Source organism: Pristiophorus japonicus, chromosome 1, assembly GCF_044704955.1.
Source record: "Pristiophorus japonicus isolate sPriJap1 chromosome 1, sPriJap1.hap1, whole genome shotgun sequence".
NCBI lineage: Eukaryota > Metazoa > Chordata > Chondrichthyes > Pristiophoridae > Pristiophorus > Pristiophorus japonicus.
Window position 1 is genome coordinate 271,127,421 of NC_091977.1, and position 576,716 is coordinate 271,704,136.

The window sequence follows — 576,716 nt, forward strand, 5'->3', positions numbered from 1 at the left end:
TCAATAATCAATTAAAAAATGCAGGAGCATTTCTCAAGGCAGTAACACATGGCGAAGATCAGACATTCTTGAATAACATAAGAATTAGGAGCAGGAGTAGGCCATTCGGCCCCTTGAGCCTGCTCTGTCATGGCTGATCTTCTCCCGCACTATCCTGCACTATCCCCACATCCCTTGATTCTCGTAATATCCACAAATCTATCGATCTCTGTCTTGAATACACTCAAAGACTGAGCCTCCACAGCACTTTGGGACAGAGAATTCCAAAGATTCCCCACCCTCTGACTGAAGAAGTTTCTACTCATCTCAGTCCTAAATGGCCGACTCCTCATTCTGGGACTAGACTCCCCAGCCAGAGGAAACAGTCACCCTGCATCTACCCTGTCAAGCCCTGTAAGAATTTTATGTTTCAATGAGATCACCTCTCATTCTTCTAAACTCTAGAGAATATTGGCCTAGTCTACTCAATCTCTCCTCATAGAACAATCCGCCCATCCCAGGAATCAGGCTGGTGAATCTTCATTGCATTCCCTCAATGGCAAATATAGGAGACCAAAACTGTACACAATACTCCAGGTGCGGTCTCACTAGGGCCCTATATAATTGCAGTAAGATGTCTTTACTATTATACTCAAACCCTCTTGTAAGGATCATTAGATCTACCACACACACACACACACAAATACATAGCCATAATCCAGCATTACCTTATACTCAACATTACTCAATTAATCCTTGAGGACTTTGATCATATAATTTGACAACAAAATGGACTTCTGGGTTGGACAATGGAGGTGAAAGATCCAGAATCACTTAAGAAACAATGGTTTGCAGTGATGGTGGAATGTAGTCAAGGGAGTCAAGGGTCATGGGGAGCGGGCGGGGAAGTGGAGTTGAGGCCAAGATTAGATCAGCCATGATCTTGAATGGCGGAGCAGGCTCGAGGGGCAAAATAACCTACTCCTGCTCCTATTTCTTATGTTCTTATATTATGTAGCTTCTTTTTGGATGGATAAACGAAGATGGATCTATAAATCTTGGGAACTACATTGTTCTCCATAAAATTCAAATCCTGCTAACACACTACTTTACCAACAAGAAAAATAAATGTATTGGAAAGGTAAGAACGTGTAACAAAAGAACTCTGCAATAATCCATGTGCTGAGCGGAGGGAGGCAGGTCCAAGTACGATGTGCCTGACACCTGTACAATGGGAAAGATGTGTTCCAGTGCCCCCTGTGCTGAATGTCCAGTTCCACAGGACAAGATGTTTGCAGCATTCTTCAGCCCATACCAAGAGTTGCCAACTCTGGCTGAACATATTCCTGGAGGTTTGATCATGTGACTCCAAGGCACATGACACTCAATTGCTGCAGTAATTACAAATGTTATTACACCCATCATATATAGGTTCCCTCTAATGTTTCTGGGGGTGCATGGTCCCTTTATGTGGCCCATTCAAATCTTCACACAAGCACGGTTTCTTGCATTGAAAAGCCAGTGTGATATGTTCTTACATGCACTCGAGGCCCATACTTGAGAGAAGGTCACTCTGTGACCAGTTACCTTTATTACCAAGATCTCAAGTGATGAAGGTCGGTGGAGCTTCCCCTTTTATACCTGAAAGTCCAGGTTAGGAGTGTCTCCCACAAGTTCGCCCCCTTGTGGTGAATGTTCTCAAGGTGTACAACTTAGGTCAGCTTATACTTGGGTTACAATGATAGTTGAATACATGACATCACCTCCCCACCAAAGTCTTATTGGGATCACAGGTTAAGTCTCTCTGGTGGTTTACGCTCCCTTGTAGAGCGCCTGAGTTGGGGCTCCAGTTGTTCGGCGCTGGCCTGAGTGTCTGCTGTTTGCGGTGCCTCAGGCCTATCCGGACTGCCCACAGTGACTGGGCTCTCCTCCACTTGGTTCCGGTATTTGGTCACCTGTGGTGGAGTAAATTCTACGTCGTGTTCTTCCTCTGCTTCTTCTATGGGGTTGCTGAACCTCCTTTTAGTTTGATCCACGTGTTTGCTACAGATTTGTCCATTGCTATGTTTAACTACCAAAACCCTATTCCCGTCTTTGGCAAGCTATTTGGGCCCTGCAGCGTAATTAAGGACAAAAACAGGGTGATTCACATCAATACATCGCGCCCTCGCATTCCTGTCATGGTTGTCACATTGTGACTGACGCCTGCTCTCAACGATTTCTTTCATAGTAGGGTGTATAAGGGATAATCTGGTTTTGAGCGTCCTTTTCATTAGCAGCTCTGCAGGTGGAACCCCTGTGAGCGAGTGTGGTCAGGATCTATTGGTCAACAGGAGGCGTGATAAGCGGCTTTGCAGGGAACCCCCTTGGATTCTGAGCATCCCCTGTTTGATTATCTGCACTGCTCGTTCCGCCTGGCCATTTGAGGCCGGCTTGAATAGTGCCGTTCTGACATGGTTGATTCCATTGCCTGCCGTAAAGTCCTGGAATTCAGTGCTTGTGAAGCACGGGCCATTGTCGCTGACCAAGACATCCGGTAGACCATGGGCGGTGAACATTGCCTGTAGACTTTCTACCGTGGCAGAGGATGTGCTTGAATTTAAAATGGCACACTCAATCCATTTGGAGTAGGCGTCTACTACAACCAAAAACATTTTTCCATGAAAGTACCTGCGTAGTCCACATGGATGTGTGACCATGGCTTCGCGGGCCAGGGGCTAAGGGGGGCTTCCCTGGGTGCATTGCCGAGCTGAACACACGTGTTGCACCTGCGAACACAAAGTTCCAGGTCTGCATCGATCCCTGGCCACCAAACGTGTGACCTGGCAATTGCCTTCATCATGACAATGCCTGGCTGCTCATTGTGAAGTTCTCTGATAAACACCTCTCTGCCCATCTGGGGCATGACTACTCGGTTCCCCACAGTAGGCAATTGGCCTGAATCGAGAGTTCATCCTTGAAACAATTTAAATTCCTCAGGGCATGCCCCGTACGTGGCTGCCCAGTCCCCATTCAGGACACATTTCTTAACTGAAGACAGTAGCGGGTCTTTATTTGTCCAGACTTTAATCTGACGGGCTGTCACAGGTGTGCCTTCGCTTTCGAAAGCTTCAACAGCCATGACTATCTCAGCATCATGCTCAGTTGCCCCCTCAGTGGTGGCTAGTGGGAGCCTGCTGAGCGCATCGCGCAATTTTCAGTGCCCGGTCTGTGCCGAATTGTGTTGTCATAGGCAACTAACGTAAGTGACCACCTCTGTATGCGGGCCGACGCTTTCGCATTTATAGCCTTGTTGTTGGCCAAAAGAGACATAGGGGTTTGTGATCTGTCTCCAGCTCAAATTTCCTGCCAAACAAGGACTGGTGCATTTTTTTTACTGCATATACAGATGCTAGCACTTCCTTTTCTACCATCCCTTAGCCCCTTTCTGCCTGGGACAGTCTTCTGGAGGCATAAGCTACTGGCTGTAACTGACCATTGGCATTCACATGCTGCAACACACACCCGAACCCATAGGACGACGCATCGCACGTTAACACAAGTTTCTTACAAGGAATCGCAGGATAGCGCAGATGAATACGTGGCTTGAGCAGTGGTGCAGCAGGGAGGGATTCAAATTCCTGGGGCATTGGAACTGGTTCTGGGGGAGGTGGGACCAGTACAAACCGGACGGTCTGCACCTGGGCAGGATCGGAACCAATGTCCTAGGGGGATTGTTTGCTAGTGCTGTTGGGGAGGAGTTAAACTAATATGGCAGGGGGATGGGAACCAATGCTGGGAGACAGAGGGAAACAAAAAGGAGACAAAAGCAAAAGACAGAAAGGAGATGAGGAAAAGTGGAGGGCAGAGAAACCCAAGGCAAAGAACAAAAAGGGCCACTGTACAGCAAAATTCTAAAGGGGCAAAGGGTGTTAAAAAAACAAGCCTGAAGGCTTTGTGTCTTAATGCAAGGAGTATCCGTAATAAAGTGGATGAATTAGCTGTGCAAATAGATGTTAACAAATATGATGTGATTGGGATTACAGAGACGTGGCTCCAGGATGATCAGGGCTGGGAACTCAACATCCAGGGGTATTCAACATTTAGGAAGGATAGAATAAAAGGAAAAGGAGGTGGGGTAGCATTGCTGGTTAAAGAGGAGATTAAGGCAATAGTTAGGAAGGACATTAGCTTGGATGATGTGGAATCTCTATGGTTGGAGCTGCAGAACACCAAAGGGCAAAAAACGTTAGTGGGAGTTGTGCACAGACCTCCAAACAGTAGTAGTGATGTTGGGGAGGGCATCAAACAGGAAATTAGGGGTGCATGCAATAAAGGTGCAACAGTTATAATGGGTGACTTTAATATGCACATAGATTGGGCTAACCAAACTGGAAGCAATACGGTGGAGAAGGATTTCCTGGAGTGCTTAAGGGATGGTTTTCTAGACCAATATGTCGAGGAACCAACTAGGGGGGAGGCCATCTTAGACTGGGTGTTGTGTAATGAGAGAGGATTAATTAGCAATCTCGTTGTGCAAGGCCCCTTGTGGAAGAGTGACCATAATATGGTGGAATTCTGCATTAGGATGGAGAATGAAACAGTTAATTCAGAGACCATGGTCCAGAACTTAAAGAAGGGTAACTTTGAAGGTATGAGGCGTGAATTGGCTAGGAAAGATTGCCGAATGATACTCAAGGGGTTGACTGTGGATGGGCAATGGCAGACATTTAGAGACCGCATGGATGAACTACAACAATTGTACATTCCTGTCTGGCGTAAAAATAAAAAAGGGAAGGTGGCTCAACCGTGGCTATCAAGGGAAATCAGGGATAGTATTAAGGCCAAGGAAGTGGCATACAAATTGGCCAGAAATAGCAGCGAACCTGGGGACTGGGAGAAATTTAGAACTCAGCAGAGGAGGACAAAGGGTTTGATTAGGGCAGGGGAAATGGAATACGAGAAGAAGCTTGCAGGGAACATTAAGTCGGATTGCAAAAGTTTCGATAGATATGCAAAGAGAAAAAGGTTAGTAAAGACAAACGTAGGTCCCCTGCAGTCAGAATCAGGGGAAGTCATAACGGGGAACAAAGAAATGGCGGACCAATTGAACAAGTACTTTGGTTCGGTATTCATGAAGGAGGACACAAACAACCTTCCGATATAAAAGGGGTCAGAGGGTTTAGTAAAGAGGAGGAACTGAGGAAAATCCTTATTAGTCAGGAAATTGTGTTGGGAAATTGATGGGATTGAAGGCCGATAAATCCCCAGGGCCTGATGGACTGCATCCCAGAGTACTTAAGGAGGTGGCCTTGGAAATAGCGGATGCATTGACAGTCATTTTCCAACATTCCATTGACTCTGGATCAGTTCCTATCGAGTGGAGGGTAACCAATGTAACCCCACTTTTTTAAAAAGGAGGGAGAGAGAAAACAGGGAATTATAGACCGGTCAGCCTGACATCGGTCATGGGTAAAATGATGGAATCAATTATTAAGGATGTCATAGCAACGCATTTGGAAAGAGGTGACATGATAGGTCCAAGTCAGCATGGATTTGTGAAAGGGAAATCATGCTTGACAAATCTTCTGGAATTTTTTGAGGATGTTTCCAGTAGAATGGACAAGGGAGAACCAGTTGATGTGGTATATTTGGACTTTCAGAAGGCTTTCGACAAGGTCCCACACAAGAGATTAATGTGCAAAGTTAAAGCACATGGGATTGGGGGTAGTGTGCTGACATGGATTGAGAACTGGTTGTCAGACAGGAAGCAAAGAGTAGGAGTAAATGGGTACTTTTCAGAATGGCAGGCAGTGACTAGTGGGGTACCGCAAGGTTCTGTGCTGGGGCCCCAGCTGTTTACACTGTACATTAATGATTTAGACGAGGGAATTAAATGTAGTATCTCCAAATTTGCAGATGACACCAAGTTGGGTGGCAGTGTGAGCTGCGAGAAGAATGCTATGAGGCTGCAGCGTGACTTGGATAGGTTAGGTGAGTGGGCAAATGCATGGCAGATGAAGTATAATGTGGATAAATGTGAGGTTATCCACTTTGGTGGTAAAAACAGAGAGACAGACTATTATCTGAATAGTGACAGATTAGGAAAAGGAGAGGTGCAACGAGACCTGGGTGTCATGGTACATCAGTCATTGAAGGTTGGCATGCAGGTACAGCAGGCGGTTAAGAAAGCAAATGGCATGTTGGCCTTCATAGCGAGGGGATTTGAGTACAGGGGCAGAGAGGTGTTGCTACAGTTGTACAGGGCCTTGGTGAGGCCACACCTGGAGTATTGTGTACAATTTTGGTCTCCTAACTTGAGGAAGGACATTCTTGCTATTGAGGGAGTGCAGCGAAGGTTCACCAGACTAATTCCCAGGATGGCGGGACTGACCTATCAAGAAAGACTGGATCAACTGGGCTTGTATTCACTGGAGTTCAGAAGAATGAGAGGGGACCTCATAGAAACATTTAAAATTCTGAAGGGTTCAGACAGGTTAGATGCAGGAAGAATGTTCCCAATGTTGAGGAAGTCCAGAATCAGGGGTCACAGTCTAAGGATAAGGGGTAAGCCATTTAGGACCGAGATGAGGAGAAACTTCTTCACCCAGAGAGTGGTGCACCTGTGGAATTCTCTACCACAGAAAGTTGTTGAGGCCAATTCACTAAATATATTCAAAAAGGAGTTCGATGAAGTCCTTACTACTAGGGGGATCAAGGGGTATGGCGAGAAAGCAGGAATGGGGTCCTGAAGTTGCATGTTCAGCCATGAACTCATTGAATGGTGGTGCAGGCTGACCGACCCATCCGTCTTGAGCACCAGCACGATCGGGCTCGCCCAGTCACTGAATTCAACTGGCGAGATGATGCATTCCCTCAGCAGCTGGTCCAATTCGCATTCTGTCTTTTCCCGCATCACGTACGGCACCGCTCTGGCCTTGTGGTGTACTGGCCTGGCATCCGGGTTTATGTGGATCACTACCTTGGCCCCCATGAAAGTGCCGATGTCGGGTTGAAATAATGAGTCAAATTTGTCCAGGACCTGTGAGCATGATACTCGCTCCACAGAAGAAATTGCATTGACATCGCCCCATTTCCAGTTCATGACAGCAAGCCAACTCCTCCCCAGTAGTGCGGGACCGTCCCCTGGGACAATCCAGAATGGCAACCAGTTCTCCGAATCTTTGTGGGTCACGACTACCGTGGCGCTGCCTAGCACCGGAATGATCTCCTTTGTATATGTCTGTAGCTGTGCGTCAATCAGCAATAATTTTCGCCTCCTGGCCTTGGACACCCACAACCTTTTGAACTGTTTGATACTCATCAGGGACTGGCTGGCCCCCGTGTCGAGCTCCATTAATACTGGGATGCCATTGAGGAGCACTTTCATCATTATCAGTGGCGTTGGAGAGGCGGGAGATCGCTGAAGCAGGCCTATAAAAGGCCCAACTCGGCGGCAGTTTGGGGAATGCGTTGGAGAGGCGTGCTTGTGCAGTTGCAGCGGGGTGAGAAGGCAAAAAAGTAGAAAGAAATCGAAAGGGGACGTCACAGCCAAGGGGGTAAGTGATTGGCTGGTGATTGGTAAGTAGCTTTTCTTTTTCTTTTCTATTTCAGTAAGTAACCTTTAGCCTTGTCGTTGTCAAATTAAGTTAACCTAGGGGTTAAGTCATGGCAGGAGAGCTCGGACACGCGTTATGCTCCTCCTGTACCATGTGGGATATCAGGGACGCCTCCAGTGTCCTTGACGACTACGTGTGCGGGAAGTGTTTCCGCCTCCAGCTCCTGACGAACTGCGTTGCGGCCCTGGAGCTGCGGGTGGATTCACTCTGGAGCATGCACGATGCTGAGAATGATGTGAATAGCACATTTAGTGAGTTGGTCTTCCCGCAGGTAAAGGGTCCATAGCTAGATAGGGAATGGAAGACCAACAGGAAGAGCAGTGCAAGGAAGGTAGTGCAGGGATCCCCTGCGGTCATCCCCCTGCAAAACAGATCCATCGCTTTGAGTCCAGTTGGGGGGTATGACTCATCAGGGGAGAGCAGCAGCAGCCAGGTTCATGGCACCGTGGCTGGCTCTGCTGCACAGGAGGACAGGAAAAAGAGTGGGAGAGCGATAGTGATAGGGGATTCGATTGTAAGGGGAATAGATAGGCGTTTCTGTGACCGCTACCGAGACTCCAGGATGGTATGTTGCCTCCCTGGTGCAAGAACATAAGAACATAAGAACATAAGAATTAGGAATAGGAGTAGGCCATCTAGCCCCTCGAGCCTGCTCCGCCATTCAATAAGATCATGGCTGATCTGGCCGTGGACTCAGCCCTCTCCCCGTAACCCTTAATTCCCTTATTGGTTAAAAATCTATCGATCTGTGACTTGAATACATTCAATGAGCTAACCTCAACTACTTCTTTGGGCAGAGAATTCCACAGATTCACAACCCTTCTTAACTCAGTTTTAAATTGGCTCCCCCGTATTTTGAGGCTGTGCCCCCTAGTTCTAGCCTCCCCGACCAGTGGAAACAACCTCTCTGCCTCTATCTTGTCCATCCCTTTCATGATTTTAAATGTTTCCATAAGATCACCCCTCATCCTTCTGAACTCCAACGAGTAAAGACCCAGTCTACTCAATCTATCATCATAAGCTAACTCCCTCATCTCCGGAATCAGCCGAGTGAATTGTCTCTGTACCCCCTCCAAAGCCAGTATATCCTTCCTTAAGTAAGGTGACCAAAACTGCACGCAGTACTCCAGGTGCGGCCTTATATACCCTCGATACAGTTGCAGCAGGAACTCCCTGCTTTTGTATTCCATCCCTCTCGCAATGAAGGCCAACATTCCATTCGCCTTCCTGATTACCTGCTGCACCTGCAAACTAACTTTTTGGGATTCATGCACAAGAACCCCCAGGTCCCTCTGCATCTCAACATGTTGTAATTTCTCCCCATTCAAATAATATTCCCTTTTACTGTTTTTTTTCCCCAAGGTGGATGACCTCACACTTTCCGACATTGTATTCCATCTGCCAAACCTTCGCCCATTCGCTTCACCTCTCCAAATCTCTTTGCAGCCTCTCGGTGTCCTCTACACAACCCCCTTTCCCACTAATCTTAGTGTCATCTGCAAATTTTGTTACACTACACTCTGTCCCCTCTTCCAGGTCATCCATGTATATTGTAAACAGTTGTGGTCCCAGCACCGATCCCTGTGGCACACCACTAACCACCGATTTCCAACCCGAAAAGGACCCATTTATCCCGACTCTCTGCTTTCTGTTCGCCAGCCAATTCTCTATCCATGCTAATACATTCCCTCTGACTCCGCGTAACTCTATCTTCTTCAGTAACCTTTTGTGTGGCATCTTATCGAATGCCTTTTGGAAATCTAAATACACCACATCCATCGGTACACCTCTATCCACCATGCTCGTTATATCCTCAAAGAATTCTGGTAAGTTAGTTAAACATGATTTCCCCTTCATGAATCCATGCTGCGTCTGCTTGATTGCACTTTTCCTATCTAGATGTCCCGCTATTTCTTCCTTAATGATAGCTTCAAGCATTTTCCCCACTACAGATGTTAAACTAACCGGCCTATAGTTAGCTGCCTTTTGTCTGCCTCCTTTTTTAAACAGAGGCGTTACATTAGCTGCTTTCCAATCCGCTGGTACCTCCCCAGAGTCCAGAGAATTTTGGTAGATTATAACGAATGCATCTGCTATAACTTCCGCCATCTCTTTTAATACCCTGGGATGCATTTCATCAGGACCAGGGGACTTGTCTACCTTGAGTCCCATTAGCCTGTCCAGCACTACCCCCTGAGTGATAGTGATTGTCTCAAGGTCCTCCCTTCCCACATTCCCGTGACCAGCAATTTTTTGCATGGTTTTTGTGTCTTCCACTGTGAAGCAAAATAATTGTTTAAGGTCTCAGCCATTTCCACATTTCCCATTATTAAATCCCCCTTCTCATCTTCTAAGGGAGCAACATTTACTTTAGTCAAGGATCAAGGATGTCTCGGAGCGGGTGCAGGACATTCTGAAAAGGGAGGGTGAACAGCCAGTTGTCGTGGTACACATAGGTACCAACGATATAGGTAAAAAACGGGATGAGGTCCTACGAAATGAATTGAAGGAGCTAGGAGTTAAATTAAAATGTAGGACCTCAAAAGTAGTAATCTCAGGATTGCTACCAGTGCCACGTGCTAGTCAGAGTAGGAATCGCAGAATAGCTCCAATGAATACGTGGCTTGAGGAGTGGTGCAGAAGGGAGGGATTCAAATTCCTGGGACATTGGAACCGGTTCTGGGGGAGGTGGGACCAGTACAAACTGGACGGTCTGCACCTGGGCAGGGCCAGAACCAACTTCCTAGGGGGTGTGTTTGCTAGTGCTGTTTGGGAGGAGTTAAATTAATATGGCAGGGGGATGGGAACCTATGCAGGGAGACAGAGGGGAATAAAATGGAGATGGAAGCAAAAAATAGAAAGGAGAAGAGTAAAAGTGGAGGGCAGAGAAACCCAAGGCAAAAAACAAAAAGGGCCACTTTACAGCAGAATTTTAAAGCATCAAAGTGTGTTAAAAAGACAAGCCTGAAGGCTCTGTGCCTCAATGCGAGGAGTATTTGGAATAAGGTGAACGAATTAACTGCGCAGATAGCAGTTAACGGGTATGATGTGATTGGCATCACGGAGACATGGCTCCAGGGTGACCAACGCTGGGAGCTCAACATCCAGGGGTATTCAACATTTAGGAAGGATAGACAGAGAGGAAAAGGAGACGGGGTGACGTTGCTGGTTAAAGAGGAAATTAATGCAATTGTAAGGAAAAGTCATTGGTTTGGATGATGTGGAATCAGTCTGGGTGGAGCTGCGGAATACCAAAGGGCAGAAAATGCTGGTGGGAGTTGTGTATAGGCGACCAAATAGTAGTAGAGAGGTTGGGGACAGCATCAAACAAGAAATAAGGGATGTGTGCAATAAAGGTACAGCAGTTATCATGAGCGACTTTAATTTACATAGATTGGGCTAACCAAACTGGCAGCAATGCAGTGGAGGAGGATTTCCTGGAATGTATTAGAGATGATTTTCTTGACCAATATGTCAAGGAACCAACGAGAGAGCTGGCCATCCTAGACTGGGTGATGTGTAACGAGAAGGGACTAATTAGCAATCTTGTTGTGCGAGGCCCCTTGGGGAAGAGTGACCATAATATGGTAGAATTCTTTATTAAGATGGAGAGTGACACAGTTAATTCAGAAACTAGGGTGCTAAACTTAAGGAAAGCTAACTTTGACGGCATGAGGCGTGAATTGGCTAGAATAGACTGGCAAATGTTACTTAAAGGGTTGACGGTGGATAGGCAATGGCAAACATTTATAGATCACATGGATCAACATCAACAGTTGTATATCCCTGTCTGGAGTAAAAATAAAACAGGGAAGGTGGCTCAACCGTGGCTAACAAGGGAAATTAAGGATCGTGTTAGATCCAAGGAAGAGGCATATAAATTGGCTAGAAAAAGCAGCAAACCTGAGAACTGGGAGAAATTTAGAATTCAACAGAGGAGGACAAAGGTTTTAATTAGGAGGGGGAAAATAGAGTACGAGAGGAAGCTTGCCGGGAACATAAAAATTGGCTGCAAAAGCTTCTATAGATATGTGAAGAGAAAAAGATTAGTGAAGACGAACGTAGGTCCCTTGCAGTCGGACTCAGGTGAATTAATAATGGGGAACAAAGAAATGGCAGACCAATTGAACAAATACTTTGGTTCTGTCTTCACGAAGGAAGACACAAATGACCTTCCAGATGTACTGAGGGACAGTGGGTCTAGTGAGAAGGAGGAACTGACGGATATCCTTATTAGGCGGGAAATTGTGTTGGGGAAATTGATGGGATTGAAGGCCGATAAATCCCCAGGGCCTGATTGTCTGCATCCCAGAGTACTTAAGGAGGTGGCCCTAGAAATAGTGGATGAATTGGTGATCATTTTCCAGCAGTCTATCGACTCTGGATCAGTTCCTATGGACTGGGGTGTAGCAAATGTAACACCACTTTTTAAAAAAGGAGGGAGAGAGAAAACGGGTAATTATAGACCAGTTAGTCTGACATCAGTAGTGGGGAAAATGTTGGAGTCAATTATTAAGGATGAAATAGCAACGCATTTGGAGAGCAGTGACAGGATCAGTCCAAGTCAGCATGGATTTGTGAAAGGGAAATCATGCTTGACAAATCTTCTGGAATTTTTTGAGGATGTAACTAGCAGAGTGGACAAGGGAGAACCAGTGGATGTGGTGAATTTGGACTTTCAAAAGGCATTTGACAAGGTCCGACATAAAAGATTGGTGTTCAAAATCAAAGCACATGATATTGGGGGTAATGTACTGGCGTGGATAGAGAATTGGTTGGCAGACAGGAAGCAGAGTCGGGATAAACGGGTCCTTTTCGGAATGGGAGGCAGTGACTAGTGGAGTGCCACAGGGCTCAGTACTGGGACCCCAGCTCTTTGCATTATACATTAATGATTTGGATGAAGGAATTGAGTGTAATATCTCCAAGTTTGCAGATGACACTAAACTGGGTGGTGGTGTGAGCTGTGAGGAGGATGCTAAGAGGCTGCAGGGTGATTTTGACAGGTTGGGTGAGTGGGAAAATGCATGGCAGATGCAGTATAATGTGGATAAATGTGAGGTTGCCCACTTTGGTGGCAGAAACACGAGGGCAGAGTATTATCTGAATGGTGGCAGATTAGGAAAAGGGGAGGTGCAACGAGACCTGGGTGTCATGGTTCATCAGTCATTGAAAGTTGGTATGCAGGTACAGCAGGTGGTGAAGAAGGCAAATGGCATGTTGGCCTTCATAGCCAGGGGATTTGAGTATAGGAGCAGGGAGGTCTTACTGCAATTGTACAGGGCCTTGGTGAGGCCTCAGCTGAAATATTGTGTTCAGTTTTGGTCTCCTAATCTGAGGAAGGATGTTCTTGCTATTGAGGAAGTGCAGCAAAGGTTCACCAGACTGATTCCAGGGATGGCTGGACTGACATATGAGGAGAGACTGGATCAACTGGGCCTTTATACACTGGAGTTTAGAAGGATGAGAGGGGATCTCATAGAAACATATAAGATTCTGACGGGACGGGACAGGTTAGATGCGGGAAGAATGTTCCCCATGTTGGGGAAGTCCAGAACCAGGGGACACAGTCTTAGAATAAGGAGTAGGCCATTTAGGACTGAGATGAGGAGGAACTTCTTCACTCAGAGAGTACCTGTGGAATTCCCTACCGCAGAGAGTCGTTGGTGCCAGTTCATTGGACATATTCAAGAGGGAGTTAGATATGTTAAGACGGATTCTTTTTCCCTCAATCTGTTTCAGCGAATACACTGACACGCGAACACCTCTTGCCTTTTCTGTAAAAGACCCTTATTGAAGATTCTCCGGCCGGGTCTTGTCAAGACAAAGGAACACTCTCAATCAGAGCCTGTTTACCTTCCCCTGGACAAGTTCCTTTTCAGCGTGAAAAGCACAGTAGATATACATTTTCAAAACAGAACACATTTGATTAGCACTTGGTCTATCCAATCCCTTTCTGCCTCCCCCCCTCCCCCCGAGTACGTCCAATGGCAGGCAAGAAAGTCTCCCAATTAGGGCTGGTGTCAGATAGGTTAGTTTTTGCTTTGCTACACTGTCTTTCCTTATCAGTAAAGAACCCAATTAGTTTCTCTTCCTCCTTATCAGTAGAAGCTATTACTTTTCCCTTCCTATCTAGAATTGCTTTCTTTCTTTGTGCTGTCTTGGGCTTTCTCATGACCCGTGTCTAACCTCAACTTCAACTCTTGGTAACCCCTTTTTTTTCTGTTGATTCTGCAGTTGTCTGCATCTTGACCATTTCTTTAGTTATTTTCCCATGATTCCCTATCTCCATCCTTTTGCCACCTTCTTTAGCCATCTACCACTTTCGCAACCCTTTTACACATTCTCATTTCCCCCCTTTTATTATTCCATGCTAACCCTGGTGCTTATTCCAGGAGTATCGCATTCAGCCGCTCGCACTCTCTTTCCTGATCCTCCTTGTTGTCTGTGAGTCCGCCTCGAGCCTCTTCGCAAGGTCTTATCAATGTCTGTTTAGGTTCTCACACCGTATCCTGTCGGAATATTATTGAATTGATAACTTCTGGAGCCTTGGTACAAGGCCGAAGAGAGGCCTTTTCCCTCCTTATGGGCCAGTGCAGGAACCAGCACTTTAACCCTTGTCCCACTGGTACCCCTAATGCCAAATTTTTCTCTTGCATTTCCCCCCTTTTGGCCCTTGGCTATATGCCAAGCTGGCCATATTTCCCAATAACTATCTCCCTGTAGGCAAGTTCCAGATAGGTTCGTTCACCTGGGTGGCCATCTCCCAAGCTTCGGGACCTGCTGAAACCTTCCCACAGAGTTATATAAGGTAAGTCCTTCCTGTAGGACTGCTTAAATTTTCATCCCTTATGGCCTTAATCATAGTGCGTGCCCTGACTTATCGTTTGGCCTGTTTAATTCGTGCACATGTTAATCCCATCATGACCATCGGAACCAGACCCTGTATTACTACAAGTACATGTGATATTATTCTTATCCATGGGTGAATTTGAATATTAAGTCCAATGTCCCACAGCTTTCAGTACCAGGGCTGATCAGCCAGCATTGCGTTAGTGTCTCTCTGTAAGTTGTCTATTTCTTCCATCAGCCGGTCATACTGTCGTCTTTGATTCTGGATTCCTTGCACCAAACGTAATTGTTCCTCGTTTAGTTCCGGAATCTGTTTGCCTTGCGGTTCCCATACCGCCTCTTCGTACCCTTCTCGGAGGGTATCCGTGATTGTTCCGTCGATGATTTCCGTTGTCTCGGGATGTATATGATATCCGTCTATGTCTATTTCTCCCTTGGGTCTGAAGCAGAAGTTAGGAGTAATGAGGACACACGGGGTGACTCCTCCCCTGGTCTTAATGGTTAAGTTGGCTGCCCCCGTGCTCACGCATCACTCTCCGTTCCCTTGCGGGGTAGCGATGGTCTCAAGATCGTGTTCGAGAGGAGTGATACTCAGCATGCATCCGTTTGTTTGGTGGAATCTGCAATCATCATTCGTCATTCGTGGCATACCTTGACATAAAACCACTTGGTTAATTTTATAGCAGTCAGTTATATCAATGCCTTTGGTACTATTGTTAATTTTAATCACCCGTCTGGCAGGCTGATGGTAACGTAACCGAGTTTGGTTTCTCACTTCACCAATATTATCGATCTGATATAAGGGGTCTCCCTTTGTTACATCATACTGTGGTATGGACAACATAAATCCGATCATATTCACCCGCCCAGTAATACATCTGAATTTCGGCACTCATGCGTGACTATTCCTTCGTACCTCGCATGTGTTATTCATTTTTTTTTTATCTAGAGTCCAATTGTTAAGTATGCTGTTCGGAATCCAATCTGGTATGTCTCCATTCTGGAGTTGCTCCAAATTATGTTGTACCTCACTTAATATCCAGGCCCCATACGCGGAGCAAACTATCTCAGCCTGTAATCGTTTACTTATATCTTTCCCCATTCCGTGGATCAATTTTATTGTCTTGGCATTTCGGCAATGTATGGGCCACTTGTAACAGTTCCCCTTCCGCGCCATCTGCCAACCGCGCTTGTAGGGCTTGGTTATCCAAGTCCCTCCCCACTAAACCACTCAAGACTACGCCATTAAGTTGTTAACCCAGTCGTATATTGCCTACAGGCCTATGGAATTCATCGTCATAACCCCTGCCGCATAACCCATGCCAAGTGTTTCCAGTATTCCCCTTTTTTTTCGACCTTGCCTTGTTCCATTTCTGACATTAAATCTCAGGGTAGTGGGTTCCGGGCCTTCGAGGATCCGTTGTGCCAGGTTCTGGTATAGACTTATAGTTTCATTCCCACAGAAGCTAGGAAAAATGATATCCATTAGGTTTAGGATAAGTAGTCGCTGACGCACCCCAAATTATATCCTTTCTTTAGATTCTTTTATTACTAGCCCCCCTTTTTAGGTTGTATTCCTTCTTGTTTGCGCTGCGCATGATCAATACCGGCTTCTCTGTGTTATAACCGTGTCACGCTTCAGGACATACACCTTATATTCCAGAGACCTCCCTTGGTCTTTATTTTATCCCACTGGCCAGTTTCCCTAAACATCCTGGGGTCCCACCCCCCTTTTTGCTCCGTTCTCTTCCCACCCTTCTGTTCTTGCGGGGTGGATTTGGCTGCTTGTTTTGCAGCTTCATCCGCCCAGGCATGAGCTTCTAGAACTGAAATTCCATCCAGTTGGATTTCTGCGCCCTTCCCTTTTTGGTCCTAAGAACTTGCTCCTGTCTTCGGAATATACTGGCGCCCATGGCATCGGCAGCCTGCTGCATTACAACCTTACATAATACACTATACATAGCCATGCGTTAAAATAAGTTCTGTCCTTGCTCCAGTCCTTGGCTGCTGGGTTGCATATTTCGGCAGTCAAATTAAACAAAGCTAGTTCATGTAGTTGTGTCTTTCCTGCGTGTGCTATATCTCTCGTAGTCCATCTGTATTATCCAGTGCCTGCGTGGGCCTCAAGGTCCCCAGTATCCTGAGTCTCCAGAGTCGAAGTAGCCGCTGCGGTCCCATCTCGGTGAGTGTTTTATCCGCAAATTTTAAACAGATAGCCTGGTCGTCACCAGGTGTTAGGTTCTGGTCTACTCATCTTTTATCCATGCATGTTGCGGTCACTCTATGAAATCGGAGGTAAAGTTAGGTTGGGTTTGTAGACTACACCTACCCACCATGGGGTACATTTGCTCTATTGCCTTAGGTGATGGTGCTATGGCTGCGCACTGCACTATCCGTCTGGCCCCGTTTTTAAAAAAAATCTCTTCCAGCTTATTTATCTTAGCTTTTAACTCTTGAATTTGTTTTGTTTGAGTATCTGTCTTTTATTTGTATCAGGCGAGTATTATTACATAGGCTAGTTCTGTTTTTATTTTTATTCTGACTATCGCACCATTTCCTCTGTTAGGTGAGTCTTTTTTTTATTCTATTAAGAAATCCAAATTAATAATGTCCAGTATAAAACAGCTGTCAATGGAAAGGGTTAATTCCTTTACAGGTTTGTAAGAAAGCCTGATGTCATTACGTGACTTCACGTAATCATCCGAAAAATTATTTTTGCCTTCAAAACTTGCTTAGAAATTAGGAATCCGTTAAAAAAAGCAGAAATCATTAGTAAAGCCGTCATAATAAAAGTCTTCTCATCAGGGAAGACGGCATTTTAGAGTAAACTCCAAGATTTTCTTAACTTCTAATTGCCAAAGATTTCTTTTGATTGATTTAAAATGAGACCACACATTTTTAATAGCTATTTTGTTTACTGAAATCCAATTTTCACACACGCTGTGTACATTCTAACATTTCGTTTTATTTTACGGTCCCATTCACTGGGCAAATCTTGTGTTTTATTTCTCTCTTGGCACAAAATCTAAACATCCGTGCCAGTTCCATTTTCTATAAGAATTTTAAAATTCAGTAAGATTCTCTAATTCCCAGTTTTTTTTTTCTCTAATTCCCAGTTTTTTTTTCTGTGCTGAGTTCGCATAGCTTAGATCTTTTCTCCTCGTTATTTTCAAAACTCTCCTGCTTGTTTAGACTGTTCGGGATTTTTCTTGATAAACAACGTCCAATTTGGAAATCTTTCAAACTGGAGTGAAACTTTCTCATAATTTAAAATCATTATCACTCTACAGTGTCTTTTACCTCTTCCAATTTTTTTTCCTTTTCCTAATTAAACCAATATCTTTTTCACAGCAAACATCAACTAGTATTTAGTAAGTTATGTCTTTTTCCATCACAAACACATTTTTTTCAGCAGTTATTTATTGCGTTACATCTTTTTTTTCAGATCTCCTTTCTTCAAATTAGGTTTTGTATTTTACACGGAGGGCTCGTGACTCCATAAATTAATTTAAAATCATTTGTTTACTTTCAAAGTGGCGTCTTTATCTTTTTCTTTTCTCCATAACTTGAATGGAGTCCAGCAATTAGGCTTTGAGGGTTGCTTTTCGTTATCTCAAAATGCTCCAGTTTCAAAGTCGTTAAAATGTCTCTTCTAAACTGCTGAAGCTTGCTGTTTTTAACATTTTTCAAAAGTCCCTTTTACACCTTCGCGGATAGCTCGCCACTCGCCCAGAAGTTTGACCTGATCCTTGAAGATATTTCTAGATTGTTTCCAAACCTTTTAGTTTTATATCTCCTTTTTTCTTTAAGAGATCAGATTTAATTTAATAATTTTTTTTTTGAATCCACCTCAGTATTTTGCTGTGCCTTCTCTGAATATCTCAAAATCCCAATTCAAACTTTGTAATTTCAATCTTTATTTAAAATCTTTTTTTTTGAGCTCGAAGTTTTTTTTAAAAAAAGGCATTCTTTATCTCATTCCGAGACTAAATTTATGTCTTTCAACCCAATGTAATCAATCATTGCATGGTTTCTTTCGACAAGTAAGTGAGAGTGTCAAATAAATTCTTTTTTTTTCAACCATATATTTTTTATCTTTTACTCAACAAACCTATCCTTTGTGCATTTCCTAGCTCCGTAACTTATCATCCGAATAAATCCACACCTGCGTTTCTAACTTAAAATGTCTTAAAACTTCCCACATACAGGACAACACTACAAAGGGTTGAAAAAACTTTCACTCTGTTTGGAGAAGTGGGTGGAGCTAAAATAAGCAAACAGCTGCTTCACTCCTCCAAACAGGCTTTTTAAAAAAAACATGAAAATTCATTCCGCAGTCAAAAAATCACACAAGTACTCTCATTCAAAAACAGACATTCACAAAAGTCTCTCTTCATTCAACAAAGCTTATTAATTAAATTTTTTCTTTGGCTGGCTCTATTTTTGGATCCATGATTGCCCAATTTTATCCTTACACAATTCCTTTTATCCTTATACAATTCCTCGCGTCGCCCCGCGGTTTAGTTCTACACAATTTCCCTTTTCTTCTGCGTCGCCCCGCGGTTTTCCTATTCACGTCGCCGCGCGATTTCCCTTTTCTTCCACGTTGCCGCGCGATTGTCTATTTCCCTATCCACCGCGTCGCTGCGTGGTTCGCGTCGCCGCGCGATTTAAGTCCAATCAGCACCTAGACGGACTAAGTGATATACAAAGTCGACGTCGTACCTGACTTGGACACTTATTTCCTAAGTTAAAAGGTATTCGCCAGATTGACCTGGATCTCGTTCAGACGCTACCTGAGAACCAGCGAGTGGCCAAACTTTCCTCAGACTTTTGGAACTGAAGGAAACTGAAGTGGTATTTTAAAGGGTACTCACTCCAGTGGCCACTTTCCTCCCGTCTCGTCCAAGGCTAGTCTGGCTCTTAATTCGCAAGCTTTCGGCAGCCGTCCGTTGAGATCCCACTTCTGACACCAAATGTTAATGCGGATTCTTTTTCCCTCAATCTGTTTCAGCGAATACACTGACACACGAACACCTCTTGCCTTTTCTGTAAAAGACCTTTATTGAAGATTCTCCGGCCGGGACTTGTCAAGACAAAGGAACACTCTCAATCAGAGCCTGTTTACCTTCCCCTGGACAAGTTCCTTTTCAGCGTGAAAAGCACAGTAGATATACATTTTCAAAACAGAACACATTTGATTAGCACTTGGTCTATCCAATCCCTTTCTGCCTCCCCCCACCCTCCCCGAGTACGTCCAATGGCAGGCAAGAAAGTCTCCCAATTAGGGCTGGTGTCAGGTAGGTTAGTTATAGCTTTGCTACACTGTCTTCCCTTATCAGTAAAGAACCCAATTAGTTTCTCTTCCTCCTCATCAGTAGAAGCTATTACTTTTCCCTTCCTATCTAGAATTGCTTTCTTTCTTTGTGCTGCCTTGGGCTTTCTCATGACCCGTGTCTAACCTCAACTTCAACTCTTGGTAACCCCTTTTTTTTCTGTTGATTCTGCAGTTGTCTGCATCTTGACCATTTCTTTATCTATTTTCCCATGATTCCCTATCTCCATCCTTTTGCCACCTTCTTTAGCCATCTACCACTTTCGCAACTCTTTTACACATTCTCAGATATAGCCCTTACGGCTAAAGGGATCAAGGGGTATGGAGAGAAAGTGGGAAAGGGGTACTGAGGTGAATGATCAACCATGATCATCTTGAATGGTGGTGCAGGCTCGAAGGGCTGAATGGCCTACTCCTGCACCTATTTTCTATGTTTTTATGTCCTGGTATATGAACTGTATATGTGCTCCACATGAACACGCTGAACTTCAGCTTCCAGCGATTTCCCTCAGTATTCATTTGGCCTCGTAGGGCTCACATCGGGCCCGTCCTCCTCGTACATCAACCTGGCTGCAGGCTTCCTGCTCATAAGCGCCAAGTGACTGCTGATGTTGCAGTTTCTGCAGGTATATTGCAAGCTCTGGCTGGGTGTTTGCCTCCACACCTCCAGCATGAGCTGGAGGCCCCATTGTTGGAAACAAAAGGTCCATTACCAGTCGATCATCTCTGACTGTCTCTTAAGCGCACCATTAACAGGTGTTGATCGCCCCATTACTGGCCGCATTGTCCATTGCGATGGCATGAATCGCCGTTCAGCTAGCCATTGTCTCTGTTGAATTCCCTCTTTGGGTTCGACTAGATGCTGGGGCATGTCCGATTGCCCTTGTCTGCGTAGAGAACTGTGTGCCGCGTTAACAATGTTGACTCCCTGGTCGTTTGCCGCATTTGAGCCAAGATTTTTGTCATACATCATTCTGGTCTCTTCCTCCCCTGAGATAAATGTCTGGGCTATCAGAGCCGCCGCTTCCAAAGTCAAGTCTTTGGTCTCAATCAGTTTCCTGAAAACCCCAGCCCAATGCCCTCATTAAAAAAGCCTCCCAGCATTTCCGCTCTGCATGCATCTGGGAACTTATATAGGCTCACCAGTCGCCGGAGATGTGCCACAAAGTCTGGAACGCTTTGCTCTTCTCACCGCCGGTGTGTGTAAAACCGGTATCTTGCCATATGCATGCTGCTCACCGGTTTAAGGTGTTTCCCGATTAACTTATTGAGCTCTTCGAACGTCTTGTCCGCCGGCTTCTCTGGCGCTAGAAGGTCCTTCTTCAGGGAGTACGTTCTGGATCCACAAACCGTCAGGAGATGAGCCCTGCATTTGTCGGCTGAATCCTGTCCCAACCATTCCTTAGTGACAAAACTTTGATGTAGTCTCTCAATAAAGTCGTCCCAATCATCACCAACACAGTACCTCTCTTCTGTGCTGCTAGTGGCCATGCTCGCGTGGTTTAAATCTCAGTTTCTTGTCGCCAATGATATGTCCTTACTATACAGTATAAATGCACACGAGGCCCATACTTGAGAGAAGGTTGTCACTAGTTACCTTTATTACCAAGACCTCAAGTGATGAAGGTGGGTGGAGCTTCCCCTTTTATTCCTGCAAGTCCAGGTTAGGAGTGTCTCCCACAAGATCGTCCCTTGTGGTCAATGTTCTCAAGGTGTACAACTTAGGTCAGCTTATACATGGGTTACAATAATAGTTGAATACATGACATGGTGAGTGGCCTGTGTGGGACCTCCATACTGCCATTTGACCCCGCAGCTTAGTGGGAACCTTAGTTGGGGCCCCTGTCGTTGACAGCCTTTACTCGCAGTTTCTTTCTTCTTAAACATGTACTTAAGTTGGCTTCTTGCTACTTTTAGGAACACTGGGGAATTTTTTTACATGTGCGTGAAAGTCAGTGCAAGACATACGATAGTTCAATTGTACCTTTAACTCTGCTTTCACAAACACAACGTCAGGTTGGACATGTACGCTGATGATATCCAACTCAAAGTCATCAACGCCTCTCTCGAACCCTCCACTGCCTCTGATTTGTCACACTGCTTTTCCAACATCCAGTGTTGGATGAGCAGAAATGTCATCCAATTAAATATTGGGAAGACCGAAACCACTGTCTTCGGTCTCCGTCACAAACTCTGTTTCCTAGCCACCGACTTCATCCCTCTCCTTAGCATCTGTCTGAGGCTAAACCACACTGTTCGCAATCTTGGTGACCTATTTCACCCTGAAATGAGCTTCCGACCCCATATCCTCTTCATTACCAAGACTGCCTACCACTGTACCATCCATCTGTAGTTGTGGTGCATGGTTGTAGTCGAGGTAAACCAGGGCTGGGAAATTATTTGGACTGGAGGGCCACTTGACAAGTTTTGGTGAGCTGTTGAGGGCCGCCCACCAATCACGCAATCCTGCGCAGGCCGCTTCCCAGTTCCTGCGGTGCAAGAGATACTGTGCATGTGCAGCTGCATAGCTGCCAGCCACGTGCAAAAAAATGAGAGGGAACATTGCACAAACATAAACACTGCATAAATATCAATTCAGATAGTAGTCAGATGCTATTTTACATACACAGCATGTATTCAATACTGCTTAGAAACATAGAAACATAGAAAATAGGTGCAGGAGCAGGCCATTCAGCCCTTCTAGCCTGCACCGCCATTCAATGAGTTCATGGCTGAACATGAAACTTCAGTACCCCCTTCCTGCTTTCTCGCCATAACCCTTGATCCCCCGAGTAGTAAGGACTTCATCTAACTCCCTTTTGAATATATTTAGTGAATTGGCCTCAACTACTTTCTGTGGTAGAGAATTCCACAGGTTCACCACTCTCTGGGTGAAGAAGTTTCTCCTCATCTCGGTCCTAAATGGCTTACCCCTTATCATATATGAATCAAAGATAAAAGTTGAAAATGTTGGTATCTTGTGGTCTCTGTAAATCAGTGCTGTGAAATAGAACTCTACTCTCTTTGGAGCCTGTGTCAGCATCAATTTCCCACCTCAGTCATCCTTATATTAGCAAAGATTACTAATGCCTTCCCAATTGGTGCCAGATGAAAACTCCCCTGCTGTCGTACTCTGGACACTGGGAGAGGAAAGATGCAGCACCGGTCACTTTCTTCGGTAAAAGAGTCGTGGAGATGAGCAGCCATGACTCCACTCTGAATTGGATAGAGCATATTCGAGTACGTAGTGCATTCTGGGCATGGATGTCTGCCATTGGGGCCCAGAATTACAGAACGGATCCTTTCAAGATCGGGCCAGGGAGAATTGCTTTTGCGAATTATTAATTTGAATTAAGTATTACTATGTTTTTATCGGCTGCAGTTCGGTTCTGTCTCTGACCTATGAGAAGTGAACATGGATAGACGAATGTGAAGCTCGAGCTCCGGCTCACGTTCTATTTCTGTCCCATCCAGTGGGCCGGATAGAATGACCTGGCGGGCTGGATATGGCCTGCGGGCCGTATTTTACCCACCACTGTGGTAAACGGTTGTTTTTCGGACTGGAGGAGGGTATACCATGGTGTTCTCCAGGGATAGTACTTTTCGATGAATAGTAATGAATTGGATGTGGGTGTACAGGGCACAATTTCAAAATTTGCAGATGGCACAAAACTTGGAAGTATAGTGAACAGTGAGCAGGACAGTGATAGACTTCAGGAAAACCATAGACAGGCTGGTGGAATGGGTGGACACATGGCAGATGAATTTAACGCAGAAAAGTGTGAAGTGATGCATTTTGGTAGAATAAGGAGAGGACATATAAACTAAATGGTACAATCCTAAAGGGGGTGCATGAACAGAGAGACCGAGGGGTATGTGTGCATAAATCATTGAAGGTGGCAGGGCAGGTTGTGAAAATAGTTAAAAAGGCATATGGGATCCTGGGCTTCATAAATAGAGGTATAGAGTACAAAAGTGTGGAAATTATGATGAACCTGTATAAAATACTGTTTGGCCTCAACTGGAGTATTGTGTCCGATTCTGGGCACTGCACTTTAGGAAGGATGTGAAGACCTTAGAGAGGGGGCAGAAAAGATTTACAAGAATGATTCCAGGGATGAGGGACTTAAGAATCGTAAGGCGACGTAAGAAAAAACTTTTTTATGCAGCGAGTGGTTAAGATCGGGAATGCACTTGCCGAGGGTGGTGGAGGAAGACTCAATTTTATCTTTCAGAAGGGAGTTGGATAAGTATCTGAAGTATTTAAGTTGTAGGACTACTGGGAAAGGGCAGGGAAGTGGGACTAGCTGAGAGTTGGCACGGGCTCGACGGGCCGAATGGCCTTCTTCCGTGCTGTAATCATTCTATGATTCTATGATTCCATCTCCACCCCTGCCTCAGCCCAACTGCTGCTGCAACTTTCATCGATGCCGTTTTTTACCTCTGGGCTCAACTATTCTTATGGTCTCCTAGCCGGCCTCCCATCTTCCACCCTGAGTAAACTTGAGCTCATCCAAGACTATGGTGACCGTGTCCTAACTCGCACTAAGTCCTGCTTACCCATCATCCCCTGTGCTTGCTGACCTCATTGGCTCCCATCCGGCAATACCTTGATTTCAAATTTCTCCTCCTCAATTTCCAATCCCTCCATGGCCTCATCCCTCCCTATCTCTGTAACCTCCTCCAGCCCCTACAACCTCCGCCCCCCCCCGAGATCTCTGTGCTCCTCCAATTCTGGCCTCTTATGCATCCCGATTTCCTTCTCTCCACCATTGGTGGTCGTGCTTTCAGCTGCTTAGGACCTAAGCTCTGCAATTCCCTCCCTAAACCTCTCTGCCTCCTTGGGTTGGGCTCGTTCCTTAAAACTTATCTCTTTGACCAAGCTTTTGGCCACCTGGTCTAATACCTCCTTAAATAGCTCGATGCCAAATTCTGTTTGATAATGCTCCTGTGAAGCGCTTTGAGACATTTTACTGTGTTAAAGGCGCTATATAAATGCAAGTTGTTATTGTAATTTAGCTAACCTACTTTAGCCAATATCAGCTGTGGCTCAGTGGGTATCACACTCGCCTCTGAGTCAGCAGGTTGTGGATTGAGCACATAAATCTCGGCTGACACTCCAGTGGAGTGCTGCATGTCGGAGGTGCCGTCTTTCAGATGAGACGTTAAACCGAGGCTCCGTCTGCCCTCTCAGGTGAATGTGAAAGATCCCATGAAAGTATTTGAATATGAGCAGCGGAGTTATCTCCAGTGCCCTGGCCAATATGTATCCCTCCATCAACATAACAAAAACAGATTATCTGGTCATTATCACATTGTTGTTTGTGGGAGCTTGCTGTGCGCAAATTGGCTGCTGCATTTGCAACACTGACTACACTTCAAACAGTACTTCATTGGCTGTAAAGCGCTTTAAGACGTCCCGTGGTAGTGAAAGTCGCTATATAAATGCAAGTCTATCTTTTCTTTCTTAACACTTCATGCAATCTCTGCATCTTGTACCTGTATATGCCTTTTATCTCCCTCATCTCTCCATTTCACTTATGGACCAGATCTTGCTGGTCTGGGGCATCTTGCAGCGACCGTCATTAGTTAGACATTTTCCTACAACCTGCAGCTCAAAATCTCTGTTGAGGCTGGGGGTCTATTGAAAATTTCATAACTGAGATTGATTAATTTTTGTTAGGCAATGGTATATGGAGTTAGAATACAGATCAGACATGAATTTAATGAATGGCGGAACAGGCTTGAGGGGCTGAATTCTGTTCCTATGTTTCTTAACCAATGAGATTTAAGGATATAAATTGCTTTTCTACTCATCTTAAGACTAATTACTCAAACATTAACTGTGGACATAAATGCTAAATTCAGGCACTAATCCTTAGAATTATCAGGAGCATCTTGTTTCCAAGAGTTTTCTATATCCAAACTCCTGGCTGTACATTATTGGGCTTTGAATCTTTTTTGAGTGTCTGACTCCCTGAATTTGTCTGTCTAAAATGACAGTCTCCAACGTATTGCTGAATTGCCAAGATTCATTGAGAACCCTAAAAAATTATACCTTAAAACTGCCAACTTGTACATTCGTACAGGTGCTAATAGTGTGCAGAGAGACTGAACTGCGCAGACACAAAAGCTGACTTTAGCAAAACAGTAATGCCAACTCTCACGATTTAATCACAAGTCAGGTGATTTTTAATGAAAATTCACTCCAGATCGTGATCTCACGATTCACCTCAGACAACTCGTGATTTAAAACTTAGTCTGCAGTATTGTTGAGAGGCTGAGCAAACAGAAGCTGTGCACGACTGGCTTGGCGGGGACTGCGTTTGCCGCAATGCCCAGTGCTGCACAGTACAACATCCTGCTGACTGGGGAAGGGGAGTGTAATGCCTGTAAGCTTGTAATGTTTGTAGCTCCACACTGTGGATGTGGACGTATTGTGTACTGCAATTGCACAGTTAATAATTTACAGAACCAGGTAGATCTCCGGAGACTTCCGAGAGAGCTGCCTGCCATGTTGGAAGCTGTGTGTGCTTGTGCTCTGTGAATATATCACATTTGGCGACGAGGATGGGATTTTTTTCGGATGATTTAAAGCCTAAATTTTGTTGGTGAAGGATTCAGCCAGCCGACAGAGAGACTTTGGAAGTTTCTGTCTTTGGAAAAAAGCTACAAAATCCGAGGTAAAATACAGCACACAGTGTGAACAGCTAGAGATTAAAATGGCAGGTATAATCGGACATTTGGGTGAATATAACATGATCGGGAACATTTTAAAACGTATGTGGAACGGCAAGAAATGTATTTCACTGCAAATAACATAATCGAAGTTCCAGACAATGCAGTCCAGAACCGGGCTGTGTTGGAATGTAAGAAAGCGATCTTCTTATCGTTGGCGGGTCCGGCATTATACGAAACCCTTGTAAATCTGCTTGTGCCTGACGAGCCAAAGGACACAACGCCTAAAGAGATTTTAACGAAGCTGGAGCAGCACTATAACCCCAACTGTTAGAAATTGCTGAAAGCTATCATTTCGGAATTTGGAACCAAAAGACTGATTAAAGTATCAGTGATTACATCGCAGCATTAAAAAAGCTATCGATGCACTATAATTTTGGAAACTTTCAAAACCGAGCATTATGGGATCGTTTTGTTTGTGGGGTGAAAAATAATGCGATCAGAAGGAAGTTATTGACGACGGATGACTTGACATTTGAGATTGCTTGTCAGAGAGCGAGGTCGATGAGCATGGCCGAACAATATCCCCGAGAATTAAATAATGATTACGGTCATCAGTCAACCGAGGTAAATCACCTGCAGGTTCAAAGTAAAAGACGGTGGGGGCCCAAAGTCTCAGAAACTAGAAATTCTAATAGAGCATCGAAGTCATGCTGGAACTGAAGATCAGCGGCCCCCCCTTCAGAGTAGAAATGACCCACGTATCCATGTGACAACGGTGTTAGGGGGCCGGCAGTGCGATTATATTGGTGGATACGGGGGCATCAGTCTCTATTACAGACCTCCCTTTACCCACCACTCGACATACGATGTCAGTAATGGGGGTGGGAGGATCGAGCACGACTGCCAGGTTGAGCAAGGTCATTTTACTAGAGGTGGCCGGAATTCTATTACCGGCCCAATTTTATGTAATGCCCAACAATGAGGGCACGAAATTAGGAATAGATCTATTGGACCAATTGGGGGCACTGGTCCTAGAGAAAATAAAATCGTCTGGTTAAAGGCTAATGGTCAGAAAGCCAATATCTTCGGAGAGCAAAGTAATTTTGATGGGCACGCCAGAGTAGGAAGTACCCAATTATTAACACGGGGCTGGATCGATGGGGACCTATTTGCTAGAACATCGGTGGGGATTAGGCAACATCCAAACAAGACTGTGGACTGGTGAAGTGTGAACCCGTGGTGATCTCGGGACCTGAACACACTCCCCACCGTCAATATCCAATTAAACCAGAGGCTATGCAGGCCGTAAAACAAATTGTCAGGGATTTACTTGAGAGCGGTATAATAAGAGGTAGAGGGGACGACCAACTCCTCAGTATGGCCCGTGAGGAAACCGGGCAGATCATATGGGGTGACGATTGACTATACAGCACTTAACAAGGTGACCCCTCGCTCACACCCCATTGTGGCTAGTCCGGCCACCATATTTAACGGATTGAAACCTGAACACCGTGCTGGATATAGTCAATGGATTTTGGTCCATACCACTGGCAAAGAGGGCCACTGGCAAAGGAGTCCTAGGATAAATTTGCCTTCACAGTAGGGAACCACCAATATAGCTGGACACGTGTCCCACAACAGCCTGCCGATATTTCACCAGACTATGAGTCGAACCATAGAGAAGGTGGACCTGACAACTTACAGAAATACTGTACTACAGTATGTAGATGACCTGCTGATTGCCTCAGAGGACGAAAGAGGTCACACTGGAGCACTCAGAGATTTTAGAAGCCTTACAAGAATCGGGAGTTAAGGTAAACCCCAAGAAGGCACAGATTGGACAGACCACGATCCAATACCTGGGGCACGAAATATCCCAGGGGACTCTGGCAATGTCCAACAATAGGAAAGAGGCCATTAGGATCATGCCTAGACCCAAAACAGTCCAAGGAGTACGCAAAGTACTGGGACTTTCTAACTACTGTAGAAATTTCATACCCAATTTTGCAGCGATTGCGGAACAAATACAAAGGTTGGTAAAAGGGAGTAAACTGGCCCTAGAAACCATAGTGGGGTCCTGAACAAGAGGTGGCATATGGAAACCTGAAGGAAGCCTTAATGTCCGCGCTGTGACTGGGACTCCCGAATATGGACCTCCTTTCCATATATACTGTGAGAATCAAGAAGTCTTTTATGGCGCCATGGCGACACAGATACATGGGGACAGAATGAGACCCGTAGCTTACTATCCAACTCAACAATCGCCAGTAGCCGCGGGCTGTCCAGATGCATGGCCGCACTGGACTGCGCCACATAGGCGGTTAAGATCAGTGAACCCGTTGTTATGACTGGTGAAATTGTCTTACACACACAACACACTGATGGAAATGTTGAACATGGGAAAGCTCAGGGCAGTCTCCAATGTCTGCCGAGCCAAATGGGAGGCAGTATTACTACCCCACGATGAGTCAGTAAAGATAGTCAGGGATACTGGGGAGAACCCAGCAGAAGAAATCCTGTCTGGGGGAGAGCCCCACTAGAATGGGAAGACTCCTCAGGGAACTTGAGCGAGGTAGCCTTCGAGAATCTGGATCTAACGTTGTATGTAGACGGATCTCGACGGTACATAAATGGACACCCCGCACGGGATGGGCAGTAGTAGACCAACATTTGCAAGTGTTAACACAAGGAGCACTGAACCGAGGGCTCGGCTCAAGTAACAGAACTGACTGTGCTGACCGAAGCCCTGTTGTTAGCCAAAGGAAAAACAGTAAATTTATACACAGATAATAGATATGCCTTTGGGGTAATACATGACTACATGGGCGCCTGGGAAAGACGAGGGTTCGGTACCTCCGGCGGTGAGGCTATCAAACATGATGGATGTTGTTAGCAAACCCGCCAAGGGGGCGGTGGTAATTAAGGTGAAAGCCCACCAATGGGTGGTGGACGAGATTCAAAGAGGCAATGAAGCTGCAGATAACGCTGCCCGGGAGGCGGCCACATCCGCAGAAATAAAAATAGAATCAGTCTGCAGTGTCACTACAGAAAACATAAATATAGTCAAATTACACATAGATATGAACTATGGAGAGAAAGCAGAATGGTAAAAGAGGGGAGGAGCGCCTAGCCCGGACTCCGTATGGAGAAAGGATGGAAAGGTGTTAGCCCCCTCTTGCATAAGTAAGATACTCATGGAACTACACCATGGCATTAACCATGCCGGGCATGATGCCATGATAACAAATACCTCCCGAGATTGGTGGTGGCCAAGAATAGGACGCGGCAATGCTAAGTATTGCCAGTAATGTATTACGGGGAAGGCCGTAAAAATAAAAATGGCCCATCAGCCACATGCATGGGGACCGTGGGAGAATATACAAATTGATTTTACAGGGCCACTGCCAAACTCTCGAGGAAGAAAATACTGTCTAGTGATAATAGATTTGTTTACATGGTGGGTGGAAGCATTTGCTACCCGAAACTGCACGGCAACAAGTATAGCAAGAATACATGCAGAAGAGGTAATTCCCCAGTGGGGAATACCAACTCAAATTGACTCTGATCAAGGAACCCACTTCACAAGGCAGGTAGTAAAGTTATTGTGCACCACATTAGATATCAAACAGAAATTTCACATCCCTTATCACCCCTAGAGTTCGGGGATGGTGGAATGGATGAACCACACTATAATGACAGCCCTGGCCAAGGCCATCCAAGAGACTGGACAGGTCTGGCCTGAACTGTTACCTGCCATATTAATGAGGCTGAGAACAACGGGTCTAACCCCATACAAACTCATGACAGGTTGGGCCATGAGACTACCTGAGGGAGTAATTATAGGGGGAGTGGACTTGGGTCCATTAAGGGACTACATTCGTAGATATGTAATGGAACTGAGCAAACAGTTAAAAGGCATGAGACAGGAACTCAGGGAACAGCAGGCAGGTAGGGACCAGGATTTAGAATTACCGGCAGATGTACCACAGGTAGGAGAAAAGATAATGGTAAAAGGTTTACCGGGCCGAATGAGATTTGCCCCGCAATGGTCCAGCCCATATGAGGTACTAATGAGCGGCGACACATGCACGTGTGTAAATATGAAGGGCATTAGTCGCTGGAAACATTGGTCCCAGTTGAAAAGCTACACTGACATGTAGTGGATAGCCCAAGGGTGTCCACCCCTTTTTACAGGATGGCCTGGCAAATGATGATACTGTTATGGATGATCCAAACAACGGATCAAAACCACGAGGAAGACCCAAGGGATCCCGAATTCAGACAAAAAATTGTGGGGGATGGAATCCACATATTGGGATTTTTTGGTCAGAAGGAAGTCCGGTGGGCTTTGGTCTGCTGCCAAATGGCGCCATCCGAAGATGCAAGGGGGTCCAACCGAAGATGTTAGGAATCTCTGTGATATCCCACGGAAAGGCATGTATATCCTGTAACCTTGCTAGTGTCTCTATATGGACACCCCTTCGCGATCGTAACTATTATCGCGACCATTATTACGACCATGAGGACTTTGCGGAATCTTATGCAAAGAAGATGGAAGAATACTATGATATAGATTCATATGTTAGAAATCATAAGCCTGATAGCATTACGGTATGCATCAGGGCAGAACAAACATTCCGACCCAGGTATTAAAATTGCGTTTATAAAGACAGGTCATGTCCCTCACCAATAATATGGATGAGATGGGCAGGCGTGTGGCCACTAACGACAGCACCGCCCACCTCGCCTACCCCACCGAAACCGTTGGAATGCCCGATCCTTACAACAGGACCCCCTAGTGGGATAGTCCTGTGAACAGAGAGAGTCCAACTGTTTGATAATGTAAACCATGAGCTACTCCCTGTGATTGTAAACCTAACCAACCTAGGCCTACCAGAGAGATGTGAAACCAACGTGAGGGCACTGTATACCCGAATGTTAAAGACAGTACTCGAAGAAGCCAGGGATGCCTCAGGGGCCTCCTGCTTCAGGGGACACGCGGATTTTCACCGCCAAAAAGCGGGGATTGATTAACGATATACAAACCGGGGTAAACACTGGAACTTCATTGGTAAACACCCTAGACATACAAACCATGCATGAAAGGTCCGAGAGCCTAAGGGAAACCATATGAATCCTGTTCCAAAAACACACCCAATATACACAGACAGCAGTTGGACTGGGCGAACAGACAGTCGCAGTGTTACTAAAAGGGATCACGGTGATGGAAGGTCATGCGGCCACCATCAACCGCCTGATTGACCGAGAGTATGACGACGCAAGTAATGGGGTGAAGCAGGATACATGTCACGCTTATGGAAGTTGGACAATAAGACAGATCTTTCATAACCTGGAACAAATCCAGGAAGAAAGAGTCCCAGACTGGATCAACAGTACCCTCCTCTTCCACGGGTTGTCGTAGGGTAGGTAGCCTGCCTATTTGCCCAAACCCGGTAGGACAAGGTAGCAAAGATGGGTGCGGGTTCAACCAGATGGTTGGATGTGTACTGGAAATAAGTCCAGTGGATGCCGAACCCACACACTGTCTACCGCGGTCGGGGCGAATATTGTGTGGTCACAAACCAGCGTACCTACGGGTTAGCGGGTTAGAATGCAGGCAGCGGAAGGTGCGACAAAAGCAAGGCTAAAGCTATAGTTCAGGAGCAGGTGAAGTTACACAAAGATGATGTTATTTAGAGCCTGGACCTCTCTAACCCTGTAGCAACCGCTGCATAAAGGGGGCGGGACGTACAAGGCAACATAGCATGTGGAGTGGGAATTGTCTCCTTGGGCAAGTAGCCAAGGGCCAAAAGAGGGGACTGAAGGGGGGATTTTTAGAATCCCACCTTAGCATAGAAAATAGGTCAGCACAAATCGGTCACACAAGCTGAGACAGCAGCAAAACAATGATAGGAAAGTGTTATGTATGTAATCCTTGGCAACCTGTATCACACCACCACCAGAGGGTCTACCTGTTGGAGTCCCAAGGGATCCCAGCATCCCTTGGGAGCACTGTATAGAAGCAGACCTCCCACGCTGTACCAGCACACTGAAGTCCAATTAAAGGAGCTGAGGTCACACTCATTACATACAGTACTCAGTTTCATCCTTTATTATGAGAATAATAATTGGCGACGAGGTAACGAACAACCGCGCGAAAATGCCAAGAACTGTTGGTATCCTGGAGAAGTTCTCAGAAGGGGATGATTGGGAGGCCTTCATGGAGAGACTCGACCAATACTTCATGGCCGACGAGCTGGAAGGGGACAAGGACGTTGCCAAACGAAGGGCGATCCTCCTCACCGTCTGTGAGGCAACAACCTATAGCCTCATGAAGAATCTTCTAGCTCCGGTGAAACCAACAACCAAATCCTGTGAAGAATTTTGTACGCTGGTCCGGATCACCTAAATCCGTACGAAAGCGGTTTGATGGCGAGGTATCGGTTCTACACGTGTCAACGGTCGGAGGGCCAGGAAGTGGCGAGCTACTTCGCCGAACTAAGGCGTCTTGCAGGACATTGCGAATTCAATGGATTCCTTGAACAAATGCTCAGAGACTTTTTGTGCTTGGCATTGGCCATGAGGTAATCCTTCGCAAACTATTGACTATTGAAACACCGAATCTGAGCAAAGCCATAACGATAGCCCAGGCATTTATGTCCACCAGCGATAACACCAGACAAATTTCGCACCATAAAGAGGTTTTGGCCAGTACTGTGCACAAAGTAACGTCGTTTTCAAGCAGGAATATACATGACAGAACGTACACGCCGGCTGCTGCACGACCTCAGATGACACAGAGTCTGCCATCAATCGTTAATGCGAGGCAGTTAACACCTTGTTGGCGTTGTGGAGGTGATCATCGGGCCCATCAATGTCACATCAAACACTATGCATGCAACGGCTGCAAAACAATGGGACACCTCCAGCGAATGTGCAGGCGAGCTGTAAACCCTGCAAACCACCACATTGCAGAGGAAGATCGATCAATGATGGATCAGGCTGAACTAGAGACTCGAACCGAGGAGGCGGAAGTGTACGGGGTACACACCTTCACCACAAAATGTCCACTGATTATGTTAAAAGTTGAACTGAACGGAATTCCAGTATCCATGGAACTGGACACGGGTGCGAGTCAGTCTATAATGAGCTGTGGTGCAACAAGGCACACAGGCCCAAGCTCCCCCCCATTCACACCAACCAAAGAGCTGATCCCTGTAATTGGCAGCGCAGAAGTAAAAGTCTCCTATGATGGAGCAGTGCACGAACTCCCACTATGGATCGTGCCAGGGGATGGCCCCACACTGTTCGGCAGAAGCTGGCTGGGAAAAATCCGCTGGAACTGAGATGGCATCCGAACGCTTTCGTCCATCGACGACGCCTCATGTGCCCAGGTTCTGAGCAGATTCCCATTGTTGATCGAGCTGGGCATTGGAAGTTTCTCGGGGGTGAAAGTGCAGATGCACTTGGTTCCCGGTACATGACCCATCCACCACAAGGCATGGGCGGTACTGTATATGATGCAAGAGAAAGTGGAAATTGAGCTGGACAGGCTGCAGCGAGAAGGCATCATCGCGCCGGTGGAATTCAACGAGTGGGCCAGTCCAATTGTCCCGGTACTCAAAGGTGACGGCACGGTCAGAATTTTTGGGGACTATAAAGTAACGATTAACAGGACCAGTACCCACTACCCAAGGCCTATTTGCGACCCTGGCTGGAGGAAAGACATTCACCAAGTTGGACCTGACCTCAGCCTACATGACGCAGGAGCTGGAGGAATCATTAGCATGCACAAAGGTCTGTTCATCTATAACAGATGCCCGTTTGGGATTCGTTCAGCTGCGGCAATTTTCCAACGGAACATGGAGAGCCTGCTAAAGTCGGTTCCACGCACCGTAGTTTTCCAGGACGACATATTGGTCACAGGTTGGGACACCATCGAACACTTGAAGAATCTGGAAGAGGTTCTAAGTCGGCTAGATCGCATGTGACTCAGGTTGAAATGCTCCGAGTGTTTTCCTGGTGCCAGAGATCGAGTTCTTGGGAAGAAGAATCACAGCAGACGGCACCAGACCCACCGACGCCAAGATGGAGGCCATCAAGAACATGCCGAGACCACAGAACATGACGGAGCTGCGGTCGTTCCTGGGACTCCTCAACTATTTCGGTAATTTCCTACCCGGGTTAAGCACCTTGCTAGAACACCTACATGTGCTGCTGCTCAAGGGTACGGGGGAATTCACAAGAGGCTGCCTTTGAGAGAGCCAGAAATCTGTTATGTTCAAACAAATTGCTTGTTCTGTATAACCCATGTAAACGATTAGTGCTAGCTTGCGATGCATCGTCATACGGGGTCGGGTGTGTGTTACAACAGGCTAACGAATCAGGGATTTTGCAACCGGTTGCTTATGCGTCCAGGAGTCTGTCCAAGACAAAAGGGCCTACAGCATGATTGAAAAAGAAGCTCTGGCGTGCGTTTACGGAGTGAAAAAAATGCACCAGTATTTGGTCTCAAGTTTGAGCTAGAAACTGACCATAAGCCGCTCATATCGCTATTCTCAGAGAGCAAAGGGATTAACACCAATGCCTCTGCCCGCATCCAAAGATGGGTGCTCACACTGTCGGCATACAACTATGTAATCCGCCACAGACCGGGCACAGAGAACTGCGCTGCTGCTCTCAGTCGGCTACCATTGCCCACCACCGGGGTGGAAATGGCACAGCCTGCAGACTTGCTCTTGGTAATGGATGCACTCGAAAACAAATCAGCCAGGATCCTTTACTGTTCCTGGTAAAAAACTGTGTCCTCCATGGGGGCTGGTCCAGCGTCCCATCGGAGATGCAGGAAGAGATGAAGCTGTTCCACAGGCGCAAAGACGAAATGTTCTTACAGGCGGACTGTCTCTTGTGGGGTAAGCATGTGGTGAAGAAGGCAAATGGCATGCTGGCCTTCATAGCTCGGGGGTTTGAGTAACGGAGCAGGGAGGTCTTACTGCAATTGTACAGGGCCTTGGTGAAGCTTCACCTGGAATATTGTGTTCAGTTTTGGTCTCCTAATCTGAGGAAGGACATTCTTGCTATTGGGGGAGTGCAGCGAAGGTTCACCAGACTGATTCCAGGGATGGCTGGACTGACATATGAGGAGAGACTGGATCAACTGGGCCTTTATACACTGGAGTTTAGAAGGATGAGAGGGGATCTCATAGAAACATATAAGATTCTGACGGGACGTGACAAGTTAGATGCAGGAAGAATGTTCCCGATGTTGGGGAAGTCCAGATCCAGGGGACACAGTCTTAGGATAAGGAGTAGGCCATTTAGGACTGAGATGAGGAGGAACTTCTTCACTCAGAGAGTTGTTAACCTGTGGAATTCCCTGCCGCAGAGAGTCGTTGATGCCAGTTCATTGGATATATTTAAGAGGGAGTTAGATATGGCCCTTACGGCTAAAGGGATCAAGGGGTATGGAGAGAAAGCAGGAAAGGGATACTGAGGTGAATGATCAGCCATGATCATATTGAATGGTGGTGCAGGCTCGAAGGGCCGAATGGCCTACTCCTGCACCTATGTTTCTATGTTTCTATATTTCTTGCCCAAGAAAGGCAGAGAAACGTTAATACGTGACTTACACAGCACCCACCCAGGCATTGTAATGATGAAAGCCATAGCCAGTTCCCATGTGTGGTGGCCCGGCATCGACTCAGATTGAGAGTCCTGCGTGTGCCAGTGCAACACTTGCTCTCAACTGAGCAATGCACCCAGAGAGGCACAGCTAAGTTTGTGGTCGTGGCCCTCCAAACCGGCCCCATTTCTAGCCAAAATGTTCTTGGTTGTTGTGGATGCTTATTCAAAATGGATTGAATGTGTAATAATATCTGTAAGCACGTCCACCGCCACCATCGAAAGCCCACTAGCCATGTTTGCCACCCACGGCCTGCCTGATGTCCTTGTTAGCGACAATGGGCCGTGTTTCACCAGTGCTGAATTCAAGGAATTCATGATCCGCAATGGGATCAAGCATTTCACATCCAACGGCCAGGCAGAACGGGCAGTTCAGACCATCAAGCAAAGCTTGAAATGCGTGTCGGAAGGCTCCCTGCAGACCCGACTGTCCCGAGTCTTGCTCAGCTACCGCACCAGACCCGACTCACTCACCAGGGTTCCCCCAGCCGAACTGCTCATGAAAAGGGCACCCAAAACAAGGCTCTCTCTTGTGTACCCTGATCTCCATGATCACGTCGAGGCAGGCGGCATCAACAAAGCATGTACCATGATCGTGCAAACTTGTCACGCGATATTGAGGTCAATGACCATATGTTTGTACTCAATTATGGACATGGTCCCAAATGGCTTGCTGGCACGGTCATAGTCAAAGAAGGGAGTAGGGTGTTTCAGGTCAAATTGGCCAATGGACTAACTTGCAGAAAGCATTTGGACCAAACCAAACTGCGATTCACAGATAGCCACGAACAACCTGAAGAGGACACCACCAACTTCGGCACATACAGTGGCAACCGACATCATGGTTGACCATGAAGCTGAACTCACCATCCCCAACAGCCCGGCAAGGCCAGCTGCCCAGCAGCCCAGTGAAGAACCAACCAAGTCACCCACATCTGCATTTGTACCGAGATGATCGAGAAGGGAGTGAAAAGCCCCAGATTGTCTCACCCTGTAAATAAGTGTACTATTGACTTTACGAGGAAGTGATGTTATGTATGTAACCCTTGGCAACCTGTATCACACCGCGTACTGTAGCTCGATGACAGAGTTTGGAGTGGTCTTGGACCTGGCCTGGAGTCAGCGAAGGTTGAACAGGTTCCCGCTAGTTCTGTGGTTTAGTGCCACTCCAGCGGGGAGCTTGTCGACTGTGAGGTGGAGTATAGCAGCGAGGAATATTGAGAAGAGGGTTGCATGATGACGCAGCCCTGCTTGACCCCGGTCCGGATGTGAATTGGGTCTGTAATGGATCCGTTGGTAAGGATCATGGCCTGCATGTCGTCGTTGAGCAGGCGGAGGATGGTGACGTACTTTTGGGGGCATCTGAAATGGAGGAGGACGTTCCATAGGCCCTCGCGGTTGACAGTGTCAAAGAAGGCCTATGGAACGTCGAAGAAGGCCATGTATAAGGGCTGGTGCTATTCCCTGCATTTTTCCTGCAGCTGTTGCGCTGCAAAAATCATGTCCATTGTGCCTCGGAGGCGATGAAATCCGCACTGCAGCTCTGGAAGGAGCTCCTCGGCCACAGGGAGAAGACGGTTGAGGAGGACTCTAGCTACGACTTTCCCAGTGGTTGATAGCAGGGAGATTCCTCTGTAGTTGCCGCAGTCAGACTTGTCCCCTTTTTTAAAGATGGTCACGATCATTGTAAGATCTCCCGCATGCGCTTCTCCCTCCAAATGAGACAGATGAGGTCGTGTATTCGCACCAGTAGTGCGCCTCCGCCATACTTCAGTGCCTCAGCAGGGATTCCATCTGCTCTCGTAGCCTTGTTGCACACAGAGGCTGAACTCCAGGACATAGTCAACGTATTTACCGAGGCATATGAAAGCATGGGCCTTACACTAAGCATTAGTAAGACAAAGGTCCTCCACCAGCCTGCCCTCGCCGCACAACACTGCCCCCCAGACATCAAGATCGATGGCGTGGCCCTGGACAACGTGGACCACTTCCACTATCTCGGGAGCCTCCTAACAACAAGAGCAGGCATTGATGATGAGATCCAACACTGCCTCCAGTGCGCCAGTGCAGCCTTCGGCCGCCTGAGGAAAAGTGTGTTTGAAGGCCAGTCACTCAAAACTGTCACCAAGCTCATGGTCTACAGAGCTGAAGTATTACCCACCCTCCTGTATGGCTCAGAGACATGGACCATGTATAGTAGACACCTCAAAATACCACTAGTGATGTCTCTGCAAGATCCTGTAAATTCCCTGGGAGGACAGACGCACAGACATTAGCCTCATCCAGGCCAACATCCCCAGCATTGAAGCACTGACCACACTTGATCAGCTCTGCTGGGCAGGCCACGTAATTCGCATGCCAGACACGAGACTCCCAAAGCAAGCGTTCTACTCGGAACTCCTTCACAGCAAACAAGCCAAATGTGGGCAGAGAAAATGTTACAAGGACACCCTCAAAGCCTCCCGGATAAAGTGCGACATCCCCACTGACACCTGTTAGTCCCTGGCTATAGACCGCTCTAAGTGGAGAAAGTGCAGTCGGGAGGGCACTGAGCTCTTCGAGTCTTGTTGCTGAGAGCATGCAGAAATCAAGCGCAAGCAGCGGAAGGAGCGTGCGACAAACCAGGCTCTCTGCCCACCCTTTCCCTCAACGACTATCTGTCCCACCTGTGACAGAGACTGTGGTTCTCGTATTGGACTGTACAGCCACCTAAGAACTCATGCTAGGAGTGGAAGCAAGTCTTCCTCGATTCCGAGGGACTGCCTATGATGATGATGATGTATCACACCACCACTAGAGGGCCTACCTGTTGGAGTCCCAGGGGATCCCAGCATCCCTTGGGAGCACTGTATACAAGCAGGTCTCCCACGCTGTATCAGCACTCTGAAGTCCAATTAAAGGAGCTAAGGTCACACTTACTCATTACATACAGTACTCAGTTTCATCCTTTATTATGAGCATAATAGAAAGTAGCTAGTAAATACAGGATGTAGCCCAGCTGCTAGAAAGTGTAAACTAGGCTACCTGAGTATTGTTAGACTAGCAGACAGTGATGGCAACCGCAGGTCAAGATGAACATACAAGAAATACAGACCACGGAGCTAAGACGACTTCGTTAGCCCGCTAGTTAGGTGCAACTTGGAAATGTCAAATACGTGCAGTGAAAACCCTTTTCAAATGTCATACGCTTATTGATGCAATTGTGGTGTAAGCCAGATGGCAATGTCCTGACCACAGAGGTCAATAAGTGTGCCAACGAATTTGTGTTCGAAGAGAGAGTCTTGGAACCTGAGTAAGAACTCAGTATCTCTCTCTCCCCTCGAGGTAATTAAATAAACGACCCTTTAACTGTTCACAGACTTCTTGTAGTATATTTATTATTACACCACATCACGGCCCCACTGGTCTACAGCAACGCCGAGCAGGAGGGGAAGCTCGGGGGCCAGAATCCGGAGGGTGAATCAGCAGAGTAGTCCTGCTCAGAGACAGGTAGACGTCAACCTGGACTTGGTGGCAATGTTCAGGGCGAACACACAGATGGGTGCATTGGGGAAGATCGCCAAGAGCATAGACGCACTTGCTGTGAGGGTTGCGGAGGCCATTCATACATTGTCCGTGCATCTGAAGACTCCAGCGCGCCCATCCTTGCCCACTCACAGAGGCAGGTGGCCTCCAGCAGCGACAGTGGCGTGCCAGAGTGTCTGGTGTGTGCCATTGATAACGTCGTATTAGTGATCGCATCAAATGCACAAACTACGCTCCAGCTTGGCAATAGAGAATAGTGTTAGTGTAGTGTGCGGGTGCGAGAGAATAGTGTTAGCGTCGTGTGTGGTTGTGGAAAGAGAATGGTGTTAGTGTAGTGTGTGGGTGGGGGTAGAGAATGGTGTTAGTATATTGTGTAGGTGTGGGTAGAGTATGGTGTTAGTGGAGTGTGTGGGAGTGCAAGAATGGTGTTAGTGTAGTGTGTGGGTGTGGCTATAGAATGGTGTTAGTGTAATGTGTGGGTGTGGATAGAGAACGGTGTTAGTGTAGTGTGTGGGTGTGAGAGAATGGTGTTAGTGTAGTGTGTGGGTGTGGCTAGAGAATGGTGTTAGTGTAGTGTGTGGGAGTGCGAGAATGATGTTAGTGTATTGTGTGGGTGTGGATAGAGAATGGTGTTAGTGTAGTGTGTGGGTGTGGATAGAGAATGGTGTTGTGTTAGTTTATTGTGTGGGTAGAGAATAATGTTAGTGTATTGTGTGGGTAGAATGATCAGGATATCCAAGAGTTAATAGATTGCAAGCACAGGGCATTTCTGAGCCTTAAACAAAAACCCAACGCGGGAGCAGCAAAGCAGCATTACAGATGGCTCAAGGCTGAGGTTCAACAGAAAACCCGGGACAGGTGGTGGATGGAGAAAGCACAGGAGATACAGCAGCTGGCCGACAACCATGATGTGCGAGGATTCTTCATCGCAGTCAAGGCCTCCTACGGTCCAAACACCCAAGGCACCACCCCACTGCTGGCCAAGAATGGGGAAATATTCATCAAGGAGCACTTCGAAGATCTCCTCAAGCGAGACTATGCCTTTGACTTGAGTGTTCTTGACTCCTCCCGCAGCATGTTACCCTCCACCACCTCAGTGAGACCCCAATGCTGCACGAGGTAGAAAAAGCCATAAGACAGCTCAAAAACAACAAGGCTACGGGTGCGGATGGAATCCCTGCTGAGGCATTGAAGTATGGCGGAGAAGCACTGCTGGCACGAATACATGACCTCATCTCCCTCATCTGGAGAGAGGAGAGATGCAGTAATCGTGACCATCTTTAAAAAAGGGGACAAGTCCGACTGTGGCAACTACAGAGGAATCTCCCTGCTATCAGCCACTGGGAAAGTCATCGCTAGAGTCCTCCTTAACCGTCTTCTTCTCGTGGCCGAGAAGCTCCTCCCGGAGTTTAGTGCGGATTTCGTCCCCTATGGGGCACAACGGACATAATTTTTGCAGTGCAACAGCTACAGGAAAAATGCAGGGAACAGCACCAGCCCTTATACATGGCCGCCTTCGACCTTACAAAGGCTTTTGATGCTGTCAACCGCGAGGATCTATGGAGCGTCCTCCTCCTTCTCGGATGCCCCCAAAAGTTCGTCAACATCCTTTGCCTGCTCCACGATGACATGCAGGCCTTACCAACGGATCCAGCACAGACCCAATCCACGTCCGGACCGGGGTCAAACAAGGCTGCGTCATCGCCCCAACCCTCGTCTCAACCTTTCTCGTCGCCATGCTCCACCTCACAGTCAACAAGCTCCCCGCTGGAGTGGAACCAGTGGGAACCTGTTCAACCTGCGCCATCTCTAGGCCAGATCCAAGACCACCCCAACCTCTGTCGTCGAGCAACAGTACGCGGATGACGCCTGCATCTGTGCACATACAGAGGCTGAACTCCAGGACATAGTCAACTTATTTACTGAGGCGTACGAAAGCATGTGCCTTACTCTAAACATCCGTAAGAGGTCCTCCACGAGCCTGTCCTCACCGCACAGCACTGCCCCCCAGTCATCAAGGTCCGCGGCACGGTCCTGGACAATGTGGACCACTTCCCATATCTCAGGAGCCTGCTATCAACAAGAGCAGGCATCGACGACGAGACCAACACCGCCTCCAGTGCGCCAGTGCAGCCTTCGGCCGCCTGAGGAAGAGAGTGTTTGAAGATCAGGCCCTCAAAACTGCCACCAAGCTCATGGTCTACAGGGCTGTAGTAATACCCGCCCTCCTGTATGGCTCATAGACATGCACCATGTACAGTAGACACCTCAAGTCGCTGGAGAAATATCACCAATGTTGTCTCTGCAAGATCCTACAAATCCCCTGGGAGGACAGTCCTCACTCAGGCTAACATTCCCAACATTGAAGCACTGATCACATTCGATCAGCTTCTCTGGGCAGGCCACATAGTTCGCATGCCAGACATGAGACTCCCAAAGCAAGTGCTCTACTCGTAACTCCTTTACAGCAAACGAGCGAAAGGTGGGCAGAGGAAACGTTAAAAGGGTACCCTCAAAGCCTCCCTGATAAAGTGCAACATCCCCACTGACACCTGGGAGTCCCTGGCCCAAGACCGCCCTAAGTGGAGGAAGTGCATCCGAGAGAGCGCTGAGCACCTCGAGTCTCAACGCCGAGAGCATGCAGAAATCAAGCGCAGGCAGCGGAAAGAGCGTGCGTCAAACCTGTCCCACCCACCCCTTCCCTCAACGAATATCTGTCCCACCGGTGACAGAGTCTGTGACTCTCGTATTGGACTGTTCAGCCACCAAACAACTCACTTCAGGAGTGGAAGCAAGTCTTCCTCGATTCCGAGGGACTGCCTATTATGATGATGATAATGATAGAGAATGATGTTAGCGTAGTGTGTGGATGTGGGAGAACGATGTTAGTGCAGTGTGTGGGTGTGAGAGAATGGGTTTGGTGTAATGTGTGGGTGTGAGAGAATGGGTTTAATATAGTGTGTGGGTGTGAGAGAATGGGTTTAGTGTAGCGTGTGGGTGTGAGAGAATGGGTTTAGTATAGTGTGTGGGTGTGAGAGAATGGGTTTGGTGTAGCATATGGGTGTGAGAGAATGGGTTTAGTGTAGCGTGTGGGTGTGAGAGAATGGGTTTAATATAGTGTGTGGGTGTGAGAGAATGGGTTTAGTATAGTGTGTGGGTGTGAGAGAATGGGTTTGGTGTAATGTGTGGGTGTGAGAGAATGGGTTTGGTGTAGTGTGTGGGTGTGAGAGAATGGGTTTAGTGTAGTGTGTGGGTGCGAGTGAATGGGTTTGGTGTAGCGTGTGGGTGTGAGAGAATGGGTTTAGTATAGTGTGTGGGTGTGAGAGAATGGTGTTAATGTAGTGTGTGGGTGTGAATAGAAAATGGTGTTAGTGTAGTGTTTGGCTGCGAATAGAGAATGGTGTTAGTGTTGTGTGTGGGTGTGGATAGAGAGTGGTGTTAGTGTTAGTGAAGTGTGTGGGTGCGAGAGAATGGGTTTAGTGTAGTGTGTGGGTGCGAGAGGATGGGTTTGGTGTAGTGTGTGGGTGTGAGAGAATGGGTTTGGTGTAATGTGTGGGTGTGAGAGAATGGGTTTGGTGTAGTGTGTGGGTGTGAGAGAATGGGTTTAGTGTAGTGTGTGGGTGTGAGAGAATGGGTTTAGTGTAGTGTGTGGGTGTGAGAGAATGGGTTTGGTGTAATGTGTGGGTGTGAGAGAATGGGTTTGGTGTAGTGTGTGGGTGTGAGAGAATGAGTTTGGTGTAGCGTGTGGGTGTGAGAGAATGGGTTTAGTATAGTGTGTGGGTATGAGAGAATGGGTTTAGTGTAGTGTGTGGGTGTGAGAGAATGGGTTTAGTGTAGCGTGTGGGTGTGAGAGAATGGGTTTAATATAGTGTGTGGGTGTGAGAGAATGGGTTTGGTGTAGCATATGGGTGTGAGAGAATGGGTTTGGTGTAATGTGTGGGTGTGAGAGAATGGGTTTGGTGTAGTGTGTGGGTGTGAGAGAATGGGTTTAGTGTAGTGTGTGGGTGTGAGAGAATGGGTTTGGTGTAGCATATGGGTGTGAGAGAATGAGTTTGGTGTAATGTGTGGGTGTGAGAGAATGGGTTTGGTGTAGTGTGTGGGTGTGAGAGAATGAGTTTGGTGTAGCGTGTGGGTGTGAGAGAATGGGTTTAGTATAGTGTGTGGGTGTGAGAGAATGGGTTTAATATAGTGTGTGGGTGTGAGAGAATGGGTTTAGTGTAGCGTGTGGGTGTGAGAGAATGGGTTTAATATAGTGTGTGGGTGTGAGAGAATGGGTTTGGTGTAGCGTGTGGGTGTGAGAGAATGGGTTTAATATAGTGTGTGGGTGTGAGAGAATGGGTTTAGTGTAGCGTGTGGGTGTGAGAGAATGGGTTTAATATAGTGTGTGGGTGTGAGAGAATGGGTTTGGTGTAGCGTGTGGGTGTGAGAGAATGGGTTTAGTGTAGCATATGGGTGTGAGAGAATGGGTTTAGTATAGTGTGTGGGTGTGAGAGAATGGGTTTGGTGTAATGTGTGGGTGTGAGAGAATGGGTTTAGTGTAGTGTGTGGGTGCGAGAGAATGGGTTTGGTGTAGCGTGTGGGTGTGAGAGAATGGGTTTGGTGTAGTGTGTGGGTGCGAGAGAATGGGTTTGGTGTAGCGTGTGGGTGTGAGAGAATGGGTTTACTATAGTGTGTGGGTGTGAGAGAATGGTGTTAATGTAGTGTGTGGGTGTGGATAGAGAATGGTGTTAGTGTAGTGTGTGGGTGTGGATAGAGAATGGTGTTAGTGTAGTGTCTGTAAGTATCGGCGTAAACATTGACACAGACTTCAACATTTTGGACTTTTAAGTTTTGGACATTGCTTTTTCATATTTCAGAAGTGCGGACTGCATGACTGGGACAGGCCCAGACATGTTCCATAGGATTACACATCAGCTGGGTGGGGATAGTCTGGATGGCTGAAAGCAAATGGAGGACCCTTTTGTCATGTAATAGAACCTATCAGTGAGAGATCAGGTAAACTGATCAGTGCTCAAGCCATCGAAATGACTGAGAGCCCCAGAGCGCGGGAACTTCAGGACAAAGGAAGCTTTTTGGCCACGCAGACTTGTTGGAGCCTTTAGCCCCAGGAAGAGCCCGATAACAAAGGCACAGGCTGAAGATGTGATTCATTGTTCTTTAGTTGGACTGCCTCAGGCAAAGGAATGGATTTTGGCGCGAGGTTTCAGCAAGCAATTTTCAGGTATAAGAGTAGGCAGTTTGCTGCCATCTCTTTCTCTTTCCTCTTCTACGCTTGCTTGCTTCATTCAATGCATTCAAGGATGGAGAGAAGAAACCATCATCTTCAAGCAAAGAAAGCCTCACTATTTCGATTGGGAAGCTGATCTTGAGACTGGACTTGAAAACCACAGATTGGTACAGAACCAGAAGATACGCCTCATTGGGAGAAGCATCGAGTAAGCCAAAGGGGTAACTGGTGAGCATTATCCCAGCCCACACATCCTTTAGACCACCGGAGAGTGTGAAGGGGTGTTGTGCGTCCCAATCAAGGCTTAGGGTTTTGTGGGGCGGTTCTGCGCAGATCATAGGCGTACGCACAGTCTGTTGGACAGCTTTGGTGGTGCCCTATTGAGCCAAGCAGGGGTGTTTTAGTCATGGGTACTTCGCGATCGGGGCCTGTTCAGATGAGCCAGTGTTGTGTGTTGTACTGTGTTTGTTTTACTGGAAACAGGTGTGTGCTTTAACTTGAAAGCATTGTGATGGTTGAGACAGAAAGATCTGTCTATAACTGAGCACTCTGTTCATTACTATAATTCCCGGGGTCTAGAACTGTTGTAAGGGGGGTGATTTAAAACCACCAAGGGCAAAACCACTTCCATTTGTGGGTGTGAGAGAATGGTGTTAGTGTAGTGTGTGGACGTGGAAAGAGAATGGTGTGTGTTATGTCTGTAATGTACCTATGAATGACTCCACGAGGCAATGTGTTGTACTCAAACTGTAGTGACCTTGGTCCTTTATTGGTAACTCCAGAGTGAGGCACAAGCATGGTGGGCAGCCTTTTATACTGGGCCCTGCACACCTATGCAGCCAACTCTCAGGTCTCCCACCGCAGTGTCCTCTGGTTGCCAGCCTCTGCCACAGAGGTAGGAAACCCCGGTCTCTACCAGTTGCACCCTCTAATGGTGCCAGCATAGTATATACACAGTGTAAACTTTATTGACAGTACATCAGGTAACAAGTCTCCATCTTATGCAACTATACAGTGACTATACAATCTATATCTATAGTCTGCATATATAACAGTGTTAGTGTAGTGTGTGGGTGTGAGAGAATGTTGTTAGTGTAGTGTGTGGTATGGATGGAGAATGGTGTTACCATTCTCTCACTTCCACACACCACACTAAAACCACTCTCTATCCACACCTACACACTACACTAACACCATTCTCACACCCACACACTACACTAGTATTAGTATAGTATTAGGCAGTCCCTCGTATCGAGGATGACCTACCTCCACACCAAAAAGGGATGAGTTTACAGGTGTTTCAATGAGGGACCTAACAATGGATCCTGAACTACATACCGAAGGGTGGAAGATGCCTGTGCATTGCACACCAGCCACTACACGGGCTTGACAGAGCTTGGTCTTGATCCAATGGCGAGGGTTAACCAAGTCGACTGGAGACCAAGCTCTGCTGCACGGACCTAGTGCGCACGCATGTTTTTACTATCCACAGATCGCAGTGTGGGCTGGCCCGTGCTGCTCCTGGGCCCTCGCCTCTCCTGGGCCCCGATCACGACGCTCACTGCTCCTCCGCTCCGATCAAAAATGGAGCAGCAGAAACAGGACATCAATTAGTCTCCTCTTATCTTGGAGACAGCAAATATCAACTGTTATTTGAAATATGAAAATATTAAACTCCTGCCTAGTTGAAGGATTATTAACATCAACAGAAACAAACGGCAACTAACAGAATGAACACAGTTCATTAGGATGTGAATAACAGCAGCAATAACAGCAGAATCCAAACCCTGCAGTCACTTGTGAATTCACTGGTGTCTCAGCAGGGTGGATGACCGAGTGAATCTCTTCCCAGACTCCAAGCAGGTGAACGGTCTCTCCCCAGTGTGAACTCGCTGGTGTGTCAGCAGGTTGGACACTAACACCATTCTCTATCCACATCCACACACTACACACATTTGCTGGAGTTCTTTGAGGATGCAACGAGCAGGCTGGATAAAGGGGATCCAGTGGATCTGGTGTATTTGGATTTCCAGAAGGCATTCAATAAGGTGCCACATAAAAGGATACTGCACAAGATAAAAGATCAGGGGTTGACGGTAATGTATTAGCATAGATAGAGGATTGGCTAACTAACAGAAAACAGAGAGTTGGGATAAATGGGTCATTTTCCGGTTGGCAACAGTGATTAGTGGGGTGTCACAGGGATCGGTACTGGGTCCTCAACTATTTACAATCTATGTTAATGACTTGGATGAAGGGACCAAGTGTAATGTAGCCAAGTTTGTCGATGATACAAAGATGGGTGGAAAAGCAAATTGTGAGGAGGGATATAGAAGGCTAAGTGAGTGGGCAAAAATTTGGCAGATGGAGTATAATGTGGGAAAATGTGAGGTTATCCATTTTGGCAGAAATAATAGAAAAGTAAATTATAATTTAAATGGAGAAAAATTGCAAAGTGCTGCAGTACAGAGAGACCTGGGGTCCTTGTGCATGAAACACAAAAAGTTAGTTTGCAGGTACAGCAAGTAATCAGGAAGGCAAATGGAATGTTGGCCTTTATTGCAAAGGGGATAGAGTATAAAAGCAGAGAAGTCTTGTTACAACTATACAGGGTATTGGTGAGGCCACACCTGGAGTACTGCATACAGTTTTGGTCTCCGTACTTAGGGAAGGATATACTTGCATTGGAAGCTGTTCAGAGAAGGTTCTCAAAGTTGATCCCGGAGATGAGGGGATTGACTTCTGAAGATAGGTTGAGGAGGTTGGTCTATACTCATTCGAGTTCAGAAGAATGAGAGGTGATCTTATTGAAACTTATAAGATATCGACAAGGTGGATGCAGAGAGGATATTTCCACTCAGGGGAAACTAAAACTAGAGGATATAGTCTTAGAATAAGGGGCCGCCCATTTAAAACTGAGATGAGGAGACATTTCTTCTCTGAGGGTTGTAAATCTATGGAATTCTCTGCTCCAGAGAGCTGTGGAGGCTGGGTCATTGAATATATTTAAGGCGGAGATAGACAGATTTTTGAGCGATGAGAGTAAAGGGTTATGGGGAGTGGGCAGAGAAGTGGAGCTGAGTCCATGATCAGATCAGCCATGATCCTATTGAATGGCAGAGCAGGCTTGAGGGGCCAAATGGCCTACTCCTGCTCTTATTTATGTTCTTATGTTCTTCCTTATTCTGACATCCTCCACCAGGACCTCCTGGAGGCATCAGAAAATGTACAGGCAGCCCTCAACTCATTACGGTGCAGGTAATTCTCCCCACAAAGTTACAGAGAAATCTGGAATCAGCGAATGCAATCTCGCTGTAGGAGGTGCATTCCTGCTTTAAATAGGCCTCGGGAGGCCTGACTCAAATAGCGCTCAGTAAACGGGTGGGGGGCTCGATTCCCAATACAATTGGGTAGGCAGTCTGTCAATCATATTCAAATTAGGCACAGTGTGTGAAAGCTGCTTGGGCCTCACACTGAAAACATGATGGAGGCATCATGTTCACCCACCAATTCTCTCTCCGAGTTAAAATCAAAGCTCCACCCCCCCCACCCCATACTGAGCCAAGCACCCTACCCGGCACGAAGGGATACGGGAGAGATCTCAAATCAGAAGGCAAGCATTACAGAATGATAGAATGAGAAAGGTGGAAAAGCCCAAAACACGTGAAGTAAGTGTTACAATGCTGAATTAACCACCCTGACAATGACATGATTGTGTTATTGCTGCTTTCGTATTAATGCTTTATATATGGTGCTCACAGGCCGGGGGCCGCTCAGCCTGCTGGGCTAGGTCGCCATGCTACTCCTTCTGCTTCCTGGCCTGATCCAATGGTGCTCCTATTTATGTTCTTATGTTCTTCCTTACCCTGACATCCTCCACCAGGACCGGCCTGCGAGCACCATCGGAGCAGGCCGGGGAGCGGAAGGAGCAGCGTGGAGGCATACCAATTCGGGAAGCAGCATGTGCTGGAGCAGGAGAGCAACGGCAGCGAAGAGGAACGTCACCAAGGTCCAGGTTGGTGATTGGAGCGTGGGCAGGTACAGCAGGAGCGGCGAGGTCGGGGCGAAGAAGCGGCGAGAGATTGTAGAGGGATGTGATCGGGGCCCAGGAGAGGCGTTAGTTCGGGACCCAGAAGAAGCGAGGGCCCAGGGGCAGCACGGGCCAGCCCACACTGTGATATGTGAGCGCACTAGGTCCGTGTAGCAGAGCTGATCTCCAGTCGTCTTGGTTAATCCTTGCTACTGGACCAAGACCTAGCTCTGTCAAGCCCGTGTGGTGGCTGGTGTGCAACAGTCATCACACATTTAAAAAATCCACACACACGCATCTTCCACCCTTCAAGATTTAGTTCGGGACCTGGAATTTTAGGTCCTTCATTGAAAAACCTGTAAACTTTTTGACGTGGAAGCAAGTCATCCTCGATTCGAGGAATTGCCTATGATGATGATGCTGCTTTATATATGGTCAACATAAAGGAAACATTTCAGTGAATCACATTCAATCAATTAAACCAAAGGCAATAATTTTACTAGGGCAGAGCTTTCCAATTTAAAATGGTCCTTTTTTCATTGCATTACTAAATACACAACATTGCGATATGATTCACATCAAACTGCCCAAGTGAATGTCATTGTTCTTGTTCACATAATGTCATTCATCAGGTTAAATGTTACAGAGGGTCTTCTATGTTTCCAACAACATGGGTAGTTCCCTGGTTATTTCTCACCATGCTGAGCACATATTTCAGCTGACATCGCACCACAATGGGCAACCTTCGTTCATCATCATCATCATCGTCATCGTCATCATAGGCAGTCCTTCGAAATCGAGGAAGACTTGCTTCCACTCCAAAAGTGAGTTCTCAGGTGACTGAACAGTCCAAAACAGGAATTACAGTCTCTGTCACAGGTGGGACAGACAGTGGTTGGAGGAAAGGGTGGGTGGGGAGTCTGGTTTGCTGCACGCTCCTTCCACTGCCTGCGCTTGTTTTCTGCATACTCTCGGTGACGAGACTCTTGATGCTCAGCGCCCTCCTAGATGCTCTTCCTCCACTTAGGGCGGTCTTGGGCCAGGGACTCCCAGGTGTTGGTGGGGATGTTGCACTTTATTAAGGAGGCTTTGAGGGTGTCCTTGAAATGTTTCCTCTGCCCACTTGGGGCTTGCCTGCCGCATAGAAGTGCCGAGTAGAGTGCTTGATTTGGGAGTCTTATGGTTAATGTGACACGCCTAACGGAGCTGATGGAGTGTGGTCAGTGCTTTGATGCTGGGGATGTTGCCCTGATCGAGAACACTGACGTTGGTGCGTCTGTCCTCCCAGGAGATCTGCAGGATCTTGCAGAGGCATCGTTGGTGGTATTTCTCCAGTGATTTGAGGTGTCTACTGTATATGGTCCACGTCTCTGACTCATACAGGAGGGCAGGTATCACGACAGCCCTGTAGACCATAAGCTTGGTGCCAGATCTGAGGGCCTGATCTTCGAACACTCTCTTCCTCAGGCGGCCGAAGGCTGCACTGACGCACTGGAGGCGGTGTTGAACCTCGTCGTCGATGCTTGCCTTGCTGATAATAGGCTCCCGAGGTATGGAAAGTGGTCCACGTTGTCCAGGGCCGTGCCGTGGATCTTGATGATTGGGGGGGCCCCTGCTGTGTGGCGGGGTCAGGTTGGTGGAGGACCTTTGTCTTATGAATGTTTAGTGTAAGGCCTATGCTTTAGTATGCCTCGGTGAAGATGTTGATGATGACTTGGAATTCAGCCTCTGAATGTGCTCAGACGCAAGCGTCGTCCGCGTACTGTAGCTCGATGACAGAGGTTGGGATGATCATGGATCTGGCCTGGAGGCGATGAAGGTTGAACAGGTTCCCACTGGTTCTATAGTTTAGTTCCACTCCAGCGGGGAGCTTGTTGAGCGTGAGGTGGAGCATTGCAGCGAGGAAGATCGAGAAGAGGGTTGATGGTGGGTGGAGAAAGCACAGGAGATTCACAGCTGGCTGACAGGCATGATGTGTGAGGATTCTTCACTGCAGTCAAGTGCACCATTGGCCCAAGCACTCAAGGCCCCACCCCACTGCTGGCAAAAACAGGGAAACACTCATCAAGGACACCGAGGCTGATCTGATCATGGTATGAGTGTCCTCAACTCCATCCCGCAGCATGCTACCTGCCATCATCTCAGCAAAAACCCAGCCCTGCATGAGGTAGAAATGATCATCCATCAACTCAAGAACAACAAGGGAGCAGATGGAATCCTCACTGAGACACTAAAGTATGGCGGAGAGGCACTATTGGCACGAATGCATGACCTCCTCTCTCATCTGGAAGGAGGAGAGCATGCCGCGGGAGATCTCAAGAGATGCAGTAATCGTGACTATCTTTAAAGAAGGGAACAAGTCCGACTCCGGCTACTACAGAGGAATCTCCCTGTTATCAGCCACTGGGAAAGTCATCGCTAGAATCCTCCTCAACCGTTTAGAGCTTGTTCTGTTGGTTTTGAGACACAATGACAGTGTAATAGAAGAAAGGAGAGTAGCAGCTGTGCCCAGGTTGTCCCACTGGGTGCAGAAAGGGCCAGGAAGGAGGTCCTTTGTCCCAGCAACAGGAAAAGAACCTGCAACAATAACAAGGAAAGTCATTCTGAGGACATGGATCCAGTGCAGGATATGTTTCAATGACCGAACTCAGGTGAAAGGTAAGCAAAGCCTCAGATTCACTTAAATCCTGCAGTGCACCCACCCCACCCCCCCCTCCCCCAGCGCCTCACTGTTCTTGTCAATTCATATCTCTCCATTCACATCACTCCTCAAACCCCCTTCACTTTCAGCAGCATCCATTGTTCTGTTTCAGCTGTAGTCAGTTGTGGCTCAGTGGATAACACACTCGCCTCTGAGTTGGGGTTCAAGTCCTACTCCAAGGACTTGAAAATAAAAAAAATAAACTTGCATTTATATAGTGCCTTTCATGACCACCGGATGTCTCAAAGTGCTTTACAGCCAATGAAGTACTTTTGGAGTGTAGTCACTGTTGAAATGTGGATTTTTGAGCACAAAAATCTAGGCTGACCCTCCAGTTCAGTGCTGAGGGAGTGCTGCACTGTCAGAGGTGCCGTCTTTTGGATGAGATGTTAAACTGAGGCCCCGTCTCCTCTGTCAAGTGGACGTAAAAGATCCCATGGCACTATTGCGAAGAAGAGCAGAGTAGTTATCCACAATGTCATGGCTAATGTTTATCCCTCAATCAACATAACAAAAACAGTTATCTGGTCATTATCACATTGGTGTTTGTGGGAGTTTGCTGTGCACAAATTGGCTGTCGTGTTTCCCATGTTATAACAGTGACTACACTCCAAAAGTACTTCATTGGCTGTAAAGCGCTTTGAAATGACCGGTGGTCGTGAAAGGCGCTAAATAAATGTAAGTCTTTCTTTCAATACACATCCTCGTGTTCCCTTCCTCCATCCACCACTGTCAGTCGCCTCAATCCTCGTGTAATTTGATACTACCTCAATCAGCTCCCCCGATTCTCAGCAGACCTCCTCAAATGGTACTGTCAACATGTTCCTCAACTGCATGGCAGTGCACTCGAGATGCATATGCTTGAAAATCCCCCTCACCGAATGCAATGCATCCATCAGATGCACACCTGCCTTAGAGCCACTCATTGGTCTGTTATGCCACCTTTGCAGGAGAAAAAAGCACAGAATGCCAGGGAGCAAGCGGGGACCAGAAGTGGCTCCCCCACATATCGTGGAACCTAACTCAGCAGAAGAGGGGACATTGGAGATAAACGGCATCTCTGCCTCCCTCAGTACCGGAGATGGTGAGATTGACAGTGTTGCAGCAGGGTGACGGGATTAATCTCTCAGACTCACATCTCCTACACCACAAAGTCATCTTGAGTTGACTTCAGCACTTAATAAAATGTGATCACCTTTAACATTTGTACAGTGCCAGGTCTAAATTGTACACATCTCTTCCCTCCTCCAGAGCCACCATGCAAAGAACACAAGCCCCTTCCTGGAGTTGACAAGGATTCTCCAGAGGAGCTCATTTCTGCTGTGGGTGCAGTGTCACAGGACACGTGTGGCAGACACCAGCACAGATACGGGCAACTCAGTGGGTCCTCTCAGAGAGGTAGGAGGGATCTCACCGGATAAATCTCAAAGCACCAGTGAGCACGAGCAGAGAGTGATGGTGGGGACAGCTGCACAGAGTCTGTATTGGAGGACACAGTCATCCCCAAGCTTTGCTCAGCTGGATAGAGAAGTGGAACCCAGGGGGCCAACAATGAAAAGGAGCATGATAGAGGGTCACAGCGACTGTGCAAAGTACTGGCAGTCCTGTCAGGCACAGTCTCAACAATGGAGGATGGAAGAGTCCAGTACAAACATTTGTGGCGTGATGTTGCAGGCCCCTGCAAAGATGCAATAGAGAGTTTGTCCTCCTTTCTGGAACTTGAATCATGGGGCACTAATAGGTCACTGCAAACTCTGAACGGCAACATGTCTACCTCACACTCAACAAGCTCCCCGCTGGAGTGGAACTAAACTATAGAACGAGTTCAACCTTCGTCGCCTCCAGGCCAGCTACAGTCGTCGAGCTACAGTACGCGGACGACGCTTGCGTCTGAGCACATTCAGAGGCTGAACTCCAATTCATAGTCAACATCTTCACTGAAGTGTATGAAAGCATGGGCCTTACACTAAACATCCATAAGACAAAGGTCCTCCACCAACCTGACCCCGCCACACAGCAGGGGCCCCCCCAGTCATCAAGATCCACGGCGCGGCCCTGGACAACGTGGACCACTTTCCGTACCTCGGGAGCCTATTATCAGCAAGGTAAACATTGACGACGAGGTTCAACACTGCGTCCAGTGCGCCAGTGCAGCCTTCGGCTGCCTGAGGAAGAGAGTGTTCGAAGATTAGGCCCTCAGATCGGGCTGTAGTGATACCTGCCCTCCTGTATGGCTCAGAAACGTGGACCATGTACAGTAGACACCTCAAATCACTGGAGAAATACCACCAATGATGCCTCCGCAAGATCCTGCAAATCCCCTGGGAGGACAGACACACCAACGTCAGTGTTCTCGATCAGGCCAACATCCCCAGCATCGAAACACTGACCACACTCCACCAGCTCCATTGGGTGGGTCACATTATCCACAAGACTCCCAAATCAAGCGCTCTACTTGGAACTCCTATGTGGCAGGCGAGCCGAAGGTGGGCAGAGGAAACGTTTCAAGCACATCTTCAAAGCCTCCTTGATAAAGTGCAACAACCCCACTGACACCTAGGGGTCCCTGGCCCAAGACCACCCTAAGTGGAGGAAGAGCATCCATCAGGGCACTGAGCATCTCGAGTCTCATCACCGAGAGCATGGAGAAAGCAAGTGGAAGGAGCGTGCGGCAAACCAGACTCTCCACCCACCTTTTCCTTCAACGACTGTCTGTCCCACCTGTAATAGAGACTGTAATTTCCGTATTGGACTGTACAGTCACCTAAGAACTCACTTTTAGAGTGGAAGTAAGTCCTCCTCGATTTCGAGGGACTGCCTATGATGACCGTCTTACACAGGACAACAGAGCAATTAGATCCACCACTGTAAAAGAGGCAATGTGGGCATGAACGGCGGCTTAGGGCTGTGTTTTGCGGGTTTGACAGTTTAACTCACTCCCCGAGCCCCTCCAGCCTGACAGGAGGGTAAGGTTAATATCAAGGCCATTGTTTCTTGAAAGTACTCAAACATGGAATGTAATCATTCTGAAGTGACTGTAAATTCTCATTCTGTCGATCTCCGCAAAACCAAGAAGTGTTACCCACGGGGCACTGCTACAACAGCACTTTTTAAAGTATTATTCACAACGCACAATTCCTATTGGAAGAGTCAATTGAAGTGGACAGAGGAATCACGTGCTATCTTAAAATAAGAGAGGAATAATGCTCCCATTGATTTACCACTAAAGTCCTCTTTCCTGGAACACAGGAAATAATGGCACAGATATTCCGGCCTCCCGGGTCTTTACTGAGTGTGTACGAACCCGGGAAGCATTCCAAAAGCCGGGTTTCAGCACACAATGCGCATGCACTGAAAACTGGCTTTCCCGAGCTTGACAGATCTTCTGTATCTGCAAAGGCAAGATTACAGTATTTACCCATATCTTGCCCAGCAAATGTCCTCAAAACTCGTGCGCCTGAAAAAAGCAGGTGCATAGCCTATGTTTACAGGTGTAAGCGTCTTAAAAAATACTTAAAACATAAAAAATAAAATTAAAAATACACATTTTATTTTTAAAAACCCTGCCCACTACATTAAATGTATTTTAAACCATAATTAAAAAAAGTTTTAAAAACTCTGAAATTTTTTTTTCTCTGAGATAGTTATTAACATAGAAACATAGAAAATAGGTGCAGGAGTAGAGCCATTCGGCCCTTCGAGCCTGCACCACCATTCAATAACATCATGGCTGATCATTCACCTCAATACCCCTTTCCTGCTTTCTCTCCATACCCCTCGATCCCTTTAGCCGTAAGGGCCATATCTAACTCCCTCTTGAATATATCCAATGAACTGGCATCAACAACTCTCTGCGGCAGGGAATTCCACAGGTTAACAACTCTCTGAGTGAAGAAGTTTCTCCTCATCTCAGTTCTAAATGGCTTACCCCTTATCCTTAGACTATGTCCCCTGGTTCTGGACTTCCCCAACATCGGGAACATTCTTCCTGCTTCTAACCTGTCCAGTCCCGTCAGAATTTTATATGTTTCTGAGATCCCCTCCCATCCTTCTAAACTCCAGTGAATACAGGCCCAGTCGATCCAGTCTCTCCTCATACGTCAGTCCTGCCATCCCAGGAATCAGTCTGGTGAACCTTCGCTGCACTCCCTCAATAGCAAGAATGTCCTTCCTAAGGTTTAGAGACCAAAACTGAACACAATATTCCAGGTGAGGCCTCACTAAGGCTCTGAACAACTGCAGTAAGACCTCCCTACTCCTATACTCAAACCCTCTAGCTATGAAGGCCAACATACCATTTGCCTTCTTCACTGCCTGCTGGACCTGCATGCCAACTTTCAATGACAGATGTACCATGACACCCAGGTCTCGTTGCATCTCCCAATTCACCCTGCAGCCTCTTAGCGTCCTCCTCACAACTCACACCACCACCCAGCTTAGTGTCATCTGCAAACTTGGAGATATTACACTCAATTCCTTCACCTAAATCATTAATGTATATTGTAAAGAGCTGAGACCTGCGGCACCCCACTAGTCACTGCCTGCCATTCTGAAAAGGACCCGTTTATCCCGACTCTCTGCTTCCCGTCTGCCAACCAGTTCTCTATCCACGTCAGTACATTACCCCCAATACCATGTGCTTTAATTTTGCACACCAATCTCTTGTGTGGAACCTCGTCAAAAGCCTTTTGAAAGTCCAAATACACCACATCCACTGGTTCTCCCTTGCCAATCTACCAATTACATCCTCAAAAAATTCTAGAAGATTTGTCAAGCAGGATTTCCCTTTCATAAATCCATGCTGACTTGGACCGATCCTGTCACTGCTTTCCAAATGTGCTGCTATTTCATCTTTAATAATTGATTCCACCATTTTCCCCACTACTGATGTCAGGCTAACCAGTCTATAATTACCTATTTTCTCTCTCCCTCCTTTCTTAAAAAGTGGTGTTACATTAGCTACCCTCCAGTCCATAGGAACTGATCCAGAGTCGATAGACTGTTGGAAAATGATCACCAATGCATCCACTATTTCTCGGGCTATTTCCTTAAGTACTCTGGGATGCAGACTATCTGGCCCCGGGGATTTATCGGCCTTCAATCCCATCAATTTCCCTAACATAATTTCCTGCCTAATAATGATTTTCTTCATTTCTCCCTTCTCACTAGACCCTCGGTCCCCTAGTATTTCCGGAAGGTTATTTGTGTCTGCCTTCATGAAGACAGAACCAAAGTATTTGTTTAACTGGTCTGCCATTTCTTTGTTCCCCATTATAAATTCACCTGTATCTGACTGCAAGGGACCTACGTTTGTTTTCACTAATCTTTTCCTCTTCACATATCTATAGAAGCTTTTGCAGTCAGTTATGTTCCCAGCAAGCTTCCTCTCATACTCTATTTTCCCCCTCCTAATTAAACCCTTTGTCCTGCTCTGCTATATTATAAAATTCTCCCAGTCCTCAGGTTTGCTGCTTTTTCTGGCCAATTTATATGCCTCTTCCTTGGATTTAACACTATCCTTAATTTCCCTTGTTAGCCACGTTTCAGTCACCTTCCCCGTTTTATTTTTACTCCAGACAGGGATGTACAATTGTTGAAGTTCATCCATGTGATCTTTGAATGTTTGCCATTGCCTATCTACAGTCAACCCTTTAAGTATCACTCGCCAGTCTATTCTAGCTAATTCACGTCTCATACCATCGAAGTTACCTTTCCTTAACTTCAGGACCCTAGTCTCTGAATTAACTGTGTCACTCTCCATCTTAATAAAGAATTCTACCATATTATGGTCACTGTTCCCCAAGGGGCCTCGCACAACAAGATTGCTAATTAGTCCTTTCTCATTACACATCACCCAATCTAGGATGGCCAGCCCTCTAGTTGGTTCCTCGACATATTGGTCTAGAAAACCATTCCTAATACACTCCAGGAAATCCTCCTCCACCACATTGCTACCAGTTTGGTTAGCCCAATCAATATGTAGATTAAAGTCGCCCATGATAACTGCTGTACCTTTATTGCATGCATCCCTAATTTCTTGTTTGATGCTGTTCCAAACCTCATTGTTTGGTGGTCTGTACACAACTCCCACTAGCATTTTCTGCCCTTTTGTATTCTGTAGCTCCACCCATACTGATTCCACATCATCCAAGCTAGTGTCCTTTCTTACTATTGCATTAATTTCCTCTTTAACCAGCAACACCACCCCACCTGCTTTTCCTTTCTGTCTATCCTTCCTGAATGTTAAATACCCTTGGATGTTGAGTTCCCAGCCTTGGTCACCCTGGAGCCATGTCTCCGTGATGCCAATTACATCAGATCTGTTAACTGCTATCTGCGCAGTTAATTCGTCCACCTTTTTACGAATACTCCTCGCATTGAGGCACAGAGCCTTCAGGCTTGTCTTTTTAACACACTTTGCTCCTTTAGAATTTTGCTGTAATGTGGCCCTTTTTGCTTTTTGCCCTGGGCTTCTCTGCCCTCCACTTTTACTTTTCTTCTTTCTTTCTTTTGCTTATGCCCCCATTCTACTTCCCTCTGTCTCCCTGAATAGGTTCCCATCCCCCTGCCATATTAGTTTCACCCCTCCCCAACAGCACTAGCAAACACTCCCCGTAGGACATTGGTTCTGGTCTTGCGCAGGTGCAGACCGTCCGGTTTGTACTGGTCCCACCTCCCCCAGAATCGGTTCCCATGTCCCAGGAGTTTGAATCCCTCCCTTCTGCACCACTCCTCAAGCCACGTATTCATCTGAGCTATCCTGCGATTCCTACTCTGACTAGCACGTGGCACTGGTAGCAATCCTGAGATTACTACTTTTGAGGTTCTACTTTTTAATTTAGCTCCTAGCTCCCTAAATTCGTCTTGTAGGACCTCATCCCATTTTTTCCGATATCGTTGGTACATATATGCACCAAGACAACTGGCTGTTCTCCCTCCCTTTTCAAAATGTCCTCCACCCTCTCCGAGACACCCTTGACCCTTGCACTAAGGAGGCAACATTCCATCCTGGCGTCTCGGTTGCAGCCGCAGAAACGTCTACCTATTCCCATTACAATAGAATCCCCTAGCACTGTAGCCCTCCCACTCTTTTTCCTGCTCTCCTGTGCAGCAGAGCCAACCACAGCACCATGAACTTGGCTGCTGCTGCTCTCCCCTGATGAGTCATCCCCCTCAACAGTACCCAAAGCAGTGTATCTGTTTTGCAGGGGGATGACTGCAGGGAACTCTGCACTACCTTCCTTCCACTGCTCTTCCTGTTGGTCACCTGTTGTGTATATGTAAAGCATGTACTCCCATGTTCCACCACCAGGGAGCTCATCCCCTGAAATCCCAAGGGATCCCAGCATCCCTTGGGAGCACTGTATATAAGCCAGCCCCGAAGGCCTGTTCCTCACTCTGGAGTGTCTTCTTAAAAACTGAGGTCACTGTTACTTTAACCTCCCTGTGTGCAGCCTCATCTGTGTTAGGAACACAATAACTGGTGACAAAAATACGAATCCAACGCAAAGATGCAGCAAACTGTGGGCTTACTGGAGAAGTTCTCAGATGGTGAGGACTGGGAAGCCTATGTCGAACGGCTAGACCAGTACTTTGTAGCCAATGAGCTGGACGGAGAAGGAAGCGCTGCAAAAAGGAGAGCGGTCCTCCTCACAATCTGCAGGGCACCAACATACAGCCTCATGAAGAATCTTCTGGCTCTGGTGATACCCACAGATAAGTCGTATGAGGAGCTGTGTACACTGGTTCGGGAGGGCGTGCTGATGGCGAGGTATCGGTTCAACATGTGCCAGCGATCTGAAGGTCTGGAAGTGGCGAGCTGCGTCACTGAGCTAAGGTGACTTGCAGGACAATGTGAGTTTGATGGCTACCTGGAGCAAATGCTCAGAGACTTTTTTATGCTGGGCATTGGCCACGAGAAATCCTACCAAAACTTTTGACTGTAGAGACACCGACACGCAGTAAGGCCATTGCGATAGCACAGGCGTTTATGTCCACCAGTGATAACATCAAACAAATCTCTCCGCACACAAGTGCTAGCAATGTTAATAAATTAACTGGAACTGTGTTCGCGAGCAGAAATGTACAGGGCAGAACCCACGAGTCTGCAACTGCCAGCAGGCCTCAGGTGACCCAGATGACTAAGAGTCCCCAACAAAGGATGAATGCAAGGCAATTCACACCTTGTTGGCGTTGTGGAGGCTTCCATTCAGCCTATTCATGCCACTTCAAAGGGTATGTTTGCAAGAGCTGTGGAACAATGGGGCACCTCCAACGAGCTTGCAAACAACCTGCAAGCTCTGCAAAACCTACTAACCACCACATGGCAGAGGAAGATCGGTCCATGGTGGATCAAAGCAATTTCGAGCCTCAGAGAGAGGAGGCAGATGCTGAAGTACATGGGGTGCACACATTTTCGACAAAATGTCCACCTATAATGCTAAACATAAAATTGAATGGGTTACCCGTAGCCATGGAACTGGACACTGGCGCTAGCCAATCCATCATGAGTAAAAAGATGTTTGAAAAACTGTGGTGCAACAAGGCATTCGGAGCAGCCCTGAGCTCCATCCACACGAAACTGAGAACGTACACTAAAGAGCTTATCACTGTTCTGGGCAGCGCCATGGTCAAGGTCACCTATGAGGGCACGTGCACGAACTGCCACTCTGGATTGTCCCGGGCGATGGCCCCACATTGCTTGGAAGGAGCTGGCTGGGCAAAATCCGCTGGAACTGGGATGACATCCATGCACTATCACATGTCGATGAGGCCTCATGTACCCAGGTTTTGAACAAATTTCCTTCCATTTTTGAGCCAGGTATTGGAAACTTTTCCGGGGCGAAGGTGCATTTCCACTTGGTCCCAGAGGCATGACCCATTCACCACAAGGCATGAGCGGTACCTCACATGATGAGGGAGAAAATGGAAATCGAGCTGGACAGGCTGCAACGCGAGGGCATCATCTCCCCAGTGGAATTCAGCGAGTGGGCCAGCCCGATTGTTCCAGTACTCAAAAGTGATGGCACGGTCAGGATTTGCGGAGATTATAAAGTAACTATTAATAGTTTCTCGCTCCAGGACCAATACCCGTTACCTAAGGCAGACAACCTATTTGTGACACTGGCAGGAGGCAAGACGTTCACCAAGCTCGACCTGACTTCGGCCTACATGACGCAGGAGCTGGAGGAGTCTTCGAAGGGCCTCACCTGCATCAACACGCACAAGGTGCCCGTTTGGAATTCGGTCAGCTGCAGCGATCTTCCAGAGAAACATGGAGAGCCTACTCAAGTCGGTACCACATACGGTGGTCTTTCAGAATGACATATTGGTCACAGGTCGGGACACCGCCGAGCACCTACAAAACCTGGGGCAGGTCCTCCAGCGACTGGATCACGGTAGGGCTGCGGCTGAAGAGGTCGAAATGCATCTTCATGGCAACACAAGTGGAGTTTTTGGGGAGAAAGATCGCGGCGGACGGCAATCGGCCCACAAAGCCAAGACAGAGGTTATCAGGAACGCGCCCAGGCCACAGAACCTCACGGAGCTGCGGTCATTCCTGGGACTCCTCAATTATTTTGGTAACTTCCTACCGGGATTCAGCACCCTTTTAGAGCCCCAACATGTGCTATTGTGCAAAGGTGAGAACTGGGTATGGGGAAAAAAAACCAAGTAATTGCTTTTAAGAAAGCCAGAAACATTTTATGCTCCAACAAGCTGCTTATATTGTATAACCCATGTAAAAGACTTGTGCTAGTATGTGACACGTCGTCGTACGGAGTCGGGTGTGTATTACAACAAGCTAACGTTGCGGGGAAGTTGCAACTTGTCGCCTATGCTTCTAGGAGCTTGTCTAAGGCCGAGGGGGCCGACAGCATGATTGAGAAAGAGGCATTAGCGTGTGTGTTCGGGGTAAAGAAGATGCATCAGTGCCTGTGGCCTCAAATTTGAGCTGGAAACTGATCACAAGGCCCTCACATCCCTGTTAGCTGAAAACAAGGGGATAAATACAAATGCCTCAGCCCGCATACAAAGGTGGGCACTCGTGCTATCAGCGTATAACTACACCATCTGCCACAGGCCAGGCACCGAGAACTGTGCGGATGCTCTCAGTCGGCTACCATTGCCCACCACGGGGGTGGAAATGGCGCAGCCCGCAGACTTGTTGATGGTGGCACAGTCCGCAGACTTGTTGATGGTCATGGAAGCGTTTGAAAATGATAAATCACCTGTCACAGCCCGCCAGATTAGGACTTGGACCAGCCAAGATCCTCTGCTGTCCCTAGTAAAAAACTGTGTACTGCATGGGAGCTGGGCCAGCATCCACGCTGAAATGCAAGAGCCAATCAAGCCGTTCCAGCGGCGAAAGGATGAGCTGTCCATTCAGGCAGACTGCCTGTTGTGGGGTAACCGCGTAGTGCTACCACAAAATGGCAGGGAGACGTTCATCTCGGATCTCCAAAGCAAACACCCGGGTATAGTAATGATGAAAGTGATAATCAGATCCCACGTGTGGTGGCTCGGTATCAACTCTGACTTAGAGTCCTGTGTACAGCAATGCAGTGTGCGTGCTCAGTTGAGCAACACGCCCAGAGAGGCACCACTACGTTTGTGGCCCTGGCCCTCCAGACCATGGTCGAGGATCCATGTCGACTGTGTGGGCCCGTTTCTCGGTAAAATGTTCCTGGTGGTGGTGGTGGATGCTTTTTCAAAATGGATTGAATGTGAAATAATGTCGGGAAGCACCACCACCGCCACAATTGAAAGCCTGATGGCCATGTTTGCCACCCACGGCCTGCCTGACATACTGGTCAATGACAACGGGACATGTTTCACCAGTGCCGAATTTTAAGAATTCATGACCCGCAATGGGATCAAACATGTCCCCTCAGCCCCGTTTAAACCAGCCTCCAATGAGCAGGCAGAGCGGGCAGTACAAACAATCAAACAGAACCTTAAACGAGTCACAGAAGGCTCACTCCAAGCCCGCCTGTCCCGAGTACTGCTCAGCTACCGCACGAGACCCCACTCGCTCACAGGGGTGCCCCCGGCTGAGCTACTCATGAAAAGGACACTTAAAACCAGACTCTCGCTGGTTCACCCCAACCTGCATGATCAGGTAGAGAGCAGGTGGCAGCAACAAAATGTAAATGATGGTCGCGCCACTGTGTCATGGGAAATTGATCTGAATGACCCTGTGTATGTGCTAAACTATGGACATGGTCCCAAGTGGATCGCGGGCACGGTGATAGCGAAAGAAGGGAATAGGGTGTTTGTCGTCAAACAAGACAAAGGACAAATTTTCAGAAAGCACCTGGACCAAACGAGGCTGCGGTTCACAGACTGCCCTGAAAAACCCACAGCAGACACAACCTTTTTCGAGCCCACAACACACACTCAACGGATCAACAACACCACGCCGGGCCAGGAAATCAAACCCATCACGCCTAACAACCCAGCAAGGCCAGGCTCACCTCGCAGCCCTGCACGGCCAACAACACGCCAGCCCAGCGAGGGCATAGCTAACACACCAGAACAGACATTTGTACCGAGGTGGTCCACCAGGGAAAGAAATGCTCCCGACCGCCTCACCTTGTAAATAGTTTTCACTTTGACTTTTGCGGGGGAGTGATGTTGTGTATCTGTAAAGCATGCACTCCCATGTTTCGCCACCAGGGAGCTCATTCCCTGAAGTCCCAAGGGATCCCAACATCCCTTGGGAGCACTGTATATAAGGCCTGTTCCTCACTCTAGAGTGTCTTATTAAAGACTGAGGTCATTGTGACTTTAACCTCCCTGTGTGCAGCCTCATCTGTGTTCGGAACACAATATCACCCATCCCCTATCTGCATGTATAATCTCTACCTGTGGTCTGACCAACTCACTAAACATGCTATTCACGATATCCTCAGCATCGCGGATGCTCCAGAGTAAATCCACCCGCAGCTCCAGTGCCGCAATGCGGTCTGTCAGGTGCTGCAGGCGGATGCACTTCCTGCACATGCAGTCATCAGGGACACTGGGAGCGTCCGTGACTTCCCACATAGTACAGGAGGAGCATAACATGTGTCTGAGCTCTCCTGCCATGACTTAACCCTTAGATTAACTGAATTTGGCAACAACAATGCTGAAGATTACCTCGTGATAAAGGAAAAGAAAAACTGCTCACCAATTACCAGCCAATCACTTACCCCCTTGGCTGTGACATCACCTTTTGATTTCTTTCTACTTCTTTGATGCCTTCTCTCCCTGCTGCAGCTGCGTCGGCTAGCCTTTATAGGCCTCTCGACGCTCCCCGGACTCTCGCTGCTCGCACTCCCGCCTCGCCGACACTGCTGGGCCTTTATAGGCTGCTCCGACGTCCCCGGACTCCCACTGCTCACACTCCCACCTCCTCAACGACTGCTGGGCCTTTATAGGCCGCTCCGATGTCCCCGGACTCCCGCTGCTCACACTCCCACCTCCTCAACGACTGCTGGGCCTTTATAGGCTGCTCCGACGTCCCCGGACTCCCACTGCTCACACTCCCACCTCCTCAACGACTGCTGGGCCTTTATAGGCCGCTCCAACGTGGTTGACTCTCAACTGCCCGCTGGCATGGCCTAGCAAGCCACACCACCACCTTCCCAAGGGCAATTAGGGATGGGCAATAAATGCTGGTCTTGCCAGCGATGCCCACATCCCGTGATTGAAAAAAAAGGATGTTAATTTTAATTAGTGAGGTGTGTTTTTTATTTTTTATTTCGTGTTGTTGTGTTTGTTTTTTTTCTCAATTAGTAGCAATGAGAACTCGTAGATACAGAGTTCCCATTGCTATTAATTGAGAATACTTTACCTGATTGATTGAGCAGTCACATGCGACTGCACCTTCTGCTTGGGAACCTTGAGACGGGAGCGTGCTTTGCAGCGCCGGAAGAGAAAGCTTCCCCACCAGACTCCCACGCTCTTCTGGGACCACCAGGTACTTTCGGAAAAATTCTCCGGTCGGAGGCGTTCATCCAAAAGAAGCCTCCGACTGGAATTTCAGGGCCAATATCTACCTTATTTCATCAATGTATAATGAGCCAAACTTGTGCTTAGGTACTTTTGTTTGTTCTCGGCTAACCATGTGATTTAATATATTATTATGCTCAAACTCTTCAGCAGTTTAGCTGAGAACTGGTGATATTTAGCTTGTTAGCAAAATTAAAGCCCATGTGATTAAAGGGACAGCATGGATAAAACATAGGCTAAGAGTCAGAAAGCAGAGAGTAGTGGTGAACACTTGTTTCTCAGACTGGAGTGAGGTATACAGTGGTGTCCCCCAGGACCACTGCTCTTTTTGATGTATATTAATAACCTGGATTTGTGTCTCCAGGGCATAATTTCAAAGTTTGCAGATGACACACAACTTGGAAATGTAGTAAATAATAAGGATAGCAACAGACTTCAAGAGGACATAGACTGGTGAAATGGGCAGACACATGGTAGATAAAATTTAATGTAGAGAAGTGTGAAGTGATGTATTTGGGCAGGAAGAATGAGGAGTGGCATTAAGAACTCCTTTTTTTTCAATCACGGGATGTGGGCGTCACTGGCAATTCCCATTCCCAATTGCCCTTGGGAAGGTGGTGGTGTGGCTTGCTAGGCCATGTCAGTGGGCAGTTAAGAGTCAACCACATTGCTGTGGGTCTGCAGTCACATATAGGCCAGGCTGGGTAAGGACAGCAGATTTCCTTCCCTAAAGGACATCAGTGAACCAGTTGGATTTTTACAACAAGTTTCATGGTCATTATTACTGATACTAGCTGTTTATTCTGGATTTATTTATTTAATTAACTGATTTTAAATTTTCCAGCTGCCATGGTGTGATTTGAACTCATATCTCCGCATCATTAATCCCGGCCTCTGAATAACTAGGCCAATAACATAACCACTAGACTACCATACCTTAAATGGTACAATTTTAAAGGGGTGCAGGAACAGAGAGACCTGGGGACATATGTACACAAATCTTTGAAGATGGCAGGTCAAGTTGAGAAGGCTGTTACAAAAGTATATGGGATCCTTGGCTTTATTACTAGAGGCATAGGGTTAGAAGTTGCTCTCCTCAGCACCACTCAGTAGCGCCATTAAGTGGTGCTAAAACGGCAGCCTTTCGGCAGCTGGTGGCAGGTCCCGCGGTGGTGCCCGTTTTCGTGCTTATTTATGCGCCAGGCTGGAAAAAAATGGCAGCATGGTAACATCAATAGGCGTGCTACGCCAACTTAACTTCATCAATGCGAACTTTGACCCTTCAGCACTGATGTGCAAGCAGGCTGCCAGTCAGCACCTCTTAAAGGGACACATACATTTTTCAGGTAAGTGTGTATGTTAGCTTTTGGAGTGCTTTTTTTATTGAAGTAGTGGCTTGGTGCAATAGATGTTAAGTGTTTTTTAAGTGTGTAGGGAATACTGCTGGACTTGCAAAGGCTCAGATGGTAAATGAGCGCCTTTAAGATGATGCTGCTAATACTCAGCAGTTGAGGCAACATCCGTGGAGAGAAAAACAGAGCTCACGTCTCAGGTCGACATGCTGCTGAGTATTTCCAGTATTTTATGCTGTCACTAGAGAATTACATCATCCACTCACAGAGAGAGGAGGAAGATGCAGAAGAGGAGGAAGCAGAAGGAAGGATGCAACCCAGATAGCTCCTTTCTGGCCGGGATATCTGGGATGGAATCATCCACCTGTGGTACCAGTAACCCCAATTTCCCTTTGAACATTAGTCCCACACCTCACCTTCCCTCTGTTACTGATCATCACAGCGTCCTCTTGGCCACGATGCTGAAATAAAAGCCACCACAAAGCAACCATTTTAATCCAACTTTATACATTTATCCATTCAATCTGACATCAAAAAATCAACTCATCACCCATATGCATTCCCTCAATGACTGTCTCGTGTGTGCCTTTGCCTAACCTACTGATGTCATGCAGTGCCACCCCAATGCCTGTAGCATGACTGGTGACTTTCAGTGAGGGTCAGTGCAAATGGCCTTGCTGGTTGACCTTGAGGAGCTGGTGGCTGGGAGTGTCAAATCAAGATTCTTCTTCTTCTTCACTCTACTCTCCCTCTTCTGCATTTCTTGGGTGTGTGAAATGAGGAAGGCAAAGGATGGAGTTGTGCTGACGGCTGGGCGGAAAAGTTAGAAGTGCATGGGAGAAGAAGGATTATGTATGAGGATACCAGCATAAGAAAATAAGAAATAGGAGCAGGAGTAGGTCCTTTGGCCCCTCGAGCCTGCTCCGCCATTCAATATCATGGCTGATTATTGTGACCATCTTCAAAAAAGGGGCCTGCGGTAACTACAGAGGAATCTTCCTGCTGTCGGCCACTGGGAAAGTCATCGCAAGAATCCTCCTCAACCGTCTTCTCCCAATGGCTGAAGAGCTCCTCCCAGAGTCCACTAAAAGGTACAACGTACATGATTTTCACAACTACAAGAGAAATTCAGGGAACAGCACCAACCCTTGTATATGGCATTCTTTGACCTCACAAAGGCCTTTGACACCTTCAACCGTGAAGGATTATGGAGCATCCTCCTCCGTTTCGGCTGCCTTCAAAAATTTGTCACCATCCTCCGTCTGCTCCACAATGACATGCAAGCCGTGATCCTGACCAACGGATCCACCACAGACCCAATCTACGTCCGGACCGGGGTCAAACAAGGATGAGTCATCGCACCAAACCTCTTCTTGATCTTCCTTGCTGTAATGCTTCATCTCACCCTTAGCAAGCTCCCTGCTGGAGTGGAGCTAAATTATAGAACAAACAGGAATCTGTTCAACCTCCGCCACCTCCAGGCCAAATCCAAGGTCGTCCTATCCTGTCATTGAACTACAGTACGCAGATGAGAGCAAGGGCCTTACGCTTAACATCCATAAGACAAAGGTCATCTACCAACCTGATCCCGCCAAAAGCACTGCCCTCCGATTATCAAAATCCACAACAAGGCCATGGACAATGTGGACCATTTTTCATACCTCGTGAGCCTACTGTCATCGACGATGAAGTCTAACACCACCTTCAGCGCTTCCTTCGGTCGCCTGAGGAAGAGAGTGTTTGAAGATCAGGACCTCAAATCTGCACCAAGCTTATGATCTACCTGGCAATAGTGATACCCATCTCCTATATGGCTGAGACATGGACTATATACAGCAGACACCTCAAAACGCTGGAGAAGTACCACCAGCGCTGCCTCCGCAAGATCCTGCAAATCCATTGGCAGGATAGATGCATCAACGCAAGTGTTCTCGCTCAGGCCAACATCCCCAGCATCAAAGCACTGACCACACTCGATCAGCTCCATTGGGCGGGCCACATCATTCGCATGCCCGACATGAAACTCCCAAAACAAGCCCTCTACACGGAACTTCGACACAGCAGGCGAGCCCCAGCTGGGCAGAGGAAATGCTTCAAGGGCACCCTCAAAGCTTCCTTGATAAAGTGCAATATCTCCACCGACTCCTGAGAATCCCTGACCCAAGAGTGCCCAAAGTGGAAGAAGAGCATCCGGGAGGGTGCTGAGCACCTCAAGTCTCAACGCCAAGAACAAGCAGAAACCAAATGTAGACAGTGGAAGGACCGTGCGTCAACCCGGACTCCCCACCCACCCTTTCCTCAACCACTGTCTGCCCCATCTGTGACAGAGACTGTAGGTCCCACATTGGTCTCTTCAGTCACCTGAGAATTCACTTTTACAGTGGAAGCAAGTCATCCTCAACTCCGAGGGACTGCCCATGATGATGATGGCTGATCATCGACCTCAACTCCACTTTCCCACCTGATCTCCATATCCCTCGATTCCCCGAGACTCCAAAAATCTATCTCAGCCTTAAGTATATTCAGAGACTCAGCATCCTCATCCCTCTGGGGCAGAGAATTCCAAAGAGTCACAAATCTCTGAGTGACGAAATTCCTGCTCAATTCTGTCTTAAATGGCCGACCCTTATCCTGAGACTGTGCCCCCTAGTTCTAGACACGCCAGCCAGGGGGAACATCCTCTCAGCATCTACCCTGTCAATATCCTTCAGAATCTTGTATGTTTCAATGCGATCACCTCTCATTCTTCTAAACTCCAGAGAGTATAGGCCCAATCTACACAATCTCTCAGCATAAGACAGCCCTCTCATCCCAGGAATCAATCTAGTGAACCTCCGTTGTACCGCCTCCAAGGCAAGTATACCCTTCCTCAGATAAGGAGACCAAAACTGTGCACAGTACTCCAGGTGTGGTCTCACCAAGGTCCTGTAAATTGTAGCAAGACTTCCTTACTCTTATACGCCAACCTCCTTGCAATAAAGGACAACATGCCATTTGCCTTCATTATTGCTTACTGTACCTGCATGCTAGCTTTGTGTGTTTCTTGCACAAGGACACCCAAATCTCTCTGAACACCAACATTTAAAAGTTTCTCCCCATTTAAAAAATATTCTGTTTTTCTATTCTTCCTACCAAAGTGAATAACCTCACATTTCCCCACATTATATTCCATCTGCCACCTTACTGCCCACTCACTTAGTCTATCTATATCCCTTTGCAGGCGCTTTGTGTTTTCCTCACAGCTTACTGTGCCACCTAGCTTTGTATCGTCAGCAAACTTGGATACATTACACTCGTCCCTTCATCTAGGTCGTTAATATAGATTGTAAATAGCTGAGGCCCCAGCACTGATCCTTGTGGCACCCCACTAGTTATAGCCTGCCAACCTAAAAAAGATATGTTTATCCCTACTCTGTTTTCTGTCCGTTAACCAATCCTCTATCCATCCATTACCTCCAATCCCATGAGTTCTTATCTTGTGTAATAATCTTTTATGCGGCACCTTATCGAATGCCTTTTGGAATTCCAAGTATACTACATCCACTACCCTGCTAGTTACATCCTCAAAAAACTCTGATTGCATTTGCTAGCTCCCAATCCATTGGGACCATTCTGGAATCTAGGGAATTTTGAAAGATCAAAACCAATGCATCCACAATCTCTGCAGCCACCTCTTTTAGAACCCGAGGATGTAGGCCGTCAGGTCCAGGGAATTTGTCGGCTTTTAGTCCCATTAGTTTTTCTACTACTTTTTCTCTACTTATATTGATAACGTTCCTCACCCTTGGTTTTAGGTATGCTTTTTTGCGTCTTCTACTGTGAAGACAGATACAAAACATTTGTTCAATGTTTCTGCCATTTTCTTATTCCCCATTATAATTTCTCCTGCCTCAGTCTCTAAGGGACCAATGTTTATTTTGCTACTCTTTTCCTTTTTACATACTTGTGGAAGCTCTTACAATCTGTTTTTATATTTCTTGCTAGTTTTCTCTCATAGTCTATTTTTTCAATTTTTTAGTCATCCTTTACTGGTTTTTGAAACTCTCTCAATCCTCAGGCTTACTATTTCTCTTTGCAACATTACAAGCTTTTTCTTTCAATCTAATGCTATCTTTAACTTCTTTAGATAGCCACGAATAGATCACTTTTCCTGTGGTGTTCTTGTTTCTCAATGGAATGTATTTTTGTTGAGAATTATGAAGTATTTCTTTAAATGCTAGCCACTGCTTATCTATTGCCATATGTTTTAATCTATTTTTCCAATCCACCTTAGCCAACTCGCCCTTCATACATATGCAATTGGCTTTATTTAAGTTTAAGACTCTAGTTTCGGATTTAGGCAAGTCACTCTCAAACGTAATGTGAAATTCTATTGTATTATGATCACTCTGCCCCAGAGGATCCTTTACTATGAGATTGCTAATTAACCCTGTCTCATTACACAATACAAGATCCAAAATAGCCTGTTCCCTGGTTGGTTCCATGACATATTGTTCTATGAAACAGTCCCGAATGCATTCCATGAACTCATCCTTGAGACAACCTTTGCCAATTTGGTTTGTCCAGTCTATATGAAGGCTAAAGTTCCCCACGATTATTGCATTATCTTTGTTACAAGCTCCTTGATTAATATTCTGCCCAATGGTATAGCCACTGTTTGGGGGCCTATATACTACTCCCACCAGTGTTTTCTGCCCCTTGTTATTTCTTATCTCCATCCATACTGATTCTACTTCCTGATCATCCGAGCCAAGATACTTCTCTCTGTCCTTATGTCATCCTTTATTATCAGGACTACCTTTACCATTCAGCCCATCTTTTCAAAACGTCAACTACCCTGGAACATTTAGTTTCCAACCTTGGTCACCTTGCAAATATGTCTTTGTAATGGGTCAAACCCATTTATCTATATTTGTGCCACTAGTTCATCTATCTGATTATGAATGCATTCAGATAAAGAGCCTTTAATTAAATTTTTTTACCATTATTCCCTGCTTTGACTTTATTCTCTGCTACACTGCTCTATTGCGTTGACCTTTCTCCTTCGATATCTAGATTTCCCCTCACCTGAGCCCACCCCCCGATTTTTTATTTACCCTATCCACAGCGCTAATTATTCGATTTGCCAACCCAGTTTAAGTGGAGCCTATCCCGACGGAACAGCTCCCTCTTTCCATAGTACTGGTGCCATCTTGTAACCTTTCAGTCCTGTCGCTGGCCAAGGACTCAGCCATGACCCTGCCAAGAATGTCCGGCACCTTCTCCTCCAAGGTGAAGTGAAGCTAGGACTGGGAGGTGTGCCTCATGTTTCGTACAGATTGTTGGCAGGTGAATGGTTCGGGCTGGGGGTCATGCGTTGAGCAATATTTGAGGCGAGTGGTGCAGTTGACAGATTACTTTTGAATATGCATTCAGTGCCCTGAGGTCATGAAGCTGCTTTGGGCACTGGAGCCAGGCCATAGAGGCAACACTGCTGGCAGTGACGGCCTCAGTGATCTGGTCCCACAGCCTTCTTTCTGGAGGGCCTCCTGGCCTCTGTGAGTAGAGGACCTCTCTTGAAGTGTTGACCCCCTGCACAAAGCTGGAATGCTGCATGTGAGACCCTGGGTGCCCCTTCCCTGGCTTGCTTTAGTAAGGTTGCTGGTTATTCTGGTGACTGCCTGCACCTCTACACGCCTTTCCATAGCTGCCCTGCTGACTATTGTAGGTATTATATTCTGGAGCATCTCCGTGGGTGTTGTAGTTATACCCAGGGTGACCCTTCCCTGGCTTGCTGAGCCACTTGTGTTAGTGTTGAGGTATTTTTCCCATTTTTTGAAGTTAGGAAGGGAATTTAGCTTTAAGAGCTAAATATTCACATTTGGGACTTTTTAAATGTTAAATATTTTTTTAAGGAAGTAAGAGTTGAAAACTGCATTCTTTCACATCATTTTAATTTGTATTGCTTCAGTATGCATGGCCCCTTTAATTCTCAGACCTCTTCATTGGAGCTCGCAAGGAATTGTGGGCACTGTCTCGATTCCAGAGGCTGTGGGAAGCTGCAACGCTGCATCTGGACAGGAACTTCGGGTTGAATGCCTCCAGCAATGTCAACAGGTAAGTTAGCACTGCACCAACAATCTCCACCTCCCCAGACGAATTTTGCCCCATTAGCGTTGCAGCCATTTTCAGCAACCTTTAACTCCAGTTGCTGGTGACACCGACAACTTTACTGGCAAACACAAATTTCTCCCCCATTGAATACAGAAACCTGGAAGTTCGGCTAAATCTTTATAAAACATTGGTTAGGCCTGAGCTGGAGTATTGTGTTCCATTCTGGGCGCCACATTTTAGGAAGGATATCAAGGCCTTGGGGAGGGTGCAGAGGAGATTTACTAGAATGGTACCAGGGATGAGGGACTTCAGTTATGTGGAGCAGCTGGGATTGTTCTCCTTGGAGCAGAGAAGGTTAAGAAGAGATTTGATAGTGGTTTTCAAAATCATGAACGGTTTTGATAGAGTAAATAAGGAGAAACTGTTTCCAGTGGGGTCGATAACCAGAGGACACAGATTTAAGGTGATTGGCAAAAGAACCAGAGGACGATATGAGGAATCATTTTTCCGCAGCGATTTGTTGTAATCTGCAATGCGCTGCCTGAAAGGGTGGTGGAAGCAGATTCCATTGTCACTCTCAAAAGGGAATTGGATAAATACTTGAAGGGAAAACACTTACAGGGCTATGGGGAAAGAGCAGAGGAGTACGACTAAATGCATAGCTCTTCCTTCCGTGCTGTATCATTGTATGATTCTGTGATTTGTTTGTTGAAAGTGATTGAGTATGCATGGCAGTAGACGCTGTTATTTAAAGCTGACCTTTTGAATGAAAGTCCAACACTATACGTGTTATCGACTGCTATACAATGGATGGTTTAGTGTGTATTCCTCAACTTGGATTCACATGGAGATTAAGTGAGTAGTTTCAGGGTTCTTTCTCTACATCATGAGAGTTAGAAAAATCAGATCTCATCCTTCATTTATTTCATTAGGAGCATGGATTTGCTGATCACGTGAATGAGCAAACCTGAAAAACTCAAGCCAACCTGACTTCTGATTATTCCTTCTATGCCATAACTGTTTAAACAGAAGATAACATGGAGTTTGTTGAAATCTACTCAATTTGATGGTTATAAGGTTATGTGGCATATTTTCCAGTCTCATGTTCAACATGCCAGCTGGGAATTTTTGATGGAGACTAAAAAAGGCAATAAGCAATAAAAGGCAAGTATTGATCTGTTTTGCTGTTCAGTGAAATTACCAACCCTGACCATATGATAATCAATAAATACATTCTCTTAGTAAATAAGTTTCATTGTACTGCCCAGTTAGTAAATCCTATTAACACAAATGGTCATTTAATGGGAGCATTTGTGCCTTTATGTTCTACAAAGTTTTTTTAATACAATATATAATACCTATATAAGAGAAATGTTTTAAAGATGGACTTTCCATTAACTAGGGTCAATCTTAACTTGGTGTGATAATATAAAATGAGTGACAGCGAGTCGGCAGGCCACTTTACATCTCTAACATTTTTATTTCCATTGAAGTCAATCAAAGTAAGAATTGGGAGAGATGTGGAACGGGGTGTGAACTCACTGTCACCTGTTCTACACTGTCGCACCAAGTCAAGTCACCTAGTCACTTTACCACACAGCATTATAAAACGATAGCTCTGGAGCAAAACTAAGATGCATCGTGTTGAAGCACCAACATACTGCACTGCAGACAGATGGGATATCAATCATAAACCACACGTTCCGTGACATGATCGATAAAAGGAATAAAAAAGAAAATGATCTTCAAAAGGGAGTCTCAGCCATAACAAAATAAAAGTAGCAACATTTTTTTTTAAAACAACCTCTACAAAGTTTTAGCAACATGTTTGATAGCACAATGGAAACTTAGCATGTTGAGGTATGTGAAACTTAATCCAAATAGATATGAATTATTAATAAGTAATGTGACTTGCAGGTCATTAAAGGCAAACTGTCTCCTACACATATTTGTGGTCTGATGAAAGTCATGGCTGATAAGGCTAATGAAAGTAATGGTAACATTTGTATCAGGTAACACCACAATCAGCGATGGAAAAAATGAATATTGGCAGCAGTTGTCAGCTGCCATGAACAACAGGCCACATTGTACTTGTGTCAGAGAGAAATTCGTGGGAGATTTTTTTCCCAGATCTGTTCGAGAGACAAGATGATCACGATCTCACATGCCTTTCTACACTCTAAAATACTCAAGTCAAGTAACATTGTAAGCAGGAAAAGCAGCTTCTATCCAATCTATCCAACTGAGAATGCACAGCTAGAGCACTGCGTGCAGTTCTGGTCACCACATTACAGGAAAGATGTGATTGCACTGGAGAGGGTACAGAGAAGATTTACAAGGATATTGCCTGGACTGGAGAATTTTAGCTATGAGGAAAGATTGGATAGGCTGGGTTTGTTTTCTTTGGAACAGAGGAGGCTGAGGGGAGACCTTATTGAGGTGTGTAAAATTGAGGGGCCTGGATCGAGTGGATAGGAAGGACCTATTTCCCTTGGCAGAGGAGTCAACAACCAGGGAGCATAGATTTAAAATAATTGGTAGAAGGTTTAGAGGGGATTTGAGGGGAAATTTCTTCACCCAGAGGGTGGTGGGGGTCTGGAACTCACTGCCTGAAGGATGGTGGAGGCAGAAACCCTCACCACATTTAAAAAGTACTTGGATGTGCACTTGAAGTTCCGCAACCTCCAGGACTACGACCAAGAGCTGGAAAGTGGGATTCGGCTGGTTTGCTCTTTGGTGGCCGGCGGGGACATGATGGGCGGAAATGACCTCCTTCTGTGCTGTAAATTTTTATGATTCTATAATCCACCAACAAATGGAGGCAAAGAGATGTTTCCAGTCACCCATATAAACCATTTCCCTTGTTGTCTATTTGTACCAAAATTGTAAATACGAGAATAAAGACTGCCTAAAGACTGCTTATCAATAGTGAAGAGAGGCAAGCTTCCCTCTGATTGGAATCAGGGAGACTTGTACAGGCAGAATAGAGCTGCTACAGTGAGAAAATGCCTCTTTCAACTGATTATAAAGTTCCCTGAAAGTTGCAGGCCAGGCGGATAAGGTGGTAAGAAGGCATACGGAATGCTTGCCTTTATTGGCCGAAATGTAGGGAGGTTATGCTTAAATTGTAAAATACTTTGGTTAGGCCACAGCTGGAGTACTGCGTTCAGTTCTGGTCAGTGTATTATAGAAAGAACATGACTGCACTAAGTGCAGAGGAGATTTACTGGGATGCTGCCTGGAATGGAGAATTTTTAGTTACGAGGACAGATTGAATAGGTTGGGTTTGTTCTCATTGGAACAGAGGAGGTTGAGGTGTACAAAATATTGAGGGGCCTGGACACAGTGGATAGTAAGGTTCTATTTCCATTGGTGGCGGGGTCTATCACGAGGAGGCATAGTTTTAAGGTGGTTGGTGGAAGGTTTAGAGGGGATTTGAGGGGGGGCTTCTTTACACAGAGGGTTGCGGAGATCTGGAACTTACTGCCTGGAAGAGTGGTGGATGCAGAAACCTTCACCACTTTTAAGAGATGGTTGGATGGGCCCTTAAAGTGCAGTAACCTGCGGTGTTACGGACCTAGAGCTAGTAATTGGGATTAGACTGGATGACCTTTTGTTGGACGGCGCAGATATAATGGTAAGTACTGCAGGGAATAGAATACGGCCAGGCTGATCTCCTGGACTAGTTTCGATCACCTGGATGGGTCGGAGAGGAATTTTCCCAGATTTTTTTCTTCCTAAATTGACCTGGGTTTTTATCTGTTTTTTGCCTTTCCCAGGAGATCACATGGCTTCGGTGGGGGTGGAGTGTAGAACGTTTCGGTATAAGGGGTGTCGCAGTTGTGTGAGGCGGACTGGTTGGGCTGGGTGCTCTTTGCCTTTCCGCCATTGTTCATAGGTTTAGGGCTGCTGACCAAGAATTGTGCGGCTCTTTGTCGGACAGCGCGGATACAATGGGCCGAAATGGCCTCCTGCGCTGTAAATTTCTATATTTCTCTATTAAGAGTGCTTGAGCAGTAATTGAATTTAGACATACTCAGCACCAGCAATTGATTTTGACACAGACCACCATTCTAAGTAACAAATGTTCTACCTGGCACAAGGAATGAAAACCATTCTTTATGCATTAAAGGTGTGACTTGCAATGGAATGTGCTCAAAGACACCCTATTGTCTCAAAACTAATATAAAATAGCAGAATACACAATGTTGATGGCCATTTCTTCTGGTATTCCACCAAATTATGTTAATCAACTTTCCAGATGGCTGTGCATTGCTGGAAGCTTACCTTATATAAATGGAACTTGACCTTGTATCAGTAACAATATCAACTAAATCAAAATCCTTTCCAGGCCAAATAGGTCGAAACCTTAAATGTTAAACTCTGACTCACACCAGTCTAGATAAATGGGATTTTCTTCGTCCCGTTTCAACAGGAGCAGGGCGAGGTTTCCGTTTGCCAACCAGACCCTGCCGTGCCCCAGCCAAGTTTCCTAGGTCGCTGTTCATGATGGGTTCTGAGAAGAATCCCCACCAGCAAGTGGGAGTCTGACAATGGCCCCCAGGAAAATCCACATGCTGCTGTAGCAGGACCACCAATTGAAGAGGTGCGAGCCATGTTAAAGGGGCTTCAGGTCCCTGTGGACTGGATGCCAGGACATGGACAAAAGGCCTTGCATCACCGATACCTTCAGCAAGAAAGGAGTTGGCGAGAGGAGGTGTTTAATAGGCCCCCTGCCTCCACTGGCCGCATGTGGGGCCACTCCCATCGATAGAGTTGAAACTCATGGAACTGAAGACAAATTATTGACCTGGTTATGAAATTGGCTGAATGCCAGGAGACAAAGATTCGGGATAATATACATTAATTGGAAGAATGTGACTAGTCTTGCAAGGGAATACCAGGGCTGACGATTCCTGAAGATCGGGGGCTGAGGATTCCTGACGATCGGGGGATGCCGGGGCTGAGGATGTAGAAGTACTCCGTACGGGTCCTGGGGGGTGCACTCCTGTTTCTCTTGGTCCATAAGGAGTTCAAAGAGAGGGAAAGTTTTAAAACCTACCTGGGTTTTTGCTGCCAGTCAGCTCCTCCCACTGTGTTTCTGCTGCCGGGCAGAAACACAGTGGGAGGAGCTGACTGGCAGCAAAAGAACTCCCCCTGCATGGCTCTTAAAATGACGTGATTGCGCTGATGAAATCACGACATCACCGATGATTCCTGATTTTAGAGGGACCCTCGTTCAGGGTCTGAATCACCATCGTTAATATGATGGCAGCTGGGAACATGGTTGCTTTGAGGCGAGGTTTCATTTGTTAGGATTTTAATCTCTCACCCGACCTTTTCCTGCCCGTTTGGGGATGCAAGAGATGTTGGCGGGGGGGGAAAGAGTTAAAGCAGAGGGCAGAGAATCATACAACACACAAGGAGGCCATTCAGCCCATCGTGCATGTGCCGGCTCTTTTTAAGAGCTATCCAATTAGTCCCACTTCCCTGATCTTTCCCCATAGCCCTACAAGTTTCTCCTTTTCTAGAAAAAAAATCCAGTTCCTTTTTGAAAGTTACTATTCAATCTGCTTCTACAGCAGCGCATTCCAGATCACAACAAAAGCAAAATACCGCGACTGCTGGAAATCTTACATAAAAACATAAGAAATAGGAGCAGGAGTAGGCCATTTGGCCCCTCGAGTCTGCTCCGCCATTTAATAAAATCATGGCTGATCTGATCATGGGGTCAGCTCCACTTCCCTGCCCACTCCCCATAACCCTTCACTCCCTTGTCGCTCAAAATTCTGCCTATTTCCTCCTTAAATATATTCAATGACTCAGCCTCCACAGCTCTCTGGGGCAGAGAATGCCACAGATTTAAAACCATCTGAGAGAAGAAATTTCTCCTCATCTCAGTTTTAAATGGGCAGCAAATAAAAATAGACGTCAGACGAAGGGTCATCGACCTGAAACATTAAATCTGTTTCTCTGGGAATTGGGAAAATGCTGGAGTCCATTATTAAGGAAGTAGTAGCAGGATATTTCGAAAATCAAATGCAGTCAAGCAGAGTCAACATGGTTTTATGAAAGGGAAATCATGTTTGACAAATTTGCTGGAGTTCTTTCAAGATGTAATGAGCTGCGTGGATAAAGGGGAGCCAGTAGATGTTGTGTATTTGGATTTCCAGGAGGCACTCGATAAGGTGCCACATAAAAGGTTATAGCACAGGATAAGAGCTCACGGGGTTGGGGGTAATAGAAAAAAAAGGTTCAGGAGTAGGTCATTTGGCTCTTCGAGTCTACACCGCCATTCAATAAGATCATGGCTGATCATTCCCTCAGTACCCCTTTCCTGCTTTCTCTCTATACCCCTTGATTCCCTTAACCGTAAGGGCCACATCTAACTCCCTCTTGAATATATCCAATAAACTGGCATCAACAACTCTCTGCGGCAGGGAATTCCACAGGTCAACAACTCTGAGTGAAGAAGTTTCTCCTCATCTCAGTCCTAAATGGCCGATCCCTTATCCTAAGACTATGTCCCCTGGTTCTGGACTTCCCCAACATCGAGAACATTCTTCCCGCATCTAACCTGTCCAGTCCCATCAGGATCTTATATGTTTCTATGAGGTCCCCTCTCATCCTTCTAAACTCCAGTGAATAAAGGCCCAGTTGATCCAGTCTCTCCTCATATGACAGCCCAGCCATCCCTGGAATCAGTCTGGTGAACCTTCGCTGCACTCCCTCAATAGCAAGAACGTCGTTCCTCAGACTAGGAGACCAAAACTGAACACAATATTCCAGGTGAGGCCTCACTAAGGCCCTGTACAACTGCAGTAAGACCTCCCTGCTCCTATATTCAAATCCCCTAGCTATGAAGGCCAACATACTATTTGCAATATATTCGCATGGATAGAGGATTGGCTAACTAACAGAAAAAAGAGTTGGGATAAATGGGTCATTTTCAGGTTGGCAACCTGTAACTAGTGGGGTGCCACAGTTGGCAAACTGTAACTAATGCGGTACTGGGGCCTCAACTATTTACAATCTATATTAATGACTTGGATGAAGGGACCGAGTGTAATGTAAATAGGCTAAGTGAGTGGCTAAAATTTTGCCAGATGGAGTATAATGCGGGAAAATGCGAGCTTATCCACTTTCGTAGGAAAAATAAAAAAGCAAGTTATTATTTAAAGTGGGAGAGATTAAAAAGTTAGCATGCTGGAACAAGTAATTAGGAAAGCAAATGGAATGTTGGTCTTTTTTGCAAGGGGGATGGAGTATAAAAGTAGGGAAGTCCTGCTGCAACTATACAGGGCGTTGCTGAGACCATGCCTGGAGTACTGCATACAGTTTTGGTCTCCTTATTTAAGGAGGGATATACTTGCATTGGAGGCAGTTCAGAGAAGGTTCACGAGGTTGATTGCTGAGATGAAGGGATTGTCATATGAAAGTTGAGTAGCTTGGGCCTATACTCATTGGAGTTTAGAAGACTGAAAGGTGATCTTATTGAAATGCATAGGATTCTGAGGAGGCTTGACAGGGTAGATGCAGAGAGGATGTTTCTCCTGGTGGGGGAATCTAGAACTAGGGGGTATAGTCTCAGAATAAGGGACCGCCCATTTAAAAGAGAAATGAGGAAGAATTTCTTCACTCAGAGGGTTGTGAATCTTTTCAATTCTCTACCCATATATTCATTGAATATATTTAAGGTGGAGATAGACAGATTTTTCAATGATAAGGACATCAAGAGTTATGGGGAGCAGGCAGGGAAGTGGTGTTGAGGCCAAGATCAGATCAGCCATGATCTTATTGAATGGCGGAGCAGGCTCGAGGGGCCAAATGACCTACTCATGTTCCTATTTCTTATGTTCTTCGGCCTGTACAGAGTGTGCACGGACCTGGTGAGACCTCGCAAAAGACGTTTTTTGGGGTGAGATGCACATGCGTCGAAAACCAGCTTTTCCGATCTGTCAAGATTTCTCTTGACAGATCCTCTGCATCACCGGGAGATGGACATCCGCACGGGAGAGATTGGGCTATTTGCCCAACTCATGCCCAGTGAATGTCCTTCAAATTTTTACATCTGGGGAAAGCAGGTGCATGGCTTACTTTTACTAGCATAAGAGTTCTAAAACAAAAACATTAAATTTATACACTAATTTTTATAATAAAAACCCTGTCCATTAAGGCAAGTTTATTTTTAGCACTATTAAAACACATTTAAAAAAAAATTCAAAAAAAAAAATGTTTTTTCTAAAACATTTAATTACATTTTATTTCAATTCATTTTAAATATGTGAGGTGTTTTATTTATTTATTATGCTATGTTTCAGTGTTTTAGGGGTTTTTCTCATTGATAGTAATGGGAACTCGTCAAAATGGTAATCCGATTTTTATCAATGCAAATACTGCATAATGATTGGTGATCCAGGCCCACGTGACTCCAGCTTGTATGTACTTTCCTCAAAGACATCTCCCCTTGTGCTGTGCAGTGAATCTAGGCCTCCGACCAGGATCCTACGTTCCTCCGGGACCACCAGGTACTTTCGTAGATTTTTTTCGGGATGGAGGCGGTCGTACAAAGGAAGTATCCGACCACAATTTTCTCCCATCATGTTCTCTCCAAAGATGTTCCCTGACCTGCTGAGTAATTCCAGCATTTCCTGTTTTTATTTCAGTATAACAGCTCGTGTGTAAAGAAAAATCTCCTCATCTCCCCTCTCTTTTACCTTAAATCTGTATTCCCTGCCAATGGAAACAGTTTCTTCCTATTTACGCTACAAAATCCTTCATAATTGTGAACACCTCTATCAAATCGACTCTCCGCCGTCTCTGCTCTATGGAAAACAATCGCAGCTTCTGTAGGCTCTCTGTATAACTGAAGTCCTTCTTTCCTGGTACCTTTCTGGCAAATCTCCTCGCAAACGCCTTGACATCCTTCCTAAAGTGTGGTGCCCAAAATTGGACACAGTGGCCCCGATATTTAATCAGAGACACTTTGGGAGTGAGGGGTGGTTCAGATAGCATGTGGGAAATCTAGAAGTAAGTGCAGCGGGTCTGTCTGTGACTGTTTCACTCAGCCCACAGCGATTTCAACTCCAGTGTCTAAAGGGATAATCCCAAGATAGAATTTGGAGGAGCTGGAGTTGAGAAGCAGAGAGGAGCAACTTAACAATGGATTTTGGACCTTCAATAATGCTTCGATTGATGTGCAGTTGGGACAGTGAGGAGTTAGAGAGTGGTGCTATTCCCCAGCAATGGGAGGAAAAAACTTGCTGCTTATACCAAGAAGGTGCAGCTGGATGTGGCCTAGGAGGTCAGCAGCAGGAGCATAGTGCCACGCTCATGGATTCACTGCAGGAAGTGCTTTAATGACTTTTAAGGAAAGGCGAGTACAATTGCACATTCACCAAATCCTGCTGTGCGCATCATCCCACCCTCTCACCCTTCTCAAGCCTGGTTTCTGGCTCAGTTGGTAGCACCCTTGCCTCTGAGTTAGAACGTCATGGGTTCAAGTCCCACTCCAGGGCGTGAGCACAACAATCTAGGCTGACACCCCAGTGCAGCACTGAGGGAGTGCTACACTGTCAGAGGTGCCATCTTTCAGATGAGATGTTAAACCAAGGCTCCATCTGCCATCTCAGGTGGACGTAAAAGATCCCATGGCAATATTTCGAAGAAGAGCAGGGGAGTTATCCCCTATGTCATGACCAATCAATCCCTCAATCAACATAACAAAAGCTGATTATCTGGTCAATATCACATTGCCGTTTGTGGGATCTTGCTGTGCACAAATTGGCTGCTGCATTTCCTACATTACAACAGTGACTACACTTCAAAAAGTACGTCATTGACTGTAAACCACTTTGAGACATCCGGTAATTGTGAAAGGCGCTATATAAATGCAAGTCTTTCTTTATTACTCCAATTCATCACTACTCACACCCACTTACCTTCTGGTGCACATATCCTACTCTGTCTATGCACTTCCTCGCATCCCCATCTATCCACCCACCACTTACACTCACCCTTACCCTCATGCCTCTCCCTGATAGTCACCCTCACCAAATGTACTGCATCCATCAGGTGAACACATGCCATTAACAGTCACTCATATGTCTCTTCTTTCGCTCATTGTAGGAGTGGAGAGCGCAGAACACAAGGGAAAGGGAGCGAACTGGAGGTGAGCCTCCACACATTTTTCAACTGACAAATGCAGTGGAGTTTCAACATGCCTGGCCTCAGAGATGGGCAGATGGGGAACTTCCAACTACCTGGTGACATTAGCGACCCACATGTCATACAGTACTCAGTCATGTTGAGTTGATTTCAAAAGCGAGTGACATATGATCATCTTCAGAATAACTTCCGACCGTGTCAGTACCAATTCATGTATTTTATCTCCGACAGGGACTTCTTGCATGCAGCAGGGGTCGATGGATGGATTCTGAGGGAGCACCATCACAGGACTCATGCAGACCATGCACCAGCTCAGATACTCACACTTCGGTGGGACCAGTTAGACAGACAGTTGGGTTTTCACCTGGTGACTGTCAGAGGGCACAGCCCTCTCCAAGCTCTGCTCAGCTGGACACAGATGCTGTACCCTGGGTATTGAGTTCCTAACACAGATGAGGCTGCACATAGGGTGGTTCAAGTAACAGTGAGCTCAGTCTTTAATAAGACACTCCAGAGTGAGTAACAGGCATTAGGGGCTGGCTTATATACAGTGCTCCCAAGGGATGCTGGGATCCCTTGGGACTTCAGGGGATGAGCTCCCTGGTGGCGGAACATGGGAGTGCATGCTTAACAGATACACAACATCACTCCCACCCCCAATGTCAAAGTGAAAACTATTTACAAGATGAAGCGGTCGGGAGCCTTTCTTTCTCTAGTAGACCGCCTCGGTACAAATGTCTGTTCTGGTGTGTTGGCTGTGCCCTCGCTGGGCTGGGGTGTTGTTGGCCCTGCAGGGCTGCTGGGTGAGCCTGGCCTTGCTGGGCTGTTGGGCGTGATGGATTTGATTTCCTGGTCTGGCGTGGTGTCGTTGATCCTTTGGGTGTGTGTTGTGGGCTCGAAAAATTTGGTGTCTGCTGTGGGTTTTTCAGGGCAGTCTGTGAACCGCAGCCTCGTTTGGTCCAGGTGCTTTCTGCAAATTTATCCATTGTGTAGTTTGACGACAAACACCCTATTCCCTTCTTTAGCTATCCACGTGCCCGCGATCCACTTGGGACCATGTCCATAGTTTAGCACATACACAGGGTCATTCAGATCAATTTCCCGTGACACAGTGGCGCGACCATCGTTTACATTTTGTTTCTGCCACCTGCTCTCTACCTGATAATGCAGGTTGGGGTGAACCAGCGAGAGTCTGGTTTTAAGTGTCCTTTTCATGAGTAGCTCAGCCGGGGGCACCCCTGTGAGCGAGTGGGGTCTCGTGCGTTGCTGAGCAGTACTCGGGACAGGCAGGTTTGGAGTGAGCCTTCTGTGACTTGTTTAAGGTTCTGTTTGATGGTTTGCACTGCCCGCTCTGCCTGCCCATTGGAGGCTGGTTTAAACGAGGCCGAGGTGACATGTTTGATCCCATTGCGGGTCATGAATTCTTTAAATTCAGCACTGGTGAAACATGGCCCATTGTCACTGACCAGTATGTCAGGCAGGCCGTGGGTGGCAAACATGGCCCTCAGGCTTTCAATGGTGGCGATGGCGGTGCTTCCCGACATTATTTCACATTCAATCCATTTTGAAAAAGCATCCACCACCACCACCAGGAACATTTTACCGAGAAACGGGCCCGCATAGTCAACATGGATCCACGAGCATGGTTTGGAGGGAGGGCCAGGACCATAAACTTAATGGTGCCTCTCTGGGCGCGTTGCTCAACTGAGCACATACGCTGCATTGCTGTACACAGGACTCTAAGTCAGAGTCGATACCGGGCCACCAGACGTGGGATCCAGCTATCGCTTTCATCATTACTATACCTGGGTGTGTGCTGTGGAGATCCGAGATGAACGTCTCCCTGCCGTTTTTTGGTAGCACTACACGGTTACCCCACAACAGGCAGTCTGCCTGAATGGACAGCTCATCCTTTCGTCGCTGGAACAGCTTGATTGGCTCTTGCATTTCAACAGGGATACTGGCCCAGCTCCCATGCAGTATACAGTTTTTTTACTCGGGACAGCAGAGGATCAGCAGGTGATTTATCATTTTCAAACGCTTCCATGACCATCAACAAGTCTGCGGGCTGCGCCATATCCACCCCTGTGGTGGGCAACGGCTGACAGAGCATCCACACAGTTCTCGATGCCTGGCCTGTGGCGTATGGTATAGTTATACGCTGATAGCGCGAGTGCCCACCTTTGTATGCGGGCTGAGGCATTAGTATTTATCCCCTTGTTTTCAGCAAACAGGTATGTGAGGGGCTTGTGATCTATTTCCAACTCAAATTTGAGGCCAAACAGGTACTGATGCATTTTCTTTACCCCGAATACTCATGCTAATGCCTCTGTTTCAATCATGCTGTAAGTCCTCTCGGCCTTAGACAAGCTCCTGGAAGCATAGGCGACAGGTTACAACTTCCCCGCAACGTTAGCTTGTTGTAATACACACCCGACTCCGTACGACGACATGTCACATACTAGCACAAGTCTCTTACACGGGTTATACAATACAAGCAGCTTGTTGGAGCATAAAATGTTTCTGGCTTTCTTAAAAGCAATTACTTGTTTTTTTCCCCATACCCAGTTCTCACCTTTGCGCAATAACACATGTAGGGGCTCTAAAAGGGTGCTCAACACCGGTAGGAAGTTACCAAAATAGTTGAGGAGTCCCAGGAACGACCGCAGCTCCGTGAGGTTCTGTGGCCTGGACACGTTCCTGATAGCCTCTGTCTTGTCGTCTGTGGGCCGAATGCCGTCCGCCGCGATCTTTCTCCCAAAAAATTCCACTTCTGTTGCCAGGTTGTGGAGATGTTCTTCAGTATCGCAACCTGTGATGAGGATGTCATCTTGAAAAACCACCATCCTTGGAATCGACTTGAGGAGGCTTTCCATGTTTCGTTGAAAGATCGCGGCGGCCGAGCGAATCCCGAACGGACATCTGTTGTACTCAAACAACCCCTTGTGTGTCGTGATGGTGGTCAGCTTCTTCGACTGACTCGCCGGGTCATGTAAGCTGAGGTCAGGTCCAATTTTGAAAAAAGTTTGCCACCAAACAGCGTCGCAAAGAGGTCCTCCGCTCTCGGTAGCGGGTACTGGTCTTGGAGTGACACCCGATTGATGGTGGCCTTGTAATCACCACATATCCTGACCGACCCATCCGCCTTGAGCACCGGCACAATCGGGCTCGCCCAGTCACTGAATTCGACTGGCGAGATGATGCCTTCCCTCAGCAGGCGGTCCAATTCGCCTTCTATCTTTTCCCGCATCACGTACGGCACCGCTGTACGGCCTGGCGTCTGGGTTTATGTGAATCACTACCTTGGTCCCCATGAAAATGCCAATGCCGGGTTGAAATAGTGAGTCAAATTTGTCCAGAACCTGTGAGCATGATATTCACTCCACAGAAGAAATTGCATTGACATCGCCCCATTTCCAGTTCATGACAGCCAACCAACTCCTCCCCAGCAGTGCGGGACCATCCCCCAGGACAATCCAGAGTGGCAACCTGTTCTCCGAATCTTTGTGGGTGGGTCACAACTATCGTGGTGCTGTCTAGCGCCGGAATGATCTCCTTTGTATATGTCCGTAGCTGTGCATCAATTGGCAATAATTTTGGCCTCCTGGCCTTGGACGTCCACAACTTGTCGAACTGTTTGATACTCATCAGGGACTGGCTGGCCCCCGTGTCTAGCTCCATTGATATTGGGATGCCATTGAGGAGCACTTTCGTCATTATCGGTGGCGTCCTGGTCTATGAACTGAATATGTGCTCCACATGAACTCGCTGAACTTCAGCTTCCAGCGATTTCCCCCAGTGTCAATTTGGCCTCGTAGAACTTACATCGGGCCCGTCCTCCTCATACATCAACCTGGCTGCAGGCTTCCTGCACATACGCGCCTAGTGACTGCTGACGTTGCAATTTCTGCAGGTATATTGCTGATACCTGCAAGCTCTGGCTGTGTGTTTGCCTCCACACCTCCAACATGAGCCATTGTTGGAAACGAAAGGTCCATTACCAGTCGATCATCTCTGACAGTCTCTGTAACTGTCCTTAAGCGCACCATTGACAGGTGTTGATGGCCCCATTACTGGCCGCATTGTCCATTGCGATGGCATGAATCACCGTTCAGCTCGCCATTGCCTCTGTTGAATTCCCCCTTTGGGTTCGACTACATGCTCGGGCATGTCCGATTGTTCCTATCTGCTTAGAGAACTGTGTGCCACGTTAACCATGTTGACTTCCTGTCCATTTGCTGCATTTAAACCAAGATTTTTGTCAAACATCATTCTGGTCTCTTCCTCCCCTGAGATAAATGTCTGGGCCATCAAAGCCGCCGTTTCCAGGGTCAAGTCTTTGGTCTCAATCAGTTTCCTGAAAACCCCAGCCTGCCCGATGCCCTCAATAAAAAAAGTCTCGCAGCATTTCCGCTCTGCATGCATCTGGGAACTTACATAGGATCGCCAGTCGCCGGAGGTCTGCCATGAAGTCTGGAACGCTTTGCTCTTCTTGCCGCCGGTGCGTGTAAAATCGATGTCTCGCCATGTGCATGCTGCTCGCCGGTTTAAGGTGTTCCCCGATCAACTTACTGAGCTCTTCAAAAGTCTTGTCCGCTGACTTCTCTGCCGCTAGAAGGTCCTTCATCAGGGAGTACGTCCTGGATCCACAAACCGTCAGGAGATGAGCCCTGCGTTTGTCGGCCGAATCCTGTCCCAGCCATTCCTTCGTGACAAAACTTTGCTGTAGTCTCTCAATAAAATCGTCCCAATCACCACCAACACAGTACCTCTCGTCTGTGCTGCTAGTGGCCATGCTCACGTGGTTTAAATCCCAGTTTCTCGTCGCCAATGATATGTCCTTACTATACAGTACAAATGCGCACGAGGCCCATACTAGAGAGAAGGTCACTCTGTGAACAGTAGCCTTTATTTGCCAGCACTGAGGTGGAGAAGATGGGTGGAGTTTCCCCTTTTATACCTGAAAGTCCAGGTTAGAAGTGTCTCCCACAAGTTCACCATCTAGTGGTCAGTGTTCTCACAGTGTATAACTTCGGTCAGTTTGTACATGGGTTACAATGACAGTAGAATACATGACAACAAGCAAGGCTGAGTCCCATGGGCTCAATTTTCCCCAATGCCGTTTTTTGGCATACTGCAAGAGTTACTCCCTTTTTTTGGGCCCCGACTACTCCAAAAAAATAACTAGCAAGTTTCACCGTTCTATTTCTTGAATTTGGCGCTGTGCAGCCCGACCTTTAGCTTTGGGAAGCGGGTGGAGCCTAATGTCTGCGCCAAAAAAACGATTACCCCCCTTCAGCGCATGTGCGGAAAGAAAAGGAAGTTTTTGACGTGATTCCTATGGGTGCGCATGTGTAGTACAACTCCCAGTCTGCATTCAGCCATTTTTGAAGAGCCAGTTGTGTGTGAGAATTTTAATTCTTATTGGAAAAATCGGAACTGCAATACATGATTCAACACGGCTCAAGGACCAAGAATTTCTTACAGGATATAGTGGAGGCACTGGTTACTGTAATGGAGGCCAGATGGCACGAGCTGGACACCAGCAGAGGTCACATAAAAGTTTCACCAAAAAAAATAAAGAAACCCCGCGGTCTGGAGGCCAGTGCAAACAGAAATGGTCAAGTAGTTAATGTAAGTAATATTTTCATTTATTCAATGGAATCGTAATTGTAAATGTGACCATCTGTGTCACCATATGTCCCACCCAGCATCTCCAAAAAGTTATATTTTCATCTTTGCAGAGGAAGGTGGCACACAACAAAAGGGAAAGAACTCGAACAGGAGGAGGTCTGGCAAATCTGCACCCACTGACACCCTTGGAAGAGAGGGTCGCTGCTTTGATGGGTCCTGCCTGGAAAAAAGCAATCAACACTTCGGTTGATGCAATGTGCTATCATTCATCATGGTCCTTCAAATCAACCTGCTGTGTGAGCCTACTCATGCCACCCAGTCTGCCCCCCTCCTCTGCTGTTAACCATTTGTCTGTTCTGTTATATTTTGCAGAACTTGACAAGGCTGAAGCCAATGCAGAAGAAGATTCAGATGCGGACGAGCCTGAAGAGGGGAATCCCACCTTCCAGACCAAGAGCATGGGGGTGAGTGGGAGGGGATGGATGAAGCCCCCACTGGTGTACTCACTCTGGAGGAGGTGCAAGTGCCGCCCATTCATGTGCCAGCCCCGAGTGGTACGAGTGTCGGTGGGACATTCCATGGTTTCCCACAGTCCGAGCCTGGGGATTCCAGTGGGATGCAGCAAGGCACACCCAGGGTGAGGAGGTGAAGGAGAGCTCGACAACACTCTCCTGAGGTGCAGGATCTAAACAGATGTGGTTCAGATGATGGCAATGAGTGCGAAGAGCATCGACCTTACACGATGACTCCTGGACACTATCAGTGGGGTGAGTGATGAGGTATTGGGACTATCGGGAGAAGTAACAACACTCTCAGGAGAAAAGGGAACATTGTCCGGGAACGTGAGGAAGGGAATGTCACAGGTAGCAATACACTGTCGGCGAATATGAGGGAGGGAATGTCGGAGGTAGTTGAGACACTGTCAGGGCACATGAGGGAGGGAATGTCAGAGTTAGTTGCTGCAATAAGGGAACACGCCCAGACCCTGCGCCCATTGACAGAATCAGCTGCCACTCCCACTCCAATCCTCAGACCAGCCTCTGAAGAGGCCCAAGCTGGGCCCTTCACATTACCGCCAGCCCCCGGCCCCGCCCATCAAGAATTGCGCATTACCCGAGATGTTCAAAAGAATAAGCTTGGTACCAACCTGAGAAATGCTGCGCCACTGCCTGCGGGCAGGGGTGGATCATCAAGACCAAGCGCAGCGGGTGGTCTTAGAATAAGGTGGAGGAGAGATAGGTACAGCTTTTCTTTGCTGCTGTTGTTGTCATTATTGTTGTTACTGTTGTAACTGTTCTCAAATTAAAAGTTTTTTGTAAGTTATGTAAATTTACAGTTTAAAAGTTTGTAAGTGATCTTAAAGTTTGTAAGTGATCTTAACTGAAAACTTTAAAGTTTGATACAAGAATTTTTTTAATTAAAGTTAAGTTATGTTCAAACAAGTGTTTGTTAAACTTTTGAATAAAATATATTTTAAATTATAACTGAATCATTTAAATCATTTGTTCCATTATTAACACAACTTTTTGAACTAAAGAAGTGTAAAGTCCTTACTCTACAGTATGAAACCACACGAGGCACATTCTGGTGACAAGGTCACTCTGTGACCTTAACTCTTTATTCACAGGACTCCGAAGGCCATAATCCTGCGTGGGACCTCCCTTTTTATATCTTTGTGATTAGGTAAGGAGTGTCTCCCACAAGTTCACCCCTTGTGGTCAAGGTGTGCATCTAGGTTGAGTATATACAGTAATACAGTGGTGTTACATTGTGGTTATATACATGACATCACCTCCCCCCCACCAAAGTCTTACTGGGATCATAGGTTTAGTTTTTCAGGTGGTCTACGCTCCCTCCTGAAGCGGCGCAGTTGGGGCTCTGGTTGTTGGACACTGACGTGAGTGTCTGTCACCTGTGGTGATTCCGGCCTGTCCGGGCTGACCGCAGGGACTGTGCATTCTTCTGATAGCTCTTGTTGCTCATTCACTGGTGGTGTTGTGAGCTCCATCTCATGGTCTTCTTCAGGTTCCTCCGTGTCGATGCAGAACCTTTTTTTTACTTGGTCCAGATGCTTACATAGAAACATAGAAAATAGGTGCAGGAGTCAGCCATTTGGCCCTTCGAGCCTGCACCACCATTCAATAAGATCATGGCTGAATGCACCTCAGTACCCTTTTCCTGCTTTCTCTCCATACCCCTCGATCCCTTTAGCCGTAAGGGCCATATCTAACTCCCTCTTAAATATATCCAATGAACTGGCATCAACAACTCTCTGCGGCAGGGAATTCCACAGGTTAACAACTCTCTGAGTGAAGAAGTTTCTCCTCATCTCAGTCCTAAATGGCCTACCCTTTATCCAAAGATTGTGTCCCCTGGTTCTGGACTTCGCCAACATCGGAAACATTCTTCCTGCATCTAACTTGTCCCGTCCCGTCAGAATCTTATACGTTTCTATGAGATCCCCTTTCATCCTTTTAAACTCCAATGTATAAAGGCCCAGTTGATCCAGTCTCGCCTCATACGTCAGTCCAGCCATCCCTGGAATCAGTCTGGTGAACCTTCGCTGCACTCCCTCAATAGCAAGAATGTCCTTCCTCAGATTAGGAGACCAAAACAGAACACAATATTCCAGGTGAGGCCTCACCAAGACCCTGTACAATTGCAGTAAAACCTCCCTGTTCCTATACTCAAATCCCCGAGCTATGAAGGCCAACATGCCATTTGCCTTCTTCACCGCCTTCTGTACCTGTATGCCAACTTTCAATGACTGATGAACCATGACACCCAGGTCTCATTGCATCTCCCCTTTTCCTAATCTGCCACCATTCAGATAATATTCTGCCTTCGTGTTATTTCCTTCAAAGTGGATAACCTCACATTTATCCACATTATACTGCATCTGCCATGCATTTGCCCACTCACCTAACCTGTCCAAATCACCCTGCAGCCTCTTAGCATCCTCCTCATAGCTCACACTACCACCCAGTTTAGTGTCATCTGCAAACTTGGAGATATTACATTTAATTCCTTCATCCAAATCATTAATGTATATTGTAAAGAGCTGGGGTCCCAGCACTGAGCCCTGCGGCACTCCACTAGTCACTGCCTGCCATTCTGAAAAGGATCCGTTTATCCCAACTTTATTCCTGTCTTCCAACCAATTCTCTATCCAAGCCAGTACATTACCCCCAATACAACGATTTTGCACACCAATCTCTGTGTGGGACTTTGTCAAAGGCCTTTTGAAAGTCCAAATATACCACATCCACTGGTTCTCCTTTGTCCACTCAACCAGTTACAGCCTCAAAAAATTCTAGAAGATTTGTCAAGCATGATTTCCCTTTCATAAATCCATGCTGACTTGGACCGATCCTGTCACTGCTTTCCAAATGCGCTGCTATTTCATCCTTAATAATTGGTTCCAACATTTTCCCCACTACTGATGTCAGGCTAACCGGTCTATAATTACCCGTTTTCTCTCTCCCTCCTTTTTTAAAAAGTGGTGTTACATTAGCTACCCTCCAGTCCATACGAACTGATCCCGAGTTGATAGACTGTTGGAAAATGATCACCAATGCATCCACTATTTCTAGGGCCACTTCCTTAAGTACTCTGGGATGCAGACTATCAAGCCCCGGGGATTTATCAGCCTTCAATCCCATCAATTTCCCCAACACAATTTCCTGCCTAATAAGGATATCCTTCAGTTCCTCCTTCTCACTAGACCCTCGGTCCCCTAATACATCCGGAAGGTTATTTGTATCTTCCTTCGTGAAGACAGAACCAAAGTATTTGTTCAATTGGTCTGCCATTTCTTTGTTCCCCATTATAAATTCACCTGAGTCCGACTGCAAGGGACCTACGTTTGTCTTCACTAATCGTTTTCTCTTCACATATCTATAGAAGCTTTTGCAGTCAGTTTTTATGTTTCCGACAAGCTTCCTCTCGTACTCTATTTCCCCCCTCCTAATCAAACCCTTTGATCTCCTCTGCTAAATTCTAAATTTCTCCCAGTCCTCAGGTTTGCTGCTTTTTTTGGTCAATTTATATGCCTCTTCCTTGGAACTAACACTATCCTTAATTTCCCTTGTTAGCCACGGTTGAGCCATCTTCTGTGTTTTACTTTTACTCCAGACAGGGATGTACAATTGTTGAAGTTCATCCATGTGATCTATAAATGTTTGCCATTGCCTATCCACCGTCAACCCTTTAAGTATCATTTGCCAATCTATTCTAGCCAATTCACGCCTCATGCCGTCGAAGTTACCTTTCCTTAAGTTCAGGACCCTAGTTTCTGAATTAACTGTGTCACTCTCCATCTTAATAAAGAATTCTACCATATTTTGGTTACTCTTCCCCAAGGGGCCTCGCACAACAAGATTACTAATTAGTCCCTTCTCAGTACACATCACCCAGTCAAGGATGGCCAGCTCTCTAGTTGGTTCCTCGACATATTGGTCAAGAAAACCATCCCTAAAACACTCAAGGAAATCCTCCTCCACCGCATTGCTACCAGTTTGGTTAGCCCAATCTATATGTAAATTAAAGTCGCCCATGATAACTGCTGTACCTTTATTGCACACATCCCTTATTTCTTGTTTGATGCTGTCCCCAACCTTACTACTACTGTTTGGTGGTCTGTACATAACTCCCCGTTACGGCATATCTGACCATTGTTGAGTTTTACCACGATGACACTATTCCCCTCTTTGTCAATTCCGGTGCCCACAAGCCATTTGGGCCCCATGGCATGATTGAGGACGGATACAGGATCATTTATTTCTCTAACATCTCCCCCTCGAATTACGATCATGGTACTCATTTTGTGACTTGCGCTTGCCCTTAACTATGTCAGTCAGGACTGGGTGAATGAGGAACAACCAAGTTTTGAGTGTCCATTTCATAAATAGCTCTGCGGGCGGGATCCCCGTGAGCGAGTGCAGTCGGGACCTATAGGCCAGCAGGAGATGCGATAGGTGGCATTGTAGGGAGGGTCCTTGAATCCTGAGCATACCTTACTTAATGATTTGGAACGCACGTTCCGCCTGGCCATTGGAGGCCGGCTTGAACGGCGCAGTCCTGACGTGGTTGATGCCATTGCCCGACGTAAACTCTTAGAATGTGTAGCTTGTGAAACATCACTAACCAGGATGTCCGGCAAGCCACGGGTTGCAAAGATCGCTTTCCACGGTGGTGGATGACGTGCATGAATTCAGAATGATGCACTTGATCCATTTCAAGTACGCATCGACCACAATAAGGAACATCTTACCCATGAATGGCCCGCGTAGTCAACATGAATGCGTGAACATGGCCTGGTGGGCCAGGGCTACGGGCTTAGCGGGGCCTCCATGGGGGCATTACCCAGCTGGGCACACGTCGTGCACCTGTGAACACAGTGTTCCTGGTCTGAATCAATTCCGGGCCACCAAACGTGTGACTTCATCAGCATGATGCCTGGGTGCTTGCTGTGGAGTTCCCTGATGAATGCCTCCCTGCCTTTCTGGGGCATAACTACCCGGCTGCCCCATAGTAGGGCTCATCCATCCGTCTGTGGAACGGTCTGACCTCCTCAGGGCATACTCCATGTGCGGGCGCCCAATCCCCAGTCAGGACACATTTATTAATCAGGGATAGGAGGGGATCTCTGTTTGTCCAGATTTTGATCTGGCGGGCTGTGATGCGGGAGCCTGCACTGTCAAAGGCATCGACAGCCATGACCATCTCGGCGCTTTGCTCCGCTGCCCCCTCAGTGGTGGCCAGTGGAAGCTTGCTGAGCGCGTCGGCGCAATTTTCAGTGCTGGCCCGGTGCCGGATGGAGTTGTCATAAGCAGCCAGCGTGAGAGGCCATCGCTGAATGCGAGATGATGCGTTGGCATTGATAGCCTTGCTGTCTGACAACAGGGATGTTAATGGCTTGTGGTCCGTCTCTAATTCAAACTTCCTACCAAAGAGGTACTGATGCATTTTTTTTACATCATAGACACATGCAAGCGCTTCCTTCTCGACCATCCCATATCCCCGTTCTGCTTGAGCGCGCGACCTGGAGGTACAAGCCACGGTTGTAGTTGACCCTCAGCATTGCCCTGCTGCAACACGCACCCAACCCCATAGAACGATGCATCACATGTCAGAACCAATTTTTTTTACAGGGGTCGTACAGGGTCAACAACTTGTTTGAACAAAGTAGGTTTTGCGCCCGATCAAAAGCCCGTTCCTGACAGTCCCCCCAAAACCAATCACAACCCTTACGCAGGAGCACGTGTAGCGGCTCCAACAATGTGCTCAAGTTCGGCAGAAAGTTCCCGAAATAGTTCAACAGTCCCAGGAATGAACGCAACTCCGATGTGTTGCAGGGCCTGGGTGCTCGTCGAATCGCCTCAGTTTTGGATTCGGTGGGCCAAATCCCATCTGCAGCAACCCTCCTGCCCAGAAACTCAACCTCAGGAGCTAAGAACACACATTTAGACTTCTTGAGTCGCAGGCCTACCCGGTCCAGTCGGCATAGCACCTCCTCCAGGTTGTGGAGGTGTTCCTCGGTGTCTCGACCCGCGATGAGGATGTCGTCCTGGATACGATCGTTCCAGGAATGGGTTTAAGCAGGCTTTCCATGTTTCGTTGAAAAATCGCGGCCGCTGATCGAATGACAAATGGGCACCTGTTATAAACAAACAGTCCCTTGTGCGTGGTGATGGTGGTCAGTAGTTTAGATTCGTTGGCCAGTTCCTGGGTCATATAGGCTGAAGTGAGGTCCAACTTGGTGAACAGCTTGCCGCCTGCCAGCGTGGCGAACAGGTCCTCCGCTCTCGGGAGCGGGTATTGATCTTGTAGGGACACCCGATTGATGGTGGCTTTGTAGTCACCATAGATCCTGATAGAGCCATCCGCTTTTACGATGGGAACGATGGGGCTCGCCCAGTCGCTGAATTCAACAGGCGAGATGATGCCCTCTCTCAACAGCTCTCGATCTTTTCCCGCATCACATACGGCACCACCCTGGCTTTGTGGTGCACTGGCCTGGCGTCCGGGGTGATGTGTATCACTACTTCAGTGCCTTTGAAAGTCCTGACGCCAGGTTGGAATAGTGAATCGAATTGTTGTAGGACTTGTGAGCACGAACTTCGCTCCGCAGATGACATTGTATGAACATCCCCCCATTTCCAGTTCATCTCGGCTAATCAGCTCTTCCCCAACAGTGTGGGACCATTGCCCGGGACAATCCAGAGCGGCAGCCAATTCTCTGCCCCATTGTGTGTGACAGCCTAGCACTGGAATGATTTCTTTAGTGTAAGTCCGTAATTGTGTCTCAATACGTGCTAATTTGGGTCAACTACTTTAAGTGACCATAGCTTCTCAAAGTGCTGAACGCCCATGAGTGACTGGCTGGCCCCAGTGTCCAGCTCCATGCGAACAGGGATACCATTTAATAAAACCCTCATCATCATTGGTGGTGTTTTGGTGTAAGAACTGTGAATATTCGCCACATGGACCCGCTGAACCAAGGCATGCATCGATTTGCCCCAAAAGTCATCCTGACTCTTCTGGTCCATCCGCCTGATATATTAGTCTGGTTGCAGACTTCCTGCACATTTGAGCTAAGTGGCCACTGAAATTGCAGTTCGTGCAGACAAACTGTTGAAATCTGCAAGATCGAGCTGAGTGTTTTCCCCCACACTGCTGAATAGTGACTGTTTTGAGCCATTTCTAAGTGCTCCAATAAAACTAAATATTCTGCAAAGTTTCGAAATTCAGATACTGCAGTTGCATCGACTGTGACCCCTGGTTCTGGACTTCCCCAACATCGGGAACATTCTTCCTGCATCTAACCTGTCCAATCCCGTCAGAATGTTATATGTTTCTATGAGATCCCCTCTCGTTCTTCTAAATTCCAGTGAATATAAGCCTAGTCGATCCAGTCTTTTTTCATATGTCAGTCCTGCCATCCCGGGAATCAGTCTGGTGAACCTTCGCTTCACTCCCTCAATAGCAAGAGTGTCTTTCCTCAGATTAGGAGACCAAAACTGCATACAATACTCAAGGTGTGGTCTCACCAAGGCCCTGTACAACTGCAGTAAGACTGTCCTGCTCCTATATGCAAATCCCCTCGCTATGAGGGCCAGCATGCCATTTGCTTTCTTTACTGCCAGCTGTACCTGCATGCCTACCTTCAATGACTGATGTACCATGACACCCAGGTCTCGTTGCACCTCCCCTTTTACTAATCTGTCATCATTGAGATAATAATCTGCCTTCCTGTTTTTGCCACCAAAGTGGATAACCTCACACTTATCCACATTATACTGCATCTGCCATGCATTTGCCCACTCACCTAACCTGTCCAAGTCCCCCTGCAGCCTCCTAGCATCCTCCTCGCAGCTCGCACTGCTACCCAGCATGTTGTCATCTGCAAACTTGGAGATATTACATTCAATTCCTTTTTCTAAATCATTAATATATATTATAAATAGCTGGGGTCCCAGCACTGAATCCTGTGGCACCCCTAGTCACTGCCTGCCATTCTGAAAAGGACCCGTTTATCCCGACTTTCTGCTTCCTGTCTGCCAACCAGTTCTCTATCCATGTCAGCACATGACCCCCAATACCATGTGCTTTAATTTTGCACACCAATCTCTTGTGTGGGACCTTGTCAAAAGCCTTTTGAAAGTCCAAATACACCACATCCACTGGTTCGCCCTTGTCCACTCTGCTAGTTACATCCTCAAAAAATTCTAGAAGATTTGTCAAGCATGATTTCCCTTTCATAAATCCATGCTGACTTGGACCGATCCTGTCACTGCTTTCCAAATGCGCTGCTATTACTTCTTTAATAATTGATTCCCACATTTTCCCCACCACCGATGTCAGGCTAACTGTCTATAATTACCCGTTTTCTCTCTCACTCCTTTTTAAAAAAGTGGTGTTACATTAGCTACTCTCCAGTCCATAGGAACTGAACCAGAATCCATGGAATGTTGGAAAATGACCACCAATGCATCTACTATTTCTCGGGCCACTTCCTTAAGTACTCTGGGATGCAGACTATCAGGCCCTGGGAATTTATTGGCCTTCAGTCCCTTCAATTTCCCTAACACCATTTCCTGACTAATAAGGATTTCCCTCAGTTCCCCCTTCTCGCTGGACCCTCGGTCCCCTAGTAATTTCGGGAGGTTATTCGTGTCTTCCTGAGTGAAGACAGAACCAAAGTATTTGTTGAATTCGTCTGCCATTTCCTTGTTCCCCTTTATGAATTCACCTGATTCTGACTGCAAGGGACCTACGTTTGTTTTCACTAATCTATTTCTCTTCACATATCTATAGAAACCTTTGCAGTCAGTTTTTATGCTTTCTGCAAGCTTACTCTCATACTCTATTTACCCCGCCTAATTAAACCCTTCGTCCTCCTCTGCTGAATTCTAAATTTCTCCTAGTCCTCAGGTTTGCAGCTTTTATATGCCTCTTCCTTTCACTTTCCCTAATTTCCCTTGTTAGCCACGGTTGAGCCACCTTCCCTTTATTATTCTTACGCCACACAGGGATGTACAATTGTTGCAGTTCATCCATGTGATCTTTAAATGTTTGCCATTGCCTATCCTCCGTCAACCCTTTAAGTATCACTCGGCAGTATATTCTAGCCAATTCATGTCTCATACCATCGAAGTTACCTTTCTTTTTCAGGACCCGAGTCTCTGAATTAACTATGTCACTCTCCATCTTAATGAAGAATTATGGTCACTCTTCCCCAAGGGACCCCGCAAGACCAGATTGCTAATTAATCCTCTCTCGTTACACAAGACCCAATCTAGAATGGCCTGCTCTCTAGTTGATTCCTCGACCTATTGGTCAAGAAAACCGTTCCTTATACACTCCATGAAATCCTCCTCCACTGAGAATGTTGTGAATAGCACATTTAGTGAGTTGGTCACACCGCAGGTAAGGGTTAGGACAGATAGTGAATGGGTGACCAAGAGACAAGGCAAGAGCAGGAAGGTAGTGCAGGAGTCCCCTGCAGTCATCTCCCTCCAAAACAGATATGCCACTTTGGATACTGTTAAGGGAGATGACTTACCAGGGGAAGGCACCATGGCACCATGGGTGGCTCTGCTGCACAGAAGGGCGGGAAAAAGAGTGGGAGAGTTATAGTGATAGGGGACTCTATTGTAAGGGGAATAGATAGGAGTTTCTGCGGCCGCAACCGAGACTCCAGGATGGTATGTTGCCTCCCTGGTGCAAGGGTCAAGGATGTCTCGGAGTGGCTGCAGAGCATTCTGGAGAGGGAGGGTGAACAGCCAGTTGTCGTGGTACATGTAGGTACCAACGATATAGAGAAGAAGCGGGAAGAGGTCCTACAAGCTGAATTTAGGGAGCTAGGAGTTAAATTAAAAAGTAGGACCTCAAAGGTAGTAATCTCTGGATTGCTACCAGTGCCACGTGCTAATCAGAGTAGAGGGAGCAGGATAGTTAGAATAACTATGTGGCTTGAGCAGTGGTGCAAGAGGGAGGGATTCAAATTACTGGGACATTGGAACCAGTTCTGGGGGAAGTGGGACCTGTACAAAAGGGATGGTTTGCACTTGGGCAGGACTGGAACTGATGTCCTAGGGGTAACATTTGCTAATGCAGTTCGGGAGTGTTTGAATTAATATGGCAGGGGGATGGGAACCAATGCAGCGAGACAGCACGAAGTAATATGGAATCAGAAAAAGACGGTAGAAAGGTAAAAAGCAATAGTGGAAGGCCGAGTAAACAAAGGCAAGAAACAAAAAGGGCCACATTACATCATAATTCTAAAAGGACAAAGGGTGTTAAAAAAACAAGCCTGAAGATTTTGTGTCTTAATGCAAGGAGTATCCGTAATAAGGTGGATGAATTAACTGTGCAAATAGATGTTAACAAATATGATGTGATTGGGATTACAGAGACGTGGCTCCAGGATGATCAGGGCTGGGAACTCAACATCCAAGGGTATTCAACATTCAGGAAGGATAGAAAAAAAGGAAAAGGAGGTGAGGTAGCATTGCTGGTTAAAGAGGGGATTAATGCAATAGTTAGGAAGGACATTTTAGCTTGGACGATGTGGAATCTATATGGGTAGAGCTGCAGAACACCAAAGGGCAAAAAACGTTAGTGGGAGTTGTGTACAGACCTCCAAACAGTAGTAGTGATGTTGGGGAGGGCATCAAACAGGAAATTAGGGGTGCATGCAATAAAAGTGCAGCAGTTATCATGGATGACTTTAATATGCATATAGATTGAGCTAACCAAACTGGAAGCAATACAGTGGAGGAGGATTTTCTGGATTGCATAAGGGATGGTTTTCTAGACCAATATGTCAAGGAACCAACTTGGGGGGAGGCCATCTTAGACTGGGTGTTGTGTAATGAGAGAGGATTAATTAGCAATCTCGTTGTGCGAGGCCCCTTGGGGAAGAGTGACCATAATATGGTGGAATTCTACATTAGGATGGAGAATGAAACAGTTAATTCAGAGACCATGGTCCAGAACTTAAAGAAGGGTAACTTTGAAGGTATGAGGCGTGAATTGGCTAGGATAGATTGGTGAATGATACTTAAGGGGTTGACAGTGGATGGGCAATGGCAGACATTTAGAGACCGCATGGATGAACTACAACAATTGGACATCCCTGTCTGGCGTAAAAATAAAAAAGGGAAGGTGGCTCAACCTTGGCTATCAAGGGAAATTAGGGATAGTATTAAAGCCAAGGAAGTGGCATATAAATTGGCCAGAAATAGCAGCAAACCCAGGGACTGGGAGAAATTTAGAACTCAGCAGAGGGGGACAAAGGGTTTGATTAGAGCAGGGAAAATAGAGTACGAGAGGAAGCTTGCAGGGAACATTAAGATGGACTGCAAAAGCTTCTATAGATATGTAAAGAGAAAAAGGTTAGCAAAGACAAACGTAGGTCCCCTGCAGTCAGAATCAGGGGAAGTCATAATGGGGAACAAAGAAATGGCAAACCAATTGAACAAGTACTTTGGTTTGGTATTCACTAAGGAGGATACAAACAATCTTCCAGATATAAAAGGGGTCAGAGGGTCTAGTAAGAAGGACGAACTGAGGGAAATCCTTATTAGTGGGGAAATTGTGTTGGGGAAATTGATGGGATTGAAGGCTGATAAATCCCCAGGGCCTGATGGACTGAATCCCAGAGTACTTAAGGAGGTGGCCTTGGAAATAGCGGATATATTGACAGTCATTTTCCAACATTCCATAGACTCTGGATCAGTTCCTATGGAGTGGAGGGTAGCCAATGTAACCCCACTTTTTAAGAAAGGAGGGAGAGAGAAAACAGGGAATTATAGACCGGTCAGCCTGACATCGGTCGTGGGTAAAATGATGGAATCAATTATTAAGGATGTCACAGCAGCACATTTGGAAAGAGGTGACATGATAGGTCCAAGTCAGCACGGATGTGTGAAATGGAAATCATGCTTGACAAATCTTCTGGAATTTTTTGAGGATGTTTCCAGTAGAGTGGACAAGGTGGTGTATTTGGACTTTCAGAAGGCTTTCGACAAGGTTCCACACAAGAGATTAATGTGCAAAGTTAAAGCACATAGGATTGGGGGTAATGTGCTGACGTGGATTGAGAACTGATTGGCAGACAGGGAGCAAAGAGTAGGAGTAAATGGGTACTTTTCAGAATGGCAGGCAGTGACTATGGGGTACCGCAAGGTTCTGTGTTGGGGCCCCAGCTGTTTACATTGTACATTAATGATTTAGACGAGGGGATTAAATGTAGTATCTCCAAATTTGCGGATGACACTAAGTTGGGTGGCAGTGTGAGCTGCAAGGAGGATGCTATGAGGCTGCAGAGTGACTTGGCAGATGAAGTGTAATGTGGATATATGTGTGGTTATCCACTTTGGTGGTAAAAACAGAGAGACAGACTATTATCTGAATGGTGACAGATTCGGAAAAGGGGAGGTGCAACGAGACCTGGGTGTCATGGTACATCAGTCATTGAAGGTTGGCATGCAGGTACAGCAGATGGTTAAGAAAGCAAATGGCATGTTGGCCTTCATAGCGAGGGGATTTGAGTACAGGGGCAGGGAGGTGTTACTACAGTTGTACAGGGCCTTGGTGAGGTCACACCTGGATTATTGTGTACAGTTTTGCACTCCTAAATTGAGGAAGGACATTCTTGCTATTGAGGGAGTGCAGCGAAGGTTCATCAGACTGATTCCCGAGATGGCGGGACTGACATATCAAGAAAGACTAGATCAACTGGGCTTGTATTCACTGGAGTTCAGAAGAATGAGAGGGGACCTCATAGAAACGTTTAAAATTCTGACAGGTTTAGATAGTTTAGATGCAGGAAGAACGTTCCCAATGTTGGGGAAGTCCAGAACCAGGGTTCACAGTCTAAGGATAAGGGGTAAGCCATTTAGGACCGAGATGAGGAGAAACTTCTTCACCCAGAGAGTGGTGAACCTGTGGAATTCTCTACCACAGAAAGTTGTTGAGGCCAATTCATTAAATATATTCAAAAAGGAATTAGATGAAGTCCTTACTACTAGGGGAATCAAGGGGTTTGGCGAGAAAGCAGGAATGGGGTACTGAAGTTGCATGTTCAGCCATGAACTCATTGAATGGCGGTGCAGGCTCGAAGGGCAGAATGTCCGACTCCTGCACCTATTTTCTATGTTTCTTTGTTTCCACAGTATTGCTACCAGTTTGGTTAGCCCAATCAATATGTAGATTAAAGTCACCCATGATAACTGCTGTATCCTTATTGCACGCATCCCTAATTTCTCATTTGATGCCATCCCTAACCTCACTACTACTGTTTGGTGATCTGTACACAACTCTCACAAATGTTTTCTGCTCTTTGGTGTTTCGCAGCTCTCCCCATATAGATTCCACATCATCCACGCTAATGTCCTTCCTTACCTTTGCGTTAATCTCCTCTTTAACCAGAAATGCTACCACATCTCCTTTTCCTTTCTGTCTGTCCTTCCTGAATATTGAATACCCCTGGATGTTGAGTTCCCAGCCTTGGTTACCTTGGAGCCATGTCTCCGTAATCCCAATTATATCATATCCGTTAACAGCTATCTGCGCAGTCAATTCATCCACCTTATTTTACAAATGCTCCTCGCATTGAGACTCAGAGCCTTCAGGCTTGTTTTTTTCACACTCTTTTTCCTTTTAGAATTATGTTATTTTGATTTTTGCCCTCGATTTCTCTGCCCTCCACTCTTGCTTTTCTCCTTCCTACCTTTTGCTTCTGCCCCATTTTTACTTCCCTCTGCCTCCCTGCATAGATTCCCATCCCCCTGCCATATTAGTTTAACCCCTCCCCAAAAGCAGTAGCAAACACTCCCCCCAGGACATTGGGTCCGATCCTGCCCAGATGCAGACTGTCCGGTTTGTACTGGTCCCACTGCCCCCAGAACCGGTTCCAATGTCCCAGGAATTTGAATCCCTCCCCCTTGCACCATTCCTCAAGCCACGTATTCATCTGAGCTATCCTGCAATTCCTACTCTGACCAAAGGCACTGGTAGTAAACCTGAGATTACTACCTTTGAGGTCCTACTTTTTAATTTAACTCCTAGCTCCCTAAATTCAGCTTGTAGGATCTCATCCCGTTATTTACTTATATTATTGTACCTATATGTACCATCACAGCTGGTTGCTCCCCCTCCCCCTCCAGAATGCGCTGCAGCCGCTCTAGGACATCTTGACCCTTGCGCCAGGGAGGCAACATACCATCCTGGAGTCTCATTTGCGGCCACAGAAACACCTATCTATTCCCCTTACAATAGAATCCCCTATCACTATAGCTCTCCCACTCTTTTTCCTGTCCTCCTGTGCAGCAGAGCCACGGACTTGGTTGCTGCTGCCTTCCCCTGATGAGCCATCTCCCCCAACAGTACCCAAGGTGGTGTATCTGTTTTGGAGGGTGATGACCGCAGGGGACCCCTGCGCTACCTTCCTTCCACTGCTGTGCCTGATGGTCACCCATTCCCTATCTGACTGAGTAACCTTTATCTGCGGTGTGACCAACTCACTAAACATGCTATTCATGACATCCTCAGCATTGCGGATGCTTCAGAGTGAGTCCATGCGCAGCTCCAGTGCTGCAATACGGTCTGTCAGGAGCTGCAGCTGGATACACTTCCTGCACATGTAGTTGTCAGGGACACTGACTTCCCCCATACCACAGGAGGAGCATGACACGGGTCTGGGCTCTCCTGCCATGATTTAACCCTTAAATTAACTTAATTTGGCAACAATGCCAAGGGTTTCCTACTGAGTAAGAAAAGAAAAAGAAAAAGAAAAAGATAAAATGCTCACCAATCCACCAGCTTACCCGCTTGGCTGTGACGTCACACTTCGATTTGTTTTTACTTCTTTGTTTTACCTTCGGCCTTGATCTCCCACTCTCGCTGTGATCTCGGGCCTCGGGTCCCCGCTCCTTTTATCCCCACCGCTGGTCCCGCTCTTGCTATGACCACAAATGTAAAATCTCCCATGAACCAGCGCAGTCAGGCAGCGTAACAGAACAGAGGTTAGGTGAGTGGGAAATTGCATGGCAGATGCAGTATAATGTGAGGTTATCCACTTTGGAGGCAATAACACGAAGGCAGAATATAATCTGAATGGCGGCAGATTAGGAAAAGGGGAGGTGCAACGAGATCTGGGTGTTATGGTTCATCAGTCATTGAAAGTTGACATGCAGGTACAGCAGACGGTGAAGAAGGCAAATGGCATGTTGGCCTTCATAGCTAGGGGATTTGAGTATAAGAGCAGGGAGGTCTTACTGCAGTTGTACAGGGCCTTGGTGTTCAGTTTTGGTCTCCTAATCTGAGGAAGGGCGTTCTTGCTATTGAGGGAGTGCAGCGAAGGTTCACCAGACTGATTCCAGGGATGGCTGGACTGACGTATGAGGAGAGACTGGATCAACTGGCCTTTATACACTGGAGTTTAGAAGGATGAGAGGGGATCTCATAGAAACGTATAAGATTCTGACGGGACGGGACAGGTTAGATGCGGGAAGAATGTTCCCGATGTTGGGGACGTCCAGAACCAGGGGACACAATCTTAGGATAAGGGGTAGGTCATTTAGTACTGAGATGAGGAGAAACTTCTTCACTCAGAGAGTTGTTAACCTGCGGAATTCCCTGCCACAGAGAGTTGTTGATGCCAGTTCATTGGATATATTCAAGAGGGAGTTAGATATGGCCCTCACGGCTAAAGGGATCGAGGGATATGGAGAGAAAGCAGGAAAGGGGTACTGAGGTGAATGATCAGCCATGATCTTATTGAATGGTGGTGCAGGCGCGAAGGACCGAATGGCCTACTCCTGCACCTATTTTCTATGTTTCTATGTTTCTATAAAAGCAGAGAAGTCTTGCTACAGCTATACAAGATTTTGGTGAGGCCACACCTGGAATACTGCGTGCAGTTTTGGTTTCCATATTTACGAAAGGATATTCTTGCTTTGGAGGCAGTTCAGAGAAAGTTCACTCGGTTGATTCCAGGGGTGAGGGGGTTGATTTATGAGGAAAGGTTGAGTAGGTTGGGCCTCTGCTCATTGTAATTCAGAAGAATGAGAGGTGATCTTATCGAAACGTATAAGATTATGAGGGGGCTTGACAAGGGCGATGCAGAGAGGATGTTTCCAGTGATGGGGGAGACTAGAACTAGAGGGCACGATCTTAGGCCGCCCATTTAAAACAGAGATGAGGAGAAATTTCTTCTCTCAAAGTGTTGTAAATCTGTGGAATTTGCTGCCTCAGAGAGCTGTGGAAGCTGGGATATTGAATAAATTTAAGACAGAAATAGACAGTTTCTTAAACGATAAGGGGATAAAGGGTTATGGGGAGCGGGCAGGGAAGTGGAGCTGAGTCCATGATCAGATCAGCCATGATCTTATTAAATGGCAGAGCAGGCTCGAGGGGCTGTATGGCCTACTCCTGTTCCTATTTCTTATGAAACAGGCCATTAAGCCCAAACAGTCCATGCTGGCGTTTATGCTCCACTCGAGTTTCCTCCCGTCTTTCCTCAACTAAATCTATCAGCGTAACCCTCTATTCCCTTCTCCCTCATATGCTTGTCTCGCCTCCCATTAAATGCATCGATACAATTCGCTTCAACCACTGCCTGCGATGGCAGGTTCCACATTCTCACCACTCTCTGGCTAAAGAATTTTCTCCTGAATTCCCTATTGGATTTCTTGGTGAGTATCTTATATTGTTGGTATCTGGTATTGGTATTCTCTTCCCCACAAGTAGAAACATTCTGTATGCACTCTAACAACATTTTTCATAATGTTAAAGACAACAACAGCAACAACTTGTATTTATTTATATAGTGCGTTTAATGTAGTGAAACGTCCCAAGGTGCTTCACAGGAGTATTATGGGACAAAAATTTGACACGAGCCGCATAAATAGAAATTAGCGCAGGTGAACAAAAGCTTGGTGAAAGAGGTAGGTTTTGTGGAGAGTCTTGAAGGAGGAAAGAGAGCTGGAGAGGCGGAGAGGTTTAGGGAGGGAATTCTAGAGCTTGGGGCCTCGGCAACAGAAGGCACGACCACCAATGGTTGAGCGGTTATAATCAGGGATGCTCAAGAGGGCAGAATTAGAGGAACACAGATATCTCGGGGGTTGTGGGGCTGGAAGAGATTACAAAGATAGGGAGGGGCGAGTCCATGGAGGGATTTGAAAATAAGGATGAGAATTTTGCTTAACCGGAAACCAATGTAGGTCAGCGAGTACAGGGGTGATGGGTGAACGGGAATTGGTGTGAGTTAGGATAGGGGCAGCCTGTATTAGGTCAAACCTCAGCCTTCTTTTTTCAAGAGAAATGAGACCCAGCCTGTTCATCCTTTCCTGATATGTATACCATCACATTTCTGGTATCATCCTTGTAAATCTTTTCTACACCCTCTCCAGTGCCTCTATATCCTTTTGATAATATGGCAACCAGAACTGTATGCAGTTCTCTAAGTGTGGTCTAACCAAGGTTCGATACAGGTTTAGCACAACTTCTCTACTTTTCAATTCTATAACTCTAGAAATAAACCCTTGTGCTTGGTTTGCTTTCTTTATGGCCTTGTTAACCTGTGTCGCTACTTTTAGTGATTTACATTAGCCAACCAAACTGGATGCAGCTGACACTGACAGTTCCATGTAAATAGCATCATTGGGAGTGACATTTCTGCTCAGCTCAGCACACACATTACAGCAACTTGCAGGAGCCACCAATGTCCTGATCTCACAGTCAATGTCTGCAAGACCACAAGAGGTACCCAGCTCTATTAGTGACTTGTCAGACTGAAGGGAGAAAACCATACTAGTAAGAATGGATTTGTAGATATACCATTCTGGAATACAAAGAATAGGCATCAAACAAAGAGATTCAATATGAGTTTTGTTCCTCCAAATAGCTTATCCTGTGTTACAGTGCAATACATTATTATTTAAAGAAGTACAATCTTCATCAAAACAGGGAGTTGGTAAAATGGAAAGACAAGTTAAGCCAGGAAGCTGGCATGACTCAAAATTTTCATAAATTAAATGCTTTTCCATGATGCTCATGCCTGTTTATAAACCTGATGGACCATTAACAATGTATTGTGCCATAATGTGGTGCATTATATTTGTTTCGCACCATCCTAAGAAGAGTTGGGTCCATGTTATGTTTCTATTGGTGATACAGGAGGTTGACATGCCCCTCTGTAGAAGTGTTCGGTTCACAGTAATCAAACGACGCAAATACCACCATCATGTTCATCACATATGAATTCTGAACCAATGAATGAAACACCATCACAGAATGTTGGTCTAACTCATGTATTGCTCCGTAATATTTCACAGGGAAACAAAATAAATATCATTACTGTCCACAGAACGGCATGCACTATTTTTTTGCATGATTCAGGAAATTTTGTCACCATACAAGATTGAGGGGGGAGTACCCCTGAATTACCCGTACTTCAAAACAAACATGACAGTATTATTATTCATACAAGCTGAAACATACATCAATTGGAATTCTCATATACAAATGTTTGTGTATCCAACTTTGTTCCTCTGTCGCATCATTGAATAGATGTATTGGTATAAATTGATATTGTTGATGCTGCTAAAGGCATGGTTAACAGGCACTGTATTAACTATCCCCTGCAAACAATTATAACATTCATTATTAAGAAATCTTTATCCAGAAGGAGAGACATGCTAAAGATAGATTACAATGAGTGAGACCCAGGGACAACTCTTGCGCAGCACGCAAATCAGTCATCTATATTCTATTTAAACTACACATTTATCTTTTGAAAATATATTTCTAACAGTATAAATCTGGATATCTCAAAACGAACATGTACATTCCATACTACACGAGTGGCACAAAGAGGACTCTCAGGTGACTGCTACTAATTATTGGGTTCTGTTTTGCTTCTGGTGTCACTTGGGCTATGCAGCACAACACCTACCTATTGTATAATATCTCTTGAGTTCACTCCGTCTAGTATTGCGTCTCTGTGTATTGGAAGCATTGTTCTGATGCTCCTCTGACGTGATTGTCTTCAGAGTTGGGTTCTTGTCAGTTTGGGAGGATGGACCATCAGCTGCCATGGGACTGCCAAATCCATGAGTGGTCATGTCCACAGATTGGGACTTCTTCTTCAGTCTGCAATACACCAAGAGGAAAGATGTTTCTCAGAGAAAACAAGTAGTGACAGCCCATTCGACATTTCTCTTCACCATTATTTATCGTGACGCCAATAGGTCATAATGCACAAAATTAACAGTGGCATAACTGTCTAATGAAACTGTTTCTGGTTCCCTCTGCACATGTTAACACTGACTACATCCTACTGCACAGCAATGTTCATTCTATTGATCTGATCAGATTGTTATCACATCATCTGGGTGACTTTAGCACAGGTTATTGCCCGACTGAGTTTAAATATAAGCACGTCAGTATTGAAGCATTGTTCCTTCAGCATCTGAACTCCAAAAAGCTTAATAGCTAAATTTGTTGCTTTCTACCTGGTCTCATAGATGTAATGTGTTTGCTTCATGGGTTCTTTGCTTAAGAATTCATAGCAACACATTTTTATTAAGAACTAGTTGGTTTTTTAACAATCACACTACACATTAGCAGTTCATCCAGTAGGCTCACAACTGCATACCTCATCATGGATGACCTAGACTCAACTGGCTGGGGTTTTATGGAGTCTTGTGAATAATCACGTGACTGGCTAAGCCACTTACAATGTGAGCATACTCACAGGTGCATATATTACAATAGATTTATACCCCAGTAATTGAGGGCAGGCTTTTGGTTTGTTCAGACAGCAATGGTTTACCTGTGGTGGAAAAGATAAATCACAGCAACATAAAGGAAAGCTCCTTCATATAACAATCAAATCTTTTGCCTGTTATACTTACTCGTTTTATTATCTGAAGTAGGAAACAATGGCAGAGAGAAAGCAGGAGGGAACCATCCAATCTAGAGGTGAACTACCAGCTGGGTGAAAAAATGCAGAATACTTTTCAAAATCTGCCCTTGATTGCTGAACTCTGGAGTCAGTAAGGACATTGATGCAACCATTCCAACAACATATATTCTGCATTACTCATTTTATTATCTGAAGTAGGAAACAATGACAGAGAGAAGGCAGGAGGGAATCATCAATGGCATTCAGTGCCATGTATGTGGCCCCCAGGACCTGAATCCTGTGCTGCAAGAAGTTTAATAACCTCACACACTGCTCAATACACCACAGCCCCATCACTCACCTACCATCTCAAACAAACACTACTCATCGCTCACAATGCTAGCTTCATCTCACACTCATAGACTTACCACTGCTGCAAGCCTCACACCCACATCTCACACCTTGCATATGTATAGGCACATCACACAAACACATTGCAAGTGAACGGTAGCATAGTGGTTATGTTACTGAACTAGTAATCTCAAGGCCTGAATCCAGAGACAAAAGGTCAAATCCCACCACAGCAGCTGTGGAATTTAAATTCAGTTAATTAAATAAATCTGGAATAAAAAGCTAGTGTTAGTAATGGTAATCATGGGCTAGAACCTCCACTTTCTTTGCATGCATAACGCCCACTTAACAGCCATTTTACCACTGAAATGACGTATAATGCTCAGATATCGCCCATTTTGGCACAAAATGGAAACTGACGGGCATTTTTCGGAAACTTATCGTCGCGCGTTACTTTCCCCATGTGCTTAACACCGGGAAAAAATAATACCGCCCACCCACTTTTCTTTGTCGTAAAGAGCATATTTACCAAAACTAGCAGCCATGAGATCGCCCAGCGTCAATTTCACCACCTCGCACACATATCGCCCACAATATCGCTTGCCCAAAAAAACGCCCAGAAAAATTGGAACTAACCTGAACCAATCACAGCGTTATGGACACCATGTTCTACATCACATGTCGCTTCAACCTCGGCGGAGTTCGGATGTACTCTGCAGGTCGTTGGAGTTGCTGTGAATATCTCGACAAACATCTTGACCATACTGTGACCGAATGGAATTTAATAGGTATCTTCGTCAGGACATTCCTTGTTTGTGACCAATCGGTGGAAAACAGAGAGCTACTGCAATGGGGCCTGTCCTTCCTCACCCTCTCTGCGTGACCAGCTACATGTAGTAGACTTGAGATTGCCGAAGGAACGCTCCACTGCATTATGTGCCCAATGTAAGACATGACAGACTGACGAGAAGGTCTAGACGTTAAATCCCCCGCAAGTACAAGGAGAAGCATTCTTACCTCAACTTGCCCGACACCACCTGCATTCGGAGACTACGCTTCCACAAAGAGGTTATCACTGAGGTATGCCAACTGATAAGTGCGGATCTGCAGCCTGCCAGCACCATCAGTACTGCACTGTCCGTCAAGATCAAAGTCATCACGGCACTGTCGTTCTATATCTCGGGTTCTTTTCAGGCCATAGCTGGAGACATTTGCGGACTTTCTCAGCATGCCACACATTGCTGCATTAGACAGGTCACTGAAGCCCTGTACGCACACAGGAGGGACTTGATCAGCTTCCCGATGACCAGGGAGGCACAGAGTGAGAGGGCTCTCAGATTCTCCAGAATTGAAAACTTCCCCAAGGTGCAGGGAGCAATAGACTGTATCTCAATGCGGGCACCTTTTCAGGATGCAGAGGTTTTCAGGAACTACAAGGGATTCCACTCCCTGAATATCCAATTGGTTGTCGACCACCAGCAAATTATACTGGCAGTGAATGCTCAATTTCCGGGCAGCATCCATGATGCTCACATCCTGCGTGAGAACATTTAACAATCAGCCACAAGATCAATGCTGGATGCTTGGTGAAAGGATATGGCCTTGCCACCTGGCTAATGATCCCCCTGGGTAACACCCACAATGAAGCAGAGAGGCGATACAACGAGAGCCGCAGAGCAACTCGCAATATCATGGAGAAAACCATTCGAGTGCTGAAGCAGTGCTTTAGATGCCTGGACCACTCAGGAGGTGAGCTCCAATACCACCCTGAGCAGGTAGCTCAATTCGTGGTAGTGTGCTCCATGCTGCACAACTTGGCTATCAGGATGGGACAAGAATTGCCTGATGAGTCTGACAGTCCACCTCACCAGAGAGAGGAAGAAGAGGACGAGGAGGCAGATGCTGACATCGGCCCAGACAATTAGGCTGAAGCTGAAGCCATGCCCCCGCCCCCCTGTAGACCGCATGAAAGGGCCCGTGGTGGCATGATAGCTGCAAGAGCCTTACGTCAGGAGCTCATTAATGATCACTTTGCCTGAAAGAACATTGATGGTATTTATAAGGCTGACACACTGCTGGGTGTGCAGGTCATACATCAATGGTGGGCATCACCTTGGTGACAGTTAAAGTTTGTTGATTGAAGTTAAGTGTAATCATACCCTTTGATGTTAAGGAATCACCAGTGTGTAACGGTGGAGCTATCTGAGCCAAAGCGCTACAAGGTTTTGTTAAATAAAAAACATTTAAACTGAACATTAGTCTGAAATCATCAGTATTTCTGTACAAACCAACACTTCCCGCCCCCGCCCCCCCCCCCCCACTACCCTTCCCCTCTTGACTCCAAGCCACCTGGCCGAGAAGCTCCTCAGGCGATGCTTCATTTAGTGCGGGGGCTTGACGCCGAAACGCTGCTTGGACGGATACAGGAGAGGACGTTCCCAAGGTGGGAACGTGCTCCAAGCCAGAAGCAAGATGTTGCTGCTGGCTCTCATGTGTGGTTGACAATGGGGGTGCAGCACCTTGGGGTGCAGTGCCATGCTCCGGGACCACTGGGAGCCCTCTGTCACCAGTGTTCCTGGCTACCAGCTCCAGGGCCTCCTCCATCCCTTCCATTTTATATCTTATTTGTTGGACAAAAGCTCGGTGCCAACTATGTTCTTGGTGCTTAGTAGGCTTTTTGCGAGTGGTGAATCTCCTTCGTGCCTCCCACAACAGCCAGACAAGCACACACCACAGCCACACTTGCTTTCAGTGCCTCTGAGCTCCCTCTCTCTCTGTCTCCTCTTCTGCACATGTCGATTACAGTATTACACAGTATATATGACATATGGACTCAGGAGGGGAAGGGGTAGAGGTGGGGAGGAGAAGCAGGGGGGTGGGGGGGAAGGGTTGGTTTGTACAGAAATACTGATGATTTCAGACTAATGTTCGGTTTAAATGTTTTTTATTTAACAAAACCTTGTCGTGCATTTGCTTATGCTCCACTCAAGCCTCCTCAGTCTTTCCTCATCTAAATCTATCATCATAACCCTTTATTTTCTTCTCCCTCGTATGCTTGTCTAGCTTCCCCTCAAATGTATCTATACAATTCGCTTCAACCACTCCCTGTGGTAGCAAGTTCCACATCCTCACCACTCTCTGGGTAAAGAAGTTTCTTCTGAATTCTCTATTGGATTTCTTGATGACTATCTTATATTGATGGCCTCCAGTTATGCTTTTCCCCACAAATAGAAATATTCTCTCTATATCCACTCTATCAAAACCTATGATGACCCTTGACCTCCTGAATCTCGGGAATCGAGCGTTGCCATGCCATTGCTAAGGACGGCGACACTTTACGGCAGAAAATCAAAAAAATGTAACGCTACTGCTCATTTCATATCGCTCATGGTAACACCCATTTTCAAAAAAGGAGACTCGGTGCTTTGAGAATGGGCAAGAAGCCGGCGATCTGAAAACCCTTTTTTACCGCCCATATCGGAAATATCGCCCATTTTTAGGTGATAAGCTCAAAAGTGGAGGTTCTTGCCCCATGAAACTACTGGATTGTTGTAAAAACCCATCTTGTTCATTAATGTCCTTTCGGGAAGGAAGTTGTTGTAATGCCCCTTGGGGAAGGAAATCTGCTGTCCTAACCCAGTCTGGCCTATATGTGACTCCAAACCCACAGAAAAGTGGTTGACTCTTAACTGCCCTCTGAAATGGCCTAGCAAGCCATTCAATTGTACCAAACCGCTACGAGAAACAATAATAATAAAACCGGACGGACCACCTGGCATCAACCTTGGCACCGGGTTAGGACACGACAACGGCACACCCAGCCCAGTCGACCCTGCAAAAGTCCTCTTCACTAACATCTGGGGACTTGTGACAAAATTGGAGAGCTATCCCACAGACTAGTCAAGCCTGACATAATCATACTGACCGAATCATATCTTTCAGCCAATGTCCCAAACTCTTCCATCACCATCCCTGGGTATGTCCTGTCCCACCGGCAGGACAGACCCACCAAAAGTGGCGGCACAGTGGGGCGGAAGTGGCCCGAAGAGTCCTCAACATTGACTCCGGACATCATGAAGTCGCAAGTCAAGCATGGGCATGGAAACCTCCTGCTGATTACCACCTCCCTCAGCTGATGGATCAGTACTCTTCCCTGTTGAACACCAATTGGAAGAAGCACTGAGGATACCAGGGGCATAGAATGAACTCTGGGTCAACAAAGAGTGACTCGGTAGCACCACTACTGACCAAACTGGCTGAGTCTGGAAGGACATAGCTGCCAAACTAGGCCTGCAGCAGGTGATAAGAGAACCAACAAGAGGGAAAAGCCTATTTGACCTCGTCCTCACCAATCTACCTGTCGCAGATGCATCTGTCCATGCCACCTGACAGTCCTGTGGAGACAACATCCTGTCTTCACACTGAGGACACCCTCCTCGTGTTGTGTGGCATTACCACGGTGCTAAATGGGATAGATTCAGAACAGATCCAGCAGCTCATAATTGGGCATCCATAAGAACATAAGAAATAGGAACAGAAGTAGGCCATAAGGCCCCTTGAGCCTGCTCCATCATTTAATAAGATCATGGCTGATCTGATCATGGACTCAGCTCCACTTCTCTGCCCGCTCCCCATAACCACTTATCCCCTTATTTTTTAAGTAATTGTCTATTTCTGTCTTAAATTTATTCAACCCAGCTTCCACAGCTCTCTGAGGCAGCGAATTCCACAGATTTACAACCTTCTGCGAGAAGAAATTTCTTCTCATCTCTGTTTTAAATGGGCGGCCCCTTATTCTAAGATCATGCCCTCTAGTTCTAGTCTCCCCCATCAGTGTAAACATCCTCTCTGCATTCACCTTGTCAAGCCCCCTCATAAACTTATACGTTTCGATAAGATCACCTCTCATTCTTCTGAATTCCAATGTGTAGAGGCCCAACCTACTTAACCTTTCCTCATAAGTCAACCCCCTCAGGCCCCGAATGAACCTTGTGAACCTTCTCTGAACTGTCTTCAAAGCAAGTATATCCTTTTGTAAATATGGAAACCAAAACTGCACGCAGTATTCCAGGTGTGGCCTCACCAATACCCTGTATAGCTGTAACAAGACTTCCCTGCTTTTATACCCCATCCCCTTTGCAATAAAGGCCAAGATACCATTGGCCTTCCTGTTCACTTGCTGTACCTGCATACTACCCTTTTGTGTTTCATGCACAAGTACCCCCAGGTCCTGCTGTACTGCAGCACTTTGCAATCTTTCTCCATTTAAATAATAACTTGCTCTTTGATTTTTTTCTGCCAAAGTGCATGACCTCACACTTTCCAACATTATACCCCATCTGCCAAATTTCCACCCACTTACTAATCCTTTTGCAGATTTTTTGTGTTCTCCTCACATATTGCTTTTCCTCCCATCTTTGTATCGTCAGCAAACTTGGCTACGTTACACTCAGTCCCTTCTTCCAAGTCATTAATATAGATTGTAAATAGTTGGGGTCCCAGAACTGATCCCTGCGGCACTCCACTAGTTACTGGTTGCCAACCAGAGAATGAATCATTTATCCCAACTCTCTGTTTTCTGTTAGTTAGCCAATCCTCTATCCATGCTAAAATATTACCCCCAACCCCGTGTACTTTTATCTTGTGCAGTAACCTTTTATCTGGCACCGTGTCAAATGCCTTCTGGAAGCGCTGTGAATCCATGAAGTGCTGTGGGCCATCAGCAGCAGCAGAATTGTACTCCACCTCAATCTGCATCCTCATGGCCCGGCATATCACTGACTCAACCATTACCATCAAGTCAGGGGACCAACTCTCGTTGAATAAGGAGTGCAGCAGAGCATGTCAGGAGCAACAACAGGTGCACCTAAAAATGAGGTGACAATCTGGGGGAGCTGCAACACAAGACTACAACGATGGCGGAGCCCAGCACGCATGCGCAAAAGACCATTTGCAGCCAGAAGTGCTGAGTGGATGATCCATATCGGGCTCCACCTGAGGTCCGATCATCACAGAAGCCAGTCTTCAGCCAATTTGATTCACTGCATGTGATATTAAGAAATGTCTGAGTGCACTGGAAACAGCAAAGTCTATGGGCCCCACCAACATCCCGGCTCTTGTGCTCCAGAACTAGCCACGCCTCCAGCCAAGCTATTCCAGTACAGCTACAACACTGGCATCTACCCGACAATGTGGAAAAGTGCCCAAGTATGTCCTGTTCACAAAAAGCAGGATAAATCCAATCAGGCCAATTACTGCCCCATCAGTCTTCTCTCAATCATCAGCAATGCGATGGAAGGTGTGTCGACAGTGCTATCAAGCTGCACTTATTCACCAATAACCTGCTCCCTGATGTTTAGTTTGGGTTCTGCCAGGACCACTCGGCTCTAGGACGTCCTTACAGCCTTAGTCCAAACATGGACAAAAGAGCTGAATTCCAGAGGAGAGGTGACATCAAAGCAGCATTTGACTGAGTACTGCCTGCAATGGAGAATCTTAGTTATGAGGACAGATTGTATAGGCTGGGTTTGTTCTCATTGGAACAGAGGAGGTTGAGATGAGACCTCATTGAAGTGTACAACATATTGAAGGGCCTGGACATAGTGAATAGTAAGGGTCTAGTTCCATTGGTGGAGGGGTCTATTACGAGGGGGCATAGTTTTAAGGTGGTTGGTGGAAGCTTTAGAGGGGATTTGGGGGGGTGTTCTTTACGCAGAGGGTTGTGGGGATCTGAAACTCGCTGCCTGGAAGAGTGGTGGATGCAGAAACCCTCACCACTTTTAAGAGATGGTTGGATGGGCACTTAGGGATCAAGTTTCGGCCTGAGTTGCTCCTATTTTTTTGGAGTAACTAGTTTAGAATGGAGCATCTTAGAAATTGCAGTTCTCGGCATTTGGTTTGCTCCAGTTCTAGTGAGTTGGAATAGTTTCATTTTAGAACAGATTTTTTTTTCCAAAAGGGGGCGTGTCCAGCCACTTACGCCTGTTTTGCAAGTTTAGGCAGCGAAAACTTACTCCAAAACTAAATTAGAATGGAGTAAGTGTACATTTTTGTACGCTCAGAAAAACCTTGCCTACACTTATAAATCAGGCGTAGGGAACGAGAGATGGTGGGGGGGGGAAGGGGGGTTTACAAACATTAAACACTTCATTTTTACAAATAAAGAGCCACCATCAATAATAAATGATAAATAAATCAATAAATCAATCAAAAAAAATTAACAAAAAATAAAACAAATAATAAAAAATCAATCAATCAATAAAAAATTAAATTTCTACTCACCTACTGCAGCACCGGGAGCCCTCCAACAGCATGCTGGGATGGGGCCCCCAGTGTCTCTCTCTCTCTGTCAGCAGAGGAGGACAAAGGGTTTAATTAGGAGGAGGAAAATAAAATATGAGAGGAAGCTTACTGAGAACATAAAAACTGACTGCAAAAGCTTCTATAGATATATGAAGAGAAAAAGATTAGTGAAGACAAACGTAGGTCCCTTGCAGTCAGATTCAGGTGAAATTATAATGGGGAACAAAGAAATGGCAGACCAGTTGAACAAATACTTTGGTTCTGTCTTCACGAAGGAAGACACAAATAACCTTCTGGAAATACTAGGGGACCGAGGGTCTAGTGAGAAGGAGGAACTGAAGGAAATCCTTATTAGTCGAGAAATTGTGTTAGGGAAATTGATGGGATTGAAGGCCGATAAATCCCCGAGGCCTGATAGTGTGCATCCCAGAGTACTTAAGGAAGCGGCCCTAGAAATAGTGGATACATTGGTGATCATTTTCCAACATTCTATCGACTCTGGATCAGTTCCTATGGACTTGAGGGTAGCCAATGTAATACCACTTTTTAAAAAAGGAGGGAGAGAGAAAATGGTGAATTATACACCAGTTAGCCTGACATCAGTAGTGGGGAAAATGTTGGAATCAATCATTAAAGATGAAGTAGCAGCGCATTTGGAAAGCAGTGCAAGTCCAAGTCAGCATGGATTTATGAAAGAGAAATCATGCTTGACAAATCTTCGAGAATTTTTTGAGCATGTAACTAGTACAGTGGACAAGGGAGAACCAGTGGATGTGGTGTATTTGGACTTTCAAAAGGCTTTTGACAAGGTCCCACACAAAAGATTGGTGTGCAAAATTAAAGCACATGGTATTGGGTGTAATGTACTGATGTGGAGAGAGAACTGGTTGGCAGACAGGAAGCAGAGAGTCGGGATAAATGGGTCGTTTTCAGAATGACTAGTGGAGTGCCGCAGGGCTCAGTGCTGGGACCTCAGCTATTTACAATATACATCAATGATTTAGATGAAGGAATTGAGTGTAATGTCTCCAAGTTTTCAGATGACAAAAGCTGGGTGGCGGTGTGAGCTGTGAGGAGGATGCTAAGAGGTTGCAGTTTAGGTGAGTGGGCAAATGCATGGCAGATGCAGTATAATGTGGATAAATGTGAGGTTATCCACTTTGGGGGCAAAAACAGAGGAAGAATTTTACCTGAATGGTGGCAGATTAGGAAAAGGGGAAGTGCAATGAGACCTGGGTGCATCAGTCATTGAAAGTTGGCATGTAGGTACAGCAGGTGGTGAAGAGGGCAAATGGTATGTTGGCCTTCATAGCTAGGGGATTTGAGTATAGGAGCAGGGAGGTCTTACTGCAGTTGTACAGGGCCTTGGTGAGGCCTCACCTGGAATATTGTATTCAGTTTTGGTCTCCTAATCTGAGGAAGGACGTTAGTGCAGCGAAGGTTCACCAGACTGATTCCCGGGTGGCAGGACTGACATATAAGGAGAGACTGGATCAACTGGCCTTTATTCACTGGAGTTTAGAAGGATGAGAGGGGGATCTCATAGAAACATATAAAATTCTGACGGGACTGGATAGGTTAGATGCAGGAAGAATGTTCCTGATGTTGGGGAAGTCCAGAACCAGAGGACACATACTGGGGGAAGGGGTGGAGGGAGGGAGAGAAGGGGTGAGGGGGAGGGAGAGGGGGGAGGGGGGGGAAAGAGGTGTAGAGGAGGGAGAGCGGAGGGATAGAGAAGGGGGGAGGGAGTGGGGGAGAGGGGGGAGGCGAGAGAAGTGGGGGAGAGAGGAGTGGGGGAGAGAGGAGTGGGGGAGAGAGGAGTGGGGGAGAGAGGAGTGGGGGAGAGAGGAGTGGGGGAGAGAGAGGAGGGGTGGGGGTGGAAGAGGCTGAACGGACTGGGCCGGGCCGCCGCCATCAACGTGGAGAGGGAGTCGGGGGGGGGGGGGGGAAAGCTGAATGGGAGGTGAACTGGAGGGAGGCCCGAGTCCTGATCTTCGCTCGGGGAGCCCATTCGGCCAGGGCTAGGGTTGGGCCCCTCCTACGCAGCCTCGGGGGCGAGGAGTTACTGCACATGTGTGCACACTCTAGTTTTCAGGACCTGGCTCTGCCCCCGACCCCTTGTGCTGCACCACGCCGAGCATGAAGACGTCCTGAGGAGCTCGGAGAATCACAAGTTAAGTCCTCAGCGCCCTTTTTATTCCAGAAAGTCGGCGCACCTTATGGAGGTGCGCCGTTTTTCCAGAGGGCAGAAACTTGGGCCCTTAAAGTGCAGTAACCTGCAGGGTTACGGACTTAGAGCTCGTAATTGGGATTAGACTGGATGACCTTTTGTTGGATGGCGCAGATATAATGGAAAGTACTGCAGGGAATTGAATACGGCCAGGGTGATCTCCTGGACTAGTTACGATCGCCTGGATGGGTTAAAGAGGAATTTTCCCAGATTTTTTCTCTCTAAATTGGCCTGGGTTTTTATCTGGTTTTTGCCTCTCCCAGATCATCACATGGCTCCGGTTGTGGTGGAGTGTAGAATGTTTCAGTATAAGGGGTGTCGCAGTTATGTGAGGCGGACTGGTTGGGCTGGGTGCTCTTTGCCTTTCTGTCATTGTTCATAGGTTTAAACGTAACCTTTAGGGCTGCTGACCAAGGGCCATGCGGCGCTTTGTCAGCCGGTGCGGACACGATGGGCCGAAATGGCCTCCTTCTGCGCTGTAAATTTCTATGTTTCTATATTCAGGAGCCCTAGTAAAACTGAAGTCAATGGGAATCAGGAGAAAAACTTTCCACTTGCTGGAGTCATACCTAGCACAAAGGAAGATGGTTGTGGTGGTTGGAGGTCAATCATGTCAGCACCATGACATTGCTGCAGGAGTTCCTCAGGGCACTGTCCTAGGCCCAACCATCTTCAGCTGCTTTATCAATGACCTTCCCTCCATCATAAGGTCAGAAGTGATGATTGCAGTGTTCAGCTCCATTTGCAACTTCTCAGATAATGAAGCAGTCCATGCCCACATGCAGCAAAACTGAGACTACATTCAGGCTTAGGCTGATAAGTGGCAAGTAACATTTGCGCCACACAAGTGCCAGGCAATCTCCAACAAGAAAGTGGCTAACCATTGCCCTATGTCATTCAACGGCAATACCATCGCCAAATTCTCCACCATCAACTTCCTGTGGATCACCATTGAGCACAAACTTAACTGGACCAGCCACATAAATACTGTGACTATAAGAGCAGGTCAGAGGCTGTGTATTCCGTGGCGAGTGTCTCACCTCCCGACTCCCCAATGCCTTTCCACCATCAAAACGGCACAAGTCAGGAGTGTGATGGAATTCTCTGTACTTGCCTGGATTCTCTGTACAGCTCCAAAAACACTCAAGAAACTCGACACCATCCAGGACAAAGCAGCCAGCTTGATTGACACCCCATTCACCACCTTCAACATTCACTTCCTCCACCGTGGCTGCAACGTGTGCCATCTACAAGATGCATTGCCGCAACTCGCCAAGGCTTCTTCGACAGCACCTCCCAAACACGCGACCTCTACCACCAGAAGGACAAGTGCAGCATGCGCATGGGAACACCACCACCTCCACGTTCCCCTCCAAGTCACACCATCCTGACTTGGAAATATATCGCCATTCCTTCACAGTCACTGGGTCAAAGTCCGGGAACTCCCTCCCTAACAGCTCTGTAGAAGAATCTTCACCATACAGACTGCAACAGTTCAAGAAAGTGGCTCACCACCACCTTCTCAAGGGCAATTAGGGATGGGCAATAAATGCTGGTCTTGCCAGCGACGCCCACATCCCAGGAACAAATTTTTTTAAAAGGCACTCACTGTTACATTTCACTTTCCATTGGTGGCAAAGATGGCATACTGCCACCTTGAGCAGTAGCAGATGGGCAGAGGGAAAGCATGACTTCAGAGCCTCAGTGAGCAGGAGGAGACAGTGCTGGAGATCATTGGAGGGGCCGTCACTGCGGCCAGGGGTGATTGGCAAGCTCACACCTAATCCTTCTCCTCACATCCCACTTCCTCCTCATCCCACATACAAGCTGCTGTTGGTGTAAGCATACACATCTTGCTTTCCCCCCCCTCCCCTCACCATAACCCGACCCTTGTGCCTTTCTCCTTTCAGATACCCAAGACCTGTCACCAGCCAGGCCTGGACCTGTGTTGTGGAGGAGGAGCGTGATGGAGAAGAAGAGACACCATCACTCGATCTGACACTCACTGGCATCAGCTCAGAAACTGGAACTGCGAGAACTTTAGATGGCAGGATAGATGCGGGAACTGCACGTGGTGTCACCAGGCATGAACTGGGTGTGATGGGCGATTTTGCAGCTTCCATTGCAGCACAAGCAGAAGCGATCTAATATCTCAGTGCTGCCAGGCAAGGTCAGACTGATGCCTTCATGGCTGGGTTTCTAAGTGTGGAAAGGGGGAAGAGGAAGACACAGAAGAAGAGGAAGTAACCCAGACTGCCCATTTCTGGCTGTGATATCCGGATGGAATCATCCGCCTGCGATCCCAGTGACTACAACCCAATTCCCCTTTCAACACTAATCCCACACCTTACCTTCCCTCTGTTATTGACCATCACAGCGTCCTCATGGCCATACTGCTGAAATAAAATCCAACACAAACCAAACTTCCCAATCCAACTTTATATATCTATCCATCCAATTTGACATCAAGAAATCAACATCACTCTTATGCATTCCCTTATTGTCTTTTGTGTGCCTTTGTCTGATGTCATGCAGTGCTATCCCAGTGACACTGCTGGAAGGCGGCTGACTTTCAGTGAGGGTCACTGCAGATGGCCTCGCTGGTTGACCTTGAGGAGCTAGTGGCTGGGAGTGTCAAATCGAGTGACGGTGTTTCTTCTTCTTCAACCATTGGCTGGGCAGGCTGGATTACTTGGGTGTGTGAAATGAAGAAGGTACAAGGGTGGAGTTGTGAGAGGAGTGCGAGAAAGCAAGAGGTGCATGGGAGAAGGAGGATAACACATGAGGATACCAGCATCTTGTATCCTTTCAGCCCCGTCGCTGGCCAAGGGCTCAGCCATACCCTTGCCAAGAATGGCCAGCACCATCTACTCCAATGGGGTGAGCTGAGCTGAAGCTAGGAATGGGAGGTGTGCCTCATGTTTAGTACAGATTGTTGTTAGATGGGTGATGGGGTGGGGTGGGTGGTCGTGCAGTGAGCAATATGTGAGACTAGTGATGCAGTTGGTAGGAGACGGCTTTTGAAGATGCATTCACTGACCTTGACCACTGGTCTGAGGTCATGAAGCTTCTTTGGCCATTGGAGCCAAGTCGTGTGGGTGACACTGCTGGCAGTGACAGCCTCAGTGATCTGGTCCCACATAGTTCTTTTTGGAGTACCTCCTGGCCCCTGTGAGTAGAGGACCTCTCTTGCAGATTGACCCTCTGCACAAAGCTAGAGTGCTGCATGCGAGATCCTGGGTGCCCCCTCCCTGGCTTGCTTTAGTACAGTTGGTAGTTATTCTGGTGACTGCCTGCACCTCTACATGCCTTTCCATAGCTGCCCTGCTGACTACTTTAGGTACCATATTCTGGAGCATATCTGTAGATGTTGCAGGTATACCCAGAATAATCATAACCTCCATATCCATTGTAACCTGGATTGCTACAACTGTTGTAGTAACTACGATAACCTTCATTTCAGCAGCTGTTGCATTCCTTGTTCCAGTTCTGATTTTTAAAAGTAAACCATTTTTGGAAGTTAACAAAATGTCCAAGTTCCAAAAGACATTCAGCACTCAAAAGGGATATTTATCTGACTTAACATTTCAGTGATGTATGTCAGTGGCAAACACTTGCTTTGAGTGTGTTTTATTGCAATTCACTGCTGTTGCAACTAGTTTACTTTGAAAGTTGAGGGTGAGGGAGCATCTCTGGGTACTGGTGGTGAGTTGGAATATATTTATTTTTAGGTTAACATTTTAAAAAATTATCCCGATCTCTAGAACGTGTCTGGGTGAACCTCTTCAGGCAAACTTTTCTGTTATGTTTGACGGTTCAATGCAGCCAAAGCTGGGCTGCGGATGTGTAACGAAGGAGTCGGTCCTGAACTGGAAACGTTGATGTGACTGATGTTTGTCTGATTAAACTTGAACAAGGTGGGAGGGGAAGGGTAGCACCTTTTAATCTTAAATTGGTCCGCAGTTCCACAAGCGATTTTGCTCCCATGGAAAATGGTTTTGGGTGCACTTTAATGAAAAAGTGGTGATATAACCTCAGAGATAATTGTGGGTACTAAAGGTGTGAGGCATAAATCGCATGCAGGTTTATATTTACACTGAGTGCACGTTAACTCCAGCTTTAGTGTTTCACCAGCTCCCACAACACGTGTTGGAAACAAAGTTATTGCGAATGTCTGGTGTAATAATATGAAACCTTAATAGAACAAGTCATTTGGTTCATCATCAAGTGTATTCCTTCCATCAACATTATCCAGTCTATTTAATTTTGGGATGAGACGTTAAATCTGCTCCAGTGGTTCAGAAGGGACAGGTAGCACAGATTTGTTATAGGCAAATCATGTCTGACTAACCTGATTGAATTCTTTGATGAAGTAACAGAGCAGGTTGATGATGGTAGTCCAGCAGATGTATGTTTAAAAGGCATTTGATAACAGACTTATTTGGAAAATAGAAGCACATGGTATTAAAGGGATGGCATTAACTTGGGTATATAATTGGCTATGGAACAGGAGGCAGAGAGTAGTGGTGAACGGATGTTTTTCTGTCTGGAGAGAAGTAATCAGTGGGGTCCCACAGGAGTCAGAATTAGGACCATTGCTTTACTGATACAGGTTGAACCTTCCTTATCCGGCACCCTCGGGACCTGGCTGTGCCGAATAAGGGATTTTGCCCGATAAAGGGAGATCAGTTTGAGAGGGAGTGGGAGACGGCCTGAGGTCGGGGAAGGGGAGAGGAGGTCAATGCCCCCGTAACTCCAGCGAGCCGAGTGTCGGAGAGCCCCCAGCGGGCCGAGTGTTGGAGGGCCCACAGCGGGCCGAGTGTTGAAGGGCCCCCAGTGGGCCGAGTGTCGGAGGGCCCCCAGTGGGCCGAGTGTCGGAGGGCCCCATGTCGGAGGGCCCCCAGCGGGCCGAGTGTCGGAGGGCCCCCAGCGGGCCGAGTGTCGGAGGGCCCCCAGCGGGCCGAGTGTCGGAGGGCCCCCAGCGGACTGAGTGTCGGAGGGCCCCGTGTTGGAGGGCCCCCAGCGGGCTGAGTGTCGGCGGGCCCCCAGCGGGCCGAGTGTCGGCGGGCCCCCAGCGGGCCGAGTGTCGGAGGGCCCCCAGCGGGCCGAGTGTCGGAGGGCCCCCAGCGGGCCGAGTGTCGGAGGGCCCCCAGCGGGCCGAGTGTCGGAGGGCCCCCAGCGGGCCGAGTGTCGGAGGGCCCCCAGCGGGCCGAGTGTCGGAGGGCCCCCAGCGGACTGAGTGTCGGAGGGCCCCGTGTTGGAGGGCCCCCAGCGGGCTGAGTGTCGGCGGGCCCCCAGCGGGCCGAGTGTCGGCGGGCCCCCAGCGGGCCGAGTGTCGGAGGGCCCCCAGCGGGCCGAGTGTCGGAGGGCCCCCAGCGGGCCGAGTGTCGGAGGGCCCCCAGCGGGCTGAGTGTCGGAGGGCCCCCAGCGGGCTGAGTGTCGGAGGGCCCCCAGCAGGCCGAGTGTCGGAGGACCCCGTATCGGAGGGCCCCCAGCAGGCCGAGTGTCGGAGGGCCCCGTATCGGAGAGTCCCCAGCAGGCCGAGTGTCGGAGGGCCCCCAGCGGGCCGAGTGTTGGAGGGCCCCCAGTGGACCGAGTGTCGGAGGGCCCCTAGCAGGCCGAGTGTCGGAGGGCCCCGTGTCGGAGGGCCCCCAGCGGGCCGAGTGTCGGAGGGCCCCCAGCGGGCCGAATGTTGGAGGGCCCCGTATCGGAGGGCCCCTAGCAGGCCGAGTGTCGGAGGGCCCCGTGTCGGAGGGCCCCCAGCGGGCCGAGTGTCGGAGGGCCCCCAGCGGGCCGAATGTCGGAGGACCCCGTATCGGAGGGCCCCCAGCAGGCCGAGTGTCGGAGGGCCCCGTATCGGAGAGTCCCCAGCAGGCCGAGTGTCGGAGGGCCCCCAGCGGGCCGAGTGTTGGAGGGCCCCCAGTGGACCGAGTGTCGGAGAGCCCCCAGCGGGCCGAGTGTCGGAGGGCCCCTAGCAGGCCGAGTGTCGGAGGGCCCCGTGTCGGAGGGCCCCCAGCGGGCCGAGTGTCGGAGGACCCCGTATCGGAGGGCCCCCAGCAGGCCGCGTGTCGGAGGACCCCGTATCGGAGGGCCCCCAGCAGGCTGAGTGTCGGAGGGCCCCAAAGTCGGGGTGGAGGTCAGCTGCATTCTGCGAATGCGCCCCCGGCCTCCAGAATCATGCCGGACGAGGGATGGTGCCAGATAAGGGAGTCCCCGATAAGGGAGGTTCAACCTGTATATAAATGACCTGGACTTGGGTATAAGGAGTACAATTTTGAAGTTGCGGATGACACTATGGATAAGGGGTAAGCCATTTAGGACCGAGATGAGGAGAAACTTCTTCACCCAGAGAGTGGTGAACCTGTGGAATTCTCTACCACAGAAAGTTGTTGAGGCCAATTCACTAAATATATTCAAAAAGGAGTTAGATGTAGTCCTTACTACTAGGGGGATCAAGGGTATGGCGAGAAAGCAGGAATGGGGTACTGAAGGTGCATGTTCAGCCATGGACTCATTGAATGGTGGTGCAGGCTCGAAGGGCCGAATGGCTTACTCCTGCACCTATTTTCTATGTTTCTAAAACATGTGAATGTAGAAATAATGAGCAGGATAGTAGCAGAATAGAGGTAGAATGGGATGTGAGACTTTGCCCAGGATGCATATTGAAACGAGGTTCCTTCTCACCAAACCTCCAGACCTTGATATAATGGCCATCTTGATGGTTTAACTGCTAATCAATTTAACCTGATGCTTCCTATCTGAATTTGCAAAGGAACAGGATATAACCTGCACAATCTCAGATAGTTAATGTGACCTTGCTAATTGTTGTTAATGTATGTTAGCTTTGGTGCCTCCATTGTTCAAGCCAATTTGCTATTAACTCCTCACATAGGATGTTGCCAACCCATCTGCTTTGATCTACTCACCCATTGTCCCGGATAATCTCCAAAATTAGCATATCCTATCAGATGTAACCCAAGATGTTATGATTAACATTGATGGGACACCTGACAGAGCAAATACAAACACAAAACGGGTGTAATATATATATTTTTTAAGAGCTGTGACTTGTTAGATATTAAATAAAGCCACAGATGAGATTTATAAACCAAAAAAGAGCAACTGATTGTGAATTTTAAGAGTTTGTCTCATTGTCTTATGATCTGAGATGGTGGGGTGGCAATATGTCATTACTGTATATATACTTTGAAGTGGTTGTTGTAAAAATTGTTGTTGTAAAATTTCCCATGGACAAAAAGGTCGCGCTCAAAGGAGTTTGTGGCAAGTTACCACAAGGTCTGCCAACCTGAAAATAACTCCTTTATTCCTACTCTCTGTTTTCTGTTCATTAACCAATCCTCAATCCATGCTAGTATATTACCCCCAATCCCATGAGCCCTAATTTTGTTCAATAACCTCTTGTGTAGCACCTTATCGAATGCCTTCTGAAAATCCAAATACACCACTTCTACTTGTTCCCCCTTATCCATTCTGCTAGTTACAACCTCAAAAAACAGATTGGTCAAACATGATTTCCCTTTCATAAATCCGTGTTGACTCTGCCTAATCTTATTATTATTTTCTAAGTGCCCTGTTATCACGACCTTAATAATAGATACAAGTATTTTCCCTACTACTGATGTCAGGCTAACTGGTCTGTAGTTCCCCATTTTCTCTCTCCCTCCTTTCTTAAATAGTGGGGGTTACATTTGCTACCTTCTAATCTGTAGGAGACGTTCTAGAATCGATGAAATTTTGGAAGATGACAACCAATGCATCCACTATCTCTATAGCCACTTCTTTCAAAACCCTAGGATGTAGGCCATCAGCTCCAGGGGATTTATTGGCCTTCAGTCCCATTCATTTCTCCAGTACCCTTTTTTTTTACTAATAGTAATTACTTTCAGTTCCTCATTCTCATAATACCCTTGGTTCTCCACTATTTCCGGGAAGTTTTTTGCGTCTTCTTCCGTGAAGACAGACACAATGGATTTGTTTAATTTCCCTGACATTTCCTTATTTCCCATTATAATTTCTCCTGTCTCAGGCTGTGAGGAAACTACTTTTACTTTCGCTAATCTTTTCCTTTTTACATATCTATAGAAGCTTTTATGTTTTTATGTCTCTCACCAGTTTACTCTCATATTCTTTATTCCCTTTATTATCAATGTCTTGGTCCTCCTTTGCTGAATTCTAAAATCCTCCCAATCCTCAGACTTACTGCTCTTTTGGCAACATTATAAGCCTCTTCCTTTGATCTAATACTATTTTAACGTCTTTTGTTAGCCACAGTTGGATCACTTTTCCTGTGGGGTTTTTATGCCCAAAAGGAATGTATATTTGTTGTAAATTATGTATTAATTCTTTAAATGCTTTCCATTGCTTGTCTACCATCATACCTTTTAATGTAGTTTCCCAATCTACCTTAGCCAACTGGCCCCTCATACCTATGTAGTTTGTTTTGTTTAGATTTAAGACCCTTGTTTCAGATTTAACTAAATCACTTTCAAACTCAATATAAAATTCTATCATATTATGGCCATTCTTCCCTAAAGGCCTCTTTACTACAAGCTTATTCATTAACCTTTTCTCATTGCACAATACTAGATCTAAAATAGCCTGTTCCTTAGTTGGTTCCTCAATATACTGATCGAGAAAACTATCTTTTATACATTCCATGAATTCGTCCTCTACTATATTACTGCAAATTTGGTTTGCCCAATCAATATGTTGATTAAAGACATTTGAGAGGACAGCAGGTGCTTGTAATGGTTCTGCTGTAATCATTTACACCTCCTCTAAGACCACCCTTCTTTTGTTTCTTTATTGTCCCACTACCACCTCTTTTGTTCTTTTCTCCCCACTTTACCCCCAGCTCTGGACTTGCTTCAAACCTGTTAGATCTCTAACTTCTTCAGTTCTGATGAAAGGTCATCGACCTGAAACGTTAACTCTGTTTCTCTCTCCACAGATGTAGCATGACCTGTTTCCAGCATTTTCTGTTTTTATTTCGGATTTCCAGTTTTAGTGATATTTAAATGCAAGTTCTTTCTTCCTTTAAAAATATTTTGCTTCCATGTTATTTGTCTTTGTCCATAACCACCTTGGCTTCTTCCTACCACATAATGGCTTCCACGTGTTTTGTTTTGCTTGCCATTTGTATTCTGCATTGGTTTCCTCCTCACCCAGTAGGGTTGCCCATCTGCTACAAATCCTCTCTGTCATTTTAATAAAGTTTGACCGTCTCAATTTATACAAATGCCCCAGTTGCAAGGCATCTGGAAAAGCATTGGCCAAAGGCATATGTTACTTGATTTTCAAACAACATGTGTCGTATTTACTTGATTTTTACTATTATTTCACCAAAAAAAACAATTTGGTTTTAGCTCTGGACTAGTAGCATTAAAGTCTAAGCCAAACATCAGTCTGAAAATAAATAGGTCTTTCATGAAAGGGCTACTCAATTAAACATATAGCTAAGTATAAAAAAGAAATGACAGTAAATCATCAGGACGGTAAGATGAGATTGTTCATGCAACCCAGCAACAAGCTAAGGCATCATATGACTTGCTGAAAGAGATTAAATATTTATCTTTCCTTCACAAAGCTTCCCTATGATGGAGAGAATTATATCTTTCAAGGCAGCATAAAATGACTGGTAAAAAAATCTATACAATGAATTGAATTATGTCTATGGGCTAGAACCTCTACTTTTCTTGCCTGCTTAATGCCCACTTAATGCCCATTTTACCGCTGAAATGACATAACACCCATATATCGCCCCATTTTGGCACAAAATGGAAACTGACGGGTATTTTTTGGAAACTTATCACCGAGCATTCTTTCCCCATGTGCTTAACGGCAAGAAAAAATATTACTGCCCGCCCACTTTTTTGGGGCAGAATCAGCAGAATGGGCGAATTCAAATGCCCATAATATCGCTCAGCGTTACTTTCCACACGGAATTAATGCCAAGATTCAATATTAACGCCCGGTGACTGTTTTGTGTCGTAAAGAGCATATTTACCCAAACTAGCAGCCATGGAGATCGCCCATCGTCAATTTCACCACCTCACACACATATCGCCCACAATATCGCTCGCTCAAAAAACCACCCACAAAAAGTGGAATGAACCTGAACTACTCACAGCATTATGGACGCCATGATCAATGTCGCGTCCTTTAAACGACTGCTGTGCTTCAACCTCAGCGGAGTTCGGATGTACTCTGCAGGTCGTTGGAGTTGATGTGAACATCGCTACAAACATCTTGACCATGCTGTGACCGATTGGAATTGAATAGATGTCTTCGTCAGGGCATTCCTTGTTTGTGACCAATCAGTGGAAAACAGAGAGATACTGCAATGGGGCCTGTCCTTTCTCACCCTCTCTTGGTGACCAATTACATCCAGCAGACTTGAGATGGCCGAAGGAATGCCCCACTGCATTATGTGCCCAATGTAATATGTGACAGACTGATGAGAAGGACCAGACGTTACATCCCCCACAAGTACAAGGAGAAGCATTTTTACCTCAACTTGCCCGACACCACCTGCCTTCGGAGACAGCGCTTCCACAAAGAGGTTATCACTGAGGTATGTCAGCTGATAAGGGCGGATCTGCAGCCTGCCAGCACCATCAGTACTGCACCGTCCGTCAAAATCAAAGTCACCGCGGCACTGTCGTTCTACATCTCGGGTTCTTTTCAGGCCATAGCTAGAGACATTTGTGGACTTTCTCAGCATGCCACACATTGCTGCATTAGACAGGTCACTGAAGCCCTGTGTGCATGCAGGAGGGACTTGATCAGCTTCCCTATGACCAGGGAGGCACAGAGTGAGAGGGCTCTCGGATTCTCCAGAATTACCAACTTCCCCAAGGTGCAGGGAGCAATAGACTGTATGCACGTCGCGATGCAGGCACCTTTTCAGGATGCAGAGGTTTTCAGGAACAGCAAGGGATTCCACTCCCTGAATGTCCAGCTGGTTGTTGACCACCAGCAAATTATACTGGCAGTGAATGCTCAATTTCCGGACAGCACCCATGATGCACACATCCTGCGTGAGAGCACTGTATCTGACTTGTTTAACAATCAGCCACAAGGTCAATGCTGGATGCTTGGTGACAAAGGATATGGCCTCGCCACCTGGCTGATGACCCCACTGCATGACACCCACACTGAAGCCGAGAGGCGATACAACGAGGTATTGTCACCAACACAACCACTGCACCAGCAAAGACATGCTGATCTCGGCCGACTTGCACAACCGACCACCAACCCTGGGCATCCCTGAGCACCCTGATTATAATCGATCCGCCATTGGTGGCCGTGCCTTTTGTTGCCTAGGCTCCAAGCTCTGGAACTCCCTGCCTAAACCTCTCTGCCTCTCTCTTCCTTCAAAGCGCTCCTTAAAACATACCTCTTTGACCAAGCTTTTGGTCGCCTGCCCTAATTTCTACTTATGCAGTTCGGTGTCAAATTTTTATCTCATAATACTCCTGTGAAGCACCTTGGGACATTTCACTACATTAAAGGTGCTATATAAATACAAGTAGTTGCTCTTGTCTCAAATCAAGGTGGCCATTTTGAACCGTCGCCGAAGCCCTTCAGGGATCTCCCCTCAGCCTTGACCAATGGCGACATGCTTGGAAGTACTGTGACATATGAAATGGATTCCTTATAAAGGACCCCACAGTACAACCTTACAAAAGTGGACAACTATTAACCACCTCAGAACTGGTCATGATTGATGCTGCCACCTTCTCCATAGATGGAACATTAAAGCATCCCCATCATGCGACTGTGGAGTACCCTGCACTGCCCTTAGAGGAAATTTGCACACAGCCTACAAGATATCCATGCTGCTACACCGGAAGCTTTGGACTGGATATCCAACTTAGATATTGACGTTTGATTTGGTTTGCTACTACCATACAAAAGAAGAAGACTGCCACTGGGAGAGCCATGGTCGCCCTGCTTTCAGGCTGCAGGTCTGGTTATAGGAGGTGGCAGAGTTCTGTGACCATCTCTTTGATGAAGCAAAGCCTCTTGGCTTAATTGAAGATAGGAGAAGTGATGTCGGAAGACACTAGGAGGGCAAGGCTTCTTGTTGAAAGCCCTGATGGCCCCCCTCCTCCCAGTGTCCACATGTTCCTGTCTTTCTTGCTGTCTCCACTCCCTCCGCCATAGATCCTGGAAGGAGACATCTATTGCCAGTATGGCCCCCATGATTTTTATCAAATGTTGTACTTTAAAGCCTTGCCAGAACACTCCCTGGTACCAAAGAACCTTGAAATGACTAAAGAAAACTCTTGCAGTAGCACAGCCACTCAAATTTCAAAACAATGTCAAGTGCGAGTGATTGGTGATGATCCTTTTGAATGGCATCACTAGAGCCGGCTTCCTGTTGCTGCATGCCACTTCAAGCTGTCGTTGCTTTCTCCAGCTGGTAAGTACATTGGCTAAAACGAAGTTGGGAGATCAGGCATCCAATTAGCGTTCCACACTCAGTAACTTCACAACCTTCATCATGGCGAGCTCCCTGGCGATTGGGGTTATTTGCAGCACTACCAGCAACATGGTGTATGGCCCTGGAACCAGCATCAGCTGTCGTTAAAGATGTCAACAGCTTTAGCGCCAACTCCTGGTGCTAACACCACACAAACTTCTCCTCCAGAGTGTCTGAGCACGTGAATAAATATGAACTGATCAGAAAGAGTTAACCAGCATGGATTTGTAAAGGATGTAATTTCTAACAAATCTAGCTGACTTTTTTGAGGAGGTAACTAACATGGTAGATATGGGAGTGTCCACGGATGTTGTTTATATGGACTTCCAGAAGGGATTCAATAAGGTTCCACATAAGAGACTTAACAAAAATGAGAGCACATGGAATGCAATTGGAGGCAACCGATTGGCTTGGGTAGGGAATTGATTAGGAGGTATAAGACAGAGGGCTAAAAATTCACTTATGCCCAAAAATGGGCAGGAGATCGCGATGCACAATCAGCCTGCACCCATTGAGAGCAGTGCAGGCAGCTCACACCATTCGTGCTGCCTAATAATCATCATTATTGATGCATGCAGCCCAGCACTGAGAGTGCTGAGTGCTCAGCAGGGGGCTGAATTTCATGCGATGCTAGATCTATTCAAAGCTTGCATCCACTTTTAAAGGCAGTCTGCACCTCTTAAAGGGGAAGTACATTCTGCTTTCAGCAGCTCATGCAACTGGTTGTTAAGGCAACTGTCACTTAGTTATGGCTAAACAGGGCAGAGAAAGGGATCCGAGGTTCTCTGATGCAGCACTGGAGGTTATGGAGCAGGGAGTGGAAAGAAGGAGACAGGTCCTCTACCCGCAGGAGGCCTCCAGACTCAAAGTCAGAAGGCACTGGGTGGAGATAGCTGAAGTGGTCACTGCCAGCAGTGTTGCAGCGAGGACCTAGATCCAGTGGCGAAAGAAGTTCAATGACCTCACTCGAGTGGTCCAGGTCCAGGTAAGTGTATCTTCAAATGCCGTCTCCCACCAACTACACCACAAGCCTCAAACACTCTTCAAATCACCACACTCCCATCACTCACCGAGCAACAATCTCTACCAAAGACGACTCTTACCTCACATTGATAGCTTCACTTCACATTTAGCACTGCTGCAAGCCTCACAGCAACTTCTCACTGCCAGCTATTCAACCATGACAGGCATTTCACCCAAACACATTGCACCACACTCACTGACACACTTCCCTTTGTCTTGCCGGCCAAGGTGGTGCATAACCGCAGGCAGCAGCGGGGCTAGGGCAAACCTGCATATACTTAACATCTCTGGAGGTGATGGTGCGAGAGATTATTTGAGAGGCCATCACTGAGTCGGTGGTGATCGGCGAGGCTTAAACCATTGATGATGACGGTATGCTCATACTTAATCCTCCTTCTTACATTCCACTTTCCCCTCATCCCACAATCTTTTTTCATTTACAAGTTGCTGTTAAGCTTCCCCTCCTCCCCTCACCACAACCTGCCCCTTGTGCTTTTCTCCTTTCTGATACCCAAGAAATCCGGCCAGGCAGTGTAGGAAGAGCAAGAGATGGAGAAGAGGCACCATCACTCGATCTCAAACTCGTAGGCAACAGTTCAGATATTATGAGCGTACTTTAGAGTATAGTATAGTCGCGGGATCTGCACGTGGTGAGTCACTGGGCATGAGTGGGCTGCAGCCAGGCCGGGGAAAAGGGTAGCACTTGTGTCAGCTCCTTGGAGGGTGAGTTCACACGAGTTCTGCTGCACAGGACTCAAATGAGAACTTCAATGGGACAGCCTTCAGAAGAAGAGTGATGGGCATGCACACAGAAATTGTTGGTTGTCACTGTCAAGGAGCATGGAGGAGTCCAGTTTCAACCTAGGACAGAGCTAGGTATGCATGCTTTCCAGGAAGGGAATGATGGGCAACTCCGTTAGAGAACTGTGGACCCAACCATGATGCTGGGTGTGATGGTCGATGTCTCAGCTTGCATTGCAGCACATGCGGAAGCGATCCAACATCTCAGGGCTACAGTGGAAGCTGTAAGAAATCGTGAATTGAAAGAAATAACTTAAGACCAAAAAGTTTTTTCAGACTGCTTTAGAATTGAATGATTCATTCCATGGTACACTAACGAAAGCAACTTGAACAGTGTGAACATAAATAACTGATAACAGGCAGTTCCAAACACCCGAAGGCCAAGAATAGCATGTCTGACTCCAACCTTGGCAGGATCAACAGTACAGACAGGTGACGAGGAGGGTTTTTCACCAAGGGTTGAGACAAAGAACTCGACATATCATAAGTTAAATGGTCCTGTCCATATCCTACACCAGGCCCACCCCTAAAATGAGAACAAAAAGAAAGACCTGGGCAGATGGTGAATATAAGAACTGTTTGTGCCACCAGCTGTCTACTTGATCGGGACTAATATCAGCTACTTGTCACGGTCGTATGTCTACTATGTCAATCCTGATTGTGTGTTGTGTTTAACTGAAGTTGAACTATCGCTCCCTTAATAAAATGCTTTCTGACTCCTAAGGCACTTTGGGTATGTGTGTATGATCAGTGATCCTTAATCTTACAGTGCTGTCAGAAGTGGGATTTATAGTCTTAGGAGTCATAGGCTTGGAAGCTTACGGTTCGTGGTGGACCGAAGAGACTTAATCAACTGCGTGTGATAATCGCTTAGACTGAGTAATTTACTTCCTGAAAGAAGGAAGAGAGAAGGAGCGTGTTAGATAGGTGAAATCTAACACAAAATGACAGGTGCTTATTATTGAGAAAAAGTCACAATCAGTCTAAACGAGCAGGAAAGGGAGTTGGAGATAACGAGGGAAATGATTTAGGGGTAGAAATTCAGCGCTACCCAAAATGGTCGCACTTACCACTTCTGAAGTGTTTTTACTGCCGCTGTGGATGAGGTGGCCTCCTGCACGAAATTCAGCTCTTTGTCAATTTTTTTGGAGCAGACCAGAAGTCGGTCATAATGTAGGCGGAAGTGCGGCAGTGAGCACTCTAGAGGGGTGGAAGTGGAGGCGGGGCAGAGTCTCCAATGCTGTCAGTCATGACGCTTGTGCGCCACCATATCTCTCCCTTTCACTTAAAGGGGAGGGAGACTGCGAGCTCTGCAATTATTTTAGTTAGATCCACTGGGCCACCAGGGAGGGTTTCGGCCGGGCCAGCAGCCTGGCATCCAAGAGAGGGTTCCACACTGCCTGTTGATGGCCCGGCCGAACCCGGGGGCATAATTGTCCGGCCGATCTGGCAGTGGGAACCGCCGGAAAAATCACCTACAAGACTTTCGTTGGCAGCGGCCATTCAACCGCAAATCAGCAGCCACTCAACTCTGCCGCTTGGCCGCCGCTTTCCGACGGTAAGAGGCCTTTTCGGGAGGCTGAATTTCGGCCCCCTAAGCTGCAATGATAAGCCATCTGAGGACTCAGCAAAGGAAAAAGCTGAGAATTAGAAAATAAGTTGCTGAGACGACAATTTAAAAGAAAGAAAATGGAAGTTTTAGCTTTTGTGCCAAGAAAAATAAAACAAGGTTTGCTGAGTGAAAGGAACCGTAAAGAAAATGCTGGAAAATACAGTAGTTTGTGTGAAAGTATGTTAAAGTGTGAAAGTTTAACTGACTATTTTACTATGATTTATGGAGTTAAAAATGCACAAAAGACAGCTTGAAGTTACAGTTGTCAAAAAATGAATTTGAACTTTTTAAATGGATTACATTAAAAAAAATGCTATTGCCTTATATAGTTTAAATTAAAAATGCGTGGTCTTGTTTTAAATCAATTTAAAAAACAGTCTTCTTTAAGTGTAGTGTCCCTTTTTTTAAAAAAAAAGCCTGTATGAATGTAAGCTGAGGGAAGCTCCCCCCTCATTTTCTTTTTGTGTAGAATGTATGGTGTGTATTAAAATGTGAAAACTCATTTTCTCCAGTTATATTCAGTATTTTTTTCTACAGTCATTTGGAAAGGCATCTGAAGAAAGAATATGAAATATGACATAACTTACTGTGTATTTTTGTTTTATTTTCTGTTCTGTATTGTGTTTAGTTGCGCTGATACAATTGGTCTGAATTAAATTGGAATCATTGAGGTTAAGTATTAAATTGTAAAAACCCAACTTACATTGTGACCACTGTGAAATTCTGGTTATTTTAAATTATGAATGTTTCTAGTTCTGTACAACAAATTCTCACATTTAAAAAAAAATCATTGGCAGTATTTGAATTGGAATTGTGAGACCATTGAGGTCATTTTGCTTATTAAACATCTTGGTTGCACTGGAAAATCTTGGGTTTGGAAACCGTTTTAAAGAAAAAACAAAAAAGTTTAGAAATAATTGGAGTTTTATCTAAAATGCTGTCTTTCCTGATTAGTATGTTTTATTTAAAACTAATAATGACAGCTTTACTAATGATTTCTGCTGTTTTAATAGATTTTTAATTCTTAAGGAAGTTTTGAAGGTACAAAGACTGGGAATAAAAGTTTCTATCAGGAAACGGTTAAAAAAAAATTACGTAAAGTGATGCAATATTTGCTCCGTCTTCTTGCAAACCTGCAAAGGAGTTAACCTTTTCTGCTGACAGCTGTTTGCTCTTGGTTCACCAAACAACTTTAGTATCGCTGAATGTAATTTTAAAGATATTAGACATTATTAACTTAAGTTTCTTCATTTTAAGTGAATATTTTCCCACATGCCAGAAGGAAAATTAAAAGAAACTGGTCGTTTCTGGAAGAAAATTTGTGGGGAAATAAAATTGAACATTGACAAAATCTGTCAGTGCAACATACTACTGTTTGGATTTGTGGTAAGTTTGAAATGTTAAAATGGACTTGGGCACAATGTAACAGGTAATAAAGAATTTTAAAACATGTGTTAATATGTTGGACCAAGTGGGAAATTTTGGTCTATGTTTTCTATCTTTAATAATGTACTAGACAGTAAAGTTCCTCTAGGGATCATGAATGGTAATTATGGGATGTGTAAACTGGAGAGAGGATGTGATTGAGGGTGTAAGATAGAAACAGGAGAATTTAATTTTCTTAATATTCTAGTGAAAGTCAGGAAAGTGTAGTTACAAATAGTAAATTGATAGCTTTCTCTTGGAGACATTTGTGTCCTTGCTTATGTACCTTTTAAAAAAACTGCATTGATAGCCTGGCCACTACCCAAGACATCGGGACCATGCAGTGAGGGATGAGCAAAGATCTCCAGATGACAACAATCTTTTGATAAGATCACCTGAAAGCCCGAGAATGGCTTGTAATGGATGGAACGTGTGGCATGGGTGTGCAAATGGTGAATTTGCACTGAAGAATGGGTCTCAGACATGCTCAATTACTTGACAAAGGCAAGACATGAAATGGTTAATGTAGCTCAGGGGAAAGACAATATTTAAAACATGAACACATACTCGATCGAGAAACTATATAATTAATGAAAAAAATCAGGATCGAGTTAAAGATACTGGTACCTGCTCGAGGGATTGAAATTGAAGTTTAAGTGGAGAGTTACATAGAATTTAGATTGGGACAATTGAAGCCGAGGGAGAAATAAATTTAGCAAGAATTATCCACAAGATGGATATGATTAAGTGAGATCTGGAGAATTTTAAGTCCAAGACTTGTTGATTAGATGTTAAACTGTACTGCCGCTTGAAATGTATGAGATACTGAATTTAACTGTGACTGTAGTAATTGTGTTTTGTAGGTAACAGAGCGTGGGAAAAGCCAGTACGAATCTAGTATGAGGTGGTTTTGGTGGTGCCTCCTGAGTCACTACTACCGCAACTACCTTGCCTTACGGGTCTAACTGGTCCTGTCACATTGACAACATAGGGGACGACTCACATTGGTGGGATATTGGGCTTAATATATCAGCACACCGTTAGGTTCATATTATTTCACATGCTCTGGTCGTTCTCCACATTGTAATGCTAGTGTATATAATATATGTACCCAGTGTAACAAGACTTTGATGTATAAGCCATGTCTATGACTAACCAGCACCAAAAAAAAAAATATTGAGCACACCGAAAGAGAAGATCCGACGCAACGTGGAGGTAACCCCAGGCAGGGTAAGATCAGGAAACATAGAAGAAACAGAGGATGCCCCAGGCGGGGCAGAATTGGAACACCGGAACAGTGAATTGAATGTAAGAAAGGGGTCAGAGGTTGCTGCTCCTCCTCAAAGGAATGGACTGTAAGGAGGGAAATCTTTATTTCTGAGTCTACCTAATAAGCAGCACCCAAGTGGAGAAAGCAAAAAGCAAGTAACTTGTCAATAGCTAGAGCAGTCAAAAGCTGGTTGTGAGAAGTCAATAAGGATATTTCCTTCTCAAAGAAGGGAATGTAAGAAATCATGAATTGGAAGAAATAAATTGAGACCAAAAAGCCTCTTCAGACTGGTGTTAGAATTGAAGGATTCATTCCATGATACAATAGATAAAGCGGCTTGTACAGCGTGAACATAAATATCTGATAACAGGCAGCTCCAAATATCTGAAGGCCTGACCCCAGCCTTGGGAGGATGTGAAAGGAGGGTTTCACCCAAGAGTTCAGACAATGAACCTGACATATCCTTAGTTAAGTGTGCCTGCCAATATCCCACACCAGGCCCACCCCTAAAAAGAGATTAAAAGAAAAGCCCAGAAGTCGTTTCAGGGTAGACGGTGCATAAAAGAACTGTTCATACCACCAGCCGTCTGTCCAATCGGGAATAATAACAGCTACTTGTCACGGTTGTATGTCTACTGTGTCTATCCTGATTGTGTGTTGTGTTTGACTAGATTTCAACTATAGCTCCCTTAATCAAATGACTTTTAACTCCTAAGACCCTTGGGTATGTGTGTGTGACCTGTGATCCTAATCTTACAAAGCTCAAACTGCTCTCATGCAGGCTCAGCTTGCTGCCATGCAAACTCAGACTGCTACCATCGTGACTGCATTTACCAAGTGGAAAGGGGCTTGCAGGGTATCACAGCAGTCCAGCAATCTGTCCTCCAACAATTACTAGGAATGCTGAGGCACTGCCCCAGGGGAGTGGCAGTGGCCCCACGGGGCAATAATCTCTGTCCTCTCTCAGAATGACATTACTTGTCCTCCCACCATTGCCACTCCACCAGTGCCGTCGCTGTTGTGTGTCAATCAGCCAGCCCAGACTGGGGCCCCCATGCTGAGATGGTTCAGTCCGCAGCTAGGCATTCTTGGCCCAGAGCTGCTTGGGATCGTCCTGCGAGGTCAATTGCAGCTCCCATTGAAAGTCAACAGCCTTCCACCAGCCATGCTGCAGCCACTTGGGTAGCACTGCGCACGAGCACCAGGACAGGCAAAGGCACACAGAAGACAGGCACTAAGGGAATGCACAAGAGTGATTAGTTGACTTACATTTAGTACTGGATTGAATGATTTATAATGTGGTTTGGAATGTTTCTTTTGTGGTGGCTTTCATTTCAGCATTGTGACCAAGAGGACACTGAGAACCAGAGTCTGATGATGTGCTCACAGACAGCCCATCTGGAACGTGGATGATTAGACTGCCTCCTCTCTTCCTCCTCCTCCTGAGGTGGTCCCGCAATCCCGAGTGGCAAGGGCTGCGCCAAGTTGAGAAGCATGCAGCAGACCACCACGAATTGGGACACCTGCTCCGTTAAGTACTGGAGGGCTCATCCTGAGCGGTCAAGGCAACAGATCCGTTGCTGCAGCACCCCAATGGTCTGCTCGATGATAATCCTCGTGGCAGCATGGCTGTCATTATATGAGTGCTGGCCATGGAGTCATCAGCCAGGTGTATAGTGGATAGCCCTTGTCGCTGAGCAGCCATCCTCAGGTTTGACGTGGTGGCTGGAAGATTGCTGGCACAGCGGACTGACGCAGGAAGAAGGCATTATGACAGCTGCAATGATACCGGGCTTATGATCACCAGGATACACTGGGCATGGTCGCACACCAACTGAACATTAAGCAAATGGTAGCCTTTGTGGTTAGGAAACATCTCAGGATTGATATGCGGCGCCTGAAAAGGCACATGTGCAGTTGATGGCGCCCAGCACCATGAGGAAGCCCGATATCCTGGCAAAGCCACATGCATGCTCCTTCTGAGTCTTTCTGTTAGAAACATAGAAATTTACAGTGCAGAAGGAGGCCATTTCGGCCCATCGTGTCCACGCCGTCCGACAAAGAGCCACACTGTCCACGGTCAGCAGCCCTAAATGTTACATATAAACCTATGAACAATAGCAGAAAGGCAAAGAGCCTAACCAGTCCACCTCACACAACTGCGACACCCCTTATACTGAAACATTCTACAATCCACTCCAATCGGAGCCATGTGATCTCCTGCCAGAGGCAAAAACCAGATAAAAACCCAGGCCAATTTAGGGAGAAAAAAATCTAGGAAAATTCCTCTCCGACCCATTCAGGCGATCAAAACTAGTCCAGATCACCCTGGCCATATTCGATTCCCTGCAGTGCTTACCATTATATCTGTGTCGGCCAACAAGTGGTTATCCAGTCTAATCCCAATTACGCAGCTCTAGATCCGTAACCCTGCAGGTTACGGCACTTTAAATGCTCATCCAACCATCTCTTAAAAGTGGTGAGGGTTTCTGCATCCACCACTTTTCCAGACAGCGAGTTCCAGATCCCACAACCCTCTGCGTCAAGAAGCCCCTCCCCTCAAATCCCCTTCCACCAACCACCTTAAAACTATGGCCCCTCATAATAGACACCTCCACCAGTGGAAATAGACCATTACTATCCACTATGTCCAGGCCCCTCAATATTTTGTACACCTCAATGAGGTCTCCTCTCAACCTCCTCTGTTCCAATGAGAACAAACCCAGCCTATCCAATCTGTCCTCATAACTAATATTCTCCATTCCAGGCAGCATCCTAGTAAATCTCCTCTGCCCCCTCTCTAGTGCAATCACGTCCTTTCTATAATATGGTGACCAGAACTGCACGCTGTACTCCAGCTGTGGCCTCACCAAAGTATAATACAATTTAAGCATTACCTCCCTGCTCTTATAATCTATGCCTCAGCCAATAACGGCAAACATTCCGTATGCCTTCTTAACCACCTTATCCACCTGACCTGCAGGGGTCTGTGGACAAGCATTCCAAGGTCCCTTTGTTCAACTACACTATTAAGTGGCCTACCATTTAATGTGTATACCCTTTCCTTATTAGCCCTCCCAAAGTGCATTACCTCACACTTCCCTGAATTAAATTCCATTTGCCACTGCTCTGTCCACCTGACCAGTAGATTGATATCCTCCTGCAGCCCATGACTTTCCTCTTCATTATCAACCACATAGCCAATTTTAGTATCATCTGCAAACTTCTTAATCATACTCTCTATATTCAAATCTAACTCATTGATATATATCACAAAAAGCAAGGGACCCAGTACTGAACCCTGTGGAATCCCAGTGGAAACATCCCTCCAGTCACAAAAACATCCATCAACCATTACCCTTTGCTTCCTACCTCCAAGCCAATAAAGGGACGATTAAAGAGTTAAACGCGCTTTATGCTAGCCGGGCAAAAAATAAGGTAATGTAGCAAAATTATCAGGTGCAACCCAGAACAATGATGTAAGTTTCTGTTATTCAGAACTAGGGCCTGGGACTGGGGAGTGTGTTTCTGTTGTTGGCAGGATGCATCTGTTCATACTGGAACAATCAGCGAAGTTAAAATTAACAAGCTGAAGCGAAGATTGTCACGCGGTAAAAAGATTGACCAATGATAAAATAAATGATGACTTTGCAAAGAATTCTTTATAAGGGGGCAACTCCTAAAGTGTTCGATGAGACCGGTTAGTAACGCACCCAGTTGAGGAACTGGTGTAGCCGTGTCTCCCTTGATCAAGCAATTAAACAATTCTTTTCTCCACAACAGGCCTGCGATGAGTGTCTTTGTCATACTCCACATGACCAATTTTGGATCCAACTTGCCACTTTGCCTTGGATCCCAATGGGCTTTAACTTTTGTGACCTGTCTACCATGTGGAACCTTATCAAAAGCTTTGCTAAAGTCTATATACACTGCATCATACGCACTACCCTAATCGACCCTCTTGGCTACCTCCTCAAAAAATTCAATCAGGTTAGTCAAATACGATCTTCCCTTAACAAATCTGTACTGACTGTCCCTAATTAATCCTTGCCTTTATAAATGTAGATGTATCCTGTCTTTCAGGATTTATTCCAATAATTTTCCCACCATTGAGGTTAGGCTGACAGGCCTGTAATTACTCGGCCTATCCCTTTCTCCCTTCTTAAACAAGGGTACTACATTAGCAGTCCTCCAATCCTCTGGTACCATGTCCATATCCAAAGAGGACTGGAAAATGGTGGTCAAGGCCTCTGCTATTTCCTCTTTTATTTCGCTCAACAGCCTGGGGTGCATTTCATCTGGGTCTGGGGACTTAGCAACTTTCAAAGCTGCTAAACCCCTTAATACTTCCTCTCTCACTATATTTATTTCATCCAAAATATCACACTCCTCCTCGATAGCAGTATCTGCATTGCCCCTTTCCTTTGTGAAATCAAATGCAAAGTATTCGTTAAGTACCCTGTCAACATCTTCCGCCTCCACACAAAGATTACTCTCATGGTCTCTAATAGGCCCTACCCTTTCTTTAGTTACCCTCTTACTCTTAATATAGTTATAGAACATCTTAGGATTTTTCTTAATTTTACTAGCCAGGAATTTTTCGTGCTCTCTCTTAGCATTCCGAATATACTTTTTAATTTTGCCTCTTAACTTTCTATATTCCTCTAAAGATTCTATAGTATTTAGCCGTTGGTATATGATATAAGCGTCCCTTTTTTTCTTTATCCAGGGGACTCTAGAATTATTTTTCCCAGCCTTTTTCTTTAAGGGCACATGTTTGGCCTGAGCCTTCCGGATTTCCTTCTTGAATGCCTCCCACTCTTCCGACACTGATTTATCCACAAGTAGCTGCTTCCAGTCCACTGTGGCCAAATCACTTCTTATTTTACCAAAATTAGCTTTTCCCCAATTCCAGGCTTATCCTTGTCCTTATCTATAACCAACTTGAATCTGAGTAAATTATGGTCACGAGCACCCAAGTGCTCTCCCACTAATATCCCTTCAACCTGCCAACCTTCATTCCCCAAAACTAAATCCAAAACCGTGTTGGTCTTACTGACTAAAAAGGTTCTCTTGAATGCATTTCAAGAATTCCGCACCCTCTATTTGTCCCAATCAATATTTGGATAGTTAAAATCCCCTACTATTACTACTCTATAATTTTTGGACTTCACAGCAATTTGCTTACATATTTGCTCCTCTATCTCCCTCCCACTGTTTGGGGGTCTATAATACACGCCTAGCAATGTGATCGGTCCTTTTTTATTTTTCAATAACTTTTCAGAGAAGACAATGTAGTCCCTTTTCCTGGAGTACAGAGCCTCTGTGACCTCCCGGATGCAGCGATGGACGTCAAATTGATGTTAGCTATGTCTCCTGCTGCAGCCTGGAAGGATCCGGTGGCAAAAAAATTCCGGGCCACAGTGACCTTGAGGGCCACTGGGAGAGCCGTTATCACCCTGCTCTCAGGCTTCAGGTCTGGGTCCAAGATGTGGCAGAGTTCTGTGATCATCTTCTTGGTGAAGTAGAGCTTTCGAATACACTGCTCCTGGCTTAGGTACAGGTAGGAGACGTGCTCCCTGAAGACCTCAGGTGGGTAAGACCTCCTGCTGAGAGCCCTCCTCCTCCTCCCTCTGCGAACAGCTTGTCTTCGTTGTCTCTGCTCCATCTCCCTGTCATGCTGAAATGCGAGGGGTTCTGTAAGTAGAGCCCACCAGGACTGGGAACAAGTGGTGTAGTGAGAGCCTTCCAGTAGGGCCAACACCTTCCCAACACCTAGCACCACTCCCTGCACACTTTAATGTCTTCCAGTATCCCAGTAAACTCTACAAGAGCCAGTCCATAACAATAAGCAACTAACCTGCAAGTTGGATGTATCCCTTTAAATAGCACTGCTGGGAGATCCCTCGTGCGGCTGAACCCACTTTCAACTGTGCATGTTTAGGAGAGGACACTGAATGGAGCGGTGATGTCCAAAATGGCAGGTCGTGCATCAAACCATTGTTACAAGCTGACTGACATCACGATCTGCCTACTCTACATACTGCCGGAGCAGACACGTCCCGCCTGCGCTATTGCCCTCACCAAGGTGACGACCAGCACATGCCGTGTTGGAAGTGCGCGGAAGCGAGTCGGACGTCAGGTTTTTTTTTTACAAAAAACTGCCAAAAGTGCCAGCACTACGGAGCCGAATTTCACAGCCGGAGAGGAAATAATGGGTATTTATTCCAACTGGCAGGATGTGACCCCCTAGGTATCTGTACTGGGCCTCAGATTTTCACTGTATTTATAAATGATTTAGATGAAGAAATTGCGAACCATACATCTAAGTTTGCTGATGACACTAAGTTAGATGGCCCAGTAAATAGTGTAGATGGGAGCAGAAAGTTGCAAATGGATATTGATGGATTAAATGAGTGGGCAAAACCGGCAAATGGAGCTTAATGTGACATCATCCACTTTGGACCAAAAACGATACATCAGAATATTTTCTAAATGGTGAGAAGCGAGGAACTGTGGAGGAGCAGAGAGATTTAGGGGTCAGAGTACAGAAATCACTAAAGGCTAGTGAACAGAGACAAAACGTAATTAAAAAGGCTAATGGAATGTTGGCCTTTACCACAAGGGGGCTGGAATTCAAAGGGATGGAAGTGATGTTACAGCTGTACAGAGCTCTGGTTGGACCCCATTTAGCGTAATGTGTTCAGTTTTGACTTTGCGCCCGAGGAAGGATATATTGCCCTTGGAGTGGGTGCAGTGCAGATTGACCAGAATGATACTGGGGCTAAAAGGGTTAAATTATGATGACAGGTTGCATAGACTAGGCTTGTATTCTCTTGAGTATGGAAGAAAAAGGTGTTATGTATATAGAAAGAGTCAGACTGTGAGCTCAAAATAAAGTGTGACCTTATTCTTTTATTGCAGGTCTCCAGAGTGCCTCTCCAACCTGTGAGGCCTCCTTAAATACCTGTGCTCCCAAGGGATTATGGGATCCCTTGGGACTCCGGGTGATGAGCCCTCTGGTGGCTGTACAGAATAAATACAAGTTCACATATATAACAACACTCTCCCCCCCCCTCCCGTCAATAGTGTAACTATTTACAATGTGAGTCGATCTGGGGCCCTTCTTGCCCTGGTTGATGGTCTCAGTGTGAAAGCTGGTATTGTTGAATCATTTGTTGGGTTCTGCTGGGTTGCTGTGGATGATGGGTTCTGCTTCATGGTCAACCGTGGTGCCGGTTGCCACGGTTGGGGGATCAAAAAAGCTAGGGTCCAAAGTGGGTTGCTCAGGATAGTCCTTAAATCTGAGTTTGATTTGGACAAGTGTTTCCGGTGAATGAGTCCATTTGAAAGTTTGACCCGAAACACCCTGCTCCCCTCTTTGGCCATGAAGTGCCGGGAAGCCACTTGGGACCTTGTCCATAATTCAATACAAATACAGGATCATTGATTTCAATCTCGCGTGACACATTTGCGTTATCATGCTATGTACTTTCTTGAAGCCACCTGTTCTCTACCTGTTCATGTAGATCAGGGTGAACTAACGAGAGCCTTGTCTTAAGTGCCCTTTTCATGAGCAGTTCAGCAGGTGGGATCCACGTGAGTGAGTGGGGTCTCATGCGGTAGCTAAGCAGGACTCGGGATAGGCGAGTCTGCAGTGAGCCTTCAGTTACCTTGCTTCATGGTTTGCATTGCTCTCTCTGCCTGACCATTGGATGCTGGTTTAAATGGGGCAGATGCGACATGTTTGATCCTGTTACGGAACTCAGCACTGGGAAAAACATGGCCCATTGTCGCTCACCACGACATCGGGTTAAGCCATGAGTGGCAAACATCTTTCCTCCCGCAGGCTTTCAGTAGTGGCTAACCGACAGTATCTCACATTCAATGCACTTGGAATACTCGTCTGCAACCACAAGGAACATTTTACCCAAGAATGGACCTGCATAGTCGACGTGTACTCTAGACCACGGTTTGGAGGGCCAAGACCATAAACTTAGCAGCGCCTCCCTGGGTACATTGCTTAACTGCGAGCATGTGTTACATCTGTGAATGCAGGACTCAAAGTCCGCATCGATACTGGGTCACCACACGTGGGATCTGGCTATCGCTTTCATCATTACGGTGTCTGGGTGGGTACTGTGGAGGTCATTGATGAAGGTGTCTCTGTTCTTCTTGGGGACCACTACTCGATTGCCCCACAGAAGGCAGTCCGCTTGTATAGATATTTCATCTTTGCACCTGTGGAACGGTTTAATCTCTTCCTGCATTTCCACTGGGACACTGGACCAGCTCCCGTGAAGCACACAGCTTTTGACTGGAGATAATAAGGGGTCCTGGCTTGTTCAGGTTTTGACCTGCCGGGCAGTGACAGGTGATTGCTCACTCTCAAATGCTTCCATAACCATGGCTAGATCTGTGGGCAATGGCAGCCTACTGAGAACATCGGCGCAGTTTTCTGTGTCTGGCCTATGGCGGATGGAGTAGTTGTATGCGGACCACGTGAGCACCCATCTCTGGATGCGGGCCGATGCGTTGGTATTTATCCCTTTACTCGTGGAAAACAGGGATATAAGTGGCTTATGGTCAGTTTCCAATTCGAATTTTAGCCCAAACAGATATTGATGCATTTTCTTTACCCCATAAACACACGCTAACTCTTCTTTCTCAATCATTCTGTAGGCTCTCTCAGCCTTAGACAGACTCCTGGATGCATAAGCAACCGGTTGCAGTTTCCCGAAATCATTAGCTTTTGCAATACACACCCGACGCCATATGATGACGCATCACATGCTCGTACCAAATGCTTACATGGATCATACAACACAAGCAATTTGTTTGAGCATAACAATTTTCTCGCTTTTACAAAGGCATTTTCTTGGCTTTTGCCCCAAACCCATTCATCCCCTTTTTGTAGTAAGACATGCAGTGGTTCTAACAGTGTGCTGAGACCTGGTAAGAAGTTACCAAAGTAGTTCAGGAGTCCCAGAAACGACCGCAGCTCCGTCACTTTCTGTGGCATCGGTGCGTTCTCGATTGCCTCCGTCTTTGCGTTGTTGGGCCTGATGCCGTCCACCGCAATCATCCTTCCCAAGAACTCCACTTCAGGCGCCAGGAAAATGCACTTCAAGCGTTTTAACCTGAGCCCCATGCGGTTGAGTCAACTAAGAATCTCCTCCAGGTGCTGCAGATGCTCGACTGTGTTCTGACCTGTGACCAAGATGTCGTCCTGGAAGACCACGATGTGCGGGACCGACTTCAGTAAGATTTCCTTCTTTCTCTGGAATATCGCCGCCGCTGTTCAGATTCCAAACGGGCATCTGTTATAAACAAAAAGACTTGTGTGTGTGTTGATGCAGGTGAGGGCCTTCGATGATTCCTCCAGTTCCTGCGTCATGTAGGCTGAAGTCAGATCCACCTTCGTGAACATCTTTCCTCCCGCCAGCATTGCAAAGAGGTCGTCGGCCTTTGGTAGTGGGTATTGGTCCTGCAGGGAGAAACGATTGATAGTTACTTTGTAAATGCCACAGATTCTCCCTTGAAGGCAGGAATGATCGGACTGGCCCACTTGTTGAACTCGATCGGGGAAATAATGCCCTCTCTTTGCAGCCGGTCTAGCTCGATCTCTACCCTTTCTCTCATCATGTACGGTACTGCTCTCACCTTGTGATGGATGGGTCGCGCCCCCGGAATTAGGTGGATCTGCACTTTTGCTCCTTGGAATTTTCCGATGCCTGTTTCCAACAGCAAAGGAAATTTGTATAAAGACCTGGGTACACGAAGTGTCGTCAGTGGGCGATAGCGCTCGGACATTATCCCAGTTCCAGCGTATCTTTCTGAGCCAGCTCCTGCTGAGCAGCGTGGGACCATTACCACCCAGAGTGGTAGCTTGTGCACTGCTCCATCGTAGACCTTTACGGTAGCACTGCCGATTACAGGAATCAGTTCTTTCATGTAAGTTCTTAATTTCGTGCAAACTGGAGTTAAGACAGGCCTTGAGGCCTTGTTGCACCACAATCTTTCGAAAGTCTTTTTGCCCATGATGGACTGGCTCATGCCCTTGTCCAGCTCCATTGACACTGGGAGTCCATTTAGTTCAACATTCAGCATTATCGGGGAACAATTCGTGGTGAATATGTGCACCTCATGTACCTCTGTCTCCTCGGTCTGAGCCTCTGGTTCATCGTGATCCTCCGTGGATCTGTCCTCCTCTGCAGCATGGTGGTATGCAGGTTTAACAGGATTTGCAGGACTCGTTGGACGTGTCCCATTGTTCCACAGCCCTTTGAATCGGCATGAATGGAAACGATGATCACCCTGTAGCGTCAACAAGGTGTTAATGGCCTTGCATTCATCATCCTTGATGGTGGACTCTCGAAACATCTGCGGACGTGTAGCTGCAGGTATGTGTGACCTGCCCTGTATGTTACGATTCAAAAACAACATCAGTTTGTTCGCAGTACTTGTAGCAACACTTATGTGCTGGGAGATTTGCTTCGTATTGTCACTGGTGACAATGAACGCCTGGGCTATCGCTATGGTCTTACTCAATGTTGGGGTCTCTACAGTCAAAAGTTTGCGAAGTATGGTTTCGTGGCCAATGCCAAGTACGAAAAAGTCTCTGAGCATGTGCTCCAAAAGTCGTTCAAATTCGCAATGTCCTGCAAGGCGTCTTAACTCGGCGACATAACTCACCACTTCCTGGCCTTCAGACTTTTTGTAGGTGTAGAACCGGTACCTTGCCATCAGAACGCTTTCCTTCGGGTTCAAATACTCTCGGACCAGGATGCACAAATCGTCTTACGATTTCTCCGTGGGTTTCACTGGAGTGAGCAGATTATTCATGAGGCCATACATTGGTGTCCCACTAGACGGTGAGGAAGATCGCCCTTCGTTTGGCAGCATTCTCTTCCCCATCTAGCTCGTTGGCTACAAAGTATTGGTCGAGTCGCTCCACAAAAGTTTCCCAATCATCTCCCTCCGAGAATTTCTCCAGGATGTCCACTGTTCTCTGCATCTTTGGGTTCGCTATCTGTAGCTCGTCGCCAGTTGTTATGTATGTAGAAAGAGTCAGACTGAACACTGAGTTCAAAGTAAAGTGTGACTTTAGTCTTTTATTGCAGGTCTCCAGCATGCCTCTCGAACCTGTGAGGCCTCCTTAAATACCTGTGCTTCCAAGGGATTATGGAATCCTTTGGAACTCCCTCTGGTGGCTGTACAGAGTAAATACAAGTTCACATATATAACATAAGGGATGATCTAACTGAGGTGTTTTAGATGATTCCTGGATTTGATTGGATAGATAGGGAGAAACTATTTCCTCTGATGGGGGGAGTTCAGAACAAGGGGCATAACCTTAAAGTTAAGGGGTTTTCCTGGGAGGCGGTAGCGCCCCCATCCGCAGGCGAAAACTGCCTTGCCGGAGGTGCTAACGGGGCTATAAAAAGGGGCAATTTCATCCTTCTAACAACAGTAAGAAGGATGTGGTTACAAGAGATGGTTCAGAATTGTCTCTCATGAATGATAATTTTTGATTGTTTCTACAGTTTATTTTTAAATAACCACTGATGGAACTTTGATAAATAATTTTGATTAGTCTTAGGATGGCATTGTTTCCACTGCTGATTTTAAACTGATGCGTTCCATTATTCGATGCCAGAGATACAATTTTGCAATTGAGGTCTGTGCTGGAGAAAGTACAAGTCAATTATAGTGATTGTGAAATATGAAATAATGGTTTGTGCAGAGGTACCTTTCACACAGAATGATAGTGAACAAGTGAAAAGTTCTTGGTCATTTATAAAAGGAAAAACAAATAAGATTAACACAAATGGACTGTTTTCTCTGAATATTTGATGCAGGAAATTAAATAAAGGCACAATCACAGCAGAAAGCAATTCACACAATGACCCGCAATCTGTCACCTCAAAAGCACTTTAAGACCATATGCAGATTTGTTTTAGTGACAATGGGTGACTCTGCCTGCTCTAGGGTTTAGCATTTCTCATGGTTACAAATCTACAGTGCCTTCTGCTTAGCACTGAGCCTTGAGCAAAGTTCTGCATTACGCATCAAGCCAGTTTAAACCACTGTCACACAGACTAAGGCCGAGCATTTGTCTATGGCCACGAAACTTTATGGCCCAATGATGTTAAGCTGCATCACATTAAAATGGTCTTGGTAGCAAGTAAAATTCGTGCTCACTCCTCGTTAACACGATTGTAGTCTTGATTTCAATGCTAAAACTGCTGCTTATTGGCTTGCTGCTCAACAGGTGGGCCGATATCGGGACCTGTCTAATTCCCAGTCATATGTGGCACAGACTTTATTCAGTACTTAAAGGGGCAGTGCATTGATGCTACAGCTCCTCATTGTCAACCCACTTACCACTTGACCTGGAAGAAGACGGCAGTGCAAACCCATGGTGGAGCCTCAACACAGGGAGAGCCCACTGATTCTCCGACACAGCTCTTGAGGTACTGGTGGTGGCCATGGTGAGGAGGCGGACTGACCTCTTCCCACACACTGGCAGGGAGCCCTCGCCTCGCAAAGGCTCTGGCAGGAGATAACCACTCATGTGATGGTCAGCAATGTGGTGCCAAGATCAGCCATCTAGTGCAGCAAGAAGTTTAATGACCTCACACGGTCTGTTAAGGTGAGTGAAGACTTCAGCAAATGCCACATCCCACTATCTGCACCGCCAGCCTCCCACACGGCTCAATGCACCACACCCCCAGCACTCACCTACCAACAATCTCTACTCATCGGCACCCATACCTCACAATCAGAGCTTCACTTCACCCTCACAACTGTACCACAGCAGTAACACTCAGACCCACATCTCACACCTTGCACACACTGACAGCTGTTCGACTATGACAGGCACATCACCCAAACACATTGCACCACACTCACTGACACACTTATCTTTCCCTTTCAGGCCAAGGTGGCACTAAACAGGAGGGAGCAGCGGTAGACAGGCGGGGGGCAAACCACAATCAGAACCTCACCCACCTGAAGGTGAGAGTGCTGGAGATCACTGATCAGCAGATCATAGAGGCCGTGGCAACCAGCGAGGTTGATGCCCTTTGGGACAATAACGGTATGCTCATTCCTAATCCTCCTTCTCACATCCCACTTCTCCCTCATCCCACAATCTCTGCTCACTTCCAACCTGCTGATGCTGTGTGCATGCATATCTTGCTTTCCTCATCTCCCACTCCGCCTGCTCCTCTCATCCTAACCCGACTCTTGCACCTTTCTGCTTTCAGATAATCAAGAACAAGCATCTTATCAGCTGAATTGATGGGTGCAATGGCCAGAGAGCCTCTTGGAATGTCAAGGAGCACGGAGGAGTCCACCTCCAACATTGCATGGGGCTTTGCACAGAGCTTGGAACCCAGGATTTCCAGGTTGAAAATGATGGAAGATTCCTGAACAGACCGTGTTGATCCAGACATGATGGTGCGTGTGATGGGTGATGTCGCGACTGTCATTGTAGCGCAGGCGGAAGTGACCCAACGTCTCAGTGCTGCAGTGGAAGCGCAGACTGCTCTCATGCAGTGTCAGCTTGCTGCCACCCATGCTCAGACTGCAGCCGTCATGGCTGGATTTACGAGTGTGGAAAGGGACGTGCAGGGTGTCGCAGCAGTCCAGCAATCTGTGCTCCAACAAATTGCGAGGAATGCTGAGGTGCCACCCTGGGGGATTGGCAGTGGGTCTGTGGAGCAGGAACCTGCTGTCCTCTCTCAGGATAACAGCATACCTACTCCCACCACTGCCACTCTACCATTGCCACTACCCGTCAGCCAGCCAGCCCAGACTGCTGCTGCCTATGCCGAGGTGGTGCAGTCTACAGCCGGGCCTTCTAGGTCTACAGCTGCTTGAGGTCGTCCTGCAAGGCTGTCTGTAGTCTCCCCCACAGAGACTCAGCAGCCTTCCACCAGCCATGCTGAAGCCACTGGGGGAGCACTTCATAGGAGCACTAGAGTAAGAAAAGGTATGTGAGCGACAGGTATTAAGGGATTGCACAAGGGTGATTCGGTCATATCGCAAGTGTAAATATGTGTGAAGTGATTTGGGATAAATTTATTAATTTTGTTGGAATGTTTGTTTTGTGGTATTTCATTTCAGCTTTGTGTCCAGGAGGATGCTGTGATGTTCCGTGACAGAGGGATGGTATGATGGGGAAGTGGTTGATGGGGATGTGGTGAGCAACGAGGATCTGGGGTTTCATTCATTGGAACCGGAATCTGAGGAGGCTTTCATGGACAACCCATCCCGAAGAGGGATTGGCTGCCTGCCTCCTCCCTCCCTCCTGCTCCTCCTCCTGAGGTGGCTGCGACTTATGATGGCGAAGTTGTAACTTCAAGCCCCATTATAAATTTGGAAACATAATCTAGGCTGACACTTCAGTGCTGTATGGTTGGAAGTATTATCTTTTGGATAACATGTTAGACTAAGTCCGTGTTTGCCTGGTCAGGTGGACATAACCAAACAATCACAGAGCATTACTTGCACAAGAGCAGGAAGTTTACCTGACGTCGTGGCCAAAATTGTTCCCTCAACCAATATCAATGCAAACAGATAAAATACATTGACTTCTTGTTTGTGGGACTTCACTGTGTGCACATTGGCTGCCATGTTTGATTTCATACCAGCAGTGACGTTACTTCAAACATAAACTACTGGATGTACAGCATTTTGGGCCATGTTAATGCTAAGATAATCTGTTCTACATAAATGCAAGTTCTTGTTGTTTATAAATGCAAGTTTTCCTTTAATATTGTACAGCATGGCAGCACCCCAGTAGAGTTGATCAACTTAACTAAAATGATGTATTCCTTAACCTATTTGATTTGCAAATACCTAATTTAATTTCCTGTTAGCCACCATTATATTTGCTACAAAATGACAATTATACTTAGAAAATATCTAATTCTAGAATGTTACAATATCCCGAGCATGAACGGTGTTATCCTGAGAGGACAGCAGGTTCGTGCTCCAAGGAGCCTCTGCCACCCCCCCCGGGTCGGCACCTCAGCAATCCTAGCTACTCCCACTCCTTAGGCATGTGCTCAATTCTCACTGCAGGTTGAATTGTTGAATTGACCCCGGCGAAGGAGGAAGCACGCGAGATCAGCGGCATCTCCAGCACCTTGAGCATCAGAGTTGGCAAGGCTGACGGTATAGCAGACAAGGGTGATAGCATTAATCTTTCAGACCCACATCTCCCACAAAGCAGCTTCACTTTCAGTGGCCTTCAGAACATTAGCAACTCTGATCAAGTGATTCATGTGCATGTCAGCATTCTCAAAGTGCCACCACTAAATATTATCTGTTTGTTCTCTCCTCTAGGGCCATCACACGAAGAGCACGAGCCCCTGCCTGGAGTGGACAAAGACTCCTCAGTGGAACTTACACTTTCTGAGGATGCACCATCACAGGATACAGCAGGCACCAGCACAGATATCAGCACCTCCATTGGGCTTGTTAGACAGGTAGATTGGACGGCACTTGGTGGCTCACACGGAACAAGTGAGCCGGAGCAGAGAGTGTTGGCAGGAACAGCAGAGGAGAATACGTATTGGGGGGCACCGTCCTCTCCAAGCTCTGCTCAGCAGGACAGGTGTGCAGAGCCCCTGGGGCTGACACTGAAAAGGAGATTGCTGGAGGCACAGCAGCAACTGACTGAGGACTGGCAGTTCTGCCGGGCACACTGTCCACAGTAGTGGAGAGCTGAAGTAGTCCAACTTGAACATATGTGGGGTGATGTTGTAGGGTGTCTCCACTCTGCAATGTTCCATTCAGTGCATGGCCACCTCCATGGAAATTGTAGCTGGCCACTCACATGAGTCACTGCTGGCAGCTGTTGTGGTCTGCCTGCAGGTTCAGGCAGCAGCTGTACACACACTGGGTGTGAATGTCTGTACCCACTTTAATAAGATGATGGGCAGACTGGATCCAGGGTTCCAAGCTGTCATTGATCACCTCCTCCACATTGCTGTCTCACTGCCCGGAGGAGGGCGAGGGGAGGATGGGCAAGGCAAGTTCTGGCCTTTCTCAGGACGTAGGCACATCTCATCCATTGCCTTCCCCTCCAACAATACCCAATATCCTGCCTCCACTCCAGCAAGCCCACACTGCCCTTGCAGAACTGCAGTCAGTGGCCGTGCTCTAAACATCAGTAGTCATCGGCCACATATGTTCACCTCAGGAGACTGATAAAAGGACACAGCCACCTACCACCAGCTTTGCTAAAGCCACTGGGGTAGCACCAGGTAGAAGTGATAGAAATAGAAAGAGAAAGACTAGATAGATCACCAGGGTTAACACATGGGTGTTTCATTATTTTGGTTTATATTATTTCATTTTGAAAACACATTTTAAACCTTTGTCACTGAAACCATTCCCATGTGCGCCATGATTGAATGGCAACTTCACTATCTGGTTTTCAATTCATACGTGTGGAAGGTGGAGATATATTTAAATGGTCACAACTTGAAGAAAGTGTAAGTAGTGGTTTGTTCAAGGGGGCATGGTTGTGTAAGCGTGGTCGAGTTGACACCTGTGTAATGGGAACTATAACAGCATCCCTTGCAACACAGACAGTAAGATGGCTGGCCTGTTGTGTAGGATGCAGCACGCCACAATGATTCTTGAAACCCTGGTTGCCGAATATTGCAGGGAGCCTCCAGACCTGTCAAAGCACCTAATCCTGAACATGAGTATTCCAATGTCCTGCTCTCGGATGAATTGCGTGGTTATGTTGTTGCTGTTGTACCTCTCCAGCTGTTCAGTGGTGGGATTCCCAAGAGGTGTCATGAGCCCTGGCAGGAGATATCCCTTGTCCCCAAGGAGACATCATTTGAGATTGGTCCCAGGGTGAAACATGACGAGGATAAATATAAAAGCTGCCAGATAGCCACTGGTAGCAATGAATTAACAGTAGGTGATGAACTGAACTCTTCTCCATCCTTACCCATAGTCTAAACAAGAGCAAGCTGTTATACAGAGCCAGGCAGCAGAGCTTCAGCACTGACAGTTCCACCTTTAGGGCAAGAATCTCCTGTCAATCCCGCCTTTCGCAGACCACAATGCCAGTCTATAATTCTGTTCTCTGCTCTCCTTCTCAATTATGATCAAAGGTCTCCTAGACCAATGTGAGATTGGGCTAAAATGTCCCTTCTGACATATACATTACCTCATTTCCCATTTGCTAAATCTGTTCACAACATCCAACCTTGCACCCTTTGAATGGTGTTCACACTTCAGGAAGTCCTGAGGAATTCCCAGACTTACTAACCTGGTGCCATGAATGAGACTGATCAGTACCCAACCACCCTCCCCTGAAACCTACATTATTTCAGAAATAATGCACAAATATATGTATTTTTACAGGTATTTTTGCACTTTAAATGAAACCTGGAAAATAATACTTGAGAAATGTTGAAAATCTTTGTTCCTTTTTGTCAGCCAGTGGCTCAGTGGGTAGCACCCTCGCCTCTGAATCAGAAGGTTGTGGGTTCAAATCCCACTCCAGAGACTTGAGGGTCAGGGGGTCTTTTGGATGTGATGTTAAACCGAGGCTCTGTCTGTTCTCTCAAATGGACCTAAATGATCCCCTGGCACTATTTCAAAGAAGAACAGGGACATTATCCCCGGTGTCCTGGCCAATATTATCCCTCAATCAACATCACAAAAACAGATTATCTGGTCATTATCACATTTCTGTTTGTGGGAGCTTGCTGTGCGCAAATTGGCTGTCGCGTTTCCCACATTACAACAGTGACTGCACTCCAAAAGAACTTCATTGGCTGTAAAGCGCTTTGAAGCATCCGGTGGTTGCGAAGGGCGCTTTATAAATTCAAGTTTTTCATTTTTTTTTAAAGTAGATATTCCTTTATATGTTTCAAACTACTTGCAGTGGGAAATACATATTATTTGTGTCATGAAACCTGAAACAATCAAAACCCACTTCTGTTCATTGGACAGGTGGAATCTCAGACAGAACCACAAAAAATAATTTACTCAATTTCTTTTTCAAAGTCATCTGAAAATCAAAATATGTTACCTTGTGACCCATCACACTATACAGCCTAACGACTAAATTGATATCATAATTCGAGGAGGAGCTCGGGACGTTGGTGAGGCCTACAAAAGGCCCAGCGGGTGTGTCGGAAGCGGCTGCAGTTGAGGAGGAGCTCGGGACATTGGTGAGGCCTACAAAAGGCCCAGCGGGTGTGTCGGAAGCGGCTGCAGTCGAGGAGGAGTTCGGGACGTGCGTTGGTGAGGCATGGCTTGTGCAGCTGCAGTGGGGAGAGAAGGCAAAAAAGAAGTAGAAAGAAATCGAAAGGTGACGTCACGGCCAAGGGGGTAAGTGATCGGCTAGTGATTGGTGAGTAGCTTTACTTTTTTCTTTTCTTTATCAGTAAGTAACATTTAGCATTGTTGTTGCCAAATTAAGTTTATGTAAGGGTTAAGTCATGGCAGGACATCTCGGACACGTGTTATGCTCCTCCTGTACTATGTGGGAAGTCAGGGACGGTGTCCCTGACGACTACGTGTGCGGGAAGTGTATCCCCCTCCAGCTCCTGACAGACCTGTGGCACTGGAGCTGCAGGTGGATGAACTCTGGAGCATCCACGATGCTGAGAATGACGTGAATAGCACATTTAGTGAGTTGGTCTTACCGCAGGAAAAGGGTACACAGCCAGATAGTAAAAGGGTGACCAGCAGGAAGAGCAGTGCAAGGAAGGTAGTGCAGGGGTCCCCTGCGGTCATCCCCCTGCAAAACAGATACACCGCTTTGGCTACTGTTGGGAGGGATGACTCATCAGGGGAGGGCAGCAGCAGCCAAGTTCATGGCACTGTGGCTGGCTCTGCTGCACAGGAGAACAGGAAAAAGAGTGGGAGAGTTATAGTGATAGGGGATTCAATTGCTTAGGGAATAGATATTCGTTTCTGCGGCCGCAACCGAGACTCCAGGATGGTATGTTGCCTCCCTGGTGCAAGGGTCAAGGATGTCTCGGAGCGGGTGCAGGCCATTCTGAAAAGGGAGGGTGAACAGCCAGTTGTCGTGGTGCATATAGGTACCAACGATATAGATAAAGTACGGGATGAGGTCCTACAAGATGAATTATGGAGCTAGGAGTGAAATTAAAAAGTAGGACCTCAAAAGTAGTAATCTCAGGATTGCTAGCAGTGCCATGTGCTCGTCAGAGTAGGAATCACAGGATAGCTCAGATGAATACGTGGCTTGAGCAGTGGTGCAAAAGGGAGGGATTTAAATTCCTGGGACATTGGAACTGGTTCTGGGGGGAGGTGGGACCAGTACAAACCGGACGGTCTGCACCTGGGCAGGACCTTTGGGGAAGTGTTTGCTAGTGCTGTTTGGGAGGAGTTAAACTAATATGGCAGGGAGATGGGAACCAATGCAGGGAGACAGAGGGAAATAAAATGGAAGCAGATGCAAAAGATAGAAAGGAGAATAGTAAAAGGGGAGGGCAGAGAAACCCAAGACAAAAAACAAAAAGGGCCACATTACAGAAAAATTCTAAAGGAGCAAAGTGTGTTAAAAAGACAAGCCTGAAGGCTCTGTGCCTCAATGCGAGGAGTATTTGGAATAAGATGGACGAATTAACTGCGCAGATAGCAGTTAACGGAATTGGGTGCCGTTTTTGTGAACTTAATCGATTTTGGCCGTCCACGATTTCTTTCAGCACGGCGCACACGGCCCAAAATCCCCGCAAAAAAACCATACATTAACTGAAGGAATCAGCGCGGCGCACAAGAGAACAGGAGCGAGGCAATAAGAATACACAATAAAATACCTTTTTTCTTCACAGGGATGTCTTTTTGGAGCAGGGAAAGAAGATTTCCGGGCCGAAAGAACTGTTCCCCTCGCTGCAATCCCGGGCCGAGCGGCTCCCCGCTCAGTCCCGCTCCCTGTGCGAGTTGAGGTTCGGGAGCGGGAGGCCCATTAAGCCGGAAATTGCAACAGCTCCAGCTGGGGCGGGGCCGACGCAGCGATGGCAATGGGTCCGGGGGGATCGGTGGCCGTGGGTCCTGCCAGTTGCTGGAGCTTGAGCCACGAGTCTCGGAGTTTGAGAGGCTGGAGTCACTGCAGTGCAGCGGGAGTATGAAAGATTCCTGGATCCTACATTCACAGAGGTGAGGGAATGGGTGACCAGCAGGGAGGGTAGGAGGAAGGCACAGGTAGTGCAGGAATCCCCCAAGCCAGTGGCACTCGCTAACCAGGTTAGTTTTGATTATTGGGGAGGATGACAACTCCTTAGAGGAATCAGTAAGAATCAAACCACCAGCACCACAGGAGATTGCACTACTTACAGGTGGAAAAAGAGTAGAAATGCAGTAGTCATAGAGGATTCAACAGTTAGGGGCATAAACAGGCATTTTTGTAACTGCAAAGATGATTTCCCAAATGGTATCTTGCCTCCCAGAGCCAGGGTAAAGGATATTACTGAGCTTGTGTAGGACATTTTGCGTGGGATAGGGATGGAGCCGGATGTTATGGTCCATGTTGGAACCAATGACATAGGTAGAAAAAAAAGTGTTGAGTTCCTTCAGGCAGAGTTTCAGGAGCTTGGAAAAAGATTAAAAAACAGGACCTTGAAAGGTAGTAATCTCAGGATTGCTCCTAATGCCATGCGCTAGTGAGTATAGAAACAGGAAGATGTTGCAGGTAGATGAGTGGCTGGAGAAGTGATGCAGATTCTTGGGGCATTGGGATGGATTCTGGGGAAGGGGCACCTCTACAAGATGGATGGGTTGTACCTCCACAGAGTGGGACCAATGTTCTTGCTGAGAGATTAACTCGTACTGTTGGGGAGGGGTTAAACTAATTTGGCTGGGGTACGGGATTCAGAAAATAGCGGAGAGGAGCAGAAATTAGATCAGAGGAGAGAGCTATAAACAATCGTAAAATTAGAAATATCTCAAAAATTGCAGGGGCCAGATTGAGGAAATTAGCGAAAGTGATGAAGGTATTGCCCTAGATTTTGTGGTGGTAATGACGGCAAAACTGTCAGCATTCACTGTCATTACCCCTCTGAAATGGACAACAACTTCAGGATTTAGCGCACGCGCAGATAAAAGCGGAAATCCAGAAGTTGTGATCAGTCATTCCTTGCTGTCACAGCTTGCTCAGTGGAATTTCTCAAAGCCGGCAATCGATTCAAATCACATTGAAGGACGAAAACTTCCCCTACTGCACTGGAATATCACTGGTAAACCTCCCGAGTCCCGAAAAAGATCAGTTTTGTTTAAAGAGGTGTAACTGGGTCCTTAGCGGCATACAGCCTGCTGAACAACCCTTCTGGCCCTGAAAAACAAATTTTATTTTTATGGAATGTCAAATTTTTCCATTAACAGGATTAAGAATTACACGGTATTTAAAATAATATATATATATATATTTTTTAAGTTTGTTAATGATATTTCAGCTTCGACAGTAATCATATGTGTAAGCCCCAAACGCTCTGTAAAATTTATAAAAAGTAAATTCGAATCTGTGCATTTTACTTCCTGGTTTGCTGTCTGTCTGTGAGAAGTCTTCAAAGAGATTGGCTGCTCAGCCGATTTGATGACATTACTGTTGCTGGATGTTGGAGATGCACTCGATTTGGCGTCAGATTCAAACAAAGGTCGGGAGAGCTGAAATTCACACCAGAGAGATCACTAGATCTTCTTGGGCAGCTTTCTTCGATGTCAGCGGCAAGTTGCCACATGGGATTATGACGTGGTTGCATTAACAGAGACATGGCTCAAGCAAGGCCAGGAATGGGTTCTTAATATTCCTGGTTACCATGTATTCAGGAATGAATGAGAAGGGAAAAGAGGAGGGATGTGGCAGTATTGATTAAGAATAATGTTACGGTTCTAAATAAAAAGGATATCATCATAGGCGGTCCCTCGAACAAGGATGACTTGCTTCCACAAGTTCACAGGTATTTCAATGAAGGTCCTGATGTTCCAGTCCTGAACTCCAATTGAAAGGTAGAAGATGCCTGTGCATGGATTTTTTTTAACGTGTGGTGACCGTTGCACATCAGCCACCACACGGGCTTGACAGAGCTAGGCCTTTATCCAGTGGCAAGAGTTAACCAGGACGACCGGAGACCTGCTCTGCTGCACGGACCTAGAGCGCGCACATATTGCAGTGTGGGCTGGCCTGTGCTGCCCCTGGGCCCTGGGCTCTTCTGGGCCCCGTACCCTCATTTGCCGCACCTCCGCCACGATCTCTTGTCGCTCCTCCGCACTAAACATTCGGCGAACCTCCGCCACGATCACCCACCGAATCTCAGCCATGATCCCCTCCCGCTACTCTGCTTTACCAGGGCCCTACTGATGCTCCTGCCCATGCTCCAAACAGCGAACTGGGTCCTGATGACGTCACTCAGTCACCTACCTCGAAGCCGTCACACACGTGGAGCAGCTTGCACTGGATGATGTAGTGGTATGCTCCAATCCCCTGTCTGAACCACTTTGAAGCCACGGCTCGAATCTCGCTGGAATGCCTGTAATAAAGCAGGCCGCGGGGAGCTAGCTGCTGCTCTCTGACCCTCCGACACAGTCTGGGCTGTTTTTTTTGTAAAAAAAGGATATACTAGATGGTCTAGGCCTGAATCTATTTGGCTTGAGTTAAGGAACAGAGGGAGAGCTAATACATTGTTGGGAGTTTTTTTTAAATAGAGCTCCAAACAGTGAGAAGGAGATAGATAAGCAAATTTGTTGCCAAATTTCAAAAGCGAGTAACAAAAATAGAGTGCAGGTAATAATATTAGGAGACTTCAATTATCCTAATATAGCCTGGGTGCTAAAGATAGGGAACGAGAGAAATTTCTCATATGTACAGGAGAACTTTCTCGATCAATATGTCTCCAGTCCAACAAGGAAGGAAGCAGTGTTGGATCTGGTTCTGGGAAATGAAGTAGGGCAAGTGGAGTGCTTTACAGTAGGAGATCATCGAGCTAACAGTGACCACAACATCATTCAGTTTAAAGTAATTATGGAAAGAGACCAGAAAATATCAAAGGTAAAAATGCTTAGCTTGGGAAGAGCTAAATTCAGTGATTTAGGAAGGGACCAAGCACAGGTAGATTGGAAAAGGTGATTGCAGGGTAAAGCAGCAACAGGGCAATGGAAGGAGAAGACATAGTTCAGGTACAAACTGGGCCTATTCCTCTGGAGGGAAAAGCATCCAAAACGAATGCACCCTGAATGACAAAGGAAATAAAAGTTAAAATCAAATTGAAAAAGGAGGCAAATGTCAGGAGCAAGATTCAGTTAATAACCAGGATGATTATGGAAAGTAGAAGAGGGAATTGAAAATTAATAAGAGAGGCAAAGAAAAGATTAGCAGGCAACATTAAATTGAACCTTAAAACATTTTATAAACATATAGGAATGGATTTTCTGGTCCTTTGCACTCCGGGTTTCGCCCTGGAGCGGCGTGAAAGGCGTCGTTCAAGTCTCCTGTACCCCATTGCGATTCTCACGTCCCATTTGGCGGCGAAGACCTGCGCCCGGTGTGCAATGTCTCTCATTGTGATACTGGCAATACTTTGGACTTTTGGCCGATCCATCCGCCCGGAAATGCACCCAGAATGACCGCCTGGGAAATCAGAGCGGTCCAGCCATGCCGCTGGTACAGAGGAAGGTAAGGTTCTCCAAAGGTAAGTGCAAGTGTTTATTCTTTACATTTTTTAGCGATTTGTGTTGTGGTGGTGTGGGCAATGTATCATTTTTTTTTAAGGTTTCCCCCACCCCCACCTCCAGGCCTCTCTTGGAGCGCATATGGTCCAGCACTTTAGCTCACGAGTGTCCCATCCTTGCGCCACGAAAAGTGTACAACGCCTCTCTTAGCACTGCGCCCCCTGACTCAGGGCCCAGAAATGCCCTTACCAAAGCACAAACTATTCCCGGCCCGTAACTTTCCCGCCCCGCCTCAGTTTTCGCCCCGAAAACAGAAAAGTTTAAAATCCAGCCCATAAAGTGTAAGCGTTTAGTTGGGGAAGAATGTAGGCCTGTTAAGGACCCAAAGGGAAATCTTCATGTAGAGGCAGAGGACATGGCTTAAGTATTAAATGAGTAATTTGCATCTGTCTTCACAAAGTAGCCGGACGACGTGATGGTTACACTAAAAGAGAGGGAAGTTATGGACAGGATAGTAATAAATACAGAGGACGTACTAAAAAGATTCACTCTGGAGCATGCGCGATGCTGAGAATGTTGTGGATAGCACATTTAGTGAGTTGGTCACACCGCAGGTAAGGGTTAGGACAGATAGTGAATGGGTGACCGGAGAGACAAGGCAAGAGCAGGAAGGTAGTGCAGGAGTCCCCTGCGGTCATCTCCCTCCAAAACAGATATACTGTTTTGGATACTGTTGGGGGAGATGACTTACCAGGGGAAGGCACCAGCAGCCAGGTTCATGGCACCATGGTTGGCTCTGTTGCACAGAAGGGCGGGAAAAAGAGTGGGAGAGCTATAGTGATAGGGGACTCTATTGTAAGGGGAATAGATAGGAGTTTCTGCGGCCGCAACTGAGACTCCAGGTTGGTATGTTGCCTCCCTGGTGCAAGGGTCAAGGATGTCTTGGAGCGGCTGCAGAGCATTCTGGAGAGGGAGGGTGTCAGTTGTCGTGATACCAATGATATAGGTAAGAAGCAGGAAGAGGTCCTACAAGCTGAATTTAGGGAGCTAAGAGATAAATTAAAAAGTAGGACCTCAAAGGTAGTAATCTCTGCATTGCTACCAGTGCCACGTGCTAATCAGAGTAGAGGGAGCAGGATAGTTAGAATAAATACGTGGCTTGAGCAGTGGTGCAAGAGGGAGGGATTCAAATTCCTGGGACATTGGAACCAGTTCTGGGGGAAGTGGGACCTGTATAAAAGGGATGGTCTGCACTTGGGCAGGACTGGAACGGATATCCTGGGGGTAACATTTGCTAATGCAGTTCGGGAATTTTTAAACTAATATGGCAGGGGGATGGGAACCTCTGCAGCGAGACAGGGCGAAGTAATATGGAGTCAGAAACAGATGGTAGAAAGGTAAAAAGCAATAGTGGAAGGCCGAGTAAACAAAGGCAAGAAACAAAAAGGGCCACACTACATCATAATTCTAAAAGGACAAAGGGTGTTAAAAAAAAAACAGGCCTGAAGGCTTTGTGTCTTAATGCAAGGAGTATCCGTAATAAGGTGGATGAATTAACTATGCAAATAGATGTTAACAGATATGATGTGATTGGGATTACAAAGACGTGGCTCCAGGATGATCAGGGCTGGGAACTCAACATCCAGGCGTATTCAACATTCAGGAAGGATAGAATAAAAGGAAAAGGAGGTGGGGTAGCATTGCTGATTAAAGAGGAGATTAATGCAATAGTTAGGAAGGACATTAGCTTGGATGATGTGGAATCTATGGCCCCAAGTTTCCACATGATTTGCTCCTGATTTTTAGGAGCAACTGGTGTAGAACGGAGTATCTTAGAAATCGGAATTCTCGTCATTTAGTTTGCTCCAGTTCTAGTCAGTTAGAACAGTTTCACTTTGGAACAGAATTTTTTTTTCAAAAGGGGGCGTGTCCGGCCACTTACGCCTGATTTCAAAGTTTCGTGAGTGAAAACTTACTCCAAACTAACTTAGAATGGAGTAAGTGATAATTTTTGTACGCTCAAAAAAACCTTGTCTACACTTTAGAAAATCAGGCGTAGGGAATGGTGGGGGGGGGGGGTGTTTAAAGGGAAGTTTACAAACATTAAACACTTCAGCTTTACAAATAAAGAGCCATCATCAATAATAAATGATAAATACATCAATAAATCAATCAATAAATCGATCAAAAAAAATTAATAAACAATTTTTTTTCAAAAAAATCAACAAATAAAACATTTTCTACATAAATGTGAGGTTATCCACTTTGGTGGTAAAAACAGAGAGACAGAGTATTATCTGAATGGTGACAGATTAGGAAAAGGGGAGGTGCAACGAGACCTGGGTGTCATGGTACATCAGTCATTGAAGGTTGGCATGCAGGTACAGAAGGCGGTTAAGAAGGCAAATGGCATGTTGGCCTTCATAGCGAGGGGATTTGAGTACAGGGGCAGGGAGGTGTTACTACAGTTGTACAGGGCCTTGGTGAGGCCACACCTGGAGTATTGTGTACAGTTTTGGTCTCCTAACTTGAGGAAGGACATTCTTGCTATTGAGGGAGTGCAGTAAAGGTTCACCAGACTGATTCCCGGGATGGCGGGACTGACATATCAAGAAAGACTGGATCAACTGGGCTTGTATTCACTGGAGTTCAGAAGAATGAGAGGGGATCTCATGGAAACGTTTAAAATTCTGACGGGTTTAGACAGGTTACATGCATGAAGAATGTTCCCAATGTTGGGGAAGTCCAGAACCAGGGGTCACAGTCTAAGGATAAGAGGTAAGCCATTTAGGAACGAGATGAGGAGAAACTTCTTCAGCCAGAGAGTGGTGAACCTGTGGAATTCTCTACCACAGAAAGTTGTTGAGGCCAATTCACTAAATATATTCAAAAAGGAGTTAGATGAAGTCCTTACTACTAGGGGGATCAAGGGGTATGGCGAGAAAGCAGGAATGGGGTACTGAAGTTGCATGTTCAGCCATAAACTCATTGAATGGTGGTGCAGGCTCGAAGGGCCGAATGGCCTACTCCTGCACCTATTTTCTATGCTCCTATGAAAGAAGCAAAGGTAGAAATAGCAGAGGCATTGGTCACAATCTTTCAATCCTCATTGGATACAGGAGTAGTGCCAGACGACTGGAGGGTTGCTAATGTTATCATCATCATAGGCAGTCCCTTGAATCGAGGATGACTTGCTTCAATGTCACACCATCGGAGCAGGCCGGGGAGCGGAAGGAGCAGCGTGGCGGCAGACCACTCCAGGGAGCAGCACATGCTGGAGCAGGAGAGCAACGGCAGTGAAGAGGACGACTAGATTGGACGTCACCGAGATACAGATCGATGATTGGAGCGTGGGCAGATAGAGCAGGAGAGACGGCAAGCTGCAATGCAGCGGCGAGGTCGGGGCGCCGGAGCGGCGAGGTCGGGGCGCCAGAGCGGCGAGGTCGGGGCGCCGGAGCGCCGGAGCGGCGTGAGCTTGGGGCCCAGCAGAGGCGAGGACCCAGGGCAGCACGGGGCAGCCCACACTGCTAATGTTATATCACTAGTCCATTATACCACTGTTGTTGTTGAAAGGGGCGAGGGCTAAATCAGGGAAGTACAGGCCAGTCAGCCTAACATCGGTGGTGGGAAGGTTATTAGAAACCATTATCAGGGCCAAAATAAATTTTCATTTGGAAAAACATGGGTTAATCAAGAAGAGCCAGCACAGATTATTAAAGGCAAGTTGTATCTGACTAACTTGATTGAATTCGTGATGAGGAAACAGAGAAGGTTGATCAAGGTTGCATAGTGGATGGTTTATGTATGAACATTCTGAAGGCATTCGACAAAGTTCCTCATAAAAGGTTTGTTAAGAAGATCAAAGCCCGGGAATTAAGGGGAAAATGGCGATATGGATACGGAATTGATTCAGCGACAGGAAACAGGATGGAGGTGGATGGATGTTTTTCAGACTAGGGGTGGTTTGCAATAATGTCCCCCAGCTATGTTTTTGGATGCATTACTCATTAATATTTATAAATGACCTACACTCTGGTTTAAGGAGCAGCACTTTCAAGTTTGCAGATGATACGGAACTTGGCAAAGTAGAAGATCATAATGAGGATAGTTATAGGCTTCAGGATGACATGGACAGGATCGTAAAATGGGCAGAAGCATGGCAGATGGATACAATGCTGAGAACTGTAAAGCAATGCACTTTGGGAGGACTAATATGAAAAGACAGTGCACGATAAATGGCACAATTTTGAAAAGTGTAGATGAGCAGAGAAACCTTGGTGTTCATATACACAAATCCTTAAAGGTGGCAGGGCAAGGTGGTTAAAATATGGGTTACTTGGGTTTATAAACAGAGGGATAGAATATAAAAGCTAAGAGATCACGCTGGAACTTTATAAACTACTAATTATGCCTCAGCTGGGGTATTGTGGACAATTCTAGACATTACTAGTAATGATAAATGTAAAGGCCTTAGTGAGGGTACAGAGGGTACCAGGATGTTACCAGGGATGTGGCACTTCAGTTATGAGCAGAGGTTGGAAAGTTAGGACTGTTCTCCTTGGAACAGAGAAGGCTAATAGAGGTTTTCAAGAATGAGGGGTTTTGATAGAGTAGAGAGAAAAACGATTCCCTGTGGCGAGTGGGTCAATAACCAGAGGTCACAGATTCAAAATCACTGGCAAAAGGTCCAGAGGGGAGCTGAGGAGAAATGTTTCACTCAGAGTTGTCAGGATCTGGAACACTCTCCCTGAGAAGGTGGTGGAAGCTGATTCCATAAATAACTTGAAAGGAGAGTTGGACAGGTACTGGAGGATGAGTAACTTACAGGGTTACGGACACAAAGCGAGGAAGTGGCTCGAAGCACAACTGCTCTTTCAAAGAGCCAGCACAGGCACGATGGACCGAATGGCCTCCTCCTATGCTGTAATTTTCTATGATTCTGTGAAATTTCAGAGGTTACAAAGAGCCAGAAGATGGGTGCACTGAGTGTCCAACCTGTACACAAAGTACTGGAGATTGTGGTCGAGGAGAAGCTGAGTCTTGCGCCCACCCCGCCCCATGTCAAGGGGCTATATGTGTGGGGGAGCTCCGGGCTACCCAGAGATCTCCTGCACTTACACCCTCATTAGGCCCAATGGAACTCCTGTCAGCAGAGAATTGGCGACAGTTCTATTCAGGGCTGAGTAAGGGCGCCAAAGTTACCACGACAAGGGTAGGGGGTAGGGCTAGATTCCTTGATAAAGTGCAACATCCTCACCGACATCTGGGAATCCCTGGCCCAAGACTGCCCAAAGTGGAGGAAGAGCATCCGGGAGGGCACTGAGTACCTCGAGTCTCGTCGCGAGACCATGCAGAAATCAAGCGCAGGCAGCGAAAGGAGCATGCGGCAAACCAGACTCCCCACCTACCTTTTTCTTCAACCACTGTCTGCCCCACCTGTGGCACAGACTGTAATTTCCATATTGGACTGTACAGTCATCTGAGAACTCACTTTTAGAGTGGAAGCAAGTCTTCCTCGATTTCAAGGGACTGCCTATGATGATGATTGGTGCTGTGGATATGCTGGGGGCAATGCGTAATTAACAGCTGTAGCAGTGTTTAATCTTGATCGCCAAGAATTCGCTGGTTTGACAGGGACAAACAATCCTGCATTTAGGGTTAGGGTTAGGGTTTTATTCTGCAGGGGCTGCACCATTGTTGTTTACTCCAGTAGAATAGCTGATTGAAACACTGGAAGATTGAAATGCTGGGAGATTGCAGACTCAGGGAACAGAACAGTTCTCAAAACAGAAAATGATGCAAATACTCAGCATAAGAACATAATATAACATAAGAAATAGGAGCAGGAGTAGGCCATTTGGTCCCTCGAGCCTGCTCCGCCATTCAATAAGATCATGGCTGATCTGACCTTGGCCTCAACTCCACTTTCCTGCCCGTTCCCAATAACCCTCGTCTCCTTTATCGTTCAAAAATCTGTCTATCTCCACCTTAAATATATTCAATGTCCCAGCCTTCACAGCTCTCTGGGGCAGAGAACTCCACAGATTTACAACCCACTGAGAGAAGAAATTCCTCATTTGTTTTAAATGGGCGACCCCTTATTCTGAAACTATGTCCCCTAGTTTAGGCAGCACATATGAAAAGAGAAAAGCAAAGTTAATGTTTCAGATTGAAGACCTGGAAAATGTGAGAGACGAAACAGGTTTTAAGCAAGTGCAGAGGCAGTGAAACGGAGGAGGGAGGAAAGAACAAAAGGGAAGGTCTGTTTATTGATTTGATGTCGATAGTGAAAAGGAGACAGTTGGGGCCAGGAAACTGGAAACAGTTAAAGTGGCAGAGGGCGTTGGAAGGGTCGCGAATGTAGGTGGGAAGTGAGTGGACAAGGCGAGAAAAGAAAAGTGTCGAGATAGGAAGAAATCAGGCTGAAACGATGGTTCGACCGGGGCAGTCCTGTTTGCGGATCTTGGGAAGGAGGTAGAAGCGGGCTGTGCGGGGTTGGGAGACAATGAGGTTGGAGGCCATGGAGTGAAGCTCTCCAGAGGAGATGACAATCTTGGAAACAATAGTTTGTGATGGGATCATAGTCCGGAGGGGGAGGTAAGAGGAGCTGTCAGTTGGTGTTCAGCCTCCGCAAGAGAGAGGTCAGTTCGGCAAACAACAGCAGTGTCACCCTTGTCAGCAGGTTTAGTGACAACATTGGGGTTGGATCTGAGAGAGCGGAGTACTGCACGCTAACGTTCTCCTTCCACGATTTCCAGCATTTCAACAGCTATCAGATTCAGTTATTCTACTGGCGTGAAAATAAAGTGCAGTCTCACAGCTGACTGCTTTTCCCCCCAAATCTAAGGACATTTAGCAGTTGAGATGATCGGACAGTTATAACCCCAATTCCCTTTGGCAGGTTCCTGTGTGGCAAATTTTGTATTATCAGCATGAATAAAATATATATGCACAAGAATTAAGTGCTTACTGTAGTGCAAAAACAATTTCAAACTTCTATTAGAAATAGATTGAAGATTATTACCTTATCACATATTCCAGAAACAATCCAAAGCACTTTACATACAATAAAACACTCAAAGGCAGTAACTACTGTTCTGCATGGGCAAATATGGCAGCCATTTTGCATGTAGCAAGATCCCTTAAACAATAATGAGACAAATTATTGATGAATTGTTAAGAGAGGATTGTTGGATGCTGGCCATGGGATTGATGATGTCCCGCTGAGCAGGCAGATAGAAGCTCTCATCCAAAATACAGCACCTCCAACAATCCCCTCAGTTATAACCTCCAAAACCAGGCCTGGAGTGACTCAGGGACCTGCAACCTTTTGACTCACAAGGTGCCAATATAATTGAGCCGATACTTTGTTTTGATGGTTTTATTGACCATATTTATTGTCCATTTTTACTAATTAATCCCAAGGCAAAATGCCTGTATTTTAAAATACCATAGAAGCAGCATGTCTTTTGATCTTTCTAGTCTCAAACAATCAACCTCAGGTAAACTCTTCATATAAAACTTCTCTCAATTATTACATTAGTTTAATTCTGTGCGATGTGTTCAGTTTTAGATGTGTCAACCAGTGGCTCAGTTGATAGCACCCTCGCCTGAGTCAGAAGGTTGTGGGTTCAAGTCCCACTCCAGCAACTTGAGCACATAAATCCAGGCTGACACTCCAGTGCAGTGTTGAGGGAGTGCTGCACTGTTGGAGATGCCGTTTTTCAGATGGGATGTTAAACTAAAGCCCTGTCTGCCCTCTCAGGTGGACGTAAAAGATGCCATGACACTATTTCAAAGAAGAGAAGGGGGGTTATCCCCGGTGTCCTGGCCAATAACTATCCCTCAATCAACATCACTAAAAAACAGATTTTCTGGTCAGAAACATAGAAAATAGGTGCAGGAGTACGCCATTCGGTCCTTTGAGCCTGCACCACCATTCAATATGATCATGGCTGATCCTTCACCTCAGTACCCCTTTACTGCTTTCGCTCCATACCCCTTGATCCCTTTAACTGTAAGGGCCATATCTAACTCCCTCTTCAATATATCCAATGAACTGGCATCAACAACTCTCTGCGTTAGGGAATTCCACAGGTTAACAACTCTCTGAGTGAAGAAGTTTCTCCTCATCTCAGTCCTAAATGGTTTACCCCTTATCCTTGGACTGTGTCCCCTGGTTCTGGACTTCCCCAACATCGGGAACATTCTTCCTGCATCTAACTTGTCCAGTCCCGTCAGAATTTTATATGTTTCTATGAGATCCCCTCGCATCCTTCTAAACTCCAGTGAATACAGGCCCAGTCGATCCAGTCTCTCCTCATATGTCAGTCCAGCCAACCCGACAATCAGTCTGGTGAACCTTCGCTGTACTCCCTCAATAGCAAGAACATCCTTCCTCAGATTAGGAGACCAAAACTGAACACAATATTCCAGGTGAGGCCTCATCAAGGCCCTGTACAACTGCAGTAAGACCTCCCTGCTCCTATATTCAAATCCCCTAACTATGAAGGCCAACATACCATTTGCCTTCTTCACCGCCTGCTGTACCTGCATGCCAATTTTCAATGACTGATGTACCATAACACCCAGGTCTCATTCCACCTCCCCTTTTCCTAATCTGCCACCATTCAGATAATATTCTGCCTTCGTGTTTTTGCCCCCAAAGTGGATAACCTCACATTTATCCACATTATACTGCATCGGCCATGTATTTGCCCACTCGCCTAACCTGTCCAAGTCACCCTGCAGCCTCTTAGCGACCTCCTCACAGCTCACATCGCCACCCAGTTTAGTGTCATCTGCAAACCTGGAGATATTACACTCAATTCCTTCATCTAAATCATTAATGTATATTGTAAATAGCAAGGGTCCCAGCACTGAGCCCTGCGGCACCTCACTAGTCACTGCCTGCCATTCTCAAAAGGACCGGTTTATCCAGACTCTCTGCTTCCTGTCTGCCAACCAGTTCTCTATCCACGTCAGTACATTACCCCCAATACCATGTGCTTTAATTTTGCACACCAATCTCTTGTGTGGGACCTTGTCAAAAACCTTTTGAAAGTCCAAATACACCACATCCACTGGTTCTCCCTTGTCCACTCTACAAGTTACATCCTCACAAAATTCCAGAAGATTTGTCAAGCATGATTTCCCTTTCATAAATCCATGTTGACTTGGACCAATTCTGTCACTGCTTTTCAAATATTTCATCTTTAATAATTGATTCCAACATTTTCCTGCTACTGATGTCAGGCTAACCGGTCTATAATTACCTGTTTTCTCTCTCTCTCCTTTTTTAAAAAGTGGTGTTACATTAGCTACCCTCCAGTCCATAGGAACTGATCCAGAGTCGATAGACTGTTGGAAAATTATCACCAATGCATCCGCTATTTCTCGAGCCACTTCCTTAAGTACTCTGGGATGCAGACTATCAGGCCCCGGGGATTTATCCCATCAATTACCATAACACAATTTCTCGCCTAATAAGGATATCCTTCAGTTTCTCCTTCTGAGTAAACCCTCGGTCCTCTAGTACTTCCTGAAGGTTATTTGCGTCTTCCTTCGTGAAGATAGAACCAAAGTATTTGTTCAACTGGTCTGCCATTTCCTTGTTCTCCATTATAAATTCACCTGAATCTGACTGCAAGGGACCTACGTTTGTCTTCACTAATCTTTTTCTCATCACATATCTATAGAAGCTTTTGCAGTCAGCTTTTATGTTCCCAGCAAGCTTCCCCTCATACACTATTTTCCCCCTCCTAATTAAACCCTTTGTCCTCCTCTGCTGAATTCTAAATTTCTCCCAGTCCTTAGGTTTGCCGCTTTTTCTGGCCAATTTATATGCCTCTTCCTTGAATTTAACACTATCCTTAATTTCCCTTGTTAGCCACGGTTGAGCCACCTTCCCTGTTTTATTTTTATTCCAGACAGGGATGTACAATTGTTGAAGCTCATCCATGTGATCCTTAAGTGTTTGCCATTGCCTATCCACCGTCAACCGTTTAAGTATCATTTGCCAGTCTATTCTAACCAATTCACGTCTCATACCATCGAAGTTACCTTTCCTTAAGTTCAGGCCCCTAGTCTCTGAATTAACTGTGTCACTCGCCATCTTACTAAAGAATTCTACCATATTATGGTCACTCTTCCCCAAGGGCCCTCGCACAACAAGATTGATAATTATTCCTTTCTCATTACACATCACCCAGTCTCGGATGGCCAGCTCTCTAGTTGGTTTCTCGACATATTGGTCTAGAAAACCATCCCTAATACACCCCAGGAAATCCTCCTCCACCGTATTGCTGCCAATTTGGTTAGCCCAATCTATATGTAGATTAAAGTCACCCATGATAACTGCAGAACCAGGGGACATAGGCTAAGGATAAGGGGTAAGCCATTTAGGACTGAGATGGGGAGAAACTTCTTCACTCAGAGAGTTGTTAACCTGTGGAATTCCCTACCAGAGAGTTGTTGATGCCAGTCCATTGGATATATTCAAGAGGGAGTTAGATGTGGCCCTTACGGCTAAAGGGATCAAGGGGTATGGAGAGATGGCAGGAAGAACTGAGGTGAATGATCAGCCATGATTTTATTGAATGGTGGTGCATGCTCGAAGGGCCGAATGGCCTACTCCTGCACCTATTTTCTATGTTTCGATGCTGTACCTTTATTACACGCCTCCCTAATTTCTTGTTTGATGCTGTCCCTAACCTCATTACTACTGGTTGGTGGTCTGTACACAACTCCCACCAGAGTTTTCTGCCGCTTGGTATTCCGCAGCTCCACCCATACAGATTCCACATCATCCAAGCTAATGTCCTTCCTCACTATTGCATTAATTTCCTCTTTAACCAGCAACGGTACCCCACCTCCTCTTCGTTCTTGTCTATCGTTCCTGAATGTTGAATACCCGTGAATGTTGAGTTCCCAGCCTTGGTCACCCTGGAGCCATGTCTCCGTGATGCCAATTATATCATATTTATTAATTGCTGCCTGTGCAGTTAATTCGTTCACCTTATTACGAATACTCCTCGCATTGAGGCACAGAACCTTCAGGCTTATCTTTTGAACACACTTTGCCCTTTTAGAGTTTTGCTGTAATATGGACCTTTTTGATTTTTGCCTTGGGTTTCTCTGCCCTCCACTTTTACCTTTCTTCTTTCTATCTTTTGCTTCTGCCCCCATCCTTCTTCCCTCTGTCTCCCTGCAGAAGTTCCCATATTAGTTTAACCCCTTCCCAACAGCGCAAGCAAACACTCTCCCTCGGACATTGGTTCCGGTCCTGTCCAGGTGCAAACTGTCCAGTTTGTACTGGTCCCATCTCCCCCAGAACCAGTTCCAATGTCCCAGGAATTTGAATCCCTCCCTTCTGCACCACTCCTCAAGCCACGTATTCATCTGAGCTGTCCTGCGATTCCTACTCTGATTCCTACTAGCATGTAGCACTGGTAGCAATCCTGAGATTACTACCTTTGAGGTCCTACTTTTTAAATTCAGTTTGTTACCTACATCGTCGGTACCTATATGCACCATGACAACTGGCTGTTCACCCTCCCCCTTTAAAATGTCCTGCAGCCGCTCCGAGACATCCTTGACCCTTGCACCAGGGAGGCAACATACCATCCTGGAGTCTCGACTGCGGCCACAGAAACGCCTATCTATTCCCCTTATAATAGAATCCCCCATCACTATCGCTCTCCCACTCTTTTTCCTGCCCTCCTGTGCAGCAAAGTCACCCACGGTGTCATGGACTTGGCTGCTGCTGCTCTGCCCTGATGAGTCATCCCCCTTAACAGTACCCAAAGCAGTGTATCTATTTTGCATCTGTTTTCACATTGTTGTTCGTGGGAGGTTGCTGTACACACATTGGCTGTTGCGTTTCCCACATTACAACAGTGACTACATTTGAAAGGTACTTCATCGGCTGTAAAGCGCATTGAGTCAGTCAGTCATAGGCAGTCCCTCAAAAAGTTCACAGGTGTTTCAATGAAGGACCTAATATTCCAGGTCCCGAATTAAATCTTGAAGAGTGGAAGATGCCTGTGTGTGGATTTTTTTAACGTGCGGTGGCCGTTGCACACCAGCCACCACACGGGCTTGACAGAGCTAGGTCTTGATCAGTGGCAAGGATTAAACAAGGAGACCAGCTCTGCTGCATGGACCTAGTATGCACACATATCTCAGTGTGGGCTGGCCCGTGCTGCCTCTGGGCCCTTGCCTCGTCTGGGCCCCAAACTCGTCGCTCCACGATCACTCGCCGCTCCTTCTCCCTGACACTGCTGTACCTGCCCACGCTCCAATCACCGACCTGGAACTTGGTGACGTCCCTCTTCGCTGCCGTTGCTCTCCTGCTCCAGCATGTGCTGCTCCCTGGAGTGGTATGCCTCCACGCTGCTCCTTCCGCTCCCCGTCCTGCTCCGATGGTGCTCGCAGGCCGGGGGCTGCTCAGCCTGCTGGGCCAGGCCGCCACGTTACTCCTTCTGCTCCCTGATAAATGTCGGAGTAATCCAGAGGCCTGGACTAATGATCTAGAGAAGTGAGTTCAAATCCCATCAAGGCAGCTGGGGAATTTAAATTCAGTTAATTGCATTTTTTTTTTTTAAATCTGGAATAAAAAGCTAGTATCAGTAATGGTGACCATCCGGTTCACTAATGTACTTTAGGGAACGAAATCCAACCTATATGTGACTCCAGAGCCATAGCAGTGTTGATCCATAACGGCCCTCTGAAATGGCCCAGCGAGCCACTCAGTTGTAAAAAAAACTACAAAAAGAAAAAGAAAAAAAATGGACAGACCGTCCAGCATCGACTTAGGCAACAGCTTCGGATACGACAACGGCACACCCAGCCCAGTCGACTCTGCAAAGTCCTCCTCATCTGGGGACTTGTGACAAAATTGGAAGAGTTGTCCCACAGACTAATCAATTAACAGCCTAATATAGTCATACTTACAGAATCATATCTTTCAGCCAATGTCCCAGACTCCTCCATCACCATCAGGACAGATCCACCCGAGGTGGCGGCACCGTGATATACAGTCAGGAGGGAGTGGCCCTGGGAGTCCTCAACATTGACTCCAGACCCCATGAAGTTTCATGGTGTCAGGTCAAGTATGGACAAGGAAACCTCCTGCTGATTACCACCTACTACCTCCCTCAGCTGATGAACCAGTACTCTTCCATGTTCAACACCACTTGAGGAAGCAAGGGCACAAAATATACACTGGGTGGGGACTTCAATGTCCATCACCAAACGTGGCTCACTAGTACCACTACTGACTGAGCTGGCTGAGTCCTGAAGGACATAGCTGCCAGACTAGGCCTGCAGTAGGTGGTTAGAGAACCAACAAGAGGGAAATACCTAGTTGACCTCGTCCTCACCATGACAACATTGGTAGCAGTGACCACCGCACAGTCCTTGTGGAGATAAAGTGCTAAATGTGTTAGATTCAGAACAGATCTAGCAGCTTGAAACTGGGCATCCATGAGGTGCGGTGGGCCATCAGCAGCAGCAGAATTGTATTCCACTACAATCTGTAACCTCATGGTCCAGCATATCCCTCATTCTACCATTGCCATCAAGCCAGGGGACCAATCCTGGTTCATTGAGGAGTGCAGAAGAGTATGCCAGGAGCAGCACCAGGTGTATCTAAAAATAAGGTGCCAACCTGGGGAAGCTACAACACAGGACTACATGCATGCTAAAAAGCGTAAGCAGCATGCCATAGAGAAGGCTAAGTGATCCCACAATCAACGGATCATTAAACAACTAACAGGAGGAGGAGGTTCCATGTAAATCCCCAAGCTCAATGATGGCAGAGCCCAGCACTTGTGCAAAAGACAAGGCTGAAGCGTTTGTAACCATCTTCAGCCAGAAGTGCCGAGTGGATGATCAATATCGGCCTCCTCCCGAGGTTCCCACCATCACAGAAGCCAGACTTCAGCCAATTCAATTCACTCGAGGCGATATCAAGACACAGCTGAGTGCACTGGATACAGCAAAGGCTTTGGGCCCCGACAACATAAGAACATGAGAACATAAGAAATAGGAGCAGGAGTAGGCTATTTGGCCCGTCGAGCCTGCTCTGCCATTCAATGAGATCATGGCTGATCTTATCATGGACTCAGCTCCACTTCCCTGCCCGCTCCCCATAACCCTTTACTCCCTTATCGCTCAGAGCTGTCTAACTCCGCCTTAAATATATTCAATGACCCAGCCTCCACAGCTCTCTGGGGCAGAGAATTCCATAGATTTATAACCCTCAGAGAAGAAATTCCTCCTCATATCACTTTTAAATGGGCGGCCCCTTATTCTAAGACTATGTCCACTCGTTTTAGTTTCCCCTATGAGTGGAAATATCCTCTCTGCATCCACCTTGTCAAGCCCCTCATAATCTTATGTGTTTCAATACGATCACCTCTCATTCTTCTGAACTCCAATGTGTATAGGCCCAACCTACTCAACCTATCCTCATAAGTCAACCCCCTCATCTCCAAAATCAACCTAGTGCACCTTCTTTGAACAGCCTCCAATGCAAGTATATCCTTCCTTAAATACGGAGACCAAAACTGTACACTGTACTCCAGGTGTGGCCTCACCAATACCCTGTACAGTTGTAGCAGGGTTTCCCTACTTTTATACTCTATTCCCCTTGCAATAAAGGCCAACATTCTGTTATGTATATAAACCTCACCAGTGTGTAAGACTTGCCACCAGGGAGCGCACCTGTGGGAGACCCAAGGGTCACCTGCACACCCCGGGCAAACGGGTATAAAAGGCAGACTACCATACTGCCTCCTCACTCTGGAGTTACAATAAACAGACCAAGGTCACAACAGTTTGAGCTTAAGATATACAGTCTTGTGGAGTTATTCTAAACATAACACATTCCATCTGTCTTCCTGATTACTTGCTGTACCTGCATACTAACTTTTGTGTTTCATGCACAAAGACCTCCAGGTCTCTCTGTACTGCAGCATTTTGCAATTTTTCTCAATTTAAATTATAATTTGCTTTTCTATTATTTCTGCCAAAGTGGATAACCTCACACTTTTCCACATTATACTCCATCTGCCAAATTTCTGCCCACTCACTTAGCCTTCTATATCCCTCTGCAGACTTTTTGTGTTCTCCTCACAATTTGCTTTCCCACCCATCTTAGTATCATCAGCAAACTTGGCTACATTACACTCGGTCCCTTCATCCAAGTCATTAATATAGATTGTAAATAGTTGAGGACCCAGAACCGATCCCTGCGGCACCCCACTAGTCACTGTTTGCCAACTGTTGGCCCATTTTCCCTGTTTTCTGTTAGTTAGCCAATCCTCTATCCATGCTAATATATTATCCACAACTCCGTGAACTTTTATCTTGTGCAGTAACCTCTTTTGTGGCACCTTATCGAATGCTTTCTGGAAATCCAAATACATCACATCCACTGGTTCCCCCTTATCCACTATGCTCATTACATCCTCGAAGAACTGCAGCAAATTTGTCAAACATGATTTCCCTTTCATAAAACCATGCTGAACTCTGCTTGATTGAATCATGCTTTTCCAAATGTCCCGCTACTGCTTCCTTAATAATGCACTCCAGCATTTTCTCAACATCAGATGTTAGGCTAGCTGGTCGATAGTTTCCTGCTTTTTGTCTGCCTCCTTTTTTTAAATCCTGGCTGTCGTGCTTAAGATTTGTGTTCCAGAACTATCCAAACTGTTCCAATACAGCTACAATAGTGGCATCTATCTGATAATGTGAAAAACTGCCCAGGTATGTTCTTTCCACAAAAAGCAGGATAAATCCATTCCATTCCCATTAGCGCCCCATCAGTCTACTCTCAATCATCAGTAAAATGATGGAAGGTGTCATCGACAGTGCTATCAAGTGGCACTTACTCATCAATAACCTGCTCACCGATGCCCAGTTTGCATTCTGTCAGGTGGCTGCAGTTATACCATGTACAAGATGCACTGCACCAACTTGCCAAGGCTTCGTCGGCAGCACCTCCCAAACCCGCGACCTCTACCACCTAGGACAAGGGCAGCAGGTGCATGGGAACACCACCACCTTCAAGGCACACAAAATCCTGACTTGGAAGTATATTGTCGTTCCTTCATCGTCATTGGATTCAAAATCCTGGAATTCCCTCCCTGTGGGAGTACCTTCATATCATATATCATATCATAGGCAATCCCTCGGATTCGAGGATGACTTGCTTCCACTCTAAAAGTGAGTTCTCATATGACTGAGGAGTCCAATGCGGGACCTACATTGGTTTCTGTCACAGGTGGGGCAGACAGTGGTTGAAGGAAAAGGTGGGTGGGTAGCCTGGATTGACGCACGCTCCTTCCGCTGTCTACGTTTGGTTTCTGCTTGTTCTCGGCGATGAGACTCGAGGTGTTTAGCGCTCTCCCGGATGCTCTTCCTCCACTTTGGGCAGTCGTGGGCCAGAAATTCCCAGGAGTCAGTGAGGATGTCGCATTTTATCAAAGAGGCTTTGAGGGTGTCCTTGAAGCATTTCCTCTGCCCACTTGGGGCTCGCTTGCCGTATCGAAGCTCCGCGTTGAGCGCTTGCTTTGGGAGTCTCGTGTCGGGCATGTGGACGACGTGGCCCGCCCAAGGAGCTGATCGAGCGTGATCAGTGCTTCGATGCTGGGGATGTTGGCCTCAGCGAGAACACTGATGTTGGTGCATCTATCCTCCCAGTGGATTTGCAGGATCTTACGGAGGCAGCACTGGTGGTACTTCTCTAGTGTTTTGAGGTGTCTGCTGTATATGGTCCATGTCTCTGAGCCATATAGGAGATGGGTATCACTACAGCCCTGTAGACCATGAGCTTGGTGCCGGATTTGAGGTGGGGGCTCACCACCACCTTCTCAAGGGCAATTAGGAATGGGCAATAAATGCTGGCCTTGTCAGCGATGCCCACATCCCATGAATGATTTGAAACATTTGTTTTTGTTCAATCACAGGATAGCAATCAGGACTGGGAGCTATGGGCTATTTTTCATTCTCTAACTCAGAGGCATCAAGGCCAATTGTAGCACTCACACTGCCATCCAGGTTATAAACTAACGCAGCACAGGCATTGAATTGGGAATCACACTGATGTGCGTGAGTCAACTATTCTGCAAAAACTTGCTGAGCCATTGCAGGATCTTGCCGGTCAGCATGATTTTCTAGAATCATTATATGAGATAAATGAGTTAACTTCACATTATTGTTTGAAATCAGACTGTGGCTCCAATACATGCAGCTCTTATATGTAACAATCCCAACACAGTGACACAACGAGCATATTTTATGAGGAATACATATCAGGAAAGGAAGAACAGGCTGGGTCTCTTTGCTCTTGAAAAGAGAAGTCTGTGGGGTGACCTAATCCAGGTAGTGCATCCGAAATCCGGAAACCTCGAGACCGAGGCTATTCCGAAATCCACAAATACCCGAAATCCGGAACGTCTTTCCGACGTCCCAAGTCCGGAAACGCGTGGGCCGAGGTAGGGAGGGGAGGGGAGGGGAGGGGAGGTCGGGTCGGGTGGCTGGCCAAGGTAAGAAGGGGGGTTCGGGTGGTGGAGATAAGGGCCGGGGGGGGGGAGTCGGTCGGGTGGCCGGAGGTTGGGCGGCCACAGTGAGGCAGGGGGAGATCGGGCGGACGAGGAAGGGGAAGGTCGGGTGGTTGAGGCAGGGGGAGGGCGGGCAACTGAGGCGGGGGGAGGTCGGGCGGGGGAGGTTAGGCGGCCGAGGAGGGGGACGGTCGGGCGGCCGAGGAGGGGGGGGTCGGGCGGCCGAGAAGGGGGACGGTCGAGCAGGGGGAGGTCGGGCAGCCGAGGAGGGAAACAGTCGAGCAGGAGGAGGTCGGGCAGCCGAGGAGGGGGACGGTCGAGTGACCGAGGAGGGGGACGGTCGAGGAGGGAGACGGTCGAGCAGGAGGAGGTCAGGCAGCCGAGGAGGGGGACGGTCGAGCAGGGGGACGGTCGAGCAGGAGGAGGTCGGGCAGCCGAGGAGGGGGACGGTCGAGCAGGGGGAGATCGGGCGGCCGAGGAGGGGGACGGTCGAGCAGGGGGAGATCGGGCGGCCGAGGAGGGGGACGGTCGAGTGACCGAGGAGGGGGACGACCGAGGAGGGGGAGGTCGGGCGGCCGAGGAGGGGGACGGTCGAGCAGGGGGAGATTGGGCGGCCGAGGAGGGGGACGATCGAGCGAGCAGGGGGAGGTCGGGCGGCCGAGGAGGGGGACGGTCGAGTGACCGAGGAGGGGGACGACCGAGGAGGGGGAGGTCGGGCGGCCGAGGAGGGGGACGGTCGAGCAGGGGGAGGTCGGGCGGCCGAGGAGGGGGACGGTCGAGGCGGGACTGTCCGGATTTCGGAACATTTCCCAGTTTCCGGACAACCCTGCCACGGAATGGCCCGGTGTCCGGATTCCGGAATATTCCGAATTTCGGAACTCCAGATTTAGGATTCTTAACCTGTCGAGGTCTTTAAAATTATGAAAGGTTTTGATAGAATGTTTCCACTTGTGGGGAAGAGCATAATTAGAGGCCATCAATATAAGATAGTCACCAAGAAATCCAATAGGGAATTTAGAAGAGATTTCTTTACCCAAAGTGTGGTGGGAATGTGGAACTCGCTACCACAGGGAGTGGTTGAAGCGAATAGTATAGATGCAGTTAAGGGGAGGCTAGACAAGCATATCAGGGAGAAGAGAACAGAGGGTTATGCTGATAGATTTAGATGAGGAAAGCTGGAAGGAGGCTCAAGTGGAGCATAAACGCTAGCATAGACTGGTTGGGCCGAATGGCCTGTTTCTGTGCCTATGTAATCGTATCTGTCCCAGTGTTGATGGCCAGTGAGATGAAGATGCACCCTGGCCGACATCATCTGGGCACTCTTGATGTTGAAGCCTCGAGTCCCGTGTAGGGATGCTGCTTTGTCCGAATTTCAGTTTTAGTCATGTTTTTCAAACAAAATAGTGAGATTAGTGCATTAAAGGCGCAATTTAAATGCAGGTTGTTGTTGTTGATTTAGCAATACAGGTCTCGATTTTTGCTGGAGAGACGTGTAGGCGTGTTATATATGCAGACTATAGATATACTCTTTGTGTAGTTACTGCATAAGATGGAGACTTGTTTACCTGATATACTGTCAATAAGGTTTACACTGTGTATATACTATGCTGACACCACTAGAGGGTGCAACTGATGGAGACCGGGGTTTCCTGCCCTGATTGCAAGGGATATATAAAAGGGGAGCCACCATGCGGCTGCCTCACTCTGGAGTTACGAATAAAGGACCAAGGTCACTACAGTTTGAGGACAACACATTGCCTCGTGGAGTCATTTATAAGTACACCACAGACATAATAACTGGCGACGAAAATACGGACTTTCACACGATTATGGCTACCTTTGGCACACTAAAGACTTCGCAGAGGGCGATGATTGGGATGCCTTCACGGAAAGGCTCGAGCTATATTTCGTGGCAAACAACCAGGCAGGGGAGATGGACACATTGGCGGAGAAGCGCAAGGCTATACTGCTGACCAGTTGTGGGCCCGAGGTCTACCGCCTCGTCAAGGTCTTGCTGGCACCCACGAAGGCCAAGGATAAGACATACAATGAGCTGACTGAACTAATTTGCGACCAACTAAAACCAAAAGAGAGCATCCTCATGCCAGACACAGATTCTACAGTCACCGCAGACCTGAGGGCCAGGAGATTGCGAAATATGCTGTCGACCTCAGGAGACTTGCAGCACCGTGTGATTTTGGCACGCCCCTCAACGAAGCATTGCGAGACATCTCTGTTATAGGAGTTGGCCACGAGGGCCTCCTTCACAAGTTATTATCTGCCGACACCACAGTCAACCTGCAGCATCAGTCAGGCGTTCATGATCTCGACCTGCAGCACCAAGCAAATTATTCATCCTTTGGCCTCAAACCCGGAAAGTACTGTACACAGAATGGTGCCTTTCACAGGCAAGACTGTAGAACGTGGCTCTGCCCAGGGCAGAGAGCACAGACCTTAGGGTTCCAGAACTCAGAGTCCGCCAAGGGGTGCTAATCGAGTAGCACCATGCTGGTGTTGCGGAGGAAATCATAGGGCTACCAGTGTCGGTTTGCTGAATACGTATGCAAAGCCTGTAACACGAAGGGCCATCTCCAGCATATGTGTAAAAGAAATACGACTCACCATCTAGCAGAGGAATCGGTAGATGACTTTGAATCCAGCGGGGAGTATGGTGATTTGGCCAGAGGCAGCTCAACCCAAGAAGAAGTGTATGGAATGTATACCTGCACCACCGGTGACTTCCATCTTCACTGGAAGACAGAGATAAATGGTGTTTCAGTCTTCATGGAAGTGGACACGAGAGCGAACCAGTCAGTGATGAGCCAGGATGCCTTTGAGAGGCTATGGAACGAAAAACGACCCGAGTTGGTTCCAGTACAGGAAAAGTTGCGCACCTACACCAAGGAGCTGATCCCAGTCCTTGGTAGTTCGGATGTAATTGTAATCCATAATGGCGTGGTGCACAAGTTACCTCTGTGGATTGTTGCAGGTGACGGTCCAATGCTACTCGGAAGAAGGTGGATGGGGAAGATCCAATGGAAATGGGAAGGCCTCATCATCCAGCAATCGATGTCCCCCGAGGCAGAGCAAAACCTCACCTTTGCTTGGGCCAAGCATCAGAGAACAGACCAGCACAGCACCTGAGGCACAGACCATCTATCACGACTGTATGGCAATGATCCAATAGGAACGACCTAAAAGTACCTTCCCGGCTCCAGTGGCAGGACCCCTGGGGAGGAAGATCGAATTCACAGGCACTCTTCCAGCTTTTGTGGCAGAATCGCGGAAGAGGAGGATCAAGCTTCGAGGACAGAGGCAAGATGGCGTCCCTGCTGTAGCGAGGTACAGCTTGGCGTGGCAGGGTTGTCTTAAAAGAGACCTGCAACCAATGTAATGAACTGATTAAGAATGTAAAGAACAAAATGGTGTGAGATGTCGGAAATAGAGTGTCCCCAAAAGTAGCAAGCGAGCGAATTCGGGAGGGTAAAGGCGCTGATCCTAATGCCCTGCCCCAGGTGTCCCCTCAAGTTATAGGCCAGCAACCTCAGGAGGTTGAAGGCACTGATCCTGATAGCCTGCCCCAGGTCTATCCCACGCTGCAGGCACCCGATGGCACTATTCGCCACGGACCTGAAACGAAAACGGCGCCAATACGCACAGTCGGCCGTCGTTGCCTACCACCCGGGTGGAGACGGTGCAGCCCCCAGACCCAGTTGCTACCTCGGCCATGTCTGAGAGCGAAAGGTCAGAACCGAGTTCCCCAAACGGGACCTGGAACAGCCAGGTTCCCAACACCGTTAGAGAGCAGGCAGAAGATTCTGCAGCCCTCAAATCAAAGAAGGACAGGGAGGCCACACACATCTGTGGCTCTGCCCACCACTAGGCAACGGCAAAAGCCCTGAGTCCTGGCAAGGTGAGCGAACCAAGCCCACCCCGCTAGCAGGGGGCGCAGCGCCGCCATCAGATGACTAGGATCCTGTCCGGTTGCTCTGGAACTAGCGTCCTCGCATACCTGTACTGCGACCTCAGTACTGACCATGAATGCAATCTACCCAATCCTGGCGCATGACCATAAAACGTACCTAATGTAAGTCACGACACAAATAGTAAAAAAATTTTTTTTTCCCTTTCTTTGTACTTGCACTGTGTCTGATCCTGTATGTTAATGTAACGGGCCAGCTGCATGATCTCGCTGTGGGGGGGAGGGGGGGCGGGGGAATGGATGTAGGTAGCCATGGACACACATGGATCACACCCAGAACCCACTGGAACCTCCATTGCATCATCGAACTATCCAAACTGGTAAGCACTACCAAACGTGGCAAACGTTGGGGGTTAACAGGGAGAGAGCCAAGCCAAAGCACAGCCAAGGTGCAAGGGCTATTGGCACTTAAGTCTGGGGAGAGCTAAGCCAGAGCACAGAGTGCAAAGGTAATTGGCACCAAGGACTTGGGGGAGAATGCTGTTATATATGCAGCCGAAAGATATACTCTCTGCGTAGTCACTGTATAGTTGCATAAGATGGAGACTTGTTTACCTGATGTACTCTCAATAAGGTTTACACTGTGTATATACATGCTGGTACCACTAGAGGGTGCAACTGGTGGAGACTGGGGTTTCCTGCCCTGTTGGCAGGGGCTGTATAAAAGGGAAGCCATCATGCGGCTGCCTCACTCTGGAGTTACAAATAAAGGACCAAAGTCACTATAGTTTGAGTACAACACATTGCCTCGTGGGGTCATTCATAAGTACACAACGGACATAATATGGCGCAAGCTGAGTAGTGGGTGATGAACCCGGCAAGGTCGGGGACGTGGAGACCCAGCCCAGCTTAACAGCACGGCCTCATTTAAATAAAACTTTATTTGACTCGACACCCAGACAGATTCACTGGCCCATAGTCGGGAGCAGGACCTTGGCCGCAGATGGGGACCTGTGGGAATGACTTCCGGCAGTAAGTGGGTAGGTAGGTGGGAGGGGATTACCTCGCCTCATGATGGGAGCATGGGCCTGGGGTTTCCTCTCCATCAGCAAGCAGTGTTGCCAACTCTTCTTCAATGTATTCCTGCAGGTTTCATCACATGACCTCCTACCATCAACCGCACTGCTCCCAGGCTCCCGCCATTGGTCACCCAACGCGTCCATCCTCCCGGTGCCCCGCCTTCCCTCGTCAATTGGAAAGCTAACAGACTCAGTTAACTGACTGTCAAGAATCATCCAAACAGCCTTGTTCCCTTCTCCAATATTTATCTGAATAGTAAACAGAAGCGTTGAAGGTAAATTAAAAAAAATACACCATTATTTTTAATGCCACCATAATATTTCTCCCGAGTTTCTTGTAGTAATGTCCCAGAGATTAATCTTCAAGTCCTGGTGAATCCAGGATAATTACTAGAGGCCGGGGTTTTCAAACTTACCTGGGCCTCCTCTGGCCAGTCAGCACCTTTTACCGTGTTTCTGCTACCGTTGGAATTAAAATTACCTCACGGCGCCAATGGCATAATTGGGACAAAGTACAGCAGAATTGGAAGAAGTTGTTTATCGCACTTCAAACTGCATTTAAATCAAGTGCTTTTGAAAGTGTACGAAAAAAATGTTGATGACACAGAAATTATTTATCTTCGATACAAGTCCACTGAAACACTTTTTACTGCTTGCTCTTCGCACTCAGTTCACATTTGAGGACTGATGGATTGTGTCAAGGCTGCAAATCTGGCAGACCTGGATGGAGAAACATTGTACCATGAATTCTGTTTACTCCATAAAGTTATGCCAAAGCTTCAGGACATAATGACTGGATCATAAGTGGGACAACATCTTCTCCAACTGCAAGTGTCTTCAGAAGCTGCAAGCAAGCAGCACATGTGAGCACCAGTCCAGTGGGAAGAACATTAACCATGATGAAGTATCAACAGGTACCTGATTTTTGGGTGGAAAATTAACATTGGTAGACCAATTTTGGGCACAATCGCTCATGCCCCATCTCCTCCGGAAGTACACCAGCTAAAAACTTGGAAATTGGCGATGTCCAAGTGTCCAGGGTGTTCGGTGGCTGATAATACAAATCAGGGTCCCGCAACTGGTCTAGGACCCTGCTCAAAGTTTGTCATAAACTGGGTAGAGAATGTCCACACAGGCTCTGACTGTTTTCTAGGTCTACAGCAGTCCTTAAAGGGACCATTGGCTAGACTAGGTAAGAATGGAAGGTTTCTTTCCCTGAAGGACATGAGTAAACATAGAAACATAGAAAATAGGTGCAGGAGCAGGCCATTCAGCCCTTCTAGCCTGCACCGCCATTCAATGAGTTCATGGCTGAACATGAAACTTCAGTACCCCCTTCCTGCTTTCTCGCCATACCCCTTGATCCCCTGAGTAGTAAGGACTCCCTTTTGAATATATTTAGTGAATTGGCCTCAACTACTTTCTGTGGTAGAGAATTCCACAGGTTTACCACTCTCTGGGTGAAGAAGTTTCTCCTCATCTCGGTCCTAAATGGCTTACCCCTTAACCTTAGACTGTGACCCCTGGTTCTGGACTTCCCCAACATTGGGAACATTCTTCCTGCATCTAACCTGTCCAAACCCGTCAGAATTTTAAACATTTCTATGAGGTCCCCTCTCATTCTTCTGAACTCCAGTGAATACAAGCCCAGTTGATCCAGTCTTTCTTGATAGGTCAGTCCCACCATCCTGGGAATCAGTCTGGTGAATCTTCGCTGCACTCCCTCAATAGCAAGAATGTCCTTCCTCAAGTTAGGAGACCAAAACTGTACACAATACTCCAGGTGTGGCCTCACCAAGGCCCTGTACAACTGTAGCAACACCTCCCTGCCCCTGTACTCAAATCCCCTCGCTATGAAGGCCAACAGTTGGGTTTCAATGACAATCACTTTACGAACACCAACATTTTAACTCCAGATTTAAAAAAAATGTAAGTCAAATTCTCAAACTACCCTAATGGGCATTAAAGTTGCATTTTCTGGATTATTAGTCCAGGCCTCTGGATTACCAGTAAAGTTACATAACCACTACAGCACAATAACAATTCAATGCTACAATAGGAACATTGGAACAGGAATAGACCACCAGCCTATCAAGCCTGATCCCCCCATTCAATTCGACCTTGTTTCCACAACCCTTGCGTCTAAGCTCCCGGGCAACTATGGCGGTGCAGCATTCCGTTCTGTTGGTGTTGGGGTTGTCCATGAGGGTCCTGATGTTCCAGTTCCCGAACTTCGTGTTAGAGGAGTGGAAGCTGCCTGTGCATGATTTCTTTTAATGTGGGATGGTCGTTGCACACCGGCTATCACACAGGCTTAGCGGAACCCTCCTGTATGGCTCAGAGATGTGGACCATGTACAGTAGACACCTCAAGTCGTTGGAGAAATACCACCAGCGTTGTCTCCGCAAGATCCTGCAAATCCCCTGGGAGGACATACGCACAAACATTCGCGTCCTCATCCAGGCCAACATCCCCAGCATTGAAGCACTGACCACACTTGATCAGCTCTGCTGGGCAGGCTACATAGTCCGCATGCCAGACACGAGACTCCCAAAGCAAGCGCTCTACTCGGAACTTGTCCACGGCAAACGAGCCAAAGGTGGGCGAGGAAACGTTACAATGACATCCTCAAAGCCTCCCTGATAAAGTGCGACATCCCCACTGACACCTGGGAGTCCCTGGCCAAAGACTGCCCTAACTGGAGGAAGTGCATCCGGGAGGGCGCTGAGCACCTCGAGTCTCATCGCCGAGAGCATGCAGAAATCAAGCGCAAGCAGAGGAAAGAACGTGCGACAAATCAGGTTCCCCGCCCACCCTTTCCCTCAACCACTGTCTGTCCCACTTGTGACAGAGACTGTGGTTCTCGTATTGGACTGTACAGCCACCTAAGAACTCATGCTAAGAGTGGAAGCAAGTCTTCCTCGATTCCAAGGGACTGCCTATGATGAATACCTTGTCTAACCCAAATCAATTGATCCCCAGCCTCAACAGCTTTTTGGAGAGAGAGTTCCAGATTTCCACTCCCCAGCTAATGTCAGCCAGTGGCACAGTAGGAAGCACCCTCGCCTGTGAGTTAGAAAGTTCAAGTCCCACTCCAGAGACTTGAGCACAAATATCTGGCCTGACACTGCACTGTCGGAGGTACGGCCTTTCAAATGAGACGTTAAACTGAGGCCCGTCTGCTCTCTCAGGTGGACCTAAAAGATCTCATGGCACTATTTTGAAGCAGGGGAGATTTCCCCAGTGTCCTGGCCAATATTTATCCCTTTGTTTGTGAGAGCTTGCTGTGCGCAAGTTGGCTGCCACGTTTCTCACATTACAACAGAGATGACACTTCAAAAATGTACTTCATCGGTTGTAAAGAATTTTGGGACATCCGGTGATCATGAAAGACGCTATAGAATTGCAAGTCTTTCTTTATTTTCTTTTCTTTGTGTGAAGAAGTCCTTCCTGACATCACCCTTGAATAGCCTCGTTCTAATTTTAAGGTTTTTCCCCCCTTGTCTTAGATTCCCCACCAGAGCAAGTGGTTTCTCTCTATCTACCCGATCAAATCCTTTCATCATCTTGAAACCCAGAACTGTGCCCAGAACTGCTGTTCTCCAGATGGGGTCTAACCTGAGTTTCATACAACTGTAGCTTAACTTCCACCCCTGTATATTCCAACCTCCTTGACATAAAGGCTAACATTCCATTACCCTTTTAAATTATATTTTTGTACCTGTCCACCAGCTTTTAGTGATTTCTGTACTCGGACCCCTAAATCTCTCTGCTCCTCCACAGTTCCTCGCTTCTCACTATTTAGAAAATATTTCTTTCTTAGGTCGAAAGTAGATTCTCTTTGGGTGAACGAAGATGGCCTTCCTTCTCCATAAAACTCTTGTTCAAACTTCAACCATGAAATAATGCAACTGAGGCACTTGTAAAGCAAACCACATCATTCATTGTAAATTGTTTGCTAACTGCAATGGGACTTTATAGCAAAGGTAAGATGGCATGTCATTCCCAGAGCTTGCATTGGAAAAGCTTCTTTTCATTTTTGCTGTTCTCTTGTAAAAGATTCTACTGCAGTGGGTTTCCTGGGGATCTTGCAGACAATATTCAGCTATTTATTGTTACACAAACATTCTGAACGTGTTGTGATGACAATGGAATGAAAATGCAAGCCAAAAAATAGTAAAATAGAAATATAACATTTAAATTAAAAAAGCAAAAAGCAAAAGATTCATTTAAAATGCCTTGGCCTCATAATTGATGCAAACATAGCGCAATCCCTTTGTAAATGACAGGAAATCATGAGTGCTCCAATTTAGAAACACGTAGGAACATAGGAACAGGAGGAGGCCATTCAGCCCATCACAAAAGCAAAATACGCGGATGCTGGAATCTGGAATAAAAACAGAAAATGCTGGAAATCTCAGCGGGTCATGCAGCATCTGTAGAGAGAAAGCAAAGTTAACGTTTCGGGTCGATGACCCTTCGTCAGCCCCTTAAGCCTGTTCCGCCATTCAATGAGATTGTTATGTATGTAAACATTATAACTATGTAAGACTTTCCACCAGAGGGCGCAACTGTTGGAGACCCAAGGGTCACCTGCACACCTCATGCGAGTATAAAAGGTTGTCTGCCATGCTGCTTTGGTACTCTGGAGTTTTATTAAAGAGACTAAGGTCACATCAGTTTAAGTTGACAGTACTCAGTCTTGTGGAGTTATTCTAAACATAACAATTGGTGACGAGTAACAGATCATGAACTTTCACGCGTTTATGACTGCCATTGGTATTCTTGAGCGATTTGGAAAGGGTGATGATTGGGTAGCCTTCGTTGAACGTCTCAACCATTACTTTGTGGCCAACGAGCTGGATGCAGACGATAAAGCGATCAAGCACAGGGTGATTCTCCTCACCGTTTGTGGGTCTACAACATACGGCCTCATCAAGCATCTGCTAGCACCGACGAAACCAATGGAAAAGACATATGCAGAGTTGTGTACGCTGGTTCGTGAACACCTCAAACCGAAGGAGAGCATCTTAATGGCCAGGTATCGCTTCTATATGCACCACTGCTCCGAGGGCCACGATGTGGCGAGTTATGTCGTCGACCTAAGACACCTTGCGGAACCTTGCGATTTTGCTGGATATTTGGGGGAAATGCTGCGAAGAGGTCATTCTTCGCAAGCTGCTGTCTGCCGAATCCCCAGACCTGAACAAGGCCATCACGATAGCCCAGGCTTTCATGTCCACGAACGATAATACTAAACTGATATCTACTCAGCATCGAAGCTCACCGGCAAGTACTGTGCATAAAATAATGCTGTTAGCAGACAGAGCTGTACATGGCAGCTGCAGCTGCAAGACTTAGGATGACTCAGAGTCCGCCGTGGGGCATGAATGTGAATCCATTAGCACCATGTTGGCGCTGTGGGCGAAATCATAGAACCCATCAATGTCAATTCAAGCACTACGTGTGCAAAAGCTGCGAAACAGTGGGGCACCTCCAGCGAATGTGCAAGAGTGCTGCGACTCACCACGTGGCAGAGTCGGCAGAAGATGGTCGATCCGAAATGGATCACACAGAACGAGTAAGAGAGGCAACTCAACCTGTGGCTGAGGAAGAAGTGTATGGGGTGCACACCTTCACCACCAAGAGCCCTCCTATCATGCTGAAAGTCAAATTAAATGGATTCCAGTTTCCATAGAGTTGGACACGGGGCCGAGTCAGTCAATTATGAGCCAGAAGGCTTTTGAGAAACTGTGGGGCAACAAACACAAAGGCCCAAACTAAGCCCGATTCACACCAAGTTGCGCACTTACACCAAAGAGCTCATACCAGTTATTGGCAGTGCGGCAGTGAAGGTATCGTACGATGGAGCTGTGCATGACTTATCACTGTGGATTGTACCAGGCGATGGCCCAACACTGTTTGGCAGAAGCTGGCGAAGAACGATTCGATGGAACTGGGATGACATCAAAGCATTATCTTCGGTGGATGACGCCTCATATGCTCAAGTGCTGAGCAAATTTCCGTCGCTATTTGAACCAGGCAAAGTGCAGATCCATCTAGTCCCTGATGCACGGCCTGTTCATCACAAGGCTCGAGCAGTTCCATATATAATGAGGAAGAAAGTCGAGATCAAATTGGACAGACTTCAATGAGAGGGAATCATATCGCCAGTTGAGTTCAACGAGTGGGCCAGCCCAATTGTTCCAGTGTTGAAAAGTGATGGCATGTTCAGAATCTGCAGAGATACAAGGTAACGATCAACCAAGTCTCGTTACAAGACCAGTATCCACTACCCAAAGCAGATGACCTGTTCGCAACGTTAGTAGGAGGGAAGTCGTTCATCAAATCTAACCTCCGCTTACATGACACAGGAGCTGGCTGAATCTTTGAAAAGATTGACGTGCATCAACATGCACAAAGGACTGTTTATATACCACAGATGCCCTTTTGGGATTCGCTTGGCTGCTGCCATTTTTCAGAGGAACACGGAGAGTCTGCTGAAATCGGTTCCGCGCACCGTTGTATTTCAAGACGACATCCTGATCACCGGTCGGGACACCATCGAACACCTGCACAACCTGGAAGAGGTTCTAATTCAACTAGATAGAGTGGGACTCAGGCTAAAACACTCCAAGTGTGTTTTCCTGGCGCCAGAGGTCAAATTTTGAGGGAGAAAGATTGCGGCAGACAGCATCAGACCCATGGACTCAAAGACGGAGGCCATCAAGAACGCACCCAGACCACAGAATGTTCCTGGGATTCCTCAACTATTTCGGTAACTTTCTACCCAGGTTGAGTACTTTGCTGGAAACCATTGCACATGTTGCTACGTAAGGTTGATAACTGGGTTCAAAGTAAATCTCAAGAGACAGCTTTTGAGAAGGCCAGAAACCTGCTATGTTCTAACAAGTTACTTGTATTGTATGACACGTGTAAATGTTTAGTGCTAGCTTGTGATGCATCTTCGTACGGAGTTGGTGTGTGTGTTACAGCAAACCAATGTATCAGGCAAACTGTTGCATACGTCTAGAAGTCTATCTAAGGCTGAAAGAGCCTACAGTATAGTCGAGAAAGAAGCATTAGCATGCGGATATGGGGTTAAGAAAAAGCACCAATACCTATTTGGACTCCGGTTGGAGCTTGAAACCGACCACAAACCGCTCATTTCGCTGTTTTCAGAAAGCAAAGGTATAAACACCAATGCTTCATCCCGCATCCAAAGATGGGCACTAACATTGTCCGCTTATGGCTATGTTATCCGCCACAGACTAGGCACGGAGAACTGTGCTGATGCTCTCAGTCGGCTACCATTGCCCACCACCGGGGTAGAAATGGTGCAACCTGCAGACTTGCTTCTGTTCATGGATGTTTTTGAGAGCAAGGGGTCACCTGTCACAGCTCGCCAGATCAGGACCTGGACCAGCCAGGACCCTGTAGTAAAGAGTTGCATCCTCAATGGGAGCTGGTCAGTTGTTCCCAGGGAAATGCAAGATGAAATTAAGCCATTTCACCGACGTAAAGATGAAATGTCCATTCAGTTGGATTGTCTCTTATGGGGTAATCGCGTGATTTTGCCAAAAAAAGGCAGGGAAACGTTTATACGCAATCTACACAGTACCCAACCAGGCATAGTCATGATGAAGGCTATCGCCAGGTTGCACATTTTGTGGCCCGGCTTTGACTCGGATTTGGAGTCATGTGTACACCAATGTAACACTTGCTCACTGTTGAGCAATGCATCAAGGGAGGCTCCACTGAGTCTATGGTCATAGCTCTCCAAACCGTGGTCCAGGATCCACGTAGATTTCGCTGGCCCCTTTCTAGGAAAGATGTTCTTAGTAGTAGTGGACGCTTACTCTAAATGGATTGAATGTGTAATCATGTCATCCTGCATGTCCACTGCCACCATTGAAAGCCTCTGGGCCATGTTCACCACCCATGGCTGGCCCGACGTCCTTGTCAGTGACAATGGACCGTGTTTCACCAGCTCGGAATTCAACGAGTTTATGAACCGCAATGGCATTAAGCATGTCAGGTCTGCCCCGTTTAAGCCCACATCCAACGGTCAAGCGGAACGGGCAGTCCAAACTATCAAGCAGAGCTTGAAACACATGACGGACTGCTCCCTGCAGACTCGTTTATCTTGGGTTCTGCTCAGCTACCGGACGTGACCCCACTCGCTTACTGGTGTTCCCCCGGCGGAATTGTTAATGAAAACCAGGATCTCCTTAGTCCATCCGGATCTTAATGATCATGTGGAAACCCGGCGTCACCGGCAAAACAGGTACCACGATTGCATGGCTGTATCGCGTGGCATTGATGTAAACAACCCTGTGTTTGTCCTTAATTACGGTCATGGTCCCAAATGGGTTGCTGGCACTGTCTTGGCCAAGGATGGGAAATAGAATGTTTATTGTCAAACTATGACAAACGTGCAGAAAGCATTTGGATCAGACCAAACTGCGATTCACTGTCAACCAGGAACAACCTGAAGAGGACATCACCATCATCGATCCACCAACACACACCCAACCAGCAATCGACCTTGCCATCAATCAGAGGATGAACCCACCATGCCCAACAGTCCGGTCAGACCAGCCGTGCTGCAGTGCAGCAATGGCCCGACCAACTCACCCATACCAGGGTTCGAACTCAGGCGTTCAACCAGGGAGCGAAGGGCCCCGGACCGCCTCAACTTGTAAATAACTTGTATCAAAGACCTTGGGGGGAGGGGGGTGGGGGGTGTGATGCTATGTATGTAAACATTATAACTGTGTAAGACTTGCCAGCAGAGGACGCACCTGTTGGAGACCCATGGGTCACCTGCATACCTCGTGCAAGGGAGTATAAAAGGTTGTCTGCCATGCTGCTTTGGCACTCTGGAGTTTTATTAAAGAGACTAAGGACACATCAGTTTAAGCTCAGTCTTGTGGAGTTATTCTAAACATAGCAGAGATCATGGCTGACCTTTGGTTAACAAAAAGCTATCAATCTCAGATTTTAAATTAACAATTAATCCAGCATCAATTGCAGTTTGTGGAAGAGAGTTCCAAATTTCTACCGCTCTTTGTGTGTCGAAGTGTTTCCTAATTTCACTCCTGAAAGGCCTGGCTCTAATTTCTAGACTATGCCCCCTAGTCCTAGAATCCCGAATCAGCAGAAATTGTGTCTCTCTATCTACCCGATGTGTGCCCCTTAATATCCCAAAAACTTGGATCAGATCACCCCTTATTCTTTTAAATTCTAGGGAATACAACCCTAAATTGTATAATCTCTCCTCGTAATTTAACCCTTGAATTCTTGGCATCATTCTGGTAAATCTACGCTGCACTCCCTCCAAGACCAATATATCCTTCCGTGTGGTGCCCAGAACTGCTCACAGTGCTCCAGGTGTAGTCTAACCAAGGTTTTGTATAGCTGCAGCATAACTTTTACCCCCTTGTATTCTAGTTCTCTAGATATAAAGGCCAGCATTCAATTAGCCTTTTTGATTATTTTCTGTACCTATTCATGACATTTTAATGATTTATGTACCTGGACCACAAGTCTCTTTGGACTTCCACTGTTTACATATATTCAGGTCTTATTTAAATATTCTAATGAAGCTCTTGCACAAAATTGCATAGGGACCAGGGCGATCATGTGCCACCCAAAACTAGCTAAGAGGAATTCTTCTACCAGCTATGTGCATGGAAAACATGAATGATGTACACTGCAAGGCACTAAAAAATCCACCGGAATATCATTTCCATTTGTCTGATATGAAATGCACAAGCTGTTTCCTTAGGGATGCATCACAATTTCCTAAATCTGGAAAAGGTAGGCACAAGATGACAAGAGCCTAGGTTTAGAAATTCTCAATTGTGAGTGGAAGTACTGCTGGAGTTTAATCAGCCGAAGCCATGCTCCTTTACAGCCCAGAATGTGTTCTTCCTGCTAGTCCAACTGGAACCACCCTGCCCATTAGAGCATTTATAGGGTTATCTGGAGCGGAGGATCGTAGCCTCGGTGACATACTAATGAGCCAGATAATGGGTTAATCATCAGCAGCATAGTGCAGAACCGTCTGACTAAAGTGTGACATTACTGCATGGAACCTGAACATTTCCAAAAAAGAGTTGGGATAGTATCAAGATAGTTAAAGTCAAAAGGTGACTACATTGCATGCAATTAATTAAATCCTGCTGTAATTATACTCAAACCTGCACCACTCCTTACAGTGTAATTAGATCTGCTTTGGCATAATTAATTTTATTGAAGCAAAAGTGTTGTCACCATTACCCTAAAAAAATTAATTAAATACATCACAAATGCAGCTATCACCAAAATTGATCAATAAAAAATATCAGTACTTTTCAGTTCTACGTCAACACATAAACAAGCATAACTTTGAAATCTACTGGACTAAGCTACTTTCCATTTCATTTTTTGAAAAGAATTCATAATCTAAGCAAAAGAATTACATGTAAAATTCCAAATAAAGTCAAAGTCTAGGTTGTTTACCAATGATCAAGTCTTTCATGGTACACAGGATAAAAACCAACTTCTAAAATCTACATAAAGACAGCAAAACATCGGAACACAGGAACAGGAGTCGGCCATTTAGCCCCTCAAGCCTGTTCCATCATTCAATGAGATAATTTAAGACTGAGATGGGGAGACATTTCTTCACTAAGAGGGTTGTGAATCTTTGGAATTCTCTATCCCAAAGAGCTGTGGGTGTTCAGTAATTGAATATATTCAAGGCTGAGATCGAAAGATTGTTGGGCATTAGGGGAATCAAAGGATATGGAAATCAGGTGGGAAAGTGGATTTGAGGTTGAAGATCAGCAATTATGTTATTGAATGGCGGAGCAGACTCGAGGGGCCGTGTGGCCTACTCCTGCTCCTCATTCTTATGTTCTTACCATGGTTGATCTGTGACCTAACTCCATATACCCGCCTTTGCCTCATATCACTTAATACCATTGGTTAACAAAAAGTTATCAATCTCAGATTTAAAATTAACAATTGATCCAGCATTAATTGCCATTTGCAGAAGAGAGTTCCAAACTTAGTGTGTAGAACTGTTTCCTAACTTCACTCCCGAAAGGCCTGGCTCTAATTTTTAGACTATGCCCCCTAATCTTAAAATCCCGAATCAGCGGAAATTGTATCTCTCCATCTACCCTATTTGTTCCCCTTAATATCCTGAAAACTTGGATCCGATCACGCCTTATCCTTTTAAATTCTAGGGAATACAACCCTAAATTGTGTAATCTCTCCTCGTAATTTAACCCTGGACATCATTCTGGTAAATCTACGCTGCACTCCCTCCAAGACCAATATATCCTTCCGTGTGGTGCTCAGAACTGCTCACAGTACTCCAGGTGTAGTGTAACCAGGGTTTTGTATAGCTGCAGCATAACTTCTACCCCCTTGTATTCTAGTCCTCTCGATATAAAGGACAGCATTTCATTAGTCTTTTTGATTATTTTCTGTATCTGTCCATGATATTTTATTGATTTATGTAGCTGGACTCCCAAGTCTGTTTTTAGCTTTTCACCATTTAGAAAGTACCCTGTTCTATCCTTTTTAGGTAAAAGTGGATGATCTCGTGCATGGCTGGGCTGGGTTCGAGGTGATTACTTCGAGGGAAATCAACGTTGGTTCCTGCTTCAGATTGCTACCTGTGACTCCTGCTGTGAAATGCATTTGTGAACAGCAGCTGAGGACTGGATTGGGCACAGGTGTTATTTCCCCAAGAGTGAAATAGCTTTTAACATTCACTGACCAGATGCAGGTGAAAATCAGCTATTTTGGTGAGGTAATTGACTTCTGCTTTCCCTTGCAGAGCTATACACCCCTCCCTACCCCACACATATTAGGGTTTTCTGGAAAAGAAGTGAGGAGGAAAAAAATGAGGGAAAATGAAAGATGGCTATTTTTGTCTGCTGTTTAAAGAAGTATTGATGCAAGCATAATTTAAATCAAGGTTGATATTTCTTGGCAAAGTAATTATGTATTTATCAAAAATTCAGTTGTATTTTATATATGTTGCTGTCATCTGCAACATATTATATCTTGAATCACTGAATGTTTCCTAAGAAGTTGTATATAGTATATCTAGTACTTATAAAATCAAATTAAAGTAGTCTAGGATAACCATATATATTCCAGAATTTAAGAATTAAACTCTCTAAAGGACACACTCATTGGAAAAGAGCATTTTCCAGAAATAAATAAAGTAGAGCGTTCCCGTGGTGCGATAACCATTAGATGTGCTCTGTAGGATGGGTGGGGTGGGAATGGGGGAGGCAAGAGAGATGATGCCATTTCAGAAAATGAATTCCATTGTTTGCTTAATGAATGTGTTCTGCAATTCCTGAGCAAAGTTATTAGTTCTTCCTCAAAATCTCTAAAAGGGAGGAAAATGGAACTGAGGTCCATGATCTCATTGAATGGCTCGAGGGGCTGAATGCCCTACTCTTTTTCTTATGTTCCTACGTCCAAATTCAGATACTGAGGAATACAATTCATCCACTTGAAAAGCCAAATTAAAATTGCTTGTAAAGATCAAGAGTGCTGACGAAAAATGAAACCATAACTTTGTATTCGAAGAATCTTCAAGTACAAAGCGCACAGTCCAGAGAGAATGCTGCCTCAGAAATAAAGGAAACAAAGGGAACTAATATAGACACAGTCTATTCGAAGTGTGCACTCGCTTCTTACCTGCCATTTTGGGCACTTAGGAGGCCACATAGTACTTGAAAAACGGGCATTGTGACCCGATAACTAGGCCATTGTCTGTAGCTCCTGCCATAAACTCTGTTCGTGATATGTCCTTACGATACAGTATAAATGCCTTCGCTTCTGAAAACTTCAACAGCCATGACCATCTCAGCAGCATGCTCAGTAGCCCACTCAGTGGTGGCTAGTGGGAGCCTGCTGAGTGCATCGACGCAGTTTTCAGTGCCCGATCTGTGCCGAATTGTATAGTCATAGGCGGCTAACGTAAGTGCCCACCTCTGTATGTGGGCCGATGCATTTACATTTATGGTCTTGTTGTCGGCCAAAAGGGATGTTAGGGGTTTGTCATCTGTCTCCAGCTCAAATTTTCTGCCAAACAGGTACTGGTGCATTTTCTTTACCGCATATACACATGTGAGCGCCTCCTTTTCTACCATCCCGTAGCCCCTTTCTGCCTGGGACAGACTTCTGGAGGCATAAGCTACCGGTTGTAACTGACCCTTGGCATTGACATGCTGCAACACATACCCGACACCATAGGACGACGCATCGCACGTTAACACAAGTTTCTTACATGGGTCATATAGCATTAACAGATTGTTGGAACATAACAAATTGCATGCTCTGGTAAAAGCCCTTTCCTGGCTGTCCCCCCAGACCCATTTGTGACCTTTGTGTAGGAGCACGTGTAGCGGTTCTAGCAGCATGCTCAATTTGAGAAGAAAGTTCTCAAAATAGTTCAGGAGCCTCAGGAACGAACGCAGCTCCGTCGTGTTACGGGGTCTGGTTGCTCTCTGGATCGCTTCCGTTTTGGACGTAGCAGGGCTGATCCCGTCTGCTGCTACCCTCATCCTCAGGAATTCTACCTCTGGAGCTAGGAAGACGCACTTCACCTTTTTCAGTCGCAGCCCTACCCGGTCCAGTGTGTGTAGCACCTTCTCCAGGTTGTGGAGGTGTTCTTCAGTATCGCGTGATGAGGATGTCTTCCTGAAAAACCACCGTCCCTGGAATCGACTTGAGGAGGCTTTCCATATTTCGTTGGAAGATCGCGGTGGCCGAGCGAATCCCGAACAGACATCTGTTGTTCTCAAACAACCCCTTGTGTGTCGTGATGGTGGTCAGCTTCTTCGACTCACTCGCCAGCTCCTGTCATGTAAGCTGAGATCAGGTCCAATTTTGAAAAAAGACCGCCACCAGATAGCGTCGCAAAGAGGTCCTCCGCTCTCGGTCGCGGGTACTGGTCTTGGAGTGACACCCGATTGATGGTGGCCTTGTAATCACCACATATCCTGACCGACCCATCCGCCTTGAGCACCGGCACAATCGGGCTCGCTTAGTCACTGAATTCGACTGGCGAGATGATGCCTTCCCTCAGCAGGCGGTCCAATTCGCCTTCTATCTTTTCCCGCATCACGTACAGCACCGCTCTGGCCTTGTGGTGTACTGGCCTGGCGTCCGGGTTTATGTGAATCACTATCTTGGCCCCCATGAAAGTGCCAATGCCGGGTTGAAATAATGAGTCAAATTTGTCCAGGATCTGTTAGCATGATACTCGCTCTACAGAGGAAATTGCATTGACATCGCCCCATTTCCAGTTCATGACAGCAAGCCAACTCCTCCCCAATAGTGCGGGACCGTCCCCCGGGACAACCCAGAGTGGCAACCTGTTCGCCGAATCTTTCTGGGTCACGACTACCATGGCGCTGCCTAGCACCGGAATGATCTCCTTTGTGTAAGTCCGTAGCTGTGCGTCAACGGCGATAATTTTGGCCTCCTGGCCTTGGACACCCACAACTTTTCGAACTGTTTGATACCCATCTTCATATTTTCGTGCAGCAAAAGAATTGCATTTTTATTTTAACAAGGGAAGGAGGCAGTACATGTTTATAAGGCTGTTTTAAAAAAAAACATGGGATCCTTGGTTTTGTAAATAGAGGCATAGAGCAAAAGTAAAGAAGTTCTGCTAAACCCCGTGTCTAGCTCCATTGATACTGGGAAGCCATTGAGGAGCACTTTTATCATTATCGGTGGCGTCCTGGTGTATGAACTGAAAATGTGCTCCACATGAACTCGCTGAACTTCAGCTTCCAGCGATTTCCCCCAGCGTTCATTTCTGCAATTTCTGCAGGTATTTTGCTAATCTCTGCAAACTCCGGCTGAGTGTGTGCCTCCACGCCTCCAACATGAGCTGTTGTTGGAAACAAAAGGTCCCTTGCCAGTCGATCGTCCCTGACTGCCCCTGTGACTGTCCTTGAGTGTGCCATTAACAGGTGTCAATGGCCCCATTACTGGCCGCATTGTCCCTTGCAATGGCATGAATCGTCGTTCAGCTTGCCACTGTCTCTGTCAAACTCCCCCTCTGGGTTCGACGACATGTTGGGGCATGACCGATTGCCCTTGTCTGCCTGGAGAACTGTGTGCTGCTTTAACAATGTTGAATCTCTGACCCAACCATTCCTTAACACAGTACCTCTCGTCTGTTCTGCTAGTGGCCATGCTCGCGTGGTTTAAATCCCAGTTTCTTGTCGCCATTGATACGTCCTTACTATACAGTATAAATGCACACGAGGCCCATGCTTGAGAGAAGGTCAGTCTGTGACCTGTCCTTTATTTCTTAGAACTCAAGTGATGGAAGTGGGTTGAGCTTCCCCTTTTATACCTGAAGGTCCAGGTTTGGAGTGTCTCCCACAAGTTCACCACCTAGTGGTCATTGTTCTCACAGTGTACAACTTAGGTCAGATTAAACATGGGTTACAATGCTGGTTGAATACATGACAGTTCGCATGTCTGTTCCCACTGAAAGCTGGGCTAATCTCTGTGAAGGTTGCTCATAAATGTACAATTGTGACCTTCCTTCCTCTTATCTTCCTCTCAGTGCACCACAGCAAACCAAGACAACTATATATATCCTCTGTTACATCCATCCATGGTACCACTTCACAGAACACTGTCACTTACTCTGCTCCCCCCCTGGCACCAGCTCAGATCCATCCATCCTGAGGGAGATAGAGCGGAGTGCGCCTGATGAGGCACACACCATGAGTGAGCTGAAGCAAGAGGTGTTGATGGCCGGAGAAGAGGAAGAGCTGGAGGAACCTGCTGATCAGAGAGCGTCCATTGCTGAACCTCGGATCTATACCTCATCTGTTTTGTGAAGAAGAAAGCTTTCTGATCATCAAACATTATTCTAAGCATTGGGGGACCCAGCCAAGGAACATGCTCAAAATGGCAGCTTGGCACTACGCTGTCCCACAAGGAGTAGCTTAGATCCATCACTGCTACATATTTGAATCATAGAAGATACAAAGCTATGTGGAAAGCATAGGACAGTGTGATTAGTTTTAGACTGCTCCACCAAAGAGCTGTACAGACATGAGGGGCCAAATGGCCTCCTCCTATGCTGTAAACAATTGTCTGGTTGTATGGAAGAATACACTCGCTTCACATGCACAGCCTTACATGATTGCTCTGTAACTTTGCCGTCTACCGGGAAGTGTGTGGTATGTCTACAGACATCCGCAGTGGAGCCTGACATTCCATGTATCCCAAGGGCAGTTGGCGAATCTCCCACAGATGCTCAGTCTGCTCTCAAAAAGACCTGGGTTTCAGAGTGGGATGTTTATCTCTTCTAGCTTCAATAGGTTGGGGAATTCGCGTGGGGAAACCCAGTATGACACTACAAGAGGTGTTCGGGTAAAAAAGGCCGCAGCGCAATAATTATCCTCACAACCAACAGAAGTGCCAAAGAAACAAATCATGGAAAAATGGTGCACAAATGGCCTGGAAATTCTTCTTACTGAGCTATTTAAATGAACTTCCATGTACAAAAGAACATAAGGAATTGGTACAGGATTAGACCCCAAGGCCCCTCGAGCCTGCTGCACCATTCAATAAGATCATGGCTGATCTTCCACCTCAACTTCACTTTCCTGCCATATCTCCATATCCCTTGATTCCCCTAGAGTCCAAAAATCTATCGATCGCAACCTTGAATATACTCAAAGACTGAGAATCCACAGCCCTCTGGAGTAGAGAATTTGAAAGATTCACAACCCTCTGAGTGAAGAAGTTCCTCCTCATTTCAGTCTGAAATGGCCTACCCCTTATCCTGAGACTATGCCCCTAGTTCTAAACTCTCCAGCCAGGGGAAACAACCTTTCAACATCTACCCTGTCAATCGCCTTCAGAATATTATGGCCTAGAAATCCCGGTCGGCTGCTACCCATGGGCGATCGAATAAAAAAGTTTTAAAAGATGCGCACTTACCTTATCCTGCTGTGCCCACGAGAGATTCCAGTCCTGAAGCCTTCACTCACTGTGCATCGGAGCACGTGCACATCAGGACATCCGTAAGCTGGAACTGCAGTCACATGGCTCTGGGCAGCCAATCCAGGTACAATATTTCTCATTCATAATAATGGGAACTCCATAAGTTGGACTTCCCATTATGATTGAGAAACAGCCCCCAAACACCTAAAACACCAATAAAAAATAGAAAAAATACGCCACATATTTAACGTTAATTTAACTTATTTATGTCTTATAAAAAATATATATTTTTCCAATTTTTAAAAAAGTTTTTTAAATTATTACCTTAGTGGGAAGGTTTTTTAACAATAAAATGTGTTTTTAAAATGTTATTTTACAATGTTTTTGTGAGTTTTAAAACTCTTACACCTGTAAAAGTAGGCTATGTGCCTGCTTTTATCAGGCACAAGAGTTTTCAGGACATCCACTGGGCAAGATATGGGTAAATACCGCAATCTTGCCCATGTGAATGTTCTGGTTGCCGAGATGCGGAGGTTCTGTCAGATCGGAAACATAGAAAATACGTGCAGGAGTAGGCTATTCGGCCCTTCGAGCCTGCATCACCATTCAATATGATCATGGACGCATTGTGCGCTGAAAACCGACTTTTGCGATGCCTTCAAACTCAGAGGAAATGTATTAGCATGGATAGAGAATTGGCTGGCTAACAGAAAGCAGAGAGTCGGGATAAATGGGTCCTTTTCAGGTTGGAAATCGGTGGTTAGTGGTGTGTGACAGGGATCAGTGCTGGGACCACAACTGTTTACAATATACATAGATGACCTGGAGGAGGGGACAGAGTGTAGTGTAATAAAATTTGCAGATGACACAAAGATTAGTGGAGAAGCGAGTTGTGTAGAGGACACAGAGAGGCTGCAAAGAGATTTAGATAGGTTAAGCGAATGGGCTAAGGTTTGGCAGATGGAATACAATGTCGGAAAATGTGAGGACATCCACCTTGGGAAACAAAAACAGTAAAAGGGAATATTATTTGAATGGGGAGAAATTACAACATGCTGCGGTGCAGAGGGACCTGGGGATCCTTGTGCATGAATCCCAAAAAGTTAGTTTGCAGGTGCAGCAGGTAATCAGGAAGGCGAATGGAATGTTGGCCTTCATTGCGAGAGGGATGGAGTACAAAAGCAGGGAGGTCCTGCTGCAACTGTACAGGGTATTGGTGAGGCCGCACTGGAGTACTGCGTGCAGTTTTGGTCACCTTACTTAAGGAAGGATATACTAGCCTTGGAGGGGGTACAGAGACGATTCACTAGGCTGTTTCCGGAGATGAGGGGTTACCTTATGATGATAGATTGAGTAGACTGGGTCTTTACTCGTCGGAGTTCAAAAGGATGAGGGGTGATCTTATAGAAACATTTAAAGTCATGAAACGGATAGACAAGATCGAAGCAGAGAGGTTGTTTCCACTGGTTGGGGAGACCAGAACTAGGAGGCACAGCCTCAAAATACCAGGGAGCCAATTTAAAACCGAGTTGAGAAGGAATTTCTTCTCCCAGAGGGTTGTGAATCTGTGGAATTCTCTGCCCAGGAAAGCAGTTGAGGCTAGCTCATTGAATGTATTCAAATCACAGATAGATAAATTTTTAACCAATAAGGGAATTAAGGGTTATGGGGAGCAGGCGGGTAAGTGGAGCTGAGTCCACGGCCAGATCAGCCATGATCTTTTTGAATGGCGGAGCAGACTCGAGGGGCTAGATGGCCTACTCCTGTTCCTAATTCTTATGTTCTTATGTTCTTATGTTCCCAGGTCCATACACACTTCGTATGGACTCGGGAGGCCGGGATTTCTAGGCCAATATGTTTCACTGAGTACAGCTCAGTTCTTAATAACCCTGGATGTCCATGTTATACATGTTTTCTAGCAGGTAATACATACAGCATTATAATGCTAGAAAATTGTATGGACATATTTTGAATGTCATTTTGATCTCACTTTCATGCATAATCCCACAAATGGGTGTTTCCTTGAACCACTGAAATTGCAATTGGCAAATTGAACAGGGCGAAAAATGAACAATGTTCCGGTATAACAGATCTCCATCGCATTTTGCATATCCAAATTGTACCCGAAATCTGACGGTATGGATCAATACAAACTGAATTGAAAATTAGCATAAAATAGCCCAAATCTCAGATACTTTATTGGTGTGTACATATTGTAAAAGGTGTGGCAACTGGGCCATAGTCTCCAGCTATGGGCCTAGAGATTCTGCAGCAGGCTGGAAACCTGTGGCGGATGACCAGGGCTAATAGAAGGAGCGCAGGCAGCATCGGTACTGTAGCGCTGCCTGCTAATTTACATGAGTGGAGCGGAGGATCTGTGGTGCAAGGCGCTCGTTCCACTGCTAACCTCAGCAGGAGGCCGAAGCTTGATTTTGAAGGCTTCATGCGGCGTTCTTGGGCAATGTGCTGTTTCGATAATTTGGTGACGGCTCCCGGGTTTGGCTGGGTCAGAAAGTCTCGAGTCCGCTGATGGCCCTTGTAGGGTTGGAGCATTTTGCGCTGTAGCACATTAGGAGGCATTTATTTGTCAGTGGCTCCCCTCTTACTATCGCAGACATTCATCTGGGCCTTGTGTGGGGCCCACACATGGGTGCCAGACTGCCTGGTACTCCCACCCTTGCTGGCTGCTGTAGCTCCATAGATCTTTCACCCAGATAGTTGCTGTGTGGAGGTTGTGCTCCACCATGGTGCTGGAGGAAGAGGGGCGGGTGAGGGAGAGAGAGGAGGAGGAGGAGCGTGAGTGGGAGGGGGAGGAGCGGGAGGGCGAGCGAGGGAAGGGGGAGGGGATGGGGGTACACCGTCTTGCAGCCAGCAGTCACAGTGCACTAGCCTGCACATCGCACAGAGGATTCACTCCCTGAGTGGGTGAGTGGTTCTTATAGCACAGGCTCAGATCTGGTGAGACTGTGACTGCAAACACCACAAAGACTGCGGCATAGATGTCCTTAAACCGTTGTACAAGACAACAATAGAAATAAATTTAAACACGAGGAACATGAAATCTTGGTCAGGAGTTTACTGTTGCAAATGGAAGAGAGTTCAATTAAATGTTTAAAAACAGCAGATGCTTGAAGAACTCTCGGTGAGAATATACTGTCAAGCCTTTTCAAAGCATATCATTTTATCAATTCCTAAACTAGAACCTAATGATAAAATTTAAGGAGATACAGCTTTGATTTTTTCCTGCGATTATTACAACTCCAGTACGGTATAGTTTATTTTACTGTTTGACCACGGAGGAGATTTGATATATCTTAGTGCAAGCAGTTTTCACTCCACGAACTCTCCTCCACAGTTACACTGGTTATCCCAGCAGCTGTTTACAGTACGAGTTCAAGCTCACCGCAGTGTTCGCCCGCCTTGCCATGCTGTCAGTGGCAGCACGCACGGGCACGCGGGCTTTGGAGAGGGCGGTAAGAGGAGCGGCGAGCTCCAAAATGGATGAGCGTGCATCAATTTGGGGTTGCAAGCGGATGGATGTCACGCTCGTACTGATTAAAATACTTTCTGCGAGCGCAGGCAACGGCAGCACAGCCGACCTGCCAAAATTGGCAGCCGCCGCGGGACCCGCCAGAAGCAAGAGGAAGTGAGGTGGTCGCTATTTTTTTTTCGACGAAACGGGCCGTAACGGTCGGCACTAACACCTCCAGTTTCTCTGCCCTGGTTAATATCATGCCCAAATGACAAGATACGCAGTACGTCTCAGCAATGTTCGTTAAATGAAATCATGAGGTTTTATGGGTGAAATTCCTGTTGCTGGAACAAGTAGGGTTGAGTTCTGTTTCGTATTCCTGCTGACCTTATTTAGAGAAGTTCACTTCCTTAGTTTCTTCCTCATTTGTGTTGCTCGACCTGACAAATCAAGGACTAAATGGAAGCACCCTGTGTAACCGTGGCGACAAGAACAACTAATTGATACCTTGCTGAATAGAACAGCTGTATATTGTACCTTTCTGACAGGAACAAATGAGCAAAGACAAAGGAGGAGAAATTCAGTCGCGCCTTATTTGGGGCGGTAAGCCAGGTTGAGCGGTAATTTTAGCGCCTTAAAAAACTTTGTGCCTCCTCCCAGAAATTGGTCAGAGTTGGGCGAGGAGCGGACATGGCGATAAATCAGCCGTTGCATACCAGAGCTGGGGGGGGGCGCGATAACGAAAGTTTGGTCGGTGAATTTGGCGGAGCCATTGCGCATGTGCAAAACTCCGAATCAGACCCTGGCAAAGCCGAGTCTTAAAGGTGCATCAACTCAAGTATAATCATGTGCACTGCAAGACTCTTACTCACCTGAGAGCAGGATGATGCGGAGGCAGGTCGACAACGTGCACACTATTTCTCGACCGCAGCCCTTGAAGCCCACCTGGAGGCTGTGGAATGGCGCCAAGATGCCCAGCTCCCTGGAAGGGAACAAAGGCTACCCCCAGAGTATTCAGTAGCGGGAGGTCTCTTCCTGTGACAAGGTGCACAGGACTGCGATTCAATGTCAGAAGAAATTCAATGACCTGACTAGAGTTGTTTGGATGAGTACCTGTTACATTAACCTTGCACTGTCCACACCTTGTGTGTGTGTGCCAGGCCATGCCACTCTTTGCTGGAGACACCCTCAAAGCTCTTTATAGCCTCCCAGACATGCCCCACCCATCCAAGCATCTCACACCTTCTAGCTCCAGACTCAGCTTGACACCAACAAGACCGTTTAACTCTCCAAATGCAGTCACAGGTCTTTAGCCTCATACTTACTCGTGGCTCTTTTCGCTTTGTCAATGAGACGTCCATTTTCTGTGTGATCCCTCAGCCTTCACCCACATGCCTTACAACAAGTATCTGCAAAATAATGATGCCCCCTCCTTCTTGCCTTCCTGCCCCCTCCCCAACAGCTACCCACACTTGTGTTGCTTTGTGCTTCTAGATGTACCACCAAATGTGCTGCAGCCTGCCTGTCAGCCAGCGTCCCCATGAGGGGGAGAATGCGTAGAAACATAGAAACATAGAAAATAGGTGCAGCAGTAGGCCATTCTGCCCTTCGAGCCTGCACCACGATTCAATAAGATCATGGCTGATCATTCCCTCAGTACCCTTTCCTGCTTTCTCTCCATACACCTTGATCCCTATAGCCGTAAAGGCCATATCTAACTCCCTCTTGAATATATACAATGAACTGGCATCAACAACTCTCTGCGGTAGGGAATTCAACAGGTTAACAACTCTCTGAGTGAAGAAGTTTCTCCTCATCTCAGTCCTAAACGGCCTGCCCCTTATCCTAAGACTGTGTCCCCTGGTTCTGGACTTCCCAAACATCGGGAACATTCTTCCTGCATCTAGCCTGTCCAGTCCAGTCAGAATTTTATATGTTTCTATGAGATCCCCTCTCATCCTTCTAAACTCCAGTGTATAAAGGCCCAGTTGATCCAGTCTCTCCTCATATGTCAGTCCAGCCATCTCTGGAATCAGTCTGGTGAACCTTCGCTGCACTCCCTCAATAGCAAGAACGTCCTTCCTCAGATTAGGAGACCACAACTGAACACAATGTTCCAGATGGGTCCTCACCAAGGCCCTGTAGCCTCACAATATTCCAGATGGGACCTCATCAATGCCGAGGCCACTGCAGCAAGACTTCCCTGCTCCTATACTCAAATCCCCTAGCTATGAAGGCCAACATACCATTTGCCTTCTTCACCGCCTGCTGTACCTGCATGACAACTTTCAATGACTGATAAACCATGACACCCAGGTCTCACTGCACCTCTCCTTTTCCTAATCTGCCGCCATTCAGATAATATTCTGCCTTCGTGTTTTTGCCCCCAAAGTGGATAACCTCACATTTATCCACATTATACTGCATCGGCCATGTATTTGCCCACTCGCCTAACCTGTCCAAGTCACCCTGCAGCCTCTTAGTGACCTCCTCACAGCTCACACCACCACCCAGTTTTGTGTCATCTGCAAACTTGGAGATATTACATTCAATTCCATCATCCAAATCATTAATGTATATTATAAAGAGCTGGGGTCCCAGCACTGAGCCTTGCGGTACTCCACTAGTCACTGCCTGCCATTCTGAAAAGGATGCGTTAATCCCGACTCTCTGCTTCCTGTCTGCCAACCAGTTCTCTATCCACGTCAGTACATTACCCCCAGTGCCATGTGTTTTGATTTTGCACACCAATCTCTTGTGTGGACCTTGTCAAAAGCCTTTTGAAAGTCCAAATACACCACATTCTGTTTCATAAATCCATGCTGACTTGGACCAATCCTATCATTGCTCTCCAAATGCGCTGCTATTTCATCCTTAATGATTGATTCCAACATTTTCCCCACCACCGATGTCAGGCTAACTGGTTGATAATTACCCGTTTTCTCTCTCCCTCCCTTTTTAAAAAGTGGTGTTACATTAGCTACCCTCCAGTCCATAGGAACTGATCCAGAGTCGATAGACTGTTGGAAAATTATCACCAATGCATCCACTATTTTTAGGGCCACTTCCTTAAGTACTCTGGGATGCAGACTATCAGGCCCTGGGGATTTATCGGCCTTCAATCCCATCAATTTCCCTAATACAATTTCCCGCCTAATAAGGATATCCTTCAGTTCCTCCTTCTCACTAGACCCTCGGTCATCCGGAAGGTTATTTGTGTCTTCCTTTGTGAAGACAGAACCAAAGTACGTGTTCAATTGGTCTGCCATTTCTTTGTTCCCCATTATAAATTCACCCGAATCCAACTGCAAGGGACCTATGTTTGTCTTCATTAATCTTTTTCTCTTCACATATCTATAGAAGCTTTTGCAGTCAATTTTTATGTATCCGGCAAGCTTCCTCTCATACTCTATTTTCCCCCTCTTAATTAAACCCTTTGTTTTCCTCTGCTGAATTCTAAATTTCTCCCAGTTCTTCGGTTACTGCTTTTTCCAGCTAATTTGTATGCCTCTTATTTGGAATTAACACTATCCTTAATTTCCTTTGTTAGCCAAGGTTGAGCCACCTTTCCTGTTTTATTTTTACTCCAGACAGGGATGTACAATTGCTGAAGTTCATCCATATGATCTTTAAAGATTTGCCATTGCCTATCCACCGTCAACCCTTTAAGTATCGTTTGCCAGTCTAATCTAGCCAATTCGCGCCTCATACCATCGAAATTACCGTTCCTTAAGTTCAGCACCCTAGTTTCTGAATTAACTATGTCACTCTCCATCTTAATAAAGAATTCGACCATATTATGGTCACTCTTCCCCAAGGGGCCTCGCACAACAAGATTGCTAATTAGTCTCTTCTCATTACACATCACCCAGTCTAGGATGGCCAGCTCTCTGGTTGGTTCCTCGACATATTGGTCCAGAAAACCATCCCTAATACACTCCAGGAAATCCTCCTCCACTGCATTGATACCAGTTAGGTTAACCCAATCAATATGTAGATTAAAGTCGCCCATGATTATTGCTGTACCTTAAATGCACACATTCCTTATTTCTTGTTTGATGCTGTCCCCAACCTCACGACTACTATTTGGTGGCCTGTACACAACTCCCACGAGCGTTTTCTGCCCTTTGGTATTCCGTAGCTCCACCCATACCGATTCCACATCATCCAAGCTAATGTCCTTCCTTACAACTGCATTAATTTCCTCTTTAACCAGCAACGCCACCCCACCTCCTTTTCCTTTCTGTCTATCCTTCCTAAATGTTGAATACCCCTGGATGTTGATTTCCCAGCCTTGGTCATCCCGGAGACATGTCTCCGTGATGCCAATCACATCATATCCGTTAACTGCTATCTGCGCAGTTAATTCATCCACCTTATTCTGAATACTCCTCGCATTGAGGCACAGAGCCTTCAGGCTTGACTTTTTAAACACACTTTGACCCTTTAGAATTTTGCTGTAAAGTGGCCCTTTTTGTTTTTTGCCCTGGGTTTCTCTGCCCTCCGCTTTTACTTTTCTCCTTTCTAGCTTTTGCTTCCGACTCCATTTTATTTCCCTCTGTCTCTCTGCATAGGTTCCCATCCCCCTGCCATATTAGTTTAACTCCTCCAAAACAGCACTAGCAAACACTCCTGCATTGGTTCCGGTCCTGCCCAGCTGCAGACCATCCGGTTTGTACTGGTCCCATCTCCCCCAGAACTGGTTTCAATGACCCAGGAATTTGAATCCCTCCCTTCTGCACCACTGCTCAAGCCATGTATTCATCTGAGCTATCCTGCGATTCCTACTCTGACTAGCACATGGCACTGGTAGCAATCCTGAGATTACTACCTTTGAGGTCACTACCTTTGAGGTCCTGCTTTTTAATTTAACTCCTAGCTCCCTAAATTTGTCTCGTAGGACCTCATCCCGTTTTTTCCTATATCATTGGTACCTATATGTACCACGAATGTCGGGATGTCTGTGGCCACCGACCGGGACCCAACACTAGTGCCCATGAGTGGAGACAGCAGCTCGGGGGAGGGCACCAGCAACTTCCGGTACTTCCCTGATGCTGACGCTCCTGGACCCAGTGGCCTGCAACAAAGCGCAGCGCAACAGGGAGCTCAGGGGCCAGCTCTCCAGAGGGTAAGTCTGTCCAGGAGTCCTGCTCAGACTCAGGCATTTGAGGACCTGGATTGGGAAGCTCTGTACAGGGAGTCATTGCAGATGCACCCCGAGATGATGGATGCATTGGGGACTGTGCTGCAGAGCATGCTGCACTTGGTGTGAGTGTGGCGAAGTCAGCCTCCAGCATGGCCCATCCCTCTCAGCAGTTCACTGAGACAATCCTTGCCTGTCTATAGCGGCAAACGGCCTCAGTGAGTGACAGTGGAGTCCCAGAGGTGATAGCGCATGCCATGGTTGACATGGCAGCAGCCATGACATCACAGGCTGAAGCCATACAAGGTCCTTGTGATGTCATGCAGGCACTGGTTGCTGCCATGCACTATCAGACTGCAGCGTTTAAAGCTCAGACTGCAGTGTTTCAGGCACTGCCTGCGTTCCTTCAGTCACAGAGTGATGCCATGCAAGCTGTGTCTGCCGCTATCCTCGCTGTCTTCCCCACAGTCGGACGGGGAACAGACGGTGCCGCAGCAGGTCTGCAATCTGTGCTTGCACATATTGCTCCTTATGCTCTGGCACCGCCCGGAAGAGTGGCAGTGTGCCGCTGGAAATGGAAGATGCTCTCCTTCCTCATGATGACAGCATTCTGGCTCCCGCCACTGCTAGTCTGCCGTTGCACCCGACACGGCCTACACCTCAGCCATCCCACACTGCTGCCGCCCATCTTGAGTTAGTGTATTCAGCAGTCGGGCACTCCATGCCCACAGCTGATAGAGGGTGTCCTCATAGGCCATTTAGCCTGCACTCCTCAGAAACACAGCAGCCCTCAAGTGGCCTTGCTACAAGCAGTGAAGAACCTTTGAGGCGAGGGAGGGGGGTGAGGCAGAGAGGTGGGAAATGCTAACAGAAAACACACTGATGAAAGGTGTCCCCATGGGTCCCACTTACATAATGGTGAATATGTTATTCATATGTTGTATAATTTGAAGGGGCAGGTGCTCCATTTTGTTTCATTTGAGGGGGTGGTGTTTGGGGTTGTTGGGGAGATGTGTTGCAATGAAAATGTAAGTTTGACTGTTTCCTTCAGCCTCTGGTGTATGACTGTTGACTTGTGACGGAGATTTGTCCTTATCGTGGCACAATGTGCGGTCATTATTGGCTGCATCCCTCAGCTCGCTCCATTTAAGCGAAGCGATCCCTTATGAGCCGCTGCCGAATAGCCCTGGCAGCGTCCACAACATTGGCAAGCTGCCTCCTCTATGGCTGCTGCTGGTCCTTGTCGTCTTCCTGGACATTTGGGGCGTCTGCAGGCTCCTGTTCCTCTTCCAACCCCCCTCCTGAGTTGGGCATACGATCCCCCCTGGCAAGGCCTGGGCCCTCATGATGACCAAGTTGTGCAGCATGCAGCACACCACAATAAATAGTGAGACGTGTTGAGGGGAGTATTGAAGGCTGCCCCCAGAGCAGTCCAGGCAGCGGAATCGCTGCTTCAGCAGCCCTATTTCTGCTCCATGATGTTGCGGGTGGCAGCATGGCTCTCATTGCAGCGTTCCTCCAGCTCTGTGGGGAGGTTGCGGAAGGGGCCATTAGCCAGGTGTCCAGGCCATATCCCTTCCCCAAGCAGCCAGCCTTGGCCTTGCCATGGTGGCTGAAACATTCGAGCACAGTGCTCTCCCACAGTATAAAGGCTTCATGTGCGCTTCTAGGATAGCGAACATTGACTGCGAGGATGAGCTTCATGTGGGCACATACCAGTTGCACATTTAAGGAGTGGTATCCCATCTGTTTCTGAAGACCTCTGCATTCTGGAATGGTGCTCGCAAGGCCACGTGCGTGCAGTCAATTGCTCCTTGCACCCTTGGGAAGCCCACTGTCCTGGCAAACCCACATGCGCGCTTATCCTGTTTCTCCCTGCTCATTGGGAAGGAAATGAAGTCCATTCTGTGTGTACAGAGAGCCTGTGTGATGTCACGGATGCAGCGATGTGCTGCGAATTGTGAGACGCTGCATATGTCCCCTGATGAAGCCTGGAAGTAGCCGGTGGCATAGGTGAGTGCCACCGTAACCTTCACTGCAACGGGCAGCGCAGTCCTGGTGCCGATGAGACTGCAGGTCTTCCTGCAGGAGATGGCATATTTCTGTAACGATCTCCTTTCGGAAGTGCAGCCTTCTGACACACTGCTCCTCGGACAGGTCCAGGTTTGAGCGTTGCTGCCGGTAAAGCCGTGGGGGGTAAGGTCTCCTGACCCGACGTCTAGGGGCTCTCCTCCTTCGGCCGTCGACATGGCCAACAGCCATTCGCTCTTCACCTCCCCTTGCTAGAGCATGTAGAATGCGGTGCTGGTGAACTAGTATTGCCCCCATTAAAGTTTCACAAATAAGTTTCTCTCAAGCTGAACTGCTATGTTTGTCTGCCGCTGCAAACTCAGAGACTCACCACTGTGCTGTGTGCAAATGTTACACTGACTGTGACCTCTGAGGGAAGCGCTTCCCCATCCCTTTAAGTAGCCACCAATTAACGACTCTGCAAGCCTGTACCAAATGTTTTTCCAGACGTTGTTTTTGGCGGGCACTCAGTGAGGTGGCCACACCTAATTTACCGACCAGGGCGCAAGCACGGGCATTGCACCAGGACTGACGTCAGGATCGCACGGATCGGCAGCAGCCGGGCGCGACCGGTCTGCGCTCCCGGTGAGCCTCGAATAAATCTTTGATCGGGGTGCTAAATGCTGCGCTCCCGGTCAGTAACCTCTTACGCTCCCATTTACGCCCCCTCGGGCCACTATTTGAGGCATTAGACAACCAAAAATCCAGCCCAAAGCCTTTGCTTTAGCAGTGACAATTTCATCAATTATATGACTAGCTACACAAGGATAAAATAACTAAGTACCATTTCATAAATCTGGGTTTGTCATGTCAAAATGCTTTCCTTTTTTTACGATTGCAATTTGTCATATGGTAATTTCGAACAGATTCTTACATTTTTCCACTCAGATGTTAAATCATTCACTGACAATTGACTGCAGAGCAGCTGCACGCAGTAATTGCACTTCGGAAAAAAAGAAGAGGCTGAAGATTGGACTCTACAGTTAGATGTACTCTACAGTTAGATGTACTCTACAGTTAAATGGACTCTATAGTTCAATGAGGGTATGTGCAGAGTGCCAGGGCTTAAACAAATCTTAAAGTAAAGTGCAATCTAAATTATGTTGCTTACATTGAGCAAAGATTATTTTCCAGGTGGTTTTTCCATGTGCATTTATGATGCGATGTGGCTCATGCATGTCCATGTAACTGATTACAATAATATTATTAAGCCAGTGTAGCAGATCTGTAAGTAAGGTGGATTTAAATAGAGTTGGCACAATATTGTGTCCCATAACACAGGTGCCTCACATCCATTAACTTGTTTTTCACCATTCTCTGGAGTTTGCCAATCATATAGAGAAGAGTGAAGTGAGCTTATATGGAGATTGCTCAGGTAATGGACAACATGGTTATAAAGCAGCACAGATTCTACAGTTACTTTTCACCATGTGCAAATTGAGTAGATAGTAAAAATGATTGGCAGAGATGATCTGCAGGTATTAAAGAGCTTTTAATCAAGTTACACTGGTTTTAATTTAACATAAGTTGGTTTAATGCCAGAAAGGAGAGATCTGCTGTTAAGCTGATTAAATCGTTGGCATTCACTGTTGCTAATTCAGTGGGTCAATAATAGGTGATTCCGTGTTGCGAGGATAATATTGTCATGTAACTTTCTTTAATGGTTAGACTTTTGATGTCACAATAAGCATTAAGACAATGTTAGGAGATGCTAAAAAATTTAAATTCTATTTGGATCATTCTTAAAATGAAATTCAGATGTAAAAGTTGTATTTATATAACCATGCATTAGCGAATGTGAGATATCACAGCTTCTGGGGCACAATAACACACAGGTAAATGGACACTGTCATTACAGTAAAGATTACTTGGCAAGTGTCACCAAAGTAAAGCCTACAATTTTGCATTTAGTGTTTTGGTCATTCCTGCCTCACCAATTGTAGAGACTCTCCCAAATATGGGAGTATATAGCAGTTGCGTTTATTCCTGTAGCTCGAGATACCGATGCCAGGACAACAGTAAATGTTATGGTTTCAGGCCAACAGTCATTTAGCCCGAGATAGAAAAAGTACTCCACTGTTCAGTTGAAAAGTCAAAGAACTTTCTTTAAATAGCCTCTACTGTCAATTTAAAGTTTTCCGCTGATATATATAAAGTCTTATGTACAGGACATCATACCTCAAAGTGAAAGTGAAAGTCATACCTCAAAGTGAATGCAGAGTAAAAAAGTGATTGGCTCAAATGCCCACTATCAGTTCAACTCAAATCTTGATGGTTTCAGATTCTCTATTGATTAAATGTGGAGCAACCAAAGAATGTGAATATACCAAAGGTACAAGATGTTGCTGCAGTAAAAATAAATCTGATAAATGATAGTTTAATATAAAATAATTTAAATCAGTTATAAACAGACAGAAACAAAAATGACTGTTAAATTATACCTCATTACAGTGCCAGCTGTGGCTCAGTAGGGTAGCATTCTTGCCTCTGAGTCAGAAGGTTGTGGGTTCAAGCCCCACTCCAGGGACTTCAGCATGAAAAATCTAGGCTGACACTGCAGTGCAGTGTTGAGGGAGTGCTGCACTGTCGGAGATGCCGTCTTTCGGATGAGATGTTAAACCGAGGCCCCCTGCTCTCTCAAGTGGATGTAAAAGATTCCATGGCACTATTTTCAAAGAAGAGCAGGAATTATCCCCGGTGTCCTGGCCAATATTTATACCTTGATCAACATAACAAAAAAACCCAGATTATCTGGTCATTATCACATTGCTGTTTCATCACAAATCACACAGAGGCTGAACTCCAGGACAAGGTTGACGTATTTACTGAGGTGTACGAAAGCATGGCCTTACGCTAAACATCAGTAAGACAAAGGTGCTCCACCAGCCTGTCCTCACCACACAGCATTACCCCCCAGTCATTAAGATCCACGGCGCGGCCCTGGACAACGTGGATCACTTCCCTTATCTCAGAAGCCTCCTATCAACAAGAGCAGGCATTGACGACAAGATCCAACATCGCCTCCAGTGCGCCAGTGCAGCCTTCGGCCGCCTGAGGAAAAGAGTGTTTGAAGACCAGTCACTCAAAACTGTCACCAAGCTCATGGTCGACAGGGCTGTAGTAATACCTGCCCTGCTGCATGGCTCAGAAACATGGACCATGTACAGTACACACCTCAAGCCGCTGGAGAAATACCACCAACGATGTCTCTGCAAGATCCTACAAATCCCCTGAGAGGACAAACGCACCAACGTTAGCATCCTTGACCAGGCCAACATCCTGAGCATTGAAGCACTGACCACACTTGATCAGCTCTGTTAAGTATGGAAGAACTCCACAAGACTGAGTACTGTGAGCTAAAACTGATGTGACCTTAGTCTCTTTAATACAACTCCAGAGTGCCTAAGCAGCATGGCAGACAACTTTTTATACTCCCTTGCACGAGGTGAGCAGGTGACCCCTTGGCTTCCAACAGTTGCGTCCTCTGGTGGCAAGTCTTACACAGTCACAATGTTTACATACATAACAAGCTCCACTGGGCAGGCCACATAATTCGCATGCCAGACATGAGACTCCCAAAGCAAGCGCTCTACTCGGAACTCCTTCACGGCAAACGAGCCAAAGGTGGGCAGAGGAAACGTTACAAGGACACCCTCAAAGTCTCCCTGATAAAGTGCAACATCCCCACTGACACCTGGGAGTCCCTGGCCAAAGACCGCCCTAAGTGGAGGATGTGCATCCGGGAGGTCGCTGAGCTCCTCGAGTCTCGTTGTCGAGAGCATGCAGAAATCAAGCGCAGGCAGCAGAAAGAGCGTGCGGCAAACCAGTCCCACCCACCCCTTCCCTCAACGACTATCTGTCGCACCTGTGACAGAGATTGTGGTTCTTGTATTGGACTGTACAGCCACCTAAGAATTCATGTTAAGAATGGAAGCAAGTCTTCCTCGATTCCGAGGGACTGCTTATGATGATGATGATGATGCTGTTTGTGGGAGCTTGCTTGTGTGCAAATTGGCTGCCGTGTTTCCCACATTACAACAGTGAATACACTCCAAAAGCACTTGATTGGCTGTAAAGCACTTTGAGACATCCGGTGATCATGAAAGGCACTATATAAATGCACGTCTTTCTTTCTCATTTGAGATCACACAGAGAAGAACAGATCATCGTAGCAACTTGTAGAGCTTGGCTCCAGATCGGTTGAAGATTTATTTAACTTATCTATTTGAAAGACACTGAAAGAAAACAAATGGAGTATCAATCAATCCTGGGGTTGTACTTGAAGAAGCCTATTGTTGGCAAGCAACCGCTCCAGAGGTGTGGTTCAACAATAAAAGGAATGTTACTCAAAACCCAAGCATGTGAAAAGGAAGGGTCAGTTTCCTCACTGCTCTGCTACCTCACCTTTCCACCAAGATGCACATTTACAGATTGCTTCCGGAGCGGATGCAACGACAAGAGAAAGCCATTTGCTCTACCACAAATCATGTCCATCAAGGCATTCATAGAATCATAGAAATTTGCTGCATAGAAGGAGGCCATTTCGGCCCATCGTGTGCGCGCCGGCCGACCAAGAGCTATCCAGCCCAATCCCACTTTCCAGCTCTTGGTCTGTAGCCCTGTAGGTTACGGCACTTTAAGTGCACATCCAAGTATTTTTTAAATGTAGTGAGGGTTTTGACCTCTACCACCCTTTCAGGCAGTGAGTTCCAGACCCCCACAACCCTCTAGGTGAAGACATTTCCCCTCATATCTCCTCTAAACCTTCCCCCAATTACTTTAAATCTATGTTCCCTGGTTGTTGACCCTTTTGCCAAGGGAAACAGGCCCTTCCTATCCACTCTATCCAGGCCTCTCATAATTTTATACACCTCAATCAGGTCTCCCCGCAGCTTCCTCTGTTCCAAAGAAAACAGACCAGCATCTCCAATCTTTCCTCATATCCAAAATTCTCCAGTTCAGGCAACATTCTTGTAAATCTCCTCTGCACCCTTTCTAGTGCAATCACATCATTCAGAGCTTCAATCAGTCTAAGCAAAACCATGGGTATAAAATGTTAAGGGATTAGTTTAAGATAATCTTCTGTTTTCCAAAAGGGTAAGCATTTTCGAGAGTCAGAAGGTGCTATTTTTTAAAATTGCTGTGAGGGCAATTCTAAGTCGTGCATGAACCAATGATGTTGTTTAATTCTAATGCTGATTTTCCAGTATGTAATAAGTGATTGTTTTGTTTACAAAGCCATGGTTTATGAAGTTTTTTTTAGAAAAATGTAGGAAAATTAAATATAAAATTAAACCATGTGGAGATAAAAAGGCATTTCCCCAAATTAAAGAACAAGATCACTTTGTGTCTTTTGCCCCAACACAGCTAATCAGCAAAGACCACAAAACCAGCATCACACCCTGAAGATCTCTAGAAAGTCATTTTGGCAGTTATGCTGTTTTCTGACGAACAATATACAACTGTAAATCAATTTTCAACATAAAGCATTAAAAATTACATGAAAATTCATTTTTTTTAAATCACCAAACTTGCGCATAAGCATAGTCATGGTGCTTCCCCATGCTAACTTTCTGATACACAAGCCTCCTCCTGTCTTTGAGGTCTAAGGCTTGAGTTCTGCTCCATTCCAAGGGCTAGCAATATTCATCTCCGTCTCTGCTCCCAATATTTCTCAGCTTTGCCCATGCTCAGTACCGCTCAATGTCTCATGGTAATACATTGTGACAAACCATGATGGACCATCAGTTTCACACATACTTGCTTTGCAAGTGTTGCTCAGGCCCTCGGTCTTGTGCTCTTTGTAAAACAAGAGAGCTTTTTTTCTCCATGAAAATTAGCACAAGAGATCCATTACATTGTGCAATATATTGTCTCAGACACTGTAACACTCCTGTCATTGGAAAACAAGAGTATTCTCCAACTTATCCACTGCTGATACATAGAATTATTATTTCATCAGACAAGGTCATTCATACTTTGATCAGTTACTGGGCATTTTCTGTGGGAAATTAAGTACAATAACTGTCCGGTAAATAAATGAATAAATGTATTGGCTGTTTTAGCCACCATTATTGATGCAGTAGGGCTGACTGTGATTGGGCACTTGTAGTGAAGGGAGTGCAGGTTGGAAAATCACAGGATGTGGGTCCTAAATTTCCTGACCCGTGTCCCCTGCAAGCACAGTTCCTTCCCTGTGAGCGCCGCTCCCGGCTAGGAGGGCTTCATTGAAAAATTAGTATAATTATCGCTATGGAGCTTGTAAATTAATATTTAGGAACATATTGGATTTTGCGGTCAGCGGTGAAGGAGCGGCACCCACAGAATTGTGGCAGGCTTTTGGGCAGCAAGTGGCTGTCATATCATCGGGTGCATGATCCAACACGCACCCTCTAGAGCCTAACCTCGGTGGTGCGAAGAGTATTGGAAAACATTTTGAAGGACATATAAATCATCATTCAGAAAGGTGTGGATTAATCAAAAACAGTCAGCATGAATTTGTTAAGGGAAGATCGTAAGTGCCGAACTTGATTTAATTTGTTGAGGGGGTAACAAAGAAGGTCGATGAGGGTAGTGCATTTCAGAGTAGAGGTAGCAGGATAGTTAGAATAAATATGTGGCTTGAGCAGTGGTGCAAGAGGGAGGGATTCAAATTCCTGGGACATTGGAACCAGTTCTGGGGAAGTGGGCCTGTACAAAAGGGACGGTCTGCACTTGGACAGGACTGGAACTGATGCTAATGCAGTTTGGGAGTGTTTAAACTAATATGGCAGGGGGATGGGAACCTATGCAGCGAGACAGGGCAAAGTAATATGGAGTCAGAAACAGACGGTAGAAAGGTAAAAAGCAATAGTGGAAGGCCAAGTAAACAAAGGCAAGAAACAAAAAGGGCCACGCTACATCATAATTCTAAAAGGACAAAAGGTGTTAAAAAAACAAACCTGAAGGCTTTGTGTCTTAATGCAAGAAGTATCCGTAATAAGGTGGATGAATTAACTGTGCAAATAGATGTTAACAGATATGATGTGATTGGGATTACAGAGACGTGGCTCCAGGATGATCAGGGCTGGGAACTCAACATCCAAGGGTATTCAACATTCAGGAAGGATAGAATAAAAGGAAAAGGAGGTGGGGTAGCATTGCTGGTTAAAGAGGAGATTAATGCACTAGTTAGGAAGGACATTAGTTTGGATGATGTGGAATCTACATGGGTAGAGCTACAGAACACCAAAGGGCAAAAAACGTTAGTGGGAGTTGTAGACAGGCCTCCAAACAGTAGTAGTGATGTTGGGGAGGGCATCAAACAGGAAATTAGGGGTGCATGCAATAAAGGTGCAGCAGTTATCATGGGTGACTTTAATATTAATATAGATTGGGGTAACCAAACTGGAAGCAATACGGTGGAGGAGGATTTCCTGGAGTGCATAAGTATTGGTTTTCTAGACCAATATGTCGAGGAATCAACTAGGGGGGAGGCCATTTTAGACTGGGTGTTGTGTAATGAGAGAGGATTAATTAGCAATCTCATTGTGCGAGGCCCCTTGGGGAAGAGTGACCATAATATGGTGGAATTCTACATTAGGATGGAGAATGAAACAGTTAATTCAGAGACCATGGTCCAGAACTTAAAGAAGGGTAACTTTGAAGGTATGAGGCGTGAATTGGCTAGGATAGATTGGCGAATGATACTTAAGGGGTTGACAGTGGATGGGCAATAGCAGACATTTAGAGACCGCATGGATGAACTACAACAATTGTACATACCTGTCTGGCGTAAAAATAAAAAAGGGAAGGTGGCTCAACCGTGGCTATCAAGGGAAATCAGGAATAGTATTAAAGCCAAGGAAGTGGCATACAAATTGGCCAGAAATAGCAGCGAACCCAGGGACTGGGAGAAATTTATAACTCAGCAGAGGAGGACAAAGGGTTTGATTAGGGCAGGGAAAATAGAGTACGAGAGGAAGCTTGCAGGGAACATTAAAACGGACTGCAAAAGCTTCTATAGATATGTAAAGAGAAAAAGGTTAGTAAAGACAAATGTAGGTCCCCTGCAGTCAGAATCAGGGGAAGTCATAACAGGGAACAAAGAAATGGCAGACCAATTGAACAAGTACTTTGGTTCGATATTCACTAAGGAGGACACAAACAACCTTCCGGATATAAAAGGGGTCTATTTCTATGCTGTAGTGTATATGGATTGTAGCAAGGCTTTTGATAAGGTCCCACATACAGACTGGTCAGAAAAGCAAAAGCCCATGGTTTCCAAGGGAAAGTGGCAATTTGTTCCAAAATTGGTTAAGATAGAAACATAGAAACATAGAAAGTAGGTGCAGGAGTAGGCCATTCGGCCCTTCGAGCCTGCACCACCATTCATTAAGATCATGGCTAATCATTCACTTTCCTGCTTTCTCTCCATACCTCTTGATCCCTTTTGCCATAAGGGCCATATCTAACTCCCTCTTGAATAAATCCAATGAACTGGCATCAACAACTCTCTGTGGTAGGGAATTCCACAGGTTAACAACTCTCTGAGTGAAGTAGTTACTCCTCATCTCAGTCCTAAATGGCTTACCCCTTATCCTTAGGCTATGTCCCCTGGTTCTGGACTTCCCCAACATCGGGAACATTCTTCCTGCATCTAACATGTCCAATCCCGTCAGAATTTTATATGTTTCTATGAGATCCCCTTTCATTCTTCTAAACTCCAGTGAATACAGGCCCAGTCGATCCAATCTCTCCTCATATGTCAGTCCTGCCATCCTGGGAATCAGTCTGTGAACCTTCGCTGCACTCCCTCAATAGCATGAACGTCCTTCCTCAGATTAGGAGACCAAAACTGAATACAATATTCCAGGTGAGGCCTCACTAAGGCCCTGTACAACTGTAGTAAGACCTCCCTGCTCCTATACTCAAATCCCCCAGCTATGAAGGCCAACATACCATTTGCCTTCCTCACCGCCTGCTGTACCTGCAGGCCAACTTTCAATGACTGATATACCATGACACCCAGGTCTCGTTGCACCTCCACTTTTCCTAATCTGCCGCCATTCAGATAATATTCTGTCTTCGTGTTTTTGCCAAAGTGGATAACCTCACATTTATCCACATTATACTGCATCTGCCACGCATTTGCCCACTCACCTAACCTGTCCAAGTCACCCTGCAGCCTTTTAGCGTCCTCCCCACAGCTCACACGCCACCCAGCTTAGTGTCATCTGCAAACTTGGAGATATTACACTCAATTCTCTCATCCAAATCATTAATGTATATTGTAAATAGCTGGGGTCCCAATATACTGCCTCCCATTCTGAAAAGGACACATTTATCCCGACTCTCTGCTTCCTGTCGGCCAACCAGTTCTCTATCCACGTCAGTACATTACCCCCAATACCATGTGCTTTAATTTTACACACCAATCTCTTGAGTGGGACCTTGTCAAAAGCCTTTTCAAAGTCCAATTACACCACATCCACTGGTTCTCCCTTGTCTACTCTACAAGTTACATCCTCAAAAAATTCGAGAAGATTTGTCAAGCAGGATTTCCCTTTCATAAATCCATGCTGACTTGGAGTATTAAAACACTCTACATAAATACACGCTGCATTCGAAATAAAGTGAATGAGTTGACGGCACAAATCATTACAAATGGGTATGATTTGGTGGCCATTGCAGAAACATGGTTGCAGGGTGGCCAAGACTGGGAATTAAGCATGCAGGGGTATCTGACAATTCGGAAAGATAGACAAGAAGGGAAAGGAGGTGGGGTAGCTCTGTTAATAAAGGAAGCTATCAGGGCAGTTGTGAGAGACGATATTGGCTCTAATGAACAAAATGTTGAATCATTGTGGGTGGAGATTAGAGACAGTAAGGGGAAAAAGTCACTGGTGGGTGTAGTTTATAGGCCCCCAAATAATAACTTCATGGTGGGGCGGGCAATAATCAAGGGAATAATGGAGGCATGTGAAAAAGGAATGGCAGTAATCATGGGGGATTTTAACCTACATATCGATTGGTCAAATCAAATCGCACGGGGTAGCCTGGAGGAAGAATTCATAGAATGCATACGGGATTGTTTCTTAGAACAGTATGTTACAGAACCTACAAGGGAGCAAGCGATCTTAGATCTGGTCCTGTGTAATGAGACAGGAATAATAAACGATCTCCGAGTAAAAGATCATCTCGGAATGAGTGATCACAATATGGTTGAATTTGTAATACAGATTGAGGGTGAGGAAGTAGTGTCTCAAACGAGCGTACTATGCTTAAACAAAGGGGACTACAGTGGGATGGAGGCAGAGTTGGCTAAAGTGGACTGGAAACACAGACTAAACGGTGGCACAATTGAGGAACAGTGGAGGACTTTTAAGGAGCTCTTTCATAGTGCTCAACAAAAATATATTCCAGTGAAAAAGAAGGGCGGTAAGAGAAGGGCTAACCAGCCGTGGATAACCAAGGAAATAAAGGAGAATATCAAATTAAAATCCAATGCGTATAAGGTGGCCAAGGTTAGTGGGAAACTAGAAGATTGGGAAAATTTTAAATGACAGCAAAGAATGACTAAGAAAGCAATAAAGAAAGGAAAGATAGATTACGAAAGTAAACTTGCGCAAAACATAAAAATAGATAGTAAAAGCTTTTACAGATATATAAAATGGAAAAGAGTGATTAAAGTAAATGTTGGTCCCTTAGAAAATGAGAAGGGGGATTTAATAATGGGAAATGTGGAAATGGCTGAGACCTTAAACAATTATTTTGCTTCGGTCTTCACAGTGGAAGATACAAAAACCATGCCAAAAATTGCTGGTCACAGGAATGTGGGAAGGGAGGACCTCGAGACAATCACTATCACTCAGGGGGTAGTGCTGGACAGGCTAATGGGACTCAAGGTAGACAAGTCCCCTGGTCCTGATGAAATGCATCCCAGGGTATTAAAAGAGATGGCGGAAGTTATAGCAGATGCATTCATTATAATCTACCAAAATTCTCTGGGCTCTGGGGAGATACCAGTGGAATGGAAAGCAGCTAATATAACGCCTCTGTTTAAAAAAGGGGGCAGACAAAAGGCAGGTAACTATAAGCCGGTTAGTTTAACATCTGTAGTGGGAAAAATGCTTGAAGCTATCATGAAGGAAGAAATAGCGGGACATCGAGATAGGAATAGTGCAATCAAGCAGACGCAACATGGATTCATGAAGAGGAAATCATGTTTAACTAATTTACTGGAATTCTTTGAGGATATAACGGGCATGGTGGATAGAGGTATACTGATGGATGTGGTGTATTTAGATTTCCAAAAGGCATTCGATTAGGTGCCACACAAAAGGTTACGCGGAGTCAGAGGAAATGTATTAGCATGGATCGAGAATTGGCTGGCGAACAGAAAGCAGAGAGTCGGGATAAATGGGTCTTTTTCGGGTTGGAAATCAGTGGTTAGTGGTGTGCCACAGGGATCGGTGCTGGGACCACAATTGTTTACAATATATAGATGATCTGGAAGAGGGGACAGAGTGTAGTGTAACAAAATTTGCAGATGACACAAAGATTACTGGGAAAGCGGGTTGTGTAGAGGACACAGAGATGCTACAAAGAGATTTAGATAGGTTAAGCGAATGGGCTAAGGTTTGGCAGATGGAATACAATGTCGGAAAGTGTGAGGTCATCCACCTTGGGAAAAAAAGACAGTAAAAGGGAATATTATTTGAATGGGGAGAAATTACAACATGCTGCGGTGCAGAGGGACCTGGGGGCCCTTGTGCATGAATCCCAAAAAGTTAGTTTGCAGGTGCAGCAGGTAATCAGGAATGTTGGCCTTCATTGCGAGAGGGATGGAGCACAAAAGCAGGGAGGTCCTGCTGCAACTGTGTAGGGTATTGGTGAGGCCGCACCTGGAGTACTGCGTGCAGTTTTGGTCACCTTACTTAAGGAAAGATATACTAGCTTTGGAGGGGTACAGAGACGATTCACTCGACTGATTCCGGAGATGAGGGGGTTACCTTATGATGATAGATTGAGTAGACTGGGTCTTTACTCGTTGAAGTTCAGAAGGATGAGGGGTGATCTTATAGAAACATTTAAGATAATGAAAGGGATCGACAAGATAGAGGCAGAGATGTTGTTTCCACTGGTCGGGGAAACTAGAACTAGGGGGCACAGCCTCAAAATACGGGGGAGCCAATTTAAAACCGAGTTGAGAGGGAATTTCTTCTCCCAGAGGGTTGTGAATCTGTGGAATTCTCTGCCCAAGGAAGCAGTTGAGGCTAGCTCATTGAATGTATTCAAATCACAGATCGATAGATTTTTAACCAATAAGGGAATTAAGGGTTATGGGGAGCGGGCGGGTAAGTAGAGATGAGTCCACGGCCAGATCAGCCATGATCTTGTTGAATTGCGGAGCAGGCTCGAGGGGCTAGATGGCTTACTCCTGTTCCTAATTCTTAAGTTCTTATGTTCTTATGGACCGATCCCATCATTGCTTTCCAAATGCACTGCTATTTCATCTTTAATAATTGATTCCAAGATTTTCCCCAGTACTGATGTCAGACTAACCGGCTATAATTACCCGTTTTCTCTCTCCCTCCTTTCTTAAAAAGTGGTGTTACATTAGCTACCCTCCAGTCCATAGGAACTGATCCAGAGACTGTTGGAAAATGATCACCAATGCATCCACTATTTCTAGGGCTACTTCCTTAAGTACTCTGAGATGCAGACTATCAGGCCCCAGGGATTTATCGGCCTTCAATACCATCAATTTCTCTAACACAATTTCCCACCTAATAAGGATTTCCTTCAGTTCCTCCTTCTCACTAGACCCTCGGTCCCCTAGTATTTCCAGAAGGTTATTTGTGTCTTCCTTCGTGAAGGTAGAATGAAAGTATTTGTTTGACTGGTTCGCCATTTCTTTGTTCCCCATTATAAATTCACCTGAATCTGACTGCAAGAGACCTACTTTTGTTTTCACTAATCTTTTTCTCTTCACAGATCTTTAGAAGCTTTTGCAATCAGTTTTTATGTTCCCAGCAAGCTTCCTCTCATACTCTATTTTCACCCTCGTAATTAAACCCTTTGTCCTCCTCTGCTGTGTTACAAAATTCTCCCAGTCCTCAGGTTTGCTGCTTTTTCTGGCCAATTTATATGCCTCTTCCTTGGATTTAACAATATCGTTAATTTCCCTTGTTAGCCACCGTTGAGCCACCTTCCCCGTTTTATTTTTACTCCAGACAGGAATGTACAATTGTTGAAGTTCATCCATGTGATCTTTAAATGTTTGCCATTGCCTATCCACCTTTAAGTGTCACTCGCTAGTCTATTCTAGCCTGGATGGAAGCTAAGGGTAATGGTTGATGGATGTTTTTGTGACTGGAAGGTTAGTTCCACTGAGGTGCTGCAGAGCTCAGTACGAGGTCGCTTGCTTTTTGTGGCATATATCAATGATCGAGAGTTCAATGTAGGGGGCATGATTAAGAGGTCTGCAGATGATACAAAAATTGACTGTGTGGTTGATAGTGAGAAAGCTGTAGACTGCAGAAACATATCAATGGACTGGTCAGGTGGGCAAAAAAGTGGCAAATGGAATTCAATCTGGAGAAGTGTGAGGTAATACTTAGGCCACAGCTCGAGTACTGCGTGCAGTTCTGGTCACAGCATCACAGGAAAGATGTGATTGCACTGGAGAGGGTACCGAGGAGAGTTACGAGGATGTTGCAGGAACTTGGATATGCACATGAAGTGCCGTAACCTACAGGACTATGGACCAAGAGCTGGAAAGTGGGATTAGGCTGGATAATTCTTTTTCGGCTGGCACAGACACGATGGGTCAAATGGCCTCCTTCCGTGCTGTAAATTTCTATGATTCTATGAAACATTGAGAAGGAGATAGATGAGCAAATTTGTTGGCAAATTTCAAGGAATAAGACTCCACACGTGTAAAATTAAATTCACATGGCCAGAGAGGTTATTTTGCAGTAGTTTAGACTTAACATGCCGTTAAAAATTCACTTACACCTGAATGCACTATTTCCGCTGTGTTTAACAGATAACCAGTGGGTAAGTACTGCAAGTTGACATCAATCAGACAGATTTCCGTGTTTAACTGCTCAGCTGCGGACGGCAGAGGTTGCTGTCTGATTTGCTCCATAATAACGGTGAGAGCCGATAACCTCACCATTATTTCTGTCGCAAAATCCGAGCCAATATTACATAGTAACCTTGGGCAATGAGACAACACAAATATGATATACAGGAGAGTTTTCAACAATCACTTGAATGAGTACCACACTAGCAGCTTCACTTTACTTCATTCAGATTCCATATTAGATTGTGCCTGTATACCTTGTGTGTCCTATGTATAATATCACATATAGTGAGCAAATGGACATGACTAGACACATTTTAATTGCACTAAGTATATTTTCTTGAACATATGTTATTGGACGAGGTCTACTCATTGTTTAAATGTTGTATTACTTCCTGTACCGTGCGACATCCTGCATATATATTAGGATATATTCAGCTACAATATGAAGTCAGATTTAGAAAAGCAATTATTTTTGAATATTAAAGTAAAAAAGGTCAAAAGCTGAGTTAATGATGAAGTAGTCAGCAGTTTAGCTTTTAGTTAAGGTTGATCTTATGTGCTGTTTGGCCCAAAGTTCAAGTTAGGTCATCTCTCGATCAGTAATTGGGAATGCCTTTCATGGAGCATTGTGTCAAGGCAGAAAATAAATGAGCAACTGGCCCATAGTTGTTTTTGTGAAGGTTGATGTAGTGTCTGCCTCACTCTAGGCTCATCATTAAATCCAATAATGAGTTGGAATAGACTCAGAGCATGTCATTAATTATCAAAAGCCAAGTCCACAGAATATCTGTTGGTCTATAGGGCTCATTTTTCCCCAAGCCCATTTTCTGGCGTATTGCCAGAGTTGTACCGCTTATTTAGGCCAAGAAATGCACTAGAAAAACTTGTCTGAAGTTTCCCCGATGTTTGTGCTGTAATCTGGAGCAGCGCAGCGTGGCCAGTCGCCTCGAGGGGATGGAGCCTGCGGTCTGCGATGGAAAAAGGAGCTGGGCCTTCTGCGCATGCGCGGGGAAAAAAAACTGACGTTCTTGATGTCGCTGAAATGGCAGCGCACGCGCAGTAGTGACCTCTCTCTCCCCCTCCCCGGACATCAAGCCTTCAGATCGGCTGTCTGAGACCCTCTCCGGTCCCCGAGCGAGGTGCCTTCCTGGTCCGCTGTGGCCCCCGAGTGCGTGCTGGTCAGTTTGCTCCCTCCCCCGCTGAGCCTCTCCGGTCTCGAGTGCGTGCCTTCCCGGTCCACTGAGCTGTGGCCCACGAGTGAGTGCCAGTAAGTGCGCTCCCTTTCCCGCCGACCCTCTCCGGTCCCGAGTGAGTGCCGATCCAGGTCCGCTCCGCTTCCCGCCCCTCGCCCAGGCCTCCGAATGGCCTCCGATTTCCTTACCTGCGCCGATTTCTTTAACTCTCCGCAAGGGGTTTCTCGAGAGGCCACGTATGCTGGCCTAAGTAGAAATGGAGTAACTATCAACTCACCAAAGTTCCCTAAATGGCCAGAATTGGTGTAGATGGCTGGTAATGCCCCCTTTTGAGGAACAAAAAACTTAACTTAAAAAAAATATAACTAAATGAGTTATGCTGGTGCAAATTGATTGGGGAAAACTGGGAATTTTTAAGTTAGGCCAGAAAAAGCAGCCTGCTCCAAAAAAAAAAGTGCAAATACTGGTGAAAATTGAGCCCTAATACTTTCTTAAACATAGAAACATAGAAAATAGGTGCAGGAGTAGGCCATTCAGCCCTTCGAGCCTGCACCACCATTCAATAAGATCGTGGCTGATCATTCACCTCAGTACCACTTTCCTGCTTTCTCTCCATATCCCTTGATCCCTTTAGCCGTAAGGGCCATATCTAACTCCCTCTTGAATATATCCAATGAACTGGCATCAACAACCAACAACTCTCTGCAGCAGAGAAGTACACAGGTTAACAACTCTCTGAGTGAAGAAGTTTCTCCTTATTTCAGTCCTAAATGGCCTACCCCTTATCCTTAGACTGTGTCCCCTGGTTCTGGACTTCCCCGACATCGGGAACATTCTTTCTGCATCTAACCTGTCCAGTCCCGTCAGAATTTTATATGTTTCTATGAGATCCCCTCTCATCCTTCTAAGCTCCAGTGAATACAGGCCCAGTCGATCCAGTCTCTCCTCACATGTCAGTCATGCCATCCCGGGAATCAGTCTGGTGAACCTTCGCTGCACTCCCTCAATAGCAAGAACGTCCTTCCTCAGATTAGGAGACCAAAACGGAACACAATCTTGCGCAGTTTGAGTTGTCTATCCAAGGCACGGTCTCAATTTTCACTTATATTTTACCTGTTACAGGATGGAATAGAAGGGGTCACTCAGCAATTCCACAATCTCGAGGAATGCAGGTTGGAGAACCAGGACTACACTGGTTTCAGCTTCCCTGGCTATCCCACCAGGAGAGGGATTTCGCAGTATTACTCTGACTGGCTGCTTTCAGAGAACCTTCAGTGGGTGACCTCTGAAATATCAAAGGGCCTAACTTTATGCACAGAAGAGTCATGCCATAAACAGTGAGATAAATTGTTACATTTGCTATCTAAAATGTATCAGAATAGAGAAAAAAATAATTTTCTGCTCATGCTTACAAGTTATACAGACCAACAGTCATTATATGTTCTCTGTAGTAATAAAGGAACACAAATAGAAGTACGTCTTATTTTCCAGAATCAGCAGCATTTGCCTACTTACTAACCCTGAATGGTCTAAAGCTTTTCTAAAGGGCAAGAAGCGACAATTAGCACAACAGTGTTACCTCTGCTCTCTCTATTTGGAATTTTAACAACATCCAAGCAAGAGGGAAAAATAGTCCTCATTTTGCTTGATGCCAACAAGAAAAAATAATGCTGAAAGGTGACCAGTGAATTCTTGAAATAAAGAGAGTGGGTTTGATGGTGCTTTCACAATGGTGCAGTGAGCCGAGGGGGAGCCTAGAAATGGCCTGACTGTGGTTCTTTAAGAGATATTGGCACTGATACAGGTACACTCATTCAGATTAGGAGCTACTTGTGGTTGCAACAGCAAATGGGGGATGACAGCAGATTACAATGAATGGAAAATAACGGAGAATTACATGGTGGATCATAAAAGTACGGGAGCTGCAGCATTGAACATTATACATCCTGGTTTGTTAAGGTTACAAAGTATTCAGAGCCCAGAAATAGGCCATGCTCCACACAAGCCTCCTCCCACCCCTCTTCCTCTAACCCCATCAACATATCCTTCTATTCCTTTCTCCCTCATGTGCTCATCTAGCTTCCCATTAAATGCATCTATCATCATCATAGGCAGTCCCTCGGAATCGAGGAGGACTTGCTTCCACTCCCAAAGTGAGTTCTTTGATGGCTGAACAGTCCGATACGAGAGCCACAGACCCTGTTACAGGTGGGACAGACATTCGTCGAGGGAAGGGGTAGGTGGGGCTGGTTTGCCGCGTGCTCCTTCCGCTGCCTGCGCTTGGCCTCTTCACGCTCTTTGCGTGGAGACTCAAAGAACTCAACGCCCTCCCGATTGCACTTTCTCCACCTCGGACGTATTTGGTCAGGGTCTCCCAGGTGTCAGTGGTGATGTTGCACTTTACCAGGGAGGCTTTGAGGGTGTCCTTATAACATTTCCGCTGCCCTTCTTTGGCTCGTTTACCATGAAGGAGCTCCACATAAAGCATTTGCTTAGGGAGTCTCGTATCTGGCATGCGAACTATGTGGCCTGCCCAGCGAAGCTGATAGAGTGTGGTCAGTGCTTCAATACTGGGGATGTTAGCCTGGTCGAGGACACTGATGTTGGTGTGCCTGTCCTCCTAGGGGATTTGCAGGATCTTGCAGAGACATCGTTGGTGATATATCTCCAGCGACATGAGGTGTCTTCTATACATCGTCCATGCCTCAGATCCATACAGGAGGGCGGGTATTACTACAGCCCTGTAGACCATGAGCTTGGTGATAGATTTGAGGGCCTGGTCTTCAAACACTCTTTTCCTCAGATGGCCGAAGGCTGCACTGGCGCACTGGAGGCAATGTTGAATCTCCGCATCAATGTCTACCTTTGTTGATAAGAGGCTCCCGAGATACGGGAAATGGTCCACGTTGTCAATGAATGGAGGGCAGTGCTGTGCGACGGGGACAGGCTGGTGGAGGACCTTTGTCTTATGGATGTTAAGCGTAAGGCCCATGCTTTCATATGTCTTAGTGAATAGATTGACTATATCCTGGAGTTCAGCCTCTGAATGTGCACAGACGCAGGCGTCGTCCACATACTGCAGCTCAACGACAGAGGTTTGGGTGATCTTGGACCTGGCCTGGAGGCGGCGTAGGTTAACCAGCTTCCCACTGGTTCTCTAGTTTAGTTCCACTCCAGCGGGGAGCTTGTTGATTGTGAGGCAGCGGCGAGGAAGATTGAGAAGAGGGTTGGAGCGATGACGCAGCCCTGTTTGACCCCGGTCCGAATAGTAAATGCATCTATACTATTCACCTCAATTACTCCCTGTGGTATGGAGTTCCACATTCCCACCATTCTCTGGTAAAGAGGTTTCTCCTAAATTCTCTATTGGACTTATTAGTAACTATCTTATATTTATACTTATGGAGACTTCCTTATCTCCAATATCCAGGTGATAGGCTGTTGAACAAGGTCTACTATAAACCCACTGATTCGCACAGTTACTTGGACTACATTTCCTCCCGCACCACTTCTTGCAAGGACTCTATTCCATTCTCCCATTTCTCCGTCTCCGTCGCATCTATTCCGACAACGCCACCTTCCATACCAGTGCTTCCGATATGTCTTTCTTTTTCGTCAACTGAGGATTCCCCTCGACCATGGTTGACAGGGCCCATTTCCCACACTACTGCTCTCACCCCTTCCCCTCCCTTCCAGAACCACGACAAGGTTCCCCTTGTCCTCACCTTCCACCCCAACAGCCTCCACATTCATCAGATTATTCACCGCCATTTCCACCACCTGTAGCGTAATGTTATTACTAAATACATTTTTTTTTTCTTTTTCAGCACTCTGAAGGGACCCCTGGTCCACTCCCCAATCACTCCAACATACGCTTCCCTTCCCACATCTGTGCAAACATAGGAATTGCAACACCTGCCCTTTTACCTCCTTCCTTCCCACTATCCAGGCGCCAAACACTCCTTCCAGTTGAACAGTGATTTACTTGTATTTCTTTCAATTTAATATACTGTATTTGCTGCTCAAGATGCAGTCTCCTCTACATTGGGGGAGACCAAATGCAGATTGGGTGACCGCTTTGTGGAACACCTCCGTTCAGTCCACAAGTTTCCAGTCGCCTGTCACTTTAATTCTCCATTACGCTCCCGCTCTGTCCTCTCCATCCTCGGCCTCTTACACGGTTCCAACAAAGCTCAACGCAAGCTCGAGGAACAGTACCTCGTCTTTTGGTTAGGCACTTTACAGTCTTCCGAACTCAACATGGAATTAAACAATTTCAGATCATAACCACCACTCCCAATTTGTTTCGGATGGCAGCTGTTGATGATTCTGCTACACCCATTTACACCTCTTCTAGACTTTTGCTTCGTTACTTGTTCCATTACCATTTACATTCGCCTTCAATTGTCATCCCCTTTGTCATTTAATCTCTCCTGCCTTCCACCTTATCAGCGCAGACAACCCCAACAGAGGAGGGAACATTTGAGCAGCAACAGAGTTTAAAAGTGTGAGCAGTAGCCCCAGCACACAGCCAGCCAATGCAGGGAGCAGCGCGAGCAGGTAAGAGAGGGCGACAAAGGAGAACAGAGCGACTACATTCGAAGTCACAGGAAGGCAGGGAAGTGATTGGTTGGTAAGTTTTTCTCTCTCTTTTCTTGCTTTAAATTAAGGGTCTTACATTAGGGGCCAGGATTAATAGGAGTTGGAGGAGTTCGGGCAGTCCGGGGAGCGTTGAGAGGCCTATAAAGGCCCAGCACATCGGAGAGGCGGCAGTCGGAGGAGTTCATGCAATCCGGGGAGCGTCGAGAGGCCTATAAAGGCCCAGCGCGTCGGAGAGGCGGCAGTCGGATGACTTCGGGCAGTCCGGGGAGTGTCGAGAGGCCTACAAAGGCCCAGCGCGTCGGAGAGGCGGCAGTTGGAGGAGTTCGGGCAGTCCGGGGAGTGTCGAGAGGCCTATAAAGGCCCAGCGCGTCGGAGAGGCGGCAGTCGGATGACTTCGGGCAGTCCGGGGAGTGTCGAGAGGCCTATAAAGGCCCAGCGCGTCGGAGAGGCGGCAGTTGGAGGAGTTCGGGCAGTCCGGGGAGCGTCGAGAGGCCTACAAAGGCCCAGCGCGTCGGAGAGGCGGCAGTTGGAGGAGTTCGGGCAGTCCGGGGAGCGTCGAGAGGCCTACAAAGGCCCAGCGCGTCGGAGAGGCGGCAGTTGGAGGAGTTCGGGCAGTCCGGGGAGCGTCGAGAGGCCTACAAAGGCGTGTTGGTGCAGCTGCAGCAGGGAGAGAAGGCAAAATAGAAGTAGAAAGAAATCAAAAGGTGACATCACAGCCAAGGGGGTAAGTGATTGGCTGGTAATTGGTGAGTAGTTTTTCTTTTTCTTTTCCTTCATCAGTAAGTAACCTTTAGCATTGTTGTTGCAAAATTAAGTTAATCTAAGGGTTAAGTCATGGCAGGAGAGCTCGGACACTTGTTATGCTCCTCCTGTAATATGCGGGTGGATTTACTCTGGAGCATCCACAATGCTGAGGATGACGTGAATAGCACGTTTAGCGAGTTGGTCTTATCGCAGGTAAAGGGTGCACAGCCAGATAGGGAATGGGTGACCAACAGGAAGAGCAGTGCAAGGGTCCCCTGCGGTCAGCCCCCTGCAAAACAGATACACCGCTTTGAGTACTGTTGAGGGAGATGACTCATCAGGGGAGAGTAAAAGCAACCAAGGTCATGGCACCATGGCTGGCTCTGCTGCACAGGAGGGCAGCTAAAAGAGTGGGAGAGCTATAGTGACAGGGGATTTGATTGTAAGGGGAATAGATAGGCGTTTCTGCGGCCGCAACTGAGAGTCCAGGATGGTATGTTGCCTCCCTGGTGCAAGGGTCAAGGGTGTCTCAGAGCAGGTGCAAGACGTTCAGAAAAGGGAGGGTGAGCAGCCAGTTGTCATGGTGCATAAAGGTACCCACGATATAGGTAAAAAACGAGATGAGGTCCTAGGAGACGAATTTAGGGAGCTAGGAGCTAAATTAAAAAGTAGGATCTCAAAAGTAGTAATCACAGGATTGCTACCAGTGCCATGTGCTAGTCAGAGTAGGAATCACAGGATAGCTCAGATGAATACGTAGCTTGAGGAGTGGTGCAGAAGGGATGGATTCAAATTCCTGGGACATTGGATCCAGTTCTGGGGGAGGTGGGACCAGTACAAACCAGACGTTCTGCACCTGGGCAGGACCGGAACCAATGTCCTCGGGGGAGTGTTTGCCAGTGCTGTTGGGGAGGGGTTAAACTAATATGGCAGGGGGATGGGAACCTATGCAGGGAGCCAGAGGGAAATAAAATGGAGGCAGAAGCAAAAGATAGAAAGAAGAAAGGTAAAAGTGGCGGGCAGAGAAACCCAAGGCAAAAACAAAAAGGGCCACATTACAGCAAAATTCTAAAGGGGCAAAGTGTATTAAAAAGACAAGCATGAAGGCCCTGTGCCTCTATGCGAGGAGTATTCGGAATAAGGTGGGCGAATTAACTGCGCAGATAGCAGTTAACAGATATGATGTAATTGGCATCACGGGTGACCAAGGCTGGGATTAATCAATGATCTCATAGTAAAGGATCCCCTAGGAATGAGTGACCATAACATGGTTGAATTTCAAATTCAGTTGGACGGTGAGAAAGTTGGATCTCAAACCAGTGTCCTAAACTTAAATAAAGGAGACTACAAAGGTATGAAGGCAGAGTTGGCTAAAGTGGACTGGGAAAATAGATTAAAGTGTGGGACGGTTGATGAGCAGTGGCAGACATTTAAGGAGATATTTCATAACTCGCAACAAAAATATATCGCAATGAGAAGGAAAGACTGTAAGAGAAGGGATAACCATCTGTGGCTAACTAAGAAAATAAGGGATGGTATCAAATTGAAAACAAGGACATACAATGTGGGCAAGACTAGTGGGAGGCCAGAAGATTGGGAAACTTTTAAAAGCCAGCAAAAAAACAACTAAAAAAAAGTGATAAAGAGAAGGAAGATAGATGATGAAAATAAACTAGCCGGAATATAAAACAGATAGTAAGAGTTTCTACAGGTACATAAAAAGAAAAAGAGTAGCTAAAGTAAACGTTGGTCCCTGAGAGGATGAGACTGGGGAATTAATCATGGAGAACAGGGAAATGGCAGAGACGTTGAATAAATGTTTTGTATCGGTCTTCACTGTAGAAGACAGTAAAAACATCCCAATAGTGGATAATCAAGGGGCTATCGGGAGGGTGGAACTTAATACAATCATTATCACTAAAGAAGTAGTACTCGGTAAAATAACGGGACTAAAGGTGGACAAGTCCCCTGGACTTGATGGCTTACATCCTGTGGATAGTGGATGCATTGGTTGTAATCTACCAAAATTCTCTGGATTCTGGGGTGGTTGGAAAACCGCAAATGTAACGACCCAATTTTTTTTTTTTTTTAAAAAGGCAGACAAAAAGCAGGAAACTATAGACCAGTTAGCCTAACATCTGTCATTGGGAAATGCTGGAGTCCATTATTAAGGAAGCAGTAGCAGGACATTTGGAAAAGCATAATTCAATCAAACAGAATCAGCATGGTTTTATGAAAGGGAAATCATGTTTGACAAATTTGCTAGAGTTCTTGAGGATGTAACGAGCAGGGTGGATAAGGGGGAATCAGTGGATGTAGTGTATTTGGATTTCCAGAAGGCATTTGATAAGGTGCCACATATAAGGTTACTGCACAAGATAAAAGTTCACGAGGTTGGGGGTAATATATTAGCATGGATAGGCTAACTAACAGAAAACAGTCGGGATAAAAGGGTCATTTTCTGGTTGGCAGACAGTAACTCGTGGGGTGCTGCAGCCACTACTATTTACAATCTATATTAATGACTTGGATGAAGGGACCGAGTGTAATGTAGCCAAATTTGCTGATGATACAAAGATGGGTGGGAAAGCAAATTGTGAGGAGGACACAAAGCATCTGCAAAGGGATATAGACAGGCTAAGTGAGTGGGGAAAAATTTGGCACTTGGAGTACAATGTGGGAAAATATGAGGTTATCCACTTGGGCAAAAATAATGGAAAAGCAAATTATAATTTAAATGGAGAAGAATTGCAAAGTTCTGCAGTACAGAGGGACCTGGGGTCCTTGTGCACGAAACACAAAAAGTTAGCATGCAGGTACAGATAGTAATCAGGAAGGCAAATGGAATGTTGGCCTTTATTGCAAGGAGGATAGAGTATAAAAGCAGAGGAGTCCTACTACAACTGTACAGGGTATTGGTGAGGCCACACCTAGAGTACTGCGTGCAGTTTTTGTCTCTGTATTTAAGGAAGGAAGCATTGGAAGCTGTTCAGAGGAGGTTCACTAGGTTGATTCCGGGGATGAGGGGATTGACTTATGAAGCTAGGTTGAGTAGGCCTATACTCATTGGAATTCAGAAGAATGAGGTGATCTTATCAAAACATATAAGATAATGAGGGGGCTCGACAAGGTGGATGCAGAGAGGATATTTCCACTCAAAGGGGAAACTAAAACTAGGAGACTAGGGCTCAAATTTCCCCAAGAGTTGCCCCACTTTTTTTGAGAAAGTAGCTTTTTTTGGAGTAACTTAAAAATCGCAAATTTCCCCATTTAACTTGCTCCAGTGTAAGTCAGTTAGTTAGGTTCTTTTTTAGTTTCGTTTTTTTTCTTCAAAAAGGGGCCATGACCAGCCAAGTACGCTTGTTTTGGCCATAGAAGCAAATTTGGCCAGCTAAAATTTATTCTAAACTAACTTAGGCCACTGTATGTGGCACAGAAAAACCTTACCTACATTTAAGAAATCAGTGTAGGTAGCCAGAAAAGGAGGGGTGGGGACGGGGGACGGACATGAGTTAGAGGATTCTAAAGCACTAAACACCTTCACAGCATCTGCACAACATCAAAACAACTTCAGCACAACATCTTCACGACATCATCAAAAACAAATGAAAGATAAATCAACTACTGAAAATAGAGCAGTCCTGCCTTGCCGACTGCAGAACGCAGCGGCTAGCCGTCCGGCCAGGGCTCGGGGCGGTAGGCACACATGACTGTCTGGGTGAGGGATGTTTTTTTAAAACAGTTGTTCCTAAATGTTGTGTGGTGATAATGGAACATGATTTAGTTTTAATGCAAAAAATCTTTTATTGGAAAGTTTACAATTCACTTCCACAACAACAAGAACAACAGCAAAGAAAGGCTGCACCCATCTCTCACCCACATATAGGGGAATGTGCACTTCCCAATAGGGGCGGTGATGGTGGTGGGGGGGCTGGGGGCCCGGCTTGGGTCTCAACAGAGGCTGGTGTGGGGAATGCAGTGCGAGTGGCATTTGATTGTCAGGCCTGTGTGCCCTTATTGCAGCAGCTAGCTCCCTCATGGCTTCTGCCATCATTTGCACTCCCTCTGACATGCCCGCCCTCAGTTCCCGTCTCAGTGCTGATATTTCTCCCGACAGGGTCACAACCTCACCACGCACCCCACTGATGGTGGCCACGAGTGATCGGGTAAGGGCATTGGTCTCCTTACCCAATGACATAACCTGATGTACATCTGATGAAGGTTGCATCTCAGGAGAGACTGGTCGGCTTCTCCCTCCCCTTGCCGTGGGTCTGCCTAGCGGCACCCCTCCAATGCAAGGCGCGGGCTGGGACAGTGAGGCCCTGGGTGTTCCAACCTGCATTCCACCACCGCCACTGGGACCTGCAACCTCGGAAGGTGTGAAACCAAGGAATGTCATGGCAGAGCTCATGGAGGTGTCAGGAAAAATGATGCCTTGTACCATGGACTGACACATATCACGATCAGCATTCTCCCATGAACACAGATTCATGGACCCCTCCTCCCCCCACACGCCTTAGAATGGAGCGGATGTATCTGGATCTTCTTGTTGATCTTCAGGATGTTCAGGATTATCTTCTTGTTCTGCACAAAGTTCTTCGTTCTTGTTGCATGCTCTTGCGTCATTGGTGCATCAGATTCACACTCAGGTAATGTTGAAAAAACACAGTTCTCACCTTGCATGCACCTACCCAGTACTCCTTTCCACTCCCTCAGCCACCCAAAAATATTAACACCTTACCTTCCAATATGGCCCACTGCCAATACTGCTGAGGACGCTCTCCCTTTAAATGGCCGATTGCCAAGGTTCCTGGCCCATTGCGCATGCGTGTGCGCGCTTCTACGTGCATTGCGCATGCGTGCATGCACAAAAGGACATGCGTCCCCCTGCCGGCACTCGAAGACACGCTAGGCCCAAGCCCCGACCCTCTTCCGGCTGCGCTGAGCAAGCGCGACCCAAGCTCCGGACCCCGCAGGTTTTGCAGCGCCACACCATGGGACCACAGGGATCCAGGAGCAGCCAAACTATCCCGGTAAGTTTTTGCCGTGATTTCTCCACCACGAAGTCGGCGCACCACGTCTAACTATGCCGCTCTAAGCGGCTGGGGAAATTTGGGCCCATAAGCTCAGAATAAGGGGCTGTCCACTTAAAACTTAGATGAGGAGATATTTCTTCTCAGAGGGTTGTAAATTTATGGAATTATCTGCCACAGAGAGCTGTGGAGGCTGGGTCATTGAATATATTTAAGGCGGAGCTAAACAGATTTTTGAGCGATAAGGGAATAAAGGGTTATGGGGAGCAGGCAGGGAAATGGAGCTGAATCAGTTATGTATGTAAACTTTACTAGTGTGTAAGATTTGCCACCAGGGGGCACACCTGTTGGAGACCCAAGGGTCACCTGCACACATCGGGCAAGCAGGTATAAAAGGCAGTCTACCATGCTGCTTCCTCACTCTGGAGTTATATTAAAGAGACCACGGTCATGACAGTTTGAGTTTGCTGTATACCGTCTTGTGGCATTATTCTAAACACAACAATTGGCGACGAGTAACAGATCACGAACTTTCACCCGGTTATGGCTGCCATTGGTATTCTTGAGAGATTTGTGATGATTGGGAAGCCTTCGTTGAGCGTCTTGACCAGTACTTTGTGGCCAACGAGCTTGTTTTGGAAGATACCACGGTTAAGCGCAGGGCCAATCTCCTCACCGTTTGTGGGTCCACGATATATGGCCTTATCAAAAATCTGCAAGCACACGAAACCAATGGACAAGACATATGCAGAGCTGTGCACGCTGGTTCGGGAACACCTCAAGCCGAAGAAGAGCATCTTAATGGCCAGATATCACTTTTACACGCACCATCGCTCTGAGGGCCAGAACGTGGCGAGCTATGGCGCTGACCTAAGACGCCTTACGGGACCGTGCATATTTGCTCTATTTTTGGGGGAAATGTTGCGGGACTTTTTTCGTGCTTGGAATCGGCCTCGAGGTCATTCTTTGCAAACTGCTGTCTGCCGAATCCCTAGATCTGAGCAAAGCCATTACGATAACCCAGGCTTTTATGTCCACGAACGATAACACTAAACAGATATCTTTGCAGCGTTGAAGCTCACCGGCAAGTAATGTGCATAAACTAACGCCTTCAGCAGGCAGAACTGTACATGGCAGGGCCTACATGCCTGCAAAGGCCAGACCTAGGAGGACTCAGAGTTTGCTGTGGGCCGTGAATGTGAATCCATTAACACCATGTTGGCGCTGTGGGGCTAATCATCGGGCCCTTCAATGTCGATTCAAGCACTACGTGTGCAAGGGCTGTGGAATAATGGGGCACCCCCAGCGAATGTGTAAACATACTGCGACTCACCACGTGGCAGTGTCGGCAGAAGATGACCGATCCGGCGTGGATCACGCTGAACGAGTAAGAGAGGCAACTTAACCCGAGGCTGAAGAGGAAGTGTATGGGGTACACACCTTCACCACCAAAAACCCTCCGATAATGTTAAAAGTCAAATTAAATGGATTCCAGTTTCCATGGAATTGGACACGGGGGCGAGTCAGTCAATTATGAGCCAGAAGGCTTTTGAGAAACTGTGGGGCAACAAGGCACAAAGGCCAAAACTAAGCCTGATTCACACCAAGCTGCGCACTTACACCAAAGAGCTCATACCAGTCATTGGCAGTGTGGCAGTGAAGATATCATACGATGGAACTGTGCATGACTTATCACTGTGGATTGTACCAGGCGATGGCCCAACGCTGTTCGGCAGAAGCTGACAAGGAAAGATCCGATGGAACTGGGACGACTGTATTCGCTGGATGACGCCTCGTGCACCCAAGTGCTGAATAAATTCTTGTCATTATTGGAGCCAGGCATCGGCAACTTCACAGGTGCCAAAGTGCAGATCCATCAAGTCCCTGATGCACGGCCTGTTCATCACAAGGCCCGAGCGGTTCCATATATGATACGAGAGAAAGTCGAGATGGAGCTCATATCGCCAGTCGAGTTCAACGAGTGGGCCTGTCCAATTGTTTCGGTGTTGAAAAGCGATGGGACGGTCAGAATCTGCGGAGACTATAAGGTAACGATCAACCGAGTCTTCGTTACAGGACCAGTACCTACTACCCAAAGTGGATGACCTGTTTGCAACGCTAGCAGGGGGGGGAAGTTGTTCACCAAGCTGGATCTAACCTCTGTTTACATGACACAGGAGTTGGCTGAACCTTCAAAAAAATTGACATGCATCAACACACAAAGAGGACTGTTCATATACCACAGATGCCCTTTTGGGATTCGCTCAGCGGCGGCCATCTTCCAGAGGAACATGGAGAGTCTGCTGAAATCGGTTCCATGCACCGTGGTGTTTCAAGATGACATCCTGACACTTGCACAACCTGGAAGGGGTTCTAAAGCGACTGGACAGAGTGGGACTCAGGCTGAAACGCTCCAAGTGTGTTTTCCTGGCGCCAGAGGTTGAATTTTTGGGGAGAAAGATTGCGGCGGACGGCATCAGACCCACAGACTCCAAGACGATGGCCATCAAGAATGCACCCAGACCACAGAATGTGACGGAGCTGCGTTCGTTCCTGGGACTCCTCAACTATTTTGGTAACTTTCTACCAGGGTTGAGCACTTTTCTGGAACCTTTGCATTTATTGCTACTCAAGGGTGATGACTGGGTTTGGGGTAAATCTCAAGAGACAGCCTTTAATAAGGCCAGAAACCTGCTTTGTTCTAACAAGTTACTTGTATTGTATGACCCGTGTAAACATTTAGTACTAGCTTGTGATATATCTTCGTACGGGGTTGGTTGTGTGTTACAGCAAGCCAATGTGTCAGGCAAACTGCAACCAGTTGCATATGCGTCCAGAAGCTTATCTAAGGCTGAAAGAGCCGACAGTACGGTTGAGAAAGAAGTATTAGCATGCATATACAGGGTTAAGAAAATGCACTAATACCTATTTGGACTCCGGTTCGAGCTCAAAACCGGCCACAAACCGTTCATTTCGTTGTTCTCAGAAAGCAAAGGTATTGCCACCAATGCTTCATCCCGCAGCCAAAGACGGGCACTAACATTATCTGCATATGACTATGTAATCCGTCACAGACCAGGCACTGAGAACTGTGCTGATGCCCTCAGTCGCCAGATCAGGACCTGGACTAGCCAGGACCCTGTGCTATCACTAGAAAAAAGCTGCATCCTTAATGGGAGCTGGTCGGCTGTACCCGGGGAAATGCAAGACGAAATTAAGCCGTTTTACCGATGCAAGGATGAAATGTCCATCCATTTGGATTGTCTCTTATGGGGGAATTGCGTGGTTTTGCCAAAAAAAGGCAGGGAAACATTTATAAGTGACTTACACAGTACCCACCCAGGCATAGTCATGATGAAGGTTATCGCCAGGTTGCATGTTTGGTGGCCCGGCATTGACTCGGAGTTGGAGTCATGCGTTCACCAATGTAACACTTGCTCACAATTAAGCAATGCACCAAGGGAGGCCCCACTGAGTCTGTGGTCATGGCCCTCCAAACCATGGTCCAGGGTCCATGTAGATTTTGCTGGCCTCTTTCTAGGAAAGATGTTCCTAGTAGCAGTGGACGCTTACTCTAAATGGATTGAATGTATAATAATATCATATACGTCCACTGCCACTATTGAAAGCCTCCAGGCTGTGTTCGCCACCCATGGTTTGCCCGACGTCCTTGTCAATGACAAAGGACCATGTTTCACCAGCTCGGAATTCAACGAGTTCATGACCCGCAATGGATTCAAGCATGTCAGGTCTGCCCCGTTTAAGCCTGCATCCAATGGTCAAGCAGAAAGGGCAGTCCAAATTATCAAGCAGAGCTTGAAATGCGTGATGGACGGTTCCCTGAAGACCCGGTTATCTCGGGTTCTGTTCAGCTACCGGACGCAACCCCACTCGCTTACTGGTGATCCCCCTGCAGAATTGTTAAAGAAGAGAGCACTCAAAACCAGGCTTTCCTTAGTCCACCCGGATCTCAATGATCATGTAGAAACCCGGCGTCACCGGCATAACATGTACCATGATCGCACAGCTGTATCACTCGACGTTGAGGTTAATGACCCTGTATTTGCTCTTAATTACGGTCATGGTCCCAAATGGGTTACTGGCACTGTTTTAGCCAAGGAGGGGAATAGAATGTTTGTTGTCAAACTTTTGAATGGACAAACGTGCAGAAAGCACTTGGATCAGACCAAACTGCAATTCACTGACAACCAAGAGCAGTTTGAAGAGGACATTACCATCATTGATCCACCCACACACACCCAACCAGCAATCGACCTCGCTGTTAACCACGAGGATGAACCCACCATGCCCGACAGTCTGATCAGACCAGCCACACCACAGTGCAGCAATGATCCGACCAACTCACCCATGCCAGGACTTCAACTCAGGCGATCAATCCGGGAACGCAGGGCCCCGGATCGCCTCAACTTGTAAATAACTTGTATCTAAGACTTTGCGGGGTGGGGGGGGGGGGGGAGTGATGTTATGTATGTAAACTTTACTAGTGTGTAAGATTTGCCACCAGGGGGCGCACCTGTTGGAGACCCAAGGGTCACCTGCACACCCCGGGCAAGCAGATATAAAAGACACTCTACCATGCTGCTTCCTCACTCTGGAGTTACATTAAAGAGACCGCGTCACAACAGTTTGAGTTTACAGTACACAGTCTTGTGGAGTTATTCTGAACAGAACAGAGTCCATGATCAGATCAGATCTTATTGAACGGGGGAGCAGGCTCAAAGGGCCAGGTGGCCTACACCTGCTCCTATTTCTTATGTTCTTATATTCTTATGTTCTTTCCTCCCCTTCCCCCTTTCCCTGCCCCTGCTCTCGCTTAAAATCTGTTTAATCTCTGATCTTTTCCAGTTCTGACGAAGGGTCATCGACCTGAAACGTTAACTCTATTTCTCTCTCCACAGTGCTGTCTGTCCTGCTGCATATTTCCAGCATTTTCTGTCGTTTATAAAAAAATAAATTCTAGCCCCTGCAGTATTTAGCTATTGTGTTATATTTATGGCCGAGTTCTGGTCTCGCCTACAAATGGAAACATCTCTACATGTACCCGATCAAACTCTTTCATAATCTTAAAGATTTAACAACAACTTGTATTTATATATCGCCTTTATTGTAGTAAAATGTTGCAAGGCACTTCATAGGAGTATTATGAGTTTTTTTTAAAAAGGGTGTTGGACGGGTATTTGAAGATGAGGAACTTACAGGGTTATGGACACAAAGATCGCGATGTCCCCTACCTTGGTGAGGTGAGGAGGGAGGAGGTGGTGGTGGAGGGCAACGACTCCGCTCCTGCAGCGATCAGGCCAAAAATTAGATTTTACCATTAAGGGCCTTATTAGGCCCGCCCAGCGTTTCCCGCTTCAATTAATAGGAGCGGGTCCGCTAACATCAGCGGATGACGCAAATGTTGCTGGTTTAAAGGGGCCATGGCCCCGTTTGCTGCCAATTCATTTCCCACTCATTAGTCAAGTGCAAGCCGGTCCGGATGGTGCCGGTGTGATTTATGTCAGCAGCAAGACAACCATCAGTTCTACGCTTCAACGATGACTGCCTCCATCATCTTGTGGAGGGAGTGAGAGGATGAAGGGAGGTTCTGTTCCCTGTGAATGGCAGGAAGAGGCCGCCTCAGCAGACATAGGCAGCGTGGCTACAGGTAGCCCAGGAAATAACAGCTACATCAGTAGTGCCTCACACCTGGGACCAGTGCCGCTAAAGGTTCAATGATCTTCTGAGAGAGGCGATATGACGTCACTTGCAAATTGACTGTTCTGTCTCATGGGTATATTATAATGTGATGTGTAATAATTGTCACCAGATGCTCCAGTTTTTTAACTGCCTATGAGGCACAAATGGACAAATCTGCAAAGAAGTTAGCTCGTGGAGCGGGTCTCCATGATAGAAGCTTTGCGGAATGTAGGTTTGTAATTCGGAATATTCTAGTAATATATGTTTGAGTAATTGCCAATTCCAAGCTCTGAAGTAATGAAATATATGTGATTCCATTGCTGTTTCTCTTCACACTCCAAAGATCAGGACCAGAACACAGCCACATTAGCATTAGCTGAAAATCTTGTAGTAGAGATAGTAGTTACAGCTATTTACATCATTTACACTGCCTGTGCTTGTTCCACCACATACAAAAGGCACCCAGCCTTCTCTCAGCCCCTTCCTGGCAGTGATTCAATCCCAGACTGTACTTCCAAGTGCAGAATATTGTCCTGTGCACTTCCAGCTGTTAAAGCTATATTTGATTGTAAGTTTGCAAAGAACCACAAGAGCACTTAAGACGGATTAAAATGACCTTTCTAACAAAAAATGCAGTGATTTAACTTGCAAAGACATTTGGATAAATTATTTGATACTGTGGATGCTGTAACGTTTGTTGACTTTGAAGGTCTTGAATGATTGGTGAAAGATGAAGATATGAGATCATGAAGATTATATTCAACAAATAACAGAAGAGATCCTGCTTGTAGATTCAGATGCCAAAGATAACCACACACATCATAAAGTTTAAGATAAAGATTGAGAGGACATAAGTGAGATAAAGACCAAATACATTGGAATAAAGCTAATGGAACTTGGGAAAGTTAACGAAAAACATTTACTGACAAACATAGAAACAACAGCAGTGGGAAACATTTAAAACACTGACCAAGAGAGTACAGGAGAAATGTATCCCAGCACAAAGCAAGGACACATGAGCCAGTAATGACACACCATGGATGAATAAAGAAATAAGGCCAAAATTGAAACTAAAGAAAAAGTACATAGACGATACAGGAGAGGATGACAAAAGGTACAAAAAGAGTAGGAAAGAAGTGAAAAAAACTATTAGGGAGCCTAAGAGAAACTGCAAAATTAAATTAGCAAGGGATATAAAAAGAAATAGTAAGGTACAGACTAGTCGAGACACATGAATAACAAAACAAAAATCAGGATAGGGATAGGGCCACGAAGGAACTCGCAAGATAAACTCACAGGTAATGATGGCAAAATGGCAGAACTATTGAATAATTACTTAGTCTCCCTGGTAAATACTGAGGCCAACATGGTAGTCATGACATTAGAAGAAGAGATCAAAAAATATACGAAGTAATTTAAGATAGAAAGGGGGAGATAATTGATAAATCAACCAAACTTAGAGAGGATAAAACCACAGGTCCAGATGATTGCATCCATGCATATTAAAAGAGGTTAGGGAAGAGGGAGCAGAGGCACTATATAAAAAGCCTTTGATAAGTTACCACATAGACTCTTGAATAAGATCAGAGCATGTGGAGTCAGGGAACAAGTAGAATGGATAAAAAGCTGGCTCCAAAATAGAAAACGGACAGTATGGGTTAAAGGTAGAATCTCACAATAGCAAATAGTGGGAAGTGGTATTCTACACAGGGTTCAGTGCTGGGACCACTGTTGTTCACCATTTACATAAACCATTTGGACTCAGGAATTGTACGTACAATTTCAAAATTTGCGGATGACACCAAATTAGTGGGTGTAGACCACACTTGAAGTACTGGGTACAATTCTGGTCTCTATATTATAAAAAGGATATAGAGGCACTGGAGAAGGTGCAAAAAGGATTTACTAGAATAATATCAGAACTGAGAGGTTATACCTATAAGGAAAGATTGAACAGACAGGTTCTTTGCTCTAGAAAAGAGAACATGAGGGATGACCTGTTGGAAGTCATAGAATCATAGAAATCTATAGCACAGGAAGCCATTTGGCCCATCGTGCCTGTGCTGGCTCTTTGAGAGAGCAGTTGTGCTTAGTCCCACATCCCCACTTTGGCCGGAATCTTCCCAGTCCTGTGAAAGTGGGTTTGGGGGCGGGCCCGCTGTCAAAATGACCCTGATTGACAAAGGGTCGGAATCCCTCTCTGACCCGCCTCCATGTCAGTTTCTCAAATGTAAGGTTGCCGTTTGGATTGCCGACCCGACAGCAAGCGGCGGGACAGCTGATTAGCATAATTAAAAGGTATTTAAATGCTTGTGAAGAGGATTAAAGCAGGCACTTACAATTTTACTAACCTTTTGATGGCTTTGCCATCCCTCAGGTATCATGCCAGGTAATTGTGTTGGGTTCTCAGTGACTCCTTTACTTTCAATAAGTGACAGCTGCAGAAATGGTATAAAAGGTACCATTTCACAGCCATTCACTTCCCAATGTCAGAAGCTGCAGACTTCAGTATTAGAAAGAGTACTTTGAGCCCTGTACAGGTTGGAGTTGTTTGTAGAGAACTCTGTTCACTGTAAGCTTGTAAGAAACTTTCTGACCAGTGCCACATTGGTTCTGCCAACTCAGCTGGATCTGGCAGAAGAACAATCAAGATGGGCACAATTTATGCACTCTCATCTTGGTCTTCGGAGTGTGATGAGGAACAGGTGCAGGAGCAGCAGCACCAGCCACACCAGTAGCAACAACAGGAGTGCCAACCTTCCCCTGAGCCACCTCACGCTGCATGGGGTGGAGAGTACCGTCGCAGGGCTGAGCTGCCCCGGAGGCGATCCTCCGGCACAGAGTCTACAGGTAGAGGATAAGATTTCAGCGCAGGGCTGAGCCGACCCAGAGGCTATCCCCCAGCACAGAGTCTACAGGCAGAAGATGAGCAACCTGAACATGACGGAGCAGCAATGCCGAAGGAGAATCAGGTTATTGCGTCAGGTGGTCATCGACCTTTGCGCTTTGCTGGAGGAAGACTGCAGCCCAGAGGAAGGAGTGGACACCCATAGCCAGTCAAAGTCTTGTTTCTGCAGCTCCAGGATGGCCCTTTACTTGGATGGCCCCCGGGGCTCAGTGTCTGCATGCAGCCGAGTAGAGCTAGGAGCCTCCTACACCCTCCGACAAGGAGTTTCCACTGCTGTCACTATCTCCACCATCTGTTGTGGCTCACTTGTGATCTGTGAGACACCAGCTGACAACACTACTCTATGTGGCGATGGGCCCACCGAGGTGTGCATATCTGCGCTGGTGCTGGGTTGCGCTGACTGAGGTGACGCTACACCCTCGGAGACAGAAGGCTCCTCTGAGGAGTCGTCTTGCTGTTCCTCCGGGTCAGTGGGGGAGGGGGGTTGGGCTCCAGATGGACCTGTGGGAGAGTAAAGAAATGAGCTACATAAATGAGATGTCAAGTGCAGGCACATACCATCATACACATCATGACCATTCATTTCTCTGTTCACATCACACCCCGTGTGAATGAACGATGAAAGGCATGCAACTGCAGGAATAATAATTCTGTCACCAGCTTCTATTGAGCTCCTCTGTCAATCCCCCACTTCCGGAACCTCCACCCCTCCAGCTATGTCCATTGCTGCCTCTTCCGCATTGGTCAGATGATACATCGACCTCCTCCCGTTCTCTCCCTCTCCCTGTTATTGTGCGCAATCTTTTCCTGCAACGAGGGAACGAAGAGAAGGTTGAATGAGACTGATGAAATGAGCATCATTAATGGAATGGGATACAGTGTTGGAGGGAGACTTTGATGGAGTGGCTTGGTGATACCAAGGTGCCTCCTTTTGTCCTGTTACTTGCTATCCTTGCATTCTGATGAGGCGGAGTATGGGGGATGGAAAGTACAGTGAGGGACCTGATAATGTCAATAGAGAGGGAGGGATGGGTTATTGTCCAAGGGATCTTGGGCTGGAGTATGGTTAGCAATGCACAATGGTGGGGATATGATGGCAGACACAGTAGCATCAAGCTAAGTGTCGTTTTATACTCACTTTCCTGCAGTAAACATTAATATTTATTTCTCAAAAAAGCCTTGCAACAATCAGTAGCAGTTAAAGAAGTCTTTTGCACAGATGAGATATTATGCTGCTGGATGTATACTATAGGCCACCAAATAGTGGGAAGGAGATGGAGGGGCAAATTTTTAGAAAGATGCAAGAACAATAGAGTATTGATAATGGGGGACTTCAATTATCCGAATATATACAATTTAAAAAGGGCAGAGAATATAAGAACATAAGAAATAGGAGCAGGAGTAGGCCATTTGGCCCCTCGAACCTGTTCCACCATTTAATAAGATCATAGCTGTCCTGATCATGGACTCAGCTCCACTTCCCTGCCCATTCCCCATAACCCTTCACTCCCTTATCATTCAAAAATCTATCTATCTCCACTTTAAATATATTCAATGACCCAGCCGCCACAGCTCTCTGGGACAGAGAATTCCACAGATTTATGACCCTCAGAGAAGAAATTCCTCCTCATCGCCGTTCTAAATGGGCAACCCCTTATTTTGAAACTATGCCCTCTTGTTCTAGATTCCCCCCACGAGGGGAAACATCCTCTCTGCAACTACCTTGTCGAGCCCCCTCAATAAGATGTTTTAATAAGATCACCTCTTATTCTTCTAAACTTCAATGAGTATAGGCCCAACCTGCTTAACTTTTCTTCATCACAGAGGGAGAGAAATTCCTGAAATGTATACGAGAACTTTCTTGATCAATGTGTTTCCAGGCAATGAGGAAGGAAGCTGGACCTAGTTCTGGGATTGAAGTGGGGCAAATATTTGAAGTGAGCAAGTATTTGGAAAACAGTGATCACAATATCCTTAGGTTTAGGGTAGTTATGGAAAAGGACAAGGAACAAGGGCCAATTTCAGTGAGTTGAAAAGAGATCTGGCTCAGGTGGATTGGAATCAAAGATTGTCAGATAAAAAAAAAATGAGAAATGGGAGGTCTTCAAAGAGGAGATAGTTCAGGTCCAGACTGGACACACTCCCACAAAGTGCATCCAAAGCTACAGCTCCTGGATGACTAAAGATATAGAGATTAAAATCAAACAGAAAAAGGAGACTTATGATAAATGACAGACTCATAATTCAGTAGAGAGCCAAGCTGAATACAGAATGTAGAGGAAAACTGTAAAAGGAAATAAGAGGGACAAAGAGTAGATTAGCAAGCAACATAAAAGGGAACCCCGAAGTCTTTTATAAACATAACTGATTGGGGAGCAAAAAGGAGATCTTCTTGTGGAGGCAGAGCATAGCTAAGGTCGAAATTAGTACTTTGCATCAGCCTTCACTGAAGAAGATGCTGTCAATGTCACAGTAAAGGAATAGTTTGTAGAGAAATTGGATAGGATAAAAATAGATGTGAGAGGAAATACTTACAGGGTTGACAGCGCTCAAAGTCGAAAAGGCACCTGGTCCAGATGGGATCCATCCTAGGTTGCTGACGGAAGTAAGGGTGAAGATAGCAGAGGCTCTGGCCACAATGTTCCAATCCTCCTTAAATATGGGAGTGGTGCCAGAGGACTGGAGGACTGCAAATGTTACACCCAGTTCAAAAAAAACCCTAAAACCCCCCCCACAAAAACATTTCCAAAACATTGCCCACACCACCACAACACAAATCGCAACAAAAAAAAGAAAAAAAATGATTAGGAGTCCATTACTTACCACTCTGCTGTCGGTATCGTTGGACAGCCTGATTTCCCAGGCGTTCATTGTGGGGTGCACTTTGCAGCATACAGGTCGGCAAGTGTCAAAGCTCGTGCCGGTGTCACAACCAGAGGAGTTGCACACCAGCGCAGCTCTTCCAGGTGGTGCTGCTCTGTGCCGCCACTAAACCGGACCCGAGGATTGCTGTGGGGCACTGGAGGCTGACCGCGAACCCAGAACACCTCACCGCCATCGCTCCAGGGTGAAAAATGGAGCGGAGAAAAGCTGAAAACCTTTCCCTATAAATCTACAGCGCTAATTCTGAGACCATCACTTCCATCTAGGTGAGGCCCTGGGAGTGTTATGTAATTGCCAGCTGCCCACTTCTTGCCTACGAAATGGGCCGGCCGGCTGTTGAAAACCAGGGAGATGGGGTACCTTGGCCACCCTATTTATGCATGCCCAAGGCCCATCAGGCCTGTAAATGGGCCACCAGCTGACCCACCTGAATTTAGCACCAAGAAGCCAGTTCTATGCTGGCTGGAGGAACCAGATTGCAATTTTCAGGTACAAATGGAAGCCCATTTGCACCGTTTGAGCAGCCCAACAGGCGGTCCTAATAGGGACTGCTGGAAGCAACTGAAAAAGAGCTGCGGAGTCAGGCAATTTCGGTCACCTTCAGATTCAACTATTCCAATGCTCTCCTGGCAGGACTCCCAATTTCCACCCTTCATTTACCTCCGCTCATCCCAAACAATGCTGCCTATATTCTATCCCATATCAAGTTGAACTCACCCATCCCGGTTCTTTCCGACCTACACTGGTTCCTGGTTCCCCAACACCTCCAATTTAAAATTCTCCTCTTTGAGTTGAAATCCCTTCAAGGCCTTGCTCCCATTATCTATCTCATCCACCAGCCAACTAACCCCATCCCTCCAAATTCTTTGTTCCTCTTGTGCTTCCTCTGTTCTTCTGCCTCCTAGGCCTCAATCCCCAGAATCCATTTTGTTCTTAGGATGTTGCCAATGCTGGCTCAGCCACGTTTATTGCCCAACCTTTCCTCATCTGGTGCAAGGCGCGTCTAGAAGGTCATGAAAGAGAGCTAATTCCATGTGATAGCCGTGAATCATCTCATTTGCAACAGTGGTCATACTCAGTGCAAAACAAGCAAGGGTAGAGAGCACGTTCGTGATATATAACATTTAAGAGGATGAGGACTGTCATGTATGTACATTCTGTTTGTAGCCACCAGATGGCGTCATTGGAGGCCACTGAGCAGCACGCAGGTATATACCTGCTACTCAGGTATAAAAGGCCAGCCATTTTGAGAGTCAGGCACTTTGGACCTAAATAAAGCAGAGCCAAGGTTGTACCTTGCTTAGTTTGAACCTTTATTGCATACATAACATTTGGCAATGAGAATATAAGAACCTTTGTTTGCAAAATGATGATTGGATTTTTAGAGCGATTCGTGGAGGGAGAAGATTGGGCAGACTTTGTGAACAGTTTGAACCAGTACTTCGTGGCCAACAAAATGAAGAGGGTCAACGATGCAGATCGGAGCCGGGCCATGTTCCTCACAGTGTGCGGTTCAAAAATCTACGGTCTGATAAAGAATCCACTCATGCCTAGTGATCCAACAGAGAAAACGTACGAGGAGTTTTGTACATTGGTATGGGAGCACCTCAAGCCAGCATCATCATCTCGAGATACAGGTGTGAATTGGCTAGGATAGACTGGCAAATGATACTTAAAGGGTTGACAGTGGATAGGCAATGGCAGACATTTATAGATTACATCAATGAACTTCAACAATTATACATCCCTGTCTAGAGTAAAAATAAAATGGGGAAAGTAGTTCAACCGTGGCTAACAAGGGAAATTAGGGATAGTGTTAAATCCAAGGAACAGGCATATAAATTGGCCAGAAAAAGCAGCAAACCTGAGGACTGGGAGAAATTTAGAATTTAGCAGAGGAGGACAAAGAGTCTAATTATGAGGGGGGAAATAGAGTATGAGAGGAAGCTTATAGGGAACATAAAAACTGACTGCAAAAGCTTCTATAGAAAAAAAGAGTGAAGAGAAAAAGATTAGTGAAGACCAACGTAGGTCCTTTGCAGTCAGAATCAGATGAATTTATAATGGGGAACAAAGAAATGGCAGACCAATTGAAAAAATACTTTGGATCTGTCTTCACTAAGGAAGACAAAAATAACCTTCCGGAAATATTGGGGTTCAAGGGTCTAGCGAAAGGGAGGAACTGAAGGAAATTCTTATTAGTCAGGAAATTGTGTTAGGGAAATTGATGGCATTGAAGGCCGATAAATCCCCAGAGTACTTAAGGAAGTGGCCCTAGAAATAGTGGATGCATTGGTGATCATTTTCCAACATTCTATTGACTCTGGATCAGTTCCTATGGACTGGAGGGTAGCTAATGCAAAACCACTTTTTAAAAAAGGAGAGAGAAAACAGGGAATTATAGACCGGTTAGCCTGACATCAGTGGTGGAGAAAATGTTGGAATCAATTATTAAAGATGAAATAGCAGCGCATTTGGAAAGTAGTGACAGGATCGGTCCAAGTCAGCATGGATTTATGAAATCATGCTTGACAAATCTTCTGGAATTTGTTGAGGATGTAACCAGTAGAATGGACAAGGGAGAACCAGTGGATGTGCTTTTGACAAGGTCCCACACAAGAGATTGGTGTGCAAAATTAAAGCACATGGTATTGGGGGTAATGTACTGATGTGGATAGAGAACTGGTTGGCAGACAGGAAGCAGAGAGTCGGGATAAACGGGTCCTTTTCAGAATGGCAGGCAGTGACCAGTGGAGTGCCGCGGGGCTCAGTGCTGGGACCCCAGCTCTTTACAATATACATCAATGATTTGGATGAAGGAATTGAGTATAATATCTCCAAGTTTGTAGATGACACTAAACTGGGTGGCGGTGTGAGCTGTGAGGGGGACTCTAAGAGGCTGCAGGGTGACTTAGACAGATTAGGTGAGTGGGCAAATGCATGGCAGATGCAGTATAATGTGGAATAATGTGAGGTTATCCACTTTGGGGGCAAAAACACGAAGACAGAATATTATCTGAATGGTGGCAGGTTAGGAAAAGGGGAGGTGTAATGAGACCTGGGTGTCATGGTTCATCAGTCATTGAAAGTTGGCAAACAGGCGGAGACGGCGGTAAAGAAGGCAAATGGTATGTTGGCTAGGGGATTTGAGTATAGAAGCAGGGAGGTCTTACTGCAGTTGAACAGGGCCTTGGTGAGGCCTCACCTGGAATATTGTGTTCAATTTTGGTCTCTGAATCTGAGGAAGAACATTCTTGCTATTGAGGGAGTGCAGCGAAGGTTCACCAGAATAATTCCTGGGATGGCCGGAATGATATATGAGGAGAGACTGGATCAACTGGGCTTGTATCCACTGGAGTTTAGAAAAATGAGAGGGGATTTCATAGAAACATACAAGATTCTGATGGAATGGGACAGGTTAGATGCAGGTAGATTGCTCCCAATGTTGGGGAAGTCCAGAACTAGGGGACACATTGTTAGGATAAGGGGGAGACCATTTAGGACTGAGATGAGGAGAAACTTCTTCACACAGAGAGCTGTTAACCCGTGGAATTCTCTTCCGCAGAGAGTTGTTGATGCCAGTTCATTGGATATATTCAAGAGAGAGTTAGATATGGCCCTTATGGCTAAAGGGATCAAGGGGTGTGGAGAGAAAGCAGGAAAGGGGTACTGAGGTGAATGATCAGCCATGATCTTATCGAATGGTGGTGCAGGCTCGAAGTGCCGAATGGCCTACTCCTGCACCTATTTTCTATGTTTCTATGTAAGCAGAGAGTCGGAATAAACGGGTCCTTTTCAGAATGCAGTGACCAGTGGGGTGCCGCAGGGTTCAGTGCTGGGACCACAGCTATTTACAATCTACATCAATGATTTCGATGAAGGAATTGAATGTAATATCTCCAAGTTTGCAGATGACACTAAGCTAGGTGGTGGTGTGAGCTATGAGGAGGATGCTAAGAGACTGCAGGGTGACTTGGACAGGTTAGGTGAGTGGACAAATGCATGGCAGATGCAGTATAATGTGGATAAATGTAAGGTTACCACTTTGGTGGCAAAAACAGGAAGGCAGAATATTATCTGAATGGTGACAGATTCGGAAAAGGGGAGATGCAACAGGACCTGGATGTACATCAGTCATTGAAAGTTGGCATGCAGGTACAGCAGGCGGTGAAGGCGGCAAATGGCATGTTGGCCTTCATAGCTAGGGGATTTGAGTATAGGAGCAGGGAGATCTTACTGCAGTTGTACAGGGCCTTGGTGAGGCCGCACCTGGAATATTGTGTTCAGTTTTGGTCTCCTAATCTGAGGAAGGACGTTCTTGCTATTGAGGGAGTGCAGCGAAGGTTCACCAGTTGATTCCCGGGATGGCAGGACTGACATATGAGGAGAGATTGGATCAACTGGAGTTTAGAAGAATGAGAGAGGATCTCTTAGAAACATATAAAATGCTGACGGGATTGGACAGGTTAGAGGCAGGAAGAATGTTCCCATTGCTGCGGAGTTCCAGAACCAGGGGTCACAGTCTAAGAATAAAGGGTAAGCCATTTAGGACTGAGATGAGGAGAAACTTCTTCACTCAGAGAATTGTGAACCTGTGGAATTCTCTACCACAGAAAGTTGTTGAGGTCAAGTCACTAAATATATTCAAAAGGGAGTTAGATATGGCACTTACGGCCAAAGGGATCAAGGGATATGGAGAGAAAGCAGGAAAGGGGTACTGAAGTTGAATGTTCAACCATGATCTTATTGAATGGCGGTGCAGGCTCGAGCGGCCGAATGGCCTGCTCCTGCACCTAATTTCTATGTTCCTATGTTTATACACACGTTCGATCGGGGGGGCCAGAGCATGGCGGAATTCGTTGCCGACCTGAGACGTCGAGTGGAACCGTGCAAGTTCGGAACGGTGTTAGCAGACATGCTGCGGGACTTCTTTGTTATCGGTATCAACCACGAGGTGATCCTGCGCAAACTTCTGGTGGTGGAGGAGTTGGATTTAAAAAGGGCCATCCAGATCGCTCAATCATGTATGACGACGGACAGGAGTCTAAAGCAAATGGCGGTGAAGAACCGAACATCAACAAGTACTGTAAATGCGATTGATTCGGCATTCGGCAGAGCGGCACACGGCAGGGCCTATCCAGCTGCGTTCGCGAAACCTGTGGCTGCCCAAAGTCCGCCACCGGGAATTTATCTGACTTCTCCGTGTTGGCATTGTGGGGGAAGTCATCGGCACCAGCAATGCAAATTTAAGCAATATAGTTGCAAAGGCTGTCTGAGAGTGGGGCATCTCCAGTGCAAGTGTCCACAGATGAGCAAGCGAGCTGCGACACACCACGTGGAGGATGAGAGTCAGACTAGCATGGAGCCGGATACACAATCCGAGATGCCAGAGGAGGAAGTGTATGGACTGTACTCCTTCATAACCAAGAATAAATCAATTTTGATTAATATGAAGTTTAACGGGATACTGGTATCGATGGAAGTGGACACAGGGGCGAGTCAATCGATCATGAACGAGAGGGCATTTAATAAGCTGTGGGATACTAAGACTGTGAAGCCCAGGCTGAGCCCTGTTAATGCCAGGCTGCGCACGTGCACCAAAGAACTGATAAATATGATTAGCAGAGCACAAATTAATGTGTCATATAACGGTACGGTTCATGAGTTACCGCTGTGGATTCCAGGCAATGTCCCAATGTTGCTCGGCAGGAGCTGGTTGGAGAAAATCAGATGCGACTGGAACGACATAAAGGCGTTGTCATCGGAGGAAGATACATGTGTCCAAGTATTGAGCAAGTTCTCCTCACTGTTTGAACCGGGCAACTTCACGGGAGCCAAGAGGCAGATCCACGTGGACTCGGATGTAAAACCCGCCCATCATAAAGCTCGGGCAGTGCCATATATGATGAGGGAGAAGGTCGAAATTGAACTGGACAGACTCCAGTGTGAAGGGTTCATATCACCGGTCAAATTTAATGAATGGGCTAGCTCCATAGTTCCTGTGCTGAAAAGTGATGGCACAGTCAGAATCTGTGGAGACTACAAGGTTACATAGAAACATAGAAAATAGAAAATAGGTGCAGGAGCAGGCCATTCAGCCCTTCTAGCCTGCACCGCCATTCAATGAGTTCATGGCTGAACATGAAACTTCAGTACCCCCTTCCTGCTTTCTCGCCATAACCCTTGATCCCCCGAGTAGTAAGGACTTCATCTAACTCCCTTTTGAATATATTTAGTGAATTGGCCTCAACTACTTTCTGTGGTAGAGAATTCCACAGGTTCACCACTCTCTGGGTGAAGAAGTTTCTCCTCATCTCGGTCCTAAATGGCTTACCCCTTATCCTCAGACTGTGACCCCTGGTTCTGGACTTCCCCAACATTGGGAACATTCTTCCTGCATCTAACCTGACTAAACCCGTCAGAATTTTAAACGTTTCCATGAGGTCCCCTCTCATTCTTCTGAACTCCAGTGAATACAAGCCCAGTTGATCCAGTCTTTCTTGATAGGTCAGTCCCACCATCCCGGGAATCAGTCTGGTGAATCTTCGCTGCACTCCCTCAATAGCAAGAATGTCCTTCCTCAAGTTAGGAGACCAAAACTGTACACAATACTCTAGGTGTGGCCTCACCAAGGCCCTGTAGAACTGTAGCAACACCTCCCTGCCCCTGTATTCAAATCCCCTCGCTATGAAGGCCAACATGCCATTTGCTTTCTTAACCGCCTGCTGTACCTGCATGCTAACCTTCAATGACTGATGTACCATGACACCCAGGTCTCGTTGCACCTTCCCTTTTCCTAATCTGTCACCATTCAGATAATAGTCCGTCTCTCTGTTTTTACCACCAAAGTGGATAACCTCACATTTATCCACATTATACTTCATCTGCCATGCATTTGCCCACTCACGTAACCTATCCAAGTCACTCTGCAGCCTAATAGCATCCTCCTCGCAGCTCACACTGCCACCCAACTTAGTGTCATCCGCAAATTTGGAGATACTACATTTAATCCCCTCGTCTAAATCATTAATGTAAAATGTAAACAGCTGGGGCCCCAGCACAGAACCTTGTGGTACCCCACTAGTCACTGCCTGCCATTCTGAAAAGTACCCGTTTACTCCTACTCTTTGCTTCCTGTCTGACAACCAGTTCTCAATCCACGTCAGCACACTACCCCCAATCCCATGTGCTTTAACTTTGCACCAGGGTTTCGAAACAAGATCAGTACCCGTTACCGAAGGCTGATGACTTGTTTGCGACGCTAGCCGGAGGGAAGTCATTCACAAAACTGGACTTGATGTCAGCCTATATGACACAGGAGTTGGTCGAGACGTTGAAGAGACTTACGTGCATTAACACGCACAAGAGACTGTTTATTGACCACAGGTGCCCTTTTGGAATTCGCTCGTCTGCAGCAATATTCCAGAAGAATATGGAAAGTCTACTGAAGTCCATTCCCAGAACGGTGGTGTTCCAAGATGACATTCTGATCACTGGTCATGACTCCAGTAACATCTGAACAACCTGGAAGAGGTTCTACTGCATTTGGATAGAATGGGACTCAGACTGAAACGCTCGAAGTGAGTCTTCCTGGCACCGGAGGTCGAATTCCTCAGGAGGAAAATCGCCGCTGATGGCATCAGACCTACTGACGTTAAAACCAAGGCCATCAAGAATGCACCCAAGCCGCAGAATGTGACGGAGCTGCATTCGTTCCTGGGGTTACTCAACTACTTTGGTAACTTCCTACCTAAACTGAGCACCTTACTAGAACCACTGCACATGCTATTGAGAAAAGGCGACAACTGGGTGTGGGGCGCATTGCAAGACAGAGCTTTTGAGAAAGCTTTGCTCAAACAAACTGCTGGTACATTATGACCCATGTAAACATTTAGTTTTGGCCTGTGACGCATCGCCATATGGAATTGGTTGTGTACTGCAACAAGCCAATGAGTCGGGGAAACTTCAACCTGTCGCGTCTGCATCCAAAAGTTTGTCTAAAGCAGAAAGAGCCTACAGTATGGTAGAAAAAGAAGCTTTAGTGTGTGTACATTGTTAAAAAGATGCATCAATACCTGTTCGGTCTGAGGTTTGAATTAGAGACTGATCACAAGCCGCTCATTTCATTGTTTTCCCAAGAGCAAAGCTATCAATACTAACGCTTCATCATGCAGCCAAAGGTGGGCGCTGACATTATCTGCCTATGATTATGTCATTCGCCACAGACCTGGCACAGAGAATTGTGCCGATGCTTTAAGCCAGTTGCCGTTGCCCCCACCGGAGGTGGAAATGCCACAACTGGCGGACCTATTGTTAGTTATGGATGCTTTTGAGAGTGAAGGAACCCCTGTCACGGCTCAACAAGTTAAGACCTGGACCAGCCAGGACCCGATTTTATCGGTGGAAAAGGGTTGCATCCTCAAAGGGGATTGGTCTGCCATATCTAAGCAAATGTGCGAGGAGGCCAAATGGTACATTCGCTGCAAGGACGAACTATCTATTCAAGCAAATTGCATATTGTGGGGCAATCACGTTGTAATGCCCAAGAAAGGGAGAGCGAAGTTCGTGCGTGAGTTACAGAGCACACATCCTGGTATAGTGATGATGAAGGCCATTGCCAGGTCCCATGTATGGTGGCCAGGAATTGATTCTGAGCTGGAAGCATGCGTGCATCAGTGCAACACTTGCATGCAGCTCAGCAAAGCACCAGCGGAATCGCCACTGAGTCTGTGGTCGTGGCCATCCAAATCTTGGTCCAGGATCCATGTAGATTTTGCAGGTCCCTTCCTGGGCAAGATGTTTTTATTGGTGGTAGACGCTTATTCGAAGTGGATAGAATGCATAATCATGTCATCCAGCACGTCCACGGCAACCATAGAGAATCTCAATGTCATGTTCGCGACACATGGTCTGCCTGACATAGTGGTGAGCGACAATGGGTTGTGCTTCACCAGTCAGGAATTTCAGGAGTTTGTGAAACTTAATGGCATAAAACATGTAAGGTCAGCACCGTTCAAGCCTGTGTCCAACAGGCCAGCTGAACATGCAGTACAAATTATCAAGCAAAGCATGAGAGTAACCCAAGGGTCACTGCAGACCCACTTGTCCTGCGTACTGCTGAGTTACAGGACAAGTCCTCACACACTCACAGGGGTCTCGCCTGCTGAACTCCTGAAAAGAGGTCTTAAGACCAAGCTATCTCTGGTACACCCGGATTTAAATAATTATGTTGAATACAGAAGACAAAGTCAACAAGGGTACCACGATCGCGCAACTGTGTCACGCGAGATTTCTGTTAATGATCCTGTATACGTGTTGAACTATGGTCAGGGTCCCAAATGGATCGCTGGTACGGTCATGGCCAAGGAAGGCAACAGAGCATTCGTTATTAAGCTCAAGAATGGGCAAACTTGCAGGAAACACATGGATCAGACAAAGCTGAGGCATACAGACGAGCCAGAACAGTCGGACGAAGAAACCATCGACGACCAACCAACCTACCAGCAGTCTTCAGAGGACTCAAGGGTCATCAGTGAACCCGGAATTTCCATCACGGACCTGTTCAATAAAAATGGACTTGCAATTCCTGACATGGCCACTGCCACCCCCAACAAGTCAGTCATCCAGCCATCAGCCACAACAGACCCCGCACACTCACTCAAGGCTGGAATCGAACTGAGACGGTCAACCCGGGCGCGCAAAGCACCAGACCATCTCAACCTGTGAAAGACTGTGATAAGATCTCAGAGGTGGGTATTGTCATGTATGTACGATCTGTTTGTAGCCACCGGATGGTGTCATTGTTGGAAGTCACTGAGCAGCACGCACATGGTGCTGCTCAGGTATAAAAGGCCAGCCATTTTGAGAGTCAGGCACTTTGGGCCTAAATAAAGCAGAAGCAAGGTTGTACCTTGCTTAGTTAAACAGTACTCAGTTTGAACCTTTATTGCATACATAACAAGGACAATTAAAGGTGGAGAGGGGAGAGCAAAAGGTTCAGGATCAGAAAGCACCCCATGAGACAAGGGATTAAGAAATGACAGATAAAAATGAACACAAATGAAACCCCAACAGCAGGCTTGAGGCTGCATGTGACCAGTTGTATTACTTGCTGTGCCAGCCCTATTGAGCATAGTAATTGACTTCTTTGGCTGTAAAGTGCTTTGGGACATCCTGAGATCATGAAAGGCACTATATAAATGCAGGTTCTTTCTTTACTCCTCTTTAATAGTTGGGTGTCCTTACAGCAGGTGTCTCAGATTGACATCTGCCTTTGCTAACCCAGACCCTGTGAAGAAACTTTTCTGAAACCATTGGCAGGTGCATGTGACAATGCATGCTGATATGATTGGTGGTATACTGGTGGGTGTGGCTAATCAGGCTTTTTTTGGATAATGATCATCCTGCCTTCAGGTAAAGCTTGGCAGTCTGTGATTGGAGTGCTTCTAAAGAACAATCCAACACAATGGTTAATAAGGCATTCTTACTGCACTACCACACCTACTGCCATACCAGCCTCCAGAGTTAGAGCCTTCGCCTATACCAATCATCTGCAGAAGTAAACAAAAAGAGAAATGACAGAGGTAGTACTTGTACTTGCTGTCCTCTGTTCCCGACATCCTTTTCTGTCACACATCTCCCCTGTCTAATGCTTCTCACTATCACCATTCTGCACTGCAACATCTCATTATGTTCTGATGAAGTACAATTTGAAACATTTTGATTCTACTATTTGCCTGCTGAGTATTGAGTATTGTTAGGGAATGGTGTGGGAGCAGGGGAGCCTTAAAAGTGGAAGATAAAAGCACAAAATAAGAGAAGGGAAGAGAAAATGCAGGAACAGTTCATTTAGGATTCAAAACGTATATTCAGTTAAATTGTATAATCACTGAACAGGTGTGTATTTGAAGTGTGTGAACCATAAAGTGTAGAATGGGCTGTATCCTACAGAAGGTACATTGCTATCGGTAGAATTGCAAAGAAATGGTGACAATTATGCTGGAATAAAGCAAACTGTGTTCATTCTAAAGCACAACATCATGTACAAGCACAGAAACAAAATCTCACCATGAAATCACAATGACAGAAGTTTGTTGTATATGGTTTTCAATAAATTGGAAACAAAAGTTTATTTGAATTATCAGAAAAACTATTTACCTATTGAAATAAATCTTCAGTAACTCCGAAAACGGCTTTGATTGTTTGCCAACCTGAAGTGATGGTGCTTCATCTGTTTGTGAGCTGTCCAAAAAGGCAAAATTTTTCGTACTTCTCATTCTAAACATGCTCACCAGGAGGTGACTGATAAATATTTATCATTAGTTTTCTGTTTCATTTTTTCCCAAAGAAGCTTTTTCTTTTGCTAGATTTAACACCTCTTTTAAAATATGGTCATCTTTAAACCCAGCCTGGCAGAGTTCCGTGCCAACTGCCCTTTCCATTTTAATTGGTCCGGTGCACTTGCTATCAATCCAATGACACATTCCTCTTATCCAATTTATCTTGCAGCTGCCAAGAAGGCAGACAAGGTCATTTCACAATCGCAATGCAGTGAAGTCTATTTATTTCTTATTGAAGGCTAGCTCCTCAAGACCATGAATGGCTTTGGGTGTTGTTTGGAGTGAAATTTATTGTATTTACAATGTTGCTCCACACAGGAACCAGGGGGTAAAAGTTACGATACAAGGCTCCTTGGTGAATGCTTGGAGTGCCCATCACAAAATCCCTTCCAGTCCTTGAATTTCTGTCTATTAGGGTCATAGAGGAAATCCATGGGCTGGCGGAGTGCTATTTTGTGATCTGCACTCCTGGCACATATCAAGGGGCAGCGTAATGTGAATTTGACCCAAACCTTATCTTCGCCTCACTTTCCCTACATTCAGCACAAAGGCACATTGATGCCAGAGGTGCAGATTTTACTGAAGACTAATTATAGAACACTTCCACTCCACAGTCCACATCAAATGTAAAGTGGTTTCAGCTTCAGATCGATGGAAACTGTCTACTGTCATTAGGGCACAAAGTGGCCCAAATTGCATTTAGGCAAATGTGACACCTCTTCTTCACACTGCTTCAGCTTCACAGCATCTCCACGATTAGTAACTGGATCACCGAGCAACATTTTAAATTGTAAACAGATGACCAAAGGGGACACTTGTTTTCTGTGAATATTAAAATTTAATTGACATCTGGATGCCATGGAACAGAGTTCTGAATATGCATTGCCAGACTTGCAAGGGAGAGTCATCATCAAAGGCAGTCCATCGAAATCGAGGAAGACTTGCTTCCACTCTAAAAGTGAGTTCTTAGGTGATTGAACACTCCAATACGGGAATTACAGTCTCTGTTACAGGTAGGACAGACAGTCGTTGGAGGAAAGGGTGGGTGGGGAGTCTGGTTTGCCGCATGCTCCTTCCACTGCCTGCACTTGCTTTTTGCATGCTCTCGGCGATGAGACTCGAGGTGCTCAGCACCCTCCCAGATGCTCTTCCTCCATTTAGGGCGGTCTTTGGCCAGGGACTCCCAGGTTTCAGTGGGGATGTTGCATTTTATCAAGGAGGCTTTGAGGGTGTCCTTGAAACGTCTCCTCTGCCCACCTGGGGCTCGCTTGCCATGTAGGAGTTCCGAGTAGAGTGCTTGCTTTAGGAGTCTTGAGTCATGTGGCCTGCCCAACAGAGCTGCTGAGTGTGGTCAGTTCTTCGATGCTGATGATGTTGGTCTGATCAAGGACACAAACATTGATGCGTCTGTCCTCCCAGGGGATTTGCAGGATTTTGCGGGAGAGTGAAGCACGGCTCGCAGTATAAATAAGGTTTACTGGCCTTATACCAATCTCAGTACCAGTACCTATAGTATATCATCTTCAAAGTGTCCTAATATTACCTAACACGACTACTTCCACATTATTGTGACGCATGAATGTGTATCAGATCCACATCCGTTCCGAGTGTGAGGGGTCCAAGAGTGAGTGTAGAATCCATTCTGTGAATAAAGAATTCATTTAATACTAAGACCTAAGGTTAACATTGTCTGAACTTTGCCGTCTTCACGGAGGCCACAAACAGCCTGGCCTCGAGTTCAAACAACAACGTGTGTAACGGTACACCTATTTCTCTTGGAACAAGGCACAGGAAGAGGTCACAAACAAATTGCTTTAAAGTAAAAACTTTCGGACTAACTGGGAGGGGAAAAGGCGCCAGCCTGGGGCAAGTGGTGACTCATCACCCATTAAAAGCAATCTCTGCAGTCAAGGATTATGCATACAGACAAAGAGATTGACTATCTATCAGAAAAGCCCCAGAGTTGATTGACCCCAGAGATTCCAAGTCTGCAAGAAACCAGGACTACAAAGGACCCTACGAAATGCACATTTTTGGATAACAGGGTATTAAGGATAAGGAGTTATCTTTTGCACTGTCGACTCTGTGTGCAAATTAGTAGCCAAACTCATCACCATAGCCAGTTAAACAAATCACCACGTCGATGCCGACGCATTAATCAGACCCCAGCCCAGCGGGAAACTTATACATCCTATGGATATAAATATATGAACACAGAAACACAAGGTAACACAAGAAAAAGACCGAAGAAGAACAAACAGAGAGAGACAGAAGGACACGAAAGGAACAGCACTGCAGAGAACGGACAGAAGAACAACCAACCGATCACAGAATCAATGACCATGAACCCACAATAGCTACAGTCAGGGCTGGTGATTGTATGTCTTTAGTCAATTTCTCTCAGAAGTCTAGTCCTGTAGTTTTAGTTGTTTTTTGTTGCGTAATAAAACTGATACCGGGTTAAGCTTAAATTTTGTGCTTGTCCTTTCGTGTTGTCCTTTCCCATTGTAAGTTCCGAGGTCTAAGAATCAGAGTAGAGTGAAAAACAAACACCCTACACATGTTATTCTGAAATTTGTCATAAATTCTTCTAGGTTTAGAGACGAATGAACCTGTAGTGCAGCCACAATAGATGCATTCCATGCTTTATGTTAACCCAAACACCTGGCTGCTAGCCTTGGGACTGCAAACGTCAGAAAGAAAGCCTTGAGTGATGGAACTTGGTGATAAAAACTGCTGTAAAGTGCTTAAAGATCATGTGCAATAATGTAATTAGAAAGATATACAAATTGCGAAATTGTAATGTTTATTTCATTCTAATCCCCTCTCCATACCCCCACTGGCATTAAAAGATGAAGCCGGAGAAAAATCTAGAAAGTTTAGCTCAATGGCTGTAATATTCAACAGCAAAGCATCGGCGGGTGTTATCTGTGAGTATGTATGTTAATGTATTTCTAGTTTTCAAGTATAGAAGTTTAACATCGTTATACAGTAATACTCCTTGCTGCACGCTCATAATATTCAAAATGTGCAACTGGAGGACTTCCTTTAGAACTCAGTTAGTTGCAACACACAGCTGGCAACGATGCTGGATAATGGGAAGTATAGGAAAGGAAGTATAGGAAGGAAGAAAAGAAGGAAAAGAAAACCTCGAGCGGGGTATGGAGAGAAAGCAGGAAAGGGGTACTGAGGGAATGATCAGCCATGATCTTATTGAATGATGGTGCAGGATCGAAGGGCCGAATGGCCTACTCCTGCACTTATTTTCTAAGGAATGGGAAAGAAGGAAAGGAAAGGAAGGAAGGAAGGAAAGGAAAGGAAGGAAAGGAAAGGAAGGAAGAAAGGAAGGAAGGAAAGGAAGGAAGGAAAGGAAGGAAGGAAGGAAGGAAGAAAGGAAAGATGGATTCTTCAAAGTGCTTTATAGCTAATGAAGTACCTTTTGGAGTGTAATCATTGTTGCAATGTGGAAAGTCATGGAAAGGATACAATAATGCTGAAGTCTATTTCTTAATTTTATTTCATTCTAATCCCCTCTCCATACCCCCACTGGCATTAAGTTTCACATGGGCATTTGTGCCAGTTGTTATAATTTATTTTTTCACTTTGCACTATTTCCAGAACAAACGCATTTCTCAGTCTGAGAAATTTGAAGAAGAAAAAGAGAAAAAGCAATGAAGAATGCCAGTTTCATGAGAGGGGCTTTGAGCCTCTCAGTGCCTGCAAGATTGATAATAAAAGTGTAAGCTAAATGGTACAATTTTAAAGGGGGTGCAGGAGCTCGGGGTTCTCATACCTTTGAAGGTGTCAGGACTAAATGATAAAGCCATTTAAAAAAGCATACGGGATCCTGGGCTTTATAAATAGAGACACAGGTGGCAACTTTAGCCTAATACGCCCATCGGGAATCAATGGGATCGGTTGTAATGCTTTTTTTACAGCCGGTGCGACTTTATTCTCCATCGATTGGAGCGTAATATTGAATGAGGTGCACCCAATCCCAGGGGTTTCCTGTCTGGCCAGATAGGTTTTGTTTTTCCCCATAGAGTACAAAAGCAAGCAATTTATGCTAAACTTTTTCAAATCACTGGTTAGGACTCAGCTGGAGTGTTGTGTTCAATTCTGGGCTCTGCACTTTAGGATGGATGTCAAGGCCTTGGAGAGGGTGCAGAGGAGGTTTGCTAGAATGGCACCAGGGTTGAGGGACTTCGGTTACGTGGAGAGACTGGAGGAGATTGGATTGTTCTCCTTAGAGCAGAGAATGTTAAAGGGAGATTTAATAGAGGTGTTCAAAATTATGAAGCTTTTTGATTGAATAAATACAGATAAACTGAACATAAGCAAATGGGGCAGTAACCAAAGGACACAGATTTAAGGCAATTGGCAGAAAAACCAGAGGAGAGATGAGGAGAAATGTTTTTACGCAATGAGTTGTTACTATCTGGAATGCATGGTCTGAAAGGGTGATGGAAACAGATTCAATGATAACTTTCAAAGGGGAACCGGATATATATTTGAGGGCTGTGGGGGAAAAAGCAGGGGAGTAAGACTAATTAGATAGCTCTTTCAAAGAGCTGGCGCAGGCCCGATGGGCCAAATGGCCTCCTTCTGTGCTGCAAGATTCTATATACAGACAGAGGTGAAGACACCTAGTTCTGGCGAACAATTAGTGAAGGCAGAGGCTCTTCCTTTTCCCAAAGGAGCTGGGACAGCAGACCAGATGCGAGCATTGAGGTATATGAATATGTGACTAACTATAATTCCTCAGAAGCACTGCAATGTTTTCAGTGGCACTGCATGGAAGGCGGCGACATACCAGGTTGATCAGCAACTGGAATAGCCTTATTGGCCATACCTACCAAGGCGCCTGCAATAATATATGTAGGCCCAACAGCACATACCTAGCAACCATTGTGGGGCAACAAGATACGACCCATGCAGAGCTGTGCCAGATGCTCCATGTTACATGTATTTGTGTGCAGAACTCTTATTTGTGTAGCAGCCCCCCCCCACCCCACCCATCTAGTTTAAAACTTTCCCCAATGTCCTATTTACCTATTCCGTGCCAACATGGTGCTTCTCCAACAGAGAGAGCCACTGTGGATTTGTGAAGAGTATATCATGTCTCGTGAATCTAGTTGAATGCAAATTTGAACTGATTTCTGTTAACTGCTTTCTGAAGGAAGTTTATTCTGACCTTGTGCATGTCTACATGTGATTGAGCAAATATAAACAATTCTGTTGTGAGGGCATAAACAGTTCCCTCTTGGCTGTGAGAACTTGATTGACCTAAATATTTTTGAAATTATAGCTAATTAATGTGGGGATGCTCTGAAGGCAATAATTTTTTCCTTTACATAGGGTCCATACAGATGGGGTCAGAGAATGTGAGGTTTTAGATTCAATTGTTGCACCAGCATAAAATAAGCTCTGCAAGACACACATCAGATGCTTTGATTTGCAACTCACTTAGGTACAGAATTCTCTTCCCAGGACTAATCCAATTATGCCTCCTCACAGTACTAATTGGGTATTGAGCTTTATTTCAGCAATGATAAATATAAGTGGTGAAGGCCAATTCTTTAGTTAATTCAGGACAACCATACTGTCCAGTCATTGTGGAAAGAATGAAATCAGAGTAAAGGTGTGTGCTCATGTTCTTACCAAAAGCATTAAATGTCATCTGCCATGTGTCTACTCATTCACCAATCTGACTATAAGAAGAACATAAGAATTAGGAGCAGGAGTAGGCCATATGGACCCTCGAGTCTGTTCCGCCATTCATGGCTGATCTTCTACATCAACAACACATTCCTGCCCAATCCCCATATTCCTTGATTCCCTTAGTACCCAAGAATCTATCATATCATCATTAAAATTTGCAGCACGGAAAGGCCGCCATTTCGGCCCATTGTGTCCGTGCCAGCCGACCAAGAGCTATCCAGCCTAATTCCACTTTCCAGCTCTTGGTCCGTAGCCCTGTAGGTTACGGCACTTTAAGTGCACATCCATGTATTTTTTTAAAATGTGCTGAGGCTTTCTGCCTCTACCATCCTTTCAGGCAGTTAGTTCCAGACCTCCACAACCCTATGGGTGAAGAAATTTCCCCTCACATCTCCTCTAAACCTCCCCCAAATTATTTTAAATCTATGCCCCTTGGTTGTTGACCCCTCTGCCAAGGGAAAAAACAGGTCCTTCCTATCCACTCTATCCAGGCCCCTCATAATTTTAGACACCTCAATCAGGTCTCCCCTCAGCCTCCTCTGTTACAAAGAAAACAGACCAAGCATCTCCAATCTTTCCTCTTGGCTAAAATTCTCCAGTCCAGGCAACATTCTTGTAAATCTCCTCTGTACCCTTTCCAGTGCAATCACATCTTTCTTGTAATGTGGTGACCAGAACTGCACACAGTATTCCAGCTGCGGCCTAACCAGAGTTTTATACAGTTCAATCATAACGTCCTTGCTCTTGTATTCCATGCCTCGACTAATAAAGGCAAGTATTCCATGTCCTCTTAACCAACTTATCTACCTGGCCTGCTACCTTCAGGGATCTGTGGACCTGCACTCCAAGGTCCCTTTGTTCCTCTACACTTTTCAGTGTCGTACCATTTAATGTGTATTCCCTTGCCTTGTTAGACTTCCCCAAATGCATTACCTCACACTTATCCAGATTGAATTCCATTTGCCACTGTGCTGCCCACCTGACCAGTACATTGATATCTTCCTGCAGTCCACAGCTTTCTTCTTCATTATCTACCACACAGCCTATTTTAGTGTCATCTGCAAACTTCTTAACCATACCCCAGGTCATTGATATATACCACAAAAAGCAAGGGACCCACCACTGAGCCCTGCAGAACCCCACTAGATACAGTTACAAAAACACCCATCAACCATTACCCTTTGCTTCCTGCCTCTGAGCCAATTTTGGATCCAACTTGTTACTTTGCCCTGGATCCCATGGGCTTTTACTTTTGTGACCAGTTTGCCATGTGGAACCTTGGAGGCCATTCAGCTTTGCTAAAATCCATGTACAGTACATCATATGCACTGCCCTCATCGACCCTCCTGGTTACCTCCTCAAAAAATTCAATCAAGACACAACCTTCCCATCTATATCCCTGTGTGGGCTCTGGGAATCCTTCTTAGAACTTACTTTCCCACCTAGCTTTGCATCGTCAGCAACTTGGATATATTACATTTGGAGTCCTCATCTAAGTCATTGATATAGATTGTAAGTAGCTGAGGCTCAAACACTGATCCTTGCGGCACTCCACTAATTACTCCCGCCATCCCGAAAATAACCCGTTTGTTCCTAATCTCTGTTTTCTGTCATAAGAAATAGGAGCTTGAGTAGGCCATTTGGCCCTTCAACCCTGCTCGGTCATTCAATTAGCCCATGGCTGAACTTCGACCTCAACTTTATCTTCCCGCACTATCCCCATATCCCTTGATGCTCTTAGTATTCAAAAAATTATTGATCTTTGTCTTGAATATACTCAACAACTTTAACCAACCCCAATCTCATGAGCCCTAATTTTATTCAATAACCTCTTATGTGGCAACTTATCGAATGCCTTCTGAAAATCCAAATATAGTATATCAACTGGTTCCTCCTTATCTACTGTGCTAGTTGCACCTGCAAAAAACTAAGATTTGTCAAACACGATTTCCCTATTTCCTTTTCATAAATCCAAGTTGACTCTGCCCAATCATAATATTTTTCTAAGTGTCCTTTTAGCATATCTCTAATAATAGATTTTAGCATTTTCCCTACTACTGATGTCAGACTAATTGGCCTATAGTTCCCTGTTTTCTCTCCCTCCTTTCTTGAACAGCGTGGTTACATTTGCTACCTTCCAATCCATGAAGACCATTTTAGAATCTAAGGAATTCTGGAAGATCAAAACCAATGCATCCACTATTTCTGCAGCCACCTCTTTTAGAACCCAAGGATGTAGGCCATCAGGTTCAGGTTCTATTAATTTCTTTAGTCCTATTAAGTAATTAATATTAGTAAAGAAATTAAGTTCCTGACACTTCTTAGACTGTTTGTTCCAAACAATTTCCAGAATGTTTTTTGTGTCTTCTACTGTGAAGACACATACAACATATTTGTTTAATGTCTCTGCCATTTCTTTATTCCCTATTATAATTTCTCCTGTCTCTGCCTCTAAGGGACCCACAATTACATTCACTAATCTCTTCCTTTTTACATACTTGTAAAAGTTCTTACAATCTGTTTTCATATTTCTTGATAGTTTATTCTCATTCTATTTTCTCCCTCTATCAATTTCCTGGTCATCCTTTGCTGATTTTTAAAACCCTCCTAATCCTCAAGCTTAATACCCTTTTAGGCAACATTGTAAGCCTCTTCTTTTAATCAATATTTCTCCTTAACTTCTCTAGTTAGCTAAGATTGCATCACTTTTCCAGTGGTGTTTTAATTCCTCAAGAGAATGTATTTTCATTGAGAAATATGAATTATTTCTTTAAATGTTTACCATCATGGGCTAGACTTTCCACTTTTGCGCAGATTGCCCAAAAATGGGCGTTATTTCCAGTGTGGACGATAAATATGGGTTTTCAGATCGCCGGATTATTGCCCATTGTCAAAACCCTTACTTTTAAATGGCCGTTACCGCGAGCGATCTGAAATGGGCGTCAACGTTAAATTTCTCTGACCTTCTGCCGTAAAATGTCGCTGTCCTTAGCAATGGCATGGCAACGCTAGTTTCCCGTGCTTCAGGAGGTCAGGGGTCATCATTACATGTGCATAAGAGGAGACAGAGAGGGAGCAGAGAGGGAGTGGAAGCGTGTGTGGGTGCTTGTTTGGCTGTTTTAGAAACATAGAAACATAGAAAATAGGTGCAGGAGTAGGCTATTTGGCCCTTCGAGCCTGCACCACCATTCAATAAAATCATGGCTGATCATTCACCTCAGTACCCCTTTCCTGCTTTCTCTCCATACCCCTCGATCCCTTTAAGGGCCATATCTATCCAATGAACTGGCATCAACAACTCTCTGCGGTAGAGAATTCCACAGGTTCACCACTCTCTGAGTGAAGAAGTTTCTCCTCATCTCAGTCCTAAATGGCTTACCCCTTATCCTTAAACTGTGTTCCCTGGTTCTGGACTTCCCAGCATCGGGAACATTCTTCCTGCATCTAATCTGTCCAGTCCCATCAGAAGGCGACGCAAAGGCACGTAATTTTGCAAACGCCGACCCAACGGAGGCCCAGTCAGCGTGGCGAGCAATCGCCTACCATGGAGGGCCAGACTGAGAGCTTGATTTCTCTGTGCAGGGAGACGGTCGCGATTGGTCGCGACCTTATCCAGGGGTTCGCGGGATCCCTGCCCACTGGAGCCAGTTCTCCGTGAACTGGAGCCAGTTTCTAGCAACCTGGAGCGAGTTCTGCACAAACTTCTCCAACAAGCACAGACTGCAAGGGAGATCTTGGAGGCCATTCAGCAGCAGACAGCTGCAACCAATTCCCTACGGCATGCATTGCTGGCTGGACACGGCGCTGCACTCCAAGGTGTCGTGTCTGCTCGCAATGAGACCCTGAGCACACAAGCGAGTACGGAGGACACAGTTCCTCCTGACTCGGAAGTGGAGCTTCAGGCTTCCGCTTCCGCTCCATCACCTCCACCACGGCAGGAAGTCTTGCCGCCCCACTCTGCACGACGTCTTGATGTCGGTCTGTGTAGACCAAAATGACCGGTCAGGGTACGAACACGGGGTGGGACTGGACCTGGAGGGAAATGTGGCCGCAGGTAGGGAGTGGGCCGTTTTTTCACAAAGTTTATTTACAAGTTCACTGTTCACTTGTTCAATTGTTCTTGTTTTGTTCGTTGTTATTTGTTAATTGTTAAGATTTTGTGTATTTGAGGGAAGACTGGGTTGGTGCGGGGGGGCTGGTGATATAGTTTATTAAAGTTTTTTTTCATATTTGTTAAAAAAAATGTCTTTAATTCAATAAATTGTGTGTGTCTTCTCTTTTAGTTACATTAGTTATCAACTGTACAGATGTTATTCCATATTTGTTTATTCTTTTAATTTACGAGTACTTTAGTAACACTTCAGTAACACTAAACTTTCTAAAATAAGCATAAATTCTGATGATAGACCAGTGCTGGCAAGACCTAAAGGACACCCCACGCAATTGAAACTATTGATTAACCCTAACTGTAAATCAACATCTGAAATGTCCACATTTAGCGCGTCGCACCCCTTTCTGTTACGAAAGACCTCCGTGTTATTTCAGGGTGTTTTGAGGGCAATGTGCGTACAGTATATTGCTCCCTGCACCTTGGGGAAGTATGCTATTCTATGGAAACCGAAAAGTACTCACGGTCTGTGCCTCCCTGGTCATTGTGAAGCTCATGAAGTCCCTCCACGAGCGTAAAGAGCTTCAGTCACCTGTCAAATGCAGCTGTGTGTAGCGTGCTGATGTGTGATTTTAATAATCTCTCAGCAATATCTAATCACTGTACTCTGTACTCTCTGCGCTGTATACTAGTCAGTTTGATAGGCACTAACAATATCAGTAAATAACTTCACTATGTAAGAGCTATTTAATAAATTCAATATATAAAACCTAATAAATTCAATATATAAAACCTATTTACCAAAAATAACATTTTAATACCTATTTATATTCCCTGTCCCAATATTCTGAGTACGACTGCTCTCTAAATAACTCACAACTAATCCTCCACCCTTCCTCTGAAGTCAAAATGGTGTCCGTAGTGCCCATTTTCCTTCTCTTAGGCCCAGAAAAAGCAACTATTTCTCAGCACTCTTTTGGGCCTTACATTGGCCCAGCGAAGTGCATGCTAGGTGCTGAAACTTGGGATGGGCCTTGGGTGGGCTATAATTTCAGCGATCTTCTCAGCAATCAAAATGGAAACTTAGGCACCTGTTTTTCGGGCGATATTTTGGGCCTAGTTTCCACTTTTTACTCAAAATGGGCGATAGAGGTCCGTTTTAGGCCATATATGGGCCATAGATGGGCAATGTGAAGTAGAAAGTCTAGCCCATAATTTTACCCTCTCTTAGTTTAAAGCCCCACCAATGTCTTGCTAAAGTTTGTTACTATACACGTCACACTTCTCTGCATTAAATCTCATCTGTCATGTGTCTGCCCATTTCACCAGGGATACTCCTTAAGTCAGTTACTATCCTCCTCACTGTTTACTACATTTCTGAGTTTCGTGTCATCTGCAGTTTTTGAAATTATGCCCTGTATACCCAAGATTAGGTCATTAATATCAATGAAAAAGAGCAGTGGTCCTAACACCGTCCCCCAGGGGACACCACTGTATACCTCCCTCCAGTCTGAAAAACAACCGTTCACCACTGCTCTCTGCTTTCTGTCCCATAGCCAATTTTTTTATCCATGCTGCCACTGTCCCTTTAATCCCGTGGGTTTTAATTTTGCGAACATCTTTATCAAACACCTTTTGAAAGTCCATATATACAACATCAACCGCACTACCCTCATCAACCTTGTCCGTTTCTTCATCAAAGAACTCAATCACGTTAGTCAAACACTATTTGCCTTCAACAAATCCATGCTGGATTTCATTTATTTAGCCATATTTTTCTAAGTGCCAATTAATTTTGTCTCGAATTAATGCATCTAAAAGTTTCCCCACCACGGATGTTAGGCTAACTGACCCGTCGTTACTGGATTTATTTTTCTCCCCCTTTTTGAACAGGGATGTAAATTACCAATCCAGAGAATGCCACCATGGTAGTTTGAGAATTTTAATTCAGTTTAAATAAAAATCTATAATAAAAAGCTGGCACCAGTAAAGTGACCATGAAGCTGTCAGATTCTCATTAAAAACCTAACTGATTCTCTAATGTCTTGCAGGGAAGGGACCCTGTTGTCCCGGCCCAGTCTAGCCTATATGAGACTTCAGTTCCACACCAACATGGTTGACTCTTAACTGCCCTCTGAAGTGGCTTAGCAAGTAGCAAAGCGCTAGAAAGAAAAACCATGGCTGTGATCTAGGATCCTGTCCAAGATCTGACAAAGGCACACCCAGCCCAGTTGACCCTGCAAAGTTCTCCTCACAAACATCTGGGGATGGTGTGAAAGTTGAGAGAGCTGTTCCACAGTCTAGTCAAGCAATAGCCTGACAGTTATAGTCACAAAATCATACCCATCAACTGAAGTCCCATCAACATGCAGGTATATCCTGCCCTCCAGCAGGATAGACGCAGCAGAGGTGGGGGCACAGTGGTATACAATCAGGGAGGGAGTGGCCCAGAGAGTCCTCAACATTGACTCTGGACCCCATGAAATCTCATGGTTTCGGGTCAAACAAAGAGCAAGAAAATCTCCTGTTGATTACCTACTGTCCTCCCTAGGCGATGAATCAGTAATCCTTCCAGTTGAGCACCACTTCGAGGAAGCACCAAGGGCACAGAACGTAACCTGGGGACTTCAATATCCATTACCAAGCGTGTCTTGATATTAACACCACTGACCGAGCTACATAAGTAAGATAGTAAGCCCCTCGGATCTGTTCCACCATTCATTAGATCATGGCTGATCTGTATCTTAACTTCATCTACCCATCTTGGTTCCATAATCCTTAATAACCTTGCCTCACAAAATCTATTAATCTCAGTTTTGAAATGTTCAAAATCGGCCAAGCCGCAAAAGCTTTTCAGAAGCAGATGGGGTGGGAAGAGTGTTCCAGAATTAAATTCCCCATGTGTGATGAAGTGCTTCCTGACATCACCCCTGAAAGGCCTATTTCTAATTTTAAGGTGATGCTCCCTTGTTCTAGACCCCCCCCACCAGAGGAGATCATTTCTCTCTATCGACCTTATCAACACATTTAGTTCTGAGGGGCTGAAATTGCCCCTCCCGATAAGACTCTGGCCGCCTGATAGTGGCGCTAACAGGGCTGCGCAGAATGGCCGCCGACTCTCCGCGGAGGGGCCGCCATTTTGGAAATTGCCTTTCGTGAGTTTTGGAACAGTGTCCAGGACCGCTCCGCCCATTTACCCGCTGCAACGTGCACGTGACAACCCCTTACCGACTGGCGGTGACCCCCTCAGGAAATTGCCCCTCGGGATATTGCCTCTTTTCCGGTATTGCCCTGCGGGGGTGGCCCCGCTGCCGATCGGTGCCCTTGACAGTTTTTGCTGTCGGTATACTCTGTGACATGGCAGCGCGGCCGCCCTTAAAGGGAAGGGCGCACTGGGGCGGCCGCCATGTTATTTGTTTTTTGTCAGCTGACTGCCAGGTCAGTCCAATAATTATGCCTGCTGGTTCGGCCAGGCCGTTAACAAGCAGCCTGGCACCCCTCCCTGTTGGGAGCCAGGCCGCTGGCCCGGCCAAAACCCTCCCTGGTGGCCCAGTGTTTGCCACTAAAATGGCTGCAGAGTTTGCAGAGACCCTCCCATTTAACTGAAGGAGAGAGACGTGACGCGCCAGCGCGATGACGTCATCAGCGCAGTGCTGATGACCGACAGCCTCGGCTACTCCGCCCCACCCCCACTTCCACCCCGCTAGTGACGGCCACTCCGTCTCATCCCCACTTCCGCCTCCATGATAAGGCCACTTCCGCCCCGCTCCAAAAAATCCCTGAACTGCTGAATTTCAATTGTTAGGCTGCCCCAATGCATGGGCGGCCAAAACACATCGAAACCAGTGGGTGTGCCTCGTTTCGGGCGGTGGGCAATTTTGGCCCCTGAAAGTCATAGCTGCCAGACTGGGTTTGCAGGAGCTGGTGAGAGAACTCGTACAAGGGAATAACTTACTTGACCTCATCCTTACCCATCACCAATGCATCTGTCCCTGACCACCTTGGTAGAAATGACCACTGCACAGTCCTTGTGAAGAACAAGACCCATCTTCACACTGAGGACATCCTCTATCAGGTCTTTTGGTATTATCACCATGCTAAGTGGGATAGATTAAGAACAGATGTCACATCTGTACTGTCACGGATGCCAATCTTCAGCAATTTAGTTTCACTCTACATAACATCAAGAAACAGCTGAGTGCTGGTCACAGCAATTGCAATGGGCACCTTTCACACTCTGGCTGCACTGCCGAAGATATGTAACCATATCTAGTTTAGATGTTCCAGTGGAGCTACCAATTGCCCAGGTTTGTCCTGTTCACAAAATGCAGGACAAATCCAACCAAGTGAATCACAGCCTTATCAGCCCACTCTCAACCATCAGCAAAGTGATAGACGGAATTGGTAACATTGCTATCAAGCCACACTTACTCACTTGCTCACTGATGCCCAGTTTGGACTCGGCCCCAGACCTTATCACAGTTTTAGTCCAATAATGGACAAGAGCTGAATTCCAGAGGTGAGGTGATGTGAGTGACTGCCCTGGACATCAAGGCAGCATTTGACCGAATGCACCACCAAGAAGCGTTAGTAATACGGAAATCACCGAGGATCAGGAGGAAAACTCTCCACTGGCTGGAGTCATACCAAGCACAAAGGAAGATAGTAGTGGTTTTTGGAGGTCAATCATCTCAGTCCCAGGTCATCACTGCAGGAGTTCCTCAGAACAGCATCTCACGCTCAATTATCTTCAGCTGCTTCATCAATTACCTTTCCTCCATCATGAGGTCAGAAGTTCACTGATGATTGCACAGTTCTCAGCTACATTTGCAATACCTCAGATAATGAAGCATTTATGCAGCAACATCCAGCCTTTGGCTGATAAGTGGCAAGTAACATCCTTGCCACACAACTACTAGGCAATGACCACTTCTAACAGGAGTCTAACTACCTTCCCTTGTCATTCAATGGCTTAACCACCACTGAGTTCCCCGCCATCAACATCCTTGGGGTCACTATTCACCAGAAACTCAATTGGACCAGCCACATAAATAACATGGCTACTGGAGCAGGTAAGAAAGCAAGTGGCTTACCTCCTGACTCCCTAAGGCCTCTCCACAAGTCAGGAGTGTGATGGAATACTCTGCCTTTGCCTGGATGAGTGCGGCTCCAACAACACTCCAGAAGCTCAACACCATCCAGGGCAAAGCAGCCTGCTTGACTGGCACCCCATCCACTCCCTTAAACATTCACTCCCTCCACCACTGGCACACTGTGGCTGCAGTATACACTATCTACATGATGCATTGCAACAATTCTCCAAGGACCTAACAAACCTGTGACTTCCACCACCTGGAAGGACAAGGGCAGCAGTTGTATGGGAATACCACCTTAAATTCGTCTCGTAGGACCTCATCCCAAGTTCCACTCAAAATCACACAGCATCCTGGTTTGGAAATGTAGTACCATTCCTTTATTATCGCTGGATCAAAATTGTGAAATGCCCAACCCAACAGTTTAATGGAAGTACCTTCACCACACGGACTGCAATGGCTCAAGAAGATCTACCTCCAACCTCTCAAAGGCAACTTGCCATGGGCAATAAATGTCGGTCTTGCCAGCGATCTGAGAATAAATTCTGAAAATCAGCACACTTCAGTATGACTGAAAGGTGTCTGAATAGGCAACCAGTTGGGATTGGATAATAATGTTTATGAAGACAGAGTTGGGAAAAAGTGGGAAAATAGATTAAAGCATGGGATGGTTCATGAGCAGTGGCAGACATTTAAGAACATATTCCATAACTCGCAACATAAATACATCCCAATGAGAAGGAAAGACTGTAAGAGAAGGGATAACCATCTGAGAAAGGAAATAAGGGATGGTGTCAAAATGAAAATAAGAGCATACAATGTGGCCAAGACTAGTGGGAGGCCAGAAGATTGCGAAACTTTTAAAAGCCAGCAAAGAATGACTAAAAAAATGATAAAGAGATGGAAGATAGATTATGAGAGTAAACTGGCATGAAATATAAAAACAGATAGTAACATAAAAAGGAAAAGAGTGGCTAAAGTAAATGTTGATCCCCTGGAGGATGAGACTGGGGAATTAATAATGGAAAACAGGGAAATGGCAGAGACATTGAATAAATATTTTCTTCACGGTAGAAGACACTAAAAGCATCCCAGTAGTGGATAATCAAGGGACTATATGGAGGGAGGAATTTAATACAACCACTATCACCAAAGAAGTAGTACTCGGCAAAATAATGGGACTCTCCGGGGTGCGTGGAGAGGCCTATAAAGGCCCAGCTTGTACAGCTCCAGCCGGAGAAAAAGCAAAAAAGAAGTAGAAAGGAATCAAAAGGTGACGTCACAGCCAAAGGGGTAAGTGATTGGCTGGTGATTGGTGAGTAGCTTTTCTTTTTCTTTTTTTATATCAGTAAGTAAGCCGTTAACATTGTTGTCTTTTTCTTTTTTATATCATTAAGTAACCCGTTAACATTTTTGTTGCCAAATTAAGCGTATCGAAGGGTTAATCATGGCAGGAGAGCTCGGTCACGTGATATGCACATACCATGTGGGAACTCAGGGACACTTCCGGTTGCAGATTTGGAGCTGAGGGTGGATTCACTCTGGAGCATCCACGATGCTGAGAATGACGAGAGTAGCATGTGTAGCGAGTTGGTCTTACTGCAGGTGAAGGGTCCACAGCAAGCTAGGGAAGGTAGTGCAGGGGTCCCCTGCGGTCATCCCCCTGCAAAACAGATACACTGCTTTGAGTACTGTTGAGGGGGATGACTCATCAGGGGAGGGCAGCAGCAGCCAAGTTCATGGCACCGTGACTGGCTCTGTTGCACAGGAGGGCAGGAAAAAGAGGGGGAGAGCGATAGTGATAGGGGATTCAATTGTAAGGGGAATAGATAGGCGTTTCTGCGGCCGCAACCGAGACTCCAGGATGGTATGTTGCCTCCCTGATGCAAGGGTCAAGGATGTCTCGGAGCGGGTGCAGGACATTCTGAAAAGGGAGGGAGAACAGCCAGTTGTCGTGGTGCACATTGGTACCAACGACATAGGTAAAAAAAAAAAGGGATGAGGTCCTATGAGACGAATTTAGGGAGCAAGGAGCTAAATTAAAAAGTAGGACCTCAAAAGTAGTAATCTCGGGATTGCTACCAGTGCCATGTGCTAGTCAGAGTAGGAATTGCAGGATAGTGCAGATGAATACGTGGCTTGAGCAGTGGTGCAGCAGGGAGGGATTCAAATTCCTGGGGCATTGGAACCGGTTCTGGGGGAGGTGGGACCAGTACAAACCGGACGGTCTGCACCTGAGCAGGACCGGAACCAATGTCCTAGGGGGAGTTAAACTAATATGGCAGGGGGATGGGAACCAATGCAGGGAGACAGAGGGAAACAAAATGGAGACAGAAGCAAAAGACAGAAAGGAGGTGAGTAAAAGTGGAGGGCAGAGAAACCCAAGGCAAAAAACAAAAAGGGCCAATGTACAGCAAAATTCTAAAGGGTCAAAGTGTAATAAAAAGGCAAGCCTGAAACCTCGGTGCCCCAATGCGAGGAGTATTCGGAACCCAGGAGAGGGCTCTGAGCTAGTTAGAGTGGGTGAGAGCGCAGATGAACAGGATCCCAAGAAAGAATGCAAAAGGCAGGATGCAACAGAGCAGAGTAGCACTGGGGTAAGTGTAAATCACAAGGTGATAGGAAGGGACAATATGTATGAATATAAAGGGGCTGCAGGAGGGGTCAAAACTAAAAATCATGGTTTAAAAACTAGTATTAAAACACTTTACCTAAACACACGCAGCATTCCAAACAAAGTAAATGAGTTGACGGCACAAATCATTACAAATGGGTATGATTTGGTGGCCATTACAGAAACGTGGTTGCAGGGTGGCCAAGACTGGGAATTAAACATACAGGGGTATCTGACAATTCGGAAGGATAGACAAGAAGGGAAAGGAGGTGGGGTAGCTCTGTTAATAAAGGATGATATCAGGGCAGTTGTGAGAGATGATATCGGCTCGAATGAACAAAATGTTGAATCATTGTGGGTGGAGATTAGAGATAGTAAGGGGAAAAAGTCACTGGTGGGCGTAGTTTATAGGCCCCCAAATAATAACTTCACGGTGGGGCGGACAATAATCAAGGGAATAATAGAGGCATGTGAAAAAGGAACGGCAGTAATCATGGGGGATTTTAACCTCCATATCGATTGGTCAAATCAAATCGCACGGGGTGGCCTGGAGGAAGAATTCATAGAATGCATACGGAATTGTTTCTTAGAACAGTATGTTACAGAACCTACAAGGGAGCAAGCGATCTTAGATCTGGTCCGATGTAATGAGACAGGAATAATAAACGATCTCCGAGTAAAAGGTCCTCTCGGAATGAGTGATCACAATATGGTTGAATTTGTATTACAGATTGAGGGTGAGGAAGTCGTGTCTCAAACAAGTGTACTATGCTTAAACAAAGGGGACTACAGTGGGATGAGGGCAGAGTTGGCGAAAGTAGACTGGAAACACAGACTAAACGGTGGCACAATTGAGGAACAGTGGAGGACTTTTAAGGAGCTCTTTCATAGTGCTCAACAAAAATATATTCCAGTGAAAAAGAAGGGCGGTGCAAAACCAAGGAAATAAAGGAGAGTATCAAATTAAAAACCAATGCGTGTAACGTGGCCAAGGTTATTGGGAAACTAGAAGATTGGGAAAATTTTAAACGACAGCAAAGAATGACTAAGAAAGATGGGAGAGTGGAGAGCACCAGTTCAAACTGTCACAGGAGCATCCAGTCGTAACCGGTAACAGCCCCCAAAGGAAGTGGAGTGTGGGAAATTGCACTCCGCTTCCATTGAGGGGTGGGAAGGTCAATTCTGCGGCGGGAGCAGGACTTCCACGCTGGGGGCCAAAATTTCCTGCCCGAGAAGGTTACTGCCCCCAAGATGGGAACCTGTGCGAGGAGGCAGAGGGAAGATGAGGGGAGATGGGGGCGGGGGATGGAGGGGAGATGGTGGAGGTGGAGGGCGGAGAAACCCGGGGCAGGGGACAGGAGGGGCCACATTGCAGCGAAGGTCTGGGGGGAGGGGGGACGAAGTGTGTTGGAGGGGCGGGCCTGGGGACTCTGTGCCTCGGTGCGGGGAGTGTTCGGAGTGGGGTGGACGGGTTGACTGCGCAGATGGCGGTTGGTGGATGTGATGTGGTTGGCGTCGCGGGGGCGTGGCTCCGGGGTGGCCGGGGCTGGGGGCTCGACATCCAGGGATGTTCGGCATTTGGGAAGGATTCTGAAGGGATGGGGTGGGTTGGGTGCAGGGGGAGTGTTCCCGGTGTTGGGTGGGTCCGGAGCCGGGGGGGTGGCACGCTCTTGGGATGGGGGGTGGGCTGCTTGTGGCTGGGATTCGGAGAGACTTCGTCACTCGGGGAGTTGTTGGCCTGTGGGGTTCCCTGCCGCGGAGAGTTGTTGATGCCAGTTCATTGGATAAGTTCGGGAGGGAGTTGGATGTGGTCCTTACAGCTGGGGGGGGGTCGGGGGGGTGTGGAGGGGGGCGTGGGGGGGGGGGCGGGCGGAGGTGCTGGGGTGAGTGATCAGCCATGATCTTGTTGAATGGCAGTGCAGGCTCGAAGGGCCGAATGGCCTCCTCCTGCACCTATTTTCTATGTTTCTATGTTTCAAAAGCAATAAAGAAAGGAAAGATAGATTACGAAAGTAAACTTGCGCAAAACATAAAAACAGATAGTAAAAGCTTTTACTGATATATAAAACGGAAATGAGTGACTAAAGTAAATGTTGGTCCCTTAGAAGATGAGAAGAGGGATTTAATAATGGGAAATGTGGAAATGGCTGAGACCGTAAACAATTATTTTGCTTCGGTCTTCACAGTGGAAGACACAAAAACCATGCCACAAATTGCTGGTCACAGGAATGTGGGAAGGGAGGACCTTGAGACAATCACTGTCACTAGGGAGGTAGTGCTGGACAGGCTAATGGGACTCAAGGTAGACAAGTCCCCTGGTCCTGATGAAATGCATCCCAGGGTATTAAAAGAGATGGCGGAAGTTATTGCAGATGCATTCGTTATAATCTACCAAAATTCTCTGGACTCTGGGGAGGTACCAGCGGATTGGAAAGCAGCTAATGTAACGCCTCTGTTTAAAAAAGGGGGCAGACAAAAGGCAGGTAACTATAGGCCGTTAGTTGAACATCTGTAGTGGGGAAAATGCTTGAAACTATCATTAAGGAAGAAATAGCGGGACATCTAGATTGGAATAGTGCAATCAAGCAGACGCAACATGGATTCATTGAGGATGTTTAACTAATTTACTGGAATTCTTTGAGGATATAACGAGCATGGTGGATAAAGGTGTACCGATGGATGTGGTGTATTTAGATTTCCAAAAGGCATTCGATAAGGTGCCACACAAAAGGTTATTGCAGAAGATAAAGGTACGCGGAGTCAGAGGAAATACATTAGCATGGATCGAGAATTGGCTGGCGAACAGAAAGCAGAGAGTCGGGATAAATGGGTCCTTTTCGGGTTGGAAATCGGTGGTTAGTGGTGTGCCACAGGGATCGGTGCTGGGACCACAACTGTTTACAATATACATAGATGACCTGGAAGAAGGGACAGAGTGTAGTGTAACAAAATTTGCAGATGGCACAAAGATTAGTGGGAAAGGGGGTTGTGTAGAGGATACAGAGAGGCTACAAAGAGATTTAGATTGGTTAAGCGAATGGGCTAAGGTTTGGAAGATGGATTACAATGTCGGAAAATGTGAGGTCATCCACCTTGGAAAAAAAAAAACAGTAAAAGGGAATATTATTTGAATGGGGAGAAATTACAACATGCTGCGGTGCAGAGGGACCTGGGGTCCTTGTGCATGAATCCCAAAAAGTTAGTTTGCAGGTGCAGCAGGTAATCAGGAAGGCAAATGGAATGTTGGCCTTCATTGCGAGAGGAATGGAATACAAAAGCAGGGAGGTCCTGCTGCAACTGTACAGGGTATTGGTGAGGCCGCACCTGGAGTACTGCGTGCAGTTTTGGTCACCTTACTTAAGGAAGGATATACTAGCTTTGGAGGGGGTACAGAGACGATTCACTAGGCTGATTCCGGAGATGAGGGGTTACCTTATGATGATAGATTGAGTAGACTGGGTCTTTACTCGTCGGAGTTCAAAAGGATGAGGGGTGATCTTCTAGAAACATTTAAAGTCATGAAACGGATAGACAAGATCGAGGCAGAGAGGTTGTTTCCACTGGTCGGGGAGACCAGAACTAGGGGGCACAGATTCAAAATACCGGGGAGCCAATTTAAAACCGAGTTGAGAAGGAATTTCTTCGCCCAGAGGGTTGTGAATCTGTGGAATTCTCTGCCCAAGGAAGCAGTTGAGGCTAGCTCATTGAATGTATTCAAATCACAGATAGATAGATTTTTAACCAATAAGGGAATTAAGGGTTACGGGGAGCGGGCAGGTAAGTGGAGCTGAGTCCATGGCCAGATCAGCCATGATCTTGTTGAATGGCGGAGCAGGCTCGAGGGGCTAGATGGCCTACTCCTGTTCCTAATTCTTATGTTCTTATGTATAAAGGTGGACAAGTCCCCTGGACCTGATGGCTTACATCCTAGGGTCTCAAGAGAAGTGGCAGCAGAGATCGTGGATGCATTGGTTATAACCTACCAAAATTCCCTGGATTCTGGGGCGGTCCCAGCGGATTGGAAAACCGCAAATGTAACACCCCTATTTAAAAAAGGAGGCAGACCAAAAGCAGGAAACTATTGACCAGTTCGCCTAACATCTGTCGTTGGGAAAATGCTAGAGACCATTATTAAGGAAGCAGTAGCAGGACATTTTAAAAAGCATAATTCAGTCAGGCAGAGTCAACATGGTTTTATGAAAGGGAAATCATGTTTGACAAATTTGCTGGAGTTCTTTGAGGATGTAACGATCAGAGTGGATAAGGGGGAACCAGTGGATGTGGTGTATTTGGATTTCCAGAAGGCATAATAAGGTGCCACATAAGAGGTTACTGCACAAGATAAAAGTTCACAGGATTGGGGGTAATATATTAGCATGGATAGAGGATTGACTAACTAACAGAAAACAGGGAGTTGGGATAAACGGGTCATTTTCCGGTTGGCAAACAGTGACTAGTGGGGTGCCACAGGGATCGGTGCTGGGTCCTCAACTATTTACAATTTCTATTAATGACTTGGATGAAGGGACCGAGTGTAATGTAGCCAAGTTTGCTGATAGTACAAAGATGGGTGGGAAAACAAATTATTAGGAGTACACAAAAAATCTGCAGAGGGATATAGACTGGCTTAGTGAGTGGGCAGATGGAGTATAATGTGGGAAAATGTGAGGTTATCCACTTGGGCAGAAAAAAATGGAAAAGTAAATTACAATTTAAATGGAGAAAAATTGCAAAATGTTGCAGTACAGAGGGACCTGGGGGTTCTTGTGCATTGAGCACAAAAAGTTAATATGCAGGTACAGCAAGTAATCAGGAAGGCAAATGGAATGTTGGCCTTTATTGCAAGGGGGATAGAGTATAAAAGCAGAGAAGACCTGCTTCAACTGTAAGACCACACCTAGAGTACTGCGTACAGTTTTGGTCTCCATATTTAAGGAAGGATATACTTGCATTGGAGAAGGTTCACTCGGTTGATTCTGGAGATGAGGGGTTGACTTATGAAGATAGGTTGGAGTTCAGAAAAATGAGAGGTGATCTTGTCGAAACAAATAAGATAATAGGCCCAAGTTTCGGGACGCGCCTAGAACGGCACAGCCCGGACCTGGACGCCCGTTTTTCGCGCCAGAAAGTGCGCCTAAAAAAAACTTCCAGATTCTCCGGCTCCCTGCAGGTCTTCTGCAGCTGGGCGCAGTGCAGCACGAGCTGTTGGGGGCGGAGCCAGGTCCCTGCGCCGAAAACAGTGCCGGGACCTCTGCACATGCGCGCTACAGTGGGCGCGCATGTGCAGTAGCTCCAGGCACCCAAAACTGTGTGGGACAGCCCGAAGCACGCAGCCCCTAGCCCTGGCCTAATGGCCTCACTGGGGCTGCGTGCATAAGGCTCCTTCCACACCCAGCTCCTGCTTCCTCCTGACCCGACTCGACTCCCACTCCCCCGCGACTCTCTCCCCCACCCCCCCCGGACCTCCGCGACTCTCTCTCCCCCAACCCCGGACCTCCACGACTCCCCCCCCCCCCGCAGACCTTCGCGACCCCCCCCCCCCCCCGAGACCCGACGCCACCGACCTGTAAATCTAGCCCGAGATCTTGGGCCTGGTTGTTCAGCCTTCTTCTCTCCCTCCCCTCCCCTCCCCTCCCCTTTCATCCCCTCCCCTCCCCCCCTCTCCTTCCTCCCCTCCCCCTCTCTCCTTCCCTCCCTCCCCCCCCTCTCTTTCCCTCCCTCCCCCTCTCTCCTTCCCTCCCTCCCCCTTCCCTCCCTCCCTCCCCTCTCTCCTTCCCTCCCCCCCCTCTCTCCTTCCCTCCCCCCCTCTCTCCTTCCCTCCCCCTCCTCTCTCCTTCCCTCCCCCTCCCCCCCTCTCCTTCCCTCCCCCCTTCCCCCTCTCCTTCCCCCCTCCTCCTCCTCTCCTTCCCCCCGTCCCCCCCTTTCCCTCGCCCCCTTTCCTTCCCTCCCCCCCTCTCCTTCCCTCCCTCCCCCTCCCCCCCCTCTCCTTCCCTCCCTCCCCCTACCCCTCCCCCCTCTACTTCCCTCCCTCCCCCCCTCTCTTCTTCCCTCCCTCCCCTCCATCCTCTCTCCTTCTCCCCCTCTCCCCCTCCTCCTTTCTCCCCCCCCACCCCCCTTCTCCCCCTTGCTGTCAGAAACACAGACACTGACAGACAGAGAGTGAGAGACACACACACACACACACACACAGACACTGACAGACACACTGCGGGGACCGTCCCAGCACGCTGTTGAAGGACTCCCAGTGCTGCAGTTGGTAAGTAGAAAATGTTTTATTTATTGATTTTTTTTTTTAAATTATTTTTTATTAATTTTTTTTGATTGATTTATTGGTTGATTTATTGATGTATTTATCATTTATTATTGATGATGGCTCTTTATTTGTAAAACTGAAGTGTTTAATGTTTGTAAACTTCCCTTTAAACCACCCCCCCCACATTCCCTACGCCTGATTTGTAACCTCCACCTGATTTTCTAAAGTGTAGACGAGGTTTTTTCGAACGTACAAAAATCTTCACTTACTCCATTCTAAGTTAGTTTGGAGTAAGTTTTCACTGCCGAAACTTTGAAAACAGGCGTAAGTGGCCGGACACGCCCCCTTTTGAAAAAAAAATTCTGTTCCAAAGTGAAACTGTTCTAACTGACTAGAACTGGAGCAAACTAAATGCCGAGAATTTGAATTTCTAAGATACTCCGTTCTACACCAGTTGCTCCAAAAAATCAGGAGCAACTGAGGCCGAAACTTGGGCCCAATGAGGGGGCTTGACAAGGTGGATGCAGAAAGGATATTTCCACTCATAGGGGACAAAGAATAAGGGGCCACCCATTTAAAACTAAGACTAAGATGTGGAGGAATTTCTTCTCTCAGAGGGTTGTAAATCTATGGAATTCTCTGCTCCAAAAAGCTATGGAAGCTGGGTTTATTGAATAAATTTAAGGCAGAGTAAGATAGATGTTTGAGCGATAAGGGAATAAAGGGTTATGGGGAGCGGGCAGGGAAGTGGAACTGAGTCCACGATCAGATCAGCCATGATCTTATTGAATGGCTCGAGGGGCCAGGTGGCCTACTCTTGCTCCTATTTCTTATGCTGTTATATTGATTCTCTGGAGGCTTCATTCAATTGTCCTTGAAAGGCAACAGGAATATAATTGTGTTTCTTTGTGGCTTTACGTCAGGCAGTGCCAGTGAAGATAGTATCTTAACCAATATTGTCACTGTCAGTATTGTGTGCTTCTACAATGGAGATATGCATGGAGCGTTACAATAGAAATCTAATGTTTGGTAACAGTCCCATCACACTAAATACACAAACAACAATACAATTGTGCTGCAGTTCCACTACACCCTAAACAAGTCTTTCAAAATAGGTCTTACTAAGTATTTTGAAAGAAGTGTAATTTGCAATTGTGTTGTCGCTGCATGCACTGACCTAACAACAAACGAGCAAAGTATTACCTACAAGCTGCTCACAGGCCCCTCACGAACTCTGCAGCAAGTGATTAATTGGTCTGAACACCAGCTACTTGTTTGTATTTATCTTCTGGTCATGGTAATTATTCATTCAAATCTGGCTGCCTTTTCAATACATTTCATCGACAGTAAATTTGCTATATATATTGTGCACTCCCTATTTAGGCATCAGCATTCTGTGCTGCACCGTCACATCTGCAGCTGTACACTTTGTCATGTATGTACATTCTGTTGGTAGCCACCAGATGGCATCATTGTTGGAGGCCACTGAGCAACACGGACATGGTGCTGCTCAGGTATAAAAGGCCAGCCATTTTGACAGCCAGGCACTTTGGGTTTAAATAAAGCTTGGTTGTACCTTGCTTAGTTATACAATACTCAGTTTGAACCTTTATTGCATACATAACGTTTGGCGACAAGAATACAAGAACCTTTGTTTGCAAAATGAGCACGATGGATTTTTAGAGCGATTCGTGGAGGGAGAAGATTGGCCAGACTTTGAGAGCCGTTTGAACCAGTATTTCATGGCCAACAAAATGAGGGGGGTCGACGATGCAGATCGGTGCCGGGCCGTGTTCCTCACTGTGTGCGGTTCAAAGATCTACGGTCCGATAAAGAATCTACTCATGCCGAGTGATCCAACAGAGAAAACATACGAGGAGTTGTGTACATTGGTACGGGAGCATCTCAAGCCAGATTACGGTATCATCATCTTGAGACACAGGTTTTATACACATGATCGATCGGAGGACCAGAGCTCGGCGGAATTTGTTCCCGACCCGAGACGTCTAGCGGGACTGTGCAAGTTCGGGACGGTGTTAACAGACATGCTGCGGGACTTATTTGTTATCGGTATCAACCACGAAGTGATCCTGCGCAAATTTCTGGCGGTGGAAGAGTTGGATTTAAAAAGGGCCATCCAGATCGCTCAATGATGTCATTTGCCACAAACCTGGCACAGAGAATTGTGTCGATGCTTTGAGCCGGTTGCCGTTGCCCACACCAGAGGTGGAAACGCCACAACCGGCAGATTTAATGTTAATCATGGATGCTTTTGAGAGTGAAGAAACCCCTGTCACGGCTCAACAAGATCTGGACCAGCCAGGTTGCATCCTCAAAGGGGATTGGTCTGCCATACCTAAGCAAATGGGCGAGGAGGCCAAACCGTATATTCGTCGCAAAGACGAACTGTCTATTCAAGCAGATTACATATTGTGGGCAATCACGTTGTAATGCCCAAGAAAGGGAGCGAGAAGTTCGTGCGTGAGTTACACAGCACACATCCTGGTATAGTGATGATGAAGGCCATCGTCAGGTCCTATATATGATGGCCAGGAATTGATTCTGAGCTGGAGGCATGCGTGCATCAGTGCAACGCTTGCATGCAGCTCAGCAAAGCACCAGCAGAATCACCGCTGAGTCTGTGGTCGTGGCCATCCAAATCATGGTCCAGGATCCATGTAGATTTTGCAGTTCCCTTCCTGGGCAAGATGTTTTTAGTGGTGGTGGACGCTTATTCAAAGTGGATAGAATGCATAATCATTTCATCCAGCACGTCCACGGCAACCATAGAGAATCTCAATGTCATGTTCGCGACACATGGTCTACCTGACATAGTGGTGAGCGACAATGGGCCGTGCTTCACCAGTCAGGAGTTTGTGAAACTTAATGGCATAAAACATGTAAGGTCAGCACCGTTCAAGCCTGTATCCAACGGGCAAGCTGAACGTGCAGTACAAATTATCATGCAAAGCTTGAGGAGAGTAACCCAAGGGTCACTGCAGACCCGCTTGTCCTGCGTACTGCTGAGTTACAGGACAAGACCCCACACACTCACAGGAGTCTCACCTGCTGAACTCATGATGAAAAGAGGTCTTAAGACCAAGCTATCTCTAGTACACCCAGATTTAAATAATCAGGTTGAATACAGTAAGACAAAGTCAACAAGGGTACCATGATCGCGCAACTGTGTTACGCGAGATTTCTGTTAATGATCCTGTATACGTGTTGAACTATGGTCAGGGTCCCAAATGGATCGCTGGTACGGTCATGGCCAAGGAGGGCAACAGAGCATTCGTTATTAAGCTCAAGAATGGGCAAACCTGCAGGAAACACATGGATCAGACAAAGCTGAGGCACACAGATGAGCCAGAACAGTCGGACGAAGAAACCGTCGACGACCAACCAACCTACCAGCAGTCTTCAGAGGACTCAAGGGTCATCAGTGAACCTGGAATTTCCATCACGGACCTGTTCAATAAAAATGGACTTGCAATTCCTGACATGGCCACTGCCACCCCCAACAAGTCAGTCATCCAGCCATCAGCCACAACAGACCCCGCACACTCACCCAAGGCTGGAATCGAACTGAAACGGTCAACCCGGGCGCGCAAAGCACCGGACCGTCTCAACTTGTGAAGGACTGATAAGATCTCAGAGGGGGTATTGTCATGTACATACATTCTGTTTGTAGCCATCAGATGGCGTCATTGTTGGAGGTCACTGAACAGCACGCACATGGTGCTGCTCAGGTATAAAAGGCCAGCCATTTTGACAGTCAGGCACTTTGGGCCTAAATAAAGCAGAGCCAAGGTTGTACCTTGCTTAGTTAAACAGTACTCAGTTTGAACCTTTATTGCAACCATAACACACTTCTACCACTAAATGGAGATTCAGAAGTTCCAGATCTCCAGCACTCTGGGAAATTAGCTTTGCCCTGATTTTCTGTGGACAAAGGCATGGGAAATTCAATATTTGACAAAAGTCAATGGGAAAGGTTGACAGCAAAACACAGTGGTAAATTTAGATAGAAAAGCATGTTCAATATTCATCACATCTGGGAATAAGGTTTGTGGACAGGAAATTTGCCTCCTGGAAGAGTTTTAATACACTAATAAATTGCCATAGCATTGCCCACAGTCAGTTGATGAATTTAAGTTTTTTTTTATGGGAATGGAGTTGGGAGAAAGACTTCAGGAACTTGCTTCACAAAACCAGCTAGTGAAAGAGCATGTAAGTACATCGTGATAATTTACATAACAAATTTGAATGGAAAATACTGACACAGCAATTTAGAACACCATATATATTCCCACATGCCTTTCCCCCAGGTGCGTCCGTCATCGCGGAGCCGACACGACCGGCAGAGGAGGGCGACCTAATTGAAATCATGACCAGGTAGATTAAAGGCACTCAAGAGCCTTTTTTCCTCTATATTTTAAATTTCCCTGCATGGCCATGGGATTCACAAAGCTCAGGAACCATGTCGGTCAACCTGAGGCAGGAGTTCAGTGGCCATTGCTCCAGCATCAAATGTACAGAAAAAGCTCCCACTTGACAGGTGATCAATTTCCTCAGGCAGAAGCTGTTGCTCAATCCATTTCCAGCACAGATTCTGCAGGCTGCAAGTGTATCCAGCAAAGCTTCCATTCAGTGTCACCCAATTGGAAGAACCGCTCTCACCATTGATAGAATGCTTCTGTCATCTCTACCTCACCTGCCACCTCTTTCATCAGCATGGGTGCTGGCTTATACTGGCTCATCTTCGTCCTCAGAATCGGATCACGATGAACCCCAACACCAGTAGCACCGGGCACACCAGATGCACCAACAACAACCTTCTCCACATCAGCACCCGACCACATTGTTGTCCGGGAGGCCAGGGATGGCCTCATCATGGCCAGATTTAGTTAACTTTACGCTGTATACCCATATGGCTACCACATGATGCACCAGGTTGACACAACCCCATGCCAACACCATAAAGTATCCCATTTTACAGACAGAAAACAGGAACAAAAAGTACCAATTTGCATCTCATAGTGTCCAAGTTGCCCGTTCTTCATGCCACAAAGTGCGCCTAAAAAAAACTCACCTATTCTCCGGCTCCCTGCAGGCCCTCTGGAGCTGGGCGCGGCGCAGCAGGAGCTATGGGGGGCGGAGCCAGGTCCCTGCGCTGAAAACAGTGCCGGGACTTCTGCACAGGCGCGCTACAGTGGGCGAGCAGTAGCTCCAGGCGCCCAAAACTGTGTGGGAGGGGCCCGAAGCACACAGCCCCTAGCCCTGCCCTAGCCCTGGCCGAATGGCCTCACTGCATAAGGCTCATCTCCCACCCAACCGGACCCGACCCGACTTGACTCCCGCTCCCCGGATCTGACCCAACCCCCACTCTCCCCAGACTGGACACAACCAGACCCCGCTCTCCCCACCCCGGCGACCCGACCTCCGCTCCCCCACCCGGCAACCCGACCTCCGCTCCCCCCCGCCGACCCGACCCCCGCACCCCCCCCGGCAACCCGATCCCCGCTTCCCCCACCGGCGACCCGACCTCCGCCGCCCCCCACCCCCCGGCGACCCGACATCCGCGCGCCCCCCCCCCAGCGACCCGACCTCCGCTCCCCCCTGCCCCCCGACGACCCGACCCGGGCCGCCCGCGCCCCCCCCCCCCCGGCGAGATGACCTCCGCCGCCCCCCCACCCGGCGACCCGACCCCTGCCCAACCCCCCCCGCCCGCCAGCGACCTGACCTCCGCCGCCCCCCCCCCTCCCCTCCCCAGCGACCTGACCTCGGCCCCCCCGGCGACCCGACCACTGCCCAACCCCCCACCCCAGTGACCCGACCCCCACCCCGGCGACCCAACCTCCGTTCCCCCCCGGCGACCCAACCCCTACCGCCCACCCCCCCCCCAGGCGACCCGACACCCTGCCCAACCGCCCCCCCGGCGACCCAACCCCTGCCCAACCCCCCCTTCCCCCCGGCGACCCGACCTTCGCCGCCCCCTCCCGGTGACCTGCCCCCTGCCCCCCCCCCGGCGACCCGACCACCGCCGCCACCTCCCCCCCCACCCCGGCGACCCGACCACCGCGACTCTTTCACCCCCCCCCGACCTCCGCGACTCTCTCTCCCCCCCACCCCGATCTCCGTGACCCGCCCTCCCAGATCTCCGTGACCCCCCCTCGATCTCTGCGACCCGGGACCCAAGACCCGACACCACCTACCTGTAAATCCAGCCCGAAGTCGTGGGCCTAGCCGTTCACTCTCCTCTCCATCCCTCTCTCCCCACCTCTCCTTCCTTCCCCCCTCTCTCCTCCCCTTCCCCTTCCCCCTCTCCCCCTTTTCCTCCCTTCCCCTCCTCCTCCTCCCCTTCCTAACCCCCCCACCCCCCTCTACCTCCCTCCCCCCCCCACCTCCCTCCCTAACCCCCCCAACCCCTGCTCCCCCTCCACCTCCCATCCCCCCTTCTCCTTACCCCCCTTCTCCCTCTCACCCTCTTCTCCCCCTCCTCCCTCCCCCCCTCCACCCGTTGGAAGGGAAGAGGACCTCCCTGCGTGCTCTGACCCCCTCCATAAGCATCTGGAGGGAGTGATGGGAGAGCCTGGGTGCAGCCCTGCGCCTCCGTGCAGTCATTGCGGTCACAGTGATTGTGCGTTATGAATGATGTCACCAGGCCCACATTATTTAATTGGACTGGGTAACGCCTCGGGCTTAATCGGCCCCATTAACGGAAAATCTTTTTCAGCAGTGGGATGGAACCAACAGTGGGGTCGCGACCTGCCATGGCCACCGTCCACACTGGACCCGCCGAGGGAGTCTCCGTTATCTGTACAAAAATAAGGTAAAACCATGAACATCTGAACTTTGTCAGGAAAGACAATGCAAGTAACTATATTCAAGAGGTTGCTTAATAATGCAACTGCATGCATAGATTTGTCTATCTAACTGTGGTATGAGATAGACAAATTTATTATTCTATTTGTGGGTAAGGTATGGAACACACTAAGGCCCTGAATTCCCATGGGGTTCTCCTACCCTTCTGCCATAACTTTGGTGGGAGAACAGTGGAGATGGTCATTTTTGGCCATTTACTCCATTTTCCCAGTGGGTCCACTGGAAAACCAGTGTAGAAATTCCAATTTGTTCGCTTATTTATTTTAGAAGAAATAATAAAAATAAACACTTGCTTCACTGTCACTGAAAATATCTATCAGTTATTTTTCACAATCTTTTTAATGGCAGTGTACACTGTCCTCCAACCCCTGCATCCAAGCATCCTCTGAAAATAATGTATGGTCAGGCACTGAGAGCAGTGCTGCGTGTAGGTAATAGTGCAGCGCATACAGCATGGTTTGATTCTATATGCCAATATCTAAACTTGATGTTAACTGTTTCTGCACAGAAACTAAACCATGCAGAATTTCTAACTGCAGAAAGATGTATGTTCTCCTTTAAGCTTTGCAACTTGAAGCCCTGCTGTGATCCATTCAGTTCTGCCAAGGAATAACTACATTTGTAATCCACAGAATGTGTTGCTATAATTAAATCAAATAACAAATTAAATTGAGGATTATATTTGAAATTTGCTCTGTTAACTGAGAATGACTAAAGTTAGTTGGCCACTGATTGTGTAAGTGGTTTCGCATCACCCCCCTTACAACAGTTCTAGACACCGGAATTACAGTGGTGAACAGAAATACACAGTTATAGCCAGATCTTTCGGTCTCAACCGTCACAATGTTTTTATGCACCCAGTAAAACACACCCAGGTGGTGTAAAACAAACAAACAAACAAACAAACACAGTACAATACACAACCCTGGCCCATCTGAACAGGCCCCTAACGCAAGGTACCCACGACTAAAACACCCCTGCTCGGATTCAAAAGTATTCAAAAGTCCAACAGAATTGTGCATACGCTTACGATCCATGCGAAAACCTCCCCACTAAAACCCTTAAGACTTGGTTGGGAAACACGACACTCCTCCACACTATGTGTGGGCTGGGATAAATGCTCACCAATTACCCCTCTGGCTTACTCCCGATGAGGCGTATCTTCTGGTTCTGTACCAATCTGTGGTATTCAAGTCCAGTCTCAAGGTCAGCTTCCCAGTTGAAGTAGCGAGGCTCTCTTTGCTCGTAGATGGTGTTTCTTCTCTCCATCCCAGATGGAGTGCTCAGTCCTTGTGCGTTGAACAAAGCAAGCAAGCGTAGAAGAGGAGAGAGAGAGAGAGATGGCTGCAAACTGCCACTCTTTTACTTGCAAAATGCTTCTTCTCGCGTCAAAAGTTCAACTGTCCTTTCGCTTGAGGCAGTACAACTGAAAGAGCAAAATCAATGTCCTCGGCATGTTTCTTTGTTACTGGCTGTTTCCTTGATAAGGCTCCAACCAGTTTAGCTGGTCGAATAGCTTCCTTTGTGCCCTAAGCACCGACCAATCTGCTTGATCTCTCACTGATTGCATGACAAAAGGCCTGTCCATCACCTTGATTCATTCCTGTCCACTGATGTGTATTCCTATGGAACACGTTTAGACCTGTCCCAAGTCAGGCTTCTCTGCTCCTCTGCAGTAACAAAAAATGTGTCCTAGCAATATCCAAAACTCGAGTCCGAAAGTATGTTTTTGCCGAATTCTTACAATTGGGAAGAAATTACATGGCAAAATGATGTACGATGGAAACCGCTTATAAAGGTTTTGCTATTTTAGGGCATAATGCATTCCTTTGTGAAGTTCCAAAGTCCATAATTCAGGACATCACTAAGGTTTAATAGATAGAAATATAGTCAATTTATATACCGCCTTTCACGACTTCAGGAGGCAAGTCCCAAAGTGCTTGACAGCCAATGAAGTACTTTTGAAGTGAAGTCACTGTTGTAATGTAGAAAATGCAGAGCCAATTTGTGCACAACAAGCTCCCACAAACGGCACTGAGATAATAGCTAGATGGTCTGTTTTAGTGGGCATTACATAAGGGAACTCCCCTGCTCATTTCATCCTGAATCAGCCCTACCCTTCCTTTTACTCTTTATATGTATACAAACATTAATGTTTCCTTTTGTTACACCTAATCTTTTCTCATACATTCTCTTTCCCATCTTATTTCATTTTACAGTTCTCCGCTGCACTTTCTAATTCTGTTTGATCCTTTACTGTGTTATGAATCTGACATTTATCATAAGCCTGACAATTCTATAGTAAGACTACACTTTTAGATGTGATGGGTGTACGAGATACAAGGAGAGTAGAATTTCTGCAGAATTTTCCCAATCTCGAAATAACTTTGATGGTAGATCGACAGAAACCCTGCATAAATGGCATCATTTATCTGCAGCATCAGCCTCGTCTCTGAGTCAAAAAGGTTGTGGGTTCACAATCCCACTGGAGGGATTTGAGCACATAAATCTAGGCTGACACTCTACTGCAGTGCTGAGGGAGTGCTGCACTGTCAGAGGTGCCATCTTTTGGATGAGATGATAAACCGAGGCCCCATTTTCCCTCTCAGGTGGACATAAAAGATCCCATGGCACTACTTCGAATAAGAGCACGGGACTTAGAAACATAGAAATTTACAGCGCAGAAGGAGGCCATTTCGGCCAATCGTGTCCAGGCTGGCTGACAAAAAGCCGCACGGCCCTTGGTCAGCAGCCCTAAAGGTTACATATAAACCTATGAACAATGACGGAAAGGCAAAGAGCACCCAGCCCAACCAGTCCGCCTCACACAACTGCGACACCCCTTATACTGAAACATTCTACACTCCACCTCAACCGGAGCCATGTGATCTCATGGAAGAGGCAAAAACCAGATAAAAACCCAGGCCAATTTGGGGAGAAAAAAATCTGGGAAAATTCTCCCATCCGGGTGATCGAAACTAGTCCAGGAGATCACCCTGGCTGTATTCGATTCCCTGCAGTACTTACCATTATATCTGCCCAGATCCAAAGAGAACTGGAAAATGATGGTCAAGGCCTCTGCTATTTCCTCTTTTACTTCGCTCAACAGCCTGGGATGCATGTCATCTGGGCCTGGTACTTATCTACTTCCAAAGCTGCTAAACCCCTCAATACTTCCTCTCTCACTATATTTATTTTATCCAGAATATCACATTCTCCCTCGATAGCAGTATCTGCATTGCCCCTTTTCTTTGTGAAAACAGATACAAAGTATTCGTTAAGAACCCTCCCAACATCTTCCACCTCCACACAAAGATTACCTTCATGATCTCTAATCGGCCCTACCCTTTTTTTAGTTACCCTCTTACTCTTAATATATTTATAGAACATCTTTGGGTTTTCCTTAATTTTACTGGCCAAGGATTTCTCATGCTCTCTCTTAGCATTCCTAATATCCTTTTTAATTTTGCCTCTTAACTGTCAATATTCCTCTAAAGATTCTATAGCATTTAGCCGTTGATATATGACTTAAGCATCCCTTTTTTTCTTAAACCTCCCCTGTAAGTCCCTCGACATCCAGAAGACTCTAGAATTATTTTTCCCAGCCTTTTTCTTTAAGGGCATATGTTTGGCCTGAGCCTTCCGGATCTCCTCCTTGAATGCCTCCCACTGTTCCGACACTGATTTACCCACAAGTAGCTGTTTCCAGTCCACTGTGGCAAAATCACTCCTTAACTTAGCAAAATTAGCTCATAACCAACTTGAATTTGGCTGAATTATGGTCACTGGCACCCAAGTGGTCTCCCACTAATACCCTGTCAACCTGCCCAGCTTCATTCCCCAAAACTAAAACTAACCAAAACTAAGCCTTTGCCACCAAGATTGGGAGCTCCCGCCCAGTTTGATACTCGTTTGCTGCCAGCCCTACTTTTAACTTATTTTTCATCAATTTTCCGCCCAGAGTGCCGCCAAGTCTCTCAGTGGCCATCGCCGGCCTTTTGGGCGGCACTTGGCCCTCACCAAGTTCGGCTCCTTGAAGTGGAACATTTTGAGCATACAAAGTATTGTTGGAGAATTATTCTGTAAAGAAGGGACAATGCAAATTATTTTGATCGTCCCTTAACTTTTATACTTCCTCACTCAGATATTTCAGGTAAGATAGGTACCGGGAATAGCTAACGAAAACTAAGGCTTCCATTAGATCAGCTAAAAGTCAAATGGAAAAGAGGATGGTGGACAAATGTGGTAGTAATGGGAAAAGCTTTTTCAGCTATGAGAACTTTCAAAGACTGTATTGAGCCACTGAAGGATACTAAATGACAGGTTACAAAGGATTCACAGGGGGATGGCAGAAATACTGAATAAGAATTTTGCATTCTTTTCATTCTTGAAGATGATGCTCGACTGTCAGAATTCAATGATGTTGTTATTTAGAAACCTTAAAATAGATAGGGCAGCGGGTCCTCGGGGAGATTGGACAGGTGCTGAGAGAGCACCCTGCCAGTATCTTTACTAGCTCGCTGGTGTTTGTGACTGTCCCATTCGGACAGCTGATTAACTGAAATCCATCAAGAGATAGCCTTCTGGACTCAAGATCGAGCTCAACAATTTCAGAGCATAGCTGCTGCCAATCTTTGGCTCCCTCCACCCGCCCCTCCACCCCTCAACCCCACCTCCCCCCTCCACCCCACCTCAACCCCTCCCCCTCCCTCCACCCCTCCATCCCCACCTCCTCCTCCCCCTCCATCCCCACCTCCTTCCCCCTCCATCCCCACCTCCTCCCCCCTCCATCCCCACCTCCTCCCCCCTCCATCCCCATCTCCTGCCCCCTCCCCCTCCACCTCCACCTCCACCTCCATCCCCACCTCCTCCCCCCTCCCCCTCCCCCTCCTCCACCTCACCCCTCCACCACCCCCTCCCCCCATCTCCCCTCCACCACCCCCTCCCCCTCCACCCATCTCACCTCCACCACCCCCTCCCCCTCCACCCATCTCACCTCCACCACCCCCTCCCCCTCCACCCATCTCACCTCCACCACCCCCTCCCCCTCCACCCATCTCACCTCCACCACCCCCTCCCCCTCCACCCATCTCACCTCCACCACCCCCTCCCCCTCCACCCATCTCACCTCCACCACCCCCTCCCCCTCCACCCATCTCACCACCCCCTCCCCCATCTCACCACCCCCTCCCCATCTCACCACCCCCTCCCCCTCCATCCATCTCACCACCCCCTCCCCCATCTCACCACCCCCTCCCCCTCCACCCATCTCACCACTCCCTCCCCCTCCACCCATCTCACCACCCCCTCCCCCCTCGCCCTCCACCCCCTCCCCCTCCACCCATCTCACCACCCCCTCCCCCTCCACCCATCTCACCACCCCCTCCCCCCTCGCCCTCCACCCCCTCCCCCCTCCACCCATCTCACCTCCCCCTCCCCCCCTTCACCCATCTCACCTCCCCTCCCCCCTCCACCCATCTCACCTCCCCCTCCTCACCTCCCCTCCCCCATCTCCACCCCCCGCCCTCCTGCTGTAAAGGAGTGCTGCCCTATCCTGTATCAATGTTGTAAAGGAGTGCTGTCCTGTCCTGCATCAGTGCTGAAGAAGCGTCTCCACCCGAAATGTTTGGGCTGATTTCTGACTTTGCACTCCCAGCAAGGAGGCTGACACAACAGAAACATCAATCAGAACATGTGCTGTGCTGAAGTGGTACTATCTGCATTCCAAACTTCCAATGTGTGGGTAGGACCTCTCGCTGAAAGTGTGAAGTCAGAAAAGTAGCCCTGTCCAACTGATTTTTCTCCCTTTACATTTATATATCAAAAATCCTGTTTCTTGGTCTGTGTCTAGGATTTGAAGACATTAGTTATCATGATTTCCAAAACATTTATTCAGTAACAGGGAAATATTAGAGACACACATTAAAGAAAGACCAGAAACAGTGTGGAAATCTGGGTATGCACCTGCGATGATTTTTCAAGCATCGATTTAAATGACTGGATAATCAAGCGCAGCACACAACCAGCTTTCCCAGATGGATTCGCATTGGTAGCCGCTTAGAATTCAAACCATGATTCTGCCATGTCCAATAATTATTAACGTTATCTTAACGGATGTCATACTTTAGAATTCAAACCCTCTTTTTCCGGTGACTGTAGATCCTATGGAAGACTATGCTGCAGAAAATAAGCATGCTGTAGGGAAAGTACATGACCCTTAAGGCAGACACATGTTGATTTATGGAATATCTTCACATGTTTATTCCACTTAGCGGCATATTTTACGATTGTAAGATTCTATTGCTTCTTCGCACCAAAAAGTATCCAGTTCAGATTAAGCGGGTATTTTTACATGAAGGTGGATTATTTTTATTGGATAAAGTATCTTTGAAATGTTTTTTTTCCACTCTGTGTATCCAACGCTCCTGAGATCCCTGGCACCATTACTGGAGGGAAAGGAGTTTCCTGTGGGATCAATGTCAGCACCGATCGGAGACAAAATGCTTCCTCTGGGCCCGATGATTTCTTCCCTTAAGGTTTTCATTAGCATTGCTTCCTTTAAAAACCTTCTGCTGGGTTCCAATTAATTTGTAGGATTCAACTTCTCGTCCTTATCTTAACCAAGACGCCCGACATAAGGTGCAAAACACACAGGCTGTCAATTATATCCGACACCAAAACTAACCATGTATTAAAAGAAAATCCATACAGGAGGCAGCAAGAGAATAATGACTTACTTGAGATACCCGTTTTTAAGTTTTAAAAACAAGCCTCTAATGTGACTTGTCTTGTCCAGTTTCCATGACAAAGTAAACAACACAATTACAAGCTGAATTTCTCTCTGTTCATGTCCCCCTCCCCCTTGCCCATGAGTGGAGTCAAGCTCCCATTGATTGCTGGTGAATTGTTCTCCATTGATACTACCCTTCCGATTGATGTGATCTGAAGCAGTTGAATAGAGAGTTGTAATTGCTGATAAGTGATAAGTGCCAATTGTTGCGATGGGTAGAACTGGGTTGCAATCACACGGTGTATCTTGCAGGAAGTATGCTATGTCACAAATTACATCCTAATTAACTGCGACAAAGGTAATCTATCCCTTCTCATCCTTCTGGACCCATCTGCAGCCTTTGACATGGCTGACCACAAAATCCTCCTCCAACGCCTCTCCACTGTCGTCCAGCTGAGTGGGACTGCACTCACCTGGTGTCATTCCTATCTTTCCAACCGTAACAATAGAATGGCTTCCCTTCCCGATCCCGCAGTGTCATCTCTGGTATCCCCCAAGGATCTATCCTTGGCCGCCTCCTATTTAGGTGTTAGATATGGCCATTACAGCTAAAGGGATCAAGGGGTATGGAGACAAAGCAGGAAAGGGGTACTGAAGTGCATGATCAGCCAAGATCATATTGAATGGTGGTGCAGGCTCGAAGGGCCGAATGGCCTACTCTTACACCTATTGTCTATGTTTCTCATATACATGCCCCTCGGTGACATCATTCGGAAACACAATGAGAATTTTCAGATGTATGCTAATGATACCCAGCTCTACCTCTCCTCCACCTCTCTCGAACCCTTCACCATCTCGATACTATCAGACTGCTTGCCTGACATCAGGCACCGGATGAACAGAAACTTCCTCCATTGTTTTTGGTTCACGCCACAAATTCCACTCCCTTTCCACTGATTTGATCTCTTTCTCCCCGACATCTGTCAAAGGTGGACCAATGCCGTTCGCAAACTTGGTGTCATATTTGATCACAAATTGAGCTTCCAACCTCATATCCGTTCTATCACTAAGACTGTCCATTTATACCTTCATAATATTGCCCGGCTCCACCCATACCTCAACTTATCTGCTGCTGAAACCCTCAGCCATGCTTTATCGCCTCGAGACTTGACTATTCCAGCACACTCTTGGCTGGCCTCCCTTTTGGTCATCTGCTCCAACATCTCCTTCTGTGGCTCGGTGTCAAATCTCCTGTGACTCGGTGTCAAATCTCCTGTGAAGTGCCTTGAAACATTTTATTACGGTAAACGTGCTATATAGGAAACCTTTGGCACTGTTGCCAAATTAAGTTAATCAAAGGGTTAAGTCATGGCAGCAGAGCCCAGAGCCATGTCATGTTTCTCTTGCGCTATGTGGAAAGTCAGGGACACTACTATGTGTGCGGGAAGTGTGTCCAGCTGCAGCTCCTGTCAGACCACATTGCGGCACTGGAGTTGCGCATGGATTCACTCCGGAGCATCCACGATGCGGAGGACATCGTGGATAGCATGTTTAGTGAGTTGGTCACACCACAAGTAAAGGTTACACAGAAAGATAGGGAATGGGTGACCATCAGGAAGAGCAGGGGAAGGAAGGTAGTGTAGGGGTCCTCTGCGGTCACCTCCCTCCAAAACAGATATACCATTGTGGATACTGTTGAGGGAGGTGGCTCATCAGGGGAAGGCAGCAGCAGCCAAGTTCATGGCACCAGGGGTGACTCTGCTGCACAGGAGGGCAGGAAAAAGAGTGGGAGAGCTATAGTGATAGGGGATTCTATTGTAAAGGGAATAGATAGGTGTTTCTGCGGCCGCAAACGAGACTCCAGGATGGTATGTTGCCTCCCTGGTGCAAGGGTCAAGGATGTCTCAAAGTAGCTGCAGGGCATTCTGGAGGGGGAGGGTGAACAGCCAGCTGTCGTGGTGCATATAGGTACCAACGATATAGGTAAAAAAATGGGATGAGGTCCTACAAGCTGAATTTAGGGAGCTAAGAGTTAAATTAAAAGTAGGACCTCAAAGGTAGTAATCTCAGGATTGCTACCAGTGCCACGTGCTAGTCAAAGTAGAAATCGCAGGATAGCTCAGATGAATACGTGGCTTGAGGAATGGTGCAAGATGGAGGGATTCAAATTCCTGGGACATTGGAATCGGTTCTGGGGGAGGTGGGACCAGTACAAACCGGACGGTCTGGGCAGGACCAGAACCGATGTCCGAGGTGGAGTGTTTGCTAGTGCTGCTGGGGAGGGTTTCAATTAATATGGCAGGGGGATGGGAATCTATGCAGGGAGGCAGAGGGAAGTAAAAAGGGGACCGAAGCAAAAGGTAGGAAGGAGAAAAGTAAGAGTGGAGGGCAGAGAAATTAAGGGCAAAAATCAAAAAGGGCCACATTACAACATAATTTTAAAAGGACAAAGAATGTTAAAAAAACAAGCCTGAAGGCTCTGAGTCTCAATGCGAGGTGCATTCGTAATAAGGTGGATGAATTAACTGCGGAGATAGCTGTTAATGGATATGATATAACTGGGATTATGGAGACATAGCTCCAATGTAACCAACACTGGGAACTCAACATCCAGGGGTATTCAATATTCAGGAAGGATAGACAGAAAGGAAAAGGAGGTGGGGTAGCATTACTGGTTAAAGAGGAGATTGACGCAATAGTAAGGAAGGACATTAGCTTGGTATGGAATCTATATTAGCTGCGAAACACCAAAGGGCAGAAAACGTTAGTGGGAGTTGTGTACAGACCACCAAACAGTAGTAGTGAGGTTGGGGACAGCATCAAACAGGAAATTAGGGATGTGTGCAATAAAGGTACAGCAGTTATCATGGGTGACATTAATCTACATTTAGATTGGGCTAACCAAACTGGTAGCAATACTGTGGAGGAGGATTTCCTGGAGTGTATAAGGGATGGTTTTTTAGACCAATATGTCAAGGAACCAACTGGAGAGCTGGCCATCCTAGACTGGGTCTTGTGTCATGAGAGAGGATTAATTATCAATCTTGTCGTGCGAGGCCACTTGAGGAAGAGTGACCATAATATGGTAGAATTCTTCATTAAGATGGAGAGTGACACAGTTAATTCAGAGACTAGGGTCCTGAACTTAAAGAAAGGTAACTTCGATGGTATGAGACGTGAATTGGCGAGGATATACTGGCAAATGATACTTAAAGGGTTAACGGTAGATAGGCAATGGCAAACATTTAAAGATCACATGGATGAACTACAACAATTGTCCATCCCTGTCTTGCGTAAAAATAAAACGGGGAAGGTGGCTCAACAGTGACTAACAAGGGAGATTAGGGATAGTGTTAAATCCAAGGAAGAGGCATATAAATTGGCCAGAAAAAGCAGCAAACCTGAGAACTGGGAGAAATTTAGAATTCAGCAGAGGAGGACGAAGGATTTAATTAGGAGGGGGAAAATAGAGTATGAGAGTAAGCTTGCAGGGAATATAAAAACTGACTGAAAAAGCTTCTATAGATATGTGAAGAGAAAAAGATTAGTGAAACTAATGTAGGTCCCTTGCAGTCAGAATCAGGTGAATTCATAATGGGGAACAAGGAAATGGCAGACCAATTGAACAAATATTTTGGTTCTGTCTTCACTAAGGAAGACACGAATAACCTCCCGAAAATACTAAAGGGCTGAGAGTCTCGCGAGAAGGAGGAACTGAGGGAAATCCTTATTAGTCAGGAAATGGTGTTTGGGAAATGATAGGATTGAAAGCCGATAAATTCCCAGGGCCTGATAGTTTGCATCTCAGAGTACTTAAGGAAGTGGCCCTAGAAATAGTGGATGCATTGGTGGTCATTTTCCAACATTCCATGGATTCTGGATCAGTTCCAATGGATTGGAGGATAGCTAATGTAACCCCACTGTTTATAAAAGGAGAGAGAAAACGGGTAATTATAGACTGGTTAACCTGATATCAGTAGTGGGGAAAATGCTGGAATCAATTATTAAAGATGTAATAGCAGCGCATTTGGAAAGCAGTGACAGGATCGGTCCAAGTCAGCATGGATTTATGAAAGGGAAATCATGCTTGACAAATCTTCTAGAATTTTTTGAGGATGTAACTAGTAGAGTGGATAAGGAAGAACCAGTGGATGTGGTGTATTTGGACTTTCAAAAGGCTTTTGACAAGGTCCCACACAAGAGGTTAGTGTGCAAAATTAAGGCACATGGGATTGGGGGTAATGTAGAGATGTGGATAGAGAACTGGTTGACAGACAGGAAGCAAAGAGTATGAATAAACAGGTCCTTTTTGGAATGACAGGCAGTGACTAGTGGGATGCCGCAAGGTTCAGTGCTGGGACCCCAGCTATTTACAATATATATTAATGATTTAGACAAAGGAATTGAATGTAATATCTCCAAGTTTGCAGATGACACTAAGCTGGGTGGCAGTGTGAGCTTTGAGGAGGATGCTCAGAGGCTGCAGGGTGACTTGGACAGGTTAGGTGAGTGGGCAAATGCATGGCAGATGCAGTATAATGTGGATAAATGTGAGGTTATCCACTTTGGTGTCAAAAACACGAAGGCAGAATATTATCTGAATGGTGACAGATTAGTAAAAGGGGAGGTGCAATGAGACCTGGGTGTCATGATAACATCAGTCATTGAAAATAGGCATGCAGGTTCAATAGGCAGTAAAGAAAGCAAATGGCATGTATAGCGAGAGAATTTGAGTATAGGAGCAGGAAGGTCTTATTGCAATTATACAGGGCCTTGGTGAGACCACACCTTGAGTATTGTGTGCAGTTTTGGTCTCCTAATCTGAGGAAGACATTCTTGCTATTGAGGGAGTGCAGCAACCAGACTGATTCCTGGGATGGCAGGACTGACATATGAAAAAAGACTGGATCGACTCGGCTTATATTCACTGGAATTTAGAAGAATGAGAGGGGATCTCATTGAAGCATATACAATTCTGACGGGATTGGACCGGTTAGATGCAGGAAGAATGTTCCCGATGTTGGGGAAGTCCAGAACCAGGGGTCACAGTCTAAGGATAAAGGGTAAGCCATCTAGGACCGAGATGAGGAGAAACTTTTTCACCCAGAGAATTGTGAACCTATGGAATTCTCTACCACAGAAAGTTGTTGATGCCAGTTCATTGGACATATTCAAGAGGGAGTTAGATATGGCCCTTACGGCTAAAGGGATCAAGGGGTATGGAGAGAAAGCAGGAATGGGGTACTTAAGTTGCATGATCAGCCATGATCATATTTAATGGTGGTGCAGGTTCGAAGTGCCGAATAGCCTGCTCCTGCACCTATTTTCTATGTTTCTATAAATATAAGTTGTTATTGTAGTTATGAGGTACTTGCATTGTCCTGGAGCCATTGGGAGTGACTGACAAGGTCTAAAATATTCACATTTACAAAGAATCAAAATATCGAACAAAAAGAAACATTTTAAGAATAGATTTGAAATTCTTTGACATTAACAAATGAAGTAAAAATACTGATGCAATGTAGACGACATGTGGGAAAGTCTACCAGTGGCTCTGAGAGATTGAGAGAATTCATTGATTGCTTTATGCTCAGCTGTTAATCTCTTATTCGAATAAAAGATTTTACAACAGTCTCATTATATTTATTTTGTCTACTATTCATAATTACAATAACACTAAAGTATCTCAATACCATTTTCAATTGTGACTATTATGTCCCTTATAATGTGAAATAATTTGACACTGATTTCCATTTGCATCGTTAAACATTAATATAAGCATTTTTACTGACCATCGGCTGGCTGTAATGGAAATTGCCACCAGGTACTTGTGTATGTGCGTGTGTGTGGCTGTGTTATACTGATATGTAGTTTCAGAAATGTATCTTTATTCAGGCTTGGCTTTTCTGTAACATCCACTTTACTAAATATTCACATGCTCCAAATGCTCTGCGCGCAGGGTTTGTGTACGTAAGGAGATTTACTTCCCTTGGGTAAGGTAATTGTATTAGTAATAGATAATGGCAGGAAACCCGCCAATGGCGATTTTTTCACCAAGGATTATATAGAAAGTGGAAGTGCTGCATAATTCAGTTTTTTAACCATCCAAGAATATCATTGCTTCTCTTATTTATTTATGGAGACAGCCTCTAGCGCACTGTCTGAATTCCTGTGTTAGAGAGTTAGGGGGCCCATCCGGGGGCGCTAACCTTCCCAGCCTGGGTCCGTTAACGCCCAGGGTGGAAGTCCTGCTGCCGGTGTGAAATTGTCCCTTTGTAACCCGCAAATGAGGCAGAGCACTGTCTTGGGCACTCCGACTCGTTTCTGGGGGGCTCCCGTGGATGGGAGCGCGATGCTCAGGTCAGCGCCACACGGCTGTTCATTTAAAGGGGAGGGTTGCTGCAGGCTCTACAGCCCCTTTGATGGGCATCAGTGAGCCACCAAGGGCATTTTTGAATGAGGCAGCGGCCCGAACCCAAAAGGCAGTGCCGGACTACATTATAGCGGCTTGGTCGAAACGTCGGCCGACAATAAAACATGGTGATCCGGAGCACACACGCCCTTACCTTTAAGGGGCATGCCAGGCAGATGTCAGCGCCCTATGAAGTGGCTGTGGAAATTGGCCGGCGCCAGCCTGGCGTCCTGTGGGGCGCAAAGGCGTCGTGCGTGCCCCGACCTGGGTGTAAAATGCGGGGCATGGCACGGTGCTAACAAAATCTCAGGGGCAATTTCAGTCGACGTGTCACCACCGCCCACCCCCAGGGAAACGAGGTTTGTGCCCCATTAGTGCCTACCAGCGGTGATAAACAGGGGCAATTTTGGTCCCTTAGAATTAAAGTCTAATGGAAATCAAATCTCTTTTTAAGCTCCACAGGATTTACCTAATGCATGACTCTGGGATAAAACATATCAAAGTGGACATGCCATTAAAATGACTTATCGCAGATCGCCCTTTTTAAACAGGCATGATCAGTCCAAGTGCAGTAACTGTCAGTAATATGTCCTTACTATACAGTATAAATGCACACGAGGCCCATACTTGAGAGGCGGTCACTCTGTGACCAGTAACCTTTATTAGCCAGCACTGAAGTGATGAAGGTGGGTGGAGCTTCCCCTTTTATACCTGAAAGTCCAGGTTAGGAGTGTCTCCCACAGGTTCACCACCTAGTGGTCAATGTTCTCATGGTGTACAACTTAGGTCAGTTTATACATGGGTTACAATGACAGTTGAATACATGACATCACCTCCCCCACAAAGTCTTATTGGGATCACAGGTTAAGAATCTCTGGTGGTTTATGCTCCCTTGCAGAGCGCCTGAGTTGGGGCTCCGGTTGTTGGGCGCTGGCCTGCGTGTCTGCTGTTTGCGGTGCCTCAGGCCTGTCTGGACTGCCCACAGCGACTTGGTTCCGGTGTTCGGTCACCTATGGTGGAGTGAAATCTACATCGTGTTCTTCCTCTGCTTCTTCTATGGGGTTGCTGAACCTCCTTTTTGTTTGATCCACGTGTTTGTGGCAGATTTGTCCATTGGTAAGTTTAACTACTAGAATCCTATTCCCCTCTTTGGCAATCACAGTGCCTGCGAGCCATTTGAGCCCTGCAGCGTAGTTGAGGACAAAGACAGGTTCATTTACATCAATACATTGCGCCCTTGCATTCCTGTCATGGTAGTCACATTGTGACTGGCGCCTGCTCTCAACAATTTCTTTCATGGTGGGGTGTATAAGGGATAACCTGGTTTTGAGCGTCCTTTTCATTAGTAGCTCTGCGGGTGGAACCCCTGTGAGCGAGTGTGGTCAGGATCTGTAGGCCGACAGGAGGCGTGATAAGCGGGTTTGTAGGGAACCCCCTTGGAATCTGAGCATCCCCTGTTTGATTATCTGCACTGCTCGTTCCGCCTGGCCATTTGAGGCCGACTTGAACGGTGCCGTTCTGACATGGTTGATACCATTTCCTGCCATGAAGTCCTGGAATTTAATGCTTGTAAAGCACGGGCCATTGTCGCTGACCAAGACGTCCGGTAGACCATGGGCGGCGAACATTGCCCGTAGACTTTCTACCGTGGCAGAGGATGTGCTTGAATTAAGAATGTCACACTTGATCCATTTGGAGTAGGCATCCACTACAACCAAAAACATTTTTCCCATGAAAGGACCTGTGTAGTCCACATGGATGCATGACCATGGCTTGGCGGGCCAGGACCAGGGGCTAAGGGGGGTTTCCCAACTGGGCACACGTGTTGCACCTGCAAACACAAAGTTCCAGGTCTGCATCTATCCCTGGCCACCAAACGTGTGACCTGGCAATTGCCTTCATCATGACAATACCCGGGTGCTCATTGTGGAGTTCTCTGATGAACACCTCTCTGCCCATCTGGGGCATGACTGCACGGTTTCCCCATAGTAGGCAATCGGCCTGAATCGAGAGTTCATCCTTGCGCCTGTGAAATGGTTTAAATTCCTCAGGGCATGCCCCATACGTGGCTGCCCAGTCCCCATTAAGGACACATTTCTTGACTGAAGACAGTAGTGGGTCTTTATTAGTCCAGACTTTGATCTGACGGGCTGTCATGGGTGAGCCTTCGCTTTCAAAAGCTTCAACAGCCATGACCATCTCAGCAGCATGCTCGGTTGCCCCCTCGGTGGTGGCTAGTGGGAGCCTGCTGAGTGCATTGGCGCAGTTTTCAGTGCCATGTCTGTGCCGAATTGTATAGTCATAGGTGGCTAACGTGAGTGCCCACCTCTGTATGCGGGCCGATGCATTTGCATTTATGGCCTTGTTGTCGGCCAAAAGGGACGTTAGGGGTTTGTGATTTGTCTCCAGCTCAAACTTCATGCCAAACAGGTACTGGTGCATTTTTTTTTTACTGCATATACACATGCAAGCGCTTCCTTTTCTACCATCCCGTAACCCCTTTCTGCCTGGGACAGACTTCTGGAGGCGTAAGCTACCAGCTGTAGCTGACCCTTGGCATTAATATGCTGCAACACACACCCGACCCCATAGGACGACGCATCGCAAGTTAAAACAAGTTTCTTACATGGGTCATATAGCGTTAACAGATTGTTGGAACATAACAAATTGCATGCTCGATCAAAAGTACTTTCCTGGCTGTCTCCCCCAGACCCAATCGCGACCTTTGCATAGGAGCACGTGTAGCGGCTCTAGCAGCGTGCTCAATTTGGGAAGAAAGTTACCAAAATAGTTCAGGAGCCCCAGAAACGAACGCAGCTCCATCGTGTTACGGAGTCTGATGCTCTCTGGATCGCTTCTGTTTTGGACGCAGTCGGTCTGATCCTGTCTGCTGCTACCCTCCTCCCCAGGAATTCTATTTTTGGAGCTAGGAAGACGCACTTCGCCTTTTTCAGTCGCAGCTCTACCCGGTCCAGTCTGCGTAGCACCTCCTCCAGGTTGTGGAGGTGTTCTTCAGTATCGTAACCCGTGATGAGGATGTCGTCTTGAAAAACCACCGTCCTTGGAATCGACTTGAGGAGGCTTTCCATATTTCGTTGAAAGATCGCAGCGGCCGAGTGAATCCCGAACGGACATCTGTTGTACTCAAACAACCCCTTGTGTGTCGTGATGGTGGTCAGCTTCTTCGACTCACTTGCCAGTTCCTGGGTCATGTAAGCTGAGGTCAGGTCCAATTTTGAAAAAAGTTTGCCACCGGATATCGTCGCAAAGAGGTACTCCGCTCTCGGTAGCGGGTACTGGTCTTGGAGTGACACCCGATTGATGGTGGCCTTGTAATCACCACATATCCTGACCGACCCATCAACCTTGAGCACCGGCACAATCGGGCTCGCCCAGTCACTGAATTCGACTGGCGAGATGATGCCACACGAGGCCCATACTTGAGAGAGAAGGTCACTCTGTGACCAGTCCTTTATTAGCCAGCACTGAAGTGATGAAGGTGGGTGGAGCTTCCCCTTTTATACCTGAAAGTCCAGGTTAGGAGTGTCTCCCACAGGTTCACCACCTAGTGGTCAATGTTCTCACAGTGTACAACTTAGGTCAGTTTATACATGGGTTACAGTGACAGTTGAATACATGACAGTCAGCACTAAAAATAGCCATTCAAGCAAAACCACAGAAACAAAAAATTCAAACATGTCTGTCAATCACTCCTCCCGCTCCGGTTGATGCCGGTTGATGGATTCTGGCTCGCTATATTGATCGACCTGACATCTGTCCCAGGATAACCAATTTGAGTTCATGAAGCAACAGCCATGTATAGCAAACTAGCATAACGCAAGTCAAACTGATGCCTGAATTTTAGAGTTAGAATTTCCTGGGCCTTCCGCTGCGGGTAGTCGGACGGAGCGTTGCCTGCTTCAGCTACCACACGCTGATTCCCGGCCCAAGTTAAAATTGACCCGAATGTCAGTCGGCATTTCCATCACAGGGAGAAACTGAGCCAAGCATGGTTGGGTCTTCCAATAAATGTGCACAAACAGCGCAGGGTACTATCAGAAGCAGGCACCCGGGCCAATGACCTCGCCTCCAACGTGTGGGCACTGAGGCTAACTACAGCATGTATATACCATGCCAGCTGTGATGTACAGACCAGAGCCTGAGATCTTCCTGCCCTATATGCCTCAATCAACAGAGCTCCTGTTCCTGAAGATGTTGATTTAAAATCAAATAGGTTTTCCATAGCGTCCTATTATGTATATTTTCTGTATCCAATATTAATGCCTACACTACTCTTCCTGCAGAAGGAAGTGAGGTTGATGTGACAATAAACCCAGCTCAGTGCAGGTTAGGATACTTACAAGCATATATCTCTTTCTCTGCAAGTACACAATTAAATGTTTGAGCAGCAGTTGAGAACGTGAGAATCCTGCTGCACTGCCAGGCAAGGCCAAGGAGCCCCCAAAAATTACACAAATGATCTAGATGTTGGACAATTGGTCAGGGTCAGGGGCACCTCTTTGCGGTGGGTGAAAGTCCCACTATACCGAAGATGCACCTCAGTTACACTAAAGCGGGAAATCCATGTCATTATCTTTTCTTCGGCATCATCCAAAGGGAGCTACTCGGTTGATGTATTTTCAGCTCTTGTACTCATTGGCTGACCCACTGGTTAACAATTCTCAAGAAAGGTATCTCGCTATTGTCAAAATGTTGCTCGTAATGGATTGTTAACATTTTCAACATTTTTCCCTCACGTGCCCCATGTCTTATTACAAACTATCTGCAGTGTGTAGACCTTACCTGAACGAAGCAGGCGTGCTTGAAACATTGCAGATATTAAAATGGAAAACACAAGAGCCAACACTTTTGTACCAATTTCCTGTTTGTAACTTAGTGACTATTTCCCATACCTTTACTTCCACACACAAACTGTTTGCTCAACTGACCTTTTGGTGCTGAACATTTTGACAATGTCTCGTTTCTCATGTAAGATTTGGATCGTAGACAGGATGGGTGTGCTGTCACCTTCAGTTGGCCTGATGAAAAAGCAGGAAACAGGTTAAAAACAATTCATCTACAACTAGACTTAAATTGATGAACTTCATTGTTGGTCACAGAAACTTAAAGTATAGATTGAGCAAGGTGGCTTAATCCAATAGACCCAATCCTTCCACAGACTCCATGCAATTTACTCTATCAATTGCACAGCATCCTATATTTCAGCAGAGCTAAAAGTTCCTCTGAAATTTTTTCCTGATATTCTGCATCTATTAATGTAACTGGGTAGGCCCAGTCAACTCCAGACCCACTGCATTCCAAAAGGTATATCTTCTCTGCCCCCTTTGACTTGGAACCACAGTGCTGATGGATATGTCTTATCCTTATAGCCTTCAATTCCTTCCTGAGAGAGATATTTACCGAGCGTATCTCTATAATACATGATCACAGTAGGATTACCTGTTGTTGCTGCTACATATATTTGATTTTTGCATGATGGGGTAAGTTGCAATCCATACTCTTATACGTGGCTTGTTAATTCTGTACGTATGTCCTCTAGTTCAGCCATAACTGTTGAAGTTAAATAATCTACTTACATAACTAATGTCGCTCATCATTTTAAAGAACTGTATCCTCTCATTTTTTTAAAGATATACATCCTCAATATTTTTTTCTCCAATGAAAACCAGTCCAGTTCTCTGATTAATTCTTGTGTTGAATTTAGTGCAAGATTGCTTTTTGACACAATGGGTTGGAAATTCTGCAATAGTTGCAGAGGTGGCAGGAACAATTAGTAGGCAGTTTGTGTACACCCAAATAAGACACATACATTGAGCTCCAATTTCTGCATCAGAGCTCATTATATATGCAGAGCAAACTCCCAGTGTGATTTGAGCCTTCTGCCGGGAGTTTGTGTAGTTGGGGGAAGGGAGCAGAGTGGACGAGGCTATCTGGCATAGCTGCAACAATTTAAAGGAGTTGCAGACTGCAGCTTTAACGGAGCCATGTCCATGAAAAACTGGATGGTTTGCAGATTTGCAGTTGGAACAAAATGTGTGCCAAAGGAGGGTTGGGCTATTTGGTGCTCCAGTGCAGAATGCTTGCAGGAAGTGTCAGCCTTCATGATTGCAGTACAGCCTTCAACCGCCTGAGGAAAAGAGTGCTCGAAGACCCGGTCCACAAATCTACCACCAAGCTCATGGTCTACAGGGCTGTAGTAATACCCGCTGTCCTGTATGGCTCAGAGACATGGACCACGTACAGTAGACACCTCAAGTCGCTGGAGAAATACCACCAACAATGCCTCCGAAAGATCCTACAAATCCCCTGGGAGGATAGACACACCAACATCAGTGTCCTCGACTAGGCCAACATCCCCAGCATTGAAGCACTGACCACACTTGATCAGCTCCGCTGGGTAGGCCACATTGCCCGCATACAAGACTCCCAAAGCAAGCGCTCTACTCGGAACTCCTTCATGGCAAACGAGCCAAAGGCAGACGGAGGAAACGTTACAAGGATACCCTCAAAGCCTCCTTGATAAAGTGCAACATCCCCACTGACACCTGGGAGTCCCTGGCCAAAGACCGCCTTAAGTGGAGGAAGAGCATCCGAGAGGGCGCCGAGCATGTCGAGTCTAGTCACCGAGAGCATGCAGAAAACAAACGCAGGCAGCGGAAGGAGTGTGTGGCAAACCAGACTCCCCACCCATCCTTTACTTCAACGACTATTTGTCCCACCTGTGACAGAGACTGTATTGTACAGTCACCTGAGAACTCACTTTTAGAGTGGAAGCAAGTCTTCCTCGATTTTGAGGGACTGCCTATGATGATGATGATGATGATGATGATGATGATGATGGAGTGCACGTAAAGCAGGTTTCTGGGCAACACAAAATCTGCCACATTAAGCCTATCCAACATTTCTCTATACCAGGTTGATGGGAAAGAATGTAAACACACAGGCCTAGAAATTGGATTAGTCCCAGAAACGGACGGTGTCACGGGCCAGCGCTATTTGCCTGCGCCTTTGAAAATAGTCCAGGCAGCACGCAAAATTGGTGCTGCCTGCTCATTATAATGATTGCAGCGCTATTCTCAGCGCTAAACACGCTGCTGATTGGCTTAGCACTGAACAGGGGGGCCAATATTAGGCACAGTCTAATGGCCGGTAATGTTTAGTCCAGGCTCTCTGCACTACTTAAAGGGGAGGTGGTGTGTTACAGCAGCACTTGATTGTCAGTCAGGCTGAAGACATGGCTCATGGCTGATGGGACTCCTGTGGCACTGCAGCCAGTGCTGTTTACAACAATTAAGATGGGGTACCTGATGTTAGCAGCCATCTTACAGCTTGTGTGTGTTTGTGAATTGTACTGAAGATATAACAAATGGTGATGAGAATGGGATAATCGGAAAACAAAGCTGCAATTTTTGTTGGTGGAGGATTCAGCCAACCGACAGAGAGACTTTTTGAGAGCTTCTCTGTTTTGATTAACAGCCACAAATCCAAGGTAAGTTACAAGCACACTTGTTTGAACAGCCAGAGTCCAGATGGCTGCGCCTATGGGAATAATAGGGTGTTTGGAGGAGTTTCAACGCGACCGTGAAAGGTTCAGAGCATATGTGGAGCGGCTAGAAATGTTTTTCGCTGCAAATATCATCAAAGTCCCCAATGTTGAAAACCATAACCGAGTGGTGGTAGAAAGACAATGGGCTGTTTTCTTAACTGAAGCAGGGCCCGAAGTGTATGAAACCCTGAAAAATGTGCTTGTGCCCGTCAAACCAAAGAACATAACTCTTAAGCAGATTCTAACTAAGTTAGAACAGCACTACAGTCCTGAGCCCCTGGAAATTGCTGAAAATTATCGTTTCGGAATAAGAAATCAGTTAACCGAAGAAAATATCAGTAAGTATATTGTAGCATTAAAAAAGCTATCTATTCACTGTAATTTTGGAAACTTTCAGGACCGAGCATTGCGTGACCGCTTTGTTTGTGGGATGAAAAATGATGTGATCAGAAGAAAGTTATTGACAACGTTTAACTTGACTTTTGATTTAACGTGTTGGACTGCTATGTCAATGAACATGGCCGACCAATATTCCAGAGAATTTCATACTAGTTCCAGTCGTCAGACAACCGAGGTGAATCGCCTGCAGGTTAAAAGTACAAGGCAGTTGGGCCCCAAGGTCTCAGAAACTGGCAATGGTAACAGAGCATTGAAGTCCTGCTATCGGTGCCTGGGACAACACATTGCTCAAAGTTGTCCATATGTGAAGGCAGGAAAACTGGGCATCTTGCGAAGGCATGCTGACTAAAGAGTAAACCAGCTTTCAAAGCTATAAGTAGAAATCCCCAGAGACTACATAGCATGGAAGAAAAACAACAGGACAAGGAGTTTTTAGAGCTACACATCATCAGGAGCACGAGGTTAACAACAGCAATTCGAAAAGTATCAACCACATAGATGTTGCAGAAACCAAGATACCCATGGAAATCGACACTGGTGCATCCGTGAGTGTAGCACTGGAGTCGCTATACCTCAACAAATTGCGTGATTTCCCACTTGAGAAATCCAAGATAGAGCTGCAAGGCTACTCAGGAGAGAACATTCCTGTGGTAGGTCGTATCACCGTACCGGTGGAATACAAGGATTAGTAGTGGCAGGAAGCATAGAAACATAGAAAATAGGTGCAGGAGTAGGCCATTCGGCCCTTCGAGCCTGTACCACCATTCGATAAGATCATGGCTGATCATTCCCTCAATATCCCTTTCCAGCTTTCTCTCCATACTCCTTGATCCCCTTAGCCATAAGGGCCATATCTTACTCCCTCTTGAATATATCCAGTGAACTCTCTGCGGCAGGGAATTCCACAGGTTAACAACTCTGAGTGAAGAAGTTTCTCCTCATCTCAGTCCTAAATGGTCTACCTCTTATCCTAAGACTATGTCCCCTGATTCTGGACTTCCCCAACATCGGGAACAATCTACCCACATCTAACCTGTCCCGTCTCATCAGAATCTTGTATGTTTCTATGAGATCCCCTCTTATCCTTCTAAACTCCAATGTATAAAGGCTCAGTTGATCCAGTCTCTCCTCATATGTCAGTCCGGCCATCCCAGGAATCAGTCTGGTGAACCTTCGCTGCACTCCCTCAATAGCAAGAACGTCCTTCCTCAGGTTAGGAGACCAAAATTGAACACAATATTCCAGGTGAGGCCTCACCAAGGCCCTGTACAACTGCAGTAAGACCTCCCTGCTCCTGTATTCAAATCCCCTAGCTATAAAGGCCAACATACCATTTGCCTTCTTTACTGCCTGCTGCACCTGTATGCCAACTTTCAATGACTGATGTACCATGACACCCAGGGCTCGTTGCACTTCCCCTTTTCCTAATCTTCCACCATTCAGATAATATTCTGTCTTCGTGTTTTTGCCCCAAAGTCGATAACCTCACATTTATCCACATTATACTGCATTTTGCTGAGTTAGAAGGACAACAATTGTTCATTGTGATTGATAGCCCAAGTGGGTCGAGGTGTTTCCAATGTGGGAAATAACAACATGTAAAACATTAGACATTTAAGGAAGATTATTTTCTTCATTTGACCTCCCAGAAGAAATTGTTTCTGATAATGGACCACAATTTTGTTCAGAAGAATTTGCACAGTTCACGAGCAAAAATGGCATGAAACATACCAAGGTTGCACCATACCACCCTGCTTCAAATGTTGCAGCAGAGTGCACAGTACAAATTGTAAAATGTGCCCTCAAATCCAAATTCAAAGAAACGACAGTTGTCATTGGACCACAAATTGGCTAATTTTTTAATTACGTATCGTAATACTCCTCATACAACTACTGGTAGAACATCAGCAGAGTTGTTCCTCAAACAAACCAGATTCTCGTTGTTAAAACCAAATTTGGCACAGTCCATAGAAGAAAAACAATTAAGACAGAAAGAGAATCATGATAGTGGTAGAGTAAAACAGAGAAATGTGAAATTAAATCAGGTGGAGAGAGTGAAGAACCATCACCATAAATGGTTAAAGTGGTTACCAGGAAGAGTGGTGAAGATATGTGGTCCTCGCACATATTAGGTCAAGATGTTTGATCATGGACAGGTTAGATTTGTTCACATTGATCATATTTTACCTACAGACGTGGAAGTAGTTGAAGGTGGGAATAATTCGATTATTTCTGACTCATCAGATAGCTTTGATACCAAGTAAAGTACCAGTAGCATATCCTACATCAAATGTACTGGAAACAAATCCAAGAGAAAGTCAGAATTTTAAGTCTGAGTCCGAGTCAGGCAGACAAACAGTCTGAAGTTCGAGAATTCAAATGGAAATCAAGGGCATCCCTTGGAGGAAAACTTTCCTCAGGATCAGCCTCAAATGAGTAAGTTCGACACTATGTTTGGAAGGTTCTGTTCGAGAGCTTCATTTGTAAATATGGCAAAATAAGTCCATATCTTTTGTTATGTATAACCATACAAGTATGTGTGATGATTAGTTGTTATGATTACTTCTTCATTAAGGAGGGAGAAGGGGTGGTACTGGAAAGACTGGCTGTACTTAAAGTAGATAAGTCACCAAAACCGGATGGGATGCAACCTAGGACGCTGAGGGATGTAAAGGTGGAAATTGCATAGGTATGGTCATAATCTTCCAATCTTCCTTAGATACAGGGGTGATGTCAAAGGACTTGAGAATTGCAAATGTTACACCTTTGTTCAAAAAAGGGTGCAAGGATAAACCCAACAACTACAGGCCAGTCAGTTTAACTTTTAGAAATGATAATCCAGGACAAAATTGTCACTTGGTCAAGTGTGAATTAATTGAGGAAAAACAGCACGGATTTGTTAAAGGAAAATAGTGTTTAACCAACATGATTGAGATTTTTGGTGAGGTAACAGAGAGAATTGATGAGGGCAATGCGGTTGACGTGGTGTACATGGATTTCCAAAAGGCATTTGATAAAGGGCCACATAATAGACTTGCCAGCAAAGTTGAAACATAGAAACATAGAAACATAGAAACATAGAAAATAGGTGCAGGAGTAGGCCATTCGGCCCTTCTAGCCTGCACCGCCATTCAATGAGTTCATGGCTGAACATTCAACTTCAGTACCCCATTCCTGCTTTCTCGCCATACCCCTTGATCCCCCTAGCAGTAAGGACCTCATCTAACTCCTTTTTGAATATATTTAGTGAATTGGCCTCAACAACTTTCTGTGGTAGAGAATTCCACAGGTTCACCACTCTCTGGGTGAAGAAGTTCCTCCGCATCTCGGTCCTAAATGGCTTACCCCTTATCCTTAGACTGTGACCCCTGGTTCTGGACTTCCCCAACATTGGGAACATTCTTCCTGCATCTAACCTGTCTAACCCCGTCAGAATTTTATATGTTTCTATGAGGTCCCCTCTCATTCTTCTGAACTCCAGTGAATACAAGCCCAGTTGATCCAGTCTTTCTTGATAGGTCAGTCCCGCCATCCCGGGAATCAGTCTGGTGAACCTTCGCTGCACTCCCTCAATAGCAAGAATGTCCTTCCTCAGGTTAGGAGACCAAAACTGTACACAATACTCCAGGTGTGGCCTCACCAATGCCCTGTACAACTGTAGCAACACCTCCCTGCCCCTGTACTCAAATCCCCTTGCTATGAAGGCCAACATGCCATTTGCTTTCTTAACCGCCTGCTGCACCTGCATGCCAACCTTCAATGACTGATGTACCATGACACCCAGGTCTCTTTGCACCTCCCCTTTTCCTAATCTGTCACCATTCAGATAATAGTCTGTCTCTCTGTTTTTACCACCAAAGTGGATAACCTCACATTTATCCACATTATACTTCATCTGCCATGCATTTTCCCACTCACCTAACCTATCCAAGTCGCTCTGCAGCCTCACAGCATCCTCCTCGCAGCTCACACTGCCACCCAACTTAGTGTCATCCGCAAATTTGGAGATACTACATTTAATCCCCTCATCTAAATCATTAATGTACAGTGTAAACAGCTGGGGCCCCAGCACAGAACCTTGCGGTACCCCACTAGTCACTGCCTGCCATTCTGAAAAGTACCCATTTACTCCTACTCTTTGCTTCCTGTCTGACAACCAGTTCTCAATCCATGTCAGTACACTACCCCCAATCCCATGTGCTCTAACTTTGCACATCAATCTCTTGTGTGGGACCTTGTCGAACGCCTTCTGAAAGTCCAAATATACCACATCAACTGGTTCTCCCTTATCCACTCTACTGGAAACATCCTCAAAAAATTCCAGAAGATTTGTCAAGCATGATTTCCCTTTCACAAATCCATGCTGACTTGGACCTATCATGTCACCTCTTTCCAAATGCACTGCTATGACATCCTTAATAATTGATTCCATCATTTTACCCACTACCGATGTCAGGCTGACCGGTCTATAATTCCCTGTTTTCTCTCCCTCCTTTTTTAAAAAGTGGGGTTACATTGGCTACCCTCCACTCCATAGGAACTGATCCAGAGTCAATGGAATGTTGGAAAATGACTGTCAACGCATCCACTATTTCCAAGGCCACCTCCTTAAGTACTCTGGGATGCAGTCCATCAGGCCCTGGGGATTTATCGGCCTTCAATCCCATCAATTTCCCCAACACAATTTCCCGGCTAATAAGGATTTCCCTCAGTTCCTCCTCCTTACTAGACCCCCCGACCCCTTTTATAACCGGAAGGTTGTTCGTGTCCTCCTTCGTGAATACCGAACCAAAGTACTGGTTCAATTGGTCCGCCATTTCTTTGTTCCCCGTTATGACTTCCCCTGATTCTGACTGCATTTGTCTTTACTAACCTTTTTCTCTTTACATATCTATAGAAACTTTTGCAATCCGTCTTAATGTTCCCTGCAAGCTTCTTCTCATACTCCATTTTCCCTGCCCTAATCAAACCCTTTGTCCTCCTCCTTGAAGCCCATGGAATAAAAGGGACAGTGGCAGCATGGATACAAAATTGGCTACTTGACAGGAAACAGACAGTAGTGGTGAACGGTTGTTTTTTAGACTGGAAGGAGGTATACAGTGGTGCTCACCAGGGTCAGTACTAGGACCACTGCTTTTCTTGATATATATTAATGACTTGGACATAGGTGTACTGGGCACAATTTCAAAATTTGCACATGGCACAAAACTTGGAAGTATAGTGAACAGTGAGGAGGATAATGACAGACTTCAAGAGGACATAGACAGGCTGATGGAATGGGCAGACACGTGGCAGATGAAATTTGATGCAGAAAAGTGATACATTTTGGTAGGAAGAATGAGGAAAAGCAATATAAACTAAAGGGTACAATTCTAAAGGGATGCATGAACAGAGAGAGACCTGGGAGTATATGTGCACAAATTGCTGAAGGTGGCAGGGCAGGTTGAGAACACAGTTAAAAAAGCTTACAGGATCCTGGGCTTCATAAATAGAGGCATAAAGTACAAAAGTGTGAAGTTATGATGAACCTTTATAAAGCACTGGTTCGGCTTCAAGTGGAGTCCTGTGTCCAATTCTGGGCACAGCACTTTAGGAAGGATGTGAAGGCTTTAGAGAGGGTGCAGAAAATAATTATGAGAATGGTTCCAGGGATGAGGGACTTCAGTTACGTGGATAGATTGGAGAAGCTGAGGTTGTTCTCCTTGGAGCAGAGAAGGTTAAGAGGAGATTTGATGGAGTTGGTCAAAATCATGAGGAGTTTAGACAGGGTAGATAGAGAGAAACTGTTCCCATTGGCAGAAGGGTCAAGAACCAGAGGACACAGATTTAAGGTGAATGGTAGAAAAACTAAAGACGACATGAGGAAAAACTTTTTTAGGCAGCGAGTGGTTATGATCTGGAATATACTGCCTGAAATGGCGGTGGAGGCAGACTCAATTGTGGCTTTCAAAGGGGAATTGGATAAATACTTGGAGATGAGAAAGTTGCAGGGCTGTGGGGAAAGAGCAGGGGGGAGTGGGACTAAATGAATAGCTCTTTCAAAGAGCTGGCACATGCATTATGGTAAGAATGGTCTCCTTCTGTGCTCTAAGATTCTAAATGATTCTATGTTAAATGGGCTGCCAATTCACAATATCGCACTATCGCACAAAGTCATAGACTACCCCAAATAGCTGGAGTCAGAAGTCGGGGGCTAATTTCCATTCCTTACTCACTGAAGGAAAAAAGTTTGCAGGGCTACGGGGAAAGGGTGGGGAAGTGGGACTGACTGAAGTGTTCTCGCAGAGAGCCGGCACGGGCTTGATGGGCCCAATGACCTCCTACTGTGCTGTAACCAGTCTATGATTCTGTGATGGAGCCTGAATTTGCAGTTGGCGACAAACCTAAAGACTAAACTGCCAACATTGCAATTAAATCCACATCTACCTTGAGCGATCCCCCTGCAAGAACTTCCTTTGAAATGCTGCAGAGTTCCATGCAGCATACCCACCACGGAGCCCAGGAGCATATACAAACCTGGGATCACATGTGCTGGTTATTTTACTTCTTGATTCAGAGAAGATGAGCTTTTCTATAAGCTATTCATTAGGATATGGACAGCTTTAATGCTCCCTGTAGCTGGTATGTCTGTGCTTAGCTTCAGCTAGCAGCTGACTCTGATGGCAGAAATAAACCAGCACCATCCCAGTCATTTGATCCACACCGCTAGACAAAGTGGCTGGAATAATCCTTACCAGAACCAGTCTCAGCACTGTGGCACACTGACATTTAGTACTGATGCATACAGCAATGTATTCTGCAACAAAAATTTGTACATGGACTGAAATAACAGCTTTATCTCGAACTGCATTCATCATCTTGCTTCACTCTTGAACTTGTTTCCTATCCCAGTTCATGTTCTGGCTGAGAGTTAATAACTGATGAGAGATCATTCTGTGATGTGGTAATGTTAGTCATGGTCCTTGGCGGGATATATTCTAAAAATATCCGTCAATCTACAAGATGCACTGCAGCAACTCGCCATGGCTTCTTCAGCAGCACCTCCTGTAAAGTCCTTACTCCACAGTATGAAACCACACGAGGCACATTCTGCGGACAAGGTCACTCTGTGACTTGAACTCTTTATTCACAGGACTCCGAAGACCGTGACCCTGCGTGGGGCCTCCCTTTTTATACCTGTGTGATCAGGAAAGGAGTGTCTCCCACAAGTTCACCGCTTGTGATCAAGGTGTGCATCTAGGTTGAGTGTTTACAGTAATACAGTGGTGTTACATTGTGGTTACATACATGACATCACCTCTCCCCCAAAGTCTTATTGGGATCATAGGTTTAGTTTTTCAGGTGGTCTACCGCTCCCTCGTGGAGCGCCGCAGTTGGGGCTCTGGTTGTTGGACACTGACGTGAGTGTCACCTGTGGTGATTCCGGCCTGTCCGGGCTGACTGCAGGGACTGTGTATTCTTCTAATTGCTCTTGTTGCTCATTCACTGGTGGTGTTGTGAGCTCCATCTCATGGTCTTCTTCAGGTTCCTCCGTGTCGATGCTGAATCTTTTTTTTTTAAACTTGGTCCAGATGCTTACGGCATATCTGACCATTGTTGAGTTTTACCACGATGACCCTATTCCCCTCTTTGTCAATTACAGTACCCTCAAGCCATTTGGGCCCCATGGCGTGATTGAGGATGAATACAGGATCATTTATTTCTACACATCTCCCCCTCGAATTACGGTCATGGTACTCGTTTTGTGACTTGCGCTTGCCCTCAACTATCTCAGTCAAGACTGGGTGAATGAGGGACAACCGAGCTTTGAGTATCCGTTTCATAAGTAGCTCTGCGGGCGGGACCCCCGTGAGCGAGTGCGGTCGGGACCTATAGACCAGCAGGAGACGCGATAAGCGGCATTGTAGGGAGGGTCCTTGAATCCTGAGCATACCTTGCTTAATGATTTGGACCGCACGTTCTGCCTGGCCATTGGAGGCTGGCTTGAACGGCGCAGTCCTGACATGGTTGATGCCATTGCCCGACATAAACTCTCGGAATTCGTAGCTTGTGAAACATGGGCCATTATCACTAACCAGGATGTCCGGCAAGTCATGGGTTGCAAAGATCGCACATAGGCTTTCCACGGTGGTAGATGACGTGCATGAATTCAGAATGATGCACTCGATCCATTTCGAGTACGCATCTACCACAATAAGGAACATCTTACACATGAACGGGCCCGCGTAGTCAACATGAATGCGTGACCATGGCCTGGTGGGCCAGGGCCACGGGCTAAGCAGGGCCTCCCTGGGGGCATTACCAAGCTGGGCACACGGTGTTCCAGGTCTGAATCAATTCCGGGCCACCAAACGTGTGACTGGGCAATGGCCTTCATCAGTGTCTGGGTGCTCGCTGTGGAGTTCCCAGATGAATGCCTCCCTGCCCTTCTGGGGCATAACTACCCGGCTGCCCCATAGTTGGCAGTCAGCTTCGATGGAGAGCTCATCCATCCGTCTGTGGAACGGTCTGATCTCCTCAGGGCATGCTCCGTGTGCGGGCGCCCAATCCTCAGTCAGGACACATTTCTTAATCAGGGATAGGAGGGGATCTCTGTTTGTCCAGATTTTGATCTGGCGGTCTGTGATGGGGCAGCCTGTGCTGTCAAAGGCATCGACAGCCATGACTATCTCGGCGCTTTGCTCTGCTGTCCCCTCAGTGGTGGCCAGTGGAAGCCTGCTGAGCGCGTCAGCGCAATTTTCAGTGCCGGGCTGGTGCCGGATGGAATAGTCATAAGCAGCCAGCGTGAGAGCCCATCGCTGTATGTGAGCTGATGCATTGGCATTGACAGCCTTGCTGTCTGACAACAGGGATGTTAATGGCTTGTGGTCCATCTCTAATTCAAACTTCCTACCAAAGAGGTACTGATGCATTTTTTATAACACCATAGACACATGCAAGCGCTTCCTTCTCGACCATCCCATATCCCCGTTCTGCTTGAGCGCGCGACCTGGAGTCATAAGCCACAGGTTGTAGTTGACCCACAGCATTGCCCTGCTGCAACACGCACCCAACCCCATAGGACGATGCATCACATGTCAGAACCAATTTTTTTTTACAGGGGTCGTACAGGGTCAACAACTTGTTTGAACAAAGTAGGTTTCGCGCCCGATCAAAAGCCCGTTCCTGACAGTCCCCCCAAAACCAATCGCAACCCTTACGCAGGAGCACATGTAGCGGCTCCAACAATGTGCGCAAGTTCGGCAGAAAGTTCTCGAAATACTTCAATAGTCCCAGGAATGAACGCAATCCTGATGTGTTGCAGGGCCTGGGTATTCTTCGAATGGTAGTTTAGATTCGTTGGCCAGTTCCTGGGTCATATCGGCTTAAGTGAGGTCCAACTTGGTGAACAGCTTGCCGCCTGCCAGTGTGGCAAAGAGGTCCTCCGCTCTCGGGAGCGGGTATTGATCTTGTAGGGACACCCGATTGATGGTGGCCTTGTAGTCGCCACAGATCCTGACAGAGCCATCCGCTTTTAGGACGGGAACGATGGGGCTTGCCCAGTCGCTGAATTCAACAGACGAGATGATGCCCTCTCTCAACAGCCGGTCCAATTCACTCTCGATCTTTTCCCGCATCACATACGGCACCGCTCTGGCTTTGTGGTGCACTGGCCTGGCGTCCGGGTTTAGTGCCTTTGAAAGTCCCGACGCCAGGTTGGAATAGTGAATCGAATTTGTTGTAGGACTTGTGAGCACGAACTTCGCTCCACAGATGACATTACGTGAACATCCCCCCATTTCCTGTTCATCTCGGCTAACCAGCTCCTCCCCAACAGTGCGGGACCATTGCCCAGGACAATCCAGAGCAGCAGCCGATTCACTAACCCATTGTGTGTGACAGCCAACATTGCACTGCCTAGCACCGGGATGAATTCTTTAGTGTAAGTCCGTAATAATGTCTCAATATGTGCTAATTTGGGTCTACTGGCTTTAAGTGGCCATAGCTTCTCAAATTGCTGAACGCCCATGAGTGACTGGCTGGTCCCAGTGTCCAGCTCCATGAGTACGGAGATACCGTTTAATAAAACCCTCATCATCATTGGGGGCGTTTTGGTGTATGAACTGTGAATATTCACCACATGGACCCGCTGCACCTCGGCGTCCATCGATTTGCCCTAAAAGTCATCCTGCCTCAAAGAACCCTCTTGTGGTCCATCTGCCTCATATATTCATCTGTTTGCAGACTTCCTGCACATTCGACTAAGTGGCCACTGAGATTGCAGTTCCTGCAGACAAACTGTTGAAATCTGCAAGATATAGCTGAGTGTTTTCCCCCACACCCCCAGCATGAGTTGCAGTTTCCGTTGTTGGGAACAAAGGGACTATGGCCAGGCATTCCGCGCTGACTGTCCCTTTGACTGCTCTCAAGTACCCTATTAGTGGGTGTCAATGGCCCCATCCCAGGCTGCATTGTCCACTGTGATGGCGTGAACGTCCGTTCAGCCTGCCATTGTCTCTATTGAAGTCCGACTCTGGGGTCTATTGCTCTGGGGAGTGTCAGACTGTCCCTGCCTGCCTGCGGGGTTCTGAGTCACATTGATGATGTTGACTCCCTGATCCATCGGCGCGTTAGAGGAAGAATTGCGCGCGTATATTATTTTCCTCTTTTCCTCCCCCGCCATGAAAGTTTGAGCTATCAACGCCGCTTCCAAGGTCAAATCCTTGTTCTCAATTAATTTGCGGAAAATTCCCGCATGACCGATGCCCTCGATAAAGAAGTCCCTTAGCATCTCCCCCCTGCAGGCATCTGTGAACTTACGCCGGAGGTCCGCTACGAATTCGGTATGCTCTGTCCTTCACGACATCGGTGGGTGTAGAATCTGTGTCGGGCCATATGTATGCTACTCGCCGGTTTGAGGTGCTCCCCGATCAATTTGCAAAGTTCTTCAAAGGTTTTTTCCGCCGGCTTTTCAGGTGCTAGTAAGTCCTTCATGAGCGCGTAAGTCTTTGTTCCGCAACTGGTCAAAAGATGAGCCCTTCGCTTGTCGGCCGCTGCATCTCCCAGCCATTCTTTCGTAACGAAGCTTTGCTAAAGCCTCTTGACAAAATCGTCCCCATCTTCCCCAACGCAGTACCGTTCCTCTGTGCTACCGGTGGCCAGTCTCGTGGGTCGTGAATTCCCGTTTCTCGTCGTCAATGTAAAGTCCTTAATCTACAGTATGAAATCACACGAGGCACATTCTGGGGACAAGATCACTCTTTGACCTTGACTCTTTATTCACAGGACTCCAAAGACTGTGACCCTGCGTGGGACCTCCCTTTTTATACCTGTGTGATCAGGTAAGGAGTGTCTCCCACAAGTTCACCCCTTGTGGTCAAGGTGTGCATCTAGGTTGAGTGTATACAGTAATACAGTGGTGTTACATTGTGGTTACATACATGACACCTCCCAAACCCCGATCTCTACATCCTAGAAAGGAGAAGGGCAGCATCACTTCCACGTTCCCCTCCAAGTCACACACCATTCTGACTTGGAAATATATCGCCGATCCTTCATTGTCGCTGGGTAAAAATCTTGGAACTCCCTCCTTAACAGCACTGTGGGAGTACCTTCGCCACACAGACTGCAGCGGTCCAAGGGGGCGGTTCACCACCACCTTCTCGAGGGCAATTAGGGATGGGCAATAAATACTGGCCTTGCCAGCGACGCCCACATCCCAGGAACGAATAAAGAAAAAAATCTTTAGTAATTAAGCACCAAACATCCCATGTGACGACACATGTTCGGGACATTTAAAATTGAAACTGCTTCCGTTCCCATGATTTAACTTGAAACAAACACAGCAATCTACAATGATTGTTCTGAATTGGCATTTGCTAATTGTAAACCATTTTCTTGCAGGATACAGAGCCTAACAGGATGATGTACAATATACTATCAATGGTACCTATTCATTGTGTTGCGTGTTAGAACTTCATTCCCAATAAAAAAAAGCTTTCTTCAGGTCTCCTTATGCTGTGCAAACAGACTTCGTGCACCTGCTTGCACAAGACTTAAAAATTGAAACCAGAGTGGGTGGACGTTTCACCAGCTGGTTGATTTCCGTCAGGAGGTGAAAGATGTAACAAAGTCTCCATGTTTTCATAACTTGACAGATCGCAAGTCTGGGCTTTAGCACATGCGCACAGTTTCAAAGGTGGTATGATGGCGAACACAAGAACATCCGAAACAGGAGCAGGAATAGGCCATTCGGCCCCTCGAGCCAGCTCCACCATTCAATAAGATCATGGTTGATCTTCTACCTCAACCCTACCTTCCCACACTATCCCCATATCCCTCAATTCCCTGAGTTCCCAAAAATTTAGCGACCTCTACCTTGAAGATAAAATAACAACTGAGCATACACAGCTCTCTGGGGTAGAGGATTCTAAAGATTCACAACCTTCTGAGTGAAGAAATTTCTCTTCATCTCAGTCCGAAATGGCCGACCTCTTATCCTGAGACTATGACCACGTGTTCTAAATTCCCCAGTCGGGGGAAACATTTTCTCAGTCAAGCCCCTTAAGAATTTTATATGCTTCAATTAGATCACCTATCATTCTTCTAAACTCTAGGGAAAATAGGCCTAGTCCACTCAATCTCTCCTCATAGGACAATCCCCTATCCTAAGAATCAGTCTAGTGCACCTTTGTTGCACGTCCGATAAGGCAAGTATGTGTTTCCTTCGGTAAGGAGACCAGAACTGTACACAGTACCCCAGGTGTGGCCTCACAAATGCCCTGTATAATTGTCCTAAGACTTCTTTACTCATGTACTCTAATCCCTTTGTAACAAAAGCTAACATACCATTTGTATTCCTAATTACTTTTCCACCTAACTTTGTATCATCAGCAAACTTAGATATGTTACACTCATTCCCTTCATCGAAGTCATTAATATAGATTGTAAATAGCTGAGGCCCCAGCACTGATCCTTGTGCTATCCCTCTAGTTACAGCCTGCCAACCTGAAAAGCTCACGTTTATTCCTACTCTCTGTTTTCTATCCGTTAACCAATCCTCAATCCATGCTAATATATTACCCCCAATCGCATGAGTCCTAATTTTGTGTAATAACCTCTTGTGTGGCACCTTATCGAATGCTTTTTGAAAATCCAAATACATTACATCCACTGGTTCCTCCTTATCCATCCTGCCAGTTACATCTTCAAAAAAACTCGGTAACAGATTTGTCAAACACGATTTCCCTTTCATAAAATCATATTACGATTTTCTAAGTGTCCTGTTACCACGTCCCTAATAATAGATTCTAGCATTTTGCCTACTACTGATGTCAGGCCAACTGGCCGATAGTTTGCCGATTTTTCTCTTCCTCCTTTCTTAAACAGTGGGGTTATGTTTGCTACCTTCCAATCTTTGGAGAACACTGACAATTCGCTGACATGCCAACCACACATTCAGGGCCAATGTTACTGACTCGACTTATCCATATCACAAGAGTCCACAGTTCAAAACAATGCATGAATTATGTTATTTCTGGGAAAACTTTTGAAAATTGACAAGCTTTATATTTGATTAGTATATTTATTTTGTTCTTTTACAACTCCAACCCTATTATTGAAGAAAATGAATATTTTATTTTTTGGTTTGCAAGAAATTTGCATTCAATTCAGAACATTGGCTTTTTTGTTTGATAACACTCCTTTGAAGCGCCTTGGGACCTTTTATTATGCTAAGGGCGCTATATAAATAAATGTTGTTGTGAAAAACATCCAGATAAATGGTGGTTCTGACATGTAATGTACCGAAATCCAGTAAAAGTGCCTGCTATGGGCCTGAAGTAATTCAATTCACTTATTTAGGTAAAAAAGGAGGATAAATGTCAGCATTAACATGTTAGGAGCTGGTCTGCAGTCAGACAACTTACACGGATATTAAAGTGAAAATAATTGTCATACTGCAGTATTTACCTACAAAAATGTCATTTTTCTAAAATTTGTACACCAGAAATTGAGCATTTGGAAATAATTTATTATAATTGCAAGGCACTCTGGCACAGCGCTTCAGTAAACTTTTATATATTCACAACACAAAGAGCAAGTGGTGAAATTAATTTAGACCTAGGCAGTAACAAGAAAAAAATGGAAGCCACACATGCTTGATCTAACAAAGTGCACCCTTAAACTGTCAACCAGCAATAGTTCATCATCATCATAGGCAGTCCCTCGGAATCAAGGAAGACTTGCTTCCACTCTTAAAATGAGTCCTTGGGTGGCTGAACAGTCCAATACGAGAACCACAGTCCCTGTCACAGGTGGGACAGATATTTGTTGAGGGTAAGGGAGGGTGGGACTGGTTTGCCGCACGCTCTTTCCGCAGCCTGCGCTTGATTTCTGCATGCTCTCGGCGATGAGACTCGAGGTGTTCAGCGCCCTCCTGGATGCACTTCCTCCACTTAGGGCGGTCTTTGGCCAAGGACTCCCAGGTGTCAGTGGGGATGTTGCACTTTATTAGGGAGGCTTTGAGGGTGTCCTTGTAACATTTCCTCTGCCCACCTTTGGCTCGCTTGCCGTGAAGGAGTTCCGAGTAGAGCACTTGCTTTGGGAGTCTCGTGTCTGGCGGAGCTGATCAAGTGCAGTCAGTGCTTCAATACTGGCCTGGTCGAGGACACCAACGTTGGTGCGTCTGTCCTCCCAGGGGATTTGCAGGATCTTGCGGAGACATCGTTAGTGGTATTTCTCCAGTGACTTGAGGTGTCTACTGTACACGGTCCGTGTCTCTGAGCCATACAGGAGGGCTGGTATTACTACAGCCCTGTAGACCATGAGTTTGGTGGCAGATTTGAGGGCCTGGTCTTCGAACACTCTTTTCCTCAGGTGGCCGAAGGCTGCACTGGCACACTGGAGGCAGTGTTGAATTTCGTCGTCAATGTTTGCTCTTGTTGATAAGAGGCTCCAGACGTATGGGAAATGGTCCACGTTGTCCAGGGCTGCGCCGTGGATCTTGATGACGGCGGTGGGGGGGGGGGGGGGGGGGGGGGAGACAGTGCTGTGCGGCGAGGACAGGCTGGTGGAGGACCTTTGTCTTACGTACACCTCAGTAAATACGTCGACTATGTCCTGGAGTTCAGCCTCTGTATATGCGCAAACACAGGCGTCGTCCGCGTACTGTAGCTCGACGAGAGGTTGGGGTAGTCTTGGACCTGGCCTGGAGATGGCGAAGATTGAACAGGTTCCCACTGGTTGTGGAATTTAGTTCCACTCCAGCAGGGAGCTTGTTAACTGTGAGGTGGAGCATGGCAGCGAGGAAGATTGAGAGGAGGGTTGGGGCGATGACGCAGCCCTGTTTGACCCCGGTCCGGATGTGAATTGGGTCTGTAATGGATCCGTTGGTAAGGATCACGGCCTGCATGTCGTCGTGGAGCAGGCAGAGGATGGTGACAAACTTTTGGGGGCATCCGAAATGGAGGAGGATGCTCCATAGACCCTCACAGTTGACAATGTCAAAGGCCTTTGTAAGGCCGAAGGCGGCCATGTATAAGGGCTGGTGCTGTTCCCTGCATTTTTCCTGTAGCTGTCGCGCTGCAAAAATCATGTCTTTTGTGCCCCGTAGGGGATGAAATCCGCACTGTGTCTCCGTGAGGAGCTCCTCGGCCACAGGGAGAAGACGATTGAGGAGGACTCTAGCAACGATACCAGTCGCTGATAGCAGAGAGATTCCTCTGTAGTTGCCGCAGCAATAATACACGTGTTTGCATACATTCTCTACAAGGTTGCATTTGGTGCTGAAGGTGTCCTTGTAGCAATGGTAGGTAAGGATGAACAAGCAAACCAAATTGTCTAGCTTCAATGTTCCATCAATGGTGGTACTGCCTGTTACCTAAAACTGGTGCCAGAAACTTATACCATCATTTCAGCCATGCCAAGGAATATGGGTAAGAACTACTGTCATCCTGATGTGTACATCTTTAGTTTAAGATTTGGATTTTCATTTCATCTTTGGAAAGGCCAAATTTCAAACCAACTAATGCTGAAGCTGAACACAAAGTCCAAAGTTATTCGAATATTCATTCCCTACAAGTGGTCACACTTCAATGTCCTCCTGCCAAGCCGGAAATTGTTTTGGAATAAGAAATGGGTGGATTTTATATTAAAGTCTTCATGAAAAGGCAGCTCTTGACGTTTGTTTTCCTCTCCTAAAAGACCATTAAGACAGTATCTATTTCAGCACTTTGCCAAAGCATGCTATGGCAGGTTCATATGGCAGTTTTGATTGTTGCCAATATTATTGCTTTAGGAATGAAGTGTAAAATTGAAAGACCACTCTTATGACGAGCAACCTGATACATACTGGCAGTAACTAGAGTAATGTCTGTAAGCAATATTAGTACACAAATGCTTAATGATAGCATGACATTCCTTTGTCTGCTGTGGAAACAAAGGCCTAGAAATTCATTATAGCCAAGAAATGTTTAGACTAAAAATTGATAAATAGCGGCGGTTGAAAATCATATATGCTTTTTTTACTGCTTAAAGGAGAGGTCCATTGATGCTGCAGCACCTCATTCTCAGCACGGTTGGGTGTGCAGCTGCCTCAACAACCCATAAGAAGAATAAGGAGAAGGAACACTTATTTAGAAATCCTGATGGCAGATCGCCGCCCCAGGGAGAGAGCCCGGAGATTTTTCTATCAAGTTTTGGAGCCGTTGGTTTTAACGGCGTAGAGAGCGGACCTGTACCTGGCAACTGGCAGGAGGCCCTCACCTCAAGTCTGCCGGATTATGTGGAGGGAGGTGGCACACCACGTCATGGGTAGCACTGTAATCCCCAGAACCCCGACACAGTGCAGGAGAATGTTCGACGCACTCATACGGGTGGTCAGGGTAAGTGAAGGTTTCAACAAATGCTACATTCCACCATCCATACCACAAGCTTCACACACTACTCAATGCACCACACCCCCAACACTCGCCCACCAAACTTTACCTAGCAACACTCACACCCGCATCTCACACCTTGCACACAATGACAGCTATTCAACTATGAGACACAAGGGTTATTAGTTATTAGAATTCATGTGATATGTTTATAGATACATTTATTAAATGTGTTTGGAATATCTTGTGGTCTCTCTCATTTCACCTTTGTGCCCAGGGGGACGCTATGATATGGTGTGAGACAGGGATTGTATGATGGAGATGTGATGAGCTATGGATATCTGGGGTTTCATTCATGTCAATCGGAGACTGATGAGCCCGTCACGGACAGCCTGTCCAGAAGGCCGATTGTCTTGCTGCCTCCACCCTCCCTCCTCATCCTCCTGAGGTAATCCTGCAGCCCCTATGACTGAGAGGAAGTATTCACAAATAATGAGTAACTTCTGCACTTAAATCACTGATGAGAGTTGTTTCAGTTGCAGGAAGTGGAAAACAGGCACTGAAGCTGCAGAACCATGTTATAAGAACATGAGAACATAAGAAATAGGAGAGGAGTAGGCCACCTGGCTCCTCAAACCTGCTCCGCCATTTAATAAGATCATGGCTGATCTGATCTTGGGCTCAGCGCCACTTCCCCATCCACTCCCCATAACCCTTCATTTTCTTATCATTCAAAAATCTGTCTATCTCCACCTTAAATATATTCAATGATCCAGCCTCCACAGATCTTTGGGGCAGAGAATTCCACAGATTTACGACCCTCTGAGAGAAGAAATTCCTCATCTCAGTTCTAAGTGAGCGATCCCTTATTCTTAAACTATGCCCCTTAGTTCTAGATTCCCCCATGAGTAGAAACATCCTCTCTGCATCTACCTTGTCAAGCCCCCTCAGTACCTTATAGGTTTCAATAAGATCACTCTCATTCTTCTGAACTCCAATGAGTGTAGGCCCAACCTACTCAACCTATCTTCATGTCAACCCTTTAATCTCCGGAATCAACCTTGTGAACCTTCTCTGAACTGCCTCTAATGCAAGTATACCCTTCCTCAAATACGGAGACCAGAACTGTACGCAGTACTCCAGTGTGATCTCACACTGTTAGTTGCAGCCAATTGGGGATGTTACCTTTAAATATCGCTGCTGCAGCCTGCTTGCTGCTGGAAGATGCCAGCTCTCCCTGTCCTTGTTCTGCATTGCTGTTAAGATAAGTGGCTATAATGAAGTTGGGAGATCAGACGTCCAGTGAGCGTTGCATACTCACTGACGTCACGATCTCTATGATGGCGAGATCAAAGGCGATCGGGTTTACCAGCAGCGCTACCGGCAACACCGATATGGCGTGTGGCGCTGAATCCGGCATCAGCTGTCATTACAGCTGTCAACAGCATTTCAGCACCATCTCTGGTGAAAACCACACGAATTTCTAGTCTAATATCTTTATAAAATAAAGGGGTTAATAATGCCATTTAAATAGTGGATAAAGGAAAGTTGTCCAAATGCATCAAACAAACTAATACTACACATATATTTTTAGATTCGTATTCCCAGAATGCAAAAGGAAATGATCAGCCATTAAATCAGCACTTGATTCATACAGAAGGCAAATATGGAAAAAAAATCACATGCCATTCAGGAGGTCTGCTCTTTCATTGGCTGCAAACATTTGATTCGACAAAAAATTGCTTTGTAGATCACAAAGAATACAAACCAAGCAAGGTGTCTCTGACAGAAAATGCTGGAAATACTCAGCAGGTCAGGAAGCATCTATTGAGAGAGAAACAAAGTTAACGTTTCAGTTCAATGATCTTTCATCAGAACTGGAAGAAGTTAGAGATGAGATTTTAAGCAAGTAGAGGCAGGGAAAGAGGGGAGGGGAGGAAAGAACAAAAGCGAAGGCCTGTGATAGGATGGAAGGCAGCAGAGATTAAATGACAAAAGGGATGATGGTACAAGACAAAAGGAGATGGTAATACGATAAGTAAACAAACAAAAAAGGTGTCTAGAATAGGTGTAAATGGGAATGGCAGAATCATCAACTGCCGTCTGAAAAAAGAGGGGCAGAGGGTATGGTCTGAAATGATTACAGCCTTCAATTCCACATTGTGTTCAAAGTGGCGAATTTAAAGATGAGGGGCTGGATTTTCAGGTCCGTGTGCTCTGGGTGAGCCAGGTCGGGAGCTTCGGGTCGGGTTTTGCGGCAGCGCTTAGAAGCACTGCCGGGAACAGCCACGCCTGGGTATGCAACACTTCTCGTTGCGACACCGGCGCGAGTTTTGACACACATCTAACATGTACGTCCCAAAGCGCCCCCCGCGATGACCGCCAGGTAAAAGATAGCAGTCCAGCCATGCCGGCAGCAGTGAGGTAGGTAAAGTGCTAAAAAGGTAAGTTCCAGTGTTTATTCTTTTATGCGATGTGTTGTGGTGGCGTGGACAATATTTTTGGAATGTTTTTGAGGTATTTTGGCCCCCCTCCCGCCAAAGGCCACACTCGGAGTGCTCCCGGTCCCGCACTATAATTGGCAAGGTTCCCATTTTTGAGCTGCAAAAGTTGTAGAACACCTCCCTTCGCGCTGCACCCCTGGCACAGCGCACAGATGACAAAAATTACTCCCCAGAGCGCAGACGTTCCCCAGTTATTACTTTACCGCCCCGCCTCCGTTTTCGCCCCGAAAATGGAGAAACCGAAAATACAACTTGAGGTGCTGTTCCTCGCGCTTACGTTGAGCTTCATGTGTGCAATAAAGGTACAAGAAGTTATCATGGGTGACATTAATCTATATATTGATTGGGCTAACCAAACTGGTCGCAATACTGTGGAGGAGGATTTCCTGGAGTGTATCAGGGATGGTTTTCTAGACCAATATGTTGAGGAACCAACTAGAGAGCAGGCCATCCTAGACTGGGTCTTGTGTCATGAGAGAGGATTAATTAGCAATCTTGTCATGCGAGGCCCCTTGGGGAAGAGTGACCATAATATTGTAGATAGGCAATGGCAGACATTTAAAGATCAAATGGATGAACTACAACAATTGTACATCCCTGTCTGGTGCAAAAATAAAACAGGGAAGGTGGCTCAACCGTGGCTAACAAGGAAAATTAGGGATAGTGTTAAATCCAAGGAAGAGGCATATAAATTGGCCAGAAAAAGCAGCAAACCTGAGGACTGGGAGAAATTTAGAATTCAGCAGAGGAGGACTAAGGGTTTAATTAGGAGGGGGAAATAGAGTATGAGAGTAAGCTTGCAGGGAACATAAAAACTGACAGCAAAAGCTTCTACAGATATGTGAAGAGAAAAAGATTAGTGAAGACTAATGTAGGTCCCTTGAAGTCAGAATCAGGTGAATTCATAATGGGGAACAAGGAAATGGCAGACCAATTGAACAAATACTTTGGTTTTGTATTCACTAATGAAGACACGAATAACCTCCCAAAAATACGAGGGGGCCGAGGGTCTAGCGAGAAGGAGGAGATGAGGGAACTGAGGGAAATCCTTATTAGTCAGGAAATGGTGTTAGGGAAATTGGTGGGATTGAAGGCTGATAAATCCTCAGGGCCTGATAGTCTGCATCCCAGAGTACTTAAGAAAGTGGCCCGAGAGCTAGTAGATGCATTGGTGGTCATTTTCCAACATTCCATAGACTCTGGATCAGTTCTTATGGATTGGAGGGTAGCTAATGTAACTCCACTGTTTAAAAAAGAAGGGAGAGAGAAAACAGGGCAATTATAGACCGGTTTGCCTGACATCAGTAGTAGGGAAAATGCTGGAATCAATTATTAAATATGTAATAGCAGCGCATTTGGAAAGCACTGACAGGATTGGTCCAAGTCAGCATGGATTTATGAAAGGGAAATCCTGCTTGACAAATCTTCTAGATTTTTCTGAGAATGTAACTAGTAGAGTGGGTAAGGGAGAACCAGTGGATGTGGTGTATTTGGACTTTCAAAAGGCTTTTGACAAGGTCCCACACAAGAGATTAGTGTGCAAAATTAAGGCAAATGGTATTGGGGGTAATGTATTGACGTGGATAGAGAACTGGTTGGCAGACAGGAAGCAAAGAGTAGGAATAAACGGGTCCTTTTCAGTGACGAGTGGGGTACCGCAAGGTTCAGTGCTGGGACCCCAGCTATTTACAATTATATATTAATGATTTAGATGAAGGAATTGAATGTAATATCTCCAGGTTTGCAGATAACACTAAGCTGGGTGGCAGTGTGAGCTGTGAGGAGGATGCTCAGAGGCTGCAGGGTGACTTGGACAGGTTAGGTGAGTGGGCAAATGCATGGCAGATGCAGTATAATGTGGATAAATATGAGGTTATCCACTTTGGTGGCATAAACAGGAAGGCAGATTATTATCTGAATGACACAGATTAGTAAAAGGGGTATCATGGTACATCAATCATTGAAAGTGGGCATGCAGGTACAGCAAGCAGTAAAGAAAGCAAATGGCATGTTGGCCTTCATAGCGAAAGGATTTGAGTTTTGGAGCAGGGAGGTCTTACTGCAGTTGTACAGGGCCTTGGTGAGACCATACCTTGAGTATTGTGTGCAGTTTTGGTCTCTTAATCTGAGGAAGGACATTCTTGCTTTGGAGGGAGTGCAGCGAAGGTTCACCAGACTGATTCCCGGGATGACAGGACTGACATATGGAGAAAGACTGGATCGACAAGGCTTATATTCACTGGAATTTAGATGAGAGGGGATCTCATAGAAACATATTAAATTCTGACGGGTTTAGACAGGTTAGATGCAGGAAGAATGTTCCCGATGTTGAGGAAGTCCAGAACCAGGGGTCACAGTCTAAGGATAAGGGGTAAGCGGATCTAGGACCGAAATGCGGAGAAACTTTTTCACCCAGAGAATTGTGAACTTATGGAAATCTCTACCACAGAAAGTTGTTGAGTCCTGTTCGTTGGATAAATTCAAAAAGGAGTTAGATGTGGCCCTAACGGCTAATGGGATCAGGGGGTATGGAGAGAAGGCAGGGGTGGGGTCCTGAAGTTGCATGATCAGCCATGATCATATTGAATGGTGGTGGAGGCTCGACGAGCCGAATGGCCTGCTCCTGCACTATTTTCTATGTTTCTATGTTTCATTGGAACAGTGCAAGAGGCCGAGGACAGAGAGGTCAGAATGGGAGTAAAGCGAAGAATTAAAGTGACAGGCGACCGGAAGCTCGGGGTCATGCTTCTGGACTGAATGGAGACGTTCTCCAAAACAGTCACTAATCTGTGTTTGGTCTCTCCAATGTAGAGGAGACTACATCGTGAGCAGTAAATTCAGTATACTAAATTTAAGTAAATCGCTATTTCACCTGGAAGGAGTGTTTGGGGCCCTGGACAGTGGGAAGGGAGGAGGTAAAAGGGCGCCTGCACAGGATGGTGCCATGGGAAGAGGAGGGGGTGCTGGGGGTGATTGAGGAGTGGACCAGGGGGTCGCAGAGGGAGCGGTCCCTTCGGAATGCAGAAAGGGGAGGGGAAGGGAAGTTGTGTTTGGTGGTGGGATCACGCTAGAGTTGGCGGTAATGGTGGAGGATGATGCATTGAATGTGGAGGCTGGTGGGGTGAAAGGTGATGACAAGGGGAACCCTGTCGTGGTTCTTGGAGGGAGGGGAAGGGGTGAGAGCAAAAGTGCGGGAAATAGAACGGACATGGTCAAGGGCCACGTTAACCATGGTAGAGAGGAATTCTCAGGACAAAGGAAGACCTGTCAGAGGCACTAATGTGGAAGATGGCATGGGATGGAGATGGAGAAACTGGGAAAATTGAATGGAATCCTTACAGGAAGCGGGGTGAGAGGAAGTGTAGTCCAGGTAGCTGTGGGAGTCAGTGGGCTTTTAGTGGATGTTTGTCAATAGTCTATCCCCACTAATAGGTCAGAGAAGTCGAGGAAGGGCAGGGAAGAGTCGGGAATGGACCATGTGAAGGCGAGGAAGGGGAGGAAATTGGAAGCAAAGTGAATGAAATTTTCCAATTCAGAACGAGAACAGGAAACGGCACCGATACAGTCATCAATGTACCGGAAAAAGAGGTGAGGTAGGGGACCAGAGTCGGACTTTCAGAAAGCCTTTGATAAGGTACCTCCCACTAGGTTATTTTGTGATATCAGTAGAAATTTTAAACGCTGCATTAGGATTTGGCTCCAATCCAGCAGCCGAAAAGTTAGAGTTAACCGATGTGGTTCAGCGTGGTATCCCCCAGGACTAGGCCCACTATTCTTCATGGTCTTTATTGGTGAGCTGGCCAGCAGTGTTGGGAGTATCCCAGAGTACTTAAGGAAGTGGCCCTAGAAATAGTGGATGCATTGGTGATCATTTTCCAACAGTCTATCGACTCTCGATCAGTTCCTATGGACTGGAGGGTAGCTAATGTAACACCACTTTTTAAAAAAGGAGGGAGAGAGAAAACGGGTAATTATCGACCGGTTAGCCTGACGTCAGTAGTGGGGAAAATGTTGGAATCAATCATTAAGGATAAAATAGCAGCGCATTTGGAAAGCAGTGACAGGATCGGACCAAGTCAGCATGGATTTATGAAAGGGAAATCATGCTTGATGAATCTTCTGGAATTTTTTGAGGATGTAACTAGCAGAGTGGACAAGGGAGAAGCAGTGGATGTGGTGTATTTAGACTTTCAAAAGGCTTTTGACAAGGTCCCGCACAAGAGATGGTGTGCAAAATCAAAGCACATGGTATTGGGGGTAATGTACTGACGTGGATAGAGAACTGGTTGGCAGACAGGAAGCAGAGAATCGGGATAAACGGGTCCTTTTCAGAATGGCAGGCAGTGACTAGTGGAGTGCCGCAGGGCCCAGTGCTGGGACCCCAGCTCTTTACAATATATATTAACGATTTAGATGAAGGAATTGAGTGTAATATCTCCACGTTTGCGGATGACACTAAGCTGGGTGGCGGTGTGAGCTGTGAGGAGGATGCTAAGAGGCTGCAGGGTGACTTGGACAGGTTAGGTGAGTGGGCAAATGCATGGCAGATACAGTATAATGTGGATAAATGTGAGGTTATCCATTTTGGGGCAAAAACACGAAGGCAGAATATTATCTGAATGGCAGCAGATTAGGAAAAGGGGAGGTGGAACGAGACCTGGGTGTCATGGTTCATCAGTCACTGAAAGTGAGCATGCAGGTACAGCAGGCAGTAAAGAAAGCAAATAGTATGTTGGCCTTCATAGCTAGGGGATTTGAGTGTAGGAGCAGCGAGGTCTTACTGCAGTTGTACAGGGCCTTGGTGAGGCCTCACCTGGAATATTGTGTTCAGTTTTGGTCTCCTAATCTGAGGAAGGGCGTTCTTGCTATTGAGGGAGTACAGCGAAGATTCACCAGACTGAATCCAGGGATGGCTGGACTGTCATGTGAGGAGAGACTGGATCAACTGGGCCTTTATACACTGGAGTTTAGAAGGATGAGAGGGAATCTCATAGAAACGTATAAGATTCTGACAGGACTGGACAGGTTAGATGCGGGAAGAATGTTTCCGATGTTGGGGAAGTCCAGAACCAGGCGACATAGTTTTAGGATAAGGGGTAGGCCATTTAGGACTGAGATGAGGAGAAACTTCTTCACTCAGAGAGTTGTTAACCTGTGGAATTCCCTGCCGCAGAGAGTTGTTGATGCCAGTTCATTGGATATATTTAAGAGGGAGTTAGATATGGCCCTTACGGCTAAGGGGATCAAGGGGTATGGAGAGAAAGCAGGAAAGGGGTACTGAAGGAATGATCAGCAATGATCTTATTGAATGGCGGTGCAAGCTTGAAGGGCCAAATGGCCTACTCCTGCACCTATTTTCTATGTTTCTATGTATTGTCAGTAAGTTTGCCGATGAAACCAAAGTCTGTGCAAGGATTAAGATGGTAGAGGCGTGCAATCAAATATAAAACGTTTTAGATGTGCTGGGGGAGTGGGCCACACATTGGCAAATGGCATTTCATTGAGATAAATGTAGGGTTAGGCTGCACGTATCATTTGCAGAGAACAACACTAAGAGTTTGAGCGAGAAAACAATCTTGGTGTTATTGTGTATAGATCACTGAAGATTCAGGACCAAAGTAGAGAAACTGTAGCGAAAGCGAACAGCGTACTGAGTTGTTTAATGGAACCATTCGTTATCAATCAAAGGACACCATTTTGACACAATACAGTTTGTTGTTCAGCCTGCATCGACTGTACCACATGTTGGATGATATCGTGGTCTTGGAAAAGGTCAAGAGGAGATCTATGAAAATAATTCCTAAAGAACCTCAGTTACTCACTTAGGCTTAAGGAGCTTCGGCCTAGAAATTAGATTAGGCCCAAAAACGAGAAGTGTCACGGGCCAGCACTATTTACCTGGATCTGTTGAAAGTGTGCAGGCAGCACGCAAAATTCATTATAATGATTTCAGCGCTGATCTCAGCACTAAACACGCTGCTCATAGACCTTAGTACACAATGGGAGTGGGGGGTGGGATAATATCAAACGCAGTCTAATGGCCAGTAATGATTGGCTTCACATTACTGCACTACTTAAAGCACAGGTGCTTTGATGCAGCAGCACCTCAATGTCATTGCAGACTGAAGCCATTAAACACAACAACAACGCAGAGAGAGAGCCAGAAGGTTTTTGAATGCTGCACTCGAGGCCTTGGTCGTGGCAGTGGCGATAAGGCGGGGTGGCAGGAGGCTACCAGGAGAAGGCTCTGGGAGGAGATAGCTGCGTACGTCATGGCCAGTAGTGTCATACCAAGGACCTGGATCCAGTGCCGAAAGAAGTTTAATGACCTCACACGACAGGTTAAGGTGAGTGAAGGTTTCAGCAAATGCCACACCCCACACCTTGCACACACTGAAAGCTGTTCAACGATCACCCAAACACACTGCACCACACTCACTGACACACTTCACCCAAACACACTGCACCACACTCACTGACACATTTCAGCCAAACACACTGCACCACACTCACTGACACACTTCACCCAAACACACTGCACCACACTCACTGACACACTTCACCCAAACACACTGCACCACACTCACTGACACACTTCACCCAAACACACTGCACCACACTCACTGACACTTACAAATTTACAGCACGAAGGAGGCCCATCGTGTCTGCACCGGCCGACCAAGAGCTATCCAGTCTAATCCCACTTTCCAGCTGAGGGGCAGGAGCACAAAGAAGAGCAGGAGGAGGAAAAGGAAGTGGAGAAACATGAAGAATGGAGATCTACATGATTAAATAATTAATGAGTGATACCAGTAACCTCAAGCACATCTTCCAATTTACCAACAGTCTCACGCTCCTTACCTTTCCTCTATCATTGACCATCATAGCTTTCCAACAACACAAAGATAAAAACGATCAGAAAATGCCTATTCCAATCCAAATTTATAAATTCAATCATGACATAATGCATACAAAAATAAACGAATCACCCATGTTCATTCCCTTAGTGCCTGTCTTCCACTGCCACACGCCTGGCTTGGTGCATCAGCAATCCTACTGATCTGTTGAAGGACAGATTGCTGGAATGCTGTGACACCCTGCATCAGCTGTACAAAAGCAAAATACTGCAGATGCTGGAAATCTGAAACAAAAACAGAAAATACGGGAAATACTCAGCAGGTTAGCATCTGTGGAGAAAGATGAAAGGTTATCGACCTGAAACGTTAACTCTGTTTCTCTCACCACAGATGCTGCCTGACCTGCCGAGTATTTCTAGTAGTTTCTGTAGCCTGGCCCATCGAGATTCTCATCTGGCTCCTCTGCAGCAAAACTAGTGTGCACCCTCGCCCTCAGGCAAACACCTGCACTAGTCTTTTCCCACACACTGGCTCCTGTACACTTGTGCTCGGTGTCTTACCACATGCAGATCCCTCCTCTATCCTAGCCTCTAAAATATACGCAGTGTCGTCTCTGAGCTGGTGGCTGCAAGTGTTACACCAAATGATGGTGTCTCTTCAACTTCACTGTCTTCTTCCTCTGACAGGGAAAGCTTCAGTACTTGGGTATCTGAACTGAAAAAAGGACAAAGGTTGGATTGTGGGGAGGGGAGAAAGTAAGAAGTGTAGGCTTACAGCATCTGCACCTTCTGAGTCTGAAGATGTGGGATGAGGGCGATGTGGATGAGAGGAGGAGGATTAGGTATGCAGATACCCTCATCATCGATCCCTCTAGCCCGCCAGTGCCCACGGTCTCAGTGATGCCCCTTCCCATGATGACCGGCGCTGTCTCCTCCATGGGGGTTAAAACATGCAGACGCTCTCATCCTCCTACAGTTCTTTGCTGCTGCCTGTTGTTATTCACCATCTTCTCCTGCACAAAAGAGGGAAGTGTGTCAGTGAGTGCCCTGCAATATGTTTGGATGATGTGGCTGTCATGGTTGAATAGCTGCAGTGTGTGCGACCTGTGATTTGAGGGTACAAGGCTTGCAACAGCATTAAGTTTGTGAGAGTGAGGTAAAGCATGTGAATTGAAGTGCTGAATATTGACTGGTGTAAATAGTGGGTTGCTGGTTGATGGGGTTTTAGTGAATTGAGCAGTGGATGAGGCTAGTGATGCAGTTGGTAGGATAAATAAATTCCAATTGGAGATAAACTCACTCACCCTGACAACTCGTGTGAGATTGTTAAACTTCTTCCTGCTCTGTCTCCATGTTCTTGGAGCAACATTCTTGGTATTAACCTCTGCCGCTACTTGTTCCCACTGTGTCCTGAGCATCAGTCTGGAGGGCCTCCGCTCCCCCCTCCCCTGTGGATACAAGATGTCTCACCTTCTTTCCATCTCTTCTACCAAGGCCTCCAGTGTAGTGTCTGAAAACCTTGGTGCACACTCTCCTGCCTGTTCATCCATTGCTCAAAGTATCACAGCACAAATTCAGTTTTCAAATGACCCCCACCACTTCTTGCAGCCATAATCTACTGACCCTTTAAGAGGTGCAGGCGAGCCTTTAAGTAGCGCTAGGCACTCGCAATATAGAGCCCCCAGCAGCTGGGGTAACACGTCCGTAACATGCACGCAGCAATCATTCAAACTGCAGGCAGCACCAGTGTATCATTCTGCCTGCATTGCAATGAATGGGCACAGGTTAATCACGTACCGCGCCCGTTTCGGGGGTTAACCAATTCAACTCCCAGAGATTTTATATGGTTTTGAATGATCTACTGATAACTATAGTTAATTAAAATGGTGCACTCTCAAATTCAAACTTGAAGCTGAAAGATGTGTACACTATTATTTAAATTACTAAATAATCATGACAGTGCTGGTGTTTTAAAATGATAAAGATACTCGTGTTCTATTATTAGAACACGATTGGTTGCAGCTGTCCTGCCTGAATCCATAACCGTGCATTGGGAGCATGAATTAGGGAATTCACAGAGCAGTTTCTCTTTTCAATCATAAGGAGCTGCTCTCCTTCATCCGCTCCCTTATTCATACTAATACGCATGAATGTGGCATCAAGGAGCCCTAGCAAAACTGAAGTCAATGGGAATTAGAGAGAACTCTCAACTGGCTGCAGTCATTACCTAGCACAAAAGAAGATGGTTGTGGTGGTTGGAGGTCAATCATTTCAGCCCCAGGACATCACTGCAGGAGTTCCTTAAGGCAGTGTCCTCGGCCCAACCATCTTCAACTGCTTCATCAATGATATACTCCCCATCATAAGGTCAGAAGTGGGGATGTTCGCTGATGCTTACACAGTGTTCAATTCCATTCGCAACTCCTCAGAAAATGAAGCAGTCCATGCCCGCATGCAGAAAGACCTGGATTGACATTCAGGCTTGGACTGATAAGTGGCTAGTAACAGTCGCGCCACACAAATGCCAGGCAATTACTATCTCCAACAAGCGAGAGTCTAACCACCATCCCATGACATTCAATGGCATTACCATCATCGAATCCCCATCAACATTCTGGGAGTCACCATTGACTAGAACCTTAACTGGACCAGCCACATTAATACTGTGGCAACAAGAGTAGGTCAGAGGCTGGGTATTCTCTGGCGAGTGTCTCACCTCCCGTCTCCCCAAAGCCTTTCCACCATCGACAAGGCACAAGTCAGGAGTGCAATGGAATACTCTCCACTTGCCTGGATGAGTGCAGCTCCAACAACACTCAAGAAGCTTGAAACTCTCCAGGACTAAAACAGTCCGCTTGATTGGCACCCCATCCACCACGTTAAACATTCACTCCCTCCACCACCGGGACACCATGGCTGCAGTGTGTACCATCTATAAGATGCATTGCAGCAACTCGCCAAGGCTTCTTCTACAGCGCCTCCCAAACCCACGACTCAATCACCTAGAAGGACAAGGACAGCAGGCGCATGGGAACACCATCACCTGCAAGTCCCCCTCCAAGTCATACACCATCCGGACTTGGAAATATATCGCTGTTCCTTCATCGTTGCTGGGTCAAAATCCTGGAACTCCCTCCCGAACAGTACTTCACTGTAGCGGTTCAAAAAGGCAGCTCAGCTCCACCTTCTCAAGGGCAATTAGGGATGGGCAATAAATGCTGGCCTTGCCAGCGACACCCACATCCCATGAATAAAAAAAAACTCTCCAAGGTTTAACATAGAAACAGAGAAACATAGAAAATAGGTGCAGGAGTAGGCCATTCAATGAGTTCTGGCTGAACATGCAACCTCAGTACCCCATTCCTGCTTTCTCGCCATACCCCTTGATCCCCCTAGTAGTAAGGACTTCATCTAACTCCTTTTTGAATATATTTAGTGAATTGGCCTCAACAACTTTCTGTGGTAGAGAATTCCACAGGTTCACCACTCTCTGGGTGAAGAAGTTTCTCCTCATCTCGGTCCTAAATGGCTTACCCCTTATCCTTAGATTGTGATCCCTGGTTCTGGACTTCACCAACATTTGGAACATTCTTCCTGCATCTAACCTGTCTAAACCCATCAGAATTTTAAAAGTTTCTATGAGATCCCCTCTCATTCTTCTGAACTCCAGTGAATACAAGCCCAGTTGATCCAATCTTTCTTGATATGTCAGTCCTGCCATCCCGGGAATCAGTCTGGTGAACCTTCGCTGCACTCCCTCAATAGCAAGAATGTCCTTCCTCAAGTTAGGAGACCAAAACTGTACACAATACTCCAGGTGTGGCCTCACCAAGGCCTTGTACAACTGTAGCAACACCTCCCTGCCCCTGTACTCAAATCCCCTCGCTATGAAGGCCAACATGCCATTTGCTTTCTTAACCGCCTGCTGTACCTGCATGCCAACCTTCAATGACTGATGTACCATGACACCCAGGTCTCGTTGCACCACCCCTTTTCCTAATCTGTCACCATTCAGATAATAGTCTGTCTCTCTGTTTTTACCACCAAAGTGGATAACCTCATATTTATCCACATTATACTTCATCTGCCATGCATTTGCCCACTCACCTAACCTATCCAAGTTGCTCTGCAGCCTCATAGAATCCTCCTCGCAGCTCACACTGCCACCCAACTTAGTGTCAACCGCAAATTTGGAGATACTACATTTAATCCCCTCGTCTAAATCATTAATGTACAGTGTAAACAGCTGGGGCCCAAGCACAGAACCTTGCGGTACCCCACTAGTCACTATCTGCCATTCTGAAAAGTACCCATTTACTCCTACTCTTTGTTTCCTGTCTGACTACCAGTTCTCAATCCATGTCAGCACACTACCCCCAATCCCATGTGCTTTAACTTTGCACATTAATCTCTTGTGTGGGACCTTGTCGAAAGCCTTCTGAAAGTCCAAATATACCACATCAACTGGTTCTCCCTTGTCCACTCTACTGGAAACATCCTCAAAAAATTCCAGAAGATTTGTCAAGCATGATTTCCCTTTCACAAATCCATGCTGACTTGGACCTATCATGTCACCTCTTTCCAAATGCACTGCTATGACATCCTTAATAATTTTACCCACTGCCGATGTCAGGCTGACCGGTCTATAATTCCCTGTTTTCTCTCTCCCCACTTTTTTAAAAAGTGGGGTTACATTGGCTACCCTCCACTCCATAGGAACTGATCCAGAATCTATGGAATGTTGGAAAATGACCGTCAATGTATCCGCTATTTCCAAGGCCACCTCCTTAAGTACTCTGGGATGCAGTCCATCAGGCCCTGGGGATTTATCGGCCTTCAATCCCATCAATTTCCCCAACACAATTTCCCGATTAATAAGGATTTCCCTCAGTTCCTCCTTCTTACTCGACCCTCTGACCCCTTTTATATCCGGAAGGTTGTTTGTGTCCTACATACACTCTGCATAATTGTTGTTTCTCATGGCAATGTGAACCATAGCGGAGGAGCATCAGTTCAACTGCCCACCCCAATGAGTGCCGCAAGTGTGGGCAAAGAGTCTCCATGGGTATGTGTGCAAGGGAGGAGCAATATCATTGCAAAGCCACTTTTGCATGACTCCCAGCTGCCTGCTAGGAACAACACTTATAGAAGGTGAATAGCAGGAGCCCTCCACACACCCTTCTGACCAGCAATTGCACAACCTGGTGAGATAAGAACAAGAGGGAAAAAAACCAATTTTTAAAAACTCAAAAGGAATATAGGGTAAAATTGTAAGGCTGTTGGGATTAAATTAGCCATGTGAAAATTGGGAGTGCTGACCTTGGATGTCTGGATTCTTCAATCTGTGCTTTTGTATCCGGAGCTTATGACATATACTCGGTCATCTCTTCAAAACAAAACTGAAGTGAAAATAAAAATGTGGAGATCAGCCAGGTTTCAATATTCAATCGGGTTGGAATTTGGAATCACTGGGTCCTCCAGATCTGTACTCTTTATTAAAGATGTTATGCTCTGTCTGCAGCAGGGTTGGGCTTTCTTGGGACTTCCATGAAGTCAGACATGTATCCATCACAAAGCTCCATCGGACTCATGGAAGTGTTCCCACTATGAAACAGCCAGGAATGGATATATTGTAATACAGGTTGAGTGTCCAAATGTTCCGGAATCCGGACAACCTGTCAAACCATTTCCGCTGCCAGTCGGGCCCAGTCAAAAGTCAAAAAATGAAATCCAACTACTGAACAGTGACAAAAATTGTAAGAATAGAAACGCCAATCCTCCCTGTTCCAGGCCAGGTCTTCACAGTAATGGCACCGTTGCTCCTGGGTCCGCAGCAACTCTGCACAGCACACAAGTCCCTTCGGCCAGAATCAACTCTGCACAGCACACAAGTCCCTTCGGCCAGAATCAACTCTGCACAGCACACAAGTCCCTTCGGCCAGAATCAACTCTGCACAGCACACAAGTCCCTTCGGCCAGAATCAACTCTGCATAGCACACAAATCCCTTCGGCCAGAACCAACCAAGTTCCAGCGCGCAAGTCCCCTCCCGCGCACAAGTCCCCGGCCAGAATCAAACTGTGCACAACACACTGCAGCTCCCCAAAGCATCAACATGTGATTGGATCGCCACGCTCCATGACTCCGAGTGGAGTTGACCCGACCTCACCTGACCAGATTGCGATTTTAAGTTTACACACCTGTACCTATAATAAAAAATACTACCTGCACCTGTACTGTACATGCACTTTTAAATTCAGCATTTTAAAAAAATATATAGTGGCATTAAACATTATAGGGCTACCCCAGCTGACCCACCTAAACCCCATGATCAGACCCCAACTGACCCACCTACAATCCATGATCAGACCCCAACTGACCCACCTACAATCCATGATCAGACCCCAACTGACCCACCTACAATCCATGATCAGACCCCAACTGACCCACCTACAATCCATGATCAGACCCCAGCTGACCCACCTATAATCCATGATCAGACCCCAACTGACCCACCTACAGCCCATGATCAGACCCTAGCTGACCCACCTACAGCCCATGCTGAGACCCCAGCTGACCCACCTACAACCCATGATCAGACCCCAACTGACCCACCTACAATCCATGATCAGACCCCAGCTGACCCACCTACAGCCCATGATCAGACCCCAACTGACCCACCTACAGCCCATGCTGAGACCCCAGCTGACCCACCTACAATCCATGATCAGACCCCAACTGACTCACCTACACCCCATGATCAGACCCCAACTGACCCACCTACACCCCATGATCAGACCCCAGCTGACCCACCTGCAGCCCATGATCAGACCCCAGCTGACCCACCTACAGCCCATGATCAGACCCCAGCTGACCCACCTACAATCCATGATCAGACCCCAGCTGACCCACCTACAATCCATGATCAGACCCCAACTGACCCACCTACAACCCATGATCAGACCCCAACTGACCCACCTACACCCCATGATCAGACCCCAACTGACCCACCTACGCCCCATGATCAGACCCCAACTGACCCACCTACACCCCATGATCAGACCCCAGCTGACCCACCTACGCCCCATGATCAGACCCCAGCTGACCCACCTACACTCCATGATCAGACCCCAGCTGACCCACCTACGCCCCATGATCAGACCCCAGCTGACCCACCTACACCCCATGATCAGACCCCAGCTGACCCACCTACGCCCCATGATCAGACCCCAGCTGACCCACCTACACCTCATGATCAGACCCCAGCTGACCCACCTACACCCCATGATCAGACCCCAGCTGACCCACCTACACCCCATGATCAGACCCCAGCTGACCAACCTACAACCCATGATCAGACCCCAGCTGACCCACCTACACCCCATGATCAGACCCCAGCTGACCCACCTACAACCCATGATCAGACCCCAGCTGACCCACCTACAATCCATGATCAGACCCCAACTGACCCACCTACACCCATGATCAGACCCCAGCTGACCCACCTACAACCCATGATCAGACCCCAGCTGACCCACCTACACCCCATGATCAGACCCCACCCAAACTGACTCAATCGCTGTGGTGTTTTTCCCGATTTAAAGATCTGCACAGGTAAAGATTGTGAATGTGTGTTGTGTCATTGCAAACATGTCAAAATGGCCAACAGATACCCCAATGGGTTCAGATAAAGGAAAGAAGAAGCATAGTTCACTTTCAATTACCAAGAAAGTTGAGTTACTCCAGAGATTAGATAGAGGTGCTTCAGTGAGAAGATTGAGTGAGGAGTATGGTGTTGGACTCTCCACCATCTATGATATTAGAAAACAGAAAGAACAGCTCATGAAGTTTTATGCGGAAAGTGATGTTCATAAGGAAATGAGTAAGAAAAAGTATGCATAAGCCGAAATGTGATGATTTGGATCAAGCAGTGATGGAATGGTGGCGACAGAGGCGAAGTGAAAAGGTTCCTTTGTCTGACCCAATGGTGGTGCAACAAGCTAAAATATTCCATGCACAACTGGGGATTGAAACTCCATGCTAGTATCTTCTGGTTGGCTAGCCAAATTTAAAAGGCGTCATGGCTACATGTGGTGAGAAAGCCTCAGCATCATGAGGCAGCTGAAAATTATATTGATGAGTTCATCAAACTAATTGCTGATGAAAACCTTTCACCTGAGCAAATGTACAATGCTGACGAGACAGCACTGTTTTGGCGCTACGTACCGCAAAAGACATTAGCAGCAACAGGAGAAACGCAGTCAGCAGGTGTAAAAGATACCAAGGATAGATTGACTGTGCTTGCTGCTGCAAATGCGGCTGGGACACAAGTGTAAGCTTATGGTCATTGGGAGAAGCCAGCATCCAAGATGTTTCAAGGGTTTGAGAGTATTGCCATTGCATTATTATGCCAATAACAAAGCATGGGTAACCAGGGTAATCTTTCTGAACTGGTTTGAGAAGAATTTTGTCCCTCAGGCGCGTGCTCATTGCACGGAAGCTGGCCTTGAGGAAAACTGCAAAATATACTTGTTGCTAGACAATTGCTCAGCACATCCCGATGCTGAGCTTCTGGTAAAGGATAATGTCCATGGAATCTACTTACCAATGTTACATCACTGACACAGCCAATGGACCAAGGAATTTTGAGATTGATGAAGTGTCTCTACAAAAACGTATTCATGAGGTGTTTGCTTAATGGTGTGAACACAGGCATGGGAATAAAAGCATTCTCAAAAGCTTTCTCTATCAAGGACGCCATATGGGCAGCTGCAGATGCCTGGAACTTGGTAACTGCAGACACCTTGGTCAATGCTTGGCATAACATCTGGCCAGCAATGATGTTTGTTGACGATGATGCTCCTCAGGACTTTCAAGGCTGCGTAAAAAAGTGTTTTCATATGTCGCCTTTGGATCTTCTGCTAATCACTTTAAATCTGGTCCTCTGGTTCTCAACCCTTCCGCCAATGGGAACAGTTTCTCTATCTACTCTGTCCAGACCCCTCATGATTTTGAACACCTCTATCAAATCTTCTCTCAACCTTCTCTGCTCTGAGGAGAACAGCGTCTCCAGTCTATCCATGTAACTGAAATCCCTCATCCCTAAAATAATTCTCGTAAATCTTTTCTGCACCCTCTCCAAGGCGACATCCTTCCTAGAATTGGATACAATACTCTAGTTGAAGTTTTATAAAGGTTCAACATAACTTGCGCACTTTTGTACTTTTGTATCTATGAAGCCTAGGCTCCCATATGCTTTTGCAACTGCTTTCTCAATCTACCCTGTCACCTTCAATGATTTGTGCCCATATACCCCCAGGTCTCTCTGCACCTCATTTAGGATTATACCCTTCAGTTTATATTTTCTGTGTTAAATTTAATCTGCCATGTGTCCATCCATTCCACCAGCCTCTTGAAGTCTATCACAATCCTCCTCACTGTTCACTATACTTCCACGTTTTGCTTCATCTGCAAATTTTGAAATTGCGCCCTGTACACCTATCCAAGTCATTAATATATATCAAGAAAAGCAGTGGTTCTAGTACCGACCCCTGGGGAGCACCACCGCATACCTTCCTCTAGTCCGAAAAACAACCGTTCACCACTTTGCAATCTTTGTGTCATATTTGACCCTGAAATGAGCTTTTGACCACGTATCTGCAGCATAACTAATACCGCCTATTTCCACCTCTAACGCCCTTGTCTCAGCTCATCCGCCTTTGTTATCTCTAGATTTAACTCTTCCAAAGCACTCCTGGCTGGCCTCCCACAATACTACACTACATAAACTAGAGGTGACCTAAAAATCGACTGCCCCTATCCTAACTTGCAACAAATCCCCCTCACCCATCACCCCTTGCTCGCTGATCTGCATTGACTTACGGTTTAAGCAACGCCTCGATTTCAAAATTCTCATCCTTATTTTCAAATCCTTCCATGGCCTCGCCTCTCCCTATCTCTGTAATCTCCTTCAGCCCCAAACCGAGCCCCCCCCCCACCCCCCACCCCCCACCCCCCTGCATTTAGTACCTTAGCTATGCTCTCTGCCTCCGTGCATAGGTCTCCTTTTTGGTCCCTAATTGGCCCCACTCCTCCTCTTACTCCTCGTTTACTGTTTATATGCCTGCAGAAGACTTTTAGATTACTTTTTATGTTAGCTAAGACAGAGAATCAAGGCTCCAACGTTCTAGTCTTATCTGTGACCTGAGTTCACATCCAGCAAATGTCACCACCGAGTCTCGCAGTCTCTGAGCACAGACTGACAGGATTGCCACAATCAGGGCCAATCTTCTATTTGATTTGGGATTTGTTTTAAGCTGCAACAGTTTTGGGGTATAAGATACAGTTTGGGACGTTGGTTAATTCACAATGATGGGGTCTGCTCACGGTTGTTTTTAACAGTGGGAAATGTTGAAAGCACTGGGAAAAAAGTGGGATTGGTATGTAAACATGCAGCCCTTGAAATGATTCTTCTCAACAATCTTGAACAACAGGAGGAGTTATTAAATCACCAGTGCATCCAGGTTTATTGCATTAGGATAAGCCTTATTCAGTAAACAGCAGAAGATAATTTGATAGGGTGGTGGAAGAAGATTCAATAATAACTTTCAAAAGGGAATTGGATAAATATTTGAAGAGAAAAAAAATTGCAGATCTACGAGGAAAGAGCAGGGTTGGGGCTAATTGGATAGCTCTATCAGAGAGCTGGCACAGGCATGGTAGATCATAGAAACTATGGGCCCAAATTTCCCCAGCCGCCTAGAGTGGCGTAGTTAGCCATGGTACGCCGACTTTGTGGGGCAAAAAATGCGACGAAAATTTACCTTTTCACTTGGCCGCTCCGTCATCGTTCTGGTCCCGTGGCGTGGCGCTGCAGAGCCTGCAGGGGGCGGGACTTCGGCCGCACTTGTTCAGCACAGCCGGTGGGGGGGGCGGGGCTTGAGTCAAGCGCCTCCGAGGGCCAGCAGGGGGACGCATGTCCGTTTCAGCGTGCACGCACACGCACTGGAGCAGGAAGCTTGGCAATCGGCCAAGTAAAGGGAGAGCGTCCTTCATGCCTCAGCAGCATTGGCAATGGACCATATATAAAGGTAAGGTGTGAATAGTGATTTTTGGGTGGCTGAGGGAGTGGAAAGGAGTGCTGCACAGGTGGAAGAAAGGTGAGAAGTGTGATTTTTGAACATTACCCGAGTGCAAGTCCAATACACCAATGATGCAAGAGCGTGCAACGAGAACAAAGAATTTCCTCCATGAGGAAGTGGAGAAACCAGTCACTGTCACTGAGGAGTGATGGCAGGAGCTTGATATCAGTAAGAGTGGTTCCACAAAAGTTCCAGCCAAAGAAATGAGAAGACGATGGAACCTGCAGAAGAATACCGCAAGATCTGGAAGCCAGTGCAAAAACAAATGGCAGGATGTTGGTCAAGTAGTGAGTGTAAGTAATATCATCTTTAAATGGAATTGCAATTGTAAATGTGACCATCTGTATGTTCCACCCATCAGAAGCGCACCATGTGTGAAAAGTTATATTTTCATCTTTGCAGAAGAAATTGGCCCACAACAAAAGGGAAAGACTTAGAACAGGAGGAGGGCCGCCAAATCTGCACCAACTATCACCCCTGGGACAGAGGGTCGCTGCCTTGCTGAGTCGCACCGGCAGAAAAAGAATCAGCTCTGCAAAAGCTGGACCCACACGCGAGGGTGAGGGTGTCATTAAGATGCATAGTGGCCCTTCAAATCAACCTGCTGATTGGCCTGCTATGTATGAGACTACTCATGCCACCCATCCTGCCCCCTCCTGTGCTGCTAACCATTTGACTGTTCTGTCTTATTTTGCAGTAGACGACAATCCTGAACATCCTGAAGATCCACCAGAAGATCCAGATGCCTGCGCTCTAGACCAAGGCGGGTGGGGCGAGCAGAGGTGCATGGAAATGTGCTCACGGGAGAATGCTGATCGTGATATGGATCAGTCCATGGTATAGGGCATCACACTGCCAGAAACCCCCATGAGCTCCTCGGCAACATTCCTTGGTTTCACACCTTCCGAGGTTGCAGGTTCCAGTGGCGGTGGTGGAATGCAGGTTGGAACACCCAGGGCCTCACTGTCCCAGCCTGCGCCTCGCACTGGAGGGGTACCGCTAGGTAGACCCACAGCGAGGGGAAGGAGAAGTTGACCAGTCTCTCCTGAGATGCAGCCTTCATCAGATGTTAATCAGGTTATGTCATTGGGTGAGGAGACCAATGCCCTTACAAGATCACTCGTGACAACCATCAGTGATGAGGTGGAAACACTGTCGGGAGAAATATCAGCAGAGATGGGAACTGAGGGCGGGCATTTCAGAGGGTGTGCAAATGATGGCAGATGCCATGAGGGAGCTAGCTTCTGCAATAAGGGCACAAAGGCTACTCCATCTTCAATCCACGCACCAGCCACTGGTGAGACCCAAGCCGGGCTCCCAACCCCCACCACCACCATCACCGACCCTATGAGGAAGTGCACTTTCCCCGAGATGTAGGTGAGGGTTGGGTGCGGCCTTTCTTTGCTGTTGTTGTTGTTGTTGTTGAAGTGCACTGTAAACTTTCCAATAAAAGATATTTAGCATTAAGACTGAATCATAACGGTGTTAAAAAACAAGCCTGAAGGCTCTGTGTCTTAATGCAAGGAGTATCCGTAACAAGGTGGATGAATTAACTGTGCAAATAGATGTTAACAAATATGATGTGATTGGGATTACAGAGATGTGGCTCCAGGATGATCAGGGCTGGGAACTCAACATCCAGGGGTATTCAACATTCAGGAAGGATAGAATAAAAGGAAAAGGATATGGGGTAGCATTGCTGGTTAAGGAGGAGATTAATGCAATAGTTAGGAAGGACATTAGCTTGGATGATGTGGAATCTATATGGGTAGAGCTGCAGAACACCAAAGGGCAAAAAACGTTAGTGGGAGTTGTGTACAGACCTCCAAACAGTAGTAGTGATGTTGGGGAGGGCATCAAACAGGAAATTAGGGGTGCATGCAATAAAGGTGCAGCAGTTATAATGAGTGACTTTAATATGCACATAGATTGGGCAAACCAAATTGGAAGCAATACGGTGGAGGAGGATTTCCTGGAGTGCATAAGGGATGGTTTTCTAGACCAATATGTCGAGGAACCAACTACGGGGGAGGCCAAATTAGACTGGGTGTTGTGTAATGAGAGAGGATTAATTAGCAATCTCGTTGTGCGAGGCCCCTTGGGGAAGAGTGACCATAATATGGTGGAATTCTGCATTAGGATGGAGAATGAAACAGTTAATTCAGAGACCATGGTCCAGAACTTAAAGAAGGCTAACTTTGAAGGTATGAGGTGTGAATTGGCTAGGATAGATTGGCGAATGATACTTAAGGGGTTGACTGTGGATGGGCAATGGCAGACATTTAGAGATCGCATGGATGAACTACAACAATTGTACATTCCTGTCTGGCGTAAAAATAAAAAAGGGAAAGTGGCTCAACCGTGGCTATCAAGGGAAATCAGAGATAGTATTAAAGTCAAGGAAGTGGCATACAAATTGGTCAGAAATAGCAGCGAACTTGGGGACTGGGAGAAATTTAGAACTCAGCAGAGGAGGACAAAGGGTTTGATTAGGGCAAGGAAAATGGAGTACGAGAAGAAGCTTGCAGGGAACATTAAGACGGATTGCAAAAGTTTCTATCGATATGTAAAGAGAAAAAGGTTAGTAAAGACAAACATAGGTCCCCTGCAGTCAGAATCAGGGAAAGTCATAACGGGGAACAAAGAAATGGCGGACCAATTGAACAAGTACTTTGGTTCAGTATTCACTAAGGAGGACACAAACAACCTTCCGGATATAAAAGGGGTCAGAGGGTCTAGTAAGGAGGAGGAACTGAGGGAAATCCTTATTAGTCGGGAAATTGTGTTGGGGAAATTGATGGGATTGAAGGCCGATAAATCCCCAGGGCCTGATAAGTACTCTGGGATGCAGTCTAAGGCCTTGGAAATAGCGGATGCATTGACAGTCATTTTCCAACATTCCATTGACTCTGGATCAGTTCCTATGGAGTGGAGGGTAGCCAATGTAACCCCACTTTTAAAAAAAGGAGGTAGAGAGAAAACAGTGAATTATAGACCGGTCAGCCTGACATCGGTCATGGGTAAAATGATGGAATCAATTATTAAGGATGTCATAGCAGCGCATTTGGAAAGAGGTGACATGATAGGTCCAAGTCAGCATGGATTTGTGAAAGGGAAATCATGCTTGACAAATCTTCTGGAATTTTTTGAGGATGTTTCCAGTAGAGTGGACAAGGGAGAACCAGTTGATGTGGTATATTTGGACTTTCAGAAGGCTTTCGACAAGGTCCCACACAAGAGATTAATGTGCAAAGTTAAAGCACATGGGATTGGGGGTAGTGTGCTGACATGGATTGAGAACTGGTTGTCAGACAGGAAGCAAAGAGTAGGAGTAAATGGGGACTTTTCAGAATGGCAGGCAGTGACTAGTGGGGTACCGCAAGGTTCTGTGCTTGGGCCCCAGCTGTTTACACTGTACATTAATGATTTAGATGAGGGGATTAAATGTAGTATCTCCAAATTTGCGGATGACACTAAGTTGGGTGGCAGTGTGAGCTGTGAGGAGGATGCTATGAGGCTGCAGAGCGACTTGGATAGGTTAGGTGAGTGGGCAAATGCATGGCAGATGAAGTATAATGTGGATAAATGTGAGGTTATCCATTTTGGTGGTAAAAACAGAGAGACAGACTATTATCTGAATGGGTGTCATGGTACATCAGTCATTGAAGGTTGGCATGCAGGTACAGCAGGCGGTTAAGAAAGCAAATGGCATGTTGGCCTTCATAGCGAGGGGATTTGAGTACAGGGGCAGGGAGGTGTTGCTACAGTTGTACAGGGCCTTGGTGAGGCCACACCTGGAGTATTGTGTACAGTTTTGGTCTCCTAACCTGAGGAAGGACATTCTTGTTATTGCTATTGCTATTGAGGGAGTGCAGCGAAGGTTCACCAGACTGATTCCCGGAATGGCGGGACTGACCTATCAAGAAAGACTGGATCAACTGGGCTTGTATTCACTGGAATTCAGAGGAATGAGAGGGGATCTCATAGAAACGTTTAAAATTCTGATGGGTTTAGACAGGTTAGATGCAGGAAGAATGTTCCCAATGTTGGGGAAGTCCAGAACTAGGGGTCACAGTCTAAGGATAAGGGGTAAGCCATTTAGGACTGAAATGAGGAGAAACTTCTTCACCCAGAGAGTGGTGAACCTGTGGAATTCTCTACCACAGAAAGTTGTTGAGGCCAATTCACTAAATATATTAAAAAAGGAGTTAGATGAAGTCCTTACTACTAGGGGGATCAAGGGGTATGGCAAGAAAGCAGGAATGGGGTACTGAAGTTGCATGTTCAGCCATAAACTCATTGAAAGGTGCAGGCTCGAAGGGCCGAATGGCCTACTCCTGCACCTATTTTCTATGTTTCTATGTTTCTATGAATCATGTTCCATTATCACCATTTAGGAACAACTGTAAATTAAACATACCTCACCCCTACAGCCATGTGTGCCTGCCACCCCTAGCCCTGGCCAAAGCGTTCTGCAGTCGGCAAGGCAGGACTGTTCTATTTTCACAGCAGCTGATTTATCATTCTTTTACTTTTGATGATGTTGTGCTGAAGAGCTGATGCTGTGAAGGTGTTTAGTGCTTTATAATCCTCTAACTCACCTGCCGCGCCGCCCCCCCGTGCCCGCCCCTCCCCCGCCCCCTGCGCTGATCTCTGGCTCCCTGCGCTGATTTCTTAAATGTAGGTAAGGTTTTTCTGTGCCTACAAAAGTGGCCACATCCACTGGCCTAAGTTAGTTTGGAGTAACTTTTAGCTGGTCAAATTTGCTTCTATGGCCAAAAGAGGCGTAAGTGGCTGGTCACGCCCCCTTTTGGAGAAAAACATTTTTTTTTAAAAAGCCTGACTAACTGACTTACACCGGAGCAAGTTAAATGAGGAAATTTGCAATTTTTAAGTTACTCCAAAAAAAGCTACTTGCTTCAAAAAAAAGCAGGGCAACTCCTGAGGAAATTGGAGCCCCCAGAAGCATAGAAATTTACAGCACAGAAGGCGGCCATTTCGGCCCATCGTGTCCGCACCGGCCCTTGGTCAGCAGCCCTGAAGGTTACATATAAACCTATGAACAATGACAGAAAGGCAAAGAGCACCCAGCCCAACCAACACAACTGCGACACCCCTAATACTGTAACATTCTACACTCCACCTCAACCGGAGCCATGATGGGCCAAATGGTTTCCTACTGTGCTGTATCATTCTATGATAGTCCTCAAGGAGCCCACTTCACATGGACATGGAATAGAAGGGACAGGCAACACATATTAAGGTTCTGTTCCAAAGGCCGAGAGGAGCAGGCTTAAGCCGGAGCTGGAAATTCAGATGTAGCTGATCAGTTTTGCAGCAAAAGGCTGCCCAGAAACAGGAAAACGAAAGTCAGCATACGGCTGCAATTTGGAGTGGCATGTCTGTTGTTATAGAAACATTATCAAAGAGTGTCGTGGTTATGTTATTGGACTAGTAATCTAGACAACACGAGTTCAAATAATGGTAGTTTGAAAATTTTAATTCAGTTTTTAAAACCCTGTAAATAAAAACTGATATCAATAAAAGTGACCACGAAGCTGTCAGATTGTCATAAAGCACAACTGGTTCATTAACGTCCTTTAGGGAAGGAAATCTGCTGCCCTTACCAGGTCTGGCCTATATGTGACTCCAGACCCACAGCAACGGGGTTGAACCTTAACTCCCTCCGAAGTGACCCAGCAAGGAGCACTCTAAGAACATAAGAATAGGAGCAGGAGTAGGCCATATGGCCCCTCGAGCCTGCTCCGCCATTTACGACAGCTGATCCAATCATGGACTCAGGTCCACTTCCTGCCCGCTCCCCATAACCCCTTATTCCCTTATCGGTTTAGAAACTGTCTATTTCTGTCTTAAATTTATTCAATGTCCCAGCTTCCTCTGAGGCAGTCAATTCCACAGATTTACAACCCTCAGAAGAAATTTCTCCTCACCTCAGTTTTAAATGGGCGGCCCCTTATTCTAAGATTATGCCCCTTAGTTCTAGTCTCCCCCATCAGTGGAAACATCCTCTCTGCATCCACCTTGTCAAGCCCCCTCATAATCTTATACGTTTCGATAAGATCACCTCTCATTCTTCTGAATTCCAATGAGAAGAGGCCCAACCTGCTCAACCTTTCCTCATAAGTCAACCCCCCCATCCCCGGAATCAACCGAGTGAACCTTCTCTGAACTGCCTCCAAAGCAAGTATATCCTTTCTTAAATATGGAAACCAAAACTGCACGCAGTATTCCAGGTGTGGCCTCACCAATACCTTATATAGCTGTAGCAAGACTTCCCTGCTTTTATACTCCATTCCCTTTGCAATAAAGGCCAAGATTCCATTGGCCTTTCTGATCACTTGCTGTGGGTATCCTTTTATGTTTCATGCACAAGTACCCCCAGGTCCCGCTGTACTGCAGCACTTTGCAATCTTTCTCCAGATAAATAATAATTTGCTCTTTGATTTTTTTCTGCCAAAGTGCATGACCTCACACTTTCCAACATTATACTCCATCTGCCAAATTTTTGCCCACTCACGTAGCCTGTCTATGTCCTTTTGTGTGATAAGGGAGATGCAGAGTTACCCAGATCACCTTATCCATTGTATTACTAGATAGTTGGCAGTGCGGGCTCACATCAGAGGGCCCACTTACAGGATACACCGGCGATAAGAACCCAAGAGAATACCTGGGACAGACCCGAAATTGATAACCAAATGACCTGCTACCTCCAGTTCACACTTACTGCAACTGGCCTGCAATCTTCTGCAACTAACAGTGTTGGAGGGACAATCTTCAGTTGCCATGGCAGCACACACAAAATCAATTTGTTCAGCCAATTCACATTTTCTGGGCTTCTGTGAGTTGGCCTATCAGTCCAAATGTGTCTCTGTCCGTGGTGAGTTGCATCACAGGATCGAGAGGCCTTGGTAACAGGAGTCCCCAAAGTCCCAGCATGTGGTAGCCCCCAAACCATGTAGCTCACAGGCCCCCCCGCCGCCCCCAAGACTACTTCCGCTTTCTTCATTTTCCCAAAAAAGTCAGCTTTAAATTTTCCTAATACCTACTTTACAACACTCAGCTGACAGAATGCACAGAAAACCCATTGAGCAGATGTGACATGATCAGGTCACTGTCTCAGCCTAGAATGAGGTATGGTGTAGGACGAAGAGGGGAAGAAATGAAAGAGATTAGTAGCCAAATTGCAGGAGGGAAGAGAAAGGGAAAAATACATTACGAATGCTGAAGAAGTAAGAGATTGTTCAAATAGTAAGCAGGCACTGCAAAGTTATCAGACAAAAGGCTGATCATTTAAGCCTCCAAAATGTATTATTTTCTACAGTAAGCTCTAATTTTGTTCTCCATAGAATTTCACTGTTTGTAATACCTGAAATGCTCTCATTCCTGTCTGCATACCCGAGCCATGAGCAAATTTAAACAGGGTAAATAAGATCAGAGTTTTAAACACGTGGCTCAAAGACTGGTGTGGGAGAAATGGGTCTTGGTTCATGGGACACTGGCACCAGTACTGGGGTAAGAGGGAGCTGTTCCATTCGGACGGACTCCACTTAGACCATGCTGGGACGAGGGTCCTGGTGAATCAAATAACTAGGGTGTAGAGAGGGTTTTAAACTAATTAGTGGCAGAGGGGGGGCGGGGGGGAAAATGGGGAGGATTCAGTTGAGCAAAAATTTAAAAAATCAAATAACAAGGAGAAGGCAATAGATCAGGGTAGCACTGGGGGAATAAAAACAAGAGCGGCCATGAAGGGACATAATGTATAAACATAAAGGTGAGTCAGAAAGTGGGGTCAAAGCAGGAAAAAATGGTAAAAAAACAAATTTAAAAGCTCTTTATCTGAATGCATTTAGCATTTGTAACAAAATAGATGCGTTGATGGCACAAATAGATACAAATGCATATGATCTGATAGCCATTACAGTTACGTGGTTGCAAGGTGACCAGGACTGGGAACTAAACATTCAGGGGTATTTGACAATTCGGAAGGACAGACAGAAAGAACAAGGAGGTGGGGTAGCACTGTTAATAAAGGATGGGATCAGTGCATTAGTGAAAAACGATATTGGCTCAGAGGGTCAAGATGTTGAATCAGTTTGGGTGGAGATAAGGAATAATAAGGGGAAAAAGTCGCTGATGGGCATAGTCTATATAGGCCTCCATAACAGTAGCTACACTGTTGGATGGAGTATGAATCAAGAAAAAATGGAGGCTTGTAATAAAGGAACAGTAATAATCATGGGTGATTTTAACCTTCATATTAATTGGACAAAGCAAATTGGCCAGGGCAGCCTCGAGGAAAAGTTCATAGAGTGTATCTCGGATAGTTTCCTTGAACAGTACGTTGAGGAACCAACCAGGGAGCAGGCTATCTTTGATCTGGTACTGTGTAATGAGACAGGATTAATAAATAATCTTGTAGTAAAGGACCCTCTAGGAATGAGTGACAATAACATGGTTGAATTTCAAATTCAGTTGGAGGGTGAGAAAGTTGGTTCTCAAACCAGGGTTCTAAGCTTAAATAAAGGAGACTACAAAGGTATGAGGGCAGAATTAGCTGAAGTGAACTGGGAAAATAGATTAAAGTGTGGGATGGTTGAGGAGCAGTGGTGGGCATTTAAGCAGATATTCCATAACTCGCAACATAAATGTATCCCAATGAGAAGGAAAGACGGTAAGAGAAGGGATAACTATCCGTGGCTAACTAAGGAAATAAGGGAGGGTAATAAATTGAAAACAAGGCTAAAAAAAACAGAATGAGGTCCTACAAGCTGAATTTAGGGAGCTAGGAGTTAAATTAAAAAGTAGGACCTCAAAAGGTAGTAATCACAGGATTGCTACCAGTGCCACCTGCTAGTCAGAGTAGAAATAGCAGGATGGTTAAGATGAATACGTGGTTTGAGGAATGGTGCAAGATGGAAGGATTCAAATTGCTGGGATATTGGAACCGGTTCTGGGAAAGATGGGACCAGTACAAACCGGACAGTCTGCAACTGGGCAGGACTGGAACTGATGTCCTAGTGGAAGTGTTTGCTAGTGCTGTTGGAGACGGTTTAAACTAATATGGCAGGGAGATGGGAATCTATGCAGGGAGACAGAGGGAAGTAAAATGGGGGCAGAAGCAAAAGGTAGGAAAGGAGATAAGGAAAAGTGGAGGGCAGAGAAATCAAAGGCAAAAATCAAAAAGGGCCACAGTACAACATAATTCTAAAAGGAAAAAGAGTGTTAAAAAAACAAGTCTTAAGGCCCTGTGTCTCAATGTGAGGAGCATTCATAATAAGGTGGATGAATTAACTGCACAGATAACTGTTAACGGATATGATGTAATTGGAATTACGGAGACTTGGCTCCAGGGTGACCAAGGCTGGGAACTCAATACTCAGGAAGGATAGACAGAAAGGAAAAGGAGGTGGGCTAGCGTTGATGGTTAAAGAGGAGATTAATGCAAAAGTAAGGAAGGACATTAAGCTTGGATGATGTGGAATCTGTATGGGTAGTGCTGCAGAACACCAAAAGGCAGAAAACGCTAGTGGGAGTTGTGTACTGACCACAAACAGTAGTAGTGAGGTTGGGGATGGCATCAAACAGGAAATTAGGGATGCGTGCAATAAAGGTACAGCAGTTATCATGGGTGACTTTAATCGACATATTGATTGGGCTAACCAAACTGGTAGCAAAAAAGGTGGAGGAGGATTTCCAGGAGTGTATAACGGATGGTTTGAGACCAATATATCGAGGAACCAACTAGAGAGCTGGCCATCCTAGACTGGGTGATTTGTAATGAGAGAGGATTAATTAGCAATCTTGTTGTGTGAGGCCCCTTGGGGAAGAGTGACCATAATACGGTAGAATTCTTCATTAAGATGGAGAGTGACACAGTTAATTCAGAGACTAGGGTCCTGAACTTAAAGAAAGGTAACTTCGATGGCATGAGACGTGAATTGGCTAGGATAGACTGGCAAATGATACTTAAAGGGTTGATGCTGGATAGGCAATGGCAGACATTTAAAGATCACATGGATGAACTACAACAATTGTACATCCCTGTCTTGCGTAAAAATAAAAACGGGGAAGGTGGCTCAACCGTGGCTAACAAGGGAAATTAGGGATAGTGTTAAAACCAAGGAAGAGGCATATAAATTGGCCAGAAAAAGCAGCAAACCTGAGGACTGGGAGAAATTTAGAATTCAGCAGAGGAGGACAAAGGGTTGAATTAGGAGGGGGAAAATAGAATATGAGAGTAAGCTTACAGGGAACATAAAAACTGACTGCAAAAGCTTCTATAGATATGTGGAGAGAAAAAGATTAATGAAGACAAATGTAGGTCCCTTGCAGTTAGGATCAGGTAAATTTATAATGGGGAAACAAAGAAATGGCAGACCAATTGATCAAATATGTTGGTTCTGTCTTCACTAAGGAAGACACAAATAACCTTCCGGAAATACTAGGGGACCGAGGGTCAAGCAAGAAGTGAAGGAAATCCTTATTAGTCAGGAAATTGTGTTCGGGAAATTGATGGGATTGAAGGCCGATAAATCCCCAGGGCCTGATAGTCTGTATCCTAGAGTACTTAAGGAAGCGGCCCTAGAAATATTGGATGCGTTGGTAGTCATTTTCCAACATTCTATAGACTCTGGATCAGTTCCTATGGAGGGTAGCTAATGTTACCCCACATTTTAAAAAAGGAGGGAGAGAGAAAACAGGGAATTTTAGATCGGTCAGCCTGACATCAGTAGAGGGGAAAATGTTGGAATCAATTAATAAAGATGAAATAGCAGCGCATTTAGAAAGCAGTGACAGGATCTGTCTAAGCCAGCATGGATTTATGAAAGGGAAATCATGCTTGACAAATCTTCTAGAATTTTTTGCGGATGTAACTAGTAGAGTCGACAAGGGAGAACCAGTGGATGTGGTGAATTTGGACTTTCAAAAGGCTTTTGACAAGGTCCCACACAAGAGATTGGTATGTAAAATTAAAGCACGTGGTATTGATGGTAATGTATTGATGTGGACAGAGAACTGGTTGGCAGACAGGAAGCAAAGAGTAGGAATAAACGGATCCTTTTCAGAATGGCAGGCAGTGACTAGTGGGGTACCGCAAGGTTCAGTGCTGGGACCAGCTATTTAGAATATACATTAATGATTTGGACGAAGGAATTGAATGTAATATCTCCAAGTTTGCAGATGACACTAAGCTGGATGGCAGTGAGAGCTGTGAGGAGGATGCTAAGAGGCTGCAGGCTGCCAGGTTATGTGTGTGGGCAAATACATGGCAGATGCAGTCTAATATAGATAAATGTGAGGTTATCCACTTTGGTGGCAAAAACAGGAAGGCAGAATATTATCTGAATGGTGACAGATTATGAAAATGGGAGATGCAATGAGACCTGGGTGTCATGGTACATCAGACATTGAAAGTTGGCAAGCAGGTACAGCAGGCGGTGAAGGTGGCAAATGGCATGTTGGCCTTCATAGTGAGAGGATTTGAATATAGGATCAGGGCGGTCTTACTGCAGTTGTACATGGCCTTGGTGAGGCCACACCTTGAATATTGTGTACAGTTTTGGTCTCCTAATCTGAGGAAAGACGTTCTTGCTATTGAAGGACAACAGCGAAGGTTCACCAGCCTGATTCCCAGAATGGCAGGATTGACATCTGAAGAAAGACTGAATCGACTAGCCTTATATTCAGCTATGATCATATTGAATGGTGGTGCAGGCTCGAAGGGCCGAATGGCCTACTCCTGCACCTATTTTCTATGTTAAATGTGGCCAAGACTCGTGGGAGGCCAGAGGATTGGGAAACTTTTAAAAGCCAGCAAAGAACGACTAAAAAAATGATAAAGAGAGGGGACAGATTATGAGTAAACTAGCACGAAATATAAAAACAGATAGTAAGAGTTTCTACAGGTACATAAAAAGGATAAGAGTGGCTAAAGTAAATGTTGGTCCCATGGAGGATGAAACTGGGGAATTAATAATGGAGAACGGGTAAACGGCAGAGACTTTGAACAAATATTATGTATCGGTCTTCACGGTAGAAGACACTAAAAACATCCCAATAGTGGATAATCAAGGGGCTATAGGGAGGGAGGAACTTAATACAATCACGATCACTAATGAAGTAGTACTCGGTAAAATAATGGAACTAACGGTGGACAAGTCCCCTGGACCTGATGGCTTACATCCTCGGGTCTTAAGAGAAGTGGCAGCAGAGATAGTGGATGCAATGGTTGTAATCTACCAAAATTCCCTGGATTCTGGGGCGGTCCCAGCAGTTTGGAAAACCGCAAATGTAACACCATTATTTTAAAAATGAGGCAAACAAAAAGCAAGAAACTATAGACCAGTTAGCCTAACATCTATTGTTGGGAAAATGCTAGAGTGCATTATTAAGGAAGCAGTCGCAGGACTTTGGAAAAGCATAATTCAATCAAGCAGAGTCAGCATGGTTTTATGAAAGGGAAATCATGTTTGACAAATTTGCTGGAGTTCTTTGAGGATGTAACGAGCAGGGTGGATAAGGGGGAACCAGTGGATGTGGTGTATTTGGATTTCCAGAAGGCATTCGATAAGGCTACTGCACAAGATAAAAGTTCATGGGGTTGGGGGTAATATATTAGCAGATAGCAGATTGGCTAACTAACAGAAAATAGAGAGTCGGATAAATGGGTCATTTTCCGGTTGGCAAACAGTGACTAATGGGGGTGCCGCAGGGATCGGTGTTGGGTCCTCAACTATTTACAATCTATATTAATGACTTGGATGAAGGGACAGAGTGTAACGTGACCAAGTTTGCTGATGATACAAAGATGGGTGGGAAAGCAAATTGTGAGGAGGACACAAAAAATCTGCAGGGATATAGACAGGCTAAGTGAGTGGGTAAAAATCTGTCAGATGGAGTACAATGTGCTAAAATGTGAGGTTATCCACTTTGGCAGTAAAAATAAAAAAGGAAATTACAATTTAAATGGAAAAAAATTGCAAGTGTTGCAGAGGGGCATGAAACACAAAAAGTTAGTCTGCAGGTACAGCAAGTAATCAGGAAGGCAAATGGAATGTTGGCCTTTATAGCAAGTGGGATAGCAGAGAAGTCCTGCTACAACTGTACAGGGTAAGGTAACACCTAGAATACTGTTTTGGTCTCTGTATTTAAGGAAAGATATACTTGCATTGGAGGTTGTTCAGAGAAGGTTCACTAGCTTGATTCCAGAGATGAAGGGATTGACTTATGAAAGGTTGAGGAGATTGGGCCTATACACATTGGAGTTCAGAAGAATGAGGGTTGATCTTATCTAAATAAAAGATAGTGAGAGGACTCGACAAGGTGGATGCAGAGAGGATATTTCCTCTTGGAAAACTAAAACTAGGGGATATAGTCTTAGAATAAGTGGCCGCCCATTTAAAACTGAGATGAGGAGAACTTTCTTCTCTGAGGGTTGTAAATCTATGGAATTCTCTGCCCCCAAGAGCTGTGGAGGCTGGGTGAGCGATAAGGGCGTAAAGGGTTATCGGGAGCGGGCAGGGAAGTGGAACTGAGTCCATGATCAGATCAGCCATGATCTTATTGAATGGCGGAGCAGGTTTGATGGGCCAAATGGCCTAATCCTGCTCCAATTTGTTATGTTCTTATGTTCATACACGCACAACATGTCCACATCTAATGACTACTTAATGCATTCCATTCAATAATTATTAATACAAGTCACCACTGAGTCAGGATTGAGGTCTAGCATTCCTGTCAAGGAAAGCAATTGCATGATTCTTGGCATTGGATGGATTCACTGAGACAGCCTGCAGCACACACAATAGCAACAAATCAGACAGCTATCAGTTGTGGAGATACCATTATTCGTGACCACCTTTACAATCTGATCAACCACCGAAACAAATTATGATTCCTGGAAGCAGCAACAGGTAGCGCAGTCATGTTGATATTTACATAGTCAATTAGACAGCCATTGTTTAGTACAGCTTGATTACGGACTACTGAACTAAATACTCTGATGCGGTGTTTTTATATTCTCTGTTGGCCGTGGAGCTGGATTGTCATAAACTCATTGCATTTTTGTCCCCAATCTCCCTCCTCCCCCCCCGCCCCACCCCATCCCTTGCAAAGTTGCTGATTATTGTTGGGGTTTGGTTTCATGGGTGCGAGCATGTCTAAAAACCTTACTTTTCCAAACAGTTCATGGGTCTGATAACTCAAGTGATTATGTCAAACATATTAGATATCACAAGGCATATTTCCCAGTGCAGTAGTGAGTCTCTGCAGCAAGTTCACTTGCAAACGGTGAAGTTATTTTGAAGTTAAACCAATGATAAATACCTCTATTTAAAAGAAACATATGAAATGATTGGATGCCATCATTAGATCTGGTGGATCTACAGGTGTGATTTCCATTTCGCACCGACATTAAACAGGTGTAGTGTGGACAGAGCGAGTGGTCAACCTAGCTTCAGAATGAAATGGAGTGAGGCTTCCTCCTTGGGGAGTCTCTCTCTGCTTCTCTCCGTCTCCGGCTTTGTGACTCTGGACACAGCTTTCACTTATATTGCAACTGCAAAAACAAACTGTGTGAAAGTATTGCGTAAATGGAGCCGAAAGTGTTAGCTGTCGTGTGCTGGATTTGAATAAAATCTATCTCCGATATCTCGTCAACATCAGGGCAGCCAAAAGATAAATCAATTATAATAACTTTGTTCATGATAAAGGTCATTTTGGATTCGAACATTGAAACAGAAATCACTCAGCCATTCAGGTAGTTTCTGTGGAGAGAGGAAGGGGTAAGGCTTTAAGGTCACAACCTTTCATTTTTAGAGGCACTGTCTTCATGATAAAGTGTTTGGCAAATTTTTATTTCGGGAGATGGAAACCAGAATAGCCATGCATCATCACGTTAGTCTCAGCACCACGTACCAACAGTGCAGTGATGCACTTCGATATAAGTTATGCTACTGTGTATGTTTAGAAGCAAACAAAAAACATTTAAATACAATTTTTCCATCAAGCATATATATTTTTTAATACAAACAATGACCTGTTCTTGAAAGCAAAGATTTATTTTTCTTAGTTTGCAGTCATCAAGGTAAAGGTTGTAGATGTAGAACATTTTCCAACTTGCATCAGTACGCAGGGCACAGAGTTCAGGCAGAGTACAGGCCAGATGCAGATTAAAAAGCCTTCCAATCTGAAACAATGGCTCAATTTTCCCCAATGACATTTTTGGGCGTATTGCCAGAGTTATGCCCATTTTTCTTGGCCCCAACTACTCCAAAAAAAAGTAACAAGTTTCCCTGTTCTATTTTTTTTGAAATGGCGCTGCATAGCCTGTCTTGTAGCTTCGGGGGAGCGCCCAATGTCTGCGCCGAAAAAACGAGGCGCCACCCCCCTTCTGCACATGCACAAAAAATAGGACGTTTTTGACATGATTGCTATGGGCGCGCATACCCAGTACAGCTCCCAGTCTGCATCGGCCATTTTAAAAGAGCCAGGTGTGTGTGAGAACTTTAATTCTCATTGGAAAAATCGGAGCTGCAATGCAATATACAACGCGGCTCAAGGACTAAAAATTTCTTACAGGGTGAAGTGGGGGTACTGGTTACTGTAACTGAGAGCAGATGGCACGAGCTGGACACCAGCAGAGATCACATAAAAGTTCCACCAAAAGAAATGAAGAAACGCTGGAACCAGTTTGCAGAAGATTACTGTGCAATGGTGACCACCCCATGGTCGGGAGGCCAGTGCAAAAAGAAGTGGCAGGATCTTGGTCAAGTAGTTAGTGTAAGTAATATTTTCATTTATTCAATGGAATCGCAATTGTAAATGTGACCAGCTGTATATTTCCCACCCAGCAGAAAGACACCCTCTCTAAAAAGTTATATTTTCATCTTTGCAAAGGAAGGTGGCACACAACAAATGAGAAAAAACTCGAACAGGGGGAGGCCTGGCAAATCTACACCCACTAACACCCTTGGAAGAGAGGGTTGCTGCTTTGATGGGTCCTGCCTGGAGAAAACCCAACCACCACTGCACAAGCTGGGCCCACACTCGAGAGGGTAAGTTCTGGAAACTCCATAGTCTGGCTTTGCTAAATGTTAAGTACTGCATGAGCTGGCAATGCTTCGGTTCATGGGGATGTCTCAGTCAGCTACGCTTCGGTTGATACAATGTGCTATCATTCAACGTGGTCCTTCAAATCAGCCTGCTGCCTGCACTGTGTGAGCCTACTCATGTCACCCACCCTGCCCCCTCCTCTGCTGCTAACCATTTGTCTGTTCTGTTATATTTTGCAGAACTTGAGGCCAATCCTGGCGATGCAGAAGATGATTCTGATGCGGACGAGCCTGAAGAGGAGAACATCTTCCAATCCCTCCTTCCAGACCAAGAGCATGCAGAAGAGGGGGGAGGAAGAGGATGCGGAAGAGGGGGGAGGAAGAGGATGGGGATGAGGGGGGAGGAAGAGGATGGGGATGGTTGTACTCAAGTTGGAGGAGGTGCAGGCGCTGCCCATTGAGGTGCCAGCCCCTTCCTTTAGTGGTACGAGTGTTAGTGGACATTCCATGGTTTACCACAGTCTGAGGATTCCAGTGGGGTGCAGTGAGGCACACCCAGTGCCCCATCGTCTGAGGTTGTGGGTCCCATTGGGGTGTAGCGAGGCACACCCAGGGCCCCACCGTCCCAGGCTGTGGGTCCCAGGGGATGCAGCCACAGCCAGGGTGAGAAGGGGAAGGAGAGCTCGACAGCGCTCTCCTGAGGTGCAGGTTCTAACAGATGTGGTTCAGACAATGGCAATGAGTGCGGAGAGCATTGACCTTACCCGATCACTTCTTGCTACCATCAGTGGGGTAGGTAATGAGCTATCGGGACTGTTGGGAGAAGTAACAATACTCTCACGAGAAATGAGAAAATATCCGGGCACATGAGGGAGGGAATGTTGGAGTTAGCTGCTGCAATAAGGGAACACACCCAAACCCCGTGCCCATTGACAGAATTAACTGCCACTCCCACTCCAATCCCCAGACCAGTCTCTGAAGATGCCCAAGCCGGGCCCTCCACATTAAAGTCTTCCGCCACCTCCTCCCCTCCCCCATCAAGAAGTGTGCATTACCCGAGATGGTCAAAGGAATAAGCTTGGTACCAACCTGAGAAATGCTGCGCCACCGTCTGCGGGCAGGGGTGGATCATCAAGACCAAGCGCAGCGGGCGGTCTTAGAATAAGGTGGAGGAGAGATGGGTACACTTTTCTTTGCTGTTGTTGTTATTATTATTGTTACTGTTGTAACTGTTCTCAAATTAAACGTTTTTTGTAAGTTATGTAAATTTATAAGTTTAAAAGTTTGTAAGTGATCTTAACTGAAAATTTTAAAGTTTGATACAAGAATATTTTTATTAAAGTTAAGTTAAGTCCAAACAAGTGTGTGTTAAACTTTTGAATAGAATATATCTAAAATTATAGAAACATGGAAACTTAGAAACCTACAGCGCAGAAGGAGGCCATTTCGGCCCATTGTGTCTGTGCCGGCCAACAAAGAGCCACACGGCCCTCGGTCAGCATCTCTGAAGGTTACATATAAACCAAGAACAATGGCGGACAGGTAAAGAGCACCCAGCCCAACCAGTCTGCCCCACACAAATGCGATACCCCTTGCACCAAAACATTCTACACTCCACCCCAACCGGAGTCATGTGATCTCCTGGGAGAGGCAAAAGAAACTGATAAAAACCCAGGCCTATTGCGGAACAAAAAATCTGGGAAAATTCCTCTCTGACCATCCAGGCGATCGAAACTAGTCCAGATCACCCTGGCCGTATTAGATTCCCTGCAGTACTTACCATTATATCTGCGCCGTCCAACAAAAGGTCATCCAGTCTAATCCCAATTACCAGCTCTCGGTCCGTAACCCTGCAAGTTACTGCACTTTAAGTGTCCATCCAACCATCTCTTAAAAGTAGTGAGGTTTCTGCACCCACCACACTTTCAGGCAGCGAGTTCCAGACTCCCACAACCCTCTGTGTAAAGAAACTCACCCCCGCCGCATCAAATCCCTTCAAAATCTTCCACCAACCACCTTAAAACTATGCCCCCTTGCAATAGACCCATCCACCAATGGAATTGGCCTTTGCTCGCCACTATATCCAGGCCCTTCAAATTATTCTACACCTCAATGGGGTCTCCTCTCAACCGCCTCTGTTCCAATGAGAACAAACCCAGCCTATCCAATCTGTCCTCACAGCAAAGTTTCTCCATTCCAGGCAGCATCCTAGTAAATCTCCTCTGCACCCTCTCTAGTGCAATCAGGTCCTTCCTAAAATATGGCGATCAGAACTGCACGCAGTACTCTAGCTGTGGCCTTACCAGAGTATTATACAATTTAAGCATAACCTCCCTGCTCTTGTATTCTATGCCTCGGCCAATAAAGGCAAGCATTCCCTATGCCGCCTTAAACATCTTATCCATCTGGCCTGCTACTTTCAGGGATCTGTGGACAAGCACTCCAAGGTCCTTTTGTTCATCTACACTATTAAGTGGTCTAAAGCTTGATGTATATACCCTTCCCTTATTAGCCCTCCCAAAGTGCATCACCTCACACTTCTCTGAATTAAATTCCATTTGCCACTGCTCTGCCCACCTGACCAGTAGATTGATATCCTCCTGCAGTCCATGACCTTCTTCTTCATTATCAACCACACAGCTAATTTTAGTGTCATCTGCAAATTTCTTAATCATACTCCCTATATTCAAATCTAGATCATTGATATATGCCACAAAAAGCAAGGGATCCATTACTGAGCCCTGCGGAACTTCCAGTCACAAAAACATCCATCAACCATTAACCTTTGCTTCCTACCTCTAAGCCAATTTTGGATCCAACTAGCCATTTCACCCTGGATCCCATGGGCTTTAACCTTTGTGACCAGTCTACCATGTCAAAAGCTTTGCTAAAGTCCATAGACACTTCATCGTACGCACTACCCTCATCGACCCTCTTGGTTACCTCATCACAAAATTCAATCAGGTTAGTCAAACACGATCTTCCCTTAACAAATCTGTGCTGACTGTCCCTAATTAGTCCTTGCTTTCCAAATGAAGATTTATACTGTCTTTCAGGATTTTTTGCAATAATTTTCCCACCACTGAGTTTAGGCTGACAGGCCTGTAATTACTCGGCCTATCCCTTTCTCCCTTCTTAAACAAGGGTACTACATTAGCAGTCCTTCAGTCCTTTGGCACCATGCTCAAATCCAAAGAGGATTGGCAAATGATGGTCAAGGCCTCTGCTATTTCCTCTTTTACTTCAAGCAACAGCCTGGGATGCATTTCATCTGGGCCTGGGGACTTAGCGACTTTCAAAGCTGCTAAACCCCTTAATACCTCTTCTCTCACTATGTTTATTTCCTCCTCGATAGCAATATCTGCATTGCTCTGTTCCTTTATGAAAGCAGACGCAAAGTATTCATTAAGAACCATACCAACAGCTTCCGCCTCCACACAAAGATTACCCTTGTGGTCTCTAATAGGCCCCTAGCCTTTCTTTAGTTACCCTCTTGCTCTTAATATATTTATGGAGCAATTTTGGGTTTTCCATAATTTTACGAGCCAAGAATTTTTCATGCTCTCTCTCATCATTCCTAATATCCTTTTTAATTTTACCTCTCAACTTTGTATATTCCTCCAAAGATTCTTCCGTATTTAGCCATCGGTATATGACATAAGCTTCCCTTTTTTTCTTAATCCTCCCCTGTAAGTCCGTAGACATCCAGGGGGCTCTAGGATTGTTATTCCCACCCTTTTTCTTTAAGGGCACATGTTTGGCCGGAGCTTTCCGGATCTCCTCCTTGAATGCCTCCCACTGTTCCGACACTGATTTACCCACAAATAGCTGTTTCCAGTCCACTGTGGCCAAATCACTCCTCAATGTCGCAAAGTTAGCTTATCCCAAATTTAGGACTTTTATTCCAGGTCTATCCTTGTCCTTATCCATAACCAACTTGATTCTGACTGAATTATGGTCACTGGCACCAAAGTGCTCTCCCACTAATACCCCTTCAACCTGCCCAGCTTAAATCCCCAAAACTAAATCCAAAACCGGCCCCTTGTGTTGGGCTTGTTATATACTGACTAAAAAAGTTCTCTTGAATGCATTTTAAGAATTCCGCATCCTCTATACCCTTCCCAATCAATATTTGGAGAGTGAAAACCCCCTACTATTACAACTCTCTGTTTTTTGGACCACAGCAATTTGCCTACATATTTGCTCCTCTATTTCCCTCCCACTGTTTGGGGGTCTATAATACACGCCCAGCAGTGTGATCGCCCCTTTTTTATTTTTCAATTCGACCCATATGGCCTCATTTGACCAACAAACATATCATGCCTCCTCACCGCTGTAATAGTTTCTTTAATCAGTACCGTGATAGAAACATGGAAAATAGGTGCAGGAGTAGGCCATTTGGCCCTTCGAGCCTGCACCACCATTCAATAAGATCATGGCTGATCATTCCCTCAGTACCCCTTTCCTGTTTTCTCTCCATACCCCTTGATTCCTTTAGCCGGAAGGGCCATATCTAACTCCCTCTTGAATATATACAATGAACTGGCATCAACAACTCTCTGCGGTAGGGAATTCCACAGGTTAACAACTCTCAGTGAAGAAGTTTCTCCTCATCTCAGTCCTAAATGGCTGACCCCTTATCCTAAGATTGTGTCCCCTGGTTCTGGACTTCCCCATCATCGGGAACATTCTTCCCGCATCTAACCTGTCCCGTCCCGTCAGAATCTTATAAGTTTCTATGAGATCCCCTCTCATCCTTCTAAACTCCAGTGTATAAAGGCCCAGTTGATCCAGTCTCTCCTCATATGTCAGTCCCGCCATCCCGGGAATCAATCTGGTGAACCTTCGCTGCACTCCCTCAATAGCAAGAATGTCCTTCCTCAGATTAGGAGACCAAAACTGAACACTATATTCCAGGTGAGGTCTCACCAAGGCCCTGTACAACTGACCTCCCTGCTCCTATACTCAAATCTCCTAGCTATGAAGGCCAACATACCATTTGTCTTCTTCACCGCCTGCTGTACCTGCATGCCAACTTTCAACGACTGATGAACCATGACACTCAGGTCTCATTGCACTTCCCCTTTTCCTAATCTGCCGCCATTCAGATAATATTCTGCCTTCGTGTTTTTGCCCCCAAAATGGATAACCTCACATTTATCCACATTATACTGCATCTGCCATGTATTGGCCCACTCACCTAACCTGTCTAGTCACCCTGCAGCCTTTTGGCATCCCCCTCACAACTCACACCGCCACCCAGTTTAGTGTCATCTGTAAACTTGGAGATATTACACTCAATTCCTTAATGTATATTGTAAAGAGCTGGGGTCCCAGCACTGAGCCCTGCAGCACTCCACTAGTCACTGCCTGCCATTCTGAAAAGGATCCGTTTATCCCGACACTCTGCTTTCTGTCTGCCAACCAGTTCTCTATCCACATCTCTACATTACCCCCAATCCCATGTGCCTTAATTTTTCACACTAACCTCTTGTGTGGGACCTTGTCAAAAGCCTTTTGAAAGTCCAAATGCACCACATCCACTGGTTCTTCCTTATCCACTCTACTAGTTACATCCTCAAAAAATTCGAGAAGATTTGTTAAGCAGGATTTCCCTTTCATAAATCCATGCTGACTTGGACCGATCCTGTCACTGCTTTCCAAATGCGCTGCTACTTCATCTTTAATAATTGATTCCAACATTTTCCCCACTACTGATGTCAGGCTAACTGGTCATTAATTACCCGTATTCTCTCTCCCTCCTTTTTTAAAAAGTGGTGTTACATTAGCTACCCTCCAGTCCATAGGAACTGATCCAGAGTCGATAGACAGTTGGAAAATGATCACCAACGCATCCACTATTTCTATGGCCACTTCCTTAAGTACTCTGGGATGCAGACTATCAGGCCCCGGGGATTTATCAGCCTTCAATCTCATCAATTTCCCTAACACAATTTCCCGCTTTATAAGGATATCCTTCAGTTCCTCCTTCTCACTAGACCCTCGGTCCCCTAGTATTTCCGGAAGGTTATTTGTGTCTTGCTTCGTAAAAACAGAACCAAAGTATTTGTTTAACTGGTCCACCATTTCTTTGTTCCCCATTATAAATTCACCTGAATCTGACTGCAAGGGACCTACGTTTGTCTTCACTAACCTTTTTCTCTTCACATATCTATAGAAGCTTTTACAGTCAGTTTTTATGTTCCCGGCAAGTTTCCTCTCATACTAATTAAACCCTTTACACACACACACACACACACACACATATACACACACACACTTTGTCCTCCTCTGCTGCATTACAAAATTCTCCCAGTCCTCAGGTTTGCTATTTTTTCTGGCCCATTTATATGCTTCTTCCTTGGATTTAACACTATACTTAATTTCCCTTGTTAGCCACGGTTGAGCCACTTTCCCTGTTTTATTTTTATTCCAGACAGGGATGTACAATTGTTGAAATTCATCCATGTGATCTTTAAATGTTTGCCATTGCCTATCCACCGTCAACCCTTTAAGTATCACTCGGCAGTCTATTCTAGCCAATTCACATCTCATACCTTCGAAGTTACCTTTCTTTAAGTTCAGGACCCTAGTCTCTGAATTAACTACCGTATATACTCGCGTATCCTGCGATCTCGCGTATCATGCGACCCCTAAATTTTCGTCCCCAAAACATGATTTTACCATATATCTCATGTATCATGCGAGTCACTTTTTTGAGATCGAATACAGACCTTAACATGAAACATCGAGTGGATTCTGTTGTGAAAGCTGTTCGCGAATCGAACACTGATACAGCAATCATTCCAGCTGGCTTGACTAGCGTCGGTCAGCCACAGCCTCTACTGTGTTTGCGGGTAAAAGAAGCATGGGCTGAGATAGATGGAGCCTCTAATAATGCAGCAAACTTCAGAGGGAGTTGTGGGTGGCGATCTCTAGACCACAGCAAAGATACAGTACAAGTGACAATAGAGGCTGCAATCCAGCCCAGGAGATGCCTGCCGAGATTCAGCGTGGATACGGTCTGCTTAACAGCCTAACAGCCTAATCTTGGCCAGCACTTCACACCCGCAAATTTTGTATCTCGCGTATCATGCGACCCCCCAAATTTAGGTTACAATTTAGGTCTTCAAAAGTCGCATGATACGCGATGTCACTCTCCATCGTAATAAAGAATTCTACCATATTATGGTCACTCTTCCCCAAGGGGTCATGCACAACAAGATTGTTAATTAGTCCTTTCTCATTACACATCACCCAGTCTAGGATGGCCAGCCCTCTAGTTGGTTCCTCGATTGGTCTAGAAAATCATCCCTAATACACTCTCGGAAATCCTCCTCCACCGTATTGCTACCAGTTTGGTTAGCCCATTCTATATGTAGATTAAAGTCGCCCATGATAACTGCTGTACCTTTATTGCATGCATCCCTAATTTCTTGTTTCATGCTGTCCCCATCCTCATTACTATTGTTTGGTGGTCTGTACACAACTTCCACTAGTGTTTTCTGCCCTTTGGTATTCCGTAGCTCCACCCACACAGATTCCACATCATCCAGGCTAATGTCCCTCCTTAATATTGCATTAATTTCCTCTTTAACCAGCAACACCACCCCACCTCCTTTTCCTTTCTGTCTATCCTTCCTAAATGTTGAATACCCCTAGATGTTGAGTTCCCAGCCTTGGAGCCATGTCTCCGTGATGCCAATTACATCATATCCATTAACTGCTATCTGCACAGTTAATTCGTCCACCTTATTCCAAATACTCCTCGTATTGAGGCACAGAGCCTTCAGGCTGTTTTTTTTTTTTAAAAACATCCTTTGCCCCTTTAGGATTTTGCTGTAATGTGGCCCTTTTTGCTTTTTGCCTTGGGTGTCTCTGCCCTCCACTTTTACTTTTCTCCTTCCTAGCTTTTGTTTCTGCCCCCATTCTGCTTCCCTCTGTCTCCCTGCCTAGGTTCCCATCCCCCTGCCATATTAGTTTAACCCCTCCCCAACAGCAATAGCAAACACTCCCCCTAGGACATTGGTTCCGGTCCTGCCCAGGTGCAGACCGTCCGGTTTGTACTGGTCCCACCTCCCCCAGAACCGGTTCCAATGTCCCAGGAATTTGAATCCCTCCCTTCTGCACCACTCCTCAAGCCACGTATTCATCGGAGCTATCCTGTGATTCCTACTCTGACTAGCATGTCGCACTGGTAGTAATCCTGAGATTACTACTTTTGAGATCCTACTTTTTAAATTTAGCTACTAGCTCCCTAAATTCATCTTGTAGGACCTCATCCCATTTTTTACCTATATCGTTGGTACCTATATACACCACTGGCTGTTTACCCTCCCCCTTCAAAATGTCCTGCACCTGCTCCGAGACATCCTTGACCCTTGCACCAGGGAGGCAACAAACCATCCTGGAGTCTCGGTTACGGCCGCAGAAACGTCTATCTATTCCCCTTACAATAGAATCCCCTATCACTATAGTTCTCCCACTCTTTTTCCTGCCCTCCTGTGCAGCAGAGCCACCCACGGTGCCATGGACTTGGCTGCTGCTGCCCTCCCCTGTTGAGTCATCCCCCTCAACAGTACCCAAAGCGGTGTATCTGTTTTGCAGGGGAATGCCCGCAGGGGATCGCTGCACTACCTTCCTTCCACTGCTCTTCCTGTTGGTCATCCATCCCCTCTCTGGCTGTGTAACTTTTACCTGCGGTAAGACCAACTCACTAAACATGCTATTCATGTCATTCTCAGCCTCATGGATGCTCCAGAGTGAATTCATCCGCAGCTCCAGTGCCGCAATGCGGTCCGTCAGGAGCTGCAGCTGGATACATTTCCCGCATATGTAGTCGTCAGGGACACTGGAAGCGTCCCTGACTGCCCACATATTACAGGAGGAGCATAACAAGTGTCCGAGCTCTCCTGCCATGAATTAACCCCTAGATTAACTTAATTTGGCAACAATAATGCTAAAGGTTACTTACTGATAAAGAAAAAGGAAAAGAAAAAACTACTCACCAATCACCAGCCACTTACCCCCTTGGCTGTGATGTCACCTTTCGATTTCTTTCTACTTCTTTTTTGCCTTCTCTCCCTGCTGCAGCTGCACCAGCCGGCGTCCCCGAACCTCTTGCTGTGATGTCACACTTCGTTTTCTTTTCCTCCCAGGTCAGGGAGTCAGCACAAACTCTTACCTTTGCACTCTGACCTGCCGCTGCACTCTTCCTTGATGCCCCCTTCCTTTTTACCCCCACCTCTGTCTTGTCTAAAAATCCTGTAACCTGGAATATTGATCTACCAAACCTGCCCCTCTTTCAGCCATGTCTCTGTAATGGCTATAATATCATACTCCCAAGTGACTACTTGTGCTCTTAGCTCATCCGGCTTATTCGCTTGCATTAAAGTATATACCATTTAGCACAGGAAGACCTCCTTGATTATTACTTACTAACCCTGGTTTCCTCTGTCTTACAGATTTACTTTCTAAATTCTTACTTCCTTTCCTATTGAATTTATTCTCAGGTTCCCATCCCCCTGCCAAGCAAGTTTAAACTCTCCCCAACAGCACTAGCAAAACTCCCCATGAGGATATTGGTCCCGGTGCTGTTGAAGTGCAACCCGTCCGGTTTGTACAGGTCCCATCTCCCCCATTGCGGTCGGAATGCCTCAAGAATTTAAAGCCCTCCCTCCTACACCAATTCTCCAGCTGCGTGTTCATCCTCTCTATCCTTCTATTCTTGTACTCATTAGCACGTAGCATCGGTAGTAACCCAGAAATTACTACTGTCAACTGAATCATTTACATTATTTCTTCCATTATTAACACAACTTTTTGAAATAAAGAATAATCATTTCCATCATTTGTTCCATTAACACAACATTACGGAACAAGTCCAAACAGTAAACATGATCCATTTGCAATAGTTGCCGCTGAGCCTTCAGGCAGCAAAGTGTTCAGGTAGTTGCATTGCTTCCTCATCCTCCTCGTCATCTGCATCTTCCTGTTCATCAGCCACTCTCACCTCAGGTGGGTATTCTGCTACCACCAGCACGCAGCACACAACAGTGAACGACAATCTCAGGGGAGTATTGCAAGTAGCCTCCGGAATGGTCCAGGCATCGGAAACGCTGTTTCAAGTTGCCAATGGTCCTCTCTATTATGCTGCGTGTCGCAATGTGCGACATGTTGCATTCCCAGTCAGCTTCCGTCCAGGTTACGCGAAGGGGCTTTATAAGATGGTGAGGCTGTACCCTTTGTCTCCCAGTAGCCAGCTCTGCCCTCCTGCTGTTGTTCAAACATGGCAGATAAAACACACTCGCATAGGATGAACGCATCATGGGTGCTCCCAGGGTATCTTGCATCAACTGGTACAAACTGCACATTGAATAAATGTGGAAGCCTTTTCTGTTCCTGTACATCTCGGAATCCTCCAAAAGGTGCTCGCAAGGCGATGTAGGTACAATCAAACCTGTATCTTTTGGGAAGCCAGCAATCCTGAAGAAGCACACAGCACTTTCATGCATTGCCTGGGTTCCTCCGGGCAGAGAGTGCAGCAGTCACCTGCTGAATGCAGATATGTGTTGCATGTTGAGAAATTGCGCACACATCCCCAGGTGTGGCCTGGAATGATCCAGATGCATAGAATGAAAGTGCAGCTGTAACCTTCACCAACTGAAAAAGCAGTTCTCCTGAGGCTACGAAGGTTGCAGGTCTGGTTTTACTAACTCACAGATCTCAGTTAAAACTTCTTTGCGGAAATGCAGCCTTCTGACAGTCTCCATCACTCAGGTGCAGGTACGAAGGCCTTCTCGATATACCCGACGTGGGTAAGGCCTCCTGCCCAACATCCTATGTGCTCTGAGGTCCCTCATACGATGACGTTGAATCAATTGTTTCCTCCGCAGCACTACCATCATCATACAGAAGGCTTGCACAAGGTATGGCATTGTCAGTATTGCCCCCATGATTAAATTGTACCTTTGCAAGAAGCTCAAAATGGCAGGCAGGACAAGGTTCTTTGTTCTCTCTCTCCCCAAGGTCGACACCCGAATATGGACCACACCCAGGTCTGAGCAGGTACAATGATTGGGAAACCCCCCTCGGGCTTCATTTGACTGGAGGGTAGCTAATGTAACACCACTTTTTTTAAAAAGGAGGGAGAGAGAAAACGGGTAATTATAGATCGGTTAGCCTGACATCAGTAGTGGGGAAAATGTTGGAATCAATCATTAAGGATGAAATAGCAGCGCATTTGGTAAGCAGTGACAGGATTGGACCATATCAGCATGGATTTATGAAAGGAAAATCATGCTTGATGAATCTTCTGGAATTTTTTTGAGGATGTAACCAGCAGAATGGACAAGGGAGAACCAGTGGATGTGATGTATTTGGACTTTCAAAAGGCTTTTGACAAGGTCCCACACAACAGATTGGTGTGCAAAATCAAAGCACATGGTATTGGGGATAATGTACTGACGTGGATAGAGAACTGGTTGGCAGACAGGAAGCAGAGAGTTGAGATAAACGGGTCATAGAAACATAGAAACATAGAAAATAGGTGCAGGAGTAGGCCATTCGGCCCTTCTAGCCTGCACCGCCATTCAATGAGTTCATGGCTGAACATTCAACTTCAGTACCCCATTCCTGCTTTCTCGCCATACCCCTTGATCCCCCTAGCAGTAAGGACCTCATCTAACTCCTTTTTGAATATATTTAGTGAATTGGCCTCAACAACTTTCTGTGGTAGAGAATTCCACAGGTTCACCACTCTCTGGGTGAAGAAGTTCCTCCGCATCTCGGTCCTAAATGGCTTACCCCTTATCCTTAGACTGTGACCCCTGGTTCTGGACTTCCCCAACATTGGGAACATTCTTCCTGCATCTAACCTGTCTAACCCCGTCAGAATTTTATATGTTTCTATGAGGTCCCCTCTCATTCTTCTGAACTCCAGTGAATACAAGCCCAGTTGATCCAGTCTTTCTTGATAGGTCAGTCCCGCCATCCCGGGAATCAGTCTGGTGAACCTTCGCTGCACTCCCTCAATAGCAAGAATGTCCTTCCTCAGGTTAGGAGACCAAAACTGTACACAATACTCCAGGTGTGGCCTCACCAATGCCCTGTACAACTGTAGCAACACCTCCCTGCCCCTGTACTCAAATCCCCTTGCTATGAAGGCCAACATGCCATTTGCTTTCTTAACCGCCTGCTGCACCTGCATGCCAACCTTCAATGACTGATGTACCATGACACCCAGGTCTCTTTGCACCTCCCCTTTTCCTAATCTGTCACCATTCAGATAATAGTCTGTCTCTCTGTTTTTACCACCAAAGTGGATAACCTCACATTTATCCACATTATACTTCATCTGCCATGCATTTGCCCACTCACCTAACCTATCCAAGTCGCTCTGCAGCCTCACAGCATCCTCCTCGCAGCTCACACTGCCACCCAACTTAGTGTCATCCACAAATTTGGAGATACTACATTTAATCCCCTCATCTAAATCATTAATGTACAGTGTAAACAGCTGGGGCCCCAGCACAGAACCTTGCGGTACCCCACTAGTCACTGCCTGCCATTCTGAAAAGTACCCATTTACTCCTACTCTTTGCTTCCTGTCTGACAACCAGTTCTCAATCCATGTCAGTACACTACCCCCAATCCCATGTGCTCTAACTTTGCACATCAATCTCTTGTGTGGGACCTTGTCGAACGCCTTCTGAAAGTCCAAATATACCACATCAACTGGTTCTCCCTTATCCACTCTACTGGAAACATCCTCAAAAAATTCCAGAAGATTTGTCAAGCATGATTTCCCTTTCACAAATCCATGCTGACTTGGACCTATCATGTCACCTCTTTCCAAATGCACTGCTATGACATCCTTAATAATTGATTCCATCATTTTACCCACTACCGATGTCAGGCTGACCGGTCTATAATTCCCTGTTTTCTCTCTCCCTCCTTTTTTAAAAAGTGGGGTTACATTGGCTACCCTCCACTCCATAGGAACTGATCCAGAGTCAATGGAATGTTGGAAAATGACTGTCAACGCATCCACTATTTCCAAGGCCACCTCCTTAAGTACTCTGGGATGCAGTCCATCAGGCCCTGGGGATTTATCGGCCTTCAATCCCATCAATTTCCCCAACACAATTTCCCGGCTAATAAGGATTTCCCTCAGTTCCTCCTCCTTACTAGACCCCCCGACCCCTTTTATAACCGGAAGGTTGTTCGTGTCCTCCTTCGTGAATACCGAACCAAAGTACTTGTTCAATTGGTCCGCCATTTCTTTGTTCCCCGTTATGACTTCCCCTGATTCTGACTGCAGGGGACCTACATTTGTCTTTACTAACCTTTTTCTCTTTACATATCTATAGAAACTTTTACAATCCGTCTTAATGTTCCCTGCAAGCTTCTTCTCATACTCCATTTTCCCTGCCCTAATCAAACCCTTTGTCCTCCTCTGCTGAGTTCTAAATTTCTCCCAGTCCCCAGGTTCGCTGCTATTTCTGGCCAATTTGTATGCCACTTCCTTGGCTTTAATACTATCCCTGATTTCCCTTGATAGCCACGGTTGAGCCACCTTCCCTTTTTTATTTCTATGCCAGACAGGAATGTACAATTGTTGTAGTTCATCCATGCGGTCTCTAAATGTCTGCCATTGCCCATCCACAGTCAACCCCTTAAGTATCATTCGCCAATCCATCTCAGCCAATTCACGCCTCATACCTTCAAAGTTAGCCTTCTTTAAGTTCTGGACCATGGTCTCTGAATTAACTGTTTCATTCTCCATCCTAATGCAGAATTCCACCATATTATGGTCACTCTTCCCCAAGGGGCCTCGCACAACGAGATTGCTAATTAATCCTTTCTCATTACATAACACCCAGTCTAAGATGGCCTCCCCCCTAGTTGGTTCCTCGACATATTGGTCTAAAAAACCATCCCTTATGCACTCCAGAAAATCCTCCTCCACCGTATTGCTTCCAGTTTGGTTAGCCCAATCTATGTGCATATTAAAGTCACCCATTATAACTGCTGCACCTTTATTGCACGCAGAATGGCAGGCAGTGACTAGTGGAGTGCCGCAGGGCTCAGTGCTGGGACCCCAGCTCTTTACAATATACATAATGATTTAGATGAAAGAATTGAGTGTAACATCTCCAAGTTTGCGGATGACACTAAACTAGGTGGTGGTGTGAGTTGTGAGGAAGACGCTAAGAGGCTGCAGGGTGACTTGGACAGGTTAGGTGAGTGGGCAAATGCATGGCAGATACAGTATAATGTGGATAAATGTGAGGTTATCCATTTTGGGGGCAAAAACACGAAGGCAGAATATTATCTGGATGGCGGCAGATTAGGAAAAGGGGAGGTGCAACGAGACCTGGGTGTCATGGTTCATCAGTCATTGAAAGTTGGCATGCAGGTAGCAGGCAGTGAAGAAGGCAAATGGTATGTTGACCTTCATAGCTAGGGGATTTGAGTATAGGAGCAGGGAGGTCTTACTGCAGTTGTACAGGGCCTTAGTGAGGCCTCACCTGGAATATTGTGTTCAGTTTTGGTCTCCTAATCTGAGGAAGGACAGTCTTGCTATTGAGGGAGTGCAGCAAAGGTTCACCAGACTGATTCCAGGGATGGCTGGGCTGTCATATGAGGAGAGACTGGATCAATTGGGCCTTTATTCACTGGAGTTTAGAAGGATGAGAGGGGATCTCATAGAAACATATAAGATTCTGACGGGACGGGACAGGTTAGATGCGAGAAGAATGTTCCCGATGTTGGGGAAGTCCAGAACCAGGGGACATAGTCTAAGGATAAGGGGTAAGCCATTTAGGACTGAGATGAGGAGAAACTTCTTCACTCAGAGAGTTGTTAACCTGTGGAATTCCCTGCCGCAGAGAGTTGTTGATGCCAGTTCATTGGATATATTCAAGAGGGAGTAAGATATGGCCCTTACAGCTGAAGGGATCAAGAGGTATGGAGAGAAAGCAGGAAAGGGGTACTGAGGGAATGATCAGCCATGATCTTATTGAATGGTGGTGCAGGCTCGAAGCGCCGAATGGCTTGCTCCTGCACCTATTTTCTATGTTTCTATGTTTCTATGATGCATAGTGCAAGGCTTCTCATGCCTCCCGTTTGCCTTCCCCGGGTTTCTGTTCAAGCCAAGCCCTGAGCCCGTGTCCGATTCTGCCGGCCGATGCTCCGACCCTCGAGCCTGGTTTGGAGACGTTTAATGGTGGTGTGTCAGTTTTTAAAAAATCAAAACTTTAAAAATTCCTTTAAAATTCTATTTCCCACGTTTTAAGTTTTAAAAATGTAAGCTTTATTTGTGTGTTCTTGATTCCCTCCAAAACTTAGCATAAAAACAATGGCGTCTTTCTGAGCCGATTTTGAATGTGCGTTGGTTTTCCTCAAGTGCCCAGAAGGTTTTTCGGGAGTAGTCACATACGCCATCCTCAGAAAAATTTAAATTGACCAAACTTGCAGAATTGCGAAAAACTGGTGCAGACATCAGGTTACGCCCCATGACGCAAAAAAAAAGCAAACCTAAAAAAATAGTTTTCTAACTGAGTTACGCTGGCGCACAAAAATTGGGGAAACTTGGATTTTTAAAATTTAGACCAAAAAAAGCAGCACGCGCCAAAAAAAAAAAAGCACAAATCAGTGGGGAAAATGTTTTAAACCCAACCTCAGACAACTTCCCCCTACTGTACCAGTGTCAGCATTCCCACCACTTCCATAAACTAGCTTTGTATCCATTGGCCCGATCTATGATGGGAAGTTAAAATGTTTACATATGATTACACAGGATATACGGCACACAAACAGGCCATTCGGCCCAACCTGCCCTTGCCGGAGTTTATGCTCCACTCGAGCCTCCTCCCGTCTTTCCTCATCTAAATCTATCAGCATAACCCTCTACTCCCTTCTCCCTCATATGCTTGTCTAGCCTCCCTTTAAATGCATCTATACTATTTGCCTCAACCACTCCCTGTGGTTGTGAGTTCCACATTTTCACCACTCTCTGGGTAAAGAAGATTCTCCCGATTGGATTTATTTGTGACTACCCCCTTATATTGATGGTCTCTAGTTATGTTCTTCCCCATAAATGGAAACATTCTCCCGATATCCACTCTATCAAAACCCTTCATAATTTTAAAAACCTCGATGAGATCACCCTTCAGCCTTCTCTTTTCAAGACAAAAGACACCCTTTCCTGATATGTAAACCCTCGCATTTCTGGTATCATCCTTGCAAATCTTTTTTGCACCCTCTCCAGTGCCTCTATATCCTTTTTATAATATGGTGACCAGAACTGTACGCAGTACTCAGAGTGTGGTCTAACCAAGGTTCGATAGGCGTTGAGCATAACTTCCCTACTTTTCAATTCTATACCTCTAGAAATAAACCCAAGTGCTTGGTTTGCTTTTTTTTTTTAAATGGCCTTGCTAACCTGTGATTTGTGTATTTGTACTCCGAGATCCCTTTGTTCCTCTACCCCACCTAGACACACACTCTTCAAGTAATGTGACCTCCCTATTCTTCCTGCCAAAATATAATACCTCACATTTATCTGTGTTAGAAACATAGAAAATAGGTGGAGTAGGCCATTCGGCCCTTTTAGCCTGCACCGCCATTCAATGAGTTCATGGCTGAACATTCAACTTCAGTACCCCATTCCTGCTTTCTCGCCATACCCCTTGATCCCCCTAGTAGTAAGGACTTCATCTAACTCCTTTTTGAATATATTTAGTGAACTGGCCTCAACAACTTTCTGTGGTAGAGAATTCCACAGGTTCACCACTCTCTGGGTGAAGAAGTTCCTCCGCATCTCGGTCCTAAATGGCTTACCCCTTATCCTTAGACTGTGACCTCTGGTTCTGGACTTCCCCAACATTGGGAACATTCTTCCTGCATCTAACCTGTCTAACCCCGTCAGAATTTTAAATGTTTCTATGAGGTCCCCTCTCATTCTTCTGAACTCCAGTGAATACAAGCCCAGTTGATCCAGTCTTTCTTGATAGGTCAATCCCGCCATCCTGGGAATCAGTCTGGTGAACCCTCAATAGCAAGAATGTCCTTCCTCAGGTTAGGAGACCAAAACTGTACACAATACTCCAGGTGTGGCCTCACCAATGCCCTGTACAACTGTAGCAACACCTCCCTGCCCCTGTACTCAAATCCCCTTGCTATGAAGGCCAACATGCCATTTGCTTTCTTAACCGCCTGCTGCACCTGCATGCCAACCTTTAATGACTGATGTACCACGACACCCAGGTCTCTTTGCACCTCCCCTTTTCCTAATCTGTCACCATTCAGATAATAGTCTGTCTCTCTGTTTTTACCACCAAAGTGGATAACCTCACATTTATCCACATTAAACTGCATTTGCCCATTATATGCCCATTCTGCAAGTTTATTAATGTCCTCCTGTAATTTGTTGCAGTCCTTCTCACTATTGACTATCGCCTCCAATTTGCTGTCATCTGCAAATTTAGAAATTGTGTTTTTGATTTCAAAGTCTAGATCGTTAATATATATTGTGAACAGCGGTGGTCCCAGCACTGATCCGTGTGGGACCACACTTTCCATCTCCTGCCACGTTGGAATCTTTCAGTAGTTTCATGACATTAGTCAAACCCAGGTTCCACGACACAGTCCCGCTGGAAAAACTGAGTGAAAGGAGGTGCAGAACCATTAAAATCTAACAATAGGAAGGAAGAGAAGCAATGTCACCAGGCAATGGAATAGATAAGAAATAGGAGCAGAAGTAGGCCATTTCGCCCCTCAAGCCTGCTCCACCATTCAATAAGATCATGACTGATCTGATCTTGGCCTCAACTCCACTTCCCTGGCTGCTCCCCATAACCCTTGACTCTCTTATCATTCAAAAATATGTCTATCCTGAAGAAAAGAGAGTGTTTGAAGACCAGGCCCTCAAATCTACCACCAAGCTCATGGTCTACAGGGCTGTAGTAATACCCGCCCTCCTGTATGGCTCAGAGAAATGGACTATGTACAGTAGACACCTCAAGTCGCTGGAGAAATACCACCAACGATGCCTCTGCAATATCCTACTGATAGAGTATTCAAACAGGCTCATTTAGACAGGCTTTGAAAATTCACAGACCCCCAAGTCAAAGCTACTACGTGCTGCTCAGCATGTTGCATTAACTCATCAATCAACTTGACATTTTCGGACCTTGGGTAGCGAGCCAATAAAACGTTAAAAGACTTTCAATTGAGCCAATAAGGTCAAAGAAGGCGAGTTCTTTTCTGTAAATTGATCCAGGCATAAAGTACAGCCATTTTGACCATGTGTCTCAGTAAGAACAAAGACCTGGCTTGAAGCCAAGAAGTTTGTTGCTCTCTGCCGAGATTAAAAAGTTAAAACTACAATCGGAGTTCGTATTTCATTGGAAATTAAGAGATCTAACACTACAAATTCCTTGGGAGGACAGACGCACCAACATTAGCATCCTCGACCAGGCCAGCATCCCCAACATTGATGCACTGACCACACTTGATCAGCTCTGTTGGGCAGGCCAAATTGTCCGCATGCCAGACACAAGACTCCCAAAGCAAGCGCTCTACTCAGAACTCTTTCATGGCAAATGAGCCAAAGGTGGACAGGGGAAACATTACAAGGGCACCCTCAAAGCTTCCCTGATAAAGTGCAACATCCCCACCGGCACCTAGGAGTCCCTGGCCAAAGACTGCCCTAAGTGGAGGAAGTGCATCCGGGAGGGCGCTGAGCGCCTCGAGTCTCATCGCCGAGAGCATGCAGAAGACAAGCGCAGGCAGCGGAAAGAAAGTGCGGCAAACGTGTCCCACCCTCCCTTCCCCTCAACGGCTGTCTGTCCCATCTGTGGCAGAGACGGTGGCTCTCGTATTGGACTGTTCAGCCACCTAAGGACTCATTCTAAGAGTGGAAGCAAGTCTTCCTCAATTCTGAGGGACTGCCTATGATGATGAAATATATTCAATGATCCAGCCTCCACAGCTCTCAGAGGTAGAGAATTCCAATGACGAAATTCCTCCTCATTTCCATTTTAAATGGGCGACCCCTTATTCTGAAACTATGCCCCCAGTTCTAGATTCCCCCACGAGGGGAAACATTCTCTCTGCATCTACCCCCTCAGAATCTTATGTCTCAATAAGATCACCTCTCAGTCTTCTAAACTCCAATGAGTATAAGACCAATCTGCTCAACCTTTCTTCATATGACAACCCCTTCATCTCAGGAATCAACCTCATGAACAAACCTTCCCTGATCTGCCTCCAATGCAAGTATATCCCTCCTTAAGATGAGGAAATAAACAAAAGGAAAGTCTTTTGAACCACAGTTTCATTTTTATTCCCTCCTAAGTTTTAATAAACATCTTTACCATCTGCAATCTGCACAAGGTCAATCTGGTGCCACCTACAAATGTTCACAGCAGTGTTAGTTTACTTGTACAATTATTATTGAATATTTAGTGTCTCTGCAAGACCTACTTGATCAACTGCTCATCCTCTGAGGAAGTCCCACAGCAAGGGTCATACAGTTACAATTATCAAAGCAATAATAAATCACTACCCATTTATGTTATTGCATCTCACTGTATAGCCAACAGTAGACTGCACAAATATCTGAACAAAAACACATGATCAATCCAATCCAGTAAAGTAACAAGCTAAACAAAACTTCTAAATACAAATGCACAGAAACGACTGTTGCCAATATACTGTGCATTAACCAACTCACTTAACCATCTAATTGCCCAAGATATCTGCCTTACTGCCCTCATCTTCATTTGTTGCTACACATAGGGCCCAAGTTTCAGATCCTCGGTAGAACGGCGCATCTCGGAGAGGCCAGCCTAATTTCTAGAACTTAAAAAGCACCAAATGCTTACCTCGCGATTCTCCGATATCTGTAGGCCCTTTTCCAGCTCAGCGCAGCGCAGCAGAAGCTGCTGGGGGCGGAGCAAACGCTTTCTGAGCAAGCACTGCTGGCAGGGGGCGGGGCTAGGGTCCAGCGTCAGTTTGAGTGCCGGCAGTGTTGCGCATGTGCGTGGGAGCGTGCGCGCATGTGCAATGGCACACAAACATTGGCAATCGGCCATCTTTAAAGGGACATGCAGAAAAGTGATTTTTGGGTGTGTGGAGCTGTGCAAAGCCTTCTGACTGATTTTTTGTGCCAGAAGGAGTGCTGTTAGCAGTACTGTGAAAGAAATCACCTGCTGAAATCAGTGAATGCTGTTTGTTGCTGCTAAACTTCAAGAACAAGTGCTGCACAGGTGCATGCAAAATAAGGACTGTGTGTTTTGAAAATTCACTGAGTGCCAATTCAATACAGCAATGGAACAATGTCCACCAAGAACAAAGAATTTCTTGCATGAGGAAGTGGAGATATTAGTTAATGTCATTGAGCAGAGATGGCAGGAGCTGGATACCAGCAACAGAGGTCGCACAAAAGTTCCACCAAAAGAAATGAAGAAACGCTGGAACCTAGTTGCAGAAGATTACTGCGCAGTGGTGCATACCAGGTGATCTGGAAGCCAGTGTAAAAAGAAATGGCACAACCTTGGTCAAGTAGTTAGTGTAAGTAATGTAGGGGAGGACGAAAACTCCCTCAATTTACCCAGAAGGAAAAGGGCTGTGGGATCGGTCTGTGCTGTGAATTGAAACCGAGACGGTTTGACATTGGCAGAGCAGTGATTGGACGGGGGAGGACACCGGAGGGCCAATGGTGGGACAGAGTCAGCCCGAAGCATGGGGCTCTCAAGCCAATGGGAGAGCACTCGCTCGAAAACTGTGGGACTGACTCACAGCCATTATCGGGCTATTGTCTTCCCCATGTTTACACTATGGAAGGAAATTATGCAGATCGTCAGAAAACTAGGGAACCCAAAACAAACCAAGGACCTACACAATGGCTACAGGAGGCCAACCCAATTAACACCTATTCAAACCTTGAGTAGGTTAGAAAAACTGAATTGGAGGAAAATTATGCAGACCTTCAGAAACCAGGGAACCCAAAACAACCCAAGGGCCCATACAATGGCTACAAGAGGCCAACGCAATCAACACCCACTCAAACCTTGAGTAGGTTAACATCAGTGGAAAAAACCCGCAATAATCTAAAACTGCTACATTTTTCAAAATCACAAAGCCCACCAATGGGAAGAATCGATTTCAGCAGGAGTGGCGGACTGGATAATCTGGCTATAAAAAGGGGTTTCTGACATAGTGTGGGTGGTTCCCTGCCCTCGTGATCCAACAACCAGCAAGCCTCTTGACACTGAAGGAAAACCAGTGTCCAAAGACATCGAAGATAGAAGAAACAAACCACCAGACTGCAGAAGGCGCAGTAGTGAGTATAACCTCTGGTCCCCGGAACTCCCAACTCAGTTAGGCCAGGAAAGGTGGGAGGTTGGGCATTGTACTGCTAAACTTGTGTAAAGATTTTCGTTGTGTCCGTTTAGTGGGATTTAGGGGGATTGTTTTGTTGGTGTATTGCTGTTTGTTGAGATACACCTTGTCAAATAAATTGGAAGCCCAAGTTCCTCTTGGAATCACCTTGTCTCAGTTCTATTGTATTACATCTCCTGATTGTGAGTCTTATGTCAGAACAGTGTAAGGGAAGCTAGGAGCGCCTCGAAAACGCTCAACTGTGTGTCACAGGCTAGGGAAGAAGGGGTTAGGAGTGTTTGACACTCAAAGGTGCCTCACAGGCTAGGCATAAGCTGTGGGGACGCACGAGTCTCAAAACCCCCTTCATAAGCTGTGGACACAGTCTCTCCAGGGGTGCTCTTGCAGCACTCAGGGTACCTCACAGGCCAGGCATAAGCTGTGAGGGCAGAAGCCCAGAGAGAGACACCCAAGACACAACAATACTCCCTGAGAACCCCTTACAGTAATATTTTCATTTTTCAATGGAATCTGCAAATGTCCCACCCTGCAGAAAGATGCACTCTGTAAAAAGTTATATTTTAATCTTTGCAGAAGAAATTGGCCCACAACAAAAGGGAAAAAACTCGAACAGGAGGAGGCGTACCAAATCTGCATCCACTGACACCCTTGGAACAGAGGGTCGCTGCTTTGATGAGTCGTACATAGAGAAAAGCAATCAGTTCTGCACAAGCTGGGCCCACACGTGAGGGAGAGGGTAAGTCCTGAAAATGCATCGTGGCCCTTCAAATTAAGCTCATGCCACCCATCCTGCCCCCTCCTGTGCTGTTAACTATTTGACTGTTCGGTTATATTTTGCAGAAGATTATGCCAATCCTGAAGATCCTGAAGATACAGAAGAACAACCAGATGCAGACAATCCAGACCAAGGGTGGGTGCAGGGGTTGACTGAAATGTCTTCAGGGGAGACTTTTGAACTAAATATGTATCAGTCCACATTAACGGACATCAGTGTTTCAAACACATGCATAGGTTCTGGTCCGACATTCTATGGTTTCACAGATTCTGACGTTGTGGGTCCCAGTGGTGGTGGTGGTGGTGTAATGCAGCATTTTACACCCAGGGCCCCACCGTCCCAGCCTGTGTCTCCCATTGGAGTGGTGCTGGCAGCAACACCCAGGGCCCCACTGTCTCAACCTGCACCTCCCACTGGAGTGGTTCCGCGAGGCAGACCCAGGCAGAGGAGGAGGAGAATCGAAACACGCTCTCCTGAGATGCAGCGTGCAACAGATGTGGCTCAGGTTGTGGTATTGGGTGTGGAGAGCAATAACCTTACCCGATCACTCGTGGGCAGTGTCAGTGCAGTGGGTGAAGAGATAATGGTACTGATGGGAGAAATAGCAGTAATGACACGGGAAATGAGGGAGGGAATGTCAGAGGGAATGCAAGTGACGGCACAGGCCCTCATGGAGGGCCTGGGTGAGGTAGCTGCTACAATAAGGGCACACAGTCCCGCCAATCAAATGACACCCCCCATGAAGAAGTGAACATTCACCGAGATGTGGAGGAGAGATGGTTGCAGCCTTTCTTTGCTGCTTTTGTTCTTGTTCTTGATGTAACTGTAGTAACTTTTTTCAAATTGAAATTGTTTTGTAAGTTTTATAATGAGAGGGGACCTCATAGAAACGTTTAAAATTCTGACGGGTTTCGACAGGTTAGATGCAGGAAGAATGTTCCCAATGTTGGGGAAGTCCAGAACCAGAGGTCACAGTCTAAGGATAAGGGGTAAGCCATTTAGGACCGAGATGAGGAGGAACTTCTTCACCCAGAGAGTGGTGAACTTGTGGAATTCTCTACCACAGAAAGTTGTTGAGGCCAATTCACTAAATATATTCAAAAAGGAGTTAGATGTAGTCCTTACTACTAGGGGGATCAAGAGGTATGGTGAGAAAGCAGGAATGGGGTACTGAAGTTGCATGTTCAGCCATGAACTCATTGAATGGCAGTGCAGGCTCGAAGGGCCGATTGGCCTATTCCTGCACCTATTTTCTATGTTTCTATAACTTTATAACTTGTGATCTCAGGGTTTTTAAGTGATCTTAGAGTGTAAATGTTCTCACATTTTGTAAGTTATTTAATTTTGCACCTAAAAAGTGATCTTGAAGTTTCAGTGATCTTGAGTGTAAGATTTTTCACTTGAAATTGTTTTATAACTTTACAAGTTTATATTTGATCTTAAAGTTTTTAAAGTGAGCTTAAAGAGTCATTAAAGTTTGATACAACAAATATTATTACACTAACATGCAGTACATTGTGAACTTTTCAATAAAATATTTTTACATTAAAACTGAATCATATTTCATTAACACAACGCAACATGGGAACAACTCCAAAGAATAAACATGTCCATGCGCAACAGTTGTCACAGAGCCCTCAGGCATCAGTAATTGAAGCGTTCACAGATGAGCTGCTGGCGCATGGCTCGAGCAATCGTTAAAGGAGCACGATGGACCGCCCTCGTGCTCCGGCATCAGGCACTTGCATGCTTTCCTGATCGTCATCATCCTCATCCTGTTCTTCCAAATTACTATCATTAGGCACTGGACCCTCACGTGGGTCTTCTGGTTCCACTACCAGCTCCTGCTGCCTCATGATGGCTAAGTTGTGCAGCACGCAGCACACAACAGTGAAGTGACCGACAATCTGAGGAGAGTATTGCAAGTTACCTCCGGAGTGGTCCAGGCATCGGAAACACTACTTCAAGATGCCAATGGTCCTCTCTATGATGCTGCGCGTCGCAATGTGTACCATGTTGTACTGATAGTCAGCTTCAGTCCGTGTTACGCCTAAGGGCGTCATGAGCCAGGTGGTCAGGCCGTACCCTTTGTCTCCCAGTAGCCAGCTGTGCCCTTCTGGCTGCTGCTGAAACATGTCAGATATAATGCGGTCGTGTAGGATGAATGCATCATGGGTGCTGCCAGAATATCTTGCATCGACTGACATGATGCGATGCATGTTGTCACACACGAGCTGCACATTAATGGAGTGGAAACCTTTTCTGTTTCTGAACTGCTCGGCATCCTCCACAGGTGCTCGCAGCCCTGTACCTTTGGGAAGCCAGCAATCTTTGCGAACCCCACAGTCCTGTCATGCATTGATTGTGCAGTCATTGGGAACTTGATGAAGTCATTCCTCCGCACATACAGTGCAGCCGTGACCTGACGAACACAGGTATGTATTGCACATTGAGAGATGGCGTATACATCTCCAGTTGTAGCTTGAAACAATCCCGAGGCATAGAAGGAAAGTGCAGCTGTAACCTTCACTTCAACAGACAAGGCAGTCGGCGTTCTGCTTCTCGGCTGTAAAGCTGCTCTCAGCATATCACCGATCTCAACGACAACTTCTCTGCGGAAACGCAGCCTTTTGATGCAATCAGCCTCACTCATATCCAAGTTCAAACGCCTGCCTCGATAGTGCCGACGTGGGTAAAGTCTCCTGCCAATCAGCCTACGGGCTATGATCTTCCTGGTGCGGTGAGCTCTAATCAGTTCTCTCCTATGTAGTGAATTGATGGCGAACCATTGCATAATCCGTGGTGTTGATAATACAGCACTCATACTTGAAGTAAAAATTAAACTTTCAAAAGGTGCACGTTGGCTCGCTGGCTGGCTCTCTATCCTGCTGTTTTTCAGGCCTCCCTTATCCCCTGGCCGAACGATCGCAGCTCGGTGCCTGCGTGTGTGCTCGCCCTCCCGGTGTTTTCAAGGCAGTCCCTATCCCCTGGCCGAAAGGTCGAAAATCGCAACTCGGTTTGCTGCCTGCGTGCTGGGGCTCTGCTCTGTGGCCGGGCACTTTGGATGTTGCCCTCCCAGTGTTTTTCAGGACGCCCCTATCCCCTGGCCGAACGGCCGAAAGATTGCAGCTCGGCAAAAAATTCAACACTTACTCCAAGTTAGTTTGGAGTAACTTTTCGCTGCCTAAACTTGCAAAACAGGCGCAAGTGGCTGGTAACGCCCCCTTTTGAAAAAAAAAACTACACTAAAACGAAACTATTCTAACTAACTAGAATTGGAGCAAACTAAATGCCGAGGATTGCGATTTATAAGAAAGTACATATAAACTAGTTGCTCCAAAAAAATAGGAGCAACTCGAGCTGAAACTTGGGTCCTGTGCTATGTGGGAAGTCAGGGACACTCCCAGTGTCCCTGACTACTGTGTGTGCGGGAAGTGTATCCAGCTGCAGCTCCTGACAGACCACATTGCGGCACTGGAACTGCGCATGGGTTCAATCTGGAGCAACCGCGATGCTGAGGATGTCGTGAATAGCATGTTTAGTGAGTTGGTCACACCGCAGGTAAAGGTTACACAGCCAGATTGGGAATGGGTGACCATCAGACAGAGCAGTGGAAGAAAGTTAGTGGAGAGGTCCCCTGCGGTCATCGCTCTCCAAAACAGATATACCACCTTGGGTACTGTTGGGGAAGATGACTCATCAGGGGAAGGCAGCAGCAGCCAAGTTCATGGCACCATGGGTGGCTCTGCTGTGCAGGAGGGCAGGAAAGAGTGGGAGAGCGACGGTGGTAGGGGATTCTATTGTAAGGGGAATAGATAGACGTTTCCGCGTTCGCAATCGTGACTCCAGGATGGTATGCTGCCTCCCTGATGCAAGGATCAAGGATGTCTCGGAGTGGCTGCAGGGCATTCTGCAGGGTAAGGGTGAACAGCCAGTTGTCGTGGTGCATATAGGAACCAATGATATAGGTAAAAAAACAGGAGGAGGGCCTACGAGCTGAATTTAGGGAGCTAGGAGTTAAATTAAAAAGTAGTACCTCAAAGATAGTAATCTCAGGATTGCTACCAGTGCCACGTGCTAGTCAGAGTAAAAATAGCCAGATAGTTAAGATGAATATGTGGCTTAAGGAATGGTGCAAGAGGGAGGGATTCAAATTCCTGGGATATTGGAACCGGTTCTGGGGGAGTTGGAACCAGTACAAACCGGACGGTCTGCACCTGGGCAGGACCAGAACCCAATGTCCTAGTGGGAGTGTTTGCTCATGCTGTTGGGGAGGATTTAAACTGGTATGGCAGGGGGATGGGAATCTATGCAGGGAGACAGAGGGAAGTAAAATGGGGGCAGAAGCAAAAGGTATAAAAGGAGAAAAGTAAAAGTGGAGGGCAGAGAAATCCAAGGCAAAAATCAAAAAGGGCCACATTACAACATAATTCTAAAAGGACAAAGAGTGTTAAAAAAACAAGCCTGAAGGCTCTGTGTCTCAATGCGAGGAGCATTCTTAATAAAGTGGATGAATTAACTGCGCAGGTAGCTGTTAATGGATATGATGTAATTGGGATTACAGAGACATGGCTCCAGGGTGACCAAGGCTGGGAACTCAACATCCAGGGGTATTCAATATTCAGGAAAGATAGACTGAAAGGAAAAGGAAATGGGGCGGCGTTGCTGGTTAAAGAGAGTAACGAAATAGTAAGGAAGGACATTAGAGTGGATGATGTGGAATCTGTATGGGTAGAGCTGTGGAACACCAAAGGACAGACAACACTAGTGGGAGTTGTATACAGACCAGCAAACAGTCATAGTGAGGTTGGGGATGGCATGAAACAGGAAATTAGGGATGCGTGCAATAAAGGTATAGCAGTCACCATGGGTGACTTTAATCTACATATAGATTGGGCTAAACAAACTGGTAGCAATACGGTGGAGGAAGATTTCCTGGAGTGTATAAGGGATGGTTTTCTAGACCAATATGTCGAGGAACCAACTAGGGAGCTGGCCATCCTAGACTGGGTGGTGTGCAATGAGAAAGGACTAATTAGCAATCTTGTTGTGTGAGGCCCTTTGGGGAACAGTGACCATAATATGATAGAATTCTTCATTAGATGGAGATGACACAGTTAATTCAGAGACTAGAGTTCTGAACTTAAGTGAAGGTAACTTCGAAGGTATGAGATGTAATTTGGCTAGGATAGACAGGCTAATGATACTTAAAGGGGTGATGATGGATAGGCAATGGCAGGCATTTAAAGATCACATGGATGAACTCCAACGATTGTACATCCCTGTCTGGCATAAAAATAAAACGGGGAAGGTGGCTCAACCGTGGCTTACAAGGGAAATTAGGGAGTGTGTTAAATCCAAGCTAGAGGCATAAAAATTGGCCACAAAAAGCAGCAAACCTGAGTACTGGAAGAAATTTAGAATTCAGCAGAGGAGGACTAAGGGTTTAATTAGGAAGTGGAAAACAGAATTAGAGAGTAAGCTTGCAGGGAACATAAAAACTGACTGCAAAAGCTTCGACAGATACGTGAAGAGAAAAAGATTAGTGAAGACAAACATAGGTCCCTTACAGTCAGAATCAGTTGAATTTATAAGGGGGAACAAAAAAATGGCAAACCAATTGAACAAATACTTTGGTTCTGTCTTCACTAAGGAAGACTCAAATAACCTTCAGGAAATACTAGGGTACCGAGGGTCCAGCGAGAAGGAGGAACTAAAGGAAATTGTATTAGGAAAATTGATGCGATTGAAGGCAGATAAATCCCTAGGGCCTGATAGTCTGCATCCCAGAGTACTTAAGGAAGTGCCCTAGAAATAGTGGATGCATTGGTGGTCATTTTCCAACATTCTGTGGACTCTGGATCAGTTCCTATGGACTGGAGAGTAGCTAATGTAACCCCACTTTTTAAAAATGTAGGGAGAGAGCAAACAGGGAATTATAGAAACATAGAAAATAGGTGCAAGAGTAGGCCGTTCAGCCCTTCGAGCCTGCACCACCATTCAATAAGAGCATGGCTGATCATTAGCCCTTTCCTGCTTTCTCTCCATACCTCTTGATCCCTTTAGCCGTAAGGACCATATCTAACTCCCTTTTGAATATATCTAACGAACTGGCCTCAACAACTTTCTGCAGTAGAGAATTCCACAGGTTAACAACTCTCTGAGTGAAGAAATTTCTCCTCATCTCGGTCCTAAATGGCTTACCCCTTATCTTTAGACTGTAACCCCTGGTTCTGAACTTCCCCAGCATCGGGAACATTCTGCCTGCCTCTAACCTGTCCAATCCCATCAGAATTTTGTATATTTCTATGAAATCCCCTCTCATTCTTCTAAACTCGAGTGAATACAGGCCTAGTTGAACCAGTCTCTCCTCCAGTCGTGCCATCCCGGGAATCAGTCTGGTGAACCTTCGCTGCACTCCCTCAATAGCAAGTACGTCCTTTCTCAGATTAGGAGACCAAAACTGAACACAATATTCCAGCTGTGGACTCACCAAGGTCCTGTACAACTACAGTAAGACCTCCCTGCTCCTCTTTTCAAATCCTCTCGCCATCAAGGCCAAAATGCTATTTGCCTTCTTCACCACCTGCTATACCTACATGCCAACTTTCAATGACTGATGTACCATGACACCCAGGTCTCGTTGCATCTCCCCTTTTCCTAATCTGCCACCATTCAGATAATATTCTGCCTTCGTGTTTTTGACACCAAAGTGGATAACCTCACATTTATCCACATTATACTGCATCTGCCATGCATTTTCCCACTCATCTAACCTGTCCAAGTCACCCTGCAGCCTCTTAGCATCCTCCTCACAACTCACACCGCCATCCAGCTTAGTGTCATCTGCAAACTTGGAGATATTACATTCAATTCCTTCATCTAAATCATTAATGTATATTGCAAATAGCTGGGGTCCCAGCACTAAACCCAGCTGCACCCCACTAGTCACTGCCTGCCATTCTGAAAAGGACCAATTTATTCCCACTCTCTGCTTCCTGTCTGCCAACCAATTCTCTATCCACGTCCATACATTACCCCCAATACTATGTGCTTTAATTTTGCACACTAATCTTTTGTGTGGGACCTTGTCAAAAACCTTTTGAAAGTCCAAATACACCACATCCACTGGTTCTCCCTTGTCCACTCTACTCGTTACATCCTCAAAAAATACTATAAGATTTGTCAAGCATGATTTCCATTTCAAAAATCCATGCTGACTTGGACTGATCCTGTCACTGCTTTCCAAATGCTCTCCTATTTCATCTTTAATAATTGATTCCAACATTTTCCCAACCACCGATGCCAGGTCTATAATTCCGTGTTTTCTCTCCCTCCTTTTGTAAAAAATGGTGTTACATTAGCTACCCTCCAGTCCCTAGAAACTGATCCAGAGTCAGTAGAATGTTGGAAAATGATTACCAATGCATCCACTATTTCTAGGGCCACTTCCTTAAGTACTCTGGGATGCAGCCTATCAGGCCCCGGGGATTTATTGACCTTACTACAGATGTACAGGGCGTTGGTGAGGCCACACCTTGAATATTGTGTAGAGTTTTGGTCTCCTAATCTGAGGAAGGACATTCTTGCTATTGAGGGAGTGCAGCGAAAGTTCGCCAGACTGATTCCCGGGATGGCAGGACTGACATATGAAGATTGGATCGACTAGGCTTATATTCACTGGAATTTAGATGAATGAGAGTGGATCTCACAGAAACATACAAAATTCTGGCGGGATTGGACAGATTAGATGCAGGAAGAATGTTCCCGATGTTGGAGAAGTCCAGAACCAGAACAGTCTAAGGATAAGGGGTCAGCCATTTAGGATTGAGGTGGGGAGAAACTTCTTCACTCAGAGTTGTGAGCATGTGGAATTCTCTACCACAGAAAGTTGTTGAGGCCAGTTCGTTAGATATATTCAAAAGGGAGCTAGACGTGGCCCTTATGGCTAAAGGGATCAAGGGGTATGGATTGAAAGCAGAAATGAGGTACTGAAGTTGCATGATCAGCCATAATGATCATATTGAATGGTGGTGCAGGCTCGATGTGCCAAATGACCTCCTCCTGCACCTATTTTCTATGTTTCTATGTATAGGAAGGACGTGATTGCACGAGAGAGGGTGCAGAAGAGATTTACTAGGATGCTGCCTGGAATGGAGGATCTTAGTTATGAGGACAGATTGGATAGGCTGGGTTTGTTCTCATTGGAACAGAGGAGTTTGAGAGGAGACCTCATTGAGGTGTTCAAAATATTGAGGGGCCTGGAAATAGTGGATAGTAAGGGCCGATTTCCATTGATGGAAGGGTCTATTACGAGGGGGCATAGCTTTAAGGTGGTTGGTGGAAGGTTTAGAGGGGATTTGAGGGGGAGGGGGCCTCTTTACGCAGAGGGTTGTGGGGATATGGAACTCGCTGCCTGGAAGAGTGGTGGATACAGAAACGCTCGCCACTTTTAAGAGATGGTTGGATGGGCACTTAAAGTGCAGTAACCTGCAGGGTTACGGACCTAGAGCTGGTAATTGGGATTAGACTGGATGACCTTTTGTTGGGCGGTGCAGATTTAATGGTAAGTACTGCAAGGAATAAAATACGGCCAGGGTGATCTCCTGGACTAGTTTTAATCACCTGGATGGGTCAGAGAGGAATTTTCCCAGATTTTTTCTCCCTAAATTGGCCTGGGCTTTTAATCTGGTTTTTGCCTCTCCCAGGAGATCACATGGCTCTGGCTGGGGTGGAGTGTAGAGTATTTCAGTATAAGGGGTGTCGCAGTTGTGTGAGTCAGACTGGTTGGGCTGGGTGCTCCTTACCTTTCCGTCATTGTTCATAGGTTTATTTGTAACCTTTAGGGTTGCTGACCAAGGGCCATTAGGCTCTCTGTCGGCGGGCACGGACACGATGGGCCAAAATGGCCTCCTTCTGCGCTGCAAGTTTCTATGTTTCTACAACTCAAACTGATATGTCCTTACTATACAGTATAAATGTACATGAGGCCCATACTTGAGAGAAGGTCAATCTGTGACCAGTTACTTTTATTACCAAGACCTAAAGTGATGAAGGTGGGTGGAGCTTCCCCTTTTAGACCTGGAAGTCCAGGTTAGGAGCGTCTCCCACAAGTTTGCCCCTTGTGGTCAATGTTCTCAAGGTGTACAACTTAGGTCAGCTTATACATGGGTTACAATGACAGTTGAATACATGACATCACCTCCCCCGCAAAGTCTTATTGGGATCACAGGTTAAGTCTCTCTGGTGGTTTACGCTCCCTTGTAGAGCGCCGGAGTTGGGGCTCCGTTTATTGGACGCTGGCCTGAATGTCTGCTGCTTACGGTGCCTCAGGCCTGTTTGGACTGCTCACAGTGACTGGGCTCTCCTCCACTTGGTTCTGGTGTTCGGTCACCTGTGGTGGTGTAAACTCTGTCGTGTTCTTCCTCTGCTTCTTCTATGGGGTTGCTGAACCTCCTTTTATAATTTGATCCACATGTTTGTGGCAGATTTGACCATTGGCAAGTTTAACTACCAAAACCCTATTCCCCTCTTTGACAATCACAGTGCCTGCAAGCCATTTGGGCCCTGCAGCGTAATTAAATACAAAAACAGGGTCATTGACAGCAATACATTGCGCCCTCGCATTCCTGTCATGGTAGTCACATTGTGACTGACGCCTGCTCTCAACAATTTCTTTCATAGTAGGGTGTATAAGGGATAACCTGGTTTTGAGCGTCCTTTTCATTAGCAGCTCTGTGGGTGGAACCCCTGTGAGCGAGTGTGGTCCGGGATCTATTGGCCAACAGGAGACGTGATAAGCGGCTTTGAAGGGAACCCCCTTGGATTCTGAGCATCCCTCATTTGATTATCTGCGCTGCTTGTTCCACCTGGCAGTTTGAGGCCGGCTTGAACAGTGCCGTTCTGACATGGTTGATACCATTTCCTGCCATGAAGTCCTGAAATTCAGTGCTTGTGAAGCACGGGCCATTGTCGCTGACCAAGACATCCGGTAGACCATGGGCGGCGAAAATTGCCCGTAGACTTTCTACCGTGGCAGAGGATGTGCTTGAATTTAAATTGGCACACTTAATCCATTTGGAGTAGGCGTCTACTACAAAAACATTTTTCCCATGAAAGGACCTGCGTAATCCACATGGATGCTTGACCATGGCTTGGCAGGCCAGGACCAGGGACTAAGGGGAGGCTTCCCTGAGTGCGTTGCCCAGCTGAGCACACGTGTTGCACCTGTGAACACAAAGTTCCAGGTCTGCATCTATCCGTGGCCACCAAACGTGAGACCTGGCAATTGCCTTCATCATGACAATGCCCGGGTGCTCATTGTGAAGTTCTCTGATAAACACCTCTCTGCCCATCTGGGGCATGACTACTTGGTTTCCCCACAATAGGCAATCGGCCTGAATCGAGAGTTCATCCTTGCGCCTATGAAACAGTTTAAACTCCTCAGGGCATGCTCCGTACGTGGCTGCCCAGTCCCCATTCAGGACACATTTCTGAACTAAAGACAGTAGCGGGTCTTTATTTGTCCAGACTTTAATCTGATGGGCTGTCACGGGTGAGCCTTCGCTTTCGAAAGCTTCAACAGCAATGACCATCTCAGCATCATGCTCAGTTGCCCCCTCAGTGGTGGCTAGTGGTAACCTGCTGAGTGCATTGGCGCAGTTTTCAGTGCCCGATCTGTGCCGAATTGTGTAGTCATAGGCGGCTAACGTAAGTGCCCACCTCTGTATGCGGGCCGATGCATTCGCATTTATAGCCTTGTTGTCGGCCAAAAGGGACGTTCGGGGTTTGTGATCTGTCTCCAGCTCAAATTTCTTGCCAAACAGGTACTGGTGCATTTTTTTTTTTTTTAAACTGCATATACACATCCTCGCGCTTCCTTTTCTACCATCCCGTAGCCCCTTTCTGCCTGGGACAGACTTCTGGAGGCACTAGCTACCGGCTGTACCTGACCATTGGCATTCACATGGTGAAACACACACCCAACCCCAAAAGGACGACGCATTGCACGTACACACAAGTTTCTTACATGGGTCATATAACGTTACCAGTTTATTGGAGCATAACATAGAAACATAGAAAATAGTTGCAGGAGTAGGCCATTCGCTGAACATGCAACTTCAGTACCCCATTCCTGCTTTCTCGCCATACCCCTTGATCCCCCTAGTAGTAAGGACTACATCTAACTCCTTTTTGAATATATTTAGTGAATTGGCCTCAACAACTTTCTGTGGTAGAGAATTCCACAGGTTCACCACTCTCTGGGTGAAGAAGTTTCTCCTCATCTCGGTCCTAAATGGCTTACACCTTATCCTTAGACTGTGACCCCTGGTTCTGGACTTGCCCAACATTGGGAACATTCTTCCTGCATCTAACCTGTCTAATCCGGTCAGAATAACAAATTGCGTGCTCGATCAAAAGTCCTTTCCTGGCTGTCCTCCCAGACCCAATCGCGACCTTTGCGTAGGAGCACGTGTAGCGGCTCTAACAGAGTGCTCAATTTGGGAAGAAAGTCACAAAAATAGTTCAGGAGCCCCAGGAACGAACGTGTTGCGGGGTCTCGGTGCTCTCTGGATCGCTTCTGTTTTGGACGCAGTAGGTCTGATCCTGTCTGCTGCTACCCTCCTCCCCAGGAATTCTACCTCTGGAGCTAAGAAGACGCACTTCGCCTTTTTCAGTCGCAGACCTACCCGGTCCAATCTGCGTAGCACCTCCTCCAGGTTGTGGAGGTGTTCTTCAGTATCGCGACCCGTGATGAGGACGTCGCCTTGAAAAACCACTTTCCTTGGAATCGACTGGAGGAGGATTTCCATATGTCGTTGAAAGATCGCGGCGGCCGAACGAATCCCGAATGGACATCTGTTATACTCAAACAACCCCTTGCGTGTCGTGATGGTGGTCAGCTTCTTCGACTCACTCACTCGCTCCTGGGTCATGTAAGCGGAGGTCAGCTCCAAATTTTGAAAAAAGTTTGCCACCGGATAGCGTCGCAAAGAGGTCCACCGCTCTCAGTAGCGGGTACTGGTCTTGGAGTGACACCCGATTGATGGTGGCCTTGTAATCGCCACATATCCTGACTGACCCATCTGCCTTGAGCACTGGCACGATCAGGCTCGCGCAGTCACTGAATTCGACTGGTGAGATGATGCCTTCCCTCAGCAGGCGGTCCAATTCGCATTCTATCTTTTCCCGCATCACATACGGCACCGCTCTGGCCTTGTGGTGTACTGGCCTGGCGTCCGGGTTTATGTGGATCACTACCTTGGCCCCCATGAAAGTACCGATGCTGGCTTGAAATAGTGAGTCAAATTTGTCCAGGATGTGAGCATGATACTCGCTCCACAGAAGAAATTGAATTGACATCACCCCATTTCCAGTTCATGACAGCAAGCCAACTCCTCCCCAGTAGTGTGGGACCGTCTCCCAGGACAATCCAGAGTGGCAACCAGTTCTCCGAATCATTGTGGGTCACGACTCCCGTGGCGCTGCCTAGCACCGGAATGATCTCCTTTGTATAGGTCCGTAGCTGTGCGTCAATCGTCAATAATTTTGGCCTCCTGGCCTTGGACACCCACAACCTTTCGAACTGTTTGATACTCATCAGGGACTGGCTGGCCCCTGTGTCTAGCTCCATTAATACTGGGATGCCATTGAGGAGCACTTTCATCATTATCGGTGGCGTCCTGGTGTATGAACTGTATATGTGCTCCACATGAACTCGCTGAACTTCAGCTTCCAGCGATTTCCCCCAATATTCATTTGGCCTCGTAGGGCTTACATCGGGCCCGTCCTCCTCATACGTCAACCTGGCTGCAGGCTTCCTGCACATACGCGCCAAGTGACCGCTGACGTTGCAGTTTCCGCAGGTATATTGCAGATATCTGCAAGCGCTGGCTGGGTGTTTGCCTCCATACCTCCAGCATGAGCTGGAGGCCCCATTGTTGGAAACAAAAGGTCCATTACCAGTCGATCATCTCTGACTATCTCTGTGACTGTCCTTAAGCGCACCATTAACAGGTGTTGATGGCCCCATTACTGGCCGCATTGTCCATTGCGATGGCATGAATCGCCGTTCAGCTAGCCATTGTCTCTGTTGAATTCCCCCTTTGGGTTCGACTACATGCTGGGGCATGTCCGATTGCCCTTGTCTGCCTAGAGAACTGTGTGCCGCGTTAACTATGTTGACTCCCTGGTTGTTTGCCGCAGTTGAGCCAAGATTTTTGTCATACATCATTCTGGTCTCTTCCTCCCCCGAGATAAATGTCTGGGCTATCAGAGCCGCCGCTTTCAAGGTCAAGTCTTTGGTCTCAATCAGTTTCCTGAAAACCCCAGCGTGCCCAATGCCCTCAATAAAAAAGTCTTGCAGCATCTCCGCTCTGCATGCATCTGGGAACTTACATAGGCTTGCCAGTCGTCGGAGATCAGCCTCGAAGTCTGGAACGCTTTGCCCTTCTCGCCGCCGGTGCGTGTAAAACCAGTGTCTCGCCATGCGCATGCTGCTCGCCGGTTTAAGGTCTTCCCTGATCAACTTACTGAGCTCTTCGAACGTCTTGTCCGCCGGCTTCTCTGGCGCTAGAAGGTCCTTCATCAGGAAGTACTTTCTGGATCCACAAACCATCAGGAGATGAGCCCTGCGTTTGTCGGCCGAATCCTGTCCCAACCATTCCTTAGTGACGAAACTTTGCTGTCGTCTCTCAATAAAGTCGTCCCAATCATCACCAACACCATACCTCTCCTGTGCTGCTAGTGGCCATGCTCGCCTGGTTTGAATCCCAGTTTCTCGTCACCAATGATATGTCCTTACTATACAGTATAAATGCACACGAGGCCCATACTTGAGAGAGGTCACTCTGTGGCCAGTTACCTTTATTACCAAGACCTCAAGTGATGAAGTGGGTGGAGCTTCCCCTTTTATATCTGAAAGTCCAGGTTAGGAGTATCTCCCACAAGTTCGCCCCTTGTGGTCAATGTTCTCAAGGTGTACAACTTAGGTCAGCTTATACATGGGTTACAATGATAGTTGAATGCATGACACAAACATTCCTTTAAATTTTGATTAATAGATACAAGGATGTATATTATAGGGTTAATTAGGTGGAAAAAATGTTTAAACAAGTCCCAGTTTGAAAGGAAACATAGTAACCTTCCCCAGTCACTCAATGGTACTATACCATCAGCCTTGGCATTTATCAGGCAGGACGAGCAGAGTCTGAAAGGGTTCCCGCCGCTGATTGCTGTCCCCTCACCCCTGCCACACAGTGCGCCCACATGGGCCTTGGGTAAGGAGATGTCCCACAATGCAACAGTCTGCCAACATTCACAGTTGAGGTTTGCACGTGCAGTATGACCACCTTGGAGAGTGATCGGATGTTTAGCAGCAGTCAGGGAACACTGTCCTAGCATGATTCACCTCTTTCAGGCAGGGAATGGAGAGCACTGGGCGAGTAAACAGAGCATTATCCTTGTTGCCAGTATAGGAGAGGAGCTGCATACTCTATTTTTCAATGTCACAAGCCAGTAAAGCATTACAATGATGTTTTTCAAAACATATCAAATGTTCAGCAAATAAATGAAAGCCACTTTGCCACTATTAATGCAGAATCTGACCTTGCAAAAAAGAATTGAGGTTTGCCAGTCAGTAAGGTTTGACAAGGTCTGGTTTGCTCTCCGAGTTTCATTTTTAAAATATCTAATTTTCATTTTTTTTTAATGATGATGTCATCAGTTCTCAAATGGTTGGCTGGATCAAACATTCAGATAAGGTACAGCACCACAAGTCGTTTCCCAAAGGCACAAACACAAAAATATCTTCTTGTCTAATCATTTTCTTTATGCAAATTCTGGGGAAAAATTTAAAGATACTGTTTTGCATTCCATAAACAACAAATTGTACCTTCATTGCTTCTGTAGTATTGCAGTGTTCAGTATTCTAATGTTACTGGACAGTGTGGAGCAGAAACATAGAAAATAGGTGCAGGAGTAGGCCATTCGGCCCTTCGAGCCTGCACCACCATTCAATATGATCATGGCTGATCATGCAACTTCAGTACCCCATTCCTGCTTTCTCTCCATATTCTTTGATCCCTTTAGCTGTAAGGGCCACATCTAACTCCCTTTTGAATATATCTAACGAACTGGCCTCAACAACTTTCTGTGGTAGAGAATGCCACTGGTTCACAATTCTCTGAGTGAGGAAGTTTCTCCTCACCTCGGTCCTAATCCTTATCCTTAGACTGTGACCCCTGGTTCTGGACTTCCCCAACATCGGAACATTCTTCCTGCATCTAACCTGTCCAATCCCATCAGAATACAAGCCTAGTAGATCCAGTCTTTCTTCATATGCAAGTCCTGCCATCCCGGGAATCAGTCTGGTAAACCTTCACTGCACTCCCTCAATAGCAAGAATGTCCTTCCTCAGATTAGGAGACCAGAACTATATACAATATTCAAGGTGTGGCCTCACCAAGGCCCTGTACAACTGCAATAAGACCTCCTTGCTCCTATACTCAAATCCTCTCGCTATGAAGGCCAAAATGCCATTTGCCTTCATTACTACCTGCTGTACCTGCATGCCAACTTTCAATGTCTGATGTACCATGACACCCAGGTCTCGTGCACCTCCGCTTTTCCTAATCTGTCACCATTCAGATAATATTCTGCCTTCCTATTTTTGCCACCAAAGTGGATAACCTCACATTTATCCACATTATACTGCATCTGCCATGCATTTGCCCATTCACCTAACCTGTCCAAGTCACCCTGCAACCTCTTAGCGTCCTCCTCACAGCTCACACCACCACCCAGCTTAGTGTCATCTGCAAACTCGGAAATATTACATTCAATTCCTTTGTCCAAATCATTAATGTATATTGTAAATAGCTGGGGTCCCAGCACTGAACCCTGTGGTACCCCACAAGTCACTGCCTGCCATTCTGAAAAGGATCTGTTTATTCCTACTCTTTACTTCGTGTCTGCCAACCAGTTCTCTATCCACCTCAATGCATTATCCCCATTACTATGTGCTTTAATTTTGCATACTAATCTCTTGTGTGGGACCTTGTCAAAAGCCTTTGAAAGTCCAAATACATCACATCCACTGGTTCTCCCTTGTCCACTCTACTAGTTACATCTTCAAAGAATTCTAGAAGATGTGTCAAGCATGATTTTCCTTTCATAAATCCATGCTGATTTGCTCCGATCCTGTCACTGCTTTCCAAATGCGCCGCTATTACATCTTTGATAATTGATTCCAACATCTTCCCCACTACCGACGTCAGGCTAACTGGTCTATAATTCCCTGTTTTCTCTTTCCCTCCTTTTTTTAAAAAAGTGGGGTTATATTTGCTACCCTCCAGTCCATAGGAACTGTTCCAGACTCTGTAGAATGTTGGAAAATTACCAATGCATCTACTATTTTTAGGGCCACTTCCTTAAATATTCTGGGATGCAGGCTATCAGGTCCTGGGGATTTATCAGCCTTCAATCCCATCAATTTCCCTAACACAATTTCCTGATTAATAAGGATATCTTTCAGTTCCTCCTTCTCACTAAACTCTCGGTCCCCTAGTATTTCCAGAAGGTTATTTGTGTCTTCCTTCGTGAAGACAGAACCAAAGTATTTGTTCAATTGGTCTGCCATTTCTTTGTTCCCCATTATAAATTCACCTGATTCTGACTTCAAGGGACCTACATTTGTCTTCACTAATCTTTTTCTCTTCGCATATCCATTGCAGGGTTGAAAGTACTTTTGCCAAACCTTCGCCCACCAGTGTATATGATTTAAAGTTACGCTAAAATATTTTGAAAATTCAAAAAATATGTAAACATGTGGAACTAATATCGCTTCAATTACAATCTCCTCCATTTGTTGTTTCTGTTAAATGTTTAAATAAATACTTCTAATTTATAATGCTGCAAGAAATTCTGCTGTGGTGCTCAAAGATGTAATTTCTGTGCAATGGCATTTTAATCAGACAGGTCCGAGCACATTAGAGTCCGTACATAGTTAAAGATATTGCACCTGATTCACGAGCTAGAATGCTTCTACATTGATACCAAGCTGTGTTGTGCATCTCATTCAACCCCAGCTGTCTAATTAAAGCAGGCAGTTCTAATCACTCACAAGTAGTTGTCACATGCAGCAGCTTACCAACCTTCCAGCAGAGGACTGGGTATTACTGGACTGTATTGCAGTAACAATGGATTACCTGAATCACAACTAGTTCAACATCCATTACACTGCATTGTTTACATTCCCAGAGCACACAGATTCCTGCCTGACACCTCCATCCTTTCACTTCAGCTTTTAATATCATTCGCCACTCAATGAGAGGAAGCCGAATTTGTCAATAGTCACTTTCAACACAAGGTGGTTAATTCAGTGCATCAACTGCAGAAAAAGACGACAGCAGCAGCCACCACCGCTGCTTCCCAGTCACACAAGACAACAGCCTTTACAGAGAAATAAAGCAACTTACTTGCAAGGCAGAAGCTGATATTACTCCATTTCCCACTTCACTCTTGTCTGCAAACAGTACTCACTATTTGCCCAAGGCCTCACCATACAGTAACCGCATCACAACTCAGCTGTGCACCAGACATGCTCAGTAATGTGACCTTCTCATTTTGGAAACTACCAAGCCACGTGAAATGCAGGGGGTTTGGATTAAACCACAGCCAGGAGAAAGGCACCTGTCTGTTGAAATACAGGTAAGAAGGAGCAAATTAAACACGACCCCATTTCATCAAGGCAGTGACAGAACTGATGAATGTTAGGTTTTATGAGGAACTTTGCAATGCAAGAATGCACTGTACAATCAGAAGTGACAGAGCAGCTTCCTCAGGGTGTTCAGTGCTTCATGAAAAAAAGCCTCTTTTTCTTTAAGCAAGATCACAGAATATGTTATTCAGTAAGCCAGAGTGTTACATTGCTCATCAGTGATTATATCTATTTACCATTCCTTTTTCTGGACCTTTTCTCAGCTTGCATTGAAGCCCAACAAGAAATGAAAGCATATTACATGCTTTTGATTACAGGAGAGCATTGCAAGTTCAAACTACTCAAGTCTACAGAACTATTAAACACATTTAAACCTCCATGTCACACGCCAACCGAATTTCCTCCTCAGCCTTTAAATTTAGGCCTCAAAAAAGTAAACTTCCGTGGACTGATTTTAACCCCCAAAACGGGCAGGAAAACAAAATGTAAAAATATGGATGCCACCTCCAGCCCACCCAGTTGCGGATTTAGCGGAGGCAGAATGGGGGGCAGGCAGCCAAACTACTCTCAGGAGGCTGCTCATATAGTACACTGGATATATGGAATGTGCTTTGATCAAAGGCTGTTAATGTTCTGTTGAATTAACTCCTTGAAACAAAACTTAGTGAATATCTGGTTAAGAACAGGACTTTTCTGCTGCCCATCCTTGCTGCTCCTCTTCCTGTTCTTCACTCCAAAAGAGTGCAGGTACAGCAGCACCCATAATCAGCTTCTCCTTTTCCGAGTCGAGGGTTTCAAAGTCACAGTCTCAAACAATTCATTATCACAAAACCGTAGCCCACAATGAACTGATAAGCACCTGTGAGTACAGAAGCTGAATTTAAATCACGCCTCCTTAACTTTAAGCACATCGATAAAGTTGTGACTGATCTCGCCACCCTTCCCCAGGTGACGTTGCCAACCCATGGGAACCCCATACTCCAGCAGTTAAAGTCATATTGGGGTCCAATTGCATCATTGCACCGCGATTTAAAGATGTTGATGAGCATCCTGCCTCTCCATGGCGGGAGATTCGTCAGCCCTGATAATTGTCACCATTCAAATCGTGGAGGTCGGGAACATACCCTGTGTTATGTATGTAAACATTGTGACTGTGTAAAACTTGCCACCAGAGGACCAAGGGTCACCTGCACACCTTGTGCAAGGGAGTATAAAAGGTCATCTGCCATGCTGCTTAGGCACCCTGGAGTTGTATTAAAGAAACTAAGGTCACATCAGTTTTATCTCACAATACTCAGTCTTGTGGAGTCCTTCCATACTTAACACCCTGAAGCACCCTTGAAGGCTCAGGAATTCTCTATTCAAAGTCAATTAGGTTTACAAACAAGCATACGAAAAATGATGGACAGGAAAAGACCTACTGGTCCATCCAGCCTGTCCCGTACAGGTTTGAAGCCTTGTGCTACTTCCCATGATGACCAGCACGCTGTCGAGGCGGAAGAGAGTGCAGATGAGCTCTTCCACCCCCCTGAGGTTGGCTTGTTGTCTAGTGTCATGTGCACCCTTCTCAGGCAAGAAAGATGGAAGTGTATCAGTGAGAGTCTTGAGGTGTTTGGAGAATGGCCCAGAAATCCCGGCCTCCCTGGGTCCGCACTGAGCGTGTACAGACCCGGGAAGGCATCGCAAAAGCTGGTTTTCAGCACACAATGCGTAAGCACTGAAAACCGGCTTTCCGGATCTGTCAAGCTCCAGTTTGACAGATCATCCGCATCTCAGGAGCCAGGACATTGGCATGGGCAAGATTATGGTATTTATGCATATCTTGCCCAGCAAATGTCCTCAAAATTCTTGCGCCTAATAAGAGCAGGCACATAGCCTACTTTTACAGGCATAAGAGTTTTAAAACACACTTACAACATAAAAAATAAAATGTAAAAAACACATTTTATTTTTAAAAACTCTGCCCACTACGTTAAATTTATTTTAAACCGTAATTTAAAAAACCTTTTAAAAACTCAGAAAAAAAATTTCTGTAAGATATTTATTAACTTAATTTCAATCAATTTTAATTATGTGAGGTGTGTTTTTTATTTGGTGTTATTGTGTTGTTTTTTTTCCCAATTAATAGCAATGAGAACTCGTAGATACGGAGTACCTAATGCTATTAATTGAGAATACTTTACCTGATTGGTTGAGCAGTCACACGTGACTGCATCTTCTGCGTGGGAACCTGGAGGACGGGAGCGCGCTTCGCAGCGCGGGAAGAGAAGGTCTCCCCAACGGAATTCCACGCTCCTCCGGGACCACCAGGTACTTTCAGAAAAATTCTTCGGTCGGAGGCGTTCACACGAAAGAAGCCTCTGACCGGAATTTCAGGGCCAATGTGTCTGTTTTGGTGGAATAGCTATCTGTCTATGTGTGAGATGTGAGTTGTGGGTAAGTGAGGAATGTAACAGTGGTGAGCGTGTGAGTATGACGAGGAGGACGTTTAGTTAAGTGTGGTGTAGTGCCACGCAGCACACTGCAGGGTTTTGGGGGAGAAGTGTTGCAATTAATGAGGTTGTGAGCGGTGCAGCTATGATAAAGTATTTTAGTAGTCTTCTTACCTTGAGAACACCAGTTAATTCATTTCATTTTGCCCTGCATTGCAGCCATGCTCTTGGCAATGCTCCTGGCATTGGGTATTCAGCAATCTCTTCTCACTGCCTCCTGAATGCCTGGAGGGCATCCTGTCCCCTGCGGGGAAAAGGATGTCCCGCTTCCTCTCCACTGCCTGCACCAAGCTCTCAGGTGCAGCAACCGGAAACCTTGATGCCTGCCCTCTCCTTCCTTCAGCCATTTCTTCCTCACTTGTTGCACAATTTGCAGCTAGAATGCACCTTCCCTTTAAGAGGAGCAGGAATGCCTTTAAGTAGCATCCTGGACCTAACGGGCACAGTTAGTCTGCGCTCCACAACCCCATACATGGCCATTTTCAGGCGTGATCTAATTTCTAGCCACACTTTTTCAAGGAATTGCATGAATTTTGCGTGCTACCTGCACCACTTTCACAGAGCGTGGGCAGATCGCGTACCCCGGGACCATTCTTGGGCCTAATCCAATTTCAGTTTTTCACGGAGTGTTATGAGTTAAAATGTGTGACAAAAACAACATCAGGGCATAAAGGCAGGACAGGCCTCTAAAGTTCTATAGACTAAGGCACACAGCAGAAGAACTAAAATGAGCGAATTCGAAGCTCAAATTCAGCTTAAAGGGTATGACATAATGGCCTAGAAATCCTGGTCCTCTGGTTCCCGCGGGCGCTGCGCACTTACCTTATCCTTCTGTGCCCACCAGCAATCCCAGTCCTGAGGCCTCCTCTCCCTGTGAATCAGAACATGTGCACGTCGGGACCGCCGTGTGCTGGAGCTGGAGCCCACATGGCTCTGGGCAGCCAATCCAGGTACAGTATTTTCTCATTCATAATAATGGGAACTCCATAAGTTGGAGTTCCTATTATTATGATTGAGAAACATCCCGAAAACACCCAAACACAAATAAAAAATAGAAAAATGACACCACATATTTAAGATTAATTTAAATTAAAGTTAATAAATGTCTTATAAAAAATATATTTTTCCGATTTAAAAAAAATTTTTTTTTCATTATAGTTTAAAATAAACTTACCTTAGTGGGCAGGGTTTTTAATGCTAAAATGTGTTTTTTAAATTTTATTTTACTATGTTTTTATATGTTTTAAAACTCTTATGCCTGTAAAAGTAGGCTAGGCGACTGCTTTTATCGGCACAAGAGTTTTCAGGACATCCGCTGGGCAAGATATGGGTAAATACCGCAATCTTGCCCATGTGAATGTCCTGGCTGTGGGGATATGGACAGTCTGTCAAGTCAGAGCGTGACAAATTGGCAAAGCCGGTTTTCAGCGTATGCGCATTGTGTGTTGAAAACCGGCTTTTGCGATGCTTTACCGGGTCCGTACACACCTGGGGAGGCTGGGATTTCTAGGCCATTGGCCCTCACTGAGACCTGGCTACAAGCTGGGCATGACTGAGAGATAATGATTCCAGGTTTTAAGGTCTTTAGAAAGGACAGATTGGAAACAGAGGAGGAGCAATATTGATAAAAGACACTATTACAGCATTATAAAAGGGGATAGCAGTAAGACAGTGGAAACTCTCTGGGTAGAATTGCAGAATAGAAATGGATTTGATAGAGGTGTTCAAAATTTTGGTAGAGTAATTAAGGAGAAACTGTTTCCAGTGGCAGAAAGGTCGAATACCAGAAGGCACAGATTGAAGGTGATTGGCAAAAGAACCAGAGACGAAATGAGGAAACATTTTTTTACACAGCTGTTACAATCTGCAATGCACTGCCTGAAAGGATGGTGGAAGCAGATTCAATAGTAACATTCAAAAGGGAATTGGATAAAGACGTGAAAACATTTACAGAGCTACAGGGACAGAGCCGGGAAATGGGATGAATTGGATATCTTTTTCAAAGAGCTGGCACAGGCACGATGGGCCGAATGGCCTCCTCTGCTGTATCATTCTATCATTCTATGATTGATTGTATGATGCATGACTTGGTGGTAGTTATTTTTAGACCTCATAGCAGTGATAAAATAACGGGATACATAATGCCGAAATCAGAGAAGCTTGTTGCAAAAACAGAGTGGTTATAATGGGAGACTTCAACTTTCACAGACTGGGGGAAGCAGAACAGCTTGGATTTCCAGAAGGCATTTGACAAGGTGCCACATAAAAGGTTACTGCACGAGATAAAAGTTCACGGCGTTGGGGATAATATATGAGCATGGATAGAGGATTGGCTAACTAACAGAAAACAGCGAGTCGGGATAAATGGTTCATTCTCTGGTTGGCAATCAGTAACTAATGGCGTGCCGCAGGGATCAGTGCTGGGACCCCAACTATTTACAATCTATATTAACGACTTGGAAGAAAGGACCGAGTGTAATGTAGCCAAGTTTGCTGACGATACAAAGATGGGAGGAAAAGCAATGGGTGAGGAGGACACAAAAAATCTGCAAAAGGACATAGACAGACTAAGTGAGTGGGCAAAAATTTGGCAGATGGAGTATAATGTTGGAAAGTGTTTGGCAGAAAAAAATCAAAGAGCAAATTATTATTTAAATGGAGAAAAATTGCAAAGTGCTGCAGTACAGTGGGACCTGGGGGTACGTGTGCATGAAACACAAAAGGTTAGTATGCAGGTACAGCAAGTGAGCAGGAAGGCCAATGGAATCTTGGCCTTTATTGCAAGGGGGATGGAGTATAAAAACAGGGAAGTCTTGCTACAGCTAAATAAGGTATTGGTGAGGCCACACCTGGAATACTGCGTACAATTTTGGTTTCCATATTTACGAAAGGATATACTTGCTTTGGAGGCAGTTCAGAGAAGGTTCACTCGGTTGATTCCAGAGATGAGGGGGTTGACTTATGAGGAAAGGTTGAGTAGGTTGGCACTCGACTGATTGGAATTCAGAAGAATGAGAGGTGATCTTATCGAAATGTATAAGATTATGAGGGGGCTTGACAAGGTGGATGCAGAGAGGATGTGTGCACTGATAGGGGAGACTAGAACTAGAGGGCATGATCTTAGAATAAGGGACCGCCCATTTAAAACTGAGATGAGGAGAAATTTCTTCTCTCAGAGGGTTGTACATCTGTGGAATTCACTGCCTCAGACAGCTGTGGAACCTGGGACATTGAATACATTTAAGACAGAGATAGACAGCTTCTTAACCAAAAAGGAATTAAGTGGTTATGGGGAGCGGGCAGGGAAGTGGACTTGAGTCCATGATCGGATCAGCCATGATCTTATTAAATGGTGGAGCAGGCTCGAGGGGGGCGTACAGTCTACTCCTGCTCCTATTTCTTATGTTCTTATGTTACAGGCACACTTTCCATTCCTAATTTTTCACCTCCTTGGAGGAGACGGTGCTGACCTTTCTTGGCAGGGGTATGGCTGAGCCCTTGGCTAGCGACAGGGCTGAAAACTTACAAGATGTCGGTATCCCCATACATTATCCTCCTTCTCACATCCCACTTCCCCTTCATCCCGTAATATCTTCTTATTTACAAACTTCATATGGTGTAAACATGCACTTCTTGCTTTCCTGCCCTCCCATCACCACAACTCCACCCTTGTGCCTTCCTTATTTCACACACCCAAGAAATGCAGCCTGCCCATCCAGTGGTTGGCCAAGAAATAGGAGAGGAGGGTGAAGATGAAGAGAAGAAGAAACACCATCACTCGATTTCACATTCCCAGCCACCAGCTTCAAGAGGTTGTCCAGCAAGGCCATCTGCAGTGTGCCCCCACTGAAAGTCAGCCACCTTCCACCAGCCATGCTGCAGCCCTGGGTAGTACTGCGTGACATCAGTAGGGTAGGCAAAGATACACATCAGACAGTCACTAAGGGAAAGCATAAGGGTGATTAGTTTATTTCTTGATGTCATATTGGATAAAGTCAGATTGGAATGTTTGCTTTGTGGTGGTGGCTTTTAGTTCAGCATCGTGGCCAAGAGGACGCTGTGATAGTCAGTAACAGAGGGAAGGTAAGGTGTGGGACAAATATTGAAAGGGGAATTGGGGTTGTGTTCACTGGTTGTGTTCCATCCAGGATATCCCAGCCAGAAAGGAGCTGTCTGTGGTTGCATCCTTCCTTCCGCTTCTGCCTCCTGCCACTCCTTTTCCTCCTTCTCCCTCTGGGATCAGCCTGTCCCCTTTGCTGGCTCTGCTCCATCTCCATGTCATGCTGTAGCCCAAGGGGGACTGGAACTACAGCCCCCAGGACTGGGAGCAAGTGGTGTTCTCGGAGGCCTTCCTTTAACAGCCAAAGCCTTGCAAACGTCCAGCAGTCCTCCCTGCACACTTCAACAACTTTTTGAATGCATTGCACCAAGCCACTACTCCAATAAATTGTCGAAGAACCATATCAAAAGCAAAATTCTAAACTTATCTGAAAATATTGTGTGTCCCTTTAAGAAGTGCTGGTAGCAGCTGTGTTGTACTGCGGCACGCACGCTCTGCTGTGCGTGGTTTGGAGAGGGTGTTATTAAGAGCAGCAATTGATGTCACGATCTGGATCATTTAAATATGGAAATCGAGCGCGGGCAATGGCAGTGCTGCCAACCTGCCCAAAATGGCCGCAGCTGCGTCCTGCACCAGACGCCAGTGGAAACTAGCTGGCTGCCATTTTTTCTTCCAAACCAACCTTAACGGTCGGCAGTAACAGCTCCAATTTCCCAGCCAATGACTTTGGTATTCCCAAAATTTAATTTCTGCTCCTCTAATACTGAATGCCAAACAAGCAGCATGACAAATCAAAGGCAGAGCAGGGGTCAAGGGATGTGGTGGTGAGATAGAATTGGGTGTCGTCAGCATACATGTGGAGTCTGATGTTGAGTTTTTGGATGATGTTGCTGAGGGGCAGCATGTAGATGAGAAATAGGAGTGGGCTGAACATAGATCCTTGGGGGACACTAGAGATGCATTCCTTTAGTAATGGGAGAGGCATTCATCATCATCATAGGCAGTCCCTCAGAATCGAGGAAGACTTGCTTCCACTCTTAAAATGAGTCCTTAGTGGCTGAACAGTCCAATACGAGAGCCACAGTCCCTGTCACAGGTGGGACAGTCGTTGAGGGAAGGGTTGGGTGGGACAGGTTTGCCGCACGCTCTTTCTGCTGCTTGCGCTTGATTTCTGCATGCTCTCAGCGACGAGACTCGAGGTGCTCAGTGCCCTCCCGAATGCACTTCCTCCACTTAGGGCGGTCTTTTGGCCATGATGATGATGGTGAGACTTACAGTCATGAATTACATTAAATATTTGTTATGTTGCATATTACTCTTGTAATTAATGATTGTAGTTTCAAAATATCTACATCCTGGAACAAAGGACACATTTTAGTTTATAAACTGACAAAAGTTATGACCATCAATAAAAATAAATATAAGCATTTATATTGGGCCTTTTACAGCCTCGAGATATCCCAACGTGCATTACAGCCACTGAAGTCGTTCTGAAATTTAGACACTGTTGTAATGTCGGATCAAAGATAGAATGGAACAAAGTTAAAAAGCAAAACGGAACAAAGTTTATGTAAAATGATGCAGAAGCTACAAAATAGATCTTGAAAGAAGTCAGTTAACAAGAGAGATGCAGTGTGTGTGAGGACATGGGGATCCTCATAACCTTTGGGATCTAAAGATTCTGCTGAAGATGTTTCTTTGCTGGGTAACCTTTCCATGAATCATAGAAATTCTATGATTGGACAATTCTTTTTTTAAAAGCCAGCATTATTAACAATTTCACTCAGTATGATTCATACTACCCAAGGGAATTGAGAGTTACAAGCTTGAAAAATCAAAGAAACTTAGTAGTGGGAGTAAATATATATAAAACAAGGAGTCTAATGGAGATTTACTTGTATTAATATTAATTTCTCAAGTGCAGCTCCTTGTATCTGTCTGTAGCCAAACCACAGCAATTCTATTTATAACAATTTTCTTGTATATTGGGGGGTAAATTGCAATCAGAGGCTTCCTTCATACGGATGCCTCCGACCCGAACAAAATCTACGAAAGTATCTGGTGGTCCCGGAGGAACGTAGGATCCCAGTCGGAGGCCGAGATTTGCTGCGCAGCGCACGGGAAGACATGTAGGCCTGGACCACCAATCACCATGCAGTATTCTCATTGATAAAAATGAGATCATCGTTTGTACGAGGTCCCTTAGAAGATGAGAAGGGGGATTTAATAATGGGAAATGTGGAAATGGCTGAGACCTTAAACAATTATTTTGCTTCGGTCTTCACAGTGGAAGACACAAAAACCATCCAAAAATTGCTGGTCACAGGAATGTGGGAAGGGAGGACCTTGAGACAATCACTATCACTAGGGGGGTAGTGCTGGACAGGCTAATGGGACTCAAGGTAGACAAGTCCCCTGGTCCTGATGAAATGCATCCCAGAGTATTAAAAGAGATGGCGGAAGTTATAGCAGATGCAGTCGTTATAATCTACCAAAATTCTCTGGACTCTGGGGAGGTACCAGCGGATTGGAAAACAGCTAATGTAACGCCTCTGTTTAAAAAAGGGGGCAGACAAAAGGCAGGTAATTATAGGCCGGTTAGTTTAACATCTGTAGTGGGGAAAATGCTTGAAACTATCATTAAGGAAGAAATAGCGGGACATCTAGATAGGAATAGTGCAATCAAGCAGACACAGCATGGATTCATGAAGGGGAAATCTTGTTTAACTAATTTATTGGAATTCTTTGAGGATATAACGAGCATGGTGGATAGAGGTGTACCGATGGATGTGGTGTATTTAGATTTCTCAAAAGGCATTCGATAAGGTGCCACACAAAAGGTTACTGCAGAAGATAAGGTACGCGGAGTCAGAGGAAATGTATTAGCATGGATAGAGAATTGGCTGGCTAACAGAAAGCAGAGAGTCGGGATAAATGGGTCCTTTTCGGGTTGGAAATCGGTGGTTAGTGGTGTGCCACAGGGATCGGTGCTGGGACCACAACTGTTTACAATATACATAGATGACCTGGAAGAGGGGACAGAGTGTAGTGCAACAAAATTTGCAGATGACACAAAGATTAGTGGGAAAGGGGGTTGTGTAGAGGACACAGAGAGGCTGCAAAGAGATTTAGATAGATTAAGCGAATGGGCTAAGGTTTGGCAGATGGAATACAATGTCAGAAAGTGTGAGGTCATCCACCTTGGAAAAAAAACAGTAAAAGGGAATATTATTTGAATGGGGAGAAATTACAACATGCTGCGGTGCAGAGGGACCTGGGGATCCTTGTGCATGAAACTCTTTTTGGAGTTCACCTGCAAAAACATAAAACATTCAACGGTGCCACCCGACCTGGGTGACACTCCAGACATTTACAAGGCCCTTTTTTTTTTTTCTTTCTTTTTTTGGTTTTTTTTTTGGGGCACTAAAATCACAATTTTCCCCAGTGCCCCCTATAAAAGGGAAGGGGGACACTAAAAGCACCAGCAATTAAAACAAATTAAACTTAAAAACGTAAAATCAAATTAAAATTTGGTTGCCGGGCGTGATGATGCACTCCAGTCCCTCCGGTGCCCACCTCTCGCGGAAGGCCGCGAGCGTACCGGTGGACACCGCGTGCTCCATCTCCAAGGACACCCTGGACCGGATGTAAGAGCGGAAGAGAGGCAGGCAGTCAGGTTGAACGACCCCCTCGACCGCCCGCTGCCTGGACCGGCTGATGGCACCCTTGGCCGTGCCCAGGAGCAGTCCTACGAGGAGGCCTTCGGACCTACCCGCTCCCCTCCGCACAGGGTGCCCAAAGATCAGGAGAGTGGGACTGAAGTGCAGCCAGAATTTCAGGAGCAGCCCCTTCAAATAATAAAACAGGGGCTGCAACCTTGTGCATTCCATAAAAACATGGAACACGGACTCTTCCAGACCGCAGAAATTGCAGGCGGCCTGGGAGTCCGTGAACCGGCTTAAAAATTTGTTGCACGGCACTGCTCCGTGCACCACCCTCCAGGCCAAGTCCCCGATGAATAGTGGGAGGACCCCTGCGTAGAGTGCCCTCCATCGGGGACCCCCGCCTCCTCTGGACGGCAAGATGGTACGCCATGGCGTGTCCGGACGGCCGGCGAGGATGGCAAAGTTGAGGGTGTGCAGGAGCAGCCCGTACAGGAAACCCCTCCGCGCGGAACTGAAAGGCACGGAGGGGATTTCCCCGAGGCGGCTCAAGTTGTGAGGCGCCGGCCCCCGAGGGAGGTTCCGGGGTTTGGCGCCGATGAGGAATTCCGTCCGGACGGGGGTCAGTTCGGACGGGATCTCCCCACGTGCTTGAGCCTCCTCGATGCACCGAACGGAGTCAGGGCCCAGAGCTGTTTTTAGCGACTCGATGGCATCGGCCGCGTGGCGGACGTTGGCAGAATTTAGGCGCCGCGCCAGCGTGTCTGGCGCCATCCAGCCCGCTCCTCCGCCATCGAGCAGGTCCCTGACCCTGGTCACCTCACCAGCCACAGCCCTCTCTTCCGACCGCCACATAAAACCTCGGCCGTGGAGGTACGGATTCCCGAGCAGCGGTTCCTGCAGGACGGCCGCCACTCCAGCCGGCGGAGAGCTGCGCTTGGTGGAGACTTTGTTCCAGACCCTGATGAGTTCCCTGTAAAAGACAGGCAGCTCCCGGAGGGCGGTCCTGGCACCCCCCAAGTTCACAAACAGGAGCTGCGTGTCATAATTGAGGTCGCGCTGCTGGCGGAAGAAATACCTCGCCAGAGCACACCACCTAGGAGGGGGCTCGACGTAAAGGTATCTCTGCAGGGTCTGAAGACGGAAAGTCGCGAGCTGGGCGCTGACGCACACCAACGACTGACCGCCCTCCTCAAGCGGGAGACTCAAGACCGCGGCAGAGACCCAGTGCTTCCTGTTGTTCCAGAAGAAGTCCACCAGCTTCTTCTGTATCTTGGCGACAAACGCAGGGGGAGGGGTCAAAGTGACCAGCCGGTACCACAGCATTGCGACCACCAGCTGGTTTATGACTAGCGCTCGACCCCTGTAGGACAGCACTCGGAGCAGTCCTGTCCAGCGCCCTAGGCGAGCGGCGACTTTGGCCTCCAGCTCCTGCCAGTTCGCCGGCCAGGCTCCCTCGTCGGGGCTAAGGTAGACTCCCAGATAGAGGAGATGGGTCGTGCTCCAGGCAAAAGGCCTGAGCTCCTCCGGCAGGGAGTCCACCCGCCACTGACCCACCAGGAGTCCGGAACATTTCTCCCAGTTGATCCTGGCGGAGGACGCGGCCAAGTAAATCTCCTGGCACTCACGCATCCTCCGCAGGTCAGCGGGATCCTCTACCGCGAGGAGCACGTCATCGGCGTAAGCCGAGAGGACGACCTCCACGCCCGGCCCTTGCAGAGCCAGTCCCGTCAACCTCGTCCGCAAGAGGCGCAGGAAAGGCTCCACGCAAACGGCGTATAACTGGCCGGACATGGGGCATCCCTGGCGCACCCCTCTCCTAAAGCAAAGGGGCGCCGTCAAGGACCCGTTAACCTTAATCAGACACTCCGCGGCGGCGTACAAAAGTCGGATCCGGGCGACGAAAATGCGTCCCGAACCCGAAAGCGCGCAGAGTTCCGAGCAGATAGTCGTGATCCACCCTGTCGAACGCCTTCTCTTGGTCGAGGGATAGGAAGGCGACCGACAGACCAGCCTCCTGGGAACAATGGATGAGGTCCCGGACCAGATGGATGTTATCGTGGATTGTCCGGCCCGGGACCGTGTAGGACTGGTCGGGGTGGATCATGTGGTCCAGCACGGCACCAAGGCGAGCAGACATCGCCCTGGCGAAGATTTTGTAGTCCGTGCTGAGGAGGGAGACCGGGCGCCTGTTCTTAAGGAGGCGGAGATCGCCCTTCTTAGGCAGCAGGACGATGACTGCCCTGCGCCAAGAGAGGGGCATCTCCCCGGTCGCCAGACTTTCCCCCAGGACCCGCGCGTAGTCGCTCCCCAGGACGTCCCAGAACGCCCTGTGGAACTCCACGGTCAGCCCGTCCAGCCCCGGGGATTTTCCCCTCGAGAGCCGGGCGAGGGCACCGGTCAGCTCCGCCAGGCTTAGCGGAGCTTCCAGATTTTCGGCGCCCTCCGGGCTGACCTTCGGCAGATACTCCGACAAAACTCTACACGCTTCCTCGCTGGACGGATCCGGAGAGAACAGAGCCCCGTAATATTCACGGGCCCTGTTGCTGATGCCCTCCGGATCCGAGACGAGAGAGCCGTCGTCGGCCAGCAGCGTCAAGAGCTGCTTACGGACACTCTGCCTTTTTTCCAGCGAGTAGAAGAAGGGGGAGCCGCGGTCCAGATCCCGCAGGAACCGGATCCGCGACCTCACGAACGCGCCTCGGGACCCGACGAGCTGCAGGTCCTTCAGCGCGGCCTTCTTCGCTTCGTACACCGTCCGCAGGGCCGGGTCCTGGACGACTTGACCGAGACGGGCTTCCAGGTCGAGCACCTCTTTTTCTAGGTGCCCGACTCTGGCCGCCCGCCTCTTGGTCGACCCCCTCGCGTACTCTTGACAGAAGACGCGGACGTGAGCCTTGCCCACGTCCCACCATAGCCTCAAGGAGGGGAAGCCCCCCTGCTTCCTTCTCCAGTCGGACCAGAATCGACGGAACGAGTCCTGGAACCGCACGTCCTCCAGCAGCCGGTTGTTAAAGTGCCAGTACGCGGACCCCGTCCTCGCGGGGAGCGGAGCGAGCTCCGCCCACACCAGGTGGTGGTCCGAACATGGCACTGGCCGCATGGAGGCCGCCGGGACGCAGGAAACGTACGCCCGAGACACGTAAAGGCGGTCGACTCTAGACCATCCAACTCCAGGCCTCACCCAAGTAAAGGCGCTGGAGTCGGGGTGGAGATTTCGCCAGACGTCCACCAAGTCGAAGGACCCGACCAGGTCCCTCAACTTCTCCATCGCCGTCATGCACTGCGGGGCACCGGAGCGGTCCCTCGCCTCGAGGGTGCAGTTAAAATCCCCCCCGAGGACAATGCAGTCGCCGACGTCGACGGAGCCAAGAAGAGCGGACACCTCTTCAAAGAAGCGCGTTTGCTGCGGGCCGGGCTGAGGGGCGTACACGTTCACGAGATGGAGCGGCACGTCCCCCAGGCGAACCGTTACGTGCAGCAAGCGGCCTGGCACGGGCTCCTCGACCCCCAAGATCTCCGGCTGAAAATGCGGGCCCAGCAAGATGGCCACCCCACTAGAAATGGCGGTGAGGTGGCTCATGCGGACCTCTCCTTGCCATTCCAGGAGCCACGTGGCTTCGTCTCCCGGAACGGTGTGGGTTTCTTGCAGGAAGCACACCGCATATTTCCCCTCCCGCAGGAGCGAAAAATTGTCAAATCTACGGCGTGCCCCTCTGCCGCCGTTGATGTTGAGGCTGGCTATGGTTATCTTCATGGCAAAAGCATAGTGCAACCTCTACCTTAACCTATTGTGGGGGAGGGAGCGGAGTCTTTTGTTGAACTCTGCTCCCTCCGCAGCCCAGCGAGGAGTCTCTCGAGCTCGCGCAGCTCAAGGTGTTGCGCCTTTGTCAAGGGCCCGCCCGCGGCCAAGGTTTTAACGGCGGCGTGGACGGACCCCTTGATCAGCTCTGGCTCGGACCATTTTTCCAGGGCCAGTCGGGCTTGGTTGCAGCGACCCCGGCTCTGGGCCAAAAAGTCCCGGAGTTCCTTTGCAGGAATGAGGATGGTCTCGGCGGCGGCCGCGAGCAGATCCACCGCCTCGCTGGCGGTGGTCTCTAGGTCTTCACCCACGTCCCCCACCGAGTCCCCGTCCTCCTCCGGGAGGTGGCCGCCAGCAGCCAGCCCATCGACCGCACAAGGTACGGCAAATGAACCGGCCGCTCCAACCGGCCCTGGCTCTGCCCCGATCCCACCCCCAGGATCGTCGGCAGAGGAGTCCCCACTGGGCTCTTTTAAAAATGGTGCTGGGTCGGGAAATGACAGCAGAAGGGGTTCCCCCTCCGCCCCAGGAACCGGGGAACAAGGAGAGACCCGGCCATAGGAAATCCCCAGGCTCCCCAAGTGCTCCAGCTCCAAAGTAAGGGGCGAGGGTGGGTGTTCCTCCCCCTCCCCGCTGCCACCCCCCGGCCCAGCATCTACAGTTTCATTAAAATCACTAATTTGTGTTTCTGCCGGGTCGAGCGACTCCCGGGGGAAAGTGATTAATAGCTGGGCGGGCTCAGGTTCGGCCTTTTCGGCCCCGCCCGCCTCAGTCCCCGGGACGCCCGGCCCGGCGGCAATGCATTCCTCCGCGATCCCCACGCCCCCGACAGGCAGATCTTCCACGCCATCCCCGGGAGGCAGAGGCTGGGCAGCCTCGACTGTCTCACCCTCCCTGGGGACAGACTCCTCTCGCCTACAGCGCAGCTTGGGGGCGCTGGTTGGGGACGCGGGACACGCGGCGGGCACCGACTCCTCCACGGAGGGATGTTGTTCCCCCTCCGCCTCATCGGAGCCGTGCCTCCTTTTGTTCCTGGGGGCGCGCGGAGGCAGGGAGACCTCCATGTCTGCCGAGGCCTCCCGTTCCGCCCCCCCCTTTTCCTTCTTTTGCCCGCGCCCGGGCCCCTCTGCGGTGTTGTTCAAGGGCTCGGGCACGGGCTCGGGGCACCCCGCGCTCGCCGGTGACTGGGTTGGGCCGAGCGCGGTAAACAAATTGTCTGGCGCACCGAGGGGACCCGCCTCTAGATGTTTCTCCTTGTTCTGCGCCTTCTTTCCGTTCGGACGCTCTCCCTCCCCCCCGCCGGAGGCCCCGAAAACAAAGGCCTCCGACGATGCCCGCGCACCTATGGCTCCCGGCACGCGGACGCAACTAGGGGGAGGGGTGGCGGCGGCGCCAGCCTTGGCCGCCTTCGGTGGTTTGGCGGCCTTGGAGGCGGGGCAGTTCTTGCGAACGTGCCGCACCTCCCTACAGGCATGGCACCGCACGCCGTCCGACGTCCAAAAGACGCGGTAGGCAGTCCCCTCCTGCACCACATTAAAATACCCCTCTGTCGTCTCCTCCCGCGCCAGCCGGACAAAGAGCTGGCGGCGGAAGGAGAACACGTGGCGCAGGCTGTTCTCCCTGAGGCCGAGCGGTATGGGGTTGATCCCCGACCTTACCTCCCCCAGTTGGTGTAGGTGAGGGAGGAGGAGCTCAGCGGGAACAAAGGGCGGGACGTTTGAAACGATGACCCTCTGCGCGGTGGCCTCGAGAGGGTCCACCGGCAGGAACGCCCCGCCCACCGTGAGCCCCTTTTCGAGGGCCAGGGACACCGCCCGCTCCGACCCCAGGAAGAACACGGCCTTCCCAGACATCTTGGAGGCTGCGACAATGGCCGAGGGGCCGACTACCCCAGCCATCGCCCGCACGCACTCCTCAATGCTCATTGTGGGGTGAGTGTAGCTCTTGACCCCGTGTTTTTTTGTAATTAGTCTAAATGGTGGCAGGGCAGCGGGTGGCGCAGGAGGTGCCGTGGAAGCGGTTGCCACCTGCGCATATGTCTTCGCTGGCCCTGCCACCGGCGTGGATGGGGTCGTCATCACGGGGTCCCTTTAAGGACCACACCCACCCCAAAGTCACAGGCCTTAATGGTCTTTATTAGCCTCGTTGGTGTTTGAACAGAGGGAGCTCTGAAAGAGGCACACCTCTCCCCTAGTTAATGATTGGGGAGGGGCCTTGTTCCCTCTGCTCAGTGTCTTAATTTTTTTTTAAATTAGGAGGAAGGGCTCTCAGAGAGAGAGAGGAGAGACAGAGAGAGAGAGAGATAGAGATAGAGAGAGGGGTGTGGGAAAGAGAGAGGCTGCGAGGGCAGGTCTCCCCTCACAGCAATGGGTGGGTGCACTCCCCAGATGGCAAAAAAAAAAGCACAGTCTTTGGGGTGGTCTTCAGGTGGGGGGAGAAGATGTCTTCACCTGGGGCAGCTAGAGCCACCCAGGCACACACTCCTAACGATGTTCAATAGGTGATTAAATATTCTTCAGCCAGGTAGCTCCAGCTATCCCAGGCTAGGCAATGGGGGGGGAGGGGTGTTTCAATTGTGTGTGGGGCCTAGTTGTAAGCAAGGCCCCCACACACACTTCCACACACACACACCCCCCGCGATGTTCCGGCCCTCAAGTTATCTTCTTTCCTCCCCCCACCGATACAACAAAGTCTATTGGGGAATGCACCAAAACACACCCACCTGTCGAAGATGTGGAAATGACTCTCCCTCCTTCCACACTGGATGGTGTTTCCTCAGGTTGTTCTTTCCCCCTCTCTCCAACTCTCTATAGTTGTAATAAATGATAATTGTTCAGCTCTCCTCCTCTCCCTCCGGATGTTGAATGGGTAGCAAGCTAGCCCTTTCCTCCTATTCCTGGGCTGGTCTCAGGGCTCTCAAGGCCTTCCAAAACAGGAACAAAAGTTGATAGCTCCTTCTCTCACTGCTCACTCAGCCAACTGAGCAGGACACGCCTCCACTGCTCCACGATTGGTTCCTTGTGCATGAAACTCTTTTTGGAGTTTACCTGCAAAACATAAAACATTAAGACCATGCCACCCGACCTGGGTGACACTCCAGACATTTTCAAGGCCCCTTTTTTTTTTAAATTATTTTTTTGGGTTTTTTTTGGGGCGCTAAAATCAAATTTTCCCAGTGCCCCCTATAAAAGGGGAGGGGGACACTAAAAGGACCGGCAATTAAAACAAATTAAACTTTAAAACGTAAAATCAAATTAAAATTTGGTTGCCGGGCGTGATGATGCACTCCAGTCCCTCCGGTGCCCACCTCTCGCGGAAGGCCGCGAGCGTACCGGTGGACACCACGTGCTCCATCTCCAAGGACACCCTGGACCGGATGTAAGAGCGGAAGAGAGGCAGGCAGTCAGGTTGAACGACCCCCTCGACCGCCCGCTGCCTGGACCGGCTGATGGCACCCTTGGCCGTGCCCAGGAGCAGTCCTACGAGGAGGCCTTCGGACCTACCCGCTCCCCTCCGCACAGGGTGCCCAAAGATCAGGAGAGTGGGACTGAAGTGCAGCCAGAATTTCAGGAGCAGCCCCTTCAAGTAGTGGAACAGGGGCTGCAACCTTGTGCACTCCATAAAAACATGGAACACGGACTCCTCCAGACCGCAGAAATTGCAGGCGGCCTGGGAGTCCGTGAACCGGCTTAAAGATTTGTTGCACGGCACTGCTCCGTGCACCACCCTCCAGGCCAAGTCCCCGATGAATAGTGGGAGGACCCCTGCGTAGAGTGCCCTCCATCGGGGACCCCCGCCTCCTCCGGACGGCAAGATGGTACGCCATGGCGTGTCCGGACGGCCGGCGAGGATGGCAAAGTTGAGGGTGTGCAGGAGCAGCCCGTACAGGAAACCCCTCCGCGCGGAACTGAAAGGCACGGAGGGGATTTCCCCGAGGCGGCTCAAGTTGTGAGGCGCCGGCCCCCGAGGGAGGTTCCGGGGTTTGGCGCCGATGAGGAATTCCGTCCGGACGGGGTCAGTTCGGATGGGATCTCCCCACGTGCTTGAGCCTCCTCGATGCACCTAACGGAGTCAGGGCCCAGAGCTGTTTTTAGCGACTCGATGGCATCGGCCGCGTGGCGGACGTTGGCAGAGTTTAGGCGCCGCGCCAGCGTGTCTGGCGCCATCCAGCCCGCTCCTCCGCCATCGAGCAGGTCCCTGACCCTGGTCACCTCACCAGCCACAGCCCTCTCTTCCGACCGCCACATGAAGCCTCGGCCGTGGAGGTACGGATTCCCGAGCAGCGGCTCCTGCAGGACGGCCGCCACTCCAGCCGGCGGAGAGCTGCGCTTGGTGGAGACTTTGTTCCAGACCCTGATGAGTTCCCTGTAAAAGACAGGCAGCTCCCGGAGGGCGGTCCTGGCACCCCCCAAGTTCACAAACAGGAGCTGCGTGTCATAATTGAGGTCGAGCTGCTGGCGGAAGAAATACCTCGCCAGAGCGCACCACCTAGGAGGGGGCTCGACGTAAAGGTATCTCTGCAGGGTCTGAAGACGGAAAGTCGCGAGCTGGGCGCTGACGCACACCAACGACTGACCGCCCTCCTCAAGCGGGAGACTCAAGACCGCGGCAGAGACCCAGTGCTTCCTGTTGTTCCAGAAGAAGTCCACCAGCTTCTTCTGTATCTTGGCGACAAACGCAGGGGGAGGGGTCAAAGTGACCAGCCGGTACCACAGCATTGCGGCCACCAGCTGGTTTATGACTAGCGCTCGACCCCTGTAGGACAGCACTCGGAGCAGTCCTGTCCAGCGCCCTAGGCGAGCGGCGACCTTGGCCTCCAGCTCCTGCCAGTTCGCCGGCCAGGCTCCCTCGTCGGGGCTAAGGTAGACTCCCAGATAGAGGAGATGGGTCGTGCTCCAGGCAAAAGGCCTGAGCTCCTCCGGCAGGGAGTCCACCCGCCACTGACCCACCAGGAGTCCGGAACATTTCTCCCAGTTGATCCTGGCGGAGGACGCGGCCGAGTAAATCTCCTGGCACTCACGCATCCTCCGCAGGTCAGCGGGATCCTCTATCGCGAGGAGCACGTCATCGGCGTAAGCCGAGAGGACGACCTCCACGCCCGGCCCTTGCAGAGCCAGTCCCGTCAACCTCGTCCGCAAGAGGCGCAGGAAAGGCTCCACGCAAACGGCGTATAACTGGCCGGACATGGGGCATCCCTGGCGCACCCCTCTCCTAAAGCGAAGGGGCGCCGTCAAGGACCCGTTAACCTTAATCAGACACTCCGCGGCGGCGTACAAAAGTCGGATCCGGGCGACGAAATGCGTCCCGAACCCGAAAGCGCGCAGAGTTCCGAGCAGATAGTCGTGATCCACCCTGTCGAACGCCTTCTCTTGGTCGAGGGATAGGAAGGCGACCGACAGACCAGCCTCCTGGGAACAATGGATGAGGTCCCGGACCAGATGGATGTTATCGTGGATTGTCCGGCCCGGGACCGTGTATGACTGGTCGGGGTGGATCATGTGGTCCAGCACGGCACCAAGGCGAGCAGACATCGCCCTGGCGAAGATTTTGTAGTCCGTGCTGAGGAGGGAGACCGGGCGCCAGTTCTTAAGGAGGCGGAGATCGCCCTTCTTAGGCAGCAGGACGATGACTGCCCTGCGCCAAGAGAGGGGCATCTCCCCGGTCGCCAGACTTTCCCCCAGGACCCGCGCGTAGTCGCTCCCCAGGACGTCCCAGAACGCCCTGTGGAACTCCACGGTCAGCCCGTCCAGCCCCGGGGATTTTCCCCTCGAGAGCCGGGCGAGGGCACCGGTCAGCTCCGCCAGGCTTAGCGGAGCTTCCAGATTTTCGGCGCCCTCCGGGCTGACCTTCGGCAGGTCCTCCCACAAAACTCTACGCGCTTCCTCGCTGGACGGATCCGGAGAGAACAGAGCCCCGTAATATTCACGGACCCTGTTGTTGACGCCCTCCGGATCCGAGACGAGAGAGCCGTCGTCGGCCAGCAGCGTCAAGAGCTGCTTACGGACACTCTGCCTTTTTTCCAGCGAGTAGAAGAAGGGGGAGCCGCGGTCCAGATCCCGCAGGAACCGGATCCGCAACCTCACGAACGCGCCTCGGGACCCGACGAGCTGCAGGTCCTTCAGCGCGGCCTTCTTCGCTTCGTACACCGTCCGCAGGGCCGGGTCCTGGACGACTTGACCGAGACGGGATTCCAGGTCGAGCACCTCTTTTTCTAGGCGCCCGACTCTGGCCGCCCGCCTCTTGGTCGACCCCCTCGCGTACTCTTGACAGAAGACGCGGACGTGAGCCTTGCCCACGTCCCACCATAGCCTCAAGGAGGGGAAGCCCCCCTGCTTCCTTCTCCAGTCGGACCAGAATCGACGGAACGAGTCCTGGAACCGCACGTCCTCCAGCAGCCGGTTGTTAAAGTGCCAGTACGCGGACCCCGTCCTCGCGCGGAGCGAAGCGAGCTCCGCCCACACCAGGTGGTGGTCCGAACACGGCACCGGCCGCATGGAGGCCGCCGGGACGCAGGAAACGTACGCCCGAGACACGTAAAGGCGGTCGACTCTAGACCATCCAACTCCAGGCCTCACCCAAGTAAAGGCGCTGGAGTCGGGGTGGAGATTTCGCCAGACGTCCACCAAGTCGAAGGGCCCGACCAGGTCCCTCAACTTCTCCATCGCCGTCATGCACTGCGGGGCACCGGAGCGGTCCCTCGCCTCGAGGGTGCAGTTAAAATCCCCCCCGAGGACAATGCAGTCGCCGACGTCGACGGAGCCAAGAAGAGCGGACACCTCTTCAAAGAAGCGCGTTTGCTGCGGGCCGGGATGAGGGGCGTACACGTTCACGAGATGGAGCGGCACGTCCCCCAGGCGAACCGTTACGTGCAGCAAGCGGCCTGGCACGGGCTCCTCGACCCCCAAGATCTCCGGCTGAAAATGCGGGCCCAGCAAGATGGCCACCCCACTAGAAATGGCGGTGAGGTGGCTCATGCGGACCTCTCCTTGCCATTCCAGGAGCCACGTGGCTTCGTCTCCCGGAACGGTGTGGGTTTCTTGCAGGAAGCACACCGCATATTTCCCCTCCCGCAGGAGCGAAAAATTGTCAAATCTACGGCGTGCCTCTCTGCCGCCGTTGATGTTGAGGCTGGCTATGGTTATCTTCATGGCAAAAGCATAGTGCAACCTCTACCTTAACCTATTGTGGGGGAGGGAGCGGAGTCTTTTGTTGAACTCCGCTCCCTCCGCAGCCCAGCGAGGAGTCCCTCGAGCTCGCGCAGCTCAAGGTGCTGCTCCTTTGTCAAGGGCCCGCCCGCGGCCAAGGTTTTAACGGCGGCGCGGACGGACCCCTTGATCAGCTCCGGCTCGGACCATTTTTCCAGGGCCAGTCGGGCTTGGTCGCGGCGACCCCGGCTCTGGGCCAAAAAGTCCCGGAGTTCCTTTGCAGGAATGAGGAGGGCCTCAGCGGCGGCCGCGAGCAGATCCACCGCCTCACTGGCGGTGGTCTCTAGGTCTTCACCCGCGTCCCCCACCGAGTCCCCGTCCTCCTCCGGGAGGTGGCCGCCAGCAGCCGGCCCATCGACCGCACAAGGTACGGCAAATGAACCGGCCGCTCCAACCGGCCCTGGCTCTGCCCCGATCCCACCCCCAGGATCGTCGGCAGAGGAGTCCCCACTGGGCTCTTTTAAAAATGGTGCTGGGTCGGGAAATGACAGCGGAAGGGGTTCCCCCTCCGCCCCAGGAACCGGAGAACAAGGAGAGACCCGGCCATAGGAGATCCCCAGGCTCCCCAAGTGCTCCAGCTCCAAAGTAAGAGGCGAGGGTGGGTGTTCCTCCCCCTCCCCGCTGCCACCCCCCGGCCCAGCATCTACAGTTTCATTAAAATCAGTTTGTGTTTCTGCCGGGTCGAGCGACTCCCGGGGGAAGTTGGGTATTGGCTGGGCGGGCTCAGGTTCGGCCTTTTCGGCCCCGCCCGCCTCAGTCCCCGGGACGCCCGGCCCGGCGGCAATGCATTCCTCCGCGATCCCCACGCCCCCGACAGGCAGATCTTCCACGCCATCCCCGGGAGGCAGAGGCTGGGCAGCCTCGACTGTCTCACACTCCCTGGGGACAGACTCCTCTCGCCTACAGCGCAGCTTGGGGGCGCTGGTTGGGGACGCGGGACACGCGGCGGGCACCGACTCCTCCGCGGAGGGATGTTGTTCCCCCTCCGCCTCATCGGAGCCGTGCCTCCTTTTGTTCCTGGGGGCGCGCGGAGGCAGGGAGACCTCCATGTCTGCCGAGGCTTCCCGTTCCGCCCCCCCCTTTTCCTTCTCTTGCCCGCGCCCGGGCCCCTCTGCGGTGTTTTTCAAGGGCTCGGGCACGGGCTCGGGGCACCCCGCGCTCGCCGGTGACTGGGTTGGGCCGAGCGCGGTAAACAAATTGTCTGGCGCACCGAGGGGACCCGCCTCTAGATGTTTCTCCTTGTTCTGCGCCTTCTTTCCGTTCGGATGCTCTCCCTCCCCCCCGCCGGAGGCCCCGAAAACAAAGGCCTCCGACGATGCCCGCGCACCTATGGCTCCCGGCACGCGGACGCAACTAGGGGGAGGGGTGGCGGCGGCGCCAGCCTTGGCCGCCTTCGGTGGTTTGGCGGCCTTGGAGGCGGGACAGTTCTTGCGAACGTGCCCCACCTCCCTGCAGGCATGGCACCGCACGCCGTCCGACGTCCAGAAGACGCGGTAGGCAGTCCCCTCCTGCACCACATTAAAGTTCCCCTCCGTCGTCTCCTCCCGCGCCAGCCGGACAAAGAGCTGGCGGCGGAAGGAGAACACGTGGCGCAGGCTGTTCTCCCTGAGGCCGAGCGGTATGGGGTTAATCCCCGACCTTACCTCCCCCAGTTGGTGTAGGTGAGGGAGGAGGAGCTCAGCGGGAACAAAGGGCGGGACGTTTGAAACGATGACCCTCTGCGCGGTGGCCTCGAGAGGGTCCACCGGCAGGAACGCCCCGCCCACCGTGAGCCCCTTTTCGAGGGCCAGGGACACCGCCCGCTCCGACCCCAGGAAGAACACGGCCTTACCAGACATCTTGGAGGCTGCGACAATGGCCGAGGGGCCGACTACCCCAGCCATCGCCCGCACGCACTCCTCAATGCTCATTGTGGGGTGAGTGTAGCTCTTGACCCCATGTTTTTTTGTAATTAGTCTAAATGGTGGCAGGGCAGCGGGTGGCGCAGGAGGTGCCGTGGAAGCGGTTGCCACCTGCGCATATGTCTTCGCTGGCCCTGCCACCGGCGTGGATGGGGTCGTCATCACGGGGTCCCTTTAAGGACCACACCCACCCCAAAGTCACAGGCCTTAATGGTCTTTATTAGCCTCGTTGGTGTTTGAACAGAGGGAGCTCTGAAAGAGGCACACCTCTCCCCTAGTTAATGATTGGGGAGGGGCCTTGTTCCCTCTGCTCAGTGTCTTAATTTTTTTTTAAATTAGGAGGAAGGGCTCTCAGAGAGAGAGAGGAGAGACAGAGAGAGAGAGATAGAGATAGAGAGAGGGGTGTGGGAAAGAGGGAGGCTGCGAGGGCAGGTCTCCCCTCACAGCAATGGGTGGGTGCACTCCCCAGATGGCAAAAAAAAAAAAAAAGCACAGTCTTTGGGGTGGTCTTCAGGTGGGGGGAGAAGATGTCTTCACCTGGGGCAGCTAGAGCCACCCAGGCACACACTCCTAACGATGTTCAATAGGTGATTAAATATTCTTCAGCCAGGTAGCTCCAGCTATCCCAGGCTAGGCAATGGGGGGGGGAGGGGTGTTTCAATTGTGTGTGGGGCCTAGTTGTAAGCAAGGCCCCCACACACACTTCCACACACACACACCCCCCGCGATGTTCCGGCCCTCAAGTTATCTTCTTTCCTCCCCCCACCGATACAACAAAGTCTATTGGGGAATGCACCAAAACACACCCACCTGTCGAAGATGTGGAAATGACTCTCCCTCCTTCCACACTGGATGGTGTTTCCTCAGGTTGTTCTTTCCCCCTCTCTCCAACTCTCTATAGTTGTAATAAATGATAATTGTTCAGCTCTCCTCCTCTCCCTCCGGATGTTGAATGGGTAGCAAGCTAGCCCTTTCCTCCTATTCCTGGGCTGGTCTCAGGGCTCTCAAGGCCTTCCAAAACAGGAACAAAAGTTGATAGCTCCTTCTCTCACTGCTCACTCAGCCAACTGAGCAGGACACGCCTCCACTGCTCCACGATTGGTTCCTTGTGCATGAATGACAGAAGGATAGTTTGCAGATGCAGCAGGTAATCAGGAAGGTGAATGGAATGTTGGCCTTCATTGCGAGAGGGATGGAGTACAAAAACAGAGAGGTCCTGCTGCAACTGTATAGGGTATTGGTGAGGCCGCACCTGGAGTACTGCGTGCAGTTTTGGTCACCTTACTTAAGGAAGGATATACTAGCTTTGGAAGGGGTACAGAGACGATTCACTAGGCTGATTCCGGAGATGAGGGGGTTACCTTATGATGATAGATTGAGTAGACTGGGTCTTTACTCATTGGAGTTCAGAAGGATGAGGGGTGATCTTATAGAAACATTTAAAATAATGAAAGGGATAGACAAAATAGAGGCAGAGAGGTTGTTTCCACTGGTCGGGGAGACTAGAACTAGGGGGCACAGCCTCAAAGTACAGGGGAGCCAATTTAAAACCGAGTTGAGAAGGATTTTCTTCTCCCAGAGGGTTGTGAATCTGTGGAATTCTCTGCCCAAGGAAGCAGTTGAGGCTAGCTCATTGAATGTATTCAAGTCACAGATAGATAGATTTTTAACCAATAAGGGAATTAAGGGTTACGGGGAGCGGGCGGGTAAGTGGAGCTGAATGGCGGAGCAGGCTCGAGGGGCTAGATGGCCTACTCCTGTTCCTAATTCTTATGTTCTTATGTTCATTACTATCAATGAGAAAAACTCCTAAAACACTGAAACATAGCATAATAAATAAATAAAACAATTAATTGAAATTAAATGTGATTAAATGTTTAAAACATTTTTTTTAAATATATTTTTTTTCTAAATCTGTTTTAATAGGTTTAAAAATAAACTTACCTTAATGGACTGGGTTTTTAATATAAAAATATGAGTGTTTAAATTTAATTTTTATATGTTTTAAAAGTGTTACGCTGGTAAAAGTAAGCTATGCGCCTGCTTTTACCAGGCATAAGAGTTTGAAGGACATTCGCTGGGCATAAGTTGGGCAAATATCCCAATCTCCCCCGCGCGGATGTCCTTCTCCCAGGGATGTGGAGGAACTGTCCAGAGAAATCTTGACAGATTGGAAAAGCTGTTTTTTGGCACATGCGCATCGCGTCCCAAAAAGTGGCTTTTGCGAGGCCTCGCTGGTCCATACACACTTTATACGGACCCGGAGAGGCCGAAATATTCGGCCCATTGTCTATCTTTGTAATTGTCACAAGCGTGTGGAGAGAAAGAGTTATCTCCTTTAATTAGGCAAATAAATACAGTACATACAAACAGGAATGAACAGTCTTCATTGTCAAACTGGCTGTTACAAAGGAAGTTGTTTAAAATGGTGCTCAGTTAGTAAAGGTCCACATTTAGGGGTATGGTAGCATAGTGGTTAAGTTATGGGACTAGTAATCCAGAGGCTTGGACTAATGATCCAGAGACATGAGTTCAAATTCCACCACGGCAGCTGGGGAATTCAGTTAATTAAATAAATTTGAAATAAAAAGTTAGTGTCATAGTGACCATGAAACAATAAGATTGTCGTAAAAACCCATCTGGTCCTTTAGAAAAGGAAATCTGCCGTCCTTACCCGGTCTGGTCTATATGTGACTCCAGACCCACAGCCATGTAGTTGACTCATAACTGCCCTTTGAAATGGCCTAGGAAGCCATTCAGTTGTAACAAACTGCTATGAAAAGCAATAATAAGAATAAAACCGGACGGACCAGCCGGCATCGACTTCAGCACTGGACATGACAAAGGCACACCCAGCCCAGTCAACCCTGCAAGTGCATTTGGTGAGCAATACCAAAATTGGGAAAGGTGTCCCACAGACCAGTCAAGAATCATACCTTTCAGCCAATATCCCAGACACTTCCATCACCATCCCTGGGTATGTCCTGTCCCACCAGCAGGACAGACCCACCCGAGGTGGCGGCACACTCGGTATACACTCGGAAGGGAGTGGCCCTGGGAGTCCTCAACATTGACTCTGGACACCATGATGTCTCAGGTCGAACATGGACAAGGAAAGCTCCTGCTAATTACCACCTACCACCCTCCCTCAGCTGATGAATCAGCACTCCTCCATGTAGAACACCACTTGGAAGAAGCTCAAGGGCACAGAATGTCCTCTGGGTCGGGGACTTCAATGTCCATCACCAAGAGTAGCTCGGTAGCACCACTACTGACTGAACTGGCCGAATACTGAAGGACATAGCTACCAGACTGGGACTGCAACAGGTGGTGAGAGAACCAACACAAGGGAAAAACCTACTTGACCTCGTCCTCACCAATCTACCTGTCGCAGATGTATCTGTCCATGACAACATTGGTAGCTGTGACCACTGCACAGTCCTTGTGGAGACAAAGTCCTGTCTTCACACTGAGGACACCCTCCATCATGTTCTGTGGCACTACCACCATGCTAAATGGGATAGACTCAGAACAGATCTAGCAGCTCAAAACTGAGCATCTATGAAGCACAGTGGACCATCAGCAGCAGTAGAATTGTATCCCACCACAATCTGTAACCTCATGTCCAGCATATTCCTAACTCTACCATTACCATCAAGCCAGGGGACCAACCCTTGTTCAATGAGGAGTGTAGAAGAGAATGCCAGGAGCAGCACCAGGTGTACCTAAAAATGAAGTGCCAACCTGGGGACGACATGCATGATAAACTGCGGAAACAGCATGTTATAGACAGAGCTAAGCAATCCTATAACCAACGGATCAGATCAAAGCTCTGCAGTCCTGCAACATCCTGTCGTGAATAGTGGTGGACCATTAAATAACTAACGGGAGGAAGAAGCTCCATGAATATCCCCATCCTCACTGATGGCAGAACCCAGTACATGAATGCACAAGACAAGGCTGAAACGTTTGCAACCATCTACAGCCAGAACTGCCAAGTGGATGATTCACATCGGCCTCCTCTTGAGGTCCACACCATCGCAGAAGCCAGTCTTCAGCCAATTTGATTCACTCCACGTGATATCAAGAAATGACTGAGCGCACTGGATAAATTAATTCTGTCCAATTATCACCTCATCAGTCCACTTTCAATCATCAGCAAAGTGATGGAAGGTGTTGTCGACAGTGCTATCAAGCGGCACTTACCAATAACCGGCTCACGGATGCTCAGTTCAGGTTCCGCCAGGACCACTCAGCTCTAGACCTGATTACAGCCTTGGTCTAAACATGGACAAAAGAGCTGAATTCCACAGGTCAAGTGAGAGTGACTGCCCTTGATATCAAGACAGCATTTGACCGAGTGTGGCATCAAGGAGTCCTAGTAATACTGAAGTCAATGGGAATTATAGGGAAAACTCTCCACTGGCTGGAGTCATATCTAGCACAAAGAAAGATGGTTATGGTGGTTGGAGGACAATCATCTCAGCCCCAGGACATCGCTGCAGGAGTTCCTCAGGGCAGTGGCTGATGCCCAACCATCTTCAGCTGCTTCATCAATGACCTTCCCTCCATCATAAGGTCAGAAGTAGGGATGTTCGCTGATGATTGCACACTGGTCAGTGCTATTCACAATTCCTCACTTAATGAAGCAGTCCTTGCCTGCATGCAGCAAAACTCGGACAACATTCGGGCTTGGGCTGATAAGTGGCAAGTAAGAATTGTGCCACACAAGTGCCAGGCACTGACTATTTCCAACAATAGAGATTCTAACCACCATCCCTTGCCATTCAATGGCATTACCATCATAGAATCCCCACCATCAACATCCTGGGGCTCAACATTGACCAGTAACTTAATTGTAACATCTACACAATTACTGTAGTTACAAGAGCAGGTCAGAGGTGGGTATTCTGTGGCGAGTGTCTCATCTGAAAGCCTTTCTACCATCTACAAGGCAGAAGTCAGGAGTGTGATGGAATAGTCTCCACTTGCCTGGAGGAATGCAGCTCCAACAACACTCAAGAAGCTCTACACCATCTAGGCAAAGCAGCTCACTTGACTGGTACCCCATCCACCACCTTAAACATTCACTCCCTCCACCACCAGTGCACCGTGGCTGCAGTGTGTGGCAGCCACAAGATGCACTGCAGCAACTCACCATGGCTTCTTCGGCAGCACCTCCCAAACTCGTGACCTCTACCACCTGAAAGGACAAGGGCAGCAGATGCATGGGAACACCATCACCTGCAAGTTCCCCTCCAAGTCACACTCCATCCTGACTTGGAAATATATCGTCGTTCCTTCATCGTTACTGGGTCAAAATCCTGGAACTCCTTCCCGAACAGCACCTTCACTGCAGCGGTTCAAGAAGGCGGCTCACCACCACCTTCTCAAGGGCAATTGGGGATGGGCAATAAATGCTGGCCTTGCCAATGATGCCCACATCCCTGGAACAAATAAAAAAAATTGAACATGCTCAAAATTAAAAACAGAAGATATTTCAAGCTTTTATCATCAATATGCAATCTCTTCATGCATTATCCTTCCCCTAAACGTTGTGTCATTGCCCCTTCTCTTTAAAAAGCCAACCCTCAACCTTTCCACTTTCATTGACCAGTGCCTGACTTCCATCCTCCAAGGTCTTCACATATGCCATCACTGCCAAATGTTACAGCCACCTCTCGCAGCATTCGATTCAAATCCTTTCTGTTTGGCTCCTGCCTACACCAGTCTGTTGTGGTAAGGAGCACATTTCCCCTTTCTGATCTCTCTTTAGCTTTCAATATGGCTTTCTTCCAAACCCTTCTATTTCGCCATGTCAGACTGAATGCATCTGAAGGGAAATCTGGGAATGCCCGATCTGACCTGACCTGACCTGAGCCCAACCTTATTGGCAGGTTCAGATCATTTAAAATCAGCCAGATGTGGAATGTATTTGCTTCATGGGTTCTTTGCTCAAGAATTCATAGCAACACATTGCTATTAAGAACTAGTTGGTTTATTAGCAAAAGGTTTAAGAATCACACTACACATTACCAGTTCAATTATTTTAGTTGTGCACTTTAAACAAATGCCCCTTGCAAGGGGGGTCACGCTCCAAAATACATTTTTTTCCAGTGCCCCTTTTTATTGTGTGGGGGGGGGGGGGGTTTAGGGCACTAAAAACAGAAATTATTACAAGTGCCCCCTGGCTAAAAGGGGGCTCGACGTAAAGGTATCTCTGCAGGGTCTGAAGATGGAAAGTCGCGAGCTGGGTGCTGACGCACACCAACGCCTGACCGCCCTCCCTAAGCGGGAGACTCAAGACCGCCGCAGAGACCCAGTGCTTCCTGTTGTTCCAGAAGAAGTCCACCAGCTTCTTCTGTATCTTGGCGACAAACGCAGGGGGAGGGGTCACAGTGACCACACGGTACCACAACATAGCGGCCACCAGCTGGTTTATGACTCGCGCTCGACCCCTGTAGGACAGCACTCGGAGCAGTCCTGTCCAGCGCCCTAGGCGAGCGGCGACCTTGGCCTTCAGCTCTTGCCAGTTCGCCGGTCAGGCTTCCTAGTCAGGGCTAAGGTATATTCCCAGATAGAGGAGATGGGTCGTGCTCCAGGCAAAAGGCCTGAGCTCCTCAGGCAGGGAGTCCACCTGCCACAGACCCACCAGGAGTCCGGAACATTTCTCCCAGTTGATCCTGGCGGAGGATGTGGCCGAGTAAATCTCCTGGCACTCACGCATCCTCCGCAGGTCAACGGGATCCTCGACCATGTGGAGTACGTCATTGGCGAAAGCTGAGAGGACGACCTACACGCCCGGCCCTTGCAGAGCCAGTCCCATCAACCTCTTCTGCAAGAGGCGCAGGAAAGGCTCCATGCAGATGGCATATAATTGGCCGGACATGGGGCATCCCTGGCTCGCCCCTCTCCCAATGCAAAGGGGCACCGTCAAAGGCCCATTAACCTTATCAGACACTCCACGGCGGCGTACAAAAGTCAGATCCGGGCGACGAAATGCGTCCCGAACCCAAAAGCGTGCAGAGCTCCGAACAGATACTCGTGATCCACCCTGTCGAATGCCTTCTCTTGGTCGAGAGATAGGAAGGCGACCGACAGACCAGCCTCCTGGGAATGGTGGACCAGGTCCCGGACCAGATGGATATTGTCGTGGATTGTCCGGCCCGGGACCGTGTAGGACTGGTCGGGGTGGATCATGTGGTCCAGCATGGCGCCAAGGCGAGCAGACATCACCCTGACAAAGATTTTGTAGTCCGTGCTAAGGAGGGAGACCGGGCGCCAGTTCTTTAGAAGGCGGAGATCGCCCTTCTTAGGCAGCAGGACAATGGCTGCCCTGCGCCAAGAGAGGGGCATCTCCCCGGTCGCCAGACTTTCCCCCAGGACCCGCGCGTAGTCGCACCCCAGGACGTCCCAGAACACCCTGTGGAACTCCACAGTCAGCCTGTCCAGCCCCGGGGTCTTTCCCCTCGAGAGCTGGTCGAGGGCACGGGTCAGCTCTGCCAGGCTCAGCGGAGCTTCCAGACCTTCAGCAGGTCCTCCCACAAAACTCTACGCGCTTCCTCACTGGGCGTATCCGGAGAGAACAGAGCCCTGTAATAGTCTCGGGCCCTGTTGCTGATGCCCTCCGGATCCGAGACAAGAGATCCGTCGTTGGCCAGCAGCGTCAAGACACCCTGTCTTCTTTCCAGTGAGTAGAAGAAGGGGGAGCCACGGTCCAGATCCCGGAAGAACCGGATCCACGATCTCACGAACGCGCCTCAGGACCCGACGAACTGCAGGTCCTTCAGCGCGGCCTTCTTCGCTTCGTATACAGTCCGCAGGGCTGGGTTTTCGACGACTTGACCGAGACGGGATTCCAGGTCGAGCACCTCCTTTTCCAGATGCCCCACCCTGGCCGCCCGCCTCTTGGTTGACCGCCTCGCATACTCTTGACAGAAGACGCAGACGTGAGCCTTGCCCACGTCCCATCATAACCTCAAGGAGGGGAAGCCCCCCTGCTTCCTTCTCCAGTCGGACCAGAATCGACGGAACGAGTCCTGGAACCGCTCGTCCTCCAGCAGCAGGTTGTTAAAATGCCAGTACGCCGACCCCGTCCTTGCGCGGAGTGAAGCGAGCTCCGCCCACACCAGGTGGTGGTCCGAACACGGCACCGGCCGCATGGAAACCGCTGGAACGCAGGAAACGTACGCCCGAGACACGTAAAGGCGGTCGACTCTGGACCATCCTACTCCAGGACTCACCCAAGTAAAGGCACTGGAGTCGGAATGAAGATTTCGTCAGACGTCCTCCACGTCGAAGGACCCGACCAGGTCCCTCAACTTCTCCATCGCCGTCATGCTCTGCGGGGCACTGGAGTGGTCCCTCGCCTCGAGGGTGCAGTTAAAATCCACACCCCCGCCGAGGACAATGCAGTCGCGACGTCGCTGGAGCCCAGAAGAGCGGACACTTTTTCGAAGAAGCGCACTTGCTGCGGGCCGGGCTGGGGGGCGTACACATTCACGAGATGGAGCGGCACGTCCCCCCGGTGACATGGAGCAAGCGGCCTGGCACAAGCTCCCCAAGATCTCCAGCTGAAAATGTGGGGCCAGCAAGATTGCCACCCCACAAGAAGTGGTAGTGAGGTGGCTCATGCGGACCTCTCCTTGCCATTCCAGGAGCCACGTGGCTTCGTCTCCCGGAATGGTGTGGGTTTCTTGCAGGAAGCACATCGCATATTTCCCCTCCCGTAGGAGTGAAAAATTGTTAAATCTACGGCGTGCCTCTCTGCCGCCGTTGATGTTGAGGCTGGCCATGGTTTTCTTCATGACAAAAGCATAGTGCAACCTCTACCTTAACCTATTGTGGTGGGGGAGTGGAGTCGTTTGTTGACCTCCACTCCCTCAGCAGCCAAGCGAGGAACGTTCTGAGCAGGAGCAGCTCAAGGCTTTCCGCTTTTGATAAGGGCCCAGCCACGCCCATGGTTTTGATGGTGGCGCGGACGGACCTGATGAGCAGCGCCGGCTCGAACATTTGTCCAGGGCCAGGTGGGATCGATTGTGGCGACCCTGGCATTGCGGCAAAAAGTCCCAGAGTTCCTTTGCAGGAATGAGGGCACAAGGAGATTCACCACCTCTCTGGTGATGGACTCCAGATCTTCTCCCGCACCCTCCAGCGAGTCCCCGTCCCCCTCCGGGAGGTCGCCACCAGCAGCCGGTCCGTCAACCGCACGGGGTACAGCAACGGCCCGGCTGCACCATCCGGCCCTACCTCCACCCCGATCCTACCCCCAGGATCATCAGCAGAGGAGTCCCCCCTGGGCTCCCCACAGGATGCCGGGTCGGGAAGTGGAGGCGGATGGGTGCCTCCCTCCGCCCCAGGCACCGGGGAACACGGAGAAACCTGATCGAAAAACCGCTCCAGTTCCTCCAAGTCCGCCAGCTCCAACATGATGGACGAAGATTGGGGTTCCTCACCCTCCCCGCCATCCCCTCCGGCCCAGCGGGTGCGGGTTCCTGAAATGTATTATATTTTTCTTTTACTTTTTCTGCCAGGCCGAGCAGATCTCGGGGGATGTCAATATTTGGCTGGGCAGGCTCAGATTCGGCCTTTTCGGCCTTGCCTGCCTCAGTCCCCGGGAAGCTCGACCCGACGGCGACACATTCTTGTGGTAGCCCCTCACCCCCCGCAACTGGCAAATCTTCTTCCCCATCCCCGGGAGGCAGAGGCTGGGCAGCCTCTGCTGTCTCACCCTCCCCAGGGACAGACTCCCCTCTGCATTTGGCATGGTCTGGGAGCACTGGTGGGGGACGCGGGGCACGCGGCGGGCACCAACTCCTCCACGGAGGTATGTTGTTCATCCTCCACTTCCTTGGAGTGGTGCCTCCTTTTGTGTCTGGGGGCGCGGAGGCAGCGAGACCTCCATGTCTGCCAAGGCCTCCGGCTCCGCTCCCCCCTTTGAATTGTCTTTTCCGCGCCCGAGCCCGACAGAGGGTGGTAAACTCTCCGCGGTAGCGGTCAAGGGCTCAAGCACGGGCTCGGGAAACCCTGCGCTCACTGGAGACAGGGGTTGGCTGAGCGCATTGATGGGGCTGTCTAGCCCACTGAGGGGACCCGCCTCGAGGTGTTTTGTTTTGGACCGCGCCCTCTTTCTGACCGGACGCACTCCCTCCCCCCCACCTGAGGCCATGAAGACAAAGGCCTCCGATGATGCCCGCGCATCTACAGCTCCCGGCACGCGGACGGTACTCGGGGGCGGAGTGGTGGCTGCGCCAAGCCTTGGCCGCTTTGGCTGTTTTAGCGGCCTTGGAGGCGGGGCAGTTCTTGCGAACGTGCCCCACCTTCCTACAGTCGTGGCACCGCACGCCATCCGACGTCCAGAAGACGCGGTAGGCAGTCCCCTCTTGGACCACACTAAATGTTCCCTCCATTACCTCCTCCCGGGCCAGCTGAACGAAGAGCTGGCGGGGAAGGAGAACACATGATGGAGGCTGGCCTCCCTGAGGCCGAGCCGCATGGGATTGATCCCCGACCTGATCTCCTCCAGTTGACGTAAGTGGGGAGGAGGAGGAGGGCGGGACGTTCGAGATGACGGCCATCTGCATGATGGCCTCGAGAGGACCCACCAGCAGGAAAGTCCCGCCCAGCGTGAACTCCTTACCGAAGGCCAGGGACACCGCCCGCTCCCACCCCAGGAAGAACATAGCCTTCCCGTACATTTTGGAGGCGGGGACAATGGCCGAGGGGCTGACGACCCCAGCCATTGCCCTCACGCACTCCTCGATGGTCGTGTTAGGGGGAGTGTAGATCCTCACCCCGTTTTTTTTAGTAATGAGTCTGAAAGGTGGCGGGGCAGCAGGAGCCGCCGTGGCCTTTGCTGCCCCGCGTGTATAAGTTGGTGCTGGCCCCGCCACTGGCGAAGGTGGACTCGCCATATTGGGGTCCCTTTAAGGGCTACAACTATTTTAGTTGTGAACTAATAATCAGGTGCCCCCTGATTAAAGGGGGGACACACTCCAAAAACTTTAAGTGCCCTTTTTTTTAGGGCAGTAAAAACACAAATTATACAAGTGCCCCCTGGCTAAAAGCGGGGGCGGGGCACTAAAACCGACACAATAAACAAATTAAACTTTAGAAAAAAATCTAATAAAAATTTGGTTGCCGGGGTGATGATGCACTCCAGTCCCTCCGGCACCCACCTCTCGTGGAAGGCCGCGAGCGTTCCGGTGGACACCGCGTGCTCCATCTCCAGGGACACCCTGGCTCAGATTAACCGCGGAAGAGAGGCAGGCAGTCGGGCTGAACGACCCTCTCGACCGCCCGCTGCCTGGACCGGCTGATGGCCCCCTTGGCCGTGCCCAGGAGCAGTCCTACGAGGAGACCTTCCGACCTACCCGCTCCCCTCCGCACAGGGTGCCCAAAGATCAGGAGTGTGGGACTGAAGTGCAGGCAAAATTTGCGCCAGACGTCGGTCCAGTTTAGGTGCCGTGCCAGCAGGTCTGGCACCATCCAGCCCGCTCCTCCACCATCGAGCAGGTCCCTGACCCTGGTCACCTCGCCAGCCACAGCCCTCTCGTCCGCCTGCCACCTAAAACCTCGGTCGTGGGGGTACGGATTTCTGAGCAGCGGCTCCTGCAGGACAGCCGCCACTCCATACGGGGGAGAGCAGCGTTTGGTGGAGACTTTGTTCCAGACCTTGATGAGTTCCTGGTAAAAGACAGGCAGCCCCCGCACGGTGGTCCTGACGCCCCCCAGGCTCACAAACAGGAGCTGCGTGTCATAGTTGAGGCTGTACTGCTGGCGGAAGAAATACGTCTCCAGAGCACGCCACATAGGAGGGGGCTCGACGTAGAGGTATCTCTGAAGATGGAAAGTCGCGAGCTGGGTGCTGACGCACACCAACGACTGACCGCCCTCCCTAAGCGGGAGACTCAAAACCGCAGCAGAGACCCAGTGCTTCCTGTTGTTCCAGAAGAAGTCTAAAGCTTCTTCTGTATCTTGGTGACAAACGCAGGGGGAGGGGTCAAAGTGACTAGCCGGTACCACAGCATGGCGGCCACCAGCTGGTTTATGACGAGCGCTCGACCCCTGTAGGACAGCACTCGGAGCAGTCCTGTCCAGCGCCCTAGGCGAGTGGCGACCTTGGCCTCCAGCTCTTGCCAGTTCGCCGGCCAGGCTTCCTCATCAGGGCGGAGGTAGACTCCCAGATAGAGGAGATGGGTCGTGCTCCAGGCAAAAGAGCTGAGCTCCTCCGGCAGGGAGTCTACCCGCCACTGACTCACCAGGAGTCCGGAACATTTCGCCCAGTTGATCCTGGCGGAGGATGCGGCCGAGTAACTCTCCTGGCACTCACGCAGCCTCCGCAGGTCAACGGGATCCTCGACCATGAGGACCTCCACGCCCGGCCCTTGCAGAGTCAGTCCCACCAACCTCTTCCGCAATAGATGCAGGAAAGGCCCCACGCAGATGGCATATAATTGGCCGGACATGGGGCATCTCTGGCGCACCCCTCTCCCAAAGCGAAGGGGCACCGTCAAAGACCCATTAACCTTAATCAGACACTCTGCGGCGGCGTACAAAAGTCAGATCTGGACGACGAAATGCATCCTGAATGGAAAGCGCGCAGAGTTCCGAACAGACACTCGTGATCCACCCTGTCGAACGTCTTCGCCTGGCCTAGGGAAAGGCAGACGACCGACAGACCAGCCTTCTGGGAATGGTGGACCAGGTCCCGGACCAGATGGATGTTATCGTGCATTGTCCGGCCCGGGACCGTGTAGGACTGGTCAGGGTGGTCCAGCACAGCGCCAAGGTGGGCAGACATCACCCTGGCAAAGATTTTGTAATCCGTGCTGAGGAGGGAGACCGGGCGCCAGTTCTTAAGTAGGCGGAGATCGCCCTTCTTAGGCAGCAGGACAATGACTGCCCAGCACCAAGAAAGGGGCATCTCCCTGGTCGCCAGACTTTCCCCCAGGACCCCCAGGACGTCCCAGAACACCCTGTGGAACTCCACAGTCAGCCTGTCCAGCCCCGGGGCTTTTCCCCTCGAGAGCTGATCGAGGGCGCTGGTCAGCTCTGCCCGGCTTAGCGGCGCTTCCAGATTTTTCGCGCCCTCCGGCAGGTCCTCCCACAAAACTCTACGCGCTTCCTCGCTGGACGGCTCCAGAGAGAACAGAGCCTTGTAATATTCACGGGCCCTGTTGTTGATGCCCTCCGGATCCGAGACGAGAGAGCCGTTGTCGGCCAGCAGCGTCAAGAGCTGCTTACGGACCCCCTGTCTTCTTTCCAGCGAGTAGAAGAAGGGGGAGCCGCGGTCCAGATCCCGGAGGAACCGGATCCGCGACCTCACGAACGCGCCTCGGGACCCGACGAGCTGCAGGTCCTTCAGCACGGCCGCCTTTGCTTCGTACACCGTCCGCAGGGCCGGGTCCTCGACGACTTGACCAAGACGGGACTCCAGGTCGAGCACCTCCTTTTCCAGGCGCCCCAGCTTGACCGCCCGCCTCTTTATCGACCCCTACGCATACTCTTGACAGAAGACGCGGACGTGAGCCTTGCACACGTCCCACCATAGCCTCAAGGAGGGGAAGACCCCCTGCTTCCTTCTCCAGTCGGCCCAGAAACGACGGAACGATTCCCGGAACCGCTCGTCCTCCAGCAGCCGGTTGTTAAAATGCCAGTACATGGACTCCGCCCACACCAGGTGGTGGTCCGAGCACGGCGCCGGCCGCATGGAAGCCGCCGGAACGCAGGAAACATACGCCCGAGACACGTAAAGGCGGTCGATTCTGGACCATCCTCTTCCAGGTCTCACCCAAGTAAAGGCGCTGGAGTCGGGATGGAGATTTTGTCAGACGTCCACCAAGTCAAAGGACCCGACCAGGTCCCTCAACTTCTCCATCGTCGTCATGTTCTGTGGGGCACCGGAGCGGTCTCTCACCTCGAGGGTGCAGTTAAAATCCCCCCTCCCCAGAGGACAATTCAGTCGCCGACGTCGAAGTAGCCAAGTAGAGTGGACACTTCTTTGAAGAAGCATACTTGCTGCGGGCTGGGCTGGGCGGCATACATGTTCACTAAATGAAGCGGCACGTCCCCCAGGTGAACCGTGACATGGAGCAAGTGGCCTGGCACAGGCTCCTTGACCCCCAAGATCTCCGGCTGAAAATGTGGGGCCAGCAAGATAGCCACCTCACAAGAAGTGGCAGTGAGGTGGCTCATGCGGACCTCTCCTTGCCATTCCAGGAGCCACATGGCCTCGTCTCCCGGAACAGTGTGGGTTTCTTGCAGGAGGAGTGAAAAATTGTTAAATCTACGGCGCCGTTGATGTTGAGGCTGGCTATGATTATCGTCATAAGAAGAGCATAGCGCGACCCCTACTGTGGGGGGGCGGGGGGCGTGGAGTCGTGCGATGACCAACACTCCCTCAGCAACCCAGCGAGGAACGTTTTGAGCCGGCGCAGCTCAAGATTGTCTTTTTTTGGAAAGGCCCTGTCCGCGCCCATGGTTTTGATGGCGGCGCGGATGGACCTGATGAGCAGCGCCGGCTCGGGCAATCTGTCCCGGGCGAGATGGGCTCTATTGTGGTGACCCTAGCATTCCGCCAAAAAATCCAGGAGTTCCTTGGCAGGAATGAGGGAGGACTCAGCGGTGGGCATGAAGAGATCCATCACCTCACTGGCGATGGACTCTAAATCCTTTCCCGCGCCCTCCACCGTGTCCCCGTCCTTCTCCGGGAGGTCTCCACCAGCAGCCGGTCCGTCGACCGCACAAGGGTACGGCAAACGGCCCGGCCGCACCATCTGGCCCAACCTCCGCCCCGATCCCACCCCCAGGATCGTCGGTAGAGGGGTCCCCCCTGCGCTCCTTCTGGGATGCTGGGGCCGAAAAACACCTCCAGTTCCTCCAAGTCTCCCGGTGCCAATGTCAGGGGGGATCGAGGTACCTCACCCTCCACGCCGCCACCCTCCGGCCCAACGGGCGGGGGTTTCTGGCATTCGTTTTCTGCCAAATCGAGCAGATCCCGGGGGATGTTGAGGTTTGACTGGGCGGGCTCGGACTTGACCTCTTCGACCTTGCCCGCCTCAGTCCCCAGGACGCTCGACTTGGCGGCGATGTTCTCCTTCGGTGGCCCTGCACCCCCCCTTCTTCCCCATCCCTGGGAGGCTCAGTCTGGACAGCCTCGGCTGTCTCGCCCTCCTGAGGGACAAACTCCTCCCACCTTCGGCGTGTGCTGGGAGCGCTGATGTGGGACACTAGACATGGGCCGTGCACCAACTCCTCCACGGAGCGATCATGGTCCTCCTACGTTTCCTTGGAGTGGTGCCTCCTTTTGTGTCCGGAGGGATACGGAGGCAGGGAGACCTCCATGTCTACCGAGACCTCCGCCTCCGCTCCCTCCTTCTGGGTTTCTTGCCCGTGCCCGAGCCCGACCACGGGTGGTAAACCCGCTGCAGAAGTGCGTATGGTCAAGGGCTCAGGCTCGGGCATGGTATGTTAAGTTGGGGCCGAGCGCACTGATGGGGCTGTCTGGCCCACTGAGTGGACTCGCCTGCTGGTGCTTGGCTTTTTTCCGCACCTTGTTTCCAACCGGACGCTCTCCCTCCCCCCCTCGCTGGAGGCTGAGATGGCATTGGCGATGCCCACGCATCTATGGCTCCCGATGCGCGGACTGGGGGAGGAGTGGTGGCGACACCAGCCTCGGCCGCTTTAGATTTTTTAGCGGTCTTGGAGGAGGGGCAGTTCTTGCGGACCTCCTTACAGGCGTGGCACCACAAGCCGTCCGATGTCCACAAGACGCGGTAGGCTGTCCCCTCATGGACCACACTGAATGTACCCTCTGTTACCTCCCCCCGGGCCAGCTGAACGAAAATCTGGCGACGGAAGGAGAACACATGATGGAGGCTGGCCTCCCTGAAGCTGAGTGGTATGGGATTTATCCCCGACCTCACCTCCCCCAGTTGATGTAGGTAGGGGAGGAGGAGCTCACCGGGAACAAAGAGTGGGATGTTATATTTTACAATTCTCTGCGTGGTGACCTCAAAAAGATTCACCAGCAGGAAGGTCCCGTCCACTGTGCGCCCTTTACTAAGGGCCAGGGACACCGCCCGCTCTGACCTCAGGAAGAGCACAGCCTTCCCGCACATTTTAGAGGCAGCGACAATAACCGAGGGGCTGACTACCCCTGCCATTGCCCTCACGCACTCCTCAGTGGTCATGTTGGGGTGGGTGTAGCTCTTGATCCCATTCTTTATTGTTAATAATGTAAAAGGTGTCAGGGCAGCAGGAGCCGCCGTGGCTGCCACGTGCGCATAGGTCTTGGCTGGCCCTGCCTCCGGCGAAGATGGACTCGCCATATCAGGGTCCCATTAAGGGCTACACCCACCCCAATGCCACAAGCCTAAAGATCTTAATGGCCTCCTTAATTGAGCAGAGGGAGATCTTAATTTGGCACACCTCTTCCCTGCTTGTTTAACAATTGGGGAGTGGCCTTTTTCCCTCTGCTCGGTCGTTTTTAATTTTAAATTAAAAAGAAGAGAAAGCAGCCTTTCAGAGAGCAAGAGGAGAAAGAGAGAGGCGGGTGGGAAGAAGGGAGGCTGTGAGGGCAGGGTCGCCCCTCACAGCATTGGGTGGGTGCTCGCATGGGTGCACTCTCCGATGGAAATACAAAGTCTTTGTACTCTTCACCCAGGATAGCCGGAACTACCCAGGCACTACCCAGTCCTCCACCAGGTCTCAACGATATAATTGATGGGAAACAGACTTCATCCAGGCAGCTCCAGCTGTCCCGGGGCAGGCAATGGGGGAGGGGTGCTTTGAGTGGTGTGTAGGTCCTAGTTATTTACAAGAACCCCACACACTTACACACAAATACACACACACACCCATGATGTTCAGGCCTTCTTTATCTTCCCACCTACAAATTAAAGTATTTTTGGAGAGTGGAACAATACACCCACCCGCAGATATTGTAAATGGCTCTGCCTCCTTCCACACAGATAATGGTTTTCGGATCATTTCCCTCTCTCCAACTCTCTGGTGACAGTGATGCAGCTCTTGCTCTCCTCCTCTCCATCAAGCTGTTAATCCAGCAGGCCTCCTCCTCTTCTCCTGGACACTCGCTGGTTGAGTGCACTCCATCGGGGACCCCCGCCTCCTCCGGACGGCAAGATGGTACGCCATGGCGTGTCCGGACGGCAGACGAGGATGGTAAGGTTGAGAGTGTGCAGGAGCAGCCCGTACAGGAAACCCCTCCGCGCGGAACTGAAAGACACGGAGAGGATTTCCCCGAGGCGGCTCAAGTTGTGAGGCGCCGGCTCCCGAGGGAGGTTCCGGGGTTTGGCGCCGATGAGAAATTCCGTCCGGACGGAGGTCAGTTTGGACGGGATCTCCCCACGTGCTTGAGCATCCCGGACACACCTAACGGAGTCAGGGCCCAGCGCTGTTTTTAGTGACTCGATGGCATTGGACGCGCGCCGGACGTCGGCCCAGGATAGGTGCTGTGCCAGTTCCTCTCACGCCATCCAAAACAGCTGTACAAACCTGTGAGTATCCTCACAGGTGCATACATTAAAAGTGCAAGCCCACTTCCTTGACAGGGCCTTGTGCCCCACTAAGGCCTGCAGTATTAGTACTTGCTGTCAGCCTCGGGGGCGACTGGTGCTATCCGAGAACAGCAGCCAGCAGGGCTCCCTTTAACGCCAGTTGATTCCATAGACGGCAAACCCTTTAGCCCCGATTGTAACTTGGATGGGAGTCAGTTGTGCAAGGGCTTAAGCGTGCAGAAAACTGTCCCAACTGTGGCAGCATGATTCACATACTTTGAATACTTGCGAGGCCCACGCCTATTCACAAGGTGAGTGCTACGCTCTCCCGATTTTTAATCCCGCAGGCCCTGTTCCTGTCTGGTTAAAGTCGTGCCTGAGGGGTGTTGCTGTTTCCTGTGCTGTCATTCCTGACTCACCTCATAAATACAAGGGCAGTGATGGTTGTGGAGAAATGTAACTAACATGCTTGATCTCCCCCTTCTCCTGTGTTGGCATTCATTTTATTGCAGGTTTACTGTTTCAGACTGGGCTTTCATTGCTCCAGGGCTTAGTGTCACAGGAAAAATCTGCCTCTAAGCAAACCATGTCGCAGATTCATCAACATTTGCATCCCAAAAATTTCACCCAGCACCTCGTAACCAGCCTTTATTGACTTGCAGATATTATTAATCTATTTTCACTCAGTATCGTTTGTATATTTTGAGGTTTGACATTGTTATCTAAATGTTATTATGATTGATGTTTACCTACAGTAAGGAGTAGTGCAAATGGGCTTTCCCTAGAGAGGGATCAGATAATATCATTCATCCAGCAGTACTCCCAGCAGCTGCAAAATTTCTCATTCTGTCTCTGACATCCGCTTTATGCCGACTAATTTTAACAGATAGTGCCTGTGTAGCAACAACAGCACAATAAACAATCTCATTGATCTTTGTAAACAAGTATGATTATCCAATGGCAAAGAATGAGGCAGGAAATGCAGTAATAGGGTCATGGCACGTCCTCTACAAATGCTTAGCAACATTAGGCTATAATTTCTTTTAGCATTCGTACCTCAAGAGGATCAATAACAGTACTGCAGTGATTACAAATGTTTTTGAAGAAATTCAGCAACTTGCCAGTCTCGGTCCTATTCCTGAGAGTCTATAAACTATCACAAAACAGGATCTAGCAAGCAGATTACAATGTTGAATTTATTTTCCAAATATAAAAATTCAACATATTGTCCTGAGGTTCGATGTGGGTTGCACCAACCTCTCATTGGAATTACAATATCAGGCCAGTGGAACCCTGTGAAGTCTCAGCCCGATGAGCCCTTGTACTGTGGCATGAAGCAAGCTGTGGCAGCTGTGCCCTTGCTGAAATATTGCACACTGCACCACTCATCCCATTCTGCTGTTCCCATCACCCACCAGGCACTTACTGTCAGTTTCTTGTAACCTCAGCAACCGTGACTTCGAAGGGTAATTGCAGGACCCTGTGCATCACACACCATGCCTGCAAGGAGATGGAGCCAAACTTCAGGCCACGGCTGACCACTATGGTCCCTGCAGTGTGGCCCCCGTGCTGCATTCCTTGCAGAAGATGGCGCAACCCTGATGACCCAGATTATTGAATGCAATTCCTCACAGCCATTGTCAGGTAAGTGTGCAGATATGGTTGGTGGCATCTTGGTCGGTGAGGACAATCTTGATCAATTTTGATCACCCCAGTATGCCTTCTTTCATGCAATGCTGCTAAAAGAATGACATACTGTGATTTGAGAGTTCCCGAGGAAGCATGCAACATTACAGCTGGTCAGTCATTCACATATCTTCATGGTGTCATTGAGTCTGCTGTCCAAGATTCCTTTTGGAATAGAAGCCTTTGCCAAAGTGAGAAATCTTCACCTGTATCTACAGATATACGTGTGTGCAGAAGCAGTCAAGCACAGAGCACCTCTCACACAGTCTCAACTGCCCTTTGATAACCCTCCTCTCTTTCCAAACTCCTCAGATTGGGAAAACCATTGTAGCCAGTACATTTGGAGCAATTCGCACAAAGCCCGATGGGAATCTAAGTCCCAGTGCGAAAACAAAACAAAATGGAAAAATCATCAGGAAGTGACCTTAAGCTGCAGTACTGAGCTGCTTACTGTATACTTTAAATTGATTAATTCTCACAGCTGATTCTGCACCAGCCCTATGCACCTAGTGGCAGAAAATCCACTTTCTGGTTTCTGGTGCAAACCCACATCCGACCGTAACTCCAGTTAGTCTGCAGTGGAAGAGTTGGAAATGAGTCTGGGATCTAATTGGTTCTGGCCTTCAGAGAAGATTAGGTGGGACCTTGCAAGAGATGGAGTCTCTGCCTGCACACAAACAAGACCAGTGTGTATTCAATAGGTTAGGCAGGCCCAGGGGACACAAATTTAAATTGTATAAGGCTAGATCTAAGGTAATTTAACGGCCAGAGTGATCTCCTGGACTAGTTTCAATCGCCTAGATGGGTCGGGGAAGAATTTCCCAGATTTTTTTTCCTAAATTGTCCTGGGATTTTTATCTGTTTTTTTGCCTCTCCTGGGAGATCACATGGTTTTGGATAGGGTGGAGTGTATATGTTGTGATACACAAGGTATCACAATTGTGTGGGACAGGCTTGATGGTCTAGAGGGTCTTTACCTGTCTGTCATTTTTATTTGTTGGTAGGAGGGGATATGTCTGGGGTGGGGACTTCCAGGTCAGGAGCTCCAAGCACTTAGAGTGGTCGTACATTAGTAGGCAGGCATCTCAGCCAGTCCAGCAGTGGAAGTGAGGACTGCCTTGGGGGATCCATGAACAAAGAAGTATTATTAAATTACATTTTGGTCTCCTTACAAAGGGATCCAAGGGGCACAGATGTATTTCCAGAAGGGGAGGCCGAGAAAGGTGAGTTAATTTTATATTTTTTTCTCCCTTGAGAGCCAGGAAGATCAGGAGTGCACCTCTGGGGCTCACAAGGACAGCTTGGGCATCTCTGGCCCTGGGCTTCCCTCCTCCTCCTCCTCCAACCCTGATCCCCCCCAACTACATACCTGCATGCTGCAGAGCACTCCTTCAGTGCCACTTGCAATCTCACACCTGCACACCTGCCAGCTGGCATCAGTTAAAATCTCCAGTGTGACGGGCTGGATAGTTTGCTGTCTGCCTTGGCTCATAGAAACATAGAAACTTCACTGCCTGCTGTACCCGCATGACAACTTTCAACGACTGATGAACCATGACACCCAGGTCTCATTGCACCTCCCCTTTTCTTAATCTGCCGCCATTCAGATAATATTCTGCCTTCGTGTTTTTGCCCCCAAAATGGATAACCTCACATTTATCCACATTATACTGCATCTGCCATGTATTGGCCCACTCACCTACCCTGTCTAGTCACCCTGCAGCCTTTTGGCATCCTCCTCACAACTCACACTGCCACCCAGTTTAGTGTCATCTGTAAACTTGGAGATATTACACTCAATTCCTTAATGTATATTGTAAAGAGCTGGGGTCCCAGCACTGAGCCCTGCGGCACTCCACTAGTCAGTGCCTGCCATTCTGAAAAGGACCCGTTTATCCCGACACTCTGCTTTCTGTCTGCCAACCAGTTCTCTATCCACATCTCTACATTACCCCCAATACCATGTGCTTTAATTTTGCACACCAATCTCTTGTGTGGGACCTTGTCAAAAGCCTTTTGAAAGTCTAAATGCACCACATCCACTGGTTCTCCCTTGTCCACTCTACCAGTTACATCCTCCAAAAATTCTAGAAGATTTGTCAAGCATGATTTCCCTTTCATAAATCCATGCTGACTTGGACCGATCCCGTCACTGCTTTCCAAATGCGCTGCTATTTCATCTTTAATAATTGATTCAACACTTTCCCCATTACTGATGTCAGGCTAACCGGTTTATAATTCCCCATTTTCTCTCGCCGCCTTTTTTTAAAAAGTGGTGTTACATTAGCTACCCTCCAGTCCATAGGAACTGATCGAGAGTCGATAGACTATTGGAAAATGATCACCAATGCAACCACTATTTCTAGGGCCACTTCCTTAAGTACTCTGGGATGCAGACCATCAGGCCCCGGAGATTTATCGGCCTTCAATCACATCAATTTCCCTAACACAATTTCCTGCCTAATAAGGATTTCCTTCAGTTCCTCCTTCTCTCTAGACCCTCGGTCCCCTAGTATTTCCGGAAGGTTATTTGTGTCTTCCTTCGTGAAGACAGAAGCAAAGTATTTGTTTAACTGGTCTGCCATTTCTTTGTTCCCCATTATAAATTCACCTGTATCTGACTGCTTGTTTTCACCAATCTTTTTCTCTTCACATAATTGTAGAAGCTTTTGCAGTCAGTTTTTATGTTCCCAGCAAGCTTACTCTCATAATCTATTTTCCCCCTCCTAATTAAACCCTTTGTCCTCCTCTGCTGGATTATAAAATTCTCCCAGTCCTCAGATTTGCTGCTTTTTCTGGCCAATTTATATGCTTCTTCCTTGAATTTAACACGATCCTTAATTTCCCTTGTTAGTCACGGTTGAGCCACCTTTCGCGTTTTATTTTTACCCCAGACAGGAATGTACAATTGTTGAAGTTCATCCATGTGATCTTTAAATGTTTGCCATTGCCTCTCCACTGTCAATCCTTTAAGTATCACTCGCCAGTCTAATCTAGTCAATTCATGTCTCATACCATCGAAGTTACATTTCCTTAAGTTCAGGACCCTCGTCTCTGAATTAACTGTGTCACTCTCCATCTTAATAAAGAATTCTACCATATTATGGTCACTCTTCCCCAAGGGGCCTCGCACAACAAGATTGCTAATTAGTCCTTTCTCATTACACATCACCCAATCTAAGATGGCCAGCGTTCTGGTTGGTTCCTCGACATATTGGTCTCGAAAACCATCCCTAATACACTCCAGGAAATCCTCCTCCACCACATTGCTGCCAGTTTGGTTAGCCCAATCAATATGTAGATTAAAGTCGCCCATGATAACTGCTGTACCTTTATTGCACGCATCCCTTATTTCTTGTTTGATGCTGTCCCCAACCTCACTACTATTGTTCGGTGGTCTGTACACAACGTTTTCTGCCCTTTGGTATTCTGTAGCTCCACCCATACCGAATCCACCTCATCCAAGCTAATGTCCTTCCTTACTATTGCATTAATTTCCTCTTTAACCGGCAACGTCACCCCACCTCCTTTTCATTTCTGTCTATCCTTCCTAAATGTTGAATACCCTTGATGTTGAGTTCCCAGCCTTGATCTTGAGTTCCCAGCCTTGATCACTCCTGCTGCTTTACTCCCGCTGATATTTAAAATCGGTCCTTGCAAGTCCCATCTCCTTTAATGGTGAATAACAAACCCAAGAGCTGCGGCCTAGCTGGATTTTGTGACTCTCCCAGTCAATTCCATTACTCCCCAGGCTCCTTATATATGTTTTCCACTCACAGGGAACATCTAGAAATTAGAGGACCAATCTAACCTAATAAAATTTGACAAAGCCAGCTGTAATGACTCAAGAGTCTAGTTATTGTAAACTCACTCAGGTGCAACCTGATCCATCTTTATTCCAGCCCACGAGTGCCAGCTTGACAAAGACACCCAGCTTATATACAGGTGACCAAGCACACATGCCACATGCGTAAAGCCCGATGACCTCCGACCGCATCGCCCTCTGGTGTCTGGTGACCCCCAAGCATTAATACATAACAACATTCCTCTTTTAAAATCTTAACAACAGTCTTTTTACAAATTAAGACGGTCTGGGGCTTTCCTCTCACGAGTTGATCGTCTCAGTTCAACTTTGGCTTTGGGCGAGCGTTCTGAGTCCGTTGAGACTGAGGGCTGGATCGTTCAGCCTGATTGTCCCATAGCCTCTCAACGGCTTCATGATTCATTACTGACTGGCTCGCCCCCGTGTCCACTTCCATGAAGACTGGAACGCTATTTATCTCTACTTCCATCCTCAACGGGGAACACTCGGTGGTGCAGGTAAACATGCTATATATCTCATCGTGGGGCTGAGCTGCCTCTCTGACTATCATTTCATAATCCGATTCATGGCTATCTGCAGACTCTTCATCAACACAGTGAGTCATATTTCTTTTACACATTCGCTGGAGGTGGCCCTTTGTGCTGCAGCTTTTACACACATAGTATTTAAAACGGCACTGGTGAGCCCTGTGATTTCCTCCGCAACACCAGCATGGTGCTACTCGATTAGCTCCCCTCGGTGGACGCAGAGTTAAGGGACTCGGAAGCCTGTTCTCTCTCCCCTGAGGAGATTCATGTTCTACATCCAGCCTCTAAAAGGTGCCAGTCTGTGCACAGAACTTGCCGGGTTTGAGTCCTGAGGATGAGTCATCTGCCTGGAGCCGCAAGTCGAGGTCATGAATGCCTGGCTCACGGCGATGGCCTTCTGCAGTGTGACTGTGGTATCCGCAGATCGTAGGACCTTGTGAAGAAGGCCCTCATGGCCGATTCCGATGACAAAGATATCCCGTAGTGCCTCGGTGAGGTGGTCGCCGAAATCACATGGTGCCGCCGGCCTCCTGAGGTCTGCAGTGTATTTCGCGATCTCCTGGCCTTCGGGCCGTCGGTGGGTATAAAACCGATGTCTGGCTGTGAGGATGCTCTCTTTGGGCTTGAGTTGTTCTTGGATCAGCGTTACAAGCTCCTCGTACGTCTTGGTCGTTGTCTTCGCTGGTACCAGCAAGTCCCTGACGAGGCCATAGACGATGGGCCCACAACTGGTTAGCTGGATAGCTCTACGCTTATCAGCCAGTGTGGTCAGATTGTCGCCTGCCAGGTCGTTTGCTGTAAAGAAATGGTCGAGACTCTCCACAAAGGCTTCCCAATCATCACCATCGGCGAACTGCTGCAACGTACCAAAGTTAGCCATTTTTGCATGAAAGTCCATAATCTCGTCGCCAATTGTTATGTCTTCAGGTGCTCTGATAATGATTCCACGAGACAATGTATTGCACTTGAACTGTAGTGACCTTAGTCCATTTAATGTAACTCCAGAGTGAGGATCACACATGGTGGCCTGCCTTTTATACTAGGCCTGGCATACCTGTACAGGTAACCTACAAGTCTCCCACTGCAGTGCCCTCTGGTGGCACACCTAGTAATAGTACAAGCAGTAAACATGTGGGATACTTGACAGGAAACATGCTGGATGACATAATAACACACTCTCTTCACTTAGAATATGCATCTACTATGACAAAAAACATATTTCCTAGGAACGGGCCCACAAAATCAATGTGGATCCTCGAGCATGGTTTGGATGGCCACGATTCCTTAGCTGCATGCAAGTACTGCACTGATGCAAGCATGATTCCAGATCAGAGTCAATTCCAGGCTACCATACATGAGACTTAGCAATGGACTTCATCATGACACTACCAGGATGAAATTCACGTACAAACTTTTCTTGACCTTTCTTAGGCATGATTACACAATTACCCCATAGTAAACAGTCTGACTGAATGGACAGCTCATGGTTGCGACGATTGTACGGTTTGGTCTCCTCACGCATCTCCATAGGTATGGCAGACCAATCACCACTGAGTACACACCGTTTCACAACTGATAAAATAGGGTCATGGCTGGTCCAGATCCTAACTTGTTGAGCAGTGACAGGGGTTCCTTCACTCTCAAAAGCATCCATTACTAACAGTAGATCTGTAGGTTGAGGTGTCTTCATCTCAGTTGTGGCTAAGGGCAGATGACTCAGTGTATCGGCACAATTCTTAGTACCAGGTCTATGATGGATGACGTAATCATGGGCAGACAATGTCACCTTTGAATGCAGGACGATGCACTGGTATTAATACCTTTGTTTGCCGCAAACAATAAAATGAGTGACTTGTGATCCATTTCTAGTTCAAAACGAAGACCAAACAGGTACTGGTGCATTTTTTTTTACCCCATACACACAGGCCACAGCTTCTTTCTCTACCATACTTTCTTTCCGCTTTAGACAGACTTCTCGAAGCATACACAACAGGTTGTAGTTTGCCCAATTCATTTGCTTGTTGGAGTATGCAGCCAACCCCATATGATGAAGCATCACAGGCCAATACAAGACGCTTACACGGATCATAATGAACAATCAACTTGTTTGAACTTAGCAGATTCTTGGCTTTCTCAAAGACTCTATTTTGAGACGCATCCCAGACCCAGTTGTCGCCTTTTCTTAGCAACACATGCAGTGGCTCTAGTAAAGTGCTCAATCTGGGTAAGAAATTACCAATGTAGTTGAGTAGCCCAAGGAACAAACTCATATTCGTCACATTCTGATGCCTGGGTGCATTTTTGATGGCCTCCGTTTTCGAATCAGGGGCCTGATGCCATCAGCAGCAATCTTCCTCCCGAGGAATTCGACTTCAGGAGCATTTCAGCCTGAGTCCCACTTTGTCCAGACGCTGTAGGACTTCTTCAAGATTGTTCAGATGTTCAGCAGTGTCACGACTTGTGACTAGAATGTCATCTTGAAACATAGTAACATAGAAACATAGAAAATAGGTGCAGGAGTAGGCCATTCGACCCTTCGAGCCTGCACCGCCATTCAATAAGATCATGGCTGATCACTCCCTCAGTACCCCTTTCCTGCTTTCTCTCCATACCCCTTGATCCCCTTAGCCATAAGGGTTATATTTAACTCCCTTTTGAATATATCCAATGAACTGGCATCAACAACTCTCTGCAGCAGGGAATTCCACAGGTTAACAACTCTCTGAGTGAAGAAGTTTCTCCTCATCTCAGTCCTAAATGGCCTACCCCTTATCCTAAGACTATGTCCCCTGGTTCTGGACTTCCCCAACATCGGGAACATTCTTCCCGAATCTAACCTGTCCAGTCCCATCAGAACACGACAGTTCTAGAAACGGACTTCAGTAAACTTTCCATATTCCTCTGAAATATGGCTGCAGCCGAACGAATCCCAAAAGGACACCTATTGTAGACGAACAGTCCTTTATGGGTGTTGATGCAGGTGAGTTTCTTCGAAGCTCACCTGGGTCATATAGGCCGATATCAGATCCAGTTTCGTGAACGACTTTCCACCAGCTAGCATGGCGAACAGGTCATCATCCCTCGGTAACGGATACTGATCCTGTTTCGAAAATCAGTTAATCATAACCTTGTAGTCTCCACAAATCCTGACAGTGCCATCATTCTTCAACACAGGAACAATGAGACTAGCCCGCTCATTAAACTTGACCGGTGATATGATCCCTTCACGCTGGAGTCTGTCAAGCTTAATTTAAACCTTCTCCCTCATCATGTACGGAACAGACCGAGCTTTGTGATAGACAGGCCTTGCATTGGAGTCCAGGTTAATCTGTACCTTGGCTCCCGTAAAATTACCAATGCCCGGTTCAAACAAAGAATATTTGAGCACACGAAGTATCATCCTTCTTGACATTATTCCAGTTCAGCTTGATTTTCTCGAGCCAATTCCTGCCGAACAGCGTTGGACCATTACCTGGGACGATCAATAATGGTAGCTCGTGAACCACACCGTCATAGGACACCTCGATTGCTGCATTGCCGAGGTATGAGTTCCTTAGTGTAAGTACGCAACCTGGCATTGACTGGACTCAGCTTCAGTTTCGCAAACTTAGTGTCCCACAGCTTGTCGAATGTCCTTTGGCTCATTATCGACTGGTTCACACGAGTGTCCAACTCCATTGATAAAGGCACACCATTCAGCTTCACATTAACGGCTGGGTCTTGCTCAGGAACAAATACAGTCCATTCACTTCCTCTTTGGCTTGCGTATCCGGGCCATCACTGAACTGGTCCTCATCAACCACATGGTGAGGCGCACCACACTTGCTCCGTTGTGGACATATCCTGTGAAGATGCCCCACTTTCGAACATACAATGCATGAGTATTGTCTAAACCGATACTGATGAGACCGATGATTGCCCCCACAACGCCAACAGGGTGAAATCTGGTTCGAACCAGTTGTCGGGCTCTGAGCAGTGGCAGGTTTCGCGTAAGCAGCTTTGCCCGAAAACGACGCCATCTTGTTTACAGTATTTGCCATGGAACTCCGACTCATCAATGATAACTGCCTCAAATTATCATCCATCGTCATGCATGCCTGGGCAGTTGCGATGGCCTTTTTCAAATCCAGCGTCTCTGCAGCCAACAGCTTCCTGAGGATCGCTTCATGGCTGATGCCTATCTCGAAGACATCACGCAGCATGCCTTCCAGGATGTTCCCGAACTTACATGGCTCAGTGAGACGTCACAGGTCAGCGACAAATGCCGACATGCCCTGGCCCTCAGCACGAACATGCGTGTAGAAACAGTAGCGTGATATAATGATCCCTTTTTTTGGCTTCAGATGGTTACCCACCAACGTACACAATTCCTCGTACCCTTTTTCCGCTGGACGTACAGGCGAGAGAAGGTTCTTCATGAGGCCATAAATTTTCGGACCACAAACAGTGAGGAGAACTGACCTGCACTTAACTGCATAGGCCTCTGCCTCCATGCCGTTGGCCACAAAATAATGATCCAGGTGGTTGACAAAATCCGCCCAATCCTCACCCTCTACGAATCTCTCCAGGATTCCAACCGTGCCCATCGTGCATGCGACGGTTCTTAAATTACCTCGTCGCCAATTGTAATGACTCAAGAGTCTGGTTGCTGTAAACTCACTCAGGTGCAACCTGATCCATCTTTATTCCAGCCCAAGAGTGCCTTCATGACAAAGACACCCAGCTTTTATACAGGTAACCAAGCACACATGCCACATGCGTACAGCCCGATGACCTCCGCCCTCTGGTGTCTGGTGACCCCCAAGCATTAATACATAACACCAACCATTCCAGCTGCTGGCATAGCACACCCTGACATTTGTACCTTTGGGGAAAGAGAGACAATGCTGCTTATTCATGTCATTAGCAGCTCAGTTGAAATTGGATTTTGTAAAATCACGAATTGTCAGCTTTCTGTAGTTGGAGCCCACAGTTATTTAATCTAAATGCTAATCACTAATGTGATGGGTCTGGAGCATCAAAGCTACTGGGCTTGGGCATTGATCCATGAATGCTTGAGAACCTGGCAGGGATAATGTTCAGCTTTAAGCTTGACAAAACTCGGCAATAATTTATACCTGACCACTTTCTGTTCACTGTCTCTACATAAGATATGGTATCTTGTGGTGAATATAGATGGCTTAAAACTTAATGCTTATAATTTTACCTTTAATTTTGATAGTTTAACTATGTTTGAAATTATTAAGTGCCCTGGCTAATATCTATCCCTTAACAAATGTCATTAAAAAACAAAGCGGCCGGAATTGGGTTTGACATCATCGCCGGAGGCCTGAGACGCGGCGCAACCGTGTTGGTGTCTCCGCTAACTCCCACGCGATTTTATGGGAGCTGGTATGCCCCTCCCATCCCCAGCCGGGTGAAAAAAGTTTCTCGCCCTGTTAGAGCCCCTTGAGGCGCAGAACAGGGCAATTTTGGCCCCAAACTCTCTGGTTATTATCATATTGCTGTTTGTGAGAGCTTACTCTGCTTAAATTGGCTGCCGTGTTTCCCACATTACAACAATGACGACATTTCAAAAGTACTACATTTGCTATAAACTGTGTTGGCATATCCTGAGGTCGTGAAAGGCGCTATATAAATGCAAGTCTTCTTTCTGATTACGAGCCAAGAGTGAAGTTTAACAAAAGTATAGACGAGTATTACAGTGATAAGAGGGGAGGAAAGGTGATTATTCTTTACACAAAGGATTATTAGGACATGGAATGCTTTACCAGAAACAATGACAGCATCAAAATCCGTAGTAACTTTTAAAAGGGAAGTGGATAAGAAAGAACCAATTGCAAGAGTATAGGGAAAAGGCAGGAAAATGAGTCCAAATGCATATATATGTCAGAGAGCCAGCCCAGGTGCAATAGGACAAATGGCCTTCTTTGCTCTACATTGTTGTGATGCTTTTTTAAAAATTTGTTCCTGGGATGTGGGCATCGCTGACAAGATCAGCATTTATTGCCCATCCTTAATTGGCCTCGAGAAGGTGGTGATGAGTTGCCGCCTTGAGCCGCTGCAGTCCGTGTGGTGAAGGTACTCTCACAGTGCTGTTTGGGAGGGAGTTCCAGGATTTTGACCCAGCGACGATGAATGAATGGCGATATATTTCCAAGTCAGGATGGTGTGTAACTGGGTGGGGAACTTGGATCTGATGGTATTCCCATGCGCCTGCTGTCCTTGTCCTTCTAGTTGGTAGAGGTCATGAATTTGGGAGGTGCTGCTGAAGAAGCCTTGGTGAATTGCTGCAGTGCAATCTTGTAGATAGTACACATTGCAGTCAAGGTGCACCAATGGTGGAGGGAGTGAATGTTTAAGGTAGTGGATGGGGTGCCAATCAAGCAGGCTGCTTTGTCCTGGATGGTTTTGAGCTTCGAGTGTTGGAGCTACACTCATCCAGGCAAGTGGAGAATATTCCATCACACTCCTGACTTGTGCCTTGTAGATGGTGGAGTCAGGAGGTGTGACACTCGCCACAGAATACCCAGACTCTGACCTACTCTTGTAGCCACAGTATTTATGTGGCTGGTCCAGTTAAGTTTCTGGTCAATGGTGACCCAGGATGTTGATGGTGGGCGATTCGGCGATGTCAGTGCCGTTGAATATCAAGTGGCAGTGGTTAGACTCCTGCTTGTTGGAGATACTCATTGCCTGGCACTTGTGTGGCGCGAATGTTACTTGCTACTTATCAGCCCAAGTCTGAATGCTGCCCAGGTATTGCTGCATGTGGGCATCGACTGCTTCATTTTCTGAGGAGTTGCGATATATGCATTTGAACACTGTGTAGTCATCAGCGAACATCCTCATTTCTGACCTTATGATGGAGCAACTGAAGATGGTTGGGCCTCGGACACTACCCTGTGGAACTCCTGCAGTGATGTCCTGGGGCTGTGATGATTGACCTCCAACTATCAAACCATCTTCCTTTGTGCTAGGTCTGACTCCAGCCAGTGGAGAGTTTTCTCCCTGATTCCCATTGCCTTCAGTTTTACTAGGGATCCTTGGTACCACGCTCGGTCAAATGCTGCCTTGATATCAAGGGCAGTCACTCTCACCTCACCTCTGGAATTCAGCTCTTTTGTCCATGTTTGGACCAAGGCTGTAATGAGGTCTATAACCGAGTGGTCCAGGCAGAACCCAAAATGGGCATCGGTGAGCAGGTTATTAATGTGTAAGTGCCGCTTGAGTCCACTGTTGACGAAGCCTTCCATCACTTTGCTGATGATTGAGAGTAGATTGATGGGGTGGCCAGAATGGATGTGTCCTGCTTTTTGTGGACAGGACATACCTGGGCAGTTTTCCACATTGTCAGATAGATGCCAGTGTTGTAGCTGCATTGGAACAGCTTGGTTAGAGGCGCGACTAGTTCTGGAGCACAAGTCTTCAGCATAAGAGCCGGGATGTTGTCTGGGCCCATAACCTTTACTGTATCCAGTGTGCTCAGTCTTTCCTTGATTTCATGTTGAGTGAATCGAATTGACTGAAGACTAGCTTCTGTGATGGTGGTAACCTCAGGAGGAGGTCGATATGGATCATCCACTCGACACATTTGGCTGAAGATGGTTGTAAAGCCTTGTCTTTTGCAAGCATGTGCTGGACTCCTCCATCATTTAGGATGGGGATATTCATGCAGTCTGCTCCTCTCGTTAGTTGTTTAATTGTCCACCACCATTCATGATTGGATGTGGCAGGACTACAGAGCTTTAATCTGATCTTTTGCTTGTGGGATCACTTAGCCTTGTCTATAGCATGCTGCTTCCATTTTTTAGCAAGCATGTAGTCCTATGTTGCAGCTTCCCCAAGTTGGCATCTCATTTTTAGGTAGGCCTGGTGCTGCTCCAGGCATGCTCTTCTGCACTCCTCATTGAACCAGGGTTGGTCCCCTGGCTTGACGGTAATGGAAGAGTGAGGGATATGCTGGGCCATGAGGTTACAGATTGTGATGGAGTACATTTCTGCTGCTACTGATGGCCCACAGCGCCTCATGGATGCCCTATTTTGAGTTGCTAGATCTGCAATCTAACACATTTAGCACTGTGGTAATGCCACACCACATGATGGATGGTGTCCTCAGTGTGAAGACGGGACTTCGTCGCCACAATAACTGTGCGGTGGTCGCTGTTACCAATGCTGTCATGGACAGATCCATCTGCGACAGGTAGATTGGTGAAGATGAGGTCAAGTAGGTTTTTCCCTCGTGTTGGTTGTCTCACCACCTGCTGCAGCCTGGCAGCTATATTCTTCAGGACTCGGCCAACTCGGTCAGTAATGACGCTACTGAGCCACTCTTGATGATGGACATTGAAGTCCCCCACCAAGAGTACATTTTGTGCTCAGTATTTCTTCCAAGTGGTGTTCAACATGGAGGAGTACTGAGTACAGTAGCATCAGTCCTATCCAGGGCCATGTTTCTGAACTAACTAGAGGCTAGAAGATTAGCAGACAGACACGGCTGGGCCATGTTGGAGGCCTTTTACAGTCTATGCATTTAACCTTTGGCATCCAGTAAGGGTAAAAAATGACTATCATTCCAAAAGAACTTTCGAATTCAACATCAAGACAGCAGTCCCAATTATAGGTTGCAAATTATTTGGTTTACTAAATAATAAACATTAAATTCATTTTGGTATAAGAACTTTCTTTGGATTGAGTTGTGAACTTTTAAAGTGGCCGTATGCAGCTTCAGACCAGATTGAAATCTCAATGGGGGGTGAAATTGGTCTTCACCAAAAGCGTGAATTGAGTGATAGCAGTTTTGCCGTCCATTTTACAAGGCACCCAATTTTCTTTTCCATTGTCGCTTTCCCCAGAATCTGCACTCGCTAACTCTGCTGTGATAGCCCAATGTCTCATAGCTTTTTATTTATCTCAATCTGTTTTGACTCACATAATAAAACTACAATAATACTTAAAGAGATGGTATGGCCACTCAAGAAGGAGGGTAAATACAGCCCAAGCCAGTTTTTACAAATGATGGTGGAATGAGGTGGGATATGGAACAATTGTCAGAGATAACAGTAGCAAATAAAAATGTCTTAAAAACAATGAGCAGAAACTGTGGTGGTAAAGTCATTGGATCCTCATGACATATACCCTAAATTGCCAAAGGAAGTAAGAGAGGAATTAGCATTAAGCCTGACCACAGCTTTTCGAATCTTCCTTAGATATGACCATTTTTCCAGTGACTAGTGGGAGTACCGCAGGGCTCAGTGCTGGGACCCCAGCTATTTACAATATACATTAATGATTTGGATGAAGTAATTGGGTGTAATATCTCCAAGTTTGCAGATGACACTAAACTGGTTGGAGGTGTGAGCTGTGAGGAGGATGCTAAGAGGCTGCAGGGTGATTTGGACAGGTTAGGTGAGTGGGCAAATGCATGGCAGATGCAGTATAATGTGGATAAATGTGAGGTTATCCACTTTGGTGGCAAAAACACAAAGGCAGAATATTATCTGAATGGTGGCAGATTAGGAAAAGGGGAGGTGCAACGAGACCTGGGTGTCATGGTTCATCAGTCATTGAAAGTTGGCATGCAGGTACAGCAGGCGGTGAAGAAGGCAAATGGCATGTTGGCCTTCATAGCTAGGGGATTTGAGTACAGGAGCAGGGAGGTCTTACTGCAATCGTACAGGGCCTTGGTGAGGCCTCACCTGGAATATTGTGTTCAGTTTTGGTCTCCTAATCTGAGGAAGGACGTTCTTGCTATTGAGGGAGTGCAGCGAAGGTTCACCAGACTGATTCCAGGGATGGCTGGACTGACATATGAGGAGAGACTGGATCAACTGGGCCTTTATACACTGGAGTTTAGAAGGATGAGTGGGGATCTCATAGAAATATATAAGATTCTGATGGGACGGGACCGGTTAGATGCGGGAAGAATGTTCTCGATGTTGGGGAAGTCCAGAACCAGGGGACACAGTCTTAGGATAAGGGGTAGGCCATTTAGGACTGAGATGAGGAGAAACTTCTTCACTCAGAGAGTTGTTAACCCGTGGAATTCCCTGCAGAGAGTCGTTCATGCCAGTTCATTGGATATATTCAAGAGGGAGTTAGATATGGCCCCTACGGCTAAAGGAGTCAAGGGGTATGGAGAGAAAGCGGGAAAGGGGTACTGAGGTGAATGATCAGCCATGATCATATTGAATGGTGGTGTCGGCTCGAAGGGCCGAATGGCCTACTCCTGCACCTATTTTCTATGTTTCTATGTTTCTATGACTGAAGGGGAGCCAATGTAACATTTGTATTTGGCCCACATGCCAGTGCCAGTCTCTAAATGATCTACCAATTAGCCCCAATCCCCTGCTCATTCACATTCCCCTGCAACGGTTTCCTTTCTAAGTAGAGATCCCATTCCTTTTTTAGGGGATCATCAGCATGATGGGGCTGGCAATTTTCATATAGTGACAAGATGGCATCAACTGGACCCAAGTTGCCATGCGTGCACCTTTCTGGAATGCTGTCATCTTCATCAACAGGAAGCGTTTGAAGTCCATGAATGTTTAGCTGATTTGTAATCATAACTTTTGAAAGCTTGTTGCCCAAGAAGCTGCCAGGGGTTTAAAGGGGCAGTGGCAGGGTGGGTATGAAACTGGCCAAGAGACAGACAGCCTCTGTGGTCAACGGTTGTGTTTTGGACTGCAGGGAAGAGTCTCCCAGGCGTCGATATCACGTCAAAACCTTAGAGAGTGTGCAGAGGAGATTTACTAGAATGGTACGAGGGATGAGGAGGTCAGCTATCTGGAGAAACTAAAGAAGCTGGGGTTGTTCTCCTTAGAGTAGAGAAGATTAAGTGGAGATTTAATAGAGGTGTTCAAAATCTTGAAGGGTTTTAATAGAGCAGATAGGGAGAAACTGTTTCCACTGGCAGGAGCATCGGTAACCAGAGAACACAGATTTAAGATAATTGTCAAAAGAACCAGGGAGGATAGCAGGAGAATTTATTTGTGCAATGAGTTATTATGATGAAGAAAGCACTGACTGATAGGACGGTGGAAGCAGATTCAATAGTAACTTTCAAAAGCAAATTGGGTATGTTCTTGAAAAGGTATGTATGCCAAGGAGAAAGAGAAGGGGAGTGGGACTAACTGGATGGCTTGTTCAAAGTGCTGTCAGATTCTATGATTATGGAGTAAAATCTAGACCTATGTCTGCCAGATCATACTTGACCATTTGCAGTGCAATCCCAACACTAAATACATCCTGCCCTCTTCTCTCTGCTCATCTTTCTGGTGAGACCATTTCCCCCATGACATTATTGTTCACACATCCATTTAAAATAAAGTTGTCAATTTATTCGCAGAGTTTTGGTTTTTCTCTTTGCCTGCACCAGCCATTGATAAAACATTGCTCCATAGCTGTATTGATATTTGGGTTATATATGTGGCGGAAGCACACACTGAATTAATTGCTTCTTTTTTGTTAATTCAGACCCTGGAGTAAAGTTGTCTGAGCAGCAGACACATTGACCATAATTCTCTTTTGATTCATTAATGAATGCACTCACTGGATAATCAGTCATTTTCCTGTTGACTCTGTATTGCCGTAGCAGTGACTGCAGGTGACTTTGCTTCATTGCTGGTGATGAACAACAACTCGAAAGGGAAACTCTGTTATGTCAGGTGGCCCATTAAGCACACAGTGACCTCACTCTGTTATGATGCACAGAGGAGTATACTGTTCCAGGCAGAATATCAGGGAAGCGATGTTTCAGGATATTTAGGGGTCGAAATTCGGATGTTTGGTGGGTCATACAAGTGCAACTAGTTTTAAAAGCTCATATTTTCACAAGGTCAGCATATGTGGCCACCTTCCCACAGGTCTTAATTTTGTCTTAAGGAGGGTTTTACGACCCCCTCCCTTCTCCCCCTCCCATGCCTACTGATCATCCTCAATGGGGTCTCAGGGCCTTCAGCAAGGCTGGTAGTAGTTGCTGACTTCAATCCGAAGCCATAAATGATGACCTAGTAGGATGTCCCCGACCAGCTCGGACCCTGGAAGACCCGGCTGTGGACTGCATAACCTCAGCATGGGTGGAAACACGCTCTTGCGGATTGGTTGCAGAGAGCTGCAGCTGCGAAGGTGGAATAATGTTGTCCTGAGAAACAACATCACGTTCCCATTGGCCCAACAGGCTGCTATTCCCCCGGGGCAGAGCATCAACATCAGTAGAAATCTGGGTGAGGTCAGAATCCTGCGCTGGGTCGTCAAGTTTAGGTCCCCGTTGAACACTGGGGCCCCAGACCGAATGGCAACGGCCAGTGCGTCTGTTGAATCTATTTGTCTGTGTATCAAGAGTATCTGCAACTGCAGTACACCAGAGAGCTGCCTCAGGACACCACGCACTGATGACATTTGAGTACGGAGGCATACAATAGCCATTACAACAACTGCCATAGCCCATGTCACCATGTCTGGGACCCCATGGTCACTGTTTGCATCCAGCATCCATTGGTATCTACCAAGGATGGGCTCAGTGGGCTGCTGAGAGGCATGAGGAACAGTTGAGGCAGACTCCTCCATCCTCACAGCTAGTGCATCAAGACTCTGTGGTGCCCTGACTATTGCACCCAGCAGATTGCTGTACAACTGCAGGGATTGTCTTGCGACAACCTCTAGGTCGGGCTCATCACCAGAGTGCTGCTGAACATCACTCAGGCATGCACTCGCCCTCCGGAGAGCTGGTCCTAGGCCTTCCCCTCCCCTGTAGCATTGCTGGAGGCCACTGGGTCCCAGAGCATCACCCACCTCCACCTCCCCCACCACCCCTTCATCAACAGCCCTGCTGGCCCTGCTACCAGACGGTGCAGTCTCCTGCCTGAGGTCGAAGGAGGTGTTGTTCTCCTGCTCCTCCTTGTCCTCTTCATCGTCACCACCATCTGCACCCATGGAAGGTGCCCAAGGTGGCCCCGGTGGATCTGGCTGGTCATCTGAAAGCACAAACACAGAGGAGCAGTTACCTGCAGGGGAGGGGGCCAGGAGCGGGAAAGGCTTTACAGTTCGATGTAATTTCCATTTGCGGCATTGACTTGCTGTGGCAATGCTTGAATTAGGGGGACAGGACCTCACAGTAATAGGGAGGCTACCATCTTTGAGACACATATGAAGACTGAGGAGTAAACAATATGAGGGGTGGATCTGCAGAACTGAGTAGCAAGGTTAACAGCGCATGCAGGCCCCAGCAGTGGGTGAGATTGCAAATGGGAAGCTTGACTGTGGCCTCGCCCACGTAGAGCATGGATTCTGGAACACTATATTGAGCAGAGGGCACACATTGAGTTCAGAGCATGGCATGTTGAAGTTTGAAATTAACGATACTCACCCTCACTAGCCACGTCAGGTCGTTCCACTTTTTGCGACATTGCATTGCTGTCCTTGGCATCGTGTCACTCGCAGACACTTGCTCTGCTATTTCCCTTCATAGCCTTCGGTAAGTTTGGGGTTGGGGTCTCCTCCCAGCCTCTGTCCTTGGCACCTGCCGACGCCTCTTCAGGGCATCAAGGAGTGCATCCACAGTGGTGACCGAGAACCAGTGGGCACGCTGATGAGCTGCTGCTGCAAGGTCTGCCATGCTCACCGTCTGAGTGAGTGCAGAGGAAGCAAATATACCCACGAGATGTTGAGGCGCCCAATCAACACCTCAATGGTGCCACTATGTCTGTGGCACAGCTCCAAATGCTGCCTAACTCCAGGATGTTGAGGCCCCGCTTAACAGCCCACTTAATGCCACTTACCGCCTCCAGGTAAGTGTCATCATCATCATAGGCTGTCCCTTGGAATTGAGGAAGATTTGCTTCCACTCTTAGCATGAGTTCTTAGGTGGCTGTACAGTCCAATACGAGAACCACAGTCTCTGTCACAGGCGGGAAAGAGTGGGCAGGGAGCCTGGTTTGTCGCACGCTCCTTCCGCTGCCTGCGCTTGATTTCTGCATGCTCTCAGCTACGATACTCGAGGAGCTCAGCGCCCTCCCAAGTGCACTTCCTCCACTTAGGGCGGTCAATGGCCAAGGACTCCCAGGTGTCAGTGGGGATGTCGCACTTTATCAGGGAGGCTTTGAGGGTGTTCTTGTAATGTTTCCTCTGCCCATCTTTGGCTCGTTTGCCGTGGACGAGTTCCGAGTAGAGCGCTTGCTTTGGGAGTCTCGTGTCTGGCATGCGAACTATGTGGCCTGACCAGCGGAGCTGATCAAGTGTGGTCAGTGCTTCAATGCTAGGGATGTTGGCCTGGACGAGGATGCTAATGTTTGTGCGTCTGTCCTCCCAGGGGATTTTCAGGATCTTGCGGGCACATCACTGGTGGTATTTCCCCAGCGACTTGAGGTGTCGACTGTACATGGTCCACGTCTCTGAGCCATACAGGAGGGTGAGTATTACTATGGCCTTGTAGACCATGAGCTTGGTGACAGTCTTGAGGGACTGGTCTTCAAACACTCTTTTCATCAGGCGGCCGAAGGCTGCACTGGCGCACTGGAGGCGGTATTGGATCTCGTCGTCAATGCCCGCTCTTGTTGATAGGAGCTCCTGAGATAAGGGAAGTGGTCCATGTTGTCCAGGGCCGCACCGTGGAGCTTGATGACTGGGGGGCAGTGCTGTGCGGCGAGGACAGGCTGGTGGAGGACCTTTGTCTTACTAATGTTTAGCGTAAGGCCCATGCTTTCATACGTCTCGGTAAGTACGTTGACTATGTCCTGGAGTTCAGCCTCTGTGTGTGCACAGACGCAGGTGTCGTCCGCGTACTGTAGTTCGACGACAGAGGTTGGAGTGGTCTTGGACCTGGCCTGGAGACGGCGAAGGTTGAACAGCTTCCCACTGGTTCTGTAATTTAGTTCCACTCCAGCAGGGAGCTTATCAACTGTGAGGTGGAGCATGGCACCGAGGAAGACTGAGAAGAGGGTTGGGGCGATGATGCAGCCCTGCTTGACCCTGGTCCGATCCAGTCCGGTCCGGAGTGTGCAACGTCATGATTTTACTCTGTTATCAATTCTTTAGGTGTCAACACTAAATTTCTCAATTAGGCACCGCGTCTGAAGCGAGGCGTTAAAAATTTCTCTTGTGGTGACAGTGCCCCAAAAATGGCAGTACCGAATTTTGACCCTTTAGTCTCCGATTTTAACTCCCCCCCCGCACCCCCCTCCCCCTCCCCGCCCAGTGCAACCCAGCTGCAATCCCAACGGGTCCGAATATTAACCTCTCTTTCAGCAGGATACCTGTCCCCAGCTGGTGGGCTCCTGTTTAAATATGTGGATCGGGGCTCCATGATGTCGTGGGGAACCGGCCTACTATTTTAGTCCGAGGCCTGTACGGGGTGGCAGTGACGTTTTCCCGTCAGCTCAAACCGCTCAGCGGGGGATCGCGGATCAGAAGAGTCCCAGCCAGGTAGGTTTTACATTTCCTTTAGATTTCCTTGTGGACAAGAAGGAGCAGGAGTGCTCCTCTGGACCCTTCGGCATCACTTACTCCACGCTGCCTCCTCCATTCCGCTTCCCCCTTACCAATTACCTAAAGGCTGGGGATTGATTCCATGGAACCCCAGCTACAGCCACATTCCTGCGACCTTTTGCTCCCGTCTGCCAGCCAGGCGGTGCGTCTGGCCATGTTGAGGTGGGACCTCGATGAATGTTATGGTAATGAGGCTGCGTCTCCACGTCCTCGGACTCCCGGGTACACCATCCCCTTTGGGGCTCGCGCACATCATATCCGCCTTTAACATTGTGATCTCAGACTAAGCTGGGAAGTCCTAATGGAGCTCTGCTAAGTTGATAAGGCCATAATGAGTGCACACAAACTACTGCATCTCATTTGCAGAGGAATAGAATACAAAAGCAGGGAGGTTACATTTAGGTAGACCTAGGTTAAACCACTTTTGGAGAACTGGTTTCCATATTACAAAAATTGCCCTCATCCACTATCCCCTGGCTCCTTCAAGGTTAGCACATCTGTTGCATCAGTCAGCTAACTGAGAGTTAAAGCCTCCTTGAAATGGTGCAACATCTCCATCAACACCTAGGAATCCCTGGCCCAAGACCGCCCAAAGTGGAGGAAAAGCATACGGGAAGGTGCTGAACACCTTGAGTCTCTTCGTCGAGAGCAAGCTGAAGCCAAGCATTGACAGCGGAAGGAGCACACGGCAACCCAGGCACCCCAACCTCCCGTTCCTCCAACCACCATCTGCCCCACCTGTGACAGAGACTGTAGGTCCTGCATTGGACTCATCAGTCACCTGAGAACTCATTTTTAGTGTGGAAGCAAGTCATTCTCGACTCCGAGGGACTGCCTATGAGAGAGAGAGAGACTGTGAGTAGTCAGATGCCTTATACCGCTGGGTCCACAGAACAGCAGACCAAAGCAGCACAATTCTAGAGATCCACTGGGTTCCTCAGAGTCCCGGATATCATCCATTACTTATATGTGGCCATTCAAACTCCCATGCACAATGCTCTTCCTTACCTCAAATAAAAGGGTGTTAACTCCATAAATGTCAAGCTTGTCTGCATGCAACATTGCAGACAAATGCAGGGACGTGTCCACTTTCCCGACAACTCCCACGATGCCTTCATATTAAGGGAATCTTCTGTGCCCATTACTGGTCCAGGATCTACAAAATCTCGTCAGCAAACCCATATATTCTACAAAATTGCTGGCTACAAACAAACGCTCATCCTTTTAAAGGGATTTATGCCTGTTGAGGCCCTTCATAATAACTCAATAGACTGAATACTGTAAACTAACACAGGTACAAACCTGGCTCTGCTTTATTAGGGCCCAAAAGTGATTACATTGTAAGATGGCTTGCCTTTTATACCTGGGCCGCAACCACGTACATACAGCCCAATGACCTCCGACAGTGGTGCCACCTGGTGGCTAGTAGCTCCAAGCATACATACATGACAATATTCCCCTTTAAGATATTAGTAACAGTCTTTTTACAAATTGAGATGGTCCAGGGCTTTCCGCTCCCGAGTTGATCGTCTCAGTTCAACTCCAGCCTTGGGCGAGTGTTCTGAGTCTGTTATGACTGGGGGCTGTGTAGCCGATCTGATGGGAGTGGCAATGACCATGTCAGGGATTGAAAGTCCAGATTCATTGATGACAGCGGAGTCCTCTGATGACTGAGGGTAGGTTGGTTGGTCACTGATTGTGTCTTCCTCAGACTGTTCCGGTTCATCCATGTGCCGCAGCATTATCTGATCCAACATGTTTCCTGCATGTCTGCCCATTCTTGATCTTGATCATAAACAGTCTGTTATCCTCCTTGGCCATAACAGTACCGGCGATCCACTTGGGACCTTGACCATAATTTAGTACATACACAGGATCATTAACAGAAATTTCGCGTGACACAGCAGCGTGATCATGATACCACTGCTGACTTTGACGCCTGTATTCAACATGATCGTTCAAGTCAGGGTGGACAAGAGAGAGCTTGATCTTAAGACCTGTCTTCAGCAGGGGGGACCCCGGTAAGTGTGTGGGGTCTTGTTCTGTAACTAAGTAATATGCATGACAAGCGAGTCTGCAGTGAACCTTGAGTTACACGTTTCATACTCTGCTTGAAGGTTTGGACAGCACGCTCTGCTTGACCATTAGATGCGGGTTTGAATGGTGCTGACCTCACATGTTTGATACCATTGAGTTTCATGAACTCTTGAAACTCCAGACTTAATGAAGCAAGGTCCGTTGTCGCTTACAACGATGTCGGGCAGACCATGAGTGGCAAACATGACACAAAGACTCTCAATGGTAGCTATGGATGTGTTAGATGACATGATTATACACTCTATTCACTTGGAATATGCATCCACCACAACTAAAAATATCTTTCCCAAGAAGAGACCTGCAAAGTCGATGTGGATCCTGGACCATGGTTTAAATGGCCACGACCACAGATTCAGCGGAGATTCCGCTAGTGCTTTAGTTAGTTGCATGCAAGTGTTGCACTGATGCACACATGATTCCAGATCAGAGTCAATTCCAGGCCACCATACATGAGACCTGGCAATGGGCTTTCATCATGACAATACCGGGATGAGTGCTATGTAGATCATGTACAAATTTCTCTTTGACTTTCTTAAGCATAACAACATGATTACCGCACAGTAAACTATCTGACTTAATGGATAGTTTGTCTTTGCGATGGTTGTAATGTTTGGTCTCATTACCCATTTGCTTGGGTATGGTAGACCAATCACCACGAAGGACACAATGTTTCACAACTGATATATTGGATCCTGGCTGGTCCAGGTCTTAACTTGTTGAGCCGTGACAGGGGTTCCTTCACTTTCAAAAGCATCCATGACTAACAGTAGGTCTGCAGGTTGTGGTGTCTCCGAAAGGACACCTGTTGTAGATAAACAGTCCTTTATGAGTGTGGGCAATGGCAGACGGTTCAGTGCATCGGCACAATTCTCAGTGCCAGGTCTATAGCGGATGACATAATCATAGGCAGATAATGTCAGTGCCCACCTCTGGATGCGGGACGATGCATTGGTATTTATACCTTTGTTTTTCGAAAACAATGAAATGAGTGGCTTGTGATCTGTTTCCAGTTCAAACCGAAGACCAGCAGGTACTGATGCACCTTTTTAACGCCATACACCACAGGCTAATACTTCTTTTTCTACCATGCTGTAGGCTCTTTCTGCCTTTGACAAACTTTTAGCAGCATACGCAATAGGTTGTAGTTTACCCGACTCATTAGCTTGTTGGAGCACGCAACCAACTCCATATAACAAAGCATCACAGGTCAATACTAGACGCTTACATGGATCATAATGTACCAGCAGTTTGTTAGAGCAAAGCAGATTAGAAGCTTTCTCTAAAGCTCTATCTTGAGACGCACCCCAAACCCAGTTGTCGCCTTTTCTTAGCAGCATGTGCAGTGGCTGTAATGAAGTGCTCAATCTAGATAGGAAATTACCGAAGTAATTGAGTAGACCAAGGAATGAACGCAGCTCTGTCATATTCTGAGGCTTGGGTGCATTTTTGATGGCCTTGGTTTTCGAGTCCATAGGCCTGATGCCGTCAGCAGCAATTTTCCTCCGCAGAAATTCGACTTTTGGTGCCACGAAGACGCACTTTGAGCGCTTCAGTCTGAGTCCCACTTTGTTCAGACGATGTAGAACCTCTTCCAGGTTGTTCAGATGTTCGGCGGTGTCACGATCTGTGACCAGGATGTCATCTTGGAACACGACGATTCTAGGGACAGACTTCAGTAGACTCTCCATGTTCCTCTGAAATATGGCTAAAGCCGAGCGAATTCCAAAAGGACACCTGTTGTAGATAAACAGTCCTTTATGAGTGTTGATGCATGCAAGTTTCTTCAACGTCTCAACCAGCTCCTGTGTCATGTAAGCCGACGCCAGATCCAGTTTAGTGAACAATGGGGGATTTTAACCTACATATCGATTGGTCAACTCAAATCGCACGGGGTAGCCTGAAGGAGGAATTCATAGAATGCATACGGGATTGTTTCTTGGAACAGTATGTAACAGAACCTACAAGGGAGCAAGCTATCTTAGATCTAGTCCTGTGTAATGAGACAGGAAAAATAAACGATCTCCTAGTAAAAGATCCTCTCGTAATGAGTGATCACAGTATGGTTGAATTTGTAATACAGATTGAGGGTGAGGAAGTTGTGTCAGAAACGAGCGTACTATGCTTAAACAAAGGGGACTACAGTGGGATGAGGGCAGAGTTGGCTAAAGTAGACTGGAAACACAGACTAAACGGTGGCACAATTGAGGAACAGTGGAGGACTTTTAAGGAGCTCTTTCATAGTGCGCAACAAAAATATATTCCAGTGAAAAAGAAGGGCGGTAAGAGAAGGAATAACCAGCCGTGGATAACCAAGGAAATAAAGGAGAGTATCAAATCAAAGACCAATGCGTATAAGGTGGCCAAGGTTAGTGGGAAACTAGAGGATTGGGAACATTTTAAACAACAGCAAAGAATGACTAAAAAAGCAATAAAGAAAGGAAAGATAGATTTCGAAGGTAAACTTGCACAAAACATAAAAACAGATAGTAAAAGCTTTTACAAATATATAAAATGGAAAAGAGTGACTAAAGTAAATGTTGGTCCCTTAGAAGATGAGAAGGGGGATTTAATAATGGGAAATGTGGAAATGGCTGAGACCTTAAACAATTATTTTGCTTCGGTCTTCACAGTGGAAGACACATGACAAAAATTGCTGGTCACGGGAATGTGGGAAGGGAGGACCTTGAGACAATCACTATCACCAAGGGGGTAGTGCTGGACAAGCTAATGTGACTTAAGGTAGACAAGTCCCCTGGTCCTGATGAAATGCATCCCAGGGTATTGAAAGAGATGGCGGAAGTTATAACAGATGCATTCGTTATAATCTACCAAAATTCTCTGGACTCTGGGGAGGTACCAGCGGATTAGAAAGCAGCTAATGTAACACCTCTGTTTAAAAAAGGGGGCAGACAAAAGGCAGGTAACTATAGGCCGGTTAGTTTAACATCTGTAGTGGGGAAAATGCTTGAAACTATCATTAAGGAAGAAATAGCGGGACATCTAGATAGGAATAGTGCAATCAAGCAGACGCAGCATGGATTCATGAAGGGGAAATCATGTTTAACTAATTTACTAGAATTCTTTGAGGATATAACGAGCATGGTGGATAGAGGTGTACCGATGGATGTGGTGTATTTGGCTAACTAACAGAAAGCAGAGAGTCGGGATAAATGGGTCCTTTTCGGGTTGGAAATCGATGGTTAGTGGTGTGCCACAGGAATCGGTGCTGGGACCACAACTGTTTACAATATACATAGATGACCTGGAAGAGGGGACAGAGTGTAGTGTAACAAAATTTGCAGATGACACTAAGATTAGTGGGAAAGCAGGTTGTGTAGAGGATACAGAGAGGTTGCAAAGAGATTTGGATAGGTTAAGCGAATGGGCGAAGGTTTGGCAGATGGAATACAATGTCGGAAAGTGTGAGCTCATCCACCTTGGGAAAAAAAACAGTAAAAGAGAATATTATTTGAATGGGGAGAAATTACAACATGCTGAGATGCAGAGGGTCCTTGTGCATGAAACTCTTTTGAGTCCTTGTGCATGAATCCCAAAATGTTAGTTTGCAGGTGCAGCAGGTAATCAGGAAGGTGAATGGAATGTTGGCCTTCATCATTGCGAGAGGGATGGAGTACAAAAGCAGGGAGGTCCTGCTGCAACTGTATAGGGTATTGGTAAGGCCGCACCTGGAGTACTGCGTGCAGTTTTGGTCACCATACTTAAGGAAGGATATACTGGCTTTGGAGGGGGTACAGAGACGATTCACGAGGCTGATTCCGTAGATGAGGGGGTTACCTTATGATGATAGATTGAGTAGACTGGATCTTTACTCGTTGGAGTTCAGAAGGATGAGGGGTGATCTTATAGAAACATTTAAAATAATGAAAGGGATAGACAAGATAGAGGCAGAGAGGTTGTTTCCACTGGTGGGGGTGGCTAGAACTAGGGGGCACAGCCTCAAAATACGGGGGAGCCAATTTAAAACCGAGTTGAGAAGGAATTTCTTCTCCCAGAGGGTTGTGAATCTGTGGAATTCTCTGCCCAAGGAAGCAGTTGAGGCTAGCTCATTAAATGTATTCAAGTCACAGATAGATTTTTAACCAATAAGGGAATTAAGGGTTACGGGGAGAGGGCGGGTAAGTGGAGCTGAGTCCACGGCCAGATCAGCCATGATCTTATTGAATGGCGGAGCAGGCTCGAGGGGCTAGATGGCCTACTCCTGTTCCTAATTCTTATGTTCTTATGTTCTTATTAACAACTTCCCCCCGGCTAGTGTTGCAAACAGGTCATCAGCCTTCAGTAATGGGTATTGATCCTGTTTCGAAATTCGGTTGATCGTAACCTTGTAGTCTCCACAAATCCTGATGTGCCACCACTCTTCAACGCAGGAACAATGGGGCTGATCCATTCGTTAAATTCGACCGGTGATATGATCCCTCCATGCTGGAGTCTGTCCAGTTCGATTTCGACCTTCTCCCGAGCTTTATCATGGACGGGACTTGCATCTGAGTCCATGTGGATCTGCACCTTGGCTCCCGTGAAATTGCCGATGCCTGGTTCAAAGAACGAGGGGAACTTACTCAGCACTTGAGCACATGGAGTATCATCCGACGACGACAACGCTTTGATATCGTTCCAATTCCATTTGATTTTTTCCAGCCAATTCCTGCCGAACAGCTTTGGACCATTGCCTGGAGCAATCCTTAATGGTAAATCATGAACCGCACCATCATACGACACCTTGACTACTACACTGCCAATCACCGTTATGAGTTCTTCAGTGTATGTTCGCAAATTGGCATTGACTGGACTCAGCTTAGGCCTCACAGCCTTAGTATCCCACAGCTTGTCGAATGTCCTCTGGCTCAGTATTGATTGACTCGCACCCTTGTCCAATTCTATTGGTACCGGCATTAATCATTATCGGTTGGCTCTTCGTTAGGAACGAATACAGTCCATACACTTCCTCCTCTGGTATCTCGATTGGATATCCGGATCCGTGCTATACTGGTCATCATCCTGCATGTGGTGTGTCGCAGCATGCTTGCTCAGTTGCAGACACATGTGCTGGAGGTGCCCCAGTCTTGAGCAGCCTTTACATATGTACTGTTTAAACCAACACTGATGAGGCCGATGATTGCCCCCACGATGCCGACACGGTGAAATCGGATTCATTCCCATTGGCAGACTTTGGGCAGCCACAGGTTTCGCATAAACCCTGAGTAGGCCCTGCCATATGCAGCTCTGCCAAACGACAATACAATCTTGTTTACAGTCCTTGCCGGTTCCGATTTTTCGATGTTATCTGCTTTAAGTTTTTGTCCGTTGTCATGCATGCCTGGGCAATCGAGATGGCCTTGCTCAAATCCAGCATCTCCGCCGCCAGTAGCTTACGTAGGATCACCTCGTGCTTGATGCTGATTACAAAGAAGTCCCGCAGCATATCTCCCAATGCATTTTCGAACTTACACTGTCCAGCTAGCTGCCTAAGGTCGGCAACGAATTCCGACACATCCTGGCTCTCAGAACGAACGTGCTTGTGGAATCGATATCGTGAGATGATGATGCCTTCTTCTGGTTTGAGATGGTCATGTACCAGAGCACACAATTCCTCATAGTCCTTGTCCGTTGGACTTGCAGACAAGAGAAGATTCGGTGAGTCCATAGATTTTCGGTCGGGAAACCATGAGGAAGACCGCCCTGTGCCTAATTGCATCAGTGGGTTCCTTCATTTTCTTGGCCAAGGCAGCAATAGACCCCAGAACAGGTTTTCAATACAGATAATGGCAGGCTGAACGGACATTTACGCCATCCCAGTGGACAATGCATTCTGGGATGGGGCCATTGACACCCACTAACAGGGTGCTCAAGAGCAGTCAAAGGGACAATCAGCGAGGAATGCCTGGTAATAGCTCTTTTGTTCACAACAATGGGAATCTTAGTTCATGCTGGAGGTGTGAGGGCAGACATGCCGCCAGGACTTGCAGGTTTCAACAGTTTGTCTGCAGAAATTGTAACCTCACTGGCCATTTAGCCAGAATGTGCAGGAAGCCTGCGACCAGGCTAATTTACGAGGCAGATAGACCAGAAGAGGAGTCTGCGAGGCAGGATGATGCGTGGGGCAAATCAATGGACGCTGAAGTTCAGCGGGTTCATGTGGCAAACATTCACAGCTCATATACCAAAACGTCACCTATGATGATGAAGGTCCTATTAAACGGCATCTCGGTACGCATGGAGCTGGACACGGTGGCCAGCCAGTCACTCATGAGCGTTCAACAATTCGAAAAGCTGTGGCCACTCAAAGCCAGCAGACCCAAACTAGAACGCATTGAGACTCAATTACGAACGTACACCAAAGAAATAATTCCAGTGCTAGGCAGTGCAACGTTAGCTGTCACACACAATGGATCTTTACAATATACATTAATGATTTGGATGAAGGAATAGAGTGTAATATCTCCAAGTTTGTGGATGACACTAAACTGGGTGGCGGTGTGAGCTGTGAGGAGGATGCTAAGAGGCTGCAAGGTGACTTGGACAGATTAGGTGAGTGGGCAAATACATGGCAGATGCAGTATAATGTGGATAAATGTGAGGTTATCCACTTTGGGGCAAAAACACGAAGCCAGAATATTATCTGAATGGTGGCAGACTAGAAAAAAGGGAGGTGCAACGAGACCTGGGTGTCATGGTTCATCAGTCACTGAAAATGGGCATGCAGGTACAGCAGGCGGTAAAGAAAGCAAATGGTATGTTGGCCTCCATAGCTAGGGGATTTGAATATAGGAGCGGTGGGGGGGAGGTCTTACTGCAGTTGTACAGGGCCTTAGTGAGGCCTCACCTGGTATATTGTGTTCAGTTTTGGTCTCCTAGTCTGAGGAAGGACTTTCTTGCTATTGAGGGAGTGCAGCGAAGGTTCACCAGACTGATTCCAGGGATGGCTGGGCTGTCATATGAGGAGAGACTGGATCAACTGGGCCTTTATTCACTGGTGTTTAGAAGGATGAGAGGGGTTCTCATATAAGATTCTGATGGGACTGGACAGATTAGATGTGGGAAGAATGTTCTCAATGTTGGGAAAGTCCAGAACCAGGGGACATTGTCTTAGGATAAGGGGTAAGCCATTTAGGACTGAGATGAGGAGAAACTTCTTCACTCAGAGAGTTGTTGATGCCAGTTCATTGGATATATTCAAGAGGGAGTTAGATATGGCCCTTACGGTTAAGGGGATCAAGGGGTATGGAGAGAAAGCAGGAAAGAGGTACTGAAGGAATGAACAGCCATGATCTTATTGAATGGCGGTGCAGGCTTGAAGGGCCAAATGGCCTACTCCTGTACCTATTTTCTATGATTCTATGATCAGTGAACTGGCTACCGCTCTGGATTGTCCCGGGCAATGGTCCCGCACTGTTGGGGAGGAGCTGGTTAGCTCATTCTCACAGGTCCTACAGCAATTTGAGTTGCTATTCCAACCTGGCGTCGGGACGTTCAACGGTATCAAAGTAGTGATTCGCATCACCCCGGACACCAGACCAGTGCACCACAAAGCCAGAGCTGTGCCATATGTGATGCGGGAGAAAATTGAAAGCGAATTGGACCGTTTGCTGAGAGAGGGCATCATCTCACCCATTGAATTCAGCGACTGGGCGAGCTCCATTGTTCCCGTCTCAAAGCGGATGGCTCGGTCAGGATCTGTGGTGACTACAAGGCCACTATCAACCGGGTGTCCCTACAAGACCAATACCCGCTTCCGAGAGCGGAGGATCTTTTTGCCACGCTGGCAGGCGGCAAGCTGTTCACCTAGTTGGACCTCACTTCAGCCTACATGACCCAAGAACTGGCCAACGAATCCAAACTACTGACCACAATCACCACGCACAAGGGACTGTTTGTTTGCAACAGGTGCCCGTTTGGCATTCGATCAGCGGCCGCAATCTTTCAAAGAAATATGGAAAGCCTGCTCAAATCCATTCCTGGAATGATCGTATTCCAGGACGATATCCTCATCACGGGTCGGGACACTTAGGACCACCTCCACAACCTGGAAGAGGTGCTACGCCGACTGGACCGGGTAGGCCTGCGACTCAAGAAACCTAAGTGTGAATTTTTGGCTCCCGAAGTCGAGTTTCTGGGCAGGAGGGTTGCTGCAGACAGGATTCGGCCTACCGAATCCAAAACAGAGGCGATTCGACGAGCACCCAGGCCCTGCAACACATCGGAGTTGTGTTCATTTCTGGGACTCTAGAACTATTTCGGGAACTTCTGCTGAACTTAAGCACATTGTTGGAGCCGCTACACGTGCTCCTGCGTAAGGGTTGCGATTGGTTTTGGGGGGATTATCAAGAACGGGCTTTCAATCGGGCACGTAACCTACTCTGTTCAAATAAGTTGTTGACCCTGTACAACCCCTGTAAGTAATTGGTTCTGACATGTGATGCATTGTCCTATGGAGTTGCCCCTCAGCATAGGAACACTATGCTGAGGGGCAACTCCAACCTGTGGCTTTTGCCTCCCGGTCGCTCTCTCAAGCAGAACGTGGATATGGGATGGTTGAGAAGGAAGCATTCGCATGTGTCTATGGGGTGAAAAAGATGCACCAGTACCTTTTTGGCAGGAGGTTCGAATTAAAAATGGACCACAAGCCATTAACATCCCTGTTGTCAGGCAGCAAGACCTGGAACACTGTGTTCGCAGGTGCACGACATGTGCTCAGCTGGGAAATGCCCCCAGGGAGGCCCTGCTCAGCCCATGGCCCTGGCCCACCAGGCCATGGTCACACATTCACGTAGACTACGCGGGTCCGTTCATGGGGAAAATGTTTCTCATCGTGGTTGATGCGTACTCAAAATGGATCGAGTGCATCATTTTGAATTTGTGCACGACATCGATCACTGTAGAGAGTCTACGTGCAGTCTTTGCGACCCACGGTTTGCCAGACATCCTTGTTAGCGATAATGGCCCATGTTTCACTAGCTACGAATTCCGGGAGTTCATGTCGAGTAATGGCATTAACAATGTCAGGACAGCACCGTTCAAGCCGGCCTCCAATGGCCAGGCGGAACGTGCAGTCCAAATCATAAAACAAGGCATCCTCAGGATTCAAGGTCCCTCCCTTCAATGCCGCCTATCGCACCTTCTGCTGGGCTATAGGTCCTGACCGCACTCGCTCATGGGGGTCCCGCCCGCGGAGCTCCTTATGAAAGGTACACTCAAAACTCGGCTGTCTTGTCCGACATTGTTGAAGGCAAGTGTCAGTCCCAAAATGAGTACCATGACCGTAATTCAAAGGGGAGATGTATAGAAATTAGTGATCTTGTATTTATTCTCAATCACACTTTGGGGCCCAAATGGCTTGAAGGTACTGTAATAGACAAAGAGGGGAATAGGGTCTTCGTGGTTAAACTTAACAATGGGCAGATATGCCGCAATCATCTGGACCAAGTAAAAAAAAGGTTCAGCATGGACTCTGAGGATCCTGAGGAAGATCATGAGATGGTATTCACACCACTGCCAGTGAACGAGCAACAAGAACATTCAGCAGCATTCCCAGTCCCTGCGGTCAGCCCGGACAGGCCGGAATCACCACAGGGGACAGACACGCAGGCCAAGGCTCAACAGCCAGAGCCCCAACTGCGGCGCTCCACGAGGGAGCGCCGACCACCCGAAAGACTTAACCTGTGACCCCAATAAGATGTTGGGGGGGAGGTGATGTCATGTATGTAACCTTCATGTAACAACACTGCAATACTGTATATACTTGAGAAATGCACACATTGACCACAGGGGGTGAACTTGTGGGAGACACTCCTCACCTAGTCATCCAAGTATATAAAGGGAGGTCCCACGCAGTGTCATCACTTCTTGGTCCTGTGAATAAAAGTGCAGGTCACAGAGTGACCTTGTCCATAGAATGTGCCTCATGCTGGATTTGTGGTATTGTGTAAGGACTTTACAGAAACAAAGGCTAGAAAATAGACAACAAAGGGATTTAGCAGTGCTTAATGGTATATACTTCAACGCAAGGAGTCTAGGGAATAAGGCAGATGTGCTGAGAGCACAGATAGACACAGGATTATGATATTATAGCTATTACTGAAACATGGCTGAAAGTAGGGCAGGAATGACAGCTCAACATTGCTGGTTACAGGTTTTTTAGACGAGATAGAGAGGGGAATAAAAAAGGAAGGTGTCGCACTATTGGTCAATTAAACTATTACAGCTGTGAGGAGGGATGATATGTTAGAGGGCTCATCAAATGAGGCCATATGGGTCGAATTGAACAAAAAAGGGACGATCACACTGCTGGAAGTGTACTATAGACCCCCAAAACAGTCAGAGGGAGACAGAAGAGCAAATATGTATGCAAATTTCTGAGAAGTGCAAAAACTATAGGGCAGTAACATTCGGGGATTTCAACTACCCTAAAATTAACAGGGATAGAATTAGTGTGAAAGGTATAGATGGTGCAAAATTCCAAAAATGCATTCAGGAGAACTTTTTTAGCCAATATGTAGCAAGCCTCTAGGGAGGGCTTAGTTTACGGGAATTAATCTAGGCAGGTGGAAGGGGTATCAGTGGGAGAGCATTCTGGTGCTAGTGATCATAATTCAGTAATGGGAAAGGACAAAGATAGACCGGGAATAAAAGTTCTCAATTGGGAGAAAGGCAATTTTACTAAGCTGAGATGTGATTTAGCCATAGTGGACTGGAAACAGCTACTGGAAGGTAAATCAGTGTCAGAGCAGTGGGAGGCATTCAAGGAGGAGATCCTGGGGGTACAGGGCAAGTATGTGCCCTTTTAAAGAAAAAGGGTGGGACTAACAAATCTAGAGCCCCCTGGATGTCAAGGGGCTTACAGGGTAGGATAAAGAAAAAAAGGGAGGCTTTATAACAGATATCGAAGGCTCAATACTGCAGAAACCCTGGAGGAGTATAGAAAATGCAGTGGTGAAATTAAAAAGGAAATTAGGAAAGCAAAGAGAGAGCTTGAAAAAATATTGGCAAGTAAAATCAAGGAAAACCCAAAGATGTTTTATAAATACATTAAGAGCAAGAGGATAACTAAAGTATAAGTAGGGTCTATTAAAGACCAGAAAGGTCATTTGTGGCGGAAGACATGGGCATAGTTTTTAATGAATATATTGCATCTGTTTTCACAAAAGAGAGGGACAATACAGACTTTGCAATTAGGAAGGAAGAATGTGAAATATTAGATGAAATAAACATAGAGAAAGAGTAAGTATTAAGGTGTTTAACAGCCTTGAAAGTGCATAAATCCCGAAGGCCCGGATGAAATGTATCCCAGGCTGGAATGAGAAACAAAAGGTGAAATAGCAGAGGCTCTGACCATCATTTTCCAATTCTCTCTGGCTACAAGTGTGGTGCCAGAGGACTGCTAACATTGTATCTTTGTTTAAGAAGGGAGAAAGGAATAGACCGAGTAATTACAGGTCAGCCGGCCTAACCTCGGTGGTGGGATAAATCTTCATTCAGATATGCACAGAGTAATCAAGGACAGTCAGCATGGATTTGTTAAGGGAAGGTAGCGTCTGACTAACTTGATTGAATTTTTTGAGGAGGTAATCAGGAGGGTAGTGCATTTGATGTAGTGTATATTTTAGCAAGGCTTTTGGTAAGGTCCCACATGGCAGACTGGTCACAGAATCATAGAATCATAGAAATTTACAGCACGGAAGGAGGCCATTTCAGCCCATCATGTCCACGTCGGCCGACAAAGCGATATCCAGCCTCTAAAGCTCCGACCAATTATTTTAAATCTACGTCCCCTGGTTGTTGACCTCTCTGCTAAGGGAAATAGGTCCTTTCTATCCACTCTATCTAGGCCCCTCATAATTTTATATACCTCAATTAGGTCTCCCCTCAGCCTCCTTTGTTCCAAACCCGACCCCGCCGCATAGCACTCCCCCCCCCAGTCATTAATATCCACAGCGCGGCCCTGGACAACGTGGACCACTTTTCATACCGCGGGAGCCTATTATCATCAAGGGCAGACATCGACGACGAAGTCCAACACCGCCTCCAGTGCGCCAGCATAGTCTTCGGCCGCCTGAGGAAGAGTGTTTGAAGACCAGGCCCTCAAATCTGCCACCAAACTCATGGTCTACAGGGCTGTAGTGATACCCGCCCTCCTGTATGGCTCAGAGACATGGACAGTATACAGTAGACACCTCAAATCACTGGAGAAATACCACCAACGATGTCTCTGCAAGATCCTGCAAATCCCCTGCACCAACATTAGCGCCCTCCATCAGGCCAATATCCCCAGCATCGAAGCACTGACCACTCTCGACCAGCTCCGTTGGGCGGGCCACATTGTTTGCATGCCTAGACTCCCAAAGCAAGTGCTCTACTTGGAACTCCTACATGGCAAGCGAGCACCAGGTGGGCAGAGGAAACGTTTCAAGAACACCCTCAAAGCCTCCTTGATAAAATGCAACATCCCCACCAACACCTGGGAGTTCCTGGCCAAAGACCGCCCTAAGTGGAGGAAGGGCATCCAGGAGGGCACTGAGCACCTCGAGTCTCGTCGCCGAGAGCATGCAGAAAACAAGCGCAGCAACCAGTCCCACCCACCCTTTCCTTCAACGACTGTCTGTTCCACCAGTGACAGAGACGATAATTCCCATATTGGACAGTTCAGTCACCTAAGAACTCACTTTTAGAGTAGAATCAAGTCTTCCTCAATTTCGAGTGACTGCCTATGATGATGAGGATTGTTCCAAAGAAAACAAATCCAGCCTATAGGGAAGGAAGTAAAGCAGAAATTGGATAGCAAGAATTTAGAAAGCGAATCTGTAAGACAGAGCAAACAAGAGTTAGTAAGTAGTAATCAAAGAGGTCTTCCTGTACTGAAAGGTATATACTTTAATACAAGGAGTATAGTGAATAAGGCGGATGAGCTAAGAGCACAGGGTGGCACTTGGGAGTATGATATTATAGCCATTACAGAAACATGGCTGAAAGAGGGGCAGGTTTGGCAGATCAATATTCCTGGTTACAGGATTTTTAGACAAGATAGAGACAGGGGGGTGGGGGGAGGTTAAAAGGGGGGGGACATCGCGGTACTGATTAAAGAAACTATTACAGCGATGAGGAGGGATGATATGTTAGAGGGATCATCAAATGTGGCCATATGGGTCAAATTGAAAAATAAAAAAGGGGTGATTACACTGCTGGGAGTGTATTATAGACCCCCAAACAGTGGGAGGGAGATAGAGGAGAAAATATGTAGGCAAATTGCTGTGGTCCAAAAACCAAAGGATAGTAATAGTAGAGGATTTTAACTATCCAAATATTGATTGGGACAAATATAGTGTGAAGGGTATAGAGGGTGCAGAATTCTTAAAAGGCATTCAAGAGAACTTTTTAGTCAATATGTAACAATGAGAGGAGGCAGTTTTGGATTTAGTTTTGGGGAATGAAGGTGGGCAGGTTGAAGGGGTATTAGTGGGGGAGCACTTGGGTTCCAGTGATCATAATTCAGTCAGATTCAAGTTAGTTATGGATAAGGACAAGGATAGACCTGAAATAAAAGTCACAAATTTGGGAAAAGCTAATTTTGCTACGTTAAGGAGTGATTTTGCCATAGTGGACTGGAAATAGCTACTTGTGGGTAAATCAGTGTAAGAACAGTGGGAGGCATTCAAGGAGGAGATCCGGAAGGCTTAGGCCAAACATGTGCCCTTAAAGAAAAAAGGTGGGAATAACAATTCTAGAGCCTCCTGGATGTCTAGGGACTTATAGGGGAGGATAAAGAAAGAAAGGGAAGCTTATGTCATATACCGATGGCTAAATACTATAGAAACTTTGGAGGAATATAGAAAGTTAAGAGGCAAAATTAAAAAGGATATTAGGAATGCTAAGAGAGAGCATGAGAAATTCTTGGACAGTAAAATTAAGGAAAACCCAAAGATATTCTATAAATATATTGAGTACGAGGGTAACTAAAGAAAGAGTAGGGGGTAGGGCCTATTAGAGACCATGGGCCCAACTTTGGCTGACCCGTTTTTTTGGCGCACTGTCCCTTTATGCGCGACTTCGTGCGCTGGAAAGGGCGCCAAAAAACGTTCTTAGTATCCTGGCCCCTCTGCCGAGTGTCGCGAGTCCTGGCGCGGCGTCCATGGTGGAGTGGGAGGGTGGAGCTACAGCCCTGCGCTGAAAACACTGCTGGCGGCAGTCGCATGCGCAGTAGAGTCTGCGCATATGCTCCTTGCCTTCCTAGCGTGTCCTGCAAGCTGTCAGCAGGACCTGATGTTCGTCGCCCCTAGCCGTGGCCGAATGGTCGCTCACGTCTGAGTGCAGCCCAGGCTGCCAGAACCCTACCTGAGATACCGCCGAGCCCAGCCTTTCCTCTCCCTTCCCCCCTCCCGATGCCGGTGAGCCTAGCCTTTCTCTCCTTCTCCTCCTCCCGATGCCGCCGAGCCCAGGCTTTCCTCTCCCTCCCTCCCTTCCCCACTCCCTCCCCCTCCCCCCCCCAGCCTCCCGATGCGTCTATGCCGGCTGCCCCTATCCCACGCCGAATGGCCTCCCGTACAGGCCGACCCGCTGCCTTCCCCAGCCCAAGGTAGGATTTACTTCAAATATTTAATTGTTAGTCAATTGTTCACCTGAGTTCTTTATTTTTATTTAGTTATTTTAACTTTTATTTGGAATGTTTGCTGCTTGGTGCTTGGGTGCAGGTCCTTACTTACTTACCTGCGCCGATTTCTTAACTGTCCGCAACATTTTTCAGAGCTGGCCACATACGCTGATCGAAGTCGATTTGGTATAAGTGTTAACTGGCCAAAGTGGCATAAGTGGCCAAAACTGGCGTAAGTGTCTGGGTTCACCCCCCTTTGAAAAAAAAACTGAACTAAAAATAATCGTACCTAACTAAGTTAGTCTGGAGCAAGTTTATTGGGGAAAATGTTTTTTTTTAACTTAAGTCAGAAAAACCAACTTACTCCTAAAAAACTGATGCAAGTCATGGCCAAAATTGGGCCACATGAGGGTAATCTTTGTGTGGAGGCAGAAGATGGTGGTAAGTTCTTAATGAATACTTTGCATCTGTTTTCACAAAGCAAAGGGACAATGCAGATACTGCTATCGAGGAGGAGTGTAATATTCTGAGAGGAAATATTAAGGGGAAAAAAGTAGTGCAAAAAAGCTTTGAAAGTAGATAAGTCCCCAGGCCCGGATGAAATGCATCCCAGGCTGTTGAGCGAAGTAAAAGAGGAAATAGCAGAGGCCTTGACCATCATTTTCCAGTCCTCTTTGGATTTGGGCATGGTGCCAGAGGACTGCTAATGTGGTATCCTTGTTTAAGAAGGGAGAAAGGGATAGGCCGAGTAATTACAGGCCTGTCAGCCTAACCTCAGTGGTGGGAAAATTATTGGAATAAATCCTGAAAGACAAGATAAATCTACATTTGGAAAGGCAAGGATTAATTAGGGACAGTCAGCGTGGATTTGTTAAGGGAAGATCGTGTTTGACTAACCTGATTGAATTTTTGAGAAGGCAACCAAGAGGGTCAATGAGGGCAGTGCGTACGATGTAGTGTATATGGACTTTAGCAAAGCTTTTAATAAGGTCCCATATGGCAGACTGGTCACGAAGATTAAAGCCCATGGGATCCAGGGCAAAGTTGGATCCAAAATTGGCTTAGAGATATGAAGCAAAGGGTAATAGTTGATGGATGTTTTTGTGACTGGAAGGATGTTTCCAGTGGGGTTCCGCAGGGCTCAGTACTGGGTCCCTTGTTTTTTGTGGTATATATCAACGATTTAGATTTTTAATTTCGAGAGTATGATTAAGACGACACTAAAATCGGTTGTGTTTGATAATGAAGAGGAAAGTCATGGGCTGCAGGAGGATATCAATCTACTGGTCAGGTGAGCAGAGCAGTAGCAAATGGAATTTAATTCAGAGAGGTGTGAGGTATTGCACTTTGGGAGGGATAATAAGGAAAGGGTATACACATTAAGCTGTAGGCCACTTAATAGTGTAGATGAACAAAGGGACCTTGGAGTGCTTGTCCACAGATCCCTGAAAGTAGCAGGCCAGGTGGGTAAGGTAATTAAGAAGGCATACGGAATGCTTGTCTTTATTGGCCGAGGCACAGAATATAAGAGCAGGGAGGTTATGCTTAAATTGTATAATATGTTGCTTAGGCCACAGCTGGAGTACTGCGTGCAGCTCTGGTCGCTGTATTATAGGAAGGACGTGATTGCACGAGAGAAGGTCCAGAGGAGATTTACTAAGATGCTGCCTGGAATGGAGGATCTTAGTTATGAAGACAGATTGGATAGGCTGGGTTTGTTCTCATTGGAACAGAGGAGGTTGAGAAGAGACTTCACTGAGGTGTACAAAATATTGAGGGGCCTGGATATAGTGGATAGCAAGGGCCTATTTCCATTGGTGGAGGGGTCTATTATGAGGGGGCATAGTTTTAAGGTTGTTGGTGGAATGTTCAGAGGGGATTTGAGGGGCTTCTTTAAGCAGAGGGGTTGTGGGGATCTGGAACTCACTGCCTGGAAGAGTAGTGGATGCAGAAACCCTCACCACTTTTAAAAGATGGTTGGATGGACACTTAAAGTGCCGTAACCTGCAGGGATATGGACCTAAGGCCGGTAATTGGGATTAGACTGGATAACCTCGATGGCCGGCATAAATATAATGGTAAGTACTGCAGGGAATCGAATACGGCCAGGGTGAACTCCTGGACGAGTTTTGATCGCCTAGATGGGTTGAAGAGGAATTTTCTCAGATTTTTTTCCCCAAATTGGCCTGGGTTTTTATCTGGTTTTTGCCTCTCCCAGGAAATCACATGGCTCCGATTGGGATGGAGTGTAGAATGTTTCAGTGTAAGGGGTGTCGCAGTTGTGTCGCAGTTGTGTGGGGCAGACTGGTTGGGCTGGGTGCTCTTTACCTTTCCACCATTGTTCATTGTTCATAGGTTTATATGTAACCTTCAGGGCTGCTGACCGAGGGCCGTACGGCTCTTTGTCAGCTGGCGCAAACATGATGGGCCAAAATGGCCTCCTTCTGCCCTATAAATTTCTATGTTTCTATCCAGTCTTTCCTCTCTGCTAAAATTATTCAGACTCGACAACATCCTCGTAAATGTCCTCTGTACTCTCTTCAGTGCAATCACATCTTTCCTGTAATGTGGTGACCAGAACTGCACTCATAACTCCAGCTGTGGCCTAGACAGTGTTTTATACATTTCAAGCATAACCTCCCTGCTGTTGTAGTCTATGCCTCAGCTAATAAAGGCAAGCATTCTATATGCCTTCTTAACCACCTTATCTACCTGGCCTGCTACCTTTAGGCATCTGTGGACCTGCACTCCAGGGTCCCTTTTTCCTCGAAACTTCTTAGTATCCTACCATTTAATGTCTATTCCCTTGCGTTGTTAGTCCTCCCCAAATGCATTAGCTCACGCTTAACCATATGAAACATACGAAAAATGACGGACAGGTAAAGACGATCTGGTCCATCAAGCCTGTCCCACACAGATTGAATTCCATTGGCCACTGTTTTGCCCACGTGACCAGTTCATTGATATCTTCCTGCAGTCTACAGCTTTCTTCTTCATTATCAACCACACGGCCAATTTTTGTATCATCTGCAAACTTCTTAATCATACCCCCTATATTCAAGTCTAGATCATTGACATATACCTAGCCTTGAGCCCTATGGAACCCCACTGGAAAGTACATGCCCATGGGTTCCAAGCCCATAGGATCCAGGGCAAAGTGGCAAGTTGGATCCAAAATTGGCTCAGAGGCAGGAGTCAAAGGGTTTTTGGTTGATGGGTGTTTTTATGACTGGAAGGCTGTTTCAAGTGGGGTTCTGCAGCCAATACCGAATTCCGACCCCTTATTGACAGTTCTGCTGCATCTTTCCTTCATGTGCATTACATTGGAGGAGTTCCAGCAATAAATGTGGGCCTGGCCAAACCACAAGCTACTTCCATTTTAAGGAAATCTGATCCCCACAAACAGCGAATTCTCAATGCCAAACCCAACCTGGGGCCAGGAGCTTGCAGAAAATATTTCAATGGACTGAGCGCGACGATAATTTGAGAGTTGCTTTTCCAAATACAGCCCATATAAACCTCAAGCAGTGTAGTGGAGCAGGGAAATGAATGATGCATCGTATCTCATAATACATGTTCTTGCAGCGTGTTAAACAATAGCATTTAGTTGCTTTATTTTCTTGCAACATTTAATTAACATAGCATTTCGTACCCATGCTTCAAGAATGTTCCCACCGAGTACTGTTTTCAATGTACACTAATTTACATCAGATATTATAAAGCAGAATTAGATCATTGTGCAATCAATACAAATGCTGTGACTCACCAATCATAATATTGTATAATCTTTGATACACTTGGCCAGAACATTGATCTTTACATTTGCTAATTGTGCTCTTTACTCTTGCTGCATAAATATTCTGCCCACTGCTGATGTGACTAACTTTTATTGTAAGCTCAAACCATGTCCAAAAGCTGTTCACATATACAGTTTTTGAAACTGTAGTTATCAACACTAATAGGTTTTTATTTACAGATCAGAGAACACTGAATCTGAGCTCTAATCTCTGCTGTTACCATGCCAGCGATTTGCTTCATGCCAAAACAATTTCCAGTGTAGAGATAAATGACAGTGCATAGCGAAGCGCTGACGTCAGTAGTGAGGTGCTGATGAATGATTGGTGCGGCCGACCCACCCCTTCTGCCCCTCAGCTACAACTACATCCACCCCGAGCAAAAGAAAAACGTCCAAGTGCCGAATATTGATGGCACCTCCACCACAACCCATGCGGAGAAAAACTTAAAATAACGGAAGGTGCGCCCCGTTTTGGGCAGTGGTCAACTTTTACTCCGTTCACTTTTCCAGTGATATATTGGCACATTTGTTGTTTGGCAGCAAAATGAACTTTTCCAAAAATGCGTTTGGAGCCACGGTTATCCGAAGTTGTAAACTCCATCCTGGATTAACAAACGCTATACCAGTTATGCGACTCAAGGGCTGCATGAACAACATTAAAGAAGTGTTATTGAAGGAACTTTGTGATTAGTTTTTTTTCTTTGTTACCAGTAAAGAAATGACTTGCAGATGGCACAAAGGCATACAATGTGGCCAAGACTTTTGGGAGGCCAGAGGATTGGGAAATTTTTAAAAGCCAGCAGACAACGACTAAAAAAATGATAAAGAGAGGGAAGATAGATTATGAAAATAAACTAGCACAAAATATAAAAACAAATAGTAAGAATTTCTACAGTTACATAAAAAGGAAGTGAGTAGCTAAAGTAAACATTGGTCCCTAAGAGGATGAGACTGGGGAATTAATAATGGGGAACAGGGAAATGGCAGAGACGTTGAACAAATATTTTGTATCAGTCTTCACAGTAGAAGACACTAAAAACATCATAATAGTGGATAATCAAGGGGCTATAGGTAGAGAGGTACTTAATACAATCACTATCACCAATGAAGTAGTACTCAGTAAAATAATGGGACTAAAGGCGGTCAAGTCCCCTGGACCTGATGCCTTACATCCTAGGGTCTTAAGAAAAGTGGCTGCAGAAAAAGTGGATACATTGGTTGTAATCTATCAAAATTCCCTGGATTCTGAGGCGGTCCCAGCAGATTGGAAAACCGCAAATGTAACGACCCTCCTTAAAAAAGGAGGTAGACAAAAAGCAGGAAACTATAGACTGGTTAACCTAACATCTGTCGTTCGGAAATGCTGGAGTCTATTATTAAGGAAGCAGTAGCGGGACATTTGGAAAAACATAATTCAATCAAGCAGAGTCAGCATGGTTTTATGAAAGGGAAATCATGTTTGACAAATTTGCTGGAGTTCTTTGAGGATGTACTGAGCAGGGGGAACCAGTGGATGTGTTGTATTTGGATTTCCAGAAGGCATTCGATAAGGTGCCACATATGAGGTTACTGCACAAGATAAAAGCTCATGGGGTTGGGGGTAATATATTAGCAAGGATAGAGGATTGGCTAACTAACAGAAAACAGAGAGTCAGGATAAATGCGTAATTCTACGGTTGGCAAACAGTGACTAGTGGGATGCCACAGGGATCGGTGCTGGGTCCTCAACTATTTACAATCTATATTAATGACTTGGATGAAGGGACCGAGTGTAATGTAGCCAAGTTTGCTGATGATACAAAGATGGGTGGAAAAACAAATTGTGAGGAGGACACAAAAAATCTGCAAAGGGATATAGACAGGCTAAGTGAGTGGGCAAACATTTGGCAGATGGAGTATAATGTGGGAAAATGTGAGGTTATCCACTTCAGCAGAAATAATAGAAAAGCAAATTACAATTTAAATGGAGAAAAATTGCAACGTGCTGCAGTACAGAGAGACCTGGGGGTCCTTCTGCATGAAACACAAAAAGTTAGTATGCAGGAACACCAAGTAATAAGGAAGGCAAATGGAATGTTACATAGAAACATAGAACATAGGTGCAGGAGTAGGCCATTCGGCCCTTCTAGCCTGCACCGCCATTCAATGAGTTCATGGCTGAACATTCAACTTCAGTACCCCATTCCTGCTTTCTCGCCATACCCCTTGATCCCCCTAGTAGTAAGGACCTCATCTAACTCCTTTTTGAATATATTTAGTGAATTGGCCTCAACAACTTTCTGTGGTAGAGAATTCCACAGGTTCACCACTCTCTGGGTGAAGAAGTTCCTCCGCATCTCGGTCCTAAATGGCTTACCCCTTATCCTTAGACTGTGACCTCTGGTTCTGGACTTCCCCAACATTGGGAACATTCTTCCTGCATCTAACCTGTCTAACCCCGTCAGAATTTTAAATGTTTCTATGAGGTCCCCTCTCATTCTTCTGAACTCCAGTGAATACAAGCCCAGTTGATCCAGTCTTTCTTGATAGGTCAGTCCCGCCATCCCGGGAATCAGTCTGGTGAACCTTCGCTGCACTCCCTCAATAGCAAGAATGTCCTTCCTCAGGTTAGGAGACCAAAACTGTACACAATACTCCAGGTGTGGCCTCACCAATGCCCTGTACAACTGTAGCAACACCTCCCTGCCCCTGTACTCAAATCCCCTTGCTATGAAGGCCAACATGCCATTTGCTTTCTTAACCGCCTGCTGCACCTGCATGCCAACCTTCAATGACTGATGTACCATGACACCCAGGTCTCTTTGCACCTCCCCTTTTCCTAATCTGTCACCATTCAGATAATAGTCTGTCTCTCTGTTTTTACCACCAAAGTGGATAACCTCACATTTATCCACATTATACTTCATCTGCCATGCATTTGCCCACTCACCTAACCTATCCAAGTCGCTCTGCAGCCTCACAGCATCCTCCTCGCAGCTCACACTGCCACCCAACTTAGTGTCATCCGCAAATTTGGAGATACTACATTTAATCCCCTCATCTAAATCATTAATGTACAGTGTAAACAGCTGGGGCCCCAGCACAGAACCTTGCGGTACCCCACTAGTCACTGCCTGCCATTCTGAAAAGTACCCATTTACTCCTACTCTTTGCTTCCTGTCTGACAACCAGTTCTCAATCCATGTCAGTACACTACCCCCAATCCCATGTGCTCTAACTTTGCACATCAATCTCTTGTGTGGGATCTTGTCGAACGCCTTCTGAAAGTCCAAATATACCACATCAACTGGTTCTCCCTTATCCACTCTACTGGAAACATCCTCAAAAAATTCCAGAAGATTTGTCAAGCATGATTTCCCTTTCACAAATCCATGCTGACTTGGACCTATCATGTCACCTCTTTCCAAATGCACTGCTATGACATCCTTAATAATTGATTCCATCATTTTACCCACTACCGATGTCAGGCTGACCGGTCTATAATTCCCTGTTTTCTCTCTCCCTCCTTTTTTAAAAAGTGGGGTTACATTGGCTACCCTCCACTCCATAGGAACTGATCCAGAGTCAATGGAATGTTGGAAAATGACTGTCAACGCATCCACTATTTCCAAGGCCACCTCCTTAAGTACTCTGGGATGCAGTCCATCAGGCCCTGGGGATTTATCGGCCTTCAATCCCATCAATTTCCCCAACACAATTTCCCGGCTAATAAGGATTTCCCTCAGTTCCTCCTCCTTACTAGACCCCCCGACCCCTTTTATAACCGAAAGATTGTTCGTGTCCTCCTTCGTGAATACCGAACCAAAGTACTTGTTCAATTGGTCCGCCATTTCTTTGTTCCCCGTTATGACTTCCCCTGATTCTGACTGCAGAGGACCTACGTTTGTCTTTACTAACCTTTTTCTCTTTACATATCTATAGAAACTTTTGCAATCCGTCTTAATGTTCCCTGCAAGCTTCTTCTCATACTCCATTTTCCCTGCCCTAATCAAACCCTTTGTCCTCCTCTGCTGAGTTCTAAATTTCTCCCAGTCCCCAGGTTCGCTGCTATTTCTGGCCAATTTGTATGCCACTTCCTTGGCTTTAATACTATCCCTGATTTCCCTTGATAGCCACGGTTGAGCCACCTTCCCTTTTTTATTTTTATGCCAGACAGGAATGTACAATTGTTGTAGTTCATCCATGCGGTCTCTAAATGTCTGCCATTGCCCATCCACAGTCAACCCCTTAAGTATCATTCGCCAATCCATCCCAGCCAATTCACGCCTCATACCTTCAAAGTTAGCCTTCTTTAAGTTCTTTATTGCAAGGGGGATAGAGTATAAAAGCATATAAGTCCTGCTACAACTGTGCAGGGTATTGGTGAGGCCACATCTGGAGTACTGCATACAATCTTTGTCTCCGTATTTAAGGAAGGATATACTTGCATTGGAGGCTGTTCAGAGAAGGTTCACTAGGTTGATTCCGGAGATGAGGGGGTTGGCTTAAGAAGATAGGTTGAGTAGATTGGGCCGATACTCATTGGAGTTCAGAAGAATGAGAGGTGATCTTATTGAAACTTATAAGATAATGAGGGACAAGGTGGATGCAGTGAGGATATTTCCACTCATAAGGGAAACTAAAACTAGATGGCATTGTCTCAGAATAAGGGGCTGCCCATTTAAAACAGAGATGAGGAGAAATTTCTTCTCTCAGAGGGCTGTAAATCTATGGAATTCTCTGCCCCAGAGAGTTGTGATGGCTGGATCATATTTAAGGCAGAGATAGACAGATTTTTGAGTGATAAGAGAGTAAAGGGTTATGGGGAGCAGGTGGGCAAAATTAAAGCACATGGTATTGGGGGTAATGTATTGACGTGGATAGGGAACTGGTTGACAGACAGGAAGCAGAGAGTCGGGATAAACGGGTCCTTTTCAGAATGGCAGGCAGTGACTAGTGGGGTGCCACAGGGCTCAGTGCTGGGACCCTAGCTATTTACAATCTACATCAATGATTTAGATGAAGGAATTGAGAGTAATATCTCCAAGTTTGCAGATGACACTAAGCTGGGTGGCGGTGTGAGCTGTGAGGAGGATGTTAAGAGGATGCAGGGTGATTTGGACAGGTTAGGTGAGTGGGCAAATGCATGGCAGATGCAGTATAATGTGGATAAATGTGAGGTTATCCATTTTGGGGGCAAAAACATGAAGGCAGAATATTATCTGAATGGCGGCAGATTAGGAAAAGGTGAGGTGGAATGAGACCTGGGTGTCATGGTACATCAGTCATTGGCATGCAGGTGCAGCAAGCGGTGAAGAAGGCAAATGGCATATTGGCCTTCATAGCTCGGGAATTTGAGTATAGGAGCAGGGAGGTCTTGCTGCAGCTGTACAGGATCTTGGTGAGGCCTCACCTGGAATATTGTGTTCAGTTTTGGTCTCCTAATCTGAGGAAGGACATTCTTGCTATTGAGGGAGTGCAGCGAAGGTTCAGCAGACTGATTCCCAGGATGGCAGGACAGACATATGAGGAGAGACTGAATCGATTGGGCCTGTATTCACTGGAGTTTAGAAGAATGAGAGGGGATCTCATAGAAACATATAAAATTCTGACGGGACAGGACAGGTTAGATGCAGGAAGAATGTTCACGATGTTGGGGAAGTCCAGAACCAGGGGACACAGTCTAAGGATAAGGGGTAAGCCATTTAGGACTGAGATGAGGAGAAACTTCTTCACTCAGAGAGTGGTGAACCTGTAGAATTCTCTTCCGCAGAGACCAGTTCATTGGATATATTCAAGAGGGAGTTGAATATGGCCCTTACGGCTAAAGGGATCAAGGGGTATGGAGAGAAAGCAGGAAAGGGGTACTGAGGTGAATGATCAGCCATGATCTTATTGAACTAGCCACTTTCCTGGGTTCCTTGAGTATGACAGGAAATTGCTGCCGCGGGTCCGACGAGCTTGCAGCAGTGTAGCATGGCCGGCTGCCTCAGGGGTAACTTTAAAAACATCGGTGTAAGACGTATCATCGATCACTCACAAGAGCTTACGCTCTGTCGGGGCCTTAATAAATGAAATCCTTCTTTGCATGCAATAGCAGCACTGTAAGCCAAAAATATATGGTGTGTGCTGATTAAGATATGCCTGCTATAATTGAATGGGCATATTCAATGGCCGCTGTCACTTCCAATAGGAATTCCTGGGGCACCGACATAATTCCAGCGTAAAACCTGTCCCCTAACATCTAAAAACATTCAGTAGAAAAGCTTAGTACTTTCTGCAGTTGTGCACTGACATTAACTTACTGATGTTAGATATTTTTTTATACATGAAACTCCTGTGAGTCATTTAAGTAGAGAGCTTAATTATTCCTTACAATGGAGAGTATTTACTTTAATTGGTAGTTTATTCTTTCAAGTTTCATTATACATTGCTCCCCTGTGGCATTATGTGCAGGAAAATTAAAATGAAATGTCTTTGTCTTTCTCTTTGTGTATCTGTTTCTTTGTGCTTGTCTCCCACTCTACAGTTTGTGTTTTCAGCTCACTGTCGTTCTGTCTCTGTCTCTGTCCATATAGCCATATGAACAAGCTTAGAGTTCCCAATGAACAATGTGCTGACACCATTACATGGACCTGAGTCCATGATCGGATCAGCCAAGATCGTATTAAATGGCGGAGCAGGCTCAAGGGGCTGTATGGCCTACTCCTGCTCCTATTTCTTATGTTCCTATAAGAAATAGGAGCAGGAGTAGGCAACTTGGCCCCTCGAGCCTGCTCCACCATTCAATAAGATCATGGCTGAGTCCATTGTCATTAGCAGAGTCAGACTCATTTAAATAATGAAGGCCAGGTTGTGGCATTGCCAGTTTCACCACTGGGAGACAGGAAGTAATGTACTGCCGCAGGATGTAAAGACCTGCAAATGTCGAAGAGGTCTGCTGCAGAACACAGAGCTATCCCCCACCACCCCCCACCCCACCTGCACTTTGTATATTCAAGTATTGAAGGGCTGCTATTGGAAGTTAGACCATGGCGGGAGGCCCTTTTGTTTTGAATGAAAAGGAAAGAAAGACTTGCATTTATATAGCGCCTTTCACAACCACCGGACACCCCAAAGCGCTTTCACCCAATGAAGTACTTTTTGAAGTGTAGTCACTGTTGTAATGTAGGAAATATAGAATGCATAGATTTAAGGAATGCTCCCGGTGGTGGTTGAGAATGTAAAGGGCACCTTGCTATCTGATGGGCATTTATAGGTAAGAAATTTAGACACTTTAGTACAGTGCGAGTGTGAAGTCATTGTCTGTGGCTCAGTGCAGTGCATTCTTGGGGCAGGTGGAAGGAGGTGGTCAGTGAATGCCATGTATGACCAATCAGTGCCTGAAAAAGTTTAAATACCTTACCAGATCAGGCAAAGTAAGAGGAGGTAGCTGCCAATAATCTGTTAACCTCACCTCACTTTGGGTTCTGTCAGAATAACTCAACTCTGAACATCATAATGGCTTTGATCCAGACATGGACGCAAGAGCCAAATGCCAGAGGGTGTGAGAGTAACTGACCTCAAAATGAAGGTTGCATTTAACTGAGTGTAGCACCAAGGAGCATCAGCAAAACTAAGGTCAATGGGGTCATAGGGAAAACCCTCCAGTGACTGAAGTTATACCTGACACACAAAAAGATGCCTGTGACTGTTAGAGGACAATCATTACAGCCCCAGGACACTGATGCATGAAACTCCTCAACAAAGCATCCTTGGACCAACAACCTTTAGATCCCCACTGAAGGCGACTGAAGGCTTGTGTGAGAAGAAAACTCATCTGTAGCCTGTCTAAAGAAGTAGCCTTGGGGGAGGGACTCTACGAGCAGTTGGAATTCAAGAAGAATGAGAAAATTTGAATTCAAACAAGAAGATGCATCAAACAGGAAGAGGCTTGTTGAAGGACATCCAAGTTGGCCAATCAGTGAATGGTCAGTTTATCTCCAGCCAAACAGAACTGAACATTTGGTTGTTAAACGGGATCAGTTTGTTTGAGAAGTATAAAACTTAGAACAAAGGAATTTTCTTTCTCTAGTGTTGTGCATCTGTAAAGCATGCACTCCCATGTTCCGCCACCAGGGAGCTCATCCCCTGAAGTCCCAAGGGATCCCAGCATCCCTTGGGAGCACTGTATATAAGCCGGCCCCTAAGGCCTGTTCCTCACTCTGGAGTGTCTTATTAAAGACTGAGGTCACTGTTACTTTAAGCTCCCTGTGTGCAGCCTCATCTGTGTTAGGAACACAATAACTGGTGATGAGTATACAAATCCAACGCAAAGATGCAGCAAACTGTGGGCATCCCGAGAAGTTCTCGGAGGGTGAGGACTGGGAAGCCTATGTCAAATGGCTAGACCGGTACTTTGTAGCCAACGAGCTGGATGGAGAAGGAAGTGCTGCGAAAAGGAGAGCGGTCCTCCTCACAGTCTGTGGGGCACCGACCTATAGCCTCATGAAGAATCTTCTGGCTCCGGTGAAACCCACAGATAAGTCGTATGAGGAGCTGTGTACACTGGTTCGGGAGTATCTTAGCCCGAGGGAGAGAGTGCTGATGGCGAGGTATCGGTTCGATATGTGCCAGTGATCTGAAGGTCAGAAAGTGGTGAGCTACGTCAACGAACTAAGGCGACTTGCAGGACAATGTGAGTTTGATGGCTACCTGGAGCAGATGCTCAGAGACCTTTTTTGTACTGGGCATTGGCCACGAGACCATCCTACCAAAATTTTTGACTGTAGAGACACCGACCCTCAGTAAGGCCATTGCGATAGCACAGGCGTTTATGTCCACCAGTGATAACATCAAACAAATGTGGGGAGGAGCAGCGTCAGCGGCAGTCCGGGGTCTGGGGCCTACAAAGGCCCAGCGGCAGTCCGGGGTCTGGGGCCTACAAAGGCCCAGCAGCAGTCGGTGAGTGAGCAGTGTGGGGAGGAGCAGCGTCAGCGGCAGTCCGGGGTCTGGGGCCTACAAAGGCCCAGCGGCAGTCGGTGAGTGAGCAGTGTGGGGAGGAGCAGCGTCAGCGGCAGTCCGGGGTCTGGGGCCTACAAAGGCCCAGCGGCAGTCGGTGAGCGAGCAGTGTGGGGAGGAGCAGCGTCAGCGGCAGTCCGGGGTCTGGGGCCTACAAAGGCCCAGCGGCAGTCGGTGAGCGAGCAGTGTGGGGAGGAGCAGCGTCAGCGGCAGTCCGGGGTCTGGGGCCTACAAAGGCCCAGCGGTAGTCGGTGAGCGAGCAGTGTGGGGAGGAGCAGCGTCAGCGGCAGTCCGGGGTCTGGGGCCTACAAAGGCCCAGCGGCAGTCGGTGAGTGAGCAGTGTGGGGAGGAGCAGCGTCAGCGGCAGTCCGGGGTCTGGGGCCTACAAATGCCCAGCGGCAGTCGGTGAGTGAGCAGTGTGGGGAGGAGGGACAAGAAATCAAAAAGTGATGTCACAGCCAAGCTGGTAAGTGGTTGGCTGATCGGCTGGTGAGTATATCTCTTTGATTTTGTGTTCTAATAGATAAGAGGATAAATTACTAAATAGCTGTTTAGTGTGTGTAGTGGGAGTCAGTGTTTTTGCTGGGTAATTTAAGGGTAACTAGTGGGATGGCAGGGCAGCTCGTTCAAACGGAATGCAACACCTGTGCCATATGGGAATTCCTGGATGCTTCCCGCAATGGGGATGACCACATGTGCAGGAAATTTCTCCAGCTCCTCCACTCGAGCGCCGAGTCTCGGAGCTTGAGCGAGGACTGGAGGCACTGAGGAGCATCCAGAGAACGAGAGCTATGTGGATAGCACGTTTCAGGCGTTGGTCACCCCACAGATTAAAAGGGTACAGGAGGATAGGGAATGGGTGACCGTTGCACACAAGAGTATGGCGAGGCAGGTAGTGCAGGAGTCCCCTGAGGCTATCCCGCTCTTCAACCGGTTCTCTATTCTGACTACTGGCGAGGGCGGTGATGCCTCTGGGGAATGCAGCCAGGGCCAAGTCCACAGCACCATGGGTGGCTCAGCTGCACAGGGGGGGAGGAAGAAGATGGGAAGGGCAATAGTGATAGGAGATTCAATAGTTAGGGGAGCAGATAGGCGCCCCTGCGGCAGTAAAAGTGACATCAGGATGGTGTGTTGCCTCCCTGGTGCAAGGGTCAATGATGTCACTGAGCAACTGCAGGGAATTCTGGGGAGGGAAGGGGAACAGCCAGTGGTTGTGGTCCACATTGGTACCAACAACATAGGTAGAAAGAGGGGTGAGGTCCTGAAAGCTGAGTTCAGGGAGCTAGGAGTAAGATTGAAAGCCAGGACCTCAAAGGTGGTAATATCGGGATTACTGCCAGTGCCACGTGCTAGTGAGGGTAGAAATAGGAAGGCTAGTCAGATAAATACGTGGCTGGGGCATTGGTGTAGGAGGGAAGGCTTTAGTTTCCTGAACAATTGGGACCGCTTCTGGGGTAGGTGGGACCTGTACCAGTCAGACAGATTACACCTCAACAGAGACGGGACCAATGTTCTCGTGGGTGGTTTTGATAGTGGGAGGGCTTTAAACTAGCTTGGCAGGGGGATGGGTACCCAGGAGAGGGCTCTGAGCTAGTTAGAGTGGGTGAGAGCTCAGATGAAAGAACTCCAAGAAAGAATGCAAAAGGCAGGAGGCAACAGAGCAGAGTAGCACTGGGGTAAGTGTAAACCACAACATGATAGGAAGGGACAATATATATGAATATAAAGGGGCTGCAGGAGGGGTCAAAACTAAAAATCATAGTTTAAAAACTAGTATTAAAACACTTTACCTAAACACACGCAGCATTCCAAACGGCACAAATCATTACAAATGGGTATGATTTGGTGCTCATTACAGAAATGTGGTTGCAGGGTGGCCAAGACTGGGAATTAAACATACAGGGGTATCTGACAATTCGGAAAGATAGACAATAAGGGAAAGGAGGTGGGGTAGTTCTGTTAATAAAGGATGATATCAGGGCAGTTGTGAGAGACAATATTGGCTCTAATGAATAAAATGTTGAATCATTGTGGGTGGAGATTAGAGATAGTAAGGGAAAAAAGTCACTGGTGGGCGTAGTTTATAGGCCCCCAAATAATAACTTCATGGTGGGGCGGACAATAATCAAGGGAATAATGGAGGCATGTGAAAAAGGAACGGCAGTAATCATGGGGGTTTTTAACCTACATATCGATTTGAGGAGGAATTCATAAAATGCATACAGGATTGTTTCTTAGAGCAGTATGTTACAGAACCTACAAGGGAGCAAGCTATCTTAGATCTGGTCCTGTGTAATGAGATCCTCTCGGAATGAGTGATCACAGTATGGTTGAATTTGTAATACAGATTGAGGATGAGGAAGTAGTGTCTCAAACGAGCGTACTATGCTTTAACAAAGGGGACTACAGTGGGATGAGGGCAGAGTTGGCTAAAGTGGACTGGGAACACAGACTAAACGGTGGCACAATTGAGGAACAGTGGAGGACTTTTAAGGAGCTCTTTCATAGTGCTCAACAAAAATATATTCCAGTGAAAAAGAAGGGCGGTAAGAGAAGGGATAACCAGCCGTGGATAACCAAGGAAATAAAGGAGAGTATCAAATTAAAAACCAATGCATATAAGGTGGCCAAGGTTAGTGGGAAACTAGAAGATTGGGAAAAGAATGACTAAGAAAGCAATAAAGAAAGGAAAGATAGATTATGAAAGTAAACTTGCGCAAAACATAAAAACAGATAGTAAAAGCTTTACCGATATATAAAATGGAAAAGAGTGACTAAAGTAAATGTTGGACCCTTAGAAGATGAGAAGGGGGATTTAATAATGGGAAATGTGGAAATGGCTGAGACCTTAAACAATTATTTTGCTTAGGTCTTCACAGTGGAAGACACAAAAACCATGCCAAAAATTGCTGGTCACGGGAATGTGGGAAGGGAGGACCTTGCATGTTCAGCCATGAACTCATTGAATGGCAGTGCAGGCTAGAAGGGCCGAATGGCCTACTCCTGCACCTATTTTCTATGTTTCTATGTTTCTATGTTTGAGACAATCACTATCACTAGAGAGGTAGTGCTGGACAGGCTAATGGGACTCAAGGTAGACAAGTCGCCTGGTCCTGATGAAATGCATCCCAGCGTATTAAAAGAGATGGCGGAAGTTATAGCAGATGCATTCGTTATAATCTACCAAAATTCTCTAGACTCTGGGGAGGTACCAGCGGATTGGAAAGCAGCTAATGTAATGCCTCTGTTTAAAAAAGAGAGCAGACAAACGGCAGGTAACTATGGGGCTGGTTAGTTTAACATCTGTAGTGGGGAAAATGCTTGTAGCTATCATTAAGGAAGAAATAGCGGGACATCTAGACAGGAATAGTGCAAATCAAGCAGACGCAACATAGATTCATGAAGGGGAAATCGTGTTTAACTAATTTACAGGAATTCTTTGAGGATATAACGAGCATGGTGGATAGAGGTATACCGATGGATGTGGTGTATATGGATTTCCAAAAGGCATTCAATAAGGTGCCACACAAAAGGTTACTGCAGAAGATAACGGTACGCGGAGTCAGAGGAAATGTATTAGCATGGATCGAGAATTGGCTAGCTAACAGAAAGCAGAGAGTCGGGATAAATGGGTCCTTTTCGGGTTGGAAATCGGTGGTTAGTGGTGTGCCACAGGGATCAGTGTTGGGACCACAACTGTTTACAATATACATAGATGACCTGGAAGAGGGGACAGAGTGTAGTGTAACAAAATTTGCAGATGACCCAAAGATTAGTGGGAAAGCGGGTTGTGTAGAGGTCACAGAAAGGCTGCAAAGAGATTTAGATTGGTTAAGCGAATGGGCTAAGGTTTGGAAGATGGAATATAATGTCGGAAAATGTGAGGTCATCCACCTTGGAAAAAAAAACTGTAAAAGGGAATATTATTTGAATGGGGAGAAATTACAACATGCTGCGGTGCAGAGGGACCTGGGGGTCCTTGTGCATGAATCCCAAAAAGTTAGTTTGCAGGTGCAGCAGGTAATCAGGAAGGCAAATGGAATGTTGGCCTTCATTGCGAGAGGGATGGAGTACAAAAGCAGGGAGGTCCCGCTGCAACTGTATAGGGTATTGGTGAGGCCGCACCTGGAGTACTGCATGCAGTTTTGGTCACCTTACTTAAGGAAGGATATACTAGCTTTGGAGTGGGTACAGAGACGATTCACTAGGCTGATTCCGGAGATGAGGGGGTTACCTTATGATGATAGATTGAGTAGACTGGATCTTTACTCGTTGGAGTTCAGAAGGATGAGGGGTGATCTTATAGAAACATTTCAAATAATGAAAGGGACAGACAAGATAGAGGCAGAGAGTTGTTTCCACTGGTCGGGAAGACTAGAACGAGGGAGCACAGCCTCAAAATACCGGGGAGCCAATTTAAAACCGAGTTGAGAAGGAATTTCTTCTCCCAGAGGGCTGTGAATCTGTGGAATTCTCTGCCCAGGGAAGCAGTTGAGGCTAGCTCATTGAATGTTTTCAAATCACAGATAGATAGATTTTTAACCAATAAGGGAATTAAGGATTATGGGGAGCGGGCGGGTAAGGGGAGCTGAGTCCACGGCCAGATCAGCCATGATCTTGTTGAATGGCGGAGCAGGCTCGAGGGGCTAGATGGCCTACTCCTGTTCCTAATTCTTATGTTCTTATGTTCTTATGTTCTTAAATCTCTCAGCACACAAGTGCTAGCAATGTTCAGAAATTAACTGGAACTGTGTTTGTGAGCAGAAATGTACAGGGCAGAACCCACGAGTCTGCAACTGCCAGTAGGCCACAGGTGACCCAGATGACTCAGAGTCCCTAACAAAGGCAATTCACACCTTGTTGGCGTTGTGGGGGCTTCTATTCAGCCTATTCATGCCGTTTCAAAGGGTATGTTAGCAAGAGCTGTGGAACAATGTGGCACCTCCAATGAGCTTGCAAATAAGCTGCAAACTCTGCAAAACCTGCTAACCACCACGTGGCAGAGGAAGATCGGTCCATGGTGGATCAAAGCAATTTTGAGCCTCAGAGAAAGGAGGCAGATGCTGAAGTACACGGGGTGCACACATAGTCGACGAAATGTCCACCTATGATGCTAAACGTAAAATTAAATGGCTTACCTGTAGCCATGGAACTGGACACTGGCGCTAGCCAATCCATCATGAGTCAAAAGATGTTTGAGAGACTGTGGTGCAACAAGGCATTCAGACCAGCCCTGAGCTCCATCCACACGAAACTGAGAATGTACACCAAAGAGCTTATCACTGTCCTGGGCAAGGTCACCTACAAGGGCACGGTGCATGAACTGCCACTCTGAATTATCCCGGTAACGATGGCCCCACACTGCTTGGAAGGAGCTGGCTGGGCAAAATTCGCTGGAACTGGGATGATATCCGAGCGCAATCACATGTCGATGAGGCCTCATGTACCAGGTTCTTAACAAATTTCCTTCCCTTTTTGAGCCAGGCATTGGAAACTTTTCTGGGGCGAAGGTGCGGATCCACTTGTTCCTAGAGGCACGACCCATTCACCACAAGGCTCAAGCGGTACCTCACATGATAAAGGAGAGAGTGGAAATCGAGCTGGACAGGCTGCAATGCGAGGGCATCATCTCCCCAGTGGAATTCAGCAAGTGGGCCAGCCCAATTGTTCCAGTACTCAAAAGTGATGGCACGGTCAGGATTTGCGGCGATTATAAAGTAACTATTCATTGTTTCTCGCTACAGGACCAATACCCGCTACCTAAGGCAGACGACCTATTTGCGACGCTGGCAGGAGGCAAGACGTTCACCAAGCTCGACCTGACTTCGGCCTACATGATGCAGGAGCTGGAGGAGTCTTCGAAGGGCCTCACCTGCATCAACACGCACAAGGGACTGTTCATCTACAACAGATCCCGTTTGGAATTCGGTCGGCTGCAGCGATCTTCCAGAGAAACATGGAGAGCCCACTCAAGTCGGTAACACGCACGGTGGTCTTTCAGGACGACATATTGGTCACAGGTCGGGACACCGGCGAGCACCTACAAAACCTGGAGGAGGTCCTCCAGTGACTGGATCACGTAGGGCTGCAGCTGAAGAGGTCGAAATGCATCTTCATGGCAACAGAATTGGAGTTTTTGGGAGAAAGATCGCAGCAGACGGCATTCGGCCCACAAGACAGAGACTATCAGGAATGCGCCCCGGCAACAGAATGTCATGGAGCTGCGGTCGTTCCTGAGACTCCTCAACTATTTTGGTAACTTCCTATCGGGGTTAAGCACCTTTTAGAGCCCCTACATGTGTTATTGCGCAAAGGTGAGAACTGGGTATGGGGAAAAAAACAAGTAATTGTTTTTGAGAAAGCCAGAAACATTTTATGCTCCAACAAGCTGCTTGTATTGTACAACCCGTGTAAAAGACTTGTGCGAGCTTGTGATGTGTCATCGTACGGAGTCGGGTGTGTATTACAACAAGCTAACGTTGCAGGGAAGTTGCAATCTGTCGCCTATGCTTCCAGGAGCTTGTCTAAGGCCGAGAGGGCCTACAGCATGATTGAGAAAGAGGCATTAGCGTGTGTGTGTTCGGGGTAAAGAAAAGGCATCAGTACCTGTTTGGTCTCAAATTTGAGCTGGAAACCGACCACAAGCCCCTCACATCCCTGTTCGCTGAAAACAAGGGGATAAATACGAATGCCTCAGCCCGCATACAAAGGTGGGCACTCGCGCTATTAGCATATAACTATACAATCCGCCACAGGCCAGGCACTGAAAACTGTGCGGATGCTCTCAGTCGGCCACCATTGCCCACTACGGGGGTGGAAATGGCGCAGCCTGCAAACTTGTTGATGGTGGCGCAGCCCACAGACTTGTTGATGATCATGGAAACGGTTGAAAATGATAACTCACCTGTCAGGGCCCACCAGATTAGGACTTGGACCAGCCAAGATCCTCTGCTGTCCCTAGTAAAAAACTGTGTACTGCATGGGATCTGGGCCAGCATCCCCGATGAAATACAAGAGCCAATCAAGCCGTTCCAGCGGTGAAAGGACAAGCTGTTCATTCAGGCAGACTGCCTGTTGTAACCGCGTAGTGCTACCAAAAAAGGGCAGGGAGACGTTCATCTTGGATCTCCACAGCACACACCCGGGTATAGTAATGATGAAAGCGATAGCCAGATCCCACGTGTGGTGGCCTGGTATTGACTCTGACTTAGAGTCCTGTGTACAGTAATGCAGCTGGTGTGCTCAGTTGAGCAACACGCCCAGAGAGGCAACTCTAAGTTTGTGGCCCTGGCCCTCCAGACTATGGGCGAGGATCTACGTCGACTGTGTGGGCCCGTTCCTCGGTAAAATGTTCCTGGTGGTGGTGGATGCTTTTTCAAAATGGATTGAATGTGAAATAATGTCGGGAATAACCGCCACCACCACAATTGAAAGCTTGAGGGCCATGTTTGCCACCCACGGCCTGCCTCACATACTGGTCAGTGACAATGGGCCATGTTTCACCAGTACCGAATTTAAAGAATTCATGACCCGTAATAGAATCAAACATGTCACCTCGGCCCCGTTTAAACCAGCCTCCAATGGGCAGGCAGAGCGGGCAGTACAAACCATCAAACAGAGCCTTAAACGAGTCACAGAAGGCTCACTCCAATCCCGCCTGTCCCGAGTACTGCTCAGCTACCGCACGAGACCCCACTCGCTCACAGGGGTGCCCCCGGCTGAGCTATTCATGAAAAGGACACTTAAAACCAGACTCTCACTGGTTCACCCCAACCTGCATGATCAGGTAGAGAGCAGGCGGCAGCAACAAAATGTAAACGATGGTCGCACCATTGTATCACGAGAAATTGATCTGAATGATCTGTATGTGCTAAACTATGGACATGGTCCCAAGTGGATCACGGGCACGGTGATAGCTAAAGAAGGGAATAGGGTGTTTGTAGTCAAACTAGACAATGGATAAATTTGCAGAAAGCACCTGGACCAAATGAGGCTGTGGTTCACAGACTGCCCTGAACAACACACAGCAGACACCACCTTTTTCGAGCCCACAACACACACCCAAAGGATCAACGACACCACCCCGGACCAGGAAATCGAACCCATCATGCCCAACAGCCCAGCAAGGCCAAGCTCACCCAGTAGCCCTGCAGGGCCAACAACACGCCAGCCCAGCGAGGGCACAGCCAACACACCAGAATAGACATTTGTACCGAGGCGGTCCACCAGGGAAAGAAAGGCTCCCGACCGCCTCACCTTGTAAATAGTTTTCACTTTGACTTTGCGCGGGAGTGATGTTGTGTATCTGTAAAGCACCAGGGAGCTCATCCCCTGAAGTCCCAAGGGATCCCAGCATCCCTTGGGAGCACTGTATATAAGCCGGCCCCTCAGGCCTGTTCCTCACTCTGGAGCGTCTTATAAAAGACTGAGTCCACTGTTACTTTAACCTCCCTGTGTGCAGTCTCATCTGTGTTAGGAACACAATATCTTGAGCTTGGACAGAACACTACAGACGGAGGTGTTGGAAGTCAGCCGTCGAATACATGGAAGGGAACACGTTGAATTCAATGCACTGCTCACCCATTGAATTATACTGAGCCAGTTTTAGCATAATTACTGCTGAAAGGTATGACCAGTGAACGTTGGAGTAATTGTACGTAACTAGGGAAATAGAATGACTGTAAACAGTTGGATATTGTAAGGTTACAAATCTTCAGAAAAGCACAGAAGGAGACCATGAACTAAAAGTTGATTAATTTAATTTGATACAAGCTTTTGGAATTAAACTGGACAACGGGAGCAAAAAGGCACCAGCCTTAGGGCAGGTGGTGACTCACCCCAATTAAGGACACTCTGTGGTCAGGGACCAGACTGACTTTATGCATAACAACAATGGAGTTGTTACATTTTCGTAAGTTAACTGATGAGGCCCTGAACTTGATTGGCCAGGGTGGGGAGCGGGGCGGAGGGGGAGAAACAAGCTCACTGGAGATGTCAAGTCTGCGAGAACACCGGACAACAAAGGAATCACCCAAGGTGCACATTTTTGGGGAACGAGGTGTTAAGATGAGGAGTCATCTTGAGCTTTGCAGACTCCATGTGCAAACTGGAAATAGTGAAGTTCATTATTGCAGTCAATCAACCAGGATCACCACAAAACAACGTATCGATGCAAACACATTATCAGAAACCACAGTGGCAGGAAATCGGTCTTAACATGGATATAAATATGCGAGCTAGAAGCAGCTCAATGCATGTACACACCCCACCATCATATTTCGGTGGGGAAACGGAAGAGTGGTACGGTCCCGAAGCGAGGTACAGAACGTACACGGAAGGAACAGCACTGCAGGGAACGGCCAGAAGAAGAACCTACCAGTCATGGAATCAATAACCACGAACCTACAATAGCTGCAACCTAGAAGGGTTGTCTTCAGTCGATTTCTCTCAGAGGTCTAGTTCTGTAGTTTTAGTTTTTGTGTAATAAAACTGACACTGGGTTCAGCCTAAATTTTGTGCCACGTGTTGTCCTTTTCCCATATAAGTCCTGAGGTCAAACAATCAAGGGAGAGTGTAAAACAAACATGCCCGACAGAATATACTTTGCGAGAGAATTGTGCATAATCAATTAACGTAGGAGCATATGCATTGTGAAGTTGTTTCAAATGTAACCAACTGGGAGAATTGGGGTATGCAAATCTAAAATCGGTAAGCTAGAGACTTGTGGTTTTGGTTTTTGATTTAAATATGTATGCAGTAGTTTTGAACTTGGAACTTAAAGTAATTTAATTTTTTTTTAATAAAAGTCCATTGTATTGGAAAATCTCAGTGTTCTTATAAGTCTGATGTTGAAACCTGTAGGAAGAAATGCTACACCATCATCATATCAGGAGTGGGGCGGTTCACTGATAAATTAACAGTGTTAAGCCTCATTCACAGCTCAGTAAATAATGAAGTAGCCCACGTCAGCCGACAAAGGGACTTGGATAACATCCAAGATTGGATGGACAAGTGGCAGATAACATTCAGAAAGTGTCAGGTAACGATCACCTCCAACAAGAGAAAGAACAGCATCTCCTCCTGACCTTCAACAACACTATTTGTCTTCCACCATCAACATCTTACTGGAACTTTAACTGAACAGAACCTTAACTGGAGAAGTCAGACCAACATTGTAGGCACAAGAGCAGAACAGAGGTGCGCTACTCTGTGGTGAGTAGTTCACCTTTTGATTCCTTCACCATCCACAAGGCTTAAGTCAGGAATGTGGTGGAATACTCACCACTTGCCTGAAGCTGTTCAACTTCAACAAGCCTCAAGAAACTCAACAACATCTACAATCCAGGCCCTCCACCAATGTGGTACAACCTATGGGATCTACTGCAGAAACTCACTAAGGTTACTTTGACGGCAACCCTCTCCCCTACAACCTCTACCTTTGCAAAGGACATGAGCAGCAATGTTGTGGGAACATCATCCCCTCCAAGTCCCACCATCCTAACTTGGATATATATAGCTGTTCATTCATCAATGCTGGTTAAAACTCTTGGAATTGTCCACCTAACACTATTGTGTGAGCACCATTACCACAAGGACTGCAACAATTCAAGGAGAAAGCCAACATTCTCAGAACAATTAGGATTTGGGCAATGCATATGGTCTTGCCAACATTGTCCACATCCCAAGCAAATAAATAGAAGCTAAAGGATTTGTCATGGCATTATGCTTCTATTTCTTCTCTTCCTATTTGACCCTGCATGAATTGTCAGTGAACCACATCATGACACCCTCAGTTCACTCCTATTTAACGTGATATATGAGCTTCGTGCCACATAAAATCATTCTAACCTCTTTTCCTGCTGTAGATGTACAGGTTCTCCTACAAAAACCCTTCAGACTGCTGCTCCTCTAGCTGATGCCCCCGCCCCACCTGCTGCTCTTGGGTGCCTGCATCCTCACGATGACGCCTCTTTTTAAAACATAGTTGTGCCACATGCAGCACACAATGATCCTCGAGATCCCAAGCAGACTATATTGCAGAGCATGCACAGTTCAAACCCGGCTCCTGAAGCATGCTATTAACATCCAGAGTGTGCTCAGTTATGATGCTTGTGGATGCTTGGACCCCAAGTTGTGAGGAGGAAGCAAATAATCTACAAAGGGATATAGATAGGCTAAGTAATTTGGCAGATGTAGTATAATGTGGTAAAATGTGAGGTTATCCACTTTGTAGGAAAAATAAAAAAGCAAATTATTATTTAAATGGGGAGAGATTACAAAATGCTGTCATACAGTGATGGAGAATACAAGCAAGTTGTTAAGCTGGGAGGAAACACAGACAGCAGTTGGATGTGTACGTATGAACTGACACGATGCATTAGGCCATCAATCACACTTGACATCTCAGTACTTTGGGCTGAGAGCCAACCATGGGTTAACAACACATACTGTTGAATCAATTGAGCCAATAAGATCAAAGGGGGCAAGTTCATAGTTGTAAAATGATCCAGGTATAAATTCAGCCATTTTAGCCATGTGCTGCCAGTATAAGAAAGACCTGCCAAACAGACAAGGAGCTGCAAAGCGCTCCAGAATCGCGCGTTTTTTTTTCGGCGCCATTTTAGGTGCGAAAAACGGGCGATCAGCTCGGAGGGGCGCCCGTTTTTTATCGTGTGGAAACTTGGGCCCTATATGAGGTAGTGGCAAAAGGATGTTTACCCTCAGGAACGTCAGCACAACAGGCCAAGTTACGGGCCCTGTCAGAAGCATGTCGAATAGCAGAAGGACAGACAGCTAATGTCTACACAGATTAGCGTTATGCGTTTGGAGTCGCTCATGACTTTGGTCTGTTATGGCGGAAAAGAGGATTACTCATTGCTGCTGGTCCACCTATCCGAAATGGAAAAGAAGTCCGAGACTTACTGGAGGCCATACAATTACCTCAGGAAGTGTCCATCCTGAAGTGTAAGGCCCATACCAAGGAAAATACCACAGAAGCACAGGGAAATGCCCTAGCAGACCAGGCAGCTAAAGATGCCGCCTAACAGGGTGCTCCCCCAGAAGAACCAACACAGATGTGCAGATTGAAAGCACTCAGGACTCTGACACGAGACCTTCAAACAATGCAAGGCGAGTGCTCCCGAGAGGAAAAATGGACATGGATTGAGGCAGGAATTAAGCTATGCGAAGCTGGTGTCTGGAGACACAGAGTTACCGACAAGCCAGTCGCGGCACAAGCGCTTATGCCTTTCTTAGCCCAACAGATCCACTCGTGGGGACACTTGGCCTCACAACAGATGACGGCACGGTTCCAGTAAAGCTGGTGGGGTCGGGGATTTAAAAAACATGCCCAGCTGATAGCAGACCGCTGTGTGATCTGTCAGAAAAATAATTCTGGACCGATCACGGTAATGCCCCAACTGAGGCCCCCTGCCCCTGTCGGACCATTCCAGCATCTGCAGGTCAATTATATATCTCTCCCTCCATGCCAAGGATACACTAACATTCTTGTCATGGTCGACAGATTCTCTAGATGGGTAGAAGCTGTCCCAACTAAAAGAGCCACAGCCAATCACACTGCAAAGGTCTTGTGTAAGGATTACATTCCCCGATGGGGAGTCCCGAGTAGCATTGACTCAGATCAGGGAACACACTTCACAGGTGCTGTGTGCCAAGAAGTCTGTAGGTTACTGAACATTACGTGGGATTTACACTGTCCTTATCATCCACAATCATCAGGACAAGTAGAGCGAATGAATCGAACTCTGAAACAACGGCTTTCCAAATATCACCAAGAAGGAACACCATGGCCCCAGGCACTACCAATAGTGCTATGTAGCATTAGGGCAACCCCAAACAGAGCTACAGGTCTAAGCCCATTTGAAATTATAACAGGAAGACCCATTTCACTGCCAGGAACTATCGATTTACAGAAAGCTGATGTTCACTTAATGAGTGACACTTTGTTATCATACTGTCAGAACCTAACCAATGTTATTAGTTCTGTTTCCCGACACGTATCGGCAGCTTGGGGTAATCCACCCGAAGGAGGACACAACATCATCCCGGGAGTCTGGGTTTATGTGAAAAAGTTGCATAAAGAACCTTTGGGTGCCAAGTGGGAGGGACCTTACCAAGTGTTATTGACCACCCAGGCAGTTGTTAAAGTCCAAGGAAAGAAAGCCTGGATCCACGCCTCACACGTTAAATGAGCACCTGTAACTGAAGCTGAAATCTGATAAGGACAGTTACTTCTTGCCAAAATGTAGAAATTTACTGTACTACTGACTGTAGGTATTCTAGGCATTTGCCTACTTCTTACTAGCCGACCTTCTGCACCAAAGGGGAATAGTTGAGAACCCAGGGAATTACATGTAAATACTTTTTTACATATGTCGTATGTTTATGCCAAACAAGGTAACATTTCCAGTTGTTGGGTGTGTGCGCATATTCCTATTCACTCAAAGGGAGGGATTCCCTTGAGGCCAATTCCCTTGAATATCTCGGAAATAGCTGAGTGAATAATTAATCAAAACAAAATAGGCAATGCGTTTCAGGATACGGAAAACTAGGCACCTAAATGGAAGTCAACAGGTTACAATCGGACTACCTTTGAAGGGGGGTACCAACCATGCTAAAATATTCCAAACGGCCCTATTTTTTGTTATCACTAATACAATGGGGGTAGGAAGACCGGGGGAATCGGTCTGTCTGATTAGAAACATAATGGGGGACCAAAATATGGGGTATCGTAACTGCTCCCGGAATTATAATGTAATCAAGCCATGGAACCATTCAAACTGGGCCGCTGAGGGAGTTTTTAATGTAACAGGGATTCTGAATAAAACAGATGGAAAAGCCTGGACAGGCCCCGGAGTGTGGATGACAAAGAAACAGCTAACATTCATTACCTATAATGGCACCTATTGGGTGTGTGGCCATAACGCCTACCCTTGGCTGCCCCAGAATTGGACGGGATCCTGCTATTTAGCCTACATTGTGCCATATATGTATCAAATAAAACCCCTGTCAGAACATTTACACCGTCCTAAGAGAGCTATCATAGAAACAGAGAGGTTCTTTGCCATTCTGGTCCCTGGGTATGGGACCGCCAAACTGGCAAGGGAATCCATTAATATGGCATCCATTGTGGAATAAGTAGTCAATGATACCTCAGAGGCCCTAGTTAAAATCAATGCAGAAATGGTAGCAATCCACACAGTAGCCCTACAGAATAGACTGGCCCTTGACTACATCCTGGCTGAAAAGGGAGGTACTTGCGTCCTACTCGGAACTGAGTGTTGCACATATATCCCAGATAGCTCCGAAGAAATTACCCACTTAGCGGAGCATATCCAAAAGGAGGTAGAAAAATTTAAGCAACCCCCATCATTCACTTTGTGGAGTGGAGACACTGGATGGCTAGGTTCAATAGGAACTTCATTGGTGGAAGGTTTAATTCTATTCATTTTACTTTTATATTGTTTGTTTATGTTGATTAAATGCTGTTGCAACCAGGCGGTTGTAGCTGCTGTCCCGCAGGTGAGACACCTAGCAGGTCCCAGCAGACCATCTGTACGTGGCACAGGGATATGTTATGTTTAAGGGAAGGTTGTTCACTGGTTGAATTAAGATATTGATTTGGATTAAATGAGAATGAGGTTAATTAACCTACTAAAACCAGACTTTCATTGTGGCCACGATGGAATTCGGGTTGGTGTAAATTTGTGTGGAAGATACTAGTGGCAAAACACATCAATAAATTTTAGAAGGAAACTCTATTAATATGTATGAAATTATTTTGTAGAATGTTTAACCAGTGATACCTGATGTTTTATGATTCAGTTTTTGAAAGAATCAAAGGGGGGATTGATGGAGAATACAAGCAAGTTGTTGAGCTGGGAGGAAACACAGACAGCAGTTGGATGTGTACGTGAGAACTGACACGACGCATTAGGCCATCAATCACACTTGACATCTCAGTACTTTGGGCCGAGAGCCAACCATGGGTTAACAACACATACTGTTGAATCAATTGAGCCAATAATCAAAGGGGGCGAGTTCATAGTTGTAAACTGATCCAGGTATAAATTCAATCATTTTAGCCATGTGCTGCCAGTATAAGAAAGACCTGGCATGCTGCCAAGAAGCTTGTTTGCTGCTGCTGGAGTAAAGTTACTTTAAACCTACAACCGGAATTCGAATCTCATTGAGAATTAATAGATCTAACATACAGAGGGATCTGAGGTCCTTGTACATGAAACACAAAAAGTTAGTATGCAGGTACAGCAAGTAATTAGGAAGGCAAATGGAATGTTGGCCTTTATTCCAAAGGAGTATAAAAGTAGGGAAGTCCTGTTTCAATTGTGGAGGGTGTTGGTAGGACCACACCTGGTGTACTGCATACAGTTTTGGTCTCCTTATTTACTTGCTTTGGAGGCAGTTCAGAGAAGGTTCATGAGGTTGATTCCTGAGATGAAGGGGTTGTCTTATGAGGATAGGTTGCGCAGGTTGGGCCAATACTCATTGGCGTTTATAATACTGAGAGGTGATCTAATTGACATGTATAAGATTCTCAGGGGGCTTGACAGGGTAGATGCCAAGGGGATGGTACCATTCGTGTGGAAATCTAGAACTAGGGGGCATAGTTTCAGAATAAGGGGTCGCCCATTTAAAACGGAAATGAGGAGGAATTTCTTCTCTCAGAGGGTCGTAATTCTTTGGAATTCTCTACCCCAGAGAGCAGTGGAGGCTGGGTCATTGAATATATTTAAGGGGGAGATGGACAGATTTTTGACTGATAATGGAGTGAAAAGTTATGGGGAGTGGGGAAGGTGGGGGGGGGTGGGGGGAAGTGGAGCTGAGCCCAAGATCAGATCAGCAATGATCTTATTGAATGGCTGAGCAGGCTTGAGGGGCCAAGTGGCCTACTCCCGCTCCTATTTCTTGTGTTCTTATGTTCATTGTACTGATGCTCAACCATGTCCTGCAATGCAGCATAGATGTCATCAGCCATTACTGCAGAGGTTAGCCTTGACTTTTCAAGAGTCAAACTAAAACTTTATCTCCATACCCCTCGATCCCTTTAGCCGTAAGGGCCATATCTAACTCCCTCTTGAATATATCCAGTAAACTGGCATCAACAACTCTCTGCGGCAGGGAATTCCACAGGTTAACAACTCTCTGAGTGAAGAAGTTTCTTCTCATCTCAGTCCTAAATGGCCTACCCCTTATCCTAAGATTGTGTCCCCTGGTTCTGGACATCCCCAACATCGGGAACATTCTTCCCGCATCTAACCTGTCCCGTCCCGTCAGAATCTTATACGTTTCTACGAGATCCCCTCTCATCCTTCTAAACTTCAGTGCATAAAGGCCCAGTTGATCCAGTCTCTCCTCATATGTCAGTCCAGCCATCCCTGAAATCAATCTGGTGAACCTTCGCTGCACTCCCTCAATAGCAAGACTGTCCTTCCTCAGATTAGGAGACCAAAACTGAACACAATATTACAGGTGATGCCTCACCAAGGCCCTGTACAATTGCAGTATGACCTCCCTGCTCCTATTCTCAAATCCCCTAGCTATGAAGGGCAACATGCCATTTGCTTTCTTCACCGCCTGCTGTACCTGCATGTCAACTTTCAATGACTGATGAACCATGACACCCAGGTCTCGTTGCACCTTCCCTTTTCCTAATCTGCCACCATTCAGATAATATTCTGCCTTCGTGTTATTGCCTCCAAAGAGGATAACCTCACATTTATCCACATTATACTGCATCTGCCATGCATTTGCCCACTCACCTAACCTGTCCAAATCATCCTGCATCCTCTTAGCCTCCTCCTCACAGCTCACACCGCCACCCAGTTTAGTGTCATCTGCAAACTTGGAGATATTACATTCAATTCCTTCATCCAAATCATGAATGTATATTGTAAAGAGCTGGGGTCCCAGCACTGAGCCCTGCGGCACTCCACTAGTCACTGCCTCCCATTCCGAAAAGGACCCGTTTATCCCAATTCTCTGCTTCCTGTCTGCCAACCAATTCTCTATCCACGCCAGTACATTACCCCCAATACAATGTGCTTTGATTTTGCACAGCAATCTCTTATGTGGGACCTTGTCACATCCACTGGTTCTCCCTTGTCCACTCTACTAGTTACATCCTCAAAAAAGTCCAGAAGATTTGTCAAGCATGATTTCCCCTTCATAAATCCATGCTGACCTGGACCGATCCTGTCACTGCTTTCCAAATGCGCTGCTATGTCATCCTTAATAATTGATTCCAACACTTTCCCCACTACTGATGTTATGCTAACCGATCTATAATTACCTGTTTTCTCTCTCTCTCATTTAAAAAAAAGTGTTGTTACATTAGCTACCCTCCAGTCCATCGGAACTGATCCTGATTTGATAGACTGTTGGAAAATGATCACCAATGCATCCACTCTTTCTCGGGCTACTTCCTTACGTACTCTGGCATGCAGACAATCAGGCCCCGGGGATTTATCGGCCTTCAATTCCATCAATTTCCCCAACACAATTTCCTGACTAATAAGGATATCCCTCAGTTCCTCCTTCTCTCCGAGTACATCTGGAATGTTAGTTTGTGTCTTCCTTCGTGAAGACAGAACCAAAGTATTTGTTCAATTGGTCTGCCATTTCTTTGTTCCCCATTATAAATTCACCTGAATCCGACTGCAAGGGACCTACATTTGTCTTCACTAATCTTTTTCTCTTCACATATCGATAGAAGCTTTTGCAGTCAGTTTTTATGTTCCCGGCAAGCTTCCTCTCGTACTCTATTTTCCCCCTTCTAATCAAACCCTTTGTCCTCCTCTGCTGAATTCTAAATTTCTCCCAGTCCTCAGGTTTGCTGCTTTTTTTGGCCAATTTATATGCCTCTTCCTTGGATCTAACACTATCCTTAATTTCCCTTGTTAGCCATGGTTGAGCCACTTTCCCTGTTTTATTTTTACTCCATACAGGGATGTACAATTGTTGAAGTTCATCCATGTGATCTATAAATGTTTGCCATTGCTTATCCACCGTCAACCCTTTAATTATCATTTGCCAGTCTATTCTAGCCAATTCATGCCTCATGCCATCGAAGTTAGCTTTCCTTAAGTCAGGACCCTAGTTTCTGAATTAACTGTGTTTAAATACATTTTTCTCTGTTTAGATCCAATAATAAAATGTTATTTTATGACTGCGCGATGTTTGATTCAATACCATTCTCTCATAACTCTCCTTCACTAACCCGCCCCCCCCAGCCCCCCCCAACCCTTGTTGTGCTTCTGGGTATTGGGGACAGTGAGGGCTCTGGGAATTGGGGACAGTGAGTGGTATTGGGGACAGTGGGGGGTATTGGGGACAGTGAGGGCTCTGGGCATTGAGGACTCTGGGTATTGGGGACAGTGAGGGCTCTGGGTATTGGGGACAGTGAGGCATATTGGGGACAATGAGGGGTATTGGGGACAGTGGGGGGGGTATTGGGGACAGTGAGGGCTCTGGGTATTGGGGACAGTGAGGGGTATTGGGGATAGTGAGGGCTTTGGATATTGGGGACAGTGAGAGGTATTGGGGACAATAAGGGCTATTGAGGACAGTGAGGCCTCTGGGTATTGGGGACAGTGAGGGGTATTGGAGACAGTGCGGGCTCTGGGTATTGGGAACAGTGAGGGCTCTGGGTATTGGGAACAGTGAGGGGTATTGAGGACAGTGAGGGGTATTGGGGACAGTGATGGGTATTGAGGACAGTGATGGGTATTGGGGACAGTGATGGGTATTGAGGACAGTGAGGAGTATTGGGGACAGTGAGGGCTCCGGGTGTTGAGAACCAATGCCCTAGACCTTTGCGAATCCTGTCACTCCGTTAAATTCCAATGCTGCCACTTGAAGAGCTGCTTTTCACTGGTTCACCACATCCCATGTGACAGGTCCCACATGTGACCTCAGGGGTCTTGTTGGTGCCTCATTAAGTTATTTGTTGTTGAAGTGCCAGTGCGAATTTGACAATCGTGGAATTTATGCGACTGTGGTTCTCGTATTGGACTCATTTTTAGAGTGGAAGCAATTCTTCCTTGATTCCGGGGGACTGCCTTCAATGATGCTATAGGTGTAGTTTTACAATCTACACAAGATTAGAAACCTATTCAGAGTCGTGGGCCTCTCCCATTCTATAAATTGAGCATTAATATGCGCTATTCAGGTGTATATTCCTGTAGATGCCATAAGGGGGAAACTGGTGTGCAAATTTTTTCTGTACCCCTATTTTGTACATGTAAATGTTCATGGTGGATATAGAAATATATAGTGATTTGAAAATAATATGATGCATTCAAAATCAAAATTGCTAAAGTAAACCTAATTTGACTATTTTAAAGGAATGAATACCATTGTAAATTAAGGTCAGTGCTCATCTCTCGCTGACAATATATGTCTGCATGAATGGAACCATCTGCTCCTGTGACCAGGATAACCATCTTAGTTGCCTGGTTATAGTCGAGCACATAAAGAGGCTAGTGAAGGGACGTGCCCATCATTAGGATCTGCTTCTCCTGGAGAAAGCGGGCCTCTAGTTGAATGAAATAAAGGCGCCCTGGGATCGATTTTCTCTCCCTGGTGCAGATTCCAAAGGCCCTCAGCTGGAGTCACACAAGAAAGCGGCTGGCAAGAGTTCAGTTGAGGCCTTTAAAAATAAATACTGGGCAGAATTCCTAGGTTAGCCTGGGAACTCTCCCATACATGAACCCTTGATGTAATGCAGTCTAACCCTCATCATTTTTCATCCATTCAGTTTAATCCCCAATCGGCACATGTCAGGCCAAGCTCCTAACTGTGAGCGCAAGTTTGTAAAATGACCCCTGTAATCTGTACTAAAGTTTGTATAGTGCTGCATTTAGCTGGTTCTGACAGATTTCAGTTGGTAAGAGCTAACGTGAAATATTAAAACTGTTGTGGACGATTCTGTTAATAAATATATATATATATATAGAGGATCCAAAATTCCGATCAAGCCCCGGGTGCTTTGCCAGCCAGATGGAGGCTGGAAACCAGTTCCACTGGGAGTCTACCCAGATAAAGCACCTAGTGATATTCAGGTAGAAGGAGAGGGTGAATCTTCGAGCCTGCATTGGGGAGAAATTAGCCTGGTTTGTGCCTCCCGTTAGTACCTCCGGGGCGCTAAGGGGTTACCGACCACGCGCGATAAAATCACCAACACCCTCGAACTTCCCTGGTGGTTTTGCGCTGGCACTAAAACTTACCACATCAATCTCTTGCACCCCGGAGATCATGATGTTACCAGGTGCGCAGCGACCTGTTACCACCCCGAATGCAATATTCGGTTCCGGCCCCTGCAGCATCACCTGGTGTTAACAACGTCAGCTGCACGAGGCGTTGTGACCTCGACTGGTTGCTTGGGGAGTGCTAATTAAAGGCAGTGTTGGTCAGGTAGGCCAAAATGTAATTCTGTCCCCAATGTGTTGTATTTTACTTTTTTTGGACTCCGCGATTGCTCAGCTCAGCCCTCTCTCAGGTTGCTTGGGACTGCTATGCGCATATCGCACGTACTGTCCTCCACCAGACACAGCCTGAAGATTCATTCAATGCAGCATTGGCCCTTACATGATGGGCCAAATGGCCTCCTTCTGTGTCATAATTTTTCTACGATTCTATGATTCCCTTTCAGGGAGGGAAGGAGTCTGTAAAACTGGCAGTGCTGCCCCGAACATTGCTCAGCACTCTGCCGCTACCGCCCTGCTCACTCCCTTTAGTGCTCTCAGGGAAGTGGTAGCGCTTGGAGAGCTAAAATGGAAGTTCCCAGCAGAATCAAATCTTTTCCGCCGCCGATACTTTTGCGCTCCCACAAAAGTTATTCCCCCAAACAGGACGCTGCGTCCTGTCTAGCTCCATGTGTCCAAATTCCTGATATATGTTCCTGGCAGGTGAAGCTCCAGTGTGGAAGCACAAGTTTGTAAAGTTCTCGGCACTGAACAGAAAAACAATGTTATGTTCTCATTGACAGCACTTGGTCCTCAGCCAGATTAGATGTTAGAAAAGCACATCCAATCACCCAGGGTCAAAACAGTGATGAAGCAGTAACTGCATTTGCGTATCACCTTTCATTTCCTCAGGGCATAACAAAGCTATGAATTATTTTTGAACTGTAGTTACTGTTATTTTGTAGGCAAATGTGGGAGCCAATTTGCACACAGCAAGGTCCCACAAACAATATTGAGATGAATCTGTTTTTCTGTTTTTGATGGTGTTAGTTGGGGGATAAATGTTAGCCAAGACAGTCCTGAGAACTCCCCAGCTCATTTTAAAATACTGCCATGATATTTTTATATCCACTCTACGGATCAGATAGGTTCTCAGTTTAACGTCTCAGGAAGAGGACGCCTTGGACAATACAGCACTTGCTCAACCTAGATAATGTGCTCAAGATCAGGAGCAGAGCTTGAAATCGTAACCCTCAGAGGAGAATGCTAACACTAAGCGAAAGCAGACTTTGAGCATTGTAGAAATTGGCTATGGCCTCTTCTTGGACACAACCATAATGCTGTCAGCACGCACCCAAACCAGGAGGCTTGAGGCCCATGTGGGATGGCCTCGGGCCTCACTTACATTATTTGCGTGCAGTTTTGGTCACCTTACTTGAGGAAGGATATACTGGCTTTGGAGGGGATGCAGAGACGATTCACTCGGCTGATTCCGGAGATGAGGGGGTTACCTTATGATGATAGATTGAGTAGACTGGGTCTTTACTCGTTGGAGTTCAGAAGGATGAGGGGTGATCTTATAGAAACATTTAAAATAATGAAAGGGACAGACAAGATAGAGGCAGAGAGGTTGTTTCCACTGTTCGGGGAGACTAGAACTAGGGGGCACAGCCTCAAAATACGGGGAAGCTAATTTAAAACCGAGTTTGGAAGGAATTCCTTCTCCCAGAGGGTTGTGAATCTGTGGAATTCTCTGCCCAAGGAAGCAGTTGAGGCTAGCTCATTGAAGGTTACTGCAGAAGATAAAGGTACGCAGAGTCAGAGGAAATGTATTAGCATGGATCGAGAATTGGCTGGCTAACAGAAAGCAGAGAGTCGGGATAAATGGGTCTTTTTCAGGTTGGCAATCGGTGGTTAGTGGTGTGCCACAGGGATCGGTGCTGGGACTGTTTACAATATACATAGATGATCTGGAAGAGGGGACAGAGTGTAGTGTAACAAAATTTGCAGATGACACAAAGATTAGTGGGAAAGCGGGTTGTGTAGAGGACACAGAGAGGCTGCAAAGAGATTTAGATAGGTTAAGCGAATGGGCTAAGGTTTGGCAGATGGAATACAATGTCAGAAAATGTGAGGTCATCCACCTTGGAAAAAAAAACAGTAAGAGGGAATATTATTTGAATGGGGAGAAATTACAACATGCTGCGGTGCAGAGGGACCTGGGGATCCTTGTGCATGAATCCCAAAAAGTTAGTTTGCAGGTGCAGCAGGTAATCAGGAAGGCGAATGGAATGTTGGCCTTCATTGCGAGAGGGATGGAGTACAAAAGCAGGGAGGTCCTGCTGCAACTGTACAGGGTATTGGTGAGGCTGCACCTGGAGTACTGTGTGCAGTTTTGGTCACCTTACTTAAGGAAGGATATACTAGCTTTGGAGGGGGTACAGAGACGATTCACTAGGCTGATACCGGAGATGAGGGGGTTACCTTATGATGATAGATTGAGTAGACTGGGTCTTTACTCGTTGGAGTTCAGAAGGATGAGGGGTGATCTTATAGAAACATTTAAAATAATGAAAGGGATAGACAAGATAGAGGCAGAGAGGTTGTTTCCACTGGTCGGGGAGACTAGAACTAGGGGGCACAGCCTCAAAATACGGGGGAGCCAATTTAAAACCGAGTTGAGAAGGAATTTCTTCTCCCAGAGGGTTGTGAATCTGTGGAATTCTCTGCCCAAGGAAGCAGTTGAGGCTAGCTCATTGAATATATTCCAATCACAGATAGATAGATTTTTAACCAATAAGGGAATTAAGGGTTATGGGGAGCGGGTGGGTAAGTGGAGCTGAGTCCACGGCCAGATCAGCCATGATCTTGTTGAATGGCGGAGCAGGCTCGAGGGGCTAGATGGCCTACTCCTGTTGCTAATTCTTATGTTCTTATCTTATGTTCTACTGGTGCTCTTCATGCCTCATCAAGCAGCTTGCCCATTTTAAGTAAAGGAATTTCAGGCCGCTTGCCTTGCTGCCTGTTATGTCTATAATAAAGAAATGTGATTGAATACTGTAGACTTGAGTAAGTGTGACCTTAGTCTTTTTATTCTAACTCCAGAGTGCTGGTACAGCATGGGAGGCCTGCTTATATACAGTGCTCCCAAGGGATGCTGAGATCCCTTGAGACTCCAACAGATATGCCCTCTAATGGCGGCAGAATGCTGGTTACATAGGGTTGCATACATAACATCACTCCCTTCCAAAGTCAATACTACACTTATTTACAGAGTGAGACGATCTGGGGCTTTTCACTCCCTAGTCGATCGTCTCGGTACAAATGCAGGTGCAGGTGAGTAGGTTGGGTCTTCGCTGGGCTGCTGCACAGCTGACCTTGCTGGGCAGCTGGGGATGATGAGTTCAGCTTCGTGGTCAACCGTGATGTCAGTTGCTACTTGTGTGTGTACCGGAGGGTCGAAGTTGGTGGTGTCCTATTGAATTTGCTCGTGGCAGTCTGTGAATCGCAGTTTGGTTGGTCCAAATGCTTTCTGCAATTTAGTCCATTTGCGAGTTTGACCTGCAACACCCTGCTCCCTTCTTTGGCTATGACAGTGCCAGCAAGCCATTTGGGACCATGTCCATAGTTGAGTACAAATACTTCATTGACTTCAGTATCGCGTGACAAATTTGCGCGATCATGGTACATGCTTTGTTGATGCCCTTGACATGATCATAAAGATCAGGGTGGACGAGAGAAAGCCTTGTTTTGAGCGCCCTTTTCATGAGCAGCTCGGCTGGGGAACCCCGGTGAGCGAGTGAGGTCTGGTACGGTAGCTGAGCAAGTCTCGGGACAGGCGGGTCTGCAGGGAGCCTTCCGACATGCGTTTCAAGCTTTGCTAGATGGTTTGGACTGCCCGTTCTGCCTGGCCTTTGGATGCGGGCTTGAACGGGGCAGATGTGACGTGTTTGATCCCATTGTGGGTCATGAATTCCTTGAATTCAGCGCTGGTGAAGCACGGCCCATTGTCGCTGACAAGGACATCAGGCAGGCCGTGCGTGACAAACATGCTCGGAGGTTTTCGATGGTGGCAGTGGACGTGCTTACAGACATTATTACACACTCAATCTATTGTGTTCCGAACACAGATGAGGCTGCACACAGGGAGGTTAAAGTAACAGTGACCTCAGTCTTTAATGAGACACTCCAGAGTGAGGAACAGGCCTCAGGGGCCGGCTTATATACAGTGCTCCCAAGGGATGCTAGGATCCCTTGGGACTTCAGGGGATGGTGGTGGAACATGGGAGTGCATGCTTTACAGATACACAACATCACTCCCCCACCAAAGTCAAAGTGAAAACTATTTACAAGGTGAGGCAGTTGGGAGCCTTTCTTTCCCTGGTGGACCGCCTGGGTACAAATGTCTGTTCTGGTGTGTTGGCTGTGCCCTCACTGGGCTGGTGTGTTGTTGGCCCTGCAGGGCTGCTAGGTGAGCATGGCCTTGCTGGGCTATTGGGCATGATGGGTTTGATTTCCTGGTCTGGCGTGGTGTCGTTGATCCTTTGGGTGTGTGTTGTGGGCTCGAAAAAGGTGGTGTCTGCTGTGGGTTGTTCAGGACAGTCTGTGAACCGCAGCCTCGTTTGGTCCAGGTGCTTTCTGCAAATTTGTCCACTGTCTAGTTTGACTACAAACACCCTATTCCCTTCTTTAGTTATCACCGTGACCGCGATCCACTTGGGACCATGTCCATAGTTTAGCACATACACAGGGTCATTCAGATCAATTTCTCGTGATACAGTGGCGCGACCATCGTTTACATTTTGTTGCTGCTGCCTGCTCTCTATCTGATCATGCAGGTTGGGGTGAACCAGTGAGAGTCTGGTTTTAAGTGTCCTTTTCATGAGTAGCTCAGCCGGGGGCACCCCTGTGAGCGAGTGGGGTCTCGTGCGGTAGCTGAGCAGTACTCGAGACAGGCGGGTTTGGAGTGAGCCATCTGTGACTCGTTTAAGGCTCTGTTTGATTGTTTGTACTGCCCGCTCTGCCTGCCCATTGGAGGCTGGTTTAAACGGGGCCGAGGTGACTTGTTTGATCCCATTGTGGGTCATGAATTCTTTAAATTCGACACTGGTGAAACATGGCCCGTTGTCACTGACCAGTATGTCAGGCAGGCCGTGGGTGGCAAACATGGCCCTCGGGCTTTCAATGGTGGAGTTGGTGGTGCTTCCCGACATTATTTCACATTCAATCCATTTTGAAAAAAGCATCCACCACCACCAAGAACATTTTACCGAGAAACGGGCCCACACAGTCGACATGGATCCTCGACCATGGTCTGGAGGGCCAGGACCACAAACTTAGTGGTGCCTCTCTGGGCTTGTTGCTCAACTGAGCACATACGCTGCATTGCCGTACACAGGACTCTAAGTCAGAGTCGATACCGGGCCACTACACGTGGGATCTGGCTATCGCTTTCGATCATTACTATACCCAGGTATGTGCTGTGGAGATCCGAGATGAACGTCTCCCTGCCCTTTTTTGGGTAGCACTATGCGGTTACCCCACAACAGGCAGTATGTCTGAATGGACAGCTCATCCTTTCGCCGCTGGAACGGCTTGATTAGCTCTTGCATTTCAACGGGGATGCTGGCCCAGCTCCCATGCAGTACACAGTTTTTTACTAGGCACAGCAGAGGATCTTGGCTGGTCCAAGTCCTAATCTGGTGGGCCGTGACAGGTGAGTTATCATTTTCAAACGCTTCCATGACCATCAACAAGTCTGCGGGCTGCGCCACCATCAACAAGTTTGCAGGCTGCGCCATTTCCACCCCCGTGGTGGGCAATGGTAGCCGACTGAGAGCTTCCACACAGTTCTCGGTGCCTGGCCTGTGGCGGATGGTATAGTTATACGTTGATAGCGCAAGTGCCCACCTTTGTATGCGGGCTGAGGCATTAGTATTTATCCCCTTGTTTTCAGCGAACAGGGATGTGAGGGGCTTGTGATCGGTTTCCAGCTCAAATTTGAGGCCAAACAGGTACTGATGCATTTTCTTTACCCCGAACAGTCACGCTAATGCCTCTTTCTCAATCATGCTGTAGGCCCTCTTGGCCTTAGACAAGCTCCTTGAGGCATAGGCGACAGGTTGCAACTTCCCCGCAACGTTAGCTTGTTGTAATACACACCCGACTCCGTACGACGACGTGTCACATGCTAGCACAAGTCTTTTACATGAGTTATACAATACAAGCAGCTTGTTGGAGCATAAAATGTTTCTGGCTTTCTCAAAAGCAATTACTTGATTTTTTTCCCCATACCCAGTTCTCACCTTTACGCAATAACACATGTAAGGCCTCTAAGAGAGTGCTTAACCCCGGTAGGAAGTTACCAAAATAGTTGAGGAGTCCCTGGAACGACCGCAGCTCTGTGACGTTCTGTGGCCTGGGCGCATTCCTGATAACCTCTGTCTTGGCGTCTGTGGGTCGAATGCCATCCGCCGCGATCTTTCGCCGCAAAAACTTCACTTCTGTTGCCATGAAGACGCTTTCGACCTCTTCATCCGCAGCACTACGCAATCCAGTCACTGGAGGACCTCCTCCAGGTTTTGTAGGTGCTCGGCAGTGTCCCGACCCGTGACCAATATGTCGTCCTGAAAGACGACCGTGTGTGGTACCGACTTGAGTAGGCTCTCCATGTTTCTCTGGAAGATCGCTGCAGCCGACTGAATTCCAAACGGGTATCTGTTGTAAATGCACAGTCCCTTGTGTGTGTTGATGCAAGTGAGGCCCTTCGAAGACTCCTCCAGCTCCTGCGTCATGTAGGCTGAAGTCAGGTCAAGCTTGGTGAACGTCTTGCCTCCTGCCAGCGTCGCAAATGGGTCGTCTGCCTTAGGTAGCGGGTATTGGTCCTGTAGCGAGAAATGATTTATAATCGCCGCAAATCCTGACCGTGCCATCACTTTTGAGTACTGGAACAATCGGGCTGGCCCACTCGCTGAATTCCACTGGGGAGTTGATGCCCTCGCACTGCAGCCTGTCCAGCTCGATTTCCACTCTCTCCCTCATCATGTGAGGTTCCGCTCGCGCCTTGTGGTGAATGGGTCATGCCTCTGGGACCAAGTGGATCCGCACCTTTGCCCCGGAAAAGTTTCCAATGCCTGGCTCAAAAAGGGAAGTAAATTTGTTAAGAACCTGGGTACATGAGGCCTCATCGACATGTGATAGTGCTCGGATGTCATCCCAGTTCCAGCGGATTTTGCCCAGCCAGCTCCTTCCAAGCAATGTGGGACCATCGCCTGGGACAATCCAGAGTGGCAGTTCGTGCACCGTTTCCTCGTAGGTGACCTTGACCATGGCGCTGCCCAGGACAATGCTAAGCTCTTTGGTGTACGTTCTCAGTGTCGTGTGGATGGGGCTCAGGGCTGGTCTGAATGCCTTGTTGCACCACAGTCTCTCAAACATCTTTTGACTCATGATGGATTGGCTAGCGCCAGTGTCCAGTTCCATGGCTATGGGTAAGCCATTCAATTTTACGTTTAGCATTATAGGTGGACATTTCGTCAAAAATGTGTGCATCCCGTGTACTTGACATCTGCCTCCACACTCTGAGGCTCGAAATTGCTTTGATCTACCATGGACCAATCTTCCTCTGCCACGTGGTGGTTAGCAGGTTTTTCAGAGCTTGCAGCTCATTTGCAAGCTTATTGGAGGTGTCCCATTGTTCCACAGCTCTTGCAAATATACCCTTTGAAGCGGCATGAATAGGCTGAATGGAAGCCTCCACAATGCCAACAAGGTGTGAATTGCCTTGCATTCATCCTTTGTTGGCGACTCTGAGTCACCTGGGTCACCTGAGGCCTGCTGGCAGTTGCAGACTCGTGGGTTCTGCCCTGTACATTTCTGCTCGCAAACACAGTTCCAGTTAATTTATGAACATTGCTAGCACTTGTGTGCTGAGAGATTTGTTTGGTGTTATCATTGGTGGACATAAACGCATGTGCTATCGCAATGGCCTTACTGAGGGTCAGTGTCTCTACAGTCAAAAATTTCCGTAGGATGGTCTCGTGGCCAATGCCCAGTACAAAAAAGTCTCCGAGTATTTGCTCCAGGTAGCCATCAAACTCACATTGTCCTGCAAGTCGCCTTAGCTCGGCGACGTAGCTCGCCACTTCCTGACCTTCAGATCGCTGGTACGAAGAGAACCGATACCTCGCCATCAGCACGCTCTCCCTCGGGTTAAGATGCTCCCGAACCAGTGTACACTGCTCCTCATATGACTTATCTGTGGGTTTCACCAGAGCCAGAAGATTCACAGACCGTGAGGAGGACCGCTCTCCTTTTTGCAGCGCTTCCTTCTCCGTCCAGCTCGTTGGCTACAAAGTACTGGTCTAACCGTTTGACATAGGCTTCCCAGTCCTCACCCTTCAAGAACTTCTCCAGTTTGCTGCATCTTTGCGTTGGATGCTGTCGGCCCTTTCGGCCTTGGACAAGCTCCTGGACACAGAAGTGACCGGTTGCAATGTTCCCAATTTGTTTGCTTGTTGTAACACACACCCGACCCCATACGAAGATGCATCGCAAGCTAGCACTAAACATTTACAAGGATCGTACAGGACATGCAGTTTGTTGGAACATAACAGATTTCGGGCTTTCTCAAAAGCTGTCTCTTGTGATTTCCCCCATACCTTGCGTAGCAACATGTGTAGAGGTTCTCGTGAGGTGCTTAACCAGGGTTGGAAGTTACCAAAATAATTGAGGAGTCCGAGGAACAACCGCAGCTCCGTCACGTTCTGTGGTCTCAGCGTGTTTTTGATGATCTCCGTCTTGGCGTCAGTGAGTCTGATGCCATCTGCCGCGATTCTTCTCCCTAAGAACTCGACCTCTGGCGCCAGGAAAACACAATTTGAGCGTTTCAACCTGAGTCCCATACGATTTAGCCGATTTAGAACCTCTTCCAGGTCGATGGAGTCCCAACCTATGATCAGTATGTCGTCCTGGAAAACCACGGTGCGCGGAACCAACTTTACCAAACTCTCCATGTTTCTTTGAAATATCGCCGTGGCCGATCGAATCCCAAACGGGCATCTATTGTAACAGACCTTTGTGCGTGTTGATGCAGGTGAGGCCTTGTAGGCCGAGGTCAGGTCCAACTTGGTGAATGTCTTTCCTCCTGCCAGCATCGCAAATAGGTCGTCTGCCTTGGGTAGTGGGTAGTGGTCCTGCAGCGAAAAATGGTTAATCGTTACTTTATAGTCCCCACAAATTCTGACCCTGCCATCACCCTTGAGAACCGGAACAATCGGACCGGCCCACCGGTGCGATGATATCCTCTCGTTGCAGCCTGTCCAGCTCGATCTCCACTTTCTCTCGCATCATATATGGCACCGCCCGTGCCTTGTGGTGGATGGGTCATGTGCCGGAAATCAAGCGGATCTGCACCTTCGCCTCTGAGAAACTTCCAATGCCTGGCTCACACAACGACCGTAACTTGCTCAGAATCTGGGCACATGAGGCGTCGTCGACGGACAAAAGCGTTCGGATGTCATCCCGGTTCCAGTGGATTTTCCAGAGCCAGCTTCTGCCGAACAGTGTGGGGCCATCTCCTGGTACAATCCATAGTGGTAGTTCGTGCACTGCTCCATCATAGGAGACTTTTACTGCTGCACTGCCAATTACAGGGATCAGCTCTTTAGTGTAAGTTCTCAGCTTGGTATGAATGGGGCTCAGCTTGGAGCTGTGTGTCTTGTTGCACCACAGCCTGTTGAAGGCCTTTTTGCTCACGATGGATTGACTCGCACCCATGTCCAGATCCATGGATACTGGAATTCCGTTCAGTTCAACTTTTAACATGATTGTGGACATTTCGTGGTGAAGGTGAGTACCCCGTACACTTCTGCCTCCTCGGTTTGAGTCTCTAGTTCAGTTTTATCCGCCATGGTTAGGTCTTCCTCTGCAACGTGGTGGTTTGCAGGGTTTGCAGCTCGTCTGCACACTCGCTCGAGGTATCCCATTGTTCCACAGCCTTTGCACACATAATGTTTGAAGCTGCATTGATGGACTCGATGATCACCTCCTCAGCACCAACAAGGTGTTAATTGTCTCGCATTCACACTTGATGGCGGACCCTGAGTCATCTGGGGTCGTGTAGCTGCCGGCGTGTACGTTCTGCCAGATGCATTCCTGCCTGAAAACGACGTTACTTTGTGTATAGTACTTGCCGAAACATCTTTATGCTGCGAAATTTGTTTGGTGTTATCGCCTGGGCTATCATATTGGCTTTGCTCAGGTTCGGTGTTTCAACAGTCAATAGTTTGCGAAGGATAACCTCATGGCCAATGCCAAGCACAAAAGTCTCTTAGCATTTGCTCCAGGAATCCATCAAATTCGCAATGTCCTGCAAGGCGCCTTAGTTCGGCGACATAGCTCGCCACTTCCTGGCCTTCAGACCGTTGACATGTTTAAAATCGTTACCTTGCCATCAGAGCTTCGGATTTAGGTGCTCCCGGACCAGCATACACAGTTCTTCATACGATTTTGTTGTTGGTCATGAGGCCACAGGTTATTGCCCCGCAGATGGTGAGGAGGATCGCCCTTCGTTTGGCAGCATTCTCATTCCCTTCCAGCTCGTTGGCCACGAAGTATTGGTCGAGTCGCTCCACGAAGGCCTCCTAATCGTCCTCTTGTGAGAATTTCTCCAGGATCCCAGTTCTCTGCATTTTCGCATGATGGTTCGTTATCTCGTTGCCAGTTGTTATGTCCACAATAAAGTAACGTGATTGAGTACTGTAGATGTGAGTAAGTGTGACCTTAGTCTCTTTATTCTAACTCCAGAGTGCTGGTACAGCATGGGAGGCCTGCTTATATACAGTGCTCCCAAGGGATGCTGGGATCCCTAGAGACTCCAACAGATACGCCCTCTGGTGGTGGTAGAATGCTGGTTATATATGGTTGCACACATAATACTGCCTTACTGGGGAGTGAGGGTGGGATGGGAGGAGCGATTGTGAGTGCTGTGGAGTTGAGGGGAGCAATCCTGCTGCTACTGACTCTACAGGAACAATTTATTTTAAATTACCTTTGCATGGCAGTCACTGCTTCGGTCTCAGTGACCACTGAAGAATCTCGAGTGGAGTCGGCTTGAAGCCTGGCTGCTCATTTGGCAGAGGAAGCCTAAAACAGGTACTTGGCCCTCATTTACATATTTAAGAGGCTTAACGACGATTTTAAGCTGCCGCCATCAAAGCCTGACAAGTGGCCCAATCCAATATCAGGTCGGCGTCTTTCAAGTGTCCTACATATGTCCAACTAAATATTGAAAAGACTGAAGCTATTGTCTTCGGTCCTCACCACAATATCCGTTCCCTCGCTACCGACTCCATCCCTCTCCCTAGCATCTGTCTGAGACTGAACCAGACTGTTCGCAACCTTGGTATCATATTTGACCCTGCAATGAGCTTTCGACCACATATCTGCAGCATAACTAAGACCACCTATTTCCACCTCCGTAACACCGCCTGTCTCCGCCACTGCCTCAGCTCATCCACTGCTGAAACCCTCATCCATGCTTTTTTTACCGCTAGACTTGACTATTCCAACGCACTCCTGGCTGGCCTCCCACATTCTACCCTATGTAAACGTGAGCTCATCCAAAACTCCAGCTGCTCGTATCCTAACTCGCCCCAAGTCCTGCTCACCTATCTCCCATTGTGCTCGCTGACCTACATTGGCTCCCGGTTAAGTAAAACCTCGATTTTAAAATTCTCATCCTTGTTTACAAATCCCTTCATGGCCTCACCCCTCCCTATCTCTGTAATTTCCTTCAGTTCCACAACTACCCCTGAGATGTCTGCTCTTCTAATTCTGCCCTCTTGTGCATCCCTAATTATAATCGCTCAATCATTGGCAGCCATGCCTTCTGTTGCCTGGGCCCTAAGCTCTGGAATTCCCGGCCGAAACCTCGCTACCTCTCTTTCCTCCTTTAAGACGCTCCCTAAAACCTACCTCTTCACCTAATATCTCCTTATGTGGCTCAGTATCAAATTTTGTATGATAACGCTCTTGGGATGTTTCACTATTTTATAGGTGTTATATAAATACAAATTATTGTTGTTGTCCTTGGGGCAAAGGACGTTGGTCCCTGAAATTGGTACTCATTGTGCCTATTTTGCACAATGAGGTTCAATTGTGGCAGCGGGAGGCGGCGGCAGAGGAGGGGCAGGTGTTCGAGGTGCGTGGTGAGGCCTATAAAGGCCCAGCGGCAGCGGGAGGCGGTGGCAGAGGAGAGGCGTGAGTTCGGGGCATTGGTGAGGCCTATAAAGGCTCAGCGGCAGTGGGAGGTGGCGACAAAGGTGAGGCGGGAGTTTGAGGTGCATGGTGAGGCCTATAAAGGCCCAGCGGCAGCGGGAGGCGGTGGCAGAGGAGAGGCGTGAGTTCGGGGCATTGGTGAGGCCTATAAAGGCCTAGCGGCAGCGGGAAGCAACAGCATTGGGAGAGACGGGGGTTCGAGGCATTGATGAGGCCTATAAAGGCCCAGCAGCAGCGGGAGGCAGCGGCAGTGGGAGAGGCGGGAGTTCGGGGCATTGGTGAGGCCTATAAAGGCCTAGCGGCAGCGGGAAGCAACAGCAGTGGGAGAGGCGGGGGTTCGGGACGTTGATGAGGCCTATAAAGGCCCAGCGGCAGCGGGAGGTAACAGCAGTGGGAGAGGCGGGAGTTCGGGGCATTGGTGAGGCCTATAAAGGCCCAGCCGGTGAAGCTACAGCAGGGAGAGAAGGCAAAAAAGAAGTAGAAAGAAATCGAAAGGTGACGTCACAGCCAAGGGGGTAAGTGATTGGCTGGTGATTGGTAAGTAGTTTTTCTTTTTCTTTTCCATATCAGTAAGTAACCTTTAGCATTGTTGTTGCCAAATTAAGTTAATCTAAGAGTTAAGTCATGGCAGGAGAGCTCGGACACGTGTTATGCTCCTCCTGTACTATGTGGGAAGTCAGAGACGCTTCCTGTGTCCCTGACGACTACGTGTGCAGGAAGTGCATCCGCCTCCAGCTCCTGACGGACCGCATTGTGGTGCTGGAGCTGCGGGTGGATTCACTCTGGGGCATGCACGATGCTGAGAATGACCTGAATAGCACGTTTAGCGAGTTGGTCTCACCGCAGGTAAAGGCTACACAGCCAGATAGTAAATGGGTGACCAGCAGGAAGAGCAGTGCAAGAAGGTAGTGCAGGGGTCCCCTGCGGTCATCCCCTTGCAAAACAGACACACCGCTTTGGGTACTGTTGAGGGGGATGACTCATCAGGGCAGGGCAGCAGCAGCCAAGTTCATGGCACCATGTGTGGCTCTGTTGCACAGGAGAGCAGGAAAGAGTAGGAGCGTAATAGTGATAGGGGATTCGATTGTAAGGGGAATAGATAGGCATTTCTGCGGCCGCAACCGAGACTCCTAGGGGGATCAAGGGGTATGGCGAGAAAGCAGGAATGGGGTACTGAAGTTGAATGTTCAGCCATGAACTCATTGAATGGCGGTGCAGGCTAGAAGGGCCGAATGGCCTACTCCTGCACCTATTTTCTATGTTTCTATGTTTCTATGTTTCCAGGATGGTATGTTGCCTCCCTGGTGCAAGGGTCAAGGATGTCTCGGAGTGTGTGCAGGACATTCTGAAATGGGAGGGTGAACAGCCAGTTGTCGTGGTGCACATAGGTACCAACGATATAGGTAAAAAAACGGGATGAGGTCCTACGAGACGAATTTAGGGAGCTAGGAGCTAAATTAAAAAGTAGGACCTCAAAAGTAGTAATCTCAGGATTGATACCAGTGCCACGTGCTAGTCAGAGTAGGAATCGCAGAATAGCTCAGATGAATACGTGGCTTGAGGAGTGGTGCAAAAGGGAGGGATTCAAATTCTTGGGACATTGGAACCGGTCCTGGGGGAGGTGGGACAAGTAGAAACCGGACAGTCTGCACCTGGGCAGGACCGGAACCAATGTCCTAGGAGGAGTGTTTGCTCGTGCTGTTGGGGAGGAGTTAAACTAACATGGCAGGGGGATGGGAACCGATGCAGGGAGACAGAGGGAAATAAAATGGAGGCAGAAGCAAAAGATAGAAAGGAGAATAGTAAAAGTGGAGGGCAGAGAAACCCAAGGCAAAAACCAAAAAAGGGCCACATTACAGCAAAATTCTAAAGCGGCAAAGCGTGTTAGAAAGACAAGCCCGAAGGCTCTGTGCCTCAATGCGAGGAGTATTCGGAATAAGGTGGACGAATTAACTGCGCAGACAGCAGTTAACGGATATGGTGTAATTAGCATCACGGAGACATGGCTCCAGGGTGATGAAGGCTGGGTACTCAACATCCAGGGGTATTCAACATTGAGGAAGGATAGGCAGAGAGGAAAATGGGATGGAGTGGCGTTGTTGGTTAAAGAGGAAATGAATGCAATAATAAGGAGGGACATTAGCCTCGATGATGTGGAATTGGTCTGGGTGGAGCTGTGGAATACCAAAGGGCAGAAAATGCTAGTGGGAATTGTGTACAGACCACCAAACAGTAGTAATGAGGTTGAATTGGCCAGAATAGACTGGCAAAGGATACTTAAAAGGTTGTCGGTGGATAAGCAATGGCAAACATTTAAAGATGACATGGATGAACTTCAGCAATTGTACATCCCTGTCTGGAGTAAAAATAAGGTGGCTCAACCGTGGCTAACAAGGGAAATTAAAGATAGTGTTAAAACCAAGGAAGAGGCATATAAATTGGCTAGAAAAAGTAACAAACCTGAGGACTGGGAGAAATTTAGAATTCAACAGAGAAGGACTAAGAGTTTAATTAAGAGGGGGGAAATAGAGTATGAGAGGAAGCTTGCAGGGAACATAAAAACTGACTGCAAAAGCTTCTATAAATATGTGAAGAGAAAAAGATTAGTGAAGACAAATGTAGGTCCCTTGCAGTCGAATTCAGATGAATTTATAATGGGGAACAAAGAAATGGCAGACCAATTGAACAATTATTGCAGTTCTGTCTTCACGAAGGAAGACACAAATAACCTTCCAAATTTACGAGGGGACAGTGGGTCTAGTGAGGAGGAACTGAAGGATATCCTTATTCGGCAGGAAATTGTGTTAGGGAAATTGATGGGATTGAAGGCCGATAAATCCCCGGGGCCTGATAGTCTGCATCCCAGAGTACTTAAGAAAAAGAAATGGCAGTAATCATGGGAGATTTTAACCTACATATCGATTGGTCAAATCAAATCGCACGGGGTAGCCTTGAGGAGGAATTCATAGAATGCATACGGGATTGTTTCTGAGAACAGTATGTTACAGAACCTACAAGGGAGCAAGCGATCTTAGATCTGGTCCTGTGTAATGAGACAGGAATAATAAACGATCTCCTAGTAAAAGGTCCTCTCGGAATGAGTGATCACAGTATGGTTGAATTTGTAATACAGATTGAGGGTGAAAAAGTAGTGTCTCAAACGAGCGCACTATGCTTAAACAAAGGGGACTATAGTGGGATGAGGGCAGACTTGGCTAAAATAGACTGGAAACACAGACTAAACGGTGGCACAATTGAGGAACAGTGGAGGACTTTTAAGGAGCTCCTTCATAGTGCTCTACAAAAATATATTCCAGTGAAAAAGAAGGGCGGGAAGAGAAGGGATAACCAGCCATGGATAAACAATGAAATAAGCGACAGTATCAAATTAAAAACCAATGCATATAAGGTGGCCAAGGTTAGTGGAAAAGTAGAAGACTGGGAAAATTTTAAACGACAGCAAAGAATGACTAAGAAAGCAATAAAGATAGATTACGAAAGTAAACTTGCGCAAAACATAAAAACAGATAGTAAAAGCTTTTACCGATATATAAAACGGAAAAGAGTGACTAAAGTAAATGTTGGTCCCTTATAAGATGAGAAGGGGGATTTAATAATGGGAAATGTGGAAATGGCTGAGACCTTAAACAATTATTTTGCTTCGGTCTTCACAGTGGAAGACACAAAAACCATGCCAAAAATTGATGGTCACGGGAATGTGGGAAGGGAGGACCTTGAGATAATCACAATCACTAGGCGGGTAGTGCTGGACAGGCTAATGGGACTCAAGGTAGACAAGTCCCCTGGTCCTGATGAAATGCATCCCAGGGTATTAAAAGAGATGGCGGAAGTTATAGCAGATGCATTCGTTATAATCTACCAAAATTCTCTGGACTCTGGGGAGGTACCAGCAGAATGTAACGCCTCTGTTTTAAAAAGGGGGCAGACAAAAGGCAAGTAACTATAGGCCGGTTAGTTTAACATCTGTAGTGGGGAAAATGCTTGAAGCTATCATTAAGGAAGAAATAGCAGGACATCTAGTTAGGAATAGTGCAATCAAGCAGACGCAACATGGATTCATGAAGGGGAAATCATGTTTAACTAATTTACTGGAATTCTTTGAGGATATAACGAGCATGGTGGATAGAGGTGTACCGATGGATGTGGTATATTTAGATTTCCAAAAAGGCATTCGATAAGGTGCCACACAAAAGGTTACTGCAGAAGATAAAGGTACGCGGAGTCAGAGGAAATGTATTAGCATGGATCGAGAATTGGCTGGCTGACAGAAAGCAGAGCGTTGGGATAAATGGGTCCTTTTCGGGTTGGAAATCGGTGGTTCGTGGTGTGCCACAGGGATCGGTGCTGGGACCACAACTGTTTACAATATACATCGATGACCTGGAAAAGGGAACAGAGTGTTATGCAACAAAATTTGCAGATGAAACAAAGATTAGTGGGAAAGCGGGTTGTGTAGAGGACACAGAGAGGCTGCAAAGAGATTTAGATAGGTTAAGCAAATGGGCTAAAGTTTGGCAGATGGAATACAATGTCGGAAAATGTGAGGTCATCCACCTTGGAAAAAAAAACAGTAAAAGGGAATATTATTTGAATGGGGAGAAATTACAACATGCTGCGGTGCAGAGGGACCTGGGGGTCCTTGTGCATGAAACTCTTTTTGGAGTTCACCTGCAAAAACATAAAACATTAAACCGTGCCACCCGACCTGGGTGACACACCAGACATTTACAAGGCCCTTTTTTCCTTTTTTTGGTTTTTTTTTTGTGTTTTGCTTTTTTTTTTTTTTTTTTGGGCACTAAAATCACAATTTTCCCCAGTGCCCCCTATAAAAGGGAAGGGGGACACTAAAAGCACCGGCAATTAAAACAAATTAAACTTAAAAACGTAAAATCAAATTAAAATTTGGTTGCCGGGCGTGATGATGCACTCCAGTCCCTCCGGTGCCCACCTCTCGCGGAAGGCCGCGAGCGTACCGGTGGACACCGCGTGCTCCATCTCCAAGGACACCCTGGACCGGATGTAAGAGCGGAAGAGAGGCAGGCAGTCAGGTTGAACGACCCCCTCGACCGCCCACTGCCTGGACCGGCTGATGGCACCCTTGGCCGTGCCCAGGAGCAGTCCTACGAGGAGGCCTTCGGACCTACCCGCTCCCCTCCGCACAGGGTGCCCAAAGATCAGGAGAGTGGGACTGAAGTGCAGCCAGAATTTCAGGAGCAGCCCCTTCAAATAGTGGAACAGGGGCTGCAACCTTGTGCATTCAATAAAAATATGGAACACGGACTCCTCCAGACCGCAGAAATTGCAGGCGGCCTGGGAGTCCGTGAACCGGCTTAAAAATTTATTGCACGGCACTGCTCCGTGCACCACCCTCCAGGCCAAGTCCCCGATGAATAGTGGGAGGACCCCTGCGTAGAGTGCCCTCCATCGGGGACCCCCGCCTCCTCCGGACGGCAAGATGGTACGCCATGGCGTGTCCGGACGGCCGGCGAGGATGGCAAAGTTGAGGGTGTGCAGGAGCAGCCCGTACAGGAAACCCCTCCGCGCGGAACTGAAAGGCACGGAGGGGATTTCCCCGAGGCGGCTCAAGTTGTGAGGCGCCGGCCCCCGAGGGAGGTTCCGGGGTTTGGCGCCGATGAGGAATTCCGTCCGGACGGGGGTCAGTTCGGACGGGATCTCCCCACGTGCTTGAGCCTCCTCGATGCACCTAACGGAGTCGGGGCCCAGAACTGTTTTTAGCGACTCGATGGCATCGGCCGCGTGGCGGACGTTGGCAGAATTTAGGCGCCGCGCCAGCGTGTCTGGCGCCATCCAGCCCGCTCCTCCGCCATCGAGCAGGTCCCTGACCCTGGTCACCTCACCAGCCACAGCCCTCTCTTCCGACCGCCACATAAAGCCTCGGCCGTGGAGGTACGGATTCCCGAGCAGCGGTTCCTGCAGGACGGCCGCCACTCCAGCCGGCGGAGAGCTGCGCTTGGTGGAGACTTTGTTCCAGACCCTGATGAGTTCCCTGTAAAAGACAGGCAGCTCCCGGAGGGCGGTCCTGGCACCCCCCAAGTTCACAAACAGGAGCTGCGTGTCATAATTGAGGTCGCGCTGCTGGCGGAAGAAATACCTCGCCAGAGCGCACCACCTAGGAGGGGGCTCGACGTAAAGGTATCTCTGCAGGGTCTGAAGACGGAAAGTCGCGAGCTGGGCGCTGACGCACACCAACGACTGACCGCCCTCCTCAAGCGGGAGACTCAAGACCGCAGCAGAGACCCAGTGCTTCCTGTTGTTCCAGAAGAAGTCCACCAGCTTCTTCTGTATCTTGGCGACAAACGCAGGGGGAGGGGTCAAAGTGACCAGCCGGTATCACAACATTGCGGCCACCAGCTGGTTTATGACTAGCGCTCGACCCCTGTAGGACAGCACTCGGAGCAGTCCTGTCCAGCGCCCTAGGCGAGCGGCGACCTTGGCCTCCAGCTCCTGCCAGTTCGCCGGCCAGGCTCCCTCGTCGGGGCTAAGGTAGACTCCCAGATAGAGGAGATGGGTCGTGCTTCAGGCAAAAGGCCTGAGCTCCTCCGGCACGGAGTCCACCCGCCACTGACCCACCAGGAGTCCGGAACATTTCTCCCAGTTGATCCTGGCGGAGGACGCGGCCGAGTAAATCTCCTGGCACTCACGCATCCTCCGCAGGTCAGCGGGATCCTCTATCGCGAGGAGCACGTCATCGGCGTAAGCCAAGAGGACGACCTCCACGCCTGGCCCTTGCAGAGCCAGTCCCGTCAACCTCGTCCGCAAGAGGCGCAGGAAAGGCTCCACGCAAACGGCGTATAACTGGCCGGACATGGGGCATCCCTGGCGCACCCCTCTCCTAAAGCGAAGGGGCGCCGTCAAGGACCCGTTAACCTTAATCAGACACTCCGCGGCGGCGTACAAAAGTCGGATCCGGGCGACGAAAATGCGTCCCGAACCCGAAAGCGCGCAGAGTTCCGAGCAGATAGTCGTGATCCACCCTGTCGAACGCCTTCTCTTGGTCGAGGGATAGGAAGGCGACCGACAGACCAGCCTCCTGGGAACAATGGATGAGGTCCCGGACCAGATGGATGTTATCATGGATTGTCCGGCCCGGGACCGTGTAGGACTGGTCGGGGTGGACCATGTGGTCCAGCACGGCACCAAGGCGAGCAGACATCGCCCTGGCGAAGATTTTGTAGTCCGTGCTGAGGAGGGAGACCGGGCGCCAGTTCTTAAGGAGGCGGAGATCGCCCTTCTTAGGCAGCAGGACGATGACTGCCCTGCGCCAAGAGAGGGGCATCTCCCCGGTCGCCAGACTTTCCCCCAGGACCCGCGCGTAGTCGCTCCCCAGGACGTCCCAGAACGCCCTGTGGAACTCCACGGTCAGCCCGTCCAGCCCCGGGGATTTTCCCCTCAAGAGCCGGGCGAGGGCACCAGTCAGCTCCACCAGGCTTAGCGGAGCTTCCAGATTTTCGGCGCCCTCCGGGCTGACCTTCGGCAGGTCCTCCCACAAAACTCTATGCGCTTCCTCGCTGGACGGATCCGGAGAGAACAGAGCCCCGTAATATTCACGGGCCCTGTTGTTGACGCCCTCCGGATCCGAGACGAGAGAGCCGTCGTCGGCCAGCAGCGTCAAGAGCTGCTTACGGACACTCTGCCTTTTTTCCAGCGAGTAGAAGAAGGGGGAGCCGCGGTCCAGATCCCGCAGGAACCGGATCCGCGACCTCACGAACGCGCCTCGGGACCCGACGAGCTGCAGGTCCTTCAGCGCGGCCTTCTTCGCTTCGTACACCGTCCGCAGGGCCGGGTCCTGGACGACTTGACCGAGACGGGCTTCCAGGTCGAGCACCTCTTTTTCTAGGCGCCCGACTCTGGCCGCCCGCCTCTTGGTCGACCCCCTCGCGTACTCTTGACAGAAGACGCGGACGTGAGCCTTGCCCACGTCCCACCATAGCCTCAAGGAGGGGAAGCCCCCCTGTTTCCTTCTCCAGTCGGACCAGAATCGACGGAACGAGTCCTGGAACCGCACGTCCTCCAGCAGCCGGTTGTTAAAGTGCCAGTACGCGGACCCCGTCCTCGCGCGGAGCGAAGCGAGCTCCGCCCACACCAGGTGGTGGTCCGAACACGGCACCGGCCGCATGGAGGCCGCCGGGACGCAGGAAACGTACGCCCGAGACACGTAAAGGCGGTCGACTCTAGACCATCCTACTCCAGGCCTCACCCAAGTAAAGGCGCTGGAGTCGGGGTGGAGATTTCGCCAGACGTCCACCAAGTCGAAGGACCCGACCAGGTCCCTCAACCTCTCCATCGCCGTCATGCACTGCGGGGCACCGGAGCGGTCCCTCGCCTCGAGGGTGCAGTTAAAATCCCCCCCGAGGACAATGCAGTCGCCGACGTCGACGGAGCCAAGAAGAGCGGACACCTCTTCAAAGAAGCGCGTCTGCTGCGGGCCGGGCTGAGGGGCGTACACGTTCACGAGATGGAGCGGCACGTCCCCCAGGCGAACCGTTACGTGCAGCAAGCGGCCTGGCACGGGCTCCTCGACCCCCAAGATCTCCGGCTGAAAATGCGGGCCCAGCAAGATGGCCACCCCACTAGAAATGGCGGTGAGGTGGCTCATGCGGACCTCTCCTTGCCATTCCAGGAGCCACGTGGCTTCGTCTCCCGGAACGGTGTGGGTTTCTTGCAGGAAGCACACCGCATATTTCCCCTCCCGCAGGAGCAAAAAATTGTTAAATCTACGGTCTGCCTCTCTGCCGCCGTTGATGTTGAGGCTGGCTATGGTTATCTTCATGGCAAAAGCATAGTGCAACCTCTACCTTAACCTATTGTGGGGGAGGGAGCGGAGTCTTTTGTTGAACTCCGCTCCCTCCGCAGCCCAGCGAGGAGTCCCTCGAGCTCGCGCAGCTCAAGGTGCTGCTCCTTTGTCAAGGGCCCGCCCGCGGCCAAGGTTTTAACGGCGGCGCGGACGGACCCCTTGATCAGCTCTGGCTCGGACCATTTTTCCAGGGCCAGTCGGGCTTGGTAGCAGCGACCCCGGCTCTGGGCCAAAAAGTCCCGGAGTTCCTTTGCAGGAATGAGGATGGTCTCGGCGGCGGCCGCGAGCAGATCCACCGCCTCGCTGGCGGTGGTCTCTAGGTCTTCACCCGCGTCCCCCACCGAGTCCCCGTCCTCCTCCGGGAGGTGGCCGCCAGCAGCCGGCCCATCGACCGCACAAGGTACGGCAAATGAACCGGCCGCTCCAACCGGCCCTGGCTCTGCCCCGATCCCACCCCCAGGATCGTCGGCAGAGGAGTCCCCACTGGGCTCTTTTAAAAATGGTGCTGGGTCGGGAGATGACAGCGGGAAGGGGTTCCCCCTCCGCCCCAGGAACCGGGGAACAAGGAGAGACCCGGCCATAGGAAATCCCCAGGCTCCCCAAGTGCTCCAGCTCCACAGCAAGAGGCGAGGGTGGGTGTTCCTCCCCCTCCTCGCTGCCACCCCCCGGCCCAGCATCTACAGTGTCATTAAATTTCTTAATAGTTTGTGTTTTTGCCGGGTCGAGCGACTCCCGGGGGAAGTTGGATAATAGCTGGGCGGGCTCAGGTTCGGCCTTTTCGGCCCCGCCCGCCTCGGTCCCCGGGACGCTCGACCCGGCGGCTACGCATTCCTCCACTGGCCCCACGCCCCCCACGACAGGCAGATCTTCCACGCCCTCCCCAGGAGGCAGCGGCTGGGCAGCCTCGACTGCCTCACCCTCCCCGGGGAAAGACTCCTCGCGCCTGCAGCGCAATTTGGGGGCGCTGGTTGGGGACGCGGGACACGCGGCGGGCACCGCCTCCTCCGCGGAGGGATGTTGTTCCCCCTCCGCCTCATTGGGGCGGTGCCTCTTTTTGTTCCTGGGGGCGCGCGGAGTCAGGGAGACCTCCATGTCTGCCGAGGCCTCCCGCTCCGCCCCCCCCTTTTCCTTTTCTTGCCCGTGCCCGGGCCCCTCTGTGGTGTTGTTCAAGGGCTCGGGCACGGGCTCGGGGCACCCCGCGCTCGCCGGTGACGGGGTTGGGCTGAGCGCGGTGGTCAAATTATCTGGCGCACTGAGGGGACCCGCCTCTTGATGTTTTGCCTTCTTCCGCGCCTTCTTTCCGGTCGGACGCTCTCCCTCCCCCCCGCCGGAGGCCCTGAAAACAAAGGCCTCCGACGATGCCCGCGCACCTACGGCTCCCGGCACGCGGACGCAACTAGGGGGAGGGGTGGCGGCGGCGCCAGCCTTGGCCGCCTTCGGTGGTTTGGCGGCCTTGGAGGCGGGACAGTTCTTGCGAACGTGCCCCACCTCCCTGCAGGCATGGCACCGCACGCCGTCCGACGTCCAGAAGACGCGGTAGGCAGTCCCCTCCTGCACCACATTAAAGTGCCCCTCCGTCGTCTCCTCCCGCGCCAGCCGGACAAAGAGCTGGCGGCGGAAGGAGAACACGTGGCGCAGGCTGCTCTCCCTGAGGCCGAGCGGTATGGGGTTGATCCCCGACCTTACCTCCCCCAGTTGGTGTAGGTGAGGGAGGAGGAGCTCAGCGGGAACAAAGGGCGGGACGTTCGATATGATGACCCTCTGCGCGGTGGCCTCGAGAGGGTCCACCAGCAGGAACGTCCCGCCCACCGTGAGCCCCTTTTCGAGGGCCAGGGTCACCGCCCGCTCCGACCCCAGGAAGAACACGGCCTTCCCAGACATCTTAGAGGCTGCGACAATGGCCGAGGGGCCGACTACCCCAGCCATCGCCCGCACGCACTCCTCAATGCTCATTGTGGGGTGAGTGTAGCTCTTGACCCCGTATTTTTTGGTGATTAATCTGAAAGGTGGCAGGGCAGCGGGTGGCGCAGGAGGTGCCGTGGAAGCGGTTGCCACCTGCGCATACGTCTTCGCTGGCCCTGCCACCGGCGTGGATGGGGTCGCCATCACGGGGTCCCTTTAAGGGCTACACCCACCCCAAAGTCACAGGCCTTAATGGTCTTAATTGGCCTCGTTTGATTAGACTGAGCAGAGGAGCCCTTAATGAGGTACCTCTCCCCTAGTTGGCAATTGGGGAGGGGCCTTGCTCCCTCTGCTCAGTTGTCTCAATTGTTTGTTTTTTTTTGTTGTTTTTTTTTGTTTTTTTTAATCGATTTGGGAGGAAAAGGGCTCTCAGAGAGAGAGGGGAGAAACAGAGAGTAACGGAAAAAGAGAGAGGGGGGTGGGAAGGGGGGGGGGGAACTGCGAGGGCAGGTCTCCCCTCGCAGCTGTGGGTGGGTGCACTCCCCAGATGGCAAAACACACAAGCACAGTCTTTGGGTTGGTCTTCAGGTGGGGGGAGAAGATGTCTTCACCTGGGGTAGCTAGAGCCACCAGGCACACACTCCTAACGATGTTAATTGGTGATTTAAAGAAACTTCAGCCTGGGAGCTCCAGCTATCCCAGGCTAGGCAAATGTGGGGGGGGTGGGGGGGGTTCCAATTGTGGGGGGGGCCTAGTTGTAAGCAAGGCCCCCACGCACACTACCACACACACACACACCCCCCGCGATGTTCCGGCCCTCAGTGGTCTTCTTTCCTCCCCCCACCGATACAACAAAGTCTTTTGGGAAATGCACCCACACCCACCTGTAGAAATGTAGAGTCTCCCTCCTTCCACACTGGATGTTGTTGGTTTTTCCCCCTCTCTCCAACTCCTTGCAGAAATGGTAAAGTTGTTAAAAAAGTTTTCTGTTCTCCTCCTCTCCCTCTGGGTAAAAGTGGTGGTGAAGCCCCTTTCTTCCTTCTCTTCCTGGGCTGGTCTCAGGGCTCTCCAGGCAGGAGCTCAAGTTGCTAGCTGCTCTCCTCACTGCTCACAGCTCCAACTGAGCAGGACACGCCTCCACTGCTCTACCATTGGTTCCTTGTGCATGAAACTCTTTTGAGTTAACCTGCAAAAACATAAAACATTAAAACCATGCCACCCGACCTGGGTGACACAGCAGACATTTTCAAGGCCCCTTTTTTTTTTTGGTTTTTGGTTTTTTTTTTTGGGGCGCTAAAATCAAATTTTTCCAGTGCCCCCTATAAAAGGGGAGGGGGACACTAAAAGCACCGGCAATGAAAACAAATTAAACTTTAAAACGTAAAATCAAATTAAAATTTGGTTGCCGGGCGTGATGATGCACTCCAGTCCCTCCGGTGCCCACCTCTCGCGGAAGGCCGCGAGCGTACCGGTGGACACCGCGTGCTCCATCTCCAAGGACACCCTGGACCGGATGTAAGAGCAGAAGAGAGGCAGGCAGTCAGGTTGAACGACCCCCTCGACCGCCCGCTGCCTGGACCGGCTGATGGCACCCTTGGCCGTGCCCAGGAGCAGTCCTACGAGGAGGCCCTCGGACCTACCCGCTCCCCTCCGCACAGGGTGCCCAAAGATCAGGAGAGTGGGACTGAAGTGCAGCCAGAATTTCAGGAGCAGCCCCTTCAAATAATGGAACAGGGGCTGCAACCTTGTGCACTCAATAAAAACATGGAACACGGACTCCTCCAGACCGCAGAAATTGCAGGCGGCCTGGGAGTCCGTGAACCGGCTTAAAAATTTGTTGCACGGCACTGCTCCGTGCACCACCCTCCAGGCCAAGTCCCCGATGAATAGTGGGAGGACCCCTGCGTAGAGTGCCCTCCATCGGGGACCCCCGCCTCCTCCGGACGGCAAGATGGTACGCCATGGCGTGTCCGGACGGCCGGCGAGGATGGCAAAGTTGAGGGTGTGCAGGAGCAGCCCGTACAGGAAACCCCTCCACGCGGAACTGAAAGGCACGGAGGGGATTTCCCAGAGGCGGCTCAAGTTGTGAGGCGCCGGCCCCCGAGGGAGGTTCCGGGGTTTGGCGCCGATGAGGAATTCCGTCCGGACGGGGGTCAGTTCGGACGGGATCTCCCCACGTGCTTGAGCCTCCTCGATGCACCTAACGGAGTCAGGGCCCAGAGCTGTTTTTAGCGACTCGATGGCATTGGCCGCGTGGCGGACGTTGGCAGAATTTAGGCGCCGCGCCAGCGTGTCTGGCGCCATCCAGCCCGCTCCTCCGCCATCGAGCAGGTCCCTGACCCTGGTCACCTCACCAGCCACAGCCCTCTCTTCCGACCGCCACACAAAACCTCGGCCGTGGAGGTACGGATTCCCGAGCAGCGGTTCCTGCAGGACGGCCGCCACTCCAGCCGGCGGAGAGCTGCGCTTGGTGGAGACTTTGTTCCAGACCCTGATGAGTTCCCTGTAAAAGACAGGCAGCTCCCGGAGGGCGGTCCTGGCACCCCCCAAGTTCACAAACAGGAGCTGCGTGTCATAATTGAGGTCGAGCTGCTGGCGGAAGAAATACCTCGCCAGAGCACACCACCTAGGAGGGGGCTTGAGGTAAAGGTATCTCTGCAGGGTCTGAAGACGGAAAGTCGCGAGCTGGGCGCTGACGCACACCAACGACTGACCGCCCTCCTCAAGCGGGAGACTCAGGACCGCGGCAGAGACCCAGTGCTTCCTGTTGTTCCAGAAGAAGTCCACCAGCTTCTTCTGTATCTTGGCGACAAACGCAGGGGGAGGGGTCAAAGTGACCAGCCGGTACCACAACATTGCGGCCACCAGCTGGTTTATGACTAGCGCTCGACCCCTGTAGGACAGCACTCGGAGCAGTCCTGTCCAGCGCCCTAGGCGAGCGGCGACCTTGGCCTCCAGCTCCTGCCAGTTCGCCGGCCAGGCTCCCTCGTCGGGGCTAAGGTAGACTCCCAGATAGAGGAGATGGGTCGTGCTCCAGGCAAAAGGCCTGAGCTCCTCCGGCAGGGAGTCCACCCGCCACTGACCCACCAGGAGTCCGGAACATTTCTCCCAGTTGATCCTGGCGGAGGACGCGGCCGAGTAAATCTCCTGGCACTCACGCATCCTCCGCAGGTCAGCGGGATCCTCTACCGCGAGGAGCACGTCATCGGCGTAAGCCGAGAGGACGACCTCCACGCCCGGCCCTTGCAGAGCCAGTCCCGTCAACCTCGTCTGCAAGAGGCGCAGGAAAGGCTCCACGCAAACAGCATATAACTGGCCGGACATGGGGCATCCCTGGCGCACCCCTCTCCTAAAGCGAAGGGGCGCCGTCAAGGACCCGTAAACCTTAATCAGGCACTCCGCGGCGGCGTAGAAAAGTCGGATCCGGGCGACGAAAATGCGTCCCGAACCCGAAAGCGCGCAGAGTTCCGAGCAGATAGTCGTGATCCACCCTGTCGAACGCCTTCTCTTGGTCGAGGGATAGGAAGGCGACCGACAGACCAGCCTCCTGGGAACAATGGATGAGGTCCCGGACCAGATGGATGTTATCATGGATTGTCCGGCCCGGGACCGTGTAGGACTGGTCGGGGTGGATCATGTGGTCCAGCACGGCACCAAGGCGAGCAGACATCGCCCTGGCGAAGATTTTGTAGTCCGTGCTGAGGAGGGAGACCGGGCGCCAGTTCTTAAGGAGGCGGAGATCGCCCTTCTTAGGCAGCAGGACGATGACTGCCCTGCGCCAAGAGAGGGGCATCTCCCCGGTCGCCAGACTTTCCCCCAGGACCCGCGCGTAGTCGCTCCCCAGGACGTCCCAGAACGCCCTGTGGAACTCCACGGTCAGCCCGTCCAGCCCCGGGGATTTTCCCCTCAAGAGCCGGGCGAGGGCACCGGTCAGCTCCACCAGGCTTAGCGGAGCTTCCAGATTTTCGGCGCTCTCCGGGCTGACCTTCGGCAGGTCCTCCCACAAAACTCTACGCGCTTCCTCGCTGGACGGATCTGGAGAGAACAGAGCCCCGTAATATTCACGGGCCCTGTTGTTGACGCCCTCCGGATCCGAGACGAGAGAGCCGTCGTCGGCCAGCAGCGTCAAGAGCTGCTTACGGACACTCTGCCTTTTTTCCAGCGAGTAGAAGAAGGGGGAGCCGCGGTCCAGATCCCGCAGGAACCGGATCCGCGACCTCACGAACGCGCCTCGGGACCCGACGAGCTGCAGGTCCTTCAGCGCGGCCTTCTTCGCTTCGTACACCGTCCGCAGGGCCGGGTCCTGGACGACTTGACCGAGACGGGCTTCCAGGTCGAGCACCTCTTTTTCTAGGCGCCCGACTCTGGCCGCCCGCCTCTTGGTCGACCCCCTCGCGTACTCTTGACAGAAGACGCGGACGTGAGCCTTGCCCACGTCCCACCATAGCCTCAAGGAGGGGAAGCCCCCCTGCTTCCTTCTCCAGTCGGACCAGAATCGACGGAACGAGTCCTGGAACCGCACGTCCTCCAGCAGCCGGTTGTTAAAGTGCCAGTACGCGGACCCCGTCCTCGCGCGGAGCGAAGCGAGCTCCGCCCACACCAGGTGGTGGTCCGAACACGGCACCAGCCGCATGGAGGCCGCCGGGACGCAGGAAACGTACGCCCGAGACACGTAAAGGCGGTCGACTCTAGACCATCCAACTCCAGGCCTCACCCAAGTAAAGGCGCTGGAGTCGGGGTGGAGATTTCGCCAGACGTCCACCAAGTCGAAGGACCCGACCAGGTCCCTCAACTTCTCCATCGCCGTCATGCTCTGCGGGGCACAGGAGCGGTCCCTCGCCTCGAGGGTGCAGTTAAAATCCCCCCCGAGGACAATGCAGTCGCCGACGTCGACGGAGCCAAGAAGAACGGACACCTCTTCAAAGAAGCGCGTCTGCTGCGGGCCGGGCTGAGGGGCGTACACGTTCACGAGATGGAGCGGCACGTCTCCCAGGCGAACCGTTACGTGCAGCAAGCGGCCTGGCACGGGCTCCTCGACCCCCAAGATCTCCGGCTGAAAATGCGGGCCCAGCAAGATGGCCACCCCACTAGAAATGGCGGTGAGGTGGCTCATGCGGACCTCTCCTTGCCATTCCAGGAGCCACGTGGCTTCGTCTCCCGGAACGGTGTGGGTTTCTTGCAGGAAGCACACCGCATATTTCCCCTCCCGCAGGAGCGAAAAATTGTCAAATCTACGGCGTGCCCCTCTGCCGCCGTTGATGTTGAGGCTGGCTATGGTTATCTTCATGGCAAAAGCATAGTGCAACCTCTACCTTAACCTATTGTGGGGGAGGGAGCGGAGTCTTTTGTTGAACTCCGCTCCCTCCGCAGCCCAGCGAGGAGTCCCTCGAGCTCGCGCAGCTCAAGGTGTTGCGCCTTTGTCAAGGGCCCGCCCGCGGCCAAGGTTTTAACGGCGGCGCGGACGGACCCCTTGATCAGCTCTGGCTCGGACCATTTTTCCAGGGCCAGTCGGGCTTTGTAGCAGCGACCCCGGCTCTGGGCCAAAAAGTCCCGGAGTTCCTTTGCAGGAATGAGGATGGTCTCGGCGGCGGCCGCGAGCAGATCCACCGCCTCGCTGGCGGTGGTCTCTAGGTCTTCACCCGCGTCCCCCACCGAGTCCCCGTCCTCCTCCGGGAGGTGGCCGCCAGCAGCCGGCCCATCGACCGCACAAGGTACGGCAAATGAACCGGCCGCTCCAACCGGCCCTGGCACTGCCCCGATCCCACCCCCAGGATCGTCGGCAGAGGAGTCCCCACTGGGCTCTTTTAAAAATGGTGCTGGGTCGGGAGATGACAGCGGAAGGGGTTCCCCCTCCGCCCCAGGAACCGGGGAACAAGGAGAGAACCGGCCATAGGAAATCCCCAGGCTCTCCAAGTGCTCCAGCTCCACAGCAAGAGGCGAGGGTGGGTGTTCCTCCCCCTCCTCGCTGCCACCCCCCGGCCCAGCATCTACAGTGTCATTAAATTTCTTAATAGTTTGTGTTTTTGCCGGGTCGAGCGACTCCCGGGGGAAGTTGGATAATAGCTGGGCGGGCTCAGGTTCGGCCTTTTCGGCCCCGCCCGCCTCGGTCCCCGGGACGCTCGACCCGGCGGCTACGCATTCTTCCACTGGCCCCACGCCCCCCACGACAGGCAGATCTTCCACGCCCTCCCCAGGAAGCAGCGGCTGGGCAGCCTCGACTGCCTCACCCTCCCCGGGGAAAGACTCCTCGCGCCTGCAGCGCAATTTGGGGGCGCTGGTGGGGGACGCGGGACACGCGGCGGGCACCGCCTCCTCCGCGGAGGGATGTTGTTCCCCCTCCGCCTCATTGGGGCGGTGCCTCTTTTTGTTCCTGGGGGCGCGCGGAGTCAGGGAGACCTCCATGTCTGCCGAGGCCTCCCGCTCCGCCCCCCCCTTTTCCTTTTCTTGCCCGCGCCTGGGCCCCTCTGTGGTGGTATTCAAGGGCTCGGGCACGGGCTCGGGGCACCCCGCGCTCGCCGGTGACGGGGTTGGGCTGAGCGCGGTGGTCAAATTATCTGGCGCACTGAGGGGACCCGCCTCTTGATGTTTTGCCTTCTTCCGCGCCTTCTTTCCGGTCGGACGCTCTCCCTCCCCCCCGCCGGAGGCCCTGAAAACAAAGGCCTCCGACGATGCCCGCGCACCTACGGCTCCCGGCACGCGGACGCAACTAGGGGGAGGGGTGGCGGCGGCGCCAGCCTTGGCCGCCTTCGGTGGTTTGGCGGCCTTGGAGGCGGGACAGTTCTTGCGAACGTGCCCCACCTCCCTGCAGGCATGGCACCGCACGCCGTCCGACGTCCAGAAGACGCGGTAGGCAGTCCCCTCCTGCACCACATTAAAGTGCCCCTCCGTCGTCTCCTCCCGCGCCAGCCGGACAAAGAGCTGGCGGCGGAAGGAGAACACGTGGCGCAGGCTGCTCTCCCTGAGGCCGAGCGGTATGGGGTTGATCCCCGACCTTACCTCCCCCAGTTGGTGTAGGTGAGGGAGGAGGAGCTCAGCGGGAACAAAGGGCGGGACGTTCGATATGATGACCCTCTGCGCGGTGGCCTCGAGAGGGTCCACCAGCAGGAACGTCCCGCCCACCGTGAGCCCCTTTTCGAGGGCCAGGGTCACCGCCCGCTCCGACCCCAGGAAGAACACGGCCTTCCCAGACATCTTAGAGGCTGCGACAATGGCCGAGGGGCCGACTACCCCAGCCATCGCCCGCACGCACTCCTCAATGCTCATTGTGGGGTGAGTGTAGCTCTTGACCCCGTATTTTTTGGTGATTAATCTGAAAGGTGGCAGGGCAGCGGGTGGCGCAGGAGGTGCCGTGGAAGCGGTTGCCACCTGCGCATACGTCTTCGCTGGCCCTGCCACCGGCGTGGATGGGGTCGCCATCACGGGGTCCCTTTAAGGGCTACACCCACCCCAAAGTCACAGGCCTTAATGGTCTTAATTGGCCTCGTTTGATTAGACTGAGCAGAGGAGCCCTTAATGAGGTACCTCTCCCCTAGTTGGCAATTGGGGAGGGGCCTTGCTCCCTCTGCTCAGTTGTCTCAATTGTTTGTTTTTTTTTGTTGTTTTTTTTTGTTTTTTTTAATCGATTTGGGAGGAAAAGGGCTCTCAGAGAGAGAGGGGAGAAACAGAGAGTAACGGAAAAAGAGAGAGGGGGGTGGGAAGGGGGGGGGGGGAACTGCGAGGGCAGGTCTCCCCTCGCAGCTGTGGGTGGGTGCACTCCCCAGATGGCAAAACACACAAGCACAGTCTTTGGGTTGGTCTTCAGGTGGGGGGAGAAGATGTCTTCACCTGGGGTAGCTAGAGCCACCAGGCACACACTCCTAACGATGTTAATTGGTGATTTAAAGAAACTTCAGCCTGGGAGCTCCAGCTATCCCAGGCTAGGCAAATGTGGGGGGGGTGGGGGGGGTTCCAATTGTGGGGGGGGCCTAGTTGTAAGCAAGGCCCCCACGCACACTACCACACACACACACACCCCCCGCGATGTTCCGGCCCTCAGTGGTCTTCTTTCCTCCCCCCACCGATACAACAAAGTCTTTTGGGAAATGCACCCACACCCACCTGTAGAAATGTAGAGTCTCCCTCCTTCCACACTGGATGTTGTTGGTTTTTCCCCCTCTCTCCAACTCCTTGCAGAAATGGTAAAGTTGTTAAAAAAGTTTTCTGTTCTCCTCCTCTCCCTCTGGGTAAAAGTGGTGGTGAAGCCCCTTTCTTCCTTCTCTTCCTGGGCTGGTCTCAGGGCTCTCCAGGCAGGAGCTCAAGTTGCTAGCTGCTCTCCTCACTGCTCACAGCTCCAACTGAGCAGGACACGCCTCCACTGCTCTACCATTGGTTCCTTGTGCATGAAACTCTTTTGAGTTAACCTGCAAAAACATAAAACATTAAAACCATGCCACCCGACCTGGGTGACACAGCAGACATTTTCAAGGCCCCTTTTTTTTTTTGGTTTTTGGTTTTTTTTTTTGGGGCGCTAAAATCAAATTTTTCCAGTGCCCCCTATAAAAGGGGAGGGGGACACTAAAAGCACCGGCAATGAAAACAAATTAAACTTTAAAACGTAAAATCAAATTAAAATTTGGTTGCCGGGCGTGATGATGCACTCCAGTCCCTCCGGTGCCCACCTCTCGCGGAAGGCCGCGAGCGTACCGGTGGACACCGCGTGCTCCATCTCCAAGGACACCCTGGACCGGATGTAAGAGCAGAAGAGAGGCAGGCAGTCAGGTTGAACGACCCCCTCGACCGCCCGCTGCCTGGACCGGCTGATGGCACCCTTGGCCGTGCCCAGGAGCAGTCCTACGAGGAGGCCCTCGGACCTACCCGCTCCCCTCCGCACAGGGTGCCCAAAGATCAGGAGAGTGGGACTGAAGTGCAGCCAGAATTTCAGGAGCAGCCCCTTCAAATAATGGAACAGGGGCTGCAACCTTGTGCACTCAATAAAAACATGGAACACGGACTCCTCCAGACCGCAGAAATTGCAGGCGGCCTGGGAGTCCGTGAACCGGCTTAAAAATTTGTTGCACGGCACTGCTCCGTGCACCACCCTCCAGGCCAAGTCCCCGATGAATAGTGGGAGGACCCCTGCGTAGAGTGCCCTCCATCGGGGACCCCCGCCTCCTCCGGACGGCAAGATGGTACGCCATGGCGTGTCCGGACGGCCGGCGAGGATGGCAAAGTTGAGGGTGTGCAGGAGCAGCCCGTACAGGAAACCCCTCCACGCGGAACTGAAAGGCACGGAGGGGATTTCCCAGAGGCGGCTCAAGTTGTGAGGCGCCGGCCCCCGAGGGAGGTTCCGGGGTTTGGCGCCGATGAGGAATTCCGTCCGGACGGGGGTCAGTTCGGACGGGATCTCCCCACGTGCTTGAGCCTCCTCGATGCACCTAACGGAGTCAGGGCCCAGAGCTGTTTTTAGCGACTCGATGGCATTGGCCGCGTGGCGGACGTTGGCAGAATTTAGGCGCCGCGCCAGCGTGTCTGGCGCCATCCAGCCCGCTCCTCCGCCATCGAGCAGGTCCCTGACCCTGGTCACCTCACCAGCCACAGCCCTCTCTTCCGACCGCCACACAAAACCTCGGCCGTGGAGGTACGGATTCCCGAGCAGCGGTTCCTGCAGGACGGCCGCCACTCCAGCCGGCGGAGAGCTGCGCTTGGTGGAGACTTTGTTCCAGACCCTGATGAGTTCCCTGTAAAAGACAGGCAGCTCCCGGAGGGCGGTCCTGGCACCCCCCAAGTTCACAAACAGGAGCTGCGTGTCATAATTGAGGTCGAGCTGCTGGCGGAAGAAATACCTCGCCAGAGCACACCACCTAGGAGGGGGCTCGAGGTAAAGGTATCTCTGCAGGGTCTGAAGACGGAAAGTCGCGAGCTGGGCGCTGACGCACACCAACGACTGACCGCCCTCCTCAAGCGGGAGACTCAGGACCGCGGCAGAGACCCAGTGCTTCCTGTTGTTCCAGAAGAAGTCCACCAGCTTCTTCTGTATCTTGGCGACAAACGCAGGGGGAGGGGTCAAAGTGACCAGCCGGTACCACAACATTGCGGCCACCAGCTGGTTTATGACTAGCGCTCGACCCCTGTAGGACAGCACTCGGAGCAGTCCTGTCCAGCGCCCTAGGCGAGCGGCGACCTTGGCCTCCAGCTCCTGCCAGTTCGCCGGCCAGGCTCCCTCGTCGGGGCTAAGGTAGACTCCCAGATAGAGGAGATGGGTCGTGCTCCAGGCAAAAGGCCTGAGCTCCTCCGGCAGGGAGTCCACCCGCCACTGACCCACCAGGAGTCCGGAACATTTCTCCCAGTTGATCCTGGCGGAGGACGCGGCCGAGTAAATCTCCTGGCACTCACGCATCCTCCGCAGGTCAGCGGGATCCTCTACCGCGAGGAGCACGTCATCGGCGTAAGCCGAGAGGACGACCTCCACGCCCGGCCCTTGCAGAGCCAGTCCCGTCAACCTCGTCTGCAAGAGGCGCAGGAAAGGCTCCACGCAAACAGCATATAACTGGCCGGACATGGGGCATCCCTGGCGCACCCCTCTCCTAAAGCGAAGGGGCGCCGTCAAGGACCCGTAAACCTTAATCAGGCACTCCGCGGCGGCGTAGAAAAGTCGGATCCGGGCGACGAAAATGCGTCCCGAACCCGAAAGCGCGCAGAGTTCCGAGCAGATAGTCGTGATCCACCCTGTCGAACGCCTTCTCTTGGTCGAGGGATAGGAAGGCGACCGACAGACCAGCCTCCTGGGAACAATGGATGAGGTCCCGGACCAGATGGATGTTATCATGGATTGTCCGGCCCGGGACCGTGTAGGACTGGTCGGGGTGGATCATGTGGTCCAGCACGGCACCAAGGCGAGCAGACATCGCCCTGGCGAAGATTTTGTAGTCCGTGCTGAGGAGGGAGACCGGGCGCCAGTTCTTAAGGAGGCGGAGATCGCCCTTCTTAGGCAGCAGGACGATGACTGCCCTGCGCCAAGAGAGGGGCATCTCCCCGGTCGCCAGACTTTCCCCCAGGACCCGCGCGTAGTCGCTCCCCAGGACGTCCCAGAACGCCCTGTGGAACTCCACGGTCAGCCCGTCCAGCCCCGGGGATTTTCCCCTCAAGAGCCGGGCGAGGGCACCGGTCAGCTCCACCAGGCTTAGCGGAGCTTCCAGATTTTCGGCGCTCTCCGGGCTGACCTTCGGCAGGTCCTCCCACAAAACTCTACGCGCTTCCTCGCTGGACGGATCTGGAGAGAACAGAGCCCCGTAATATTCACGGGCCCTGTTGTTGACGCCCTCCGGATCCGAGACGAGAGAGCCGTCGTCGGCCAGCAGCGTCAAGAGCTGCTTACGGACACTCTGCCTTTTTTCCAGCGAGTAGAAGAAGGGGGAGCCGCGGTCCAGATCCCGCAGGAACCGGATCCGCGACCTCACGAACGCGCCTCGGGACCCGACGAGCTGCAGGTCCTTCAGCGCGGCCTTCTTCGCTTCGTACACCGTCCGCAGGGCCGGGTCCTGGACGACTTGACCGAGACGGGCTTCCAGGTCGAGCACCTCTTTTTCTAGGCGCCCGACTCTGGCCGCCCGCCTCTTGGTCGACCCCCTCGCGTACTCTTGACAGAAGACGCGGACGTGAGCCTTGCCCACGTCCCACCATAGCCTCAAGGAGGGGAAGCCCCCCTGCTTCCTTCTCCAGTCGGACCAGAATCGACGGAACGAGTCCTGGAACCGCACGTCCTCCAGCAGCCGGTTGTTAAAGTGCCAGTACGCGGACCCCGTCCTCGCGCGGAGCGAAGCGAGCTCCGCCCACACCAGGTGGTGGTCCGAACACGGCACCGGCCGCATGGAGGCCGCCGGGACGCAGGAAACGTACGCCCGAGACACGTAAAGGCGGTCGACTCTAGACCATCCTACTCCAGGCCTCACCCAAGTAAAGGCGCTGGAGTCGGGGTGGAGATTTCGCCAGACGTCCACCAAGTCGAAGGACCCGACCAGGTCCCTCAACTTCTCCATCGCCGTCATGCACTGCGGGGCACCGGAGCGGTCCCTCGCCTCGAGGGTGCAGTTAAAATCCCCCCCGAGGACAATGCAGTCGCCGACGTCGACGGAGCCAAGAAGAACGGACACCTCTTCAAAGAAGCGCGTCTGCTGCGGGCCGGGCTGAGGGGCGTACACGTTCACGAGATGGAGCGGCACGTCTCCCAGGCGAACCGTTACGTGCAGCAAGCGGCCTGGCACGGGCTCCTCGACCCCCAAGATCTCCGGCTGAAAATGCGGGCCCAGCAAGATGGCCACCCCACTAGAAATGGCGGTGAGGTGGCTCATGCGGACCTCTCCTTGCCATTCCAGGAGCCACGTGGCTTCGTCTCCCGGAACGGTGTGGGTTTCTTGCAGGAAGCACACCGCATATTTCCCCTCCCGCAGGAGCGAAAAATTGTCAAATCTACGGCGTGCCCCTCTGCCGCCGTTGATGTTGAGGCTGGCTATGGTTATCTTCATGGCAAAAGCATAGTGCAACCTCTACCTTAACCTATTGTGGGGGAGGGAGCGGAGTCTTTTGTTGAACTCCGCTCCCTCCGCAGCCCAGCGAGGAGTCCCTCGAGCTCGCGCAGCTCAAGGTGTTGCGCCTTTGTCAAGGGCCCGCCCGCGGCCAAGGTTTTAACGGCGGCGCGGACGGACCCCTTGATCAGCTCTGGCTCGGACCATTTTTCCAGGGCCAGTCGGGCTTTGTAGCAGCGACCCCGGCTCTGGGCCAAAAAGTCCCGGAGTTCCTTTGCAGGAATGAGGATGGTCTCGGCGGCGGCCGCGAGCAGATCCACCGCCTCGCTGGCGGTGGTCTCTAGGTCTTCACCCGCGTCCCCCACCGAGTCCCCGTCCTCCTCCGGGAGGTGGCCGCCAGCAGCCGGCCCATCGACCGCACAAGGTACGGCAAATGAACCGGCCGCTCCAACCGGCCCTGGCACTGCCCCGATCCCACCCCCAGGATCGTCGGCAGAGGAGTCCCCACTGGGCTCTTTTAAAAATGGTGCTGGGTCGGGAAATGACAGCGGAAGGGGTTCCCCCTCCGCCCCAGGAACCGGGGAACAAGGAGAGAACCGGCCATAGGAAATCCCCAGGCTCTCCAAGTGCTCCAGCTCCACAGCAAGAGGCGAGGGTGGGTGTTCCTCCCCCTCCCCGCTGCCACCCCTCGGCCCAGCATCTACAGTGTCATTAAATTTCTTAATAGTTTGTATTTCTGCCGGGTCGAGCGACTCCCGGGGGAAGTTGGATAATAGCTGGGCGGGCTCAGGTTCGGCCTTTTCGGCCCCGCCCGCCTCGGTCCCCGGGACGCTCGACCCGGCGGCTACGCATTCTTCCACTGGCCCCACGCCCCCCACGACAGGCAGATCTTCCACGCCCTCCCCAGGAGGCAGCGGCTGGGCAGCCTCGACTGCCTCACCCTCCCCGGGGAAAGACTCCTCGCGCCTGCAGCGCAATTTGGGGGCGCTGGTTGGCGACGCGGGACACGCGGCGGGCACCGACTCCTCCACGGAGGGATGTTGTTCCCCCTCCGCCTCATCGGAGCCGTGCCTCCTTTTGTTCCTGGGGGCGCGCGGAGGCAGGGAGACCTCCATGTCTGCCGAGGCCTCCCGCTCCGCCCCCCCCTTTTCCTTTTCTTGCCCGCGCCCGGGCCCCTCTGTGGTGTTGTTCAAGGGCTCGGGCACGGGCTCGGGGCACCCCGCGCTCGCCGGTGACGGGGTTGGGCTGAGCGCGGTGGTCAAATTATCTGGCGCACTGAGGGGACCCGCCTCTTGATGTTTTGCCTTCTTCCGCGCCTTCTTTCCGGTCGTACGCTCTCCCTCCCCCCCGCCGGAGGCCCTGAAAACAAAGGCCTCTGACGATGCCCGCGCACCTACGGCTCCTGGCACGCGGACGCAACTAGGGGGAGGGGTGGCGGCGGCGCCAGCCTTGGCCGCCTTCGGTGGTTTGGCGGCCTTGGAGGCGGGGCAGTTCTTACGAACATGCCCCACCTCCCTGCAGGCATGGCACCGCACGCCGTCCGACGTCCAGAAGACGCGGTAGGCAGTCCCCTCCTGCACCACATTAAAGTGCCCCTCCGTCGTCTCCTCCCGCGCCAGCCGGACAAAGAGCTGGCGGCGGAAGGAGAACACGTGGCGCAGGCTGTTCTCCCTGAGGCCGAGCGGTATGGGGTTGATCCCTGACCTTACCTCCCCCAGTTGTTGTAGGTGAGGGAGGAGGAGCTCAGCGGGAACAAAGGGCGGGACGTTTGAAATGATGACCCTCTGCGCGGTGGCCTCGAGAGGATCCACCGGCAGGAACGTCCCGCCCACCGTGAGCCCCCTTTCGAGGGCCAGGGACACCGCTCGCTCCGACCCCAGGAAGAACACAGCCTTCCCAGACATCTTGGAGGCTGCGACAATGGCCGAGGGGCCGACTACCCCAGCCATCGCCCGCACGCACTCTTCGATGCTCATTGTGGGGTGAGTGTAGCTCTTGACCCCGTGTTTCCTGGTTATAAGTCTGAAAGGTGGCAGGGCAGCGGGTGGCGCAGGAGGTGCCGTGGAAGCGGTTGCCACCTGCGCATACGTCTTCGCTGGCCCTGCCACCGGCGTGGATGGGGTCGCCATCACGGGGTCCCTTTAAGGGCTACACCCACCCCAAAGTCACAGGCCTTAATGATCTTGATTGGCCTCGTTTGGTTTGACTGAGCAGAGGAGCTCTTAATGAGGCACCTCTCCCCTAGTTGGTAATTGGGGAGGGGCCTTGCTCCCTCTGCTCAGTTGTCTTAATTGGTTTTTAAAAAAAAAAAAAAAAATTAGGAAGAAAGGGCTCTCAGAGAGAGAGGGGAGAAACAGAGAGTAACGGAGAAAGAGAGAGGGGGGTGGGAAGGGGGGGGGGGCTGCGAGGGCAGGTCTCCCCTCGCAGCTGTGGGTGGGTGCACTCCCCAGATGGCAAAACACACAAGCACAGTCTTTGGGTTGGTCTTCAGGTGGGGGGAGAAGACGTCTTCACCTGGGGTAGCTAGAGCCACCAGGCACACACTCCTAACGATGTTAATTGGTGATTTAAAGAAACTTCAGCCTGGTAGCTCCAGCTATCCCAGGCTAGGCAAATGTGGGGGTGTGGGGGGGGTTCCAATTGTGGGGGGGGGCCTAGTTGTAAGCACGGCCCCCACGCACACTACCACACACACACACACCCCCCGCGATGTTCCGGCCCTCAGTGGTCTTCTTTCCTCCCCCCACCGATACAACAAAGTCTTTTGGGAAATGCACCCACACCCACCTGTAGAAATGTAGAGTCTCCCTCCTTCCACACTGGATGTTGTTGGTTTTTCCCCTCTCTCCAACTCCTTGCAGAAATGGTAAAGTTGTTAAAAAAGTTTTCTGTTCTCCTCCTCTCCCTCTGGGTAAAAGTGGTGGTGAAGCCCCTTTCTTCCTTCTCTTCCTGGGCTGGTCTCAGGGCTCTCCAGGCAGGAGCTCAAGTTGCTAGCTGCGCTCCTCACTGCTCACAGCTCCAACTGAGCAGGACACGCCTCCACTGCTCCACGATTGGTTCCTTGTGCATGAATGACAGAAGGATAATTCGCAGGTGCAGCAGGTAATCAGGAAGGTGAATGGAATGTTGGCCTTCATTGCGAGAGGGATGGAGTACAAAAGCAGGGAGGTCCTGCTGCAACTGTATAGGGTATTAGTGAGGCCGCACCTGGAGTACTGTGTGCAGTTTTGGTCACCTTACTTAAGGAAGGATATACTAGCTTTGGAGGGGGTACAGAGACAATTCACGAGGATGATTCCGGAGATGAGGGGGTTACCTCATGATGATAGATTGAGCAGACTGGGTCTTTAGTCGTTGGAGTTCAGAAGGATGAGGGGTGATCTTATAGAAACATTTAAAATAATGAAAGGAATAGACAACATAAAGGCAGAGAGTTGTTTCCACTGGTGGGGGTGACTAGAACTAGGGGGCACAGCCTCAAAATACGGGGGAGCCAATTTAAAACCGAGTTGAGAAGGAATTTCTTCTCCCAGAGGGTTGTGAATCTGTGGAATTCTCTGCCCAAGGAAACAGTTGAGGCTAGCTCATTGAATGTTTTCAAATCACAGATCGATAGATTTTTAACCAATAAGGGAATTAAGGGTTACGGGGAGCGGGTGGGTAAGTGGAGCTGAGTCCACGGCCAGATCAGCCATGATCTTGTTGAATGGCGGAGCAGGCTCGAGGGGCTAGATGGCCTACTCCTGTTCCTAATTCTTATGTTCTCATGTTCTTATGGCCCTTGAAATAGTGGATTCATTGGTGATCATTTTCCAACAGTCTATCAACTCGCGATCAGTTCCGATGGACTGGAGGGTAGCTAATGTAACACTACTTTTTAAAAAAGGAGGGAGAGAGAAAATGTATAATTATAGACCGGTTAGCCTGACATCAGTCGTGGAGAAAATGTCGTAATCAATCATTAAGGATGAAATAGCAGCGCATTTGGAAAGCAGTGACAGGATCGGTCCAAGTCAGCATGGATTTATGAAAGGGAAATCATGCTTGACGAATCTTTTGGAATTTTTTGAGGATGTAACTCGCAGAGTGGACAAGGGAGAACCAGTGGATGTGGTGTATTTGGACTTTCAAAAGGCTTTTGATAAGGTCCCGCACAAGAGATTGGTGTGCAAAATCAAAGCACTTGGTATTGGGGGTAATGTACTGACGTGGATAGAGAACTTGTTGGCAGACAGGAAGCAGAGAGTCGGGATAACCGGGTCCTTTTCAGAATGGCAGGCAGAGACGAGTGGAGTGCGGCAGGGCTCAGTGCTGGGACCCCAGCTATTTACAATATACATTAATGATTTGGATGAAGGAATTGAGTGTAATATCTCCAAGTTTGCAGATGGCACTAAACTGGGTGGTGGTGTGAGCTGTGAGGGGGCCGCTAAGAGGCTACAGGGTGACTTGGACAGGTTAGGTGAGTGGGCAAATGCATGGCAGATGCAGTATAATGTGGATTAATGTGAGGTTATCCACTTTGGGTGTAAAACACGAAGGCAGAATATTATCTGAATGGCGGCAGATTAGGAAAAGGGGAGGTGCAATGAGACCTGGGTGTCATGGTTCATCAGTCATTGAAGGTTGGCATGCAGGTACAGCAGGCGGTGAAGAAGGCAAATGGTATGTTGGCCTTCATAGCTAGGGGATTTGAGTATAGGAGCAGGGAGGTCTTACTGCAGTTGTACAGGGCCTTAGTGAGGCCTCACCTGGAATATTGTGTTCAGTTTTAGTCTCCTAATCTGAGGAAGGACATTCTTGCTATTGAGGGAGTGCAGCGAAGGTTCACCAGACTGATTCCAGGGATGGCTGGACTGTCATATGAGGAGAGATTGGATCAACTAGGCCTTTATTCACTGGAGTTTAGAAGGATGAGTGGGGATCTCATAGAAACGTATAAGATTCTGACGGGACGGGACAGGTTAGATGCGGGAAGAATGTTCCCGATGTTGGGGATGTCCAGAATGTCCAGAACCAGGGGACATAGTCTTAGGATAAGGGGTAGGCCATTTAGGACTGAGATGAGGAGAAATTTCTTCACTCAGAGTGTTGTCAACCCGTGGAATTCCCTGCCGACGTCCAGAAGACGCGGTAGGCAGTCCCCTCGTGCACCGCATTAAAATTGCCCTCTGTCGTCTCCTCCCGCGCCAGCCGGACAAAGAGCTGGCGGCGGAAGGAGAACACGTGGCGCAGGCTGTTCTCTCTGAGGCCGAGCGGTATGGGGTTGATCCCTGACCTTACCTCCCCCAGTTGGTGTAGGTGAGGGAGGAGGAGCTCAGCGGGAACAAAGGGCGGGACGTTTGAAATGATGACCCTCTGCGCGGTGGCCTCGAGTGGGTCCACCGGCAGGAACGTCCCGCCCACCGTGAGCCCCTTTTCGAGGGCCAGGGACACCGCCCGCTCCGACCCCAGGAAGAATACAGCCTTCCCAGACATGTTGGAGGCTGCGACAATGGCCGAGGGGCCGACTACCCCAGCCATCGCCCGCACGCACTCCTCAATGCTCATTGTGGGGTGAGTGTAGCTCTTGACCCCGTGTTTTTTTGTTATCAGTCTGAATGGTGGCAGGGCAGCAGGTGGCGCAGGAGGCACCGTGGATGTGGACGCCGCCTGCGCATATGTCCTTGCTGGCCCTGCCACCGGCGTGGATGGGGTCGCCATCACGGGGTCCCTTTAAGGGCTACACCCACCCCAAAGTCACAGGCCTTAATGGTCTTTAATTGTCCTCGTTGGTGTTTTGAGCAGAGGGAGCTCTTAATGGGGCACACCTCTCCTCTAGTTAATGAATGGGGAGGGGCCTTGCTCCCTCTGCTCAGTTGTCTTAATTGGTTTACAATTAGGAGGAAAGGGCTCTCAGAGAGAGAGGGGAGAGACAGAGAGAGAGAGAGAAAGAGAGAGGGGGTGGGAAAGAGGGACGCTGCGAGGGCAGGTCTCCCCTCACAGCGATGGGTGGGTGTTTCTTGGGGTGCACTCCCCAGATGGCAAAAAACACAGTCTTTGTAGAATGGTCTTCGGGTGGGAGGAGAAGATGTCTTCACCTGGGGTAGCTGGAGCCACCCAGGCACACACTCCCAATGATGTTTAATAGGGTGATTAGTACTACTTCAGCCAGGTAGCTCCAGCTATCCCAGGCTAGGCAATGGGGAGGGGTGCTTCAGTAGTGTGTGGGGCCTAGCTGTAAGCAAGACCCCCACACACACTTCCACACACACACACTCACCCCCGCGATGTTCCGGCCCTCAAGTTGTCTTCTTTCCTCCCCCCACCGATACAACAAAGTCTTTTGGGGAATGCACCAAAACACACCCACCTGTCGAAGATTGTAGAAACGACTCTCCCTCCTTCCACACTGGATGATGTTTCCTCAGGTTGTTCTTTTCCCCCTCTCTCCAACTCTCTGTAGAAGTAAATAAAGTTGATAAATTTTCTGCTCTCCTCCTCTCCCTCTGGATGTTGAGTTGGAGTAAGCCAGCCCTCTCCTCCTCTTCCTGGGCTGGTCTCAGGGCTCACTCCAGGCCTTCCAGACAAGAGCAAAAGCAGGGAGTTCCTTCTCTCACAGCAGCACAGCTCCAACTGATTAGGCCACACCTCCAAAGCTCCACCATTGGTCCACAGATTCCCTGAAAGTAGCAGGCCAGGTGGATCGGGTGGTTCAGAAGGCATACAGAATGCTTGCCTTTATTGGCTGAGGCATAGAATACAAGGGCAAGGAAGTTATGCTTAAATTGTATAATACTCTGGTTAGACCATAGCCGGAGTACTGCGTGCAGTTCTTGTTGCCGTATTATCGGAAGGATGTGTTTGCACTAGAGAGGGTGCAGAGGAGATTTACTAGGATGCTGCCTGGAATGGAGAATCTTAGCTATGAGGACAGATTTTGAGGGGCCTGGATATAGTGGATAGCAAGGGCCTATTTCCATTGATGGAGGGGTCAATTACGAGAGGGCATAATTTTAAGGTGGTTGGTGGAAGGTTCAGAGGGGATTTGAGGGGGGACTTCTTCACGCAGAGGGTTGTGGTGGTCTGGAACTCACTGCCTGGAAGAGTGGTGGATGCAGAAACTCTCACCACATTTAAAAGGTGCTTGGATGGGCACTTAAGGTGCCGTAACCTGCCGGGTTATGGACCTAGAGTTGGAAATTGGGATTAGACTGGATAACATCTTGTTGGCCGGCGTAGATACGATGGTAAGTACAGCAGGGAATCGAATACTGCCAGGGTAATCTCCTGGACTAGTTTCGATCACCTGGATGGGTCGGAGAGGAATTTTCTCAGTTTTTTTTCTCCCCCCAATTGGCCTGGTTTTTTATCTGGTTTTTGCCTCTCCCAGGAGATCACATGGCTCCGGTTGGGGTGGAGTGTAGAAAGTTTCGGTATAAGGGGTGTCACAGTGTGTGGGGCGGACTGGTTGGGCCGGATGCTCTTCACCTTTCCACCATTGTTCATTGTTCATAGGTTTATATGTAACCTTCAGGGCTCTGCAGCTCTTTGTCGGCCGGCACGGACACGATGGGCCGAAATGGCCTCCTTCTGCGCTGTCAATTTCTATGTTTCTATGTTTCTATTTCTGTCTGTATCTTTGCAATAGGCCTTCGCAATAGTACATGTCCAACAAGTCTTCCCTTCAATCTCCCTCTGTATAATTCCTTTAGCTAGAAAGGGAGGCCAATAGATTGAACTCCTTACCAGACCAGGCTCAGCTAACATGAAGAACACTTATAAGACAGCCTATGTCAATCTCCCTCTCCAAAAGGTCAGACGCTGCATTATTATTATAGCAGCATTCTGGCTGACAACTGCTAAAGCTCATGATCATGCTGTTGTTGCTAGACTTGAGCCTCAGGCAGCACTGGAACGCATAACTGTGACTACAGGGATGTGACTTGAGTACTTTAACCTTTACAGTACCTAGTTATAGTACTGCTTGCAGCTTGACAGAGATAGTATCATGTTGCTGAACTACATTGTCTGATTTGGCAGCTATCCAAAATCAGGTCTATAATCAATACACCACTCTTAGAAAAGCATTAAGTATGCACTCCTCATATAACAGATCTATCCCAAGAAGATTCAGACCTAGATATCCAATTGCAAGGGACATGAGCAGGTATATGTGATGATTTTGTTAGTAATGTCACCACTTTCTGTGAGCTGAGCAAGGCCTTTGACTGCATGAGGAAAGATGCTTTACAGACCTCAGTTAACAGGGAGCCAGCTTCTCGTGTATATCCCAACCTCCCTCCTGTCATTTGAATGGAGCATTCCGATAAAGTGGTGTTCTCACAATTACAGGAATTACTGTATGTTATGCAAAATGATCTGTAGACAGGTAAGGAAAGCTGGCAATTTACAAAGAAATGAAGGTGAGAGAGAGAGAGAGAGAGCAGAGAGCAAAGAGAAATGAGAAAGAGAGGAGAGAAAAGGAAAGAGAGAGAATTGCAGCAGTAACTGGTGATTTCTGATGGATGTCCACTGGCAGCAGTAATCTGCTGCTGTTAGTGCAGGTATGTGTTGTTTTTGTGCAGGGTTTGTTCCCACATTATGAATTCATCCCTGCAAACAGGAAGTTGATCAATTACACGTATGCTTATCATTACAATGAATCACATGTGGCCCATGCTGGAGCTGATCACCTTGTGACCTTTAGGTTTAATGTAAACTCCAAAAGTGAGCACTGCAGGGGGAGCCTGCTTTATATAGGGAGGCAGCACGAGGTGCAGTAATGTGTGCCTCCCGGGCTTTCCCCATTTGTTGGCTATTACATGTAATTACATGGTATAATGCATGGTACAGAGTGTCATGTATGTAACCACAATGTAACACCACTGTATTACTGTATACACTCAACCTAGATGCATACCTTGACCACAAGGGGTGAACTTATGGGAGACACTCCTTACCTGATCACACAGGTATAAAAAGGGAGGTCCCACGCAGGGTCACTGTCTTCGAAGTCCTGTGAATAAAGAGTTCAGGTCATAGTGACCTTATCCCCAGAATGTGCCTCGTGTGGTTTCATACTGCAGAGTAAGGACTTTACATTGGCGACGAGAAACAGGAATTCACGACCCACGAGACTGGCCACCGGTAGCACAGAGGAACGGTACTGCGTTGGGGAAGACTGGGACGATTTTGTCGAGAGGCTTCAGCAAAGCTTCGTTATGAAAGAATGGCTGGGGGATGCAGCGGCCGACAAGCGAAGAGTTCATCTCTTGACCAGCTGCGGGCCAAAGACTTACGTACTAGCACCCGAAAAGCCGACGGACAAAACCTTTGAAGAACTTAGCAAATTGATCGGGGAGCACCACAGATCGGCGAGTAGCATACATATGGCCCGACACAGATTCTACACCCACCGACATAGTGAAGGACAGAGCATACCAGACTTCGTAGCGGACCTCCGGCGTTTGGCCAGCCTCTGTAAGTTCACAGACGCCTGCAGGGGGGAGATGCTAAGGGACTTCTTTATCGAGGGCATCGGTCATGTGGGAATTTTCCACAAATTAATTGAGACTCAGGATTTGACCTTGGAAGCGGCGGCGTTGATGGCTCAAACTTTCATGGCGGGGGAGAAAGAGACAAAAATAATATACGCACGCAATTCTGTCTCTAACGCGGCGATGGATCAGGGAGTTAACATCATTGATGCGACTCAGAGCCCCGCAGGCAGGCAGGGGCAGTCCGAAGCAATAGACCCCAGAGCAGGACTTCAACAGAGACAATGGCAGGCTGAACGAATATTCATGCCATCACAGTGGACAATGCGGTCCGGGATGGGGCCATTGACACCCACTAATAGGGTATTTAAGAGCAGTCAAAGGGACAGTCAGCGCGGAATGCCTGGCCATAGCCCTTTTGTTCCCAACAATGGAAACTTTAACTCATGCTGGAGGTGTGGGGGAAAACACTCAGCTAGATCTTGCAGATTTCAACAGTTTGTCTGCAGGAACTGCAATCTCAGTGGCCACTTAGCTCGAATGTGCAGGAAGCCTGCAACCAGACTAATATATGAGGTGGATGGACCAGAAGAGGGTTCTTTGAGGCAGAATGACCTTTGGGGCAAATCGATGGATGCCGAGGTGCAGCGGGTCCATGTGGCCAATATTCATAGTTCATATCATGTTTAACTAATTGGGGAAATCATGTTTAACTAATTTACTGGAATTCTTTGAGGATAAAACGAGCATGGTGGATAGAGGTGTACCGATGGATGTGGTGTATTTAGATTTCCAAAAGGCATTTGATAAGGTGCCACACAAAAGGTTACTGCAGAAGATAGAGGTACGCGGAGTCAGAGGAAATGTATTAGCATGGATAGAGAATTGGCTGGCGAACAGAAAGCAGAGAGTCGGGATAAATGGGTCCTTTTCGGGTTGGAAATCGGTGGTTAGTGGTGTGCCACAGGGATCGGTGCTGGGACCACAACTGTTTACAATATACATAGATGACCTGGAAGAGGGGACAGAGTGTAGTGCAACAAAATTTGCAGATGACACTAAGGTTAGTGGGAAAGCGGGTTGTGTAGAGGACACAGAGAGGCTGCAAAGAGATTTGGATAGGTTAAGTGAATGGGTTAAGGTTTGGCAGATGGCATACAATGTCGGAAAATGTGAGGTCATCCACCTTGGGAAAAAAAAACAGTAAAAGGGAATATTATTTGAATGGGGAGAAATTACAACATGCTGAGGTGCAGAGGGACCTAGGGGTCCTTGTGCATGAATCCCAAAAAGTTAGTTTGCAGGTGCAGCAGGTAATCAGGAAGGCGAATGGAATGTTGGCCTTCATTGCGAAAGGGATGGAGTACAAAAGCAGGGAGGTACTGCTGCAACTGTATAAGGTATTAGTGAGGCCGCACCTGGAGTACTGCGTGCAGTTTTGGTCACCTTACTTAAGGAAGGATATACTGGCTTTGGAGGGGGTACAGAGACGATTCACGAGGCTGATTCCGGAGATGAGGGGGTTACCTTATGATGATAGATTGAGTAAACTGGGTCTTTACTCGTTGGAGTCCAGAAGGATGAGGGGTGATCTTATAGAAATATTTAAAATAATGAAAGGGATAGATAAGATAGAGGCAGAGAGGTTGTTTCCACTGGTAGAACTAGGGGGCACAGCCTCAAAATACGGGGGAGCCAATTTAAAACCGAGTTGAGAAGGAATTTCTTCTCCCAGAGGGTTGTGAATCTGTGGAATTCTCTGCCCAGGGAAGCAGTTGAGGCTAGCTCATTGAATGTATTCAAATCACAGATAGATAGATTTTTAACCAATAAGGGAATTAAGGGTTATGGGGAGCGGGCGGGCAAGTGGAGCTGAGTCCACAGCCAGATCAGCCATGATCTTGTTGAATGGCGGAGCAGGCTCGAGGGGCTAGATGGCCTACTCCTGTTCCTAATTCTTATGTTCTTATGTTCTTATACACCAAAATGCCACCAATGATGATGAGGGTTTTATTAAACGGTATCCCTGTACGCATGGATCTGGACACTGGGGCCAGCAAGTCACTCATGGGCGTTCAGCAATTTGAGAAGCTATGGCAACTTAAAGCCAGTAGACCCAAATTAGCACGTGTTGACACACAATTACGGACTTACACGAAAGAAATCATTCCGGTGCTAGGCAGTGCAATGTTGGCTGTCACACTCAATGGGCTGGTGAATTGGCTACCGCTTTGGATTGTCCCGGGCAATGGTCCCGCACTGTTGGGGAGGAGCTGGTTAGCCGAGATGAACTGGAAATGGGGGGATGTTCACGCCATGTCATCTGTGGAGCATAGTTCATGCTCACAAATCCTACAACAATTCGATTCACTATTCCAACCTGGCGTCGGGACTTTCAAAGGCACTAAAGTAGTGATACACATCACCCCGGAAGCCAGAGCGGTGCCGTATGTGATGCGGGAAAAGATCGAGAGCGAACTGGACCGGCTGTTGAGAGAGCACATCATCCCGCCTGTTGAATTCAGCGATTGGGCGAGCCCCATCGTTCCCGTACTAAAAGCGGATCGCTCTGTCAGGATCTGTGGCGACTACAAGGCCACCATCAATCGGGTGTCCCTACAACATCAATACCCGTTCCCGAGAGCGGAGGACCTTTTTGCCACGCTGGCAGGCGGCAAGCTGTTCACCAAGTTGGACCTCACTTCAGCCTATATGACCCAGGAACTGGCCGACGAATCTAAACTACTGACCACCATCACCACGCACAAGGGACTGTTCATTTATAACAGGTGCCCGTTTGGCATTCGATCAGCGGCCGCAATTTTTCAACGAAACATGGAAAGCCTGCTTAAATCCATTCCTGGAACAATCGTATTCCAGGACGACATTCTCATCCCGGGTCGGGACACCGAGGAACACCTCCACAACCTGGAGGAGGTGCTACACCGACTGGACCGGGTAGGCCTGCAACTCAAAAAGTCTAAATATTTGTTCTTAGCTCCTGAGGTTGAATTTCTGGGCAGGAGGGTTGCTGCAGATGGGATTCGGCCCACCGAATCCAAAACAGAGGCGATTCAACGAGCACCCAGGCCCTGCAACATACCGGAGTTGTATTCATTCCTGGGACTGTTGAACTATTTCGGGAACTTTCTGCCGAATTTGAGCACGTTGGTGGAGCCGCTACACGTGCTCCTGCGTAAGGGTTGCGATATGTTTTGGGGGGACTGTCAGGAACAGGCTTTTGATCGGGCGCAAAACCTACTTTGTTCAAACAAGTTGTTGGCCCTGTACGATCCCTGTAAAAAATTGGTTCTGACATGTGATGCATCATCTTATGGGGTTGGGTGTGTGTTGCAGCAGGGCAATGCTGGGGGTCAGCTACAACCTGTGGCTTATGCCTCCAGGTCGTTCTCTGAAGCAGAACAAGGATATGGGATGGTCGAGAAGGAAGCGCTTGCATGTGTCTATGGTGTAAAAAAAATGCATCAGTACCAATTTGGTAGGAAGTTTGAATTAGAGACGGACCACAAGCCATTAACATCCCTGTTGTCAGACAGCAAGGCTGTGAATGCCAATGCATCAGCTCGCATACAGCGATGGGCTCTCACGCTGGCTGCTTATGACTACTCCATCCAGCACCGGCCCAGCACTGAAAATTGCGCCGACACGCTCAGCAGGCTTCCACTGGCCACCACTGAGGGGGCAGCGGAGCAAAGCGCTGAGATGGTCATGGCTGTCGATGTCTTTAACAGCGCAGGCTCCCCCATCACAGCCCGCCAGATCAAAATCTGGACAAACAGAGATCCCCTCCTATCCCTGATTAAGAAATGTGTCCTGACTGGGGATTGGGCGCCCGCACACGGAGCATGGCCTGAGGAGGTCAGACCGTTCCACAGACGGTTGGATGAGCTCTCCATCCAAGCCGACTGCCTACTATGGGGCAGCCGGGTAGTTATGCCCCAGAAGGGTAGGGAGGCATTCATCATGGAACTCCACAGCGAGCACCCAGACATTGTGGTGATGAAGGCCATTGCCCGGTCACACGTTTGGTGGTCTGGAATTGATTCAGACCTGGATCACTGTGTTCGCAGGTGCACGATGTGTGCCCAGCTGGGTAATGCCCCCAGGGAGGCCCCGCTCAGCCCGTGGCCCTGGCCCACCAGGCCATGGTCACGCATTCATGTTGACTACGCGGGCCCGTTCATGGGTAAGATGTTCCTTATTGTGGTAGATGTGTACTCGAAATGGATCGAGCGCATCATTCTGAATTCATGCACATCATCCACCACCGTGGAAAGCCTACGTGTGATCTTTGCAACCGGACATCCTGGTTGGTGATAATGGCCCATGTTTCACAAGCTACGAATTCCGAGAGTTTATGTCGGGCAATGGCATCAACCACGTCAGGACTGCGCTGTTCAAGCTGGCCTCCAATGGCCAGGCGCCATTTGGACGTGTGGTCCAAATCATTAAGCAAGGTATGCTCGGAATTCAAGGGCCCTCCCTACAATGCCGCCTATCGCGTCTCCTGCTGGCCTATAGGTCCCGACCGCACTCGCTCACGGGGGTCCCGCCCGCAGAGCTACAAATGAAACGGACACTCAAAACTCGTTTGTCCCTCGTACACTCAGTCCTGACCGACATTGTTGAGGGCAAGCGCAAGTCACAAAATGAGTACCATGACCGTAATGCGAGGGGGAGATGTATAGAGATAAATGATCCTGTATTCATCCTCAATCACACCATGGGGCCCAAATGGCTTGAGGGCACTGTAATTGACAAAGAGGGGAATAGGGTCATCGTGGTAAAACTCAACAATGGTCAGATATGCCGTAAGCATCTGGACCAAGTAAAAAAAAATGTTCAGCATCGACACGGAGGAACCTGAAGAAGACCATGAGATGGAGCTCACCACACCGCCAGTGAACGAGCAACAAGAGCAATCAGAAGAATGCACAGTCCCTGCGGTCAGCCCGGACAGGCCGGAATCACCACAGGTGACAGACACTCACGTCAGTGTCCAACAACCAGAGCCCCAACTGCGGCGCTCCATGAGGGAGTGTAGACCACCTGAAAAACTAAACCTATGATCCCAATAAGACTTTGTGGGGGGAGGTGATGTCATGTATGTAACCACAATGTAACACCACTGTATTACTGTATACACTCAACCTCGATGCACACCTTGACCACACTCCTTACCTGATCACTCAGGTATAAAAAGGGAGGTCCCATGCAGGGTCACTGTCTTTGGAGTCCTGTGAATAAAGAGTTCAGGTCACAGAGTGACCTCATCCCCAGAATGTGCCTCGTGTGGTTTCATACTGTAGAGTAAGGACTTTACACAGAGTATGGCTACAAATACAACACTTCCCCCCAAGTCTTAGGTGCGATTTACAGGTCAAGCCTGACCAGGGTCTGCGCTCTCTGGTTGATCGTCTGAGTTGGACGTTGGGTGTTGGCGGCCTGACCGGAGTGTCGCTGCCTTGTGGTGCTGCGGCTCTGGTCGGACTGTCTGGTTCTGTCTCTTGGTGAACCGCTGGTTCTGTTGCTTGTGGTTGCAAGTCGATGTCACTCTGGTCATCCAGCGGTTCTGGATCATCGGTGAACCTCATTTTGGTTTGATCGATGTGCTTCTTGCAGGTTTGGCCATTAGCGAGTCTTACCACGAATACCCTACTCCCCTCTTGAGCTATGACAGCCACTTGGGGCCCGTACCAAAGTTCAGCACGAACACAGGGTCATCGACATTGATACAACGCGTTACAGAGTTGGGGTCATGATATGTACATTGCTTAAGACGCCAGTTTTCAACAATCTCACTTAAAACCGGGTGCATGAGGGACAACCTTGTTTTGAGGGTCCTCTTCATCAGGAGTTCGGCGGGCATAACCCGTGTGAGTGAGGGGCCTCGTCCAATATGCAAGCAGCATGCAAGAAAGACGGGTCTGCAAGGGGCCTTCCGTCACTCGCTGCATGCCCTGCTTTATGATCTGTACTGCCCGTTCAGCTTGGCCATTGGAGGCTGGTTTGAACGGGGCCAATCTGACATACTTTATGCCGTTACATCACATAAATTCGCGAAATTCGGAACTCATAAAGCATGGTACATTGTCACTAACAAGGATGTCGGGCAGGCCATGGGTGGTGATCATTGTCCAAAGGCTCTCTGTTGTGGTGGGTGGATGTGCTGGATGACATGATAACACATTCGATCCATTTAGAATAAGCATCAATTACAACTAGGAACATTTTTCCTAGAAAGGGACCTGCGTAGTTTACGTGGATATATGACCAGGGTTTGGAGGGCCAGGACCACAAGCTCAGGGGGGCTTCCCTGGGTGCGTTGCTGAGTTGCGCGCAAGTGTTGTACCAGCGTACGCACGACTCTAAATCTGCGTCGATGCCGGGCCACTACACGTGCGATCTCGCAATGGCTTTCATCATTATGATGCCGGGATGTGTGCTATGGAGGTCCTTGATAAATAAATCTCTGCCCTTCTTGGGCAGGATGACGCAATTTCCCCATAAAATGAAGTTGCCCTGAACACAAGAACATAAGAATTAGGAACAGGAGTCGGCCATCTAGCCCCTCGAGCCTGCTCCGCTACTCAATAAGATCATGGCTGATCTAGCCGTGGACTCAGCTCCACTTACCCGCCCGCTCCCCATAACCTTTAATTCCCTTATTGGTTAAAAATCTATTTATCTGTGATTTGAATACATTCAATGAGCTAGCCTCAACTGCTTCCTTGGGCAGAGAATTCCACAGATTCACAACCCTCTGGGAGAAGAAATTCCTTCTCAACTCGGTTTTAAATTGGCTGCCCCGTATTTTGAGGCTGTACCCCCTAGTTCTAGTCTCCCCTACCAGTGGAAACAACCTCTCTGCCTCTATCTTGTCTATCCCTTTCATAATTTTAAATGTTTCTATAAGATCACCCCTCATCCTTCTGAACTCCAATGAGTAAAGATCCAGTCTACTCAATCTATCATCATAAGGTAACACCCTCATCTCCGGAATCAGCCTAGTGAATCGTTTCTGTACCCCTTCCAAAGCTAGTATATCCTTCCTTAAGTAAGGTGACCAAAACTGCACGCAGTACTCCAGGTGCGGCCTCACCAATACCCAATACAGTTGCAGCAGGACCTCCCTGCTTTTGTACTCCATCCGTCTCGCAATAAAGGCCAACATTCTACCCGCCTTCCTGATTACCTGCTGCACCTGCAAACTAACTTTTTGGGATTCATGCACAAGGACCCCCAGGTCCCTCTGCACCGCAGCATGTTGTAATTTCTCCCCATTCAAATAAGATTCCCTTTCACTGTTTTTTTTTCCCAAGGTGGATGACCTCACACTTTCCGACATTGTATTCCATCTGCCAAACCTTAGCCCATTCGCTTAACCTATCTAAATCTCTTTGCAGCCTCTCTGTGTCCTCTACACAACCCGCTTTCCCTGGACCGAATGCCCCCCACCCCACCATGCCCCCCCCCCCCGCCCCCTTCCCAGGCAATCCCCCCTCCTCCCCTGCTCCCCCGCCGCTGCAAACCCTGGCCGTGGAACTTCAACTCGCAGGTAGGTGGAGCTTCAGCCCTCAATGTGTCTCTCCTTACCCTGGCAACCTTTGCTTTTGGCGCAGACTTGAAGCTCCACCCCCAGATTTAACTTTGGGTACCGCAGCGCCAAAATGAAGTTTTACTTTGGCAAAAGTTCCAACTTTTTTCTGCCCATGCAATTGGGCACAAAAAAATCAGCCGTTAATCCTCCTGGATGCCAAAAATTGTCAAAGAGGAAAATTGAACCCAATGATTGAAACTATTGTAAACCCACAATTGCAAAAGCAAGTCTCACTTTACAATAAATCTTTGTTTGGGTCTGCCAATAAAATGACATTTGTAGGGGTACAAAGGAGGCTTCTCTCCTTCAAGGTGGACAAACTGATATAGTTAATCGACACCTCGCCCAGCTCCCACTGTATAACCACCACGAAAGTAAATAAACGAAACCTGAGGTTTACTGGTTTTATTACGAACAATGCACGGGAAGGTTCTGCCTAAAACCTCAGAAATACAAGAGGTTTCAAGTACAATTTATCGAGGTTTTGGAGAGGAGCACCCTCCTACAAAATCCTCGATAGGCCGAATTCTATCAGCAAAGTTTCATTGATTTGTCGACTCTTATCAAACTGTCTCTGAATGGTATATGCAATTGCCCATCTTCTATGGTGTTGTTCCATGATTTGCCCTTTGCCACAGTATAATAGATGTCTAAACTGGCTTCCTTATCTCTTCCTCAGAGACTTCTGATCAACAACTGCTGATTTTGCTGTTTAAGTATTACAGAGGTTACAGATTCAGTTTAATGCATTATACATTTGTGCTATACCTACATAAGCAAGTGTTACATACATAGGCAATTATACAGACCTTCCTCATACTGATAAGTTCACTACCTTCAACATAATTCTGACCACCTATTTGCAACTCTTACAATTTATCCCTTACAATTCCCCCCTAATGGCCCATGGCTATATGCCCAAGATAGGCCATTTCCCAATTAATACCTCACAGGTGAGCTTCCAGGGTTGTCCTTTCGCTTGGGTAGTGTTACTTCCCGAGCTGCAGGATCTATCTGTTGGCTTTCCCATTAAGGTTATACTAAGTAAGTCCTTTCTGCCGGACTGTCCGATTTCCCTTTATTGAATGTTTTAACGATAGTACAGCTAGGGCCTGCCTTTTATGTTGGTTACACCTTTTTACAGGATAATACTAGCAAGATGAGTTCCCTTGCACTACAATCAGTACATTTAGTCCAGCAGAGTTCTTGTATAAGTTCTTTTTAGCCAAAATTTTCTCGGTGTTTGAATAGTGCTACATTTCTTCTGTTTCTTCTATCTTTCCTCCACTTGAGGTCTTCTCTATTCTGCCAAATTTCTGCCCCACCTAGGGTATCCTCCATGTTGTCGAATGGTGTCCAATTCCGTTGAGTTTGTTCCTCTTTCAGTTTGAGTATTGGTTTTTCTTGCGGCCCGATGGCCTTCGCATAACCTCCTCAGCTAATGTCTATCATTGTCCCATCGATGGTTTCCCTTTAGTTCAGGGGTTATAATAAACCTGTTTATATCTGTCTCGTCAAGCGGAGTAAAGCAGTAGTCAGTATCCATAATGATACATGAGGTGTTCCTTTCTTCATTTCAGTTGTCGTGGTGCTCAAACATCAATCTCCATTTCCTTGTGGAACAGCGATAATTTAGTAGTCCTGTGTTAGCGGGGTAATACTCAAGGTGCACCTGTCCACTTGGTCATATCCACAGTCATCTTTGATCATTCGTAGTGGATCTTGACATAAAGCAACTTGGTTATTTTTATAACAATCATCTATGCTGAGACTCTTCGTACTGTTGTTCTCTTCAGTCACATTTCTGGTTTGTCATGGTACCGCACGCGAGTTTGATTTCTTATTTCTCCTACATTGTTTGGTATAGAGGATCTCCCTTTGTCACATCATACTGAGGTATAGATAATACAAAACCTATTATATTTAAATGTCCGGTTACACATCTGGCCTTTGGGACCCAAGCATGACTGTTTCTCCGCACCTCGCAGGCATGAGTCATGTTTTTGTCCAAGGTAAATACATCAAGTGTTATCCAATCTGGCACCTTTCCATTCTGAAGCTGCTCTAGGTTATGTTGTATTCCATTGAGCAATCATACTCCATATCCTATACATACTAGTTCTGTCTGTATGGTTTTACTTAAGCTCCGTTCTGCTCTATTCATCGAACTTATAGTTCTGGCGCGGTCTCACAATGTGTGGGCCACTTGTAATAATTCCCTTTCTGCGCCATTACCCAGTTGTGCCTGTATCTTTTCATTATCCTCATCCCTTTCCAGCAATGCCTGTAAGGTTCATGTTAGAGCGTTAACTCGATTAACTATCGTGTGTAGGTCTATAGTATTTACCGTCGCAACTCCTGCCGCATATCCCGCCACGTATCCTGCCGCGTACCATTTCTAGTATCCGTTTTTATCCCTGGTCCCACTTTTTACCTGACCCTCTTTCCACATTAAACTTCATGGTTTTTGATTCAGGGCCTTTAAGTGCTCGCAGGGTCAGGTTTCTGTACAGGCTTATAGTGTTTAACCCGCAGAAGTAGGGGGTGTTATAGCGTTTAAATTTAGGAATACAGCAATTATTCGCTGACGTACACCGAAGTGTATCTTATCCTTGGTCTGCCTTATCAATTCCCCTTTTTCCCCAGAGTTTATGGATGGATACGTTTGTGGCACTGGGGGTGTGGTGGTCGGGGCCCTGGTAGTGCTCACTGTTGTTAAAGTAGTGGGTGGGGCCGTGGTGGTGGGTCTATCTCGGGAGATACCCCTCCACCACCATTCATAGATAGTGAGTGAAATCTGCACCCCCCTTCCCCCGGGGGCAGTATCTCTGTCCCTCCTGATTATAAAACACACCGTGGTCTTATTCCCACTAATTATTGGTCCCGTATTACTGGCCCATCCCCAACGTTGTTTCGTTTCCTTGTTACGTTGTTTTATGCCCGTTATGTGAGTCTACTGTTGCTCCGTCCACCACCATCAGTGTAAAGTCCTGTCCCCTCAGTACAGATTCACACGAGGCATGTAGTGAAGTCAAGGTCACTCTGGACCTGCACCTTTATTTCACAGCTCTGGAATGCCGCACTTGCCTGAGACCTGCCCTTATATACCTGTCTCTTGCAAGTGCACCCCTGGTGGTAAGGTATGCTGGTGGTTACTGGTCATATCTTATTACAGTCATGTATAGCATGTTAGGATACAGTTATATATAATAATGTAAGATACATGACATCACCCTCCCCCAAGGTCTTATTGTCTTTATAGGTTCAGTCTCTCAAGTGGTCTACGCTATCGTGTGGAGCGTCTGAGTTGTGGTTCAGTTGTTTGCCTTGGTGTCTGTCTTTCTTTGGGTGTGGTTGCTGGTATCTCACCTGGGCTGTCTGTTTCGATTGGTGTGATTGTTGTTGACTCGCCTGGGCTGTCTGTTGGGATTGCCCTTACCTCAGGTTGTTCCCTCTGTCTGTCCACCAGGTGTGGTGCGAGTTCCACATTGTAGTCTGTCTCTGGTTCCGCAGTGTTGTTGGTAAATCTGCTTTTGATTTGGTCTACATGCCTCCGGCAGGTTTTGCCATTGTCCAGTTGTACTACCAGTAGCCTGTTTCCTTCCTTGCCGGTTACAGTCCCTGCAAGCCATTTGGGACCCCTGCCATAGTTTAGTACAAACACTTTGTCCCCTATCTCATTCCATTTCCCCCTCGAATTTCTGTCATGGTACTCAGTCAGCTTACGGCGCTTTGCCCCAACGATTTCGTGCATGTCTGGGAGGATTAATGAGAGCCTTGTTTTTAAAGTCCTTTTCATCAACAGTTGCGCGGGGGGGATCCCAGTCAGTGAGTGCGGACGAGATCTGTATGCCAGCAGCAGTCGCGACAGGTGACCCTGCAGCGTGGGACCTTGGATTTTAAGCATGCCTTGTTTAATGATTTGCACTGCTCTCCCCGCCTGGCCGTTGGAGGCCGGCTTGAACGGTGCCGTCTTGACGTGATTTATGCCGTGATCAATTATAAAGTCTTGGAATTCTGCGCTGGTGAAGCACGGACCATTGTCACTGACCAATATGTCAGGGATTCCGTGCGTTGCAAACATGGTTGCGAGGCTCTCCACAGTGGTGGAGGTTGTGCTCGAGTTTAAAATGGTGCATTCGATCCACTTTGAAAATGCATCTACAACTACGAGGAACATTTTGTCCATGAATGGGCCCGCATAGTCTACATGCACCCGCGACCATGGTTTGGTAGGCTAGGGCCAGGGGCTCAGTGGAGCCTCCCTGGGGGCATTGATGAGTTGGGCACAAATGGTGCACCTTCGGACGCAAAGCTCCAAGTCCGCGTCAATACCAGGCCACCAGATGTTGGCTCTGGATATGGCCTTCATGAGAACGATCCCCGGGTGCTCGCGGTGGAGCTCCCGGACAAATGCCTCTCTGCCTAGCAGAGGCATGACTACTCGGCTGCCCCACATCAGTCTGCTTGTAGTGATAGCTCATGCATGTGCCTGTGAAAGGGTTTTAATTCTTCGGGGCAGGCATGGCGAGCCTCTGCCCAGTCACCGGTTAGGACACATCTTTTTACTAAGGATAGCGTGGGGTCGCTGGCCGTCCAGGCTCTGATTTGGTGAGCCGTCATGGGCGAAACTGTGGACTCAAAGGCATTGATTGCCATGACTATCTCTCAGTCCTGTTCGTCAGACCCTTCCGTGGTCACCAGTGGTAGCCTGCTGAGTGTGTCGGCACAGTTGTCTGTGCCTCGTCTGTGCCTTATGGTAATGTCGTAGGACGCCAGCATAGAAACATGGAAAACATAGAAAATAGGTGCAGGAGCAGGCCATTCAGCCCTTCTAGCCTGCACATGGCTGAACATGAAACTTCAGTACCCCCTTCCTGCTTTCTCACCATACCCCTTGATCCCCCGAGTAGTAAGGACTTCATCTAACTCACTTTTGAATATATTTAGTGAATTGGCCTCAACTACTTTATGTGGTAGAGAATTCCACAGGTTCACCACTCTCTGGGTGAAGAAGTTTCTCCTCATCTCGTTGAATTCGCGCCGAGGCGTTGGCGTTTATTGCCTTGCTCTCGGATAGGAGCGATGTGAAGGGCTTGTGTTTGGTTTCTAACGTGAACTTGGCCCCAAAAAGGTGTTGGTGCATCTTTTTGACACCATACACGCACGCGAGCGCCTCCTTCTCTACCATTCCATACCCGCGCTCCGCCTGCGAAAGTGACCTGGAGGCATAAGCTATGGGTTGTAATTTGCCCGCACTATTGACATGTTGCAAAACGCACCCATACGCTGAGGCATCGCATGTGAGAACTAGCTTTTTACCTGGCTCAAAGAAAGTCAAAATACTGTTGGGACACAGAAGGCGCGTTCCTGGGCGTCCCCCCAAAACCAATCGCACCCCTTCCTGAGTAGCACGTGGAGAGGCTCCAGCAGCGTGCTTAAGTTCTGCATAAAGTTCCCAAAGTAATTGAGTAGCCCGAGAAAGGCGCGCAGTTCTGAGACATTCCGGGGCCTGGGTGCCAGGCGAATTGCTTCTGTTTTGGACTCTGTTGGGCGGATTCCATCAGCGGCAATCCTTCTGCCCAAAAATTCAATCTCGGGCGCGAGAAACAGGCACTTGGATTTCTTGACTCGTAGGCCTACCCGATCCAACCTCTTTAGTACTTCCTCCAAATTACGGAGATGGGAGTCGGTGTCCCTGCCCGTGAGAAGTATGTCGTCTTGAAATACAACCGGCCCCGGGATGGACTTGAGTAGACTCTACATGTTGCGCTGGAATATGGCAGCTGCCGACCTGATGCCGAATGGGCATCGATTGTACATGAAAAGACCTCGATGTGTGTTGATGGTGGGGAGTAGCTTGGATTCCTCGGTCAATTCTTGCGTCATATACGCAGATGTGAGTTCTAATTTTGAAAAAAGTTTACCTCCAGCCAATGTGGCAAATAAGTCCTCCGCTCTGGGCAGCGGGTACTGGTCCTGTAGGGAGACTCTGTTTATGGTAGATTTGTAGTCCCCACAGATTCGTACAGATCCATCAGGCTTCATGACTGGGACGATGGGACTTGCCCAGTCGCTAAATTCCACAGGTGATATAATGCCTTCCTGCAGAAACCTGTCTAGTTCATGTTCAATCTTTTCCCTCATCACATAGGGTACAGCTCTGGCCTTGTGATGGACCGGTCTAGAATCCTGTGTGATGTAGATTTTGACTTTGGCCCCATTGAAAGTGCCCACACCTGGCTGAAAGAGATGTTCAAATCGCTTTATAACTGTTGAGCTGGGGGTCCATTCCTCTAATGACATGGCATGGACATCATCCCATTTCCAGTTTAGTTTTGCCGGCCAGCTTCTCCCCAGCAATGCTGGAGGGTCTCCAGGGACAATCCACAGGGGAAGTCGGTTCACTGTCCCTTTGTGTGTGACAGAGAGCATGGCGCTGATGAGGACTGGTACGATTTCTTTGGTATAGGTCCTTTGTTTGGTGTCAACCCTTGTGAGTTTTGGTCTGTCTCTTTTATGTGGCCACAGTTGTTCAAATTGTTCAGCGCCCATGAGAGAGTGACTCGCTCCCGTATCCAGCTCCATGTTGACAGATATCTCGTTGAGTAGGACCCTCATCGTTATAGGAGGCGTCCTGTTGTAGGAGCAGCGGCCCTTGATCGTGTTGACCCGCTGTACATCGGTGTCCCGGGTACTGTCCCCACCATCTTCTGGTCCGCTTTCCGACCCATCTGATTCGTATACCAGCCGAGCTGCCGTTTTTTTGCATATGCGGGCCAAATGCCCTGTATATTCACAATTTCTGCAAACAGCCTGCTGAAATCGACATCCCCTTGACGAGTGCCCACCCCCACACCTCCAGCACAGACCTGTTCCATTGTTCAAAGTGTTCCCAAAGAATGAGCTGTGTCTGGCTGATCTCTCTTGAGCTTCTCTCAGTTTGTAGTTGATTGCTCGCAATGTGGGTTGATGAGGTGTGAACGGCCGTTCCTGTGGCCCTTGATGGCTTCTGCCTGCTGTCGAGAACCTGTTCTCCCGGTTTTGTCTGTGTGTGGGGGTAGCAGCTTGTTTAGTGCTGTGAACTTCTTGTTCCGATATTTCGTTAGTTGTCGTACCTGCATTGTAAATCAACCTCGTTTCTTCTTCCCCTACCAAGAATGTCTGTGCAACCAGTGCTGCTGGTCAGGTTCTTGGTTTCTATGAGCTTTCGGAATATGCCTGTGTGGCCTATTCCTTCAATGAAAAAGTCTCTCAGCATTTCTCTCCTCAGTTCATCGGAGAACTCACATAAACTAGCCAACCTCCGAAGTTCCACCACGAAGTCGGGTATGCTCTGGCCCACAGAGCGTCTGTAGTTGTAGAACCTGTGTCTGGCCATGTATAGGCTGCTCGCTGGCTTCAGGTGGTCTCTTACCAGTGTGCTCAATTCTTCAAACGACTTGCTTGCTGGTTTCTCGGGTGCCAACAGATCCTTCATTAAAGCGTATGTTTTCGAGCCACAGCTGGTCAAGAGATGGGCTCTTCTCTTGTCTGCCTTATCATTGCCTAACCAGTCTTTGGTTACAAAGCTTTGCTGGAGCCTTTCTATAAAGTCCTTCCAATTGTCTCCCGCATTGTACTTTTCATCTGATCCGTTGTTCGCCATTCTGTGGATTCTGTAATCCCGTAACTCGTCCTGTTAAGTCCTGTCCCCTCAGTACAGATTCACATGAGGCATGCAGTGAAGTCAAGGTCACTCTGGACCTGCACCTTTATTTCACAGCTCTGGAATGCTGCACTTGCCTGAGACCTCTCCTTATATACCTCTCTCTTGCAAGTGCACCCCTGGTGGTAAGGTATGCTGGTGGTTACAGGTCATATCTCATTACAGTCATGTATAGCATGTTAGGATACAGTTATAGATAATAATGTAAGATACATGACAATCAGTGT

The 576,716-nt window shown here is 47.6% G+C and overlaps 1 protein-coding gene across 1 annotated transcript; it reads right to left on the bottom strand.

Annotated features, from left to right (window-relative positions):
• Positions 1-106,664: 106,664 nt before the first annotated feature.
• Positions 106,665-404,161, bottom strand: LOC139247801 (oxidation resistance protein 1-like). The gene is made up of 4 exons (XM_070871805.1): positions 404,067-404,161; positions 307,958-308,047; positions 107,314-107,510; positions 106,665-106,999 (listed from the first exon to the last, which is right to left on the bottom strand). The coding sequence occupies exons 2-4, from the start codon at positions 307,972-307,974 to the stop codon at positions 106,989-106,991; spliced, it is 225 nt and encodes a 74-aa protein (XP_070727906.1). The 5' UTR covers positions 307,975-308,047; positions 404,067-404,161; the 3' UTR covers positions 106,665-106,988.
• Between the last annotated feature and the right edge of the window lie 172,555 nt (positions 404,162-576,716).